Genomic DNA, 576716 nt, shown 5'->3' on the forward strand with positions numbered 1-576716 from the left:
ATGGACTGCTGCCAAGGCCAACTTCTCAACAGGAGAATAGCGGAGTTCAGGGCCTATCAAGCCTCGGCTCAAATAATAAATCACGTGCTCGACAAGAGCATCGTCTTCCTGAACTAGAACCATACCAATGGTAGATTCTGCTGCAGCGAGATATAAAAGGAAGTCTCTACCATAATCCGGTGGACTCAAAAGCGGGGCAGAGACTAATGCCTTTTTCAAAGCATCAAACGACCGCTGCGCAAAGTCGTCCCACAGGAATGGAACTCCTTTCCGTAGCAAACGCATGAACCCTTTAGTGATCTCGGCATAGTTTGCTATAAACCTTCTTAAGAAATTGGCCTTCCCTTGAAGACTTTGAAGTTGACGAATGGAAGATGGGGGAGGCAACTGAACTATTGCCTCAACCTTGAAGGGATCAACCCGAATCCCTTCATTGGAAACTATAAACCCTAACAACCGACCTGATGTAACCGCGAAAACGCACTTATTAGGATTCAACCGGATTTTGTAAAAACGACATCGCTCAAAGACTAATCGAAGATGACTAGGATGATCAGTTCTCTTTCGAGAACGAGCAGCGAGATCATCTAAGTATGCCTCGATGATATGTTTGATGTCGTGGAAAGCGTAAGACATGGCCCGCTGGAAGGTGGCTCCAGCATTTTTAAGACCGAAGGGCATCTTTCGATATGCAAAGGTACCCCAGGGACATATGAAGGCAGTCTTATGCTGATCCTCAGGACGAATAGAGATTTGATTATAACCTGAGAAACCATCCATAAAGGAGAAAATCGCATTACCCGCACACTCGTCAATAATTTGATCAATAAATGGCGTGGGGTAATTGTCTTTTGGACAAGCCTTGTTTAAGTCCCTAAAATCGATGCATACGCGGATTGTTCCTTGCTTTTTGTCCACAGGGACTGGATTCGAAACCCAATCCGTAAGAGGAACAGGGTATATAAAACTCGCCCTTAGCAGCTTCTCAACCTCAGCTTTGATAGCCGCTGCTTTCCTAGGGTTAACCGGCCGAAGCCTTTGACGAATCGGTTTTGCGTTTTCGTACGTCTTGATCTCATGTTGGACTATAGAAGGATCAATGCCGGGCATTTCCTCATAAGACCAAGCAAATACATCACGATATTCCTTGAATAGGTCGGTGTAAATTTGAATTTCTTCAGGGGAACACTCACTTCCGATGAAGATATTCTCGATGATGGTAGGATTTTTAGAGATGTTTATAGGTATCGTTTTTGAGATTACCGACATATTACCTTCAGCACGTGTGTGTGTTGGAGCCAAAGGGTTCGATACCGTACAAACATCACTACCAACGAGCTCGGAGAATCTAGATTCTACTTCCTGCAATGGAGGAAGAAAATATGAGCGATGGTGTAAGTCTTCCCAAGGTCGATCTATACCCATCATAATTTCGAGGATTGCTTCTTCAGAAGGTAGAACCGAATCTAAGCAGTCCAAGGCAGAGTTAGAATCAAAGCTCCAAGCGGGGGCCACATGACCATCTAGCTCCTCTTCGGAAAAGGGAGTAGAATGGTTATCTGCAGAGTCTACGATAGCCTGATATCTAAGCTCAGCTGCAGATATAGGAAACGCCATTCCATTAACTTGCCCTTCAACTAATGTGGTCGTAGGTGAAGGCAAGGTCCAAGGGTCGGAAAAATGATGAGTTTGGAAGAACCCCTCTCGAGAAGATTCCTTGGATGATGAAATAGCATTGATTCTTGCAAAAGGAGAGGGAAGATCAAACGTACCCATCAATGAGGAATACATCCCTACTCCTAAATTCTCAGTCGGCGGGCGAGGGTTATCCACCAAAGGAACAGTAGAGTCGGAGGTTGCTTGAGGATCGATTGGAGCATAGTCCAATTGATCAACCTTAACGATTTTCCCCTCATGAGGAAAGCAAATGACACGAAACAAAGTCGAAACAACGGCTTCCATCTCGTACACCCAGTTCCTTCCTAATAGGAGATTATAGTCTAGGTTAGCATCTACGACTTCAACTTCGATATTAACGACCTTCCCTCCAACACATATAGGAAAGGCCGGGATAATCCCATGCGGCTTGTGAGAATGGCCATCAAATGCAGTTAAGACGGTTGGTGAAGGAACAGCCGAAGGTGAACCGATAGCCTTCCAACAAGACATGGACATGACGCATGTGGAATCTCCTTCATCTATAACGGTGCGAAAAATATTGATTTTCCGGTATGTTGACTTTACTTGAAAAGCCATATGATGAGGGAGTCTCTTTTTGACATTTGACATGTCAAAAGAGAGCACTAGAGAGTTAGCTGAATCGACTGCTCCAATGGCGGAAAGTAAAGCACTTCTCTGAGACGGACACGACTGGAGAACTTCCAAAGCGGACATAGCACATGGGCTTTGAGCCAAATCCTCCACAATGGAGTAATTTTGAGCAGCTCTAGCATTGGGGTTAATTGTCGCGCGTTTGGCGGAACCTTTCGGTATCCTAGGTACAGTCTCAACAGGAGGTCGCTCAATATGAAGGTCATTACTTCTGGGAACCGTTTTATCCTTAGATGTTTCGGCTTCACCATAATCACGTGACCGAGTAGTCACGTTAACGTTTGAACCCATCATAAAAACATTTGATGCTTTTTCCCCTTCCTGGTTGCCCCCTGAGGAGGTCCCAGGATTCGAATTCGCGCCAGCAAGAAGTTGCTGCCCTTGGGGAAACGGGTTAGTCAACACAGCTTGCGAACTAGAAGTCCCTTGCTGTGCTAACAAGCGCTGAGCGTCTTCGATTTTAGGGCAAAGATGAGTTAGATGGTCTCCACTGCATAACTTGCAAGGAAACTTGACTTTCTTTCTCGACTCACCCTTACCACCACCAGCGTTGTTGCCGGATTTATTTGCATCGGGCTTCCCATCCGAGTTCTTCTTTTTACCACGTCCTTTCTTTTTCCCATCAGAATTTTGATTTCCTTTGGGGTTATTGGATTGGACGGCGTTAATGGAAGAATTTTGGGAAGCAGGAGGATTAGACATTGTGACTTGGTTGTTAGGAGCAGTTTGTAATGACAACTGCTGCAATTGATTCAGCAAGTTCACTGTAGTTGAGTCTACAGACCCCACGATACCATCCGCATGCGGACCTGGCTTTGGCTTAGCTAAATCAACCTTAGATCCAGGAGCATCTGGCAAGTACTTTTGGAGGATCCCAGACTGAGAGTAGATCAGTTCTAACTGCTGGGCCCTGAAAATGGCTTGCTCCTCAGAATAGACCCCAGACATGGAGACATCCTTGGAGATCTCAGGTTGCAAAGACTTCAAAAACCACTCTAGACGGTACTCCGGAGGGATTTCGGCTTTAATGAGCCTTTTTCTCCGTCTCCATTCCTGTATGTGATCAGAAATGTGGGTTGCCTTATCCTGACGAAAGGTAGCCAGAAGTTCAGTTCCGGCATCATAGCGGATAGGCAACTGAAAGTGATTCAAGAAGATATTAGCTAAGTCTGCGAACGATGTAAAGCTGCCCCCTGGCAACTCTATGTACCATTTAGCCGCATTACCAGTCAAGGTGCGCTGAAAAAGTCTCAACCTAACCGAATCTTCGATGAGGGAGTTAGATGAGCACCACAAATGGAATGTGGTTACATGATCGCCCGGATCTTCACCACTCTTCCCTTCGAATTTTGGGATGTCCGAAGGGAGTTTGGTTGGGACCGGAGGCCAGGCTGGATTGTATCTGATAGGGTCATTCGTTAGCTTAGTGAGATCTGGCAAGTTTAACGTTGCCAGAAATGGAAGCCTAGGAGGACCTAGGGGATTCCACCCAGACTGGGCAGAACTCCCCAAGTTCTGAAAAGATTGTCCTGGGATTTGAGAGGCACCAGGCTGCCCCAAGTGACCAGTAGAACCAGCTGAACCAAAGGGTAAGCCTTGTGGTCCAGCAAAATTCGGAGTTTGACCAACTCCTGCCGTATAAGCTCCATAGCTTGCAAAGTTTCCTCCTATAGAATTGTAAGGAGTCGATAACCCCTGATATGGGTTCCAAGCCGAAGCGAGGGGAGGAATACTTTGAAACATGCTAACCGTGGAATACGGCCTACTTCCTTGTTGACCGATGAATGGATTCACAGTTCCTGCGTTACTAGCCCCAGGGTTATTCCAACCTTGGAAAGGATTGCTGCTTTGTCCTATTGAAGAAAAAGGCATGGATCCTACCGTTGGGTTGGAATGTGGAATATGACCACTTCCAAAAGGAAAACCCTGAAATGAAGCCGATCCGCCCATCATGGACGTAGCGGCATTGAACGGAACTGACGGAATACCCTGTGATTGGGTGCCAAAAAGGAAGGAACCAGTACTAAAAGCATTGGTTTGGGCATTTCCACTCGTGGACGGAATGGAGGTAGACCCAACCAAAGATGTGCTAGCAAACGATCCGAACAAGGAAGCGGAGGGGATGGAAATGGTTCCTCCCCCTTGCACCGATGTTGGGGTTTGCATAGTCGCAGCACTTGTGGAAGCCATGCTTCCAGTAGTGATCATAAATGGTAAACGCGTAGCGTAACCTGGACTCGCTGGTCTATATAATGGAGGCCCAACGTATTGTAATACGTCTGGGTAACTAGATGGTAGTGGAGAATTTGGAATCACTAATGATTCTGAAAGTTCTTCTACCTCTACGTTATCCTCCGCTTGAAAGCGAACTTGAGAAAAGACTGGAGCGTCCCTCTCTTGTTCAAAAGTACCAGGCCTTGCTTGGCCGCTAATATCCCCGAGAGGAGGATCAATCCCCGATGCGTCAGCCGGCGTGGGACGGACCCCACCGGTAGTATTCCCTCTGCGCCTTCTAGGAGAAGGCTCTAAACTAGGTGGCGAGAGACCACGAAGTCTTCGAGACCGTCTAGGAGACCGGTCAGCCACTTTGAATTTTTTGTTATGATCTTATCTAAAGACTCAAAAAATTAAAAGCTAGGCCAACTAGGAGCACAGAGCACACACTAAAAAGTTCCTAAAGATACAGCCAGTCAAACAACTTTCAAGTATTTCCGCTCCGGGTGATTGAGACCGGACACCAAAATACGAGAAAGTGAATCAAAGGGCCTTCCGAGGATAGTCTGGGATGATGAGGGCCCAGTCCTATCAGCGAAGGTATCAGAGGAAGTTACGCTGACCTCCTAACAACAGTCTGCGCCGGTGCAAGCCCCCAAGCTTCGCAAGGGTGCCCTCTGGAAGTACTGTCGAGAGTGATACAACATCGACCTCAGGTGCCACGGGATTCCCCTCCGCAGCCACCTATGCAGATCCCTAGGAGAGGCAACTATGGGTACCAACTCGTCGCAGAAGCCAGGCGGAACAGTCGTGAGGTAAGTTCGGACAAGTAGGAGAGGGGGTATCTCTCTTCCCTGTCTTCACAGACCCTCGTGCTTAACTCCCAGATCCGGAGTCTTCCTGGTCTCCCTAACGCTATTGGATTTACTCTCTTTAATCAGACTCTTATGTTTGACGTTTTGTGTGGCCTTGGAGAGTTAACTCTCCACTCGCCTAATCCAAGGCCCTAAAATCCTAAACTTGTTGGTGTAATAACTAAAACAAAAAGTTCTAGTGGATTTTAATTAAGCGCTTGATTTTATTAGGCTGTTCTTTAAGTCAAAGGTAATGTAGGTGAAACTTGTGGTGTTTTATGGACGCAAAAGAAATTAATAAAACCTAGCTACATGCACATGCACTTTTGTTTTCGATGAATAGCAATTTCTATGAGGTTCAGAAGGCACTTGTAATATAAACAAAAATTTTCCTTTTTCTTTTCAGACTCCACACTCACAAAAACTAACAAAACTAAATATGCCTAAAAAGAGATGCAAATCTTTCCCTAATGCAAGAACTAAATGTGGATGCACAATTCAAAGACTACTCTAAAAACAAAGAAGGAAAGTTGCTGCTTTACCAAATTTTGTCTTGCCACTGAAATGCTTAGATAGAAGATGATTTGTTACTAATCATTTCGTCCAAACAATAAAAACAAGTTTTAAGATAAAAAACAAAGCACTTTCACTTCGCAAAAAAGGAAATCAGATGAGAAGCAAGTTTAAGAAAGCGAAACTCAAAAACTTTCAAAAGATTTTCTTTCAATCAAACCAAAAAGTCTTTTTCAAAGGAAAAACTCTCAAAAATACTGACACCAATGATTGATAAACAAACAACCAAACACTTTTGTGAATTGACACCAATGAAATGATGAGAACTCAACAAAAATAAAATGTGTTCGAAGTCGCTTTTGACAATCAAAAGCAGCAATGAAAGCCCAAGAAATCAAAAGACAAGTTTCAAGGAAATGGTAACAAACAACTTTCCCGAAACGAAGGAGCAAATGGTCATAAAAATGATTTCGTTAAGCAAACACAAATGTCATGAAAACAAAATGGACACAAAGATTTTAAGACAATCTTCCCACTCTGCCGAAATAGAGCAATCAAGATTCTTAAACAGAAACCTTGTGTGTCAAAAATCAATGACGCTTGCAATCAACGAAAAACAAGACTAGCACTCCTAGAGAGAGTTCGAAACAAGATGCCCCCTGTTAAACAGAGAACTGTCACTGGGAATTGACTGCTTTAAACTGACCCAAACCACCAGACAGACACTCAGCCAAAAGAAAAATTATAAATCTTGAAAATTATGTGATATACGCGCCTGCAATTATTTGCAGAATGCGTGTACACGCGACTGTAACTAAGGAAACCTGCGTATACGCGGGTTTACTTAGTGCAACTTGCGTATATACGCTTCTGTAATCCAGAAAAAGTGCGTATATGAAGTGTTTCAAGAAAAATAAAAAAACACAAACTGAAAAACTGGAAAAGCTTGGAGTTCAAGAAAATATCAAAGAGTCAGAACCAACAAACAGAGGGACTGAGCCTTGATTGGCTTGAGGACTACCCAAACTAGGAACAACAAGAATGTTTTCCCCAGCGGAGTCGCCAATTCTGGTTGAAGGGAAAGTACCCCTAGAGTCCTTTGGGCTGAGACTCTACCAGACTGAAAATTGCTTATACAAAGAAACACACACACACAGCCATCTTTTTTACTTTTAAGCAAATTCTAATGTTTAGGGTACATACCTAAGGTCCTACGTCCGAGAAGACCGTTAGGGTGCAAACCCTTCTTGGAGTTCCCTTCTTCTTTCTCTGACCTGCAAGACAAACAAATCAAAGAACTCAACAGTACATGTATAGAAGTTTATGTATAAATCATCTTTATGCTATAAAGTTAGTTATAAATAATCTTTAAGTAACTACTTTCATAAGAATTCAACACAAGAATCTCATAAGCATAAAGAAAGATTATTCGGGAACAAAGACGTGTTTCTTTATATATAAAGGCAAATAAAGTACATATATCGGAAAGATATCACCTGAACACCTTCAGCAGGCTCCAAGCAAGCTTCCTCCCGGATTCGTTCCAGCCTCCAGCCTTCAACAAGAGCTCCTTCCAAGTCTTACTCAATGATGATGTCAAGGATGAATGATCACCAATACACATGGAAACAAGGGTTTCCTATGCAAAATGGGGGAAGTGCAGGATGCACCAAGGACTTCAGACCTGGTCTAAGGGAAAAATCTCAGCATAATAATCTTGCTCTCCTTTCTCTCTCCTTGGCCTTCCCCTTGATGTCTTTTTATACCCTCTCCAAAGTAGTTTTTTAGTTAGGAGTTGGTTGGGAACAGTTGGGCCACGGGCACTAACAGGTGATCCAGCAGGTAAACCCGCGATCACCGCCCGAAAAAGAGGAAATTATATTTTTTTAAGTGTTTTAATAGATACACGCGGGTTGGGTATAACAGACCCGCGTGTACACGCGTTTAACACAGGGCAAAGTCGCGTACAGGGAATAAAACACTGTTTTTTAAATTTTTGGACCAGGTCTGGAAGGAGGGGTTGCCCTAGGCCATAAGTGCAGCATCACAAACCATAAGAGTGAGATTTGGAGCTATAACACTATTTCACTCACATTTTTATTTTTTCACTCATTTACATTCATCACTCCACCATTTCTTTCATTTTTTTTCACTCCTTTGCTTCAGTTTACAAGGGGGCTGTGTTTTCTACAGGATCCCCTGTAAAGCTACAGGATCCCCTATAAACCTACAGGATCCACTGAAAACCTATAGGATGATGTTGTAGGAATTACAGTGACCTGAAAATCCTACATGAAGTGACCCTAGGGCAAAAAAATGACCTGCAATTAAAAAAAAAAAAACACCTCTACATCACCATTTCATTACCATACCTATGTCCACCTTCACCACCCTTGCATTCACCCTTAAAAAGATCAGTTCCAAGAAAAAAATAAAAAAGTCATTGTCTTCTGAAAAGGAAGGAAACAGAGGGCAGAAGGGAGCATCACTTGAGTATCTCTCATTCTCCACACTCCTAGTCTCCCTCTCAATCCATGTCACCATCCTCAAAATCCCAGCAGAGTGTATGATTAAAAGTTCTGGGGGAGAAGCAACTACAGGTCATCTTGTAGGAAATTGTGTAGCAGCCTATCCCATAGAATACAAATCATGAGAACAAAAAACTTCCAACATGATGATCTAAGAGAAGAAGGAGCTCCAAAGCAGCAACAACACCATCATCTTCAACGCTAGGTAACTGCACAAAAAAGGAATCATCATAGAACAAAAGAAAGAGAGGAAAGAATAGCATGTAGCCAACACACAACAAGCACCTCCAGTCTTCAACAATTGCAACAAAGGTTAGCACCACAGGTAAGTATCCCGCTCACTGTCTCATTTGCATAATGTAGTTAAAAGATGTAAAGGTTACGAGTAAGTTGGTTTATAAGAGAAGGATGGCGAGTTAACTTGGCCACCTTCATTCAGTCAACAAAGACAAAAGAATTTGTCCTCTGACACGTGGCAATAGTTAAGTCAAAAACAAAAAGGAGAAGAACAAAATAAGTTAAGGCTATGGATGCATGAAGTGGGAGTTGATTACGAGGAGTGGGGAATGATGAGGTGGTAGTGGGGACCAATGGTCCAAAAATGGAAAACGTACCTCGACTGCTAGCACACCACCTCACCCAACTTGACCATAAGAGGAAATAATCATCGATCCCCATGCATTCATGCAGTCATTTCCTTGAAGCTCGCTCTAACAAGTCACTCTCATAGACAAAAAACCTACAGAAAGAAAAACTCCATCATTTTTCTGCACAAGACTTCCTATAGGATTGCACAGGAAATCCTACAGGATTGCACACAGGATTCCTATAGGATACACAGAGACAGTCTACAGGATTGCCCGAGAGGAGTTTTAGAGGGGAAAAAACGAGGGTTTCCCACAACAAACACTATGAAGTGGTAGGTTTTGTAGTTACTTCCCTTTTAACAAGTGAATTGAATAAGAAATCCTCCAGTTTGATTTAATTTGGCAACTGTGTAAGGGAATTGTCCACACAGTCATTTCAGTTATTTACTACTACATTTAAAAATTGTATCAACCATCTCATTTCCTGAAACTTCACAAACCAAGATGATATAAGGGTTTAATAGAAGGGAGCCCATTAACACTGTGATAATTCAACAACACCCTTAGGTGCTAGAAATCTTCACAAGGCATAATTGGATGGGGTATTTCGAAAAATTAAGAGGATATGATGATGAAGTGGCCCAAGATTTTTCTCTCTCCCTCATTCCACTTACTAGAGTCCATGCCACTGTTGTGGTAAGAGGCCTCTCCATAGAGCTCACCCCTGAACTCATCAACAGAGTTACCACATTTCCCCTAGGAGTACCATGGAGAAAGGAAGACAAGGGAGATAACTAGATTGCCAAGAGGAAATTCTTTTTAGAAGGTGAGGAACCCATTGAGGACAAGAATGGAGTAAGGAGAGAAAGCCTGCCATATCCCTAGAATGAGGTGAGCTACCAACTTATCAAATACATATCATGTGAGGGTAGGGATAGTGTGGTCCATGGCTATCACTTCCGGCTTCTTGAAGAGTTGAGGTTTGGACCAGAAACACCTCCTCACCATAGGCTCAGAATACCATACTTCCTTCTGCAATCACTGATATACACAAGCATAAAGGTGCAAGAGGGAAATTCCCAAAAATTAGCTTATCATGGGTTAATCAAAATCATCATTGAAGATTCCCTCCAAAACCTCAGAATTCCTATCGAATGGTCAATTTTTAGAGACATGTAGATAGAGGAGGACATGAAGGATCTCACATATGATGTTAGTCCTACTGTCAGTGAAAAGGATGAGGAAGAGACTGAAGCAGAGGAGCAAGAAGAAAAGCAGGATGAAGAGGAGATAGATGAGGGAGAAGATGAGATAGATGAGGAGAAAGAGAAAGAGAATGATAAAGAACCAGAGGAAGATATTAAGGAGGAAACTGATAAAGAAGATGAGGATCTACAAGGAGAAGAAGAGAGAAATGGGGAAGAAGGGGCAGATGAGAAGGAGGAGTCAGCTAGGGTGTCTCAAGAACCCACTGAGAGAGAGGCAGCAACTGCCCTCACTGCTCTTAGCATCCCCATCAAGCAAAAAGGAAAAAGACAGAGGCAGACCCCCTTATATTTTGGGACAAGGAAAAGCACAAGAATAAGGTAGGAGAAACCCCAAACACCAACCAAAATTCCCATTGTTATTGAGGACTCACCTAAAAATAAAGAGAAAATTCCTTCTCCTAAGTCCCATATCACCTATGTGAGAAGGCCTATAACTAGATCCACCTCATCCAAGGGAAAATAAATCCTACACGATGCACAACAGGACCTATAGGAAGCTGAAGCATTCCTACATGATACTCTGCTAAACCTACAGGAGACTCAAAAATTGGATAAGGAGGGAAGCCTACAACAAGAAATTGAAGAAGAGGACCCAGAGTTAAAGGAACCTAGCCCTCAACCTAACCTTGACTCCGATTATAGATTTATTGAAGGCGGCAGGGTCATTCCACAAAAAATTGTTATTCCACTATTCTTCGAGCATGAGAAAGGGAGAGCCAGAACTCATTGATGGATCCAGATTTCCAAATCCAAGGGGGTGCAAGACATTAGTCACATGGAGGAGAAAATCAAAGAGATGGGTAGGGAGCTAATTATCTTGAGAGATAGAGAGGCCATAATGAAGAATCAGTTAGAGACAGAAAATGCATTGTTGAAAGGACAACTGCAAGAAAGAGAGAACCAATTAGAATTCATGGCCAGTCTCTCATTGGAAGCAATCCAGTGCAGGATGCCAGCTAAGTCCTATGCCTTATACCTTAAGGAACAATGGCTGCAGTTCCAAATTAAGACCCTATCATAGAAGGGCACTATGCCATTTTAGGATTACAGGCAGTTCATTGATCTTTGTGATCAGAGCACACTAGAAGATAGGGCTAAGATCTCTGAGTTTTATTTGCATAATATGGCCCTAACAGACATGAATGTATGGGACCCTAATTCCAAGCTAGGAGCTTTACAGTTGATGGCTTTGGCATCATGGATGAACCATGGGGAAGAAAGTGCTACAGAAATGAAGAGGATATTGGCAAGAGAACAAATAGAACCTCTTATGATTAGAGCTGAGGATTCCAATTCAATGGCTCTCATCAGCATGCATAATTTAATTGCAAATGATCCTCAGCTTGCACCTAGGTATCTTGCTACCCAAGGGAAATAAATTTCACATTTTGAGGACATGTTCAGGTTGTTAGTGGATGATAGCATACATGCTTTCCTGAGGAGATGGAACACATTTCCGTACATCTTAAATATAAGAGAGTACCACTCTCCTCAAAGAATGAGAAAAGCTCTGAACATGACACCCATGTACAAGAAATCTATGTAAAGGCTCAAAGTCAATTGGATTGGCTTGAAACTCAGTCCACCACTACTCTTAGGAATGCTAGAAGGAAGGAAGGAAGGAAGAAGAAGAAAAGTGGAAGTGGGAGGAGGTAGAAAAGAAAGTAGGTTTCTATGAACAAGAAGAGGATCCCACAGAAGAGGCATGGGATGTCAGGGGGCCACTAGAGCTATGAAGGACATGGATATTGATTGAGTTTCCCAGAGGATGAGCAACACTTTCAATAGGGGGTGATGATGAGCCTCATCATTGTGTAATTATATGGGCCTTAATTCACCTCCTAGCTTAGTCAAACCAACTTTTCTCACAACTTATTACATGTTGTTAGTTATATATATATTTTTAGATGAGTTAGAGTGGGATATCATTCCTAATGGACTAATATGCATTGAATGTAGGTTTGAAGGAGAAAATCAAAGAATTTTTGCAAAGACTAAGGTTGAAACTTGAATGGGACAAGGGAGAGGGATTGTAGGAGGTAAATCCTCCTCATTTACTTCTCCCCCATTCAAATATTCCTCCATTTATCACATAATCTTGGAGTGCAAGTAGCCAAGTCATGAGAATTAGAAGATAGTCGAGCAAGTTAGAGACAAAGAGCTAGTTTATGTCGAGTTTGGGAGCCGAGCCTCCCTAATTTTAAGGAAGTCGTTGGGGACTTCAGTTGTATAAGTAGAGATGCCTAGAGCCTCATTAGGATTTGAATTTTTGTTGTAAAACTCTAAGTTATATTTGAGCTATAGACTTGTGGAAGGTTTTGATGTAATTTTCTATTATGGTAATAAAAATGAGTTTCATTTTGAGCTAGCATTGAGTTAACTCAGAGCACTAAAGCTCTTGGGTTTAGAGGTATTTTCATTGCAAATAGTGTAGATTTTATTGGTTGTTTATTAGTTTGCTTCCATTTGTGCCTTACTTCAGTAGTAGGTCGGTAGGGATAAAATAAGCATGAAAATGCTATCAGAAGGTGTCTTGGCCTCACTTCTTCCCTCTAGGATCATGATTTGAGGAAGGGACCCTTATGCAAGCCCCAAAACATAGACTTCTATTTCTTTCATAATCTTTAGAGTTTACTGTATTTAAGCTAGCATTTGATCAATTTTTTAAAGTAGGATTGCATTTACATCTCTTCTATCTTCATTCTTACAGTAGATATCATCCATGATTCCATTCCTTTAAGCTACTTTCCTCATGCATAACGTAGACAGTTAGTTCATTAATTCTGCTTTTCTAGCTTAGGAGAATGCTTCTTGTTTACATGACTTTTTGGAAATTATACATGTTTGATGTAGAGTAGGTGATTCAGGAGTAGATAGAGACCTCATAGCTAGCAATCACCTTTCACTTCATTGACCATAATCATTCTTTGCTTTCACCATTTCCGTCACTAATTTCATCATTTTACATAGAAATTCTTCCAAGCACATTGAGAAAACCCAACCATCTCCTAACCTTGATGTTGGCTTCTGAGTGATCCTAATCCTTTTCTCACTCCATTCCAGCCATCAACCACCTTCCCTAAGCCTTCCATCACCTCCAACACCTCTCTTTTTTCTCTCGTATGTATCCTGTAGAAATACAAGGAATCTTGTAGGTTTCTAGTACATCTTGTAGTTTTCCTGTAGTTGCCTATTTTGAGGCCGAATTGAGGGAAAAGCTATAGGAAGCTCCCAATGGTCTCCCACACCATCCAACCATATCCTAAACCTTCCATCCATCCTCGAGCATCCCTAAACCACTTGCCACATCACCACAAGAGATTAGTTGGCATATTTGATTTTGCATGAAAAGAACAAAAAGACAAAAACAAAGTTATTTCAGTCCCTTTACTTGCACAATAGTGATGTTTGATGCTTTTAAATTCCATGCTTAGACAGTAACATTTGTTTCATGTTAGTTTAGCATTATTACAAAGCATAGTTTCTTAGCAGTTAATTAGGAAATGATGTGATTTAACATTGAACTTCGATGTTTTTCATTATTGCAATGGATCAGATCTCTCTTAGAGTAGATTTCCCTTTCTTTCATCAAGAAACCAAGCTTCTTATAAATCCATAGAAGTCTGGCTTGAAAACCCCCAATGGTCTCTCACCAGCTGAAAAAGTGACAAAAGGAAAAACCATCACTTTTACTTGTGTATACAGCACTGTCACCTCCAAGTTTGTATGAACCTCGGGTTGATAAAGTAATGCTGGTAGCCTAGAGGCTAGGAGTTGCATCATTCTTGTCACCATACTGGTGCTCATCAAGAGACACTAGAAATCAATGATAAAAAGGTATATGAGAAACAATTGACAATTTTTGATGAGTTTTCATCCTTTGACAACCTAGTTTTGCTAAGGAAGAAATCAAACTCCAATAGGAGAGAGAGAGAACTTGGACACACAAAAGAAAGAAAGCAAAGGAAAGAAAGGGTTCACAAGAAGAAGATTGGAAGAGAAGCTACAACATGAATATTTTACTGGTAACAGGTTGCATGCTTGATTTCTTTACTGGGATTTCAATGCATGGTGCATGAATTTGGTTTATTTAATTACTTGTCCATCATTTTCATTGGATTTGCATGGATTGAAAGTGGTTACAACCTTTCCTTGCCATTTCCTAGATAGACATGGTGTGATAGGATTGATTCTTGGTTTAACTTTGGAATATCAAAATATTTTGGATCTGGGTGAGGTGGTCTTGAGAAAATCCCAAGGGTTTAGGTTGGAGATGGTTTTCTTTGGGAAGCCCTTTTCAGGTGGGTGGAGATAGGAAAATTCCTTTAAGCATCATGAATAAATTTTGAGGCATCCAATCTTGTGTTTATTTTGTGATCTTTGTACTAGTTTAGCTGAGTTCACTGTGGCTTGAGGGTGGAGGTGGTTTAACCTCTAAAGTCCTTGTTTGGATATATTTGGTTTATCCCATGAGATCCCACAATCATGCTTTGAATACGGAATGAAGATGATTCATTGAAAGATATATTTGGTTCAGCCTAATCTATTGTTGGGTGGCACGTGGAAGTCTTTGATTTGGTTGGCTTTATGCATATGTTATTATGTGTTATTTCTTATTGACATCAATGAGAACATATATTGGTTATTTTGTTGATTTTATGGCGTATTTTTCATGGCTTCGTTATAATTAAATGTTGGTTATAGGCATGATTAAATATTTTTCTCTTTTTATGGATCTTTTCAATGATTCGATAAGTTACTAAATAGTTATATGAATATATGAGCTAACAAGTGTTTGATGCATATAGCTTGAGAGGTCAATGAGCCTTCTTGATGATTCTTTGGTGAATATAATGAGACAGTGAATATATCTGCATTCATGACCTATAGGTCCTATGTTTACCGTATTACTATCTAAATGTTTAACACATGTTTGGTATGTTTGGGAAAAATCTGAGCCTAAGTATAAGTTATGCATACTTTTGATTAAATTATACCTTATTCTAGAAAGGTCTGAGCAGTGCTAGGTTGTGGCTTGTAGGCTAGCCCTAAATTTCAGGCCATGAATTTGCATCCGTAGGCACAAAACTAATTATCTTCATTGTAGCCACATGAAGGTCAACTTATGCATTTCATTGGAGCCTTCTAGCCCCATGAATAGCTTGGCATGCATGCGAATAGACTATATAGTCATATAAAAATAAAGTTCTAAGTCAGGGAAGGATCACTAGTGTGTGTTGTCTGACGTCTAGGTGATCAGGTGTCCCTAGGAGGTTGTAGTAAAATTTAAATATAGTAGACCACGCTTGCATAAGTGGAACTTGGTCATTAGGCCATGCATAGTAACTCTTGGCTCATGTTTACCCTAGAGATCTTATAAAAGTAGGTAAATGGCAAGTGGTTTATTACAAGGCCACATAAAAAAAATGTGGGGACCAATTCATTCATGAGGTCTTAGCACATATAATTTCCCCACTTCTTCACACTTGATATGCTTTGCTCACCATTAATTTAGGTGGCTAGCTAATCTTTGTCATGAACTATGGACTGATAATTAACAAGAGAGGTAGGGACTATGCTTCTATGTAGCTATCCAACTTGTTTTCTTGTATTAAAGATAATTATATATTTTTTCACTGCTTTATTTGGTTGAGAGAGCCTCTACAACTCCACAGTGGGAAATGTTGTTGTATATGTAAATGACTACAAACATTTAATTCTTTGTTCAATATGAATGAGATGTTGTAATATCTCTAAAACTAAATATTAGATCAAATAATAATAATAAAACATAAAATAAAAATAACGAATTAAAAAATAATAGTAATAAAACATAGTATCTCTTTAATAGAAAAGTAATGAAAACAATAAATTTATTCAATTTAATTTGTTATTTTGAAATTCCTATTTCATTAATGAAATTACAAATAGTTAAAAAATAAAGTTATATCACATTAAAATAATTTGAAATAATATTGATTCATACTTGTAACCATAATATTTAAAATATATTTAATAAGCATATACTAAATTAAATTTATTAATAAATGTATAACTATATAAATAAAATATAGACAGAAATGTTAAATATATATAATATAAATATTAGCAAAAAATTAAAATGTATTTGATTATATGAAGTAAACTAATGATAAGAATGAGTAACTATTATATTTTGTAACTTTGTATTTAAATTTAATTTATCGCATATAAAAATTCAATATTTGCAATTACACACACACTATGCATATCACATTATTTTGATTAATTTTTAGGCTTTCATTAATTCATAATTCCATAACAAAAAAATAGCAATTTAGTGTCCTAGCCTACAACAAGGGAAACTAGACCAATGGCAGTAAACATATTGCAAAGTTATTTGTTCTATCAAAATTATGCATATCATATCTACAACACAACTATCTCTACATAATCAGAGTTTTCTTCATATAGAAACATATAGATTTCAAAATAGAAGTTACGTATAGAAAAAATGCCAAAGTTGTAGAAGACAAAAAAACTATAGAATGAATATTAAAAAACATAGGCATAAAATTAGAATGAACTTGGGATATCATCCTTTCTCAAAATAAGTTTCAGAGGGAGGATCATGTGTGCTCGAACCTAGTGATTTCTATCTCCGACATCAAATATGCATTTCTATATGTAGAAACCAAGCATCCAATCTCACTATGTAAGAGCACAAATGTTGTTGGACCCACTCGATATCATTGAAACAGAAAATTATTTCATTGGAATCTTCCTACTATTTTATTACATGACCTAATATTGTTTTAATCTATTATTAAGTATTTATGGGGTGGATGTATTAAATCTATAGCACTATTGTGTCTAGGGTCCAAAACCCAATCAAAAACATCAACTTGAATCTTAGATTCTAAGTGGGAATTCCCATCACAAACTTTCTTAGTACTAAGTAACTCAATTTCACCTTGAATTTCCTATGTGGGTGCATTAATGGTAGAGATAAGCAAGAAATTTGCCTTGAGATTGGGCTTAAGGCATGAATGTGGTAACTCGACTACTAGAGCCATGCCTCTGGCACATGTGTTGCCACAACATGATAATAGGGAGAAGTAAGAGCACAACTAGAGGAGGCCTAGGAGATAGGAGTATGTTACGGTATTAAAGGCTAATGGGAGACTAACATGAAGCATGAATGGTGGAGAGATTCAGGGGTGGGGTTCAAAAGTATAGAAAAAACCATTGGAGCCACAGAGAATCATTTGAAGAAGAACAATGCAACAGACGACCTTCCTTAGGATGGTTCAATGTGAGACCACCTCCCCACAAGATACAACAATTTTTCCTCAGTGACTAGATGGTTCAAATGAATTTCTTAAACCAAAAAACGCAACACTTCGCAGATGAGGTAATGTGTGATGTTCCTCCTCTTGAAGTTTGGGATGTATTATTAGGAAATCATACTTCAAGAAGTGACATATTGTGTATGAGTCTAGGCCACGCACTATTATTATTACTTTGGGAAATAAGTTGTTCAAGATACCAGAGGTAGCACCGCCTACCTCCATATCTTTGGTAACTGTGAAGCAATGCAGTAAGATAATTTCCCAGGTCGGGAAATTTGTTTTCCTTATCATATGCCCTTAGGGAAGGAATAATATTATGGCCAGGACCTCCATACATGGCTCTTCTACATGGAAGCAACATATGGACAAGGTTGTGGAGCAGTACAGGGACATCTTCACCTCACCCACATGGGTACCTCTACACTGTCACGTTAAGCACTCTATTGATATGACCCTAGGTGCATTGTTCCCCAATGGACCAATCTATTGATGTTATGTTCTAGAGAATGATGAAATCAAGAGGCATATTAAGGAGTTGCTGCAGAAAGGGAACCTCAAGCCAAGTTTATCACCCTGTGGGAGCTCGATCATGTTGTTATAGAAGAAGGACAAGACTTGGAGATTCTGTATTGACTATTAGGCACTTCACAAGATAATTTTTTGGAATAGGTATCCAATCCCATGGATTGATGATGTTCTGGACTAGCTCAAGGGGGCCAAATATTTAAGAAATATTTACTTGAAGTATAGGTATCACCAGGTACAAATCGAACCCTCTGATGTGTAGGAGATTACATTCAAATCCAAGGAGGGCCTTTTCAAATGGCTGGTTATGCCTTTCGGATTAACGAATGCCCCCAAAACCTTAAATTGGCTGATGGATGACATCTTGCAACCCTTCACCAAATCATTCGTGGTGTCGTATTTGGATGACATCATTATCTTCATCTATAGTTGGGAAGAGCACCTCCACCATTTTTGATAGGTCCTCCAAACTCTGTGACAAAACAAGTTGTGTGCCAATTTGGAGAAATGGACTCTCAGTATGACCCAGGTTCAGTATCTGGAGTACATCATTGATGTGTGGGGTGTGCACATGGACCTAGCCAAGAGAGAAGTCATTATATATCAGCCAGCCCCAACAACTCCAATAGAGCTCCACAACTTTCTAGGTCTTGCCAACTTCTATCACAATTTCATGTTGGGGTTCTCTCATATCACTTCGCGTTTAAGTCAAGTCACCAAGGGTAGAGTGAAAGTAAATTTATTTTGGTTTGAATCCCAACAGAAGGAGTTTTTGGAGTTGAAACATCGCCTCTACTCTGCAGTAGTGCTCACATTACCACTCCCGCAACAACCATTTTAGATTGATATAGATGCCTCAGACTATTCTATTGGTGCATTTCTTACTCAGCATGTGCATCCAGTGGCATATAATTGTCAGACACTTTCAGACACAGTTTGAAAGTATCCCACCTATGAAAAAGAGATGTATTATATTGTTTAGTCCTGCCAACAATGGAAGCATTACATTGTGGGGAAGAAAACAGTCATCGACACAAACCACTGACCCATGAGCTTCATACATACACAAGGGAAGTTGCATAACAATCACCATAAAAAATGTTCTAAATACCTGCAATAGTTCCATTTGAACATTCATTACAATAAGGGAAACACTAGTAATGTTGCAAAATACCTGAGCTGACCACTAATCATGGCGTTCATCATTGTGCTCGAATCTTGTGTCCATGATGATTCAAGGTGACTGCATATTTATAAGAGCGATCCATAATTTGGAAACACATATGAGATGCTCCTGGAAGGCAAGAAAGTTCCAAATTTTCACCTCAAGGATATACTATTATGCCACCTCGGACACATCTATGTTCCCTCAAGTGAGCATGCAAGGATGATTTGGTAAGCACACTATGGTCAAGTTGTTGGACATTTTTTATTAGAGAAAATAGTGGTAGAGTTATAAAAGAATTTTTACTAGTCAAAACTTTGACAGGATGTTTGGAAGTAGATCAAATCGTACATTTCCTGATGGGGTTCTCTCATATCACTTTTCCATTAAATAAATTCACCAAGGGCGGAGTGAAACTAAAGTTATTTCGGTCAAAATCCCTACCAAAGGAGTTCATAGAGTTGAAGCATTGCCTTTGCTCTACACCATTTCTCACATTACAAGACCCACAACAACCATTTGAGATTGATACAGATGCCTCCGACTATTCTATTGGTGCAGTTCTTACTCAATAGGTGCATCCATTGGCATATCACCATGAGACATGTTCAGACATAGTTCGAAAGTGTCCCACCTTTTACAAAGAGATGTACTCTATTGTCTAGGCCTGTTGAGAATAGAAGCATTACATTGTGGGGAAGGAAATGGTCATCCACATAGACCACTGACCCCTGTAATTAATACATACAAAAGGGAAGTTACATAATGATCACCATCATAGATATTCCAAATACGTGCAAGAACTCCATTTGAAAATTAAGTACAAGAAGGGAAACACTAATAATGGTGCAGACTACCTCAGCTAATCCCCAATAATGGCAATGATCACTATGCTCAACTGTTATGGTAATGATACTTTAGGGTGACCACATCTTTACAAGAGAGATCCTGAATTTAGCAGCACATACTAAACACTCCTGGAAGGCAAGAAATTTCCAAATTTTCACCTCAAGGATGCACTGTTATGCCACCTGGGACACATATATGTTCCCTCAAGCGAGCATTCCAGGATGATTTTGGAAGCGCACTATTGTTATAGACATTTTTGGGAACTACAACCCCAAGCATGAAATGTCCATAAACCAAGGGCTCCTAAGTCCCTAAAAGTGTTGTTCTAACCCCTAAAGGAACAAGGTCAACTGATTACAACTTCTCCCAGAAGTTGTCCATGAAAAACTGCTCAGAACTGGTCAAAACAGGATCATTTCAGCTGCTCCATAGGCAAAGTGCGTTGCATCTCACCTAAAAACACTGTGTGGGTGCGTTGCATTTCAAAAATCCCTTCTATGGGGTGCGATGATCGAGAAGTGACAAATGGCAGTGTCATTCCGCAAGGTGGAGAGGCATGGAAACTTCCAGAAACTTCTCCTATGACACTTGCCTCTCTGAATTCAACCAAGGATGAGTAAGAGATCATCAATCTCCAAGTGGAAGCAAGAACTATTAGAGGGAAGACACTAATCAAATCACAAGCTGACTCATCTCCCTTACAGATATCTATATATGGATCCCTCATCCCAGAGATCCAGAGGCTGGAATTTTGCATATTGTAAGGAATTGCTATTGGTTTCTTGAGACAACATCATATTGTTGGTTGATCTAAGCTTTGTATTAGGTGAAGAGGGGCTTCCTTGCTGAGAGGATGATGCTGGGTCAGAACAACTGGTTGTAACTCCCCTTGGCTCTTTCTTGTTTATCAATAAAAGCTATTCAAGTTTTCCTCCATACTCTTATGTCATTGATGTTTGCTGCATCTATATGGTCAATTTACATATGATCCTAGATTGTTTATGATTATAGATCCATGTTCTTGTATAGTGCTATGCTACCGTGATCTTACAGGTACTTGGTGAAACTGGGCGTGCAAGGGAACAAGTAGCAAAAGACTATCAAGAGAGAGAGGAATCGAACTAGGAGATTAGCGTAAGACAGAGGTTGGTCTTCTTTGTTCTTATCTCATTTATACTTCATAAGGGAAAAACGAAAGTAGCTTTACTTTGTTTGTTTCTAAGGTAGCTATCACACCTTAGTGGGATAAGCAGTTCTGTGTACACACTTTTCCCTGTAACAACTATAGTTAGGTTACTAGACATTTCGAAGTAGAGAAAATGGTGTCAGTTTTGGAGAAGTATTTATATTGGTTGAAACTTTGATAGGATGTCGGGAAGTAAATCAAATCCTCCATTTCCTACACCATTGCCAAACCAACCATCCATAAGAAATTCCTATATACTCCTATGCCTACTCCTATTCGACCTTGGGAATCCATCTCCATGGATTACATGTCAGTCCTTCCTTCGACTAGTGAAAGTGAAGCCCCAGGACAAAAAGGAAAATATAGATTTCCTTGTAAATTGTGCGAAGGCGACCATGCCGTCCACCGTTGTCCCTTCTTAGATGAGGCTAAAAGAGTTTTGGACGATCATCTGGTTTCACCGTTACGACTTCCACTTGGATATGAAAAACTCTTGCCGAGTCTGTCACTAGTTGAAAAGCCGGCTGACCCGCCCAGGTGGTCGGCCGAAGCATCTACCATTGAAGGCAAACCATCTGAACCCATACCAGACGAAAGTCAAAAGGTCGAGGCGGCAGTTGACCCGGTCTTGCCTTCAGAGGTTCTGTCTTCAGATGATACAATCACAGAAGAGAATAAGGATGACACCGTCCAAATTCTTTTCGTAAGCATAGACTCCGATGAACATGGGGGCAATTTACCCGTTCCTTTACCGCAGGAAGGAATTTCGTCAGAGTCGTACCCGGCCGTCTATTAGGTCCCACCTCCAAGCAACCTAGTTGTTTCCTTCGACTAGAATCAACTAGGCAGACCCCGTTTACCGGCTAGTGTACCATTCCGAATTATTGCTCAAGTACATAGAATGGTTTTGGCCGGTACCATCATAGATGAAGGGGCTTATGTGAGTATCCTTTCCTCGACTGCTTGGAAAGCGCTTGGTTCGCCATCGCTTTTGCCTGAGATGAGAAATCTAACAGGCTTTGACAAAGGAACCAGTCGACTGTTAGGGATCCTTCCCAATGTGCCCATAACATTGAGAGGAAAAACCGTTCACATGAACGTAATGGTAGTTCAAGGACCCCTTGATTATAATCTACTCCTTGGACGAGACTATATTTATTGCATGGGAGCCATTGTCTCCTCACTCTTTAGAGTAATGTGTTTTCCGCACGAAGGAACAATGGTCAAGCCCGTGGACCAGCTTTCATTTCCCGGATCACGCATAGCAAATAGTCATATACCATACCTAAATGGTCTTTTCACACAAGGAATGTCTCATCAATCCCCAGTCCGCCCACCCGATGAGCGCGAGTGATTCGAGGGGACATGACTGAAACCCAGGGGGCATGCACCCTGGTCTGCTTCGGTAGGAAAACTTCGGGTATAGGGTAGGTTTCCGCGAGAGATATATGACTGGTCTATACTCCCATCCGTGATTGGAAGAGGGAGTTATTCTGGAACAAGATTCTCTTGTCAAAGTTACGTGAGTGGAGTAGCCTCCTCCACTCACCTTTGTCTATTTTCGATAGGCATCGACGAAGAAGTGTTTTGTTTGCGCTGTGAATAGAACAATCTTTGGGTAACCTGAAAGAGGTATACCTTTCCTGATAAAATAAATGTTTTGTCGGTTTGAACAAAAGGTGGCCTTGAAACTTTATTTTATACCTGGGGGCATGCAAACCTTTTGGCATGCAAGCGAAGAGCGACTGTTTATTTTTTTAAATTTGTAGGTCCTCTAACCCTTTAAAATCGTAGGATTGGTCGTTTCCTAACTTGCATAAAGAAAGGATGTGGGGAAAAACTCTAAAAATTGCCTTTTTAAATGGGACATTCCTATTATACGACTGGATTAATCGAGCAGTTTTAGCGCATAGTTCAAGCTCGTTAAAAAATAAACATAAACAATGAGAAAATGTTTCCCCCCACATTTAAGCTCACTAAAAAATGAACTATTTCCTGGTAAATAACCACCATGAATGAAGTACTTGAGCCTTTAAAAGCCTTGGTCGTGTTCTCATCATCACCTCCACTCTGTATTGGCCGATCTTTCACCTCCATTTGATTGTTTACCCCTTTTGAGGAACAACTGCGAAGAGTGATCTCACTAGCCATCCTTGTAACACTGCCGTGATTGGAACATTCCAAACCTTACCTGGAATCAGCTGCTACCCAATTTTATCACTCGTTCCTCAAAAGACGAGTCTCCTTTAAGCTCTTTTCCACTGACTCATAAAATATGAAAAGATTTCCGAGCCATTGGCCTCTCCAGCTCGTTAAAGGGACCGGAAGTGCTATCCCTCCTTTAGATTTTAATCTTTTTGGACCTGAGGGATTATTACACAAAAAGATCGAGCGCTTGTTTTGTTCGGCTTGTTAAAAGTATCAAAAATTCATCCCTTCTGTATTGTTTTATACTTTTTCGGACTTAAGGGATTAGATGACAAAAAAGGAATTTTGGAGTTTCCTTTACGTTCCTTTTCAGACTCTCTAAAATTGAAAAGGACCGAGTTATCTTTGTCGTTAAACTCGTTAAAACTTAATAGCGACAAACTTGTCCATAGCAGACAAGAACGAGTTTCACTATCGCTAGGCTCGTTAAAACATAGTGATGGGTTTGCCCGAAGGGCAAATTATAGAACACGCATATGTTATCCTCCTCAAGCTTGACAAAAATAAAGAGGTACTGGTCAGCAATGACTGGGGAAAATTGGGAAGAAAACTTGAAGAAACTTTGTTGGTAGTAAGTCGCTCTTGAACATGACACTTCCACTCTGCATCCAAGTCAAGTTGGGTTGTTTCATTCACCGGTCGCATCACCATGGTCCCATCACACCATCCACATTTGGGGTAATGCTACCAATCCATCATGTCAGTGTCGCCGATATGTTCAAGAGAAGTCATTCAGAGAATTCACCTGTGTCTCACCCGCTACAATACATTCATACTCCATTCTTTCATGACCACCACCCTGAACCATATGTCATCAGATCGTTTTCACCTCCATTAAAATCATTTGCTCCGTTCTGTGTCATTGATGTGGGATTCATTAAGGCCCTCCTGTGACGGATCGCTTCTTGTCGATGTCAGCTCATTATCCAAGAAGTCGATCTAGGAACACCCCGTTCAGTACTTTGAAGCTTGCATGCCTCAATGGCAAGTTTCTCACTTCCAGCGACAGGTTTACATCAATGGCCTTCGACCGAAAGATTTTGCATGGTGTTTGATGCCAAGTCCTTTATTCACACCACGTGAATTGTACTACAGTAGCTTGAGGGTCATTATCATTATCGGTGATTCCTCTCGCGCCTGTTAACAGCTTACATCATTGGCTGGTAATCAGGCGATGTCTTTCCATGTTCGACTCCAGAACATCTCTCACATGGATCGACTTGTACTTCGAGTGAAGATTGAAAGAGATTGAAGACCTCGGATCTAGTTTCATCCATCCGGGCTGCGATATATATTCAGGGAAATAAAGACATCAAATGTACATCATTGCTGCATAGATAGTCATCCAATCAAAGGGATGATGGCTCTACCGGAATCATCAGTCTACACTCACAAGATTGTCTGTCCTATGTACATGAAAATGAATTTATAAAGCTAAGCATGGGAATGCCCGCCTCAGCTAGATCATGAAAATATTATGAAGATAATGTATTGTATTGTATCTTATTGCAGGTCTCCTCCCAGCTTGAAAGAACTTCGGATCCTCATAATAAAGCATTTCACCCGACATCAAGAGATTAACGACCTCATGCTTTAGGGGGCAACTGTTATAGACATTTTTGGGCACTACAACCCCAAGCATGAAATTTCCATAAACGAAGGGCTCCTAAGTCCCTAAAATTGTTGTTCTAACCCCTAAAGGAACAAGGTCAACTGATTACAACTTCTCCCAGAAGTTCTCCATGAAAAACTGCTCAGAACTGGTCAAAACAGGATCATTTCAGCTACTCCATAGGCAAAGTGTGTTGCATCTCAGCTAAACACACTGTGTGGGTGCGTTGCATTTCAAAAAGCCCTTCTATGGGGTGCGATGGGTGAGAAGTGACAAATGGCAATGTCATTCCGCAAGGTGGAGAGGCATCGAAACTTCCAGAAACTTCTCCTATGACACTTGCCTCTTTGAATTCGACCAAGGATGAGTAAGAGATCATCAATCTCCAAGTGGAAGAAAGAACTATCAGAGGGAAGACACTAATCAAATCACAAGCTGACTCATCTCCCTTACAGATATCTATATATGGATCCCTCATCCCTGAGATCCAGAGGATGGAATTTTTCATATTGTAAGGAATTGCTGTTGGTTTCTTGAGACAACATCAGATTGTTGGGTGATCTAAGCTTTGTATGAGGTGAAGAGGGGATTCCTTGTTGAGAGGATGATGCTGGGTCAGAACAACTGGTTGTAACTCCCCTTGGCTTTTTCTTGTTTATCAATAAAAGCTATTCAAGTTTTCCTCCATAGTCTTGTGTCATTCATGTTTGCTGCATCTATATGGTCAATTTACATCTGATCCTAGATTGTTTATGATTATAGATCCATGTTATTGTATAGTGCTATGCTACTGTGATCTTACAGGTACTTGGTGAAACTGGGCGTGCAAGGGAACAAGTAGTGAAAGACTATCAAGAGAGAGAGGAATCGAACTAGGAGATTAGCGCAAGACAGAGGTTGGTCTTCTTTGTTCTTCTCTCATCTATACTTCATAAAGGAAAAACGAAAGTAGCTTTACTTTGTTTGTTTCTAAGGTAGCTATCACACCTTAGTGGGATAAGCAGTTCTGTGTAGACACTTTTCCCTGTAACAACTATAGTTAGGTTACTAGACATTTCGGAGTAGAGGAAATGGTGGCAGTTTTGGAGAAGTATTTATATTGGTCGAAACTTTGATAGGATGTCGGGAAGTAAATCAAATCCTCCATTTCCTACGCCATTGCCAAACCAACCATCCATAAGAAACTCCTATATACTCCTATGCCTACTCCTATTCGACCTTGGGAATCCATCTCCATGGATTACATGTCAGTCCTTCCTTCTACTAAGCATGGCAATGAATGCGTTTTTGTGCTTGTCAATAGATTCTCTAATATGACCATTCTTATGGCCTATAAGAAGAGTATCACAATAGATGCCATTGCTAAGCTCTTCTTGGAATGAGTGTGCATACATTTTGGGATCCCACAATCCATTATCTCATGTTGGGATAGCATGCTCCTAAGTATATTTTGGTCAAGTCCTTGGTCAATGCTAGATACCAAGCTCACTAAATCCATGGATTTTGACCCCCAAACTGATGGCCAAACAGAGGTCGTCAATAGGATGATTATGCTCGTTCTACACATGTACAAATAGAAGCATCCACACACATGGGATGAAAGACTCCGTTATGTCTAGCACAACTACAATAGACTCCCCATAGATCAACTAGCCACAACCCCTTTCACGTGGGGTTAGGATTCCGTCCACTATGTCCCATTGATGTGGTTATACCATCTACAACTACTCAAGAAGATTCATCTCATATCTAGTCTGAGCTAACAAGGTTAACAACTTCATTGAGCATATTCATCACATCGACCAGCAAGTCCATGACATATTGGACAGAGCTAATGATAAGTACAAGAAGTGTCATTATCAGCGTTAGGTGTCACACACGTTCCAGGTGGGTGACAAATTTTGGTTACAGTTATAGAAGGAGCATCTCGTTGGGGCCCACCACAAGATTTCCCCGCTCCGATATGGGCCTTACACCATCACTAAGGTTGTAGGGTACAATTATTTTGAGCTCATCATTCCACTATTCAATTTCCTGCACCCAATGTCTAATGTGCACCGTATTCGACCATACTTTCCACCGTTACTAGTCACATCAGACATTGTAGAACAACTCACACCAATAGTGTTAAACCCAGATTGCATGGAATGGTACAGAACTGATCAGTCCATGGGCACAAAGATCAAGAATACTCACCAACATAAGATCCAACTATATCAGGTTGTCAAAGTTGTCCAACTCCTACAGCATGGCAAGTGGCTCACCAGGGACCAAGTTCAACAAAAGTTTCTCCATCTCATGGAGGCACTAAATACAATGGGAACCATTGCTTCCTAAGGGGAGAGGAGTAATCCATGTGTATATTGGTGGCCAGCCGACTATTCCACTTGGACCCTCACCAATTTTTCTTTTAGTTTTTTGCTTTCCTTAATTGTAGAAAAGTTATCATTTTTGCCAATTTTTTGGGTCCTAAACTTATGGAGCCATTTTGAGGACGAAAATGATGTTTTCCTTAAAATGGAAAAAAAATTAGCCTTTCACTTATGTTTCTAGCCTAAATTTTTATTCCTCAGATAGATATTTCTAACAAGGTATTGTGCACATCAATGTTAGGTCCCTAGACTACTAGTGTAACCCCTTATTGTTATTAGTGCAACCCCCTTATTACATTTTTGTGCCCATGTAGTCCCCATATTGTTATTATTGTGCCCCATAGAAGCCCACTATTTTTATTGTTGTGCCCTTACATTATTATTGTTATGTCGGCTATGACTATATTATGACCCCTTAGATTCCTATATATAGAAAGGACGTCTTGTCATTTGTATCATCCTAAAATTTTTCATTTTTGTAATGTAAAGGAGGTTTCCCCCTTGAAGAGGCTGATTTTGAAGTCGTTGATCTATCTTTTCTATCTTTTGTGAGCTGGTTTCATAACATTTGGTGTCAGAGCTTTGGATACTACGGTTTCACTCTAAACAGGTCGTCATGGAATTTTCTCTATAAGTTTTGTGCTGTGATGTTTCTGAAGCTAAAAAAAAACCCATTTGAGCAGAGATCTCTCTGAACCTTGGGTCCAAATTTCAAATATTTTCTTGCTATATTATTTGAGATATGATCCAAGGAATTTAGGGTTTTTGCAGGATCCCGAATTATATCTCAAACAGGTAACCTGGGGAAAATCGTCAAAACTTTCTTTCTGATCATTAGATTGGAATTTTGTAAGAAGTTACAGAAAGAGGATGACCTTTAGTTTTCTTTGTATCATTTTCAGGTCCAAAGGTTGGAACAGTGACACATGGAACTTCGTACAAGTTTTCTCTACTGAAAAAGTATATAATCTAGTCATATTGTGAGATTGGGCATAACTCTTTCTTGGAGAATCCAATTGCGATCAGATTGGTGGCATTGGAAAGCAGACATAGAGTGCTACTACAGGTCATAATTTTCGACCTTGGAGATCAAAAATTTCAGAGATACAATAGATTTAAGATCGAGCTCCTAAAATCGAGAAAAAGCGATGTGAGGAAGTTTTATGGCAAGTATCTGGTAAATTGGATACTACAGATGGAGCAATATTTTGATCTACATGATGTACAACTGCTACAAAAGGTACATATTGTATCTTTATACTTAGAAGCAAATCAATTTGTATGGTATAGAGGGCTTTTTTCTCATAGACCACTTGTCACGTGGTCAATTTTCATAGAGGAAATGATAGCACGTTATGAGGATACAAAGAGAAACACCTTCTTTAGCCAATTGATAAATCTCAAACAAAAGGGTTCAATGCTAGAGCACACTGAGGACTTCCAAAAATTGAATATAAGAGTAAATTATATTCCAGAGAAGTGAAGGATTGTGATGAGCTCCAGTATTGCAGCAAGAATGCTGCAGCTCATGGGCTACCAACTTTACTTTTATCAACCCAGTAGTTTGTAACAAACTTGGAAGCGTCGGTGCTATATGCACAAGTACTAGTTATCACTGCAAGTTGTCACTTGGTCAGCCAGTACAAGATCAATAGGAGGTCAAGCCAACTTCTATAGATTTCAGAAGAAGCTTTATGTGTGATGAAAGGAAAGAAATATTACTCTACAAATGCTATTCTAGCTACAGAAAGGAGAAAGACTGGAATGTGAAGCAAAACCTAGTAAACCCTAATTAACAAGCTAATTCTAATTTTTCCAAAAACACTATGAGAAAAATGAAAGAAATGCCATTACCTACTTAAGGAAGTAAACAACATCTAACCATGCTATTTCTAGAATTAAATTAGAAAAAAACATATTTTTGGATTTTTATGTGTTTTTATGTGAACTTAACATGCATCTAATTTATTTTCTGTGAGTGTGGCAACGAACAGGTGGTGTTATAGGGCGGTTTTGGAGCTTGGGAGGATGTAGGATGGTGTGGATGGGTCCTATGAGGCCTTAAGTGGCCTTTTGAAGGCTTTTCCCATACTTGGCCTTCAAAAGAAATCCTATAGGAAAAACTACACGTGGACATAGGAAAACTACAAGAGGAAAACAGGGAAACTACAAGAAGCCTACAAGAGGAGGGTAAGGAAAATTTCCACTATTTTAAGGGTGTGAGAGTGGGTGGAAATGGTGGATGAAGATTGGTGTTAGTGCCTAGATTTACCTTAGGCTGAGGAAGGTAGGATCTAGGGCCAACATCAAACCACGTTTAACCTGGTAGCTAGCCCTACTAGGTCGGGAGAGGGCTCTCTCCGGGTCAATCTCAGCAAATTATGATTGATGAGGGATTGATATGACTGATAGAAATACTGATCTTAGGTTAGGCATACGTGTGAAAAAGTTTGATTGAATAAAATAATGTTTTTGTTGGCTTGGATGGAAAGGTAGATTTTGGGTGCGGGGAATCAGGCTTAGTCTTGCAGAGATCTCAATGGGGCAAGGTAGGCAATTGTTTTGGCACTTAAAATTGAATGAGATGGAAGGATTATATAGGTGAGGAGATGAAGAGGGAAATAAAACTCATGGATCCTCTCCAAACAGCTGAAAACATCAAAGACTAAAGCAAACCTCAAGTAGAGCACTGCAATTTCAGTGGATTCTACTTACACTCTTGTTTTATTTATCTGAGAAGAAATAAGAGAGATAATGGCATAAAATACATAAATAAATTCAAAATTAAAAAGAAATGCATTGTGCCAAGATAAATTGCCACATGGATCCCAAAGAGTGCTGCAAACCCTAGTCTCAATTCCTTAGCCAAAATGGTGATATGAGTGTACAATGAAGCTCAGGGCTTTCTCAAAAGTCCAACCATGCTAATGATTGAAAAACACATAATATAGACAAGCCATAGCTCATCCTATCCTCCGGGGGTCGAGCTCACATGTTTAGGAGCTATTTCAACTAATTCTAAACTGAGAACTAGAAATCAGGCATTGAAATAGCACGCCTCTAGAAACAAGGGAACTGATTCATTTAGTTTCAAACAACTTTTTAACGGATGAATCTACCTCCATAAGTGAAAATTTGACATATTTACATCATGATCCATCAATATATACTGAAATACATCAGAAATTTCACACTAAGCATGTGAAAAAGTCAAGCTGGTAAAAGCTGGGCGAAAAACAGAGCATTCCTGGTCAAACTAGGCCAAATTTCCTCTATGCGCCGCACGTGATCCTCTATGCGTAGCACCTGTTTGGAGACACTTTTGAAGGCCTTCCCAGTGTCCAAAGCCATTCCAAGTGTGCTTGTTGGAAAGGTACGCCCGTCTACTTTCCAACCCAACTAGAGTCTTTCAGTTTGGCCACAATTTTCCACTCCAAAAGTTAGTTCTCCCAACACTGCTGCCTGTGTGTCAAAATAGGAGCAGTGATGTCATTTTTTGAGTGTTTTTGACCTTTTTGAGGGCTCAAAACCTGTCCAAATTTCTTGGCCATTGGTAGGAAAACATATTTTTCCATGCCAAATCCAAAAATCCTATTTTTTTGTGACTTAGAGGCTCCTAGCAAAAGCAAGTGCCACGTGGCTCGGCGCATAGGGCAGAAAATCCTGTTTTTTGTGCCAAAAATGAAAAAATGAAAAAAATTCCCCAAATTTTTTGAAATTTGGGCTAGGTCTTCTTCATCAAGCATTGTTTTGGGCCAAGGAAACCTTAGCCAATATCTGAAGTCCTTCATGCTCCTTTTGCCTCCTTGATGCTCTCTTCAATTTAGTCTTCAAGCTCCTGATTCTAGCTTGGCACACCATGTTCCTTGATGAATAATAATATGCCATGTTTCTTAGCATATTCTTCTCATTGATGGCCTTTTCTAACTTCCTCTGCAAGTGGATATTGGCTCTTTCAAGCCATGACTCCCGATCGGCATTAACCTCTTGCTCAAGTGAAGTGAGCTCGACCCCCCTCCTTTGGGCAGCTGGGCGATTCTCCTGAATGTTTTGCAACTCCATAATCTCTTGTTGGTCTTCAAGATGCTTATTTCTTTGCTCCAGGTACTGTATTGTCAATTTAGCCCTTTCCAAGTTGATGGAAAAGCCATTGATGTTCGCCTGCTTCTCTTGAATGATTTCTTTGAGATTTGTGCTTTGCGGGCCCATATCAGTATCATCACACTCAATGAGAATGAAATCAGTATCGTGCTCACCCGATGGTCCTTCATCCTGTAGCGGCCTCTTTCCTTTGTCCTGAACCTGTTGTGCTAATGATGGAAGCAAGACCCCTTCCACCCCGGGTGGAGATAATACTCGCTTAACTGCTGCGAACAACCGTCTAGTGCCCTTCTAATAGGTGATAAACACTGGCATGCTAGCGATTTGTGTCTCATGATCCTCATGCTGATAAGAAGGTCCACCTGTCTCATGCAAAGCCTGTGAAGGTCCCTGAGGAGCTTTGAAAAACTCACGAGAAATGAAGTCCTCCCAAGTGATGCCCTGCAAGCCAAGTTGAGGGATGACCACAATTTTACTGAGAGAAAAATGATATATACTGTTGTATTGTTGCTGAGGAGTCTTGTGTTGTACTAGCATGGTCATCTTCTCAATGTTTTGGCACATGAAGTAGGGGAGGTTCATCATCCTCACCCTGGTAAAATGCATCAGCAGCCTGATATGATAGGCATATAAATGGGAAAGCTGACCCTCACAGCTGAAATACTTCATGATCAATTTCATCAAAGGAGCATAAGAATATTTGAGGTACCAGAAAGGAAACACTCTGCTGAGTTTTCTGAAATTGCTGGGTTTTATGTATGGTTCATAATGTTTCCGGTCAATTTGCAGCCTCTTGTTCCATTTCTCTCCAATGTTAGGAATATCGGTTGCTAGTGAAATAGATTTTGGTGTTAATGTGAAAGTGACACCAGCTAGAGTGGCTTGACCATCATGTAACTACAATACAAACAAATGAGCCAACTCATGATGAAACTGAATCCTAGAAACCATCTCACAAAATTCATAATAGGACTAGTGTTGGAAGCAAGTGATGGCAAGAGTGTAGGCATGTAACTCAGTAAGAGTGGTTGGTTCCTCTCGAATATGCTTGCCACCTCTATGAGGCCTCCTGGCTGCATGTACCTCTGTAGGTGAGTCCCTGTGTGTCTCCTCTTCATAATCATATGAGGCATCAGATGCCATTTCTGCTAGTGGATGAACTGTCTTGGAGCTACCTTGATGATAAGTAAGTGATTGTGATATTTTTTGACTTTTTCCACCAAGGGAAAAGTGTAATGAGGGACTATGGAGGGTAGAAACAATGAGGGATTTAGGGACAAATGGGACAGGGTTTAGTTAAGGGAACAAGGAATTAGAGAGTAATTTGGGAGCTTTTAGTATAGGACTAGGGTTTGGGAATTTATATTTGGAGTTTTGGGAAATGGGAATCAGGGATATGGGATTAGTGAATTTAGGTATAGGGATATCAAGGGAAAAATGGAGTAAGGGAGTGGTGAGGGAATAGAAAGATGAACTTGGTAGCCAAAACAACAATTCAAACCCTAGGTAGCAGTTTCCTTTGAGAGATTTTAAGAGATAGGGTTTGATTTCTTTTTAAACCATCACCATAAGGCAATCACCATAAATTGCATTAAAAATTATTCCACTGGAGTGATGAAGGATCAACCTACTTGCACAAATGATGATCCACACATTTTGGGCGATTTGGAATGAATTGTTGAAGGTTTCAGGCTTTCTGGCTGTATGCACCGTGCATTAAAACCAACGCGGCATGCCAGTTATGTGCACCACGCCCATGTAAATTTTCACTGGAAATCGCAGCCCAATGCGCCGCACTAGTTATGTGCACCGCACCAGTTGCCTAGTGCACCGCGCCTCTGTCTTGGGGCAATTTTTAACCAATTTCTCTTGCTTTCTCTTCACACATCATTGATTTGCTTCCAACAGTGAAAATGATCTTTTCAAATTGAAGAAATGACTTACATACAAGAGGCTTTTAAATTTTTTGGTTTGCAAAACCCACTTTTACAATGTTTTGAAAATGACTTTATTTTGAACTCTGTTTTGAACTTTTTCACTTTGTTAGAGCTTGTGATGAACTGAATGACCTATGTTTTGCTTGTTTTGCAAGGAGTTTGGAGCTATTGGGGCTAGGGAATGTGACCAGTGTTACAGACGAAAGGATTTACATATGGAGGAAATAAAATTACATAAATTTGTACCATAAAATCAAAAATACTTTGTTCTTCCTCAAAACAGAATTTTGAGGAAAAATACATTTCTGAACACTTGGTGATGAACTTTATTGATTCTGGAACCTCCTCATGTGCCTGCTAGTTATTATTAGACACTTTGAAACACTTTTTGATGAAACACTAATGAAACCCTAGACCTATATGACAGTAAAACCCTAGAAAGACTTCTGCAATCTTTAAGACAAAAAGGGTGACTGTATACAATTTTTGATAAATAAACATGAGCCAGTAGGTAAATGACATGAGGGAAGCTATAGGAGAAGCCACTACCGTCAGATGATCGATGTGCCTAATGGAATGCAACTGACTCGGCGAGACACCTAATATACAATGCAACAAGAGGATTTGATCTCTGACGGAGGGATGAAGATATCGACACTAACATTGGCTCCACTGGGGATGGTAGCTCCTTGGAGGTGCCAAGAACTATAGATCTCTGGGAAAGCAAGTAGTTCCTTTGTCCATTGGGCTATGGAGTCAATAACTTCAAAACACCCAAAAACCAATATGTTGACTCAAAACATAACTCAATTATAACTCAAAACTGACTCATTTTCAAGACTGAAATTGACTGAAAGACCTGACTCTATCAAACCAAACCAAAATTCAAATCAAACCTCAGCTTTATAGCCTTCACCTCGGGCCCCAAACTGAAGAATGAAAATAGTACACACCTGCAATGGAATTTAAACAAACCGGTATATACAATAATGAGTAGGATAGCAAAAAACATTTCACAAATAATACCGTTTGAGGAGCCGACCATTGACCGGCCCGCTAGGATAGTTTTTACCATTTAGCTCTTCCAAAAGGAAAGAATTCTGGCCCCAATGTGCAGCAATCTTGTATGGTCCTTTCCAAAGATTTTCAAATTTGCCGTGTTTACCTTTCTCTTCATTCCTTACATCCCGTTTTAGCACTATGTCTTCGATTTCAAACCTGTCCACCTTTGCTTTTCGGTCATATATCCTCTTGATTCTTTCCTGCAACTTGGAAGTGTTCTGAAATACCTCCTCTCTAGTTTGCTACAAATGAATCATTTGATTGATCCTCCGCTGCAAAATATCATCTTCATTGTCGGCTTCTTGTAAGAGTTTGACCACTGGGACTGCTAGAGAGGTCAGGAAGACTGTGTTCACACCGTACACAAGCTCAAAAGGAGACATGCCTATAGATTTCTTTTGACTTACCCTGTCTGCCCAAAGTGCATTAACCAACTTTTTGTGCCAACTTTTCTTGTTAGTTTCCAGCAGCTTTTTGATAATGTTGACAAGAGATTTATTTGAGGATTCCGCCAATCCATTACCTTGACGGTAATAGGCAGTCGAGTAATACAAAGTGATTTGATACTTATGACAAAAGTGAATCATTCTTTGCAATTTAAAGGCAGTTGCATTGTCAGTGATTAACTTATTTGGATAGCCAAAACGAGACAAAATGTTATTTTCAAGAAATGACATAATTACCGAATCAGTAGCCTACCTTGTAGGAATTGCCCCAATCCATTTAGTGAAATAATCCGTCGCTGTGAGGATCCACTTATGCTGTGCTGAAGAATAAGGATGAATCTCACCAATAAAATCCAAACCCCACTACTGAAATGGAGCACTTACTTCAATGGGCTTGAGTGGTAAAGGCTGCAACTTCCTCTTACCCTGAAAAAGCTGACATTCATGGTAGCTGGCCACTGTTTTGTACACATCAGCAAAAAGAGTTGGCCAATAATACCCCACTCTCAAGATTTTGTTGGCTGTTGTTTTCCAGAAAAGATGGCCTCCACAATCTCCCTTGTGAAAGTCTTCCATAACCTGTTTTGACTCTTCTTCTACTAAACAATTCAGCAAGACACCACTGGGATCTTTCCAATAGAGTGCACCATTCATACAAAAAAAATTTACAGCTTTCAATTTCAGTGTCGTACTTTTGTTCTTAGCCATTCCAGGTGGTGATGACAAATTTTGGAGTACATAAACAATGTCCGAATATCAAGGAGAAAGAAGAAAAATTTCTGATACCTGAGAGGGCAGATTCTCTTCATCTTCCTTAGACATAGAACAATTAGATTAATGTCCAAGGCATGCAAATTTGACTCAGCCATTAGTTTAGCCATCCCGTGTCCTTTAATGAGCTTTGTCGTTTTGATTTCCACATCATATTCCAGCAAGGCAGCAATCCATTTGCCTCTTCTCCCCTCCGGGTCTGTTTGCACTAGGACATCCTTGACAGCAGCATTAGGGACATATGCGAGGATGTGAGAATGAAAAATATAAACCTGAAAATCTTTCAATGCTTTTACCAAAGTGAGGGCCTATTTTTCAATTATATTGTACTTCAATGCACATCCCTTATGGTTCTACTAAAAAACGCAATTGGTTTCTCATGCTGGTCTCTCTTCTGCATCAAGACCATTGCCATAGTATGATCCGAGGCAAATGAAAACAAAATAAAATCCTGGGTATAGTCTGGACTGATCAAAACTGGAGCTGAAGAAAGAGCTAATTTCACCAAATTGAAAGACTTAACTGCTTCCTCAGTCCAACTTAATGCACTATCTTTTTTGAGCATGTTTGTGATTTCTCTTAAATGTTCTGCAAGATTGGGCATAAAGCGACGTAAGAAATTTATCTTACCATTGAAGGATTGGATTTCTTTCTTACTTCGTGGGAAATCAATCTTTTGAATGGCCTCCACCTGAGCTGGATCGATGCAAATGCCCTCCTTTGAGATAATATGCCCGAGAAGCTTTCCTTCATCCATGGAAAATAAACTTTTCTTTGGATTGAGAGAGATGCCATACTTCCTACACCACTGAAAAACAATCTTCAAATGATAGAGGTGATGTTCATCTAAATTAGAGCAAATTAGTAAGTCATCAAGATAAACAACTAGAAAGACATATTTTTCATTAGCCAATGCTATATCCATCGCCCGTTGAAAAGTTGCACCAACATTTTTCAATCCAAAAGGCATCTTTGCATAATGAAAAGTTCCCCAGGGAGTGGTGAATGCTATTTTGTCTCTATCACCCTCATGGACCAGAATTTGGTTATAACCTAAATAACCATCGAGTAGTGACATGCAGAATGCTCCAACTACTCTCTAAAGTATGTGATCCATCTTAGGCAAAGGATAGTTGTCTTTCAAGGATACTTTGTTCAGATTTCTAAAATCAATGCATAACCAGATCTCACCTGTTTTCTTGCGGATGGGCAGCAAATTTGAAATCCAATCTGAAAATCTTATGGGGACTATGATACCAACTTTATACAACTGATTCACTTCCTTCTCGATTGAGGGTAGCAACTTTGGATTTATTCTTCGTAGCTTCTGACGAAAAGGCTTTTGATTTGGCTTGATTGGAATGACATGCTGAATTACGCTGGTGTCATATGCCTTCAAATATGAATAATCCCAAGCAAATAAATCGGTAAAAGAGGATAAGAAACTCATATACTTTGCTTTTACCTGTGGAGGCAATGCCTTTGACAATTTCACCATCTTAGGATTTTCAATTGATCCAATGTTCACATCCTCAACTCCTTTCTTGGTTGGCAGCAAGCTCGGTTTTTGGGCTACATCATCCTGATTGAATAGCTCCTCTAAAGGTATTAGACCTTTAGGAATGATGTTGTCTTTGAGCTGAAAAACTTCCATTTGATTGACCTCTATATCTGCTTCACCATCATCATACTCCACATCAATAGAAATGTCTTTGAACTTACCTTTATTTTGCAGAAATTCATCGATCTCATCATCATCTTGAAACACTTACCAATACCTTTGATTGTTAGGGACAGTTGGGTGATACTTCACGTGAATCTCGAACTTGTTGTTTGAATTCATCGAAATTTTCAAATTACTTGCTACTGTTGCAAGTGAATCTGCAATGACATTTTGAGCACGGGAAACACAGGTTATAGTATAATTAGAAAATAATTTCAAGATATTCAACACCGCATTGTGGTAGGCCCGCATTCAAGGATGCTTAGCTTGGTATTCCCCTTTCACCTACCCGATAACTAACTCAGAGTCGCCATACACTGAAATCCTTTTAGCATTCAATTTTCTAAGAACTTTCAAACCGGCAATTAAAGCTTCATATTCAGCTTTATTATTTTAACAGTCAAAAACTAGTTTATAAGAATAGACCCTTACATTGCTGGGCATCTTGTTTGGGGCGAAAACAGGGGTGCGTATCCAAATGCTAATTCCAGCACCTTCCCTTCCTACTGTGCCATCAAAATCCATGCTCCACAGGCCTATTTCATCCTCTTCCAAATGCTGAAATTCTGTTTGTTCCGTTTTTCTTCCTTGCTGTCCATTCATATGTTGCTGCTATCGGAAGGCTAATTGCTCAACGGTACTATCAAGTCTTTGCCTTTCTTGTTTTAAGACTTCTCTGAAACTTTTAGTGATCTCGGGAATGTCTTCTACTTCAACTACTTGGCTATTTACATCACTAAAGCTATCTGAATACAAAACAAATGATTCTAAATCAGTATGTACATAGTTGATTGGATGATTTAACGGCTTCTCCTTGCTAGTGATCATGTACTTCATTTTCCGTTCCTGATATAGTTCCTCATCTGACCGAACATGGGAATGGTAGCATAGGAGAAATCAAGCTGCATTGTCCCTTTAATCTTTGCTCCCCAAGATCTGGAAAGAAGCATGCCAAATCTAGGAGGTATATCCGCCACCACCACGTCCATCAAAACATTTTTAGCCAGAATCTGATCCAAACTGACCACCAAATCTTTGATAAGACCAATGCACCTTACTCTACCGGAATCGAAAGAGTAAAGGTCATGATATTTTCTAGTGATATCCAATCCCAATTTCTCCATGATAGCCTTAGGCATGAGATTATGAGAGGCTCCAGAATCAAACATAGCATTATGTAACACAAAGTCATGCACCCTGAGACTGATATAAAAAGAAACGACATCACTATCTTGAGATTGAGCTTCCAATGCTGGCCCAAAGATCAGCTCGGGACTGTCATCCTCCACGTTTACCATGTCGAATGATGGATCTAAATTCAAAATTTTAGATACCTAACCTTTATAATTGCTATTCTTCATCAACTCAGTCAAAGGAATGGATATTTTTAACTTAGCAATTTCATTTTCTAAGTTAAAAAATGAGACTTTTTCTACCTCTTTCATTGAAACATCCTTCTTTTCTGTTTTCTCCTTTGACACATTTGGCTGATTGGGTCTTTCACTTGATGATGGCGTTTTGTTGGTGTTAGGATTAGCTGTCTCTTTTCCATTTTTTTGCACATTGGAAGGATCATTCTTTGACGTTGTTGCCTCCTTCCTTTTCTGAATTGGATTCACGGGCACATCTCTACTTTCGAGTGAATATTGTCGTTGTTGAGCTGAAAAAGCATTCATGTATCCTCTTTAGTTTTCATTGGACTCTTCCTGAAGAACTGTCTCATTTGCCAAAATGAAATTTTCATCCCTCTGTTCAGCTGAATTCTCAGAGTACTCCTCATCTTCAGTGATAAAAATTGGCATATCATCGAGCATAAAGAAATGATTCTCTTCTCCAATTACATTCTCCTCCTCATCTGATTCTAGACAATGTACAAAATTCTACTGCAAGGGTGTCTTTAGCTGCTACTACGCTGCTTGATCTTATGCTCACTGCTCTCTTTGTTTTATCCTAAATTGTGGCTGCTGCTAGCCATGGAAGTTAGGATTTCTGACTTGTGGTTCAGATTTGTCAATTGTCAATCTGTCAAACATCTTCTCCATCTTCCAAAGCACATGATCTGAACTGGAAACCTTCCTTTATTGTTACCTTCTTTTCAGCCTTTGCTCTAGCTCTCTTGGCAAGGAGATTAGCTTCAACACTGACTGCAATTTTCTGCATGTCTTCCAAAGTGGTTGGATCTCTCTCTCTTAATTGATAGGCCATATCAGTATCAAAACCGTCCGGAAACTTAATCAAGGCCAGCCCCATATGTGGATTTATATGATCAGGAATTGGATTGTAAACTGAATTGAATCTAATACAATAATCTTGAACAGACTCACCAACATTCCGCTTGATGTTCTCGTATTCAGAAAGGATTTGAAGAGGATTTTTCTTCACTTCCTAGTGATCCAAGAATTGTCTCTGTAGATTAGCCAATGTAGTGATACTTGCAGCCGACAAAGCTCTAAACCATTTCCTCACTTCACCACCAAAGTTTTGTACAAATAGTCTCATGGTCACATTTTCTGCATCAATCTCATGGAGGCCAAAGAAATCTGTCATCCTGTCCACATGTTGCTGAGCTGTAACGCTGTGAGGAGTGTCGTCAAACAATGTAATTTTTCTTTGATAATCGGCGGGCATATCATCCAAATTTTGAGGTAGCACGAGGGGTGCAAAACGAGCAGCCATTGCTCTTGGTGGATTTGTAATCGGTCGTGGGGATGTTGGGGGAGCGGGTGAAGCTGATGTATGGGGTTTATGAGGAGGTGTGTGTGGAGGCGAAGCAATTTTGGATGTTTGAGGAGTAGAAGGAGTGGACGGAGACAACACTACTGCAGATTTTTTATCAGAAATAGTAGGCTGCACAGGGATGGTGGGAATGAAAGGAGGTTCGGTGGGAATTTTTGAGCTAGATGCAATTGCAAATGACCCAAGGGTTGCAGATGTAGTCTCTAAGAAAACAACAATATTAGAAGCTACAATTGAATTCTGGAGCTGATTTAAGATATAGTAATCGATGGATTTATTGGCACTTTTAGTTTCAATATTTCTAATAAAATCAGGATTTAAGGCAGTTGAAGCAACAACGCTTTCATATTTGGTTTCAAACAAAGACAACTCGAACTGTTCATCAAACTCAAGATCCTCAAGATACTCAAAGCCAACAGGACATGAATGAGATTTGAACACGGGAATCACAGAACTTCCTTGGCGAAGGATTCTCGGAATAAGATTGGGATTTTCGTACACAGGAGGGGGATCAGGATCTGGATTTTCTCTAGTATGTCTTCTGGAAGCCAGTGTGCTATTATTTCCAAGAAATCAAATGGACATTAACAACTTGTTCAGCCTATCAAATCCTAAACTTATCATCCAAAAGCTTAGAATTATCAGATGTACTGGGGTGATCTGCAAGTTAGATATTCTGTTTATAAGACTAGACCATAGATTGACTGAACTAGTGTTTATCTACTTGCGCTAATGAAAAGCAAAAGCGTTTTGAAGGCTACCCAGCTAATCTTCAGACTCCGTTTGTAGTTTATAAAATGAAGAACACTAACAAACAAACAATATCTTCCCCAGTATGGTCGCCACTATGTTAGTGTCTGGATTTACCTCGGGCTGAGGAAGGTAGGTTCCAGGGCCAACATCAAACCACGCTTAACTTGGTAGCTAGCCCTAGCAGGTCGGGAGAGGGCTCTCTCCAGGTCAATGTCAGGAAATTATGATCGACGAAGGCTTGAGATGACTAATAGAAATACTGATCTTAGGCTAGGTATAGGTGTGAAAAAGTTTGATTGAATAAAATAATGTTTTTTTTGGCTTAGATGGAAAGGTAGATTTTGGGTGCGGGGAATGAGGCTCAGTCTTGCAGAGATCTCAATGGGGCAAGGTAGGTAATTGTTTTTGGCACTTAAAATTGAATGAGATTGAAGGATTGGATAGGTGAGGAGCTGAATAGGGCAAGAAAACTCATGGATGCTCTCCAAAAAGCTAAAAACATCAAAGACTAAAGAAAACCTCAAGTAGAGCACTACAATTTCAATGGATTCTACTTACACTCTTGTTTGATTTAGCTGAGAAGAAACAAGAGAGATAATGGCATACAATAACATAAATAAATTCACAATTACAAGGAAAAGCACTGTACCAAGACAAATTGCCACATGGACCCCAAAGAGTGCTGCAAACCCTGGTCTCAATTCCTTAGCCAAAATGGTGATATGAGTGTACAATGAAGCTCAAGGATTTCTCAAAAGTCCAAGCATGCTAATGACTGAAAAACAACATAATATAGACAAACCATAGCTCATCCTAGCCTCCAGGGGTCGAGCTCACATTTTTAGGAGCCGTTTCAAGTAATTATAAACTGAGAACTAGAAATCAGGGATTGAAACAACATGCCTCTAGAAACAAGGGAACTGATTCATTCAGTTTCAAACAACATTTTAACAGATGAATCTACCTCCACAAGTGAAAATTTGACATATTTACATCATCATCCATCAATCTATATTAAATTACATCACAAATTTGACACTAATCATGTGAAAAATTCAAACTGGTAAAATCTAGGCGAAAAACAGAGCATTCCTAGTCAAACTGGGCCAAATTTCCTCTATCCGCCGCGCCTGATTCTCTATGCATAGCGCCTATTTGGAGCCACTTTTGAAGGCCTTCCCGGTGCCCAAATTCACTCCAGGTGTGCTTGTTGGAAAGGTTTACCTATCTACTTTCCAACCCAAGTGGAATTATCCAATCTGGCCTCAATTTGCCACACCAAAGGTCAGTTCTCCCAACACTACTTCCTGTGTGTCAAAATAGGGGTAGTGAGGTCATTTTTTGAGTGTTTTTGACCATTTTGAGGGCTGAAAACTTGTCCAAATTTCTTGCCCGTTGGTGGGGAAACATATTTTTCCATGCCAGATCCAAAAATGTAGAGTTTTTGTGATTTAGAGGCTCCTAGCAAAAGCGAGCGGCACGTGGCGCGACGCATAGGGCAGAAAATCCTGTTTTTTGTGCCAAAAATTTAAAAAATGCAAAAAATGCTCCAAATTTTCTGAAATTTGGGTTATGTCTTCTTCATTAAGCATTTTGTTTTGGCCAAGGAAACCTCAACCAATATCTGAAGTCCTTCATGCTCCCTTTGCCTCCTTGATGCTCTCTTCAATTTAGCCTTCAAGCTCCTGATTCTAGCTTGGCAAACCATGTTCCTTGAAAAATAATGATATGCCATGTTTATCAACATATTCTTCTCATTGATGGACTTTTCTAACTTCCTCTCCAAGTGGATATTGGCTCTTTCAAGCCATGACTCCTAATCAACATTCACCTCTTGCTCAAGTGAAGTGAGCTCCACCCCCCTCCTTTGGGCAGCTTGGCAATTCTCTCGAATGTTTTACAACTCCATAATCTCTTGTTGGTCTTCAAGCTGCTTATTTCTTTGCTCCAGGTACTATATTGTCCATTTAGCCCATTCCAAGTTGATGGACAAGGCATTGATGTCCGCCTGCTACTCTTGAATGATTTCTTTGAGATTTGTACTTTGCGGGCCCATATCAATATCATCACCCTCAATGAGAATGAAATTAGTCTCATGATCACCTGATGCTCCTTCATCCTATAGTAGACTCTTGCCTTTGTCCTGAACTTGTTGTGCTGATGACGGAAGCGAGACCCCTTCCACCCTTGGTGGAGATAATACTTGCTTAGTTGCTGCGAACAACCGTCTAGTGCCCTTCTGATAGGTGATAAACACTGGCATGCTAGCGATCTATGTCTCATGACCCCCATGCTGATAAGAAGGTCTACCTATCTCATGCAAATCCTGTGAAGGTCCCTAAGGAGCTCAGAAAAAAGCACGAGAAATGAAGTCCTCCCAAGTGATGCCCTACAAGCCAAGCTGATGGATGACCAGAATTTTAATGAGAGCAAAATGATATATACTGTTTAACTGTTGTTGAGGAGTCTTGTGCTATACTAGGGTGGTCATCTTCTCAATGTTTCGGCACATGAAGTAGGGGATTTTCATCATCCTCACCCTGGTAAAATGCATCAGTAGCCTGATATGATAAGCATATAAACGGGAAAACCGACCCTCACAGCTGAAATACTTCATGAACGATTTCATCAAAGGAGCATAAGAATCTTTAAGGTACTGGAAAGGAAAAACTCTACTGAGTTGTCTCAAACAGTTGGGTTTGATGTATGGTTCATATGCTGCTAGTCAATTTTCTACCTCTTGTTCCATTGCTCTCCAATGTTAGGAATACCAGTTGCTAGTGAAATAGATTTTGGTGTTAATGTGAAAGTGACACCAGCTAGAGTGGCTTGACCATCATGTACCTACAATACAAACAAACGAGCCAACTCATGATGAAACTGAATCCTAGCAACCATCTCACAAAATTCATAGCAGGACTGGTGTTGGAAGCAAGTGATGGCAAGAGGGCAGGCCTGTAACTCAGTAAGAGTGGTTGGTTCCTCTCGAATATGCTTGCCACCTCTATAAGGCCTCCTGGGTGCATGTACCTCTGTAGGTGAGTCACTGTGTGTCTCCTCTTCATAATCATATGAGGGATTAAATTCCATTTCTGCTAGTGGATGAACTATCTTGGAGCTACCTTGATGAGAAGTAAGTGATTGTGATGTTTTTTGACTTTTTCCACCAAGGGAAAAGTGTAATGAGGGACTGTGGAGGGTGGAAACAATGAGGGATTTAGTGACAGATGGGACAGGGTTTAGTTAAGGTAACATGGAATTAGAGAGTAATTTGGGAGCTTTTAGTATAGGACTAGGGTTTAGGAATTTATATTTGGAGTTTTGGGAAAGGGGAATCAGGGATATGGGATTATTGAATTTAGGGATAGGGAAGTCAAGGGAAAAATGGAGTAAGGGAGTGGTGAGGGAATAGAAAGATGGACTTGGTAGCCAAAACTACAATTCAAACCCTAGGCAGCAGTTTCCTTTTAGATATTTTAAGAGATAGGGTTTGATTTCTTTTTAAACCATCACCATAAGACAATCACCATAAATTGCATTAAAAATTATTTCACTAACAGTGATGAAGGCTCAACCTACTTGCACAAATGATGATCCATGCATTTTGGGCGATTTGGAATGAGTTGTTGAAGGTTTTGGGTTTGCTGGCTATATGAGACATGCATCAAACCCAACACTCCGCGCCAATTATGTGCGTCGTGCCCGTGTAAATTTGCACTGGAAATATCAACCCAATGCACCGTGCCAGTTATGTGTGCCGCGCCAATTGCCTAGTGTGCCATGCCTCTGTCTTGGGGCAATTTTTAACCAATTTCTCTTGCTTTCTCTTCACACGGCTTTTCTTTGCTTCCAAGAGTGCAAATGAGCTTTTCAAATTGAAGAAATGACTTATATACAAGAGGCTTTAAGATTTTTTGCTTTGCAAAACCCACTTTTACAATGTTTTGAAAATGACTTTATTTTGAACTGTGTTTTGAACTTTTTCACTTTGTTAGAGCTTGTGATGAACTGAATGACCTGTGTTTTGCTTGTTTTGTAGGGGGTTGGAGCTATTGGGGCTAGGGAAAGTGACCAGGGTTACAGAGGAAAGGATTTACATATGTAGGAAATAAAATTACATAAATTTGTACCATAAAATAAAAAATACTCTATTTTTCCTCAAAACAGAGTTTTGAGGAAAAGTACATCTCTAAACACTTGGTGATGAAATTTATTGATGTTGGAACCTCCTCATGTGCCAGATGGATATTATTAGACACTTTGAAACACTTTTTGATGAAACCCTAATGAAACCCTAGACCTAAATGACAGTAAAACCCTAGAAGGACTTCTACAATCTTTAAGACAATAAAGGTGACTGTATACAATTTTTGATAAATAAACATGAGCCAATAGGTAAATGACATGAGGGAAACTATAGGATAAGCCACTACCATCAGATGATCGATGCGCCTAATGGAATGCAACTGACTGGGTGGGACACCTAATATGCAATGCAACAATAGGATTTTATCTCTGACGGAGGGATGAAGATACCGACACTAACTGTTGGAATGAGGTGTTACGGTGCCTAAGGTCTACCATGAGTCACCAGGATAGAGAAATATGATTGTCTTTGCTCAAGGAGATAGGAAGATGTTCTATGAAAAATGAAGGAAAGTTGGGCAGAATTGAGGTGAGGTTTGGGAGACCTATAGGGCATGGATCAGATGGAGGGTGTGGTTACTGGTAAGCTGGCCCACTGCTGGAAGAGATTTGCTACATAGAAACTGGCAGTAAACCAAGAAAATCAAGCAACCGATGAAATGAGTGCATCTTAGGAAGAACAGAGTTTTGCATTAGAATGGCCTAAACTATGATGTAGAGAAGGAAACTGTAATATACCTAGGGGGGATAATATGGGTTACAAAGGGAGGTACCCAAGGGAATAATGTAATAATGGGATGGGCCATAGTAATAAATAAGGTGGTTAACCCGTATCATGTAAGGGACCATAAGTAGTTAGTAATAATGTAAGGGGCCCATGGTATTAGATAGATGGTATTGAGGGAACCATCATAATGACCCATGGTATTGTATGTATGAGGCCTATATAGACGCTAGAGACTCTCCATTGAGAGATGTCAAGGAATATTGTATGAATAGGCATATGGCTTGTGGAGTGTTCTCCTTCCTTAAGAAGTGAATGTATGGTGTTGCCCTACCTTAAGGGTTTTGATCAATAAAGAAGGATTTCTATTTCTATATTCAGATCTTAGTATTTCTTGAGTTTTTTTTTTTAGATAGAAATGCTTCACTTTATTGATATCAAACCCTTAAGGTAGGACAACACCATACATTCACTCCTTAAGGAAGGAGATCACTCCACAAGCCATATGCCTGTTCATACAATAATCCTTCACATCTCTCAATGTGGAGTCTCTAGCCTCTATATAGGCCTCATACATACAATACCATGGGTCATTACCATGGTTCCCTCAATACCATCTATCTAATACCATGGGCCCCTTACATTATTACTAACTACTTGTGGTCCCTTACATGATACGGGTTAACCACCTTATTTATTACTATGGCCCATCCCATTATTACATTAGTCCCTTGGGTACCTCCCTTTGTACCCCATATTATCCCCCCTAGGTATATTACATATTTCATAACAATCAAATGGATATCGTATGCCAAAGTTGCAACCCCACGAAGTTGATGTACCAATTTAGCCAAACTGGGCCCATAGTTTTGGATGTTTAGGGTTTTCCATTATTTCTCAATAATAAATAGGCCTTTGAGCCTCATTGTAACATTTTTTAGAGGCATGTAGCCACCACACCGCTTTTCAAGGATAAGCTACCATCGCGAGAGCTAGTTTATTTCCATTCTGTTTGTAAGCATATTTCATTTCTTTGGTATTAATGACATGAAGTGTTATTCCTACTACATCTCTATATTTTTAGTTGTATTTGTATTTTTTTGCGTTCTTGTTTAAGTTCGGATCAAGGTCGATGCTGAATGGGAACAATTCATTAAAAATATAACAGATAAGTTAAATCCAAAAAATATGGAACTAGTAGTGGAAAAGGAAGACAAAAGAGAAACCTCCAAATGAAAGAATCACGATGGAAAGTTTGAAATTTGAGAGGAGTAAATTTGAACTAAATTTCCTCTAAATCAAGGAAAAAAATTGAAAACAAAGTTGCAAGGGGAATTCAATAAAATTGGACCCCCAACATATGATGGATAATCAGAGGAAGCAAGAATATCATGGTTACTTAACATTAATTGATATTTTCAAGTTTATGATTACCCCATTAATTTGAAGGCTATATTAGTCACATATGAACTATATGGAAAAACATCATTGTGGTGGGAAGAATTCAAAATTACACATAATTTGGAAGACAACAATATTAGTTTGGAAGAATTCAAAAAGAAATCCAGCAAAAATACTTAAGTGAAAGGTATTATAATGATAAGGAAAAATAATTTCATGAATTAAATCTAAACCAAATGACCATGGAGGAACTGTTGATGAAATTTACTCACATTTTGAGATACATACCTTATATTGAAGAAGAAAAGGCCAAGGTACAATGGTTCATTGGTTTCCTTCCCCTCTCCTTTAAAGAGAAAATTTAATGTGATAACCTAAAAATAATGGATTATTCCATCCAAAGGGAAATAATGTTCTATCAATAGGCTAAACAAAGAAACAAAAATGTAAAACCTTGACCTAGCAAAAAGAAGGACAAATTTTCATAGGGAGGAAACATTAGAGACATTTTGAGGTCGAAAATGGGCCTCAAAACAAAAATATATAAGAAGCACCAACTTTATAAGAAGCAATAGGATTCAATATGATGATGTCAACCATGGGGGATGATTCACTATTTTTGGAGTAAAAAGGTAAAAAGATAAAAAACATAAAAAAACATGAAAAAATAACTTTTTCAATTCATATTTTCAACTTATATCCTTACGATTTTACTCAAATTTCTAGTGGGACCACTCATTGGAGGTGGAATTCAATTTTTTATCCGAGGAGTACCCATGTTTCCTACTTTCAATAGACCCTACTAAATGTAAAATGTGAAATACAAGAAAAAACATGATTGCAATTATATTTTCCATGTATTTTACATTTTTTGTATAGTAGGGTCCATTGTATGTAACATGGTTACTCGTTGGATTCAAAATTAAATTACGCATCCAACAAGTGCTCTCTCTTGAAATTTGAGTAAATAAATAGGGAGATAAGTTGAAAATATGAGTTGAAAATGTAGTTTTTTCATTTTTCCGTCCAAAACATGATGAGGTAATATAACATTATTTTATTATTTCCACTATTATTTTATAATATTCCTTATGAGGGGTATTTCAGACCTCAAAATTTCTCTGATGAGGGTTCAGAATGCCTCTTTTAACAGTTTTGGTAAGGATACATAAAGTCACAATTTTAGTAGAAATATTAATCAAACACAAAAAACTCAGACTCATACTAGATCTAGACAGATAGATTTTAAAAATAAAGGTTTTAATGGGAAGAAAATGCAACCATTGAAGTGTTAAGGATTTGGGGAACCCCACCTTCTATATAATTTACTTTATAATTTGAAATATGTTTAAAATCTGTAGAACATGGGTGAAAACGTGATGCTGGGTTACATCTTTGTGAGAAATGCCCCCGAAAAATTCACAATCTCAATTTTTTGGGCAAATTTCCTAAATTTATTCATCCAAACAATTATACAAACGTTTGGTTGAAATTTTCACTCTTTAGAATAATGGAAATCGTTAAATGGATTTTTTTCCAGAGTTGAAGAAATAGGCAAAAAGATAGTTCGGCTAAATAAATAAAATGGCCGAATAAATGAACTATGTTTTTTGTCCGAGTTATTTATTTGACCAAAAAAACGTTGATATATATGATGGGACAGACCCTGCCGTGAATTTTTCTTCTCTATTTATTTATGACCGTGGTTCACTGAGTTGAGTTCTTTTTGATCTATTGATTTCTGACTGTGGTCCCTTGAGCCGAACACTTTCTGCTCTGTTGATTTCTGAATGTGGTTTGTTGAGCTGAGCACTTTCTCCTCTATTGATTTTTGACTGTGGTCTGTTGAGTCGAGCACTTTCTACTCTATTGATTTTTTACTGTGGTTTGTGGTCTGTTGAGTCAAGTTGAAGCTGAGTGCTATGAGGTTTGTTCGCTTGGTTTGTAATTTAATTTGTCAGATTCGAGTGCTATGACGTTTGTTTGTTTCATTCATAATTTAATTTTTTCATACATGAATTTTTTAAATGGAAATTTTTATAATGTTTTTTGTTTTTTTGCAGCATGGTTCCAGAGGAACTTTGGTTTGTTGTACTCATCCATGGAAGCTTTCTCAGCCTCCTCATCCAACCTCTTCATTTGGACTAGGTAAGTCACCCAAGGCTCCTTTCTCGAGTAAAAAAATAAAATCAATAGATAATGATAATGACAATGATTTTAACTATCTACCTTTGTAGAAATGCTTTGAAATGATTTTATATCCAACACCTTAATTGTGTAACTGTGTAGAAATTATTTTTTATATTCCATATTTACCAACTCTATATCCATATTTGACCTCAACCTCAGTTTGAAATGGCCATGTAAACTAAATTAAAATTTAAATAATTAAAATATCATTTAAAGAGACATACACATTATCACAATATCTATTTAACTGTTGCATGAATTGTACATTGTCCAGCCTTAGCATGATTGAATCTCGGTAGGGGAAGGCTCTCTTGAAAGTGCCAAGCTAAATACTACTATGCGTACAAAAATAATGAGGAATTGTTAGCCTCATTACAACTCCAAAACTAGCAGAACATTGCACTCAAATGTTTGTTTAATAAACTGGATTCTATTCTAGAGAATCTGATTATGCCTTAACTATCTAAGAAGATGTTGAGTTATCCTATCTAGGATATATTCTACTCTTGGCTTAATGCCTTCTTGGGTATCTGTGAGCTCTTGTAGCTGTAGAAATGTAATTGTTGTTACCGCTTTCCACGAGTGAGTCTCCGAACACAAACAAAGTTGGTGTTGTGTCTGCTATCCTTATAGCATAGGCCAACATTATCTAAGACACAAGAGAAAATTCCATTGTTTCCTAATAAAAATTGTCACGCTAATTTTCGTGTAGATGAGTCTACACAATAATGGAGGATGCACTCCGTGCATTATAGAAAAACCTAGACAAGAGGGCCCTTTAAAGCATTCACTAAGAAGTTCTACATTAACTCATTCGAGTTACCCAACCTGAATCAGTTCATCATTAGCCCAGAGCATGTGGTGGGAAATATGCCGAACACGGCAAAGTTGAGAAATACATTCATGAACTCAAAATTAGCAATAGCTCCTGGGGGCCAAACACCTTACAACACCAGAACTCGTGATTTGTTGAAGCCTTCAACGGTTAATTTTCGCATGTTATTATTCACACCATGTTGGAAGGGGTTTGTTGAGGCTCTAAAACTGAAACATAACAACAAGATACAATTTCAAAATTTATGTGACAAAACTAACTCCATTTAAACTCAACTAGAAAATGGTGCAATAATGGTAAAACAAGCACGCATGCCAACTATCTTGATTTCGTTACCACTCTACCTCCACAAACTAATAATCAAAATTCATTTCACTGACACAAAACTAATTAAATTAGGTGCCAATTTCTTTGAGGATTGTCCGTGCTAAGTAGTAGATGGCCATAAAATTAAGAAAAATTGAACTCTGATGATTGAGATAACTTGGAAGTCTTTGAATTGATTACCTTTTTTGATGATGTATCTCAATATTCTTGGAAATTTAATCAATGGTAGGCTTTACAGACAAGAGATATTCCTTGAGTTATTTACCCCATGTTTTGTTGGAAGCAATGATTTTAACCACTCCTAGCAGCTCGGTCAATGCTACCTAATAAGAGTGCCAGTGAATCATGAACTGAGAAAGAAATGAGCTAGGACTAGATGCATTATAGGAGGAAAACTGACACACTCATGTTCGAAGGGAATTTATCATTCACTTTAATATTTATTAAAGTCATAGGGTGCTTTTAACGTTAAATATGTTTCAAAATTTTATAGAGTTTCAAGGATGTCTTACAAGTTTTAAAATGGTGCACAAACGTGCCGAAGAGAAAAAAATTATGAAGCTGACTTTCAGAAACAAATTTGCGAGTTCATTCACATCAATCATCACATTTAAAACATCCATGATCAAAGGTTCAATAACTAGGTAGATGTAAATAACCACAAATAGTAGAAGATTTATAGGTAATTAGAACATAATAATAGTAATTTAGAGGTATATTTTTCTTCGACAAGGTTAGCTCAAGTTTGTTGGGAAGTCAGATAGGATAGTTTAATTTCCTTAAAATTGGTTTTCTTTCAATTTTTTCATGAAAATTGAATGAACAAGGATTAATCTCACACATATCAATTAATCTATATCTCATGAAATTTGAATGTATAAAGAATAATGCCACACATACCAATTAATCTATATCTTATAGTTACTTAAAAAAATTGAAATAATTAAAATATCATTTAAGGAAACATAAAAAGTTTCCAAAATATAAACCAAAACTTGTTCTACCTTGATTTATCTCATAGAACAAATTTGACATTTGTTGGTAACACACTTTCCTTGCTTTTGTTGTTATATGTTTATTTATGTTTCTTTTTTCATTATGTCTAATTCACTTTTCTTCCTTATTCACTTGGAACATGGGTCTTATTAGCTTCCTAAGATGAGGCAAAATATACTTAATTGAAGGTTCTTGTACTTGCTCCTTTCAATTAATATTTCATTTTTGAGACAAATCTTTTTCATTTCTATTTTGTTGGGTGCATGAGATTGAATCTAATTAGAGTGTTGGCATTGCTTTGTCATTTATTTTTGGTGTTTTAATTTTAATTTTATTGTGTTTGTAATTCGAGCGTTGGCATTGGTTTGTCATCTAATTTTGGTGTTTTAATTTTAATGTTATTGGGTTCACTTGTTCTACCTTCATTTATCTCCTAGCAAACTCTTGATGCTTCTTCGTAACACACTTTCCTTGTTTTTGTTGTTATATATGTTTCCTTTTTAATTATGTGTAATTCACTTCAAGCTTCCCTATTTTCTTAGGACATGGGTCCTATTAGCTTCATCAGATGAGGCATAATAGACTTAATTGAAGGTTCTTGTACTTGCTCTTTTCAACTAGTAGTTTCTTTTTTGAGATACATAATTTTTATTTTTATTTTGTTGGGTGCATGAGATTGTGTGAGGATCCCAGGTAGGGTCCTCTAAATAGAAACTAAATTTATCTAATTTTAAACACAATAAGATGGGAAATAACTTATTTATATCTAAACATTTATTTGATGATAATATACCATTAAAATTTATTTACCACAATTTAAACAAGTAAGAATTTCATTGCAACCATTTACATAAGTAATCAATAAATGAAGGAATACCTATTCCAATAGCTTAGTTGAGATGATCCTGAGCTCCTGACTCTGTTGGGATGCTCCTCTTGACTACCTGACTAGATTTGTCTCTTAGCCAACTAGGAAGTATTTCCTAGCTTAGGGAACCTGCACAGGTTCCCTAGCCCTCCGAGCCCAAGTTCAACCAGATGTAGTGTGTCCAATTTTAACAAACACTCCTCATATCCAAGTTTGTATTCCCCCATTTATCTCTCCATTCTCTCCCTTCTCTTTCTCCACATTCCTTCCTCAAAAAACAATCATCCAAAAGAAAATCAAGACCAAGGATCCCCCCTCTCCTCTCATCATCCTTCCCTATTTATGTGTCTTCCTCCCATCCACCTCAAACACCTATCATTAATGTCATGACTACCCCCTCATTGTTTCATTTAGTATCCTTGAATTTTCTTACCATATCTTGTTAAAGTAGATTTGAGAAGACATTTTGGGGATAAGATATGAATATTTAATTTCGAAATTAATTAGAGGAGACCATATCTTCTCCCAAGTAGATTTTGAGAAGACAAGTTAGGAATCGAATAATAACAATAATAAAATTTATATCAATAAATAATATTACAGTTTCACAAATGTAAGTATATACCAATATTTCTTAATAATTATAAGTCAATATTTTCAGGTAATTTAAACACTAATAAAATTTGCATGATCAGATTAAGTAGGGAATTACATACACCCCTCCTTCAGAAAACTTCGTCCAGAAGTTAGAGTGAAAAGATACAAGGAGTTCAAAAGCATTTTGACAATAAGGCATAACAAAATAGAGAGAGAGTTATAGTAGTAAAATTTAATAAGTCAGGCAATGATACCACTTCCCATCAAGAGTCCCCAACTAATCTATATCTTCATGTCCTTCCTAACCTACTTCTATTCCCATCGTATCCATCTCCTGCTACTTTATACTATGGCATTGAATATACCAATCTAACCACTCATAAAACTAATATGGCAGAAGCGTCGACTATATCGACCTAACTTCCCCAGCAGGAAATTGGTGATTGTCATCACACATCTAGGGGAGCGTGTCCATCACTGCCCTCCCATGATTACAGGTTTGGAGGTTACACAGTGGGCAATACCTCCTCCACTCCTTACAATTAGGGTCAACACCCTAATATGGACCACGCTACAGCATTGGTTGGATACTTGTCATCGAATAATCCAGTTAGGGAGTCTTTTCACCTACCATTTACATTTTACCCATGACATAAGAGTGCATATCAAGTAGATACAAAATGTAATGGAGCAATGTACATTATACCTTTCCTAATTAGATGTCTTGACCTTCCCCAATGGAAGAGTAGATCTTGGCTATCATATATTTCTTTCCAATCTGCAGGTTAGTTCTCATTCATGCATATATATAACAACAAAATATATATAGATAAGTGATCTTAAACATCATGTTATTAAGTCTAGTATCCACGTGTCAATTTTGTAGTTCATACTGGAAATAAATCTTACATTAGATAAATCATATCCACTTAAGCCATACATGAAACAACAATAACTCTAATAAGTCATGCACTAGATAAATCATCACCTATTAAGTCATACATTAGGTCATACATCAAACGTTTCCATCATCAATACCTAATCCATCTACTGATTTATATAAGTAGTTTCACATGTTCATTGAAATGCATTAATATTACATTGCATTCATAAATAAATAACATGGAACTGTAAAATAGAGCCTTAGCATAGTTAGCTATCTAAGTCAAAATGGGCACCAAATATGCTCACAAAGTGAGGGGTAGTCATGACGTATAGTCTCTTTATCCTCCTAGGTAGTAAATCCTTGGCTATACTTGTCCCACTGGACCTTAACCTGGTCCACCATGTGACGTGTGAGCTGCCAAACCCTACAGTCCAATATGTGTAATGGTTCAACCACTATGGTTCCCATGTCTGAGACCTGTAATTCCCTCCAATCCAGTTTGTCAGATTCATCAGAAACATAATGTCGTAAAATAGATACATGAAAAACATCATGAGTTTTATGGAAATGGGGTGGCATTACAAGATGATAGGAAACTAGTACAATCTTCTCCTCAATCCTAAAATGTCGTACAAACCGAGGTGACAACTTCATCCCTTTCCTAAACTGAATGGTGCTTTTGTTTGGGTCAGATACAAATAAAATCTTGGTCCCCTACTTCATAACCGTGATCAATCCTATGTGGATAAGCATAAGTCTTCTCTCTATCTTGTGCTTCCTTTATCCTTTTTCAAAATTATCTTACCTATTCTTCTATCTCTTGAACTAATTCTGGCCCAACTATTACTTGGTCCTCCAACTTTTCCAAACTTAATGGTGTCCTACATGGCATTCCATATAGAGCTTGATAAGGAGGTATCCCGATTGAACTATGGTAATTGTTATTATAGTAAAAATCTACCAATGGTAAGTACCTATCCCACTGAGTTTAATTATCCATGACTTACATTCTAAGCATGTCTTTCATAACCTGATTTATTCTTTCAGTCTGCCCATATATTTCTGGATGATATACAGTGCTCAGGTTCAATTGAGTCCCTAGTGTTGACTATAAACTTGTCCAAAACCTAGATATAAATCGAGAGTCTCTATCAGAAATGATCTTTGTGGGTAACCCATGTAGTCGAATAACTTCACTTATAAAAACCCGTGCCACATCAGTAACATCGTAAGTGTCTCTTACTGGGATAAAATGGGCACTTTTGGTCAATTTATAACCTACAACCAATATAGAATTGTGCCTCTATGACATGAGTGGCAAACCAAAAACAAAATCCATAGAAATTACCTCCCATTTAGACATAGGGATGTCATGTGGTTGTAGGAGTCCTGTTGGATGGTGATGATCAGCCTTCACTCGTTGACATTCAAGACATTTGGTGACAAACTAGACTATGTCATGCTTCATTCCTATCTAAAAGAAGATTTTCTTCATGTTCGGATACATCTTATTCACTCCAGGATGTGCACAATAGAGTTCTCTATGTGACTCTTCGAGGATGGTTCTTCTTATACCCCATTCCTTAGGTATGTACATTCTCCCCTGAAATCTCAATAGTCTACCTGGTTCAAGGACGTATCCCTCAAATATTGGTTCTATCTACTTCCGACTCTGGAGTGCTGATATAACCTTTAGATACCAACTATCTTCAAAGACTTTCTCCAACACACGTTGCCTCAAATTGACCCACAAGGGTAATAGGGAAAAGGTTCGTGGCCTCCTAGTTAGTTCATCGGCCACCACATTCTCCTTTCCATTAATGTATGAGATTTCAAAATCATACTCACTCATGAATTTGCTCCACCGCCTTTGTCTAGCATTCAAATCGATTTGAGTGAAGCGGTGCTTCAGGCTTTGATGATTTGTTCTTAACTCAAATCTTCTCCCAACATGGTAGTGTCTCCAAAGTTTCAAAGCTAACATCACTGCTTCTAACTATAAGTCATGGGTAGCATACAACTCTTCATGTTTCTTCAATTTTCCAGATGTGTAAGCTATTACTCTACCTTCTTGCATTAATACTACTCCTAATCCTTGCTTCAAAGAATCGGTGTAGATAGTGAAGTCTTTTTCCATGTTTGCTACTCGAAGGATCAGTGAACTATCTAGTAACCTCTTTAGTTCAGTGAATGCAGTGTCACATTCATATGTCCATTCATACCTGAACCATTTTTGCTGTAATGTTGTGATGGGTTTTGCAATACTCGAAAACCCTTCCGCAAACCTATGATAATAACCCGATAGCCCCATAAAACTATGCACCCAATGAGAATTTTTTGGTACTAGCCAATCCATTATGGCCTTTAATGTTTCTGAGTCAAGTGAAATCCCTTCTTCGGAATGACGTGCCCAAGGTAATGAAATTTCTTTTGAAAGAAGGAAGATTTTGACAATTTTTCATATATTTTATTTTCCCTTAAGCATGTCAATACAACCCTTAGGTTCTTTTCATTCTCCTTTTCATTCTTGGAATACATAAGAATGTCATCCAAAAAGACTTTCACAAATTGGTCCAAATACTTCCTTAACGCACCATTCATGAGGCTCATGAATACTACTGGTGCATTGGTCAAACCAAATGGAACAACCACGAACTCGTAGTGCCCAAACCGAGTTTGAAATGCAGTTTTTGAGATGTCACGTTCCTTAATCCTCAATTGGTGGTATCCAGATCATAGCTTGATCTTTGAGAAAACTGTTGCTACCTTCATTTGATAAAATAGGTCATATATTCTAGGTATCGGGTACCTATTCTTTACTGTGGCTCTATTCAAGTCCATATAATCTATGCATAGCCTTAAGGAACCATCCTTCTTCTTGAAAAAAATCACTGGTGCACCCCAAGGTGAAATAGTCTAGGTCTGATAAATCACAAGTCTAAAGCTCTTTTAACTACATTTGCAACTCACAATGTTTTGGAGTTGTCATCCTATAGGGTGTATTGGATATTGGTTCTGCACCAGGTTTTAGGTTGATTGTGAAATCAATCTCCCTTACAGGAGGTAATCCAGGCAATTCCTTAGGAAAAACATCCTTGAATTTTGACAAAATTGGGTGTTGATCTAGGGAGGGTCCTTTCTAGTCACTTACAACCTCGACCACATATAGTTTGCAACCTTGTCGGAGACAACGTTTTACCTTCATCATGGATATGAATCGCAGCGACACTCCTCTCTTGATTCCACAAATCTCAATTAACCTACCTTCAACATCTAAACAAATCAACTTCTTCTTGAAACAGTCTACCAAAGCTCGATGAGCTTCTAGCCAGTCCATTCCAATAATTACATCATACGTCCCCAATGTTGTGATGTATGCCTTCAACCTACTTATACACACCCTAAGGTTTACCTGACATTGTTCAACAGTAGGTCCTACTACTTTTTTTATCCCAGAATCCATCTCAACTTTCTTAAAGTCATCGTTCTCATAGGATGCCAACCCACATTTTTCTAATGCAACTAGTGAAATGAAACTATCTGTAGCACCCGAATAAAACAAAATTTTAACTTTTACTTTGTTTATCATACCCAAGGATTCTAACACGGAAGATTGGTGTTCAACTTGTTGGTTATTAACTGTTGCATAGATTCAATGGTGGCTACTTTCTCCCCCCATTTGTGCTTTTCCTCCTCTACAGTTGTTCCTAGTTTGTAACTGAGAATAGTCACGCTAGTAATGAGGTACCTCGCATCCCCAATAAGTAACACATGGTAGACTTTGAATAGAATGTTCTGGAGTTTTTTGGAAAGAGTTCCTACCCTTGGGACCCCTTCCCCTACTTCAGTTGTTCCTCGCGTATGAGCTTGATTTACAAGAATCCTTAACGATGCGGGTGAAGTTGCACTAGTAACCATTGAAATCCCTAGTGTCGGTGCTCTAGGTATAACCCTGTTTCCATATGGAGGTTGCCTCAAACTTCACCCCCTAGGGAAGGTACGAGGGGCCTTCCCCATAAAACCTGGTTGTTGTGGAAAATGGTTTTGTTTCCACCCTTCAAGTCTAAGTGCTCTTCAATATAACGAGCATGTTCCACAGCTTTTGCAAACTTAGAGTGGTTTCCACATCTGCACCATTGATGTAATTTTAGGGTTCAATCCATAAATGAAATGATCTGCTTGGCGCTGATCAGTATTCATGTAGGAGATATACTTGACAAATTACATGAATCTAATATCATATTCTTCTACCGTACGATTTCCATATACCAAAGCATGGAAGGCTCCTACATGTTGTTCTTCATAATATGCTGGTAGGTACTTTCTCCTAAATCTCTCCTCAAATAACTCCCAAGTAACTATTTCTGGAGTGAGGTGTAGTTGACGCTCTAAGTTACCCCATCAAGTCAGAGTACTATCTCTCAGTTGGAATATCACTATTTTAGATGTTGAATTGGAAGTATAATCTCTTAGTGAGAAGCACCTTCTCATTCCTTCTAACCAGGCTTTTGCACGTTCGCTGGCACGACCTCCAGCAAACTCTGGGAACTTAATATTTTGGAGCTCCCTAGTAACGTCCTCGATTGGAGGTCTTGTATCAGAGTCTCTTGATCCCTTGAGATTTCCCAACTCTAATGGAGGGTGCTCTACTTCCACTTCAATTGTTTGGCTCCCTATTAAAGTCTCATTAATTGCTTCTAGGGAACGCAACATGAGAGCCAACTCTGGCGAAGGTAATAGGTTATTTTTAGGATGTCCTTGTGATGACCTTCCTTGACCTTGATTTCTTCGCGTCATTTCGATTTTAAATTGTTCAAATATCTATATGATACGCAAAACTTATTACCACAACTTAGGGCCTTCTCAATTCTTACATGGCTCACACATGTTTTTCATAATGATAAGTTCAAGTTTTCCTTTTGTTATGCTTGTAAATGGCTATTTCTAATATTGAGAAGATAATTGTGGGTCTACTAATTCCTCTCCCATTTCTATCTAAGAAAGTGCTACGACACACTGCTAGTCACCATCAAATATCTTTAGATATCCCTAAACAATCATCCTAAATCCATATTATATATTTTGAGCATTCATATAAACATTAACTTACCATTTTTAATCACATTATTATAACTAGGTGTCATCATGAAATTCCATTAATAATGCTAGATTGTCATTTTTTTTTCCTTTATATATATATTATATTATCGTTGTGTTATCAAAGTAGGTGTCTAATGGCCTCAATCAACTCAACACTGACATTATTGTTAGGTATTTTCTACCCCAATGATATATGTAGAATGGATAGTGCTACATGTTTTAATATTTCAATATTATATATATTGTCTTAAGGGAGGTTCTAATGTGCTAATCAATTGGTGTTCATGTTTGACCCTTTGATCTAAATATGTTGGATTTATGTTTTATAAACATATTCATCATTAAACCTATTGACAATCCTATTTGAATTTTACATTTTACTGGAACAATGTATACACGATCGCCATTTAAACTTGTTGTGCTCTCACCATTTTGAAAATTCAACGATCATGAGCAACACTCTATCCATGTATCAGGAAAGATAAATTTTGTTTGGCCATGCATATTTGATTTAGCTTGCATCTTGCAATACAAATACAGAAACAACATAATCGCTATAAATAATGAAACTTACATTGAACGATGAAACCTATTTTGTAAGATGTCTCACTTACTGAAGTTCTAAGGTCATGCACTTGGTTGTGCAATCTCAAATTGGGAGAATATATCCATGCCTCTATAATTATAAGTGGGTTCGATTGTAATTTTATTTTAAGAAACACCCTCGTTGACATGTATGCAAAATGCCGAAGCATAGAGAGTGCACACGATGTGTTTGACAAAATGTGTGAAAGAAATGTCGTTTCATGGACTGCGCTTATTGTGGGATATGGAAAATATGGCTATGGTCAGGAATCTCTTGCGCATTTCTATCAGATGCAATAGGAAAAAATTAAGTTAGATAATGTCACATTCCCCAGTGTCTTGAATGCATGCAGTCATGCCAACTTAGTGGATGAAGGGTGGAAATATTTCCATTGCATGACTTAGGATTATCAAATCACACCCATGATGGAGCACCGCTCATGTGTGGTTGACCTTCTTGGTCATGCAGGTCATCTAGGTGACGCATATTACTTCATTCAAATGATGCCACTAGAATCTAGTGTTGATGTGTGGGTTGCTTTGCTAGGTGTCTGTAGAAATTATTGCAATATAGAGCTAGGAGAAAATGTGGTAGAACATATCTTGAGTTAGAGCCTAAAAGGCTGGTAACTATGCTTTCTCATCAAATAGGTATGTTGAGGCAGGAAGATGGGATGATGTAGCAAAGGTCAGAATAATGGTGAAAGGCATGGGCTTGATAAAAAAAGCGAGGATGCAGCTGTATTAAAGTCAATACTAGGAACCATGTGTTCTTTGGAGGAGACTGATCGCACCCACAGTCAGAGAACATATATGCCTTGTTGAGAATATCCATGTAGATGAAGAATTTAGGGTATGTTTCTGACACTTTGCGATATTGAATGGGAAGAGGTTATGGTCTATATTCGATTTCACATGAGCTTACAAACACATGCCCTATAGAAACTATTTAAATCACCTCCGTGAAGGGTGACATCTACAGTGCCACCACACTCATCTAATTGTTGGGTGAGAATTTTTGTGACGGATGCTCACAATTTTCAACATTTCAGGGCTACATTATGTCATTGTGGGGATAGTTTATGAAGGTTATGGAAAAAAAAAACATAACAAAATACTAGAGTACTGATGCAGCTTAATGCAAGGAAACAAAGATGACATGGGTTCTACAAGGTAATTATGACCTGAATTTGGAAAGGCATGTTTCACACATGGTGCTATATGTATTTTCTTTTCATGTATAATAGTTATTTCATAGTTGACAAGAAGACTAAGGGCCATTTTGCATAGGATTATTAACACAAGTACAAAGGATCATTCATATTGCAATCCATTAGAGCTTCTATTAAAGGGTAAATTTGGACAACATGTAGTAAATACTACATTCGATTCAAGTACTACGTGTGATACTTTAAGTATCCTATGCAAACATACCTTATGAAATATATGTCATTATTGATTCTTTATGCAACTTTAAACTTGTGAGTAAAATCTTATAAATAATGCACAATGTTATTTGACATCTATATGATTGTTTTTAGGTAGAACGGAATTTTGTGAGTTTGATGGGTTATTAATAAGATGGGTACATGGAATTTTAGTATATTTTAGTGAATGAGTAATTCTAACTTTCATATCTTTCTGAATGGTTATTCAACAATTTATGTATACAGGACTGTGTATTCTTATCCAATATGCCTATTCTACTTATTATTCTACTGGAGAAGGGAAGTCTACAAAATTATGGTTTGGCAACTTCAACTTACAACTTGCAAATGATTTGACAACTGAAGGGGATTTTCAAGGTGCAATACATGCTTTAGAGACTGGACAACAACATGCTATTGAAATGAAGTATCCTAAACTTCGGATGGCCTTAGCAACATCGATATTTCACATTCATCTTATGCAGTGGGAATATGCAAGTGCTCTAGAGAGAGCTATGAACAAATATGATTCCATTTGTAATTCAAATCTTGAGGATCAAAGACAATGTTGTCGTGGTCCACACCTTTATACTGAATTGCTGCACACATTTTATCTTCTACGAATATGTGATTACAAGGAGGTTTCATACCTTGTGAATATCCTAGATGTTGTCTTGGAAGATGATATGTAGAAAACAAAACAAGTTCAGAAGTTGAGTGCAGAACTTAACATAGTAGAGAGAAGGTTATTGTGGCTTGGTCTACAGCAACACAAAAATCATAATTGTCCGAGAAAAGAAAATCCTCTTAATGGAGAATGGTTAACAAAGAGTGAAATATATGTCTTGGTTGACCTTATGGAAGTTATATGTGGCTGGCCTAAGGGGTTATTTAAATATTTTGTAAAGCATATCTTATCAGAAACTATCTCGTTGTATTGTTGGAAATGTGTCAACTAGGGTTCTCATGTTACATCCACGACTTCGCTCTGAACCCTCTTCTGTTCCAGTTGCAAATTCCTCATCAATGGATCTATATTTTGAGCAAGTTCCCATGGAAAATGATAGAACAAAGGCCAACGATTGGAAATCCAAGGGCACCCGTCAAATGCAGCACTGGTCAAGGGTTCAAAATATCCACTGTGGTAGGCGGTTGGACTGCCTAGTCCAAGACAAGGTAGAAACATCATCTTTAATCTCCACTACTACAACCACTAATAATAATTTCAGTAGTAATGGCATGCCCTCTATTCCTAATAGAATTGATGACTATGAAGCGAGCGACAACGAAGACAAAAGATACTCACCCTCTGGAAAGGCGATTTACATGGTCTCTGATGGCATTGGATGGATAGCAGAGCATTCTGTGCCTGCTGCATTGGGTCAATTTGAGACCTATTTACGCAAAAAAGGTTGTGGTGAAAATACCCATTTATTCTCGGGGATTTATGAGGTTGATCATCTTATGGAGATCATCAGACAAGCAATAAAGGAGGGAGCACTTCTACTATACACATTGGTAGATCCGAACATGGAAGTGGTGGCAAAGAATGCTTTCCAGCTGTGGGGAGTGCCTTATACTGATATTATTGGGCGAACCACTGAAGACATTGCAGCCCACCTAGGAGTTTCACCCTCAAGAGTTTGTCGAGGTAGTCCAGCCGGAAGCACACCCCTCTCAAAATGTTATTTCAAGAGAATTGAGGAAATAGAATTCACAATTAAATATGATGATGGAGCCCTGCCTCACAATCTTCACAAATCATACTTGGTATTAGTTGGTGTCTCACGTACAAACAAGACTCCACTTTCAATTTACTTATCTCAAAAGGGGTACAAGGTTGCAAATGTGCCACTTGTTCTTGTAGTTGATCCTCCAAAAGAATTATTTGAAATTGATCAAGACAAAATCTATGGTCTGATCATCAGTCCTGCCATTTTGCAATCAATACAGCTGGTGAGGGCCAAAACTCTAGGTTTACACTATTCCAAGAGAAACTACTGAAAAATGGATCATATTCGTCAGGAAGTAGATTATGGCAACCAGCTCTTTGCCTAGAATCCACGATGGCTAGTTATTGTGGTTGGGGTAAGGTGCAAGTCCTAAGCACTTGGAAAAATAGATACCTCCTACTCACAACTGCTTAGATGAACGAGAACCACTATTAGGCCTCATTTTTTGAAATCTTCTCTGATACCATATGTGAGGATCCCTCGTAGGGTCCTCTAACTAGAAACTAAATTCATTTAATTTTAAACATGATAAGATGGGAAATAACTTATTTATATATAAACATTTATTTGATAATAATATACCATTAAAATTTATTTACCACAATTTAAATAAGTAATAATTTCATTGAAACCATTTACATAAGTAATCAATAAATGAAGGAATACATTTTCCAATAGCTTAGTTGAGATGCTCCTGAGCTCCATACTCTGTTAGGATGCTCCCCTTGACTACTCGACTAGTTTTGCCTCCTAGTCAACTAGCAAATACTTCCTAGCCTAGGGAACCTCCACAAGTTCCCTAGCCCTCCAAGCCCAAGTCCAACCAGATGGAGTGTGGCCAAGTTTAACAAAAACTCTTTAGATCCAAGTTTTTATTCCCTCATTTATCTCTCCATTCTCTCCCTTCTCTTTCTCCACATTCCTCCCTCAAAACAAAATCCTCCAAAAGAAAATCAAGACCAAGAATCCCCCCTCTCCAGTCATCATCCTTTCCCTTTTATGTCTCTTCCTCCCATCCAACTCAAACACCTATCATTAATGTCATGACTACCCCCTCATCCTTTCATTTAGTATCCTTGCATTTCTTACCATATCTTGTTCAAGTAGATTTGAGAAGACATTTTGGGGATAATATATGAACATTTAATTTGTAAATTAATTGGAGAAGACCACATCTTCTCCCAAGTAGATTTTGAGAAGACACCTTGGGATATGGATATTTAATTTGGAATAAATGGAAGGAGACCATATCCTATCCAAAATTAAATTTGAGAAGACAAGTTGGGAATTTAATAATAACAATAATAAAATTTATATCAGTAAATAAAATTACAGTTTCACAAATGTAAGTATATACCATTATTTCTTGATAATTATAAGTCAATATTTTCAAGTAATTTAAACACTAATAAAATTTGCATGATAATATTAAGTAGGGAATTAGAGATTGAAGCTAATTAGAATGATTCCATTACTTTGTCATATATTTCTGGTGATTCAATTTTATTTTTATTTCATTGACTTGTTATACCTTGATTTATCTCGTAGAACTATGGTCCAAATGCACAAAAATACTCCGAAGAGAAGCCCTAGGATTATCAAGATCCCCTACTCGATAAAAATGTTCTATCTTAAGAATATGGGTATATGATGCAGTGCCAAAGAACTAGAAATTATGCACCTATCATTAATTCTAGTAAAATATCCCCACCTTCTCATCACATAACATTTTAAGAAAAAAATGAAAAATTTGATCGACAAAGAGGATGCCAATGAAAAATAAGATGATATCATGGCTACTGAACAACCTCGATGATTCTTGGTAACATATTTTCCATGCTTCCATTGTTATATGTTCATTTATGTTTCCATTTTCATTATGTGTAACTCACATTTCTTCCCTATTTTCTTGGAACATGTGTCGTATTATCTTCCTAAGATGAGGCAGAATATACTTAATTGAAGGTTCTTGTACTTGCTATTTTCAAGTAGTAGTTGCTTTTTGAGATACATCTTTTTCATTTCTATTTTCTTGGGTGCATGGGATTGAAGATAATTAGAGTATTGACATTTCTTTGTCGTCTATTTTTTTTTGTTTTAATTTTAATATTTTTGGTTTGCTAATTAGAGTGTTGGAATTTCTTTGTCATCCATTTTTGGTGTTTTAATTTTAATGTTATTGGGTTGACTTGTTCTACCTTTATTTATCTCATAGAACAACCTGCATTCTTCTTGGTAACATACTTTCCTTTCTTCTCTTGTTATATTTTCATTTATGTTTCCTTTTTCATTATGTGTAATTCACTTTGCTTCCCCATTTTCTTGGAACATATGTCTTATTAGCTTTCTAAGATGAGATGGAATACAGTCAGTTGAATGTTCTTGTACTTCCTCTTTTGAAGTAGTAGTTTCTTTTTTAGATACGATTTTTTCATTTCTATTTTTTTGGGTACATGCGATTGAAACTAATTAGAGTGTTGACATTTCTTTGTCATATATTTTTGGTGTTTTAATTTTAATGTTATTGGGTTGACTTGTTCTACCTTGATTTATCTCATAGAACAACATTGATGCTTCTTGGTTACATACTTTCCTTGCTTCTATTGTTATATGTTCATTTATGTTTCATTTTTCATGATGTGTATTTCACTTTGCTTCCCTATTTTATTGGAACATGGGCCTTATTAGCTTCCTAAGATGAGGCAAAATATAATTAATTGAAGTATCTTGTAGTTTCTCTTTTCAAGTAGTAATTTATTTTTGAGATACATCTTTTTCATTTGTATTTTGTTGGGTGCATGAGTTGAAGCTAATTAGAGTGTTGGAATTTATTTGTAATCCATGTTTGTTCTTTTAATTTTAATGTTATTGAGTTGTTAATTAGAGTGATGGCATTGCCTTGTCATCTAGTTTTGGTGTTTTAATTTTAATGTTATTGGGTTGACTTGTTATACCTTGATTTATCTTGTAGAACAACCTTGATTCTTCTTGGTAACATGCTTTCCTTGCTTCTGTTGTTATATGTTCATTTATGTTTCCTTTTTCATTATCTGTATTTCAATATGCTTACCCATTTTCCTGGAACGTGGGTCTTATTATCTTCCCACGATGATGTAGAATACACTATATTCAAGTTTCTTGTACTTGTTCTTTTCAAGTAGTAGTTTGTTTTAAAGATACATCTTTTTCATTTCTACTTTGTTCGGTGCATGAGTTTGAAGCTAATTAGAGTGTTGGCATTGATTTGTCATCTATTTTTGGTGTTTTCAATTTAATGTTATTGGGTTTCTAATTAGAGTGTTTCAATTACTTTTTCATCTATTTTTTGTGTTTTAATTTTAATGTTATTGGGTTCACTTGTCCTACCTTGATTTACCTCATCGAAAAACCTTAATGCTTCTTGGTAACATACTTTCCTTGCATTTGCTTTTATATGCTAATTTATGTTTCCTTTTTCATTATGTGTAATTCTTTTTTCTTCCCTATTTTCTTGGAACATGGGTATTATTTGTAGGTTTTAACCTTGTATAGAAATTACCTACATACAAATTCTAAAACACAGAAAATAAACAATGAGAGAGCATAACACATAAAACACATATACACAGAGATTTTTGCCTGGACCCCAAAAATGGGACTACCAGCTTGATTTTCCATTATGTTCCTTTCAATGTTACAATACATATTTGTACATGCTGAAGCATCCAAAACCATGGACCGAAAACCATCACATCCAAAACCATGTGCGAAAAATCATGCACAAAACCATAGGTAGGCCTGCCAAACCTAAAATAGGTTCCAAAAACAAAATTTTCCGGGGCATAGAGTGGGGTTACCTACACCCCTCAAACCCCTTGTGACTCACCCTGCTACACAATTAGTGCAACGAAGGGGGGGCTTTGGCCCCCTTTCTAACCCCCAGGTTAACTACGTGGGCTAGTCGTGGAAAGAATATAACACAACCCAACATTCTCCCACTTGTTTTTTTCTTTCCATAGGGGGGCACAAGAGAGCTTAGTCATTTATCCAACCCTGCAATGCCCATTATTTCTCTACACCAAGAGAACTTCTTAGAGATCACAGATTTTGTCAATGCATCTGTGGTGTTCTTCAAAGTGTCCACCTTTACCAGCAACAACTTTTTGTCTTCTATCATATCCCTCACAAAGTGATAATGAACATCAATGTGCTTTGTCTTTGAATGATATGCAGGGTTCTTTGGCAAGAAAATTACACTTTGGCTATCACAGTCTATCCTAATAGCTCCCTATACTAACTCCATACTTAAAAACAATCTTCACAACCAAACTACTTCCTTGCTTGCATGAGTGTCTACCATGCATTCTACCTCTGTAGTTGATAGTGCCACTACAAAATGTTTTTTACTCATCCAACTGATTGCACCTCTAAATAGGTTAAACACATACCCACTGGTAGATATTCTCTGATCCATATCTCTAGCCCAGTCTGCATCAACGAAGCCACGAATATCCAACACTCTGTCCAATCCTGGTCTTCCCTGGTAGCACAAACCATAATCACTAGTGCCACACAAATACCTGAAAACCTACTTCACTGCTATCCAGCGCTCCTTCCCTAGTTTTGACATAAACTTGCTCAATACTCCCACTACATGCGCAATGTCTGGTCTAGTACAGACCATCGCATACATCAGGCTACTGAATGCACTTGCATATGGAACATGGGACATGTCCTCTTCCTCTTCTGGTGTCTTGGGACACTATTCAACAGATAACTTTACACCTACAAGAATAGGAACCTTCACCGATTTACTATCCTGCATATTAAACCTCTGCAATATTGTCTCGACATAACCAAAGCTTCCTCTTTGTCTGATCTCCTTTAATTTCCATGCCCAAAATGTAGTTTGCAGCACCAAGATCTTTCATGTCAAATTTAGAGGACAAATGGGTCTTCAAACCCTGGATAATTTCTTTGTCATTTCCGACCAACAACATATCATCCACATACAAGACCAAATAAATAACACGGTCAACAATTAATTTAAAATACACACAGTGATCTGCTTTGCTTCTGGTGAAGCCAAGTCCCCGTATAAATGTATCAAATTTCTGATACCACATCTTTGGTGACTGTTTTAACCCATACATAGAATTCTTTAACTTTCATACTAGTTCTTTCTTACCATTCACAACAAAGCCTTTAGGTTGTTTCATGTAGATCTCGTCTTCCAGATCCCCGTGAAGAAATGTTGTCTTAACATCTATCTGTTCTACCTCAAAATCAAAAGCAGCGTCAACAGATAAAAGTAATCTAATAGAAGTTACCTTGGCAACAAGAGAAAAAATGTCACCAAAATCAATTCTCGACACCTGGGAATAACCTTTTGCTACCAACTGAGCTTTGTATTTCTCCACCCTTCCTTCTACATTTTCCTTCTTCTTGAACACCCATTTGCTTCCAATAGGTTTCCTTCCAGACACAACTCCACCAGATCCCAAGCCTCATTTTTTGTGCAAAGATGCCATTTCAGCAACCATGGCCTCTTTCCAGAGTTTTCCATCCTTTGAATCTTCTGATTCCTTCACAATTCTGGGATCATTATCAGTAATAGATAAAGCAAAATTTTAATAGAAAGCAGATGGAATATATCTTTATGGCTGCCTTCTTTCTTGAAGTGATATTCTCACACCCAGAGTTTGTGTCTCTTCATATTTTGATTCCTCATCTACTATAGAGTCTGATTCTTCCTCCTTTAGCTCAAACTCTATCTTCTTACTTTCCTTTGGTTGGAATTCATGTTTAATAACATCTTTCACCTCTCTGAACACCACATCTCGGCTAGACACAACCTTCATTGTTACTGGGTTCCAAAGCTTATAACCCTTTAAACCATCCTTATATGCAATAAAGATGCACTTTTCAGATTTACTATCCAACTTGGTTCATTTATCCTTTGGAACATGTACATATGCATCACATCCAAATACCCTCAGATGTGAAAGAGAGGGTTTCTTACCAGTCCATACCTCTTGTGGAGTTTTATCCTCCAACGCTGATGAAGGTGATTTGTTGACGAAGTAACATGTTGTCCCCACTGCCTCTGCCCAGAATTCCTGTCCTAACCTAGCACCACTGAGCATGCTTCTTGCCATTTCCATCAATGACTTGTTCATTCTTTATGCAACTCCATTTTTCTGAGGTGTATATGGAGTAGTCTTCTACCATTCTATACCACACTTCTTATAGAATTCTTCAAATTCCTTACTGCAAAACTCTCCACCGTTATCTATCCTTATCACCTTTATCTTCTTCTCTTTCTGGTTTTCCACCAGAGCCTTAAATTCTTTAAACCTATCAAAGACTTCAGATTTCTTCTTAAGGAAATAAATCCATGTATTCCTTGAGAAGTCATCTATAAATGATACATAGTACACAAACTTATCCAGTGATGCAACCTTCACATGTCAAAACACATCACTATGCACAAGCTCTAATATCTATTTCGCCCTCTCACCACCAGAGAGGAAACTCACCCGATTTTGCTTCCCATATACACAATTTTCACAGAAATCGAAATCCATAGAGCTATTACTCATACCTTCTACCATACCTTTACCATGAAGTATTTGAAGGCCCTTCTCTCAAATAGGTCCAAGCCTTTGATGCCACAACATGGTCTTCTCTCGAGAGACCACAAGATTTTCTGCTCCACTTTCAGGAACCACGGAATTGTTGCACCCATCAACAACATTGCTACCTTGCAGCTTGTACAGAGTTCCAATTCGAACTCCCTGCATTAATACCAGTGCCCCCCGAACCATCCTGCAGGTATCCTTCTTGAACATTGTTTTTACACTTGCATCATCTAGCTTTCTTATAGAAATTAGATTTCTCGCTAATGCAAGAATATGCAGAACACCCGGAAGTGTTCTAACCCTTTTACCTTGCAACTTCAACTATACTTTTTTGCAACCAACGATTCTAGCCTACCTGTCATCTCCCAAGAAGACATCACCACCATCATATTTCTCATACTCACAGAACCACTCTCTATGGGGAGCGAAGTGAAAGGATGCACCTGAGTCAATTAACCATGCCTCATGATCTACATGTGTACTCGAAGAAGCCAAGTACACATCTCCACCTTCATCTGAGGTGGTTTTCGCCTCTGTAGAAGGAGCATCATCAGATCCCTTTCCTTTATCAAGAGCTTTAGATTTACATTCCCTTTTGTAGTGCCCTTCCTTTCCACATTTCTAGCACACCACCTTTATTGGTTTTCATGGAGATTTAGATCTCCCCCTACATTTAGGTCTCCCACTCGATGACATATTTCTATTTCTGTTCTGGGACCGTCCTCATATAGACAAGGCATAACAATTCTGTCTATCCATATTTTTCTGTCTCATCTCCTCCATCGGCAAGGATGAGACTATTTCATCAAACTGCAAGGTTGTTGTATTACTACCTATTGCAATAACCAGACTATCCCACGAATCTGGTAGAGTACACAACAAACTGATGCACTTATCTTCATCTGAAATTTTAATATCAACAGATAATAACTGACTTACCACAGTATTAAATCCATTCAGATGCTCTATCACCAAGTCTCCATCTTTCATCCTTAGGTTATAAAAAATTTTCCACAGGAACAATTTATTCACCAGACTCTTAGATTGGTACAAAGTCCCTAACTTCTCCCACAAAGCCTTAGCGTAGCTTCCCTTGATACATTCAACAATACTGACTCTGAGACACACAATTGTATTGTGCTCTTTGCCTTCCAATCTAACTTTTTCCATTCGTCATCGGACACTCCCGTTGGTTTAGTACCCGGATCTACAATGATCCACTAATCTTTATCCACCAACAGATCATCCATCTTGAGTTTCCACAACTCAAAAATCTGACCATTAAATTTCTCGATCTCTATCTTTCCACTACTCGCTATCTTCTTTCACCACCAGAATCAATCTCGCAGATCTCCCACTGAATAGGGTCTACCACAGGCCCGAGCAAAACCCCTCAGCAATAAAGGTGTCCCCTTGAAGCAAAAATAGCTCTCATACCAAATGTAGGTTTTAACCCCGTACAGAAATTACCTGCATATGAATTCTAAAACACAGAAAATAAATAATGCAAGAGCATAACACATAAAACACATATACATAGAGATTTTCCCCTGGATCCCAAAACTGGGACTACCAGCTTAATTTTTCATTATGTTCATTTCAATGTTACAATACATATTTATACATGTCGAAGCATCCAATACCATGGACTGAAAACCATCACGCACAAAACCATGGACTGAAAACCATCGCGTCCAAAACCATGTTCGAAAAATCATGCACAAAACTGTAGGTAGGTCTACCCAACCTAATATAGCATCCAAAAACAAAATTTTCTGGGGCGCTACCCCAGACCCCATAGACTGGGGTTACCTGCACCCCTCAAACCCACTGTGACTTCCCCCTACTACTCAATCGACACAATGAAGGGGCAGCTCCACCCCCTTTCTAATCCCTTGGTTAACCATGTGGGCTAGTCGTGGAAAGAATATAACACAACCCAACATTATTAGCTTCCTAGGATGAGGCATAATACACTTAATTGAATGTTCTTGTACTTTCTATTTTCAAGTAATAGTTTATTTTTGAGATACATCATTTTCATTTCTATTTTGTTGAGTGCATGAGATTAAATCTAATCAGAGTTTTGGCATTGATTTGTCATACATTTTTGGGTGTTTTAATTTTAATTTTACTGGATTTCTAATTATAGCGTTGGCATTGTTTTCTCATCTATTTTTTGTGTTTTAATTGTAATATTATTGGGTTGACTTGTCCTACCTTCATTTATGTCATAGAACAACCTTGATGCTTCTTGGTAACATACTTTCCTTGCTTCTATTGTTATATGTTCATTCATGTTTCCTTTTTCATTATGCATAATTCACTTTGCTTCCCTATTTTCTTGTAACATGGGTCTATTATCTTCCTAAGATGAGGCAAAATACACTCAATTGAAGGTTCTTGTACTTTCTCTTTTGAAATAGTAGTTTCATTTTGAGATACATCTTTTTAATTTCTATTTTGTTGGGTGCATGAGATTGAAGCTAATTAGAGTGTTTCCATCGCTTTGTCATCTATTTTTTGTGTTTTAATTATAATATTATTGGGTTGCTAATTAGAGTGTTCACATTGTTCTGTAATCCATTGTTGGTGTTTTAATTTTAATGTTATTGGGTTGACTTTTTCTACCTTGATTTATCTCACAGGAAAACTTTGATGCTTCTTGGTAACATACTTTCCTTGCTTCTATTGTTATTTGTTAATTTATGTTTCCTTTTTCATTATGTGTAATTCACTTTCCTTCCCTATTTAATGGGAACATAGGTCTTATTACAATCCTAATATGAGGCATAATACACTTACTTTAATGTTCTTGTACTTGCTCTTTTCAAGTAGTAGTTTCTTTTTGAGATACATCATTATCATTTCTATTTATTTGGGTGCATGAGATTAAAGCTAATTTTGGTTGCTAATTAGAGTGTTCACAATGTTTTTTCATCCATTGTTGGTGTTTTAATTTTAATGTTATTGGATTGGCTTTTTCTACCTTGATTTATCTGGCAGAAAAACCTTGATGCTTCTTGGTAACATACTTTCCTTGCTTTTGTTGTTATTTGTTCATTTATGTTTCCTTTTTCATTATGTGTAATTCACTTTTATTTCTATCTGATGGGACCATCGGTCTTATTAGCATCCTAATATGAGGCATAATACACTTAGTTTAATGTTCTTGTACTTTCTCTTTTCAAGTAGTAGTTTCTTTTTGAGATACATCATTTTCATTTCTATTTATTTAGGTGCATGAGATTAAAACTAATTAGAGTGTTGGCACTGCTTTGTCATTTATTTTCAGTGTTTTAATTTTAATTCTATTGGGTTTCTAATTAGAGTGTTGGCATTTCTTTTTCATCTATTTTTGGTGTTTTATTTTTAATGTTATTGGGTTGACTTGTTCTACCTTGATTTATCTCATAGAACAACCTTGATGTTTCTTGGTAACATACATTCCTTGCTTCTGTTTTTATATGTTCATTTATGTTTCCTTTTCAATTATGTTTATTTCACTTTGATTCCCTATTTTATTGGATCATGTGTCTTATTAGCTTCCTAAGATGATGCAAAATACACTTAATTGAGAGTTCTTGTACTTTCTTTTTTCAAGTAGTAGTTTCTTTTTGAGATACATCTTTTTCATTTCTATTTTGTTGGGTGTATCAGATTGAAGCTAATCAGAGTTTTGGCATTGCTTTGTGATCTATTTTTGGTTTTTTAATTTTATTGTTATTGGGTAGAGTTTTTTCATTTCTTTGTGATATATTTTTGGTTTTTTAATTTTAGTGTTATTGGGTTGCTAATTAGAGCGTTGGGATTGTTTTTTCATCTATTTTTGGTGTTTTAATTTTAATGTTATTCGGTTGATTTGTTCTATCTTGATTTATCTCGTAGAACAACCTTGATGCTTCTTGGTAACATACTTTCCTTGCTTCTGTTGTTATATGTTCATTTATGTTTCCTTTTTCATTATGTGTAATTCACTTTTCTTCCCTAGTTTCTTGGAACATGGGCCTTATTATCATCCTAATATGAGGCATAATAGACTTAATTGAAGCTTCTTCTACTTTCTCTTTTCAAGTAGTAGTTACCTTTTCAGATACATCTTTTTCATTTCTATTTTGTTGGGTGCATGAGATTTATGCTAATTAGCATGTTGACATTGTTTTGTTATCTATTTTTGGTGTTTTAATTGTGATGTTAGTGTTTTAATTTTAAAAAGGAAACGTAGATATTAAATTTACTAGAATACAATTGGGTCTATCATTTTCCATTTTAATTTTTTTTCCTCTTTCTTAACTATATTTTGAAAGAAGAATATATAAATATACACATTTAGGCCATATAAATAAACATGTATTATAGTTTTAGTAAGAAAAATTTATAACAATGTAATATAAGTGTTAAATTTACTAGAATAAAATTGGTCTATCATTTTTTATTTTATATTATTTTTTCTTTGTTCACTATAGTTTTTAAAGAAGCATATAAATAGACCCATGTATGGAATATAAATAAACATGTATTATAGATTTAATAAAAAAAAATTATAACAAGGGATGATAAGTGTTAAATATCCAAGAATGAAAATAAGAATAAATTAAGAAATACTTTTAAACTTGGGTGATTTGAAGCTAAGTTAAATTAGAAAGATTTGTATCTATGTAATGAACATAAAAATAAACTAGTAAATACTTTCAACCTTCAGTTGAGTTGAAGCTAAGTTGAATGAATTAGATATTTTTAGTTGAGTTGAATTAGATATCTCTAGTTGTTTTCTTCTTGCAATTCTCCAACCATCCAACCAAGTAGAAGAAACATTTCTTGCTACCTAGCCTTCCGACAAATTATTATAAACAATAATCTTTTGCACAACCTAACAATACCTGTATAAATATATTAAATTCATTTGTTGAATTTGTTTTTTATAGGGATCAGAATACCCATTAAACATGGTTGAAAAATGGACATTATTCAAAGAAGTTTATTGTTATCCCAATCCAGTGAAAGCAATGATTACATATGTGCTATGCAACATTGTGACGAACAAAGTCTACCAAAGGAAAATTAATATACCTGGATGAGCAACAAACAATGAATTATATTATATTGCATTGTTAGAAGGCTTAGGAATAAGTAGGGAGTATGGATCTAATGGAATTGTAGTCTTCACCAATTCGAAATTCTGTGCAACCAGATGAAAGGCATGTAACAAGTTAAAAAAGAGAGGTTATAACAACTACATGGAGAAGAAAAAAATATTGTCACTCAATTTCAATCAGTTAGCATAAGACATTGTGCAAATGTTAATAGTATATCTAGTGATCTATTGTATGGGGCAATGCCAATTCAATATTTGTGTGTGAAACATGAATTATTTTTAAGAATCTTTGCATCAATATTTATTGATGGAAATTGTAAGATATCTTTCATATGTGTGTTTTTTTTAGTTATGAATGTGTCATTTTTAATGACCAAGTGTGGCCCCACTATGTAAACACAACTTGATGAGCTTGACATGTTTTAGAAACTTTTGTAGTAAATTTTCCAAATGTGTGTGCTTCAACATTTGTGTTTTTAGTCTTGAGTATATTTTAAATGAAGAGATTTAGATTGTTACATTAATTTTATGAATTCTTTCAATGCTTTTAAATAGGAACTTTAATATCTTAAAATACATGATGTAATTTCAAGGGTTATATCAATTAAATGCATGAGCTAAATTCAAGGGTTATATCAATTTTCTGAATTCTTAAACCTTTTAAATAGAAATTTCAAGATTTTTAAATGCATGAGGTAACTTCAAGGGTTACAACAATTTTTTGAATTCTTGATATTTTTGAATAACATTTTTAAAAATAATTGTAAGTGCACGAGGTATCTTTTTAAATATCATGCATCTATATATCTATACATATCCATATCATGGATGAGCATTTTCCACATCATTCTTCGAGGCAAACATCAATAGAGTCTTCTGAATCTATTAGAGTACGAGGTTGAGGTCATGGATCAAAGAGAATATCAAATGAATCGGGGGGGAGGGGGGCTCCATCGTTCAGATCATGGTATTTATTATATATATGTTTATGTGCATTTACTTAAATGAAAAATAATTAGAATCATATGTATGTACACATAAGTATTGAATTTATTTTTGATTTTTTTTTGAAAGCTTCGCTGACAATGTTGTCACGTAACAGCGGTCAACATTATCTGAGTGGTCATCAACCTCAGTGTGGTCAACATTCTTCTGGTGATCATCAATCTTAGGGTGGTTAACATCATTTTGGTAAATTATATAATTCTTTTTTATGTTAAAACAAATTAATACATGTAAATGAATTGTATGTAGATATATGTATACATGTCGATCTTGCATACATGTATGAATACATTTGTTCACATGTTTTTATATTTATGTGATTTTATATATTGATACAGAGGGTGAAAATGTTGGTCCAGGTAGACATAAGCGAAGTTGAAAAATTCAAGAAGAAGGCTAGATCACAACTACCATCTATCCATTTGATATTTCGGATGAGCTTCCTTGGGAGACAAACCTCCAACAATGCACATTACAAAGGTGCAAAACTAATTATTCTAAATTGAGGAAAGATCTTGGGAGTTTGGAGTTCCCTGCGAAGAATAGAGAAAGTTTAGAAATAGTTATGTACTCTCTAAGCTCATTTCTTGATATTTATGAGAATCTTGGGCCAAACACGAATTCATTTATAGATATGATGAGGCATAGAAAGGAAGCATTGATCGGTCCCGATAAATGGGCTGAGGTTAATGAAATGGTTACAAAAGAAAATGAAACATTTATGTTTAATTTCAAACAAGGGTCAAAAAGAAAGATGCGCAAGGTGCAATATTTCAAGCAACCTGATATAGTCAGCGATTTGTATGATAGGTTCCTTGCATCATATGAAAATATGCCATGGAATGATGAGGTTCCAGTTTATTTTGCAAAATTATGATATGTAGAATTTTTTTTGGGTATGAAACCTGATTATACTGGCCTTCCATCTGAATATTATAGTACTTGGAAAGGTTGGTTATATGATCGTAAGGGTGAATTACATTATATTCAATTGCCTTGTTCTCAGCTACCATTGGTACGCAAACCCCCTCATCTGGTAACTTTGCGGTTAGAGATGGATGCCACTTCTCAAATTAGTGGAGAAGGAAGGATTCCATTATAGACAACATACATAGTGCATTGACTGTAATTGATATCAGACTAAATCGATAAAGAGCACAAGCTGATGCACATGCTAATTTTGTATATAAAACAAATGAGGAGATATATAATATTAATAATGAGGAGCTTAAAGCATATGCAAAGGCTTATCATAATGGTTGGAAAGACCTAAATGTTTAGGAAGAAGAGGGTGTGGGATAGATATGTGTTAATGGTTAGGGTGGATATTTTAATATAATGTGTAATGTATGTGTTAATGTCGATTCACATACATTTCATTATTTTTTGAGAGGTAATCTAACAAAAAATTATGATATGTTCACCATTTTCAGTTAACTCATTTGTTGAACGAAAATTTTGATAATTTCATGGTCCGAGGTTTAGGTTCCAATGAAGATATTTTGAGAGATGTTAGTTTCTTTTAAGATTTTATGTTGATACAGTTATTATTCTACTTTTATTATATTGGTATATTGTGAGGAAATATTTTTAAAATAAATAATTATGTATATATAATTATATTTTAATCGATTCTGATTCCAACTGATGTTTTGGACATAATTCCACCGTAGGAATTTACAGGGTAAGTTCCTCAGATAGAACACCAAAGGACACCGCTCACAAACAGATCACAGATCAATACACCAGTACTTTTGATGTGGTTAAAACCCTCAAAGAGGGAAACAATCCACGGCCTGAGCCAACGCGACCACTTCAGGAAATTTATTAATAAAAGAATGGAAAATTTACATAAGCTTCTCTCATGAACGGTTAACCTACAAATGACCCTCCATGCTCTTTAAATAGAGATCATGGACCAATTGGGTGTTAAGCCACGGATCAAGTGTCGATAATACCGAGGAGACAATGAACCGTTGGATCACTACATATCATGACCGTAGGATTGTAAGTTACAAAATGTACATAGTAAAGAAACACACTTTACCTAACTCTATACTAGACCAAGTTATACTTAACTATTTCCTATGTGTCGGAATACCCTAACATCCCCCCTTAAGAACAACTTGGGATAAGATTGAAGGATTTACAAATATGACACAATAGGAGAAGGAAGGAGGCACTAGAGCCTATCCCCACTTAGTGACAACTTCCTGAACTCCAACCATAAATCGAAGTTTAGTGAACTTCGCCTCTGTGAGAGCCTTTGTAAAGATGTCTGCAACTTGATCATCTGTTGAACAATATTGCACTTCAAGAACATGGTCATGGATGAGCTTTCTGATGAAGTGCTTGTGCAGTTCAATGTGTTTTCTGCGTTGATGTTGGACTGAATCTTTGCATAGTTGAATGGCACTTTGATTATCACACCAAAGTGTAGTCGGATGCTGCTGCTGAAAGCCAAACTCTGACAGGATCTGACGAAGCCACAAGGTTTCCTTACTAGCTTCTACGGCACCACGATACCCTGCTTCTGCTGAAGAAAGAGAAATGGCACCTTGTATCTTGCAAGCCCATGTAATAGGTCCTGAACCAAGAGTGAACACATAACCGGCAGTAGACTTCCGATCATCAGGGTCACCAGCCCAATCAGAATCAGTGAAACCAACCAATAGAGGAGATGCTTTGGCACTGTAATGAATCCCAAACTGAACTGTACCTTGAACATAATGAAGTATTCTTTTAGCTGCTTTCCAATGACTTTCACGTGGGTTTTGCATAAACCGAGCAACAAGGCCAACAGAAAAGGAAAGGTCATGACGAGTATGGGTTAGATACAAAAGCTTTCCTACAAGTTGACGGTATACGGTAGCATCAACTTCAGGAGAAGTACAAGTGACTGAAATTTTGACTCCAGACTGAAAGGGAGAAGGGGCTGGCTTACAGTCTTCCATGTGAAAATGGCGTAGAATATCACAGGCATACTTGGAATGGGAAAGGGAAATACCTTCCTTGGATTGCAAGAATTGAAGACCAAGAAAATAATGTAAGTGTCCTAAGCCTATCATTTCAAACTTCCTTTTAAGGCTAGACTTCACATGGTTTATAAGGTTGGGATCACTACCAGTCAGGATAAGATCATCAACATAAAGAACAAGAATGATAAGAGACTTGCCCACTTTCTTGGTGTAGACAGTATTGTCAGAATGACACCTAGAAAAGCCATTTTCTAAAAGAAAGTTATCCATTTTGGCATACCAAGGTCCAGGAGCTTGCTTGAGACGATAAAGGGATTTCTTAAGCCGACATACAAGGCTGGAGTCTATTTGTATAAAGCCAATAGGTTGTTCCATATAGATTTCTTCATGCAAGTCGCCATGCAAGAAGGCGGATTTAACATCCATATGATGGACTTCCCATTTGAAAGAGGCAGCAAAGGAAAGAACAAGGCAGATAGAGTTCATTTTGGCAATAGGGGAGAAGGTTTCAGTGTAGTCAATGCCTTCAACTTGTGAAAAACCCTTAGCAACAAGACGAGCTTTATGTTTAACAACTTTCCCATCTGGTCCATACTTTGTTCTGTAAACCCATTTGCATCTAACAAGTTTTCGTCCCTTTGGTAGAGGAACAAGATCCCATGTATCATTTGCCAATAATGAATGATATTCTTCATTCATAGCTGCTTCCCAATCTGGATGGCCTGAAGCTTCTGCAAAGGTGTCAGGATCATAATTCACTGAAGCTTGAGCCAGTAAAGAAAAGGCTCTATCAAACTGAGAACGTGTACGTCGCTGATCTGTAGGATCACCGACAAGATCACCTGTTGCATCCCGAGTAGCACGGACCCATTTTGGAAGCTGAGGAGCTGAAGGAGGATCATGAGAAGGTGGGGGAGTATTTTCATCCTCGCTTTCATCATCTGAAGAAGAAATATTTTCAAAAGTAGAAGAGATAGGGAGAGGTGGCACATCCGCCAAACTAGGCTTGTAGGCCGATATATTTTTAGCAAACTTTACATCTCTTCTAATGATAACATTTCTGGACTTAAGTGGAATAAGTCTATATCCTTTGACATCTTTAGAATATCCAACAAAATACATTTTTCACTCTTAGGTTCTAAAGCTTTATGTTTCTCATCTGGAATATGGGCCCATGCTTCACTTCCAAAAACACGAAAGTGACTTGCATCTGGTTTGATTGAGCTCCATGCTTCTTCTGGAGTGATATTCTTTAAAACCTTCGTAGGAGTGCGATTTATTATGTAATTTGCACAGTTAATTGCTTCTGCCCAATAATTAAGACTAAGTCCTTTAGATTGAAGCATACAATTAGCCATTTCCTTTATGGTGTGATTCTTCCTTTCAGCTACACCATTTTGTTGTGGAGTATATGGAACCGTATGTTGCATTTGAATTCCATTCTTAGTGCAAAAGTTGATGAATTTGTTGTTAACATATTCTCCGCTATTATCAGATCTTAGCTTAAGAATTTGATGTCCAGATTGTTTTTCAACAAAGGCCTTAAAGGCCAAGAACATGTTAAATACTTCACTCTTGAGTTTTAAGAAGTATACCCAAGTGCATCTGGAGAAATCATCAATGAAAGTTAAGAAATACTTGTAGCCAGAGAATGAAACAACTGGAAGTGGACCACATAAATCACTATGCACGAGCTGTAAAGGGGCTGAGGCGTGTCAAGAGGCACGTTTTTGAAAACTGTCCCGATGATGTTTTCTGAGTACACATCCGGAACAAACACCATCTCTGCAAGATACCATTGGAATACCTGTCACCATATTTTCTTTACATAGATTCCGAAGAGAGTGATAGTTTAAGTGACCAAATCGCTCATGCCAAAGTTTGGTCACTTCGTCATTATGAGCAACAAATATCGAGGGAAGATTTGATGACCCAAAGTTGTGAAACTTATACAACCTTGTAGAATCATCAGCAATGCCAGTAGCTAAAATCTGTCTAGGATCTCTTAGGTCCTTAATTACAACATCGTGAGGTGAAAATTCAACGATTTTACCTTTACCTGAATGAGTTATCTGATATACAGATAGAAGGTTGCAGGATAAGGTTGGAACACATAATACATCATTAAACTGACCATTGTCTAGATGAACAGTTCCAGTCCCTACAACACTAAGAGATCTATCATCACCAACATATATATTTTTGGTGTTACAATCATTTAAAGAAGAAAACATGGCTTTGTTTTTGGCCATGTGATAAGAAGCTCGAGAATCAATGAGCCACTCATGAGAATGAGAAGAAGAAGATACAATTAGTGCATAGCCAGACCGAGATGCTTGACAACCACATGCAGAAAGTGCCATTCCTGAAGATGAAGTTGAAGTTGAAGAGTGCTCCAAATGGATGTTATGCCTCTTCATTGTTGTTTCCAAGGCTTCCATCTTCTTAAAGCATTTGGATTCTAAGTGGCCATCTCGATTACAAAAGTTGCAATGTTTATCAGTCTTCTTCCCTTTGTTTTTATTTGTCTTATCATTTTGTTGAAATGATTTTTCATTTTGAGGCTGAAATTGCTTAGGACCCTTGTCTGGTTTAGGACCATTCCTTTTAGGATACAACTTCCTAGGATTCTTTGGATTTGGTTGCTGCTGGGCCGCTAACGCTTTCTTAGAAGAGTTTCCAAGATTAAGAAGACCAAGGTGTAAGAGTTTTTCTTGTTCTCTTATTAAAGAATCACAAAAAGAATCAAAGGAAGGGGACTTGTAGTCTTGTCCTTGAGAAATGAAGGCTTCTCTTGTAGAATGGAAGGTGGAAACAAACACAAAGTAGGCTGGTCCTAACTTAGTAAGAATGGAATAAATAAGGTTACTATCTTCTTTCTTAACCTTAACACCTTCCAAGAGAAGTCTAAGGGTCTTGAACTTGGACAAAAAATCTTCAATGCAAGAAAAATTATTGGGGTCCAATGTAAGCAACTCATTTTCAAGTTGATGGGCTCTAATTTCATTTTTTATTCCAAAAACTTTAGTAATCTGTTTCAATGCTTCATCAGGAGTATCAAGTTCTGCAATATGGAATCTAAGATCTAGAGAAATAGACATCCCTATCAACCCACGTGCTTGATCTTTCCTATTTTCCCATTTAGCTGCCTTATCTTCATCTTTCGGTTTGGTTTCTTGGCCTGTGGCTATTCTGTAGAGACCTTTACTTCTAAGTAAATCCACAATGTAGGACCACCATTGGATGTAGTTGGTGCTATTAAGAATAACTTGGCATGGACTTTCCATTTTAACAGAAGCTGAAGCTATAGATGCTGATACTAAGTGTTCCAATGGAAAGATCTCGAAAAATTAGGCTGTTTCAAAAAAAAGGTTCTGAAAATGGCTTCCGGATGAAGAAGTTATGGCTTTTTGAAGAAAATTTGATGAAGATGCCGACGAAGTGCTAGAATGTGCGGAAATGAAAAATCCGCCCCCACAAAAAGGAGACTTGAACTCAAGACCTCTACTCTCATAAATTAGCTTTGGACCAAGTCAGCTATAGAAAAAGTTTGAGAGAGAGAGGGGGGGGGTTGAAGCTTTGGGTTGCGTGCTTGCTTTGAGAAAACTCTTTTTCCCTACAAAACAAAAAACACAAAACCCAACACAGACATACAAAAAAAATGAACCTTGCGGCTCGAAGTTAGCTTTAGCCGGACACGAAATATTTTCCTCAATGTTTCTGATTTTCCGAGATCACACTAAGGCCCAGCGGAAAAGAGCATACGCATGAGAAAAATCCTTCCTTTCTATTTCTGACTTGCCCAGATCGCACAGAGTCACGGGGAAAAGAGCATATGCAGAAATGAAAGGTATAGATCCGATAATAAAAAAAGCTAAATAAACCGAAACCGAAATAAACAGAGAGAAAATAATTGTAAACTGCAAATAAACACTGTATACCTCCAGATCTTAAAAATGGCGTAGCTAGGGCTACCGGAAACCTTTTCACGTGAAACAAAAGGGGTTCCTCACTGGAACAGATGCTCCCAACGCAGTAGAGCAGTCCTCTCGGCCCGAAAGCAGTCAGAAACAGTAGATCTAGGAAACGGTTGTCTGATGCAGTTCTACCGGCTTCAGATTTGGATCACCAATGGATGCGGCCCTCAAATAGCTCTGATACCATGTAGGAATTTACAAGGTAAGTTCCTCAGACAGAACACCAAAGGACACTGCTCACAAATAGATCACAGATCAATACACCAATACTTTTGACATGGTTAAAACCCTCAAAGAGGGAAACAGTCCACGGCCTGAGCCAACGCGGCCACTTCAGACAATTTATTAATAAAAGAATGAAAAATTTACATAAGCTTCTCTCATGAACGGTTAACCTACAAATGACCCTCCATGCTCTTTAAATAGATATCATGGACCAATCGGGTGTTAAGCCACAGATCAAGTGTCGATAATACTGAGGAGAGAATGAACCGTTGGATCACTACATATCGTGACCGTTGAATTGTAAGTTACAAAATGTGCATAGTAAAGAAACACACTTTACGTAACTCTATACTAGACCAACTTATACTTAACTATTTCCTATGTGTCGGAATATCCTAACAGCCACCGTCTTCCTCCGTATTAGGATATGTGCCACAAGTATTGAATATTTAACTAATGTTTTGTTATAAATTGAAGTGCAAGATTCATTAAAAAATGAGATAGATTTATATTATAGTTTTAAAATTTTGGAATTTTAGGTTGAGATGATTTCCATTCTCCAGGGACTTTAGTGATGGAGTTGACAATGGGGATAAGATCATTTGAACAATTTCGTGTAACAATGTTTTTAATATTGTGAGTTTATGCATAATTTTCATGTGCAATTTAAATTTTCTAATATATATATGTACATGTATTGCACAGGACATGCATGAGGGCACAATGCATGGTGAACACCAAAATAGCACAATGGAGGGGGAACACCATGAGGTATTGCATGGAATTTGAAACTTTTCATAATTTTGTTTCGATGATCTTACATTCTCATTTAGTTTTAAAACATTAAAATTTAATTTTAAAGTACATTATCCTATATATATATGAAATTACACATTTTGTGAATGGCACCCATGATTCTGATGAGAGCACAAGGACGTTGATAAATTGTATATTTCAGCGAGGTTCTCTTTGATGAAACTTTTTTTTTGACGGTCCTTTTATATTATATTTACTTTTATCATCATATAAATTTTGGAGATATTTAAAGTAAAACTCTTTATTATGAATTGATGCATCTTGTTATTTGACAAATTTTTATTATATATTTAATTTTATAATGATATAATTTTTGGAAAAATTTTAAATCTTGAACTCTTTATTATGATTTCATACATGCTAATTTTGGAGTTTATGTACATTTTGCATGGTAGAATTTGCATGATGTATGGTTTGATGCTTAAAACATGGTTTTACATATTTAAGTTCATGAATATGTAGCAATAAAAGTAAATTTGCATTTAATTGGTACATTTTACATTCAATCATTCCTATAATGTTAGTAGATGATTATTAGGTTTTGTTTAAAGTTGTTTTGTCTTGACTTATTTAAAATGAATCTACTAAAATTGCAAATTACAAAATCTGAAGTCCACATTTTGCATTTGAATGAATCTTATACTTCAATGTAGATTTCTAAAACAATGATAACTTAAAATTGTATTATAAAATATGGTACATGTACATTTTTCATTCATGTATAAAAGGGCTACTATGGATGTTGGTTGATAGTTAAATATTAATATAAAGTTGTTTGAATGCACATTTACATAAGTTAGATAAAATTGAATTATAAAACATGGCCCACAATTTGCATGATGCATGCATGGTTTGATGCTTTTAAATGTTTTACATATTTTCATTTAGTTGGTACATTTTGCGTTCAATCATTCCTATAATATTAGTAGATGATTCTTAGGTTTTTTTTGAAGTGATTTTATCTTGACGTATTTAAAATGAATATATTAAAATTGTAAATTAAAAAATGTTAGGTCTACATTTTGGATTTTAATGAATCTTATAATTCGATGTAGACATCTAGAACAATGATAACTTAAAACTGTATTATAAAATATGGTATGTGCATTTTGAATTCATGTATAGAAAGGATACTATGGATGTCAGTTGATAGTTAACTTTTAATATAAATTTGTTTGAATGCACATTTAATTACATTAGATAAAATTGCATTATAAAACATGCCCCACAATTTGCATGATACATGCATGGTTTGATGCTTTTAAATGTTTTACATATTTTCATTTAGTTGGCACATTTTTCATTCAATCATTCCTATAACGTTAATAGATGTTTCTTAGGTTTTTTTTTTAAGTTGTTTTGTCTTGACTTATTTAAAATGAATATATTAAAATTGGAAATTGCAAAATATGAGGTCCACATTTTTCATTTGAATGAATCTTATAATTTGGTGTAAATGTCTAAAACAATGATAACTTAAAATTGCATTATAAAATATGGCATGTACATTTTCCATTCATGTATAGAAAGACTACTATGGATGTCGATTGATAGTTAACTTTAAATATAAAGTTGTTTGAATGCGCACTTACATAAGTTAGATAAAATTGTGTTACAAAATGTTAGAATATCTCGACACATATGAAATAATTAATGTTAGACCAGGTAGTAACTCCTCAGAAATCAATTCATTATATTCATTTAGCTTGGTCTTTATTATATACATGAGGGAGAGACTATTCATTTCATCTCCCAGTGACTCTTCATATTTTCCATTATTTATTTACATCAATTACACTTATTCACCCAATCTTGATGATTAGGTGTCAACATTCCCCCCAATCTAAAGGGATCTTGGTGAGTCCAAGCATGGTTTTGAATCGTTCAAGCTTTTCTTTTCCAAGTGCTTTGGTGAAGATGTCTACAATTTTCTCATTAGTGGAGCAATGGCAAAGATGGATTGTTTTGGCCTCAACATGATGTTGAATCAGATGATATTTAGTATTGATGTGCTTCGTTCAATCGTGGAAATTTGGGTTCTTGGCCAACTTTATTGCCGAGGTATTGTCAATCATGAGTGGAGTCAATTGTACTTGTTTTACCTGTAAATCTTCAAGAATTTTCCTAAGCCACATAGTTTCTTTTGTTGCCTCAGCTGCTGCCACATATTCTGCTTCTGTTGTGGAATCTACTGGAACTGATTGTTTGTGTGATCTCCAGGAGACAGCTCCTGATCCAAGACTCATAGCATAACCTGAAGTAGATACCCTAGTTTCTTTCTCTCCATCGAAGTCTGAATCAGAGTATCCAATCAAGATGAAGTCGTCCACCTGTGTATACTTCATTCCAAATCTTGAGTTCCCTTCAAGTACATTAGAACTCTTTTTGAAGTAGACCAATGTCCCTCACAAGGCTTTTGCATAAACCTAGAGAGGATTCCAACAACAAACAAAATGTACGGTCTGGTAGTAGTTAGGTAGTTGACACTTCCTACAAGATGTCTATACTTTGTTGCATCCTCAAATTCTTTTCCTTCAATGGATGTGAGCTTTAAGTTTTGTTCCATTAGATTAGTAAGAGGATTGCATTCTATCATGACAGACCTATTCAACAGATCTCCAATGTACTTATTTTGAGAAAGAAATATGGACTTCGGATGTTGAGTTACTTCAATAGCAAGACAGTAATTAACATAGCCCAAATTAGTCATTTCAAAACCTTTCCTAAATTCATTCTTTATGGATGCAATGTAGCTTTCATTGTTCCTTGTCATAAAAATATCATCTACATATACCACAAGATATACATTTTTTTTGCAAACTTTCTTGACAAATAAAGTTGCATCATCAAGATCATAATGGTTGAAATTGAGTTTTAGAAAATGCTCAATTAGTTTTTCATACCAGGTTCGTGGTGCTTGTTTGAGGCCATACAAGGATTTCAAAAGTTTACATACTTTATGTTCATGCCCTTTTATAGCAAATCCTTCAGGTTGGGACATAAAAACATTCTCTTTTAGATCTCCATTCAAGAAAATAGTTTTTACATCCATTTAATGGACTTTCCAACCATTCTGAGCTACTAGGGCAAAGAGTGTCCAAATGGTAGCACATTTTGCTGTGGGGGGGAAAGTCTCATCATAATCGACCCCTTCCTTCTATGCAAAACCTTTTGCCACGAGCTTGGCTTTGTGCTTGCCAAGTAAGCTGTTTGCTTTATACTCAGTCTTGTAGACCCACTTGTAGACAATTGGTTTGGTTCCTAATGGAGGATCAACCAGCTTCCAAGTGCCATTCTTTATCAGGGCATCATACTCCTTTTTCATCAGTTCTTTCCATTCATCATGAGAAGCAGCTTCGTTGAAGGAAGTTGGTTTGAAATCTGTGGAAAAATTCAATTCACAATCATTAGAAACATCCATATCAACAGGTGAATCAGAATCATCTACATCAACTCCATTTTGACGGTTTGAATTTCTAGTTCCTCTCTTTCCAACCTCATCAGGACGAAAACTTTCAAGTGTCTTTGTCAGCCACTTTAGGGGACCTTTCTCAGATGCTCCAGGCTGCTCCTTTGATTGAGTTGGAATTGAATCAAGATTGAGTCTCCCAATTCTATTAATCACATCACTTAATGTATCATCCGTTGTTGGAGTTTCATGTGAGGGAGAGAGTTATTCAGAAGAAGATTCCACAGGTTGATCTAGTATAGGAATCCCCCCTTCAAGATGTGGAATTTGATTATCAAATTATTGAAATGATTTTACATTTGCGAATCTATCCAAGAAATCAAGTTGTCGCTCAACAACATTGTCAATTTTGGATGATTCAAGAAAAATTACATCTCTAGATACAACAAACTTGTTATTGACTTCATCAAAGAGATGATATGCTTTGGAGGTGTTTGAATACCCAGGAAGATACACTTACAACTTATTGCACCAAGTTTGTTTCTATGTACCTTTGGTATCAAGGCATAACAGGTGGAACCAAAGGCCCTGAGATGCTTTACTGAAGGAATGTGCCCATACCACATTTCATATGGAGTCTTATTTCTAATAGCATTAGATGGACATCTATTCTTTATATATACAACACATAGAACTGCATCATCCCAAAACATTAATTTTACATTTTTGAAAAAAATCATGGAGTGCACCATGTCGTGGCGGAAAAAGTCGTTTGTGCGGGCACAACTGACCTCCCTAGGAGTCTAAACTCTCTAGCGACAAACAAGACAAAATGGAGTGATCTTTCTCTAAATATACCTTTTAAAACATGAAAACTACAAGTGTTTAGGCTTACCTTATTCCAAAACGCTGTTGTTGTAGTCCGTCCTTGCCGATCCAGATGAGCTCCTCCTTCACATCAATTCCTGCAACCACAAACAATCAAACAATTACCAAGCACTTGCATTTCATATAATAAAACATATATTCAACATGCAGACCAAGGAACACATGAAATAACTCATTAACACAAGCTATTGAGAAAAATAAACCAGTTTGTATTAATAACGAAACAAAGAAACTCTTACAACCTGGCCTTGGTGTTGTGCAAGTTCCTCCCAGGGTCCATCAAGGGTTTTCCTCTACTTTGACAAAGCTCACCCACTTCCAAGTAGAATCAAGCAAAGACAATCTCTCCTCACAAGGTTCTAAATGGGAGTCCTAATTCCTGCATCATTTACCCAAAGAAAATGTATAGCTTCAACCTCTCCTCCTTCTGGCTCAATGCCTTTATTTATAGTGCTGTAAAGAGGTTATTCAGGTCCACCATCAATGGGATAATCCCCCTCTTTGGGTGGGATAGCTCCCTTATTGATGGGATAAGTTCCCCCTTAATAGAGATACATGAACCAACTGGAGGCGCATCCAAATCATCAAACCGACCTCTAGAAAGTTCTAGAAGTAACCACAAGTAACTTTTTTAAGATGAAACTTGCGCATTTTGCCTTTTACAGAAGGACGCACCTGTCCTTTGACATACAGAGCGTCCAAAGACGTAGACTTTGTGAACATTGTGAGCGTCCCCGCAGGTAAGGCTTGAGAGAACCTGCGACCCCAGAGATAAACATATTTTTTACAAGACTTTCTCTCTCCTTGAGTTTGAGATGGATAACAGAGGCATAAGACTTGCCTAAAAAGGGTAGTATGACTGTTGATTTGAGCCATACTAACTGTAAGTAGTCATGGTGACATTTTTTAGTGTAACAGATTGCCCCCTAAAGTGCGAAGCCTGGAATAGATTAGGGTTTTGTAATATCTAGGAAGGGTGAAGCGCTTTATCATTTCAAGGATTGTCTTGTGGATGACCTGGTTGGAACCTGCAATTTTCAACACAAAATACATGGATAAGATTATATCATCATTGAGGTAGGCATTCCCATACTCAGATTCAAAACTTTAACTAATGGACTAACTATTCTGATACAGGAATGATCTTGCAGTACATCATTTTTATAGACTTTTGTAGACACAGTATGGACGTAGCCATCTGTTTATGATTAGTCTACATAGATAATGAATACAAAACTCCTCGCAGCCTGGATGGTAGAAACTAGATCCAGGGTCTTCACTTCTACTTCCCGAATTGGTACGATTCTAGCCATGTGATTTAAATGATTTGATGTCGAACATGTTAGAAACCACTTGATTACCAGTCGATGATGTAAACTGTTAACAAGCGTGAGAGAAACCACCAGTAATGTCAATGGTTCTCAAAGTACCAAGCACAACCCGTGAAATGTGAATAGATGTTTTGATGTCGAACACTTCACGGAATCCTTTGATCGAAAGTCAATGATGTAAACTGACGTCAAAGGCGAGAAACCTGCCATTGATGCATGCAGACTTCAAGGTACTGTCGATTCCTAAGTCATCTTTCTAGATAATGTGTCGATGTCGATAGAAAGCGACCTGTTGCAGGCAAGCCCACAACACGAAATCATTGTTCAAGTTGAAGAAATGTTGCTGTAAGGACTGACTCAGGGATGGTCAAATGGATGACAAGTATTTTGCAGATGAAAGTTTTTGCTTGCAGCCCTCTTGAACACATAACGACACGACAGATGGCTTGGTGACGAATATCTCAAAGTTAATCCCCGGAACCCGGTTAAAGACTTTCAAAGTGGTTTGATCAACTTGTGAGGTAAAAGATTTCCCAACCCAGGTGAACGAGACAGTGTCGTGTTCAAGAGCGGTGATAAAGTTTCTTTCGAGACAAAAGGTAACAAACAGGTTCATTCTTCTCTCTTTTCCCCCACCATTTCTGGCAAGTACCTCTTTATTTTTAACAAGCTTGAGGAGGATAACATATGCTTGATTATAAGCTCATCCTTCGGACGAGTCCAACCTAGTTTAAATTCGAACTCTAGGAAGGAGTGGTTCTTTCCTGTTTGTAATTGAACAGGTCCTCTACTGTAAAAGTTTAACGAGCCCAGTATAGGAGAAACTCGGCGTTTTTCAATTTTAGAGAGTCTGAAAAAACTAAAGGAGACTCCACGTTGAACTTTTTCGTATATTTGTGTCCCTCAAGCCCGAAAAACTATAAAATAATACCTGGGGGAACCGCTTGATCTTGCGACCAAGGAGTACTTTCATAATAGTGTCGTCGACCTGAAAAGTACAAAGCGATCAAGGACACGTCGTTTTATTTCCTTATCGAGTTTGAAATGACAAAAACCCGACAATCTTTTCCTGATTTTGCGGTCAGAAAAGAGCTAAAAGAGGACCGTCTTTTAATTCCGTTTTAACGAGTGTAAAAGAAACGCTCGGCGATCTTTTCATGTTTTAGGAGTCAGAAAAGGGCTTAAAGATGACTCTGCTATTTTTGTTTGTGAAAAAATTACAATTTCCCTTGAAATCCCTTTGTCCTGCACAAAAGCGACACATTACTCATACCTGTTTAAAATAGGAAAAAATACATCGAAAAACATCTTTTCATGGTAAAAAATGAACTAATTCATCCAAAAAAACCTATAAAAAGACCTTTTACCATATCATTTTTACCGTTTGACTTTGGAGGTTGAAAAAGGAGCTTTTGACAAGAAACTTCCCGTGGTCGCTGCGGAAAATCTGACCGTCGGAATCGAACGCCGTCTCATCCAGGTATTTTACACATCCTACTCTGCATTTCTATCCGTTTAGAATTAATTTTTAGGTCTTAGTTTCATTTTTTGGGGGGGTTTTGGTTTTGGAATGCGCCTCTCGGCGGACGCGGGTGCCCTACGGATGACCCGCGTCCCCCGACTTTTTCTCATACGGGAAAATGGTCGGAAGACGCGGCCCACCTTCAGGAAAGCCGCGTCCGGACGCCCTGTTCTACAAAGCCAGGGTGCGTCTTCCGAGAAGTGTGCATTTCAAAACCCCAACTCCCTCAAAAAACCACCAAAAATTCCCAAATCAATTTCTAATTGCTATTTTTGATATGCAGGGTATTAATCATGTTAGACTGGAGAGAAAGAGAGCATGTAGAGGAAGATGAAGCTGCAATAAATCACCAACCTTCTCTGGATGCCCTAAGAGCATGCGAATTATACAAATATTGGACCATACCGGGCATGAGGGGCCAGGTAAGATTCTTGGAATGGCTGGTTGAGCGATGGAACGTCCAAGAACAATGCTTTTACATAGGAGGGCACCAGCTCGAGATAGAGCCCTCGGATGTATACTTTCTCACTGGCTTGCCGAACAGAGGTGAGCAACTCAGTCTTGCGGGGACTAGGCCGGGTGGCCAATCCCTTGATAGTCTCCGCGAGGATTGGTGCACACGTGGGGCTCACCATTCAAAAGGCATAGAGATAAAACACATCACTCTACCGGAACTCAAAGTCATAGCGTTCACGGTAACCAGAATTTGCGGCACGACCGCTTTACACATTGCTTCCGGATCCCAAATGCGGATGGCAATTGACTGTTACCAAGGCACCATTTTCAACCGGTGTGAAGCTGTGTCGGCTCATATGAAGAGCCAACTGACCAAGGCAAAGAACGGACAACTAAAGACTTTTGGATATGGGCCTATAGTCGTGAGCTTTGCCTTGGAGAGAGTTCCAATGCTGATCCCTCAGCAACTCACTGTTGATATCTTGGGTCCTCGGGAGCCAAAGCTGATACGATGGGTTGCGGTGATGGCCCGGCATCCTGACGAGGGTGCGACAGTGGTTCGATTCTCAGATAGTTACTTTCACTGGTTAGAGGACCAGGTTTTTTCGATACAGGACTTTCCGTATGCCGGAATGGATTTCAGAGGTGATCCGGACATGGTTCTTCCACAGGGAGAACAATGGGACGATAGAGGTACTTTTATTTTCACAAGTTTTCTAATTATGTATTTTTATTTTTCATATATATCGTCTCAAAACTAACAATAAAAATTTTCAAAATGCAGATGTTGGTCCACAGCGTCCAGCCAACCTCCGGTCTTTTGATAGACTACATCCAGCTGCACCGGTACCGGCCCCACAAGACGCGGCTGCAGACGTACTAGCTGAGTTGGAGCATGATCTAGAGCGTCTCACGGTAGACATACCTGAGACTACTATGGACGACATTCCTATCAGACTTCAGCGTTTTGTAGTCGCGGTCCCTGGACCGTTTAGGAGGTTTTTGCGTAAGGTAGCCCGTGCAGTGGTGTCATACAGAGAGCACCACCAGTGATTGACTAGTCACTTTTGTAGTCACATGTGACATTTTGACTTTTTGTACTTATCATTTTTCCGATCATAAGGTGTTTTTCAACCTATGATCGAAGACGATGTATATATTTTTTGACACACTTCTATCTATATATATCACTATTACCGGCTTATCTTGTTTAACATATGTGATGAAATGTTTTTAAATTTACTTGGATGATTATCGTAAATGTCTGTCCAACATTCGAGAAGCAATTGCATCTGCTAATGTATTTAAAGACCTTGGAATATGCTGATATTCAATGTAATCAAATTCACGTTCCAAGAGACGCACTCTCAAAAACAACCTTAATAACACAGGATTTCTAATGGCATAAACTCTATTAAGCTGTAATACAACAAGTTCAGAATCTAACCTCACTATCAAACGTCGAATTCCAAATGAAATAGATTCGGATAATAATTCAACCACTGCACTGTATTCTGCAATGTTATTCGTTGTTTGACCGAGGCTTACCCCATGCATAGAAACTAACTCGTCAGAGGGTGAATAGATAACCCAAGCTGCGGAAGAGATATTCCGTGTACTACAACAAGCACCATCAGCAAATCCAATGTATGTTTGGAGAGGCGTCGACATCTGCAATATCAAGAGTAAAACCAAGATAAGCCAGAATAATGACGAAAAAACACACTCTCTAAGCTAAGCACACTGGCTAAACTAACAAATACGCTAGCTAGAAAGAAAATCTAACCTATCTAAAGATTTCTCCATCCACCATTTAAGCATAATACCTCTTTAAGTAAAGTCCATTTCTGGGTTTACCCAAAGAGTCCCCATCAAAATCAACCAGCTCATAAGCCCCTTTTGCTAGTTTTCGCTTTACAATGTAGGGTCCATGCCACATGGGAACGAATTTTCCAGCACCTAGCTTATCATTAGCTTGATCATATAATAGCACTAGGTCTCCTTCCGAAAAACTTCGAGGGGTTACATTTCTATCATACTGAGCTTTCATGCGTTTCGCGTGAGTCTCGATTGCCAATGTAGCGTCACGTCGAGTCTCATCTAATTTAGCCAAGTATAATAAACGTTTCTCCTCTTCGGAAGTAGCTGGAAGTAATTCGACAGCCATTTGAAGTGATGGGATTTCGCATTCAATGGGTAACACAGCTTCCAAGCCATAAACTAGCTGGAAAGGAGTGAACCCTGTTGAATTTTTCACTGAGGTCCGGTATGCCCATAGCGCTGAAAATAACATGTTGTGCCAATTCGACCGATGAACACCAATGGTTCGTCGGATCATGATAACCAGAACTTTGTTGATAGACTCAACCAAACCGTTGGCTTGCGGATAATAAGGAGTAGAGCTATCGTGGCGAAAACCAAGCTGGCTTGTAAGCTCAGTCATCATGATGTTTCGAAAATGGCTCCCATGGTCAGTGATGATTGCTTGTGGGACACCAAACCTAGTTATGATATGATTGAATACGAAAACTGCAGCTGTTTTGCCGCTTGCGTCGAATGTAGGCATCGCCTCGGCCCACTTAGTAAAATAATCAACTGCAAGGATGATATACGCATGCCCCCCGGCCGAGTGAGGGTTACAAGTAATAAAGTCGATACCCCATTTGGCGAATGGACCAGCGGCAATTATAGGATGGAGAGGAGCAGGTGGAGCGCGCATCTTGCGATCAAACACTTGACAGTTGTGGCATTTCCTGACGGCAATGATACAATCTTTAAACATAGACGGCCAGAAATAGCCAGCGCGCAACACCTTCTGAGCTGTGGCATACCCAGACATATGACCGCCACATGCTCCCGAGTGACAATCATTCAAAACTCTCTCAGCCTCTTCGTGAGTTAAACAACGTCGAAAAACTAAGTCTGCCCCCCGGCGATAAAGTGTATCTCCAATAATTTTGTATGGCTGGGATTGAAACCGAATTTTTCGACGTTCCACTTTGGAAGCTTCAGGCCGAAAGGTTTGGGTTTGGAGATAAATGATTATATCCCCGTACCATGGATCTACAGTACTGATAAGAAACAAAGATTCGTCCGCAATGGACTCTTCTGCCACAGTCTCTGTGTCAGCACTAGGGAAATCACACATCAATTCCGCGAAAACTAAGGATTTCTTAGACTTGGACTTCTCGAACTTCAAGTCGAACTCTTGCAGGATAACTATCCATTTAGAGTACTTGCCCCCTAGCAATTGTTTTGTCAAGATATAAATCATAGGGTTGCAATCCGAAATAACTGTAGTTTTACGGAGAAGAATGTAGTGACGAAAACGCTGGACAGCTTGAATGGCTGCCAGGGCCAATTTCTCCACATGCGAATATTTTAGCTCAGTGGGATTCAAGGTCCTACTAAGATAATATATCACATGCTCCGCTCCGAATTCATCTTCTTGAACTAACACCATTCCAATGGTGGAATGCGAAGTTGCGAGGTATAAGAAGTAGTCTTGGTTGTAGTTGGGAGGATGCAACAACGGTGCATGGGTCAACGCGTGTTTAAGTGCATCAAAAGATTGTTGGGCAATCTCGTCCCAAAAGAATTGTGCGTTCTGTTTCAACAACCGTGTAAAACCTTCAGTGACCTCGGCGTAGTTTGGGATGAATCGGCGTAAAAAGTTCGCTTTCCCTTGCAAACTTTGGAGTTGGCGCAAACTCGAAGGAGGAGGCAATTTGATGATAGCCTCGACTTTCGAGGGATCGACGCGAATGCCGGCTTTTGAAACAACAAATCCCAGCAATCGACCTGTTTCTATACAGAAAACACACTTGTGGGGATTCAACCGAATTCGATAATGCCTACACCTCATAAAGATTGCTCGTAGATGGACAAGGTGATCAGCTCGATGTAAAGAATGAGCAGGCAAATCATTGAGATAGGGTTGCACAATGTGCTTGATATCATGAAATGCATAAGACATCGCCCGTTGAAAAGTGGCCCCGGCATTCTTAAGCCCATAAGGTAACTTGCAATAAGCAAATGTCCCCCATGGACAAATGAATGTCGTTTTTGGTTGATCGGCAGGTAGAATATTGATTTGATTATAGCCCGAAAAACCATCCATGAAGGAAAACATTTCACTTCCGGCACAATCATCAATAATTTGATCGATATAAGGCGTAGGATAGTTGTCTTTTGGACAAGCTCGATTTATATCCCTATAGTCGATACAGATTCTTATTGTTCCTTGTTTCTTGTTAACCGGAACAATATTCGATACCCAATCCGTTAACGGGATCGGATAAATGAAACCTGCTTTCAACAGCTTTTCGACTTCTGCTTTAATCGCAGCCGCTTTTCGAGGGTGAATCTGATGCAACCGTTGCGGGACGGGTTTAGCATCCGGGTAGGTCTTTATTTTATGAACAACAATGGCTGGATCGATTCCCGGCATTTCCTCGTAAGACCAGGCAAACACGTCGCGGAATTCTTGGAATAGGGCCTTGTAAGTTTGGATTTCTTCTTCAGTACATGCGGCACCTATATGAATGTTTTCCTCGATTCCGGGCTTCACTGAAATATCAATGGGAATAGTACGAGAAATATTCCCTAAATTCAGCTCTGAATCAGAATGTTTCGTTGGATCCTGAGCGTCTTTGACATATTCAGCGGTAAATATAGATGAAAAATCATTTTCAAATGCATCATCCTTAGGTAAAAACGAAGATCTGTGATGGAGATCTTCCCATGGTAGATCGTCTACACTTAGGATTTCGCGAAGTTGTTCGTCAGATGACACGACTTCGGGAAATTCCGTCCGTTCTAAGGTTGAGGTGAAAAGGGATTCTTCACTGACCACATTCATTTGGTCGATTTTGGTTGAATGCGAGTCGGTAAAAGACATGACAGCTTCATAAGCAATTTCATATGGACTCAAAGGCATAGCATCACCGAATGAGTCTATCTCAGAGTCGGATGGGACAATCCAAGGATCGTCATAAATAATGTTTTCTGATGTAATCATATGAATGGTTGCCAATGAAGGATCTGCGTTGAGCGGAGGGAGAGGAAAAGTTCCCAGTAAACCGGAATCCTTAACTAAACCTACACCAACATCCCTATAAGGGATTGTCGTTTTACCAACATGCTGGATACTCTCTGAAGAGGCTGGATCGGATGAAAAGTATGTCAGCTGATCAATAGTCACGATCTTACCGTTATGTGGAAACTTAATTACTCTGAAGACCGATGAAATGACCGCTGTCATAGCATATGACCAACCTCGACCCAAAAGAAGGTTGTAGTCTAGAGGGGCATCAACCACTTCCACATCCAGACTAACGGTTTTACCTTCAACCCCTATAGGCAATTCTTGTAGAATACCAAACGGACGGAACCCACGGCCATCAAAGGCCTTAATGATGGTGGGGGATTGGTTCAACGAAGGAGAACCAAGCGATCTCCAACATTGAATCGACATAATACACGTAGAAGCTCCCTCATCAATCATAGTCCGGTGAATAGGCCTGTTTTTGACTATCACTGGAATTTGGAAAGCCATTTGATGGGGGAGACGTGGTGTACTATTTTCTAGATCAAAGATCATTAGGTTCGGGTCCTGAACATCGACAGCTCCGATAGCCGACAAAAGCAATTTCCGTTGTGCTGGACATGATTGCAGCACTTCGAGTGCCGACATTGCTGAAGGTGAAATAGCTAAGTCCTCAACAATGTTGTAATTCTGGGCTGCTCTCGCATGTGGATTGAAAGCAGACCTTCGAAGTACACCCTTGGCGGGCGGCTTTATCACTAAGTCTGGGTTAGGTTTTTCGATCTGTAGTGGATCGGAACCAGGAGCTGAGGTTGATGGGTTAGAGTGAGAAGATTCTGCTTCTTTGCCATCAACAGGAGCCTTACTACTGTAATCTTGCGATCGAGTCGCAATCCTCACATGAGACATCATCAAAATGGGTTCTTCACTGGCATTCGAAGAAGAACCTATCATCTTATTCTCCTGCTCCGGAAATGGATTTTTTAACACAGCAGGAGTGGGAGCACCTTTGACTATTTTCACAACCTCGGCCCGATGAGGGCAATCTCTCGTAAAATGATCCTCTTCACAAATAAGACAAGGATATCGAGGTTTGCGCTTTTCGTCATTGGTTTCCGACTTTTCTGTTTTCTCCTTCGGAGCCTTGTCTGCTTTAGCCTTCTTCTTTCCTTTCTTCTTCCCACCGTTTTTTGATTTGGCCGTAGATGACTCTACAGCGTGAATATCGGCGGTAAGTTCAGGAGGAGAAGACTCTCCTGTCGGAGAATCAGGCAAAGTGATAATTGGAGTATTCGAAGCCTTGGAAGACTTCTTCTTGCTCTTCGTAGTCACGATACCAATCATACCATCAGCGGCATGAGATCCCGAAGGAGCGGCAGCGATTTGATTCGACTTTGGAAGATCCGGAATCTTCTCGTGTAATGTACCCGACTGAGTGTAAACTAAGTCAAGGTATTGTGCCTGAGCAATGACTTGCTCCTCAGTAACTACTCCGGCCTTAGCTACATCTTCAGTAATCTTCGGTAATAATGATTTGACAAACCATTTAGCTAAGATTTGGTCCGGGATAAAAACTTTCACTAATCGCCTTCGACGTCTCCACTCATGAATGTGATCAGAAATATACGTGGACGTCGATTGTTTTAGTGAAGTTAATAACTCCGTGCCATTATCGTATCTGACCGGCAACTGAAAGTGAGTTAAGAACGAGGTAGCTAACTGACTAAAGTTGTAAAAAGAGGCCCGTGGTAACTCAATGTACCACTTGGCCGCGAGACCAATGAGTGTACGTTGAAAAAGACGTAAGCGGATGGAATCATCTGAGATAGAATTCGAAGCACACCAGAGGTGGTAAGTCATCACGTGATTGGACGGATCCTCTCCAGACTTACCTTCGAACTTGGGTATATCACTAGGCAACTTATTTGGCATTGGCGGCCAGAACGGAAGATATTGAATTGGATCTTTTGTTAGGCGCGTCAAGTCTACGGGACTGTCTCGGTAATTCCGCCACAATTAAAGATTTTTAACTACAACACACGAAAACAAAGTAAAAATTTCAAATCAAACCACCTAAAGTCTTCTAAAGAAGCAAACAAATTTGAAGCACACGCCTAAATAATCTAGAGCGTCAAACCACACACAAACAGTAGTCTTCCGGACCAAAAGCGCTAGTTGGTGATGAAATCCAACCTCGCTGGATTCAGTACAGAAATGGCGGGTGGAACAGTTACCCCGGCAACCTGCTTAATGAATAGACCGGCACAAGTTCCTCCACTTTAACTGTCTCGAAGTGAAGTGAACCCCCCGGAAAATCCAAGTGAGTATAACCGATGTCTGCTCCAGGTACAGTGGGACCTTCCCTCCACCGTCACCTTGGTAGAACCCTAAAGATTATGGTCACTAAAGTTACCAATCACAACAATTACACCTGGGGGAACAGTCTAAACTCCGACAGCACGCAAGGGCAGAGTAACAAGCTCAATCCCCTTACCGGCTCCTTGACAACAATCCAAGGTTTACCGATAAGTGACCCCTGGCTCCTCGACAATGGTTAATCCGAGGTTTACCGTTTGTAATACGTATTGTCTGGCGTCGTTCCCAACGAGGGGGGAATGATCCCCTCACTGGTTCGGACACGAGCTCGTGCTTCTCCTTTAAGAGGAGCTTTCCCAGAGAATAACTGAAACAATTGGATTTAATCTACTCAAGACAAACTATCTGTTTGGTTTTGTAGTCTTGGAGAGTTAAGTACTCACCTACTCCAAGACCCTAGCCTAAGCTATGTTGGTGTTTCAGAGCCCTAGAAAAATAAAAATTACTAGATTGATTTTAATTTAAGCGTTACTTTTAAGGTTGTTTCTTAAGTCAAAAGGTGATGGAAGTGAAACCAGTGGTGTGTTGACTCGACTCGAAACCACTACAAAATGCACCTAGAATGATTTACCCACTACTTTACTTTTTCGATGAATTGCTTAACTAAAAAGTTGAGAGAATGCAATTTTTATAAAAGCAACTTCTTAATTGAAGACAATCAAAGAAACAATCCGTTTGTCTTTTCCAAGCATAAAAAACATGACCGCTCTTTACATGCACGAAAAAACTCTTTTTCTCTTTCAAAAACAAAAAGCTACTTGAAGCAAGACTTTTAAAGAAGATGTTTTTGTATTTTTCTTTTAATAAAGCAAATAAATCTATTTTAATAAAAATCAATTGCAAACTATGAAATCTATGAAAATTCACTCATAAGCAAACTAAAAGGTAAATTTACTCTAATTAATCCTAACGAGGTCAAAACCAACAATGATTATTCTAAGGTGTTTTACTTGATCACAATCAAATCTAGGACTAGCTTATTGCAGAACCAAAAACTAGTCAAAACAAAACTCTAATCTTTTTGTTCTTTTGTAAAATGGAAATCAACACTTTATAAACAAGTAATTCGAAATTTGACCCAAAACAACTTAAATGGCAAGCTGCTCACACAAGGAGACTTTACGACAGGCCCGACTTCTAAGAAGGCTGACTAACCAGAGAGATCTAAGGCTGGACAACTTTCTACCGTCAAAGTCACTACAGGACCTATTGAAAAATCAAACCCTAGGCCTAAACTTCGTTGAAATCCACTAAAACACTCAAAGCTCACAAAACAAGTCTAGGTGAAAATTCTTGACAGGGTACTAAAGGATCTGGGTAGAAAACACTAAGAAAAATCAAAATCTAAAAGCAATTAAAGCAAAAAATGGAATTTTCCTAAATTTTACAGGAAGACGCAGGCAACCCGTTACAACAGGTGCGGGCCCGCTCTGTGCAAACGGCAACAGCGCATCCAAAGACGCACTGTGCAGTACTCAGAGGGTGCGTCCTTCTGGAAAAGTTGAGAAAAACCAAATCTAACTAAATCTAAAGCTAAGCCACCCAAATACTAATTCTCACAGTCAAAAACCAGAAAATAAAAATGATTTTCTCAGAGCAAAGTTCACACAAAGGAAAAGACTTTCTCATTAATGGATTCCCCAGTGGAGTCGCCAATTTGTCGTGGCGGAAAAAGTCGTTTGTGCGGGCACAACTGACCTCCCTAGGAGTCTAAACTCTCTAGCGACAAACAAGACAAAATGGAGTGATCTTTCTCTAAATATACCTTTTAAAACATGAAAACTACAAGTGTTTAGGCTTACCTTATTCCAAAACGCTGTTGTTGTAGTCCGTCCTTGCCGATCCGGATGAGCTCCTCCTTCACATCAATTCCTGCAACCACAAACAATCAAACAATTACCAAGCACTTGCATTTCATATAATAAAACATATATTCAACATGCAGACCAAGGAACACATGAAATAACTCATTAACACAAGCTATTGAGAAAAATAAACCAGTTTGTATTAATAACGAAACAAAGAAACTCTTACAACCTGGCCTTGGTGTTGTGCAAGTTCCTCCCAGGGTCCATCAAGGGTTTTCCTCTACTTTGACAAAGCTCACCCACTTCCAAGTAGAATCAAGCAAAGACAATCTCTCCTCACAAGGTTCTAAATGGGAGTCCTAATTCCTGCAGCATTTACCCAAAGAAAATGTATAGCTTCAACCTCTCCTCCTTCTGGCTCAATGCCTTTATTTATAGTGCTGTAAAGAGGTTATTCAGGTCCACCATCAATGGGATAATCCCCCTCTTTGGGTGGGATAGCTCCCTTATTGATGGGATAAGTTCCCCCTTAATAGAGATACATGAACCAACTGGAGGCGCATCCAAATCATCAAACCGACCTCTAGAAAGTTCTAGAAGTAACCACAAGTAACTTTTTTAAGATGAAACTTGCGCATTTTGCCTTTTACAGAAGGACGCACCTGTCCTTTGACATACAGAGCGTCCAAAGACGCAAACTTTGTGAACATTGTGAGCGTCCCCGCAGGTAAGGCTTGAGAGAACCTGCGACCCCAGAGATAAACATATTTTTTACAAGACTTTCTCTCTCCTTGAGTTTGAGATGGATAACAGAGGCATAAGACTTGCCTAAAAAGGGTAGTATGACTGTTGATTTGAGCCATACTAACTGTAAGTAGTCATGGTGACATTTTTTAGTGTAACACACCATATTTAAGATTGTCCTATTCATTCATTCAACTACACCATTTTGTTGGGGATTATAAGGCACAGTTGTTTGATGTTTGATCCGATGATGGCAAAGATAGTTTTCAAATTCATTTGAAGTGTATTCTTTCCCATTATCAGTGCAAATATAGCCAATATGAGATTGTGCATCATTTTCAATCCATGTATGAAAGTCCTTGAATGTTTGAAAAGAATTAGATTTGTTCTTCAATAAATAAACCCAACACATTCTGGTGTAGTCATCAATAAATGTCATCATATATTTATTTTCACTTGTAGAAGGAACAAGCATTGGACCACATAAATCTGAATGAATGAGTTCAAGTTTTCTATGTGCTCTTGAATGTGAATCATGAAAAGATTGTTTGCTATGTTTTCCTAGAATACAAGCATGACATTGCTTAAGTTTCCTAGGAATTGTAGGCAAACCAGTAACACCATTTTTCTTTAACAAGCAGAGGTTGTCATAGTTCAAATGTCCAAATCTAGCATGCCATAATAAACTTGATGGAAGTGTACCTTCTTCATAATGAGAATTGTACGAGAAATGTTGTGCACGAGCAGAGGTACCCTATAGCTTGAGAAGCCTTTCTTCTTCTATCCCCCTCATGACAAGTGAGTGGTCAGATGATTTTCTCACCTCAAGCTTTCCATGAAAAATATGAATGGAGTGACCTTTCTGGCAGATGTGGACCAAGCACAGCAAGTTTCTCTTCAGCTGTGTGAGATATAGAACATGATGCAGAATAAAGTATGGAAGACTAGGCAATTTGAGCCTGATTGTGCCAAGCCGTGATGGCTTGAGTTTTGATTGGTTTGCAAAGTATACTACTCCATCAACATTGTCAGTAAATTCTTCAAAAAAATATTTTCTATGAGTCATGTGGCAAGTTGCTCCTGAATCAAGCAACCAATCATTTTTCGAAGAAGCAAGTGAAGCATTAAATAAGTCTTCATTTACTCCAATATTACATTGTGCTACAACATAATGAGCAGATTTAGGTGCTTTACCTTTGTTTGTGTCATTAGTTTTACCTTTCTATTGGTTTCTTTGCTACACAATTTTGTCCCAAGGTAACCTGCATGTAAAGGCATCATGTGATCCATTTCTTTTGCAGCGTATGCAATGCAAATCTGACTTTTCTCATTGAGAGTGTCTACCCCCCTGCCTCTAAAATATCTTCATCTTCCTCTTCGACCACCTCTTCCTCTAGAAGAATCTTGGGAAAGATTATTTTCTTTATGAGCAAGGTACACAGCCTCTTCAGAAGATTCAGGGGTTGTCTTCTTTCCAAAAGCTTTCTCTCTTTCAGCAAATTTTTTCACAAGAGAGTCAAAGGTAATATCTTTGAGATTTCCATTTGCTTGCAATGACTCAAGATAATTGGATTAAGTAGGATAAAGTGCCTTGAGAAAATAGATAAGAGGAATATCCAATTCAACCTTAGTGGCTTTGATATCATGCATTATAGATTTTACTTCAGATGCAAGAGCAAGAGGATAATTATTTTGTAATTCAAGAGTGAAGAGTTTAATCATGAGTTGAACAACTTCAAGTGCAGAATGTGAGTCATAGAGTTCTTTCAGCTTTTGTAAGGCTTTGAAAGTAGCTAAAAATGGAAAAATATGGTGACTCACCTCTTCCCTTACAGATGTTGCAATTAATGCATAGGCTTTGTTGTTCTTATTTTCCCAAATGGTGAACACTTTATCTGAGGTAGCCTGTTCTGGCTCTTTCTCTCCATCTCCAACACATACTCCTTTCCACAACTCATTGAAACTGAGGGTGTGTTGTATCTTCCGGGACCACTGAGGATAGTTCTCCTTGTGAGTGAGAACTACTCCCACAATAGATATGATTGAATGCATTGTAAAATCTAAGTGCTGTAAAAATACTTATGTTGCCAATCTATAAAATATTTTCACTTCTACACTGTAATAGCAATATTCTTAAGAAAAAAAGTGCAATTCTGATCAAGAATGCAGTTTTGGTAAAAAATGCATTACTGATAAAAATGTAGTTCTGGTAAAAAAAATCATCTTCCAGCATGGCTTTAAAGGACTCCATCTTTTGTGGCTTTAAAGGACTCTTATAGCTTAGAGTTTTTGTTCAAAACCCCATAAAACCAGAATGGAGCAGCGTATGGAGGGAGAAGTTGCAAACAAGCTGCGTATATGAGTGCTGTATATGAGCAGTGATAAATGCAGTCAAGGGAGGTCTGCGTATGGGAGAGAGCAGCGTATGGAGGGAGGGAGCCAAACACAGCGTATTTACAAAGGAAATTAATGGTGGTATGTGGGTACAGCGTGGGAGCCAAACGCAGCGTATGGTGAGAGGTGTGTGTAACATATGGGAGCAGAGAGGTATGCGTTCAACAGTCAAAGGTGAAGACGAACACCCATGCCATATTTGTATATGATAGGCATGACCAAAGGCCACTTGCAAGATTCAAGAAGCATGACAATGGAACCAGCGAGGCAATGAATCTGTTAGCACTCAGGTTGTTCCCTTTGACTCCAAAGGGAATACGGCCGAGGTAACCACTAACCAATCTTTTAACCACAGGTCCTAGCCTACCTGCAACCAGAGAGGGATCTCTCTTTCTGATTTAGCTTTGTTTTGGTGTAATTTTAGGCTAGTTATGATGCTCAGGATTTTGTTTTGAATTTGTTGGGATGATGATTTCAGTCAGAACTGGTATGTTTTTTTTAGAATAATCTGGGTCATTGGGCATGGAGTCAATGATGATGAACTGCTGGAAATGTTTCTTTGAGAAAAAAGGTTATGCTACAGAGCCAGACAGGTATCCATGGAACGATTCTTCAAATCTATAATATGATGGCATGAAATCAGGGGGTGAAAGGCAACTAAGGATCTTTCACTATACTGATAGAGGGAAAAGTGGGAACATTATCTAGGAGCATTTAAGAATTCCTAAACAACATTCATAGTGATAGAATGAATACAAACATGAGCAGTTAAGAATTCATGTTTATGATTAATTCTAAAGAAAACACAATTAACAACAGAGATTGAGCAGAGGGTGCATTCAAACAATTCCTCAACTATTCTTTTTCTCTTTTGCTAAGTTAATGAAACATATATTTGAGTTAAGCAAACATAGAAAGACAAAACATGGTTTAGAATAACTTATTGCTCCATCAAACAACACAAGAATTCTGTAGCAGAATGCAGATCATCACTTTGACATCAAACAGTGCAGAGATCATGAACTTTCCCAGCCATTTGTATTAGATAGTCTGAAAATTTACAAGACAGTGTCTCAGAGAGAAAATCACCAACCCCAAATATGTTCTGTGGGGAGGTATATATACAAAAATAAGATACAAAATATCTAGATGATGAGTTAATAGCTCATAAATTCTATGCCAACCGCTAAGGAATTATAGCTGAAAGAGTAAATGCTGCAGTAAATATTCAATGCATTAGCTGTCCATCTTGTCAGAGAGTTTTGACTTTTGTGACCAACTGAGTCAGCTGGGGCTGCACTGTCAAAAATCTGCGTTTTTTCCTTTTTGGGCTTGCTGTCCCAGTATTTTGCTGAGTCACTATTCTCACCCACTCTGCTTGTTGTCGTCATGCTGTATTCAATTCCGTTGACCTGAGGCCGACCAAAAGAGACAGAACCGAGATTATTTTGGAAAAATTTACAGCATTGCTTGCCACCAATATTCTTTAGGTAGTTGGTGTCTTCGCATTTTTATTAAAGTCTCATCTGCCTCTGTGTACCTGTAAAAAATGGGTGGGACCTCAAACAAGTGATTAATTTCATGTTCAATGTAAAATAAATTTTCCAGCTTATCATAGATGCTCTGCCCTGATGGAGGTCCTGCTTCTTCTGAAGTACTTGTGGTTGCTATGATCTGACTTGAAATGAAATTAGTCATCCTAGTGGCATACTGCTCACGGTTCAGCAGTCTTCCAGCACCGGTCAGTAGGCTGGGCAATTCTTTGCCTTGCAATGCTCCCATTCTCAGTTTGTAATCATCTACCTCAGCCTGCATCTCCTCACATTTTCTCTCCAAACTTTTCACAAAATTTCTAAGGAACACATATTTCATTAAATTTGGAATTAAATGATGAATCTAGAATCTCAAAATAACCAAAAACCTCAATTCTATTGATGTCATTGTAATAAAAAAAATCCAAATTTAATGAAATATGTGTTAAGGGTCAGCACCTTTTTGGCTGTTAAAACAGTCTCTGTTCTGTTGCTGATGTCTAAGGCTGCCAACTCCTCTTTAGTGTGAGTGTTCAGGAAGTGTATCATCTTGCCAGCCTGCTCAGGCATATTTCCTAGTGCTGCTCTGGCCTTTTGACTTTCAATTTGGGCTTGGCCTATTAATTCGATCTGCTCATGCACAGTTTTGATTGATTTCCACTGTCTGGTGATAGAGTGGTCAATCCTGGTCCACAAAATTTTCTTTATTTCAGCCAGAGTCTTTTCTAAATTCAGCTCCTTCTCCAAGGCCTTTATTCTGTCCTTCAGGGCCTTAATTTCTCTGGTCTGTTCAGCCACTGTCATTTTGGATTTATCATATTTTGCTTCTAGCTCAGCCAATTTTTCTTTGGCCTGTTTAATCTTCGTTGCCTAAAGCTCTAGCTCCTTGACAGCTTTTGTCAATTCATCCATGCTTATGCTAGACTCAGGAGTTGTTGTTGTTGCCGTTGCAGCATCTGTAGTTGTTGTAGTAATAGGAGGGGTCACTGCTGCTTCTGTAGCTGCAGCAGTAGTTGGGGCAGTTTGAGGTGGCTGGGAGGTCAACTCTCCCTGCTTGTCTTGCAGTGCCCTTTCCAATTCTCCTTCCATTTGGACTATTCTCCGATTCATTTGCATTAGTAGGTCAAATGTATCCTCAACTTCTTTCTCTTTCACCAGCTCTCCCATTTGTGGATGCATGGTCAAGGAGAGCCTCATTTGTTTTTTTAGAGCAGCAATATCATCCTCCTTTTTCTTCATTATGGCCTTGATAGCTTTGGGATTCTTAGGATCATGTCCCAGGTCCGCAATAATGTCCTCCAATGTTTTGATTCTGTTGTCTTTGGCTGTGGAGGACATTCTTTCTAAATCAAGCTAAGTATTAGTGTTCCTCAGAGATTCCTTTAACTCATGGACCAGTGTGGCCTTCTCTACCAATGTGGCATAGACCATTTCCCCTGTTTGCTTATGCAATTCAATTTGATCCATGGGGTGAATGTCTCTTGCCATAACCTCTAACTTTGTCCTGGCATAATCTGCAGCTGACTGAGGCTGCTGAACCTTGGATTTAAAATGGATGAGGATCATTTTTTCTTCTTTGATGTCATACGTTGCCATCAACCTTTCCTTCTTGGTAGGTGTTTCCTTAAGAAATTGGTCATATAATTGTACTCTTAACAGTTCATTTCGTGCCTTAATTTCTTTAAAGGTTGCCTTGATGCTAGCTGGCCTCTTGCTTTGCTGTGTGGAGGAGGACACCTCCATGCCATGCTGTCTATCCTGCTCTTGTTGAAAATAGCTTGTAGCTGTTTGTTGACTGTCTTCTCTATCTTTCCTTAGACTTCCAAGGATTCTTCACTGACTTCCTCCAAAATTGGAGAATCAACCTTTTGCGTCTTGGCTTCGGGCTGCTAAGCGGACCCACTAGCAGGTGTGGAGTCATCTCGGTCTCGTTTTCTGCCTCTTTCCTCATGGGCAGGAGTCTGCAAGGCAGGCACTGTTGGTGCTTCTGTTTGTTGTAGAGGGGCATGTACTTGAGGTTGCTCCATTGAAGAGGCAGGCTGTTCTGTGATCACTTCTTTCTCTCCATCCATTATCTCCTTCCCTTTTGTTGTACCTGTTGATGATGTAGAAGGTCTTTGGGCGGCTTGTGTGGCTGTAGCAGTGGATGTGCCTTCTCCAATTTGATGTGGCAACTTGAATGTTACCTGCTGCAAAGAATCCAAGTCAAGAGTTTTCTCTAAATCCTTGACATTTTTCTCCATTATTTCCTCTTGAGTCAATTCCTCAACTAATGTTCCTTGCAACCACTCATCTTGGTTGGCATGTTGTTCAATTTTTGGATATTTACAGTGGTCATAACCTAGCAGCCTGTATTTAACTCTTCTGGCACTGATAAAACCTTCCGGGTCATAAGGGACCCACCAGAAGCTCCTCTTTAGCTTATATTTGTCCCTAAGAATTTGATCAACATCTTGCCAACCTTCTTTCTTGTTCATAATGAAGGGGCCTAGATGGTCTTTGAATTTGAGGTGAGCTTTCTTTTTGGCACTATGAAAATGGGTAAGATCAGAACTAATGAGTTGCCTATAGTATTCCAAGGCAAACAGTCTCATTGGTACATACCTTGGAAGCCTGTAAGGACAGAGCTCACAGCCATAGATTCTAATGACAGTGTGATTTTGATATAGGTACCAATCACCTATTTTGTAGCTCTTGGACAGCTGCAAGGTCTTCTGTATCTCAAATGACAATCTGGGAGGAGGGGATCTCATTAGGAGGCAAGAGACTGGGTATACAAATTGGTCAATAAACTCACAGTAAGAAAATGGAGAGTTTTGAACTTCATGGAAAACTGATGACCAGAAGATGACAGACCTCTTTTCACCCCTAGAATCCAATTTCTTGATGGGGCATTGGAAGCTTTCAGACTGGTAATACATGAATAAGTGGTAGATATATGATGAATATTTGAATACTCCCTCCCTATCCACTTTCAATAGTTGATCATGTATTTTATTGGCTATGAACTTGGCAAAGTTATACTTGTAAGCAGGGGGTTGACCTGGACTATATGCAGCTAATAATACCAACACAGTTTCATCAATGTGCTCACTCATTTTAAAGCCCAGCACACAAGAGATCATATCAACTAGAAGCTTGCCCACCTCATTGAAATGGACATTTAAGAAAGGAGGTGGCCCTGTAGGTTCGTGGTCTGCCCTCATGAATGTCTTGGTAATTTTTTCAGTGTCAGAATGAGAGAGCTTGGAGCCTGCATCCAGCAAATAGTTCATGGAAAAGGGAAACAACAGCTGAGTCTATTTGAAGTTGAGCATTTGGTTGATGGAGTCAGGAGTAATGTGGAAAAGTATGCTCCTAGATGGAGACTTAACAGCTCTCTGAGTTGGCTCATAGTTCTCGGCACACAAGCGGATGATCTCAGGAAAAATATTAACAGATGGGAGGAAGTAATAAGGCAAATTGGATTCCCATATACCATACATGTCACAGTTGCTTTGATAGTTGTTTCTCAACTGGCAGAAGGTCTGCAAGTGATTTCTGTCACCAACTAGATCTTGGATAAGGTAATCTCTATCAGCAAGAGGCATGGCTTCAAGCTCTTTGTTTGGTGGATTCATAGGAGTGACACTAAGAGCTGATGGAGTAGCCATTATAGAAATTTTCAGATGTTATCTTTAGAGTGAACTTTTTGAGAAGAAACAGGCTGAGGATAACTACTTGTGAGGACTTGTAGAGGAGTGGCAGAATGGGTACAGCTGAACCCAAAGTCTTCAATATTTGTGGCTGTGGTGAAAAGAACAAACTTTGCAGAGTTTGATTTAAGCTTTGGTTTCTGTTTAGCAAATTCTCTGAATTTAGAGACTGTGAGGGCCAAATGTAGAGGGGAAAGGGATTACACAGCTCAATGCACTGAGGTTTTGTAGTGAAACGCGGTAAAAGGGAACAATGCCGAGCAGGTATAAAATTACATCGGGAATTCAGGCTCGAAAATGGATTTTGGCACGGTGAAATCATGAATGGACCGTGGTTCTCTTAAACAGGGGGGTGCATTAGTGAATTTAGGCCAAATTTATGAGGGACAACACCATTAAACTTAGGAGATTGCAGGCAATTTAGTGAATAAATTTGAGAGAACGGGAAGAACACGGGAGAACAGGTGGAATTCGGCAAATACCTGGTTTAGCTAGCGCTGAGGGTGGTTGAGCTGATTGAATGGCGAGTACTGACGTTGAATTTGCAGGTGGTGGCATGCGAATTGTTCAAATTTGAAATCTGGAGGCAATTTGGCGTGAACAGCAAAGCGGCGCTCTCCAAACTTTCCAACGAAAATGACCGAAAACGGTCACTTTACGTGTTTTTAATAAAAAATTTGGTGCATATGCGCTTTTGGCACTTTCCTGCGATGACGTCAGCATGACATCATCGGCGGGTCTCGGGTACGGCCAGGGTGACGTGGACGCTGACTCGGATGACGATGTGGCAGGACACGGTGGCACAACGTGGACGCGGGCAGACAATGTGGCGAGTAACGTGGGGCAGTGGCGGAGACAGGGTGGTGACGTCATGGCTGATGGGAGTGCTGACGTGATGGGGCAGATGGTGGTATCCGGTTTCCCCGCACCACCTTTGAGCAAAGGCGGTTTTGGGGGGGAGGCCTCCGAACACCCCGGGCGGTCGACACGTGGCGGGGGTACGGCAGGGAAACCGCCCATCCCCCGGACGTTAACCCCTGGCGCGTTGTGGGCTGAAAATACCCGCCCACCTTTGGATCTGGCGCGGTGTGGAATGGACGGCTGGCGGGGCTTTTGGCGCAGCGTGCAGCTTCAGAGCGGGTCCCTCCCGTATTTAAATAATATTGCACAGCGTAGGGTCCAAACTTTGGCTTAGGTGGGGTTTTGCGGGTTGGGTTAGTGCGGGGTAATGTAATGTAATGTTTAATTTAAAACATTCAAACATTTAAACATTGGGGTTTGACTGCGGGGGGAAATTGCAAGGGTTTAGATGGGTGGGGTTTGGGCATAGGTTATTAATCCTAACCAAAGGTTAGATTAATTTCGGGGTTAGGACGCGGAAGGGTTGATAATAGCCCCAAATGGACTAATATCTCCCATAACCATGTTACCTAGCTATAATGCTAGGGGGTGGGATAGTTAATATGTTTTTTGGGAATTTTTATATAGTTTTTTGTAGAAAATAGGGGTGGGGATGTAACTAGGGAGCTATATAAAAGAGTTAGGAGTTAATATGGGTATGTGAGGTGAAGTGTGAGGGAGAGATTAAGCTGTGAACTGAAAACTTAGATACAAGGAATGGATGAAGTATGAAATGAGGGTTTTACACAAGAAATGTGGCTTCTCTTGTTGAAGAAGGTGAAAACTTGACATGATTTTCTCAAGGGGGAAATGTAAGTAGGACTGTTTAGGCAGATTCTAAAGTCCTCAAGGGGATATTAGTAAGAAACTTTTTGAGGGGAATGAGGGGAGTTAGACATGCTTTGATAGTTCTGCCATTTAGACCATTGCTCTGACCCTTCTTTTATTGATGGGATAAGACATGATTTTCAATATATCAGGTGGTCAGACCTTGCTTCTGCAACCTCAAAACTACCTACCCAGCCTAATACACCTAACATTTTTTCTTCTTTTGAATGGGTGCACTTAGCCTTGAAAACCCTGATAATCCTCTTTTCTTTTGACTACCCTCCTATCTAAATCTACCCTTATGTCTTCCAAGGGCCCAGATTAAGCAGTTGGGCTCCTTCATTTCTCTATCTAGCTACTCATCTGCCAAGCTTGAACTGTTTGGGCAGATATTCATTCTCTAGTCTAGAACAAGCAATTTAAATCATGGCATGGTCCAATTTGCACTTTTGGGCCATCCAGCAAGCTAGCAGTGGCATTTTGGTCAGCCACTTTCCTGGTCTTTCTTTGGGGTTCATTTCAATTATTTTTTCTGACGAATTCATTTTCTTGCCTTTTCATCATTCTTTTAAGGCATACCCTCTTTACATTTTTTAACTCTCTGTTCTTTTCACAAAATATGGAACCTTTGTAGCATCAAAGATGAACATTTTTGGCACTTCCACTGTCAATCATGAAAAATGAAACCTATTGGTATAGGAGACTAACAGAATCACAAACTAAATAGACACTGCAAAATAAACTAGTAGTCATGGCCATAAAGTATATAACTAAATACAACTTACAGACAAGCGAGGAGGCCATAGAGACAATGCATTGTTGACTCCCAGTTTCCAATTGAAATAAGACCAACAATTTAAAAAAATAGTGTTCTATGTATAAGAGACTTCCAAAGTGTGACTCAGAGCCACAATGGCACCACAACACCAATAACTGGGACCTGTGCAGTAATACCTTTGCTATGGTGAGGTCGTGGATAGCGTGATAATGAAGATTCAAAACCAGGAATCACACCTCCTTGCAGTGTTTCCACAGCAAATCGACATATACCAAACTTTTGCTGCGTACCTCCAGGAAATGCATAGTCCACGCTCAGTAATGCATGAAATTTCACAGGGATTTGATAGAGACGTCAGTCTGCAAAGGATGCAGAACATAGGTAGAATGGGAGTTACAAAGTAGACTGGAATGCCAAAAATGGCGTTGGCTCTGATACCATGTCAGACCAGGCAGTAACTCCTCAAAAATCAATTCGTTATATTCATTCAGGTTGGTCTTTATTATATACATGAGCGAGAGACTATTCATTTCATCTCCCAGTGACTCTTCATATTTTCCATTATTTATTTACATCAGTTACACTTATTCACCCAATCCTGATGATTAGGTGTCAACAATTAAGTATAACTTAGTAGAGTGTATATTTAGGTAAAGTTTGTTTCCTTAGTATGTACTTTTTTAACTTACAATCCGATGGTCACAATATATTCTAGACATGAAGTGATCTGACGATTCATTCTCTCCTCAGTATTACTGACACTTGATTGGGGCTAAACACCTGATTGGTTCATCATCTCTATATAAAGAGCATGGGGGGTCATTTGTTAGGTGATCATTCATGAGAGAAGCTTATGTAAATTTTCTTTATTTTACATTAATAAATTTCCTGAAGTGGTTGCATTGGCTTAGGCTGTGCACTATTTCCCTCCTTGACGGTTTTAACCACGTTAAGAATATTGGTGTACTGATCTATTATTTGTTTGTGAGAAGTTTCATTTGGTGTTCTATCTAAGGAACTTAGCTTGTAAATTTCTACATGGCATCATAGCTATTCGAGGGTCACATCCTTTGATGGTCTAAATATGAAGTCAGTACAACCGTTATGAAACTAGCTCACAAAAGGATAGAAAAGATAGATCAACGCCTTAGAATTCAGCCTCTTCGAGGGGGAAACCTCCTTTACATTACATAAATGAACAATTATTAGATGATTCAAATGAAAATACCTCCTTTCTATATATAGGAGTCTAAGGGGTCATAGTGTAATCAAAGCCGACATAACAATAATAATGTAAGGGCATAATAATAACAATAGTGGGCTTCTATGGGGCACAATAGTAATAATGTGGGCCCTACATGGGTAAATCAATATAATAAGGGAGTTGCACTAATAACAATAAGGGGTTACACTACTAGTATAGGGGCCTAACATGCCCCTCTCCTTCAAAAAGTGTTGTCCTCAACGCTTGAGTAGTTCTCGATGCTTCTGTATAAAATTCTTGTCCTCCCATATGGAATTTTCAGCGGGTAAGTTCTTCCACTTGATGAGGTACTCTGAAATTGATCGATTTCATAGCTGTCGGGTTCTTGTTTCTATGACTGCTTCAAGTTCCAATATGATTTTTCCTTCCTCTTCAATTTCTAGCAATATTGTTTGAATTGGGATCTTTTGCAACTTTTGAATAAGTGGCCATACTTCTTTGTCCTTCTTCTGTTCATCCCTTGCTTCATTTATCCAATCTGGTTGGATAATAGAAATAGCACAAAACAATGCTTACACATCGTCATCCTTTCTTGAGAGTGCATATGGAAAAAAATTTTGCTTCCATTTTCTATAGATGATGTCAAAATCATAACCCAACATATTTGTGACCCATTCTTTTTGTTCTTCTAAAGATAATAGTTGTTCTAAAAAGTATTTAAGACTATCATGATCCATTTTTACCTCGAAGTGTCTTCCCATTCGGTAAGGTCACCATTTCTTAACTGCATATAGTATTGCCAACATTTCCTTCTCATAAATAGCTTTCTTGAGATGTAGTAGTAAAAATACCCAATCACCTACATCAAAACATTTTTCACTATGATGCCAATCTACCTATTGTTTCATTCGATTTTGCACCAAAGTGGCATTATCCTTTAAAAGTTGGAGAACTTGTTGTTGATGCTCGACGCGATCTTTCACTGCTTGAACCTTTTTCTTCTTGATATGTCCTTCTATCTTTAGAGTTTCAGGAGTGGTAATTTCTTCCAATCATTTACAAGATATGGTTGGATTCATTTCTTGATGCTTGATTTGATCTTTCACCTTTTTCTTCTTGATATTTCCTTCTATCTTGAGAGTTTGAGCAGTGGTAATTCTTGCTAATGCTTTACAAGATATGGTCTGATTCATTTCTTTTTTCTCTGGGGTTGGGTCCTGGCATATATCCTCTTCTTTCGATGTTTCTTCATCCTTTTCTTCCTCCTCTTCATACTCTATGTAAAATAATTTCTTCTGAGCAAACTTATGACCTTTAGTGCATTCGCTATCACAGTTGTAACAAAGCCCTTTTTCTCTTTTTTCTTCCAATTGTTGTGGTGTAACCCTTGTAGGTTGTGGAAGGCTAGGAGAAACAACGCTTCCATATTTATAGTTGTGAGGGGTAGACTTCCGTGTTTCCATAATTTTACTTTCCACTATGTAACAAAGCCCTTTTACTCTTTCCAATTGTTGTGGTGTTGCTCTAAAGAAGGTGTTGCTCTTTGTATCTTCATAATGTGCTATCATTTCCTACGTGAAAATTGACCACGTAACAAGTTGTTTACAAGAACAAAGCCCTTTATACCATCAAAATTGATCCGGTTCTAAATATGAAGATGCAATACATACCTTTTGTAATAGTGGTACACCATGTAGATAAAAATATTGCTCCATCTGAAGTATCTAATTTACCAGATCCTTGCCATCAAACTTCCTCATATTGCCTTTTCTTGATTTTATGAGCTTGATCTTGAAATTACTATAACTCTGTAATTTTGGTTCCTCCAGTTCTAAAATTGTGACATGCAGTAGCCCTTTATGTCCTCTTTCCAATGCCACCAGTTTGATCAAAATTAGATTCTCTAAGAAAGAGTTATGCACAATCTCCCAAGATGACCTGATTATACACCTTTTCAGAACAGTGAAATTGTATGACTCGACACGTGTAACTATTTTGACCTTCGGATCTAAAAATACACAGAAAAAGCTACAATGTGTCCTATTTTTGTAACTTCTTACTAAATTTTAATCTGATGCTCGGAGAGAAAGTTATGACAATTTTTCCAAGGTGGCATGTTTGGAATGTAATTTGGGGATCTGCAAAAACCCTAACTTCCTCAAACTATATCTCCGAAACTATATCGAGACAGGATCTAAAATTTGGAGTGAAGGTTTAGACCAATTTCTTGTAAAATGGGTTTTTTTATTAGCTTCTAAAATGTCGAATCGAAAGAGTTATAGTGAAAATTCCACGATGACCTATTTTAGCTTAAATTCTGGAGCTTGCAAAAAACCTAACTTCCTCAGATCATATATCTGATAATATACTGAGACAAGCTCTAAAATTTAGACCCGAGATTCAGCGCAATTTCTTCTCAAATGGGTTTTTTTTTAGCATCTGAAATGGCACAAAAAAAAAGTTATAGGGAAAATGCCACAATGACCTATTTGGAGAAGCAAAACCCTAGAATCCAAAGCTTTGATACCAAATGTTATGGAACCAGCTCACAAAAAGATAGAAAAGATAGATCAATGCCTTAGAATTCAACCTCTTCGATGGGGCAACCTCCTTTACATTACATAAATGAACAATTCTTAGATGATTAAAATGAAAATACCTCCTTTCTATATATAGGAGTCTAAGGGGTCATAATATAATCAAAGTTGATATAACAATAATAATGTAAGGGCATAATAATAACAATAGTGGGCTTCTATGGGCCACAATAGTAACAATGTGGGCCCTACATGGGTACATCAATATAATAAGGGAGTTGTACTAATAACAATAAGGGGTTACACTACTAGTATAGGGGCATAATAACAACTGCATCCGACTGGTGTTTCCTATATATGTTGTTTTTAACCCCTTTTGGGCTAAGTGGACTACTCTATTATGTTAGGATCATCTGTTCCAGTTAGAAACCCCTTTCGTTTCATGCGAAAATTTTTTTGGTAGCCCTAGCTGCGTCATTCTTAAGATCTAGAGGTATACAATCTTTATTTGTAGTTATAGTTATTTATCTCTCTGTTTATTTTGATTTATAGTCATTTATTTTTATTTCTTTATTGCCCGATCTATACCTTTTATTTCAGTGTATGCTCTTTGCCTCCTCACTCTGTGTGATATGGGAAAACTAGAAACAAAAGGAAATGATTTTTCTCATGCATATGCTCTTTTCCGTTGCACCCCAGTGTGATCTTGGAAAATCAGAAACATTAAGGAAAATATATAGTTTTCAGCCAAATCTAACTTTAAGCAATAATTCTTGGATACTCTTGGTTGTTTTTTTAGTTTGTGTGGTTGTTTTTCTTTTGTAGGAAAAAAAGATTTTTTGAGGTAAGCATGCACCCCAAAGCTTGAGTGAGAAAAAAATTAAAAAAACCCCTTCCTCCTTTCCAAAAATTACCAACCTTTTAAACTAGCTCACTTGGTCTAAAGTACTTTATGAGAATACAGGTCCTGGGTTCAAGTATTTCTTTTTGTTGAGTTACTTTTTCAAAAAGCACATGTAACTTATGTTTTAAAGTTACTTTATGTAAAAGTGTTTTCACCCACTATAAAAATTGAGTCACTTATAATTCTAATGTCACTTTATCTTTTATTTAAGTTACAATTTAGTGGATATTTCATAAAGTACCATTGTAAAAGTGAATTTCACTTATTTATAAAAGTGGATCACATAAATTAATATTTTTTTAAAGTGAGTTAATTAGATTAAGTTTGGAAGGTGGGGAGGGATATTTTTTTTAAATATAACATTATCATCAACTTCCCAACATTCAAGTGGCTGCGTTGGCTCAGGTCGTGAATTGTTTCCCTCTTTGAGGGTTTTAACCATGTCAAGCATACTGCATACTGGTGTATTGATTTGTGATGTGATTGTGAGCGGTTTCCTTTGGTGTTAAATCTAAGGAACTTACCTTGTAAATTACTACATGGTATCGGAGCTACTCGGGATGCAACAGGTGCTCTTATAGGCAATCCTATGGATCAACGTTGTACATGTTCTTGGTTCAATAGAGACTCTTCTTTACTAACTCAAGCTTCAGGGAATTATGATCATAACAACTTTGTAGAATCTTCACGCCATCCAAATTGGGACGCAGCTATGAATGAATACTATCGTTCATTATTGGCAAATGATACATGGAACCTTGTTCTTCTTCCAAAGGGACAAAAACTTGTTAGATGCAAATTGGGCTTACAGAACCAAGTTTGGACTAGATGGAAAAGTTGATAAACATAAAGATCATCTTGTTGCTAAGGGTTTTTCACAAGTTTAAGGCATTGACTATACTAAAACATTCTCCCATATTGCCAAAGTTAACTCTATCTACCTTATTCTTTCGCTTGTTGCCTCTTTCAAATGGGAAGTCCATCAGATGGATGTTAAATCAACCTTCTTACATAGACACTTGCATGAAGAAATTTGTATGGAACAACCTCCTGGCTTTATACAAACAAACTCTAGCCTTGTATATCAGGTTAAGAAATCCCTTTATGGTCTCAAGCAAGCTCCTCAGGTTTGGTATGCAAAAATGGATATCTTTCTTTTAGATGCTGGTGTTTCTAGGTGTCATTCTGACAATACTGTCTACACCAAGAAAGTGGGTAAGTCTCTTATCATTCTTTCTCTTTATGTTAATGATCTTATCCTTACTGGTAGTGATACCAACCCTATAAACCATGTGAAGTCCAGCCTTAATAAGTAGTTTGAGATGATAGACATAGGACACTTGCATTATTTTCTTGGTCTTCAAGTCTTACAATCCAAGGAAGGTATTTCCCTTTCCTAGTCAAAGTATTCTTGTGATTTTCTATGCCACTTTCACATGGAAGACTATAAGCTAGCCCCTTCTCCCTTTCAATCTGGAGCCAAAATTTCAATCACTTGTACCTCCCCTGAAGTTGATGTAACTTTATACCGTCAGCTTGTTGAAAACATTTTGTATCTGACCCATACCCGTCTTAAACTTTCCTTTGTTGTTGGCCTTGTTTCTCCGTTTATGCAAAGCCCGCCTGAAATTAATTAGAGCACAACTAAATAATACTTCATTATGTTCGAGGTATAGTTTAGTTTGGGATTCATTACATTGTAGAAACATCTCCTATATTTGGTTGGTTTCACTGATTCTAATTGGGCTGGCGACCCTAATGATCAGAAGTCTACTGCAAGTTATGTATTCACTATTGGTTTTATATCTATGACATGGTCTTGCAAGAAAAAAAGTGCCATTTCTATTTCTTCAGCAGAAGTAGAGTATCATGGCATCATTGAAGCTAGTAAGGAAGCCTTGCAGCGTCGTCAAATCCTATCAGAGTTTGGTTTTCAGCAGTAGCATCCGACTAAACTTTAGTGTGATAATCGAAGTACCATTCAACCTATTCATAGATTAAGTTTGGCATCAGTGCAACAAACACGTTGAACTACACATGCACCTCATTGGAAAGCTCATTCATGACCATTTTCTTGTAGCGCAATATTGTTCAACCGATGATCAAGTTGTAGACATCTTAACAAAGGCTCACAGAGAGGTGAATTTTACTAGACTTCAATTTATGGTTGGAGTTCAAGAAATTGTCACTAAGGGGGGATGAGCTCTAATGCCTCCTTCCTTCTCCTATTGTGTCATATTTTTACATCCTTCAATCCTATCGCAAGTTGTTCTTAAGGGGGGATGTTAAAATATTCTGACACATAGGAAATAATTAAGTATAACTTGCTCTAGTGTATAGTTAGGTAAAGTGCGATTCTTCAATATGTACTTTTTGTAACTTACAATTTTACGATCACGATATGATCTAGACATGAAGTGATCCAACTATTCATTCTCTCCTCTGTATTACTGACCCTTGATCCATGGCTTAACACCTGATTGGTCCATGATATCTATTTAAAGAGAATTGAGGGTAATTCGTTAGGTGACCATTCATGAGAGAAGCTTATGTAAATTTTATTTCTTTTACATTAATAAATTACCTGAGATGGCTGCGTTGGCTCAAGCCATGGACTATTTCCCTCTTTGAGGGTTTTAACCATGTCAATAATACTGGTGTACTAATATGTGATCTGTTTGTGAGCGGTGTCCTTTGGTGTTCTATCTAAGGAACTTACCCTATAAATTCCTACATAAAACATGGCCCACAATTTGCATGATGCATGCATGGTTTGATGCTTTTAAATGTTATAAATATAATTTAAGTTCATGAATATGTAGGAATGAAAGTGAATTTACATTTAGTTGGTACATTTTGCATTCAATCATTCTTATAATGTTATTAAATGATTTTTAGTAAATTCCTCAACCAACCACAATCACAAATTAACAGAGCAGTAAGAATGCACTATTCATCATGAATTAATAGAGAAGTAAATCCTCAATACAGGTCTACATAACAGGCAGTATACATATAACATTCTAAATCAATACAAGACCCAATGAGTATCACTTTCACGTCATCACATTCTTAAGAATGTACAACTTAAGAGTGCACAAAAAGAAATGCTAAAAATGTACTTGAACTCAAAGTTCTCAAAGATGAATCCAAGTAGAAGAAATTTTTGGGTAGTTTAACTAAAAAAATTCTAATGGAATGCCATATTCAATGATCATTCATGGTCATCTTTTGGCATTCTCCATTTTTTAACTTTAGGTTTCTTTTTTTATTGAACTTCTATCAACTTTATTTGCGCTGCACACACCAAGTGAGTATATTGACAACTTATGACATTAGGTTGATAGCCTTGAAAGTAAACGTTACTCTTAGTTTGGTAAGTTTCTTGGAAAAAATAAACTTTTAGTATAATAGACCCTCTTTCATATATAAAACCGTTATCACCATAGTCTTCCAATAACTTCATTTTTTGTTCAGTGCACTCCATCAAATAATACTTGGCATTTTTTATGTTGTTAATGGGTGCAACTACAACAAAGCTATCTCGTGCACAATAAAATGAGTGTAAATTTAGATCATAATTAACATGAAATTACCTAAATATCAATAAGGACTTGATTTTATTAGTTATTTCTAGATATCTGTATTTTAATTATTATCTAGATACTTATACACATTGATTTTAAAAACATAAAATCGATAGAAATCAATTGAAATGTTACCTTCTCTAATAAGATCAAAAAATCGATCACCTTTAGATGATAATATAGTCTCCTCTGATTCCATCTCTTTGAAGCTTGTAACTGGAATTTTCCCCTTTCTATTTAGTTCTGTATGTTGCCAATATTTTACATACATATTTTTTTCACAAACATCATTGGATCGTGTGCCCTCCATGCAAATAGGACAAAAGAAAGAATATTTTCTTTTATCAAATGAGAATTCATTTCGGTAATCTTTTGTTTTAATTGAAACTAATTTTTGATTCCCTTTTACTATTTCAATTTCATTTGTAATCGATCTATCTACTTCTTTGACTCCAATATGCCAAAACAATCTATCATAAATTCCAACAAGAATTTAAGTATGTTATTTAAAATACAATTTATATATCAAAGACAATCGTCCTCATACTGTTTAAACTATATAATTTATAAATGTCTAAAATTAGAAAATTAATAAAAATTATCATATATTAAAACCATATAGAAGTTAGTTTGTATATATGTACATACCTCCGTACCTCCATTGATGGGTTAGTCAGATGGCTTAGTGCAACATTCAACCATTGAACAACTTGCCCAGCTGAGAGAAGTCTCTTTGCAGAGTTGTCCATTTGATATCCTCAAAGTGCTCGTTTTATACATGCCCCTGCACCATCATGTTCTCCTCTTCCATGACGAGTCTCAAATAAATTCCAACAATGTTTAATGTGGGTTTTCTTATGAATATGAAACAACCTAAAAAGTGATCATGAATATTTGAATTCAACTGCGCATCCATCTGACCATATCCAATTTTCATTGAATTTTATTCCACGACCTTTCAATGAGTCATAAATCTTATCAAAACAATGTCGTACAAAATGTGTGTCATGTGTACAATCATCATTGATATAAAAGTGATATTCTTTAATAACATTTTGATTGTCACTAGTTCTTTCTATATCATCAATATTTTGTTTATAATGTCTATATAGAATATGGAAAAGCACAAAAACTTGGCTAGAATGATAATATTCACCCTGTATTTCATTTTGTGCAACAAATTTCTAATTCTCTACAAAATCAACTATTGACAAAATTGACCCTGGTGGAAACTTTTCATGGGATTTTTGAATTGCAGGTCCTTCCCTCGAGCTCTGTGTGAATGCTTGGTGCACTTATAAATTTAAGTCTCAAATTTCTTGAAAAATCATACTACGATAATTTCTTCTTCTTGTAAATCAATCCTTTTAGCAATTATACTATTATTTGACCTAATCGATGTATGTATATATTCAGATCTCTTCCATTTCACTTTTAGGTTAGACAATGATTGATAATTTATATCAATATAATATTTGTAGTGAAATAAAGTCAAATTGCCACAATGATCACATTTTTTTGCCACCAACACATTTCTTTTGTTAAAATAATTCATGACTTTCACTTTCACATAGAATTTTGGATATGAAACCATGGATAGTGGAAGGAAGAGCTGATTTTTTCCAAAAAGTTTTACCAAAATTAAGGGAGGTGTCATAATATAATTGAAATTCCACATGATAGCGACAACAACAAGTGTTGCGTATAGTGATAGGTTTAACATAACATGGTTTTTGTTGCACAGAAGTACTGATTGAGACATTATTTCCACGATTCTCTTCTATGAACTTATTGAACAACTCTATCTGAGTGGTGTCGAAGATATGTTTTGCATGTTCTTCATACTGATTTCATGTTATTCTTCGCCGCATCACATCCCTTGATTTTGGTGAAACAGGTGAACTTTTCACCCAATATTCATATATTATTGTATAGGCATCTTCTCCAGGTCTATATTTTTATGGTTTCCTACAAATAACTGCCCAACAAGAAAGCTCATCATTTACATCTATTCGCAATCGAAATTTCCTATGTTTGTGCAATGTTTTCCATGAGGTCCCTAATATTTTTCCCTTATATTTTAGCAAATCATTTTGTTTAGTGCTTGATGAAACCACTGCCATTTCTATTGCTCTACATTCATCTACACCGTTTTTCTTTCTAGATATTCAAATTTTTTTAGAGCCTTATTTAAATTTTGAAACAAATTTTCCTTCACCTTTTTATCTTTCGTTGATTTTTGAATACCCAATAAAGTGTAGCATCTTTTAATTTCTTTGATGTAAGAGACCTCTCAAAATTTGAGCTTCATATGTCACACTTTCATCTTTGAAGAATTTCTCAATGATGACCTGACCACAATATCGTATAACATGGTCATCTTTATTATCTCCATATATGTTAGTGTCAACATTTTCTAAAATCTCATCATCGATATTGGTTTCATCTCTACTTATGAAAATTAAATGTAAATGGGTATAAATATTCATTAAATAATAAAATTGGAAAATAGAGTTTGAATGAAATTCAAATTAATAAATATGTATAATTTCAGTAATACACGACATATATATATATATGGTGATTCAACTTCTTCATTTGAATCTCTTTCAACATCTTCAACAACATCATCAATCACTGGTTCATTATCTTTTTCACTTTGTCTTTTAACATTTTCAATCTCATCATCAATGCTATGAGAAATATCTCTCTATGTTTACATTGAAAAATATTTTTCAAATTAGTTCATCAAATAAAAAATAAATTTCACAATACATTAGTTAATTTTTAAATATCATTTATAATATTTAGATTTACATACCTCCTTCAACTTCTAGTTGAGATCGATTTGGCCTTTCAATATTTGTGCGCTCTTCCTTCTTTCTTTTGTAATAGTTTCTCTTGTAATTTCTATGAGCCTGAATGTCTCTTGTTCGATCATATTTTTTTCTTGCAACTTCTTTGATTTCCCATGATAATTCAATCTATGTATATTTTTAAAATCCAACAAAAAAAGTCAATTTCAAAATCCTGCAAAAAAAATCACTTTCAAAATTTAGACCAAAACACTCAATTTAAAAATTTAGCACAAAAGACTTACTTTCAAAAAAGCTCACTTTAAAAATTCAGCACAAAAAAGTCACTTTAAAAATTCAACCCAAAAGGCTTATTTTAAAAATTAGGCCCAAAAGACTTACTTTAAAAATTAAGCAAAAAAAATTCACTTAAAAAATTCAGCCCAATAGACTTTACAAATTAAGCTAAAAAATATCACTTAAAATATTCACCCTAAAAGACTTACTTTAAAAGCTAAGCTAAAAAATCTCACTTAAAAAATTCAACCCAAAAGATTTACTTTAAAAATTAATTCCAAAAAAATTCTGCCAAAAAATTTAGCCCTTAAGATTTAGCTTAAAAGTTCACTCCAAATGAGGAAAGAGTGTGAAAATAATGTTATAGCTCCATTTATTTTTATCGTTTGAGAAAAAAAAAGAAATTCAGAGGGTCGCATCATTGCATTTTTGCGGCTGACGGAAAATATCGACACATTTTCAGCCGAACTTCTAAAAATAATTCTGCTAAACTTTTAAAGTAATACAACTGAATTATTTTTTCCATTTATTTTAACGGGCATCGACAATAAACACAATTTTGGCTGAATGTGGTTTTAGTTTGACTGAACTATTTTAACTTGCAACTCTGCAACAACTTGGCTTTGGTCACCTTTTTCCAACTTTGAAATGCTTAAACTCCATCAAATTTGGTGAATTTACTGTTGGAACCAATACCAACATTTGTAGAATTGAATCTACTTTCAGTAGATATAAATTTTATGGAATTTCATAGAAATTTGCTAATTTTAATTAATTTTCTAAAAAAATGTGTGCAAAAAGATTCATAAGGTCATTATGATTCAGTGAAATAAAAAAGTTGTAATTTACAAAATACACTATTAAAAAGTATGAAAAATTTATGGTTCATTATATTGGTCCATATTCTGTAATTGGTATTTTTTATTTTTTTAGTTTATAACTAATATGATGAGAAATTTGATGCTCAGCTAAACATCTTCAAAATCTATAGTTTTTTCATATTAGTTCAATTAAAAAAATTATAGTAATTATGATGTGCATCAGTTCATTTTGTAAATATAACAATATCGACATAGAGTCTGTCTAGATTTTTGCAACACATTTTTTCCCAAAAATCTCAAGTTAACAAGGAATACACTAGTTCTCAAAAACATGACTTGTTATGATTACCTTCATTTTTAAAGAACACACAGTCAAACAATTGCTAAGTTGACATATAAAATGTGAATAAAAAACTCCCAAGAATAAGTAGAAAGCTAATAAAATTTCTGACAAGTTCTGTTTTTATTGTAAAATGAAATTCTAAACAAAAAAATTCTTTTGCTAGTCGAAAGTTGAAGAACTTCTAAAAATGATATTTTTTCTCAAAAAAGAGAAAAAAGTGTAACCCAACTTCACATTTTCACCCTTCAAGAGGATTCCATAATAAATCATGTGGCTAGAAGCATTCCTAAAATTAATGCAACAATGGAGGAGCATCAAGCTAGAAATAAATACATCATGGTGGAGTTAGAAGGTAAAATTTTAAACCAACCTATCTCTATTTTGATAGATCCATGTGCCAATTTGAGTTATATTAATCCTTGGATAGTAGAAAAATGTAAATTAAATTTTAGAAAAATATAAAAACTCATGGCTCATCTAGTTGGATACTGGTAGAAAGAGGAAAGTTATTAATTGGGTGAAGATTTGCGCTATTGATTCAAATGGAAGTAAAACCACTATGAACATGAATATTTTTCCTTTGGGTACTTATGTTTTAGTAGGGATGGATTGGCTAGAAGGGCATACAAAAATATTTAATCGTTTACAAAGAATAATTACTTGTACATGAATGAATGAGAGGTACATATCATAAAAGGGATACCCAAACTCCTTTCCATTAGGAAGATATCCACCATATAGTTACAAAGGTATGATATGAAGGGGTGTGAGTTATTATTTATTCAAGTAAAGGATCATTAAAAATAAACAAAACTAAACCTTAGGCGACTTAAAGGTGATTTGAGAATAGAATGATGTGTTTCTAGATGAGATTCTCAATTTTCCACCTAAGAGATGTATTACCTTTTCTATTGACATGGTACTAGGGTTCGTACTAGTGTCTAAAGCACCATACAAAATGAGTGTGCCATAACTAATGGATTTAAAAATGTAGTTTCAATAATTTTTAAATAAAGGATATACCAAACCAAGTGTTTCACCATGGGGAGCACCAATTTTATTTTTTAATAAGAAGGATGGCATTTTTATATTATGCAATGACTACAAGAGTTGAATAAATTAATAACTAAGAATAAATATCCACTACCTAGAATGAGTGATTTATTTGATCAAGTGAGAGGAGCCAATTTTTTCACTAAAATTGATTTAAGGTTTGGATACCGTCCATTAGGAATTAAATATGAAGATATTCTTAAAACATCTTTGAAAACTAGATATGGGCAGTGAATTTGTTGTACCTCCATTTGGACTTACGAATTCTCAACCTACCTTTATATTTTTATGAATAGTCTTTTTTATAGTATTTGGATAAAGTCATGTTTATTTTTATCGATAATATTTTGATTTAATCAAAAACATAGGAAGAACATGAAAAACACTTAAAAATAGTGTTGAAAACACATCAGGAATATAATATGTATGATAAGTTCAGTAAGCGTGAGTTCTACGAGGATAAAATATAGTACTTGGGACATGTCATTTATAAGGATGAGATCATTGTGCTTCATGAAAAAGTAAAAGAATTTATTAACCAGTTGATTCCCAATGATGTGACATATGTTAGATCATTTATTGGTATTATGTGGTACTATCATAGATTCATTTAGTGGTTTTCTAAACTATCTCAATCCATAACTTTCTTACAGAAAAAAGGGGGTTAAATTTGAATGGGCAAATAAATTTCAAGAGTTTTGACTAGTTGAAACATATTCTCACTATTTCACCCATGCTTAAAATAACTAACCTTGGTAAATATTCTATATTGTCTACTAATGCATGCTTAGAAGGCTTAGAAGGACTACTAATGTAGAAAAATCATGTAGTAGTTTCTCAGTCTAGAAAGTTAGAAAACCATGAAGGGAATTGATATGATTTGGAATTGACTATAGTTGTTCATGCACTCAAGATGTGTTGTCATTATCTAATTGGTAAGAAGTTTATATTAATCATTGATCATATCAGTTTAAAATACTTTTTTAGTTAGCCTAGCAATTAATTCCAGAAAATCTAGATCGATGGATATCTTGAGTGAGTATGAATTCGATATTAGACATATTAAGGGGAGGGAAAATAAAGTGGCTTGCATGATAACTCAAAGTGTGAATCAGATCTATGAGATAAAATACTAAAACAATTTTTATAGAACAAATCAAAACAATACCTTTGGAAGATAAAATTTGTAATCATATTTCAGGAAAGATAAAAGTTAAAATTCATCATATAGAAAAGAAATAATGTAATATTAATGAAAATGACCTCCTAATATTTAAGGAAAAATTTATGTCCCTGATGTGCCCGAGATCAAACAATTAAATCTTGGCAAACACCATAAAAGGTCTTTCTCAATTCACCCAGGTAATCAGAAAATCATTTCAACACTAAAAAAAGAACTATTTTGGCTTAGTATGAAAAAGGAGGTAGTCATGTATGTAGAAAATGCGAAGAATCTCAAAATGTAAAGGTAAAACATCAACATCCAACATTATTGTTGAATGCTATGCTTATACTAGAATGGAAGCGGGAAGTAATTCTACTAGATTTTATCATCGGTTTACCTAGAAATAAACTACAACATGACTCAATTAGGGTTGTAATGGGTAAATTGATAAAGAATGATCATGTTATACTTGTTGAATCTACTTACAAAGTTGTTCATGTGGCAAAAATTTTATGAACGATATTTTAGATTACATGGAATACCGAAAATTGATATATCAAATAGTGATGCAAAAATTACCTCCAACTTTTAGAAAGAACTATTTGTAGGAATTGGAACATAGTTCTACTTCAACACTTCTTACCACCTACAAATAGATGGCAAGATAGAAAGGACCAACCATATCACTGAAGACATGTTGCACATGTATGTAATGAATCAAGCTACTAAGTGGGAAGATTATTTATGCTTAGTTATGTTTTCGTATAATAATAGTTATAAAATATGCCTGAAAATAATATCTAAGAAGTTTTGTATGGAAAACATTTCCACACTCACTTGAGATTTTTTCAACTTGAAGATAAACTTGTCTTGGGATCCAAAATTTTGCGGGAAATGGGACAAATTGTGAAGAGAAACATAATTTTAAAATATTATAGGAAAGGAAAAAGGGTTATGCATATTTAAAAATGATCACGAAGAATTTAATATAGGAGAAAATGTGTATATTAAAGCCATACTAAAAATCAGTACCATAAAGATGGGAAATTATGCTAAGTTATTCGTTTGATTTTATGTGTGATTTGAAATACTAGCAAGGGTAGGTCCAGTGGCCTACCAACTAGCATTACTGGCACAATATAGGTTACATGGCTTTCATAACATCTACAAAATAGGGATCATTGTTACAGAGTGCATAGCCCATGCCATTAGAATTTGGCTACTAAATTAATTAATTCATGGACTAAATCATAGAGCACAAACAAAGAATAATTCAAGTCTACTCGTTAGAACACAAAAATATATTCATATATATTTATTTCATTCAAAATGTGTTATTATAGATAAGAATACAACTATGAGATTGGATGTGTTAGAGTACATTCTACACAACAATACCCTGCACAACAACCAAACACCCTCCCAAACTCATACAACAACCAATCATTCTCTTTGAAAATCACGCCACAACCAAAACCTATGCTAATAACTCAAGAGCTAAGAGCCCACACGAACCAATAAAAAACCAATACCAAAAATAAAAAATTCAAGAGGCCCCTTTTCTTTTGTGTTCATGCAATTTATCCTCACGCTATTGACCTCTATGTATTCCACTAAAACCACCTCCCTTGCTACTAACCTCTTGCCTTCCAGAACCGAGTTAATTCATTTCCTCTTAATATGAGGAAAAACCAAATTTGTAACCTACATCTCATTCTAGCAAAGCATATAGTAGGGTTTTTCATGTCGCATTGGAACTAAATGATGGTTTATTTTGGATGTGTCAGCAACTCCATGCAGTAGGCGTATCAACATACAATCCTAGGAGTGTCAATAGATCAAAAGAAAATATTGCTTTGATAAAATACAACTACATGAGTAGCAGCAACTACTATATGGGTATATTAACAACTAACATAATAGGTGCATCATTAACTTAAAAAACCATGGGAATAAAAATATTTATTACAACTAAACATGAACTTATTTTGTGTTGATGAGGATTGATCGAGGCCATTGATTCTCCTCCATCAGACACTCTTGGTAAGAAAATATGAGCTAATATTCCATCTAGTATTTCCTCTAGAGATTAAAGTTCCTTGTAGGTGTGATATCTCTTGCGTAGTCACCCAAGACACATATTTAGATCCCTTGTTCTTCCATTTGATCAAATACTCCATATACTCCTTGTGGTGAGCCTTCTTTCCAACTCTTGAAGCCAAAATTTATTCCACTTTTTGACAGTTTTGACTAGTAGGCTCTCAAGTCGCTGAGAGATATCCAAGTTTTTTAGTAACTCTAGCTTATAGGAATTTTAATAAATGTTTTCAAGAATTATAGATGGACCTATTTTCTTATATTTCAACTTGCTATAGGTACCCTTGTAAAATATCTTTTTTTAAAATGCACCATTACCATCTGTCCTTCAGTGAAAACATTTTCCCATTTTTTCAAATCTTCCTCCTCCTTATACCTATCATTACTCTATTGCAATGTTTTCTTCACTTGTTTGTGTATCAATAACAGGTTGTTTGCAAAATCAATTGCATAAAAATTCTTCCTTTCCTCCTTATAACTTTCATTACTCTACTACCATGTTTTCTTTATCTATTTGTGTAGCAGTTGCAAGCTGTTTGCAAAATCACTTGCATCAAAACTCTTCCTTTCCTCCAAATTTGGAAATGGTGTTAGCTCTAGAACACCTTTTAGTGGCCGCCCATAAAAAATCTAAAACATAATCTTACTAGTGGATCTATTCACTAACTCATTTTATGCAAAATCTTCTGGCACCAAGACCATATCGTACTAGTTAGGATTTTCACCACTCAAACTTCTCTGCAAATTTTAAAGGCTCTTGTTCACCACTTTAGTATGTCCATTTGTTTATGGATGATAATATGAATTAAATAGCTTAGATTCCATTTTCTTCCATAGCATCCTCCAAAGGTGACCCAAACATATTGTATCTCTATTTGAAGTAATGTTCCTTAGCAACCAATGTAGTCCCACTACTTCTTTGAAGAATAATACAACAACTTCAGTAGAATCACGTGTTCTCTTTCATTTTATTAAATGTACCATATTAAATAATCTATCTACAAAAAGCATCATAAAATCAAGCATCTTCTGTGTCCTTAGAATCGCCAAGACAAAGTCCATGCCCACATCTTGCCATGGTATTCATAATACCGACAATAGAGTATATAACCCTATGTTTTTACTTCTCCCCTTGTCTAGTTGGAAAACTCTTCAACACTCAACAAAATTTCTAACATCCTTGTTTATGTTGCACCAAAAATACCTCTCCTTTACTACTATTGTAGTCTTATCCATGCCAAAATCTCAACCTAGACCTCCATTGTGTAGCTCCTTAATAAGATTCAATCTCATTGACCCTTCAGGAATGCACAATTACTAATTTTTAAATAGAAACCCTTCTTAGATATGGTAATCCAAGAACATGGTTTTGTCCATACTCCAATGTGCTTAACAAGCTATCCAAGCTTCTTCAAAATTGACATATTATGGATATAACTCCTTCATGCTTTCAAAACCCACCACTTCAACTGAAAAAATGTTGAGTAACAAAAATATCCTACTCAAAGCATTTGTATCCTTGTTTCACTTTGTAGACCTATGCTTCAAAACAAATGTATAACTTTTCAAGAATTCAACCGATATAATTACTTTGATTCAACTTATCTTGATTGTTGATATATTGTAATTCCTTGTGATTGGTAAATGGGGAAAATTTCTTGGGTAGAAAATAGTGTCTCCACTTGTTTAAGCCTGCACAATAGCATAAAAATCTTGATCACATATGGAATATTTCTTCTTAGAATAATTTAACTTCTCACTATGGAATGGTATTATTCTACCTTCTTGACTTAAAAATTATCCAATTGTTGTGACACTTGTATCACAATCAAATTACAATACTTTATGAAAGTTTGAAAGCACAAAAATAGGTTTCTCTGTCACCATCCTGTCTAGATTTGAAAACTCTTTCCTTGCTACTATTTTCCATTTAAAATTCTCCCTTTTCATGCACTTAGTAAGATGTGCAGAAATATGGCTAAAATTTCCAATAAAGTTTCGGTAGAAGCATGCTAATGCATGAAAGCTCCTCACCTCAAAAGTAGACTCGGGCGTTGGCCACTCTAATATATCCTTCACCTTCTTAAATTCCATCTTCAAACCTTCCTTGGAAATAAAAAAATCCCAATTATACTAATGAAACTTTGCAATAGTGTGCATTTCTTCAATTTGATCAGCAAATCCTCTTTCTCAAATTCCTACAACACTTTCCTTACATGTTCCAAGTGCTCCTCTTTTTTTTTTATGAAAATTAAAATTTCATCCAAGTACACTACAACAAATTTTCCCAAGAATGGTTTAAAGACCTCATTTATGTGCTTGATGAGTATTCTAGAGGAATTTTTCAAACCAAATGGCACAACTAACCATTCAAAAAATCCATCCTTTGTTTTAAAAGAAATCTTCCCCTCATCACCTTCCTTGATCCAGATCTGATGATAACAAATCTTAAAGTATATCTTTGTGAAATATGCAACCCCACTCAAACAATCAATATTATCCTCCATCCTTGGCAAAATAAATTAATAATTTATGGTTATCCTATTAATGGCTCTAGAATCCATTCACTCTCTATTCACCTACTTTCTTTGGATGTAATATTCCTAGTACAACACATTGACTCAAAGTTTCTCTTATCAATCCTCTATCAAGCAACTCCTATACATGGTTATTCACTTCCTCATTCTCTGATATAGTCATCTTGTAAGGTACATTTTTTAGTAAGATCTCTTTAGGAATCAAGTCAATCTATGAGAAATTCTTCTCACAGGAGGTAGTCCTTCTGGAAATTCATCAACAACAATCTCCTTGAATTCATCTGGCAAGGATTTAAATTCTATCGATATGGTTTCTAATTTCTCCTTTTGTTTGTCATCTACAAACTCCTTGGATAAAACAACTTGATATCCTTGTTACACATGTTGGTACATCCAAAACCTCCTTTTGTTACAACTATATTTGATAGCATTGGGTTGAGTTTGTACCATTGTTCGTGTTTCCTAAATTCATATGTATTTTCCTGACCATCATGGTGCACTTTCTTATCAAATAAACATAACCTTCGAAGAAGTATGTGGCATGCATCCATGTCAACCACGTCACAAAATACTTGTTCCTAAAGGTTGTCAATTTGAAAATTCACTAAGCATTGCTTAGTTACAACCACTTGCTATCTCTTTTGTAACAATGAGACTCTGTAAGGATCCAGATGGAATAAAATCTTGAGTTTCAACATGCCAATGAATTCAATGGACACTAAATTATTTGTACTTCCATAATCTATAACCAAGTTACAACACTTTCCTTGGACCTTACATTTATTTTTAAAAACTTCCCTTCTTTCCATTGGTTCTTACAATGTCTTCTTCACGGGCTTTAGCAACACTCTATGGAACATCACATTTTCTCTGTATTCTTGTTGAAGAATAGTCACATTTTCTCCAACAATAGAAGCTTCGTCGACTTGTGTAACTTGTGTTATGCCATATCCTTTTCTCTGTGAATGTTTTCCTTTTGGGAACTCATATTTCTTATGTCCTTCAACTCCACAGTGATAACAAATAATTACACACTTTATGTTTCCTCTTATGAGACTTCCTCTGCCTCTTATAGCACTATTTCCACCTCTACCACCTTGAGAATTTGTGTATTCTTCTTCCTTTTCACTACCTCTAGTAGTCCTTGCCTTACCTCTACCTCTAAGACCTCTTCATCTTCCTTTTCGTTGTGTTTTCCTATTCAATTTTTCCTTTATTTTCAAGGAAGTATGGTAGGATCCATCAACAATTGGGAAATAATGCGTTCTCATTTCATCTTGAGTCAATTATTTCAGTCCATTCACATACCTTACAACTCTTTTAAATTATTGTTCCTTTATACATGATCAAAGTGATGATTTGAAAAACTTTGAGTACTCACGAGCAAAGGTCTCCTTTTCTCTTAGATTCTAGACTTGTTTATACAAATTTTGTTGGTAATCAAGAGCCAAACATTTCTCCTGATCTTCATGACCATATACTTCCAAGTATTGATATCTTTTACCTTATTATTTAATATTTCTTCTTAAAACATATCAAACCATAGTGCATCATGACCTTTCAGCTTCATCATGGAAAATTTCACCTGATTTGGATCCTGAAAATTTTCATACTCGAACTACCTTTCGAGTTTTCCAATCCAGTATATGAGCACATCAACTCTCACATTGTTACGATAGAAAGAAACTTCAACTCTTACACTACCTCTATTTCTAAAAAATGAAATCAATGTCGTTGTTGGGTCTCTCTCCTCGATCTCTTATTCTTCATCAATTTATTCTTTAGGATTTCAATCTACCTTTGCATCTTCATTTCTTCTATGCTCCAAATATTCTATTATTCATCATAATTCTTATAGCTCTTGATTTCATACACCTCCTAATTCTTCTCCTCTTCTCCTCAATGGAATCCTTACAACTTGTAAATGTCTCACCAACATCCACAAAGCTCAACCTAGGTTTTGTGACCCAACTTGTACCTTCAAAACTCCTTATGTGCAACCACCGAACAAGGTTTCCTGGTACCCTGTTACATGAAGGAATTCAAGGTGAAAATCATAGAATAATCCCACTCTAATACCATTTGAAGGCACCTAGGTTACATAGCTTTCAGAGCATGTATATAATTGGTATCATTGTTACAAATGACACAACTAAGGGAATTGAAATTTTACTACTAAATTTATTGATTCAAAAACTAAATCAGAAAGGATACACGTAGAGTAATTTGAGTCTACTCACAACAACATAGAAAGGGATTGATGTTGGGAAAAATATTCAGAAGGGGGGTTGAATCAATATTTTAAAATATTTAAACTTTTAATTTCATATCCATATTTTTTTACATGACTTTATTGAAGGCAATCCACATATGTACGTGATTGTTATTCAGACAACTAGTGTACATCCAGTAAACTTACTTTATCAATTAATTCATCTTCTATTTATCTTAAGCCAGTGATTTAGTACTGCATTAAGCACTAAAGAAAGAATAACGATGTGGAGTAAGAACAAAATACACCATCGCATATAAGAACCACACATGAACACCAAGATTTAAGGTGGAAACCCGATGTGGGAAAAAACCACCATTGTTTTTGTCTCTATCTTCTTTTGAATATAAAGAAAAACATCTTACAATATTTCATTAGTGTAGACTCATACCAGCATGCAGGCACCCACCTACACAAGGCTACAACCTTGGATCGTTCTCCATATTCTACTGGAAGGGAGCTCCAACCCCCTGATCTTGTTTATTGGCACGCGCCAGAAGTGTGTTCTAAACCACTGATCTAATTTAGTAACTACCATTGGAAGGAAGATTTAACTCCCTCATTGAAGGCTCCAAACCTCAACACTTCTTTGGACCACATTTCATAAATTTTCATACTGGATCCGCCTGCTACAACACATCACAACTTGTAGGCCACATTTCATCAAATTTTGAGACTTGACCCATAACCATAATTTAAACCCAAAACTAATCATCAAAACTGAAAATTATCACTATAACTCAACCATTGTATCAACTAATCACTAAATGAATAGAACCAACCAATCACTGAAACCCAATCATTGAATAAAGCAAATCAACTAAAACCAAAATCAATCAACCTAAACAACCAAAACAGTTAGAACACTGTAAACATAATACCAATCAACATACTCCACATCACAAAAACTAGATTTTGTTACTGCAAACCCTGATTAGCCATATATCAAAGTATATATGCTACTTTAAAGTAGAAAACCAATGTGTGTACGTGATTTCCATGAAGCTTACATGCGTACAGATCTTAAACCATTGAATTATGAAAATTCAACCACTGACATTCTGAAATAAATACTGATTCATGCTTATATTCACTATATCATTATGAAAAAACGACCGAACCTTCATTGAACTTCAATCACAAGAAAAGGTATATTCAACATTCTTCAATCAGTTATTTGATAATCAAAGATTCAAAACATCGCTATCTAAGATGAAATCATCAATAAGACTTCATTGAGAGACAACAAAAAAATAACAAGACTGATTAAACTAATCAAAAATCCTTTTCATCAAAACCCTACATTATGTACATGATTTCCTCAAATAATACTCTCATGTATACATGCTTTCTAGGAAACAAACCCACGTATAGATCAAGAAATACACGTGACTTACAGGTATCACACTTGCATGTGTACGCGCCTTTCAAGCTATAAAGCCCACATACAGATCTGCAATTTCTGACTCAAACCTTCACTGCAACACAGAACTTCGAACATACCCAGATGTCAACATACACAGAAAAATCACGCATAAAGTCACTATCAACACCGATCACATCTCTTCATAATCAAGATTGTCATCTTATATCTATTGGATTTGATCCATCATCAAATTCCTCAGTGCATACTTTTTTTTTAGATCAAGCAAGACATCAACAACCCATTACATGGATATTTTCCTCAGATCTAATTCTTGATAAAATATTCATCAATTGCAAACCATCTACCACTTTGATCTTCCTCTCCTTATATAGCTTAGCCCTTATCTAATACCATAGGTCAAAACCATACTTTGGATGATGGTTTTCTTAGATGGAATCAAAAAATATGTTGCTAGGCTGAATAACATAGGGAAATACATGGGTAAGTACACTTGGTATTTAGAATACCATGGTGCATAAAGTATACGTGTATTTCCTTCTTCATACGTGTGTGTGTACTCGGTTTTTCTTAATAGAACCTGTGTGTACTTCTTGAAATTTCAACTTTTTCATTCCTTTTCCTATGAACTACTATGCCTTTGATCAAATTCTCCATTACATGTAGACACATCCTATTGACATGTTCATCAAGTAGGTTTCCATCAAAGGACGACTCATTATGTAGGTTTCCATCAGAGGACAACTCATCAAGTAGGTTGCCATCAAGGACAACAAATCAATCATAATGCCAAAAATCTCCCACTTTGGACTTGATGGTAACCACTTTCTTTTTTTCACCACCACCTTTAGATACCTATAAAACACATCAAGCTAAGAACGAAGCTTTTCAAACACCAAGCTACTCTCCCCCTTTGACATCAAGGGAAAATGACTCACCAATAGTGAATGAAGGCTTCTCTCTTGAGCGTTGTAGATCTGAATTGTTGAGTATGAACATTGAATACTCACCATGATCTCCTTGAGCACATGTTGAAATGTACAATGAAGTGCATGAATCTATCACTCAACTCAGTATGACTTTTCTTATCACCAAGGACTCAATATTACATCAATCACCCAACACAGTGGGGTTACATGTTTGACTCAACATTACGTCAATCAACCAATCACAGTGGGGTTACATATTTGACTTCATTATTACATCAACCAACCAATTATAGTGAGGGTTATAAATTGCATCACATTCCCAAAAGTACTTGACCACAATAGTCCATACATGACTAATTTTGACAATGATTACGCCATAGGTATTTACATGACCTTTACATCAAATGATAGATATTACATTTATAACCAAGCCCAAGGACCATGATAGCCATCAACAATTATCATACACCATATATTATCTGCACTATAAGCATCTGTCAGTAGCATCAAGAACAACACCTTGTATATTTCCATCATAAGTTCACAAGATAAGACAATGTAGCTTCAATATCAACAACCTGTAACTTAGTATGAAGCAACAAAAAAATAATCAGGGACCAAGCATATCAATATAATGTAAGATAGGGCAGTGTAACATCATTATTCAACATCACAAAAAATGCCATGTTTCCAAGTATCATCCAGCAGATGTAGCAATAGAATAATAACCATGTCTTAGAAACATTATTCTTCAAATAAAGAAGAATTATTAGACCAACACCACTTCATCAAGAAATTATGTCACCAATATGAAACTCAAGAAGATATCATGATCAAGAACTTCAACAACATAAGAAACATCACAAACATAATGCCAACAATGCATTATTAGAGGCATAGAAAATTTTCCCCCTCAACATGTGCCAAATGTTCATTGTCAGATCTGATCATGTCATCTCATATATCAGTAAGAATCATCAAAGTATCTTAACCGACCAGTAATCCATCAAGGTATCAACAACTTATAAAGGGAAAAATAATGTCTAAATATCAAAAACAAATTGTAATAATCAACCATCAGAATAGGAAGTCCAAACAATAATTGATAGAAGCATATCATACCCATTTCCTGATTTTGTCCCATTGTTTCTTCATCATACCAAGATATACGCTACTATTCACTTCATAACTCATGTATACACATGACTTGTATTTATAGGATCTGTGTATAAAAAGTGAAATACTGAAATTTCACATCTTCATCTCCTCCTGAGTCTATTTTGTCTGTACATGTGCATTGTTAGTGGTATAAGAAAAATGAAAATAAAAAACAACCATGTGAATCATCATCAAGACAAACATGTATTACTCCCCCTGAGATTAAACATCATTGTTTCTGAGGATCTAGGTCAAGTACCTCCCACCACATCTACAATCACTATTAGAAATATTCATTTAAGAATAAGGGACTACAATAGGCACCATCTTCTTTTACTCTAAGTCTTAATCTTTCTCATATTTATGAGAATTTCATTCTTCAAATACATATAATTTGTCTGGATTTCTATACCCTCTTACTATGAAATTTCTAGTTAATTTATTTATAAGCTTGCACTTGGTTGATGTAAACAAAATTTTCTTTCCCTTATATTTCATTTGACCTACACTCAGAATAGTCTACTTTAGCCCTTAAACTAATAAATCATCAACTGCTCCTCTAGTTTTATTAATTTTGGATTTACCTTATACTGGAAATTTTGTTGAAAAATTAGTTCCAAGAATAACATTACCATGTTGGCTTTTCCTAAGAGTCTCCATTTTACTCTTATCTCCAGGCATGTGATGAGATCATCCATTACCTATGTACCATTCATCTTCAACATTAATTGAGCAAATAGCAAGACCACACCTTATGTGTTCTTCTTTTTCCAGCTGATTATGAGAAATTTTGGTGGATCCATCCTTTTCAGGTCTTCTGACAACAATATTGTTATATGGTTTCTTACTAGGTTGTATTCGGTGATAGGTAGACTTGTTCCTCCATTCTTTTGCTACATGCCGAAACTTGTTACAAGAATAACATACTATATATTTCATCTTCCTTCTATTGAAATCAATGGCTTTCTCACCAAATATATGGAAAGCAAAATGATATCCCTTAAAGTACCTGGAAGCTGATGATCTTTCTGAGAGGTAGTTATGAGCTTGAGATAATCTACTTCTGCAATTCCATGCAATATTTCCATAATTGTAACTGTTAGCAGGCATCTCCAATCTACAACTTAGGATAGTTTCATGAATATCTAAATTATTGAGCATTAGTGGTCTAAAGCCTTGTATTGGTGAGAGTGTTCATGCATGTCTTGAGTGATAATAGAGCTGAAATGGTTATCTAACTTGATCTAAACGATCATTTATTCCAATAGTTCAGAGAACAATATTGAAGATTATATGTTACCAGGCATCTCTGATCTACAACCTAGGAGAGTTTCCTGGAGTGCTAACATATTTGGTGCCACTGCCGGGGAGAGAAAACTGAAGCTCAGCTTCCCTAGGAAACGACACAGATCCAGCTTTGATGATAGACAATGTCTGGGCACATTTTTGGTTGTAATCATCTATCTGGCAACTCTACTGGATGTCGAACCTTTTGGTGACTCCACTTCATAGTTCTAGCTCAGTTTGTTAGGCATACTCGGAGAAGCCCTCAGAAGTCACAAGATGACCCAGTACCTAACCCTGAAAAGATCATCAAAGAAAGAAAGGTATTGCAGAAAGGAGCATCATGTTCAAGTAAACCTAAACAGTATTCTATATCTCTTCAAGAAAATCCTGCAATAGAACAAATACATGTTGAGAGTTCAGATTCTAATACTAGGAGAGAAGAAAAATTTCAGAGATTCATAAAGCTCCTTATTCTTTAGGTTCTCCTTTTGCTTTAAGCCCAAAGGAAACCTCACCTCCTATCGATCATACTCCTTTAGTCCTGTCAGTCACTCCTCATCCCTCTATCATTCAGGCTGTTGTTGGTCACTTTAATTGTTTAATAATAAAACAGTCGAGTGCCACATTAATTATCAACTCGGGAAAGTCTGATTATTCCAAAGGTGACTACGTACTGTATGTACTCAATCTTAATGGTATTAAAAGCTGTAGTATAAACAATCTACTATCTATTAAATCCCTACTCTGTGTTACAGCAGTTACAGTAGTTACAGCCTATTGCAGAAAATGATGTAAGAACAAATAACTTAAAGGAAACAAATCTGCAAAAGGAAGTGATGGCTGTCCTGCAACAAAGGATCAGGACCCTATCCTCAGAGTAAGGACTTTCAGCACTATTATAGACATTTTTGTGCCTTACAACATTGAGCATAAAATGTCCATAATCTAAGGGATCCAAAGTCCCTAAACATGTTGTTCCTACCCCTAGAGGAACAAGGCTAACAAACCACAGCAATTCACAGAAGTTCTCCACCAGAAACTGCTCAAAAACAAGTCAATTCAGGATCATTTCAGTGGCTACACTAGCTGTTTGCGCTGAATGTCAAAGCCAACACTGGCTACCTGCGCTGAATGTCAAAGGCAACACTGGCTACCTACACTGAGCGAGAGTGGACATGTGGCAAGTTCATTTCTCAAGGTGTCAGAACCCAGGAAGCTTCCAAAATGACACTTGCCTCAGGGAATTCGACTGGTGATGAGTAAGAGGTTCCAAATCTCCAAGTGGAAGCAAGAACCTCCAAGTGGAATCAAGAACTGACAGAGGGAGAGGACACTAGTCAGATCTCAAGCTGACTCATCCTCTCTCCAAACATCTATATATAGATCTCTCCTCCATGAGATCTGGAGGCTGGAATTTTGTTATTGCAAAGAATTGATGCTGGTTTGAGATCAGAATCATTGGGTGCTTAATGCTTTGAAGGGAGGTGAAGATAGGAATTCCATTTTGCTGGGAAGGAGATGCTGGATTGGAGCCCTCTGGGTTGTATCTCTTCCTGAACCTTGTTATTCATCAATAAAGCTATCTTGGTTTCTCCTATATACTGGTGTATCTTTGATGTATGATTACATTAGTATGTTTAGTTTACTTCTAATCCTGAACTAGTTATGAATATGAATCTATGTCTTGTGTAGTGTTCTTCTCTTGTGATCTTGCAGAAACCCGTTGAAGCTGGGTGAACGAGAAGGCAAGTAGCTGGGAACTCTCCAAGAGAAGAGAAACTGGATCGAGGGACAAACGGAAGACACCGGTTAGTCCATCCATCTCTCTTCATTCTATTTCATAAAGGAAGAAGACTAGAATAGCTATCTCTGTTTGTTGCTAAGGCACTGTCACACCTTAGGTGGATAGGATCGTCCTGCATAGGCATTTTTCCCCACAACAAATTGGCGACTCCGCTGGGGAGATCTGTTTAGTCATTTTATTTGTGTCTCTATCATTGTTTGTTTCATAGACTCAACAGCAACAATCGAACTGCATCTGCTCTTCTCAGTTGCAAAGTAGACAGTTGCTGCTTTGATCCAATCACTGGATTTGTCTATGATCTGAACAATGGATTCACAAATGATTTGATGATCCTTTGTGATAGATCTTAGTACCCCCTCAAAGCATCCCTTTGATTGTACCTTGCTTGTTGCTTTTATTTGGCCTGAAACTGTAGATTAAATAGCAATCTGTGACCCAGAACACAGTGAGAAACTCTCGTTTCTCCTTCAGCGCGACCCCTGTGAAGAGGTTCTGCATTTCAACGCAGGTCCCGTGAAGGCTACCTGCGCTGAATGTCAAAACCCCAGTGTTGAGGTTGCGCTGAACCAGTTTGGCCTTGTGCAGCTGGGGTTCTCTGCTCTGTTTTGCCCTGTTTTGATCTCTGATTTTTGCAGCCTGTAACCAGCATAGGTACCAGTCTGATAACTCCTTTTCTCTGCTTAAATTCCGCCTCCTTTTGTACAAAAATACTGTGAGTGTTTTTATGTGTTTGTGGCATCATTTACAGTTTTCCTTTGCATGAGTGAAATAATCATCCTGTAGCCCTTGATTCAGATCTGTTCATTGTGATCTTAGGAGAGAGTTCATTGGCTATTTACAGTTGATTATACATTTACTTTTGCTTATTGGTTTGAGTTTTTCTCTTTTAAGTGTCGAAACAAGTGTTCATTTCGAAATTCGTAAAGTGTTGTATTCTCTTCTACCCTTTCTGATTTCGAAGAAGTAAACTTGTTTGTATTGGTCATTTAAAAGCGAATTCAAAGTTGTACAAAAAGCTTTCTTTGTAGGCATCAATACTAAGAAAGTGGAAAACAAACACCTGCATTGTGCATTTGCATTTTGATAGTTTGCATGCTTGATTTAGGAAAAGTGCATTAGAGTGTGCTGATTGCTCTTTGAGAAAAGATGGTGTCTTTCTTTTCCCTTAGTAGCTAGGATTTTCATAAGTTGAAAAGATATAAAGCTTGCTTATCATCTTTAGACTGCATTTAGGAATTGTATCATACATCTCGTGGTGAACCTCGAAAGGCAAACTTCTAAAAAGATCAACCTAAAATAAATTGAATGAACTTAACAACGCTTTGCAACATAACGCACAACATAGAGGTCTAGGCTAGAGACGTGTTCCGGCGTCGTAAAGCCTGGTGACCGTCGATCTCGTTGAAGGTGGGTGATTCCTCCTGAGGGACGATAGCGCCAGTACAGATTGTGCTCCCACGTACCGTCGCGTATATATTGGGAGACCCCTATAGGCATAAAACCTTTATCCTTAGGAAGCCGTGTCGGCCGCCCTACTGATCGCAATGCACTGAACACAGCATTCAGGAAGATCGACCGCTCGTACCTTAAAAAGTATTCTACGGGTTTGCGAAAAGTTTGGCACACCCTCTACCTAGGACTCCACAGCGGTTCCTTTTGGCCTTTTTCAGACTCTATAACGGAAAAAGTCCATCCGAGCATTTGTCACTTCGAGCTCATTAAAACATCGAAGGAGACTAGAGTCATCTTTAGCTTTTTCTCGACTCTTTAAAAGTGAAAAAGCAAGTTGTGTCTAAGCGTCGTTAAAATTTATTTTAAACGGAATAATCATCACCATTCCCTCGTTGATCTTCGAAGTTAGTCTCTTTTCATCGTAAGTTCTTGTAGAATCGCTAGAAAATATTTTGGATAGACTAAATATGTCTGAACAACCGTCGACATCCAGGACTGTGTCATCCGACGCAGCAGCGGCAGAGCCTCCTGCTGCTATTCCAACGATGTTCACCAGTATACCATCTGTCCCGGCAAATTGTCAACAACAAGCTGGAGTCCAACCAGAGACTGTTTCGATGACATGGTTAGTTCCTATTTCATCATCCGGATTATCATCTGGTATTTCTTATGTTGAAACTCAACAAATTGATCCAATGTGTCTTCAAAGGCCCATCTACCCTTTAAGTACTAGATTGCCACCATATGGAGGGCAGTATGCCTTGTCATTGTTCCCTCCCGGAGAACAACCATATGGGAGTTTACAACAAAGTTCAGGTCAAACTGGAATTACATCCAGCGGTTGGGTACCAATACTGCCTGAGCAACCAAGGGTTGTATATTCAATGCAACCAGTCCACCGTGTGTCGAATATTCCCACTATACCTGCTATGGTGACTGCGTCGCAAGTACAAGCGCTACCTGTTGTATGTCAACCCCAGCAGCCTCAGGTTGCGATACAACACCCTCTTGTCTCAATGACTCAATCACAACCTCAGGTTAGTGCCTCCTTATCTAGAGCGACTCAGGATCAAACAAGTCTTGGTCAATCATCCAGTATTGGACAACAGCAAATGGTCCAACAACCAGGGCTGGTTCAATCTCAACAACCGCAATTCCAGCAATCATATCAAGGACCTGAGCAACAAGTCTTTGTAAGTAATGGGCAACTGCAACCATACTATAATGGTTATGCCCATCAACCTTGTCAAAGTTGCCAGCATCAAATACATTATGCTGGTATGCAAAGACCCACTGCTCAGGCGATTCCATCTTATCCTGGGTATGCTTCGCCTAACCTGAATCAACAGTTGCCCTTTGTAGCAACTCTAGAATTACCAGATCGAAACCGGCTGATGAATGATCCAATTGCTTATACCCCTTGGCGGCCAGCGATTCCGCATAAACTTCCATTAGATATTCCTAAATTTAATGGAAATCCGGGTGAAGATCCATCGAATCACGTGATGACATTTCGTCTATGGTGTTCATCAAACACCCTGAATGATGATTCGATAAGACTTCGCCTCTTTCAGAGGACGTTAACGGGTCCAGTAACAAAATGGTATATTGAATTACCTAGAGCTTCGTTTGACAACTTCAGTACCTTAGCCACGACTTTCTTAACCCATTTTCAATTACCGATAAGGTATGAAATGGGAACGGAACTCCTAACCAACTTCAAACAGACAACGGCCACTCACATATCTGATCATATACATGAGTGGCGACGTCGTCGTAGGATGGTAAAAACGTACGTTCCCGACCAGCTATTAGCTGAATGGTTTATCAAATCCTTACTTCCTACAATCACGGAAGATGTGGCAAAGGGGGGAGTTGTAACGGAAGAGCAAGTCATCGCTCGTGCGCAATATCTGGACTTGGTCTATACTCAGTCTGGCATGCTCTATGACAAAATACCTGACGCCCCTAGACCGGAATTCTCAATTCCTCCTCCTCCTAAATCAAACAATGACTCTCATGCCATCGACGGCGTGATTGGCACGACAGACACGAAATCGACAAAGGCTACATCTACAAGGGCCCGTAAGATTTCCAGTCAAAATGCAAATGAGGAACTTCTTGCCTCGGAAGTAAATGCTGCGTCAACCGACAAGGGCAAACAACTGAAGCAACCAGGGGGCAAGAAGAAAAAGAAAGGGAGAAAAAGGAAACCCCTTGCGGGGTTTCATATATGCGATGAGGATCATTGGACGAGAGATTGTCCACATATAGCTGAAGTTAAGAAACTCTTTAAGAGTTCAAAAACCTCAGCAGTATTGACTGATCCGTTTCCAAGCCCAGGTACCAAACTAATTGCTAATCAAAATGCTTCCCGATCGCAAGTGCTTATGTTGTCTATCTCAAAGCAGCAAAATGATGCTTTGGCAAGGAATAAAGATTACAGGAATCCACAGGTGTCGAATAACAAGGCTAATGAACAACCTAGTAGTTCGACAACAACTTTGACCAAAGTTGTGCCACCCACCATTCCTGAACCAATGATAAAGTCGCCAAAGGGAGTAGTACACAAATCGAAATTTAATCCTCATGCCAAAGTAGCATAGAATTATAATATAGTAGAGGACCTGGCCCAATCGCCGTCCGCTATGTCGACACATGAGGTACCGCAAAATTGCCCCTCCCAAGAGCAAGTTTTATTATCAGCAATAGGTGGGATTGGCCCAATGGATTCCAATCTTGTGGCCTTTGATCATAAAGAATATGACCCTCAGGTACCAGCTCAACTAGCTTTCCTTATTCAAGTGAAAGCCCTCAACAAAACTGTTCATCAAACAATTATTGATGAGGGGGCATCTACATGTCTTATGTCGATGAGTTGTTGGAAAAATTTAGGCTCACCACCCTTGTCGAAATCGTCAACGACGTTAAAAGCATTTGATGGATGATCATACACTCCATACGGGATTTTAAGTAACTTGCAAGTTGAACTGGTGGGCAAAACAGTAGAAGTTGATGTTGAAGTAATCGATGGAAACCTCGATTACAACATCCTACTGGGAAGGCCCTGGATATATGCCATGGCCGCAGTTGTGTCGACCTACTTCAGGAAGATTGCATTTCCCTTTCAAGGAGGAATTACAGTCGTCGACCAACAAACTTTCCTCCCCGACAGTTCACAAGTTACGGGAAGCACTCCAATGATCCATGGAGGAAATCATTCGCTTCAAAATATTGGAGTAGGTCTCCTAAAAGACCCTGCCTTAATGGGTACTTTTACCCTACCACCTGCAAGTAATCTGGCGGAAGTGGCCACACTGGAAACCTACAATATGAAATCTTCTATATCTAATGGATTCGGAAGATTCCTAAACATTTTGTCAGCGTGGATCATCGCCCTAATAGAAATATTGTAAATACAGTGGGCTCCGAGGACGGTTCTTATCTCGTGTCAACCTCGTTAAAAAATGAAACAAGGAGTCATGAGGACAGTTATTTTACTGTGTCAACCTCATTAAAAAATTAAACAATCTCCTTTCCAAATCTCAAAGGTAAACCTTCATTCCAACCACCAAATTGAATGCAATGAAGCTTGGGGGGGGCATGCACCTCGATTTGCATTATTATGCTAGGGGCATGCAAACTTATCATCGAGCAGTTTTAGCACAAAGTTCATGCTCGTTAAAAAGTAAACGCAAGATCCGAGCAATTTTAGCGCATAGTTCATGCTCGTTAAAAAATAAACATAAGTTTGAGCAGTGTTTTTCCGCGTTTAAGCTCGTTAAAAAATGAACTATTCTGGTAAATAACCACCGTGAATGTAATATCATCAGCCATTAAAGCCTTGGTCGTGTTTTCCCATCACCTCCACTTTTCCATTTGCCGATCATTCACCTCCATTTGATTGTTTACCCATTTTGAGGAACAGCTGCGAAGAGTGATTTCACTAGCCATCCTTGTGACACTGCCGTGATTGGAAAATTCCAACCTGTACCTGGAATCAGCTGCTAACCCCGTTGATCACTCGTTCCTCAAAAGATGAGTCTTCTTTAAGCTCTTTTCAACTGACTCATAAAATATGAAAAGATTGCCGAGTCCTTGGCCTTCCAGCTCGTTAAAGGGACAGGAAGAGCTATCCCTCCTCTAGATTTTAATCTTTTTGGACCTGAGGGATTATTGCACAAAAAGATCGAGCGCTTGTTTTATTCGGCTCGTTAAAACTATCGAAAACGCATCCCTTCTGTATTGTTTTATACTTTTTCGGACTTAAGGGATTAGATGACGAAAAAGGACTTTTGGAGTTAACTTTATGTACCTTTTCAGACTCTCTAAAAATGAAAAGGACCGAGTTATCCTTGTCGTTAGACTCGTTAAAATCATTAAATAGCGACAAACTTGTCTTTAGACGAGAACGAGTTTCACTATCGCTAGGCTCGTTAAAACATAGCGATGGGCTTGCCCGAAGGGCAGGTTATAGAACAAGCATATGTTATCCTCCTCAAGCTTGACAAAAATAAAGAGGTACTGGTCAACAATGACTGGGGAAAAATTGGGAGAAACTAAAGAAAACTTTGATGGTAGCAAGTCGCTCTTGAACATGACACTTTTCCTCCGTACCACAATCGGGTTGGGTTGTTTCATTCACCGGTCACATCCATGGTCTTGCCATACCCTCCATATTTGGGGTAATTCTACCGATCCATCGCATTAGTGTCGCCACATGTTCAAGAGAAGTCGTTTAGAAAAGTCAACCATGTCCCATCCACTGCCATACATTATCCTTCATCCTTTCATGACCGCCACCCTGAATCATATGTCACAGATCGTTTTCACCTCCATTAAAATCATTAGCTCTGTTCCGTGTCACTGATGTGGGATTCATTACGGCCCTCCTTTGACGGATCGCTTCTTGTCGACATCAGCTCATTATCCAAGAAGTTGATCTAGGAACAACCCCTTCATTACTTTGAAGCTTGCATACCTCAATGGCAAGTTTCTCACTTCCGGCGACAGGTATACATCAATGACCTTCGACCGAAAGATTTTGCGTGGTGTTCGACGCCAAGTCCTTTATTCACACCACGTGAATTGTACTACAGTACCTTGAGGGTCATTATCATTATCGGTGACTCCTCTCGCGCTTGTTAACGGTTTACATTATTGACCGGTAATCAAGCGATGTCTTTCCATGTTCGACTTCAGAACAATTCTCACATGGATCGACTTGTACTTAGAGTGAAGATCGAACGAGTTTGAAGACCCCGGATCTAGTTTCATCCATCCGGGCTACGATACATATTCAGAAAAGATAAAGACATTGACATGTACATCATTGTAGCAGATAATCATCCTACTCAAAGGATGATAATTTCATCAAAATTATCAGTCTACCATCAGACAATTGTCTGTTCTATGTACAGAAAAATGAATTTATAAAGCTGAGCATGGGAATGCCCGCCTTAGCTAGATCATGAAAGCAGTATGAAAAATAATGTATTGTATTGTATCTTATTACAGGTCTCCTCCCAGCATTGGATGAACTTCGGATCCCCCTGATAAAGCATTTCACCCGATAAACAGCCTCATACTTTAACTGTTATAGACATTTTTGTGCCTTACAGCATTGAGCATAAAATGTCCATAATCTAAGGGATCCAAAGTCCCTAAACATGTTGTTCCTACCCCTAGAGGAACAAGGCTAACAAACCACAGCAATTCACAGAAGTTCTCCACCAGAAACTGCTCAAAAACAAGTCAATTCAGGATCATTTCAGTGGCTACACTAGCTGTTTGCACTGAATGTCAAAGCCAACACTGGCTACCTGCGCTGAATGTCAAAGGAAACACTGGCTACCTGCGCTAAGCGAGAGTGGACATGTGGCAAGTTCATTTCTCAAGGTGTCAGAACCCAGGAAGCTTCCAAAATGACACTTGCCTCAGGGAATTCGACTGGTGATGAGTAAGAGGTTCCAAATCTCCAAGTGGAAGCAAGAACCTCCAAGTGGAATCAAGAACTGACAGAGGGAGAGGACACTAGTCAGATCTCAAGCTGACTCATCCTCTCTCCAAACATCTATATATAGATCTCTCCTCCATGAGATCTGGAGGCTGGAATTTTGTTATTGCAAAGAATTGATGCTGGTTTGAGATCAGAATCATTGGGTGCTTAATGCTTTGAAGGGAGGTGAAGATAGGAATTCCATTTTGCTGGGAAGGAGATGCTGGATTGGAGCCCTCTGGGTTGTATCTCTTCCTGAACCTTGTTATTCATCAATAAAGCTATCTTGGTTTCTCCTATATACTGGTGTATCTTTGATGTATGATTACATTAGTATGTTTAGTTTACTTCTAATCCTGAACTAGTTATGGATATGAATCTATGTCTTGTGTAGTGTTCTTCTCTTGTGATCTTGCAGAAACCCGTTGAAGCTGGGCGAACGAGAAGGCAAGTAGCTGGGAACTCTCCAAGAGAAGAGAAACTGGATCGAGGGAAAAACGGAAGACACCGGTTAGTCCATCCATCTCTCCTCATTCTATTTCATAAAGGAAGAAGACTAGAATAGCTGTCTCTGTTTGTTGCTAAGGCACTGTCACACCTTAGGTGGATAGGATTGTCCTGCATAGGCATTTTTCCCCACAACAAGCACCTGCCTCTGTTTTCCAGTTCACCCATACACTCTGTAAATCCTAATCACCGGTGAGGCACTCATATGCAACATCAATTAGTTAAAAAGGAAAACAGAGTTTCAGCAAAAGTGAATATCTTTAGAAGAAGTAACTGTAATATAAAGAGAAATCACACACGCATCACACAACAGAAAGAAGATGGGTGAATATTGTGATGAAGGTGGGCCCTGTCCCTCTCACAAGATTCCCCAGAACACAGGAATTAAGATAAAATACTTAGAACAGAATTGTATTCATCTGCTGATAAACCATATTACAAAAAGAGATTTAGTCTCATCCCTTCACTACAAGTTCTGTGTTACAGTTTGTTTCCCTCCTTTCTGTCCCCCTCTCTAATGTAGATGTATCCTCTTTCTAGAGGAGACATCTATTACAAAAGATTTTCATACATTCTGACTCAACCCTTTTGTACCAAAAATAAAAAAGTCAGTTCTTGATAACAAAATATTGTTACAGTCATGAGGATCATGATCGTTACGACCAAAATAGTAATCGGTCAGACTCCTTTTCCGATGTAGATTTGTTACGCAAATCCCAACTGTTCCTCAAAGTGCGCATGCTGTTCATGCTATTTCAGCTTCGAGGTTTATGCTATTCTTGCTGTTTCAGCTTCATGGTTTGTGTTGTTTCCGCTGTTTCAACAACGGCAAAATGTGATCCTGCTAGTTAGGTAGTTTCAGCAGTTAGTCAGCCCTTTAATCAACTTCAGGGAACAATTATAAAGATAGCATGATTACGTGTTGAATAATTAAACATATAGTAATGAGGAAAGTTATTCTATACCTTTTGGAGTGATTAAGCCAAAACACTAGCAAAGGCTTCCAACTAAGGGTTGAAGAGGGTAATACAATGGCAAAATATACAGTCAAAAATAGACAAAATGGGAACCTAACATCCCCCCCAACTGAAAATGTTTCATGTCCACATGCAACGTCTAATCTGAATCGGAATCAGAATACTCGGCTGAACAGTGTAGATTGCTTATGCAGTAAGTGTAGAAAGTGCTGTCAACCATGTCTCTGAACCCTTGGGCATTCTGAAGTCTTTTCCATGCTACCAATTCTTCCTTTTTAGTCAATGTAAATTGAGCCTTGTATTGTTCTCCAGGAAGCCATAAGAGAGGGAAATGAAAACGGTAACCAATCCACCATTCAGCACACTGTCTCATGCATTTTACATAATCAGGTATCCGTGATATTGCTGCCTGAAGATTAAGGGGATTGTAGGGATGGTATTCCCGTCTTTCCTTGGGACAGTGTTCCCAGAATAATTCATTTGCTTTTATGGCCAGAGGTCCTTTAGCTTTGACATAATGTTGGCAGTCTTCCAAGACTGCTGCTTGCAGATTCCTAATGTGATCGGTCATCCCTGGTTCTCTTAGATTCCGTTGATGTTCCATAAGGAAGATAGCTGCATTCTGTGGTTCCGGACGAATCCAGAGAAGACAATTCTCCTCGTTGTGTTTTGTAGACATGAAAGCATTCTTCCAAGTGAGTTGATTGGCCAAAAAGGAAATAAAAGCTCTTATTTGAATATCACCACAAATAGGAAGTAAATTAATCTTTCTATCTTCAGGCATAGCCTCGTTGTGAAGATAGAGTTCACACAACAGATTCTGGTCATTGTTTGGTGCTTCTGCAAAAGTTTCAATGAATTGCTATGATGTAGAGACCTGGTGTGGTCTTCCATCGTTTATTGCTTTTAATTGGAGGAACGCTAAGCGTTCTCTCAAGAATACAGAATAATTAAAAGAAGGCTTTCTTGTAGCCAGTAAGCGCTGGACCAAATCAAAGATAAGGGACAGTCTGGCTTTTAATTATTTATTTTCTTTGTGCTGTGCACGAGACTGTTCCATTGCTTCCCAATTCCTATAGGCATAGTTAAACCATAATGACTTCTGCTGTTGAAATGCCTTTCCTTGGGAGAGCTCGTATTCTGCTTTCCATGTGTTGCTTAATTCTTGAAAACTAGAAGTCTGTGCATGAGCATTGCTAACACAGGGAGGCTTAGTTTGTATATGCACAGTTGCAAAAGATTTTGATTCTTGTTTCTGCTCATCAATAACTTGGGTAGGCCGGGGTGGTCCTATTTCTTCTTCTGAAATCCTTAAAGACCCTGCTTGTTCTTGTGTAATAGCAGGGTGTTCCTTTTTAAATATAACAGGGCTGGCTCCAGTCAATGGGACTGCAATTATTTTATATCCTACTTGAGTATAGATATCCCCACATTCACTGCACATGTATTCACTGTATTGCTCCTTCTCTACACTCTTTTAAGCTTGAGATGCTACCTGAGCTAACATGTACAGATTGAGTTCTTCTTTATAGGCTTCCTAGCCATTGCTAACTCTTTCTGATAGACCTTAATTTCTGATTTTAAGAACTCATTTTCTTCTTGTAGGGAGGCTAGAGTAACTGGGGCTTCTACAGTTACAGATTCCAAAGGAGAAGAGAATTGTTGTTTAGCATTAACTTCATCATGTGCATCCCCAACAGGTGGTTCTTGTGTTTCACCTATTGGGTCAGTTTGTGTATCAGTTTCACCTAGGGCATCTTCTTCTTGCTCCCCAACAGGTGGTTCTTGTGTGGCACCTATTGGGTCAGTGGCTGGTTTTTGTGTAACAACCACATGCAGGTCATCTTCTTTTTGCTCCCCAACAGGTGGTTCTTGTGTGGCACCTATTGGCTCAGTGGATGGTTCTTGTGTAACAGCCGCATGCAGGTCATCTTCTTTTTGCTCCCCAATAGGTGGTTCTTGTGTGGCACCTATTGGGTCAGTGGCTGGTTCTTGTGTAATAGCCACATGTCCTATATCAGCTTGGATGTCTAGTTTGAATTTGTCGGTAGCTGGTTCTTGTGGAGCAGCTGCCTCTGTTGAGAAAAATGATGTTACAAAATCGTGAACACTTTGAATTTTGGCATCTGAGGGTGAAGGAGGTGAAGTTTCAAGGCTATGCAGAATACGTGGGTTTAAAATGATAGGAGGAACGGCCTCGATTGCTGCAAACAACCTTGTTCGTTGCCGAGATAGGGAACCAGGAGAGACAGTAGTTTTCCTCTTGCGAGGACTTTTACTCAGGGAATCATCAGAAATAGTAGCTGCCTTTACTGAGGCCCTGGTTCTTCTTTTTAACGGGGTTGCAGTTTTCTGTTTCTTTTTCCTTTTAAGGAAAGTGATGAGGGTATCCTCGTCTGAATCATCAATAGGGATATGAACTATGGGAGTGGACAGTTCAGCTTCATCATGGGGTGAGGACTGCAGCAGATTTTTAGTGCTTAATTGGGGTGTTCCCGCTGCTGGCTGCTGAGTTTCAGCATCTTGCTGGGAATTCTCTTCATTTTGCTGGGGAGGGTTAATGAGGGGAGGCGGGTTATGCAGGGTGAGGCCTCTATTTATCAGGAGTTGGACCAAACGATGGTGCATGAGGCAGAGGAGTTGGTGCCTAGCGTTCACAGTGTAGTGTGCCATATTTTTCAGACATCCAAGGAGATAATAAGGCATATTTACTAGACGACCATGCCGCAAATGATTTAATAAGACAAAGTCATGTTGGTAGACTACCTGATAGCGGCCCTCGCAAGTGAAGTAGTGCTTGATGAATTCTGCAACTTTTGGCCAAGGTGGTGGTAATGACCGAAGCACAACACCCCTGCCTTTGGCTTCCACCTGCTCCCCAGGTAACAGGAAATCTTGTTGTGCATTGAGGATAAGATGCTTCTTGTTGAACCAGCGAATGCCGTTGGTTGGAAGCCCCGAAACTTGTGCTATGTATTCTTCTGTTACTGGGATTCTCACCCCTTGGACAGTAGAATTTGAGAACCTGCTGCAAATCAAATTCCGAAAGTCTTCTAAAATAGTCCACCCATCCTGCTTGTAGGAAGATTTGGTATGCGTCTGGGTAAAGTTCCAGTAATGCCGTCGAGCCCAGTTCATGTCTAACAGCATCTCCTCCCATGGTTACTGTTTTAGGCAGAATACAAAGTGCAGAGCCAAGTTGCCGAGGTCGAAACAGAGCAGAACGTTGCAAAATGAAATTATGACGTGGTAAGGCATAAACGAGGTGGATTAGAGACAACCGGGAGGAATAGGGATGGCGGTGATGGGCGTATTATGTAATGATTACGATATTTCGGTAATCCCCCCCAACTGCGGCTGAATGATATGGTTGGCAGTACGACGCTTTTAGAGGTCATGTCAACTATCTCCTCATTATTCACACATAACATGCATACATTTACAATTACCTTTGGTTGTTGCGCCGAAAAGTGTTATCTCGTCCTTAATAGGTCAACGATCATTATATAAAGGGTTTGTAAGGTGTGAGGGTTTTTATAGACGAGGTTTTTATTATTCACAAGAGGCAGTAGTGTAGGGGTGTTATTAATGGGATAAATGGTTGATTCCTTTGAATAAAGAATGATATGTTTCTATTGAAGTAATGGTTCATTCTCGGGAGTAAAAATGGGGATATTTAGGAAAATAGAAAAGATTGGTGTTTAAGCAGTGGGATTTGGTGTTTCGTCACTGGAAAGTGGTGTATCAGCAATGGGAAATGGTGTATCAGTGACGGGAAATGGTGTATCAGCAACGGGAAAAAGGTGTATCAGCAACGGGAAATGGTGTATCAGTGACGGGAAATGGTGTATCAGCAATGGGAAAAAGGTGTATCAGCAACGGGAAATGGTGTATCAGCAACGGGGAAATGGTGTATCAACAACGGGAAATGGTGTATCAGCAACGGGAAATGGTGTATCAGCAACGGAAATGGTGTATCAGCAACGGGAAATGGATTATGATCTGGAATGACATGGCAATGCTTTTCCAATCTGCAGATTAATTCTTCCTATATTGGAATTTTTCTTTTCAGCCACCATCCAAAGCTAAGATCTGCAAAATAATTAATTGTAACATGGAAACCCTTGACAGGGATTATTAGTTAAGAAATCTAATCTAAAAATAAATATATAAACAGGAAATTAAGTGCATTGAGGGATAGCTGGTTCCCCCAAAAGAACATAGTGTATGTCTGTCATGCAAGTATCTTTTAAATCCTCTTTAGAAACAGGTCGTTGATACAAACGGAGTCGATACCCATTCACTAATAATGGTGTTCTACTATCATCAATCATTAGGAGTCTGACTGTTCCATTTGGAAAAACAGCATCTACTTCATAAGGTCCTAGCCACCTTGTTCTTAATTTCCCCTGAAAATTTTCAAAACGGGAGTCATACAGTAAGGCCCAATTACCTTTTTGGAACTGCTTGTGCTTAATAGTTTTGTCATGCCACCTGGTTCTTTGCTGTTGTATCATGTTTGTTTGATGGATGGCATCCAACCTCTTTTCATCCAATTCTTGAAGCTGCTGCAACCTAGTTGTCTGTGCATCAGTCAAATCAAGGTTAACAGATAAAGCAGTCCTTAAGGTTTTGATTTCAAATTCCACAGGAAAAACAACACTTTTACCATAAACTAATTCATAAGGTGAAAAACCCATAGTGTTCCTCCAAGTAGTTCTATAAGCCCATAATGCTTCAGGCAACCTTTGAAACCAGTCCCTTCTATTCTCCTTGACTGTCTTTGTTAAAATGGCTTCTATGACTTTATTTGTACTTTCCACTTGCCCATTTTCCTGGGGGTGATAAGGTGTAGTCATCTTATGCTTAATGTGATATTTCTGGAGTGTATCTTTGAAGCCATGAGAATTGAAAGGAGGTCCTCCATCTGTAACTAGCTCTCTAGGCAAACCAAACCTAACAAAGATTTCTTCAAATAGAAATGTTAACATTGATTCTTCATTAGCTTTGATGAGTTCCCTAGCTTCTACCCACTTAGTCATATAATCTGTGCAAACCAGTATATAAACTCTTTGATTGGATGGAGGATTGATGGGACCTATAAAATCTAGTGCCCATCTTTCAAAAGGTTCAAGTATTACCTGGGGGTTAAGTGGCATTTCATCCCTGTGATTAGGCTGGCCCATTCTCTGACAGCTATCACAGGCCCTAACATATTTCTTTGCGTCCTTGAAAAGTGAGGGCCAATAGTAACCCATTCTGAGAACTTTGTGTGTTGTTCTTTTATCTGCAAAATGCCCTCCACAAGGGCCATCGTGGCAAGCCTTCAATATATCATAAACTTCATCTTCTCTGCTGCATCTTCGAATTTCTTGATCGAGTCCTGTGTGAAAGAGACACCCACTTATCCAGCTACACCTAGCACTTTGCTGAACAATCTTTCTTTTCTCTCTGTGCGATAGGTGTGATGGTAGTTTCCCTGCAACTAAGTAATTGGCAATGTCTGCATACCAAGGTGAGTGAGCATATACTACAAATAAATATTCATCAGGAAAAGAATCATCCACTGGAATATTTTCATCAGTTTTTAACCGAGAAAGAAAATCAGCAACTACATTTTCTTTACCTGGTCGATCTACAATTGTGATATCAAATTCTTGTAATAATAATAACCATCTAGTAACTCGAGCATTTGTAACTGATTTGTTCATTAAATATTTAATGGCCAAGTGATCAGTATGCACAAAAGTAGTGTAACCAGTAATATAATGTCGAAACTTATTAATAGCATAAATGACTGCTAAGAATTCTTTCTCGGTGACTGTATAATTAAGTTCAACAGGAGTCATATTTGTACTAATAAAGTAGATAGCATAGGGAAGATTGTTTTCTTCTTGACCCAAGACAGCTCCGATTGCAGTATTTGAAGCATCAGAGGATATATGAAAGGGGAGTGCCCAGTCAGGTCCTCTTAAAATGGGAGCTGTAGACAATTGATGTTTAAGTTCATTGAATGCTTTTTGACAACCATCAGTCCACTTAAATTCAGTATTTTTCATAAGTAACACAAACAAAGGAGAAGCTATTTTAGAAAAACCCTTGATAAATCTTCTATAATATCCAGCATGTCCTAAAAAACTTCTTACATCAGTTTGTGTTTTAGGGATAGGCAGAGTCTGAATTACTTGTACTTTAGCTGGATCAACTTGAATTCCTAGGAATGAGATGAAGTGTCCCAAAACAATACCTTGATTCATCATCATATGACATTTTTCAGTACTTAAGGCAAGATGTGCTTCTATACACCGTTTAAGTACTTTTTCAAGGTTTTGAAAAGCATCTTCAAAAGTCACACCATAAGGAGTAAAGTATCCATAAATATTTCTAAGGAATCATTAAGCATATCAGAAAAAATTCCTATCGCCGCTCTTTGAAATGTTGTTGGGGCATTACATAGTCCAAATGGAAGAACTCTATAGGCAAAAGTCCCCCATGGACTAGTAAAAGTGGTCTTGTCCTGATATTGCGGGGCAATCTTGATCTGATTATATCCACTAAATCCATCCAAAAAGGAAAATAATCTCTTACCTGCCAGATTATCTAGTACCTGATCAATAAATGGTAAGGGAAAGTGATCTTTCTGAGTAGCCTTATTTAGAGCTCTGTAATCCACACACACTCTACATTTTCCATTTTTCTTAGGTACTATTACTAATGGTGAAACCCATTCACTATCAGATATATGATATATAAATCCTGCATTCAACAGTTTTTGAAGTTCTTCCTTCACAATTTCCCTTAAATTGGGATTCATTCGTCGTTGGGGTTGACAGACTGGGCGAGATCCTTCTTTAATATAAATACGATGAGTACATAATTCAGAAGAAATTCCCTTCATATCTGTGTAATCCCATGTGAATGCTTATTTATTCTCATGGAGTAACTTCATTAACTGTTGTGTTTCAGCATCTGTTAGGTTAGGGTTTATATTTAATGTTTTTCCAGGCTCGATTTCGACTGCTATACTTTTGGAGGGGGTGTCAGCTGATGTCTAAGATAAGTCTTCAGTTTTAAGATTTTGCTGTGATTCAGATTCCAGGATTGTAGTCAAGTGATCATGTATTCCAGAGTTAACCAAAGAAGGTTCAGAAATAAAGCTACTAATTAATTCATCTTCGGTTGAATCTTTAAAAGTTAGGGCTTGTCCGACAGTCAAGATGGGTTGAGTCTCATCATCCTCATAGTCTAACCACACAGAGTTATCATTATTAATCATAGGTGTAGCATGAGGGTACAGAGTAAGCTGTTTGGTTTCACATCCATTAGAAATTGTCATTGAACCTGACCTACAGCTGATGAAGGCATCTACTGTAGCCAGCCAAGGTCTCCATAAAATCAATGGATGACCCCCCAACTTTGTTTTGGTCTGTAATACCAAAAAATCAGCTAGGTAGTTCCAAGATTCGACTGAAATTATCAGGTCTTCAATGACTCCTTCAGGTTTGATTGTGGAGCGGTCAGCCAGCTCTAGAATGGTTGGGGTTTCCCTAATTAATTTTTTTAACTGCAATAACTGTGTTGTTTCAAGTGTCATGATGTTTATTGCAGCACCCAGATCTACTAGAACTCTAGAAACAAAGGTTTTACCAACCTGAACTGTGACTGTAGGGTGACCAGGGTCACCATATTTCAGAGGGGGATTTTTTTCTGACATTAGAGCAGCTAGATCACGCATCACATGAACTGTGAGGGGGTCCTTAGCTGTTCTTCCAGGTTTCTTAATACAAATATCTCTAACAGTTCTAGCATAAATCGGTACATCTCTTAGTGCTTGTAACAGTGGAATTTTAACATATGAATTCTGCAGCTCTCCTAACAGATTAAAAGCAAGTGGCTCAAGTGTTTTGGTAAGAGCCAAACGTTCAGGGAATGGTGGCTCTGCTGCTTCAGCCGTCTTTTTAGAGGATGTTTCAACTGTTTCAGCATTGTTATTAGAGGATGATCCAACTGTTTCAGCATTATTATTAGAGGATGATCCAACTGTTTTAGCATTAGATGACTTTTCTTTTCTGATTTCTTCTTTATCAGAATCGGAAGTAATTTCATCAATAACGGGTTCAACTATTCTTCCAGAGCGTAAATGAATGTCATTACATTGCATAGGGGAAACCAATTGATTTTGAACATCAATTACTTGCAGAGCTTTATTATTATTCGGGTTGGGGTTAGGTTGTACAGGCAGCTGAGGTCTCATTGTCTGATTATTTGGTGGGGCATTTGATGGTAAGGAGAGAGATTGATGATACTGAGGTAATTGGTTTGGAAATGGGATCTGTGGAGCTGTCCAATTCAGGTTCCATTGATTATAATAGGTTTGTTGTAGAGCCCAGGGATTCCACATCGTAGGATCAACAAAAGGAGGGTTTGGTTGCTGCATAGGTGGGAAATTCATTTGACTAAGGTGTGGGTACTGCATTTGATTGAAGGGTGGGTAATTTGTTTGAAAAGGAGGATGATTATTCCAACGATTAAATGACATGTTAGAATTCGTACCTTGTCCTCATGGTTGCCATTGCCTTCTCTGTGTGAGGAGGTACACTGCTTCAACTTCTTCTTCAGTTGGCTGCAGTGCTGCTTTTATTCCTGGCAAAGAAGGGCATTGTTGAGTCTCATGGTCCTTTTCACAGATAGTGCAGATTGGTACCTTGTCTAGGGGGCATTCCCTTAGTGGGTGTTTTTGCCTACATTTAGAGCAGAAAATAGCCAGAGCAGCTTCTGCTTCTGCCTTCTTCTTTTTAACCTGCAAGGTATCAATTTGTGAAGCAAAAGAGCTTAACATTTCAGTTTTAAATTCTTCAAGTAAGTTACCTATTTCAGCCCGTGTTGCTCCTCCACTTGCTAATTTCTGAACTCTTGAGTATGTACTGTCTTTGCTCTTTGGTCTGCTTTCCGCTCCTCTCGAACATCTTTTACAGAGATTGATAATCTAATCATATGATTCCTTAGATATGTCTCCTTTTCCAAGCATTTTCAACATATCTAAACAATCATCTCGTACCCCTTTTAGCAATATTGACTTGAGAATATACTTACTCATATCAGGATGATCAGATCATTGTAAGTTATACTGTAGCCTTTCCACGAAGTCCTCCAGACTTTCGTCCTACTTCTGAGTCATCTTGAATAATTCCTCCTTCCTTTCTCTTGTTCAACAATAATCTTGATATTTAGCCAAAAATTTCTCCTTCATCTAGTCCCATGTTGTAATCAGATGAGCTCCCAAGCTCATGAACCATCTTAATGCGTTCCCTTTTAATGTAGCTGGAAACAACTTCAATTTCTGAGCAGCATTAACATAGTCATAGCTTCTACATAGTATATCAAATTCAAAAAGAAATTCATCAGGATCCTCTGTGGATAACCCATGGAAATTGGGTAATGCTGAAAGTGGGATATTCTTCATAGGAGTTGCTCCTCTGGGGAGATCTCCAATGGGGAATTCCAGGGTGGAGAGAGAATTTTCTCCCCTTCCCTCTATTCTGTGACCTCCACCGAAAAGTCCTTCATTTTTATCCTCCATTGGTTGTTTTCCTGATGCGCTTGCCCGGTCTTCGGAGTTTTCTGTTGGAATTTCAATGTCCTGCACTGGTTCCTCCACCTTAACTTCCTCTATTGGTTCTTCTCCTGGTCGTTCGTCTTCTTCCACCGGTTCCTCAGTATATTCTGATGGTTCTATAACCCTCTCTAGTCCCACTACTTCCTCTGTCTGATAATCTGTCTGGGAAGAGTGTTGGGTCTGTGGCCTTCGAGAGCTTAACCTCTGGGATGTCTCAGCTTTTGAAATAATATCATCAATAAAAGTTTTTCTTCCTCCTCCTTTGCCTTTGCTGCCTGAATGGTTAACCTTCTTGCGTCCTCTCATGCATCCTGCATTTCTAAATAAAAATGTTAATACCCTTAAAATATTCAGTCGCCTTCCCCGGCAATGGCACCAAAATGTTGGTCACTTTAATTGTTTAATAATAAAACAGTCAAGTGCCACATTAATTATCAACCCGGGAAAGTCTGATTATTCCAAAGGTGACTATGTACTGTATGTACTCAATCTTAATGGTATTAAAAGTTGTAGTATAAATAGTCTACTATCTATTAAATCCCTACTCTGTGTTACAGGAGTTACAGTAGTTACAGCCTATTGCAGAAAATGAAGTAAGAACAAATAACTTAAAGGAAACAAATCTGCAAAAGGAAGTGATGGCTATCCTGCAACAAAGGATCAGGACCCTATCCTCAGAGTAAGGACTTTCAGCACCTGCCTCTGTTGTCCAGTTCACCCATACACTCTGTAAATCCTAATCACCAGTGAGGCACTCATATGCAACATCAATCAGTTAAAAAGGAAAACAGAGTTTCAGCAAAAGTGAATATCTTTAGAAGCAGTAACTGTAATATAAACAGAAATCACACACACACCACACAACAGAAAGAAGATGGGTGAATCTTGTGATGAAGGTGGGCCCTGTCCCTCTCACAAGATTCCCCAGAACACAGGAATTAAGATAAAATACTCAGAATAGAATTGTATTCATCTGCCAATAAACCATATTACAAAAAGAGATTCAGTCTCATCCCTTCACTACAAGTTCTGTGTTACAGTTTGTTTCCCTCCTTTCTGTCCCCCTCTCTAATGTAGATGTCTCCTCTTTATAGAGGAGACATCTATTACAAAAGATTTTCATACATTCTGACTCAACCCTTTTGTACCAAAAATAAGAAAGTCAGTTCTTGATAACAAAATATTGTTACAGTCATGAGGATCATGATCATTACGACCAATATAGTAATCGGTCAGACTCCTTTGCCGATGCAGATTTGTTACGCAAATCCCAACTGTTCCTCAAAGTGCGCGTGCTATTCGTGCTGTTTCAGCTTCGAGGTTTATGTTGTTCTTGCTGTTTCAGCTTCACAGTTTGCGTTGTTTCCGCTGTTTCAGCAACGACAAAATGTGATCCTGCTAGTTAGGCAGCTTTAGCAATTAGTCAGCACTTTAATCAACTTCAGGGAACAATTATAAAGATAGCATGATTACGTGTTGAATAATTAAACATATAGTAATGAGGAAAGTTATTCTATACCTTTTGGAGTGATTAAGCCGAAACACTAGCAAAGGCTTCCAACTAAGGTTTGAAGAGGGTAATACAATGGAAAAATATACAGTCAAAAATAGACAAAATGGGAACCTAACAGCTGTCAGTACTCTTTTAACCACCACAGGCAAGCCCACAAGAACCTACCAAAATGGAAAAATTCATAATCGCTAGGTATGGACCTCTAATACTACCCACTCCTTTGAATGCTATGCCTACTGAAGAATATCAAATGTATATGCCTAAGTCCACTGGGACTGAAGGCGTTTCAGCTGAAGAACATCTTGAGTCATTCTATAGCTACGTTGATAACCTGGACACTAGTGAGGATGATGTCTCAATGAGAATCTTTGTCCAAAGCCTAGATGGAGAGGCTAGAAAATGGTTCAGAGAACTAACCCTAGCATCTATAGCAGATATTGATGCCTTAGATGATGCATTCGTAAAGCATTAGGGGGATAAGAAGGATGTCCTTTACTACCACACTGAGTTTGGGAACTTACAGAGAGAAAATGGTGAGCTGTTGTCTGATTTTAATAAGAGATTTAACTGCATGTACAACAAGATACCAGCTGAAGTAAAACCCACCACTACCTCTGCTAGACTCATCTATGCCAGTGCCTTTGATTCTGACTTCTGTTTACTGTTGAGGGAGAGGCGATGTGCTTCTTTTGCGGATATGCAAGATGCAGCCCTGGAAGTAGAATCAAACATCATGGCTTCAGAAAAGCTCAAAGGTAGTGCTGATAGAAGGAGATAGAGGGGCGAGCCTTCATCATCTTCAGATCCCAATATCGATAAAATGGCCATGATGATAGATTCATTATCCTCTGAAGTTTCCAAACTAAAGGTTGAGAAGCACTCTAGGAAAGGAAGGGTTCCTAACACTTTTGCTCCTCCAAATCCAAATCCATATAGAAGACATAATCAGCAGTTGCAGATTTTTCAAAGAAGCAAAGAGGCCAATGAAGACCAGAGGGTGAAGACCCCTTTTTAAAATGCAGTCATGGAAGAAGAGTAGTTTGAGGAAGATGATGAGATCCATTGTATGGAAGACAAAGGCAGCGCCACTTTTTTAATCAAAGCTGCCTATGAGAAGTCATTATTCAATGAATAGATCAGCCAAGAAAGGGATGGTGAAGCTGTTCTACAAATTGAAGATCAGTCGCAATATAATCTGAGGTCGATGATGAATAATGTTAATGAGACTCCTGTTCATAAAGCTTTTGTCCCTGTAGAACAACATGCTAATAAATAGAAGAAACCAGTAGTTGATCCTATCATCCTCAAAGTTTCAACCATAGAGGTAAGAGGCCTTGACAAGTCCCCTTCTTTCAGTTTTCAATCAGAAATGCAGAAGCCAAGAATACCTATGCCTCTGATTGAACCAGTGAAGAATGAGTCCTTCAAGAAATATATCCTTAAGGCTCTTGAGCCTAATGCCATCCAAGCTTCCACTGACTATGAAAATCTACAATATGATCAACCAGCTACTATTCTCAGCCCAATGATTGAAAATTGTGAAGACAACTCCCAATCATTCTATGTTTCTTTGTCTATTCATGATGAAATCCCTCATAATTTCCTTGTAGACACTAGAGCCAGCCATAATCCAATGCCCAAGGCTGTCATGAATAAGCTTGGTCTTGACATTACCAAGCCTTATCAATTGGCATCTACGCAGCTTAAAAAACCAGTTTGCCAGATCACAGAGGAAGAAGGCCCACAGATTTGGGACATGATCCTTGATGGGGCTTTCTCTAAGGAAGTTGTGCGAACAAGTGAAGTCCTTGTGTCCCTCACTCAAGAATGCATTGATTCATCTTTTATATTAACTTTTCAGGTCACAAATGACACAATAGAGTATGAAGCAGACCTTATCATTCAACAAGTGTACAAAACCTCCCAATCAAAACATCCAAGGCTAAAGGAATATAGAGAGGAGGTGAAATATAGACCATCTCTGCCTGATAATATCAAATGCTAGAAATTTTTTGATGTAGAGGATCAAATCAATAGGATTTTGCAAGTCTTTGATGAATTGGCTGATATACACATTGACCAAGAGAAAGAGACCTTTCATAGAAAGGTAAAAAGGGTCAATTTTCAGTTTGGTGACTATTTTCTCAAAAGGAATGCATTAAAAGAAGGAGGACATGTTTTCGATGGCCCATTCAATGGGATGTTCTTCAAACATTATTTCAATTAAGGCTTTCATGGCTTGGTATTGTAAATATGTTGTTTTCAAGTTTTATTTCATGCTAAATAGACTCCATGCCCAATGCAACACTAGGAGGAAGATTTGATCTTATTCTTATAGGAAAGACATTGTTCTGCTGTTCTTGAAACCTCATAGGGAGGCTTTCATCCCCAAAAGGAGCCAGCGTTAGCCTTGTGGGCAAACGGTCCAAAAATAGATCAATGTATGCCCTTTAAAGTCTCCATAAGCTAGCGTCATCATGCCAAAGGATCCAAATTTTCTCTTAAAATCTTCAAAATCTTCACTAAGATCATCCAAGGAGCAAAACCATCACATGCCAAGAGCCCTTGGAAGGGAAAAAATCCATTATCGGGATGCTAAAACACTTCAAAACCATGAAAAACCATTTTTGCATGCGTAAGACCCAAGAATGCACAGCTTCCGTTAGATCTGGCCAATCAACGGCCCAGATCTAAGTGGCTAAATCGCAAATCGGAAGTCGCAGGAAGTGGAGATTAGCATTGGACACTGTCAATCAGCGATCACCAATGATTGGATCGGCCGGTCGCAATCGGCAGAGGCGAGACGACGTTATCGGCACAAACCAAGGGGCGCAGCCTTTACACACATATGGATGCAACTTGCGATAGCGATTAAACCCAGACCTGATGGGATTCGCAATGATATTACATAATTTTTCAAGTCTGCCCAAGGCCATTTTCAATGCATTTTTAATGTATTTTCATTGTTTTAATGAAATACAAAGGAACCTTGGCTAGCGTCGATAGCGATGAAGCCTGGACCTGAAAGGGTCTGGGATGTGAAATATATATATTTTGGAGTCTGCAGAGGGCAATCTTTCATGTTTTCCAGCGTCTTTCACGAATTTCCAAATACAAAGGGAAGCGAGGGAACCGACGAGCTGCGATATGCGATAATAACCCCTAGGGTGGACCCGATAAAGGAATTAATCTTTTTCCAATACTGCTGACGTATGAAAGGACAAATAAGGCAAGATTTAGCAGTGATGGTTGTGTTTTCTGTTTAAAATAGAAATATACATTGTTTTCAACAAAGGTCCACCACAGGGGTAGCGTTGTTTTGCTATAACAGAAGCATGCATTGTTAAATAATTGGAAGGACCACAACGCACTGCAACCCAAATCAAACAAGATCAGGGAGCATCAACAACACAGACAATGCAACAGCCACATCAACAAATGTTATGGAGCATCTCTGGCACAGAAAAACTCCCAGACAGCACAACAACTACCCAAAATATCTGAATGTGGTTATTCCTCTGTCAGAAGAGGAAAACCTCCAAGCCATGCTCGCCCATAGAGGGAATCAAACAATTAAGGGGCATATCAGACAGATTAAAACTCTGAGCCTCTTAGAGCTCAGGAGCATTGTAAACAGGCTATAAATAGTTGTTAGTAAGATGTAATACGGGTTAAACTTTTGGAGATTATTCCTCCACTATTCATTCAAGCTTCTCGTCCACATTATTTAGTAATAGAAGCTTATTTTGCCATAATATGTTCAACACCCATTCTCTTTGTTGTTCTATGCTCGCACTTGAATATTTTTTTCAGGTTTTCTTTGTGTTTAAGGCTAGATAACTATCATCTTATCTCTGCTTTGGTATATTAGATTTGCAAGATTCTTTGTTGCTCGTAGCTAGCCATTTATATGTGTTATTATATACCAGTATAGTCAATAAGCTCATTTTCTGCCTGTAGCCAGCCATTCATATATGTTCATGTATGTAATTTGTTGGTACTGTCAATATTCTCCATCTATCCATTAAATCTACAAACTATTGAGCATTAGTGGTCTAAAGCCTTGTGTTGTTGAGGGTGTTCATGCATGTCTTGAGTGGGACTAGAGCTGAAATGGTCATCTAACTTGAACCAAACCATCATCCATTCCAATAGTTCTGAGAACAATATTGAAGATTATATGTTACCAGGCATCTCTGATCTACAACCTAGGAGAATTTCATGGAGTGCTAACAGTAACATATGGGACATTCAACATTATTAACTAGGGGAGAGAATTGATTAACATTTCTATAGTTAGGAGTAAATTATTTCCTTTGAAGATTCACTTTCCTTTGTCGATTAGGTTGAATTCTTATCTCTTTGTTGAGAATTTCATATTTTTCATTAGAATTCCTTGCCTCTACTTATGAGCCAGATTCTACTTCAATAGTTTCATGAAATCCAAGACAATATTTGATGGCAGGAGACCTTTGACTACTAAGAATAGTACCCAAATCTTAGTACTATCTTGAAATCACAAATGTTTATCTTTTTCTTCTAATTTACCTTTTAGGATGTTTACCCCAACCTGATATTGCTTTTCTTTTTCTATATACTACTTCTCCATAACTTCTTCAAGCCATCTTCCTTCCTCCATTTTCTTCTTTAATTTTAGAACCACTTCTTTTAGCCCATTTTCTTGTTCTTCAAATGTTTGAAGTAGTTCTTCATTCCTCTTATCCGAAATTTCAAGATCTGCTCTTAGAAAGATGAATTCATTTTCAAGACCTTACAATATTGGTTAGACACCATACCTACATGATCCTTGTTATGATAAGCCTGCAACTTATCTTTAAGATTAACAATCTTTTTCAATGCAAGATCAAGTTTTGTTGTAAGATCAAAAATTTCTTCTAGCCTATCTTTTTTTGAATCAACAACTCCATCTGTCATTTTGGACACATTGTTAGATATAGGATTATCTAAGGAATATTCCTTTGGGACTTCTTCATGTATTTTTTATAGCTTATCCCACCTTTCTTTGCAGTAGTATAATGCATAACCTTATTCAATATTGAATTAGATATGTTATAAAAGATGTTACTCAAAGGCTTACTATTCTTTCGAAATTCCTTATCTGTTGGAGGAAAATTGATGTAACCATTGCACACTAGATGCCAGACATCAAGATTCATTATATTATACTTCATATTTTCTTTCTATTATTGATAATTATCTTTATTCAACATAAACACATTTGTATTGTCCATTGATTCTTACTTGTCTTGATCTGTTGCTTCTAGAGGCATCAATTTTTATTTATTTTTCTCTTTAGAGTGCTTACTTTCACTTTTACCCATAAGTACGATCTCAATGGTTTCAATGTCATTATCACTCTGATTATTACATAGAAAAGGAAATGGATCAGATTTTTAACAAAAACCCATACGTAATGATGCTTCGTCTTCTTCATTCATGATCAATAGAAAGAGGGTTGCTCCAAAACTTGAATATTTGCTAACATCTGTAATTGTCATTGCATTTGATATATTCCTGTCAAAGTTTTCAATAAAGCTACACTTTTCTTCTACACCATGAAAATCATTACTACTTTTATCTTCAAATTCCATAAGTAAGTCAGAATATTGATCTTCATGTGTATACAAACTTCTCTTGTTTTCAAACCTATTCCTATTTATTTTTGCATGTTCTTTTCCTTTCTCTTGATTTTATCCATAGGGACACCTAGTAGCATAATGACCACATCTACCGCAAGCAAAACATTTGAAAGGAATCTTACCTCTGAATATTCCAGTACCCACTTGGAGTTTCTTTGCGATATTTGCCTCTTCTTCTTCTGATACATAACCTAATTCTTCCTCTTATTTTCCTTTTACAATAGCTTTGAAGGTTTCTTCTCTCATGTTTGAAGGACCACCTTTCCTCATCTCAAATGTTTTTAATATTCCATGGATTTGATTATGTGTGAGAATTTTAAGATCCTACATTTCTTCAATAGAAAATACTTTGGAGTCAAACTTCGGAGTCATAGATCTCAAAATATTTTCAACAATAATAGCATCTTTTATTTCTTGACCAAGATTTTTCATGGAATTCAAAATTTTATCTACTATAAGAAAAAATACTGTAACACTTTTATCATCATGCATTTTCAATGTCTCATACTGTATTCTGAATGTTTGAAATTAAGAACTTTTTACATTAGTATTCCCCTCATAAGTTTGGATAACCTTATCCCACATTCCATTTTTTGTGCTCAGCTATTTTACCTTCACAATCTCAGACTCTACCAGACTTCCCAAGATGGCATTTATAGCTTTTTCATTGTTTTCATAATGTTATTTCCTGCGGTATCCGAAGGAATAGAGGTTGGATATTGATATCCACTTTCAAATATTTCCCATATCAGCTCCTATTTCCTGAAAGTATGCTCTCATACTAACTTTCCAAAATACAAAGTTAGTTCCATTAAATATAGGAGTTGTGATAGAAAATATTCATTCGTGACTACTCATCTTGATGGATCTCCTTCAAGTGATCAAGCTTCTGCCAAGGGACATACTATGATACCAATTGTTGGGAAAAATACCCTTTTTTTTTCGGGGGGGGGGGGGGGGGGGGGGAATCACTAATTTCGAATATTTAAACATTTCATTTCATATCCACATTTTTGTATTCAAATTTAATAAAGGAAAACCAAATATGTATGCAATTGTTACTTAGACAAGTAGTGTACATCCAGTAAACATACTTTTTCAATTAATTCATCTTCTGTTTATCTTAATTTAATGAATTAATACTTCACTAAACATTAAACAGAAAGTAACGATGTGTAGTGAGAACAAACTAAACCATCATACATAAGAAACATACATGAAAACCAACATTTAAGGTGGAAACCCAATGTGGGGAAGAAACCTTTGTTGTTGTCGTCTTTGTCTTCTTTTTAATAGAATGAAAAACTTATTACAATCTTGTACTGGTGCAAACTCGTACCAGTATGTAGGTATACACCTATAAAGCCTACAACCTTCACTCGTTCTCTATGTCCTACTGGAAGGGAGCTCCAAGCCCTTGATCACATTTACCGACAGCCACAACAAGGGAGCTACAACCCCTTGATTATATTTACCAACTACCACTGGAAGGAAGCTTCAACTCCCTCATTGAAGGTTCCAACCCTGAACACTTTTGTGGACCACGTTTCATAAATTTTCATAATGGATCTACCTGCTACAAGACATCACAACTTATAGGCCGCACTTTATCAATTTTCAGACTAGACCAACTACTAACATTTAAGCCCAAAAACAATCATCAGAATCGAAACTTATCACTGTAACTCAACAGTTGAATCAACTAATCAATAAACCAACAGAATGAACCAATCAATGAAACCCAATCCCTGAGTTAACTGAATCAACTAAAACCTAAGTTAATCAACTTAAAAAACCAGAACATTCAGAACTTTGTATCCCAAATACCAATCAACATACTGCACATCACAGAAACCATATTCTATTACTACAAACTATGAGCAACCATATATCAAAATATATACGCTATTGTTAGGTGTCTATAACACTTGTGTATTCCCTCATTATTATTAGTGTAGCCCCCTTATTGTCATTTTTGTGCCCATGTAGTCAATATATTAGTATTCTTGTGCCCCATAGAAGCCCACAATTGTTATTGTTGTTCCCTTATATTATTATTGTTGTTGGTTATGATTATATTGTGACCCCTTAGACTCTTATATATAGAAAAGAGGTTTTTTCATTTGAATCATCCAATAATTATTCATTTGAGTAACGTAATGTAGGTTTCCCCCTTGAAGAGGCTTATTTTTAAGTGTTTTTCTATCTCCTCTTCTATTTTGTGAGTTGGTTGCATAACATTTGGTATCAGAGCTCTGGATTTTAGGGTTTCGCTGCTTCAAACAGCTCCTTGTAGAATTTTCACTATAACTTTTCTCCTATGAAGTTTCCGAAGCTGAAATGGAAACCCATTTGAGCTGAAATATTGATGAACCTCTTATCGAAATTTTAGATCTTGGCTTGCTATATTTACGGATATATGATCTGAGTAAGTTATGGTTTTTGCAGGCTCCCAAATTCCATCTCAAACAAGTGACCTTTAGAAAATCATCATAAATTTCCCTTTGAGCATTGTATTCAAATGTTGCAAAAAGAGATAGAAATAGGGCAAAATTTAGTTTGTTTGGTATCAATTTTGGAGTCAAAGGTCGAAACAAATACAGATGGAACTTCGTACAATTTCTCTTTATTGAAAACGTATATAATCAGGTCATCTTAGGAGATTGGGCATAACTCTTTCTTTGGTGTTGGAGAGAGGACTTAAGGGGATACCACAGGCCCCAATTTTAGACCTTGGAGATTCGAAATTTTAGAGATACATCCAATTAATTATCGAGATCCTACAAATAAAAAAAAGGTGTAGTCTTTTTAAAAATTTGCATAAATTTTGTTTGAAAAATAGTGTGAAGTGACTCAAAGAGAATAGTAAAGCATAATTATCATGAATTTAGGCCCTGAAAAAAGAAAATGGAAACAACTAGTAAGCAACCTGAAATCTCTACTATGACTCATGAAGAAGATGAAGAAATGCAACATGATATATCAAAATTACGAGACTAGGTGCAACAAATTTCACTCTCACAAAAAGTAACAGAAGCTAAGATGGATGGTTTGAAGAATGGCATGGAAGCTAAGATGGATGGTTTAAAGAATGGAATCAATGAAAAAAAAGGGAACATTGAAGATTTGAAGAAAGACATGGAATATTTCAAGGGAGGTTTGGCAAAGTTACTACAAGAAATGTTTCCTAACAGGTGAAAAGGTAGTAGAGGAAACTGATGATGAGAACAAAAGAAATTTTAGTCATGATTTCATAGACTGTAACATTGGATTGAGGACCCACCATATTCTAAATATCGATATGAGGAAGTTTGATGGAAAGGATCTCATAACATGGATACTACAAATGGAGAAATATTTGGGTATCCATAATGTGCAAAACACACAAAAGGTACACATTGCAACTTTATATTTAGAACCCTATAATTTTGTATGGTACCAATGGGTTTTCTCTCTTAAACAAATCATCACTTGGTCAATTTTTATAGAGGAAATAATAGCACATTATGAGGATACAAAGAGCAACACATTCTTTAGCCAATTAGGAAATCTCAAACAAAAGCGTTCAATAGTGGAGAACATTGAGGACTTCCAAAAATTGAATATAAGGGTAAATGATATTTTAGAGCCGCATAGGATTGATGTTGGGTCCCTATAATACTAGTGATTACCCCATTACTATTGTAGTTATACCCCTTATTTATATTGTTGTGCCCCTATTACCCCCATGTTGTTATTTCTGTGCCCCATAGAATCCCTCTATTGTTATTTTTGTGGCTTTATATTATTATTGTTAGGTCGGTTGGATTATATTGTGACTCCTTAGACTCCTATATATAGAAAGGAGGTTTTGTCATTTGTATCATCCAAGAATTTTTCATTTATGTAATGTAAAGGAGGTTGTCCCCTCGAAGAGGCTGAATTCTAAGGCGTTGATCTATCTTTTCTATCTTTTCTTGAGCTGGTTTCATAACATTTGGTATCAGAGCTTTGGATTCTAGGGTTTCGCTGCTCCAAACAGGTCATCGTGGAATTTTCGCTATAACATTTTTTCTGTGACGTTTCAGAAGTCGCAAAAAAACCCCATTTGAGAAGAAATCGCGCTGAACCTTGGGTCCAAATTTCAGAGCTTTTCGCGTGATATTTGCGGAGATATGATCTGAGGAAGTTGGTCTTTTTGCAGACTCCTGAATTACATTCAAAACAGGTGACCTGGGGAAAATCGTCATAACTTTCTCTTTATGGATCAGATTGAAATTTTGTAAGAAGGTACAGAAAGAGGACGGACTGTAGTTTTTTATATGCATTTTTCAGATCCATAGGTCGAAACAGTGACTCGTGGCACGTTGTACAAGTTCACTCTACTGAACTAGTCTATAATCAAGTCACTGTGGGAGATTTCGCATAACTCTTCCTTGGAGAATCCAATTGGGTCAAACTTGTGGCATTGGAAAGAGGACATAGAAGGCTACTACAGGTCGCAATTTCAGAATTGGAGGATCTAGAATTACAGAGATACATCAGATTCAATATCAGGCTTCTACAAAGTGAAAAAAGGTGTGTAGTTTTTTTTTTAATTTTTGTGTAAGCTGGGTTTGAAGGAATTCAAAGGGCATAGTAAAGAATTATTATCGGTAACTGATGCCCCGAGGAAAGAAAATGCAAACACCTAGTAAGGAACCTGAAAGCTCTAGCATGACTCATGAAGAAGAGGAAGAAATGCTACATGATATATCAAAATTACAAGAACAAGTGCAACAAATGTCATGCTCACAAAAGCTAAAAGAAGCTAAGATAAATGGCGTGGAATCTAAGATAAATGGCGTGGAATCTAAGATAAAGGGCATGGAAGCTAAGATGGATGATTCGAAGACATATTTGAAGAGAGACATGGAAGATTTGAAGACAGATTTGAAGACAGACATGGCAGATTTGAAGACAGATTTGACAAATTTTCTACAAGAAATACTTACTAATGGTGAAAAGGTTGTAAAGGAAACTCATGATGTGAACAAAAGAAATGTTAATCATGATTCCATAGACTCTAATGTTGGATCGAAGACCCACCATATTCCAAAAATCGATATGAGGAAGTTTGATGGCAAGGATCCCGCCACATGGATATTACAGATGGAGCAATTCTTCGATCTCAATAATGTGCAAAACACACAAAAGGTACGTATGGCAACTGTATATTTGGAACCAAATCAGTTTGTATGGTATCAATGGCTTTGCTCTCGTAAAAAATTTATCACTTGGGCAATTTTTACGGAAGAATTGATAGCACATTATGAAGATACAAAAAGCAACACTTTTTTTAGCCAATTGATAAGTCTCAAACAAAAGGGTTCAATAATGGAGCACATTGAGGAGTTCCAAAAATTGAACATAAGGGTAAAAGATATTCCAGAGGAGCATAGGATTGATGTGTTCATAGGGTCTTTAAAGGATAATATCCAACATGATGTTCGCCTTTGGGAACCTGATTCATTAGAGAAGGCATTCAGGTTAGCAAGAAAAATGGAAAGCAAAATTATGGCAACCAGGAAGCATACCACTCACAACTATAAAGACGGAAGTGTTGTTGCCCCTAGTCTTCCACAACCTATAAGGTTGACACCACAACAATTGGAAGAAAAAAGAGCAAAAGGGCTTTGTTACAGTTGTGATAGCAAATACACTAAAGGTCATAAGTGTGCTGAGAAGAAATTATTCTACATAGATTGTGAAGAGGAAGAAGAAAAGGAGCAAGAAAGGTCAAAAGAAGAAGATATACTCCAGGAACAAAGCCTAGATGAAGAACAAATAAATCCGACCATATCTTGTAATGCATTGGCGGGAATTACCACTCCTCAAACCATCAAGATAGAAGGACAAATCAAGAAGAAAAAGGTAATAGTGTTGATTGATTCAGGAAGCACCCACAATTTTATTCATTGTAGGGTAGCAAAAGAATTGAATTGCTTCCTATATCCAGCACCAGAGTGTCAAGTGATGATTGCAAATGGAGGAACAATAAATTGCTCTGGAAAGTGCCATAATATCAAGCTATCCATGGGAGAATATGTATTGACTAGCCCAATGCTTTCCATTCCAATGGGAGGTGCTGATGTTGTACTAGGAGTCCAATGGCTACAATCCTTGGGTACAATAGCTTTTAATTTTCAAGAACTTTTCATCAAATTTTCTACGGAAGGAAAGGAAGTTGAATTAAGGGGTATTGCAGGGAAACCAGGAAAGATAATCAGCTCTAATGGTATGACAAAGCTTCTAAAAAAGGAGCAAAGAGGTGTAATTGCACAATTATGTTCGCTAGATGTTTCCACATTGGAATCATCTATTTCTCCAGATCTCCAAAAAGTCCTGGACAATCATTCCAAGGTATTTGAGACTCCCAAAGGTCTCCCACCTATGCGTGATCATGATCATGCTATTCATCTGATTCCAGGAAGTGTTCCTCCAAACATCAGGCCGTACAGATATCCCTATGTCCAAAAAAGTGAAATTGAACGTATGGTTGCAGAAATGCTAGAGGCTGGTATAATTCAACCAAGTCAAAGTTCTTTCTCTGCTCCAGTAGTATTGGTGCACAAGAAGGATGGATCATGGCGCATGTGTCCGGATTATAGGGAGCTCAACAAGCTCACTATTAAAGATAAGTTCCCCATTCCTGTCATTGATGAATTACTGGATGAATTGCATGGATCAATTTACTTCACCAAGTTGGATCTTCGTTCAGGATATCATCAAATCAGAATGAAGATTGAAGACATTCCGAAAACGATATTTAGAACTCATGAGGGTCATTATGAATTTTTGGTCATGCCTTTTGGCCTTACCAATGCACCTTCAACATTTCAAGGTTTGATGAATTCAATTTTCAAACCATTCCTTAGAAAATTTGTGTTAGTATTTTTTGATGATATACTAATCTACAGCAAGTCTTGGAAGGATCATGTTGAACATGTTGACAAGGTGCTACAACTATTGGAGGAGAAACAATTATATGCAAAAAGATCCAAATGTTTCTTTGGAGTCCAGGAGGTGGAATATTTGGGTCATATTGTATCTCATGAAGGAGTTAAGGTAGACCCTAGCAAAATTAAAGCCATTAAGGAATGGAAAATCCCCACATCCATAAAGCATCTGCGAGGATTTCTTGGGTTGACAGGGTATTATCGCAAGTTTGTTAAGAATTATGGGAGAATAGCAGCACCTCTAACAACATTATTGAAGAAAGATGCATTTTCATGGACTCCGGAAGCAACAAAGGCCTTTGAACATCTTAAAGAGGCAATGTGCCAAGCACCGGTCTTAGCTACACCGGACTTCACAAAAACCTTTATTGTGGAATGTGATGCTTCAGGAAATGGAATTGGTGCTGTTCTAATGCAAGATGAAAGACCCATTGCTTTTGAAAGTCGTCCAATCAAGGGAAAGTTTTTAAGCAAAGCTATTTATGAGAAGGAAATGTTGGCAATACTCCATGCACTTAAGAAATGGCGACCCTACCTAATGGGAAGACACTTCAAGGTAAAAACGGATCATGATAGCCTTAAATACTTTTTAGAACAAAGATTATCCTCTGAAGAGCAACAAAAGTGGGTCACAAAGATGTTGGGTTATGACTTTGAAATCATCTACAAAAAAGGGAAGCAAAATGTGGTGGCAGATGCACTCTCAAGAAAGGATGAGGATGTGGAAGCATTGTTGTGCGCCATTTCTATTATCCAACCAGATTGGATAAACGAAGCAAGGGAGGAATGGAAGAATGACGAAGAAGTGTGGGCACTTATTCGAAAGCTACAACAAGATTCCAGTACGTCTGATACATTTAGCTGGAAAAATGATTCGTTATGGTACAAAGATCGCTTATACCTCTGTAAGAATTCCCAGCTAAAACAAAAGATTCTTATGGAATTGCACACTTCTCCCTTAGGAGGGCACTCAGGATTTTTAAAAACTTACCACAGGGTTAAGAAGGAATTTTTTTGGGATGGCCTTAAATCAGATATTCAAAAGTTTGTGGCGGAATGTTTGGTTTGCCAACAAAATAAAGTTGAAACAATTAAGACACCGGGTCTATTACAACCTTTATCCATTCCAAGCCAACGTTGGGAGGAGGTTTCAATGGATTTTATCACAGGTTTACCCAAGTCTGAGGGAAAGAGTGTCATCATGGTGGTAGTTGACAGACTTACCAAGTATGCACACTTTTGTGCATTATCACATCCATTTAAAGCCAGTACAGTTTCTACTGCATTTATGGAAACAATTCAAAAGCTACATGGAAACCCAAAGATTATTGTAAGTGACAGAGATCCCATTTTCACTGGAAATTTTTGGACAGAATTATTTTCTTGTCTTGGTACTCAGTTAGCTCATAGCTCATCTTATCATCCTCAATCTGATGGGAAAACTGAGATAGTAAACAAATGTTTGGAAGGATATCTTCGTTGCTTTGTATCTGATAAACAGACACAATGGGTCAAATGGTTGCCTCTGGCTGAATGGTGGTATAACACTTCCTTCCATACAATGACAAAAATGACCCCATTTATGGCACTTTATGGGTATCAACCACCATCCATCACATCATATTTAAGAGAAAATTCTAAGGTTCAGGCAGTGGAACATCACATCGAACATCAACAACAAGTCCTCCAACTCTTAAAGGATAACCTCGTGTTGGCACAAAATAGAATGAAACAACAGGCAGATCAACATCGCAGTGAAAGAAGTTTTGATGTAGGTGATTGGGTATTCCTACGGCTACAACCATATAAGCAAATGTCCCTAAAGCAAGCTAAGAAGGATAATAAATTATCACCAAAGTATTATGGTCCGTACAAGGTGTTGCAAAAGATTGGTACTATGGCATACAAATTGGAGCTTCCTGCAACTTCTCGATTGCACCCAATTTTCCATGTTTCATGTTTAAAGAAGGTTATAGGTGACAAGCTCCCAGTTCAAACAATATTGCCAGAACTTGACGAGGAAGGAAAAATTATATTGGAACTGGAAGCAGTCACAGAAACAAGAACTCGACAGCTACGAAATCGATCAATTTCAGAGTATCTTATCAAGTGGAAGAACTTATTCGCTGAAGATTCCACATGGGAGGATGAGAATTTTATGTAGAAGTATCCAGAACTACTCAAGCGTTGAGGACAACACTTTTTTGAAGGAGAGGGGCATGTTGGGTCCCTATAATACTAGTGATTACCCCATTACTATTGTAGTTATACCCCTTATTTATATTGTTGTGCCCCTATTACCCCCATGTTGTTATTTTTGTGCCCCATAGAATCCCTCTATTGTTATTTTTGTGGCTTTACATTATTATTGTTAGGTCGGCTGGATTATGTTGTGACTCCTTAGACTCCTATATAGAAAGGAGGTTTTGTCATTTGTATCATCCAAGAATTGTTCATTTATGTAATGTAAAGGAGGTTGCCCCCTCGAAGAGGCTGAATTCTAAGGCATTGATCTATCTTTTCTATACTTTCTTGAGTTGGTTTCATAACAATTGATGTCTTCATAGTTTCTCTAAAGAATAACATCCAACATTAGGTTCGCCTTTCAGAACATGATTCATTGGAGAAGGCATTTAGGTTGGCAAGAAAAATTGAAAGAAAAATTATGAAAATAAGGAAGCCTACCACTACTACTATAAATATGGAAGTTTGTTTTCTCGTAGCCTTCCACAACCTACAAGTTTGACACCATAACAATTCGAAGAAAAAAGGGAAAAACAGCTTTGTTAGAGTTGTGATAGAAATACACTAAAGGTCATAAGTGTGCTGAGAATAAATTATTTTACATTGATTGTGAAGAGGAGGAAGAAAAGGAACAAGAAACATAAAAAGAAGAGGATATACACCAGGAAACAACCCCAGAGAAGTAAGAAATCAATCCGACCATATCCTGTAATGCATTGGCAAGAATTACCACTCCTCAAACTCTTAAGATAGAAGGACACATCAAGAAGAAAAAGGTAATAGTGTTGATTGATTCAGGTAGTTCCCATAATTTTATGCATTGTAAGATAGCCAAGGAATTAAATCTCTTCTTATATCCAAGACCAGAGTGTCAAGTGATGGTTGCAAATGGAGGAACCATAAATTTCTCGGGAAAGTGCCATAATATCAATCTATCCATGGGAGAATATGTATTGAATAGTCCAATGATTTTCATTCCAATGGGTGTTGTTGATGTTGTATTAGGATTCTGATGGTTACAATCTTTGGGTACGATAGCTTTTAATTTTAAAGAATGTTTCTTCAATTTTTTGGGGGGAGGAAGTTGAATTGATGGGTATCATGGGGAAACTAGGTAAGATAATAAACTCTAATGGCATGAAAAATCTTCTAAAGAAAGAACAACGGGGTGTAATTGCATAATTATGTTCACTAGAGGCTCAAACATCAAAACCATATGTTTCTACATACCTCCAAAAAGTCTTGGACTGTCATTCCAAGGCATTTGAGACTCCCAAAGGCCTCCCACCTATTCATGATTATGATCATGCTATTCATTTGATTCTAGGAAGTATTCCTCCAAACATTAGGCTTTACACATATCCCTTGGCCCAAAAGAGTGAAATTAAACGTATGGTTGCAGAAATGCTAGAGGCTGGTATAATTCAGCCTAGTCAAATTTATTTATCTTCTCCAGTATTATTGTTGCATAAGAAGGATGGATCATAGAACATGTGTCCGTATTATAGGGAGCTCAAAAGGATCACTATTAAAAATAAATTTCCCATTCCTGTCATTGATGAATTATTGGATGAATTAAATGGAGCAATTTACTTCACCAAGTTGGATCTTCATTTAGGATATCATCAAATAAGAATGAAGACTAAAGACATTCCGAAAATATCATTTAGAACTGATGAGGGTCATTATGAAGTTTTGGCCATGCCTTTTGGCATTACCAATACACCTTCTACATTTCAAGGTTTGATGAATTCCATTTTCAAACCCTTATTTAGAAAATTTGTGTTAGTATTTTTCAATGATATACTAATCTACAACAAGTCTTGGAAGGATCATGTTAAACATGTTGATAGGGTGTTCAAGCTATTGCAGGAGAAAAAATTGTATGAAAAAACCTCCAGTTGTTTCTTTGGAGTACAGGAGGTGGAATGTGTGGGTCATATTATAGCTCATGAGGGTGTTAAGGTAGACCCTAACAAAATTAAAGCCATTAAGGAATAGAAAATACCCACATCCATAAAGCATCTGCAAGGATTTCTCAGGTTGAAAGGGTATTATCACAAGTTTGTTGACAATTATAGGAGAATAGAAGCACCTCTAACAACATTACTAAATAAATATGCATTTTCTTGGACTCTAGAAGAAACTAAGGCTTTTGAGCATCTTAAAGAGGCAATGTCCCAAGAACTAGAATTAGCTACTCCAGACTTCATAAAAAAGTTTATTGTGGAATGTGATGCCTCACAAAATGGAATTGGTGTTTTTCTAATGCAAGAAGGAAGAACCATTTTGTTTGAAAGTCATCCAATCAAAGTAATGTATTTACACAAAGCTATTTATGAGAAGGAGATGTTGGCAATACTACATGCACTTAAGACATGTTGACACTGCCTAATGGGAAGGCACCTTAAGGTAAAAATAGATCATGCTAGTCTTAAATACTTTTTAGAATAAATATTATCTTCAGAGGAGCAGCAAAAATGGGTCACAAAGATGTGGGGTTATGAATTTGAAATTATCTTCAAAAAAGGGAAGCAAAATGTTGTTGCAGATGCACTCTCAAGAAAGGATGAGGATGTGGAAGCATTTATTTGTGTCGTTTCTATTATCAAACCATATTGGATAACCAAAGAAAGGGATTAATGGAAGAATGACGAAGAAGTGTGGGAACTCATTCAAAAGTTGCAACAAGATCCTAGTACGTATGATACATTCAGTAGGAATAATGATTCATTATGGTACAAAGATTGCTTGTACCTTTCTAATAATTCCCAACTCAAACAAAATATTCTTCGAGAATTGTACACCTCTCCCTTAGGAGGGTGCTTAGGATTTTTAAAAATTTACCTGAGCTAAGAAATAATTTTTTTGGGACGTCCTTAAATTTGACATTCAAACGTTTGTGGCAGATTGTTTGGTTTTCCATCAAAATAAATTTGAGAAAATTAAGACCCTAGGTCTGTTACAAACTTTATCCATTCCAAGTAAATGTTGGGAGGAGGCTTCAATGGATTTTATCATAGGTTTACCCAAGTCAGAAGGAAAGATTGTCATCATGGTGGTAGTTGATAGACTTACCAAGTATGCACACTTTTGTGAATTATCTCGTCCATTTAAAACCAGTATAGTTGCTACTGCATTTGTGAAAACCCAAAGATTATTGTAAGCGACGGAGATCCTATTTTCACAGGAAATTTTTGGATGGAATTATTTTGTTCTCTCGGTACTCAATTAGTTCATGGCTCACATTATCATCCTCAATTAGAAGGGAACACTGAGATAGTGAAAAAAATGTTTGAAAGGATATCTTCGTTGCTTTGTAGTTGATAAATAGACACAATGGGTCAAGTGGTTACCTATGGATGAATGGTGGTATAACACTCCCTTCTATACTCTAGCAAAAATGACCCCATTTATGGCAATTTATGGATGTCATCCACCATCCATCACATCATTTTTACGAGAAAATTTGAAGGTTCAAGAAGTGGAAGATCACATCGAGCATCAACAACAACTTTTCCAACTCTTAAATGATAACCTCACTTTGGCACATAATAGAATGAAACAAGAGGCATATCAATATTGTAGCGAAGGAAATTTTGATGTAGGCGACTAGGTATTTTTATGGCTACAACCATACAAACAAATGTCCATCAAGCAAGCTAAGAAGGATAATAAATTATCACCAAAGTATTATGTTCGTTACAAGGTGTAGCAAAATATTGGTACTATGGTAGACAAATTGGAGCTTCCTACATCTTTTGAGTGCTACCAATTTTCCATGTTTCATTCTTAAAGAAGTTTATAGGTAACAAGCTCCCAATTGAAAAAATATTGTCAAAACTTGATGAGAAAGGAAAAATCATATTGGAACCTGAAGTAGTCATGGAAGCAAGAATTTGAAAGCTACGAAAGTGATAAATTTCAGATATCTCATCAAGTGGAAGAACTTACCCATGGTAGATTCCACGTGGGAGGATGATAATTTTTTACAGAAGCATCCAGAACTACTCAAGAGTTGACGAAAACACTTTTTTGAAGGAGAGGGGAATGGTAGGTCCCTATAACATTAGTGTATTCTCTAATTATTATTAGTGTACACCCTTATTGTCATTTCTATGCCCATTTAGTCCCCATATTGTTATTGTTGTGCCTCATAGAAGTCCACTATTGTTATTGTTGTTCCCTTACATTATTATTGTTATGTCGGCTCTGATTATATTGTGACCCTTATACTCCTATATATAGAAAAGAGGATTTTTCATTCGAATCATTCAAGAATTGTTCATTTGAGTAATGTAAAGGAGGTTTCCCTCTTGAGGAAACTTATTTTGAAGTCATTTATCTATCTCTTCTTCTATTTTATCAGTTGGTTTCATAACAGCTACTTTATATTAGCAAACCTGTGTGTGTACATTCTTTCCATGAAGCATACTCGCTTACAGAGCTTAAACCACTGGATTCTCAAAAACAAACCACTGTCATTCTAAAATAAATACTGAATCATAATCAGATTCACTATATTATTCTGAAACAACCACAGAACCTTCATTGAGCTTCAATCACAAACAACAAGTAACTTCAACATTCTTCAATCGGAGATTTCATAATAAAAACATGATTGTTTAAGACAAAATCATCAAGATGACTTCATTGATAGACAACAGAAACACAGAAAGACTGATTAAACTAATCATAAATCCTTTTCATTAAAACCGTACTTTCTGCACACACTTTCCTCCAATATTTTTTCACATATACACGCTTTACAGGAAACAAACCCGTGTATAGATTAGAATTACAAGTGACTTACATGCATCACACCCAAAGCTGTGCACGTCTTTTAGGCTATAAAACCTGTGTACATATCAAACTCTGACTCAAACCTTCATTGCAACACAAAACATCAGACATGCCCAGATCTCAGCATACACAGAAAAATCACGTGTCAAATCATTATCAATACATATGAAATCTCTTCATAATCAACACTGTCATCTCAAATCTATTGGATTTTATCCATCATCAAATTCTCAGGTGCATACTCAGTTTTAGATCAAGAAAAACATAGACAACCCATTACATGCATGTTTTCTTCAGATGTAATTCTTCATACAATATTCATCACTTGAACACCATCTACCACTTTGATCAAAACCCTTATCCAATACCATAGTTTAAAACCATACTCCGACTAATGGTTTTCTTTGATGAGATCGAAAAATCCATTGTTGGGCTCAATACCAAAGGTAAATACCATGGTAAGTACCCTTTTTATTTAGAACACCATGTTGCAGAAACTATGTGTGTCTTTCCTTCTTCACACCCGTGTGTTTATGCATTTTTGCTTAATAGAACCTACGTATACTTCTTGAAATTTCAACTTTGTCATTGTGATCCCTTTAAACTAATATGCGTTTGATAAAATTCTATGTCACATGTAGACACATCCTATTGAAATCTTTACCAAGGAGGTTGCAATCAAAATTCTATTCATCAAGTAGGTTTCCATGAAGGACAACACATCAGTCATAATGCCAATAGCAGAAAGGGATTCAAATATATTTTATTTTATTTGAAACGTGTTATTATAGATGAGAATACAAATTTGAGGGTGGCATCCTTAGAGTACTTTAATTTCCCCAGGTTGTTACATTGAAATACCATGCACAACAACAAAACACCCTTTCTAACTTGTACAGTAGTAGTCACGTTCTCTAAAAATTGTACAACAACAAAAACCAATGCCAAGAACACGAGAGCTAGGAGCCCGCATGAACCAACATAAAACTAATAGAAAAATGAGAAAAAAACAAAATCCCCTTTTCTTCCATTCTAATGAAATTTATCCTCACGCTTCTAACCTATTCGCATTCCACTAAAATAATTTGCTTCCCCTCTCGATGAGCTCTCACCTTCCAGAACTGAGTTGATTTGTTTCCTCTTAGTATGTAATGTCCCCAATTAAATTGACTTTGCTAAGATGAATTATATTTTTTCAACTGGGTGTTGGAAAATATTTTGGCATGTAAACTTAGGAAAAATGAATGGAAGGAGTCCCCACTTAATTTTTGGAGAGATGGAGGCCACCAACATTAGAGAAAATGAAAGACTAAATTGATAATGGAATATGGGGCCCACATAAAGTACACACTCAAGGAAGAAAGAATTCGAATTCCTTGAGGAAAACTGAATTGGTGGAGGGACCCACAAGGAGTGCATGATGAACAATTATAAAATGAAGGAATGACAGAGTAATCAACATCTTGTGTCTATTTGAAAATCGAATCTACCTTAGCTATTCAGTTGAGCCAATATTGTGTTATTTAGTATAAGAGATTCCTAGGGAGAGAAGATTAAACTTTCTTCAGTGGAATTTGAGTGCCACCAGAGGAGGGATTTCCTTCATCACTGAGACTGGAAGAGGCATCAACTACAGGTCCCATGCATTTATGGAGTAGATCATGCATATGGGAGCCACCACTGCATAGAGGAAGGATTCTCTAGTTGTTTGCGGAGCTGTGTTGTTGGTGAATTGACTGAATAAGCTACTAGAGTGTTCTTTGATCCTTTTCATGAGTATAGAGAAAAACTACAACCAAGAGGACCAACCTACATGTAGCTCACTTTATCATACACAGGACTGCATCATCTCCTCCATCACTGTGCAGTCATTAGAGTGAGACTCTTTTGGGGAAGCATCATCAGGGAGAGTTTGGAGCTGGGGTGCTGGGAAATCATTGGGAGGGAAATTTGAGGAGGATTGCTAGAGTTTCAAGAGGAGAGATTGATAGGAGTAGCCACAATAATAGAATTTGAATTTGGTGAAGGCCAGGCTGTGAAGGGTCAACTTTCGAAAGTTGGAACTAAGGGAAACCCTTTCTGGGTTTTTCCGGGTTTTAGCCAAGGAGAACTCTCCTAATTTGATAGAATTTTATGGGCATGCTAGAGTGGGAAAATCAGGGGGCGAAGTCAGGAATGAGTGTAGTTTTGGAGCAACAACACAATTTTTTGGAGGTGTTGATTATCACAGTAGTTTCACTTTCGCATACTCATCACCTGGTGCTCGTAGCTTGCCTTATGCAAGACCAGGTGCAATTTTTCCAAAAAAATTGCACCACAATAGATATCCATTATAAAAGTTGGCCAATTTGAGGATTTGCAGAAATTTCTGGTTTATGTGTATTCATTTCTAAAATTTTCTGTGTTGTTTATTTGTGCATGTCTTTGTTATCATTGTAAAATTTCTACTAGGAATATTATAGTGGTATTAGAGCATGATCTTGGCCAGTTGTGGAGTATCCAACAAGATCATGGAATATTTGGGCATGTATGCACTGTGATGGATGGACTATAAACAAACCCATGGCTCAAGGGAGAGTGAGTATCATTGAGGGAAAAATGACTCAGACCCATTTTGAGGGTTCAACTAGGAATTCTGTCAAAAAATGTGTACAAGAATTGGACACATATTTTCGGATAAACCCCATGAGGGCAACATACGCTATTAGATATGCCACTTTGCACATGGATGGAGATGCTATGGAATTGTGGTATCGAGGGCTAATCCCTTTAGTTCATGTATGTATTACATCCTACAAAGCGTTCACACAGAGGCTCGTGGAGAGATTTGACCGAGAGGACACCAAACCCCCTCAAAGGGAGTGGATAGGACAAGGAAAGCTAGAGGATGAGAGTAGGAGGAATTTCTACTGGTGGAGAATGAGATTTAGATGTCAAAAGCTTGAGGAGGAGGTTGATCAGGAGGACACGCAAGAAAGTGAGGGCCACATCAATATACCCAGTGTAGCACAGGAGTCACCACTGTTGGAGGCTTATTTGGTAGCTCCAGCTGACACCTCGATTGACAGAGTAGAGCATACACTTGGAGGGCCATCTGTTGATGAGATGCCAACAGTTGATGAGGTACCTAGTGCTATGACCTAGTTTCTAGACGATGGCTGCCCAAAACAGTTTGATGAGGTTCCTGGAGGCATACTTGTCATTGAGGAGGTACTAGAAGAGGCGGAGGGGTCCTCAATAGTGACTGATTTACAGAACATAACTGCCCTCCATAGTTTCATCAGTTTCTAGCTAGCCTTCTAGCACTGAGATAGAAGGCCACGACAGTGCAAGGCCATTCTACAACAAAATGAGGAGTTTGAGGGCATGAGAGAAGTTTGTGGTGAGTCAGTGACTAAACTGACTCACGTTGGGGAATAGTTAGGTTCCCTAATGGTTTAGTTGTAGTGCACATTGGAGCAATGGGGAAACCTACTCAGACATTACAGACCTGTAGCACTAGCAGGTTACCACTACACATTGCAGAGGGAGAGGCAGAGTCATCTTGACATATTTTATGTGTTGACTAGGATGGTGAGATGGGGCAGCATGAGTTGCATAGGGTGCATCCTTGGTAGGATGGAGAGTTAGTTCCATGTATGAGATTTTATTCTCTCTATCCTTGCCTTAGGGTTGGATGGCGAGAGATATTGAGTTAGTATATGGTGTAGCTGGCTAGGAGGTTAGATGCATCCACGACCATAGCTCAATGAAGGTTATGGATTACAAGAGGAGCTCGAGGCATAGACTGTTGTTGGGATTTTGGATTCTTCATCACATCGTGGAGTCGGTATAAGGTCATGGTACTAGCTACTTGATGGAATAGATGGTTAGGTGTACACAACTTTTAATATCCCCTTCAAAGTTCCTAACAACATTAGTGACAGGATGGATTGGCAGAGGAGTAGGAAGATTTCATGAGTTGTCATGGCATGCTGGGTTGACATGGGATCATAGGATGGTTAGATTACTGTGGTAGGAGTTGGTAGGAGGAGGTGGCATCATCAGGCCACAAGATAGGGCATCATATGGAGATAATGATTCCTCATTGATGTATTAGGCACTAGAGCTACTGAGGTTTGACATGGTAGCATTACTCCCAATTGCATGTGAGTAGTTGAGCCACATAGTTGTATCTAGGCAGATGAGGAGGTGTATATCATTATGGGTTGTGTTATACTCTTTCCACAACTAGCTGCCCTAGTTAATTGGGGGGTTAGACGGGGGGCGGAGCCCCCCCTTCATTTCCCCGATTGCGCAATGTGGGGGCCACTTGGGGTTTGAGGGGGGCGGGTAGTCCCCCTCTATGGGGTCTGGGGCAGGGCCCTGGGGAAAATTCTTTTGGACCCTGTATTAGGTTGGCTGGACCTACCTATGGTTTTGTACATGTTTTTAACACATGGTTTTGGACGCGATGGTTTTCAGTCCATGGTATTGGATGCCTCAGCATGTATAAATATGTATTGTAACATTGAGAGGAAAATAATGAAAAATCAAGCTAGTAGTCCTGGTTTTCGGATCCAGGGGAGAATATCTACATATATTTGTTTTATGTGTTATTCTCTCACCTTTGTTTATTTTTTCTTTTTTAGAAATCGTATGTAGGTAAATTCTGTATGGGGTTAAAACCTACAACATCATGGTGGGTGTACTAGAAGAGTGGTAGATGCATGGGCATATATGGGATGGTCTGTGGTACATGGTGGCATGGGACTGAGCATTGATATCCAGTGGTGAATGAGGTTGTGCCACGGAGTTCAGGTCTATGAAATGGAGTGGTGGGGTGTGTATTTGTGTTCCACAGAGCATGATGATACAAAATAGTTTATTGAGGTGTTTTCATTAGGGAGATCTCCTAACAAGGGAATTAGGAAATCCATTGGCACACTCAAATTTGGAGAGTGAGTTGATCATAGGGTCAACCATGAGCTTCCCTTTATCACTCACCAGCGTTGACATTGATGTTGGGGACTTTGATACCATCCCTTGAAGCTCTCATTGTGAGAAACATAACCTAGGAGGTTCATCTTAGACAATTGGACGAGGCATGGTGCATCAGGAGAGAGGCTTTCCAACTCTCTTATATCAGCAAGGTGAAGGTTGGTGGATGCAAGATTGGGGTAGTCCAATCTTGTGTAGAGGTAACACTTGCACCACACTTGAGCCCACACTTAGGGAGAGGCATGACCCCCTTTGGGTGAGACATTTTGAGGTGTCCCAGGAGCATCCACAATAGTTTTTGGACCTTACTTGTTGGCGAATGTTTAGACTCTAGGCGGGATTGGGGAGCGCTTTCAAGAAGTAAGATGATAGATCCCAATGTGTTTTATGGTCGGCTCATATGCACCAGATTGGTTTGTGATGTAAGGAGGCCATATATCAATTGCGCGGAGTGGATTGAGATGTGGTACGGGTTAGCGCCAGCAGCTGTCAGGACTATGCCGCATCCATTCTAGCTTTGGGATCGATGGATCTCACTGGTTGATTGGACACTTTGTTTAATGATGAGTGGGATCAGGACAGAGGATGACACGACTCCCACTTGGTTTGACATGTGGGGGAGAGTTGAGGCCTCTGTTGCATGGTGAGACTGGTTTTCCTTGTTTCTGCTAAGAATTAGAGTGAGTGATGGATGGGTAGGTTGTGACATCATGGGGATTCTTGGGCCAGATGCATTAGGAGTCCATACATATTTTCCCATCAGGTCCTAAGAGAGGGGGATACATCTTGCGAATGACAGGAAAACTGTCCTGATCAGAGTAGCACAACGACATCATGGTGGCACCCCTTTTGGACTAGCGTGGGATTCAAGCCTAGCAGGGCTTAGCAGTTCAGCTACCCATGGAGGTGAGTGGTTTTCTATAGGGGAATGTCATCCATATCTTCCATTGGATTCTAGTAACTTGTTGGTGGTGTGGGGGACTTCACCAGTATGGCAGGGTGATCAGCAGGAGGAGATCAGGGGAGGTGCAAGTAGCTGAGGATTCCATCCCACAAGCATTGGATTGCATATCCAGGGGTCTACTCCTAAAGTGCACAAGAGAGACTATTAATTAGAGAAGTTTCACGAAGACATGATTAAGATTTTATACTACCATGACGATTTACTTAGTGGCAGTATGCAGGGGATGTCTAGTGCCTTTCCTGAGTTGGACAGGGAGTGGAGCAAGGAATGCCTCATGCTGACCAGGATGACTTGGGATCCTGGAAGGATGAGTTAGAGATCAGGGATGGTTGAGTGGTACATTTTGGAACCCAATATTGTGTGCAAAGACTATTGGGGTCAGTTGATCGAGAGGGTGGTTTTTCAGGCATGCCCTGAGGACAAGCAATTTTAGGTGGGGAGGACTATAATGTCCCCAATTAAATTTTTTATGTAACTTCCACACAAAATCGAAGAAAAGATAGATCAACAACTTCAAAATTAGCCTCTTTGAGGGGGAAACCTCCTTTACATTGCACAAATAAATAATTCTTGGATGATACAAATGACAAAACCACCTTTCTGTATATGGGAGTCTAAGGGGTCACAATATAATCAAAGACGACATAACAATAATAATATAAGGGAACCAAAATAACAATAGTGGGCTTCTATGGGGCACAATAATAACAATATGGGGACAATAGGGGCACAAAAATAACAATAAGGGCTACAATGACAATAGTAATGGTGGAATCACTAATATTATAGAGACCTAACATGTTCCTCTCCTTCAAAATAGGGTTTTCCTCAATGCTTGAGTAGTTATAGATGCTTCTTTATAAAATTCTCACCCTCCCATGTGGAATAATTAGCGAGTAAGTTCTTCCACTTGACGAGATACTCCGAAATTGATCGATTTCTTAGCTTTCGAGTTCTTGTTTCTGTGACTGCTTCAGGTCCACTATGATTTTTCCTTCCTCATCAAGTTTGGCCAATATTGTTTGAACTGGGAGTTTGTCACCTATAACCTTCTTTAAGCATGAAACATGGAAAATTGGGCGCCCTTGGAAAGTTGCAAGAAGATCTAGTTTTTAAGCCATAGTACCAATCTTTTGCAACACCTTGTACAAAGCATAATACTTTGGAGATAAATTGTTATCCTTCTTAGCTTGCTTGAGGGACATTTTTTTATGTGGTTGTAGCCATAGGAACACCGAGTCACCTACATCAAAACTTATTTCAGCCATTTGGCTTTCCCGTACTCATAAGATGGTGCTTGTAGCTTGCCTTATGCAAGCCCAGGTGCAATTTACCCAACTAATTTGTACCACGACAGATATTATTGATAAAATTTGGCCAGTTTGGGCATTTTCAGAAACTTCTGGTTAATGTGTATGCATTTTTGAAATTTTCTGTGTTATTTATTTGTGCATGTCTTTGTTATCATAATAAAATTTATACTAGGAATATTACATAGTAAGTGGATAAAACAAAATTTTATCCTTTGTCTCATTTTAGTAGTTCATCTAGTAGGGGTTGTCTTGTATCAGTGTAGTTAAACAATTGTCGATTTTGTATGTGTCAACAACTCCACATAATAGGAATGTCAACACACGATCTTAGGAGTGTCAACAAATAAAAGTAGTCATCACTTTGATAAAATGCAACTAGAGAGTAGAAACAAAACCCAACTAGATGTATCAGCAACTAACATAATAGGTGCATCAACAATGTAAAACACATGGGAGTAGCAACATTTATTACAAATACAAACTCAACATAAACTTATTTTTGGTTGATGAGGATTTCCCAATTCCAAGGACGATCCTACATCAACTAAATCCCATATTAAGGTTCATAATGTATTTCAATTGTCTCCTTTGAAAAAATATATTAATGATCTAGGTCATGTTATTGATTGGAATGTCTTACAAGTCGAACTCAAAGACAAGTTCCAATTTGAGCGTCTAAAAATATTAGACAAGAGGGGAAATATGCTCCAAAATCTAGCCATCCCCTAGGTTAAAGTGTAATGAAATCGCTTTGGACCTAAGGAGGCCACCTAGGGCATGGAGGAATAAATGAGGAAGGCTTTTCTTATGTTATTCCAAAAGGAAAGAGAGAAAGAAAACATTGAGGATGTTGTTCCCTTTAAGGCCCTATAATTCCCTCCTCCCACATCTACCCAAGTAACCGAGCAACATGGGTAAACATCTGATGAGAATTTACTATGATATGAGTCTACCTCCTCAGTGACCTTAAGGAAGTGTAACTAGTGGAAACACACCATACTAGACCTTCAGCACCTGCTACAGGACTCCCAAAATTCATCCTAGTCATTACCCTGACTAGACCCTGTGCCCCACTAAGATTTTAGACAACTAAACCCCTGGAAACTCCTTTGATATGGACAATGGTGTATATGGAAACATCCATATACATGCATAGCATGGGCATGCATGTGTCTATGGACTTTTCTCCTCGAACTTATGCCTGCGACTCTAGGATTTGTGCCACTTTTGAAACCTAGAATCCAAGTCACTTCCAAAAAACCCCTGTAGCTTTTAGAATCCATGAATTACATTATGAGAAGACATACAAATCAAAAACTGACTCCAGGACTAGGCCTGACCATCCCCAATTAGGATTGATATTATGTCAAACACTTGGCATCAATGCAATCTATAGGAAATGAATATAGGACAACATAAATTATTGATAACTCATATGAGACTTGACAAGAAGAATCTCTACCCTCTTCCTTTAACTATTTTTATGTAAATTATGTCTTTTATCGATTATCCTTTCAGTTATAAGTAAATAAATGAAGTACCCTTGAAAATAACCAGTCATATAACCATGCTTATAACTAGCATTAAACCATGTAAATAACAATGAGATAACAACCATTAAGGCCACATATTAACAAGTACAAAAGAAATATAACTTAAATTTTATTAAACATAGGAAAATATGAGAAGGTTCGGGACCTCCATGTACCACTCGACTACAGACATGGCTGAGACAAATCTTTCCTTCATCTAGTCACCCTTGTGCTATATTCCAAGCACGAATGTGGGATCTCATGGATAAACCAATCCAAAAACAACCAAGGGAATATAGAGGTTAGACCACTTCCTCCCTCACCAAACCATTATCTCACAAAAATCGGCATCGAGATCACAAAACCAAATCAAGCTAGGAATGCCATTAGAATCTATCACTATCCTTGAGGCGTTTTTCATCTCCTTGTCTCTAAGGATTTACTGCAATCCACAATGGATGACTAGGCCTTAAACCAAGACACTTGTCTCTTAGGATTTACCGCAATCCACATCGGATCACTAGGCCCTAAACTGAGACTCCACCCTCAAGATTTACCATGTATCCCACCAAAATCAATCAATGGTTTCGTAGGCCTTTGGGAATTTTCCTCAAACCACCTTTGCCCAGATTCCAAAACCATCTGGCAATTCCAAAGCTCAACAAATTAAGAAAAAAATCCCATCAGACCATGGGTATCTATAAAAAGGGAAGGCGAGGCTAAGAATCACTTTCATAACCCAGTAAAACCATGCCACTGACAACAAGAGAACCATATACCAACATGCAAAGTCATGCATGTCAAAAACTAGCTAGTAAATCACACATGCAATATGTTACTTGCAAGTATTCTTGCTGAAGCTACTTTATCCCACTCTTTCTGGCTTGATCCTTGATTCCTTCCTTTTTGTTGTCCTTCATTTTCTTTCTTTTCCTTTCCTTCCTCCAAAGTTAGAGTGCTCCAAGAAAATCTAAGTATCCAAGAGTGAGAGAGAGAGAGAGAGAGAGAGAGAGAATGGTGACAAAGTTCTAAAACTGAACTCACACAAGGTTACAAATTGATCCTCATAAGCCTTTTTATCAATGAGGCCTCTATTTTCTTCATTTCCCATTATTTTCCTTCAATTTCCTCCTCACATGCAACTTGTGACCTTTCACCATCCTTTTCTCTTATTTTCCTCTATTTTCATAAATAAATGTGCAAAAATACCTTTTTTCTTTTTTAATGCCTTAGCGGTTTCCTTTGGAAATTTTCCTTTAGCCATAAACACATCCAGTGATGCCCACTAGGATATCTTCTCCCAACATTCAACTTGGAATAAGTGTCCCTTAATCGTGGTCTTATTTTTTCTTTATTAACTTTTATTACATGAACTTTTAAGTAGGGGTTGTTATAGACCCCTCCCCCTTGGGGAACACCCTCCCCGATGTTAAACCACGCCAAGACCTCAGTAAAACCTCTGAAAAAGTAAACATACTTCCCATAGAGATTTATAAGTTAGCTCATTGCAGTGTTTACAATGAATGCGCTGCTCAAAAGAAAAACATCATGGAAACATGACAAGATAACAATCATACTACTTATTGGAGATTTATAACTCAACTCGTGGTGCTATTTACATCCATATACATATGTACATATACCAAAACATCAGCAAAACGTATACCAAACATCATACCAAAACTGCTTTTCCTTCACCAGAAAACAAAGAAGGATACATGGCCCACATCTGATCTGCCATCTCCCATGTAGCTTCTTTAGGCCCAAAGTGCTTCCATTGGAATTTAATTTTCTCTATGGATTTTTTCCTGAGCATGAGTTGCTTCCACTGTAATATGCACTGACACTCCATCTGGAATTCTCCTTCTTGTTGTACCTGCAATACAGACCATTCAATAATATGGTCAACATACTTTATATACCTCTTAAGCAATGAAACATGGAAAACATCATGGACTGGAGGCAATGAAAGTTGATAGGTCACTCGTCAAATTCTCTCAAGGATCTCAAAAAGCCTACATACCATGGTGTGAACTTGGAACATGATCTTATCCTTAAAGATCTCTTCTTGGCATTGATGTGCAAATACACATGCTCCCCAACCTGAAACTCCTTGAATTCCTTGTCATGGTTTGCATAGCTCTTCTATCTATCCTTTATTTCCTTTAAATTATTCTTTATAACCTACCTTTCATGTTCCATGTCTGCCAACATATGCAGTCCAATAAGTAACGTGTTCACTAGATCACTCCAGCTAATGGGAGTATTAAAACTCCACCCATATAGTGCCTCGAAAGGACTCATCCTCAATGATTCCTGATAACTCTTGTTGTATGAAAACTCAACCAATGGAAGATACTATTCCCATATTCGCTACTAGCACTTCACGTACATCCTCAACATATCCTCCAAGATCCTGTTGACCCTCTTTGCCTATCCATCAGTTTGTGGATGATAAGTTGTACTAAAGGCCAAATATATACCCAAACCTACGAAGAACTCCTTAAAAACTTCGAAGTGAACATCACATCCATATCTGAAATAATCTTCTCTGGAACACCATGTAGTCTCATGATCTCCCCGATAAAAACCTATGTCACATCACTAGCTGAATATCTAGTCTTCACTTGAATGAAGTTAGCTACCTTTCTCACACATATGGAACATGACCATAATATAATCATGTTGTCTAGCTATCCTTGGAATACCTGTAATGAAATCCATGGAAATGACCTCCCATTTCCATTCCAAACTCAGAATAGGTTGTATTGGACCACCTTGATGCTTACCTTCTACCATTATCCATGAACAATCCAAACAAGCATGAATTCTGCCACTTTCTTCTTCATATTCAACCAATAGTAGAAATTATTCCCCTTTTTCAACTTCTTCTCATATCCTGGGTGACCTGAATATCTCTTGACGTGAAAATCGCTCAACATAAGATTCTCGAGCTCAGTAAAATCCAACACATACATCTTGTCCCAGAATCTGACCAAAGCATTTTTCATGAGATGATAGTTTGCATCCTAATCACCTGCACCTATACCTGCACCTGTGCTCTTTTGTAAGCTGTGCATAATCTCCATATGCTTGTCATCCTGCTATGCTACGTGCAAGATTCTACCCTGTAACTCTATCCCATAAGAACTCATAACTGCTATATGATTCACTTATACCTTCCTCTTAAGAGCATCTGTAACTCGATTCTCCTTTCCCTTAATGTATATGATCTCGAAGTCAAACTCACTAAGTGTATCGAACCATCTAGCTTTCCTGACATTTAGATTCAGTTGGTCAAACAAGTATCTCAACCCACTATGATCACTCATCAATACAAATCTCCTACCAAGAAGATAATGCCTCCACATCTTTAAGGTGTGAGTAACATCTTCCAACTCAAGATCATGAGTCTCATAGCACACCACTTGTCTCACCTACATATGGACTCCGCCAAGTCATATTTTACATGCATATGTACACACTACAAATTCTTTATCCGGATCTGCAATCTTAGGGACCAGAGCATTGGTCAAAAAATTCTTTAGCTACTCAAAATAAGATACACATTCTTCTATCCATTCAAACTTCTTACCTTTCTTCTGCAAGGATGTCATATGATATGCAATGCGTGAGAAGTTCTTGATGAACCTCCTGTAGTAACCTGACAATCCCATCAATTATCTTGCCTCATACAAATTCTTAGGAGCTTCCCACACCATGATGGCCCTTATCCTTTCCGGATCTATTGTTATGCCTTCCTTGGAAACAACATGTCCCAAGTAATGCACCTCTGTCTAAAAGAAGCTGGACTTGATAAGCTTCACATACAACTAATTCTCTCTTAGAAATCTCAACACTGCTGCTAATTGCTCACCATGCTCTTCTTCATTCTTGGATTATATCAGAATGTCATCAATGAATACAATAAAAAAATTTCTAGATAAGGATGCAACACACTATTCATCAAACACATAAATGTAGTTGGGGCATTCATCAAATGAAATGGAACTACAACAAACTCATAATTGCCATATCTAATCCTGAAGGAAGTCTTATAGATATCCTCTTCTTTGATGCATACCTAATGATATCATGATCTCAAGTCGATATTAGAGAACACTACTTCTCCCTTCAACTGATCAAACAAATCATCAATTCTTAGTAATGGGTACCTGTTCTTGATCGTCACCTTATTTAGTTACCTCTAATCAATACACAATCTAAGAGTACCTTGTCTATTATTTACTAACAAAACTGGTGCACCCCATGGTGATACACTTGGCCTAATGTATCCCTTGTCAAGCATATCCTTTAGCTGCAATTTCAAATCTACTAGCTCTGGCGTAATCATCCTGTAAGGTGCCTTCAATGCTGGTGCTACCCCTGGCACCAACTCAATAGAGAAATCTACTTCGTTGTGATTGGGTAACTCTGGAATCTCTATAGGAAACACATCCTAATACTACTACAATATAGAGTATCGATTGATTATTTCTTCATCCTCAACATATTTACCCTTTTCACTAGATATATGCATTGCAAACATCACACAACCTTTTCTGCAACTATGCTTAGCCTGCATAGTGGTAACCATCCTCAATTATTTAGGTTTCTTCTTTCCCTGTAAAATTATCTTTTCCCCATTATCATCTAAGAACTAAATGGCCTTGTGGAAGAAATATTGTTTGGTCCTGTGAAGATACAACCAATCCATACCCAAAAGCATGTTATACGATCCCAATGGTAGTACATTCAAATGTGCTACTGTAGGCATACTATTTAAATCAAATGCACAAGCTCTTACCCAATGGTGAACTCTCTTCTTTTTACCCGTAGCCAACCATACGAACCAGGATTTTGCATGCACTTATTTTCTCAAACCACACTTATGCATCAAATCAAGATTACTATAACTATAATTATATCCAATATCAATCGAAATAGAAACAACTTGATCACAAATATTATCATCCATTTCAATGATAGATGTGTGATGATCCACCTACCTATTTTCCACAGCTGTATAAATCCAAGGAATGATATGGCCAACATACCCAAATATATGTGCCTCTTAAGCACTATATATTTGGGAACTACCACCATGATATTGTGAATAATCCCTCTTACGATGATCCTTGCCACATACCCAACACTACAACGGTGCTCTACCATCACCTCTAGGTTTTTACTCCCCATATCCCTTCTTAATTGTATTTAACTTCTTGTAAGGGACTACATTTTATTTCTCACCTGCATCTTGAGGTATTCCTCGCTTTGGTGGCCATTTTCCTTTAACTTTCTCATTTCCATTCAATTCATGCTTAGGCTTAACTTTCTGCTTCGACTGCTCATAATAATGTTTCAGCTTTTGGATGGCCTCCACGAATGAAATAGGCTCATTGAACTCACTCTGGTTCCTTTATGCTACTGGAAGTCCACTGATGAATCTCTTAACCTTGGCCCTCTCCTTCTTTAGGTAAGGCACATATCTCAATAGCTCCAAAAATTTGCTAGTATACTCATCATTTGTCAAGGAACCCATTTGCAACTCACAAAAATTCTTAGCTTTGTCATCATAGTACATTTTCAACAAATAATTCTTCTTGAATCACCTCTTACACTCATTCCAAGTTAAGTCATCCTCCCAAATACCTTTAACATTCTTCACATCCTCCCACCAGATATCTACTTTCTCGTTAAGACTAAAACTGGCTATCTTTTCTTTCATGTTCTCTGAATAATCATGCAATCTGAAGAACATCCTCATACCAAGTAACCATGCCTTTTCATCCTATGATTTCTTCATCTCTCCATCGAATGTAGGTGGATTTTATTTCTTAAACTCATTCAAAAAGTATCCTTTGTCACTCCTCTTTTAAGGATGATAACGATGATGATCATAATTCCTGCAAGAACCAGAACTAGAATAGTACATGTGTCTATCACTTATCTTATATGGAGTATCCAAATATCTACGATCTATGATCGTGTCCTATCCATCCAACGTATACTTACCATGAGACCTTCTGCCATATGCCCCATTAGTTCTATTCTCCTGCTCATGGATAATCTGAAGTGGTCCTTGTTGCGACAACTTTGACAAACTTTGAAGTATCATTGCATTTACATCTGCTTGTTCTCATGTTACTGTATGATTCTATATTTTTCTGCCTTAAAACTCCTTATTTTTATGTTTAAGCTTCTTAGTGTGTTGGCCAAATGAAAAGAGTACCCAACACCATGTTGCTCATCTTATCCATAGGGAGAGTCTTGGGAACTGTAGTCTAGCATCTTTATAGTCATATTTGATATTCTTCATGCAAGGTATATCATGTTAGGTAAATCAAATCACAATAAACCAATGTACCATAGCATAATTAGGGGATGATACCTCATCTGCACAATCGAAAAATCAGTGTAATGCATGTATAACATAATCATGACAACATATAGAAATATAACACATAAGCATATAATCATATAACCATCATTCTAGGTATATTCCAGTCATCAATGCATGACCATATCAACTACACATACCATGACCTCATGCATGACAACAAGAACCATATCAATGCACATTTGACAGTATGCAAGTAGTGACATGCATAGAAATGCATAACTAATCACACACTCAAGATGACACACTTCACAATAACAACATCCTATTTCACATAGCGACATCACTATGACCATCATCGACACCATGCATATGCATCAAGCATATAGACCACAAGGACGATTAAAAATCATGCAACCGACATGAATGCATGAGTAGCACACAACCCATCCAGTCTGAGGGGTGAACCATGTTATGATACCACTTTGTAACACCCTCCTCCCACATCTACCCAAGTAACCGATCAACCGGGGTAAACATGTGACAAGAAATTACTATGATATGATTCGACCTCCTAAGTGACCTTAAGGAAGTGGAACCCATAAAAGCACACCATACCAGACCTTTTGCACCTACTACAAGACTCCCAGAATGCATCTCAGTCATTCCCCTGGCTAGCTCCTGTCCCACTAAGATTTTAGACCACAAAACCCTCAGATGCTCCCTTGATATGAACAAGGGTGCATCTGGAAATGTTCAAATGCATGCACAACATGGGTATTCATGCGTATGGGGACTTTTCTCCCGAGACCTCTACCTGCGACTCTAGGATTTTTTCCACTTTTGAAGCCAATAGTCCAAGTCACTACTCAGAAACCTCCATAGCTTTCAGAATCCATGAATTACATGATGACAAGAATTACAAAAAATAAACTGATTGCAAGACTAGGATTGACCATCCCCAAACAATTGGTCAAACACTTGGAATCAATGCAATCTACAGGAAATGAATACATGACAGAACATAAGTGACTAATAAATCATATGATACTTGACAAGAAGGATCACCACTCTCTTCCTTTAATAGTTTTGACATCAGTTAGGTCTTGCATCCATTATCCTTTCAACTAAAAGTAAATACATGACAATAACCAGTCATATGACCATGCTTATAGCTAACATTAAACCATGTAAATAAAAGTGATATAACAAACATTAAAGCCACATATTAAAATTAAAAGAGTAAGAAAACCTATCTTTTATTAAACATAGGAAAAGTCAACCAGTTTCAAGATTTCCACATACCACCCGACTGTAGACATGTGTGAACCAAATATTTCATTTAGCCAATCACCCCCATGCCATATTCCAAGCATGAATTTGGGATCTCATAGATAAATAGATTCAAAAACAACCAAAGGAATCGAGAGGTTAAACCACCTACACCCTCAACAAACCATGATCTCACCAAAATTAGCACCAAGATCACAAAAACAAACAAGATAGTAATGCTTCCGTACTCCATCACTATCCTTGGGGAATTTACCATCTCCTTGTCCGTTAGGTTTCACCGCAATCCACACTAGATCACTAGGCCCTAAATCGAGAAGTTGATCTCTCAGGCTCTACTGCAATCTTTACCGGATCACTAGGCCCTAAATCGAGACTGCACCCTTGGGCTTTACCATGAATCCCGCCAAAACCATTCAACGGATTCCTAGGCCTCTGGGAATGTTCTTGAGACCACCTCCGCCCCAGATTCTAAAATGATCTAACAATTCCAAATGTTAGAAAACTGAGAAAACAATCCCATCACACCATGGCTATCTATAAAAACGAAATGCAAGGTCTAGAACAACTATCATAACCTGGCAAAACCATGCCACCGACACTAAGAGAACCATATACCAACATGTAAATCCATGCATTTCAAAAACTAGCTAGGAAATCACACATGCAATATGTTACTTACACGTATTCCTATTGAAGTTTCTTGATGCTTCTCTTCTTGGCTTCATCCTTACTTCCTTCCTTTTCCTTGTCCTTCCTTTGCTTGCCTTTCATTTCCGTGCTCCAAAAATAGAGTACTCTAAGAAACTCTACATGTCCAAGAATGTGTGAAAGAGAGAAAGAGAATAATGAGAGAGTTCCAAAACTAAACTGACAAAAGGTTACAAACTAATCCTAAGAAGCATTTTTATCAATGAGGTCTCTATTTTCTTCATTTCTGATTATTTTCCTTGAATTTACTCCTCACATGCAACATGTGATCTTTCACCTTCCTTTTCAATTTTCGTTTATTTTGATAAATAAATGTGCCAAAAATACATTTTTTCCTTTTTAATGCCTTAGCCATTTCCTTTGCCAATTTTCCTTTAGCCTTAAACACATCCAGTGATGCCCACTAGGATATGTTTTCCCAACATTCATCTTAGAATATAAAGTGTCCCTCGATTGTGTTCTTATTTATCCTTTATTAACTTTTATTACATGAGATTTTAACCAGGGGTTGTTACAGGCCCAAGGGAAATTTAGCATCCCTAAGGAAATTAATCATTATTATGACTTTAATAATTTTATTTCATGAATATGAAAATTCTGAAGAGGTTGAAAAGTAAATTAAACTTGTTTATGAGATTGTAAATATTTATTTCTCTTGATGAAATAATGTTGTGTTAATTATTTGTATTTTTGGAAATACAATAGGAGCCACCATTTCTGTTAGGTTCCCATGTATCAGGAAATATTTACAATCCATTATGGTCCAGGGAAGGACAATGACACAAAAAAACAAAAATTCTACATATTGCAAGGGATGATTTCATTGCCAGAATTATGAAAGGAAATATGGAAAGAAAGGTAAGTGGGTTGTTTGTTATGTTGTTTTGAGAATATGAATTCCAAGTTTTCTTATGTTTCTAGGTAGGAGATAGGAGTGGTTGCAAGTATCTACTGAGTGGAGTTTCTAGTTTCAAATAATAATTTTAACTCCAATATAACTAGTTCTATAGAAGTGACATTGTAAGGAAATTATGGGTTGAATAAGTAACTCCTTACAATATCTTTTCATAAAACTTTTATGTATATATTTATGTAAATAAAAACATACATGTGTTAGGTTTATCATGGTCATGGGTTAAAATTAAGATAAGGCTCTCATGTTTCTCCTCAACCAGCATGCAATCCCTACCAAGTGATAGTCTTTTAGAAAAATAGGAGTTCAAAAGCTGGAAACCAAGAGCCTTGGACTGTCTTTTTTATACAATAGGATTGTCCTTAACTAATTATATATATATAGGAAAATAAATATTGCGAATGTGTCAAATGCAAGAAATAATCTGAAAAAGATTAAGCGAGAGATGTCAGAAATGCAATTACATCAAGTTGAAAATCACTTTCACAAGAAATTACTAGTGTCGAGATAATATATTGCGTTATTATTATATCTCTATATCTATCTATCTATCTATCTATCTATCTATATATATATATATATATAATATTTGACAAGAAGCAAATAAAATAATACATAATTGGTTCTCTTGTAAGAAAACATTTAGATTTCACAATTCTAGTTTTGAATATAAAGGCACTCGTACACATGTACATTATCAACAAAGATAGTATCAGTTTATATCTAGCCTCACAAAGGGTCAAGTAGATACAATTAACAGACATAAAATACATGAATAGTTAAACCTGGAACTTCAGTCCAAGTTCAGTACCAATATAGCCAAATAATTATTCTATGCATGCACAAGCATGATTGAAGTTTTCTACCATGTCCTGCTTAATTTTTCTATTTTATGCTAATTTCTATTACAAATAACCAAGAAGAAGAAAAGGAATAAATTTTCGAGTACCTGGAAACATTTAGAAGCTAAAACCCTAAGTCATGCTCCTTGTAAAGCCTCAGATAGGTTAGGTACTGACCTGTGACTAACATATCTGAATATATTGTTGGGAAGTGATTGTCGTTAGACCGTAAACTACAATTGTTAGTCAACAATTGCATCGCCATAGATAAGGATCCATGAGAGGTGGTTAGTCCATGTCACAAAACACATGGGGAGCATTGTTTTATCCAATGTCCAACAATATCCTTCCCAATGTGAGTGGAGTGTGTATCAAACTCGTGACCTACACTCTAATGCAGCTTGTTGGGAGAGCAGCCAAAGCCATAGGTGTTAGTCAATGATTCCATCACCAAAGATAAGGATCCACGAGTGGTGTTTAGTCCATGTCGTGAAACACATGGAGAGAATTAGTTTATCCAATGTCCATCATATATTAAACTATGAATCAGTGAAGAAAGGAAAATGATAAAGGGTTTTACATGGGAACATGAATAAAGTGTGTGCTCTAAAAAATTTACCTGAGAAAGAAGTTACAATGGTAGGAAGCCTCAACCATGTGAGAAAACCCTAATTTTTTCTGTTCAGATAACCTTGAAAATAAATTAAATGATAAAACATGGAATACTCTTTAAGAAAAATTGAAGAATATAAGAGCTTATTTTTTGTATGGTAATTCGACGGGGGGGGCGGAGGGGGGATACCAAGGAAGAAACAATTAAAAACCCAACCCTATAAAGAGAGAGTAAGTGTAAACCCACTAGTTACAAACAAGGATAATTTAATTATGCGTTTGTTCAATTAGGCTTACGAAAAAATAAGGAGGCTACAAAAGAAATACCTCATCTGAATGTCACATCTTCCACAAAAACTCTATATTAGTGATCCTAAAATTTTGTCACTATAGATGAATAAATTGAGGAAGAAATTTTGAGACTAATGTTTTCCTCTATCTTGAAAAGAGAAATAAAAAATTCCTTCATTTCGAGGGAAAAGTTCAACCCTCTGTAAACAAACTTAGATTCATGAAAAAACCAAAAAAAAAGAACATTAGTAGACTAGGGATAAGAAAGCTTCTTTGCACAAATTTAGAATGTACAAGGAAAAAGAAAACCTTTGTATGCCTCTACACTTGTCATGGAACTAATATGATGACCAGTAGAAAGATTCCAAAATGCCATGGTAACCAGAGAATGAGTGATGGTCAAAGCCTGACAAGTTTTCCCATAGAACTTGATAGTTAAAGAACCAAGGAAACAAGGAAAACAAAACCCTCATCCCTAACAAGAACGCAGAGCTCTGGTTGAGTACCTTTTATTGAAAATGATGCCTATGTTGGAGGAGGGGGTGGGGTGGATACATTAATTTCCAAGGAAGGATTTTTTTCACCATCCAATTAAGGAGAATAAATCCAGATCAATCATCTTCAATCATTCACATCGGTGACGTGGAGTGTATGTACGAATTTACAGGTAAGTTCCTCAAACAAAACACCAAAGGACATCTCTCACAAATATATCATAGATCAATACATCAGTATTCTTGACGTGGTAAAAACCCTCAAAGAGGGAAACAATCCACAGCCTAAGCCAACACACCACTTTAGGCAATTTATTAATAAAAGAATGAAATTTACATAAGCTTCTCTCATGAATGGTTACACTACAAATGAACCTCCATGCTCTTTAAATAGAGATCATGGATCAATCGGGTGTTAAGCCACAGATCAAGTCTCGGTAATACTGAGGAGAGAATGAACTGTCAGATCAATTCATGTCTAAAACTTATCGTGACCATCGAATTGTAAGTTACAAAAGTACATAGTAAAGAAACACACTTTACCTAACTCTACACTAGACAAAGTTATACTTAACTATTTCTTATGTGTCGAAATATCCTAACATCCCCCCTTAAGAACAACTTGGGATAGGATTGAAGGATGTACAAATATGACACAGTAGGAGAAGGAAGGAGGCATTAGAGCCTATCCCCCCTTAGTGACAACTTCCTAAACTCCAACCATAAATTGAAGTTTAGAAAACTTTACCTTTGTGAGAGCTTTTGTAAGGATGCCCAGAACTTCATCATCTGTTTAACAATATTGCACTTCAAGAAAATGGTCATGAATGATCTTTCTGATGAAGTGCATGTGCAGTTCAATGTGTTTCCTGCATTGATGTTGGACTGGATCTCTGCATAGTTGAATGGCACTTTCATTATCACACCAAAGTGTAGTCAGATGCTGCTGCTGAAAGCCAAACTTTGACAGGTCTAACAAAGTCACAGGGCTTCATTACTAGATTCTACAACATCATTATACTCTGCTTCTGCTAAAGAAAGAGAAATGACACTTTGTTTCTTGCAAGCCCATGTAATACGTCTTGAACCAAGAGTGAACACATAACCTATAGTAGACTTTTGATCATCATGGTCACTAGCCCAATTGGAATCAGTGAAACCAACCAATAGAGGAGATGTTTCTGCACTGTAATGAATCCCAAACTAAACTATACCTCAAACATAATGAAGTATTATTTTAGTTGTTTTCCAATGAATTTCATGTGGGTTTTTCATAAACTGAGCAATAAGGCCAACAACAAAGGTAAGGTTAGGATGAATATGGGTCAGATACAAATGTTTTCCTACATGTTGACGGTATAAGGTAGCATCAATTTCAGGGGAAGTACAAGTGACTAAATGTTTGGCTCTAGACTGAAAGGGAGAAGAGGCTTTCTTACAGTCTTCCATATGAAAATGGCATAGAAGATCACAGACATACTTCTACTGGGAAAGGGAAATACCTTCCTTGGATTGTCAGACTTGAAGACCAAGAAAATAATGCAAGTGGCCTAAGTCTGTCATTCCAAACTTCTTTTTAAGGATGGACTTCACATGGTTTATAAGGTTGGGATCAATACCAGTAAGGATAAGATAATAAACATAAAGAACAAGAATGATAAGAGACTTGCCCACTTTCTTGGTGTAGACAGTATTGTCAGAATGACATCTAGAAAAGCCAACTTCTAAAAGAAAGCTATTCATTTTGGCATACCAAGCCCGAGGGGCTTGCTTGAGACCATAAACGGATTTCTTAAGCTGGCATACAAGGCTGGAGTCTATTTGTATAAAGCCAGTAGGTTGTTCCATATAGATTTCTTCATGCAAGTCACAATGCAAGAAGGTAGATTTAACATCCATCTGATGGACTTCCCATTTGAAAGAGGCAGCAAGGGAAAGAAAAAGGTGGATAGAGTTCATTTTGGAAACAGGGGAGAAGGTTTCAGTATAGTCAATGCCTTCAACTTGTGAAAATCCCTTAGCAAAAAGACGAGATTTATGTTTATCAACTTTTCCACTTGGTCCATACTTGGTTCTATAAACCCATTTGCATCTAACAAGTTTTCATCCCTTTGGAAGAGGAACAAGATCCCATGTATCATTTTCCAATATTGAATGATATTATTCATTCATAGTTGTGTCCCAATCTAGATGGCCTGATGCTTCTACAAAGTTGTAAAGAAGAGGCTCTATCGAATTGAGAACATATACGTCATTGATTTGTAGGATCAACTGCTACATCTCGAGTAGCACAAACCCATTTTGGAAGCTAAGGAGCTGAAGGAGGATCTTGGGAAGGTGGGGGAGGATTGCCATCCTTGCTTTCATCACCTGAAGAAGAAATATTTTCATAAGTAGAAGGGATAGAGAGAGGCGATAGGTCCACCGAACTAGGCTTGTAGGCCAATATATTTTTGAGCAAACTTTACATCTCTTCTAAAGATAACATTTTTGGACTTAAGTGGAATAAGTCTATATCCTTTGGCATCTTCAGAATTTCCAACAAAAATACATTTTTCATCTGGAATATGGGCCCATGCTTCACTTCCAAAAACATGAAAGTGACTTACATCTGGTTTAATTGAGCTCCACGCTTCTTCTGGAGTGATATTCTTTAAAACCTTAGTAGGAGTGTGATTTACTATGTAATTTGCACAGTTAATTGCTTATGCCCAAAAATTAAGACTAAGTCCTTTAGGTTGAAGCATACAATTAGCCATTTACTTTAAGGTGCGATTCTTCCTTTCAGCTACACCATTTTGTTGTGGAGTATATGGAACAACATGTTGCATTTGAATTCCATTCTCAATGCAAAATTTGATGAATTTGTAGTTAATATATTCTCTACCATTATCAGATCTTAGCTTAAGAATTTGATGTCCAGATTGTTTTTCAAAAAAGACATTAAAGGCCAAGAACATGTTAAATACTTCACTCTTGAGTTTTAAGATATATACCCAAGTGCGTCTGGAGAAATAATCAATGAAAGTTAAGAAATACTTGTAGCCAGAGAATGAAACAAATGGAAGTGGACCATATAAATCACTATGCACAAGTTGTAAAGTAGCTGATTCCTCATAAAAACATATCAGTCTAGGGGATATGCTAATGCAAAATGTACCTATTGACAGACTATGTTAACACCTTGTTAGGAGATTAACCCACTGGCCTTTGTTCTGTGGTGACTTTACAAACCGAATAGCTCCTCCACAAGATTACTCTCATATTGAATCTAAAACCATTTAACTATGATTAATTGGTAGCACATGCAATTTGCAAGGAAGGGTCACAGTTTCAGGTTTGTACTATTTAGTCAGGTTTATAGCTTAAATGGAAGTTTCATTCTTCGAGTTAAACTATCTTTGACATATATGATATAACTGACCTAGTCCATTTTTATGTCACTACTACAACAATCCATGAAATGTGCATGCAAGGTCTAAAATCAATGCTTAACTTGGCTTCCATAGTAGTGTTCCACATTTGAATGGACTTCCCAAAATATTGCACTGTGTTTATATAATTCTTCATGCATATCTAGTAAAAACTAAAGGCTAGATGCCAAATGTGTTTGTCAGATGTTGCTTATGAATGCATAGATAAGATTCATGTATTTCATATGTTCTCATGCATCTCTAGTAAAAACTAAAGGCTAGTTGCCAAATGTGCTTGTTAGATGTTTCTTATGAATGCATAGATAAGATTGTTGTATTTCATATATTCTCATTACAATACTGAATGTGGGATCTAATTCTTCAATGGTCCATGGCTTGAGTTTTAACTCGTTGAGGTATCCCTTACAATGGGCCAGTATCTTGAGCATTGAGGAATCAGATGAACTTGCAACTGATTTTATCTCTCTCGAGGTAGCATTGGAGTATTCTAGTTGTGTAAGTTTCATTTAATCAGGTTTCAACTTTTCACATATTACAAAAATACTTCAATATATGAAAAGATCTTCTATGTGCTTGGTGGTGGAGGGAGTAAAAATCCATTAGCATCAGAAGGCACAAGGTACAGTAGACAATGAAGATGACCAATTTTTCTATCTCACTAATGCAGAGACCCAGTTATTGCCGTAGAAGTTCAACATCTAAGTTTAGACTCGTGATTATAATAACACTTTCATCATGATATCTATAAGTTGGTACCTAATCATCCTTTCCCTTGTTAAGTGAGGAAGAAAGAGAGCACAAGTCTTGAGGTACCCTAAGAAATGTAGCACTAGAAATTTGACTTGAAAGAAACATCGCTTCTACCTCAACAAAAAAATTGGAGTTCATTCACTGCAACCTTTCTCAACCTTTTTTTTATAGCATTTGGCATTTTGGTTATGAAAATATGTCAACAAGAAGGTTTCACTTTAACTAACTTAATCAGTACATCTACATCATGATAATATACAACGTCTGACAACCCTTCACATGCCAACAAGGATTATAACAATCTAAACTCTGTTCAAGGAATATTGAGCAACATTGTTCATAAAATGTCATTTCTCACCTTAGCACAAGCACAAAACTGAATCATCATTGTGGTGTACTATTGTGCTTAAGAAGCCACAAATTCACATAAATAGCACCATAAATGGATGTGCTAATACCTTCCATTCATCCAATGAAGGTGGGTTGGCCCTTAGAGTTTTTTTGAGATTGCATGAAGAGAAGGTTGGTACTTTGCCTCTAAATTTAGGATCATTCAGCCTAGTTGGAAAGGAGAAATATTGAAGAGTTATAGGAATGAGTTTGGCTATTGGGTTTTGATGTTTAGAACAATCATATGATATGTGTTCTTCAAAACATAAGTAGAAGAAAGCCTGTCTGGGAGACTGATTTTAATAAATTCACAAGGTATTATTTCTATCTCTTACGAATCACATCTCAGGTGCTTGAGAATAAATAATAGCATAGTCAGATGGATAAGCAAGTCTAATTGACAGAACCTCATCGAAAATCTCACTCAAATCTCAGAAAAGATACAATAGACAATGAATATGAACAATTTTTCTATCTTACTGATGGAGAGACCTAGTTGTTGCCATAGAGGTTCAACAGCTAAATTTAGAATCGTGATTATAATAATACTTTCATCATGATATATATATAGATATATATATATATATATATATATATATATATATATATATATATATATATATATATATATATATATAATTTGGTATCTAATCATCCTTTCCCTCGTTAAGTGTGGAAGAAAGAGAGCACAAGTCTTGAAGTACCCTCAGAAATGCAGCACTAGAAATTTGACTTAAAAGAAGCATGGCTTCTGCCCCAGAAAAACACCAGAGTTCACTCACTGCAACCTTTCTCAACCTTTTTTTTATAGCATTTGGAAATTTGGTAATGAAAATATGTCAACAGGGAGGTGCTAGTTTCACTAACTTAATCAATACATCTACATCATGAGAATATACAAGGTCTGACAAACCTTCACATGCCAACAAGGATTATAACAATCTAAACTCTGTTCAAGGAACATTGAGCAACATTGTTCATAAAATTCCATTTCTCACCTCAGCACAAGCACAAAATTGAATCATCATTGTGGTGTATGCTTGTGCTGAAGAAGCCACAAATGCACATAAAGATGCACCCTAAATAGATGTGCTAATACCTTCCATTCATCCAATGAAGGTGGGTTGGCCCTCAAAGTTGTTTTGAGATTGCATGAAGAGAAGGCTGGTACTTTGCCTCTGAATTTAGGATCATTCAGCCTATTTGGAAAGGAGAAATATTAAAGAGGTATAAGAATGAGTTTGGCTATTGGGTTTTGATGTTTAGAATGATCAGGTGATATGTGTTCTCCAAAACATAAGTAGAAGAAGGCCTGTTTGGGAGACTGATTTTAATAAATTCACAAGGTATTATTTCCATCCATTAGGAATCACATCCTCAGGTGCTTGAGAATAAATAATAGAAAAGTCAACTAGATAAGCAGGTCTAATTTACAAAACTCCACCCAGAATCTCACTCAAATCTACTAGTATCATTTCCATGATTTAAATAATGAATGGAGGAGTCTTAATACTCGCATTCACTCAACATAAAAGTGACTAAGATGGTTAGAGGATAATACCCCATGAATCTCATGCCATATGTGTCTTAATTATAAAATTTGTATACCCCTATCAAGGTCTTGCAATGAAAGGGCATCGATTGAGAAGATTCTATATACTCCACACAAAATATTCCATGTTCTTAGAGTTGCAGCTGAGCCTCAACAATTGTACATTTGTGAGACATTTAAACTTGTATTCTTGTAACTTTGTTTTTTCTTCATATGATTAGCAACTATACAAAGTCAAACAACCTCTGCATTCCAATAGAAAGACTCTATATCCCCCTCTCGAAGTCTTGCAAGGAGAGGACATACATTGAGAAGAGATTATATACTCTCAAAACCTTCCAAGGTAACATAATCACAATTGAGACTCAACAACTATACAGTTACGAGGCAGACTAACCCATATTCCTATACTTTGTTTTCCCACATGAGAAAGTGATAAACAAAGGAAATGAAGATTTTTTTAAATATTTCCACCAATGATACCACCCATATGCAGTTCTAGGCAGGTAGAAACCATGTTTCTACCCCAAAATATCAACCATATGAAAAGTATGATGAAGATCATGCTTTCCTTGCTGATAATTTAAATCTTGAAAACACTTTTGAGGTCGCAGAATTACAGTTCAATAAAATAATCCTATTTTCATAGACACTAAAAGTAAGGGAGTTGTAGACTTTCCTGGTAATACACTTGGTACCTCAACATTTCATTGTGAGTTTGAGTAGGAGTAATGTAATCCCCATGTTGCACTTTGATGTTAATCATGATCATGTAAGAAATAAATGGAAGTAATCATGGTTTCCTAGAGTTTGAGGTCAATAAACTTTTTCAAAGCCAGCAAAGAAATAATGTGACCATTATGATTATATGAGTGAAGAAACAATTAATTTTATAGTTCAATCCTAAAAGATCCTATATCACAGAATCCAACAATCCTGCTACTTTTTATGCCTACGATCTAAATTTATTCCTCAAGCCAGATGGGATAGGGAAGTCTCTTCCTTTTAATATCAATACTCATCTGGAAGACAAAGTTATTGACATATGTGATGGATTTTCCTTGGAAGACAAACAAAGGGTATGTTATAAACACAAAATTATTTAAGCTTTCAGTCATACAAATCCATTTCCACCTATAGATAGCTCTATTGTTGACAATAACAAAGTTGGACAACCATAGAAGATTGATTAAACCTATAAGGAAACCCTCGATGACATATACAACTACAGTGCTAAGAATGAGAACGATGTCAAGAAAATCATTGATGAAGAATACAAGCTTGAGCAAATAAAAAATTTCTCTCTAGACCATATCAAATGAAAATATGTTATTTTCTCCATGAACATGCGGACAATCTTTCATGCACTATATTTTTAAAAGGAAATGTAGAAAACAAACCTCTAGCAAATCCACATTAAGTCAATGCTAAGGGACAATTTTTGGGCTTGGAAAAGGTGCACTCTAAAATGATCAATGATATAGGTCAAAATGATCTTGAAACCAATAAGAGGACATTTTATCAACGTAGTCATAAACAAGATCTGGATGCTCTGACCACTCATCTTATGGGTTTAGGGATTGATGGTGATACAAACACTGTTATGAAGTCTTGTGTTGTGCCTGTGTATCAATTTCTGGGCATTATATTTCATAAACATAATCTATGACATTACTATAAAACAATCAAGCTCCATCTTTCTAATTCCCTTCACTATGTGTTCAATTTTTGAATGAGAAACAACTTTTTGCGGGTATTATTGGTCTTGTGGATCAACAAAAATTGCATTGGATATTATATTAAGTTCGAAGAGATTCGTTGGAATGATTATCATTGTAGATGATAGACTAAAGCTCTATGGGCCAAATTTCCATCTACTACTTACTTTACTCACCCCTAGGATCTATAATTGCAATGTATCTCTACCATGCATTTTGGGTATTCTCTACTTTACAATAGTGATTTCAATACTATGATTTTTCATCCCTTCATTTGACATTATTTGATGTATGGATTCTCCATATCCACTGTCTCGTTTCTTCATGATATTTTTGTCACTGTATATGTTGGTCTGGCATTCTATTCAGGATATTGGCATCATTGTAATACCAAACCAAAGTATTGATATCCATACTTCATCACATTGGCATCTCAGTGAATCAGTTATCATGATGGTATGGAAACTCAGAGACCTTGTTGAAACTGTCATCACTATTATGTTTAGTCTCTAATTAGTTAGCATTGCATATAGTCTCACCGCACTTCTAATTATGTATAGATAAGTTTAGATACTTGTCAAATATATATATTTAAAATCCTGAACTAGTGATAATAGCTATGTTACAACTCGTTTAACCGAGACAATGTTATACAGTATTCTTGTTCACAAATGAAGTTGTGAACAAGCCTGATTCACATCTAGGAAGCTTGATTCATGAGATTTTGTAATTTGTATCTTTTTTATGAACTTTTGATGGAAACTAGTTGAAGAAGAGTAAGGATCGGGTGCAAGAAGGACCATTTGAAGCCAATCTCTCTTCTTTGTGGATCCCTCTCTTAGTACAATTCTACTTAGCATATATATCTTTAGTAGACCGACCAATATTGGCATTAATCATCACCAAAAGAATAATTCACTTTTCTCTCTGAAATCAAGTATGGCCTTAAGGAACTTTAAAATATTTGGCAAGCAGACAAACTTTGAAAGGGATATGGGCTTATACCTTATTTTGTTCTTTTAATGGTTGATATCATTTGCAGGTGGTTCTCCATATGTCATGAATTCTGGACGCTGAAGTAGTCAAGGGTTATACTCTATCTTTAACATTTCAACCCTCTAAGACAATTCAAAATTCCTAGTGCATCATGATTAAAAGAGAAGGACCAACCCTCCACTCACTGTGATTTAACTATGTTTTTGACATTACTAACTAATGTGCCACATTTCTCAACTGACTTATATTTAAGGTAGAAGGTAAAATAGATCTATTTTCTACCTCTAGTGAAATCCAAGCTCAAAATACAGTGGTCTCAACACTTGTTGAATTTGAGGTTTAGAAAGGGAGTCTCCCACTCTGATTGGTGATCACAAACTCAATATTTCGCATTGTCTTAGTTTATGCCCACCCATTCAACATTTGATGCCACTTATGGGTTTGGACTTTGCAATGGAAGATCCTCAATATGAATAGTGATAGTAGCCAAGCCATGATATAGCATGTGAAGAAGCCTCTCATCCCCGACACTAAGGGCTTGTAAAATTATACAATTTTGTCCACCTTGCAGTTATTTAAAAATTTGCAAAGACAAGTAAAGCCATTGTCCCTCTAGCTGTGCTAAAGAGGAGTGTCCTTTTTGATGCCTAAGGTGTATTGTTAGACATACATTATTGGTTCTTGGTCAAAAAATTGTAAGCCAAGATAAATGGAGAAATCAACAAATTAACTAAAACCTTTAAAGCTGAAAATGAGATGCCATCTTGTTATTGTCTCAATCATGTTGGTATTCAAGACGATAACCTTGATTTTCCTGTGATCCAAATAGGAGCATGCTTATAGAATGTGCAACCACAACAAGAAATCAGAGAGTTTAATTAATTGTGGACACTTGTAATATTATGGCAAGACATATAAGATGAACAAATAAAAAAATCCACACAAAAACAATATTTGTTTTGGAGGCAAATCAACTCTGAATTTTGTTAGTGAAGAAATTCTACACCTATAGCACATGAACATCATGAAGCAACCAAATAATAGCAACCCATTTACAGTGGAAAATACCAAATAAATAGCCAATCTAAGGTAATACCAAGTGTTTCATCTCTCATATGTGAGACAAAACACATCAAATCTGAAAACATGACAATAAGGATTTCAATTATTTTAGAATTTAGAAACTAGAACATTTACATGATACAGATTCAGTCATACCACTAGTACTTGCTAGTACTACATCAATGATTATCAAATGGCAAACAAAAGAAGTAATAACCATAAACTGCAGTCTTCTCATTAAGTCATAAAAATTAGAATGTAGAAAACGTACTACATAGATATTGATTCAGTGCTAATATAGATTGGAATGACAATGGAAAATACAAAATAGAATGGATACTAGAACCATAGATGGAAGAATCTCATAACCGATGACTATCAGTAGTCCTCCTCGATGCCATAATCATCAGAATTTTCCCATTACCATTGCTGTCTCATCCATAATCCTCCTCCTCTCTACCTAATCCAATCTACGCATCTGCTAGTGTGGAGGAGGAATGCTCAAGAGGATCACCATCATCAAAAGTGACCAGCTATAGCACTAGTCTAGAGGGAGTGCCCTAGGCTCTACACTGCCCTAATGAAGAAGCCCTAGATGCAAGAGGAAAGGGAGATCTAGCACGGTGAAGGAAGCCCTAATTCTACACTATGGAGAAGCCCTAAATGTTGCCCTATGGAGAAGCCCTAAATGTTACCCTATGAAGAAGTAGTAATACAGAACCATGGAAATGATGGCAGAAACCCTATCCACTGCTCTAAGGAGAAGAGATGTCCTAAACCTAGTTGCTACACTGCCTAATGGAGATGGCACCTAAATGGTGTCCTAGAAGAAGTGATCTACACATGGAATGCCCTTGCTATCATGAAAGGAAAAGCCCTTATCCTATACATAGTCATGAAAGGAATACCATCGTTGTCATGGAAGGAATTCTCTCACATGTAAACTATGAAATAACAAAGCCACACCTTCATCTATCGTTAACGGTGTTCTAAATAAGGATTCTCTATCTGCTATTTGGATTGAATCATAGTCATGAATGATAGATCCAATTCTTATGATGAATGTTGTAACATTATAGACAACGTAGTATATGACAACAATATGTATGGTGCAACAATGGTGCAACAATATGGACAGCAAGATGTATGGACAACAAGATGTATGGTGCAAAAATGGTGCAGTGGTATGGACAGCGAGATGTATGGTGTAGCAATGGAACAATAGTGCTACATGGTGTTGCAATGATACAACAATGGGACAACGATAGTCAATGGCATATAGTGCACAATGGGACAACAATGGTACAATGGTAGATCATGGAACAACTAGCTTTTAACGCAGCAAATTCATGGTGTTGTTATGGTATGGCAAAGCACAACGGGAAAGCCATGACATTGTGCAGTAGTGGCAGAATGGGATAGCCATGACATGGTACAATAGTGGCATAATGGGACAGTCATGACATAAGTGTAGCAGTGGGACAATGAGACAACAATGACATTGTGTAGCAGTGGCATAATGGGACAGCAAGAATGTGCAGCATGATGAGGTGCTCCATGATGACGATATGCAGCACAATGATAGGTGAAGGAGTCACCTTGGATAATCAGTTGAAGCAGCATGTCCTTTGATCTCATGTATCATCCTGTTAGAGATGATCTATGCTCTTATCTAGATAAGTCAAAGTGTTGACCTATGTTGTAAATGTACTATCTCTCTCTCTCTCTGTGCTGAACTATTGAAGAACATATAAGAAGAATTGATCAAGGTTTTCCCCACATTGGGGTTTTTCCTTGTATAGCGCCATATCTTGTGTCCTCCTATCTTGGCTTGTCTTCTATGATTTATGTTTATGTTCTATCTGCAGTTTACTTTAATGCTGATGTGATTGCTAATATGAAAAGGATATTGAGCTAACTATGAAAAATGAAATAAATTGTTTTAGGCATGGAACATACATAAAATTTACATGGTATCAAAATTGAGGTGACGAAAAATCCCAAGCAAGAGTGAAAGAGAAATAATTGAAGATAGTTGGGAAAGAACAAAAGGATCAATGGATTACTCATCCCTCTTGAAATTCACCAAGGGTAAAGTCGAAGTAGAGTATATCATCAAAATGGTGCAGTGGAAGCTTCTGATGACCTACCTACAGATCAGTTCAATGGGAAGTCTGGATCTTAGGGTGAAAGGAAAGGTAGATTCCTTGCTTACAATAAGTTCAGCCATTATGTGAAGGAGTGTCCAAATGGCAGGGACACATCTATTGATGAAGATAACAATGATTCCAATGATATCTTCAATGATCGAAGGAATGATAGATAATGCAGGTCATGAAGGAACCAACCAAATCTTGAAGGAAAGGAAGGAACCCTAGGTATGAAGAATCAAATGTTGTTTCTGAGAAGATAAAGTAGCGTAATTTTGTATTGGCACTCTCCTTCATATTATGTGGGAATATGTCTTATTGATTATAGTGCTTCAAGGCACTTCATCGGATAGAAGTGTGCTCTCTCGAATTTGGTAAGAAACAATTGTGGGATTATACTTGGAGCCAATGCCATCTATCCCAGAAAGAGTGTAGGAAATGGTACCCCTCAATTGAATGAGGGTAACTCTATTCATTTACAGAATCTCTCTTATGTACGCGATCACAAGAAGAACCTGGTGTCCATTTCAGCAATGAAAGTCAAAGGTTTCAGGGTGGCATTCATCGATGGAAAGGTACGTGTTTGAAAATAGAATTTTCAAAGATTCTTTTACTCATGTGTTTAGGGTTGGAAATTTGTACCAAGTTGTAGGATGGCTCATTGGGGACCATGTCAGTTGACACATCTCATCTATAGCACCGGAGATCTACTTATTGAAGGGCCCTACCCGATGTGAGTCAGATGGTGACTGGGATGCCTGAATTCAAAAGCAGCATGAAGGTACATGTCTGATATGTACCAAAGGAAAATCTTACAAAGGGACCATTCCCCTCATGTAGCAGGTTCATAGGCTTGGAACAACCCAAGGGGTTTGAGATTCATCGGGAATCTCATGTATGCAAATGGAAGAAAACCCTCTATGGCTTGAAGAAAATGACATCGGGATTGATGTGAGAGGATTGATAATTGTCAGATGAAGATGAGATTCACTAAGAGTGAAGCCGATCCAAACCATTGTTTGAATATTGTGGATGATAGACCTGTCATAACGGCACCTTCTAAGAACAACCTATTTCTTATAGGTGGAAACCCTCTCACTTGCAGAAGTAAGCAGGAGTTGGATTTTGAATGTGGAATGGTAAACTGCAAGACCGTGACTACCTCGAGGATCTTAACATTGCAAAGTTATATGGTGATGATGCTAGACTAGATTTGGGAAATGCCTCTGAGTTTCATAAACTCATTTGCATTGATGTTCTCGATGAACTTCTATACGTATATATGTTTTTCAGTTAGCATGGTGAGCTCATATTTGGTTGAGCCTCACTGGATTTTTGCCAAGAATCTTCTAAGATACCTTCGAGGCACAATATCTCATGGATTGAGATACAATGCTAGAAATATGAAGCTGCATAATTATTCGAATGTTGACTTGGCAGGCAGTGTGGAGGATCACTAGAGCACTTCTCAGTGGTGGTTCACTTTGAATTCCTCTTCGATATCATGGATGAGAAAGAAAAGGAAGTTATTTGCTATAAGCACCACTGAGACCAAATACATAGCTACGAGTATAATCTCGTGTGAAGCTTCCTGGTTTTGGAAGCTCTTCAGTGAGCTGTTTGTACACATGATGAATACCATTATGATCCTCTGTGACAACTAGGGGGGATTCGATTGTTGAGGAATCCCATATTTGATGATTGCTCCATTAGATACATATCATATACTACCTTATCTGGGATGTGGTAAGTTGATGATCGAGGAGGATCCATCGCATTGAGATTGATGTATAGGTCGCAAACATTTTTTCAAAACCCCGTGGAAAGGTCAAGTCTGTGACTTTCCCGAATGACTTGGAGTCATTGAGAGACCTTCATATAAGGGTATTGCATGTTGCATTCATTAAGCTCTGGGAGAACTGTGATGCTTGGTGTACTTACTAGAGCAACACACAACCATAGGGCTACTCACCGTCCACTAATGGTGTGTTGTGTACAGGGTGAATAGATTAGCCTTCCCCTGTGATACCCCAAGGCGACTTTGGGATAGGATGATTCATTCTCCTGTGAGCCAAGATGATTAGTTCTCCTGTGGAACAGGATGATTAGTTCTATTTTTGAGGCATCCTGCCCATCCAGTTTTGGACTCATGAGAAGTACCTCTCATCTTATCAATGAGCAAGGAAATGGGGTTAGGGACCATAGTAGTAGTATCGATGGACACATTATTGCATCTATTGTACTCCCTATGCTAGGATGACCTCCAACTGATCTGGGATCAATATGAGTGGTTTGAGACACTCTCTTGTGATATTGATCTGAGATGAATAAAATTGACTTCGGGTCAGTAAGAGTGATATGAGACACTCTCTTCAGATGAAACTAACTTTGGGTTAGTAGAGAATGGTATGAAACATTCTCGATCAATTCTTCTTCTTCATGGTTAAGCAGAGAAGAGCTGATAGAGATCAACATAGCAGAGAAGTGCAGAGCACTAATGGTAGAGATAGTATAGTCAGACATATGGATTAGTGGATGGAGTTCTCCCTAGTTGAGAAAGGAATACCATTGTTGTCATGGAAGGAATGCTCTCACACGTAAACACTGAGATAAAGAAGCCACGACTTCAGCTATCCTTAATATTTTTCTCAATAAGGATGCTCTATCTTATGTTTGGATTGAATCACAATCATGAATGATAGATCCATGTCTTATGTTGAAGGTTGTAACATTATGGACAACATAGTATATGACAGCAAGATGTATGGTGCAACAATGGTGCAGCAGTATGGACAAAAAGATGTATGGACAACAAGATATATGTTGGAGCAATGGTGCAACAGTATGGACAACAAGATGTATGGTGCAGTAGTGGGAAAAAAATGCTACATGGTGCTACAATGATATAGTAATGGGGTAACAAAGGTAACTTGGTGTAATATGGTACAACAATGGGACAACAATGGTCAATGGAATATAGTGCACAATGGGACAACAATGGTACAATGGTACAACATGGAACAACTAGTATTTAGTGCAACAAATCCATGGTGTTGTTATGGTATGGAAAAGCACACCAGGATAGCCATGACATTGTGTAGCAGTGGCACAATGGGACAACCATGACATAGTGCAACAGTGGCACAACGGGACCACCATGACATAGAGCAACAACGGCACAACAAGACATTCTCATCAAGAGGTGTTGGATTGATCTAAAGATCATCCAATTCCAACGTGTATTCATGGAGATATGAATTTATTTGTGTTATGTGACAATTCGTCAAGGTCGGCTAGCAAATAAATTACCCCCATCTATCCTCAACATTTTATTATAAATAGAAGTGGTTTTCAAGTCATTTTCTACACACACTTCACTCTTGATGTCTCTCCACTTATTTTTGGTTTTGGTGGCAAGAGAGATCTGGATGATGAAGCCCTAGACGCAGGAGGAAATGAGATAGTATGGCTGCAGTCAAGAGGTATTCTATACATTGTCCTAATAGAGATATGATGCCCTAACCGTAGTCCAAACTAGGAGTTGAAATTCTTGTTCAGTTGTGCACTAATATTCTACCAAGGGAAGGCTAATGCTTCCCTAAACATAGTCTTAATGGAAGAGTGACTGCCGCAGCCTTGGAGGAGCCCTAGCTACTGTAAAATGTGCCCTAGCTGCAAACCTTATATGCTATCCTAAAGGGATGAAATCGCAGTGAAGAGAGACTCCTTCATTATCCCAGAAGAAGGCTCTTTATCACAACAAGGAGGCTTCCATACACTATCAAAGGAATCTCCAAAAGAGCCCTAGCCAAAGTCTTCTATTCATAGCTAAGATGCAGTCAAAGGGAGCCTAAATGAACCCATAATCCACAATAAGAAAGAGACTCAACACACAGTCCTAAAGGATGTGTTTTAGGTGTTGTTCAAGTAAGGATACCTAGCACGTCTTAGCCACAGTCTTGAAGCCTAGCCACGTTGAAGGGAGAAGTCTCTACAACTATCTTATGAGGAGGACCTATACACTGTCAAAAGAGGTTCTAACCAATAGTTAAGGAGGGCTCTACTATGCTGGCTAGAGGAACTATAAACCACTATAAAGGAAGGCTTCACAGTTATGATGAGGTCCTAAGCTACAACAATGAGAGACCCCAATCCGCTAATGGGAAGAAGCCCTAACAACATATCGAGACTTGAAGGATCAACATAGTATTTCAGTGGCAACATGATGATGACAACATTGTGATTGAAACTATTCCTGAGGATTGTTTATAAGGTTGGTAACCTACAGTCATGTTATATTAATGAAATTTGTCCTAGACCAAAGTTCAGATCCACATGCTCCAATTGAGTCAAGTCCTTGTAGGACTTATACTACTGCATTGATATTATTTGTTGACTAAAGATCAGAGGCTAGACTTGCTACTGGGCTAGGCCATAGGCCATAGCCAGCAACAAAGGTATTCACTTGAAAGTGTGAAAATGGTGTAGCTACACCTCGAAGTCATGCATTGGTAACTGTGTGAATGAAGATGATTGAATGTTGATGCCATATCTCATAAAGCAGTAACAGCTAGTGCAACAAGAAGTTATCAGTGTTTTTGGGAGCTATATTGGGCACAATGTTTTAAAACTCTGATTCAGACACCGACTTGGCCAAGGATCGACTCCGACTCCAACTCCAACTCGGTATCGACTTCGTCAACTTGATTTCAATGACACGGTCGTTGTAAAAATTACATTAAATATTTAATTTTTTTTATAAAATAACATAAATTTAAAGATTTTCATTCATGTTTCCAAACACACATCATTAGAATATAGATAGAAAACAACTCATGATCAAAGTAGGCTCATGAATATATCCATTATATCAAAATGGAACCTAGTGCAATGTAGTCTGTACTAAACATTAACCAAGAAACTAATCATAATTTGACTAATAACCATAGACTTGCCATGTCCTTTGATTCTTGTATTGTATTGCGTTCATAGATTCCAAGTGTCACAATAATGCAAGGGAATGGTTGATTATGTTCAACTAAATTGAATCAATCATTGCAAATTTAAAGATACTATAAGTTGAATTCGAAAGCATAATCTATGGTGCTATACTGTTATGCTTCCTTCTTGTTTATTTTTTATAATTATTGTCCATAGATTGCAGTTATTTCGGAGTGAATCTTGGGAGATTAGTATGTACTCTTTAGGAAGACTGATGGCTTGGGCTGATTTAGGCACTAATCCTTCATCATCTCATAGTTGATTTAGGCACTAATCTATTAACTTCTATGCTGAATCTGAAATAGATGTAGTATTATAATGTACCTTGACAATTGCATTAGCCGCTTTTATCCACTAATCAATATTCATATAATCCTTCTATCGTACCTTTTTCCTATTAATTATATGTGGAACAGTGGGGGTCTATATTTATCCGTGTACTTTTTATCATTTTTTTGAAGGTTATAAAAGTACCACGTTGGAATGCCAATCTATTTATCCTAGCCTTTTTGAGATCATAATTCAGTCAAAAGTCACCTAAAATGTATCTTATTGACAAACAACACATGATAAAACTGTTTTCACAAGTTTGGAAACTGAAAACAGAGAATGGAATGTCAAGTAAAAGACTGAAAGAGTGCTCATGAGAAGTTGTTGGACAACTTCCGGGATGCCCACCATGCTTCGACAAAGAAAATTGCAACCATATGTAGGACAAAGAAAAATGTGCACTGCTCATAGCATGCCAAGGACCTATTGTGCTCTATTAACTGGCCATCTCTGCACATATTGTATATACTAGGAGTGTGTTAAGAGCCCAGTACGAACCTGACCGAGTTATTATGGACTCAGCCGATCTAGCCAGGTTAATATTGAGCCGGCCAAGTTGTTAGACAACCCATCCGGCTTGGTATTAACCTAACCGACTGAACCATTTCCTAGACCGGGTCATTGTTGGGGGGTCTGGCTTGGACAACCTCGACTGAGTCGATTCCAAGCCGGCCATATTTTAAAACACTGTTTGGGTCAAGGGTTGTCCATGTTCGACTCAGTTTGATGAGCATCCTATTGGTGCCATATGGATGAACTTCAGAAGAAGGTTCTGTCTAGTTTGACCAGCATTGACTTCTCTGGTCAAGGGTTTTCTACTATTGTCATAAATATCAGTTTTGTATATTTGTACTATCTCTCTGCTAAACTATTGAAGATCATAAGAAGATTTGATCAAGGATTTCCCCACATTGGGGTTTGTCCCTAGCTGGTGCCACATCTAGTGTCTTCTTGTATTGGCTTGTTTTCTATGATTTATGTTTAAGTTCTATCTACATCTTGCTATCATTTTAAATGTGATTGCTAATCTAAAATTGATATTGAGTTAATATCGAAAATTGAAGTAAATTTTTTCTAAGCATAGAACATAGCTAAAATTAACAATAACACTTTCAGTGTTATTATTTATTGATTTCTGTACCTCTTGAATTGGAATTGGGTTAGGTAGCTAAATAGAAACTTTGAGTTTTCTTCCAAGTCTGGGTACTTGTCTATGATTTATGGCACATATGCAAGCCTTGAAAGTGTGAGAATGCATAAGAATAAACTCCTGGGATAAATACCCATTTGATTATAAGGACTTCTCTTACATTGATGTCAGAGTGTCAGCAAGGAAATTTGCAGATATCTTAACACAAAGAAACAAGCAATCAAATTCCATTAAAATGCACTTAACTTTACATATGCCCAAAAGCAGAGGAAATAACTAAGCTAGAATTCAATCCAAGAAAATGCCTCATATTATCATCCTATGTTTAGTAAAGCTTACAAGGAAATGGGTTTGGTATGTGCTTAAAGTCTGTACACTTAACTTTACGTGTGCCCAAAAGGAGAGGAAATAACTAAGATGGAATCTGATCCAAGAAAATGCCCTGCATTATCATCCTATTCTTAGTAAATCTTACAAGGAATTGGGTTGGGTATGTGTTTAATATATGTACAATAAAAAAGATAGAATCTAAAGGTAGCCCCAACAATCTGAACAGGAAACAGGATATGATAATAATTTATTCAAAGAGCTATTTTTTAATAAAAAAAACAGAAAGTCAAAACACATACCTGTTTTAGGCAAAAACTATGGAAGATCAGCCTCATAGAAAAAAATGGTAGTAAATGCAAAGCTTGTAAACCTGTCTTGGTAGTCCAGAAGGGTTGTTGACAGAAGCGCCTCACCTGTTAATGCTACAGGATACTCCCCCGACCATATTGGAGTTAATGTGTGCACTGGTTAATGCTCCTCAAAGCACACGGATCACAGATTATCAAAGCACATGGATCATGGATTATTTATCTGCTCAAAAGTTTCCCAAATCATTGAACACCAAATATTTAGAGTGCAACTTGAAATTTTAAATTTTCCCACAAAAATGTTTGAAAAGTCTCCATCCTAATATTTTTTTAAATGTTCATTTTCTAGTAGTTCTATTAATTGGCACTTTTATTTTATTAATACAAACCATATAATATAAACTCACATTTGCATCCTATAAATTATATAAACTCACATTTGCATCCTATAAACTATTCACCTTAGAGGCACTGGGAGGTGGTTTTGTACCATGTGCATAGTTTATATTATTACTAAACCTTAAAAACCACTCGTAGGCCCTAGGATGATAATGGTGTTTCTTCTTAGATGATGTCCAAGACCCCAACAAAAGCCATCCTTGTTGGGAAAATCCTCACATTAACACCCATACAACATCTATATACCTATGGTTTATAATGATGGAAAATAGTGCTCCCCATCACCTAATTGTGCAAAAAGCCCCAACTAACCTAGATTCCATGTCAAACATGTCCTCGATATTAACATATTATTCTACATTATCCATTAGCTCATGGAGATAGAGGGTTCAAGGACTCTCACTTGATGGTTGGGGACTATAATCCATCAAGAGGTCTGTCAGACTAGGAGGTAACTCCTCAAATGTAATTGTATTCTTCATTTAGCTTGTTCATTATTATATACAAGAGGGAGTGACTATTCAGTGAATCTCCCGATGAATCTCCATTTTCTCTATTATCTATTTACACTAATTACAGTTTTTCACCCAATCCCTATTATTAGGTGTCAACATTCCCCCCTTAATCTGAAGGGATGTTGGTGAGTCCAAGCATACTTCTGAATCTTTCAAGCTTTTCTCTTCCAAGCACTTTAGTGAAGATGTTTGGAATCTTCTCATTAGTGGAACAATGGCGAGGATGGATTGTTTTGGCCTCAACGTGATGTTGAATCATATGATATTTTCTATTGATGTGTTTCGTTTGATGATGGAACTTTGGGTTGTTGGCCAACTTTATTGCCGAGGTATTGTCAATCATGAGTGCAGTCAATTGTACTTATTTTACCTACAAATCTTCAAGAATTTTCCTGAGCCACACAATTTATTTTGTTGCCTCAGTTGCTGCCACATATTCTTCCTTTGTTATGGAATCTGCTAGAACTAATTGTTTGCGTGATCTCCACGAGACACCTCCTGATCTAAGACTCATAGCATAACATGAAGTAGATACCCCAACTTCTTTATCTCCATCGAAGTCTGAATCAGAGTATCTAATCAAGCTAAAGTCGCCTACCTGCGTATACTTGATTCCAAAGTCTTGAGTTCCCTTCAAGTACTTTAGAACTCTTTTTGTAGCAGACCAATGTCCCTCACAAGGATTCTGCATAAACCTAGAGAGGATTCCAACAACAAACGAAATGTCTAGTCTAGTAATAGTTAGGTAGTCAAGACTTCCTACAAGCTGTCTATACTTTGTTACATCCTCAAATTATTTTCCTTCAATGGATGTGAGCTTTAAGTTTTGTTCCATTGGAGTAGTCGGAGGATTGCATTTAGTCATGCGAAACCTGTTTGATAGATCTCCAATGTACTTCTTTTGAGAAAGGAATATGGACTTTAGATGTTCAGTTACTTCAATACAAAGATAGTAATGAACATAGACCAAATCAGTCATTTCAAAACCTTTCCTCAATTCCTTCTTTATGGATGCAATGTATCTCTCATTGTTCCTTGTCATCAAAAGATCATCTACATATACCACGAGATATACAATTGTTTTGACAACCTTCTTGGCAAACAAAGTTGCATCATCAAGATCATAATGTTTTAAATTGAGTTTCAGAAGATGCTCAGTTAGTTTTTCATACCAAGCTCGTGGTGCTTGTTTGATGGCATACGAGGATTTCACAATTCTGCATACTTTATGTTTACGTCCTTTCATAGCAAATCCTTCAGGCTGGGAAATAAAAACATTCTCTTTTAGATCTCCATTAAAGAGGGAAGTTTTTACATCCATTTGATGGACTTTCCAACCGTTCTGAGCTACTAGGGCAAAGAGTGTTTGGATGGTAGCCCATTTTGTTGTAGGGGAAAAATTCTCCTCATAATCGATCCCTTCCTTGCTAGAGGATGTGGATCAAGAACAATCAGTTTCTCCTTAGCTATGGGAGATATAAAACATGATGCAAAAGAAAGTCTGGAAGACTAGGCAATTTAAGCCTGATTGTACCAAGCCCTGATGGCTTGAGTTTTGATTTGTCTGCAAAGTATATTGTTCCATCAACATTGTCAGTAAATTCTTCAAAAAAATCTCTTCTAAAACTCATGTGGCATGTTGCTCCTGAATCAAGCAACCAATCATTTTTCCAAGAAGCAAGTGAAGCATTAAATAAGTCTTCATTTACTCCAATATTACAGTGTGCCACAACATAGTGAGTGGATTCAGGTGATGTACCTTTCTATTTGTCATTAGTGTTACCTTTAGTTTGGTTTCTTTCCTATTCAATTATGTCCCAAGGCAACTTGAATGTGGATGCATCATGTGATCCATCTCTTTTGCAGCATATGCAGTGCAAATATGACTTTTCTCCTTGAGAGTGTCTGCCTCCCCTGCCTTTGAAATTTCTTCCTCTTCCTCTTTGACCACCTCTTCCTCCGGAAGAATCTTGAGCAAGATTATTTTCTCCATGTGTAAGGCAAACAACCTCTTTAGAAGACTGAGGAGGTGTCTTCTTCCCAAAAGCTTTCTCCCTTTTAGCAATTTTTTTCACAAGGGAGTCAAAGGTAATATCTTTGAGGTTTCCATTTGCTTGCAATGACTCAAGACAATTTGAGTAAGTGGGATAAAGTGCCTTGAGAAAATCTATCATAGGAATATCTAGTTCAACATTAGTGACTTTGATATCATGCATAATAGATTTCATTTATGATGCAAGAGCAAGACGATCATCATTTTATAATTCAAGGGTGAACAGTTTAATCATGAGTTGAACAACTTCAAGTGTAAAGTGTGAGTCATAGAGTTCCTTTAGTTTTTGTAAGGCTTCAAAAGAATTTGAAAATGGTGAAATATGGCAACCCACCTCTTCATTTACTGATGCTGCAATCAATGCATAAGCCTTGCTATTCCTATTTTCCCAAGTGGCGAATTCCTTGTCTGAGGTAGGTCCTTATGGCTCTTTGTCTCTGTTTCCAACACACACTCCTTTCCATAGCTCATTAAAAATGAGAGTGTGTTTGATTTTCTATGACCATTCTAGATAGTTCTCCTTCCCCGTGAGAACCACTCCCACAATAGATATCAATGAATGCATTGTAAAATATGTGTATTGTAAAGAAAATAATTCTAGTGGCAAAAAATGCAGTTTTGGTGGTTGGAATGCAAAAAAAAAATATAATCTAATATTTATGGCAGTGGTATACCAATGAGGTATGGCAATGTTAACACCCCCTTCATGAGTTACTCTGGGTCTCCATATAGAGGGCCATGGGAGAGGGCCAAGAGTTGTGTATACAAGGTTCAAAACCGAGCGCAGTGAGGGTTGTGAGTACATATATGGAGAGGAATTAATGGGATAACATGGACGCACAGAGATTAACAGGACAACATGGAGGTGATAGCGCAACCATTAATACAACAGTCAATTGAAACAAAATTGCCAGATTTTCAATGCATTTGATGAACCATATTCAAAGGGGGCTGGTTCCTACCAGTGTATTCCTGAACTCTTTCACTTATTCAGAAAACTGTATTGCACCATCTCTATGATGGGCATGAAGATCTGAAGATGCTCCAATAGTTCTTGTACACGAGCCAGGCAGACCACTACTTTCTACTGTTGTATGGACAACTTGTGAGGGAAGGAGAAACCAGAGGAGGGCATAGAGACAACTTTTTGTGGACCAAGATTCTACTTTGCTACGATGAGGTCGTGGACAACATATGAACCAGAGAAAACAAAACGTTAAACAAATGCAACATTAAATAAACGACTTCACTGAAGTAGAGAAAATGCACATTAAACACCAAATGTAGGTAGAGATCAATAACACAGATATAACATTATGACAAATGACATCACAAGTGTATAGAATGCAGAGAAGGTGACAATTTTGCAAAATAGGAAGAAAATGAGAGAGTTAAAAAGTAGAGAGGAAAGCCAAAAATGACGCTGGCTCTGATACCATGTTAGACCAAGAGGTAACTCCTCAAATGTAATTGTATTCTTCATTCAACTTGCTCATTATTATATACAAGAGGGAGTGACTGTTCAGTTCATCTCCTAATGACTCTCCATTTTTTCTATTATTTATTTACACTAATTACAGTTGTTCACCAAATCCCTATGATTAGGTGTCAAAAAGGTCAAATGTCGGGCTAACTTTATTAAGGACACCTCAAGGTCAACCAACACTAATGCAATTTATTAGTTGTTGGTACATCGACCTATCAAAATGCCAAAATATTAGGTAGTAGACATTAGTAAGTAAGACACTAGTCACCAACAAGAAACCTTGATATTGATAGAGTAATGATGTCGTGAGTGGATGTGGACCTGGGGATACTGCATGGAAATTGTGTCGCAGTTGATTTCACGTGCTAATGTTTCATTATGATGTGGCACCAATGTGGGTCTAGATGACATGGAATACGAATGTGGCAAGTGATGTGGCATATTGACATGGCAGTGGAAGGTTGACTTGGCACCGAGGTGATGTCTAGGTGGTAACCATATAGGAGCGACGTTGATGTTGGGATTTTTGATGTTAAGATAGCAACTAATTAGTATCAATGACACTCTTTAGCCTCTTCCCGAGGGCCCAGGGGCTTGATAGCTTGACCATTGGCCTTTCAAGATATCAGGCATTGAGACATTAGGGCTTCAATCTACAAGCTAATTTGTATGTTAGTTGTCAAGTATCGAGATAGTGAGTATGTATAGAAAATTAAGGAAAATCATGTGTTTCGTGTGAACTTGGGCAAGCTTAGAAGTCGTGTTGCAAACTACTACAAGTGTCCTTAATTTTCTACAAGAAATAGTATAATTTGAAGGTGAATATGCTAAATGTGATATTGGATGGCAATGATGCTAAGGAGAAGTTGGAAAATTGAAAAGTGCACCTATCCAGTGCATCAAAACAACTTGTGGTAGGGTTAATATAACAAAATGCAAGGTTGTAGTGTTTCTTGTAGTTGGAAAATAGAGTAGGGTGTAAGAAACAATGAATAATATATAATGAAAAAAAAATAGTAATGGAAATGAACTAAATTCAAAGTAAAAATTCTATATAACTAACGTAACAGTGCTACAACTATCATCAACAAATGTTAAGATAATGTGGAAGAGAAAATTGCTCATAAACTATCTAAATAAAGTCATGCATGAAAGTAATGTTCATAAATATTTTGTAGACATAAAAAACGTGTGAACAAAAATGATAGAAGAGGGATATTGACCACCTAGGTTGGGCCTTAACACAAGGAAACTTAAAAACCTTAGAAGAAAGCTAAACTGAGAGCTGAAATCAAATATCACTTTGATTAGCAAAAATGTTGTTTGTACGTGACAAAATTACAAAAAATTCTTGGGACCTAAACCTCTCATATTATTCACATGCTTTCCTATGATTTTCTTCTAATCCTATTATAGTATTCAAGCCTGTTGTTTGTACAAGTGGATAGGAGGAAAATTCGTTGAGTGGAGGATTTCTTTCCCTCCAAAAAGCAATAAAAACCTAGATCTTGTCTCCTAGATCACCACGTAGCAGTAGTAAGGAGGATTTAATATCATTAGGAAGTTGTGTTGGATTTATTACTAACACACCAAAACCACTCATAAGCCCTAGGAAGATAATGGTGTTTCTCCTTAGATGGCGTTCAAGCCCCAAAACAAAGCCATCCTTGTGGGGCAAAATTATCCTCACATTAACACCCATACAACATCTATATACCTATGGTTTATAATGATGAAAAATAGTGCTCCCCATCACCTAATTGTGAAAAAAGCCCCAAATATCCTAGATGAAATGTCAAACATGTCCTTGATATTAGCATATCATCCTACATTATCCATTAGCTCGTGGAGATAGATGGTTCAAGGACTCTCACTTGATGGTTGGGGACTATAGTCCATCGAGAGGTCAAATTTCGGGCTAACTGTATTAAGGAAACCTCAAGGTCAACCAACACTAATGCAATGTATTAGTTGTTGGTACATTGACCTATCAAAATGTCACAATATTGGGTAGTATACATTAGTAAGTAGGACACTAGCCACCAACAAGAAACCTTGATATTGGCGTTGAACACCACTAGGCCAACTATTCACCTTAGAGGCACTGGGAGGTGGTTTTGTACAATGTGCTTAGTTTGTATTATTACTAACCCACGAAAACCACTCATAGGCCCTAGGATGATAATGGTGTTTCTCCTTAGATGATGTCCAAGGCCCCAAACAAATCCATCCTTGTGGGGAAAAATTATCCTCACATTAACACCCATACAAAATTTATATACCTATGGTTTATAAGGATGGAAAATAATGCTCCCCATCACCTAATTGTGCAAAAATCCCCAACTAACCTAGATTCCACGTCAAACATGTCCTCAATATTTGGATATGATCCTACATTATCCATTAGCTCATGGATATAGAGGGTTCAAGGACTCTCACTTGATGGTTAGGGCCTACAGTCGATCGAGACGTCAAATTTCAGGCGAACTATATTAAGGACACCTCAAGCTGAATCAACGCTAATGCAATGTATTAGTTGTTGGTACATCGACGTATCAAAATGTCACAATAGCAGGTAGTATACAATAGTAAGTAAGACACTAGCCACCAACAAGAAACCTTGATATTGGCGATTAGCACCACTAGGCCAACTATTCACCTTAGAGGCACTAGGAGGTGGTTTTGTACCATGTGCTTAGTATGTATTATTACTAACCCACCAAAACAACCCATAGGCCGAAGGATGATAATTGTGTTTCTCCTTAGATGATGACCAAGGCCCCAAACAAAACCATCCTTGTGGGTAAACATTATCCTCACATTAACACCCATACAACATCTATATACCTATGGTTTATAATGATGGCAAATAGTGCTCGCCATCAACTAATTGTGAAAGAAGGCCCAAATAACCTAGATGCTATGTCAAAAATGTCCTTTATATTAGCATATCATCCTACATTATCCATTAGCTCATGGAGATATAGGGTTCAAGGACTCTCACTTGATGGGTGGGGACTATAGTCCATTGAGAGGTCAAATTTCGGGCTAACTATATTAAGGACACCTCAAGGTCAACCAACACTAATGCAATGTATTAGTTGTTGGTACAACTACCTATCAAAATGTCACAATAATGGGTAGTGGAAATTAGTAAGTAGGACACTAGCCACCAACAAGAAACCTTGATATTGGTGATGAGAACCACTATGCCAACTATTCACCATAGAGGAACTGGGAGATGGTTTTGTACCATGTGCATAGTTTGTATTATTACTAACCTACGAAAACCACTTGTAGGCCCTAGGATGATAATGGTGTTTCTACTTAGATGATATCCAAGGCCCCAAACAAAGCCATCCTTGTGGGGAAAAATTATCCTCACATTAACACCCATACAACATCTATATACCTATGGTTTATAATGATGGAAAATAGTGCTCCCCATCACCTAATTGTGAAAAATGCCCCGACTAACCTAGATGTCATTTCAAACATGTCCTCGATGTTAGAATATCATCCTACATTATCCATTAGCTCATGGAGATAGAGGGCTCAAGGAATCTCACTTGATGGTTGGGGACTATAGTCCATCGAGACATCAAATTTCAGGCTAACTGTATTAAGGACACCTCAAGGTCAACCGACACTAATGCAATGTATTATTTGTTGGTACATTGAACTATAAAAATGTCACAATATTAGGTAGTATACATTAGTAAGTAGGACACTAGCCACCAACAAGAAACCTTGATATTGGTGTTGAGCACCACTAGGCCAATTGTTCACCTTAGAGGCACTAGGAGGTGGTTTTATACCATGTGCATAGTCTTCATTATTAATAAGCCATGAAAACCACTTGTAGGCCCTAATATGATAACGGTACTTCTCCTTAGATGAAGTCTAAGGCCCCAAACAAAGCCATCCTTATGGTAAAAATTATCCTCACATTAACAAGCATACAACATCTATATACCTATGGCTTATAATGATGTCAAATAGTTCCCCCCAACTAACCTAGATGCCATGCCAAACATTTCCTCAATATTAGCATATCATCCTACATTATCCATTACCTCATGGAGATAGAGGGTTCAAGGAAGCTCACTTGATGGTTGGGGACTACAGCCCATCGAGAGGTCAAACTTCAGGCTAACTATATTAAGGACACCTCAAGGTCAAGCAACACTAATGTAATGTATTAGTTGTTGGTACATCTGCATATCAAAATGTCAAAATATTGGGTAGTAGAAATTAGTAAGTAGGACACTATCCACCAACAAGAAACGTTGATATTGGTGATGAGCACCACTATGCAAACTATTCACCTTAGAGGAACTGGGAGGTGTTTTTGTACCATGTGGATATTTTGTATTATGACTAACCCACCAAAACCACTCTAGGCCCTAGGATGATAATGATGTTACTCCTTAGATGATGTCCAAGGCCACAAACAAAGCCATCCTTTTTGGGAAAAATTAGCCTCACATTAACACCCATACAACATCTACATACCTATGGTTTATAATGATGGAAAATAGTGCTACCCATCACCTAATTGTGGAAAGAAACTCAACTAACCTAGATGCCATGTAAAACATGTCCTCGATATTAGCATATCATCCTACATTATCCATTAGCTCATGGATATAGAGGGTTCAAGGACTCTCACTTGATGGTTGGGGACTATAGTCCATCGAGACGTCAAATTTCAGGCTAATTGTATTAAGGACACCTCAAGGTCAACCAACACTAATGCAATATATTAGTTGTTGGTACATCAACCTATCAAAATGTCACAATATTGTGTAGTAGACACTAGTAAGTAGCACACTAGCCACCAAGAAGAAACCTTGATATTGGCGATGAGCACCACTAGGTCAACTATTCACCTTAGAGGCACTGAGAGGTGGTTTTATACCATGTGCATAGTATGTATTATTAATAACCCACCAAAACCATTCATAGGTCCTAAGATGATAATGGTGCTTCTCCATAGATGATGTTTAAGGCCCCAAACAAAACCATCCTTGTGGGGAAAAATTATCCCCACATTAACAACCATACAACATCTATATACCTATGGCTTATAATGATGGACAATAGTTCTCCCCATCACGTAATTGTCCAAAAAGCACCAACTAACGTACATTCCATGTCAAACATGTCCTCAATATTAGCATATCATCCTACATTATCCATTAGTTAATGGAGATACAAGGTTCAAGGACTCTCACTTGATGGTTGGGGACTATAGTCCATAGAGAGGTCAAATTTCGGGCTAACTGTATTAAGGACACCTCAAGGTCAACCAACACTAATGAAATGTATAGTTGTTGGTACATATACCTATCAAAATTTCACAATATTTGGTAGTAGACATTAGTAAGTAGGACACTAGCCAACTAGGCGATGAGCACCACTAGGCCAACTCTTAACCTCAGAGGCACCAGGAGGTTGTTTTGTACCATGTGCATAGCCCGTATTATTACTGACCCACCAAAACCACTCGTAGGCCCTAGGATGGTAATGGTGCTTATCCTTAGATGATGTCCAAGGCCCCGAACAAAGCGATCCTTGTGGGGAAAAATTATCCTCACATCAAGACCCATACAACATCTATATACTTATGGTTTATAATGATGGGAATAGTGCTCCCCATAACCTAATTGTGAAAAAAGCCCCAAGTAACCTAAATTCCATGTCAAACATGTCCTCGATATTAGCATATCATCCTACATTATCCATTAGCTCATGGAGATAAAGGGTTCAAGGACTCTCACCTGATTGTTGGGGACTATAGTCCATCAAGGGGTCAAAGTTTGGGCTAATTGTATTAAGGACACCTCAAGGTCAACGAACACTAATGCTATGTATTAGTTGTCGGTACATCGACCTATCAAAATGTCACAATATTGGGTAGTATATATTAGTAAGTAGGACACTAGCCACCAACAAGAAACCTTGATATTGGCGATGAGCTCCACTAGTTCAACCATTCACCTTAAATGCACTGGGAGGTCGTTTTGTACCATGTGCATAGTTTGTATTATTACTACACCACCAAAACCACTTGTAGGCCCTAGGATTATAATGGTGTTTCTCCTTAGATGATGTCCAAGGACCCAAACAAAGCCATCCTTGTGGGGCAAAATTATCCTCACTTTAGCACCCATACAACATCTATACACCTATGGTTTATAATCATGGGAAATAGTGCTCCCCATCACCTAATTGTGCAAAAATTCCCAATTAACCACGATGCCATGTCGACCATATCCTCAATATTAGCATATCATCCTACATTATCAATTAGCTCATGGAGATACAGGGTTAAAGGAATCTCACTTGATGGTTGGGGACTATAGTCCATCGAGCGGTCAAATTTCAGGCTAACTATATTAAGTACACCTCAAGTTCAACCAACACTAATGCTATGTATTACTTGTTGGTGCATCGACCTATGAAAATGTCACAATATTGGGTAGTAGAAATTAGTAAGTAGGACACTAGCTACCAAAAAGAAACCTTAATATTGGCAATGAGCACCACTAGGCCAACTGTTTAGCTTAGAGGAACTTGGAGGTGGTTTTTTGCCATGTGCATAGTTTGTATTATTAGTAACCCACCAAAACCACTCATAGGCCCTAGGATGATAATGGTGTTTCTCCTTAGATGATGTCCAAGGCCCCAAACAAAGCCATCCTTAAGGGGAAAAAATATTCTCACATTAACACCCATACAACATCCATATACCTATGGTTTATAATGATGGCAAATTGTGCTCCCCATCACCTACTTGTTAAAAGAGCCCAAAATAACCTAGATTCAATGTCAAACATGTCCTTGATATTAGCATATCATCCCACACTATCCATTAGCTCATGGAGATAGTGGGGTTAAGGACTCTCACTTGATGGTTAGGGACTATAATCCATCGAGGGGTCAAATTTCGGGGTAACTGTATTAAGGGTACCTCAAGGTCAACCAAGACTAATGTAATGTATTAGTTGTTGGTACATCAACCTATCAAAATGTCACAATATTAGGTTGTATGCATTAGTAAGTAGGACACTAGCCACCAACAACAAACCTTGATACTGGCGATGAGCACCACTAGGCCAACTATTCACCTCAGAGGCACTAGGAGGTGGTTTTGTACAATGTACATAGTATATATTATTAATAACCCACCAAAACCACTCGTAGGCCCTAGGATGATAATGGTGTTTCTCCTTAGATGATATCCAAGGCACCAAACAAAGGCATCCTTATGGGGAAAAATTATCGTCACATTAACACCCATATTACATCTATATACCTATAGTTTATAGTTTATACATTATCCACTAGCTCATGGAGGTAGAGGGTTCAAGGACTCTTTCTTGATGGTTGCGGACTATAGTCGATCGAGAGGTCAAATATCGGGCTAAATGTATTAAGGACACCTCATGGTCAGCCAACACTAATGCAATGTATTAGTTGTTGTTAGATCAGCCTATCAAAATTTCACAATATTGGGTAGTATAAATTAGTAAGTAGGACACTCACGACCAACAAGAAACCTTGATATTTTCTATGAGCACCACTAGGCTAACCATTCACCATAGAGGCACTAGGAGGTGGTTTTGTGCCATGTGCATAATCTGTATTATCACTAACCCTCCAAAACCATTCATAGGCCCTAGAATGATAATGGTGTTTCTCCTTCGATGATGTCCAAGTCCCCAAATGAATCCATCCTTGTGGGGCAAAATTATCCTCACATTAACACCCATACAACATCTATATACCTATGGTTTATAATGATGGCAAATAGTGCTCCCCATCACCTAATTGTGCAAAAAGGCCCAACTAACCTAGATTCCATGTCAAACATGTCCTTGATATTTGAATATCATCCTACATTATCCATTAGCTCATGGAGATAGAGGGTTCAAGGACGCCCACTTGATGGTTGGGGACTATAGTCCATCGAGAGGTCAAATTTTAGGCTAACTGTATTAGGGAGACCTCAAGGTCAACCAGCACTAATTCAATGTATTAGTTGTTGGTACACCAACATATCAAAATGTCACAATATTAGGTAGTAGGCATTAGTAAGTAGGACACTCACCACCAACAAGAAACCTTGATATTGGCAATGAACACCACTAGGCCAACTATTCACCTTAGAGGAACTGGGAGGTGGTTTTGTACCATGTGTGTAGTCTGTATTATTAATAACGCACCAAAACCACTTGTAAGCCTTAGGATGATAATGGTGTTTCTCCTTAGATGATGTCCAAGGCCCCAAACAAAGCTATCCTTGTGGGGCAAAATTATCCTCACATTAACACCCATACAACATGTATATACCTATGGTTTATAATGATGAGAAATAGAGCTCCCCATCACCTAATTGTGAAAAAAGCCCAAACTATCCTAGATTCCATGTCAAACATGTCCTCGAGATGAGCATGTCATCCTACATTATCCATTACCTCATGGAGATAGAGGTTTTAAGGACTCGCACTTGATGGTTGGGGACTATAGTCCATCGAGGGGTCAAATTTCGGGTTAACTATATAAAGGACACCTCAAGGTCAACCAACACTAATGCAACGTATTAGTTGTTGGTACATCGACCTATCAAAATGTCACAATATTAGGTAGTATACATTAATAAGTAGGACACTAGCCACCGACAAGAAAGCTTGATGTTGGCGATGAACACCACTAGTCTACCTATTCACCTTAGAGGCACTAGGAGGTGGTTTTGTACCATGTGCATAGTCTGTATTATTAATAACCCAACAAAACCACTCGTAGGCCCTAGGATGATAATGGTGCTTCTCCTTAGATGAGATCCAAGGCCCCAGATGAAGCCATCCTTGTGGGGTAAAATTATCGTCACATTAACACCCATACAACATTTATATACCTATGGTTTATAGTGATGGCAAATAGTGTTCCCCATCACCTAATTGTCAAAAAATCCCCAACTAACCTAGATGCCATGTCAAACATGTCCTCGATATTAGCATATCATCCTACATTATCCATTAGCCCATGGAGATAGACGGTTCGGGGACTCTCGATTGATGGTTGGGGACTATAGTCCATTGAGAGGTCAAATTTCAGGCTAATTATATTAAGGACACCTCAAGGTCAACCAACACTAATGCAATGTATTAGTTGTGGGTACATCGACCTATAAAAATGTCACAATATTGGATACTAGACATTAGTAAGTAGGACACTAGCCACCAACAAGAATCCTTGATATTGATAGAGTAATGATGTTGTCAGTGGATGTGGACCCGGGGATACCACATGTCAATTGTGTGGTAGTTGATTTGACATGCTAATATATCATTATTATGTGGCACTATTGTGGGTCTATATGACATGGCATACCAACGTGGCAAGTGATGTGCCATGTTGACATGACAATGGAAGGTTGACTTGCCACCAAGGTGATGTGTAGCTGGTAACCATATAGAAATGACTTGGATGTTGGGCTTTTGGATGTTAATATATCAGGTAATTAGTATCAATGACACTCTTTAGCCTCTTTTGAGGGCCAGGTGGCTTGATAGCCCGATAATAAGCAAATAAATATGTATAGGAGAGAAGTTACAATATAAAATTAAATAATACAAAAGGTCAAATAAAACACATTTTATTAGACTATCCAAAATGAGAATTTGTAAAGAAGATACTAGGATCCCATCTTATTGTTTATATCATTACTAAAATGAACATGGGCTGATTATTCAATATCTCTTGTAATGGAACCAAAGTTATGTATCACATGAATAGTTATAGGTAAGAATTCCCATAAATGATCTTGATTACTATGTCATATATTGAAATCTTTAATTTCACAAACAGATTCATTATGTGTAATAGATCAAATAACAAAGACTTTAGGGAGCACTTTCGATGGATTTTACTCACTGTTAATTAGATTTATTATTTCTTTGTGACTGAAGTTGAAAAGTGGAAATACAAAATATTTAATAAATGAGAGTAAATATTATTTCAAGGGTGTTACCAAGTGTATTGCTTGAGGTTTTATATGAGACAAGTATATATTGCTAGAAAAATAGAGATAGGGAATAATTAATAAATTCTTAAATTCCTTATTTGAAATAAAGAAAAAACTCTACTTTTAATTTTTTTAATAATTACTAAATTCTTTATTTGAAATAAGGAAAAATCTCTACTTTTTTTTCTTTTAGTAATTACTAAATTCCTTATTTGACATAAATAAAAAAATAGAAAATTAGATTTTTCACTGCATGCATTCATATCGAACTTTTACTTACAATTCCATTCCAAATACCATTTTTTCCAAAAATAGAAAGTATACATGATTTTTTAAAATTTCAGATTTTTCATTGATATCATTTTACAAATTCACAAGCAAGATATCTACATGCATGATTTTGTCAGTAAATATAGGTTGTTGAAGTAGGTGAAAGTAGTTAGTAAGAGTAAAGTCGCTCATAGTAAACTAAGTGTTGACCCCTCCCCATCATCTGATATCTAATCTGATCTCATCAGTCAGTATAAATAGGGTAGTTTTGATCCCACAATTGATCCCACCACAACTGAGCTGTTAAACTTACTTCCATGCATGATTTTGTCTAATTTTCACAAGAACAAATCTTCAAATTTACAAGCAGCACAAGTTTTTGGTTCAGATTTTTCTCTTTTGGAAGTGAGAGTTCATGCAAAATACAGGTTTTTTCCTACTTCTGATTGTAATTTTGATTACCTTTGTGCACTTTTTAAAATAGTCTCTGCCATGTCTTTTTAAGTATTTGCAATTTTCTTAGTTGATATAGGTTGGTTTGATTGCTTTGTTGATACATTAATTATCTGCTCAGACTACGTTTAATCCTCAAACAATACAATACATATGCATAGAAAAAATTTGTGATCGGTTTGAGTCTGTTGTCAGGACTCTTTCTTTAGTAGCCAGGCCACTACAGGAACTTGTTAACACTTTCAGTCTACCCTGAGTTTTTGAATTGTTCTTACTCGATTTCAATGGCCTAATTTGGCCTCGAATTTATTACTAGTTGGAAAAAAATATTTGGAATTTGAAGCGAACTCTGCTCCAGAGTGAGGTGACCATTGTTGGCTTGCATGGTATGGGAGGTCTCGGAAAAACTACCCTGGCGAGCATACTCTGCCAACTCTTCACTCTCCTCTATTCAGTTTTTTTTTGCAACAAATACCATTCTCGCATTTTGCACTTCCTCACAAGAACATACACTATGAGACAACGTAATCAGTAGAAAAAGAAAAGAAAAAAAATTACAACTTTTGTGATTTTGAATAAATATATAAATTCTGTAACTATTTTTTAACATCTAGCTCAACATTTTGTTGCATTTTGTCCCCTTTAGTCATAGGGATTCACATTCATTCTTTGTCTTCTCCAGTGTTTTATGAATGTAGCCATTTGCTTTTGTGAAAGGAAATTCAAGGAGTCATTAAGAACTTATTTCACTAGTTCATATGCTTTTATAGATGCTCTGTCACTAGTTCATATGCTTTTATAGATGCTCTATCCCTCAGCTTTATGAATTTCCATTGCTGGATGATGTTGATGCTTTGTCCATTTTCTGCATTTCGGCTTTTGGACATAAATCAATTCCATGCACGACTAAGCAAGTTCTCCACTTAGCAAATTCACATGAGAATTGGGTAGCTAAAACATGAAATTAGTTCTCCACTCAGCAAATTCAGCTTAGGCCATAGAAGGGTAGATCAGAGCAAGGTCCAAGAGTGGCTAGAGAAGATTGATTCATGGGACTCGAAACTATTTTCACTAAATTACTACCCAAGTGATTATGCTCTTCATTTTTTTAGAAAATTCAAAAATGCAACTTGTGATTACTCGTCTTGTGGAAAATCTTGATTTTGAAAAAAAGTATCACAACAAACTTCAAACCATGCATGCCACAGAGGATTAAAATCTTGAGATTGATAGGTTTTACAAACTGAGATCTGTTATGTGCCATTGCAGACCTTGCATCATGTCAAGATCAGTGATGTGCACACTATTTTCACCTTGGAATACTTGTTGGATAGACTCATTTCAATTGAAATTAGAACTTCATAAATGGTTTGATACCATTATATACTTGGAATTCCAATAAAAGAGTTTTGTTCCATGATTCATTCACGATAGGAGAGTAGATTCCTAAGTATGAACTAATCAACCTCCATGATAAGGCCTCAACAAAATATGAAGCCACAAGGTGAACTGAACTCCCATACGGTGAGAAAGCTCATAAATATAGTGTAGGATATTGTTTTCCTCTTCATGATTGTCCTCTGAAACAACCTCTACACATTATTTGGATGCAGGGTTTTTCAGGCGAAATTCTAATGGTAGCATTATTGTACTAGTCACTGCGGATCAAGTTTTTTGTGACTCACTATTTATGTTTTCGTAATTTTCTTTCACCTACAGAATGTATACTATCAGAGTTATTTTGAGAGACATTATTGAAGTCTATTTCATGATTTGTATCCCAAAATTTGTCAAGAATAGAAATCCCTTAGGCCATAGAATGGTAGATCAAAGAAAGGTCCAGGAGTGGCTAGAGAAGGTTGATTAATGGGACTCCAAACTATTTACACTAAGTTACTGCCTAAGTGATTACACTCTTCATTTTTTTAGAAAATTCAAAAGGCAAGTTGTGATTACTCGTATTGTGGAGAACCATGATTTGGAAGAAAATTATCACAACAAACTTCAAACCATGCATGCCATGGAGGATTAAAATCTTGAGATTGATAGGTTTTACAAACTGAGATCTATTGTGTGCCATTGTAGACATTGCATTATGTGAAGATCAATGATGTGCACTCTATTTTCACCATGGAATAATTGTTGGGTAGCCTCGTTTGCGTTGAAATGAGAACTTCACAAATGGTCTGATACCATTATATACTTGGAATTTTGATACAAGACTTTTTTACGTCATTTATTCATGATAGGAGAGTAGATTCCTATGTATGAACTGATCAACCTTCATGATAAGGCCTCAACAAAGTATGAAGCCACATGGTGAACTGAACTCCCATATGGTGAGAAAACTCATAAATATAGGGTAGGATATTGCCTGCCTCTTCATGATTGTCATATGAAACAACCTCTACACACTGTTTGGATGCAAAGTTTTTTGGGCAAGGTTCTAATGGTAGCATTCTTGCACTAGTCACTACGGATCAATTTTTTTGTTACTCACTATCTATGATTTATTAAGTTTCTTTCACTTACATAATGTATACTATCAGAATTATTTTAAGAGGCACTATTGAAGTCTATTTCATTATTTGTATCCCACAATTTTTATTGGTAAAAATGTATCTTGCCAAGAATAGAAAGCCCTTAGGCCATAGAAGGGTATATGAGAGCAAGGTCCAGTAGTGGCAAGAGAATATTAATTCATTGGACTCCAAGCTATTTACACTAAATTACTACCCAAGTGATTACGCTCTCAATTTTTTTAGAAAATTCATAAGGCAAGTTGTGATTACTCGTCTTGTGGAAAATCCTGATTTGGTAGAAAAGTATCACAAGAAACATCAAACCATGCATGCCACAGAGGATTAAAATATTGAGATTGGTAGGTTTTACAAATTGAGATCTCTTATGTGCCATTTCAAACCTTGCATTATGTCAAGATCAATGATGTGCACACTATTTTCACCTTGGAATACTTGTTGGATAGCCTCGTTTGCATTGAAATGAGAACTTCACAAATGGTCTGATACCATTATATACTTGGAATTCTGATACAAGACTTTTGTTCCATGATTCATTCATGATAGGAGAGTAGATTCCTAAGTATGAACTGATCAACCTTCATGATAAGGCCTCAGCAAAGTATGAAGCCACACAGTGAACTGAACTCCCATATGGTGAGAAAGCTCATAAATATAGGGCAGGATACTGTTTTCCTCTTCATGATTGTCCTCTGAAACAACCTCTACACACTCTTTGGATGCAGAGTTTTTCAGGGAAAGTTCTAATGGTAGCATTGTTTTACTAGTCACCACAGATCAAGATTTTTGTGACTCACTTTATATGATTTCGTAAGTTTCTTTCACCTACAGAATGTATACTATGCGAATTATTTTGAGAGACATTATTGAAGTCTATTTTAGGATTTGTATCCCACAATTTTTATTGGTAAAAATGTATCTCGCTAAGAATAGAGAGACCTTAGGCCATAGAAGGCTAGATCAGAGCAAGGTCGAGGAGAGGCTAGAGAAGATTGATTCGTGGGACTCGAAACTATTTGCACTAAATTACTGCCCAAGTGATTACGCTCTTCATTTTTTTTAGAAAATTCAGAAGGAAAATTATGATTACTCGTCTTGTGGAAAATCATGATTTGGCATAAAAGTATCACAACAAACTTCAAACCATCATTCCATGGAGGATTAAAATATTGATATTGACAGGTTTTACAAACTAAGATCTGTTATGTGTTATTGCAGACCTTGCATTATGTCAAGATCAATGATGTGCACACTATTTTCACCTTGGAATACTTGTTGAATAGCCTCATTTTCATTGAAATGAGAACTTCACAAATGGTCCAATACCATTATATACTTGGAATTCTGATACAAAGACTTTTGTTCCGTGATTCATTCATGATAAGAGAGTAGATTAGTTAGTATGAAATGATCAACCTTCATGATAAGGCCTTAGCAAAGTATGAAGCCACACGGTGAACTGAACTCCCATATGGTGAGAAAGCTCATAAATATAGGGTAGGATATTGTTTGCCTCTTCATGATTGTCCTCTGAAACAGCCTCTGCACACTATAGAAGAAGAGCTAGAAGATGCAATCCTTCTTCTTCAGAACAAGAATTTGTAGTTGGACTATTAATGTTCCTGAAGCTTCCTTCCTTATTACATCTGATTCATTGAATCTCTCATCCTCCCTTCTTACCAGAGTTTCTTGCATATATATATATATATATATATATATATATATATATATATATATATATATATATATATATATATATAACTCACCTAATCTATAAGTATATTTTGGTTGAATGTTTATCTAATATCATATGGAATGTAAATAAAATTTGAATTTAACATTTTGCAAAGCATATTCATTAGCAAACACTATCCATCAGTTAAGTATCATTGAATGTTGTAGCAAGCTGGTTGTTTACCATTCAATTAAATTTGCATAGGTGACATATGGGACACTCTATATATCACTTACCACTCTAAATGATTGGAGAAGTCCGATTAACATTTCTGAAATTGATGATGCAATGGAAATGATGGCATATTTAGTCTTTGTTCTTCTGTTGAATGTTCATTCTCCTTATAGTTATTCTTGGGTTATTGTTCTCTCTAAGGTTGCACCCCTTTCAATCCTCTCTCTTTTGTGAATATCACGAGTATAAACATCATTTGCCTTTGCATTTCCTTTTCTCATTTGATTTCCATGACCTTACATCATTAAAGCATTTTTTTTTTCCAAAAATAGCAACCTTGGTCAAATTCAATAATATCTAAAAATGAAAAATTTTTTATATTTCCTTAAATGTTAAGGAAAATTTAATTATTCTTTAAATCTATTTTAAGTTTTTATGTAGTACTTGATCTGGATTTGCGTTCACACTAGGTTATTCATTTTGTGAAGAGTTAGGAGAAAATTGTGAATTGTAACCATTTTCCCCAATTGTAGAATTATCAAACTAATCAATTTTATATTGCTTATTATATTTGAGAATAAGATTACATATAATTTTAAAAAAATATGTTTTCAATCAATTTTATGTTTTGAATTTTTTTTAATTAGAAATGTAAAATCATAAATTTAATTAATTATATGTTTTAATTTAATTTTATTTTTAAATTAAAAATATAAAATCATAAATTTAAATGGTTCAAATTACATTATAATGCACTTAATATTTATAATATGGGTAGCCCTTTCCAAATTTATACTTTCCATTATATATTAAATATTATCCATTAAAACGAAAATAGATATCTACAATTTTTAATAATAATAAAGAATTTGGTATGTTAATAATTTTTTTATTAGTAATTTTAAAGTTACAAATTACAATTTTTGAAATTATATTACTTTTTCATGTACTATTGTATATAATATTTAGAAAATTAAATAAAATAACCATATATTTAATAACTTTTTTTTTGATTAACAATTTTATGGTTGGAAAGTTTTCTAAAATAAAAATATAAAATTATAATTTTAAATGGTTCAAATTTCATTCTAATTCACTTGATATTTATAATATTTATGGTCTTTTCCAAGTTTGTGTTTTCTACTTTATATTAAATATTATTGATTAAAATAAAAATAAATATCTACAAATTTAAATAATTGCATGGAGAGACTTTAGTCCAACATGAATGATTGCATGGGAGACTTTAGCCCAAAGTAAGTGAGATGTTGTAAGGTTATGTAATGTTATTTAAACGTGTTAATTTATTAAAATTACATAAATATCAAATAAAATAAAGTAAAATAAGAATTATAATTAATAATAATTAAACCATTTTAGATCCATCTTAACTCTATATTTAGTTAGCAGAGAGAGGGAATTTTTTTATTGATCATAATGTTAGAGTTTGTTCTATTTCTAGAGTTTGGGAAATCTTACAAAGACCCAGGATTTCACACAAGTGAGAGAGACAATTTACTTGATGTGGTTTCTAAGCATGTATATGCATCTCCTAGATGGGGAGGAGAAAGTTGAGGGATATGAAGATGAGTATGAGATTGTTTTGTGTGAGAAATCCATCACAACTTGTTAGAGTTCTCACTCTACAATGTTTCTATGTGCTTGAGTTTGAGCTAAAAGGAAATCTAACACATGTTAGATTTTATTTTACATTGAAATGTTGTTAATCTAGCACACATTAGACTTATTTATTCCTAAAATGTTTATGTTCTTGTGTTTGTGCTAGAAGGAAATATAGAATGTGTTAGCTTTCTTTCAAATTTAAATGTGCTTTTGTTAATGTTCGAAGAAAATTTAACACAAGCTAGATTTCTTATACTGTACAATGTTGTTGTTGGCAATGTGTGTGTATTTGTGGTAGACATAAATCTAGCACCTGCTAGATTTCTCCCTCTACAATGTTTCTATGTGCTCGAGTTTGTTCTAAAAGGAAATCTAACACAACTTAGATTGTATTTTACATTGCAATGTTGTTAATCTAGCACACATTAGACTTATTTAGTCCTACAACGTTGTTATGTAATTGTGTTTGTGCTTAAAGGAAATATAACATGTGTTAGATTTCTTTCAAATTAAAATGTGCTTGTGTTTGTGTTGGAAGAAAATTTAGCACAGTCTAGAATTCTTATACTCTACAATGTCATTGTTGGCAATGTGCTTGTATTTGTGGTAGACATAAATCTAGCACTTGCTAAATTTCTCACTCTACAATGTTTCTATGTGCTTGAGTTTGCGCTAAAAGGAAATCTAACACATATCAAATTTTCTTTTACATTGCAATGTTGTTAATCTAGCACACATTAGACTTATTTAGTCCTAAAATGTTGTTATGTTCTTGTGTTTGTGCTAGAAGGAAATATAGCATGTTTTAGATTTCTTTCAAATTTAAATGTGCTTGTGTTTGTGTTGGAAGAAAATTTAACAGAAGCTAGGTTTCTTATACTCTACAATGTTGTTGTTGGCAACGTATGTGTATTTGTGGTAGACATAAATCTAGCACTTGCTATATTTCTCACTCTACAATGTTTTTATGTGCTCGAGTTTGCACTAAAAGGAAATCTAACACATGTTAGATTTTATTTTACATTGCAATGTTGTTAATCTAGCACACATTAGACTTATTTAGTCCTACAATGTTGTTATGTTCTTGTGTTTGTGCTTGAAGAAAATATAACATGTGTTAGTTTTCTTTCAAATTAAAATGTGCTTGTGTTTGTGTTGGAAGAAAATTTAACACAATCTATAATTCTTATACTCTACGATTTTGTTGTTGGCAACGTGCTTGTATTTGTGGTAGACATAAATCTAGCACTTGTTAGATTTCTCGGTCTACAATGTTTCTATGTGCTTGAGTTTGCACTAAAAGGAAATCTAACACATGTTATATTTTCTTGTACATTGTAAAGTTGTTAATCTAGCGCACATTTGAGTTATTTAGTCCTAAAATGTTGTTATGTTCTTGTGTTTGTGCTAGAAGGAAATATGGCATGTGTTAGATTTCTTTCAAATTTAAATGTGCTTGTGTTTGTGTTCGAAGAAAATTTAACACAAGCTAGATTTCTTATACTCTACATGTTGTCTTTGCCCAGGTGCTTGTATTTGTGGTAGACATAAATCTAGCACTTGCTATATTTCTCACTCTACAATGTTTCTATTTGCTTGAGTTTGCACTAAAAGGAAATCTAACACATGTTAGAATTTATTTTAGATTGCAATGTTGTTAATCTAGCACACATTAGACCTATTTAGTCCTACAATGTTGTTATGTTCTTGTGTTTGTGCTCGGAGGAAATATAACATGTGTTAGATTTCTTTGAAGTTAAAATGTGCTTGTGTTCGTGTTAGAAGAAAATTTAACACAATCTAGAATTCTTATACTCTACAATGTTGTTTTTGGCAACGTGCTTTTATTTTTGGTAGACATAAATTAGCACTTGGTATATTTCTCACTTTACAATGTTTCTATGTGCTCGAGTTTGCGCTAAAAGGAAATCTAACACATATTAGATTTTCTTTTACATTGCAATGTTGTTAATATACCACACATTAGACTTATTTAGTCCTAAAATGTTGTTATGTTCTTGTGTTTGTGCTAGAAGGAAATATAATATGTGTTAGATTTCTTTCAAATTTAAATTTTCTTGTTTTTGTGTTGGAAGAAAATTTAACACAAGCTAGATTTCTTATACTCTACAATGTTGTTGTTGGAAATGTACTTGTATTTGTGGTAGACATAAATCTAGCAGTTGTTAGATTTCTCATTCTGCGATGTTTCTATGTGCTTGAGTTTGCGCAAAAAGGAAATCTAACACATGTTAGATTTTCTTTTACATTGCAATGTTGTTAATCTAGCACACAACAGACTTCTTTAGTCCTAAAATTTTGTTATGTTCTTGTGTTTGTGCTAGAGGGAAATATAGCATGTGTTAGATTTCTTTCAAATTTAAATGTGCTTGTGTTTGTGTTGGGAGAAAATTTAATACAATCTAGAATTCTTATACTCAATATTGTTGTTGGCAACGTTCTTGTATTTGTGGTAGACATAAATCTAGCACTTGCTAGATTTCCCATTCTACAATGTTTCTATGTGCTTGAGTTTGCGCTAAAAGGAAATCTAACACATGTTGGATTTTATTTTACATTGCAATGTTGTTAATCTAGCACACATTAGACTTAGTTAGTCCTACAATGTTGTTATGTTCTTGTGTTTGTCCTTGAAGGAAATATAACATAGGTTGGATTCCTTTCAAATTAAAATGTGGTTTTTGTTTGTGTTGGAAGAACATTTAACACAATCTAGAATTCTTATACTCTACAGTGTTGTTGTTGGCAACATGCTTGTATTTGTGGTAGACATAAATCCAACACTCATTAGATTTCTCACTCTACAATGTTTCTATGTGCTTGAGTTTGTGCTAAAAGGAAATCTAACACATGTTAGATTTTCTTTTACATTGCAATGTTGTTGATCTAGCACACATTAGACTTATTTAGTCCTAAAATGTTGTTATGTTCTTGTGTTTGTGCTAGAAGGAAATATAGAATGTGTTAGATTTCTTTCAAATTTAAATGTGGTTGTGTTTGTGTTCGAAGAAAATTTAACACAAGCTAGATTTCTTATACTCTGCAATGTTTTTGTTGGCAACGTGCTTGTATTTGTGGTAGACATAAATCTGGCACTTGCTAGATTTCACACTCTACAATGTTTTTATGTGCTCGAGTTTGCGCTAAAAGGAATTCTAACACATGTTAGATTTTATTTTACATTTCAATTTTGTTAATCTAGGACACATTAGACTTATTTAGTCCTACAGTGTTGTTATGTTCTTGTGTTTGTGATCGAAGGAAATATAACATGTGTTAGATTTGTTTCAAATTAGAATGTGCTTGTGTTTTTGTTTGTGTTGGAAGAAAATTTAACACAATCTACAATTATATAATCTACAATGTTGTTGTTGGCAACTTGCTTGTATTTGTGGTAGAAATAAATCTAGAACTTGTTAGATTTCTCACTCTACAATGTTTCTATGTGCTTGAGTTTGAGCTAAAAGGAAATCTAACACATGTTAGATTTTCTTTTACATTGCAATGTTGTTAATCTAGCATACATTAGACTTATTTAATCCTAAAATGTTGTTATGTTCTTGTGTTTGTGCTAGAAGGAAATATAACATCCATTAGATTTCTTTCAAATTTAAATTTTCTTGCACTAGTACAAAATGGCTAATTAATTACTAAAAAAATGACTAAAAATTCGATATAAACAACCATTTTTTAGTCGGTGACCAATAGTGGCTAATTTACAATATCTTATAACGTGACCAACTTTTACTCATATTTAGTTTAGTCGTTAACTGGTCTTCTCAATTTTATCATCTTGTAGTATATTGAGTCATAAATTTTGTCATTAATTTAGTCATTGATTTAGTCATTAATTACCACAATTAATGATAAAATACACAAGAAAATATACTACTACATGGTCACCCAAGAAAACCAATTAATGGCCAAAGAAGTATGACCAAAATGTTGGTCATGTTATAAGATACTATACATTAGCTACTAATAGTCATATATATGTAAATTTTAGTCATCATTTGGAACCAATTAATTACCAAAGAAATATGACTAAATTTCGGTCGTGTTATAAGATACTGTAAATTAGCTACTAATAGTCGTATATATGCAAAATTTAGTGATCATTTGTAATCACTAATTTATCATTTATCCTTTTTTAGTAGTTTCATATTCATTATTTAAATGATTGATTTAGCAGTTTATATTCACTTCATTTACATTCATTAATAATCATTATAAACAACTAATTTAGTCGTTGTATATTCATTTTATTTGTGTTCATCATTAATCAATATAAATTACTAATTTAGTAGTTCTAGATTGATTTTATATGTTCATTATTAGTCAACATAAATTAATTCATAATATTTTGTGACTAAAATTAAAAAATAAATGTCATACAATGTACATGTTCATGTAATATGAAAACAAAAAGTTACATATGTTATTTACACTACTAAATAAGATCAAATATAACTATAAATAACTCCAAACACATAAATTATATTAAATGAAATGTCAAGTATTACAATATGAGTTTCCAACTAAATATTGGTTGGACTACAATTTAGACATCAAATATTGTTTTAACACTTCAAAACATTCTCATTCTGTTGCCAAGGCATTTTAGGTCAATTCGCCAACTCTAAAGGCTCGACCATCACTTTGGATGTAGGATATTGGCTTTAAGGGTATCACTAGACAGGTTCTCTTCTCTCTCTCTTTTTGCATTTGTCACTCCATTGTTATTATTCTTCTTTTTCTCCAATTCTTATTTGGGTATCATGTGCAGGAAGGGTCATACTCATGTTTTCTTCCATATTCCATAGCTCCAATAACTGCAATCAAACACAATAAAGATTAACATATCACATATCTCAATCACAACATCTGTCATTACCAACTCTTACAAGGAAGGAGTGCATATTAAATAAGTAATAGTTTAGAAGTCAAATACAGAATGTGACTAACCTGATAGCATCCAATTACCAAAAGTTAGCAACTCTTACAAGGAAAAAAAATAGATATTAAATAAGTAAAAGTTTTGAAGTCAAATATGGAATGTAACTAACTTGATAACATATAATTACCAAAACTTTTGAATAGCTTGGATGTGATATAGATGAATGGAATTTATTTCGACTACAACTTAGTTCATGTAAACATTCACCTAATTTTCCAAAACAAAAAGACCATACCCTAACATAATCTTCACTTACAACAATAAAATATTCTCCATTTGTATCCCAGCAAACTAAGTGCACAGGCTTTGTATGCCTCTGAAATAATAAATATATTAGAGATACTAATCATTTCAAACACTTTCTTTATCTAAATTTGATAAATGTTTACAACCACTAAAGATATTTCCAGAAAATATTAAAAAAATAGAATATACAAGCATCACATGTGGAAACTAAAGATACCTTAAGTAAACCAATTTCAGCAAAACTAAGAGAATCAAAAGACTCATAACCTTCATCCAATATTGCTTAGAATTTTAGTATTGATAAAAAAACATTGAACGTGAATGCAATATAACACAAAACATACCTCTAAAGAATGCAAATTGTGCTCAGCCTCAAAATCAAAGATTGATACAACATTTTTTGCAGTGGCTGCAAGAAGTCTGTCGACTCCTATTTGAAATCGCACTTGAGTCATACTACCCTGTGAAGTAATTGAAATCAGGAATAAGTCTTTCATAATTTATTGTGTACAACATCTTATCTAGCATAGTGCATTCATCGCGATTAATTACACAGTTAAAAAGCTTATACTTTATAAATTGTCCACCTTAAAAGTTCTTGTGCAAATGTGTTAATTAACACTACAATAATTTATTTCATTTTCTCCATCACAAGAGTAGAGAAAATCATTGTTTCGATGGAAATCAAGAGACATAACAATTCCTAAATGACTAGTAAACGTTCTTAATGAATAGCTTCGTTATAACAAATAACAATATGTTAGAATGATTTGACCTATCAAACACAATATTTCAGAGCCACCACTGTTTAAGATAGAATTCCCATTGAGTAAATGCTTGGATGAAATGAACTTATAATGACAATCCTACACCAAACTATTATCAAGAATTGCCAAAAAATTAATAATAAATAAGTAAATAAATCAAATGCTTGCATGTGACAAGAAGGTACCAAAGCAGCCCAATCAATGAAAGTATTAGCATGTGCTAGATGGATATCATCTAGAAACTAGTGTACTTAGACAAAAGTAATGCTAAGATTTGGAGGAAAACAAAATTGTAAGCCCATTATGTCACAAAAATAAAAGAGAAAATGAAAATCCAAGCATCATTTAGGGAAAGGATGAATTGTTCATCTTTAAAGTTTAAGAGGACAATAGTATTAGAAAGTTGCAACAATATATCAATTATGCCACTAAGATCTCAAGCAAACCTATCATGAAAGTCCCTTGATCATTAGAAATATGCAACAATATATAAAATGTGTTGCTAATATCTTAAGCAAACATATATTCCAAGTAACTCAATGGGCATTATTTGGGAGGGGATAATTGAACCATCTTTTAATTTTTAAAGGAAACACAATACTTGACATCCAATTACCAAAAGTATTGGATAGATTTGATGAAACACACATGAATGGAATTTATTTTCAATGCAGCTCATGTCATACACACATTCACCTTATTTTCCAGAACGAAAAGACCATACCCTAACAAAATCTTCTCTTACAACATCAAAATATTCTCCACTTGTGTCCCAGCAAACTGAGTGCACGGGTTTTGTATGCCTTAGAAATAATAAATATATTAAATATAGTAATCATTTTCAAGCATTTATTTATTTAAATCTGATCAATGTTTACAACTACTAAATATATATCCAAAACATATTTAAAAAATTAGAATATATAGGCATCACATGTGGAAACTGTAGATACTCTATGTAAACCAATTTGATCAACAAAGTCAGAATCTTCATCGAATATTACTTAGAATTTTGGTGTGCATAACAAAAGACTGAATGTGAATGCAAGATAACACAAAACGTACATGTAAAGAATGCAAATTGTGCTCAGTCTCAACATCAAAAACTGATACAAGATTTTTTGCAGCTACTACAAGAAGTCTGCCAACACCTGTTTGAAATCACACTTGACTCATACCACCTTGTGAAGTAAGAAGTCTATAGTGGTTGCAAGAAGTCTACCAACTCCTATTTTTTGCAGGGGTTGCAAGAAGTCTACCAACTCCTATTTGAAAATGCACTTGACTCATACCACCTTGTGAAGTAAGTAAAATCAAGAATAAGTCTTGCAGAATTTAATGTGTACAATGTTTCATCTAGCATAGTGCATTCATCGCGATTAATTACATAGAGCTAAAAAACATATACTTTATAAATTGTCCACCTTAAAAGTTCTTGTGCAAATGGCATGATTAACACTACAATAACGCATTTCATTTTCTCCATCACAAGGGAAAATCATATCATTGTTTGGATGGAAATCAAGAGACATACCAGTTCGTAAATGACCAATAAACGTTCTCAATGAATAGCTTGGCTTTAACAAATAACAATATGTTAGAATGATTTGACATGTCTAATACAAAAAAGGGTTTTAGGCTAATGGAAGAAAGATGAAAAATAGATGAAAACTAAACATAATTAATGGTATCTCACTTGAACCTTTTGGTGTTAGATCATTGATGGCAGCATGTGGTGGTTTGATCGAGTGAATTGACAATTGATGAATCGACGTTGTTAGCCTCGACATTGCATCTCAGGTTTGGATCATGTAATTGCATGGATCAGTTTATTGGTAAGTTTTATAGGTGGTTATAGTTTGTTAGTTTCGGGCCTAATTATTTTATAGCTAGGGTGTATAGAACTAGCTACTCTCCATCTAAGCAAAGCTCTTTCCATGGGCTAGCTTGCTAGTACTGCACTTTCTTTTCTCTTTTTCATAGTTGGATGGAATTGATGGCTTGGGAACGGATATTTGCAACCATGGGAAGGGGAAAAAATATGTTCTATGATGAGGTAGGTGACACAATGAGGTAACACAAACAAATATATGCCACTAGGTAAGCGATAACAACTAAATTCACCCATTGGTCCACCAGATGAAAGAGATTAAACCTTGTTGTTTACATATAAGCATATAAATTAATCCATGCTCAACTTATTTACCCATCCTAGTAGGTCAATTATCATAGTAGAGGTTACCACCCACCTATAGAGCCAATAGAACAACCAACAACATCACTGCAACCAGCAGTTAGCCCAGTAGTCAGAGCGAGCAAGTAACTATCCCACTTTAGGCCAATAATATTATGTTCAACTATAGGATCTTAACTTCACATTGAATCAGTGAATTAGCTAGCAAAGTGTGGTTCAGAGTGACTAAATAATGCTTATTGCAAATATTTATGGCGAGTGCTAAAGTCATTATCGAGGAGAACACCTCTCGAATAGCATCCTAGCTACTACTCATCGATGTGCCCATCGTTCTCACTACCACTTTATAATGGAAGTACAACTTCACTTTACTTCCATGTGTAGCCATTGGGGGGAACCCTTCACCACCTACCTCTCTTGAAATGGAACTTGTTACAACGGGAAAGGTAAACCTCTACCTCGTACCTCAGTTGAGTCTCCTCTAGGCCATACAAATGTGGTCTCTGCTTCTTCGCTTTGATACCCTTCAACACCAATAGTGATTCTCACGAGCTACCTCACCTAATACTTTACGGGGAATAACCTTGTACTGGAGATTTTGATTGTCTTTAGGAACTCGACCTATCCTCCTAAAGCAATATAACCCCCCACCTGATGCTCTACTCTCAACTTCATTTGGTGCCTCAATGCTTGGTCTTAGTCATCCTTTTAGGCCCCTGCCGCTAGAGGAGAGATTACCTAAAGTGATAGAATAGGTCACTCAGGTTACATATAGAACATTAAGTAAAGATGTCTATAGAAATGTAGAAAATTAAGAGGAAATTATTCCAACATTAAAGACCAAAATGAGCATTCAAGATCTTTGAGGATTGACTGGCTAGTTTAGCTAGTGCATTAAACAACCTTCATTCAACATGCCCTTGAAATAATTTATTGTGCCTTTACCTTCCGTGAGAATTCACCAACTACAAGAAAATTGGACTTCTTGTTGCATCTTCTGATTCTTGATCCCTTCCTTTTTCACTAGCCTTATCAATTATAATGTTATCAAAAGTCTCTGTTTCAGTGAAGTGAAGAAGAATTTGTGCACTTCAATTAGTGTTATTCTCAACTGGATCATTAGCATGACATTTTGGAGGACCTGAATCCAAAACACAGGTGTACAACCTCAGATGTGTGCTTCTAATGATGAAACATTTTAAAAGCTTCTCACTTCAATTTGGAAAATATTATTGATGTAAAGCATATTCCATACATCAACCAAGACAAAAAATTGTTCCATAATGAAAGTTTTGATAAGATTATCCAAACCTGCTAGTGTTCACTCCTGCAAAACAAGAAGTGAGATTCCAATTCGACATGTAGCAGCAATGGAAATGGAAAAAGTAGTATAATTTCATAAAGGTACCTCAAATATTTCATGTCTTATGACTCTAGGTTCCATCAAGACCAATTAAAAAACAAGAACCACCTGAGAAAAAAACAAATCAATAGTTAAGCAGTTAGAAATAAATATGATCCATCTCCAGCTCAATTATGTCAATCATGTACCATAGCCCAGGAAATGTCAGTGAAAGTGCCCAAGATTTTGTTCTTGCACCAAAAAAAATTATGCCAAGGAGTTAGGACCAAAGGCCCATGCCAGAATCCCAGTGCAACCATGAAAACATTCCAACATGCCTAGAAGTGCCATCACACAGCCTAGTAATGCCACACAGATGCCACTATTGGTGATCAAATCTAAGTAGGTCAACATCAGATCCATGCCAAAGCCATTTATCAACTTGGACTAAGTAAAGACCTGCTATAGCAGACCTGAAAACAAGGAGCGAGGCACCAATCAACCTTAGATACAATTCCCAAGGCCAACCTTACATGCAATGCCTAGGGCTAACCTTTACAATCCACCTTTAATTATTTCGTTACAACATTAATCAATGATCACTTGAATTGTATAAATATGTATCATATCACCATTACTCTCTTAGCAATCTCTTTAGCAATTAGATATAGCGTATATTGCCTGGCATCTCTCATCACAAGGATCTGGTCCTTGCTTGATTTTATTCCATTGAACTAGCAATAGTACTGTACAAATTCGAGCTACACCTTGTCACCAGGGGAATGCTCATTATGGGATGTTCATGATTCTCTCTAGTTTTCCCTCTAACACTCAAATTTCTAAATATTTCTGCATTATTCTGTTATTGACTGTTTATGTTGTGCAAAATTATCTAATTAAGTTCCTTATTGAGATTACTGCATTATACATTGTTATTTCATTGCACACACAACAAATGTGCTACTCTCTAACAATTCTCTAGTTCATTATATTACCATGTTAAGCTTTATTCGTTGCCTAAGAACTTTTATCCACTTCTGCAAATCTAATGATTTTGTGTTAAACACACACATGGCAAAGAAAAATAGGATAGATAAAACATGAGAGTAAATTTATTATTAACAAATGATATATACTTATAGTACATGGTGTGACCCTTCGATTCATATTCCAAGTGGTCTCTTGGACTCCTTTAGACTATTCAGCTTCCACACTAACACATGGAGGATTAGCTGTACAACATTCCCCCCTTTAATCCGAAGGGTAATGTATGAGTCCAAGAAGAGAGATGTAATACAAAATGTGAAAAAAATGCATGGCAACACTAGGTTGAATGTGCTCTCTAAAATGTTGGTATAAAGGTTGGTGGTTTAAGGATGACCACTAACACTGGAATGCTTAGTGCAATTCCTAGAACTCTTCCAAAACTGGCAAGAAGCTAAAGTATTCTACTAGAGGAAGTGCTCCTGATGTTTTGAAGAGGGAAAACTTCAACCAGGAAAGGGAGGTCTCACTCCACATAAAAGGGAGAATCTCAACATGAAAAGGGAGGTCTCAACTTGTGATAGTTTAAGGATGACCAACAACTCTGGAATGCTTAATGCAATTCTTGGAACTCTTCCAAAACTGACAAGAAGATGAAGTCTTCTGCTAGAGGAAGCGTCCCTAATTCTATTCCTGGAATTCTTCTGAAACTGGCAAGAAGCTAAAGCCTTCAGCTAGAGGAAGTGTCCCAAATTACCAATTGAAGGCATGCTCAGGGGAATCTTTGTCTCTGGCTACAACTCTGAATCTGGTATGGTAGGTTGTGGCTCAGGCTCGCTTGATGTGGCTTTGAAGCTTGTAGATGACCATCATTTCCCCACTTGTCAGATGCAAGGTGAGATGATGGAGAAAACTCAACTGCAAGACTGTTCAATACTCTAGAACAAGTTCGGACATATGACTGAAATATGTTATTCATTGTTGATGCCCATTGCCAAGAAGCGATCCATCCAAGATGAATCTTTGTTCTTGCAGGAGGTTTGTTTTTGAAGAATCTGTGTGAAGAATGACTAGTTTTATGACAGTGCTTACATGGATGAATATCAAAATAGTGATCTTTTAGATGGCCAACTCGGTCATAGTGTTGCCATTTCACAATCTGTTGTGGTTGCTATGGAAGAGAACCAGAATCTGAAACAGCTGAAGGTGAACTGTCATGAGGAGCAGGTGAACTGTTATGAATGAATCCAGCAGTTTGAAATTGGATTGGTTTGGAGTAGTCTAGAATATCAAAGGACACATCCTTTTCATATCCAAGACCAGTTCTATGCTTGTTGTGGACAAGCTCTTCCCAGGGTCTGATGATGGACTTGGGAAGTGCAAGCTGAACTTCTACATCTCCATGTAACCTTGATGCTTTTTTGGGTACTAAATCTAAATGAATTGTAACATTATTGTCTTGTTGTTTATGGGAGTCCGTTTCAATCTTCTGAATAGAAACAGGTTCAGAATGATGACTCCACTGCTATAATTCTTTCTGCAGTAGTTGAGATTCAAGCTGCAAAAATTCAATCTTTTCTTGTGCATATTATAGACATGTTTGAATTTCTGAGAGAGAGCCTTTGCTAATTTGGAACGTGTCATAAACAATAGACTGTATAAGAGTTCTCATAAACTCTAATACTTCAATAATTGTAGCCATTTTTCTCAACAGGTAAATAAAGGCCTAGAAATTTACCACTAGAATCTTGTTTTAGTATGAGTTGAGGTGAAAATGTACCCTAAATAATCACAAAGCTTGCAAAAAAATTCTAATATATATCCATAAACATGTTAAACACTAGAGACCCATCATTCCAAGGTGCATGTATAACCAACATCGGCTTCAAAGGCTCAACGTAGCACTCAACCATCAACACAATTCAATAACAATACTATACCAATCCAAAAGACATGATTTCAACGTATAGCCTTCAATGCTATATGTGAAGAGCACCTTCAATGAACATGTAAAGAGTGGAGACACACGAACCATATAACCAGCACATGAACTACTGTATATTCATGCTATCCAATCATATAATACAACATATAGGAGGCATATATTCTCTTCACACGAACTCTTTTGTCACAAGTCAGCTTCAATGTACATTCAATGTTCAATGTACATACAACACATACATTCCCATAGATTAAGAACACAAACCAATATATCTCTGCCAAAATGCAAGGATGAATATGGACTATAACTCTTCCATTATAAAATCCTTCCCTGTGCCATTTATTATCATTATTCTTCTGTGTGAGTTGCAACACAAGTGCTTACAATGACGAATGCCATGGAGGCCGTCAAAGTGAAATATGTCCTCGTAGAGCACCGTTGGTCTATGTTAAACATCTCAAAATTTATGTTGAGGGTGCTTGTTGTAGCTACCACTCTCTCCACAACAGTTGTGATGGGAACAAACAAGTAGACAATCACATTAATTAGTAGCTCTACTATGGATGCCAAATAAAGCTACTCACTTGCTTTTAGGTTTTTTTTTTTTTCTTGTGGTTCTATCGTTAGCCATATCGTTGTTGAAGAGTATGAAGAGTATAAACACTCTGCGTGGATGCCCATTAGAAATTCCAACTCGCAAATTCAAGCTCTCAATGATCCTACGTGGAGGCTCCAATCTCTCTTAATATGAGGACCACCAAATCACTAGCTCTTCTATGTTACGCTCTATCAAATTAGGAGGAACAGGCTAATGGAAATTACCATTACAAAGCTGGAGGAGGAAACAGTCCGTGACTCATATTCTACACATCATTCTATTCTAGTTGTGCCTTTCCCTTTCATCCCCTTAGCCACATATGTATTCTGACAGCTACAATCACATTCTTGCGTTTACATCCGATTCAATTCCATTTCTCGAGAAAGTATCGATGGGCGTACTCTTTACTATTGTCCTCTATAACCCAACTTTAAAACTTTAGCAGGGTGGAAAAGAACACTTCGAGTATTTCTCGAGGCATTTTAAATTATAGATAAATATTATGGAAAAAATCGTGGGTGTTTATAAATATGATCTAGAAAGTCACAAGTGATTTGATCAAATCAAATTTATGTGAAGGAATCTGACTTTCTCGAGTATCTCGAACATCGAGATCTTTATAGTGAAGAAAAGATCCTAGACAAGGAAGACAAAGGCGTTATGATGGCTTGGGAGAAGCCATTAATTGAGGCAAATGTGAGGGTGGTGTGTAGCTGAGGGGACAGTGGCCACAATCTCAATGTTGGGTTTGGCATGGGTCTAGTTGATGAGGCTATAAAAGCATATAAACCTACATCGGTTGCCACTATAGGATCAGCATAGATATTAGAGATTTGAGTCACAGTGCTTGTGAAATCCACTCAAAGAGAGCGCAGCCAGTTTTTTTTTTTTTTTACTAGCGCGCAATATGGGGACCCTACTCCGTGTGCCCAGATACCGATTCTGAACCCAAAAATCTAGTTTTGTTGTAAGTGCAAAGAGATCTACATAGACGGGAAATGGTGCTTTGCTCCATTGTGGTGCTGATGTTGTACTAGGAGTCTAGTGGCTACAATCTTTGGGGAAACCGAGAAAGATAATCAGCTCTAATGACATGAAAAAACTTCTAATGGAAGAACAATGTGGCCTAATTGCACAATTATGTTTGCTAGAGGTTCGCACGTTGAAATCATCTATTTCTCCAGATCTCGAAAAAGTATTGGATAATCATTCCAAGGTATTTGAGACTCCTAAAGGCCTGCCACCTATTTTTGAGCATGATCATGCTATCCATTTTCTGGGAAGTGTTCCTCTGAACATCAGGCCTTACAGATATCCCTTCGCACAAAAGAGTGAAATTGAACGTATGGTTTCAGAAATGCTAGAGGCTGGTATAATTCAACCTAGTCAAAGTCCTTTCTCTGCTCAATTAGTATTGGTGCACAAGAAGGATGGATCATGGTGCATGTGTTTGGATTATATAAAGCTCAACAAGCTCACTATTAAAGATAAATTTCCCATTCCTCTCATTAATGAATTATTGGATGAATTGCATGGAGAAATTTACTTCAGCAAGTTGGACCTTCATGTAGGATATCATCAAATCAGAATGAAGACTGAAGAAATTTGGAAAACAACATTTATAACTCATGAGGGTCATTATGAATTTTTGGTCATGCCTTTTGGCCTTACCAATGGACCTTCTATAGTCCAAGTTTTGATGAATTCCATTTTCAAACCCTTCCTTAGAAAATCCGTGTTGGTATTTTTTGATGATATACTAATCTACAACAAGTCTTGGAAGGATCATGTTCAACATGTTGATAGAGTGCTCAGACTATTGAACGAGAAAAAAATATATGCAAAAACCTCCAAATGTTTCTTTTTAGTACAAGTGGTGGAATACTTGGGTCATATTATATCTCATGAACGTGTTAAGGTAGACCCTCAACAACAACAAGTTCTACAACTCTTAAAAGATAACCTCACTTTGGCATAGAATTGAATGAAACAATAGGAATATCAACATTGCAATGAAATAAGTTTTGATATAGACAAATGGGTATTTTTACGAATACAACCATACAAACAAATGTCCCTCGATGAAGCTAATAAGGATAATAAATTATAACCAAAGTATTATGGTCCTTACAAGGCGCTACAAAAGATTGGAAATATGGCATACAAATTGGAGCTTCTTTCATCTTCCCGAGTGCCCCCAGTTTTCCATGTTTCAAGCTCAAAGAAGTTTATAAGTGACAAGCTCACAGTTCAAACAATATTGTCAGAATTTGACGAGGAAGGAAAAATCATATTGGGACCTGAAGCAGTCATGGAAACAAGAAACCAACAGCTATGAAATCGATCAATTTCAGAGTATCTCATCAAGTGGAAGAAATTACACACTGGAGATTCCACATGGGAGGATGAGAATTTTATACAGAAGCATCCGGAACTACTCAAACATTGAGGACAACACTTTTTGAAGCAGAGGGGCATGTTAGGTCCCTCTACTACTAGTGTAACCCCTTATTGTTATTAGTGAAACCCACTTATCATATTGTTGTGCCCATGTAGTCCCCATATTGTTATTATTGTGCACCATATAAGCCCACTATTGTTATTGTTGTGCCCTTACATTATTATTGTTATGTCGACTTTGATTACGTTATGACCCCTTAGGCTCCTGTATATAAAAAGGAGGTCTTGTAATTTATATCATCCTAGAATTGTTCATTTGTGTAATCTAAAGGAGGTTTCCCCATTTAAGAGGCTTATTTCTAAGGCGTTAATCTATCTTTTCCATCTTTCTATGAGCTATTTTCATAATAGATAACAATTTATTCTAACAAGAACTATTTACCGAAAGTCATTTTAGGATTGACATCTCATGCAAAAATCTAGTAGAGGAATTCCTTGTTAAAGGAAAGTATATTGATCAGACAAATGGTATGTTGGATTATTATTATTGGATTTGTTGGATCATGTATCAGCCAAATGGATATTTTTATGCACTATGAATTAGATAGAGTTTGGTCTTATATATATAGTTGGGAAAAAGTCATATTCATGGATGGAGAACATGTTGTTGTATGGTACAAGCTTAGGCTTGTGATTATTTCCACCCCCCATGATAGGGAGTATATATGAATATGACATTCTTTTCGTTATGATGTATATTTTCTCTAACATAATATTTGATTTGATGTCATACATAAACATGAAAAGGAAGGATTGTTGATCGAAGGTACTACATAAGGCATTGTGGTTTAACTTTTCAATGAATTCTTTGAGTCGATATCTAATATGAGAACTTTGATATTTTTTTTATCTTCAAACATCAACTTGGATTGATGGATGTGACCCTCCTATGTGTTGGAAATGTTGTCATTGATAGAAACAAAGAATCAACAGATGGTAACAAGTGGAAAAGGTTTCAAAGAGATGCCTTTGAAGATTAGGTTCTAGGCATAAGAAGAAGATTGAAGAGAAGCATGGATGATAATGATGCAGAAACGTTGGAGCCATTTCGAGGGTAGAAGATCATATGCAATGTAGATTAAACCCACCTTAATTGAAATAGCATAGAGAAATATTTCTAGTGTTTTGAAAAATTATAAAAATAACCTTTTGGTTCAAAAGATAGAGCTAGTCAAAACTAAAGACCCAAAGTCAAAATATTACAGAGTTAAAGTTGGTTGGAGGATATTTGGTGGATAATTAAGTTTGGCGCAACAACCAAACATAGCAGAAAGGATAGCGTAGTGGCTAAAGAAAGGACTGGGAAAACATGGAAATCCCAGTGAGGTAGCAAGAAAGCTTTCTATTGGTTTGTGGAGGAGTCCACTTTCCACACTATCTCTATGGGGCTGACCCAAAGGATGAAGCCAAATGTCATAAGTCCCAAAGTATTTTTATTAGTGTGTAAGCATAGGAAGTGTTGGGTGGTGGGCATTAGGAGACATTGGAGATTGCAACAATACAACATGAAGCCATCATTGGTAGAGTGTGAGTAGGAGGCCCCCACCTTAACAGTTCAACCCACTAAAGGTGACCCCAAAGGTTTTCAAAGAAGAGACTATAGGAGAGTCAGTATGAATGTTTAAAAGGCACAGAACAACAAAACGTTTGGTAACCCTTTGAAAAAATTATAAAGAAAAACGAGTGAAAAGCAGGCTGTGGGATCCTTTTCTCTCTCCTCTCTGATAGAGGACACATGGGAATATTTCATTGGCTTGAATGATAGAGGATGACAAAAATTAACACAACCAATGGGAGCGTGACATGTGCAAGTCATATTTGATGTTTTTGGGCACCTGAAGGGCCTATTTCTAATTAACACATGGAACAATCAAAGTTCAACATGTGGCAAAGGTGATGTTAGCATGATGTCATCTCACTGAACAAAGCCAAAAATAATCTTAAGGTGAAACTGAGTAATGTGTCAAAAGGAAAGCATCGGGACATGTCTACTATGAATGAAAACTGCAAAGCATTGACCAATGAACAAGGTGTCAGGAGGAACTCATAGACAACACATCTTGTATGTATGAGCTCTGGATTTTAATAAAGGGGGAACAAATGAAAGTTCCAGGATAGATATCTCTAAGCCCAAGCACCAATGTGAGGCTATACAACATAGACAACCAGGGGCACGAAAAGTTATAAAGGAAATTGAGCCCTTACAGGCTTAAACAAAGATAATAAACTAAAGGCTTGAGGGACTTATCAGAGCTCCTAGCCCTATGAGAGATAAATGGCTAAGCACTAATGTGAAAGGAGCTAAATGAAAATATTGCGTATTTGACAATGGGTTTGTTAATAAAATAAAAGGTTTTTGGAAGTTTATTCGGTAGCGCACCTATGTTTTGTAGCGGTGGTTTATTAAAAGGCTTTTACGACTATAGTAAAGTGCATTGGGGCACAAACATGGATGTGATAAGTTAACAGCTAATATTTAGCAAAGAATTTGGCCCTCCAAATGGACTGAGTCAACAACATAAGTGAATTTTTAGTAGAAGTTTTAGCATTTAAGCCAAAGTTAACTGCTGCTAAAAATAGAAAAGCCCTGGTAAAACCTATTAAAAGGTTAGAATGCTAAAAATAATCAGAATTACGCATTTTAACTTGTAGAAAAAGGTGTTAAAGGTATGAAAGCTTGGTGAGTAGATCCAGAAAACTTAAATAAATAGGACAAAAGAGAAAATAATGATTCATGCAAGAATACAAGTGAAGTCTGGAAGACAATATCAAGCCAAAGTAATTTATAATAAGGATTGAGCAAGTATATTAAACATGAGTGTGTGTGGAAAACCTGTTTGTGAGGTGAAGTTGTTGGTGTCCTCAGTAATAAGAGATTGCTGAAGGTATTGGTGATTGAGGAGATATTTTTTTTTAAAGGAGAGTTGGCATTCATAGTTCTGGTATGAAAATGGATGAAAGATGAACAAATGAGTGTCAAGCAAATTGTAGCTTGCAGATCAGGTCTTGGTGCTCCTTCCAGTAATTGCTATTAAATACTTGGGGTTGTAGCTCCTTTCAGTTGTAGCTGACAAATAAGGAAGTTGAAGCTTCATGTTGGTTGTATTGAAAGGATTGTAACATCAAGTTATAGCTTTCCTTATGCAAGAATTAAAAATCAATTTGTACAATTTGTTTGTTCCTTATGTTGCATAAAGTATTTTATGTCATGCTCATGTGAATGAATTATTTAAGGTGTCATAATGTGATTGCATTAGTGAAAGAAAAATTTAGTTTGGTAAATTTCTTACAATACCAATTCACCCTCCCTCTTAGTATTGAACTAGCTTCCAACAATTAGTATAAAAGAAGGTTACCTCAAATTAGTCTACCAGCTAGAAGAAAGATAAAGGACCATTGAAAACCTAGGAGGATTTACCACCTGAGCATCTATGCTCAATGGAACAAACTATGTGTTTTGGAATGTGAGGATGAATACCTACATTCAATCATTTGGAGCTAATGTGTATGATGTTTTGGAAGACGAATATAAAAATCATCCAACGATAATTACCGAAGATCAAAAGTTGGAGTTGACATGCAATGCTGAAGCCATGAATTCCCTGCTTGCTAGCCTACTTGAATTAGAGCTTAACGAAGTAATGGAATGCACCTCTGCCAAAGATATTTGGGACAAGATGAGCAATTGTTATGAAGGATACAACAAGGTAAAGAAATATAAACTCCAAGGGTATAGGATGTAATTTGTGTCTTTTAAGTATGCATGATGATGAATATATTGCAAAGTATTTTTAAGAGTTGATGAAGTTGTGAACACCATAAAAGGGCTTGATGATAACCTAGATGTAGTTGTTATAGTTCAAAAGGTGTTAAGATCTCTTCCTAAAATGTTTATTCCAAAGGTGTTAGCCATTAAAGAAATGACCAGTCTAAACACTCTTACTCTAGATCAACTCCTTGGTATACTTACTACATATGTGATGAATATTTCTAATGGTAACACTGCAGCCAAATAGTGAACCTTTAAAGCAAAAAATAAGTGTAAATAAGAGCATGATGACTCATGTTGTGAATCATACGAAGAAGAAGCCAACTTTGTGCAGAATTTCAAGTGATGATTATACAAGTATAAAGGTAAACTACCCTTTAAGTGTTAATTGTGGTAAAGTTGGTCACTATTCATCAAAGTGTTTTGAAAAGAAGAATAAAGAGTACAATTCTAAGGAAATATTCAAGCATTTTCAAAAGCGAAATCAGGCTAATAAGAGGCATTTTTATGCTTAAGAAGAGAGCTCCTTAGAAATTGAACGTAGCCAATCCTCAAATGATGACAAAGATGATGAGATCCCTAAAGAATTTATGCTAATGGTCACAAAGAATCTGCAATTCAAGGCAATTCATTTTGATGATGAAGAGGGCGAAGTAGATATTGAAGGAGAATTGGTAAGTTCACTCGAGGAAATAGAAAGGATAAGAAACAAAAATAGGTATCTGAAGGAGTCTTTGATAAAAGAAAAAGTAAAAGATATTGAGTTGTTGCTTTTGCAAATAGAAGAAGCTAAGAATATTCATGATTTTCCGAACTAGTAGCAAAATTAGAAAGTTCAATTGTGTTAAAGGTTGGAAGGATAAATCATGCTACTAATGATAGAGATGGAGAAGGCCAAAACACAACTAATTTTTAATTAGAACTTCGGTAAAGGCATTGATAATATGAATGCGATATTGGAAGTGAAGTGTATCTCCTCAGATTGAACTATTCTACGATTTGAGGTTGAGTCTATCACAATAGTAGAGATAAAAGGAAAGAAGGAAAAATACCTTTGTTTTAGTAGTGAACAAAGGGACTGTGCATCAACAAAAGGGAGTTATGAAACCCAAAAACCAAACCAATAAATATTAGCAGAAAAAAAGAAAAATACTAGTCCAACAAATCAAATTTCTCATAATTCAAGCCAACATAGAAGGAAACCTTCTAGGTATACTAATGCTTTCCTAGGGTATTGTTTCACATGCATTAACTATGGGCATAGAGCAACAAATTACATAGTCAATGTTTCGTATAAGAAACTCAAATATCGAAGAAGATTTCAAAAGAGGAAAAGTAGACCCAGGTATAATAATTATTTTTCTCCTCTAAACATTCTAGTGCAATGTATAAAATGCTAAAATTTTGGGCACATAGCAGTCAATTGTAGAATTAAGGAGAAGATGACAATGCCATTTATTGAGAAAATTGAAAAAAATGCCAAAGTCTGAAAGAAAAGTTGAAATCACACTAATGTGACATTGCTTTGTATGCTCAAAATGAAGGGTTTCGTTAGCATGTGGAAAATTGTTGTTCTAGTCACATGTCATGTGATAGAAGTAAGTTTCTGACATGGAATCTACTTGAAAAAGGTGTTGTGACTTTTGGCAACAATGCTCTAGGAAATATTATTGGAAAAGGAGTGGTCAGTTTATCAAATGTCAAAGGTGAAGCAAAGAATTGTATATATATTGATGGGATGAATCATAACCTTTTTAATGTGTCACCGATGGGTGATCAGGCTTATGATGTTATCTTTAAAGACAAAAATTTCCAAATTGGGTTGATAGGAATAAGTGAGAGAGTTTTTGAAGTTGTTAGGACAAACAATAATGTCTATGTGCTCAAAGAGAAGATAAAAAGTTCCTTGTTATCAAAAATTAATGAAAGTTGGTTGTGGCATGGGAGACTTGGACATCTGAACATTGATTAGAGATTCAACCTAAGAAAGAAGAATGTTATTAAGGATTTACCCGGTATTTCAAATCCAAAGAATATAATCTGTAAATTGTACCAATTGGGAAAGAAAAATTGTGTTCCATTCAAGGAAAAAGAGAACTCATCATCAGAGTCATTGCAACTGGTACACATCAACCTATTTTCACCATCAAGGACTTAGTCACCCATAGGTAAATTATATTTTAAGCTAATAATTGATGATTTCATCAAGATGCCATGGGTTTCCTTCCTTATAGAGAAATTTTGAGAATTTTGAGACGTTCAAAGAATTCAAAGCCATGGATGACAAGGAAATTGATTGCAAAATAAAAATCATAAGGTATAATAATGGAGGTGAGTTAACTTCAAAGGAATTTGAGGAGCTTTGGAAGATGAATTCCATCAAAAGGTTGTTCAATATAGTAGAGACTCCTTAGATAAATGGTGTAGTAGAAAGAGAAAACAAATCGGTTAAAAAATTAGCTAGATCCATGATGAACGAAAGGAATGTACAACAAAGATTTTAGACACAAGCTATTCATACCGTAGAGGTTATTCTAAAAAAATCTCATTTTAGACCAAACATTGACAAAAAACCCCATTAGCTTTGGTATGGAAGACCTGAAACAATTAAGAACTTAAGAGTTTTTGGTAACATATGTTATATTAAGAGAAATTATGTGAAGCTTGGAAAGTTCATTGCAAGAGCCAATGAATGAATTTTTTTGGGATATTCGTACAATAAAAAAGGGTATAGATTCTGTAGCAAGAACAAGAAGAGAATCATTGACTATATTGATGTCAAGGTGGATGAACACATTGAACCTGAAGAAAAACAACCAGTAAAAACTAGTGTTGCTAAACTAGTTAGCATTAGTTAGGAGTAAGTTGAGCCAGAAGAATATGATGAAGAGTCCTCCAGTACTCAAGCCAAAGATCCCTCAAGGTATGTACAAAAACACCACCCAATTCATCTGATTGTTGGAGAATTAAACTCTAGTGTGCAAACAAAAAGGAAGTTTCTTAATCTCCCTATGTAAGCACAAGTTTCCATGATTTCCATGGAGGAACCAAAGGATGTTGTACAAGTTAGTCAATATCAACATTGGTTAAAATAAATGCATGAATAGTTGGAGAAAATAGAGAAAATTTAAGTTTGGAAACTTGTTCCAAGAACTGATAATAAGAATTCCATTGGCACAAAGTGGGTTTTCAGGAATAAATTGAATGATTGTGGGGAAGTGGTAAAAAAAAGCTAGATTAGTATGCAAAGACTATGCTCAAATAGAAGGACTGGACTTTGATGAAACTTTTTCTCATGTTTCTAGATTATAAGCAATTATAATGTTTTTAGCATTTGCTTTCTTTAAGAAACTCAAAAATATCAAGCGGATGTCGAGTCTTCCTTTACCAATGGAGAACTACACGAGTAAGTATACATCAGGAAGAAAAAAGGTTTTCATCTGATAGATAAACCGAATTATGTTTGCAAACTCAAGAATTTCTTGTATGGTCTCAAGCAAGACCCTCAGGCTTGGTATAAGAAGGTAGATAACTACCTACTAAAGTTTGGATTCAAAAGAAGTTCAACTGAAAACAACTTATATGTCAATGAAAACGATGTAAAACATATAATTGTCGTTGTATATGTTGATGGCTTCATTTTTTCCAATGATTCATATTCACTAACTATTCAATTTGCAATTGATAAGAAGGTCGAGTTCGAGATGTCTATGCTTGGAGAGATTTTCTACTTTCTTGGATTGTAGATTGTGCAGACCCCCAAAGGATGTTTTCTCTCTCAAATCTAGTATATCAAAAAAGTTTTGAGGAAATTTGGCATGGAAGAATGCTCTTTAGTGAGCACTCCAATGGTGATCAATTGCAAACTCAGCAAGATGGATGAATCTCTAGCAATGGACCAAATGTTATATAGATACGTCATTGAAAACCTCTTGTATTTGACAACATCAAGACCAGACATAATGAAAGCCATTAGTATAGTTGAAATATTCCAAGTAGCTATGAGACAAAGCCATCTACTAGAAGCCAAGAGGATTCTTAGATATCTCAGAGAAATAATGGATTATGGACCGTCGTACCTTAATGGTAAAGATTTTTCATTAACTATTTATACATATTTTTATTAGGTAGGTGATGTAGATGATCGAAATAATACAAGTGGTGGTGCTTTACTTGTTGGAGAATGTTTGATTTCATGGTTGAGAAAGAAGAAAGATTATGTTTCCTTATCTACAGTTGAAGAAGATTATATTGTAGCAACTTCTTGTTGCGCTCAACTATTATGGATGAAGCAAACCTTGTAGGATATACAATGGCTCTATGATCATCCCATACCCATTATTTATGACAACACAAGTGCCATAATCATGTCAAAGAATCCAATTTTCCACTCCAAGACAATGCATGTTCTAATAAAGTATCATTTCTTGACAGATAATTTTTGCAATTAGATTTTGAAGTTGGAATATGTCACTACAAAATAGCAAGTTGCTGATATTTTCACTAAGTGACTTCCTAGAGAACAATGTGAGTATTTGAGGGAAATATTGGCAGTTGTTCCTCTTGCCTCCCTCCACTAGATCTTTCTTCAAGAGGAAGGAAGAAATTTGGTGTATCTTCAACGTATCAAAATAAAGCTTCTAGGTCCATAGGATAAATATTATAGAGAACAATTGTTGATATGGGTAGTGTGGTGACAAAGGGAGCATGTTGGTTTCTTTTTCATTGATGTCAAAGGGGTAGAGGCATATTGTGACCAAAAAAAAAAGTAAAAGAGAGGTACTTGGTGAAGGATAATCGTTGGTGCTCCAACAATAGCAAGAAAAAAAATAACAACACCACATCAACAGAGGCAACAAAGCATACATGAAGTGCATCTTAGTGGGAGAAGAACTAAAAAAGGACAATTAAAGTAGATATGTTTTGCCAAGGATGTTTTGATTGATATTGGTGTTTCCATCAATGAGAAAGGTGGAGAATTTTGGAAATGTTGTCATTGAAGGAAATAGGGAATCAACAAATGGAAACAGGTGGTACAAGTGTCAAATAGATGCCTTAAAGGATTAGGTTCAAGGCACAAGAAGAAGGTTGTAGAGTAGCATGGATGAGAATGGTGCAGAGAATTTAGCGCCATTTGTAGAGTAGCAAATTATCTCTAATGTAGATGAAACCCAACTGGATAGAAAGAGATTGGAAAAATATTTCCAGTGATATGTAGTCTCAAAATGTCCTCCTGGCTTGAATGATAGAGCCAATCAAAGTTGAATCCCCACAGTAAAAATATTACAGAGTTAAATATGGTTGGAGGAGCTTTTGTGCACAATTATTTTTGGTGAAATATCCGAACAAAATGGAAAGGATAGCAGGGTGGTCAAACAAAGGACTTGGAAAGCAAGGAAATCCAAGTGAGGTAGCAAGAAATATTTCTATTAGTTTGTGGAGGAGCACACTTTCCACACCATCCCAATGGAGCCCGCCTAGTGGATGGAGCTTGAAGGCATATGTCCAAAAGTTTTTCTTTAGTGTGTGTGCAAAGGAAGTATAGGGCGGAAGGTGTTGGGACTCATTGGATAGTGCAACAATGCAATAGAAAGAAGTCATTGGTGAAGAGTGAGAAGGAGGCCCCCACTTTAACAAATCGACCCACTAAAGGTGAGCCCAGAGGCTTTGAAATTAATGATCAAAGGAGAGCCAACCTAGAAGTTTAAATGGAGTACAACAACAAAATGGCCAAGAACCCTTTGAAAAATTTATAAAGGAGAATCAGTGAAAAATAGGGCATGGGATCCTTTTCTCTCTCCTCTTTGATAGTGGAGACATGGAAGTATTTGATTAGCCCAGATGATAGAGGATGATGATATCAACACACCCAATGGGAGCGTGACACATGGCAATCATATTTGATGTTTTTAGGTACTCAAAGGGCCCATTTATGATTCAAACATGGACCAATCAGAGATCAACAAATATCATAGGTGATGTCAATGTGATGTTATCTCATTTGACAGAGCTCGAAAGAATATTAAAGAATAGTTGAGTAATGCACCCAGAGAAAAGCGTTGTTACATATTGACTGCAATTGATAGGTACAAAGTGGTGACCACTGAATAAGGTTTTAAGAAGACCCCATGGATAACACATCCCACAGGTGTGACCTCGAAATTCTAAGAAAGGGGGAACATTTAAAAATTCTAGGATAGAGATCTTCGGGCATAAGCACTATCACAAGGTTATATGGAGTAGAAAACTAGGGGTGCAAAACGTTATAAAGGAAATTGAGCCCTCACAGAACTAAATAGAGGTAAGTGATTCAAGGCTTGATCGAGTGGTCACAACTCTTGGCCCTGTGGTAGATAAAAGGCTAAGTGCTAGCACAAAAGGAGCTAAAGAAACATATCACAGATTTCATAGTGATTTTGTTAATAAAATAAAAGTTTCATGCAACTTTATTTGGTAGCACAACTATGTTTTGGAGTGGTGGTTTAGTAAAAGGACTTTAGGCTTATACTAAAGGGAATTAGGGCATAGGCATGGACATGATAAGATGGAAGCTAATATTTAGTAGAGCCTTTGGGCCTGTAGATGAAATGAGTCAATAACATAAGTGGCTATTTAGTAGAATTTTTGGTAGTTAATCCAATGTTAACTACCGTTAAAAATAGAAAAGTCCTGGTAAAACCTGTTAAATGGCCAAAATGCGAAAATAAGTATAATTACTCAATTTATCTTATAGAAAAGAGTGTTTAAGGTCTGATAACTTGGTGAGTAGATTCATAAGACTGAAATAAACATGACAAAGGCTATTAAATATGACCTAAGTAAGCTTGAGAAAGAATATTAAATATGAGTGCGTGTCAGGAACATGTGTGTGAGGTGAACTTGTTGGTGTTATTAGTAATCTGAGATTGTTGAAGGTACTAGTGATTGAGGAGAAATTGTTTTATTTTGAAAGCATAGTTTTCATTTATAGTTATAGTATGAAAATGGATGAAAGATGAATCAGTGAGTATCAAGAAAGTTGTAGCTTTGTTGGGATGGGGTCCCCTGGGGTCATTTTTGGGGAAAAATCCCACGTTTTGATGTAAAAGGATGTAAAGTCTCTGCAAATTGTGGTCATGGAGCGCGTAGCTAGTTAAGAGTCAAAAAGGGGTTTTACCCTCTTTTATGTAAAATTGAGTTAGATTTTGAAATCTACCCATCGTCCGTGAACCATGGGATTGTATAAATAGGTGTGGCTTAAAGAGTCTAAGGCAAGTAAGAAGAATTTTATGGTTACGAGAAAAGAAGTCTAGTGCAGAGATAGAAGTCTTAGAGGAGGGAAAGCTCTACAGTTGAGTGCACAGAGGCCTAGAGTAGAGTCTGTAACTGAGTGTACAGACCCCTACAACTGAGTACCCAAGGAAGCTTTGAGTCTGTAAACCTATACTGAGGATCAATAAAGAATATTATTGTAGAAATTTCCATGTTTTAGCTGTTTACTTCATTTATGTATGATTGAGATGTGTGCTATCATGGAATGATGTCGTTATAAAACAATAATGTATTGATGCATGAATTTACTTGATCCATCTTATTATTTGAACACAACTAATGTTAAGTGATTACGCGAAGATCATAACACTGTTCGTTAAAGTTATTGAATACTTAGGTGGATCTCAGTAAATACTGGTCTAAAAGTAATCTATGGTGCATGTAAGTAGCTAATTCGCCTTTTCAGGGTCCACAAAAGGCAGTCATAAACCTTCAAGGAGGTTTAGAGGTCGAGTCAAGGAAGTTACTTCTGTAAGCCATAAGCACTTAAAGATATGTGTGAAGGAATATGTAAGTCGCAGAAGGACATAAGACTAATCTCTAGGTGCGGAAAAGTGGTTCCAGCATCCCCCTACACTTCTTCGAGTGAGACTTTAATATGCATAACTCGAATTGATGGCGAAAGGGTCAGTGGTGTAGGGATTTGTTTGACACAACTAACTCGAAACCTAGGTCAGGACCCCCAACACCAACAAATGGTTCTGTTTCTTGGACCGAGATTTTCATTAAGAGATGTGTGATGTCGCATCACTAGAATAAAACACTGGTTTTTAGATTTTGGACCAATTCTGGAAGGAAGGATTGCCCTAGGCCATAATCAGAGCATCAGATCTACCAAGAGTGGTAAATGGTGCCATAAGAGATGCCCCTAATATATGAGGTCAGAAGCGGTACATAATGGCTGAAATGTATTAAGTGTATGGAAGGAATCATGACGAGACCAAGGAGGAGTTCACCAGAATTCAGCGTGCCAAGCTAGCAAAAGAGATCAGAAAGAAACTATTGCCTGAGGCGGGCATACCCATGCTCAGAAATAGTAAAGCATGTCCGCATGTCAAGTACAAAAGTGCATCCAATATGCATATAAGTATAAAGGAACTGGAAATACATAATGGATCTTCTTATCATAATAAAGAAAGTACATGTCTGAATATCACATATAAAAAGTTGATCAATGATGCTGAAGTATGAAGCTGATCATTGAAGTTAAGAAACTGATCCAAATAGTACCAAGTGAACATGATGGAATAAATGGTACTACACTGCAACTTGGGTGCTAGCATATAAGATGTCATTGTAAGGAACTGAAACATATAATGTGGATGGTGTCAACTAGAAGAAATAGGAGCAACTAACAAGTGAACCAAGAGATGCTTATGCAAACTTGAGGTCTTCACTGACCGCCGTGGTAAATTTCTACACAATGGGAATCAATGATATGAAGTCGACCATGTGAGAAATAATTTGATTACCATCATTGATGTATACTGTTAACAAACATGACACTACTCACCAATAATGATGATGAGAGTCAAGGTACCCAGTACAATCTAACAAGTGTGAATAAATGAGCTATAGTTGAACACTTGAAAGAATCTATCAATCAGGAGATAATGATGTTTTCCCACTATCGATAGCGAAGTAATCTGCCACTAATGACTACAAACCCTAAGGTACTACCATATGGACTCTAGATCCCCTTCCGAGAGCAATGAGATGAAGTCTATGGGACGCAATCTACTAGAAGGAAGAGATTAAGGCATCCTTCATCAATCTAGTGTGAGTGCAACCTGTAGGCCAGTAAAGTGGAAGGAATCAGAGGAAAAAAGATGTAGTAACTCAAGCGAAGCACATTTTCAGCATAGACAAGATGTGTCTAGCACACGATAGAAACCCTCTGAACCAGGCAATAATGAAAGCTAACATAGAGGTAAGGAATCCACCAATAGGGTCAAATGGAAACCAACGCACTATATGAATCCCAATGTGTGATTATAAAAGTTGATGTTGAACACAAGGGAAAACACCTAGTCAAAGACCCATGATACTGATCTATGTTGAGCATAAGGTGACCTATCAATAATGAAAATAGGGCCAAGGTGCAACTCTAGATCTACCCTCAGAGAAATTTGTTGTAGTCGATAAGGACAAGACCCACCAATAAGAAGTCAATGGAGACCTTCTCAAACCGGCACGAGCAAAGGACCAGTAAAATTGATGTGATAACGAACATGATGTTGACAAACAGGGATGGCCAAATGAAAAATAGGTCAAGAGATTCCATAGAGAGGCTGACTCAGGTTTACTTCCCTTGAACAAAAGCATGACTCAGTTGTGAATACATGGTAGCATATGATAACTTTGTATAAGTTTGTCATGCAGGAGGCATAAGCAAACTCTCCATATGATTGAAAGAGGTAAGCAGTCGGAGGAGGATTGACTTGATAACAAGGTTAAGCCTCTCCTAAGTCAAACTAAAGCCCACCCCAATGGAGGAAATATTTTCTTTTGAGTGCTTTGTTCAAGGGAAACACAACTAACTCTAGCTTCCATCAAAATATGGAAATATTGTCCCATTCTTGCTCTTTTTGGAATATATAATTTTTTTGTCTTTTTCTTTTATATGAATCTTGAAAAAGAATAAAAGAATGCTATATTATAGTGGAAAGAACGAGTGTCAAAAAAGCAGATTCTCTAGTTCCTAGGAGGGGAACATTCCTATGCTCAATGCAAGGTGGCTAAACTAGTCAAGGACACTCAAAGGGGTGTTCTTTCCACGAGTATAAGGGTGTGTCAAGTTGCAGAAGCTAAGTGATTGAAAGGTTGATTTTTCAGAAGACATGGTTGAAAAGGTGGCTGAAACATGAGTCCAAGTGAAGCCGACTCAAGGCCAAAAGGTGAAAATAGTCAATATGTAATGCAGCAGTACAACTCATCACAAAAGAGCCTCTAGGGTATAAAGCGAAAAAAATAGTGAAGAAGTAGAGGAATGAGGCTTCAACGCACAAGTCATGGTAGGACTAAAGAGGACTCCCAAGCCTAAGAAGAAAAATTCAGCATGGGTTCCAAGTGACAATAAGGTACTATCTAGGGCGCCCATGATAAGGTAGGCTCTACCACACAAGTTATGACACTTCTAAGCAAAGAGAAGGTTCCACATCATATCTTGGTGGGGTCGATCCTAAGGCCAAAATGGGAAAGGAAACTGATAAATGCACAATGCAGGTGAAAAACCTAACCTATATGCCAGTTTCGAGAACCAATACCTATCAGAGCGGATCAACCATACAAATGTCCAAAGGAGAAATATTCCAAGTTCTGTAGACATAAATAGGAACACTAGACAAGAAGTTAATACATCCCACATATAAACTTCAGATAAAATCTTGTGTTATAGAATACAAAACTTGAAAATGCATACCTTATATGTACAATATGGTACAGGGAACCACGCAGCCTTACGGATTACGCATAATAGTTCTTCGATACAAGCCCCTTGCAAGGCTTAAGCCAAGGACACCTTTGGTAGTTAAAACTCATGTCTTCAAAAAGTTACTCCTATGAAGGAAAATCAAATTCCAAGAAATAATGAGAACTACAAGGATGAAAAAAGGGAATTAAGGGGTCCCATGTCCCTATAGGAAGAATCTCTCAGTCAACTATCGGGACTAAGCCCCAATAAGGATAATAATAGGTCAAAGGATCCTTCTCATAGGAAATTTAACATTGACGATTCAATGCCACATAGTTAACCCGTGGCATGGTAGAGTCTACTTGAACACTTGGAACAAACCAAGGGGTATTTTGTAGTAAATTTGAATTAGGGTGATGATTATAAGATGCAAGCTGATCAATAGTGACAATATTACCATTATGGGGAAAACACATCACTCAGAAGAGTGAAGACGCCAAAACATTCATAGCATAGACATAATCACGCCCAAGTAGCATATTAAAGTCCAAAGGGCGATCAACCACCATCATATCAATAGAAACAATCTTGCCACCTAAAGTAATAGGCAGTTGAGGAAGAACACCCATAGATTCACCAGGTCTTCTATCATAGGCTAACAACAGACTATCAACTGACAACAACTTTGGAGAACCTAAAGCTTTCCAAGTTAAGGAGGATATAATACTTGCGGAGGATCCTTCATCCACCATACATTGATAGAAATTTGTGGAATTAACTCTGACCTTTATTTGGAAAGGTGCAGCGAAAGGAAGATGAGGCTTGAAAAGACTATCCCAATCAAAGGAGACACTCCTAGAACTTCGAGGGGGAACATTCGAAGAAGCTAGAATGCCCCCGATAACAGAAGACTCTATACTAGAAATCAAATAGACTCTATTGTTAGCCACTTCACCCCCTAAAAGAGGAGTGTAATAAGCCATAGATTGCACTGCCGCAACCACGTTATCAACTAATGGTTGATGGGACTATTGAGAAACCATATTAGATTCAGGAGTAGAAGAAATTTTAGACTTGGACCATATCCTTTCTACCTTTGGAATACCAGGGCACTAATGAGTAAGATGGTCTCCCTTGCATATCTTACAAGGGAACTTATGTTTAAAACTTCTACGCTTAGGTTTCTGATCAACATCCATTCTACTAACATGACTAGTAGTGGTTGGTGGAAAGTCCCTAACATGACTCGCATAGGTTAGTGACTCTTTCCCTAGATAAATAGGATTTGTGCCCCCAGCCCTACTCACATAAGTATGTGAGTCAACAAAAATATGACTCATAGTGGTAGGTAACCCATTGCTAGTATGACTCACAGAGACTAGACTTATGCCCCCAACATGACTTGCAATGGCTAAAAGCTCATCTCCAACATGACTTGTAGATGTTGATGATGATTGGATAGAATTTTTCTTCTTATTTGTCCTCATCTTTCTCTTCTTTTTAGATATCTTATTACAAGAGGGATGAGAAAAAGGAATACTAGATTTCGATTTTAAATAAGATGAGCAAGTAACACCCATTTGATGCCCTTGAAATAAAGCATTCATCTGAGAAGCTTCAAGAACATCAGGAATATTTAGAGTGGGCCACAGCCAAACTTGTAGTCCAACATTAAATCCAAGAATATTCAAAGTGGCCATCAAGGGGGTGCCAACATTTCCAAAGAAAGGGAAAGCACGACTATCTCCTTTTGGGAGGGTACCTTGGTTGGTTTCCACAGGAATATTGGCCATATCTAACTTATTCACAGATCCTTCCCTCACAGGAATGTACAAATGACTTTCAGAGGAAGATAGATTCATAATCAAAACCTTTGCCCTTGAGGAGGAAACTCCACAACTTTCAAAAGAAATATCAAAAGCTTTTCAAGACAAGCGGAGTGGTAGATCAGTCACTTTGTATCTAAACTCCAAAAATCACAAGACAAAAATACCTAAAGCCAACTATATAAAAAGAGAAAAGAGCACTCACCTATAAAGTCACTAAAGATACAACCAATCAAGCAACTTCTAAGTATTCCACTCCGGGTGATGGGGACCGGACACCAAAATACAAGAAATAAAAGTAAGGGACCTTCCGAAGATAGTTTGGGATAATGACGGCATAGGCCTACTAATGAGGGTATCAGAAGTAGTTACGATTACCTCCAGTCAACAACCTTCTCTGGTGCAAGTACCCAAGCTTCGCAAGGGTACACTCCAGAAGTATTGTTGAACGCGATGCAACGTTAGCCTCAGGTGTCATGGGATTCCCCTCTGCAGCTACCTATGTGATCCCTAGGAAAGGCCACTATGGATACCAACTCGTATCAAAAGCTGGGTAGAATAATCGTGAGGCGGGATCCAACAAGTAAGAGAGGGGGTATCTCTCTTCCTTGTTTTCACTCTCCCTCGTGCTTAACTCTCAGTCATAGATATTTCTCGGTCTTTCTAACAATATTGGGTTTCACTCTTTATTCAACTTCTAAGTTTTGTAATTTGAGTAGCCTTGGAGAGTTAACTCTCCACTCACCTAATCCAAGGCCCTAATGAACCTAACCTTGTTGGTGATTCTTAATGACAACAATAAAAGTTCTAGTTCATTAAATTATTAATGGGTTGATTTTATACAGTTGTTCTTTAAGTCAGGGGAATTACGAGAGTGAAACCGATTATGTTTTGATGACGCAAAAGAAATCAATAGAAAACTAACTATATGAATGAAATCATTTTCTTCGATGAAGAGTGATCTCTACTTGGGTTCTACGAAAACTTATATATAAGAAAAATAATTTTCTTTTCTTTCCTGAAACAATCCACACACACCAAAAAACTAAAAAGACTAAGAATGCCTTAAAATGCAAACTAACCTAATGCAAGTTACAATGATGATGCAACGCTTATAAGAAAATGAAACTCTTTATAGATACAGTAAGCCAACTTAAAATGAAGGGGGAAAATATTTGAACAAAAATATCTCTTCAAAGCAAGCAGAACAAATCGCAAAAGATGTCAATTTGCTTTTCAAGACTAAAACAAAAGACACCAAAAACCAAAAACTTGGAAAAAGAAAAAGAAAAACAATGTTTATTTCAGTTTTTTCTTTTAAAGGGAACAAAACAACTTTTTGAGGTCACAAAAGTACTACTAAAACTCAAAATATCAATAAATAGGCACAAGGAGTCTTTCAATATCGCAAGTTATAAACTTGAAAATGAATAAAACTTGAACAAGAAATGCTACGAACTTGTACAAACTGACTGAAATAGCAGCAAAATATTTCGACAAACTGACAAAAAGGTCAAGAAAGAAATACTTTCAAGCTTGTTAAAAAGACTCTAAAAAAAGAAAGAAAAGCAACAAGGCCACCAAACAAGGGAAAGCAAAGAAAGGGAACTTGCAATCTGGGTTGAAAACAAAATTGAAAACAATTTCTTGTTCCGGAAGACCACAACAACCAAGAACTTCAAAACGAAGCCTTGAACCCAAGAAACAAACTACAAACTTACTTAAGAAGCAATCCTAGGTCAAAACGTTTTAGTGAGATGGGGATTTTGAAAAAGAAAGCTTACAGGAAAAATGAATTTTCCAGATAGCAGATGACCATACAATAGCATAAACCACTAGGTAGTAGACCTAAATGGGCAGAAGGATTTGAAAAAACAATCCAAACAATTGCATACGTGACTGCGTAAATACACAAAAGCGTGCACACACGTTTCTAATACAGGAAATTCGTGTATACGTGAGTCTGCTTTAAAGAAACCTGCATGTATACGCTATTGTAATCAAAGAAAAGAGCGTATACAAGGCATTATTAGGAAAAAATGAATCAAGGTCTGATCGAGAATATCAGACTTGATGACACCGATGGACCAAACAATACTGTAAAAGCAAGAAATCAAGAAACTGAACCCTGATTGAGAACAAACAACCAAAACTAGGAATAACAAGATTGTTATCCCTAGTGGAGTCACCAATTATGTTGTGGGCAAAACCACCCTAGGGATTTCGATTGAGAACCCCAACAGAGCAAAGGGAAAACCACAACAAGAAATGCTCTGGCAATCAACAAAAATGCTTATTCTACTAAACCATGTAGCAGTGTCCTTACCTGGATGTGCTTCGTTTGGTTAGAACCTGTAGGGTGCAAACCCTCAGCTTCTCTCGATGTTCTTGAAACCTAAAAATTATTCAAATGGAACAAACAGTACAAACGTAAAGCATGTTCATGATATTAACTTTAAATCATATAAATGAATGACTAATTATACATGAATATAAGATTCATAAATGAATTACAACATAACTTGATGCATAAACATATTTAACATCGGAAATAGAAGGACATTCCTTTTATTGAAGTTATTTACAAGTAAAGTGGAAAAATACAACCTGAGTCCTTCTCTAGCACCAAGCAGAACCATCCTCTAGATCCATTCTTTCCTGGCCTGAAGAAATCTTCCTCCATCATCAATTCAAGGATATCTCAAGCAAGATGGAGGATCTATAAAGGGAAACAAGGGTTTCATGAAGCTTTGGGGAGTGCAGGAGGCACAAGTATTTTTCAAACTCGATCAGGGATAATCTCACTATAGTATCAATATCTCATATATTCTCCCTTAAGGCCTTCCCATGGAGGTTTAGTTATACTTCTCCAAATTAGTTTTTTCAGTTGGGCCACGGACAAAAGGAGGTGAGTAACAAGTAAAACTCATGAAATCTGCTCGAAATTAAGGAAATTTAATTATTTTAAGTGTTTTAACATATGTATGTGGCTTAGATATATGCTGACCCGCGTGTACACACTTTTATCAGAGGGAAAAGTAGCATATAGGGAATAAAACACTGTTTTTTAGATTTTGGACCATGTCCTGAAGGAAGGGTTGTCCTAGGCCATAATCAGAGCATCAGATCTACCAAGAGTGGTAAATGGTGCTATAACACCGACTAAGAAGGAAATTGAGAAGTGGTTGGATAGAAAGATCCATGAATTCGAGGTGCAAGAAAACAAGAATCCGTGCCCGAGAAAAGAATAGTTGTTGGACAGATATTTGTACACTGAAATACACGAAATTTTCTTCTACACCTTCCTGATCGAACTATACGAGTGGATAGCTAAATTAGAAGATGGCAAAGGGAGGTGGAAGCTTAACGGTAAAATAGTGTGGACACAAGAATTAGTACGAAGGCTGGAAGCTTTTGAAGACAATAGCGTGCATGCTGTTGACCATTGGCTTGATCGTGTTATAGGAGGATTTGTTACAAAGTTCGCGGTCAACACCTCAGTTAGTTACAGTGAAGCAGAGCGATGTTTCTTTAAAGGACCACCAGGTAACTATCTAATATCTTTGAATACTTGGATTAAGATGTTTTTGCGTGAAAAATACGTTATGCCACTGCATTGTCATTTGGAGCTACATAAAGTGGGAAGCTCTTCAGGGATATGGGAAGAACATGCCCTTAATATAGCCCATTGATTGAACCTCTTGTGAGTGATGATGACGAAACAACACATGCTTCACCGCAGAGCATTGTCCAGTTGATAAGGCAGGTTCTTCAGTGGATACCTCATCTATCCACACCACCTCCACCTTCACCTCCACAACATACACCTTTTCCCACACCGCCACCACCATCACTGCCCATCAACAAGTCAATTACAATGAAGTTTCCAATCTTCAAGGGGTTGGGATGTGAGGATCTGGATTGCTTTTGGTTTGTTGCGAAGGCCGTGTTGACAACACAACAAATTATGGATGATAATATAAAAAAAAGTGTAGTTGGTTACCGATCTACAGGATCGTGCACTGACATGTTACGTTAAGTATTGCACTGATAATCCATTGGCATCTTTAGCAGATACTCAGATCGCTTTGAACAAGGAATTCGGTAAGCCTAAGTCTACCTCACAATTAGTAATTAGACTTAAGGAAATCAGGATGTTTCATGGTGAAATGCCATGGGAGCTTCAAATACTGAAGTGTGGGATTCGCGAAGCTAATATGAAGCTCACAGATAGTCAACACCTTGATTGGTTTATAGCCGCAGTCCTGCCCCACTTCAGGATTTCTTTATCACAACTGAGGATAGGAACTCAAGCAGAAGTGCTGGAAATTGCGATGAGATTGCACAAAACTCCTATTCAGGATGCTTCGTTGGGGGTTCAGCAGATACACATAGATCTACAGAACCTTTTCTTGTAACTGTTAACACCCAGGTTGTTCCCTTTGACTCCCAAGGGAATACGGCCGGGGTAACCACTAACCAAACTTTGGATTATAGGTTCTAGCCTACCTATAATCAGAGAGGGCTCTCTCTTTAAGATTTATCTCTGTTTTGTGAAGATTTTAGGCTAGTTATGAGTTCAGTTTTTGTTTAAGGTTTTGGTTGAATGATGTCTTTCAGTACCTAAGGTGGAAATCTTCAGACAGTTTTAGTCCATTGGGCAATGGAGTCCGTGGCTACAGGTTGTTTGAAAGGTTGATTGGGATTGCTGAAACTGCAGGGCCATTTAAATATTTCATGAAACAAATTTGAAATTGTGATGGTGAAGTATGTTTAACCAGTGGAAGGCAATTAAGAATTTTCCACTAAGCTGGGGATGTGAGAAAGAGATATATTGCACAGGAGCAGGCTTGAATTCCTGAACAATGATCACTGTGAAGATTATAGTGTGAAGGTGCAACAATTAAGAATTACACTATCATAACTATAACTGAGGAAAACATTCATAACAGCATAGATTGAGCTCAGGGTATTCCATGAATAAATCCTGAAACTATTCTTTTTCTTTGCTATCAAACTGTGAAACATAGAACATGAATGGGTCATGAAGAAATAATAAAAAACATAACGAAGAGTTTAAAGGAACTTATTGAGCCATGAAATACGCAGGAATCCTGTAGCATTCAGCAAACACACCACAACGCCTCAGATAACACAGAACTTTGGAAATTCCATCAGCTTTTGTATTAATACTCTGAAAATTTACAGCATAAGATCTCTAGAAGAGAAAATCAACAACCCCTGCAAGCTTATGCGAGGGGGAATATATACAATCGGTTATCCAAAATATCTGAACCGCTGAGTCACTTGATAAATAAATACGCTCAACAACTTTACAGAACAGCAGATAAGGAAGTTATTGCTGCTCTAAATACAAAATGAATGCTCTTTAATTCTGTCAGAAGACTTTTTGACCTTTGGAGGCCACTGAGTCGGTTGAGCGTTCTGTATTAATGATGAATAATGTGCCTTTATGGCTTTGTCATGCTGTAGCTTTCTCGGCCCTGTCATTTGTAGCTGTCAGTGTTGCTTTGGTGGCCGAATTGGTTTGCTGAGTTGGCTCAGTCCATTCTTCTGCAGTCATACTGCATGCATCAACTTTTCTGAACATGATGACTTATGTTTTTTGATGAAAAAACTTGATGAAAGGCTCTTGTTTACAGTATCAACTGTATCATTTTGGTCCACCATTCCTGTGTGGGCCATTGATGTCTCAAAATTGCATCCAAGGTCTCATCTGCCTCTGTATATTTGTAGAAGTTTGGAGGCACTTCAAACAAATGTTTAATCTCATTCATAATAAAAAATAAGTTCTCTACTCTGTCATAGAGACTTTGCCCAGATGCTGGCCCTGTTTCTTCTGAGGTGCTTGGTCTTACAGTGATCTGATTGGTGGCAAATGTATTGACCCTTTTTGCATAGTTCTCATGTGAAAGTAGCCTCCCTGCGCTGTTCAGTAAGCCAGGAAGACCTTTGCTTTGTAATGCTGCAAACTTATCCATGAATTTGTTTACTTCTATCTGCATGTCCTGGCTTCTTCTTTCCAATGTTTGTACCAGGCTTCTTAATGTAAGGACCCTCTTTATCAGTAGGATGGTTTCATTTCTATTGGGGATTCCCATTGCTGCCAGCTGAGGACCTGTACGGTTATTGAGCAAGTTAATCATTCTATTGGCTATCTCAGGCATATTGCCTAGAGATGCCCTTGCTCTCTGGACTTCCCTGTGTGCTTTGCCTATGAGCTCCATTTTCTCATGAAGAGTCTCAATATACTTCCATTGATCTGTGATTGATTCTCCAATGTTGGCCCATAAAAATGTCTTGAGCTCAGCCACCACTTTGTCAAGGGTGAGCTCTTTCTCCAGCTCCTTTATCTTCTCCTTAAGGGCCTTTATTTCCCTTCCTTTTTCTGCTACACTTTGCTTGGATTTGTCATATTTTTCATTCAGCTTAGCTAAATTCTCTCTGGCTTCCTTTAGCTCTGCCATTTGGGCTTCTAAGGCCTGGATTTCATTCTTCAGCTTTTGCATATCAAGGCTTGGAGCCTGCTCTGTTGTTGGTGCTGGTGCTGATGTAGATGGCGCTGTTTGAGCTGTCTGTTCTGTAGGAGGAGCACTAGTTTGAGGGGGTTCCTTAAGGTTGATTATTTGTGGAGGAGGCTGAGGTGTTTGGCCTACTTCCTTTTGTTGTAGGGCTGCCTGCAGTGCAGCCTCTGATTCTCCCAATTTCTCTTATGTCTGGATCAGTTGTTTGTATAATGATATCAGCATGCTTGATGTATCTTGGTCATGCCTTAGCCGGGCAACCTCTTCTGTTTGTGGGTGAAGAGTTGTTGGGATCTTAACCATTTTTCTTAGTGCTGCCATATCTGCATCTCTTAGTTTTAGCAGCGCTTGTATAGCTTTGTTGTCCTTGGGATCATGCCCAAGTTCTGTGATGATATCCTCCAATGCTTTGATTCGGTTGTCTTTTGCCTGAGAGGATGCTTTCTCCAACTCAAGTTGGGCAGCTATATTGTTTAGGCTGTTTTCCAATCTATAATTTACCAATGTTTTGTCTGCAAGGGTGGCATATACCATCTCACCTGTTTGCTTGTGAAGTTCTATTTGATCCATAGGGTGGATGTCTTTTGCAAGGACCTCAAGGTTGGTCCTTATGTAGTCTGCAGCTGACTGTGGTTGCAGCATGGTTGGCATGAAATGACTCATGGTCATTTTGCCCTCTTGCACATCGTAAGCAGACATCAACCTCTGCTGGTTTGTAGGAGACATTTTCAACAAGTGATTGTACAGCTGTATCCTAAGTGGCTCATTCCTCTTTTTGATATCAAGAAACTGTTGTTTGATGCCTGTTTCAGCTCTCCTTTGCTGGCTTGAGGAGCTGACTTCTCCTCCAACTGTTCTTTCTTGTTCCTACTGAAAGGAACTTGCAGATGCCTCCATACTTGGTGGGCCCATGCCCAAAGATTGCCCCATAGGCATTTCTTCTTCTGAAAGGGGATTCATTCTGTGCCTTTTCTCCCCTTGATTTGTGGATGTGGTGAGGGGAGTCTCCTGCCCTCTATCCCTCTTCTTTCCCTTTTCTTCTTTCTGTGGAGTTTGTAGTACTGAGGCCTCCACTGTCTTTCCTTGCCTAGGAGGCACATTCTCTTGAGCCTGCTGCTCAGTGGATATTGGGGCTTCAGCTATTTCTTTTTGCTGTTGTATTGGCTGCCCCTCTTTTTGCCCCTTTTCTTGCTGTTCTACTTGCTTTTCGGCTATAGGAGGCGGCTGTTCTTGCTCCATCTTCTTCTCTTTGCCTTTGTTGGAAGCCTGATAAGTAGCCTTGGCTGCTTGCTGATGTGCTGTTGAAGATGAGGCAGCTGCTCCAAGTTGCCTTTGATATGAAGAGGAAACATGTCCACAAGTTTCCAAGTCAGCCTCTTTTTCAATATTCTTTGCTTCTCTTTGAATCATTTTCTCTCTAGTAATTGCTTCTTCTAGGGTGCCCTCTTTCCAACTTAGTAGATTGGCATATTTCTCAATATGAGGCAATCTAATGTGAGCATAGCCACCAAATTTATGTTTTACCCTCCTGAGAGAAATGAAATGATTAGGGTCATAAGGTACCCAGCGAAAACTGGTTTCCAATCGGAGGGCCTCTAGCATGCCATCTGCTTCCTTCCATCCCTCCTCCCTTATGTTGTAAAGAAAAGGGCCTAGCTGGTTCCTGACTTTTAGTTGCACTTTCTTGTTTTTACTATGGAAATGGACCTGGTCTGCATTTCCAAACTTTCTGAAATACTCCAAGGCAAATAGTCTCATAGGGACATATCTTGGCAGCCTATAAGGGTCCAATTCAGAGCCATATATTCTGATTACTGTATGGTGTTGGTAAAAGTACCAATCACCAATGTTGTAGGCCTTCGAGAGATGGAGTATTCTTTGCATCTCATCGGTCAATCTCGGAGGAGGGACACCATATAACAAGGTCATAGCTGGATGGATAAAAAGGTCTATGAATTCACAGTATGTGTATGGTGACCAGGAGGTGTGATGAAAAACTGAAGTCCAAAATACTACAGACCTTGGATTCCCCTGGGCATCAAGTTTCTTGAGAGGAATAGGGAAACCGTCAGGTTGATAAAATAAGAACAAATGATAGATGTATGAGGTGTATCTAAACACCTTCTCCCTCTCTAGATTCATCAGTTGCTCATGAATCTTATTGGCAATGTATTCAGCATAGTCATAGTGCACAACAGGAGGCTTTCCAAGAGAAAATATGGATAGCATGGCCATAATGGTGTCATCAACATCCTCAAGTCCCCTGTATCCCAGGACATAACTGATCAAGTCCACAAGCATTTTCCCGAAGTCATTGAGATATGGATTTCCAATAGGAGGTGTTCTTACAGTTTCAGAGCTTGGCTGAATAAATAACTGATTAATTTTAATGATTTGGGCACTAGACAGGTTGCCCCCCTTCTTTAATAAGTCCAACATGGAGAGAGGAGTCAATGGTCTTGCAGTGTGAAAGTGCAGCATCTCATTTATGGCCTCAGGGGTGATATGGAACAAGACTGAACCTGTGGGACTGAGAACAGCTCTCTGACATGGATCATAGCATTCACAGCATCTATGAATCAAGTCTGGAAGGGCATTGACTTGAGGAAGGTTAAAAATGGGCAAATTGGAGTCCCAAATCCCTAAAATATCAGCTCCACTGAGGTGTTGGGCCTTTAACTCATTCAGCATATGGATGTTAAATTTGGAATTCATTGAGAATGTCTCTATCATCTGATAATCTTTATCACCCAGGGCCTTCCATTCTAACTCTCTGTGTGGGGCATTCAGAGGTGGGATATTTAATGCTATTGGTGTTTCCATGGCTAATTAGGACTGATTTGTACTTGAACTAGTGTTACTGGACAGAGCAACACAGAGGGGTATCTCCGGAACAGAGAGGCGAATTGCAGAGGAGCAGAGGGTAAATGGTAGTGAAGCAATTGAAATACAGCACAGAGAATTGATAGAGCATATGCCAGGACTGGTAAACTCTCTCCACGGTGAATTAGTGGAGCTTGGGTCTTTAAGTTCACGAATGCGCGAACTAACTGTGAATTTAGGTAAATTTGGCTAAATGCAGGTTCTACAGAGGAGTTTCAACCCAACAATTGAAAATAGACACTGGTAGCTGGGACTGTCTGGTAAATACAGTGTTTTCTCACTCTTTTAAGCTAGCTTTGGACAATTATGGACAAAACCAGGTGCGGAGGGAACGATTTGGATAAATACCTTGTGAATTTCCAGCAATGGTTACAAATGCAGGTGGATTGGACGCGCCCCCAGTCTTTGTAGCGATTTCTACAGGTTGGCGACGGATTGGTCGTAATTCGCATGCAGGGGGAGCAATAGTTGTTTTTGCAAAAAGTGAGAAAAACGCAATTTTCGGCGAAAATATGGACTTTTGGGTCATTGGCGCCTTTTTTGGATGACGTCAGCATGACGTCATCAGGTGGGGTCAGGGTCGGGTGACATCAGCATGACGTCATCGAGTGACGTGGCGGCCTGTGAGTGGTCCACGGGGATTGCATAGGTGGCGGACATGTCGGAGCGCTGGCGGGCGGGGGTGCTGACAGGGCGCCGAGTTGAACTGACGTGGGCGTGACGTAGCGGTGATGTGGGCAGGCGGTAAACCACAAGCGGTAAATGGTTTTTCTCGGACCGCTTTGGATACGGTCGTGGTTTTGTCAGAGGGCGGCCCGAGAGAATATGGGGGTGACGCGTGGCAGAGGCCTGACGTCACCCTCTGACAGTTTCTCGGGCGGTAACTTACGGTCATCGGTGCCGACCCGATATGGATAAGGGCCGTCGGATGGGAGAACCCAGATCCGACGGTCGACGGGTCATCAAGTTGTTAGGACGATACGACAGCGGGTGGGGAATAAAATAACATTATTTTCGACATACGCGCCCGGCGGAAACATTAGAAAAGTGGGTTTTTTGACGGTGTTACGGGCAAAGTGGATTATGCACAGGTTTATTTACAAAACCAAGTTTAGGCTATTAATCCAAGCAGATCTTGGATTAATCCCAGGATTAATTTTTGGCGCTCTGTGGGTCGCACTCTAATGTTTAGCGCTCAAACCATTTTAAAGCCAAACTTAGAGCTATAATGCTCGGGGAAAGGGATACTTAGATATTTTGGGTTTTTTGCATAATTTACATAGTAATAGGGGAATAGGGGGTATAGGGAGTTACATAGTAAGAAGTTAGGGGTTAATATGAGTGGAAGAGGTGGATGAGGAGTGGAAACACTAAGTTTTATATGGAATCAACTTAGTTTAGGAAGTAGATCAAAATGAAAAGAATTTACACAAGAAATGTGGCTCTTAAAGAAACAAGAACCAACTAAAGACTTTGACTTCCTTTATTAACATAGGTAATGATGGGATGTTAGCAATGAATGTGAGGGGGGGAATCAGGAAGTTAGACATGCTCCTTTGTATTGCTGCAAGATGATGGAGAAGAGGAACTTCTCTATCCACTGATGTTTCCTTTATGTTAAACCAGCAAAATTCAATTGAAAGGAATGACATTTCTGCAACCCCCTCTACCTACCCATTAACTTGCCTAGCATTTTTTGTTTCTTCATGGAGGGTGCACTTAGACTTGCAGACCCTCATGTGCCTTTTCTTTTCTTTTGGCTTTTTCTTTTGATTTTCTATCTAGAACTACCCTTATTGCTTCCAAGGTCCCAGATTACGCAGTTGGGAACCTTAATTCTCTACCTAACTACTGGTCTGCCAAGATTAAACAGTTTGGACAGACTTCTTTCTCTATTCTACAATGGAAAATTGAAACATGGCATGATCCAGATTAGGCTGTTGGACCATCCATCCAAAATTGAGTCAACATCGAGCTATGTACACATATTACCTTCTCTTGAAAATATGGGATCTTTGCATCACCAAAGCAGAGCATATTTGGAACTTTCTTTGCCAATCATGAAATATGAAACCTATTGGTATAGGTATCTAACAGTGGCTCCACATGGGGATGGTTTTTCCATTTGAAAGACCAAGAGCAGCAGGTCAGAATGCCTTGGCCCTTAACTTCTTTTATCAAAACTTGGAGTTTTCCTCCTTGAAATCTCAAAATTTGAATCTGTCATACTTGTGGAATTTGCTGAACTAAAAGCCTTTTCCTTATTCTGAAAGACCTTTCAAACTGAGCTTTTCACATGCTGAAAGAAAACATTATATATAGCAGATTATGTACAGGGGAACAGCCATGCTATATACATGGAGAGTAGTCAAAATAGTGCTTCAACATCCTGCCATTCACAGGACCTTCATCCAAATCAGTTTCATCAAGACTTTTAAGAAAGTAATTATTGTTTCCTTGCATTGCTTGAATAACAAATGGTCCTCTCCAAAGGGAATCAAATTTTCCATGTTTTCCTTTATCTTCCCTTCTTGAATCCCACTTGAGGACTTTGTCACCAATGTTGAAATCTTCAGCCTTAGTCCTTCTATCAAAAGCCTTCTTTAACTTTTCTTGTAAAACTTGAACTCTGCTATAAACTTGGTCTCTAGTTTGCTGCAAACATATTATTTGATTGATCCTTCTTTGCATGTCATTGGGCTCAGCTTGGCTTTCTTGAAGTAGTTTCATAACAGGAACCCCTAGTGATGAAGGAAATTTGGCTTCTAATCCATAGACTAACTCATATGGGCTGAGGCATTGACCAGCTTCTTATGCCAATTCTTCTTATTTTCTTCCAACACCTTCTTTATGATGTTTACAAGGCTTTTATTTGATGATTCAGCTAGGCCATTTCCTTGGGGATAGTATGCAGTAGAATGGCCCAAGGTAATGTGGAATTTGTTGCAGAAGTTCACCATCTTCTTAGATCTGAAAGCAGCAGCATTGTCTGTTATGATCTTATCAGGACAACCAAATCTAGACAATATGTTATTCTCCAAAAACTGAATGATTGTTGTATCATTTTCCTGTCTACATGGGATGGCCTCAATCCATTTGGTGAAGTAGTCTGTGGCTGTGAGGATCCATCTATGTTGGCCTGAAGATGAGGGATGAATTTCCCCAATGAAATCCAAGCCCCATTGTTGAAAAGGTCTCTCTGTTGCAATAGGCCTCAAAGGAAGTGGCAGTAACTTTCTCTTTCCCTCAAATACTTGACACTTGTGACATGAAGTGGTAAATTTTTTGACATCAGAGAAAACAGTGGGCCAATAGTAACCAGCCCTCAATATCTTATCCACAGTGGACTTCCAATACAAGTGTCCACCACAATCACCTGCATGAAATTCTTTTATGACATTGTTAGTCTCATTCTCAATTAAGCAGTTTAACAATATACCCTCATGGTTTTTCCAAAGCAAATTGCCATCCATGACACAAAATTTTGAAGCTTTCATTTTTAAGAACCTACATTTAGTTCTGGACAATCCTGGGGGAGCACACAGGTTTTGTAACACATAACATATATCAGAATACCAAGAGGATTGTTCAAAGGCTACATTGATCTTTGGAGTCGCCAGCTCCGATTCATTGTCCAGCTGGTTAATCTCTAAGGCTTGGAAGTTTGTTTCTGTCATTAATTTGGCCAAACCTTGCCCTTTTATCAGTTTTGTAGGTTTTATTTCAATATCAAATTCCAAGATGTTGGCAATCCATTTGCCTCTTCTGCCCTCCAAGTTTTCTTGAGTGAGTATGTCTTTCACAATGGGACTTGGCACATAAGCTATAACATGGGAGTATAGGATGTAAATCCTAAAGTCTTTAATGGCTTTGACCAAAGCATATGCTTGCTTTTCCATGATCTGATATTTCAGAGGTGCATCTCTGAGAGCTCTACTAAAGAAAGCAATGGGTTTTTCATTTCCTTGGTCATCTTTCTGTAATAAGACAGCAGCAATAGTATGCTGGGAGGCAAAAGAGAAAATGATAAACTCTTTGTCAAATTGAAGATTTGTTAAGACTGGAGTTTGGGTAAGGGCCAATTTGATACCTTCAAAAGCTTGATTTGCTTCTACTGTCCATTTCACCTTTGAATCCTTCTTTAGCATGTTATTTAGTAATCTGATCAATTCTGCTAAGTTTGGGATAAACCTCCTTAAAAAGTTAATCTTTCCCAAGAAGGCTTGTAATTCTTTGATGTTTCTTGGGTGGGGCATTTGTAGGATAGCTTGTATCCTGTCTGGGTCAATTCTAATGCCATCCTTTGAAATGATATGACCTAACAACTTACCTTCTTCCAAACCAAATAGAGACTTCTTGGGATTTAAGGAAATGCCATATTTCCTACATGTTAAGAATATCTGTCTCAAGTGCTTCAAGTGTTCTTGGTCAGATTTTGAGAAAGGTGTGAGGTCATCTAAATAAATAACAAGGAAGTCATGAATCTCTTTGGCAAAAGCAATATCCATTGCTCTTTGAAATGTAGCCCCTGCATTTTTCAACCCAAAAGGCATTTTGACATATTTGAAGGTTCCCCATGGGGTTGTGAATGTTGTTTTGTCCTGATCATCAGGGTGAACTAGGCTCTGGTTGAAACCTGAGAATCCATCAAGTAAAGAAATTCTCGAGGCCCCCACTACTCTTTGCAAGATGTGATCCATCTTGGGTAAGGGGTAATTATCTTTTAGGGACACTTGATTTAAGTTCCTTAGATCAAAACAAAGCCTTATTTCACCAGTTTTCTTTCTTGTGGGCACCAAATTTGAAATCCAATCAGAAAACCTGATTGGTGCTATGATGCCAGCTTTAAACATTTTTTGTACCTCTTTCTCAATTGAAGGGAGAAGCATAGGATTGATCCTTCTCAATTTTTTCTTGAATGGCTTTTGATTAGGCTTGAGCGGGATGGTGTGTTGGATAACAGAGGTGTCATAGGATTTTAAATCCTCATAACTCCATGCAAAGACATCTTGAAACTCTTTGAAGAGGTCAATGTACTTAGGCTTCTGATCAGGAGGTAAGGATGCTGACAATTTTATTATCTTGGGCTTTTCAATAGTTCCAATGTTGCATTCTTCAATGGCAGCATTAAGGGGCTGCATTTTTGGTTTTCTAGGGACATCATTTGAGTCAAAAATATCCTCCAATGGAGTTAGGCCTGTTGGAAGAAAATTGTCTTTCAATTGTATAACTTCGTCTTCAGCATCAGCTACTTCTTCACAACTGATTTGTTGAATTTCTTGTATGTTGTCTTTGTTAAAAATTGTTGGATGTAGCATTTGGTTAGCTGTTTTGGGTGATACTGCTATTTGGTCCTGTTCACATATTGTTTGTGACTCACTTGCAGCCTCTGTATCAATGTTTAGTCCTGAAAATTCTTGCTGCAAGGTTAAGAAGTAATTTATTTGTGTATCATCATCAAACACTTGCCAGTCCTTGACATTGTTTGGGACAGAAGGCCTGTGTTTGATCTCAGCTGTAAAGCAATGCTTGGGTTCAAAAGGTAGTTTACATGTGCTTGCAAACTTGGCCAAACTATGAGCATGAAGATTATGGGTTCTAGAAATTTTAGTGATTTGAAATTCAGTGAAGGAATTTAGTATTTCAACAGCAGCAGACCTATAAGATCTCAGTCTTCTGTCATTAGTGACAAAATTTCCCTTTACTTGTTGGATAATTAGGTCTGAGTCTCCTAGGATTGAAACTTTTATGGCTTGTAAGGATTTTACTAGCTTGAGACCTAGTAAGAGAGCTTCATATTCTACCATATTGTTGGTGCACCTGAAGTTTAACCTGTAGGCTCGGCCCTCTGCATGATTGTTTTGTTTGTTATGTATCCAAACCCCTGCTCCCACCCCTAATTTGTTGACTGACCCATCAAATTCAAGGAACCATAGGATTTCTTGGTCGAGGGAAGAATTGTCAACCACTATGGGACTGGGCATCAACAACTTGAGATCTTGGCTTACACTTGGTTTTTCTTCTTGAACTGTTTTGTTTATTGATTGCTCAACCATTATTTGTAGAGCAGTAGTTTGTTCATTTATATCTTGATCTTGTCTGAGTGTCTTAGTTTCATCATCATTTGTAGAACCTGTATTATCATTAAAGAGAATATAGGAATCTATGTCAGAATGGACAGCATATATGGGAAAGTTTTGAGGTTTTTCTTCACTGCTGACCATGTATTTCATGAGTGTTTCTCTGTATAGTATCTTTGGTTGCCCAAAGACAGATATGGTGGCATATGACATGTCTAACTGAAGAGAACCTTGAAGTTTAGCCCCCCATGATCTTGATAATAGCATTCCATACTTAGGTGGGATATCAGCAACTACAACATCTATCAAGATTGTCTTATTGGGGTATTGGACAAGTGACACACAAAGATCCTTTATGAGACATAACACTTAACTTGGCTGGAGTCAAATGAAAATAGGTCCTTATATGGTCTTGTAATATCTAGATTTAATCTTTCCATGACTGATTTGGGCATCAGGTTGTGGGAAGCACCTGAGTCAAACATTGCATTGTGTAATATCTTATCATGAACATGCAGGCTGACATAAAAAGGTAAGATTCCTGTAACTGCTGTCTTTCCATCAACCTCTGGGCCGAAAAGTAGTTCTGGAGTATCATCCAACACATTAACATCATCTTTGTTATGAGTAAGTTGAAGGGATCTCTTGATTTGTTGTTTATAGATGTTATGTTTGGCCAACTCTGAGAGAGGAATGGCTATTTTCAATTTTCCAATTTCAGCTTCCAAGTCAAAAGGTTTTTCAGATTGGGTTTTAGTGTTCTGGTTAACAACCTTTTCCCTTTCAATGGACTCCTTAGTGCCTTCCTCCTGTTTCTCCTTTTGATCTTGAGGCTTGTCCTTTTTACTCATCTTTTGAGAAATATTGCTTGGATTATGTTGCGAGGGTGATGTAGCCATTGGTTGTTGATTTGAGGGAGATGCTTCAGTTATTTCTTCAACTGTTATTTCATTTGTAATTGAATCAGTTTTGTCAATTGGCTCTGTGATAATAGCCTTCTCAGGTTGTGGGGTGTCCTTTGTTTTGTCAGGCTGTGTCACATTTATTGTTCTACTTCTCAATTTATATTGCTTATGAACTTCAAAAACAGCTGTATCATAGCCTTGTTTGAAATCAAATGACTCACCTGATTTGGTTTGGAACTGCTTGATATCATCATCCTTATGATCTTCTTGTGTTAAAAAGACTTGATTCCCACTGTCCAAACCCATTAGGTTGATGTGAGGATCCTCATTGGGCTCACTGGATGTGGAAGCCTCAGCATAATTCTCTTGGAAAGGGGGTCTGACATGTTGGTCAGGATCAGTTCTTCCAGCATTGGGATTTTGATTCTTTCTAAAGTTTTGGTTTCTTATATTGCTTGTTTGTCCTTCCCATGATGACTTTCTTTCTATGGTTTCCACTCTGTCCCCAAGTCTATCCATTCCTTTGATGATTGCATCTAACTTCTGCTCAAATGCTGAAGGTTCTTCCTTAAAGGTAGTTCTTCTTTCAGTTCTGGCCCTATTTCTCTTGGCAATCAGATTTGCCTCTACACTTACTGCTATGTCTTGCATGTCTGCCAACGTTGCAGGGGCTCTTTCTCTTAACTGATATGCCATATCAGCATCACACCCATCAGGGAACTTTATTAGTGCTAAATCAGGTGGAGGCCTAAGGTTTTGAGGAATGGCACTATAGATAGAATTGAATCTAGTACAATAGTCCGAGACAGTTTCTTGTGGACCTCTCTTTATGGTGTCATATTCAGATAAAATGTGTAGAGGGTCTTTTTTCTTTTCCCATCTGTTTAGAAAAGACTGGTAAAGAGCACCCGAATTAGCTATAGAGTTTGCAGCCAGCGCCCTGAACCAAGTTCTTACTTCACCTGTCAGACTTTGTACAAAAATTTTCATCTTCACATCATCATCATCTATCTCATAGTTTTCGAAGTAGTTTTGCATTTTCTTGGTATGCTGTAAGGCAATATATGTACTGGTTCCATCAAAATAAGTGATTTTGCCTTGGTAATCCTGAGGCATGGCCCCAGGATTGTTTGGCAGCTGGAGGGGTGCATAACGGTTAGCCATATTTGGTGGGATAAGTGGGACAACTGGAACAACAATAGCAGTTTGGGTGTTAGGTGTTGACAATATATTTTGTGAAGTGGATGATGAAGAGGGGGAGGAATGAGTTGTATGGAGGTGAAAAGTTGGCTTAGAAGGGGTGGGAATAAAACTATACTGAACTGCCTCAGGGCTAGATTCAGGAGATTGCTCTGGTTCCTTTTGGCTCTTTTGAGTTTTATGGATCAAATTTGGATTCTCGAAAACAGGAGGAGGATTTGGGTCAGGATTTGACCTGGTGTGCCTAGTTTTCCTTTTAGGAGCCAGCTTCTGAACTTCTTTTTGGTATTTTTTAGGATATTTTTTAGAACTATTTCAAGGGACTGCTCAAGCTGTTTTTAGAACCACTGTCTAAAGACAGACAGCAGTTGAAAAATATGCTGGTCCCCAGTGGAGTCGCCAATTATGTTAACACCCAGGTTGTTCCCTTTGACTCCCAAGGGAATACGGCCGGGGTAACCACTAACCAAACTTTGGATTATAGGTTCTAGCCTACCTATAATCAGAGAGGGCTCTCTCTTTAAGATTTATCTCTGTTTTGTGAAGATTTTAGGCTAGTTATGAGTTCAGTTTTTGTTTAAGGTTTTGGTTGAATGATGTCTTTCAGTACCTAAGGTGGAAATCTTCAGACAGTTTTAGTCCATTGGGCAATGGAGTCCGTGGCTACAGGTTGTTTGAAAGGTTGATTGGGATTGCTGAAACTGTAGGGCCATTTAAATATTTCATGAAACAAATTTGAAATTGTGATGGTAAAGTATGTTTAACCAGTGGAAGGCCATTAAGAATTTTCCACTAAGCTCTGGATGCGAGAAAGAGATATATTGCACAGGAGCAGGCTTGAATTCCTGAACAATGATCACTGTGAAGATTATAGTGTGAAGGTGCAGCAATTAAGAATTACACTATCATAACTATAACTGAGGAAAACATTCATAACATCATAGATTGAGCTCAGGGTATTCCATGAATAAATCCTGAAACTATTCTTTTTCTTTGCTATCAAACTGTGAAACATAGAACATGAATGGGTCATGAAGAAATAATAAAAAACATAAAGAAGAGTCTAAAGGAACTTATTGAGCCATGAAATACGCAGGAATCCTATAGCATTCAGCAAACACACCACAACGCCTCAGATAACACAGAACTTTGGAAATTCCATCAGCTTTTGTATTAATACTCTGAAAATTTACAGCATAAGATCTCTAGAAGAGAAAATCAACAACCCCTGCAAGCTTATGCGAGGGGGAATATATACAATCGGTTATCCAAAATATCTGAACCGCTGAGTCACTTGATAAATAAATACGCTCAACAACTTTACAGAACAGCAGATAAGGAAGTTATTGCTGCTCTAAATACAAAATGAATGCTCTTTAATTCTGTCAGAAGACTTTTTGACCTCTGGAGGCCACTGAGTCGGCTGAGCGTTCTGTATTAATGATGAATAATGTGCCTTTACGGCTTTGTCATGCTGTAGCTTTCTCGGCCCTGTCATTTGTAGCTGTCAGTGTTGCTTTGGTGGCCGAATTGGTTTGCTGAGTTGGCTCAGTCCATTCTTCTGCAGACATACTGCATGCATCAAATTTTCTGAACATGATGACTTATGTTTTTTGATGAAAAAACTTGATGAAAGGCTCTTGTTTACAGTATCAACTGTATCATTTTGGTCCACCATTCCTGTGTGGGCAATTGATGTCTCAAAATTGCATCCAAGGTCTCATCTGCCTCTGTATATTTGTAGAAGTTTGGAGGCACTTCAAACAAATGTTTAATCTCATTCATAATAAAAAATAAGTTCTCTACTCTGTCATAGAGACTTTGCCCAGATGCTGGCCCTGTTTCTTCTCAGGTGCTTGGTCTTACAGTGATCTGATTGGTGGCAAATGTATTGACCCTTTTTGCATAGTTCTCATGTGAAAGTAGCCTCCCTGCGCTGTTCAGTAAGCCAGGAAGACCTCTGCTTTGTAATGCTGCAAACTTATCCATGAATTTGTTTACTTCTGTCTGCATGTCCTGGCTTCTTCTTTCCAATGTTTGTACCAGGCTTCTTAATGTAAGGACCCTCTTTATCAGCAGGATGGTTTCAGTTCTATTGGGGATTCCCATTACTGCCAGCTGAGGACCTGTATGGTTATTGAGCACGTTAATCATTCTATTGGCTATCTCAGGCATATTGCCTAGAGATGCCCTTGCTCTCTGGACTTCCCTGTGTGCTTTGCCTATGAGCTCCATTTGCTCATGAATAGTCTCAATATACTGCCATTGATCTGTGATTGATTGGCCAGTGTTGGCCCATAAAACTGTCTTGAGCTCAGCCACCACTTTGTCAAGGGTGAGCTCTTTCTCCAGCTCCTTTATCTTCTCCTTAAGGGCCTTTATTTCCCTTCCTTTTTCTGCTACACTTTGCTTGGATTTGTCATATTTTTCATTCAGCTTAGCTAAATTCTCTCTGGCTTCATTTAGCTCTGCCATTTGGGCTTCTAAGGCCTGGATTTCATTCTTCAGCTTCTACATATCAAGGCTTGGAGCCTGCTCTGTTGTTGGTGTTGGTGCTGATGTAGATGGCGTTGTTTGAGCTGTCTGTTCTGTAGGAGGAGAACTAGTTTGAGGGGGCTCCTCAAGGTTGATTATTTGTGGAGGAGGTTGAGTTGTTTGGCCTACTTCCTTTTGTTGTAGGGCTGCCTGCAGTGCAGCCTCTAATTCTCCCAATTTCTCTTCTGTCTGGATCAGCTGTTTGTATAATGATATCAGCATGCTTGCTGCATCTTGGTCATGCCTTAGCCGGGCAACCTCTTCTGCTTGTGGGTGAAGAGTTGCTGGGATCTTAACCATTTTTCTTAGTGCTGCCATATTTGCATCTCTTAGTTTCAGCAGCGCTTGTATAGCTTTGGTGTCCTTGGGATCATGCCCAAGTTTTATGATGATATCCTCCAATGCTTTGATTCGGTTGTCTTTTGCCTGAGAGGATGCTTTCTCCAACTCAAGTTGGGCAGCTGTATTGTTTAGGCTGTTTTCCAATCTATAATTTACCAATGTTTTGTCTGCAAGGGTGGCATATACCATCTCACCTGTTTGCTTGTGAAGTTCTATTTGATCCATAGGGTGGATGTCTTTTGCAAGGACCTCAAGGTTGGTCCTTATGTAGTCTGCAGCTGACTGTGGTTGCAGCATGGTTGGCATGAAATGACTCATGGTCATTTTGCCCTCTTGCACATCGTATGCAGACATCAACCTCTGCTGGTTTGTAGGAGCCATTTTCAACAAGTGATTGTACAGCTGTATCCTAAGTGGCTCATTCCTCTTTTTGATATCAATAAACTGTTGTTTGATGCCTGTTTCAGCTCTCCTTTGCTGGCTTGAGGAGCTGACTTCTCCTCCAACTGTTCTTTCTTGTTCCTGCTGAAAGGAACTTGCAGATGCCTCCATACTTGGTGGGCCCATGCCCAAAGATTGCCCCATAGGCATTTCTTCTTCTGAAAGGGGATTCATTCTGTGCCTTTTCTCCCCTTGATTTGTGGATGTGGTGAGGGGAGTCTCCTGCTCTCTATCCCTCTTCTTTCCCTTTTCTTCTTTCTGTGGAGTTTGTAGTACTAAGGCCTCCACTGTCTTTCCTTGCCTAGGAGGCACATTCTCTTGAGCCTGTTGCTCAGTGGATATTGGGGCTTCAGCTGTTTGTTCTTGCTGTTGTATTGGCTGCCCCTCTTTTTTCCCCTTTTCTTGCTGTTCTACTTGCTTTTCTGCTATAGGAGGTGGCTGTTCTTGCTCCATCTGCTTCTCTTTGCCTTTGCTGGAAGCCTGATAAGTAGCCTTGGCTGCTTGCTGATGTGTTGTTGAAGATGAGGCAGCTGCTCCAAGTTGCCTTTGATATGAAGAGGAAACCTGTCCACAAGTTTCCAAGTCAGCCTCTTTTTCAATATTCTTTGCCTCTCTTTGAATCATTTTCTCTCTAGTAATTGCTTCTTCTAGGGTGCCCTCTTTCCAACTTAGTAGATTGGCATATTTCTCAATATGAGGCAATCTAATGTGAGCATAGCCACCCAATTTATGTTTTACCCTCCTGAGAGAAATGAAATGATTAGGGTCATAAGGTACCCAGCGAAAACTGGTTTCCAATCGGAGGGCCTCTAGCATGCCATCTGCTTCCTTCCATCCCTCCTCCCTTATGTTGTAAAGAAAAGGGCCTAGCTGGTTCCTGACTTTTAGTTGCACTTTCTTGTTTTTACTATGGAAATGGATTTGGTCTGCATTTCCAAACTGCCTGAAATACTCCAAGGCAAATAGTCTCATAGGGACATATCTTGGCAGCCTATAAGGGTCCAACTCACAACCATATATTCTGATTACTGTATGTCGTTGGTAAAAGTACCAATCACCAATGCTGTAGGCCTTCGAGAGATGGAGTATTCTTTGCATCTCATCGGTCAATCTCGGAGGAGGGACACCATATAACAAGGTCATAGCTGGATGGACAAAAAGGTCTATGAATTCACAGTATGTGTATGGTGACCAGGAGGTGTGATGAAAAACTGAAGTCCAAAATACTACAGACCTTGGATTCCCCTGGGCATCAAGTTTCTTCAGAGGAATAGGGAAATCGTCAGGTTGATAAAATAAGAACAAATGATAGATGTACGAGGTGTATCTAAACACCTTCTCCCTCTCTAGATTCATCAGTTGCTCATGAATCTTATTGGCAATGTATTCAGCATAGTCATAGTGCACAGCAGGAGGCTTTCCAGGAGAAAATATGGACAGCATGGCCATAATGGTGTCATCAACATCCTCAAGTCCCCTGTATCCCAGGACATAACTGATCAAGTCCACAAGCATTTTCCCCAAGTCATTGAGATATGGATTTCCAATAGGAGGTGTTCTTACAGTTTCAGAGCTTGGCTGAATAAATAACTGATTAATTTTAATGATTTGGGCACTGGACAGGTTGCCCCCCTTCTTTAATAAGTCCAACATGGAGAGAGGAGTCAATGGGCTTGCAGTGTGAAAGTGCAGCATCTCATTTATGGCCTCAGGGGTGATATGGAACAAGACTGAACTTGTGGGACTGAGAACAACTCTCTGACATGGATCATAGCATTCACAGCATCTATGAATCAAGTCTGGAAGGGCATTGACTTGAGGAAGGTTAAAAATTGGCAAATTGGAGTCCCAAATCATCAAAATATCAGCTCCACTGAGGTGTTGGGCCTTTAACTCATTCAGCATATGGATGTTAAATTTGGAATTCATTGAGAATGTCTCTATCATCTGATAATCTTTATCACCCAGGGCCTTCCATTCTAACTCTCTTCGCGGGGCATTCAGAGGTGGGATATTTAATGCTATTGGTGTTTCCATGGCTAATTAGGACTGATTTGTACTTGAACTAGTGTTACTGTACAGAGCAACACAGAGGGGTATCTCCGAAACAGAGAGGCGAATTGCAGAGGAGCAGAGGGTAAATGGTAGTGAAGCAATTGAAATATAGCACAGAGAATTGATAGAGCAAATGCCAGTACTAGTAAACTCTCTCCACAGTGAATTAGTGGAGCTCGGGTCTTTAAGTTCACGAATGCGCGAACTAACTGTCAATTTAGGTAAATTTGGCTAAATGCAGGTTCTGCAGAGGAGTTTCAACCCAACAATTGAAAATAGACACTGGTAGCCGGGACTGTCTGGTAAATACATTGTTTTCTCACTCTTTTAAGCTAGCTTTGGACAATTATGGACAAAATCAGGCGCGGAGGGAACGATTTGGATAAATACCTTGTGAATTGCCAGCAATGGTTACAAATGCAGGTGGATTGGACGCGCCCACGGTCTTTGTAGCGATTTCTGCAGGTTGGCGACGGATTGGTTGTAATTTGCATGCAGGGGGAGCAATAGTTGTTTTTGCAAAAAGTGAGAAAAACGCAATTTTCGGCGAAAATATGGACTTTTGGGTCATTGGCGCCTTTTTTGGATGACGTCACCATGACGTCATTAGGTGGGGTCAGGGTCGGGTGTGTCAGCATGACGTCATCGAGTGACGTGGTGGCCTGTGAGTGGTCCACGGGGATTGCATAGGTGGCGGACATGTCGGAGCGCTGGCGGGCGGGGGTGCTGACAGGGCGCCGAGTTGAACTGACGTGGGCGTGACGTAGCGGTGATGTGGGCAGGCAGTAAACCACAAGCGGTAAATGATTTTTCTCGGACCGCTTTGGATATGGTCCTGGTTTTGTCAGAGGGCGGCCCGAGAGAATATGGGGGTGACGCGTGGCAGAGGCCTGACGTCACCCTCTGACAATTTCTCGGGCGGTAACTTACGGTCATCGGTGCCGACCGATATGGATAAGGGCCGTCGGATGGGAGAACCCAGATCCGACGGTCGACGGGTCATCAAGTTGTTAGGACGATACGGCAGCGGGCGGGGAATAAAATAACATTATTTTCGACATACGCGCCCGGCAGAAACATTAGAAAAGTGGGTTTTTTTACGGTGTTACAGGCAAAGTGGATTATGCATAGGTTTATTTACAAAACCAAGTTTAGGCTATTAATCCAAGCAGATCTTGGATTAATCCCAGGATTAATTTTTGGCACTCTGTGGGTCGCGCTCTAATGTTTAGCGCTCAAACCATTTTAAAGCCAAACTTAGAGCTATAATGCTCGGGGAATGGGATACTTAGATATTTTGGGTTTTTTGCATAATTTACATAGTAATAGGGGAATAGGGGGTATAGGGAGTTACATAGTAAGAAGTTAGGGGTTAATATGAGTGGAAGAGGTGGATGAGGAGTGGAAACACTAAGTTTTATATGGAATCAACTTAGTTTAGGAAGTAGATCAAAATGAAAAGAATTTACACAAGAAATGTGGCTCTTAAAGAAACAAGAACCAACTAAAGACTTTGACTTCCTTTATGAACATAGGTAATGATGGGATGTTAGAAATGAATGTGAGGGGGGGAATCAGGAAGTTAGACATGCTCCTTTGTATTGCTGCAAGATGATGGAGAAGAGGAACTTCTCTATCCACTGATGTTTCCTTTATGTTAAACCAGCAAAATTCAATTGAAAGGAATGACATTTCTGCAACCCCCTCTACCTACCCATTAACTTGCCTAGCATTTTTTGTTTCTTCATGGAGGGTGCACTTAGACTTGCAGACCCTCATGTGCCTTTTCTTTTCTTTTGGCTTTTTCTTTTGATTTTCTATCTAGAACTACCCTTATTGCTTCCAAGGTCCCAGATTAAGCAGTTGGGAACCTTAATTCTCTACCTAACTACTGGTCTGCCAAGATTAAATAGTTTGGACAGACTTCTTTCTATATTCTACAACGGAAAATTGAAACATGGCATGATCCAGATTAGGCTGTTGGACCATCCATCCAAAATTGAGTCAACATCGAGCTATGTACACATATTACCTTCTCTTGAAAATATGGGATCTTTGCATCACCAAAGAAGAGCATATTTGGAACTTTCTTTGCCAATCATGAAATATGAAACCTATTGGTATAGGTATCTAACAGTAACTACAGAGCTTACGAAAAGAAAAAGCGGTGTGACTGGAGGTGCACGAAGAAGTTTTTTGTCTCAAGTCAAAAAAATAAGGGCGTGATAAATATCACTGGCCTATCTTTGCGAATTATATCGCAGGAGGGGGGCCAATGCCCCTAAGGCAGGAAGCTCCAGTAGGACCAAGTGCAAGGCCCACACTATGGTGCGCTATTTGTCAAGTGGTCGGAGAACATGTCACAGATAATTTTCATTTAATGAAAAAGTTTGTATAGACACCACAACAATTGTTCTATGATTTCTGCAAATAGGTGGACAATGATGAGTTCCACTATCAAAGCTATGAATTAATTACGGAGAGGACACCTCCGAGTCCGTGGAGGAGAAGCACTTGGTAGGGGTCATGGGCATGTCATTTTCTACAATTCTATAACTCCAGGACACTATGCACGGGAGTGTATGAATCAGACACACCTATCATGTCAATATAGCACTCAGTTTGACCACATAATCAAAAAATGTCCTATGCCGATGGCCAAAATGTAGAAGAAGCAGGCACAACCTCAGCGTCCTACCCAGAACTTATAGATGATGAGGGCTGAGCCCCATGAAGAGGACCCAAATGTGAATATCGTACTATGAAGAGGGATCTAGATTAAATGAAGGAAACATTCGTGGAAGTGAAGAAAATCTTCGTTGAAGCCTCTACCTCAGGGATTTAGAACGAACTACCAGACACCAGTGTGCCTACAGAGGTTGACCCCTCTGTGCTTACCACCTTCTTGGAGACATGTATAAAACTACTATGCAATAGCAAGGCTGTGAAAGGACTACAGGAGTTGATAAAGAAGTGTTCTACTAAGGAGAATTCTCTTGATGGACCCTGCGTAGTGAAAACTATTGGTAAGAATAAGTCAAGAATAGGGCACGAGATGAGGCTTACCACACAAATACAAGACTATGAGATGGACCAAGTTATTTTTGATTTGGTGTCTGACGCGAACATATTGCCTAAACACACCTAGGAGAGAATAGGGAGACCGATGCTATAGTGGTCTCCGATTCAACTAAGGGTAGAAAACCAGCAGAAGATTATCTCCACCAGACGATTACAGGGAGTTAACGTAGATATAGAAGGTGCGTGCACGCTGGTTGATTCTGAAGTGATAGAAATTGTTGATGATAACAATCCATACCTTGCACTCCTTGGAATGGACTAGGCTATTGATGTGAATGGGGTAATCAACTTGAAGAAGCCTACAATGTCGTTTGAATGAAAATCACTCTGCATTGTAGTACCATTGGACCCTACAGAAGGACCACGCTATACTGATCTGGTCAACGAATATGAGGAAAGTGATGATGATTTGGATCAGATCAATAAAGTAACAACGTGAGACCAAAACTGGGTGAATCCAACGTCTGATGGATGGATTTCATGGGACAGCAAAAGTTCCTATACGTTAGATTCATATGAAGAATTGGAACATTGGCAAGATAGGTTGCATGAAGTATCCACACTGCGCTACAACATGATGACCAGATCATTGCATTGTGTGTCATCGGAGGTAAGAAATTTACCTTCCTACGATTGTTTAACTGACGTAGTTAAGTTTTTGGATACTTTTTAAAGAAAATCCTAGAGATTCACCGCTTTTAGGTGCAAGATTTGGCATTGCGTGCTACACCCACTCGATGGTCGGGTATGGACAAAGATAACTTTGATGAGTGGTGCGATTACAAGAGGATGATGAGGATGCAATTTTCTTGTCCTAAAGTATGGTTAAATCAGAAGTATGATGGGAGGAATGATCCACATGATCATTGGCCAAATGGACTAAGGCTTATGGAATAGAGCCACAACCAGAATGGGTGCATTTATTTTTCCACACTATGGAAATAATCCCTATGAATTGGTATTTGGAAACGGAGCTCCGCCACGACACTGCAGAGTGGGACATCTTAAGAGAATGATTCTTGATGACCTTCAACTTTGAAGATAGGCTTGAAAGCATTGATGAAGTGTTGCAGGAGGTTAAGGCATCGATCTTCCAAATTCCACAACATTCTTTGGAATTGGTTTAGCTAGATTGGAGCACCCAGCTGTGCCATGCATTGGAATGCAATATTATGATTGCTGAAGCGAAGGATGTAGATTCAAGGAATATTAATATCCCAGGACCGGAAGGCCATTGCTATGTGGAAGATCTGTAGATAGAGAACCTGGATATCACAACACTACTGAAAACTAGGCAGGTAAACATTGGTACTGAAGTGAAGCCTAAATTCCCAAAGATTGGAGATTATTGGGATGATGCCATAGTGGATAGAGTTGTTGAGTTACTCCGCGTGTTATAGACATTTTTGGGCACTACAACCCCAATCATAAATGTCCATAAACTAAGGGCTCCTAAGTCCCTAAAGGTGTTGTTCCAACCCCTAAAAGAACAAGGTCAACTGATTACAACATCTCCCAGAAGTTCTCCATGAAAAACTACTTAGAACTGGTCAAAACTAGACCATTTCACCTGCCCCATGGTCAAAGTGCATTGCATCCCACCTGAATACACACAGTAGGTGTGATGCATGTTGAAAATCCCTTCTATGGGGTGCGATGGGCGAGAGTGGACAAATGGCAGGGTCAATCCGCAAGGTGGAGGAGCATGGAATCTTCCAGAAACTTCTCCTCTGACACTTGCCTCTCTGCATTCAACCAGGGATGAGTAAGAGATCATCAATCTCCAAGTGGAATCAAGAACTATCAGAGAGAGGAAACTAATAAAATCTCAAAAGCTGACTCATTCCCCTTACAAACATCTATATATGGATCCCTCATCCCAGAGATCCAGAGACTGGAATTTTGTATCTTGTAAGGAAGTGCTGTTGGTTTCTTCGTGCAATATCATAGTGTTGGGTGATCTAAGCTTTTCATGAGGTGAAGAAGGGCTTTCTTGCTGAGAGGATGATGCTGGGTTAGAACAATTGGTTGTAATCCTCTTTGCTCTCTCTTGATTATCAATAAAGCTATTCAAGTTTTCCTCCACATTCTTGTATGATTGATGATTTATGCAATTGTGTGGTCAATATATATCTGGTTCTTGGATAGATCTATGTTCTTGGATAGTATTATACTGCTTTGATTCTCTAGGTGCTCTGTGAAGCTCGGTAGACAAGGAAGCGAGTAGCAAAGATCTATCTGAAGGTAGAGGAATCGAGCAAGGAACCAAGCGTAAGACAGAGGTTGGTCTCCTTATTCCCCTCTTATCTCTTTCTCATAAAGGAAAACGAAAGTAGTTTTTAGTTTGTTTGTTTCTAAGGAAGCTACCAGCCTTACTGGGACTAGCAACTCTGCATAGACACTAGATTTCCCGATAACAAAATGGCGACTCCACTGGCGAGCGAATAGATTGTTTGTTTATCTACATTTGTTTACTTTATAAACTTACAGACGGAGCCTGAAGTCAAGCCAGCTTGCCTTCGAACTGCATTTTCTATGCAAGTGCAAAGAAGATCAATGCTGCTTCAGTCTATCTCCGAGTTTTGTTTATGAATTAAATGATTGATTTACAAGCTCTCTAATTGCCCTCGTGGTGGCTCTAGTAACCTCTTTAGATCTACCCTTGTGATTGATTTACTGATTACCACTTACTCGGCCTAAATCCCTGAACTAAGCTGTAAAATGTGACCCGTAACCCAGCTAAAGTCTCATCCCTGGTCCATCGCACTGTGTCTTCTTTGAAACCTGAATGCATCGCACTTCCCGAGTGTAGTAGGTGCGTTGCATTTCAGTTTCCCTGTGCTACAGGTGCGCTGATCAGACCTCTTCTGCTCTTAGATTTTGGCTTCTGTGTTCATGATTTTCAGCTCTATTCAGGAGTTTTGCTGCCTGTAGTCAGTACACCTCTGTGGAAACCCCTTTCCTTGCTGTTATTCCGCCTCCATTGTGCAAAGAACTGTAAATGTTTTTATGTATTTTTGAGTCATTTTCAGTTCTCCTTTACAAAGAAGTAGCGTAATTGTACTGTCGTTTCTTGATTTGAAAGTGTCGCAAGTGTCGTTTTCAGTCATAGAAGAGAATCTGATTGTTCTTGATAGTCGACTACACTATTACTCTTGTATTTGATTTTAATTAGTAGTTTTTCAAGTGTCGAAAGCAAGTTTTCAATTCCAAATAACAAAGTGTCGTCATTGTCCTGATTTTGTTTTGAAAAGAAACTTGTTAGTAATTGTCGCATTGAAAAATAATTCAGATTTACGCTTAGCTTTCTTTTTATCATTCACATATTAAGAAGCCTCAAAACAAATACATGCATGTGCATTTGCATTTAGACTGTTTGTTGGTTTGATTTAGGACAGTGCATATGGTGTGTGCTCTTTGCTCTTTGTTGAAAGAAAATCATCTCTCTTTCCTTAGTAGCTAGGATTTTCATTGCAAAAAGAAGATTAAACGGTTGTTTATCATCTTATATTGCATTTTAGGAATTGTACATCTACATCACGCGGTTAACCTGAAAGGAAAATTTCTTAAGCAAGATCAACCATAAAATAAATTTAATGAATCTAAAAACGCTTTGGAACCTAACGCACAACATCTAGAAGTCTAGGCTAGAGCCGTATTCCAGCATCGTAAAGCCTAGTAACTGTTGTTTTCACTGTTGGTTGGGCGATTCCTCCACTTTGAGACGATAAGTGCTAGTACAAACTTGTGCTCCCACGTACCATTGAGTATATTTTGGGAGACCACAATAGGCTTTATCCTTTATCCATAGGAAGCCGTGTCTGCTGCCCTATCGATCGCAATGCAGTGAACACAACATTCGGGAAGATTGACTACCGTACTGTAAAAAGTATTCTGCAGTTTTTTGATTGGTTTGGTAATCCCTCTATCTAGATTTCCAGAGCAGTCCCTTTCGTTCCTTTTCAGACTCCTTAACGGAAAAGGTCCATCTGAGCACTTGTCACTTCAGGCTCATTAAAAATCGAAGGCAACTAGAGTCATCTTTTGTTTTTTCTCGACTCTTAAAAATTGAAAAAACAAGTTGTGTCAAAATGTCTAAAATTTATTTTAAACAGAATAAACATCACCTTTCCTACGTTGGTCTTAGGTTGAGAAAAATGGAGTCCACCAACCAAGGAGTTCCCCTTGGAGGAAATCCTAGTCCCTTCTCCTCTTGGGGAGATGTCGGTGCACCCAATATGGCCACATTGTCTCTTCCAGGATTGAAAATCGGCTTGCTCGTATGGCTCTAATCAACTTCTGTAATTCAGAACATCGTGATTCTTGAACAATCAAGTCAGCAACTAAACGATACTAGAGTTACCCCCCAACCCTCTACTTCGTCCAATTCTTCCTCTCCTCCTTCCTCTTCGCTTGATGAAGCTGGTAAAGCCCAAAATCAAGTAACTGAGAAGAAGAAGGAGAAGAAGAAGAAAGAGAAGAAGAAGAAGGAGCCAAAGGTGAAAAAGGGAAACCAAGCATCGTCTAGCGAAAATCCACACACTGCACCGACCAGGCCTAAATCGCCATGTGTCATTTGCAAAGGAGACCACTATCATCGAGATTGTCCTTGCATCCCTGGGATATTAAGGGACTGGTCTCCTCGTTTGCACAATCCGGTGTCATCAACCTCTGATGATCATGTTGAGCGTACACCATCAACTAGTGAAAGTGAAGCCCCTGGACAAAAAGGAAAATATAAATTTCCTTGTAAATTGTGTGAAGGCGATCACGCCGTCCACCATTGTCCCTTCTTAGACGAGGCTAAAAGAGTTTTGGACGACCATCCGGTTTCACCGTTACGGCTTCCTTCTGGATATAAAAAACTCTTGCCGAGTCCGTCACTAGTTGAAAATCTGGCTGACACAACCTTGTGGTCAGCCGAAGCATCTATCATTGAAGATAAACCATCTGAATCCATACCAGATGAAAGTTAAAAGGTCGAGGCAGAAGTTGACCCGGTCTTGCTTTCAGAAGGTCCATCTTCAGATGATACAGTCACCGAACAGAACAAGAATGACACCGTTCAAATTCTCTTCATAAGCACAGACTTCGATGAACATGGGGGCAGTCTACCTGTTCCTTTACCACAGGAAGGAAGTTCGTCAGAGTCGTATCTGGCCGTCTATTTAGTCCCACCTCCAAGCAACTTGGTTGTTTCCTTTGACTGGAATCTACTAGGCAGACCCCGTTTACCGGCTAGTGTACCATTTCGAATCATTGCTCAAATATATAGAATGGTCATGGCCGGTACCATCATAGATGAAGGGGCTTCTGTGAGTATCCTTTCCTCAACTGCTTGGAAAGCGCTTGGTTCGCCATCGCTTTTTCCTGAGATGAGAAATCTAACAGGCTTTGACAAAGGAACTAGTCAACTGTTAGGGATCCTTCCCGATGTGTCGATAACATTGAGAAGGAAAACCGTTCACATGAACGTAATGGTAGTCCAAGGACCCCTGGATTATAATCTACTCCTTGGACAAGACTATATTTATGGCATGGGAGCCGTCGTCTCCTCACTCTTTAGAGTAATGTGTTTTCCGCACGAAGGAAGAGTGGTCAAGCTCGTAGACTAGCTTTCATTCCCTGGTTCACACATAGCAAATAGTCATATACCAACCCTGAATGGTCTTTTCATGCAAGGAATGTCTCATCAATCTCCAGTCCATCCTCCTGATGAGCGCGAGTGATTTAGAGGACATGACTGAAACCCGGGGGGCATGCACCCTGGTCTACCTCGGTAGGAAAAACATTGGGTATAGTGTAGGTTTCCGCGGAGGATATATGACTAATCTGACACACCCGTCCATTTAGGAAAATAGGATTAGGATGGAATAAGATTCCCTCGTCAAAGTTATGTAAGTAGAGGCGTCTGCGCCACTCACCTTTGTCTATTTTGGTAGACATCACCGAGGAAGTGTTTTGTCTGTGACATGGATGGAACAATCTTTGGTAACCTGGAAATTGTTCACTATACCTAGGGGCATGCAAACCTTTTGGCATGCAAGCGAAGAGCGACCATTTATTTTTTAAATTTGTAGGTCCTCTAACCCTTTAAACTCGTAGGATTGATCGTTTCCTAACTTGCATGAAGAAAGGATGCGGAGCAAAGCTTTGTAAGGTGCAAGCTCCATAAAAATGGCATCTTAGATGAGACATCCTTATTATACGACTGGATCGAGCAGTTTTAACGCAAAATTCAAGCTCGTTAAAAAGTAAACATAAGTAATGAGCAAGTGTTTCCCCCAGCGTTTAAGCTCATTAAAAAATGAACCATTTTCTAGTAAATAACCATCGTGAATGTATTATCATCAGCCTTTGAAGCCTTGGTCGTGTTCTCATCATCACTTCCACTCTGTATTGGTCGATCATTCACCTCCACTTGATTTTTTACCCCTTTTGAGGAACAGCTGCGAAGAGTGATCCTGTTAGCCATCCTTGTAACATTGCCATGATTGGAAAATTCCAACCCTTACCTAGAATCAGCTGCTACCCGAATCTATCACTCGTTCCTCAAAGACGAGTCTCCTTTAAGCTCTTTTCAACTAACTCGTAAAATATGAAAAGATTGTCGAGCCATTGGCCTCTCCAACTCATTAAAGTGACCAGAAGTGCTATCCCTCCTTTATATTTTAATCTTTTTGGACGTAAGGGATTATTACACAAAAAGATCGAGCACTTGTTTTGTTCGGCTTGTTAAAATTACCGAAAATTCATCCCTTTTGTATTATTTTATACTTTTTCAGACTTAAGGGATTAGATGACGAAAAAGGATTTTTGGATTTTCCTTTACATCACTTTTCCGACTCTCTAAAATTGAAAAGGACCGAGTTATCTTTGTCGTTAAACTCGTTAAAACCGAATAGCGACAAACTTGTCCATAACAGAAAAGAATGAGTTTCACTATCGCTAGGCTCGTTAAAACATAGCGATGGGTTTGCCCGAAGCGAAAATTATAGAACAAGCATATGTTATCCTCCTCAAGCTTGATAAAAATCAAGAGGTACTGGTCAACAATGACTGGGGAAAAATTGGGAAGAAAACTTGAAGAATCTTTGTTGGTAGCAAGTCGCTCTTGAACATGACACTTTCACTCCGCATCTGAGTTGGGTTGGGTTGTTCCATTCACTGGTCACATCACCATGGTTCCGTCACACCATCCACATTTTGGGTTAATGCTACCAATCCATCATGTCAGTGTCGTCGATATGTTCAAGAGAAGTCGCTCAGAGAATTCACTTGTGTCTCACCCACTGCAATACATTTACGCTCCAGTCTTTCATGACCGCCACCCTGAACCTTATATCACCAGATCATTTTCACCTCCATTAAAATCATTTGCTCTGTCTCGTGTCATTGATGTGGGATTCACTAAGGCCTTCCTATGACAGATCGCTTCTTGTCGACATCAGCTCATTATCCAAGAAGTTGGTCTAGGAACAACCATTTCAGTACTTTGAAGTTTGCATGCCTCAATGGCAAGTTTCTCACTTCCGGCGACAGGTTTACATCAATGGCCTTCGACCGAAATATTTTGCGTGGTGTTCGACGCCAAGTCCCTTATTCACACCACGTGAATTGTACTGTAGTACCTTGAGGGTCATCATCATTATCGGTGATTCCTCTCGCGCCCGTTAACAACTTACATCATTGGATGGTAATCAGGCGATGTCTTTCCATGTTTGACCCCATAACATCTCTCACATGGATCGACTTGTACTTTGAGTGAAGATCGAACGAGATTGAAGACCCCGGATCTAGTTTCATCCATTCAGGCTGCGATATATATTCAGGAAAATAAAGACATCAAATGTACATCATTGTTGCACAGATAATCATCCAATCTAAGGGATGATGGCTCTACCAGAATCATCAGTCTACACTCAGACGATTTTCTGTCCTATGTACATGAAAATGAATTTATAAAGCTGAACATGGGAATGCCCGCCTCAGTTATATCATGAAAATATTATGAAGATAATGTATTGTGTTGTATCTTATTACAGGTTGCCTTCCAGCTTGAAAAAACATTGGATCCTCATGATAAAGCATTTCACCCAACATCAAAAGATCAACGACCTCATGCTTTAGGGGGCAACTGTTATAGACATTTTTGGGCACTGCAACCCCAATCATAAATGTCCATAAAATAAGGGCTCCTAAGTCCCTAAAGGTGTTGTTCCAACCCCTAAAAGAACAAGGTCAACTGATTACAGCATCTCCCAAAAGTTCTCCATGAAAAACTACTCAGAACTGGTCAAAACTGGACCATTTCACCTGCCCCATGGTCAAAGTGCGTTGCATCCCACCTGAATACACACAGTAGGTGTGATGCATGTTGAAAATCTCTTCTATGGGGTGTGATGGGCGAGAGTGGACAAATGGCAGGGTCAATCCGCAAGGTGGAGGAGCATGGAATCTTCCAGAAACTTCTCCTCTTACACTTACCTCTCTGCATTTGACCAGGGATGAGTAAGATATCATAAATCTCCAAGTGGAATCAAGAACTATCAGAGAGAGGACACTAATCAAATCTCAAAAGCTGACTCATTCCCCTTGCAAACATCTATATATGGATCCCTCATCCCAGAGATCCAGAGGCTGGAATTTTGTATCTTGTAAGGAAGTGTTGTTGGTTTCTTGGTGCAATATCATAGTGTTGGGTGATCTAAGCTTTTCATGAGGTGAAGAAGGGCTTTCTTGCTGAGAGGATGATGCTGGGTCAGAACAATTGGTTGTAATCCTCTTTGCTCTTTCTTGATTATCAATAAATCTATTCAACTTTTCCTCCACATTCTTGTATGATTGATGATTTATGCATTTGTGTGGTCAATATATATCTGGTCCTATATTGTTTATGATAATAGATCTATGTTCTTGGATAGTATTATGCTTCTTTGATTCTCTAGGTGCTCTATGAAGCTGGGTAGACAAGGAAGCGAGTAGCAATGATCTATCAGAAAGGAGAGGAATCAAGCAAGTAACCAAGCACAAGACAGAGGTTGGTGTCCTTATTCCCCTCTTATCTATTTCTCATAAAGGAAAACGAAAGTAGTTTTTAGTTTCTTTGTTTCTAAAGTAGCTACCAGCCTTAGTGGGACTAGCAGCTCTACATAGACACTAGTTTTCCCGATAACACCACGAGTACCAGGATATTTTTCCTACAAATTTTTCAGACTTGAAAGGCATCATAGGTGATTTGGGAGTGATGAAAATAACTTTGAAACAAGACGCGAAGCCCGTTAAGCATAGGCTATATTGACTTAATCCCAAATACAAGGAAATGGTTCGCTTGGAATTTGACAAGATGCTTGAGGCAAGTATTATTGAACTAGTGGAAGAATCTGATTGGGTAAGCCCAATGGTAGTTCAGGAAAAGAATCAGATGGGAGAGATAATGATCTGCGTAGATCTAAGAAAGCTTAATGATGTATGCTTTCACAATCCTTTCCTGACATCATTTACTGATGAGGTACTAGACAATGTTGGAGGGCAGGAGGCCTACTGATTTACTAATGGGTTCTTTGCATACCATCAAATCAAGGTCACGCCAGAAGATAGTAGTAAAACAAACTTTGCAATGGAATGGGGGTTTTTTTAGTATACAATGATGCCATTTGGACTCAAGAATGCGTCGATGATATTTTCTCGCATAGTCATTGCGATGTTCAAAGAGTTTATTCACAAATTCTTGGAGGTATATTTTGATGACTAGACAATGTTTGGGATGGTAAACCACCATGTAGCCAATCTGCACTTAATGTTGGATACATGCAGAAGGTACCAGATCACACTGAACCTGAAGAAGTTCGTGTTCTGTGTCCCCTTTGGGATTCTGCTAGGTCATGTAGTATGCAAGAAAGGACACATGGTGGACCTTGCGAAGATCAGGGTAATAAATAATTTGGAAGCCCCAAGGAGTGTTAGACAGTTTCGTGCAATGTTGGGCCATACTGGGTAATATCGAAAGTTCATCAAGGCTTATGCTTAGATTACCATGCCCATGGAGAAGATGCTAAAGAAGGATGCTACATTTTGTTGGGATGAAGAATATCAGCGCAATCTGGATGTTTTGAAGGAGAAGATAGTCACCACGCCAATCTTGGTCTTCCCGGATTGGAAGAAGGAATTCCATGTGCATGTTGATGCTTCATGTATTTCATTGGGAGTAGTGCTCACACAGGCTAGTGAAGGAGAGATGGATCACCCTATATCATTTGCAAGAAAAAAATTATCAAAGGCTAAGAAGAACTACTCAATGACAGAGTGCGAGGGATTGGATATGGTGTATGCACTCCAGAAGTTCAGGCACTATCTGTTGGGAGGACATTTCAAGATGTACATAGACCCCTCTGGTTTGAAGTATCTAGTCAATAAGACTGTGTTGAGTGGGGAAGATATGCAGATGTCTGTTGTTGTTTCAAGAATACGACTTCGAGGTAATTGTCCAGCCAAGAAGGTTGAATGACGGACCTGACCATTTGTCGCACATTAAAACGGGGGAGGAGCATACTAATTTGGAGGAAGGGTTGCCCGACTTGTAGCTCTTCGTGGTGCACGTAGCAAGCAATGAACTTGTGGATATCATCCATTTTTTTACCATAGGGATAGCCCTAGAAGATTACACCAGCCAGCAGAAGAAAGAATTGGTAATACGCGCGACTGATTTCTTAGTAATTTCTAGACATTTATATAAAATGGGATTGAACTATATACTCCAATGGTATGTTCCTAATTTTGAAAGAAACAACATCCTTATGGAGGCTCATGGAGGAGCTATAGGAGGGAATTATGCTGCAAAGACAATAATGTAGAAGAGTTTGCACGTTGGGTTGTGGTGGTCTACATTGCGTAAAGATTCTAAAGCTTATTGTAGGGTGTGTGATGCATGTCAAAGAATGGGCAGGCCATCGCAAAGGGATGAGCTACCTCTAAATCCTCAGGTGTCATTACAACCATTTTAGAAATGGGCTATTGAATTTGTAGGACCGATTCAGCCTCCCATAAGAAAATAGGTGTGTGCTACATCATCACCGCGACAGATTATCTGACCAGATGGGTGGAGGCACAGCATGTAAAGGATTGTACAGGGACTAAAACAACTAAATTTTAGTTTGTGTATGTGCTAACAAGGTTCGGGTGCGCAAAAGTATTGATGAGTGATTGTGGTATGCACTTCCTCAATGAAATGATTAGCGCGCTGACAGAAGAATTTAAGGTTTATCATCAAAAGAGTACACCATATCACCCTCAGGCTAATTGAACAGTGGAGGCCTTCAATAAGATATTGGACAATGTGATGACAAATATTTGCAACATGCAGCGGAATGATTGGGACATGTGCATAATGGCAATAATATGGGCATACAAGACTACTGGCAAAAAACTAACAGGTCTAACACCTTTCCGTTTGGTCTATGGCATAGAAGTTGTGATGCCTATGGTAAATATCGTTCCTAGTCTACACATAGAAGCCTTCATAGGTATGGAATATCGTGGAGCCTTAGAATAACGGCTCACGCAATTCATGGAGCTAGAAGAGGATAGATTCCTAGCGGGATCTAATCAGCAAGCACAAAAGGAACATGAAAAGGCATGGCACGATCGACACATCAAGTTGTGTACATTCAAGGTAAATGACTTGGTTTTATATATGATAGTAAGTTCACTAAATTTACAATCAAGTTTCAGATGCACTGGTTGGGACCATAGGTCATCAAAGAAATCATAGATGGGGATGCAGTTCAGCTCACAAAGTTGAATGGAGAACCTTTCCTAGGAAATGTGAATTGGAGTCGGTTGAAGCCATATGCAGGAGACCCAACTTAATGAATACATGATGGCAGGACAATATTAGTTCTCCAGGAGGTTGCAAGGGAACACACGACTATAAACTACAATACTTAGTTTTTAGAACTACAAGATAGCAAGGTTGCACGGAAGAGGGTGATGTCACGGTGCCAGAAGTGGCATGAAGGGAGTTGCACTATGAGAGGAGATATCGTGCAACACAGCCAGAAAATGACAGTTAGGGTCATTGTTCATGATTTGATAGCTATGAGACAATTAAGAGGAGCAAGGGGGCAGCATTTAAGTTTGAAATCTTTCGAGATATATCACCAATTTAGCATTAATGGATGGATTTTGGGGGGAATGGTCAAATTTGAATTAAAAATACCCTATAAATTACATGTGGTCATCCAGCAGAGAACACTTTGCATCCTTAGAATTTTTTCGTTGTGCTATCTGTTGCTTATGAATCATAAGTTTTTCAAGGATTTGGTCAAAATATCTATGTTTGATAATCTACCCGAGGGCACGCAACAATTTATTTGCAACACTATGTTAGCACTAGGGGAGACTACATGTAGTGGAGGAATTGTTGCCTCTGAAGTAGTGGCCCCAGAATTTGTGAGCATGGAAGCTATGGCTCCTATGCCTATGGCACTAAGGTCGCCTAGGTCGAAGCCTACACCAGTGTGCTAGACCCACAAGCCGAAGAGAGATAAGCAGAAGTGACCAATGCTAGTACGCAAGTCGCCTAGAAAGCACTCTGCTACCCAGGTGTTGGGCACTAAATCTGCTTATCTTTTACTGACATTTCCATCCATCCTTTCATCCTTTTTATAGTAATTAACATGCATTTATTATGATAAACACTATGAGGTATCCCTACTTTCTTATGTCTCTTGGAATATTTAATTGATGAAGTAAACTCACGAGGTTTTTGCCTATGTGAACTACTAAAGCTTCCTATGTCCATAGATTCCGGTGAATAGGTATCACTTTCACAGCATGTAGCAACAGTTTCACGATTCACAACAGTTGTTCGGCAATGTTGAGACAACATAACCAACTTGCAGCTATTTTCAAGCCTATTTTGGATCATTTCTATTCTCACTCTCTCAGCGACTAGTGATGTTCTAAATTGTTGTATATTTTGGGAATTTAGTTGCCAGGTTTTGGGGGTATTATGTTATTACCCATGTTTTGTATAAAAGGGATTTTATTCCTATGCGAAGGGTTAGCTGCACAAAGATATGTATTGTAACAACTTCTTTATAGATTAATAAAATACAACGAATTTTTTTGTTCTATCTCTAGCTATAATTTAAACGTAGCCCTGATTAGAGAGCTGGGCTCGCTCTTCTGATCAGGTGTTGCGTATTTTCTTTTATGTATGTTGTTTTGCTTGTTGTGTTTATTTATTTATAGTTGTTACATATATATATATAGATTGTTGTGAATTCCTATTAAGTTCTTCGATTTAATTTCTATTCCTGTTAAAACGATGTGTTGATTTCTTAATGACGAATCCTTGGTTGATGCAAGGTTGTAACCTTGCCCCTGCATATACCTTGCGCGTTAGCTTGAAAGTTGTATGCACCCAGATTGATGAATTAATGTAGTAAAGGGTTGAATATTTTATTCACACTCGGACATCAACATTTTGGCGTTGTTGCGGGGGAGGCTAACAAGGTGCAAGACACGATCTATATCAACCAGAGGATCAATCTCTCATCTTAGGGAGGGAAGCGCTACCCTGCTCTAAGTCATGAGCGTAGTGTTTTTATTTTTGTTTCTTTTATTGTTTTTGGGCTGAGTTGTTTTCCTTGTTTAGTTGTTTTGATTTTTCTGCATTATTAAAACCCAATTTCTCATCCTAGGGAGGGAATGGTCCTTTGACGCCCTACTCCAGGTCCTGAGCTATATATTTCCTTATATGTGTGTTCTTTTCTTGTTTAAGATTTTTTCCTGGGGAGGGAAGAGTCTTTTGACACCCTGCTCCAAGCCCTAGATCCTAGGTCTCCCTTTTAGCTATTTTCCTTTCTTGTTTGCTAAAATCGATCTCTCATCCCGGGGAGGGAATGGTCTTTTGACACCTTACTCTAGGTCCTGAGCATAGTGACTTAATTTAGATATTTTTTAGATATTTTTCCTCTCACCGACTTGCAAGAACATAGATTCCAATAAAAGAGGCAAAGGAAGAGCCCCAAAGAAGGGAGGATAGGATTTGGGAAGGAATACTTATATCCAACAAATCATCACAAAAGCTGAATCAGAGGCATCTTCTCGTGTTGCTGTAAGGCCAGGTATTCGAACAAGATGTGAGGGACAATCTATAGAATAGCCAGTGCTATCCACAGTACCCCATGTTCATTCAACTCAGCAAACACTTCCAACAATAGAAGTGGTATGCAGAAGTATACCCGATAAAGGAGTACCATTGCTGGTAATAGAGGAAGAAGAAGCTATAAGCAGAAGATCTGAGGGATCAACCCATTCCAGTAGGGAAGAAGAAGTTGCATAGAAGCAGTCTGAAAATTCAAGCCATTGTGACAGAGAAGAAGAAGTTTTATGGGTAATTTTATTAGCAAGGGATAAAGGGAGTGTTGTTAAAGCAACTCAAACTCTTGTGATGAGAACCCTTCCACAACTTCCCGCAGAACCTGCTGAAATCCCCAGTTATTATTGGAGTATATTCATGGCACCTACAACCTCTATTATGGACTTCCCAATTGGGGATCTTGGGACTGGCGCACCAACAAAGCCCATCCCTTTAACAAATTTACCTAGCTTTCATGGCTTGACTTCGAAGGATCCCGACACATTCCTGTTTGAATTTGATATTGTATGTCGAGGATATGACTATATAACGGATTCTCAGAAATTGAAAATATTCCCTGCTATACTAAAAGGGATAGCCCTACAATGGTTTATGGGTCTGTGAGGAAAGACTATCACCACATGGGATGAGATGCAAACCTCTTTCCTAGAGAAGTATCAGGACTATTATAAATCTTAGAATGTTAAGGAAGAATGTTTTAATTTCATGCAGAAAGAAGACGAGAACATGGAGGATTGTGTGGAATAGTTTAAGTACACGCTATAAAGATTAGGTCATTCTACCTTGGATAAGGACATTTTAAAAATTATCCTTCTCTGAGCCTTTCGAGAAGACTCTCTAGAGCTGTTAAACATAGTGGGGGAGGGAGACATATCAAAGGAGGACTTCTATACCATCTGTGAGCTTTGCATTCAATGCTCAAGGGGAGTTGTGAGGAATAAACAGGGAATTTGGTCAACAAAATTATCTGGTGGAGGTGTCACGAAAGCAGAAATTGGAAATCTGCTGGATAACTTGAGGACTAATATCCTGAGTACCTGGTCTACACAAATGGACACATTACAAGTAAAATAGAAATAGATGGAACTGGAAAGGAAAATGGCTATATTTTGCCCAAAGTGTAGAAAGAAGCATCCACAGAGAGAATTCCCATTAAAATATGTAGAGGAATGTGTAATCTGTGAGCTGAATCATGCAACAAGTTCATGCCCCTCCTTGTCAGGATTGAAAGCGGTCTTTCAAGGTACAGGAAAAGAGATGGAGCAGTTGTACTTTATGGGATCCAAAAAGCCATGGAAACCTCGTCCACCAATTGGAAATCAAGGTATGTTTCCGGATCCATCTTAGTATTTCAATAATTTTAATATGGGTCCTTAGTCCATAACTTATCCACCTATGTGGCCCCACTATTAGCTTCCACCTTGGCAGCAGTGGGCTCCTCAAGCTAGTTCTAGTTCTTCGTGGGCTTCGAACTGGCGTGGACACTCTCCTCCTAGGTAGCTTCCCCAGTCAATGCCACAACAACAACTCTAGTTTGCCTCTAATATGTGTCCTAATAATCAGTCTGTTCAACCTTAGCTTCCTATCCAACCCAATTTGAATCCCAAGAATAAGGGAGCTCAGCAAGCTGACACCCTCAACCCACCTTCATACAAAATCTCCACCACAGAACTTTATGAGATGAATTTGACATCTGGGTGGGTACTAGATTCTCAACCCTCACCTATTATCATTACACAAGTTGGCAGTGAGGCAAAAGAATCAAAAACAGTTGAGGAGGAATAGAAGCAAGTTAGTAAAAATCAGACACCTCCTTAGCCGCTAATTACTCAAGAACATCAAGCTGAACGACCCTATCTGGAAAGATTGACCTTTAGTAAACAGATACCTCAAGCTATGTTTGAATTGTTAGGGGATTTACAATATGTTTTTTTGTTAAGATCCCTTTGTTACAAGCCATGAGGGATGTACCTACATATGCAAAAACTCTCAGGGAATATTGTGCTAAGAAGTGTAAAAGGAAATCAAGGGACCCACTCACCATTCATGTGATGGTAAATCTATTAGATTTTATGATGGGAAAGGCCATGCCTTTAAAATATGGGGATCCCAGGAACCCAATTATAACCGTGCAAATTAATGGAGTAGAAATTCTGAATGTATTGGTAGATTTTAGCGCTGCCATAAATGTCATTACCACTGAAACTATGCATGCACTGGGTCTTCAAAATCTGAAACATACACCTACTATGTTAGAGCTGGCAGATCGATCTACAATAAAGCTGGTCGGAAAGTTGGAAGATATCACAATCTCAGTCAATTCATGGCATTACCCCGTGGATTTTCTAGTGTTACAAATGAAGTCCCCAGCTGGTGGTCATCCCTTGATTTTGGAAAGACCATGGCTGGCAACCGCCGATGCTTATATTTGGTGTCGTTTTTGGGCACATGGTTATCTCAAAGGGGCAGGTTACTAAAAAATGGTGTTATACCCTCTCGCGAAACCTAGCCCATCAGTGAAACCAACTGGTCGCCAGAAACCTTTACTAGAGGAAGAGTCAGAATCTAAAAATGAGGAATTAAGACCAGTCCTTACTATTGGGCAGGCCCTTTAGTTGAAAATAGAAACAGAAGATGACACAATTACCACTTTTATTAGTGATCCCTGTTCTGTTTCAGATTCGAATCAGTCAATCCTGGAGTTTGTCTTGATTTGTGAAACCTAGGAAAGTATTAAAACAGTAGATGGGTTCAAGGAGCTACCTACAACTGTCTCCCATGACAGCATTCCTTTGGAGATAGAGCTAGGGAAGACCCTAAATATTAATCTAGATCTGTTAGAATCCCAAAACAAAACAACTCTTGGATTTTCTTCGAAAACACAAAGAAGCCTTCGCCTAGGACTACACAGACATGAAAGGGATTCCTTCCAACCTATGTACCCCTCATATATACATCAAAGAGGATTTTCGTCCTATGAGATAGCCCCAGAGGAGGATGAGCCCTGCTCTGAAAAACATTTTCAAGGAAGAACTTCAAAATTTGGTGGATGTAGGATTTATTTACCCCATTTCGGATAGCCAATGGGTTTCCCTATTGGTGATTATCCCCAAGAAAAATGGTAAATGGAAGATATGTGTGGATTAAAGAGAATTAAATAAGGCAACACAGAAAGATCATTTTCTATTACTGTTCATTGATGAAGTCTTGGATACTTTGGTTGGGAAGAAGTTCTTCTCCTTCCTAGAGAGATTTAGTGGGTACAACCAGATCTAGATAGCTCCTGAAGATCAGGATAAAACCACTTTCACATGCCCTTGGGGAGCGTTTGCATACCAGGTCCTTCCATTTGGTCTGTGTAATGCGCTTGCAACGTTCCAAAGGGAAATTTTGAGGATTTTCTCTGATTTGGTAGATAATAGTGTTAAGACTCATATGGACGATTTCACTCCATATGGGGACTCATTCAAAGAAGGCTTGGAGAATCTGGAAAAAGTTCTTGAAAGATGTAAGCAGGTACATGTCCCTTTGAGTACAGTAAAATTCCACTTGATGATGGATGAAGGAATAGTCTTGGGGCATTTACTTTCAGCTACTGGAATTCAAATGGATCCAGCTAAGATAAAGGTAATATTGCACTTCCTGATACCTAAAACACCCAAACAGATATGTAGTTTTATTGGTTTTGCTGGTTATTACAGGTGTTTTATAATTTTTTTTGCTAAAATAGCACATCCAGTTTTTCAATCACTGACAAAAGAAGCAAATTTTGTGTGGACAGATGACTATGATGCATCCTTTGTGAAGATCAAGGAGCTTGTCTATAGTGCTCCAATCCTTCAAGGGCTGGACTCGACATTACCATTCCATATTCATGTTGATGCCTCTCAGACAACAGTTGGGCAGTTTTGGGACAACAAGTGGACAAGGTACCATATGCAGTTTACTATGTTAGTAAGAACTTGGCTCTTGCTGAGTTAAACTACATAGTGACTGAAAAATAATTCCTTGTCATCATCTACGCTATCAAGAAGTTCCAGCATTATACTACCAGGTATCCAACCTTTGTACATATTGATCATGCATAAATATTGTATCTGATGAATGAACCCTTTACTCCTGCTCTTATTACAAAATGGCTTTTGTTACTTCAAGAATTTGACATTACCATAGTAGATAAACTAGGAAAGGACAATGCGGTTGTTGATTTTCTGTCTAGACTAGAAAATAATACTTAAGGTACACCCGTAGAAGGTAGTTTTCCAGATAAGAATATTTTTTCAGTTTCTGCTAACACTCCATGGTATGCAGATATTGCTAACTATCTTGGTACAAGGAAGGTACTTCGTCACTTTTCATACAGGGAACAGCAGAAAATTATTCATCATAGTATCTGATATTCATGGATGGAAGGGTACCTTTTTCACACAGGGATTGATCAACAAATTCAACGTCGTGTATCTGAGGACGACATCTATGAGATATTGAAGGCTACCCATGATGGCCCTTGTGGAGGAAATTTTGCAGATAAAAGAACAGGCCACAAGGTGCTACAAATGGGATATTACTGGCCTTCTATCTTTCATGATGCTCGAGACTATGTCAGAATATGTGACGGTTGTCAATGCATGGGATAGCCTGGAAAATCATATGAGATTCTACTACAACCCCAGTTAGTCCTTGAACCTTTTGAGAAGTGGGAAACTGATTTCGTTGGACCTTTAAACCCACCTTCTCATCATAAAGCTCACATTCTAATCTACATTGATTATGTGACTAAGTGGGTGGAAGCTAGAGTGGTTGCGAAAGCAATAGAATAGGTTGTTGTAGATTTTATTTTTGAAGATATTTTTTCTCGATATGGCACTCCAAGGGAGATTGTTTCAGATGTAGGGGCACAACTCATATCCCACATGATAGCAAGGCTTATGTAGAAATATGGGGTTAAACACAGAGTGCCAACTCCTTAGCATCCCCAGGAAAATGGACAGGTAGAAAGTACAAACATGGTATTGGAAAATATCTTGACAAAAAACTGTAGCAAGCCATCGTTGGGATTGGTCTCAGAAACTTCCAGAAGCTCTCTAGGCATATAGGACAACATGGCAAAATACAACCGATTTTTCACCATTTGAGTTAGTCTATGGGAAATCCCCCTTGTTTCCGATTGAATTTGAGATCAGCACCGTCATAACAGCTTTGGAAGTAGGATTAAACTTATCATAGGCCTAGAAACACTGGCTAGAACAGCTCAACGAATTAGATGAAATTCATTCAGTGGCTGTCCAGAAAACTACTGCTCTTTAATAACAGAGAATGAAGTGGCATGATAAATTTATCAAGAACAAGGTGTTTCATACAAGATACTGGGCTTTTCTCTATGACTCTAGGTTCAAATATTTCAAAGGGAAGCTTCACACTTGTTGGATGGGACCCTATGAAGTGGATGTTGTGTTTGAGAATGGAACAATCAAATTGGTTACAATAGATGACACTCGTACTTCCTTCTTAGTGAATGGAAACCATCTGAAATTATACCACCATCCAAATTCTAAGGATGCCTTCGTCAAACATATCTCTGACAAATCTGTTTTGATGGCTGTTGGTGCAGAGAATGCTCTCTCTGCCATCTAAAAATAAATAAAATAAATATATAATAATAATAATATATGTTGTTACTACTTAGTTGTTTGTCATTTTGCAGGGATAATGATCAAAAAAGGACTAGGAAGAGCTAAAAGAAAATTTTCCAAGTAATAGTCGATGTTGTTACTCTATCGGTGTTGTTACTCTGTTGTTGCTATTACTCTGCCGACGTTGTTACTCCACCACTGCTGTTACTCGTGAAATTTTTTGTAAGTGACGGATGTTGTTACTCCATTGGTGTTGTTACTCTGCCAGTATTGCTACTCCGCTGATGTTGTTACACTACCACTAATGTTAATCCTAATTTTTTTTTTAAGTGACGAATGTTGTTACTCCGCCGGTTTTGTTACTCTTCTGATGTTGCTACTCCATCAGTGTTGTTACTCCGTCGATGTTGTTACTCTGCCATTGCTGTTACTCTGTCGGTGTTGTTACTCTGCCACTGCTGTTACTGTGCCACTGTCGTTACTCTGCCACTATTGTTACTCTTCCGGTGTTGTTACTCCGCCACTACTGTTACTCCACTAGTTACTTTTTTATTACTCCACCACTAGGTAGGTTGCCAGGTATGCCTCCATTGAATTTTATAGATTCAATTAAAATATTCCATTAATGAGACATATACATGCTACGAACAACCACATTTAAGTTGGGTGGTGTCCTGTCATGAATAAACGATGGTGTACTTAAACTACAATAGTGATACATCATTACTAAATCTGATGTGAATGGTAACCCAAGAATAATGTGATTTTGTAATAATGGCCATGACACATTGGAATTTGAATTTTGTACGCCAATAACCTATCGGTCCTTTCCCAATGCATCAAAATTAATTACTGTAATTATTCCATCATATTGCCGCAATTCACCATCATTATTATCGATTTCCAAAATCTACCAGCTATTTTCACTGCCCTTTTACCTCGTGCCCCCACCATGTTGTTACCATTGCCGCTGTTAGTGTGGATTGCTGCTACTCTCTCCCTAACATCTAATTGCGTCCACTGTGCTGTTATTGTTTCTACATCGATGGGTGGGTTGGTTGTGCATCACAAGCAAGAGGATACCACATTGGTCTGCAAAAATAGGGAAGTCTGGAAGATATTCGTTAATTCAGGTTGGGATGTTTATCTCGATATGTTGTAGGGGTGCGACAAAGGAATTGCAGTAGAATTCACACTTAACTTGGGCAATGAAAGCTCATGGGTTAGAGGGATAGAAATCCCTGTCACAGTGGAAGCCATCACAGAAGTTAGTGGATTACCCTGGTAAGGACAAAGCTGGTTTTCATGGAGAACTTCCCTCCCAGAGTTCCCTGAAGCATTCTTGCAAGCTGGTGAGAGCGTTGTTCAAAAATGCTAGGGGTATGACCAAAATTGATTACCACATCCATGGGGCGATGTGGCAAGTTTTGTAATGAAATACATAACTTGCAAAGAGAGGCACACCACCATATTCAAGTATCACTTCAGGGAGTTAGCTCACCTCCAATTTCCACAGTCGGAGGTATTCTCATTTAATATGCCTTTCTTTTTGTTAAAATGTCTCCAACTGATGGCACAATATTCTCGGCGCTCACAACAAGTTGCAACATTCATTACCAACCATGGACTGGTTCGGCCACTGGTTACGCATGCACTTGCCCAGTTTCAAATTCAGTGGGAAACATTACGGGAATCGATAGAAGGAGAGATAGCAATTGTTATAGCTGCTAGGGAAGAGGAGCCAGAATGAATGGAGGAGGAATGAGTAGCAGAGGATGAATACATAGATCAAGAAGATCCCGAAGATATGGAAATGGAGGCCGAAGAATCAGAGCAAGGAAGGGAGCTTGAAGTGGAAGAAATAGTAGAGGTTGTTACACAACAACCAGCCTCAACTATGGAGTTGATGGAAGAAGAGGTACTAGAGAAAGAAAGGTTGGAGATGGAATAAATTTTTAGTATCACAGTCGAAGCTTTATCATAAGAACTAGCCTCGACTGTGGAGCTGATGGAAGAAATTGTCAGCATCACGGCCAAGGCTGTTACACAAGAAGTAGCCTCAACCGTGGGGCCAATGGAGGAAGACAGACCAGGGAAGGAAAGAGCTAAAATAGAAGAATTTGTTAGTGCAATAGCCAAGGCAGTTCCATAAGAACCAGCCTCGACTATGGGGCCAATGGAAGAAGACAGACCAGGGCAAGAGAGATATGAGGCAGAAGAGACCATGGGGCAGACAGAGGAAGGAATTATGGACACAATGGATGGGGTTGACACGTTGATACAAGAGTCCACCTTTATTAATGAAGTGATAGAGGAAAAAATGCCAATGTCATCTGCTAAGGAAATGTTGGATACAGGCAGTGGTGTCACACAAGAACCACCACCAACCCATTCAGTAACGGAAAATTTGGAAGAATTAAATCCTAAAGTAGACACCGCTCCACAACAATTAGTATCAACCACGGGACAGGAGGCCGCATGGGAGGAAGTCTTGGGCCAAAATGGAATTGTTGTCGATAGGAGAAAAGAGATTGAAGTCATAGCTGGGAATATTATAGACTAGGAAGAAAACATTTTTCAGTTTTCTTTTTGTGCCTCCATTCCAAAATGAGCGATGGTATCTCATTCTCCCGAACACGCAGAGGAGGAGGTTGTTGTTCATCCTATTTTGAAGTTTGATGGGTCAATTAAAGGCTCGATTGTTACTAGTCTATTGGTAATGGACTCCCACCAAGACCGTCCCGAAGGACAGAGGGAGGAAGAGTACCCCGCAGGACCACAAGAACAACAGTCAGGTGATGAAGGCATTGCTCGGGCGGATGCCCTGGAACCTAGAGGAGAGAAAGAAGCAAGTGCTTCTTAAACAAGGGAATCACGAAGGGAGATTCTGGTGGAAATGTTGGTGGATACTCATTTAGTCGACCTGCCACCTGCCGAAACAGCTCCAGAGTAGGTCGAGGTAATTGTTAAGAAGGAAGTAGTTTCTCCCAAGGAAGGGGGACCAAGCAAGATGGTCCTGATAGATGAACTTGTAGATACTCTCCCGACCAATCCACCACCTGATGAATGAGCTGCAAGGCCAATTAAGGTGGTTGTCAAGTAAGAAGTAATCGAGGGAGGGGAATCGAGTTACGATAACCTGACAAAAGGCCCAGAATATTTTCCTCTAAGTAATCCACCATATTCTGGACCAGCTGCAGAGAAAGACGAAGTGGTTGTTAAGCAAGAGTGGACAGAACTGTGTGAGCAATGGAAGCCACCTATTAAAAAGAAATACCAGCTACAATTCAAGGATACAATGTGGTTGAAAACAGAGGTTCGGAGGCTAAGGAAGTAGGTGCATCAACTCAAGAAATAGGTAAGAGAGTATAAACAGTGGGCTAAGGAGCCCAAAGCTACAGCGGCCAAGGTAGAAACACAAGTAGAAAATGTGCCGATGACCTCTACTGCTACTCAAACGGATCCTATCGAGCACTTGTTCGAAGGTCGTGAATTCTCCTTGACAGCTGAGATTCAAACATAGAAATACACTGCAACTCGCTACCAGAATGAGGTAAAAAGATCTTAGGAGTAGGCGTCCAAAGCTATTTTCGAATATGTAGAGTGTGAGGACATATTAAGGCTAAGGTATGCGAAGCAACAACTCAAAGTAGAACGGTTGGAAGAACAAGTGAAGGAATTGAAGGCTCACAAAAAACATATGTTCAACCTAGCACAAGAGGTAATGGCATTTGCCCTCCTACTTCTAGTTATGCCTTGTTGTTGCATGAGCGATTCCTTTTCTTTTGTTTGGAAAGCATTAAGAAAGATATTAGTCATGAGATGAAGGATGATGTATAGTTCCTTCGTATAATTAGAATCTATGACTTAGTAACCCAACACCTAATGTGTGAGCTATATCTGGATGGATACCTCCTGCGTGCAGACAAATAATTTAATCTAGTCCCCTATGTAGGGGACATTCATTTAAGGGCTTTTATCTCCTACACTCTCAATCAGATAAACTGACAAAAGGCTTCCAATATGTTTGAGTCAAACCAAAACATGAAGCCTCTTATGATGAGAGGATAGCATGAATGGTCAGTAACCATGTACAATAAGCACACCACATTTTTAGAGATCAATGGAAATAGAGAACGGGTGCTGAGGACCCAGAGGTGGTGCATTGATCTTTGTGTCAAACAAATAGTCACATTCGAAGTTGAGGCCCTTGATAGTTGCTAGAAAAGGTGGATGATTTCACCCACATCCGTCCAGAACAGGGAACCTTTTGGAGAACCAAATTTTGCACGGGCACTTAGTCGAGTGCCAAGATATGTGGCATGTGTCCAAACATGTGGGGTCCAGTGGATGGGAATCTAGTTCAAGTTCCTCGTCATTTGGTTGCCAGTGGTGCACTATACCCCAACATACAATGTACCGGATGATTGGTGGAAGGAAGTCCTTCTCTCAGAAGGATACGAGGTCCTAGGAACAGAATTGGGAAAAGAATATGATCTCGCCTAGCTCCGCGAGGATCACAACTGATCTAACCCAGGCCTGCAGAGGTGGCGAGCTGCATGAGGGCTAAGGCTAGTTGGGGGGGGATGTTGGGCACTGAATTTTATTATCTTTTCCTTACATTTCCATCCATCCTTTCATGCCTTTTGTAGTAATTAACATGCATTTATTATGATAAACGTATGAGATAACCCTCCTTTCTTATGTCTCTTCGAATATTTAATTGATGAAGTAAACTCATGAGGGTTTTGCCTATCCGAACTACTAAAACTTGTTATGTCCATAGATTCTGGTGAACAAGTATCTCTTTCACATCATGTAGCAGCAGTTCCGTGATTCACAGCAGCTGTTCGGCAATGCTGAGATAGCATAACCAACTCGCAATTGTTTTCAAGCCTATTTTGGATCGTTTCTATTCTCGCTCTCTCAGCGACTAGTGCTGTTCTAAACTGTTGTATATTTTGGGCATTTAGTTGCCAGGTTTTGGGGCTAATATGTTATTACCCATGTATTGTGTAAAAGGGGTTTTATTCCTGTGTGAACGGTTAGCCACGTAGGGATATTTATTGTAACAACTTCTTTACAGATTAATAAAATACAAGAAATTTTGTTATTCTATCTCTAGCTGTAATTTAATGCAGCTTGATTAGAGAGTTGGGCTCGCTCTTCTAATCAGGTGTTGCGTATTTTATTTTATGTATGCTATTTTAATTGTTGTGTCTATTTCTTTATTGCTGTTATAGATCTCTATATAGATTGTTGTGAATGCCTTTTAAGTTTTGCGATTTAATTTCTATTCCTGTTACAACGATGTGTTGATTTCTTAATCACAAATCCTTGGTTGATGCAAGGTTGTAACCTTGCCTCTGCATATACCTTGCGTGTTACCTTGAAATTTGTACACACCCGGATTGATGAATTAATGTAGGAAAGGTTTGATTATTTTATTCACACTTGGACACCAACACTAGGCATGGAAGAAGGACAAGAAACCTGAGAAAGTTGTAGACTTGGAGGCCGAAGAGGGCGCTGAAGATATCAACGCTGAGGGCATGGAGTCCATATCCAAGTTGCCAGAGTATATCCGTTTGTGTAAAGGAATGGTGAGGGTCACCAAGGACCGAGAAGAGAAGAAATTTGACATTCACATGCCCCTGTTGGTAGAAAATATAGCCTTTGAAAGTCTATGTTTCGAAAGGGTTCCCCCTTTAAAGATGGAGGACTAGGACTTGGTTGATCATGAGAGGTCCCCCACCTTGCAGTGTAGAATTACATGAAACAGGTTTATTACAAATAATCTATTTTCATTGCGTTGGAGTCAGTTGAGTGGATTCACAAAGTAAATCATTATGGGTTGCTGAACTTGATATGGGTGTCCCACTATCACCACTCCAACATCAGTATCACCTGCATAAAGAAGCTGCTCACTCTGGTGCATGATGGGTGTTTATGGGTTGACGCGCTTATCCCCATCATAGACATGCTTATCCACCAGATCACGCTCCTACCAACAAAAGGCTTGAATCCAACCAAGGAGTTTGGTGGCAAGACAAGCGACCGGGACTTTGCAGAGAAAATGAAGGCAAACTTTGAGATTATCAAGAAGCCACACGGGTACTCCATAACATCCATCAACAACCCCGTGAGGGAAATTTCAACACAAATAATAGTTTGTAAGGTCATGAGAAAGTGTCACGCAGATGAAATTTCAGTGCTCATGATCTCGCTAGTTTCACAATGCACGAAGGCCATGAAGTTCAACTAGTCACGCTATCTATGTAGCAAGTTCCTTTAGAATTGTTGTGAGGCTCAAGATGAGAGCAAGACCATCCACTACACATGGTTGTTGCTATCTATTATGTTGGTTTCTTGGGAACTGTTGGAGGACAGTCAGTTCCACCCATTGAAGGCAGGTTTGATGGAGGCTGCACAGTTTGCCTCCCTTTGGGACATGAAGGACTCCACGCCGGTCACTATGTTATATACCTAGGGGGGATAATATGGGGTACCAAGGGAGGTACCCAAGGTAATAATGTAATAATGGGATGGGCCATAGTAATAAATAAGGTGGTTAACCCATGTCATGTAAGGGACCACAAGTAGTTAATAATAATGTAATGGGCCCATGGTATTAGTTGATGGTATGAGTGAACCATGGTAATGACCCATGGTATTGTATGTATGAGGCCTATATAGAGGCTAGAGACTCCACATGGTGGAATATGAAGAGGAAGAGAAGTATTCTTGTATGAACAGGTGTATGGCTTGTGGAGTGTTCTCCTTCCTTAAGGAGTGAATGTATGGTGTTGCCCTACCTTAAGGGTTTGATAATAAAGAATCATTTCATATTATTTCTGGGTTTATTTTCATTGTCTTATATTTTCTTATCAGATCTATATTATTCCTGGGTCAGATCTACAACAATTGGTATCGGAGCTATTTCATATCTGATCTATACTTTGCCTGTTCATACAAGAATACTTCACTTCCTCTTCATCTTCATATGTGGAGTTTCTAGCCTTTATATAGGCCTCATACATACAATACCATGTACCATTACCATGGTTTCCTTATACCATCAACTAATACCATGGGCCCCTTACATTATTATTAACTACTTGTGGTCCCTTACATGACATGGGTTAACCACCTTATTTATTACTATGGCCCATCCCATTATTACATTATTACCTTGGGTACCTCCCTTGGTACCCCATATTACCCCCCCTAGGTACATAACACACTAAGAGGAATATTTTCTGGGTTTTGATGGAGTTAAGAATTTGCATGGCCATCAACCAGCGGCCATGGTTGTCCCCAACCGTCTATGAGTAGTTGTTGGAGTATGCAGAGTTCAAGGAAGATTTCCACCGCGTGTATATTAGGGCATGGAAGGATCCAGAGCAAAAGTGGTTCGATCTACCATATCTTGCCACAAATTATGAGATTCAGGAGGTCATCAAGCGTTTACAACAAATTGTCATTTCACCTAGTCGCAGGTACCAGCAAAGGCACATGGAGATACATAGAGAAGAAGAAGAAGGGGGCAATGAAACATGCGGTCTAGAAGTTGGTCGCATACCTAAGAGAGGAGGCCAAGGAGAAGGCCCGATTAAAAAAAGAGCACACTGCAAAGCAGCAGGCTGAACAAGAAAAACACAACTCCGAGTGAAGTAGTAAATCCCCTTCACCCTAGATCAAGCAAGAAGAGTAGTCAGCGCATGGCGGTGGTGGTGATGAAGGTCAGAGCACTCCATTCTAGGTCAAGAGGTATAGAAAAAAATAGAAGGAGGGGCCCGAAAGAAGTCCAAGGTGACTAAGCCACTACTGAATCCCATTACGCTAACAGAGGGTGACCTTGACGAGATCGGGGATAAAGTGTACGACACCACCACTGAACTATTGTAGCAATTTGAACAACAACACCTACAGTCATTAGGTACTATTCATAAGGATATGAGAGAGCTATAGATCCAGACAAATAGGATATAGGTGGGAGTAGGTCAGGTGGGTGCTACATAGATGAGTCTGGCACCAGGGAGAAGTCAGGTTTTAGAACTTGTCAGGTCAGTGGACCTCAGCACAGTTGTGCTACTAGGAGGGTCCATGAGGGCAGAGTGGACCGATGACAAGGTCATCGTAAGCACTCTAAAGAATATCAGCCTCAACGTTGCAGAACTCCCCAACAAATATCTTCACGCACTGCAGACGTGTGTGACACCATAATTGAGAGTGCATGAGAAGCGCACCCTCAATTTAATCAGCGAGTACAGGGTGAACAATGAGAAAACTATCATCGAAAATACTAAGGCCCTAAAAGAAAAATAAACTATCCAGGTGAAGAGCACCAAGATGGCATCGATGATGGCAAAAGCATGTAGGACAGTGTTGGAGTTTCCCATACCTGAGGAGGCACCACTTGAGGCTAAGATCCAGAAACTCATCGCGGGCGTCTGCGATGTTAAGGAAGAGGTGGCCAGAGTTTAGTCCAAGCTTAATATGAATATCATCGAATTGGTACTTAAGTAACAACCTTCGACTCCCCCAGAAGTTAGGGAGAAATGTGAAGCTGATGTCAAGGAAGGGATAGATACTGTGGATGTCATGGTGGCAGATTGTACAACGTTGTTTGAACAGGCCATGGAAGTGGTGATGAGATTGCAGGAGGATCCCACCATGCGGATACTAAAGATTGAGATTCGGGAGCTCTAGTGGTATTACGATGAAGTAAGGGCCATGACGTGCACCATTTCTATAGCATCGTGCCTTGCCAAGTTTCTGGCAGCAAAGAAGTTCCTTATACAAGTGGAAGCCGTGTAGAAAAACGAAGTAGTCCTTAAGGCCAAGTTGTGTCCTTAGTTAGATGAAGCCTACATGGTCTTGAAAAACATTCAAGAAAAGTTGGCGAACTTGTAGGTTACGTAGTAGAACATCAAGTGAGCCAGTGAAGGATGAGCCACATAATAACTTGTGGAGAAAGTCAAGCAGGCAACCACACATAGCGCGGCTGAAGTAGCAGTTATACAGGTTGAGCTAGGGGATCTTCGTAGCAAGATCACCGCACTAGCTGAGTGACTCAAGGGTGAGTCATGACCTTTGTGTTGGGGGCCTATTGGGATGGGTTCCCCTGGGGTAAGTTTTGGGGAAAAAGCCCAAGTTTAGAGGCAAAAATATGTAAAGTCTCCACAAATTGTGGTTGCAAAGTGTGTAGCTAGTTAAGAGTCAAAATGGGTTTTTACCCTTCTTTATTTAAAGTTGAGTCAACTTTTCCTTTATATAAATAGTTGTGTCTTAGAGAGTTTAAGTAAAGTAAGAAGAAGTTTATGGGTACGAGTGAAGAAGTATAGCTCAGAGATAGAAGTCTTAGAGGAAGGAAAGGCTCTGCAGCTGAGTGTGTACAGGCCTAGAGTAGAGTCCACAGCTGAGTGGGTGGACCCCTGCAGCTGAGTGCGCAAGGAAGTATTGAGTTTGTAAACCTATATTGAAGATCAATAAAGAAGATTATTGCAGAAATTCTGATGTTTTAGATTTTTACTTCTGTTATGTATGATCGTGATATGTGTTCTGATGGAATGATTTCATAATCAAAAAATGATGTATTGATGCGCAAATTTAATTGATCCATCTTATTATTTGAACGCAATTAATGTTACGTGATTACGTGAAGATCATAACATTGTCTGTTAAAGTTATAGAATACCTAGGTGGATCTGAGTAAATACTAGTCTAAAAGTAATCTATGGTGCACATAAGCAGCTAATTCGCTTGTTCAAGGTTCGCAAAAGCAAGTCGTCGACCTTCGTGGAGGTCTAGAGTTTGAGTTGAGGAAGTTACTTCGGTAAGCCATAAGCACTTAAGGATCTGCGCGAAGGCAGTTCTAGGTCGCAGAAGTACATCACACTAATCTTTGGGTGTGGAAATGTGGTTCTAGCATCCCACCATACTACTTTGGGTGATACTTCAGTTCTCACACTACGCATTGATGCCGAAAGGGCCAGTGGTGTAGGTATTTGTTTAGCGCAACTAACTTTGAACCTAGGTCAGGACCCCGTAAGCCAGCAAGCTTGTAGACTAGGGGTTGGTGCTCCTTCCAGTTATTGTTGGTAAATATTTGGGGTTCTAGCTCCTCTCATTGGTAGCTGTTAAATTAGGGAGTTGAAGCTTCCTGCTGGTTATAGCTAAAGAATTATAATAACAAGTTGTAGCTTACCTTATGAAAGAATTAAAAGAAAATTTGCAGAATTTGTTTGTTCCTTCTGTTAAAAAAATGAATTTATGTCATGTTCATGTGAATGAATTGTTTATGGTGTCCTAATGTGATTGAGTTAGTGAAATAAAATATTAATTTTGTAAAATTCCTACAATACTCATTAACCTAGCTTCCAACACTAAGAAATTGTCATAGCTAATCAAGGACATTGAGCTATGCTATTTCCCCTTATCTAATCTCCCAGTGTGAGAAATTGAGCCTTAGAGCTCTTGAGGCTAAGGGAACTCTAGGATTGATAGATTATATCCCAGTTGGCATATGATTTCCCACCTATTTAGCCAATGGGTTTTTCATGCTTGAGTTAGGCATGATCCTTACCATTCATGGTAAGTGGAATTCTGCTCAACCTAAGGAAGCAAGTGTTCCAACACTGACACTTGGGGGTCATGCTGGAAATATCAACGTAGATTCCTTGGTTTTTGCATTGGATGCCCACTGCTCGTGATTCTAGGTGGTAGTAGTGGCTCCCTGATGGATAAAGGGTGATACCTTTAGCTCTCCTACAATTTTAGATTATTCTTCATCAAATTTGATAGTGTTCAACAGTTGGAGATAATAAAATATGAGCTAAGATAGGATGTGACTTGAGGATGATAATGATTCTATTTCGGATGAGCATACTAATTATTAGAGATGATGATGTGGGTCAAGATTGACGCGCCTATGATTCTTCTTCTTCTTCTTCTTCTTCTTTAGATCGAGATTGTTGAGTTGATGATCAAAGGAACTGAGGTACGCTGAGATATGATGTGATGGTTATTTTATTGATATAGTTGTAAGATATGTATTCAATAAAGGTAAGGTTTGGATTGATGATATCCCCCACCCTTGCTTATGGATTCATCTTATTCTATGAGATGATATAAGATGGTTCTTATCAACGATATAGCTACCTATCTTCCTTATGATTTGTACACTCAAAATATGTCATCATGTAGCTATAATGAGATATCTAGGATGAGACTTACGAAGTTGATGTAAATTCCTCCCTAGCTGAGATGGAGTGTTGAAAGTTGGGCAACATCTGGAAGAATTTCCCCTAAGGGAAACCTTAAGCCCCAAATTTCAAGCCTTATGGTAAATAAAGAAAATATGTTTGAATAAGCATATATTAAATAAAAAATTAATATATTGAAATTTGAATTCAATTTGAGTTTCCCTCAAAGTAAAAATTCATGTTGGCTCCCATATAAGGGTCGTGACCTTACATAGCAACAACTATAAATTTACAATAGCCCAAGTTCATTTCTGGCATTGCGCAACTCACAAGGGTATGTGTATATGAGTAAGGTTCTCGCTATTCCTTGTGGTTTGAAATTTATCACTATTTTATGTGGATGGAAAGTTCTCACTATTTTCTATTGATGGAAAGTCTTGTTATTCTCTATGGTCTCAATATCTTGCTATTCTCTATTCTTCTCGCAACTTTTGTACATATATATACATTTGGTTATGATCTAAATCTTCTGCAATGAGCTCTTACATCGATATTTCCCCTAAGGGAAACCCTAAGCGCGAAATTACAAAGCCCTATGGTCAATAAAGAATATTATTTTGAACAAGAATATATATATGCATATATATCTATATCTATATATATATGTGTGTGTGTGTGTGTGTGTGTGTGTGTGTGTGAATTCAAAGAGTTCCCCTGAAAGTAAAAATTTATGTCACCTCCACTATAAGGGTCATGACCTTGCATAGCAACAACTGTAAATGTACAATGGCTCAGGTTCATTTATGGCATTCCGTAGCTCGCAAGGATATGTGCATCTTAGGAAATTTATCTCTATTCTCTGTGGATGGAAAGTTATCACTATTTTATGTTGATGGAAAGTATTGGTATTCTCTATTATAGTTGTAACTCTTTTGCACATCGATAAATTTGGTTATGATTTAAATGTTGTGCAATGACCTCCTACATATAGGATTTATATGAATGTTTTAATGCACATATTATCACATCAATATTCACTATCTGAAGCATCGCTCTAATATATGTGAAATCACGTAAAAGAAAAACATGTAGATATGCATTTATTCGAGGGTTCATTACGTCTCTTTTTTGAAGCATCACATTTGTTCCTATTTGATTCAATATGAAACAAAGCAAACTATCAAATGAGAAATATATCAAGTTTTCATTCTTTTGAGGCAGCAAAAAAATATCTTATGTTGAAAAGAATTGATCCAGTATACACATTTTTTTGGCACATATTTTTGACACTTTAAAGTTTCGTATGTATCAAGTATGAACATTTTTTAAAAATGTTAGTGTTTTTAATGCTGATTTTGAAAAGTGTTGATGCAGTATCAACCATGGAAAATTTTAAGGGCTAATATTCATAGGTGGACTAATTTTCCATGATTTTTCCAAAAAATAAGATTCGCCAATTTTCCATTTTTTATAAAAAAGAATCGCCCAAATTTTACAATATAGAATTAATTTACCCCAAAAACCGTCAAAATTTTATAGAGTATATATAAAATCATTTTAAGTTTGAATAATTTTAGAAATACATCAATAAACATTTTATAGTTTGCATAATATAAGTCACGAGTGAGATTCCACAATGTTTTTAAACTTCAAGATCATTTCCCATCCTTTAAATTTTCCCTCACATCAACCCCCCTTTTTAGAGGCCTTATTTTTAAGACTTTAAATTTTCTACTGTATTTAGTGTGGATAATTATTTTTTAAATTTAACAATTTTCGAAGTAGTCTTCTTCTTCCCTGAGATATTTATTTTTAAGTGTTTTTTAGGTTTGTGTTCTTTTGTTTTTCTTTTCATTTTTCTTTGTAATGAAATCTTTCTTTATTTGCACAGTTAGAAAGAATGGGTCAATATTTTAAAGTTACAATTTTCTACATATTTATATATATCTCTAATTAATATTTCAATGTACTTCAAATAATTGCACTAAAAAATAATAATTTTAGACATATGGCGAAAAAGACATATTTTGAATACACACACGCACACACACACACACACACACACACATTTAGAGACTTTTTTGGTAAAAATGACATGTCAAATAAATGATTTTTATGGGAAATTTTTAACAAAAAAAAATTAAATTCATTTTATTTATTTATGAATTTTATGTCAAAAAATAATAATAATCATAGTTTTTTTCAAAAATTAATGTTTCACATAAATGTTAAAGTGAAAATCATATAAAACAAATATTAAACCTATAACAACAATAATTGAATACATATTATTTTCATCAAATCTCAAAGTCAAAACATTAGAAGTATAAGTAATGAATAATTCTCAAAATTGAGCTTGATTTGCAAGAATAACTTAAATTTCATCACCAGTATCATATAATACATTCCCATAATCTTCTATAGTTTCATTATTCTCTTCTTCCATAGTATTTTGTGCTTCAGATTGGTCATTTTCCTTTTTTGATGGATCTTTGATGTCCGCAAATCTCCCAAAGTATTCCTTTCCAATCATTCCATCTAACAGTGGTTCAGGTTCCTTTTCCTTTCTCGCCACATGTGATTCTTTAAAATCCCCTTTACTCAAACCAACTTCTTGCATTGCATGTGGAAGAAATTGAATAAAATTAATTCTTTGTTGAATAAAATTGCATTGTAGTGAGTCTTTTTCAATGCCAATGCAATTTATTCCTTTTTGTAGACAATGTGATATTGTTGTACACAATAATCAAGTAGAAAATAAGTAATTATGTAAATTAGTATGAACACATAAAAATTAAAAAACAAAATATTGAAATTTAATTTTATATGATAAAGCTTACCTGAACCTGAGAACAAATCAAAAACCCAATCTCTTTTATTTGAACATAAATATGTGAGATAGTTAATCAATGTCTCTGGTTTTTTATAAATGTTAACTCTCTCTCCTTTTGAATCTTTATCCTCATATGTTTTTTTCTTTAGAACAACATCATGAATGAGTACTTTTCAATGACACTTTCCATCTATTAGATTCAGAAGAATAGACATATAACTATCATAATTTTTACAACAATAGACACGAATGAACTCAAAATCACTTACAATTCGCCGATCTCAACAACCAATAAGATTTGAATTTTTACTGTAACATGAAATAGTAAAATTTCAATTAACTTGTACATAAAAAAATAAAATAAAAAATAAAATAAAAAATAAAAAATTAGCATTAATCAAACATACAATTTCAACTTCTTACAGTGTAAGCTGCATGCTTAAGATTTCTTCTCCCTTAAAGCTTCATAATAACATTGAAAATTGTGTGTCTTAAATGAAATGTCACAAATCTACAAAATGGTGATGTTGTGACTTGTTAAAATCACGTAACCAATTTACTAAAATATTGATAACTATAAGGATCACTCTCATATCCAATGACTAGGAAATTGAAACCATGAGGAATACATGCAATAAATGGGGAATAATCCCTTTTAGCTATGAGTTTTGCAATGATTTCAAAATCACCTTTCATTATTTGATATTGGATAGTTTTGATCCCATTCTAAATGAAATGATTGAGAATATGATCAATTTTAACATTCTTAAGACACCGCTTTCTCAGCCTTTCCAAATTATTTTTTTCAATAAATATTTTGAAACTTTCTAGTATTTTGTATCCTCATTCGACATGTTTAATGAAATAAACAAATGTATGTATAAGAAATAAAATAAAAATAGTATACATATGAATAAAAATGAATGTATAGATCAACATACCTTTTTAAATGTGAGACAAACATATTTTAGTGTTGATGTAGAACATGAATCTGGGTATTTGAATACAACATCATCCCAACTCTTTTCATTGAAAATTTTGACCATGTATACTTGTACTTTCATATAATCCTCATTACTAAATAAATAAAGTAAAAAATGTTAATATAGTGATATTTATAATAAATACTACCAACAGCAATATGTTATATTTAAAATAAAACTATAATCGAAAAATCAGTAAAAATAATTCAACAATCTTACTTTTCAAATCACTCACACATTTTGTCCAATGATAAGTCATCGAAACTCACACGAGAAAATATTTATTTTACAAGTTTTTCATCCTTCACTCACTGAATTTTCCTCCAAGGTGTGATAGTCATATCATCTAGAATCTGCTTGATTTTAGGATTTTTCTTACTGCCAGTACATATTAATGGTTTAGACCTTTTAAACTTCTAGATTTTTATGGAAATGTTCTCCCACATGTCCAAAATCTCATTAATCAATTCCCATATCTCTCCATTTCTAAATACCAATTAGAAAATGTTTTCCATACCTATGAATAAATTTGAATTTACTTCACCACCTTTTCAATTGATTTTTTCCTAAATTTCATAACCTATCTCCATACAACATTCGCTCTGAAATATTAGGCTACGCTTTGCCTTATCCCCACCACAATTTTATTCAAATTCACTATGAATAAATATGACCCTTGAATGAAATTCATAGACATCTTATACTCATTATCTGTGTTATGTTCCCATGCCAATAAATTTTCTTTTGTATATGTTAAACCAACATGAATGATACATTTCATTGTTTCAAAAAATTAGTTATTGGGATAGTCCTCCATAAATTATCTTGTAGCCTCTAAAGAATGGTTCCCCGTAATTACGTAATATTTGTATTCAAAACATCTCCACCTATCAAATGCCTATTTATTGGGAACTTGAATTGGATCAACAACAAGTACATAATCAACCATTGAACACGATCAATGTTTTGAATTTATGAACATGTCAATGGTGTGGCTTTCTAATTTGATATTTAGATTGTTGTTCATTCGGCTTATAGAACTGGCTGACATTAAGCTAAATTTTACAACTGCCATCAATTAAGTTTTTATTCATCAACTTATTTTGAATGGAATTTTGTTTTTTTTTTAATAATGATATCCTCTAAATCAACATCTAGTGTTATGATTTTCCTGCTGCCTTTTGAGATCTCACTATGATCATCACTACTGCCCATGATTTTTTTAGAATGATCAAATTCTTATTTATTCCTTATATCAGTTAACATATTTTCTTCTAGATAAGAAATATCCTCATCATCAAATGGAAGAGAGAAATTTAATAGGAATTTTTGGTTTTTGTATTTTACGGTTTTTTGCTTTTCAACAATAGTTCTAATCTTATTCTCAGTAATGACAACATATTCTTCATCTTTAGTTTCGACATCTTCAAAAGTAACATGTCTAGCTTTACTAGATTGATCCACTATATCCATTCTTTGTTGATCCCCTATATGTACTCTTGTAGTTTCATGAACTATTTTCTTTTCTTCTTTCTCCTATCTTCTTTTGCTTCTATGTGGAAATTGTCTATTACATTCATAATATTTGTCACTATATAATAAATTCCCTCCAATGTAATTGAAAGACTCTTAAAAAACCCTATAAAAAATATATATATTATGTCAATAATAAAGAAGTTATAAAAAAATATAATTATACATACAATAATTCAAAACACATAAATATAAATAAGCAAACTTACAATGTTATTTGCAATGTTGGTTGTGATTTCTTCACACATATTTGTAAAATATTCATCTGTGTAAGAGCGATATATAAACTTCTCACATGACTCGAGCACTTTTGCAAGAGCATAAAAAATATATCTATTCGACACCAAAGATATGTCTCCTACTTTGTACATCACCCCATAACTTACACGATTATAAATTATACCACCATATAGATATATTTTCACACCTTTGTCAATTTCTTTATCTTTAACATGGCATGTAAATTTTGTTTTATTTATTTTTCATGTCATCTTCAATTCATAAATAATCTTGAATGCATTTGAGAGGCTATTTTTTGGACTTTTACCATGTGTTTCAGTTATGTTTTGTTCCGAAGTATTCATAGAGGATCCAACTACAAATTTAAATGATGTGATTGTTGCCCTTATTTCAGAAACATTCACAAAAACCTTCTTCGATGCCATTTTCCTATATATATATATATATATATATATATATATATATATATATATATATATATATATAGAAATGTTAATTAAAAAAAAACCATATATTACTTAAACAAACAAAATAAAAATAAAAACATAAAAATTATATATAATCACTATAATTTAATTAAAAAAGTAAAATATAAAAAAAGACACAACAAAAAAAATATATAAAAAATAAACAATTATATTAAAAAAAATTAATTTCAAAATCTTGAAAAAAAATTAACAATTAAAATATGATTTTAAGCTTTTAAAATGAATGTAAAAAAGTAAAATAGAAAAAAAAAAATTGCATTGACCGAGTGCGCCTCTGGACTCATGACCCCCATCTAGGAGCACGATTGATTTCGGGAATCAACCGCCTCACCCAATAGGCGCCCAAGAGGATATGGGTGGCTTGGATCTGACACACCTGTGTGCAATTTTTTTTAAATTCTTTTATTTTGAAAAAAAAATGTCTAATTTTTTTAATAAATGTAAAATGATTTACAGAAACACACACACAGACACACATATTGAAGGAACAATATTTTTTTTTGTATCCTGAAGGAACCTAGCAACCTACCTAACATGTAACTACTAGTTAACCTCTTGGGGTTTACGACCTGTCCTCCTTGTCATAAGCCGATAACCTGAAAGAGATTTGAAAAAGTTTGCCTTGTTTTTTCTTTTACCTTTTTTATCCTAAAAATTATACAAATGTGATTTTTTTTTCATATTTTTGGCTACAAAAATCTAAATAATTTGATATTTTTGTCGTTTTCACCCTAAAATATTGTAAAAAAGAAATTTGAAAAATAGATACAAAAAAAATTAGTTTTTCAACATAGAAACAATAAAACAACATATTTCCCCAATTTCCTCTTTAAAACGTCAAAATAGAAGGAAAGGTAACATTTAAAATGCGAAAATCTCCATTGAATGTCTTCTTGATGATGATGTAGCTCCTTCGCAAAATCACTCCAAGATTTTAACAAAGCCTCCCGAAGACATGATGTGATGTAAGGGATAGAAACAATGAGAGTTATTATATAGTGAAGATTATGGGATCAATTTATCATTTCTTCAAAGTGGGATTAAAATTAAAGTTAAGAAAAGATAATATATAGTAAATATTATAGGTTTACACTAACTTTTGTTAAATGTGGGATAGAAAATAAAATTTAATTATAAAAATTAACTTAATTATCTAGTTAATGTTAAATAATTGAAGAAAACGATTTATTTTAATTTCGGAAGAATGCATTAAAGTAAAATCTTGTGTCGAAAATTTAAATAAAAATTAGTATCAAAATTTTGAAGACAAAATTTTAGTAGGATGTTTTCGAGTAAATTATAGGGGGGAGTTTTGGAGGGAAATATTTCAAACAAAATTTTTGAAGGGAAATATTTCGGTGACAAATTTTGGGGGGAAACTTTGGAGGGAAATTTTTATTCTCTAAGCTATAAATATTCATTGTGAGGGAGTGAATTCATGTCATTTAACATATTCTGCTTGAAAGTCATGAATTCTTTTGATTGTGAACTTTCTCTTTCTGGAGTGTCAACATCTTCCTCACGTAAAAAACCTATTCATATTGATGAATATAACATGAATTCTTTCACTATGAATAGAGAGTCAAATTTTCTACTAGGTCCTAATACTAAGGACTGTGAGAGAACCACTAACGAAGGGTAGGATGAAAAATTTCTTGTAGATAGCGAGTCAAATTTTCCACTTAGTTCTAATCCTAAGGACTATGAGAGGACCACAGACGAAGGGCAAGATGAAGAATTTATTTTAAGTAGAGAGTCAAATTTTCCACTTAGTCCTAATCCAAAAGACTATGAGAGTGTCACTCATGAAGGGAAGGATGAAGAACTTCTAGTAAATAGAGAGTCAAATTTTTCACATTGTCATAATCCTAAGGACTATGAGAGCACCACTAACAAAGGGAATGATGAATAATTTCCAGAAATGGAGAGTCAAATTTTCTAGTTAGCCTTAATCCTTAGGATTATGAGAGAACCACTAATAAATGAGAGGATGGAGGATTTCCAGTAAATAGAGAGTCACATTTTGCACTTAGTCCTAATTCTAAGTATTATGAAAGAACCATTGACGAAGGGGAGGATGAAGAATTTTTTGCGAATGATAATTTTACTGTGAGTAGAAAGTAAAACCTTCCACTTAGTCCTAATCCTAATGATTATGAGAGCACCACTCATGAAGCGGAGGATGAAGAATTTCCTACAAATGATAATTTTACTATGAATAGAGAGTAAAATTTTCCAGTTAGTCCTAATCCTAAGGATTATGAGAGAACCACTCACAAAGGGGATGATGAAGAATTTCCTCCAAATGATAGTTTTAGAGGCACAAATGTTAATAATTCATTTTCTCTGAGTCAAGATTTCAATGGCACTTATGGTGATGATGAATTTGCTCCATGTGAGGGTTTGAAAAGAAAATATGAGGATGATGAATAATTTTCTCCAAGCAAGGATTTCAAAAGAACAGATGAATACAGTCAAGAGTATCCCACAAGTTAGTATTTCAAAAGCACAGATGATGATAGTGAAGGATTTCCAACAAGTTATGATGGTAATGAATATTTTCCAAGCAATGATGGTGATGAATTTCCTAACTATGTTCATATTGGTCATAGTGAAGATAATATTCCTCCTAATTATGATGAAAATTCTTATAGAGAGAATGATTAAATGATAGAGACATTTTCAACAAATATTGTATCTACGAGTATGAGTAAACCTTTTCATATCAATCCAAGATATTCCAGTTATGTAAGGGGTAAGACAAAATATCTCACAAGAAGAAGTTCTATCAGTGATATGATTTCGTGTGAATGTTGTCAAAAGTATTTCTTGAAGCATATGGATTTCAAGTTTTCATTAGAGAAAAGGATCAGTTATTTTCCAATGAATAAAAACATGTAAAATTCATATTTAGTGGGGTCCATGCAATCTACATTAGTAGGTTTTGATTATTATATTGAGACTTTATTTCTCTATAGAAAGGCTTTCAAAATGTTTCATTCAATTTGTAGTTTTCATTTGTTAAGAACACAAGAGAGATTGGAGAAATATCCCACATTTTATTCAAATGTACGTCATAGATGGTTGTTTCATCCATTAGCAAATATTGCAATGTCATGGATGCAAAAATTATTTTCAAAGCATGGAGAGTGTATTCCAAATAAAGACACAATAGATATTCTAGGTAGTTTCTCAAGACAAGAAATCTACAATTTCTACAAATAATATGCACAAGGTTTTGAAGGATATGTTATGCATATTTTGCGAAGTTATGGAAGAAAGAATTAAAAAATCTCTATATTCCTAAGAAGACAAGGATGGGGGTTTGCAATACATGTGATTATCTTAAATAAAAAAGTGATAAATTTTAAGGGGCAAAAAGAAGTATGCATTCATATGTAACATTATTTTTAAAATTGGATAGTTATAAACTATGAAAATGTATTTATTAATAGTTTTCTTTGATGTTATGTGCAGATTCTATTGTGAAATATCTTCAAGAGCATCAAAATCAACAAACAAGTGAAAATAAAAAGTTGTATAAGCATCGAAAAAAGTTTTATAATAATCCAAATAAATAATTGGCTTTCATAATAGATGGTATGGTCCAAAAGAAAACACTCCTACCACATTTTGTTTACACACCAAAAACTTTACAAGAGAAAAAGAAATTCAGTTTCACTTGGTTGGTTGTATGGTCTTTAAAGGGAAAATGTTGCTAAGGGTTTGATTCAACACTATAAATATTCATAATGATGCAAATCTAACCATAACCATAATTCAAGGTGTGTTTTCTCATTAGTCTGGTAATCTTCTAGAAGTTTTGTATCTGCAATGAGACAACACTAGTGGCCAAAAAAAATAAAAAAATAATTGGATATCCAGACATGCTTGTTGAATTCAAACTTTTTCAAAAGCTAAAAGGTGGTTTCCTTCATTTTGGGCACATTCATGACCATATTGATCAGGCGTTCAATCTTTTTTTAGTAACATTAAGTAGGGAGGATGTTAGGAGTCTACCATCCTTAATTGAATGTATTAAGAAATAAGACAATGGAGAGCATATTTCTCATGTGTTGGAAGAAAATATTAACATGTGAAGGTTTATTTTGGATTGGCATGGTGACGAGAAATACATTCAACAACTTAATGAAATTAGCTTCCAACATCAATTTTTTTTTTAATTAATGGGGAAAGACTTATATGAGGCAAGAAGTATTCAACTACTATCGAATTGGGGCCTTTATTAGGTTTGGCATTTATGAATTTCATTCTAGGTTGTCTAATATTTGCATCAAATACATTGTTATTACAATTAGTTGTTGAAATCCATAATTAATGAAGGCATAAGAGAGATAATTTTTTTGAATGATTGGAAGAAATTAAAAAATGTATTATAGATACATATGATTACTTTGATGTTGTTGATTCTATTTCATGGGAGTCTTTTGTCAATAATCTAAGTGATCTTAGTTCAAGATCAAGAAATGAAGATATACTTTTGAAGATTCCATTTATTTGGCCACAAAATGTGACGAATGAGCATGATGAAAGAGTCATTGTTGAACAACAACAATCTCAAGGCATTAATAAATCTTCAAAGGTAGAAGAAAGAGAAATGTGTATTGGTTCTAGAAGATCACATGCACAATGTGAAGCCATGGAAGACCTTTACAAGGGTATGTACATGATGTTATGGAGGGTTGCATGATCGCAGTGTTAGCATATGGAGATCAACAGGGATATCTGTTAGGCAAAATATATGTCATAATAATAGCATTGTAGTACAGTTGCCCAACTATTTACTTGTCAACCCGGGCTATGTAAGCTGAGAAACACATGCACTATATATGCAGGACTGAAGTAGAACTAATGTAGTCTAATCTACATTGCTGAAATCAACTTAATCTATGAATGGAGATTTACATGAAGGAAAAACATTAGAAAATGTGAAGAGTTAACAACAAATGACATATGTGAGCTCACATCCATAAATCAATATTACAATAATCAAATGACAAACATGAGAGCATAACAATGAAAGAATCTAAGACTAATCAATCATCTTACAACTTCCAACTTTCCTCCCCCCACCTCAATGGAGAGGGAGCACTGTCCTTTATACATGAGAGTATTTGAAGATAAGATAAGAATGCATTAATTACATACCCACTATTCTCTCAACTACTCTTAACCACTTTCCCATTATTACAAAATATAGTTTCTTCAAATCCTCCACACATCTTTCACATATCTTAGATAAGATATGCCAACCAAATATTCCGTGGTCTTCTCCTTAAGAATAGGCTTGAATAGCTATCTCCTTGAAATGTTCGAGGAGATATTTGAGAAGTCTCTTTGGATTAATCATTCTCATATTCCTACACATTACAAAGCTCACCCATATTTGAGATATATATGAAAACATGTATATTTTCTAATATTAATCATAAATTCACTCTTAATAATAAAATGAATAAATTGGAAAACAATAATATGAAACCCAAATGAATTTATGAAAATGATATGATGAAGGGTTTAATAGGACGATGGAATGTAAGGAATAGTGAAGGGAAAGGTGGATGTAAAAGTGACATTTTTGAGTCCTAACATCCCCCACAACTAAAGTTGTTGCATGTCCTCATGCAACCATGCATGGATCGTATGAGGAATTTTTGGCATCTAAACTTTGGATTTGATTGATGATGACTTTTTAATAATGAATGTTTCTAGGATATGTGAAAGATGTGAGTAACAACTGGCACTTTCCTATGGTTGGTTCTTGTGTAACAACAATGAATATAAGAATTTTGGTTCTTGTGTTTTTTTCTGTGTAAGTCAGCTTGTTATATTAAAAAAAATAGGAAATTATAGTACAAAAAGTCTGCACTTGCAGATAGAGGGCTGCTAGACTGCAGGCCTATCTTCATAATTGACCAAAAGAGATAACCACACTACCATGAGCACACCGCGCAGGGTGGCATAGTCATAGAGCTTAACAAAAAGACAAACAACTAAACATCTGCCTGACTGAGGCAGCAGACATACTACAGAAGCGACAGACCAACTAACCAGCATAACAGAAAGGAACATAAAAGACCAGCCGAAAGAACTCAGATACCAGCCGCATTAGAAACAACCCCTTTACATCTTGAGCACAACATAATTCCTGGATGTCTCTGGAGCTGGTTCAGACATTAAGATGCCTACCTGCGCAGGCTTGGGATGATTGCCTTGATAATCTCCCGCTGGTTCTTCCTTTGGTTTTCGCCCTGCCTAGTATCCTGTCCAATAGTTTCCCTTAAGAGTTTGATTAGCACCGTGAGCTTCTTTGTAATGATATCGACCTGTTGTTCCAGTGCACTAACCTTGAACTCCAGGCTCTCTAAGATCGCTATGTGTTCCTCAGTCTTAGCCTCTGAGATGTGCTGGACCTTCCGCAATTGCTCCGCGTAATTGCCCTGCATGCTTAAGGCTTGAGCTAGTAGTGTTTTCATTCTCCAGCTTTCTGCTTGTGTCCTCACAAACTGGGTGGCCCGCGTGGTGACAGTTCCTGGATCCTGAAGCCAATCCACTTCCTCTTCTATTTCTTGCTCCGTCAGCTTCTTTTCTTCCTCAGTGACCATGGCTTCCAGGTCAATGATCTTTCGCTTATTCTTTTGCAAAGTGCGAGTTTCATACATTTCTCTAGCCACCTTGAGATCTTTGTTAGCAGAGGCGTTACGACTTCCTTCCCCTGCCATGATCGTGCTTACACTCACGGTATAGTTCTGGGTGCTTTCAGCAGAATAGATGGGTTCTGGCCTACTACACGATAAAACAATGCTTTTTCCCTTGCCTTTGGTAGATGTTAAATAGAGGTTGCCTGGGATGTTACCAGCTGAAGACCGCCTGTTTCTTTGCAACTTGCATGTCATATCATAATTACTTCTGCGTGATGGTGAATTGTTTGGGTAGTGGCTCGTATTCTTTCCCTTACGGTCACCTTTTCTCTCCTGCTTCAGTACCTGCCAAGTGTCCCCCTCCTTGACCTGGCCTAGGCGGCGCATATCCTTATTCATCATATCTGATAATATATCATCTTTCTCCTGCTCGCGCCATAACTGCACCGGACTTGCGTGTCCTTCTTTCCCCTGCCAATCTTTAATGGTGCCTGCAGTGCCAGCATGTCTCATCATATTATGACGTCATTATAGCCTTTCCACCAAACAATCTCAATTGTCGTCACCCAGATCTTGCCTGGAGAGCTTGGTGCACTTTTCTTTTAATTTCGGGCAGTCTACACGCTGCCAACAGTTGTCCCACGTAGTGTTTGGGTGCTTGATTCCATAGTTCGCCAGGTGGTCCACAACCATATTAGCTTTCCGTCGCACAGCCTAAAAAATCAGACCTTTCATTTCTCCCAGCATTCCTGCGATGTTGTCTATAACCTTGGCAAGTCTCCAATGTTTAGTAACCTTACTTGCTTTCGCTCCCCCGTAGAGCTTCCTTGCCATTGTGATTGCCAACTCTGAGTCTCCCTCAACCACCACGGTGCCAACCTGTGCATCTCTAAGAATTCTGAGTTCTTGTTCCATGGCAGCAAACTCCATCTCATTATTAGTTCCTTCCCCCAAGGCTTTACTGTAGATGTGAAGAATTTCCCCTGCATTGTCCCTTATGATGCCCCCGATGCCCACCAAGCCTGGATTGCCTCTGGAGGCTCCGTCGAAATTCAGCTTGAGAAAGCCTGCAGGAGGACGCGTCCAGCCAATTGACGCGGTACTTGGTTTCTGCTGGTAGTTCGTGGTGCCCATACTTCTGCCGTCATCCAATTTTAAGGCTTTTAAAATGTGTAAGTCTCTAATCGAAGCTTGGTTATCTGGTTCTGCTCTACACTTTACGAGGATTAATTGTCTTATATTTTGGGTAATTGTATCTAGAAAATGTTCTATGTCTCTGCATTCATTCTGAAAGATTCTTCTATTCTATTCCTTCCAGGTGGTCCAGGTTATAAATCCTGGCAAGGTTTTCCATATGCTATTAATTCTTATATTATTTGAATACTCGCTCTGCCAATTCATGATGGTGTCCTGGATAGAGTCCCTGGTTCTATCTGTCTTTTGCATAATGTTTTCCGCCCAGTTCCACAAGTGACAAGCCCAGTCTCAATTGTTGAAGAGATGGTTCATTGTTTCTTCAGCCAAATTGCACATGGGGCATCTAGATGGGCCATTAAATCCTTTCTTGCGAAGATTCTCCCAAGTAAGGGTTTTCCTTCACATCAGGAGCCAGAGGAAGTTTTTAATCTTAGGCCAAAATAGAGTATCCCAGACCTTATTGCTCCATTGAACCACCTCCATTTTCTCTGTATTTTCGAGATGCTCTCTGGCTTCCTTGAGCGTGAAATTACCACTCCCTTTCATGCCCCATCTTAGCTGGTCTTTTTCTTCATCTTTCATTATCTTCCTTTTGTTTAGTTGGTTGAGCAGATCTCTTATATTGTTGTTTTCCTCATTTGATCTTTCTGTGTCATTGAACAACGAATCTCTCCATTCCTGGTCCCTGCTGCCGTGATTCCAGTATTGATGGATAGTGTATCTTCCCCTGTCTTGACACTGTCTCTGAAGGCCTGCTAACTCTGGTCTTTCAAGCTTCGGGAGTTGCTGCCAAGCATCTTCCCAAAATAAAGTTGTTTCCCCATTTCGGATTTCCCAAAAGCTGTGATCCTGCACAACATCGTGATTCCTTCTTGCTAAATTCCAAATGGGAGACCCTTCAGTAACCTCCTACAGTCTTATTAGTTCCTGAACATTGCACTCTGGGGTATATTTTTCCTTCTACTGTCTGGCCCATGGGAGATTGGGTTCCTTCAACCATCTCCAGCAGAGCTTGGCTCCACAGGTCATGTTGATAGTGGAAGGATCCACTAGATTTAAGCCCCCTAATTCTTTTGATTTGCAAAGTTTGTCCCAGGCAACAAGTGCCCATTTTTTTTCCGCATTGCCAGTCCAGACAAAGGATCTCTGGATTTCCCTTATTTGCTGTAGGACTCCTTTTAGGGCAGGTATAATAGAGAGCAGGTACTTTGGGATGGCTTGCAATACTGCTTTGGTGAGGACTAATCTTCCAGCAAAATTGAGGGCCCTGTGGGTCCAGTGCTAACATCTCTTCTCCATTTTAGCCAGGATTTTCTCCCAATGTATCTTTTGCCAGGGTTTGTCTGTCAGAGGGGCCCCCAGATACTTAGAGGGTAGGCTACCTCTTCGAAAGCCTAGAATACTAGACAGATGTTTCTGAATAGCCAAATGAGTATTGAAGAAAAAAATAGTGGACTTTGAAAGATTAATTTCCATACCTGAGGCCTTACTGAAGAGATTTAGTATTTTTTTGAATGCCATGGCTTCTTTCACAGTTGGCGTCCCATGCAGCATTGTGTCATCCACAAATTGCTGGTGAGTTGTCACTGGTATGGAATGAAGGGGCTGTAGTCCTTTGATTTTTCCTTCATTCTTTGCTTTGCGGATGAGTTTGCTCAGACCTTCCATAAGGATTACAAAAAGGAAAGGAGACAGAGGGTCTCCTTGTCTGATACCTCGAGAGGGAGAGAAAGGGTCGGAGGGGGAGCCGTTGACAAGGATAGAAAATTTAGTGGATTTAATCAGGGTGAGAATCCATTTAGTCCATTGTTTATCAAAGCTAAAAGCGTTCAGTATGGCTTCAAGATAGTTCCAGTTGACCTTATCATAGGCTTTAGAAAGATCCAGCTGCATTAACATTCCTGCTATTTTCCTAATCTGAAGAGTATGAACCATTTCCTTGGCTAGTAGAATATTATCCAAAATTTGTCTTCCTTTAACATACCCTGACTGCTCTTCCGAGATGAGGCCAAGAAGAATGGGTTTCAATTTGTTGGCTATAACTTTAGATATGATTTTATATATCACATTACATAAGGCTATAGGTCTAAATTTCTCTGGGGAGTTGGCCTCTTCTTCCTTTGGAATTAGAGCGAGGAAGGTAGAATTTAGTGATTTAAGGATAGAGCAGGAGTGTCTGGAATCTTTTACTACTTCCCATATTTCAGTCTTAACAAAGCTCCAGCAGGCTTAATAAAAATTTATGGTAAAACCATTAGCCCCAGGTGCCTTATCATTCGGCATGCTTCTAATAGCTTCCTCCACCTCATCCAATGAGATTTCCCTAATAAGAGCTAGGTTTTGCTCATTGGTAATAATTTTAGGAATGGCCTGAGTTAGTTCCTCAATTGCTTCAGTTCTGTCTACTTTCGGCTCCTGGGCTATATGATTAAAGTGCTTTGTGAGCAGTGTTGTTATTTCTTGGTGACTTTGTAGAGTTTCCCCTTTTTCATTGTTGAGACAAAGAATTTTATTTGCCCCTCTGTAATCTAGCGCAGACCTATGAAAAAACTTGGTGTTCTGTTCCCCTTCCTTTAGCCATTGTATCTAGGATTTTTGTTTCCATAAGGCCTCTTCCTGTTGACAGCGTAGTTGCCACTGTTGCATCAGGACTTTTTCCTGTTCTACCGAGTCCTCATTGTTGTGCCCATTAGCCCATTCTTTGTGAATCTGTTCTAAATTTTCCTCTATGATGGTTTTCTCCTTGAATATGTTCCCAAACTCAGTTGCATTCCATTCTTTAATTTTGTTTTTGATGTTTCTTAATTTGCTTTGAAGTTTATACATTCTGGTTCCTCTAATGTCCATTGGTTCGTGCCACCATTTCTCCACTAGTTGAATGAAATTAGGGTGATTCAACCAGAACTTCTCAAATCTGAAAGGCTTGTTTCTGGGGGTTCCTTGGATGGCCGCTACCAAAGAGATTGGCCAATGATCCGATCCTCCACTTGGAAGGATGTTGGATTCCACTATTATTCCTTCAAGTAGTATGCTTTCAGAAATAAGAAATCTATCTAAATGAGAGGTTATCTGCTTCTCGCCTCCTCTCCTATTATTCCATGTGAAAGTTCCACTTTTTGACTGGATGTTCTCTAGTTTGGCAGAACCAATGAATTCAGCGAAGAGCTCAGCATCCTTATTGAGTTTTCTGATCCCTCCTTTCTTTTCCAAAAGAGAGGTTATCATATTAAAATCTCCACCCATGATGATTTTCGAGCTGGGATATCTGAGCTTTAGACTTAAAAGAGAGCAGAGAAAAGAGAATTTATCTTCTAGCTTTTGAGGTCCATAAACATTTGTGCATAAGTAAGTTTCAGAGTTACCTATCATTTGAGTTTCCATGGATATGAACGATCTTGTAGCTTCTGTCGAGAGGATATTTATCACCCGGGAGTCCTAAAGAGTTACTAAACCTGCCTCCCAACCTTTACTGGCGATTTCCATAAATTCTATGTATTTACCAAGCCTTTTGCTGATATTCACCATGTTGTTGTTAGAACACTTGATTTCCTCTATGAACATGATATCCGGTTTATCTTTTTGGAATTTTCTCTTTAGGAGTCTTTGTTTCACTTGGCTATTAAGCCCTCTTGCATTCCACGATATAACTTTCATTTTTAACTAGACAGATTATTGGTAAGAAGGGAAAGCATTCAGAGCCTTCATCTTACCAGAGTTTAACATTAAAATACCCAGTTCCTGCAATACTTCACTGTTTGTTCTGCGGCCTCTCTTCCTTCTCTGTTTCGAGCTGGTTGAATTGCATAAAAGGCTCTTTGAATGGCTGCCTATTCCCTTCGCTATGCCTAATTTCCTATTTTGCTTGTCCAACTCCGCCTTCTGCCTTGCAATGAATAGATCATTGATCTTTCTAATCTCTTCTTCCGGAATGTTTTCTATTCCTTGAGTTTTCCAGTTTTCTGCCATGACTCGTAAGTTCACTCCTTCCTGCTCTAGAACCTCATTTAGCTCCATCTCCTCACTACCATCATCATTGGTTAGCATATTTGCATCTTCATCTGGCTCTCCTATTCGCTCCTGCATTTGGACTCCTGCTCTGAGGGGATGTTCCTCCCCTTCTTTGGTTTTATGGCCTGTCATTTCTCTGTTCCTTTCATTAGTATTTGATTCCTTATTTTGTTCTTCTGAATCCGTATCTATCTCTAAGATTTCAAAGGCATTGCTGGTGTTGCCTTGTGCTACCCCTATTCTGTTCGTTCTTTTTCTGTTAGCCCTTTGTCTTGCTTTTGGCTTTATGAAGGCATCCCTGCTCTTTACTGCTTGCTCTTTCTTAGGTTCTTCCCCTGTTTTGTTTAATGGACATTCTCTAACTAAATGTCCATGTTCGTGACATTTTTTGCAGCGGAAGGGGATTTGCTCATAGTCAATGGCTTGAAAATAGTCTTCATCCCTGTACTCCAGCCACAATCCTTCATGTAAAGCTCCTGAAACATCCATCTCCACACAAATCCTAGCACAAGAAGTGTATCTTCTTTGCATCATTGCTTCTGAGGCTTTGATGAAAGTTCCTATTCGATCCCCTATTTGCTTTAGAGCCGACAAGCCCCAGTAGTCTATTGGAAGGGAGAAAAGACAGATCCACAATGGGACCTGTGTGAAGGTCTTTCTTTCTGGCACGAAGTTGGGTTTCCAGTGTCCCATGTAGAGACCAGCTGAAGCGAAGAAGTAAGGACCCCCATCAAATACTCTATCCTTGTCCTCGAAATTTGTAAAAACAACAGTAAAAAAACCTTTCGCTCATAGATGTAGTTTAACATCACCTTTGGGTTTCGATTGCTGCTTGATCCACTGACATAACGCTCTTTCTGTTGGCCACAGTCCCATGAACTTGCAGATTACTGCATGTTCTGACATGTGTTCTCTATAGGCTTGTATCTCTGGATCTGTGATCACCACTCTTAGGGCTTCTGCTTTTTTTGGTTTGCATGCTCCTCGTGCTACTTTGTCATTGCTGGGCCTTGGTACGGTTTCTTTCTCCTCTTCATCTCTTGATTTATTCCCTTCCTCTCGTTCCCCCTCTCCCTCTATTTGTTTATCTTTGTGGACTATGTGTCTTTGCCCTGTATCTTCCTTCCTTCCGCTATTCTCCTTTCCATTGCTCTCTTTTCCTTTCATTTTTGGGTTACTGGTTGTCTCTCTGTGCTCCCTTTGTTTCTTCTCCTTGCCTGTTCTGTTATCTTACTGAAGCTTTCCATATCCTGTTATCTTTACTCCCTCCTGCGCTGCTTGTTTTTGCATGACTATTTGTTTGAAGGATGGGGTCCCAATGGACCCCCCGTTTACCATTTGTCGGGTCAATCCTTGTCCTCTTCTGAGAAGTTCCACTATTTTGACCCTATGCGCGTCCAGATCCGATCCTAGTTCTCCAGGTTTGAAGCGCTAAACCCTAAACCTCGAGCCAGCAGCCGCTCGCAAAAACCGGTTCTTGTGTTAACAACATTTAGTTCATTATTTTTCTTGCTGGAATAATAATGTAACCACAAACTTCATTGGAAATCATAAGCTATTAATGTGTATGAGAAAACATCACTGAGTTTAAGAAAGTCATTTCTCTGTCTTTTATGAATCATACCAATATGTATATCAACTCATATGAAGCAAAGTGCAACAGGGGATCGTTGGAAAAGAAATTTTTGTGAATGGTAAATGGGATGAAAATGGAATGATGATAGTGGAAAAATGGAATGATGGTAGTAAATATGTGGTGACTATGAATATAGATCCCCCTCCCCCCCAGCTGAAGTTGTTGCATGTCCTCATGCAACATAGTGTAGGTCATGGAAGGGAAAAGGAAATGGAGTATGGAGAGGAAATTTTCCAAAATATTCAAGTGATCATATAAGGAATTGAGTTATTAAAGCTTAGAAAATAGCATACCTCCACTCACCCAAAAAGTAGATGAACTATGAAATAGGAATGGAGTTGTTCCAACTACTGGATCAAGAAAACGTGACTGGTGTGGGAGCTGCAACTGCACTGCTGTAACTGCAACTGCTGGAACTACTGTAATATCAACTATTGTAACTACTGTAACTGCAACTACTGGAACTGCTATATTAAAGAATGTGAAGTGGAGGGATCTGAACTTCTACTAATGAATCAGGGAAAATAGGGAGTATGAAAGTGGGCTGGAGTACTCTCATATATAAATTCATACTGTTGTAACTGCAACTGCTGGAACTGCTGAGGGAGTCAGGAAAAAGTTTATAGTCTTCACCCGCTACAAACCCGATGGTACAATTCTAATCATGCAAATGAATGTGTCGATGTCAAGCATGAATATAAATCATTGGATTACTGACCATTGATGGATGTCGTTAATCAATGCGAGGCAACTCACCATTGATGTTAATGAGTGCTAAGGTACATAAGTACATCTTGCGAAGTGCGAATGAATGTGCAAAGGTCGAGCCACTTGCAAGATCTGAGGATCAAGGGACATTGATGTATTCCCATGATCATCAGTGAGAGAACTTGCCATTAAGGCATGCAAGCCTCTAGGTACTGAAAATGGACTCTAGTCTATATCCCAGATAAGGTGCTGAGGTTGATGGGACAAGAATGGTTGAAAGGTGGGCCTTACGGAATCCCACATTAGTCAACGCAAGTTTTTATAAAAAGAGTTGGTAAGACGATAAGAAAGATCTCAGTAGCAATATAGCTTATGGAAAGGGAATCGAGGCAATGGAATCATGGAAAGGGAGTTTGTTTTATTCAAAAGGAAAACTAGAAAGGCAAAGATGAACTGAAAAAGATAAAGGAAATGATGTATGCTGCTTAGAAAAAGAGGCGTATGTGAAGTCATGATGGAGTAGGTAATGGAAGATGGGCTTCAACACGGGGATGATCAATATGCTTGGAAGGAGAAATGTGGGTAACAAATCATGACGCATAAGTTTTTTTTGTGTAATGGAAAATGTCATGACATGCGTGAGAATCAACTCCTTCAAGCTGTCAACAAGTCATGTTTTTATTTATTTTTTCGCTGAAAAACTTTATGATTCAGAAGAATCTCTTTGGCATAAGAATTGATCGTCTATGCATCTGAAAAATCTTAGTATAGATCCTACATGAAAACTTGTGAGAAAATAGAAAAAAACATAACATGTCTAGAGAATAAGTACGAATATGGCAAGAAAATAAAATGTGTTTGTACCTGTTGCCATTGTGCACTTGTGTTTCATCGTCTTGCAGCTTGAGGAGATTTGAGAGAAACAAATCATCATAAGGTGTAAAAACATGTTGGAGATTGTGTTGAGGAAATGTCCATTTACAATGCTTTGAACATTATTTATTATCTAGCTACGAGCTCTCCATGTTACAAGGGAAATTCCAAAATTCAAATATACTAGGACAGAAATAAGGTTGTACTCATGCCCTAGCAGGAAAGCCCTAAGATTGAGTTACTCCTAGCAATAGAAAGAAACAATGATTTTGGTCTGTGGGCTATTCTCCATGCTCTTACATAAAACACATTGCACTGTTGCTAAGAGTTTCACGGTGGTCATGATTTCAAATTAGGGAAGTGAAATAGCTTAAGACTTGGGCCATGTTTAAAGTAATGATTATAATGATTTGTAAGTGAACCATTACACCATTTTTCAGATTATAAGTGTTTCTTTCCACCAACTTAATAAGATCAATGTCTTCTCGAATTTCTTTCTAATTTTAAGCAGAGACTCCATCTAAGGTCAAATAAAAGAAGTGATAGAGGCAGCCCATTAAACCATCAACCACGCTATTCATGGTGAGTGTAGTCCTCTGCCCATGTGTGGGGGCATAGGATTCTAATTACTGTTCCTCGATCCATGTAGAACCAGTGTCGATGGTGCAATGAAGAAACAGAAACGAATATCAATCTTGATCATCAACTATGTTACCATTTCTTAGGCACCCATCAATCTCAAGATATTCTCTACTGGAAAGACTCAGAATATCCCAAGTGGACAGTTGATTCTAAAATAACTGAAGATGGAAAGTATGTTTTTTTATCTATTACAGAAAGTCGTGACCCTGTGAACGGGATCTTTTATTGTGATCTCACTATTTTTCCTCAATGCCTTGAAGGTTTTAACTAATTGATAACTTTGAAGCACAATATGATCTTGTTTCAAATGATGGTTCTATCTTCACTTTCCGAACCAATACCGAAACTAGTTGGGGTAATGTGTTCGCTTCTTTTGGAGTAGCTCCAGCTCCTGTCCAAATCATCAAATGAGGCCACTCATTTTTTGAAGATATCTTTTCATTTCCAATGCAACCCAAATGAGTTTCTAGCGCAGCAAGCTTATCTAAAAACAAGATTGCAGTAAATTCAATAGGGACCTGTTGTCCACAGAAAACACCAAAACTAGCAACTACAGTGACACCATGAGACCTCTTGTGAGCAAGTGTCACATGGGCACTATTAAGAGTGCTCTTAACATTATTTTCCTCAAGAAACATCTTAGCACGTGAATCAAGATCAGATATCTTGTCAAACAATGCTTTGGTTTCATCCGGGACCGAAGAAACTACAGCAAAAACAATTTTCCCAGGCTTACGTTTCTCTGGTACAACCACTTCATAGTCTCCCTTTGCAATAGCTCGCAGATCGTCCAACACATGGTTCACAACATGTTCAAATGGGACCTCAATCGCAGTGAGATAATCTGCATTTGCAAATAAGATTTCTTTGAGTCATCATTCCCACCTGGACCACTCTTTTGCGTAGGAACCCTTAGCGCAGTCCAACTTTCCATGCCTGTTAGTGTGAAGCTTATATAAATTCAGTCCTTCATCCAAGATACCTTTAATTGAATTAGGCAAAGGATCCCTGTCAGGCTTCAACAAAGGCATCTTAACAAGCAGGCCAAAACATTCATGCAGTTCTATCTCAAATTCACTCCTACTCTTCCCCTCATAGAGATTGTAAAACATGAGTAGAACATAGCCAGCATATCCAGACTACCCGGGTGGTTAACTCGCTGAAGAACACGAAACATGAAGAGTGCCAAAGCATCAATAGCAAAAGGATGTAGACATAAATCGTGCAACCGTTTTAAGCTTTGTGGATGTAGACATAAATCGCACAACCATCTTCCCTCTTGGGGCAATTGACAATATCGAATGGCGCAATTTTCCTCACTGGTCCGATATCTTCTTGATTTTCCTGATTTTCCTGATGATATTTCTGCCGGATTTTCACCTCATACCCGAGATTTTCTCTGTGATTGGACATCTAAAGAACGAGATTATAATCAAAATGTCAACCATATTCCTGAAATACAGATTCACGATGGCGGCAGCTCCTGATAGTGACGCTCATATCAATATGTTTTCAATAAGGCTAAAGGAGCAAGATCCAAGCACAGGAAAGGAGCGGGATCTGAGCACATGACAACTAGTTATCAATCAATCCACTCAATCAATATAGTTATTCCACGTCTAAGGCCAGGCTTCCATTGCAGTCCTCTATTCCAGACCTCTAATATTCTCAAAAAGCTCCATATGTGGATGAAAAACATCCACGGAGGTTCGAAATAAAGGTTGAATCATAATTCATGTCATGCGAGTATGGGAATTTCATGGGGCATAAGTCATTCTTTAAAATCAAATATTAAAGGGCAGGGTGGAAAGGATTAGATAAACCTCAAAGTTCATTGATGCAGACAATAATAGGTGGTAGCTTCCTCTTTTTAGAATGAAGCTTGAGGCAGACCTTGCATGCAGATACAAAACCAATGGCCATTCTTGATTGATTTATTTACAACAATAAAAGGAAGCAAGTGGTGAGACAAACGCATAAAAGCTAAGGAGCTGATTGTTACCACAAAAATGCATGTAATTGATGCTGTCGACATAGGATAGTAATGGCATCCATAGGGGTTAGTTGCATTCAACCAAGTTAATCCAATATGAGAAATATCTTCATCATCCATATTTTCTGATCCTCGCGATCACACGAAGTGCGGAGGAGAGCATACTTATTAAAACTAGAGAAAAAAACATTGTTTATTCATTAACCTATCTACCCTATGCTAATTAAAAAAAAAAAAAAAAATAGTTACGTGTAGTCAAATAGCCAATGTAACCATCCACGCAACAGTATTACGAATGTGTTATCTTTCATTTTCACGAATAATGATAATCAGAAATATAGACGAATGTGCGAAATCTGTTGCTGAAACTCTACATTAAAAAAATAAAAAGAAAAATTAAATGCGTCTAACTTGGTGCTCGGTTGAAACCATCATTCGATATAGCTTTCATAGGCCCAACATTCCTCGCTCAAATCATGTTGCAGTGCCTCATTGTCCTACTCGACTTCTTGCTCGGTTAATTGTTCTTCATTGAATGTGCAGGATGCGTCGTTTGTTGTTGGAAGAATAATGAAGTTCTAGACCACTGTCAAGATCTCCTCTTCGTGAGAAGAGGAGATCCCAACTTTCGCAAGGATCTGAGTGAGTTGTTCCAAGCTGACACTCATAGTTAAATCATATTGCAAAAAGGGGTTCTTACAACACCCAAATCAACCTTCAAAAAAAAAAAAAAAACTGAGAATCAAACTTTCTAACACACATAAAATCCTCTTCACAGTTGTAGAAATTGAAAGTCACACTCACATTCTGCATGCTTTGTTCTAAATAAGGTTGATGTCTCACCTCAGAGTAACATGTTGGCAAGGAGAACACGAGGAGTCTCCAGTCAAGTAGCTGCTATGACCTCTTACCAACACATGCAAACACACTTGTAGAAATTGAAAATTACACTACCCTACATGCCCTTAATCATATATCACCTCAGAGTAAGGAGCATGATTAATCATATTTGCATGAAAAAGAAATTGATACCTCAATCCCTTGTGCTTCCCCAGCAATGGCGCCAAATTGTTAGGTGAAATATATGTTGTAATAATAGCATTGTAATACAGTTTCCCAACTATTTAGTTGTCAATCCAGGGTACTTAAGCTGATGAAACACCTGCACTATATATGCAAGACTGAAGTAGAACTAATCTAGTCTAATCTACATTGCTGAAATCAACTTAATCTATGAATGGACATTTGCATGAAGGAAAAGCATTACAACATGTGAAGAGTTAACAACAAATGACATATGTGAGCTCGCATCCATAAATCAATATTACATTAATCAAATGACAAACATGAGAGCGTAACAATGAAGGAATCTAAGACTAATCAATCTTCTTAGAACTTCCAACTTTCCTCCCCCCCCCTCTCAGTGGAGAGGAGAGAACTCTCCTTTATACATGAGATTATTTGAAGATAAGACGAGAATGCATTAATTACATACCCACTATTCTCTCAACTACTCTTAACCACTTTCCCGTTATTACAAGAATATGGTTCCTTCAAATCCTCCACACATCTTTTAGATATCTTAGATAAGATATCCCAACCAAATATTCCATGGTCTTCTCCTTAAGAATAGGCTTGAATAACTATCTCCTTGAAATGGTGGAGGAGATATTCGAGAAGTCTCTTTGGATTAATCATTCTCATATTCCTACACATTACAAAGCTCACCCATATTTGAGATATATATGAAAACATGTATATTTTCTAATATTAATCATAAATTCACTCTTAATACTAAAATGAATAAATTGGAAAATAATAATATGAAACCCAAATGAATTTATGAAAATGATATGATGAAGGGTTTAATAGGACGATGGAATGTAAGGAATAGTGAAGGGAAAGGTGGATGAAAAAGTGACATTTTTGAGTCCTAACAATATCCATTATTTGTTGCCAAAATTATAAAGGTCAATAAATTGGCAGGCTAGAAATACACACCCATTCAGTGGTGTGCACATGCCAGAGATGGTAGTTGCTAAATAAATTGGTAGAAAGAGAAAAAGAAAGGGTACAAATATAAATCATTTCCGTACAGACCTCTCAAAATTAGAGGTTGTTCGCATACTTGTTTACGACTACAATTTAATAAAGTGAGGAACTCTTCGCTTCAGAACCATAAATATTCTGAAGAGGTTGCTACCAGAAGAATCAATATTAAGATGGGACTTTGTTGAACCCAGTCGTAGGTCTAGAAGACTTTTGAAACCTGAAATGGTGGGCATGCATGTTGACTCAGATGGGGCACTAATTGATGAAAGAGAAGAATATGGGCCAATTTCATCTACATCCAGTCATTCATATGAAGATATTCAATATTTTGATGGTGTGCCAGAACATATGAGTGATTTTGAATAATTGTCTAAAACAATTTATGTAAATGATGTTTGCATGGTAACTTGAAATAAATGTTTTAACTTCCATATGATCTTACATGAAGGTATGATTCATTGCTATATTTGTTGGATTATATGTTTTAATTATCAAGAATTAATTTCTTTAGAATATCCACAATCAATAACTTAGAGAAATAATTTATGTTTGATTCAATATAGAAATATTGATATTTTGATTAAAAGTAAAAAAATATTAGAAATTAATTTTTTATTTTTAAATTATACAGATATATTTCCATGATATTATTTATTATTATCCTTTGATATACCATAGTTAATTTTTTTTTGCAATTTTAATCCCTCGTTAAAAGGGGATAAGTCATTTTGATGGTTTACATTTAGGTTTCGTTGCAATGGGATAAGTTGCCTTAGGCAAAGATTTGAAAAGGGATATATGTTTAGCCTTTTAGATAAAAATTGCTCTTGGAATAATGACTCTTTCATTTAGGTGTTCATTTTTAAAGTTTTTTTAGTCATATAATTTGTTCATAATTCCATGGATATATATTGAAAACTTAAGGTTTTTAATTCCATGGTTGAAAATTTGTCAAAATTTTAAGGTTTCTCTGAGTTATGATATTTGACATATAATCCCATGGTTGAAAATAGTTTGAATTTTAGGGTTTTTTAGAGTCATGATATTTTATCTTTAACGAGATGGATGAAAATTGTTGGAACTTTAAGGTTTTTTAGAATCTCAATATTTTATTGTTAATGTCATTGCTAAAAAAATTTGAAATTGTACTCCTGAAAAAAAAATTGTTATAGCATCAACACTTTTCATTTCTAGGTTATTTTTTTCATCTTTTTTGCAAAAAAAATTGGGTTTTATTGTTGTTTTTTTTAAATGTAGAAGATTTAACCAAAAAAATATGTCCCTACATACAAACTTTTCGTTTTTTGGTTATTTTTTCATTTTTTGGGGGGGTTTTAGAAATCCAAAACCCCCCCAACATAGAAATATATAATTTTAGAAATAACAAAGTAAAGTGAAGATAGAATGACTATGTTGTTATGACAGTGATGATGTTTCCATGGCAATGATGATAGTGCCACTATGTCAGAAATGGCGATATGGTATCATCCCATTTGGGTTCATGTCAGTTCACAATGAAAGTTATGAACTAACTCTTATTGGTCCTGGGAGGTCGCATGTGTTTGATGTTTCACACCTATTTTACTTTGGATCTCAGTTGAAAAATTAATGAAATGTAATAGAAGATGAAGAATTGACAGGTTTTCCTCCTTGTGGAGTTTTTCCCTGGTCTCCAACTAATCTTGGTGTCTCTATGTGTGCTTGATTTTCTTTTGATGTTCCTTCAATTGTTCTACTGCTTTGTTGATTATATTGTTCTTTCTATATAAGTTATAATGTTATGTTGATGTTGTGGGGTGAATTCATATGTAAATGATGAAAAGTATGAAAATGCAACTATCAACAACAAAGAAAAATATAGTCGCAAGGAAAATTACCACAAAATTATCTCAATTTGGTATGGAATGAGCAGGTAAATAAAATACCAAGTAGATTATTTTCTTTTGAAAGTGTGAGGAGAAATTTTTCAATCTACATCTTCTTCTGAAACATATTTTAAATTGATATCTAGCATAAAATAATTGGTATTTTTTTCAGGAGACGTACTCTTATCAAGATTAAATTTTGGAAGCCATATTTCAGGGCATTTAGGAAGAGGACGTTGTTTACCCCCAACATTCACAACTCTGAGAGTTCCCCAAGGTCTTTGTGCTATTCTAGTAAAATAAGGATTGTATAAGTTGTAGTAGCAGAGGTAGTGGTGTTGGGTGATGATGAGATAGTCGAAGATGAAGGACCTGTTGTACTAGTAATGATGGAAGATATTATAGGTTGATTTGAAGAATGGAATGTATATGAAGCTGAATGAGGAATGGTATGAGATGATTTAATACTATTTGGAGTGATGGTAGGTGTAGGAGGAGGGGAACTAGGAGTAACAGTTTCACTAGTTGTTGAATTAGAAATTGAGATAGGTTTCTTCCAACAATGTGTGTCTATCAGAAACTCAAATGGTTCTACTCCTAGATTCGCACTTTGAGCTATGGTTAAAATTCCAAAACTCATTATTAATGATGTAACAACTCCTTTAGATGCTTCAAGTGTTTGAGGTTGATCTCCAGAAATTGATAATCCTTTCAACTTTTGAATAATTCTTTAAATTTTAGCTGATGCAGGTTAATAGTAAGGTAAGGGCGTATTCACTAAAGGCTCACTAGAAGATATTCAAACAATACTTAGAAGTATGTGAGGCATTTTTGAAACTTCATATTGTGAGGGAGGAAATCATGAAGTAAATTTAGAAGTTGAGGGAGAGATTAAGGGCATAGATGATCTCTTTCAATGGTTTGCAATTTTCTAATGAGATATTATTTCCATTCACATTGTTATGGCCCTCCTCATAGCACTACAAATGTTTATAGCCAAATTTTTCCTTGTCAACATTAAGGAGACCATCTTGTGAGAGCCCCAAATTATACTCTTTTCAGTTTTTACTAGTGGTTTCGATTGGTTTTAGATTAGGTCTAGTTATGTTCATGTAAGTTACTCCAATGCATGGACACTTGGAACATGTAAAGGTTAGAGGAAAATTATGGAACTAGATTGATAAAACTTTAATGAAAAAAATAAACTAAATTATATCATATTCTAATTAACCCATGTATTAATATACATATGTTAAGAGAAAGATAACTTATAACAAAAAATATAGATCTTCAAGCTATAATGCTAATTAAAATATTTCTGAAGATGGATTAATTAATTCAATTAAATACTTAATTGAATTAATTCAAAATAAAATCGACATATGATTTTTTTTTACTTATACTCATAATCAATAGACTGAAATATATCAAAACTCATAATATTTCGATCATTCAGTCATAAGCATGAGTAACAATACATGAGAAAATATTCCAATAATAAATTGAAGGAAAATAAGACTTATAAAAGTACCAATTTTTCCTTACTCCTTTGAAACATGGAATCCACAACTAGTTCAAAGCATATATTAAATAAATAACAAAGTACAAAAGTGTAACAATGTTTTTCTTGCAAAATTTCGTAGCCCTTAATTCTGAGCTCTAGAGTGGTTTAAATAGATTTTCAAACAAAAATAGAGAATAGTTACATCTTTGATATTCTCACAAGTAAAGGAAAAACAAAGTATAATAAATAAATATTTTGTTAGAACTTTAAATGAAATATTCAACTCAGAAAATATAGTTGATAATGAAGATCGAGTCCATGCTTTCCATTGTTGATAGACTTCTATAAGTTGTTCCAACTTGGAAGGAGAGTGAGGTCTAATGCTCACTAAACAGTTGAATACCTGAGCTTGTAAGGATGGAAGTAATTGAGGTTCCTATTCAATGATGACCTTGATTACTTGAAGGTAACCTATAGTTTGACGAGGAATTCTCAGTTCAACTCGAAATTAACTTTTGGAAGTTGTTGAATCCTATTTATGAAGGAAATCTTCTCATTTTTCCAATTTTTTTTTTTATATTTATGCTTCTCGGAGATTCTCCTCTAAATCACTTAATAATATTTTTACTTCTTTAAGTGATTGAATGAAATATTAAACAATGAAATTAGAGATTCTTTCAACATCTCTTACCAATTTCTTAACCAAGTGTATATTATCATTCAAATATGAAGCACTATAGAATTTTGCATTTCATTAATTTTGGGAAATTTTGGAAAGAACCTTTTTGGATCCTGTTTCCATTGCAACAATTGATTGATCTTGCACTTGGTTTCATCATCCCAACTTTCAATATCAATAACACGATCAAGAAAATAACTAACCGATTTTTCTTCAGCATAAATTATGCTTAGCTTGTTGCAGAGACGTTGTTGCTCATGTTGAAAATGTTGATTTAACCCATGAGCTTCATGCTTAAGTTTAACAAGATCTAAAGAATTTGTTTAGTCTGCTTTATCTTCTCTTGTAATTTACCTATATAGTCATCTCTCTGCTTAATTTCATACTCATATTGTCTAATAATGAGAGAAAATTGAACTTGCAATTGAACTTAGGCCTATGAGGAATGTTGTTCCAATTGTTGCATTCTTTCATTTTTATGTTTGATCAATTTTCTGGATTTTTGTACTTTACCCACAATGGTAGAAGCATAATCCCCAACATATTGATTCAATTCCTTAAGTTCTTCATGAGGCAGTGTTGATGTGCCTTCCCAAACTATCTCCAAAGAAGTTCTTAGTAAGGCAGTAGTTGTTGTTGAAGCCTACGTTTTAGAGACCTTCCTTCACTTACTGCTCTTTATTATAAATGGTCTTGTGATTTAGAATGTAAAAAAGCTTCTATGGGTGGTATTTATTCATTTTCCAATTGAATAATAGCATTTGGAGAGGTTGTAATCATCTCCACACTAGGTCAAGAACTGATAGGAATGTTAGAAACATCACTTGATTTTGTAAGAACAGTATTTGATGTATCAGGTGAGACATCAACTAATTTTTTTTCCAACTATAGTTGTAGCACTTGTTTTAGGCATTGTTGTCTCTCCTACTAGTCTAACTGGCTCTAAAGTAATCTCGACAAATGCTTCCCAATCCTTGACAATATTGTTAAGCACTACATTTTTTGAGGTAGTTTTCTCTTCAGAATTTACAGAAGAAACCTGAACATGGGTGGTTACTTGAGAAGTGACCTATTCTGTTGAAGAACTAGTAGAATTTTTTGATACACCTTCTCCTTATAGAAATTTTAGTAAATTTAGTGGCAAGATAGAACTTCATGTGTCCTTGTAAACTAGAAAATGTTGGTAACTATTTTGGGGTGGCGATTTAGATTTATTGAGGAAAGATAAATAAGAAAAATATCCACAAAATAGTTCATCATAATGATTGGTGTCATGAACATATTTCCTAATATTTGCATCAATAGTTAAAAATTTGACAAACTTCGTAGGATCATTCTGCTTTACAGGGATAGTATCCAATTTTAGCTCATATAGAGGTTTCAATTATTTTATAACATGAGGGCAAATTTGAAGACTAAGAAAACTTATTTGCAAGGGGAATTTGGACCATAGTATCTTGGAATCCCTTTTTAACTAAAGGTTTATCCTTCTCCCTACTATTTAGTGGGAGATCTCTCTGCATAAGAGCTTATATAGAACATAAAGAGTAAAACATGTGGTTTATGGTTACTTCACCAAATCCTAACATAAGTAAAAATCTCTTATATGTACCAATCCCCAATTCTTAATAGACAATCCATAGCAACCACAAACATTCTTAGAGGTTTGCAACCAAAAAGTTATCGATAAATGGGAATCAAGACAAGATGAAAGATTAGATAAAAATGGTTGAAATAATTCTCTTCCCACAATTTACTATGATAAATGTGAATGGGAAGAGGATTAAAAGGTGTCCATTTTGAGCCCATAAATGGAAAATATAAGGAGAAACAAGTGGCACCCATTACAAAGGTCAACATATAAAAAGGACAATTATGGGTGGACATATGCTTGGTGCAGAAATAAAGGATATGCTTTGTGTGATTATCAAATAATATTTAGGCCAATTTGAAATAAAATTGTTAGAAGCTTTATTAATCATTAGAGACTTTTCTAGGTCGAAAGTGGGCTTCCTAAGGAATATTATAACATAATAGTGGAAATTATAAAATAATATTAGATTACCTCATCAAGTTTTGAAGGGAAGATAGAAAAGCTACTTTTTCAACTCGTATTTCAACTTATCGCCCTACCATTTTACTCAAATTTTAAGTAGGAGGACTTGTTGGATGTATTAATCCAAGGAGTACCCATGTTGCATACTTTTCATGGACCCTACTACCTGAAAAATGTGATTGCAATCACATTTTTTCATGCGTTTCACATTTTTTGTGTAGTAGGGCTAATCAAAAGTATGCAACATGGGTACTCCTTGGATCAAAAGTTAAATTATGCATCTAGTGAGTGTTCCTGTTTGAAATTTGAGGAAAATCATGGGGAGATAAGTTGAAAATATGAGTGGAAAATGTAGTTTTTTAATTTACTATTATTTTTTAATCTCTTAATATTTTTACTCCAAAATGGTGAATCATCCCCCATGGTCGACATCATCATATTGAATCATATTGGTTCTTATAATGTTTATCTTTGTTGTACATTTTTGTTTTGAGGCCCATTTTTTACCTGAAAATTTCTCTAATGAAGAGGGACCCAATCTAACAGAAAATGTGAGACATTTTGATAAGAAAATAACCCTAATAATGTAGAGGAAACATAACAAAAAAGATCATTTAAGGATTGTATCGAATATTTAAACGATGGATCCTATTTATTCTTGTTGGGGTCTCTCCTCAAATCTCGAATTAAACCAGGAATCTATTTATCTTTATTGTTACGTTCATTTTTCATAAAGTTATTAGTGAACTCAAAATTATACAAAAATTGTGGTTCAAACAATGGATACATACCCTAGAGGTGTTCTCACTTGAATGGTCCAATGAATATGCCTTGTGAAGTGACGAATTTCCTCTCTATGATATACACATTCCCAAACACCTAGTGAATCATATTGGTGTAGGGAAGAATTATAGGGCAAGCAACAGTTATGTGTAGATGATATTTTGAGGCATCTTGATTTCTCATCTCAGAAGTTTTGTTGCCACCCTTTTCTGTTATCACTGCATTAAGCTTTGAGTAATATTTTGTTGGCAAATCTTCCTCCAGTGAGTTATACGTTATGTTCCAATAAGAGATTCCATAGTCCATTGTGCACACAGTACCAAAGAGGAGGAAATAATCATGCAACTTTTCATCAATTACGTCCACGAATGGAATTGTTGGTTGCTACATCGACACCTTATTCTTTTCTTTCACCATCTTGAAAATTGATGTAGAACTTTCACAAGTGTTATGATATTATAGAGGAAGAATAGGGTGAGAAATTTATTCATGAGATAAATGTGATAAAACACATAAATCTAATATAGCTTTATTGCGTTGTTAAATCATTAAACTTCACATACAGGAGATAAAATGCATGAAAGGTGGTACGTACGGCGAAATAAAATTTGTGAACGTTTCAATTTTCTAGGTTAATATGACAATTGTTCAGGAATGACAGGTGGCATGATTCGGTTTGGATGATAAGTGACTTGGTAGTCATCACGGTTGTTTACATCAACTCAAGAACTAAAGCAAGGAAGAAACAAAGACTGCGCACTAAGGCATTCATTGGGATGAATATATGTCAGATGACATGGATGGTAAAGACAAGTGATCTGATAGAAAACATTGTGAATCAATCTAAATTCTTCTTAGATGGGTTGAGTCATCCTAAGGATGGGATCCCAGAAGAAACAAGAGGAGCGTGCATCAAAATATCTTAGTAGTAAGTGCTAAGATTATGTGTAAGGTAGGAGCTAAAGGCCCAATGACATACCTAGAGTGGAAAAGTTAGAGGGGCCTACCAATTGAGGTATCATGTTCGGTTGTCCAAGGTGTTTGACCCTAAATTTTTTGAATGGAAGAGCGCATGAAATCTCATGGAAGGATGCGTCGGGATGATGTATCACATTGGTGGGATGAAAATAAAATATGAGAGATAGCCTATGTGACATGGATGACAGATCCTACTATACCATGCCTCAGTCGATGCTTGCATCACCCCAGAATGTGATCCTTCGGAGAATTGAATAAAGGTTTTTTTGAAAGCTTCAAGGAAGAACCTATGGGTGATGTGTCATGAGATAAGAATAAGACATGTGATGGTTTAATAAAAGGTCTTGTTAACAAAGAACGTGTTAAACCTTGCTCATTTATATAGCGCTTCACTATGATGATTCTAATCTTTGGACTTATTATAAGTTATTTAATAATGCATGAAATCAAGCCTTAAATCTATATATTAATAAAAATATGAAACTTAAAACTTTTGACTTTTTTGAAGAATGAAAAATAGACAAATATAAGTTAAAATTTTAAAAGGGTCCCCGTTTTGTATAAATACGAAATCAGGAGCTATTTTCTGATACAACAATAGGTCGTCCAAATATTCCTAGAGATCCCATATGGAACAAGATCTTGACACATAATTGGTAGCCAAAAATGGCGCATTTCTTATGGCTATTCGAAAGGAGAGAAATCCTTAAATGGGATCACATTTGAAAAAATATTTTCAAGGCCACTCTTTATGGCATCTGTGTAGGACATAGGAAGAAACAATGGAACATATTTTAAATTTCAGTCCTTTCATAGTCCTAAGTACATAGTTGAAAAAGTGGGATATGGATCCCAAAATAGAGTTATCACTTGACTAGTACTATTAACTTTTACTGTAGAATATGATTCTATTTCATATCTTGTGTAGTAATGTACATAATGAGACATCTAAAATAAATATTTTCATTTCATGATTCGAACCAAAATTGTTTCAAAAACTAGTTGTGCATTGTTGTTGTTTTTGTTTATTCATCCTCATTCAGCCTAGTTGATGGAATTATCTTCTCCTCCATCATGATAGTGAACTCCATTGTTTGATTCACTCATATATGTGGTCTTCCATTCTAAAAAATAAACTTTGTGTAACAAGGAAACAACACATAACTGATAAGTAGATACAATCTCTTGCAACCAAGGGATTGTTTTCTCAAGAGGCCTATAGTGCTAATTGTTCCTAGTGTGTGCCTGCTTGAGTGAGGTTACTTCTACTTGAGAGCTCATGAATTATGAGTTGGGGGGTTCTTCACATTGGTCATTTCATTTCTATTGAAGGTATTTTGTTCTAGCTAGCTCTGTATAGAATAATTCACAACATTTGAAAGAGGAGTCTAAGGATAAAGAGGGATCCATTTCAAAGTGAAAATGAAAAAGAGTGCTTGGGATAAAGAAGTGGTTAAGGGGCACAATGTGAATGTTAGAAGGTGACCATGGGAGGGCAGATATGCATCTCATCTTGATATGATTTCACATGAAGTGTAGGACGCTCAAGAGACTATGATCAAAATTTTAGATGATGTGAATTAGTGGGTGGGAGGGTTTCCTTGTGTATTTTCACTGAGAATATCATCCTTTCAAATCTTTTGGGATGAGAAAATTTGGACTTCTAAATGTCCTTTCTTATGTACGAAATCTATGAGTACTAGATATGGATGTGATGAAGTTGGTACTTGGCAATGATGGAACAAGTTCTAACATTATTACGAGATTGGATCTCATGATCATGGGATTGGAATATACCTTTTCTCAGCATTTATTAGAGCTTCACATTGAAGTTTATGGTATGCTTTATTTTCCTGTATATCTGTTTTCTTATTATTGTCTCTTAAAACGTGATAGAACAAGATCCAATCTAGTCAATCTAGGCCTTCCAAATGGCTCCATCTTTCTCCCAAAGAAACATTTACACCAGGTGAGAGATACCTCTAAAAACAAACCAAATATTAAGATCCTGAAGGGAAACAAGGGTGGATACGATACGCTTAGCAAGTGCATGGTCCCTGGTTATTGGTTTTATCTTATGGATAGTTTAGAAAGAGAATAATAGGAGGATATTCCAGAAAAAGTAGGCATCCAATGAGTATCTTTTCGAAATGGTTAAGTGGAATATTAGGAAGACCATTCTTTTGGAGTCATGGTCCCCTAAGGAATATAAATTCAATCAACAAGAGGCCTCTATCATGAACTATCTTGTGATTTCCCAGGACATGAAATCCATAGAAATCACGAATCTACCCCTCTATCAACATTTTCCCTTCATTTTTTACATGCCTTGCCCTCAGTTTTGTAAATTTAAATTTCAATGGGGCATTTGAAAAGAGTTTAGGCCCAATAGGATTTGAAGGTGTCTTCAGAGAATATACTAGGATAAAACTTCAAATGTTCATTGGTTATTGTGGTATAACCAACAACAACATAACTAAATTTCTATCTCTAGAATAGGATTTATAGATAGCAATTGAAGTAGGTTACTCAAAACTCTAGGTGGATGGGGATTCTCAACTTGCTACCTCTACACCACAGAGACTTATCTATCGCACCCATGTCTAGAAAATGGTCGATAGTTGGAGATTTGAACTCCTCATCTCATGCATTCGAAACAAACTTACTTCTATACCATATGTCAATACCTCTCATACACACATAACTAGGAACAAAGTTGTTGATTATTTATCTAATCCAAGAAGCTAGGGCACAAAGTTGAAATTTAGCTCTCCTTGATTGGAAAGCTATAAGTATATGATGGAATGGTCGGTTGCAAACCATTTTAGAGGAAGACAACAATACATCTATGGGTGTGGAACATGGCATGAGGGAGGAGTTCAGGGGGACTACTTGCATCCCTGTCAACTACTGAAATCATTAAGGTGGGTGGCAAAGTGGCCTGACCCATCCATGTATTTTATGTTCGGATACATCACCTATCTTAATGGAACTCATGTTGTTTGTATACTATTTATTCATCCTTTTATTTTCTGTAAAGTCAATGCATGTGAAGAATATTGGAGAGCATGGGATGTAGGAGATTTCTTATGACATCTCTCAGAGCCAAGATTTCGTAGTATCAATGGTATTGTCCTAGGTGTGAGAGAGTTTGAAATGGAAATTACAAAGTGGATTGGGTTTACTAAGTTTTATCTTATATTTCTCCCTTTCAGAAGTGGAATCGTAGTGTCACATGAAAAGGAACGAAATGGTTCTTGCTAAGATGTTACTCATCAAAAAGAGAATGTTGGTCTAGAGCAGTCCTATGTCAATTGTAAAAATTCTAACATTATTCAAAGGGATAGAATGAAACAAAGTTTGGAACCTACTTAGTGGTTATACGTCTTCATTTACTATTGTTATATTGTCGATGTAACACAATGTCCCTAGTTTTATGGATCAATTCATCACTTCATTCACAGTTTTTGGGTGGTGTTTTCTCTTTTTACCCTGTCTCTCACTAATTTTGTGTATACCCTAGTTTAATTTTTATCTAACACTCATTTAGATCACTATAATCACTAAAATCACTAGAATTCTCTTCCTGTGATTTAGAACTGTGACTATTGTAGGTTTTGGGGGAAGAGCATTTGTTTCCATCTCGAGATTAACAAGGCTCAATGGTTTATTTGGTTTATCATGCCTTTTTACCACATCTATATCTAATGAGGTGCTGAGAACTAGCGCGAGACTGTCAGACCTCACTCTGAGGTTTAGGCCTAGGAGGTGACCATTGTTTACTAAGTCACGATCCCTTCAAGCATTCATGTTGATATACAACATCCTAAGAGGAACATCTACAACGAAGGGTAGATTATCTTTTACTTTGAGTTTTTAGGAGAATTTTCTCAATGGTTCCCAAACCCAAGGCAAACTACAGGTAGGATAAATTAGTATATGCATATGATTAGTCTTCATTGGTAGCTTAAACCATTACTAGGGCAATTTCTCAAGGAGAGGCATGATTTCAAATTGGATACTTTTATAACCTCATTTATGTTGAAAATTTGTTTATGGATCCATTCTAATATGTTTTGTTGATGCTTTACATTTCAAACAATCATATGCATCTCATAAAGAATCATGATGGTAGAAATTGAATTATATCGTTCATTAATGATCTGCAACAGAACAAATGGAAAATACAGAATAACCTCGATTGACTTGACGCTTGTATGAGCCATATGGAGAAGCACATATAGTTTGAATTCAGGATTCCAGTAACCCAAGACACTAGACAAGATGACCCTTCTCCTGTTATGTCTTCTAATTCATAAGTGGTTGTATCTTTCACTCTATCTATGTTTCTTTTTTTTCTCTAGATATACGATGTGCCAGTATATGTATTCTATGTTAATGGATGTAAAAAATATTGCATATAACATACCATCCAAAAGATCTAGTTAGAGTGACATTGGTATATTTTTATGAAATTTAAGATCAACGATGTAATATTTTTTCTTAATGGAAGAACCTCCACACACACACACACAGATATATATATATATACATAATTTTATGCATATAAAATTAAAATAATAAATTTAAAACATAATAAAAAACATGAAAGGAAAATGTTGCATATTTATAGTGGTAGTGCTACTTGTCCATTCATTTAGACACAAAAAGAAAAGGAAGAAAGAAACATATAAAAATATAATATTTACAGTAAACATTTTTCCATATCTATCTATCTCTATCTCTCTCTCTCATATATATATATATATATATATATATATATATATATATATATATATATATATATATATATATGTCTGTGATTCATATCACATTAAAATAATAAAGCTAAAAAATTATAAAACACATGAAAGAAAAAATGTTGTACATATAAGTATGTATTATTAGAAATTTAATATTATTAACAATTAACATAGATTATTTTTAACTCTGGATTTTTCCAAGCTCCAAAACCAATAAAAAATTGAGGAAATGATTACACCACAAGAAATTTGATTCCTATCTACACTTGCATAGATCTCAAGGTTATTAATTTAATATTATCTATATTTATATAAAGTTCTCCCACACAAATATTTTTAATTTTTAATTTTATTGAAACCTTGATAATACATATAACCATATGCTTTATAACTTTTTAAATTTATTTTTTAATGTGATATGCATAGCATTGTCAGTATATAAAAATATTTAGATAGATATATAAGTTACAAAAAAAAGAAATTATTGTAAATATTGAATTTTCATATATTTGTTAATTAAACATAAATTTTAAATTAGAAAATATGATGATTATGAATATGATTCATTATTTTAATTTATGCAATAAAATTAATCATAATTTATGTCATATTCTATATTTAATCTTTAATTTTTAATTTTAATTAATATTTATTAATTAAATTTATTATTTATTATATGTTTATTAGTTATATGCTCTAAAATATAAATGATTATCAATACATTATTATTCAAATTTATTATAATGTGATATTTGTATAATGATTTCTTCTATTTGTAAGTTATCAATAAAAATAATATTATAATACAATAAATTAAATTAAATCTATTTATTACTTTTTAGATTTTATTACCTTTTACTTTTATAATTAGTTCATATAATTAGGTCATATTAAGTCGATATATCTAGTTTGCCTCGATGAACTCAACTGATCTGAAATTGATAAAAGGTATTATAGACTATGTGCGAATTTGCCTATGTTATTTAGTGCAATGGATCGATAAGATTGCGAATAACACAAACACTTAAACAATTATAAAAACACAATCACACACATCAACACAAGAGAAATTGATAAAGGAGTTCACGAGACTTCCTGGCTACGTCTCTTGGTCCTAGATTCGAGTGCTGACCTCTTTATCATGTCTTCAAATGGTTGTTAGAAGTGTGAGCTCAAAACCAGAGTCTCAACACAGAAATGGAGCTCACCACTACATTCCGCTTGAAACTTTGAGTCGAAATGATCATACACACAACCATACTAGTCACCTTGACCTCCAGAACCCCTAGAATGGTTCACAATACACTCCTCTAAACACTCCATGTCAACTTTTCTGTGTTATGGTGTTTATATAACAGGTTTTAGTTACAAATTGCAATAAATGTGGAGCAAATATGTTTATAATAGAAACAGACTATAAACGAAAGGATCGACAGTCACGGGTGGACCCCAACGGTCTGGCCTTTTCCTGACACTAATCTCAAGAACAAACCATCTGATGGCTGTCGCATCCTACTCTTCAACTGATCTAAACAACTTGCACCGTTGATCTATCCTCTGCCACACGACAGTTGTCGCATGCTTTCGCACTCCAACTAGCACATTCGCTATTTCTCTGAAGGCACGGGATAAAGTGGTTTTCAGGAGGCTACGTGTTGAGCGCTGAGTGGAATCACATGCTCATGTTCTAAAACTGCTTCCTGCGTTGTGGGCATGTGATAAACCATTTACCGCCCTCCTATCGGAACTCAAATATTTTAGCTCCTTTTTCATAGTTTATCACGTCCATTTTCCTAGATAAATTGCCTGCATGTTTCGACATGATATGCGTTAATCTCCTTTGATCAGATGATCTCCACTCTTCACTGTTGTTCCTCATCGCTTGAGGTCTGAACCATTCTTTGATTTCCACATCATCTTCTGTGCTGACATCATCAGGTACCTGTGACTCTTTCCTAGGTTGCCACATGTCTTGCTGACATAGGCTTTGATATTATTACCCGAATCTTTGATTAGCTCTAATTTCCTTGTCTGAAATTGAATCTGCATGCAGTTTACACCATTAGCTTCGTACTCATGAGCCCTTCAACATTTTTTCATTTCAACTGTATTTGAAGACTTTTGATTAGGAGGCTATGCTGAATCCGTTTTGGATGACTGCTCCCCACTAGAAGCTTTTGGTCCACCAAAAGTTGGTTTTAGCTATCCAGTAAGTGAGGATAAGTTTCCTTCACTTTTCCAATCTCTATCCATCGTGGTTTACTTGGATTTGTACCTTTGAGTCCAACTCGTGGGTACTCGACATCCCCTCGTCGCGAAGTTCTTATCCTCTTGTCAAGAACTATGTCCTTAGGTAACTGATTGAGATACTCAGGCAACAGATTCTCAATGGAAGGTAACTAACCTTGCTCTTTGGGATCTTCAATCATTAAAGGTTGATACAACCTCAAGTTTTCAACATTAACGACTACATAGATTTGCATATAAGCTAGTAGATCAAGGCAGAAATCATTTTCACCAATTTTCTCATGTATTTTGAAAGGACCATATCTATATGGTTTTAAATTTTTACTTTCCCTCTGTAGTCTTTCTTTTCTTATGTACAACCAGACTTGATCACCAACTTGAAAAATATACTCAACTCGATGCTTGTCATGTCGTGCATTATACTTTGTTTGGCTTCTTTCCAGTTGTTCCTGTATTGCCTACTAAATTTCCTAGATTTGTTCAATGAACTTGGTTTCTTTGTCCACATCAATATGTCCATTAACTGCTATGTCTTTACGAAAGACAAAATCGAAGGGAGAATTCAGTATAAAACCAAAACAAGTCTCAAACGGAGATCTATGAGTAGAAAAATGTTTGGCATGGTTGTAAGCATGCTGCACATAACATAAATGCTCATCCCAATGTTTGGGATACTTGCTGCAATATCCTCGAAGCAACTGTATCACTGTCTTGTTGGCCACTTCTATTTGACCATCTGTTTGTGGATGAAATGATGTGATCTTCTTAACCTTGTGTCTATTAACTCCAATAAACTTGACCAAAATTTCCCAACAAATCGAGAATCTCGATTAAATAGAAAAGAAGTGGGTAACCCAAAATGAACCCATACATTTTGAAAGAACAACTTAGCAGTTTGTTCAGTTGTGACCTGTTTATTACAAGATATTAAAATACACATCTTACTAAACCTATCCACAACTACATACAAATAATCATGACCTTTTCTAGACTTTGGCAATCCCCCAACAAAATCCATGGAAACACTTTCCCAAGGACGAGAAGGAATTGGGAGTGTAGTATACAAGCCTAATTCTCTATTACATGGTTTTCTTGTAGCACACATAGTACATCCTTTGGTATATCTAGAAACTGTGGCATGCATTCATGGCCAATAATAGAACCTTTGCAATTGTGCAACTATCTTACTTACACCAAAATGACCTGATGTGAGAGAAGTATGTGCTTCTCGAATTATGCTAACTCTTTTAGTTTTTGGAATGCATAACTTTCCCAAATGATATAAGATTTTGTTATTTATATAGTAATATAATTCTTCTACCTGCTTGCCATGACTTAAAGTTGCATATACATCCTTAAAATATGTATCTTGAGCATATTGTTCAATGTAACTTTCATGAATTACTGAATTATGATTAAGTATAGTGGATGCATTTATGATTGGTCTCGATAACATGTTTGCAACCTTATTATGTATGCCCTTCTTATATATGATAACAAGATGAAATTCTTGTAGGAAACCCATCCACGTGTAATGTCTTGATTTTTGCAATTTAGTTTGTGAGTGTAAATATTGAAGTGGTTGATGATCTGTGTGTATGATTGCTTCCCTACCCATTATATAATTTTTCCACTTTTAAACACTCTAAACTAATGCATACAATTCTTTATCATATGTAGGATAGTTAACTACTACATATGTAAATGTCTCATAATGAAAGCATATAGGCTTCTTGTGCTGCACCAAGACTGCGCCCATGGCATAATCACTTGCATCTATCTCGAACTCAAATGGATGCTGAACATATGGCAGTGCTAGTACTGGCGCTGTACTGATCCTTTCTTTCAAGGTGTTGAAGGCTTTATGTTGTTTGCCTCCCCACTGAAACACCTATTTCACACTTGTCAAAGCATGTAAAGGAGCTACAATCAATGAAAAGTTAGCAATAAACTTTCTCCAATATTGAGCTATCCATAATAAACTTCTAACTTCTGTAGCAGTATTGGGCTTAGGCCAGTTTACAATGACTTCAACCTTAGAGGGATCTATCTTCAATTCACCACCCCCTACAACATAACCCAAATAATTCAAAGATGTCTTGCCAAATTCACATTTTGACAACTTCACAGGGAGATTTTCTCTTTTCAAAACATCTAAAACCTGCTTTACATGCTTTACATGTTAATCCCATGTCTTACTAAAAACAAGAATATCATCTAAATAGGCTATTACAAAATCATTAATAAATGGTCTAAATACATCATTCAGGACTCGCATAGACTTAGCAGGAGCATGTTGGGTTGTGTTATATTCTTTCCATGACTAGCCCACATAGTTAACCGGGGGTTAGATGGGGGGTCACATGGGGTTTGAGGGGTACCTGTAACCCCACTTTATGGGGTCCGGGGAAGTGCCCCAAAAAATTTTGGTTTTGGACCCTATGTTAGGATGGGCAGACCCACTTATGGTTTTGTGCATGATTTTCGCAAATGTTTTTTGGACGCGATGGTTTTCGGTCCATGGTATTGGATCGTTCGGCATGTATAAATATGTATTATAACATTGAAAGGAACATAATGAAAAATCAAGCTGGTAGTCCTGGTTTTGGGTTCCAGGGGAAAATCTTTGTGTATATGTGTTTTATGTTTTATGCTCTCGCATTTTTTATTTTCTGTGTTTTAGAATTCGTATGCAGGTAATTTATGTATGGGGTTAAAACCTACATTTGGTATCACATCAATTTTGGCTTCAAGGGGACGCATTTATTGCTAAGGGGTTTCGCTCAAGCCTGTGGTAGACCCTATTCAGTGGGAGATCTGCAAGATGTATTTTGTTGGTGAAAGAAGATGGTGAGCAGTGGAAAGATAGAGATCGAGAAATTTAATGCTCAATGTTTTGAGTTGTGGAAACTCAAGATGGAGGATATGTTGGTGGATAAAGATCAATGGATCGTGGTAGATCCAGGTACTAAACCCATGGGAGTGTCTGATGAAGAATGGAAGAAGTTGGATTGGAAGGCAAAGAGCACAATATGATTGTGTGTCTCAGATTCGGTATTGATAAATGTATTAGGGGAAGCTACGGAAAAGGCTTTATGGGACAAGTTAGGGACTTCGTACCAATCTAAGTCTTTGGTGAATAATTTGGTCCTGCGGAAAAAGTTGTATAACCTGAGGATGAAGAATGGAGACTCAGTGACAGAGCATCTAAATGCATTTAATACTGTGGTAAGTCAGTTAGCATCTATTGTAATTAAAATTTTAGATGAAGATAAGTGCATCAGTTTGTTGTGTTTTCCACCAGATTCATGGGATAGTCTGGTTATTGCAATAGGTAGCAATGCAACTGCCTTGTAGTTTGATGAAATAGTCTCAGCCTTGCTGACGGAGGAGATGAGATAGAAAAATATGGAGAACTAGAGTAGTGATGCCTTGTCTATACAAGGATGATCCCAGAACAAAAACAAAAATAATTCATCGAGTGGGAGATCTAAATCTAGAGGGAGATCTAAATCTCCAGGAAAACCTGTAAAGGTGGTGTGCTGGAAATGTAGAAAGGAAGGGCACTACAAAAGGGACTGTAAATCTAAAGCTCCTGACAAAGGAAATGGATCTGATGATGTTCCTTTTGCAGAGGAAAAAACCACCTCAGATGAAGGTGGGGATGTGTACTTGGCTTCTTCAAGTACACATGTAGATCATGAGGCATGGTTGATTGACTCAGGTGCATCCTTTCACTTCACTCCCCATAGAGAGTGGTTCTGTGAGTATGAGAAATACGATGGTGGTGATGTCTTCTTAGGGGATGATAGGAAGGGTAGAATCATTGGTCGTGGAAAAGTAAAGTTGAAGTTGCAAGGTGGAAGGGTTAGAACACTTCTGGGTGTTCTGCATATTCCTGCATTGGCCAGAAATCTAATTTCTATAAGCAAGCTGGATGATGCAGGTGTAAAAATAGTGTTCGAGAAGGATACCTATAGGATGGTTCGGCAGCACTGGTATTGATGCAGGGAGTTCGGATTGGAGCTCTATACAAGTTGCAAGCTAGCACTATTATTGATGGGTGCAATAGTTTTGTGGTTCCTTAAAGTGGAGCAGAAAATCTAGTGGTATCTGTAGAAAAAACCATGTTGTGGCATCAAACGCTTGGACATATTGGAGAGAAGGGCCTTCGAATAATTCATAGGTATGAGTAATAGCTCTCTAGATTTTGATTTCTGTGAAAATTATGTATATGGGAAGCAGAATCGGGTGAGTTTTACCTCTGGTAGTAAGAGGGTGAAACAGATATTAGAACTTGTGCACAGTGATGTGTTTGGAACTGTGAAGATTCCATCACTAGGTAAGTTTGTGTACTATGTATCATTTATAGATGACTTCTCAAGGAATACATGGATATATTTCTTTAAGAAGAAATCTGAAGTCTTCGACAGGTTTAAAGAATTTAAGGCTCTCGTGGAAAATCAGACAGAGAAGAAGATAAAGGTGTTGATGACAGATAATGGTGGAGAGTTTTGTAGTAAAGAATTTGAAGAATTCTGTAAGAAGTGTGGTATAGCATGATAGAAGACTACTCCATATACACCTCAGCAAAATGGAGTTGCAGAAAGAATGAACAAGACGTTGATGGAAAGGGAAAGAGGCATGCTTAGTGGTGCTAGGTTAGGACAACAGTTCTAGGCAGAGGTGGTGGATACTACATGTTACCTGGTCAACAGGTCACCTTCATCAGCGTTGGAGGATAAGACTCCACAAGAGGTATGGACTGGTAAGAAACCCTCTCTTTCACATCTAAGGGTATTTGGATGTGATGCATATGTACATGTTCCAAAGGAGAAATGAACCAAGTTGGACAGTAAATCTGAGAAGTGCATATTTATTGGGTATAAGGATGGTTTAAAGGGTTGTAAGCTTTGGAACCCAATCACATGGAAGGTTGTGTACAACCAAGATGTGGTGTTCAGAGAGGTAAAAGATGTTATTAAACATGAAGTCCAACCAAAGGAACCTGACAAGATAGAGTTTCAGCTTAAGGAGGAAGAATCAGACTCTATAGCAGAGGAGGAATCAAAAGATGAAGAGCCACAAACTCCGGGTGTGAGAAGATCAGTTCGAGAAAGAATGCAACTAGAAAGGTATAGTCCATCTACTTTCTGTTCAAATTTTTCTTTATCTATTACTGATGATGATCCCAGAACTGTGAAGGAAGTAGTAGATTTCGAGGATGGCAAACTCTGGAAAGAGGCCATGGTTGATGAAATGGAATCTTTGCACAAAAATGAGCCTTGGGATCTGGTGGAGTTGCTAGTTGGAAGGAAACCCATTGGCAGCAAATGGGTGTTCAAGAAGAAGACAAATGCAGAAGGAAAGGTGGAGAAATACAAAGCTCAGTTGGCAGAAAAAGTTTATTCCCAGGTGCTGGGAATTGATTTTGGTGATATTTTTTCTCCTGTTGCCATGGTAACTTCTATTAGATTACTTTTATCTGTTGCTGTTGCTTTCGATTTTGAGGTAGAACAGATGGATGTGAAGACAACATTTCTTAACAGGGATCCAGAACAGGAAATATACATGAAGCAACCTGAAGGCTTTGCGGTGAAGGGTAAGAAAGAATTGGTATCCAAGTTAAAGAAGTCTTTGTATGGGTTAAAACAATCACCAATGATGTGGTATCAGAAATTTGATACATTTATATGGGGACTTGGCTTCACAAGAAGCAAAGTAGATCACTGTGTGTATTTTAAATTAATTGGTGACCATGTTATTTATTTGGTCTTGTATGTGGATGATATGTTGTTGATTGGAAATGACAAAGAAATTATCCAGGATTTGAAGACCCAATTGTCCTCCAAATTCGACATGAAAGATCTTGGTGCTGCAAACTATATTTTGGGCATGGGAATTAAAAGAGATAGGGCAAAGAGGAAACTCTGGTTAAACTAGAGGAAGTATGTCGAGACAATACTAGAAAGGTTTAATATGCAGGATAGTAAGTTGGTGAAGGTTCCTAGTCCTATAGGTGTGAAGCTATCTGCTGAACAGTGTCCCGAGACATAAGAAGAGGAAGAGGACATGTCCCATGTTCCATATGAAAGTGTAGTCGGTAGCCTGATGTATGCAATGGTCTATATTAGACCAGACATTGCACATGCAGTGGGAGTATTAAGCAGGTTTATGTCAAAACCACGGAAGGAGCACTGGACATCAGTGAAGCAGGTTTTTAGGTATTTGCATGGCACTAGTGATTATGGTTTGTGCTACCAAGGAAGACCAGGATTGGACAGAATGTTGGATATTCGTGGCTTTGTTGATGTAGAATGGGATGGAGATCTAGATCAGAGAAGATCTACAGGTGGGTACATGTGTAAACTATTTGGAGGTTCAATCAGTTGGATGAGTAAGAAACGATATGCAATGGCACCATCAACTACAGAGGTAGAATACATGGCAGCCACTCATGCAAGCAAGGAAGTAGTTTGGTTATAGAGATTGTGTTCAAGTATGGGGTTAGTATAGGGAGCTATATGTATAGACTGTGATAGCCAAAGTGCAATTTTCTTGGCAAAGAAACCTGCATATCATTCAAAGACAAAGCACATTGGTGTTCAGTATCACTTTGTGAGGGATATGATAGAGGACAAAAAGGTGTTGCTGGTAAAGGTGGACACTTTGAAGAATACTCTAGATTCATTGACAAAATCTGTGAGCTCTGAGAATTTCTCTTAGTGTAGAGAAACAATGGGTGTTTCAGTGCTGGAAAATTGACTAAGCTTTCTTGTGGCCCCCTGTGGAAAGAAAACAACAAGTGGGAGAATGTTGGGTTGTGTTATATTATTTCCACGACTAGCCCATGTAGTTAATCAGGGGGTTAGAGGGGGGGTCACATGGGGTTTGAGGGGTACCCGTAACCCCACTTTATGGGGTTCGGGGTAGTGCCCTAGAAAATTTTGGTTTTGGACCCTATGTTAGGATGGGCGGACCCACCTATGGTTTTGTGCATGATTTTCACACATGTTTTTTGGATGCGATGGTTTTCAGTCCATGGTATTGGACGCGATGGTTTTCGTTCCATGGTATTGGATGCTTTGGAATGTATAAATATGTATTATAACATTGAAAGGAACATAACGAAAAGTCAAGCTGGTAGTCCTGATTTTGGGATCTAGGTGAAAATCTCTATGTATATGTGTTTTATGTGTTATGCTCTCGCATTGCTTATTTTCTGTGTTTTATAATTCATATGCAGGTAATTTCTATATGGGGTTAAAACATACAGATCATTAGTTAAGCCAAAAGGCATAACCAACCACTCATAAAGTCCTTGCTTTGTCTTAAATGCAGTTTTCCATACATCATGTTCTGCAACTCTGATCTGATGGTAGCTGCTTCGCAAGTCTAATTTAGAAAATTAAACTGCATCTTTTAATTGATCTAATAAATCATCAATACAAGGAAGAGGATAATGACTCTTGATCGTGATTTTATTTAGTGCTCTAAAATCAATAGACATTCTCTGCGAACCGTCTTTTTTTCACACCAACACAATGGGTGATCCACACGGTGATGTGCCTGGTCTTATAAACCCTTTGTCCAGCAACTCCTGTACCTGCTTATTTATCTATACATTCTCTAGAGGTGATAACTTTTACATTCCAATGTTAGGTAGTGGAGGATCTTGTTGTAAATAAATATCATGTTCAATCTCCCACTTGGGTGGAAGCCCCTTAGGCTACTAAAATAGAATATCATAATCGGAAACAACTTCAATTAAATCTGCTTTATGTTTAGGATTACAGCCTTGGAATGCATTAGATTTATCAAGATCCTTTTCCTTTACAATCATTAGTAAAAATTCCTTACTAGAAATTACAATTATTTTCATCCGTCCTGAATTTCTGAGAGCGAAGTTATCTTTGAGTTTGTGAGCTCTTACAATATATTCAATTCCATCCTTAGTGAGTTGATACTTATTTTCAGCTCGATAGAAGATAGCTTTTCTATTGTACAAGTATGGAATTCCTAATACAATTCCACACATTTCCAATGGGACTATGTCTAACTCAACCCCATCTACAAATGTTAACCCAATAGCAAATCAAATTTTACATTGTCTCGTAACTTGTAACTTTGTTTTATCACACACCCAACCTAATGGATATGGATTTTTATGAGGTTTTGTTTCTAGACCCAACTTCTTTACAATTGCTTCAGAAATCAAATTAACTTGTGACCCACTATCAAATAAAGTATCAATTTTATTGTGCTTGGAAATGACTCTAATATGAGATAACTCATTTCTCTTCCTCTCATTACTTTCATTATCAACAAAATGCGAATAATTACTTCTAGATGCTTCAGAATCTTTACCTTTTATACCTATGGTTGTAATTGTTGTTTTGTCACCTCAGTCGAACCCCAAGTCCTTTTGAATAGCAACTGCATTATTTCGCTCTTTACCCCCTAACTTCTTCGGCTTCAGCTCTGGATGCAAATACCAGCAGTGTGCCTCATTGTGTCCTTCCTTCTTAGAATGAGTGCATGAAGGTTTATCTTTCTTTACAGTGTTTTTTTCCTCTCCTTCCATTTCAGTTTCTTCTTCCTTTATCCTTATTCTCAATAGATTCGGATGATTTCCCAACATCTGGATTTACATTTTTACCTCTAGCCTCTAGATGAGTTGCTTAGACTGACACATCATCTAAGCTAGTGGGATTAAACATAAGTATAGTATGCTTCAAATAACTATGAAGACCACCTATATATTTTAACAATGTCTTTGGTGAGTCCAATGATATTCCTAATGTTAAAGCTATTTTACGAAATTCTTAATTGTAATTCTATACACTTTGACCCTTTAATTGACGTAATGTATGCCAACTCATCATTTATTGCTACATATAAGCCAAAGGATAAAATTTTCTTCTAATGGTAGAAACAAATTGATTCCAGGTTGAAATTATTTTACCCTGTTTTTGAAGATCTGCTTGTGTCTTTCCTTCCCACCACACCACCCCAGTTCCTCCAGGTCGAAGGCTAGCCACTTGAATCTTCTTCCTTTTTGAATCAATTTTTTGCACCCTACAATATACATCAATTTTCCTTATCCAATTATCTAGCTTTTCTGCATTAAGTTCTCCATCATAAATTGACAAATCAAATTTTACATCTAATTTGATCAAAGAGGTTTTCTTTTTCTTCTTCTTAGAAGAGCTAGTTCTATGAGAGGAAGACAATGATGATGACGATGATGGTGACTATGGAGGAGATGGTGGAGGCTGCATTCCTCCTTTTCCTTTATCTTCCTTATCTTCTTTCTCTAGAGGGACAAAGAGGAAAGGTTCCTTTGCTCCTTTGTCTAGTTTAGGTGATGAAGTGCCTTCACCTTTGCCCTTTTTAAATTCATTATACATTTCTTCCACCATGGCACACATCGTCATGAAACTATTTAAGAACTAGGATTTTGACCCAAGTGGAGCTTCATCTGCCATCCTTCTTCATGAAAAGACCCTTCCAATCTCTAGATTCACCTCAACAAGTTCTCCTTCACCTTGTCTGAGCCTTAACCTAGTCAACATTCAAATCTCCACACAAGCTTGTCAAACCTTAAAAACCTTAAACTTTGATACCACTTGATCTGAAATTGATAAAAGGTATTACAGAGTATGTGTGAAGTTTCCTATGTTACATAGTGCATGGATTGATAAGATTGAAAATAACAAAAACACTTAAACCATTATAAAAACACAATCAAACACATCAACACAAGCAAAATTGATAAAGGAGGTCACCAAACTTCCTGGCTACGTCTCCTCATCCTAGCTTCTAGTGTTGACCTCTTTATTATGTCTTCAAATGGTTGTTATAGGTGTGAGCTCAAAAATAGAGTCTCAACACAGAAATGGAACTCACCACTATGTTAAGCTTGAAACTTAGACTCCAAATGAGCATATACATGACCGTACTAGTCACACTGACCTCCAGACCACCCGGAATTGTTCACAATACACTCCTCTAAACAAACTTTGTCAAATTTTATGTGTTATGGTGTTTATATAACATCTTTTAGTTACAAATTGTAATAAAGGTGGAACAATTACGTTTATAATAGAAAAAAGCTATAAACGAAAGGATCGGTGGGTGCGGGTGGACCCTGACCATCTGACCTTTCCTCGACATTGATCTCAAGAACAACCTGCATGATTGATATGTCCTCTGCCATTTGACAGTTGTCACGCAGTTTCATGCTCCAACTATCACATTTGCTATTTCTCCAAAAGCACAAGATAAAGTGGTTTTCAGGAGGCTACGTATCCAACGGTGAGTGGAATCATGTGCTCCCGATCTAAAACCGCTTCCTGCCTTGAGGGCACATGATAAACCATTTACCACCCTCCTGTCGAAACTCAAAGAGTTTAGCTCCTTTTTCATAGTTTTATCGCATCCATTTTCCCAGATAACTTGCCTGCATGTTTCGACGCGATATGCGTCAATCTCCTTTGATCGGATGATCTCCACTCTTGACTGTTGTTCCTCATCACTTGAGGTCTGAACCAATCTCTGATTGCCACATCATCTTCTGCGCTGACATCATCAGGTACCTACGACTCTTTCTCAGGTTGCCACATGTCCTGCTGACGTAGGCTTTGACTCTTTGACCTGAATCTTTGATTAGTTCTAATTTCCTTGTCCAAACTCGGATCTGCATGTTGTTTGCACCATTAGCTTCGTATTCACAAGCCCTTCAACATTTTTCCATTTCACCTATATTTGAGTACTTTTGATCTCGAGGCTATGCTGAATCCATTTTGGATCATCAACATTCCACATATCTTTCATACTTCTTGCTTTAGATGAGAGTATATTTTTCTTTTGTTCATCTTCATTAGGGTTTAGGCATACCACCCAATGATCATGTTTTGAGTTCATCTTCGACTTTTACATGGCTTTTACATAACTCAATGTGCAATTTTATGAATTGCTTTTTTAGAATTACTATTCCAACACCCCCTTACCTTTAATGTTGGAGGTTATGGAACCTCCTGATATATATATATATATATATATATTCCTCTCATTCCAACTTACTATAAAGTTGGTATAACACTTCCAGTGTAATTAAATAGTGATTGACCCTTGTTCTTAATGTTTGAGTAGCATAAACATATATCTATAGGAATTGGTAGAAGGGTCTATGCTTAGACTTGCTTTCCTCCATCAAAATTATTTACAAAGCTATACCATGAACATTTAAACATGGGATTATATGGCATTTTTCTCCACTATGGCAGCCACATGGACTCACTTCACGTGTTTCTCAAATTTGGATAAGGGGCCCACTCTACCAAACTGAAAACCCTAACTAGTTATTTCATTTGACGGTGAAGAAAGTATTGATCAGCAGTGACTTTTTTTAATTATCATTAGGGTAGCTACCCTACCCTCACCTTTATTATATTGGTCTCAATATCATTTTCTTTGATTGAGAGCCTCATATGCAGCCTCATGGTGATTTTAACTAAAAACAAGGGGTTTCTTTTATTGATGAGAATCTTTCCTTCGAAGTTTTGATAGTTCTCTTTAGATTTACTCAGAGCTAATATGCACATTAGTAGAGATATTTGCATACACCTCGTTTGACTCCACCTGTTAAATCCTCAAATTTATTATTTCTTCTTGGATGCATATATATTTGAAGCTTCTTTATGGCATTTCTCATGAATTTCACCCACTAACAGTTGGCTTGGTAGGTTTGTAGATTAAAACCTAGTTCTTCTTCGTGGATTTTGGTCACGACATCTCATTTCCAGAAGGATTTTACCTAATTTTGTCTACTCTTGGGGCTCCTCAACATACTTTCTCATGGTAAGTCTAATTCTTCAAACCCTAGCTCTAACATTTTCGATGGGTTTCGTTCCACTATTAATCACAATTTAGATTAAGTATTTCTTCTCCATGGTCGTGAATTACGTAGAAACTTGGATCCTATTGTCAAAGGTGAAATTTATTCTAGCCACCTTTGTACATCTAGATATATTTATTTCCTTATGGTGAATTTTGAATAAATTTAAGAATTTACTAATGGATGGCATGAGGGAGGAGTTTGGGGGGACTACCTGCATCCTCATCGACTACTGAAATGATTAAGGTGGGTGGAAATGTGGCCTGTCCCCTCCATGTATTAAATTTTCAGAGACATCACCTATCTTAATGGAACTCATGTTGTTTGTATACTATTTATTCATCCTTTTATGTTTTGTAAAGTCAATGCATGTGAAGAATATTGGAGAGCATGGGATGTAGGATATTTCTTACGACATCTCTCCAAGCCTAGATTTCATAGTATCCAATGGTATTGTCCTATATGTGAGGGAGTTTGAAATGGAAATTACAAAGTGGATTGGGTTTACTAATTTTTATCTTATAGTTCTCCCTTTCAGAGGTGGAATCGTAGTGTCACATGAAAAGGAAGGAAATGGTTCTTGCTAAGATGTTACACATCAAAAAGAGAATGTTGGTCTAGAGCATTCCTATGTCAATTGTAAAAGTTATAACATTGTTCAAAGGGATAGAATGAAACAGATTTTGGAACCTACTTAGTGGTTATACGTCTTCATTTACTCTTGTTATATTGTGGAAGTAACATAATGCCCCTAGTTTTATGGATCATTTCATCTCTTCATTGATAGTTTTTGGGTGATGTTTGTTCCTTTTACCCCATCTCTCACTAAGTTCATGTATACCATAGTTGAATTGTTATCTAACACTCATTTAGATCACTATAATCACTAAAATCACTAGAATTCTCTTCTTGTGATTTAGAATTGTGACTATTGTAGGTTATGGGGAAAGAATATTTGTTTCCATCTGAGATTAACAAGGCTCAATGGTTTATTTGGTTTACCATGCCTTTTTAGCACATGTATAGCCAATGAGGTGCTGAGAACTAGCGCGAGACTGCCAGACCACACTCTGAGGTTCAGGCCTGGGAGGCGACCATTGTTTACTAAGTCATGATCCCTTCAAGCATTCATGTTGATATACAACATCCTGAGAGGAAAATTTGCAACGACGGGAGATTGTTTTTTACTTTGAGTTTTTAGGAGAATTTTCTCAATGGTTCCCAAACCCTAGGCACACTAGGGGTAGGATAAATTAGTATACGCATATGATTACTTTTCATTGGTAGCTTAAATTATTACTAGGGACATTTCTCAAGGAGAAGCATGATTTCAAATTGGATACTTTTATAACCTCATTTATGATGAAAATTTGTCTATGGATCCATTGTAATAGGTTTTTTTAATGCTTTACATTTCAAACAATCATATGCATCTCATAAAGAATCATGATGGCAGAAATTAAATTATATCCTTCATTAATGACCTGCAACAGAACAAATGGAAAATATAGAATAACCTCGATTGACGTGAAGCTTGTATGAGCCATATGGAGAAGCACATATAGTTTGAATTCAGGATTCCAGTACCCCAAGACACTAGAAAAGATGACCCTTCTCTTGTGATGTCTTCTAATTCATAAGTGGTTGTATCTTTCGCTCTGTCTATGTTTTTTTTTTTTTTTCTCTAGATATACGATGTGCTAGTATATGTATGCTATGTTAATGGATGTAAAAAATATGGCATATAGCATACCATCCAACAGATCTAGTTAGAGTGATGTTGGTATATTTTTATGAAATTTGAGATCAACGACGTAATATTTTTTCTTAATGGATGAACCTCCACACACACACAAATATATATATATATATATATATATATATATATATATATATATATATATATATATATATATATATATATATATATATATATATATATATATATATATATATATATATATATATATATATATATTCAATTTTATTCATATAAAATTAAAATAATAAATTTAAAACATAATAAAAAACATGAAAGGAAAATGTTGCATATTTATAGTGGTAGTGCTAGTTGTCCATTCATTTAGACACAAAAAGAAAAGGAAGAAAGAAACATATAAAAATATAATATTTACAATAAACATTTTTCCATATCTATCTCTATCTCTCTCTCTAATATATATCTATATGTGTGTGTGTGTGTGTGTGTGTGTTATTCATATCACATTAGAATAATAAAGTTAAAATATTATAAAACACATGAAAGAAAAAATGTTTTATATATAAGTATGTATTATTAGAAATTTAATATTATTAACAATTAACATAGATTATTTTTAACTCTTGATTTGTCCAAGCTCCAAAACTAATAAAAAATTGAGGAAATGATTACACCTCAAGACATTTGATTCCTATCTACACTTGCATAGATCTCAAGGTTATTCATTTAATATTATTTATATTTATATCAGGTTCTCCCACACAAATATTTTTATTTTTAATTTTATTGAAACCTTGATAATACATATAATCATATGCTTCATAACTTTTTAAATTTATTTTTTAATGTGATATGCATAGCATTTCTAGTATATAAAAATATTTAGATAGATATATAAGTTACAAAAAAAAATTATTGTAAATATTGAATTTTCATATATTTGTTAATTAAACATAAATTTTAAATTAGAAAATATGATGATTATGTATATGATTCATTATTTTAATTTATGCAATAAGTTTTATCATAAATTATGTCATATTTCTATATTTAATTTTTAATTTTTAATTTTAATTAATATTTATTAATTAAATTTATTATTTTTTTATATCTTTATTAGTTATATGCTCTAAAATATAAATCATTATCAATATGTTATTATTCAAATGGTCAATGAATGGTAGCAAAAAATGATCTAGAACCTAGTCAATGAATGGTAGTGGAAAATGATCTTTTAATGGTTCTTTGTTTAATTCCGGTAATCTACACATATCCTCCACTTCCCATTTTTCTTTGGTACTATTACCAATGGAGAAACCCATTGACTGTTTGAAATAGGATAGATGAACCCAACTTTAAGCAATTTTTGCAGTTCTTCCTTCACTATTTCTTTCATCATGGGATTCATTCATCTTTGAGGTTGCCTTACTGGTTTAATCTGATCATGTATATAGATGTGGTGGATACATGTATTGGGATGGATTCCTTACATGTTTGTATAATCCCAGGCAAAAGATTTTGAATATTTTTGTAATAATGCAATTACCTCTTGTGCTTGTGACGATTGCAAATGGTATCCAATGTTCAAATGTTTTCCAGGATATATCTCAATTGTTTTTGTTGTTGAATTGGTAATTGTGTTTACAGGAAAAATGTTTGTAAAAGAGCTTTGCAAGGATTGAAGTGTACAAGTTTCTTGAAAACATTGATTCAAAAGATTACTTGTAGCTTCATATTGAATCTCTCCAAGTTTCTCTGAAATATTTGGTTCTGAGATGAAAAGATCCATTAAATCCTCATTCTCTTCTTCTTCTCTAAGGTCAAAAACTTGATTTATACTTAGAACTGATTTTGTTTGTTGTTGTTCTTGGGCTTCAAGCATTGATTCTAAAGAAGGTGATTGTGTAGGTGAATAAAGTGTAATGTGTTTTCGTTCATCTCGATGTGAAATGATCATACTTCCGGATCTTCATCCTATAAAGGCATCAGTTGTGGCTAACCATGGTCAGCCTAAGATTAGAGGGTGTCCTCCCAAATTTGTTTTTGGCTACAAGATGAGGAAGTCAACAGGATACTCCCATGAATCCAAACAGACTATAATATCTTCTAGTATTCCTTTTGGTACAACTTTAGATCTGTCTGCTAACTCTAGAATTGTAGAAGTTGATCTAATGTTGTTTAAATGCAGATATTTCATTGTCTCCATAGTCATTACATTTATAGCAGCTCCCAAATCTATTAATGTGTTTGGAACTGAGAAATTATTTATTGAAATAGTAACCATAGGGATACCAGGATCAATATATTTTTCTACAACTGTTTTTGTTGACATGTGGCTCGCTAATTTGCCAATGAATTGGATTGTAGTAGGATCCTTCTTATTTTTACCAGTTTTCTTAATGCATAATTCCTTTATTGTTTTAGCATATATTGGTATCTCTTTTATCGCTTTCAATAAAGGAATTTTTACATAAGAATTTTTCAATTCATCCAAAATATAAAATTCAGGAAGGTTCGTTTCTATTTGTTGCTCCACTAACCTCTTAGGATAAGGTGGTGTTTGAGATATAACAGTTTTTCCTTTTTGAATTTGCTTTTTAGATTGTGATGTTTGAGGTTGTTCTCCTTGCTGAATTGGCTCTTCTGTCATTGGAGGAGAATCCTCTTTAAGCACCTTTCCAGACCTTAAATGGACATCATTTATGGGAAGAATAGAATATGTTGATTCTTCTACATTGTATGCAGGTTTATCCATATTATTGTTTGGATTTGCCACTTGTTGGGCTAGTAATTGAGTTGGTCTGGGCTGGTTCAAAGGTAGCTATAGCTGTTGTGGTTGTGTTAGTAGTGGTGGAGAATTTTGTTGCGGAAATGGCATGGATAACGGATATGCGGAATTTTGTTACGGAAATGGCATAGATTGTGGATATTGTTGATATGGGAATCTATTGATATTGTTGTTGGTATTGTTGAGGTGGCTGGTTTCCATAACCATATCCTCTACATCCTTGTGAAGGTTGGTTTGGATTTTGTTGTGGAGGCCAAGCTTGCCATGACATTGGAGTATTCCAAGAATTTTGAGGCGGATATGGATAGTTTTGTTGAGGGAACTGTTGCAGATTTTGTTGAGGAATCCTTAGTTGCCAAGGTCTTCATGGTGCCACATAATAGAAACCTTTTGTTCCTTGCACTTCTTCCATTGGATTCATTTGCAATTCTTTCAACCTTAGACAATTTGCTGTTGAATGGTTTTCTATACAAAGACCACATACTTGAACACTATCCAAAGGACATTCTCTTAATGGAAGTTTCTTTCTACATTTGGAACAAAAGATTGCTAAAGCTTGTTCTTGTTCTTATTTCTTCTTATTTTCTTTTAGAACATCTACATGAGTTCCTAATGTACATAGGAGATCATTTTTGAAGTTTTCTAACAAGCTTCCTATCTCTGCTCTTGTTTCCTCCTCCTGCTGATTTTGTTTCTTTTGAACTCCCATCTCTCTTTCCAGATTTTGATCTCCCTCTAGAATATTTTTGACATAAATCAACAATTTCATTAAATGGCAAGTTTGAAATATCTTCCTTGCCCATTACATTCAAAATGCGAAGATATTCATCTTTTATACCCTTGAGAAAGATTGTTTGAATTGTTTCTTGATTTACAGAGTGTTGTTTGGATTTTTGTAGATTATATGGAAATCTTTCTAAGTATTCTTCTAGACTTTATTCATCTTGTTGTGTCATTCGGAAAACATCTTCTATTGAGTCCCTAGCCCTACAATAGGCTTGATACTTTTTAAGAAATATTGATCTCGTATCATCCCAAGATGCTATTGTTTACTATCCTAAACCCATGAACCATTTTAAGGTTGTTGCTTTCAATGTAGTAGAAAAGAGATGAAGTTTGTGTGTGTCATCAATGTATCCATATGTTCTACATAAGATGTCAAATTCAAACATAAAAGAATCAAGATCTTCTGTTGACATTCCATAAAATTTTGGCAATACAGAAGGTGGAATATTTTTCATTTTCACATCTTCTCCTAATATTGCACTTGTATCTACTATTGGAAAGCCAAAAGTAGTTTCTTCATCACCACCATCTTCATGTCCTTTCCTATCCTCTTCTTCCCTTCTATCATTTTCTCATTTTGCCTCTTCCTCTCCTTGTCTTCTCCATTCTCTTTGTTGTCTGTCATATTCAAGTCTTTGTTCAAGAGTAAGAATCATAGATCCATGTCCCTCTTCTGCCATAGTTTCAATTGTTTCAATGTCAATTTGAGATTCAAGTTGTTCAAAGACAGGTTGGCCTATAGATTCATGAATAGGTTGTTTTTCTTTAACAATTTCTTTTTGTTTTCCTGAAGTAGGTGTTGTTGTTGATGGTTGTTTTCTTTTTACCTCCCAGGCTAACAAAGTTTGCCTCTCAATTAAAGTTAACCTTTGTCTCATTCTTTGTTTTTCTTCCAATTCCTCAATTGTTGGCTTACCAGCAACTGGTGTTGTTAGCTTTGATGGTCCTACCTCTATTGATGGGGGGTTTTGTTTAATAAATCTACCTTTAGGATCTCTATTTCTAGGAATAAAGAAACATGACCAAAAGAAATGTAACTAATCTTTTTTATTTTTGTTTTATGAAATTTTTAGAGTTTTTTCTTATCTTCCTATTGACTATGATGATAATTGCCTCCCCAGCAATGGCGCCAAAATGTTGAGCTAATTTATTCACACAAATTAACACAAGTATTCTTTATCAATCTGGGTTGGTAATACTTGGAGGCAAGTCCACTATATATGAATATCAGATATAATCAAGCTTGAAAGACAAGTTTTCAAAAACTAAAGAAGTGCATATTACAAATATAACCTACATTAACAATTTCCAATTCACTTTGTAAAGAAGGAAAGCTGAAATGGCTCTTAACTTAAGAGGTCCAATTCTTCCTCAATTATTACTTGATGAACAGAAATTAGAAACCATGAACTCTCAATAGCTTAAGATGGACAAATCATCAATGAAGGGAGGCTCTTAACTTAAGAGACCTTTGGTATTTTCCATCATAATTCATTCACCATAATGCTATCAATTGAAAACTGAAAATACATAAGAAAACTGCTTGCATGTAATCAAGGAAAAACTAGTTTCAATCCACCAATTTAACAGAAGGAGTGCTCAACTTGAACACCTTGTTATTCCATCTTACTAAAGTGATGAAAAAACTAAGATTCAATGAAATAAATCATCACACATTAACCATAAACCAATCTGAAACAAATCATATAAACAAGTTCTAAAATAACCAGAATATGGGGAATTAAACTAGTCTAAACAAAGAAGTGTACTTAGCTTGGAATGGGGCCCTCCACCATTGCTTTGCACACTTTGTTATTGGGAAATCTAGTGTCTATGTAGAGCTGCTAGTCCCACTAATACTGGTAGCTATCTTAGAAGCAAACAAACTAAAACTACTTTCGTTTTCCTTTATGAGAAGTAGATAAGAGGGGAACAAAGGAGACCAACCTCTATCTTGCGCTTGTTTCCTTGCTTGATTCCTCTCCCTTTTGATAGATATTTGCCACTCGCTTGCTCGTCTACCTAGCTTCAAGGAGCACCTGTAGAATCAAAGCAGCATAACACTATCCAAGAACAGAGATCTACTATCATAAACAATATAGGACCAGATATATATTGACCACACAAAAGCATATATCATCAATCATACAAGAACATGCATGAAAACTTGAATAGCTTTATTAATATCAAGAATAGAAAAGAGGATTACAACCAATTGCTCTGACCCAACATCATCCTCTCAGCAAGAAAGCCCTTCTTCACCTCATGAAAAGCTTAGATCACCCAACACTATGATGTTACACCAAGAAACCAGTAGCACTTCCTTACAAGATACAAAATTCTAGCCAATGGATCTCTGGGATGAGGGATCCATATATAGATGTTTGCAAACGGGGGTGAGTCAGCTTCTGAGATTTGATTACTGTCCTCTCTCTGATAGTTCTTGATTCCACTTGGATATTGATGATCTCTTACTCATCCCTGGGCAAATGCAGAGAGGCAAGTGTCACAGGAGAAGTTTTTGGAAGATTCCATGATCCTCCACCTCGCAAATTGACTCTGCCATTTGTCCATTCTCACCCATCGCACCCCATAGAAGGGCTTTTTAGTATGCATCGCACCTCCCGTGTGCATTTAGGTGGGATGCAGCGCACTTTGACCATGGAGCAGGTGAGATGGTCCAGCTTTGACCAGTTCTGAGTAGTTCTTCATGGAGAACTTTTGGGAGATGATGTAATCAACTGACCTTGTTCTTTTAGGGGTTGGAGCAACACTTTTAGGGACTTAGGAGCCCTTCGTTTATGTACATTTATGATTGGGTTTGCAGTGCCCAAAAATGTCTATAACAGTTGCCCCCTAAAGCATGAGGTCGTTAATATTTTGGTGTCGGGTGAAATGCTTTATCATGAGGATCCGAAGTTTTTTCAAGCTGGAAGGTGACCTGTAATAAGATACAATACAATACATTAACTTCACAATATTTTCATGATCTAGCTGAGGCGGGAATTCCCATGCTCAGCTTTATAAATTCATTTTCATGTACATAAGACAGACAATCGTCTGAGTGCATACTGATGATTCTGGTAGAGCCATCATCCCTTGGATTGGATGATTATCTGTGCAGCAATGATGTACATTTGATGTCTTTATTTTCCTGAATATATATCACAGCAGGGATGGATGAAACTAGATCCGGGGTCTTCAATCTCGTTCGATCTTCACTCAAAGTACAAGTCGATCCATGTGAGAGATGTTCAGGAGTCGAACATGGAAAGATATCGCCTGATTACCAGCCAATGATGTAAGTTGTTAATAGGCACGATAGGAATCACTGATAATGATGATGACCCTCAAGGTACTACAGTACAATTCACGTGGTGTGAATAAGGGACTTGGCGTCGAACACCACACAAAATCTTTCGGTCGAAGGCCATTGATGTAAACCTGTCGCCGAAAGTGAGAAACTTGCCATTGAGGCATGCAAGTTTCAAAGTACTGAAAGGGTTGTTCCTAGATCGACTTCCTGGATAATGAGATGATGTCAACAAGAAGCGATCCATCATAGGAGGGCCTTAGTGAATCCCACATCAATGACACGGAACGGCGCAAATGATTTTAATAGAGGTGAAAACGATCTAATGACATAAGGTTCAGGGTGGCGGTCATGAAAGAATGGAACGTAAATGTATTGTAGTGGATGAGACATAGGTGAATTCTCTGAGCAACTTCTCTTGAACATATCAGCGACACTGACATGATGGATTGGTAGTGTTAACCCCAAATATGGATGGTGTGATGGACCAATGGTGATATGACCAATGAACGGAACAACCCAACCCGACTCGGATGCGGAGTGAAAGTGTCATGTTCAAGACCGACTTGCTACCAGTAAAGTTTCTTCATGTTTTCTTCCCAATTTTTCCCCAGTCATTGCTGACCAGTACCTCTTTATTTTTGTCAAGCTTAAGGAGGATAACATATGCGTGTTCTATAATTTTCCCTTCGGGCAAACCCATCGCTATGTTTTAACATGACTAGCGATAGTGAAACTCGTTCTTGTCTGTATGGACAAGTTTGTCACTATTTGGTTTTAACGAGTTTAACGACAAAGATAACTCAGTCCTTTTCAATTTTAGAGAGTCTAAAAGGGACGTAAAGAAAACTCCAACAATCCTTTTTCGTCATATAATCCCTTGAGTCCAAAAAAGTATAAAATAATACAAAAGGGATGAATTTTCGATAATTTTAAGGAGCTGAACAAAACAAGCGCTCAATCTTTTTGTGTAATAATCCCTCAGGCCCAAAAAGATTAAAATCTAAAGGAGGGATAGCACTTCCGGTCACTTTAACGAGCTAGAGAGGCCAATTACTCGGCAATCTTTTCATATTTCACGAGTCAGATGAAAAGAGCTTAAAGGAGACTCATTTTTTTAGGAACGAGTGATAAATTCGGGTAGCAACTAATTCCAGGTAAGGTTTGGAATTTTCCAATCACGGCAGTGTCACAAGGATGGCTAATAGGATCACTCTTCGCAACTGTTCCTCAAAAAGGGTAAACAATCAAATGGAGGTGAATGATCGGCCAATACAGAGTGGAGGTGATGATGAGAACACGACCAAGGCTTCAAAGGCTGATGATAATGCATTCTTGAAGGTTATTTACCAGAAATTGGTTCATTTTTTAATAAATGAGCTTCAACTCTGGGGGAAACATTTGCTCACTGCTTATGTTTATTTTTTAACGAGCTTGAACTCCACATAAAAACTACTCGATCCAGTCGTATAATAAGGATGTCTCATCTAAGATGCCATTTTTTATGGAGCTTGCACCTTACAAAGCTTTTCCCCGGATCCTTTCTTTATGCAAGTTAGGAAATGACCAATCCTACGAGTTTAAAGGGTTAGAGGACCTACAAATTTAAAAAATAAATGGTCGCTTTTTGCTTGCATGCCAAAAGGTTTGCATGCCCCCAGGTATAGCGAAAAATTTCCAAGTTACCAAAGATTGTTCTATCTGCACTGTGGACAAAACACTTCCTCGGCGATGTCTACCGAAATAATCAAAGGTAAGTGGTGCAACTGGCTCCACTCACATAACTTTGACGAAGGAATATTATTCCAGTCTAATCTTATAAACCAGTCATATATCCTTCGTGGAAACCTACCCTATACGCAAGGTTTTCCTGTCGAAACAGGCCAGGGTGCATGCCCCCTGGGTTTCATTCATGTCCTCCGAATCACTCGCACTCATCAGGTGGATGGACTGGGGATTGATGAGACATTCCTTGCATGAAAAGACCATTCAGGGATGGTATTTGACTATTTTCTATGTGTGAACCATGGAATGAAAGCTGGTCTACGAGCTTGACCATTCTTCCTTCATGCAGAAAACACATTACTCTAAAGAGTGAGGAGACAATCGCTCCCATGCAATAAATATAGTCGCGTCCAAGGAGTAGATTATAATCCAGGGGTCCTTGGACTACCATTACGTTCATGTGAATGGTTTTCCTTCTCAATGTTATCACCACATTGGGAAGGATCCCTAATGGTCGACTAGTTCCTTTGTCAAAGCCTATTAGATTTCTCATTTCAGGCAATAGCGATGGCGAACCAAGTGCTTTCCAAGCAGTTGAGGAATGGATACTCACAGAAGCCCCTTCATCTATGATGGTACCGACCATGACCATTCTATATATTTTAGCAATGATTCAAAATGGTACACTAGCCAGTAAACGGGGTCTGCCTAGTAGATTCCAATCGAAGGAAACGACTAGGTTGCTTGGAGGTGGGACCGAATAGATGGTCGTATATGACTCTGATGAACTTCCTTCCTGCGGTAAAGGAACTGCTAGACTGCCCCCATGTTCATCGGAGTCTGTCTTTATGAAGAGAATTTGAACGGTGTCGTTCTTGTCCTCTCCGGTGACTGTATCATCTAAAGATGGACCTTCTGAAGGCAAGACTGGGTCAACTACCACCTCGACCTTTTGACTTTCGTCTGGTGTGGATTCAGATGGTTTATCTTCAATGATAGACGCTTCGACTGACCACAATGGCGTGTCAGTCGGATCTTCAACTCGTGATGGACTTGGCAAGAGTTTCTTATATCCAGGAGGAAGCCGTAATGGTGAAACCGGACAGTCGTCCAAAACTCTTTTAGCCTCATTTAGGAAGGGACAACGGTGGACGGCGTGATCGCCTTCACACAATTTACAGGGGAATTTACTTTTCCTTTTTTGTCTTGACGTTTCGCTTTCACTAGTTGACGGTGTACTTTCAACATGATCGTCAGAGGTTGTCGACACCGGATTGTGCAAACGAGTAGACCAGTCCCTTAAGATCCGAGGGATGCAGGGACAATCTCGGTGATAGTGATCTCCTTTGTAAATGACACATGGAGGTTTAGGCTTTGACAGTGCAGTGTGTGGATTTTCACTAGATAATGCCTGGTTGCCCCCTGTCGCCTTTGGTTCCTTCTTCTTCTTCTCCTTCTTCTTCTTAGTTACTTGACTTTTCACTTTACTAGCTTCATCAAGCGAAGAGGAGGGAGGAGAGGGAGAATCAGATGAAGTAGAAGGTTGGGGGGTAGTTTTGGTATCATCTATTTGCTTACTTGACTGTTCAGGAATCACGGTGTTCTAAACGACAGAGGTCGAGAAGAGCCATACAGGCAAGCCAATTGTCAATATTGCAAGTGACAATGTGGCCATATGAGGTGCACCAACATCTCCCCAAGAGGAGAAAGGACTAGGATTTCCCCCAAGGGGAACTCCTTGGTTGGTTGACTCCATTTTTCTCAACCTAAGACCAACGTAGGAAAGGTGATATTTATTCCGATTAAAATAAATTTTAGACGCTTTGACACAACTTGTTTTTTCAATTTTTAAGAGTCGAGAAAAAATAAAAGATGACTCTAGTCTCCTTTGATTTTTAATGAGCTTGAAGTGACAAGTGCTCAGATGGACCTTTTCCTTTAAGGAGTCTGAAAAGGAATGAAAGAGACTACTCTGGAAATCTAGATAGAGGGATTACCAAACCAATTGCAAAACTGCAGAATAATTTTTACGGTACGGCAGTCAATCTTCTCGAATGCTATGTTCAGTGCATTGCGATCGATAGGGCGACAGACACGACTTCCTATGGATAAAGGATAAAGCCTATTGTGGTCTCCAAATATATACTCGACGGTATGTGGGGGCACAAGTCCATACTGGCACTTATCATCTCAAAGTGGGGGAATCACCCAACCAGCAATGAAAACAACAGTTACCAGGCTTTACGACGCCGGAATATGTCTCTAGCCTAGACTTCTAAATGTTGTGCGTTAGGTTCCAAAGCGTTTTTAGATTCATTAAATTTATTTTACAGTGGATCTTGCTTAAGAAATTTTCCTTTCAAGTTCATCGCGTGATGTAGATATACAATTCCTAAAATGCAATCTAAGATGATAAACAATCGTTTAATCTTCTTTTTGCAATGAAAATCCTAGCTACTAAAGAAAGAGAGATGATATTCCTTCAACATAGAGCAGAGAGCACACACTATATGCACTGTCCTAAATCAAACCAACAAACAGTCTAAATGTAAAGGTACATGCATGTATTTGTTTTTAGCCTTCTTAATGTGTGAATGATAAAAAGAAAGCTAAGCGCAAATCTGAACTATTTTTCGAAGCGACTCTACTAACAAGCTTCTTTTCAAGACAAAATGAAGACAATGATGACACTTTGTGATTCGGAATTGAAAACTTTCTTTCGACACTTGAAAAACTACTAATTCAAATCAAATACAAGAGTAACAGTGTAATCGACTATCAAGAACAATCAGATTCTCTTCTATGACTGAAAATGACACTTGTGACACTTCCAAATCAAGAAATGACAGTTCAATTACACTACTTCTTTGTAAAAGAGAACTGAAAATGGCTCACAATACATAAAAACATTTACAGTTCTTTGCACAATGGAGGTGGAATAATGGCAAGGAAGGGGGTTTCCAACAGAGGTATACTGACTACAGACAACAAAACTCCTGAATAGAGCTGAAAAGAGTGAAGAAAAACCAAAGTCTGGAGGCAAAATTAGCCTTTTCTGATCAGCGCACCTGTTACACAGGGATTCCAGTATGCATCCCACCTACAGCACACGGGAAGTGCGATGCATATTGATATCCTTGAAGAGATTGTGCGATGGTATAGTGCGAGACTTTTGATCCAATTCTTGATCACAGTTTACAGCACGGTTCAGGGATTTAGGTCGAGCAAGTGATAATCAGTAAGTAAATCACAGGGGTAGATCTAAGGAGGTTACTAGAGCCACCACAAGGGCAATTAGAGAGTTTCTAAATCGATTGTTCAGTTCATAAACAAAACCCGGAGATAGACTGAAGCAACATTGATATACTTTGCACTTGCATAGCAAATGCAGTTTGAAGGCTAGCTGGCTTGACTTCAGGCTCCGTCTGTAAGTTTATAAAGAAAACAAATATAGACAAACAAACAATATATTTGCTTCCCAGTGGAGTCGCCATTTTGTTATCGGGAAATCTAGTGTCTATGCAGAGCTGCTAGTCCCACTAAGACTGGTAGCTATCTTAGAAACAAACAAACTAAAACTACTTTCATTTTCCTTTATGAGAAGTAGATAAGAGGGGAACAAAGGAGACCAACCTCTGTCTTGCGCTTGTTTCCTTGCTTGATTCCTCTCCCTTCTGATAGATCTTTGCCACTCACTTCCTCTTCTACCCAGCTTCAAGGAGCACCTGTAGAATCAAAGCAGCATAACACTATCCAAGAACAACGATCTACTATCATAAACAATATAGGACTAGATATATATTGACCACACAAAAGCATATATCATCAATCATACAAGAATGTGGAGGCAAACTTGAGTAGCTTTATTAATATGAAGAATAGCAAAGAGGATTACAACCAATTGTTCTGACCCAGCGTCATTCTCTCAGCAAGAAAGCCCTTCTTCGCCTCATGAAAAGCTTAGATCACCCAACACTATGATGTTACACCAAGAAACCAGCAGCACTTCCTTACAAGATACAAAATTCCAGGCTCTGGATCTCTAGGATCAGGGATCCATATATAGATGTTTACAAAGGGGGGTGAGTCAGCTTCTGAGATTTGATTAGTGTCTTCTCTCTGATAGTTCTTGATTCCACTTGGAGATTGATGATCTCTTACTCATCCCTGGGGGAATGCAGAGAGGCAAGTGTCACAAGAGAAGTTTCTGGAAGATTCCATGATCCTCCACCTCGCAAATTTACTCTGCCATTTGTCCATTCTCGCTCATCGCACCCCATAGAAGGGCTTTTCAGTATGCATCGCACCTCGCGTGTGCATTTAGGTGGGATGCAGTGCACTTTGACCATGGAGCTGGTGAGATGGTCCAGATTTGACCAATTCTGAGTAGTTTTTCATGGAGAACTTCTGGGAGATGATGTAATCAGCTGACATTGTTCTTTTAGGGGTTGGAACAACACTTTTAGGGACTTAGGAGCCCTTGGTTTATGGACATTTATGATTTGGGTTGCGGTGCCCAAAAATGTCTATAACACACTTGAAGATTGATATCAGAGGCTTAAACTTCAGTCACACATCCACATTATTGAACAACAAAATAGTAATTAAATAGGTTCTTAAAATTAGTTTCAAACTCCAAAATGTCTCAGCATGAAATTATACAATAGTTACACCCATAAGCCATCAAAGTCTTGGCTTTAAATAGAAGTTTTGTGAAACAAACTGATATATAATATTTCTAACAATCATATCTACTCATACTCACCTATATAGGTCGAACTCATCCAATCCATGTTGGCATTATGATGCATGTGTTGTACTTGATGGCAACCCACTCATAAAAGAACATCTCATATATATATAATCCTAAATCTACACGAAGAGATATCAGATGTGATAGAATACATGACAGTGCAAAGGAATCACACGACAGTCCTTAGTATGGCAAGTTAGCTTCGCCATCAAGTACAAAGGGGGAGATTGTTGGCATTATGAGACAAGTGTTGTCCTTGATGGCAACTCATACAGGTGATAGATCATAGTGCAATAGGCCAATAGCAAAGATTGATGATCAGCCTCTTAGAATGGAAGAAAATAAGGGGTTCGCAGGTACACCATTCAAAAGGTGCGGACCCGCAGGCACGCCATTCACAAAGTGTGGTCATGTTCGCAGGTATACCATGCAAAAGGTGCGGACCCCCAGTACACGCACTTTCATGCAGAGAAAAGGGCACGCACGTGGGAAATCCTATGGTGGTCCATGGTATTTAGCCCGACATGTTTGATCCTATGGTTTTGGTCCGTGGTTTTGCATCTAAAGTATTGATCCAAGGTATTGGGTTCCTAGTATTGAATACCTATGGTTTTGGACCATGGTTTGAATATGGGCTTGCCTATAAAAAGGAAAGGAGATCATTTGGCTGAGCACTTATGGGTTGAATATCTTAAGGTGAGCTAGATCTAAAATACTTGTGATCGGTTGGTGAGTGATAGCTAGATTTGAATGGGTCGAGATCTCCATGGAGCATGATCAGATATGTAGATCTGATAGTATGGGGTATGCTTGAAGATTGAAAAACTATCAATACTCGCAGGGCTGCAGGTGCGACGCAGTGCAAGTGTGGATACCTGCAGAGCAGAAGAGTGTGCAGGTGCGGATCTAGCCACAGGACTGCAGGAGCGACACGGTGCAGGTGCGGATACCCGCAGAGCAGAAGGCAACACAGGCGCGAATGTTCGCAGATGTCTATTGGTGATGTTGCGGACCTTGGTTGAAATTTGTTTTAACTACCTTTGACTATTCTTCAAGATTCTGGGTGCATAATTGATGTCTGGTTACTCGTATTGAGTTCTGATAACAGCATGATTATGTTTAGCTTCAGTATTGATGGTTGAATGGATCAAGTTCTTAATGACTTATCTTTATGTGATCTGATGGACTAGATATGGTTGCTAACTCACATATTATCCTTGTATATGTATTGATCTGGTGTTTGGGTGATTCAGAAGATTGACTGATTATGTGCTTCAATGATATTAATGGGTCCAGTATGAAAATTGGATGAAACATGGCCTTTCAGATTATGATGTTGTGCTTCAGTGTATCCAGTCTGAAAATTGATGAAACGTGGTACCTGGAGGAGAGAAGATTGTAGGCCAGTGCCTACGTACTAGTATCTTAGCTAGTACAAGAGCTAAGGGGGTGGTAGCTCCCTTCCAGTAGCAGTTGAAAACTTTGGAGCATTGTAGCAAGTAGCAACCTGCGTACTAGTAAATGGATCGGCTAGTAAAAGAACTATGGGGGTTGTAGCTCCCTTCCAGGAGAGACTGGAGAATGAGAGAGGGTTGTAGCTCTCTGCAGGTAGTAGACTGCGTACTGGTAAAGGACTGCACTAGTACAAAACTTTTGTAAAAAGATTTTCTTATTAAGAAGAAGATTGAGATGACTTGCAGCAGGTGGTTTTCTCCCACATTGGGTTTCCACCTTATATCATGGTGTTCATGTGTGTGGCTTATGTGTGATGATCTGTTCTATTTTATTGCACCTGTCTACTATTAATATGGTTGATAATGTTCTAATGCACTCATTAAGGATCAACTAACTGAATCATAAGAAGTTATGGAGGTAGTATATATGAATCTGAATATGGAAATGAAAAAGTTTTATTGATGTAATAATACTGATTCACCCCCCCTCTCAGTATTATTTCCAACAATTGGTATCAGAGCAGGTCCTTTTGTAGAAGCTTGATTGCTTGAAGGAGATCCGTGGAACAATGGGAAAGAAGCTTAAGAAGAAAGCGCCTAAGCAGAAGAAGACATCTCAGAAGAACTATGACAGTGGGAGAATCGATTGGGGATTATGTGGAAGAAGCACTTCAAATTCAGAATCATTTCAGAATGAAGATGAACTATCAGGTATGAATTTGTTATCCTCTGATGTTCTAGCTATCTATCCATTTGGAAAAGATGAAAGTGATAGCGAAACAACTGAATTTGCTTTTATCGGTGAGCAAGAAAGATATCAAATAGAGGCAGAATTTAAAAGGCTTACAGGCAAAATTAGAGATCAACAAGATCTATTGAACAAAAGGGAATGTGTCTTCAAAGAAGAAGCTGCCAAACTAAAAGCTCAACTAGAGGAAGGAAACAAGGTAAGGAAGTTATTCAAGGACAAATATCAAAAGTTGCAGGATGAAGTAACATCACTAAGAGATGAATTCAATGAAAGAAGCACAACCATCAAGAAACTCAGAGATAGATCCAGTTACTATGAAATTCTTGACGCCACGATCAGCTCGCTAAAAGAAGATCTTGAAGAATCAAAGAAGCAGAATAAAGAACTACTCCAAGCTCATGAAAATGAAGTTCTTGAACTAAGACATCAGTTGGAAGAAGAAAGAAATGCTGAAGAAAATGTGAAGAAGCAGTATCTTGAAAAGGAAGAGCAACATCAAGTTGAGGTAAATATTCTAAAAGATAAATTAGAAGAAAAGGATAAACTGTTACGATTTCAAGATAGTACTAAAGTCTTGGATGATATTCTTAATAGTCAAAGGTCTCCTACTATCAAAACTGGTCTTGGTTTTCATGAATCTATTGAAGGTGAATCTAGTTCACAAAGAAAGACAAGGGACTCGACTGCAAAATGTGAAATGCTCAATAAGGAGATGAAAGGTCAATCTCATCATCAACCAAGGAAAGAAAATCTTCAAAGAAAATCTTTTACTCCTCCTATGAATAATGTTGAATGTTATGTATGTCATAATCTTGGACATGTTGCAGCCAGATGTAGAAGAAGAAGGTTTCAAGACCATCATGCAAAAAGATCATCACATTCAAGGTACTTTAATGGATATTGCTTTGCTTGCAATATGTTTGGTCACAGAGCTGTTGATTGCTATAGAAGAAATATGAGACATGTAAGATGTTACACATGTAACAAGCTTGGACATATAGCTAAGGAATGAAGGAACAAAGTATGGGCACCATACCAAAAGGAGAAAACATCATCATCACACTTGAAGATGTGGAAGAAGAAAGAAGTACAATTAGAAAGAGGCGGCACAGCACAACATACAGACATAACAGAATCAGAGGGAGCTGAAAGTGTAAAACTTCAGTGTCCTAAATCTCATACGCAAGTTTCTTAAAGAGAAGTCACGTATATACGCGAGTTGGTTATGGCATAGTCGCGTATATGATTGTTTGAGGAAAGGCAGTAGGGACAGGTTTAGGAAAAGGATCAGTTATGATTCGGTTTATTATTTGTGCTGTTTGATAATGGTTACAATTTGCTGATGATGTGTGGAAATGACTTGATGGTTAGAAGTGTTTTGTTTCTAACTTGATAATGATGATGTCTTGATACTTCTTGCTGATATGCATGATCAGATCTAACAGTAACCAAGATGGTACAGGTTTAGGGGGAGCATATGCTTTTAATACATTGTTGGCATTATGGTTAATAGTCCTTGGTGATGATGCTTATATGGATAAATGATTCATCTTGCTATGATATGGTTATGAGTTGTTCAGATGATTCTTGGGGTTACATAGTTGATATTTAGATCAGATTTTTGGTTGATTCTCTAATGGTGCTTACATGGTGATCTTCATAGCTTGAATTCAAATCTTCTTTACTTGATGATGAGTCACTCATATGCTGTTGTCGTCATATGCATAAAGATCATATGTTACAGTTATGATGCAGGATTGCTATTGTTCTTGGCACATATGGATGAGGATTGTTGGCTGGATACATGGATGATTATTCAAAGTTGCATTGTTGGAGACATGATGATGATGAGTTTTTACCTATATGATGATAGGTTGTTTCGTACATATGTTGATTGATGCAGATATTCCCAATTGATGATACTTGGTTCTTGCAGATCTGGATGGCTATGGTGTTTCTCACATATGATAGAATGATTTTGTATATACAAAATTCTGTTCAAAAGGATGAGTTGATACGGACATACCTTGATGATTCATGCACTAATACAAGTTGCTGGTATAGTTTCTATTGACAGATGCTATGGAGCAGATCATACAGTGTCATTGCTGATGTTTATCACGATCTTATTTAGGTGTTTGGTCTCTGTTATAAATGTCATGTATATCATTCGATGTAAAGGTCATATCAAGACTCGTGATGTAATAGTGTGTCTCTATCTATTGTAGTCATTTGATAAGATCTCTTCAGGTCATGTAACAGTTTATGCTAGTTTCCCCACTATGCCTGGGATGAATGATGTTATTCTGTTATGTTGTCATATGTAAACTTTTGGTATATCACCATTGTGATGGGAGATAGATGTATGTATGAGTCTTTGGTGATAGGAAGGTCATTTATGATGTATAGAATCATGTTCTTCTTGTAGAACATATTTTTGCAGACCTTGCTGAACAGTCAGGGGGAGCATGAACAAGCATATTTCAGCAGAGCAGAGATTTCAGCATGTTCTCAGAAAGAGCATGGACAGATTGGTGCACCATGGCATATACAAAGGGGGAGCTCATTCAGAGATTTCAGCAGGTACTCAGGGGGAGTATGGACAGTGGAGTGTATATCAAGGAAAGAACATATCTTGGTCCGCCCTTTGCCCTTGATGTCAAAGGGGGAGAGTGATTTGGTGTTGTTGCCATCAAGTCCAAAGGGGGAGATTGTTGGCATTATGATGCATGTGTTGTACTTGATGGCAACCCACTCATAAAAGAACATCTCATATATATATAATCAGATGAATCTACAAGAAGAGATATCAGATGTGATAGAATACATGACAGTGCAAAGGAATCAAACGACAGTCCTTAGTATGACAAGTTAGCTTTGCCATCAAGTCCAAAGGGGGAGATTGTTGGCATTATGAGACAAGTGTTGTCCTTGATGGCAACTCATACAGGTGACAGATCATAGTGCAACAGGCCAGTAGCAAAGATTGATGATCAGCCTCTCAGAATGGAAGAAAATAAGGGGTTCGCAGGTACACCATTCAAAAGGTGCGGACCCGCAGGCACGCCATTCACAAAGTGCGGTCATGTTCGCAGGTATACTGTGCAAAAGGTGCGGACCCCCAGTACACGCACTTTCATGCAGAGAAAAGGGCACGCATGTGGGAAATCCTATGGTGGTCCATGGTATTTAGCCCGACATGTTTGATCCTATGGTTTTGGTCTGTGGTTTTGCATCTAAAGTATTGATCCAAGGTATTGGGTTCCTAGTATTGAATACCTATGGTTTTGGACCATGGTTTGAATATGGGCTTGCCTATAAAAAGGAAAGGAGATCATTTGGCTGAGCACTTATGGGTTGAATATCTTAAGGTGAAATAGATCTGAAATACTTGTGATCGATTGGTGAGTGATAGCTAGATCTGAATGGGTCGAGATCTCCATGGCGCATGATCAGATCTGTAGATTTGATAGTCTGGTGTATGCTTGAAGACTGAAAAACTATCTATACCTGCAGGACCGCAGGTGCGATGCAGTGCAGGTGCGGATACCCGCAAAGCATAAGAGTGTGCAGGTGTGGATCTAGCCGCAAGACCGCAGGAGCAACACAGTGCAGGTGCGGATACCTGCAGAGCAGAAGAGTGCGCAGGTGAGGATGTAGCCGCAGGACCGCAGGTGCGACATGGTGCAAGTGCGGATACCCACAGAGCAGAAGAGTGCGCAAGTAGGGATGTAGCCGCAGGACCATATGTGCGACACGGTGCAGGTGCGGATACCCGTAGAGCAGAAGAGTGCGCAGGTGCGGATACCCGCAGATAAGAACTGTGTAGGTGAAGATACCTGCATATCAGAAAGAAGCACAGGCACGGATGTTCGTAGATGTCTATTGGTGAAGTTGCGGACCTTGCTTGAAATTTGTTTTAACTGCCTTTGACTATTCTGCAGTGTTCTGGGTGCATAATTGATGTCTCGTTACTCGTATTGAGTTCTGATAATGGCATTATTATGTTTAGCTTTAGTATTGATGGTTGAATGGATCAAGTTCTTAATGACTTATCTTTATGTGATTTGATGGACTAGATCTAGTTGCTAACTCACATATTATCCTTGTATATGTATTGATCTGGTTTTTGGGTGATTCAGAAGATTGATTGATTATGTGCTTCAATGATATTAATGGGTCCAGTATGAAAATTGGATGAAACATGGCCTTTCAGATTATGATGTTGTGCTTCAGTGTATCTAGTCTGAAAATTGATAAAATGTGGTACCTGGAGGAGGGAAGATTGTAGGCCGGCGCCTACGTACTAGTAGCTTAGCTAGTACAAGAGCTAAGGGGGTGGTAGCTCCCTTCCAGTAGCAGTTGAAAACTTTGGAGCATTGTAGCAGGTAGCAGCCTGCGTACTAGTAAATGGATTGGCTAGTACAAGAACTATGGGGGTTGTAGCTCCCTTCCAGGAGAGACTGGAGAACGAGAGAGGGTTGTAGCTCTCTGCAGGTAGTAGCCTACGTACTCGTAAAGGACTGCACTAATACATAACTTTTGTAAAAGGATTTTCTTATTAAGAAGAAGATTGAGATGACTTGCAGCAAGTGGTTTTCTCCCACATTGGGTTTCCACCTTATATCATGGTGTTCATGTGTGTGGTTTATGTGTGATGATCTATTCTATTTTATTTCACCTGTCTACTGTTAATATGGTTGATAATGTTCTAATGCACTCATTAAGGATCAACTAACTGAATCATAAGAAGTTGTGGAAGTAGTATATATGAATCTGAATATGTAAATGAAAAAGTTTTATTGATGTAATAATATTGATTCACCCCCCCTCTCAGTATTATTTCCAACAATCCATCCCAAGAAATATGGTCAATCCCATAAAATTTCAAAACTGCCCTATTTCCTAGGGATTTTTGAGTGACTAGTCACGGTTGACTAGCCTTGAATGAGCCTAATAAAGCTTCTTCTAACCAAACCAAGTGGATTTATCTCAGTCCTAGTTCCTAAGCTATCCAACCATGCATCAAACTCATGCGCAAGTGTCCTGCAAACATGTCATCAATATAGCTATTACGGGAATTTCTGAATCTGTCAAAATTTGCACTTGAAATCAAATTTTCATAAAATCTTTAGAATTTGAAAAACTAAAATTAAATACCTGAATAGACATGAAATACATCAAAATGGGATAGATATAGTGGAAAATATATGGAAAACATATGGATTAAGTAAGTTTCCTTAAGCAAAAATAGACCAAAATAGAGGGCCAACAACCCATCCACGTGTAATGTCTTGATTGTTACAATTTAGTTTGTGAGTGTAAATATCGAAGTGGTTGATGATCTATGTGTATGATTGTTTCTTTACCCATTAAATAATGTTTCCACTTTTTAACACTCTTAACTAATGCATAAAATTTTTTATCATATGTAGGATAGTTAACTACTGCAGATGTAAATGTGTCATAATAAAAGCATATTGGCTTCTTGTGCTGCATCAACACTGCCCCCATGGCATAATCACTTGCATTTGTCTTGATCTCAAATGGATGCTGAAGATATGGCAGTGCTATTACTGGCACTGTACTGATCCTTTCTTTCAAGGTGTCAAAGGCTTTCTACTGTTTGCCTCCCCACTGAAACAACTATCTCACACTTGTCAAAGCATGTAAAGGAGCTGCAATCAACGAAAAGTTAGTGATAAACTTTCTCCAATATTGTGTTGCCCCTAATAAAGTTCTAACGTCTATAGCAGTATTGCCTTTAGGCCGGTTTACAATGACTTCGACCTTAGAGGGATCTATCTTCAATTCACCGCCCCCTACAATATAACCCAAATAATTCAAAGGTGTCCTACCAAAATCACATTTTGACAGCTTCACATAGAGATTTTCTCTTTTCAAAACATCTAAAACCTACTTTACATTCTTTACGTGTTGATACCATGTCTTACTAAAAACAAGAATATCATCTAAATAGACTATTACAAAATCATTAATAAATGGTCTAAATACATCATTCAAGACTTGTATAAACATAGCATGAGCATTAGTTAAGCCAAAAGGTATAGCCAACCACTCATAAAGTCCTAGCTTCGTCTTAAAAGCAGTTTTCCATGCATCATGTTCTGCAACTTTGATCTGATGATAGGCACTTTGCAAGTCTAATTTAGAAAAGTAAACTGCATCTTTTAATTGGTCTAATAAACCATCAATACAAGGAAGAGGATAATCATTCTTGATCGTGATTTTATTTAGTGCTCTAAAATCAATAGAAATTCTCTGCGAACCGTATTTCTTTCACACCAACACAATGGGTGATCCACACGGTGATGTGCTTGGTCTTATAAACCCTTTGTCGAGCAACTCTTGTACCTACTTCTATCACTGCATTCTCTAGAGCTGATAACTTGTACATTCCAATGTTAGGTAGTTGACCATCTTGTTGTAAATAAATATCATGTGCTATCTCCTGCTTGGGTGGAATCCCCTTAGGCTATTGAAACATAATATCATAATAAGAAACAACTTCAACTAAATCTACTTTGTGTTTAGGATTACAACCTTGGAATGCATCGGATTTATCAAGATCCTTTTCATTTACAATCATTAGTAAAAATTGTTTACTAAAAGTTACAGTTCTTTTCATCTGTGCTGAATTTATGAGAGTGAAGTTATCTTTGAGTTTATGAGCCCTTACAATATATTCAATTCCATCCTTAGTGAGTTGACACTTATTTTCAGCTCAATAGAAGATAGCTTTTCTATCGTACAAGTATGGACTTCCTAATACAATGCCACATATATCCAATCGGTCTATGTCTAACTCAACCTCATCTACAAATGTTGACATAATAGTGAACTGAAGTTTACATTGCCTCATAACTTGTAACTTTGTTTTATCACACACCCAAGCTAATGGATATGGCTTTTTATGAGGTTTTGTTTCTAGACCCAACTTCTTTACAATTGCTTCAGAAATAAAATTAACTTGTGACCCACTATCAAATAAAGTATCAATTAGTGTGCTTGGAAATGACTCTAAAATGAAATAGCTCATTTCTTTTCCTCTCATTACTTTCATTATCAATAGAATGTGAAGAATTACTTCTAGATGCTTCAGAATCTTTACCTTTTATACTTGTGGTTGTAACTGTTGTTTTGTCACCTCAGTCGGACCCCAAGTCCTTTTGAATAGCTGCAACATTCATTTGGTCTTTACCCCCGAACTTCTTAGGCTTCAGTTCTGGATGCAAAGAATAGAAGTGTGCCTCATTGTGTCCTTCCTTCTTACAATGAGTGCATGAAGGTTTATCCTTCTTTACAGTGTTTGTTTTCCTCTCCTTCCATTTCAGTTTCTTCTTTCCCTTATCCTTGTTCTCAATAGATTTGGATGATTTCCCAACATCACGCTTTACATTTTTACCTCTAGCCTCTAGATGAGTTGCTTGAACTCACACATCATCTAAGCTAGTGGGATTAAACATAAGTATAGTATGCTTCAAATAATTATGAAGACCACCTATATATTTTAACAATGTCTCTAGTGAGTCCAATGATATTCCTAATGTTAAAGCTCTTTTATGAAATTCTTGAGTATAACTCTGTACACTTTGACCCTTCAATTGACGTGATGTATGCCAACTCATCATTGCTGCTGCATATAAGCCAAAAGATAAAATTTCCTTTTAATGGTAGAAACAAATTGATTCCAAGTTGAAATGATTTTACCATGTTTTTGAAGATCTACTTGTGTCTTTCCTTCCCACCACACCAGTGCGGTTCCTCCAAGTCCAAGGCTAGCTAGCTGAATCTTCTTCCTTTTTGAATCAATTTTTTGCACCTTGCAATATACATCCATTTTCCTTATCCAATTATCTAGATTTTTTACATTAAGTTCTCCATCATAAATTCGCAAATCAAATTTTACATCTAATTTGATCAAAGATGTTTTATTTTTCTTGTTCTTAGAAGAGTTAGTTTTATGAGAGGAAGACAATGATGATGACAATGATGGTGATGATGGGGGAGATGGTGGAGGCTGCATTCCTCCTTTTCCTTTATCTTCCTTATCTTCTTTCTTTAGAGGGACAAAGAGAAAAGGCTCCTCTCCTCCTTTGTCTGGCTTAGGTGATGAAGTGCCTTCACCTTTGCCCTTTTTAAACTCATTATACATTTCTTCCACCATGGCACATATCGCCATGAAACTATCCAAGAACTGGGATTCTGACCCAAGTGGAGCTTCATCTGCCATCCTTCTTCGTGAAAGGACCCTTCCAATCTATGGATTCACCTCAACAAGTTCTCCTTCACCTCATCTGAGCCTTAACCTAGTGAGCATTCAAATCTCCACACAAACTTGTCAAACCTTAGAGACCTTAAACTTTGATACCACTTTATCTAAAATTGATAAAAGGTATTATAGATTATGTGTGAAGTTGCCTATGTTACTTAGTGTAAGGGATTGACAAGATTTTGAATAACACAAACACTTAAACAATTATAAAAACGCAATCAGACACATCAAGAGAAGAAAAATTGATAAAGGAGTTCACCAAACTTCTTGGCTATGTCTCCTCATCCTAGCTTCCACTGCTAACCTCTTTATTATGTCTTCAAATGGTTGTTACAAGTGTGAGCTCAAAAACAGAGTCTCAACACAAAAATGGAATTCACTACTATGTTACGCTCGAAACTTCGAGTCCAAATGAGCATACACACGACCGCACCGGTCACCCTGACCTCCAGACCCCTTGGAACAGTTCACAATACACTCCTCTAAATAATCTTTGTCAAATTTTCTGTGTTATGGTGTTTATATAACATGTTTTAGTTACAAATTGTAATAAACGTGGAACACATACGTTTATAATAGAAACAAGCTATAAACGGAAGGACCGACGGGCACGAGTGGACCCCAACCATCTAACATTTCCCCGACATTGATCTCAAGAACAAACCATGTAACGGCTATCATGTCCCACTCTTCCACTGATCTAGCCAACCTACATCGTTGATATGTCCTCTGCCATCCAACAGTTATCACGTGGTTTCGCGCTCCATCTAGCATGTTCGTTATTTCTTCCAAAGCACACGATAAAGTGGTATTCAGGAGGCTACATGTCGAGTGTTGAGTGGAATCATGTGCTCCCTATCTAAAACCACTTCCTGCCTTCAGGGCACGTGACAAACCATTTACCACCCTCCTGTGGGAACTCAAAGAGTTTATTTCCTTTTTCATCGCTTTATCGCATCCATTTTCCAAGATAACTTGCATGCATGTTTCAACGCGATATGCATCGATATCCTTTGATCAGACGATCTCCACTCTTGATTTGTTCCTCATCGCTTGAGGTCTGAACCAATCTCTGATTACCACATCATGTTTTGCGATGACATCATTAGGTACCTACGACTCTTTCCCAGGTTGCCACATGTCCTGCTGACGTAGGCTTTGACTCTTTGACCTCAATCTTTGATTAGTTCTAATTTCCTTGTCCAAACTCACATCTGCATGTTGTTTGCACCATTAGCCTCATATTCATGAGCCCTTCAACATTTTTCCATTTCACCTCTATTTGAATACTTTTGATCTTGAGGCTATGCTGAATCCATTTTGGATCATCAACATTCCACATATCTTTCGTACTTCTTTCTTTAGATGAGAGTATATTTTTCTTTTATTAATCTTCATTAGGGTTTAGGCATAGCATCCAATTATCATGTGTTGAGTTCATCTTGAACTTTTACATGGCTTTTACATTACTTGATGTGCAATTTTATAAATTTCTTTATTTGAATTACTATTCTAGCACCCCCTTACCTTTAATGTTGAGAAGTTATGGAACCTCCTTTATATTTATATATATATATATATAGATATAGATATTCCTCTCATTCCAACTTATTATAAAGTTGGTATAACACTTCCAATCTAATTAAATAGTGATTGACCATTTGTTCTTAATTTTTGAGTAGTATAAACATATATCTATAGGAATTGGTAGAAGGGTCTATGCTTAGACTTGTTTTCCTCCATCAAAATTATTTACAAAGCTATACCATGAACATTCAAACATAGGATTATATGGAATTTTTCTCCACTATGGCAGCCACATGGACTCACGTGAACTTCATGTGGTGCTCAAATGTGGATAAGGGGCCCACTCTACAAAACTGAAAACCCTAACTAGTTGTTTCATTTGACGGTGAAGAAAGTATTGATAACAGTCATTGTTTTTTAATTATCATTAGGGTAGCTACCCTACCCATTGTATCGGTCTCAATACCATTTTCTTTGATTGAGAGCCTCATGTGCAGCCTCATGGTGATTTTAACTAAAAACAAGGGGTTTCTTTTATTCATGAGAGTTTTTCCTTCGAAGTTTTGATAGTTCTCCTTAGATTTACTTAGAGCTAATATGCACATTAGTAGAGATATCTACGTACACCTAGTTTGACTCCACCTGTTAAATCCTCAAATTTATTATTTCTTCTTGGATTCATATATATTTGAAACTTTTTTATGGCATTTCTCATGAATTTCACCCACTAATAGCTCTCTTGGTAGGTTGGCTTCGTAGGTTTGTAGATTAAAACCTAGTTCTTCTTCGAGGATTTTGGTCGCGACATCTCATTTCCAGAGGGATTTGACCTAATTCTTTCTACTCCCAAGGCTCCTCGACATACTTTCTCACAGTAAGTCTAATTCTTCAAACCCTAGTTCTAACATTTTCGATGGGTTTCGTTTCACTATTAATCACAATTTAGATTAAGTATTTCTTCTCGATGGTCGTGAATTGTGTAGAAACTTCGATCCTATTGTCAAAGGTAAAATTGATTCTAGCCACCTTTATTCATCTAGTTATATTTATTTCCTTACGGTGAATTCTGAAGAAATTGAAGAATTTACTAATGTTAGCACTCTATATCTTTCGCAGGTGAGTTCCCATTGCAATTGGGGTTCGATATGGGCATTTCCTAGAGTAGAATTTCTCAGTTTCACTTATTTCACCCTAGCTACTACATGGGCTCATTTGTTTTTATTTTTATAGGTTTCCCATGTCATTAGAAGGATTCTAGCTTCATGTGGCTCACCTAGAATTTTCTTATGTTACGGTTTCTACTAACAGGCTTTATATTGGATGTAAACACATTTTCTTATGGATTCTTGCATTACGGTTTCTACTAACAGGCTTTATATTGGATGTAAACACATTTTCTTATGGATTCTTGTGTTACGGTTTCTACTAACAGGATTTATATTGGATGTAAACACAATTTCTTATGGATTTTTTGTCTGAAATTTTTATTGATAATATAAAAGAAATCTTTTGGTCTCTGCAAACAAAATTTTCAATATCCATCTTCTTTCGATTTTATTTGAGAGTTCCCCATTTGGTTAAATTCTAGTTCTTTTATTTCTTAATTGGATAATGGCTAAGACTTATATGGTAGAGAGTGCAAAGTTTTTATTTTCATTTGTAGAAAAGTGGTTAAGATTTGTTCTTTTATGCTTTTTCATGCATGTTAATAAAATCTGCTTACCTAAACTTTTTAATTTCTTTTTTTATGTAAATTAAAGTAGTAGTTTATATGTGTGTAGATTAACATTCTCTTCCTTGTGTTTATGAAATAAAATAAGACAAATTATATATTTTACTTTCATGTGGCTTGGCTACTAATTACTACAAGGCTTTTACACCCTTATTGATATTGTTTTCCATTTCCTTTCCCAAACACGTGGAATATACCTTCTTTATATGAATTCTAAATAGTCATATTGCTTTCACCAACATCTATAGTGAGCTTTCAATAACTTTTGTTTTGAACATGCATATGTTATAACTTATTATAAGTAAAACCCATGTATCTATATGGAATACATAAGCGCTATCTTTTTACAGTGTACAAACTAGGTGAGATGCCTAGCCCACTCTTGCAAGATTGCTTCATGTTTTTCTTTGAGCCCTAACATTCTTGGTTTAGGACTATAGTCCTTGGGCCTATGAATAGTGGTTCATCTTTATTATGTCTTGAGGAAATTAACTTGGCATGGGCATAATTTTCCCTAGCATTCTTGGTTTAAGATTATAGTTCTTGGGCCTATTAATAGGGTTTCATCCTTGTTATGTCTTGAGAAAATTAACTTGGGCATGGTAATAATTTTCTTTTCTTCTATAATTAATAGAATACAATTCCAATACTAATAAAGGGTTATTGGTCAAATATGGACTATGGGCATTTACATTATTCTTACCATCCATTGCCTCTTTTACCTTAGATAACACTCTTTTCTTTTCCATATTCACCCACATAGAGGATAACAGGGTGATTATTTATTTAGAACTTCTTATCACCCTCTACAACACAGGAAGTACTTTCTCTTTACCTGAAATCTTCCATTTACTTAGAAAAAAAAAACATATACACGCATATCTACATACATAGGTATACATATCTATGTGCTACATTTACATAATATTATTAGAGATTTCCCATTGTTACTAGTACATTACAAAAAACATTTTAAATTCATAATAGCAATATATTCTATTTCCATAAACCAAATCAGCTATCATAGAATTAATCAAACAGTCTTATACTTATCTAAAGTATTCCAAGAAATATGCTAAAGAATTCCATGTTCCTGTGAGCCATGAATTAAGTTTCTTAGTTAGTTAAACTTTCTTAGTTATTTCTTATGGAGCTCCCCTCCTCCCGACTAGAAAAAAAACATACGTACCATTTCTCAATTTCACCTCTTTATAGTAGTGTCATGCTATTTTACTGGGTTCATAATCAGTCTTTTTCTCCCACGAGTGTTTCTTAAAAGCAACTCCCTTTATCTCTTGAAGTTCTATTTTTTATAGGCTCCACCTCATGACATCTTTCTCCAATTAGTATTTTCTTGGTGGTCTGTCTTTGCCAACACTTCTCCTAAATAGAAAAAAAGAGGATTTTTCTTCTTCTTTTGTTTCTTCCCCTTATTTGGTATAACAGGTTCCAACTATTTATTGGTAGGAGTCTAATCTCACATATTAAACTTCAACATAGTTTTCAAAATAATAACAAAAAAAAATAGTTTTTCCTTTTATTTAATAAAAATAAATATGAGCTTTGAAATTTGAATATCCATTTCATTCAATTGCGTTGTCCTAGAGGATGGATCGCACGCGCAAAGGTCTGGGCTAGGGTTACCTTTTGCGCATCCACTGCGGCTCTTAGAGGCTAAGGCTCGGTAACATTTCTTTGCCTAGCTTTCTACCGCTGCGGTCACGATCCTGGAAACTCTAGCTGCAGCAATCCCATTGTTATCCGCAACAGTCTTTTTCGGTGCTGACATAGTGTGAGATATGGATGTCTCGGAGCTTGAAACGGTGGACTATTCGGCGGATCCATCGCCAGACAAGGTTATATTCGGGAGGCCCTACTTTGGACCTCGTTCTCAGTTCACGCCTTCCTCGTCGTCACCGGTTCCTGGGCTCCCATCTTACCCCCCCTCCGATGCACCCATTGTTTATCGCAACAATCCTTCATCTGCGGGAGCTTTTCCATCTGAGTCGCCACCATTCGAGGTCCCTCCACTCTCGCCAGGTTCTCTACAGTTCCTGGCCTCGCATACTCCTCCCTCGCCCTCGTTCGATCCACAGGCTCCGCCTCTCCTATCGGTGCCTCTCCCTCCGCCGATCGCACACCCTGCATCACATCCCTCTGGTCTGCGCCCCTCTGGTTGTTTTGAAACCCCTGCGGTCTCTTCCCAACCCGCTCAACCCCCTCCCAGGGAGGGTATCACCAATCCTCTGGTTGATCACCCATCGGCCCCTCGATCCGGCAAAAAGAAGGTTCACTGTGTGAGATCTACATCGAGGGACATTTCCATAAAATTCGACGAATCGAAGCCGCTTGGAGAATATATGGATATCGCAAACACCGTGTTAGTAGGGCACGTAAGGGGCCGAACATACTCGAGACAGAGACTCATTCTATGGGTTAAGGAGATTTGGGGCGGTGTACTATTCGATCTACCAGAGGTTCATGTTCTACCAAGAGGCTGGTTCTCACTAAAATTTGCCAAGGAAAGTCAGACAGATCTGGTACTGGGGCGTTACTGGCATATAGAAATGGCCCCGGTACTCCTTAAGCGCTGGAGTCCCCTTTTTGAACCAGAGAAGGAACAACTCGGTGCAGGACCGATCTGGGTATGCCTCCCGGGTCTTCCATTACCATTCTGGGCCGAAGAAGTGTTTATTCAGGTTGGCAATGCTCTCGGGACCTACTTGGACTTCGATCGCACTTTTGTGGAATCAGGAAGTCGAACACTTGCACGGATTTTGGTTCATCTGGATACCCGGGAAGGGCTTGAGGAGCAAATCACGCTTCAATGGGGCAGATGCATCAGGGTCCAGCTATTGGATTATGAAGGAGTCCCCTTCCGCTGCAGACGATGCCATAAAGTCGGACACCTTGCTAAGGACTGTCCTCTCAACAAGAAAGCTGAAGACACTCCGAAGAATACCCCGACTTCCTCTAGGATGGCATCACCAACCTCTTCTCGGCCTCCTTCTGCCGGTCCGCCCCCTTCGGCTTCAGCACCTGTGGACGTGTCTGGACTCAAGCGTCCCTCGCCTCCTATCACTAGGGCACGCTCGGCGGCTGAAGCGGGTATGATCTCTGGTTCTCTTACTTCTCATGTTCATTCATCATTTGATGTCATTGGTCCCCCTCTCTCTCGTATGATTCATTGTCCTCTAATCACACCTCCTACCACCTGTTCGGACCCAATCATATCTACTACTCCACTTAAGAACTGCTCCTCCCCTCGGACGTCTTCTCCTCCACACCCATATTTTCTTCGATCCCGGAATCCAGCCAGAGAGCCCCCAATTGGACATTCCGGTCTGGGCATTGTTTTTCCTGAAGGGGGTGGAACGAATACCAGAGGGAGAAAATCCCATCTCTCTAAAGCCATTAAACTTGCTGGGGCAGAGGTGGTTTCTGGCAGACAATCGACCATTGACGGGGTCCTTAGAGCGGGACACACCCCGAGAGGTGTTCCCCCATGAAGTGTCTCTCATTTAATTGTAGAGGACTGGCTAGTTCCTCCAAGAAACTAGCCTTGAAGAGGCTCATTGAATCAGAGCCTTGTGATATTATCATGCTACAAGAAACTCTCTGCACAGCTAATCAGTGTACTCAAGCCTTGCTTACCTTGGTCCCTGGTTGGAGCATCTTTGCAAACGATGCTGTTGGTCGATCCGGGGGGCTAGCCATTGGGATCAACCCCCGCACCATTAAACTAAATTCCAGTTGGGGGGGGACTGGTTTCATTGGAATGGATATTTTCTCTGCTGATCTCGGTATGGACCTTAGAATTGTCAATATCTACGCGCCCTGCTCCCAGCGAGAAGCATTCTCGCAGCACATCCTTCATCTCCCTCTACTAAACGAAGACCATGTCATTATCAGAGGTGACCTAAATTTCTCGCTGGGTTTCAGAGAATCTTGGGGATCTGATGCTCAAATCGATCCCATTACAGATTTCATGCTCAACCTGTTAGAGCAATCTAATTTTATTGATATCCCCTTGCAGCGCCCCCTTCCTACCTGGAGGAATAGACGAGTAGGGGATGCTGCCCTTGCTCGCAGACTTGACAGATTTCTTCTTAAAGAGCCTCTTCTCCAGCGTGTGCATCTGTTCCGTCAATGGGTTGGCTCGGGGGGGATATCGGACCATAACCCTATTTATTTGGAGATGCATGGCCCTTCCAAGAAACCCAAGGCACCTTTCAAGTTCAACCACACCTGGCTGAAGGACCCCTCATACATCAAGTTGGTTAAGGAGTACTGGACAGCTCATCCTATCAATGACAATGAATCTTATGCTAAAAGTTTCTGCAGAAACCTTGCAGAATTAAAGCATATTTCCATTCAGTGGGCCAAGGCGAAATTGGAGAGGGAAACTGCTCAGCTTACTGAAATTGAGGCTGATATTTGCTCACTTACTGACGATCGGGGCTTGGGATTCATCACTGCGGCTGACAAAGGCAGGCTAATTGATTTGGAAAGTCAAAAAGCCAGGATCCTCAAAGAGAGGGAGGAATCCATCAGATTAAGAAGTAGAGCATTATGGATACAAGCTGGGGATGACAACACAAAGTTCTTTCATAGCTATACAAAGAGCAGAAAGGTCTCTAATACAATCTGGAAGCTTCCCTCCCCAGATGGTGAGACTGCAGATAATTTTCATAAGCTTGCACATCTGGGCACCACCCACTTCAGGAATTTGTACAAGAGTCCCCGGGAAGCCAATCTACTGGACATCATCAATGTGGCAAACCACTTCCCAAGATTCGTGGAGGATGAAGATGTGGCGGATTTAACTGACCCTGTTACAGCTGAAGAACTTGCAGGGGTTTTGAAGTGGTTCAAGAAAGATAAAAGCCCCGGCCCAGATGGTTGAACCATTGAATTCTATCTAGCCTTTTACGAAGATCTGGGGCAGGACCTGCTGAGGGTGGTGGAGGAGAGCCGAACTACTGGATCCATCTATCATGCTATCAATTCCACATTTATTGCCCTCATTCCCAAATCCGATTCCCCGACATCCTTTGATGAATATCGACCCATTTCACTGTGTAACTGCTTATACAAAATCATCTCGAAGATCATTGCTAACCGGCTTAGACCTATCCTCTCCAGGTCCATTGCCCCTCAGCAATTTGCCTTTCTAGACTCCAGACAAATTCATGAGGCCATTGGACTTGCGCAAGAGGCCCTTCACTCCATCTGGTCCAAAAATCTAAAAGCCATCCTCCTCAAAATCGATCTCTCCAAAGCCTTCGATCGTGTCAGCTGGCTCTATCTTAAAATGATACTCATTCATTTGGGGTTCCCACATGCTTTTATCACTTGGATAATGGCCTGCATCACATCCCCCTCCTTTAGTATCCTCATCAATGGCTCGACATCTACATTTTTCCACTCAGAAAGAGGTCTGCGACAGGGATGCCCTCTATCACCTCTTCTCTTTCTCTTGGTCATGGAAGGCCTCAGTCGCCTTATGGAAGCTGCAAAGAGGGATGGTGATATTGGAGGTCTTGGCATATCTGATTTGTGCTATCTTACACATCTTCTTTTTGTGGATGATGTACTTATTCTACTTGATGGCAGTGTCAGAGACTCCCGGTCTTTCTCGAAAATCCTGCAAAGATTTTCTCCAGCTACAGGTATGCAGCCAAATCAGACGAAATCCACCATCACCTGCGCTCGTACTACTGTTCAGGAGACTCGGACTGCCCTTCAGGCTTTTCCTTACTCGGTGCACTCATTGGATAGAGGTCTTAAATACCTGGGTTTCAATCTAAAGCCTACATGCCAAAGGATAGCTGATTGGGTTTGGTTGGTGGCCAAACTGGAAAAGAGGCTTTTGGGATGGAGCCACAGATATCTATCTAGGGCTGGCAGACTGGTGCTCATCAAATCTGTGCTAGAGGCTACCCCGGTCTTCTGGATGGCACTAGCCTGGATACCAAGGAACATCCTGGGGAGGATGCAGCAGCTTTGCAACCGCTATCTATGGAATGGGAGTCAGGAGAAAAGAATATTTGCTTGGATCAGCTGGAAGAAAATCTCTCTACCCAAAAAGTGGGGAGGTTGGGGCCTCAAAGACCTCCCAGATTTCGCCAAAGCATTAGCTGCCAAGATGGGATGGATCCTGCTCAATAGCCAAAATCTGTGGACTCATGTTACTTATCACAAATACATTTGGCCTCGAAATATTATGGATTGGGCCCGACTTCCATCCTGGTCTTCGAAAGGAGGTTCTTCTGTCTGGAAGGCCTTGATTGATTCCCTTCCCCTCATTCGGGACAACCTGGCTTGGCGCATAAATGATGGCATGTCGGGCAGGATTGGCATGGACCCTTGGAATAACTGTGGGGGCAGACATATATTAAATCAGGAGCTTATCAATTATCTACAAGCCCGAGGGATTCGGCATTTCGCACAGATTGCTGACCCGCATCGAACGGACATCTTCACACAAGCTTGGAAATCAGCCCAAACTTTGGAACTCCCTATTCAATGGCACCAGGAATGGGATCAATATATCATGGCTTTAACTGAATCTCACATCCGCATCAAACAAGGGCCAGATGAGCTTATTTGGTGCCCAGTGGACCATGGTATATATACCCCAAAGCACGGTTACAGTGCTCTCATATCTCACAGATCACCGGACCAGATTCACCCATGGTGGCACATCATATGGAAGCTCAAAGCCTCCCCCCGATCCAAACTATTTTTCTGGTGTCCTCTCCATGGTATCATCCCCACGGGAGAACAGCTGACTCGCAGAGCCATTCACGGCCCCTCTTGGTGCACCTTCTGCAAAAATGCGTCTGAATTCACAGACCATATCTTTCTTCTCTGCCCGACTGTCCAAATCATATGGAGAAATATTTGTCAGCAATTGGGCATTTCGGGACAATGGAGTGGACCTGATTTACATAGCGCATGGAGTAGCTGGTCTCAATCTCATCTGGACTCTAAATTAAACAACCTCCCCCCTGTGGCCACCTGGTATATCTGGCTAGCACGGAATAGGGCCATATTCGAGGATCGACCGATTATGGGTTGCCGGATCGAAATCACTGTTATTGCTGCATATCAGGAGTTACCAGATCCGCCCCCTACCAGGCCCAGAACCATTCAGCCCATGCCCGCGATCGACAGATCCATCCCATGGGCTTTTTTCGATGGGGCAGCAAACCAAGCCGGGTGTGGAGGAGGATTTGTCCTTCACATTAATGAACAGCATAGATATCTTGCAAAACTGGGTTTCGGAAATGGATCTAACAATTTTGCTGAGCTCTCTGCATTACATAATCTTCTACATTTTGCTTTATCACATCAGCACACACAGATCAATATATCTGGGGACTCATTGGTGGTTGTTAACTGGATCAATAACGTCACTACTTGCCATTCTCACACACTCAGCAATTTACTTCATAATACTCTCATACTCAAAGCAGCATTTGATCACTTCACTTGTGTGCATATTTACAGAGAACACAATAGCGAGGCTGACAAACTTTCCAAAGAGGCCTCGACACTTCCCCGAGGCGATGGGAAAATAGTGGAGCAGAACGGATCAGATGAACACCAGTTTTACCACCGACCATATATAGATCAGAGACAACAGAGGGACAATAGTCCCAATAGCTGACCGAGAATGGAGACAAATTTTGATAAACTGCTACTATATTTATAAATAGAAACACTTTGGACAAGCGAATAGGCTGTAGAGCCAGAACAATGAAATGTAATTAGCACTTTTTTTGTTACACACTGATAAACACCTGAAAAGGTGGATTTTGTATGAACAAGACAGTAATGCCAAGGCATCTGCTTATGTAATTTTCAAATATTAATGAAAGTTACTGATTTTTCCAGTGGAAAAAAAAATAAAAATAAATATTTACATCAAAGCATTTCAACCACAAGTTAATATAAAATTTGTAAAATAAATTTAGAGAAGGTATTACATCCCCCACACATAGACATAAATCTATAAAATTTGTAAAGTAAATTTAGAGAAGGTATTACATCCCCACACATAGACATAAATCTATAAAATTTGTAAAGTAAATTTAGAGAAGGTATTACATCCCCCATAACAAGATATAAATCTATTTTATATATGGATATACCAATTGTCTAGAGAGAACAAATCTCTCAATATATGAAAGTCTAGGTAAAACAAATCTCTCACTATATAAAGATGTTTTAGAGTATAAAATCTTAACTAAAGATTTTATTTTCCCCTCTACAAACATTCTCTAAATATATAAACATGTTTTCCGGTACAAAATCTTAACAAAAAATTTTGTCTTCCCCTCTACAAACTTTAGGTAGATGGGAGAGTTGGTAGATTTGGAATAAAGATTGTGTCCAATATTATATACTATTATTATTTGATTTAATGATTCATTATACAGAGACAACACCTCTCTTATACTGAGTTGAACTTTAATTTTTTACATTCATTTACAATCACTACATCTCCCTTGTTTTTATTTATAGTGTGACTATTGTAATAAAATATAATGTCAACTCAATTAAAAAATTAATAATAAATAAAAGGTAATAAATATGATAAATAAATATGTAATTTTGTTTTTATTAATAAAAATAAAACAAAAAATCCAACAAAAAAATCATAATATTCATATTTCATTAAAATAAATTTAAATAATAGCTAATCATATTCTTAAGCGTGATATTTTAGAACATATAATTAATAAACATTTAAAAATTTAATAAACTTAATTCATAAATATTTAATTAAAAATAAACCTATTTTTAACTATAAAATTGTTTTATATATATATAAAAGATTGTGAATTCTGATAGTTGTAATTAGCAGTGAGAAAGTGGTTTTTTTAAAAAACAATTTTTTTTAACAATTCATTTTTTAGGAACCATTCTGATTATAGTTTTTCATATATATCTTATGAATATCACATTACCAATTAAATTAGGAAGATTATACAACATGTCACAGAGAAATTTTTAAAAGTTTTAATAATATTATGAAAAAAATTAATGATAAAAAATATCATCTAAAAAATGCTATTTAAAATAAATTATATATAATAATGATAAAATTATGATATTGATCAATAATATTATAACAAATCTTATTTACAAATTAAAATAAAAATATAACATTAAAATATTTTTTTTAACAAGCTGCATCTAATATCTTATTTTGTATTTTGTAAATATCATGTGAAGTTTTTTTTAAGGCGATAGCCAATGTCTTGTAAGGATAAGTATGTGAAAACTTTTTAAACCATCTAAAAATTGTATCAGCTTTATTTCCAGATGGCTTGGACATGGCTTCAAAGGTTGTAACTATGTAAACAAAAATATCTCAAATATCCTTCTCGAAAATTATGGCTTCCTATGAATCTCTGAGTTGCCTATGAATCTCTGAGTTGCCTATATGATTTCCTGAGCTATATAATTTAGAGAATGAAAGGAAGTATATATAACATATGTTTCTAGTTATTCAAATCGAGTTTAAGTTTATAAACAAAATATTTTACGCTTTAATGATTATGAAAATAAAACTTGAAGGTTTTTAGCCACTGGAGGAGTGTGTGAGAGTGTCTATTCGGAATTGTAAAACTATGAAATGATTTTTTTTTATTTGTGTGCGCGGAGAGAATAGTGTTATATATCTATATTTATATACATAATATATTTTTTTCTTCTTCTTATGTAGAGCTTAGAGCTTAGAGTCAATGTTATTATAATATAAAATATTTTAAAAGGTTTAACCGATTAAATTATTTTTATTTTGTTTTTTAATTTAAATTAATTATGTATTTTTTTTTATATTAATATTTTTACCATTTATATTTATTGATTAATATTTTTTTAAATGATATTGTATATTGATAATGAGATTAGTTATAATGAACTTAGAAATTGATTTAATATTAACAAATATTTTGAAATAGTTATTTATTATTGTTGTATTTATGGTATTTCAAGAAAAACTGTTTTTCAATTTTATTGTTTTTAATGTCACAAGAATGTAAGTTGTTTCAGTTAATTACATTTTATTATTTTTCCAGTATCTTATTTTACTATGGGGCTAGTGAGAATTTGTTTTTATTTTAGCAATGTTGATTTTTCTTACTTAAGCTATCAAAAAAAAGAGAGATAGTTTTGATATTATGAATTAGTGTTAGATCAACCTTTTATATTATCTTATTTTTCTTTTATCTTATAATTCTTTATCACAACATTATTCTAAAATTTATATGTAATAATATTTGGAATACTATCCTAATTTTACAAAGTAAAGTATTCTTTTATTTTGCAAGGACATGCTTCTTTCATTCTTAATTAATCTATGATTATTTTTTTAATGTAGTTTGAATAAGTTTTACAAAGCCTTCTACCTTCAATGTTATTTATCTTGTTCTTGTAAATTAAGTGCATATTCATAATCATGCTCTCAAAGAAGCAATCATTCCTTCTATACTTTCTATAACGAAGATATTATAGTTTGTACTACCTTTCAGTTTAAAACTATAATTTTAAAATGCTTTTAAAATTTCTTTACATTTCTCCATAAATATCTATATATTGTATCCCTAGACTTAGAAAACATATAACATAATTTAAATCACAAAAATCTTATAGTAAAAATTCTTCTTATCCCATAATTAAAATTTGACTAATTTAAAATTATGGTTAAATCCATAATAAATTTTGCAATAAATATTTATTTTGTTCTCAAAACTATATTTCTAATTAACCCTACAATAAAGATAAGATATTCCTATGAAATCGCTTCCTCTAAGCTACTATTATCATACATGAAATTATCACATATGAACTTATCATACATGAAATAAATACATAGATATCATAATTTTGAATTTAACTATCATAACATTTATTAACTATCATAACATTTATTTTGTAAATATTAATAGTCATGTACATACTAAAACATGATTACTTAACACGCAATTGAGTTACTTATCTTGATTAATTCTCGTCACATACACAGTGTACTTTAGGTTCTACTTGAATACTACATGTATAATTTACTATACTCGATTTTTTTAAAGCAAACCTTGAACATGTAACCTAATTGTTAGATAATGCTAAATATGAATTCTTCAAAGGACATTCTGAAGTAGCCTGTGCTCTTAGGTCTGACTATAAAAATGTTAGTGTTTATATTTCCAACTCTTAAATATAAGGGCCATAACGGGTAAGAATTATGATTGTCATCTTTTAATTATGGAAAATTTTGGGGAAAATTATTGGAAATTACTTTTATTTTGGAAAATTAAAAACAAAGAAAAATTCATTTATTTGATTAATTTTTTTTCTATTTTTTACATATATATGATTAAATGGATAATAATCGTAAAAAAAAACTACCAATATTGATAGTAAAGTACATTTTTTAATTTAATATTAGCCTACATTATATATGTATGACTTTTCATATTGGAAATGTTGCTTATATTACAATAAATAGCCATAATATTTGAATCCTTAAAAAATACACTACACTCAAGGATGTGCATACTCTAAATCATAGCTTTGATTAAATTAATTTGAATCATTCGAATGATTTTTAAGTTAAGGAATTTAGACTTCTGTGATCCATAACATTGTTTAGATAATCTTCGGCAAAATCACATAACCAATCTTTTGTCGACGCGTTTCGAACCAACCAGTGTGGTTCATCGTCAGGACAAGTTGAAGAACCAATCCGGCTTAGCTTGTTTAAATAGAGTGTGCAGAGACTCCAACGGCTATATTGCCAACAGCTAATTTGACCTAATGATCTTAGTCAAACCCTTAATATTTAATTATTATTATTCTTAGAAAATAGCTAAATCAGGTAAATAATATATAAATTCATTTGTTAATTTAAATAAATGTATGTGTATATCTAAAAACAAATAAGTAATGTGTTTAAATGTCAAATATCTCATGTTACAAACTTTAAAAATATATATATATATATATATACACTTTACCTTTATAAATTACATATTTATCAATTTCATTTAAACGTTTTTATAGGACATAATATTGCTATGATGGTAATGTTTCTAAAACAATAATGTCTATTGCAACAAGATATATATAGATTACAACATGAAATGTCATGTTAGATACATTAGAGAGTCAATAATGGGTAGACTACATGGTGAAGAACGTTGGAAACTTAGATATCATAGATAAAATGTTTTCTTCTCGATTTCTTTGTTTGTTAATTTCTTTATAGGTACAAATCACCTTTTTGTATTATAAATGATAAAAAAAAAATTAATAATATTACACAAGTGAATTCTCTAGCAATTGCATTAATTTAATAATAATAAGACAAGTTTAAACATTTTCATCAAGAAAATTTAAACCAAATTGGATATTTATGTTGTTTGTCATCCTCCTTGAGGATTTCAACGTGTAAAAAGTGGAGGAATTAGCGCACATAACCATTTTTTAACTAGGACTCAGTTTGGAAAATTATGGTCTAAAACTTCCTCGAAGTGTTTTGAGGCATCAAACAACAATTTTTTTTTTGGGAGGAGGGGCGGAACTTTGTCGCTTCATTTTGTACCATCTTCTCATATTATAAAGACAAAAACCTTTATAGTGATTTAAGAATCATCTAAATCGCAATACATAAGCAAAATTTACACCACTTAGAAGTTGACCTTCCTACTTTTACCACCATAATTCAAGAGGATGCCACATCTCCATTATTAATGGAAAGGGAGCTAGCCATGTGATTATGATGATGAAGAATGTACAAGAGTACACATTCTAATTCTCGTTATAAGTTGAGGTACTCAAACTTAGCTATTAGTAGGCTATCGGGTTGTGTTATAATGAGGCCACTTGGAGGAAAAGGGGTTCCATTTCTTTTTAAGGGAATTGTTTTAGGCTGAGAGGAATAGGAGATGGAGAACACAAAGAGGAGTTTGCAATGTGATGGCCCATGGGCCACTTTTGTACCCGTGGTCATTTTCTTTTCAGAGAAAGAGAGCAAAGTGACCACACCTTCTAGCTGGGTTTTCTCTCAAAATAGTTTCCCAAGTTATATATCATGTCAAATCATGGCTTGTGAGATTTTTTTTCCATTGTTCTCTATTTTATGTATAATTATAATTCACATACCTACGCATATAAGAAGAATCTACACATCTAGAAATATTAAGAGAAATATAACCATAATAGTGTAGATTTTTTTTTAAAATATAATTTTGTCAGATTTGTTGTGATGAACTATCCAGTGGAATGTACATGACTATTTATAGATCAAAACCAACATTTATAGATTTCCATGAGAAAATTATCGATTCTATCATCTCCTAAAACGTCTCAAAAAATTTCCATAATCTCTACACAAATGTGTCAACCAATAATTTCGTATCTAAAATAGCCCTTCGAGATATAACAAAAAAATAACAATAATAATTCTAGATGTATTGCAAATGAATGTTATTCTATAGTTTCTATGTCATAACAATCATTCATAGAAATACCAAGATCATCTATGAACTTGTAGTTTTTTTACTTTGATAGTTCTTTGGTGAAGATATTTGTAACCTCGTCATTTATTCTTGAATACATGATATCGATCAAACCTTATTGAACCAAGAGTTGAATAAAATGATATTGAATATTAATATGTGTTTTATTCTTGTAGAAAATCTAGATTCGTTATCATTTTATTAGAACTTTGATTGTCACAAATCAACTAAGTAGGTTTCTCCTACTACTCATGTAAATCTTCCAAAATTTTCCTTAACCTTATTGTGTCACAAGTTGTTGATGTTTCTACTTTATACTCTACTTCAACTTTGCAAAGAGAAATTTTAGGTTTATTAGGAATACTACAAGTAATTACTGTAGAACCCATCTCGAATGAATATCCTAAATTTCATTTCATGTCATCCATGCAACCTACACCTTCTAAATCCATATAACTAGTTAGTTTGAAATTATCTATAGATCTATATAATAAGTCATGACCAACTATACCATGTAGATATCCTAAATTCATCTTAGTTTCCTTCCATTGAAATTCGTTGGGTTTTAACATAAATGTAGATGTTATATTGACTGCAAAAGATATATCCTATTGAGTTGTACCTTGATAAATAAAACCTCCAACCAACTAAGGATATTTAATTACATCAATTGGATTGGAGTCAACATTTCTATATAACTTCAACTCAACTTCTAAAGAAGTTGCAGCTAGCTTGCAAATCATCATGTTGAACTTCTATGACAACCCAAACCTTGGTTTCCTCATTAAATGAAATGCAAATATTTTTACAAAATATAATTAAAAAATGCGCTAATTCAAAAGGGACATGAATTCTATAGGATGGGGAGGTTTCTTTCTTCGAATATTCAAGGTTTCCTTGTTCTAGGAAATCTACACTATTTGGACAACCATTAAAGGTTGGTTGGTGTGTTTTTAATGGATTAATTTCTGAATTAAATTGGGTTTCAAGAGAAGTGTGGAGGCCCATGCTATTTGGGAAACACTTAAAAGAAAGAAAGGATGAGAAATTTATGGAGCTCAGAGATTGTGTAAATAGCTGGGGGAAAAGAAAGAAAAGTCACCCTCTAAAGGGTTTGACCACCCCTTCATGCATTCAAATATGTATTTGATTATCATTTAGAAATAGATCAATAATGGTATATTTGGAAGAAAAGAAAAGAAAGATAGTGGCATCATTTCAGTTAGCAAGATAACCAGGAAGAAGATCTCTCCTACATGAGGAACAATGGCCTTTGGATTTCTTGTATTGCTAGAGGGTGGAGATGTTGTTTCTCTAGATTCTCTTGATTTTCGGGGTGGAGGGTTGTTCCTTGAACTCCTCAAAGGAGGATCTTTGGAGCCTTTCTTTTTATTTGGTTTTGTAATGGATTATGGATTCCCCAAGGTGCGTGGAACCATTATGGTTTGTGGTAAGGGTGGGGACTTTCTCTCTACACTTCCTTGATATTTTGGGTGGAGGCAGAAAGCCTTTGGAATCCATGAATACAATTTTTTACTACCATGGACGAGTTGGAGGGTGGATGCATTTGGCCTCTGGGTTTCTTCCGTATTGGTTAACTAGTGAGTGGTTGGAGGATGGAGGAAGGAGGCCCCCTGGAGTTCATGTTTTAGCTGGAATTTCAATTTTTTATTGCTTTGAGAAATACCTTCTAGTATCTGGAATCTATCTCGGGGGTGACAGTTGTAAGTGAGCCTTGACTGAAATTGTGTATAGTTGTGTGGAAATTCATAGTTCCTCACTTAATTTCTGTGCAAGTTTACAAGATAAGTGTTCTTTGTATATGCTTAAATGATGACGAATGTATGTTGCATCTCTGGTTTGGAATGGTATTGTAGAGAAAGATTCATGATTACATTCTAGCATTAAGCAATGAATAGTATGTGGTGTAATTCCTTTACATGACGAAAAGGATTAAGTTGAATTTTTGGCTTAAAATGGTGTGTTGTATCAAATTCTTTATTTGTTTTAAATAACAAACAAAAAATATATCCGCAACATTTAAAGGCATTGAAAACATCTATAAGAATGTAAACTAAGACATGACAAAAATTGACATGAACACTTATTTTATTATAATTTGTTGGTTACATTGAAGACCACCTATTTTGACGGGTTCTATGGATAATGTGTTGAAGGTGCTAGTTACAATAACTTATTGTTGTTATGAAGCATTGAGATCATGCTGAATATATCCTTCCTTCTTAACTTTAATAAGTTATGATTTTACATTAGATGATTATTTAGCCTATTGTGATATATGCCCTGGTGTTGGGTTACATTGGTCCTTTGATGAGGATTTGGTCAAAAGAATCTATGTGTACAATTGAGGAGCGCATGGCCTCACATGAGGAATTGACTTGCATTATGTAGTAGTCTATCCTCATTAGGATGGAAGCCTCGACCTATGGAATATCTAAACATTGAGTGGATGTAATTTCGTATTTACTAAATGTATGATAGTGGCCATGGTGCTTCGAGGTGTTTGTATCTCATCTAGGAGGGACAATATCTAATCTAGGAGGGACAGTTGCATGTCACGTTAGTAGCCAAATTTTCCTAAAAAACTTAATAACTGTAGTATTTCATGTTAGGTTGTTGTGAACCTCATGGTGCTGCCTGACATGTGGCATGAGATCTAGAGGCATTTTAAATGTTTATTGCAATTCCTTAGCTGGGGGTAGAGAAAAGGCCACTAGTGTCATCATGCTTAGAATTTCCTATCGTTAAATGGGGAATTATGGATGGCCGAGAACTTACCCATTATGCACTAGTCCATGGGGATCTTTCCTTTATTCGAACTCTTAGAAGGATTTCCCCATCCCTTCAAGGAATGCCAATATTTGTGTGGCCCTTTTCGTATCATGTGAATCTCATGGAATTGGGAAGAGTGACCCTAGCATAATATTAGGAGGGATATCATCAGTGGGTTCTTTAGTAAGCCTTAAGGACCATAACTAAATGTCATCATAGATCTAGAAATTTGTTGAACCATTGTAGCCAAGTCATGGTCGAAGTGGCTAGCGAAAGGTGATGGGCGCAAAACAAGAGAAAAATCTTGTGGAAACCATGAGGTCCAACATTAAATATGTTTCTCATGATATAGTAAGTCCATCGTGATAGGGCTATGGCAAACATCTACTTTGAGAAGCAATGTAGTGAAGTCAAGTTGGGACTCAAAATCAAAGATTTGAGAAGATAAGCCTTATCCATCAGTTTGAGGAAACCTTCACTGTGGAAGCTTTGGATTGGATGTCTAGAATTTCCTTATCATGATTAGGAAGATGAAGGGGTGATGTGGCATGGCTAATAGGGCATCAGGCTAGTTGTGCTCACATCTCAGAGCTGGGAAGAATTTGGAATGACCGAAGTGGAGCCCACATGATAGTTCATCACTAGGGCCATGATCCCATAAGCTCAAAAGGGAACAGTCAAGATATTTTTCAGGATGGTCTGGATTACATGTCCCAAAAGTCCATTCCTCGATGGTTAAAATGGAACTGTCAATAGAGTCGTTAAGATGCTAGGGATTAGTATGACATGTCCTGAAATTCCCTTCTTCGGTGGTTAAAATGGAGTTGCCAATTGGAGTCATGGATGACAGGGATCAGGATGCTGTGTCCTGGAGATCCCAACTCGAAGGTGCAAGAAGCACAAAGTGGAGAGGTAGGGATGAATTGGCATGGGATGTCGTGGCACTATAAACTCATGGTCTAACTGAAAGCTAGGGTGTGCAGAGGTGTTCCCACTGATCCATGTGTCCTAGGATTCATATCCTCATGGTGCAAGGAGGAGTTGTAAGGGAAATTAGCAGGGTGATAGGACTAGTATGATGTGTCCGAGAGGTCCCATCATTGAGGTACAAATACGATCATTAGAGGAGGGTGTCGGGATAATGGGACCAGGGTGACAAGGAAGGTCAGTAGAAGGGGAAAGGTTGAAGAGATGGGTCTCAAGTGACCATATCCTGTGATGAAAGGCAAAGGATTTGAACCCTAAATCTATATTCTCATGCATTGTCACTGTGGGTGGAGAATAACTCTAATAGAGAACATATATTTCCTTCGAGGATCTAACGATAGAGGGGAAGTTGTGACACCCCCTCCTGTGACATCAAAGGGGAGGAGTTTTGGTGGCGCAATTTTTATTGGTCATCACATGGGCATAGGTGTTGTGGACCATCTAATGGAGGTCGTATAACCCCTCATTGAAACTGTGATTGTGACGGGGTGACTAACAAGTAACCGCAGATATCATATCTCCACAAAAAACATACATATATATATCTATATATATATATATATATATAGATATATATATACAAAGCATGACTTACCTTATTTGCATTAACATTCTAGACTAAATGATCATATCTATAACAATAACTCTTTTATGGTCATAAAGATATACATCCTCTTCCATCATTCCTCTAATTATCTCAAGTTTCGCCTATATGCCTTATTGAATTAAGATCGAATCCACCTTATATGTTTGTATAATTGGTTTCATAATTATCATAATGTTTCTACCGTGATCTAACATCTACCATGATTCATCTTAGGTTTACACACCTCTTTTTTAAGGTTGGATGTCAAAGTGTGGATATATTTTGATGGTTTGGCATATTGCAATGTTTTTTTATGCTATACGTGTTATAATTTTTGGTTAGCCCCTCAACTGTTATATGCTCTTACATATGACCTCATTAATGGTCGCTAATGGCTATTTTTCTTAAAAATATATGTCTAAGACCTTGCCCTCTTCATGGTCATGTGGATTATTTGAGATATCTGGCACTCTTGGTTTACCAGCAGACCCATTTGTCCCACTAGTACTTACAATTCGAGCTAGTATTGGTCTGGCTAAACACCCTCTCCACTCGTAATCAATGGTGTAGCTAAAATTGCAACCCTAATTCATGTTCTTACCCTAACCCTTCCTCATATTATGACATTTATGTTGCCATGTTCAGGGTGAAGACTTGTAGAGCTACTCTCACTAGCTTCTGGGAAAACCCCAAATTGATACCCTTGTTTCATTTGCCTTGTGCTTTCATATGGATGCCATTGTATCTCCCTCTGTCATACTCTACCGCTTACAATAAAATTCCCTCCCTGCCCACTCAATACATCTGTATGTACTTACACAGTTTGCTTCACACGTTCCATGGCGACATAAGGTTGAGAATGGAAACTATTACATGTATTTTCTTTTCCTTTGGTTTTTACTTGCTTTGCATTAATCCCTTCAGAGTTTTATAATTATGGTTCTCATTTTTGTTCCACTATTTTGGGTTCTTTTTTCCAGGGATGCAATTTACACAGTGACTATAAATTGTAAGGGAATGCAATTAGCCGCCCCTGCTGGTTTGGCCTCATTGATGGTTTTTAGAAATTGCATCATGAGTTCTTCGTCAGGCATCTAGGTAGCAGTTTTTATTCTATAGCTCAGTAGTTTTTGTATAAGAAGTAGTTTCCTGGTGCATAATTTTTATAATTACCCTCTCTTTTCTTGTTTTAAGCATGTCCAAAGAGAACTCCATGCATTGCCTCCACCTCGCATATTTTTCAGTAGGTAATGTGGTTACAAATTCTTATTTTATTTGCTTTACTAGTTTGTTTAATTACTGGCCCTTCCCCCTTCTTCATTCAGGTACTCTGTTCTTACTGTGTCTTTTTTGTATGCTCTCTAACAAAGGTACCCATATCTTAATAGCCTATAATTTAAGTGCACTCCTAACATAGATCATTCATTGTTTACTTATTTGTCATCCTGAGTTCCTCTCTAGGTCCGTGGAACCTCCTTCGTCTCACTGGAATTTTGGGGCCACAAATTTCTATAAAACAAATTGTTTACATTCGCTACCTCTAGCAAGGTTGAACGTTTACATTGACATCCCTCATGGCCAGACGTGGTCGCTGCCTATGCTGTGGAAAATTTTCCCAGTTTATGGTTTTCTTTGATATTCGTATGGCGGTTCATCACCAACCTTTTCTTGTAATTTGGCACTATACTTCCATGACTAGTTCCAGTCAGCTTTTTCTAATTTAGTTTAGTTGATTGGTTCATTTCGTGAGAACTGAATGCAAGCCCTTGGGCCTATGTTAACTCAATTGACCTTGTTTATAATAAATTCATTTCATATGATTCTGGTAATGGGACTGTATTAACGCAGATATAATATATTTTCTTTATGCTTTGTCCCTTTTTTTTTGATAATATATTATACCTGTGGTGTCTTAATGATTCCAGAATAATTCAGTGTATATTACATACTTGTTCATTGTTAGCTTTCCCCTCTTCCAGTTTCGCACACACACAGTTGTTTTCTTCCTTTTTTCAGAGTTATAAAAAGAAATGAAAATTAAACAAAGTACTTCAGTTCTTTTTATTCTATTATAAGGTTGAGGTTAACAGTTTCCCTTAGATGTTAACTTGCCACTTCTATATGCTAGCTTAGTTTATAGTTCGCGTTCTCCAACATAATTTATCTTTTGGATCCCTGTAGTTTTCACAACTTTAATTTGTTGATTGTCTTGAGAGGAGTAGGACTCCTCAACCACCAGATCTAGCTGTCACATTTGCTCATATTCTCCAAAGCGGTTCGATTGATTGACTATGGGAGGTGTTTGAACCCCTCCTTTAGGAAACCAATGGACCTGTAATAATGCTATTATTTTTCTCCTCTATTACTACAGTCAATGCTTAGAAAAAGGGTAGTTATACTAGTTTCCTAACCTCAGTAGGGAACCTCAATTGAAATTATAGTCCTGTTTGATAAGTGTGCATAATACAATAAGGTCCATTCCTCAGACCCAAAGCCACTATGCAATAATTACCCTTATTTTAGATACATATGCTAGTCATTCAAGTGCTAAATTTCCTTTCTAAATTTTATCCTCAGTCAAATCTTAATTATAAAAGAGTGATATACTCTATTTCATTGTAATCCTAAAAGAAAACGGACCTCTTTCTTATATGCCAATATTTTCTTTTGATTTGTACGGTAACTCATCATTATTTATTTCTTTCACTTCCTAGTGTATCAGTAGTTCTGTAATATATACCTTTCAGTTGTTTCTGTTGCAAGAATATATAAGATTTATATTAAGATCACGATTCATGAGTATAGGGAAAAGGAGAATATCTGGAGAGATGAAACAATATTCTATTCCAGTATTCAAGAGTACCAACCATTAAAAAAATATTCACTCCATGAAATTTAAAAAATATTTTGTCTAGAGCTTTAGAATAATAATATTAATCCTTTTTGTTTTGTTCCCGAAATACTAACATAATATAATACACATTCTTCTCACATTTTCATATGTTGTATGCCATGCTAAAATAACCATTGCACAAAAAACAAAACAACCTTTTCGAATCATGCAACGTTTAAGAAAATTATTTACAATCTAACCAATAATACTCAGATAAAGCACACTTGAAACTGGAACACTGATTTCCTCCCAACCATAGAACTTATCTTCTCACTTCACCCTTGAGCAGAGATTCATTTTCCAAGTTATAAACAACCTTATTGATCCTTGTAATAAGCATTTTATGCCTTTCTTCCATGTGGTATTTTTCCTTTCAACCAAAATCTCTCTTTTATCCCCCAATGATGCTTTATACCAATCCCAGCGTAGCATTTATCTCCAGCTAAGAATGTAATGGATCTTTCTATCCCATCTATTAAGTTATCCAAAATTATTTATAGAATTATTATCATGCAAAGGTTATCATATATAGAATCTCATCTACAACTTTTTAGTTTCCAACTGTTTCCAATTTATTACTTATTTATTAATTAAAAAATTATATACATAATTATTTTATCAATTTTCATGACTTTTCTTTCAACATAGTTCAGTTTTAGCAACAATAAAAATACTAATATTTCCAGTAGTGGAGGGTCATTACATCATGCCCCGTTTTCATTTATACTATCCTCGATGTTTATATTTCAATTCATGTTTGTTTAAACAATGCTAGATTATTTCTCTCAATTTTCTCTTCAAGTTCCAAGGTGGCCTCTTCAGGAGTAAAGTGCCTCCATTGCAGCTTAACCTGAACGACGCCTTAATTCCAGAGCCAAATCTCTTTCCTATCTAGAATACAAAGTGGTTATGCCAGGAAGTTGCCTTCAGATTCCACATGTAGCATTTTCCAATCAATAATATGACTATTATCATGAACATATTTTTTTAATAAAAATACATGAAATACATTGGGAACTTTAATGTGACTCGGCAAAGCTAACTGGTAAGCTACAGGTCTGACTTGTTCCAAACTTTTGAATGCTCCAAAAAACCGTGGGGATAATTTTGAGAAAGTCCTTCTATGCAGAGTGCTTTTCTTGGGTTTCACACTCAGATAAATGTGATCCCTAAATTTAAATTCCTCGTGCATTATTTTCTTTTTTGCGTAACTCTTTTGTCTGTCTTGCATTGCTTTAACATTCTATTGAATTCTCCACACAATTTTTTCCATTTCCTGCAATAATTTTGACCCCAAAATCAATTTTTCCTCTAGTTGACTCGAATTGAGCGATGTATGGAATTTCCTGCCGTACAACGCCTCGAAGGGGCTTATTTTAATAGAGGTTTTCTAGATATTATTATATGGATATTTAGCTAAATTTAAAAAGTTTTCCCACTTAATAGGTTTATCCATCACATACATTATGAGAATATCCTCAAGAATTTGGTTGACCCTTTCGATCTCTCCATCCATTTGAGGATGGTATGTTGTACTGAAATTTAACTCAATACCCATGTTTCCAAACAATTCCTTCCAAAAGGTTACGATGAATTTGGAATCTTGGTTTGATATTATCATTTTAGGCACTCCATGTAGTCGAAAAAATTCCTTCATAAATATTTAGCAAATTGTGTTGTGCCATAGCTGGATTGTATGGGTATGGAGTGGGCTACCTTACTTAGTGTATCAATTACTACCATAATGGAGTCATTCTATCTTTCTATTCATGGTAATCTGACGATAATATATAAGGATATTATCTCCCATTTCCATTCAAGAATAGGTAGTGGATACAATAACCTAGTAGGGTGTTGATGTTTGACCTTAACCTGTTTACACTCTATACATTTCGATAAATATTCTTCCAACTCCTTTTCTAGACCTGGCCAAAAGAGAGTTTTCCTCAATGTTGTGATCATCTTCTAGTATCCCAGATGTCATGCAAATGGCTTCTTATGATACTCATCAAGTATCATCTCTTTCAACTCTGGTGTATTGGGTACATATAACTTCCCTCTATAGGTCAACATTTTTTCAGCATTTTCTGTGTATCCTGGTACATGAACTTGCTGCAATTTTTGTTGCATATCCAAGTATTTTAGATTGTTGTGCATATAATTTTTAATTTTCTCCACAACATATTTTTTAAGGCTACTAATGGTTACCTCCATTATAATTTAAGCATGTCTTCTTAAAGTGTCATTTTTTTCCTTCCATTTTATGTGCTTAATATCAAACTCAAATTCGCTGAGGAAGGCCATTCATCTAGCTTGACTTGCATTAAGGTATGGTTGACTGAATACATACTTTAATATAAAATGATCTGTTATTAAAGTGAATTTTTTTCCTAACAGATAGTGCCTCCACATTTTCAAGGCATGTATAACAACAACTAATTCCAAATCGTATACAACATAATTCCTTTCATGGTTCTTCAACTTCCTTGATTCATATGCTATTACAGAATTATCTTATAACAAAACTCCTCCCATCCCTTCCATACATGCATCTGTACATACTGTAAACTCCTTGTTTGGATCTGCAAGTTTTAAAATAGGAGCTTTGGAAAGTAAATGTTTTAATTTATCAAAATATTTATGGCATTCGACAGTCCACTCAAATTTTAACCCTTTTTTTCTGTACTAAGGTAATAGGGTATGCTATCTTGGAAAATCCTTCAATAAACCTACAATAGTATCCTGTATGTCCCATAAATGACCAAACAATAGCTACATCTTTGGGTATAGGATAGCCAATCATGGCATTCACCTTATCTGGATCAAATTCTAACCCTTCCTTTGAAAGGACATGCCCCAGATATTGTATTCTGCTTATATAAAACTCACACTTACTAAACTTGGCATACAAATTATTTTCCCTTAAGGTTTGAAGTAACAGCCTTAGGTGTTCCTTATGTTCCTCATCATTTCTAGAATATACCAGAATATCATCAATAAATACTAGTGCCAATTTATCCATGTACTCACTCAGTACGTTGTTCATTAAAGACATGAAAGTTGCTGGGGCATTCATAAGGCCAAACAGTACACTACAAACACGTAGTTTCTATATCAGGTCATAAATGTTGTTTTATAAATATCATCACTTTTAATTCTCACTTGATGATATCGTGTCCTTAAATCAATTTTGGAAAAGATGGTGTCTCCCCCTACTTAATCAAATAAATCATTGATGTGACGCACGGGATACTTCTTTTTTATAGTTAGCTTGTTTAGCCAACGATAATAAATGAGCATTCTAAATGTGCCATCTCTTTTCTTAATGAAAAGTATATGTGCTCGCCATGACAATACACTAGACCTAATATATCCTTTATGTAACAGCTCCTGCAACTGCATCTTTAGCTCCAATAACTCTGGTGGATTCATCCTGTACGGGGCTTTAGACACTTGGGCTACATTAGGCACCAAGTCTATGAAGAAGTATATATCTCTATGTGGTGGTAAACTAGGAATATCCTCTGCAAAAACATCTAAGAATTCATTAGTGATTGGGACAGTATTCAATTTTATCACTCTGCTTTTCTTTTCACTTTTTTATACATGAACCATGAAGATTTGGCTTCCTTTTGAGGAACTCTTCTTCATTTGGAGGGAGGTAATCTGCATGATCGATGTTGGTTTTGGCACACCCTAAATGATCTAAGTTTGTCCTTGTAGGTTTACACAGGTCATGGTTTTTTATAGATAGTTTATGAGTTCTTCCTGCTACTCCAGCCAATCCATTCCAATTAATATATCATAAGACCCAAGGGGTAATACATTTAAATTGATTGTTCTCAAGTAACCATTTAAATTTAGTTGACATTGTTTCACTTGGTTATTGACCTTTCTTTTCGTATGGTTTCCAATTGCACCAGCCAAGTTTTTTTATATTTTTCAGTTTTTAGTTTACATTACCCCACTATTTATGGTCCAATATACCTTACACTAACCCCATGATCAATCAAAATAGAAACAAGTTGGTTGGAAAGAGTACCTTATAGCTCAATCACTGTGGATTGATGTTCTGCTTGTCTATCCTCCAATGTTGTGCTCATTTTCATAATTATCCTAGCCATGTTGTTTACTGTACTAGTTTCATGGATAGCTTGTATATTTTGCACAAATCTAGGGTTGTGTGGGCATTCCCCTAGTAAATGAGATTTTCCACACCCCGAATATTTGAGTGATCCTTTCTCCTTGTCTCCATTAGTTCTTTAGCATTCAAGTCTAGAATTTTTTATTGTTGCTTGGAATGTTCTTGTTGATTTTCCTTCCCTTTTTCAAACCTTTTCCACTCATGATCCTTGCCAACATTCTTAAGGTATCTCGGTTTGTGTCATCTACCTACCCTTTTGGCTTGATTCTATCCTTATTCTACCAAATCTTGGCACCTTCCCCCTTACTCTTAACTTGTTGGTAGCATAGTCATGCTTTCCTCACAGCCTCATCCATTTTTTTGGGGTTATAAAACTCAATTCATTCCTTGTAAACTGTAGGTAAATAGTTTACGAACTGTTGCACCTTATCTTTTTCCTCCTTAAGATATGGGACATATCTCAGTAAGTCTCTAAATTTTTCTACGAAATCGTCGATGGTAATTTGTCTCAATCTTAACTCATGAAACTCTTTGGCCTGGTCATCATAATATCACTAACTTAAGTATCAATACTTAACGTGTTTTCCGAATTCATCCCATAATACTATTTTTTCCTCTAGCAAATGTACACTCTTCGCCTCTTCCCACCATAGAGAAACCTTGCCTTGTAATTGATAGATGGCTAATATGGCTTTCAAATTTCCTTCATAATAATAAACCTGAAAATACTTTGTCATATTTAATAACCAATCCTCATCATCCTCCTCCTTCTCTCCATCGATGGTATAGGGCTGAATTTTATGGAATTCTCCTTGGAGTTCTATCTGCCTCTTGCGCTTGGATTTTCGCGAATAATTTTTACCTGACTCCCCTTCACTCTCAGATTTTCCATGTTTTGCCACTTCGTCTTTCAATACCTCTTGCTCCACTATTCTTTTGGCTGGATTTCTCTATCGAACTCCTAATCATCCTTTCTTGCTCCTCGCTAACATGTAACAGATGTTCATTACTGTCTCTTAAATGTGCCAACTCTCGTTGCAGATTTTGTATGACTTCCTTGGATGGATTAGTGGTTGAGGTAGCTCCCTCTCCCAATTCCTCATATAGACCATCTCCTGATAGGATGACAGGTGTTTCTTGGTCACCTTGCTGAGTAGGTCCTCAACTTAATTATCTTTCTAATTAAACAGGAAAAAGAATCACTGGTTAGTTTATTATACTTCTCCTTTTCTTTTATTTCCATTGTGGTTGTTTTTTAAGGCCTAGTGGAGAAGAGGGGCTTTGATATCATCTGTCGCATCTCCACAAAAATAATATATATATATATATATATATATATATATATATATTCCAAAGCATCGGTTACTTTATTCGCATTAACAGTCTAGACTAAATGAGGATATCTATAACAGTAACTCCTTTATGGTCATAAAGACATAAATCCTCTTCCAGCATTCCTCTAATTATCTCAGGTTTGACCTATATTCCTTATGGAAGTAAGATCGACTCCACCTTATATGTTTGTATAATTGGTTTCATAATTATCATAATATTGCTTTCATGATCTGACATCTACCATGATTCCTCCTAGGTTTACACACCTCTTTGTTAAGATTAGATGTAAAAGTGACGATATATTTTGATGGTTTGGCATATTGAAATTATTTTGTTATGCTATACGTGTTATAACTTTTGGTTAGCCCCTCAATTGTTATATGCTCTTAGTTAGGACCTCATTAATTATTGCTAATGGTTACATTTCTTAAAAATATATCTCTATGCCTCCCCCCTCCCCATCTTCCTAGTCATATGGCTTACACGAGATACCTGGCACTCTTGGTTTACCAGCAGACCCGTTTGTCCCACCTGTACTTACTATTGGAGCCAGTATTGGTTTTCCACAACACCCTCTTCATCCGATGAGGCAGGTTCGCATGTGATGTGTCAGGGTTTTCTTGGTAATTTTTCGATGGTGGCGATGTGTTCCACTAGAAATGAATGGTCTAGTTAAACTTGCAACGATAATTCATGTTTCTACGCTAACCGTTCCTCATATTCCGAAATTTTTGCCGATGTGTTCAAGGTGAATACTTGCAGAGATACTTTGCATGCTTTCTGGGAAAACCCCAAACCAATGCCCTTGTTTTGTTTTCCCTGTGCTGTAATATGGATGCCATTATATCTCCCTCTGTCATACTTTGCTGCTTACAGTAAAATTCCCTCCCTACCCACTAGATACATGTGTACATGTTTACACAGTTTGCTTCATAGGTTTCATGGCGACATAAGGTTGAGAATGATAACTATTACACGTATTTCCTTTTCCTTTGGTTTTTACTTGCCTGGGGTTAATACGTTCAGAGTTTTATAATGATGGTTCTCATTTGTATTCTATTCTTTTAGGTTCTATTGTAGGAATTCACTTTACACAGTGTCTATAGATTATAAGGGAATATAACTAGCAGCCCATGTTGATGTGGTCTCATCCTTGCGTATGGGTCATACATTTTTTTGCTAAGCATCTAGGTACTAGCTTGTATTCTTTATCTTTGTAGTTTTCGTATAAGAAATAGTTTCCTAGTGCAAGGTTTTTGTAATAACCATCTCTTTTCTTGTTCTAGGCATGTCCGAATATGGTTCTAGGGATCACCTCCACTTCCCATATTTTTCAGTAGGTAATGTGGTTACAAATTCTTATTTTAGCTACTTTAATTATTTATTTAATTACTGGACCTTACCCCTTCTTCATTCGGGGACTTTGTTCTTGCTGTGTTTTTTTTGCATGCTCTCTAAAACAGGTACCCATACCTCACTAGCCTATAATTTAAGTGCACTAGTAACAAGGCTCATTCCTCGGTTACTTATTTGTCATCCTGAATTCCTCTCCAGGTCAGTGCAACTTCCTTTGCCTTACTGCAATTTTGGGTCCGCAAATTTCTATAAAAACTTTTTATCGACATTTGCTAGCTATAGTAGGGTTGAAAGTTTTCATTGAAAATCCTTATGGCCAAACGTGTCTGATGCATATGTTGTAAAAAAGATTTCGAGTTCATGCTTTTCTATGATATTCTTGTAATTTGGAGCTATACTTCCATGACTGGTTCCACTCTGTTTTTGGTAATTGAGTTTAGATGATTGGTTAATTTCATGAGAACTAAATGCAAGCCCTTGGGCCTATGTTAACTTGGCTGACTTTGTTTATAATACATTCATTTCATATGACGCCGGTAATGGGACTATATTAACGTCGATATAATATACTTTCTTTGTGCTCTATCCCTATTTTTGTGATGATATATTCTTTATGTGATGATATATTATGCTTATGGTGTCCAACTGATTCCATAATAATTCACTATATATTACATACTAGTTCACTACTACTTTTCCCCTCTTACAGTTTCACACACGCACAATTTTTTTCTTCATTTTTTTTAGTTATATAAAATTAATGAAAATTAACTAAAGTATTTCAGTTCTTTTTATTATGTTATATCGTTGAGTTTTATATTTTAGCTTACCACTTCTATATGTTAGCTACATTTATCATTCATGTCCTTAAGTAGAATCGCCTCTTGGATTCCGTTTTCACAACTTCCTTTTGTCGGTTGTCTTGAGAGGAGCATGACTCCTCAACCACTAGATCTAGTTGTTCCACTTTCTCGTATTCTATAAAGTGGTTCGATTGATTGACTATAGGAGGTGTCTCAATCCATCCTTTACGCAACCAATGGACCTAGAATAATGTTATCATTTTGGTCCTCTATTACTATAGTCAATGCTCAGAAAAATGCTAGTTATACTAGTTTTCTAACCTCGGTAGGGAACCTCAATTGAAATTATAGTCCTCTTTGATAAGTGTGCATAATATAATTACGTTCATACCTCAGACTGAAAGCCACCATGCAATAAATACCCTTGTTACAGATACCAATGATTGTCTTCAAGTTCTAAACTTCCTTTCGGAATTTTGTTCCTATTCAAATCCTAATTATAAAAGAGTGATATACTTCATTTGATTTTAATCTTGAAAGAAAGCATGCCTCTTTCTTGTATGCCAATCTTTTCCTTTGATCTCTACGGTAACTCATCATTATTTATTACTTCTAGTTCCTAGCGTATCAGTACTTTTGTAATATATACCTTTCAGTTACTCTTTCCATTCCCAGAATATATAATATTTATCCTAACATCACGATTCACGAGCATAGGGAAAAGGATAATATATGGAGAGATGCAGAAATATTCTCTTCCGGCATTCCAGAGTACCAACTATTAAAAAATTGTTCACTCAGTGAAATTTAAAAAATATTTTGTCTAGAGCTTCAGAATAATAATAGTAATCCTTTTTGTTTTGTTCGCTAAACACTAATACAATAGCATATAGATTATCCTATAAAATACAAATTCTTGTCACATTGTCATATCTTGCATGCGATGTTAAAATAACCATTGCACACTAAACAAAACAACCTTTACCAATCCTACAACATTTAGTAAAAGTATTAACAATCTAACTAGTAATACACATATATGGCACAATTGGAACTGGAACACTAGTTTTCTCCCAGCCATAGAACTACTCTTCTCATTTCACCCTCAAGTAGAGATTCATTCACCAAGTTATCAACATCCTTGTTGATCCCTACAATTGAACTCTTATGCCTTCCTTCCATGTGGGATTTTTCCTCAAGCCGCATCCCACCTTTCTGGTTTTAGTTTCATCCAAAAGCTCGCTTTTATCCCCCAATGATGTTTTATGCCAAGCCCAACTTAGCATTTATCTCTAGCCCAACTTTACTCATCAAGGAGTTGATATTAAAGTGAATTTTATTCCTAATAGATAGTGCCTCCACATTTCCAAGGCATGTATAACAACAACTAATTCCAAATAGTATACATCATAATTCCTTTCATGGTTCTTCAACTTTCTTTATTCATATGCTATTACAAAATTATCATATAACAAAACTCCTCCCAGCCCTTCCATACATGTATATGTACATACTGTAAACTCCTTGTTTGGATCTGCAAGTTTTAAAATAGGAGCTTTGGAAAGCAAATGTTTTAATTTATCAAAATATTTATGGCACTCGACAGTCCACTCAAATTTTAACCCTTTTTTTCTGTACTAAGGTAATAGGGTATGCTATCTTGGAAAATCCTTCAGTAAACCTACAATAGTATCCTGTATGTCCCATAAATGACCAAACAATAGCTACATCTTTGGGTATAGGATAGCCAATCATGGCATTCACCTTATCTGGATCAAATTCTAATTTGAAAGGACATGCCCCAGATATTGTAATCTGCTTATATAAAACTCACACTTACTAAACTTGGCATACAAATTATTTTCCCTTAAGGTTTGAAGTAACAGCCTTAGGTGTTCCTTATGTTCCTCATCATTTCTAGAATATACCAGAATATCATCAATAAATACTAGTGCCAATTTATCCATGTACTCACTCAGTACGTTGTTCATTAAAGACATGAAAGTTGCTGGGGCATTCATAAGGCCAAACAGTACACTACAAACACGTAGTTTCTATATCAGGTCATAAATGTTGTTTTATAAATATCATCACTTTTAATTCTCAGTTGATGATATCGTGTCCTTAAATCAATTTTGGAAAAGATGGTGTCTCCCCCTACTTAATCAAATAAATCATTGATGTGACGCACGGGATACTTCTTTTTTATAGTTAGCTTGTTTAGCCAATGATAATAAATGAGCATTCTAAATGTGCCATCTCTTTTCTTAATGAAAAGTATATGTGCTCGCCATGACAATACACTAGACCTAATATATCCTTTATGTAACAGCTCCTACAACTGCATCTTTAGCTCCAATAACTCTGGTGGATTCATCCTGTACGGGGCTTTAGACACTTGGGCTACATTAGGCACCAAGTCTATGAAGAAGTATATATCTCTATGTGGTGGTAAACTAGGAATATCCTCTGCAAAAACATCTAAGAATTCATTAGTGATTGGGACAGTATTCAATTTTATCACTCTGCTTTTCTTTTCACTTTTTTATACATGAACCATGAAGATTTGGCTTCCTTTTGAGGAACTCTTCTTCATTTGGAGGGAGGTAATCTGCATGATCGATGTTGGTTTTGGCACACCCTAAATGATCTAAGTTTGTCCTTGTAGGTTTACACAGGTCATGGTTTTTTATAGATAGTTTATGAGTTCTTCCTGCTACTCCAGCCAATCCATTCCAATTAATATATCATAAGACCCAAGGGGTAATACATTTAAATTGATTGTTCTCAAGTAACCATTTAAATTTAGTTGACATTGTTTCACTTGGTTATTGACCTTTCTTTTCGTATGGTTTCCAATTGCACCAGCCAAGTTTTTTTATATTTTTCAGTTTTTAGTTTACATTACCCCACTATTTATGGTCCAATATACCTTACACTAACCCCATGATCAATCAAAATAGAAACAAGTTGGTTGGAAAGAGTACCTTATAGCTCAATCACTGTGGATTGATGTTCTGCTTGTCTATCCTCCAATGTTGTGCTCATTTTCATAATTATCCTAGCCATGTTGTTTACTGTACTAGTTTCATGGATAGCTTGTATATTTTGCACAAATCTAGGGTTGTGTGGGCATTCCCTAGTAAATGAGATTTTCCACACCCCGAATATTTGAGTGATCCTTTCTCCTTGTCTCCATTAGTTCTTTAGCATTCAAGTCTAGAATTTTTTATTGTTGCTTGGAATGTTCTTGTTGATTTTCCTTCCCTTTTTCAAACCTTTTCCACTCATGATCCTTGCCAACATTCTTAAGGTATCTCGGTTTGTGTCATCTACCTACCCTTTTGGCTTGATTCTATCCTTATTCTACCAAATCTTGGCACCTTCCCCCTTACTCTTAACTTGTTGGTAGCATAGTCATGCTTTCCTCACAGCCTCATCCATTTTTTTGGGGTTATAAAACTCAATTCATTCCTTGTAAACTGTAGGTAAATAGTTTACGAACTGTTGCACCTTATCTTTTTCCTCCTTAAGATATGGGACATATCTCAGTAAGTCTCTAAATTTTTCTACGAAATCGTCGATGGTAATTTGTCTCAATCTTAACTCATGAAACTCTTTGGCGTGGTCATCATAATATCACTAACTTAAGTATCAATTCTTAACGTGTTTTCGGAATTCATCCCATAATACTATTTTTTCCTCTAGTAAATGTACACTCTTCGCCTCTTCCCACCATAGGGAAACTTTGCCTTGTAATTGATAAATAGCTAATATGGCTTTCAAATTTCTTTCATAATAATAAACCTGAAAATACTTGGTCATATTTAATAACCAAGCCTCTTCATCCTCCTCCTTCTCTCCATCGATGGTATAGGGCTGAATTTTATGGAATTCTCCTTGGAGTTCTATCTGTCTCTTGCGCTTGGATTTTCGCGAATAATTTTTACCTGACTCCCCTTCACTCTCAGATTTTCCATGTTTTGCCACTTCGTCTTTCAATACCTCTTGCTCCACTATTCTTTTGGCTGGATTTCTCTATCGAACTCCTAATCATCCTTTCTTGCTCCTCGCTAACATGTAACAGATGTTCATTACTGTCTCTTAAATGTGCCAACTCTCGTTGCAGATTTTGTATGACTTCCTTGGATGGATTAGTGGTTGAGGTAGCTCCCTCTCCCAATTCCTCATATAGACCATCTCCTGATAGGATGACAGGTGTTTCTTGGTCACCTTGCTGAGTAGGTCCTCAACTTAATTATCTTTCTAATTAAACAGGAAAAAGAATCACTGGTTAGTTTATTATACTTCTCCTTTTCTTTTATTTCCATTGTGGTTGTTTTTTAAGGCCTAGTGGAGAAGAGGGGCTTTGATATCATCTGTCGCATCTCCACAAAAATAATAATATATATATATATATATATATTCCAAAGCATCGGTTACTTTATTCGCATTAACAGTCTAGATTAAATGAGGATATCTATAACAGTAACTCCTTTATGGTCATAAGGACATAAATCCTCTTCCACCATTCCTCTAATTATCTCAGTTTTGACCTATATTCCTTATGGAAGTAAGATCGACTCCACCTTATATGTTTGTATAATTGGTTTCATAATTATCATAATATTGCTTCCATGATCTGACATCTACCATGATTCCTCCTAGGTTTACACACCTCTTTGTTAAGATTAGATGTAAAAGTGAGGATATATTTCGATTGTTTGGCATATTGAAATTATTTTGTTATGCTATACATGTTATAACTTTTGGTTAGCCCCTCAATTGTTATATGCTCTTAGTTAGGAGCTCATTAATTATTGCTAATGGTTACATTTCTTAAAAATATATCTCTATGCCTCCCCCCTCCCCATCTTCCTAGTCATATGGCTTACACGAGATACCTGGCACTCTTGGTTTACCAGCAGACCCGTTTGTCCCACCTGTACTTACTATTGGAGCCAGTATTGGTTTTCCACAACACCCTCTTCATCCGATGAGGCAGGTTCGCATGTGATGTGTCAGGGTTTTCTTGGTAATTTTTCGATGGTGGCGATGTGTTCCACTAGAAATGAATGGTCTAGTTAAACTTGCAACGATAATTCATGTCTCTACGCTAACCGTTCCTCATATTCCGAAATTTTTGCCGATGTGTTCAAGGTGAATACTTGCAGAGATACTTTGCATGCTTTCTGGGAAAACCCCAAACCAATGCCCTTGTTTTGTTTTCCCTGTGCTGTAATATGGATGCCATTATATCTCCCTCTGTCATACTTTGCTGCTTACAGTAAAATTCCCTCCCTACCCACTAGATACATGTGTACATGTTTACACAGTTTGCTTCATAGGTTTCATGGCGACATAAGGTTGAGAATGATAACTATTACACGTATTTCCTTTTCCTTTGGTTTTTACTTGCCTGGGGTTAATACGTTCAGAGTTTTATAATGATGGTTCTCATTTGTATTCTATTCTTTTAGGTTCTATTGTAGGAATTCACTTTACACAGTGTCTATAGATTATAAGGGAATATAACTAGCAGCCCATGTTGATGTGGTCTCATCCTTGCGTATGGGTCATACATTTTTTTGCTAAGCATCTAGGTACTAGCTTGTATTCTTTATCTTTGTAGTTTTCGTATAAGAAATAGTTTCCTAGTGCAAGGTTTTTGTAATAACCATCTCTTTTCTTGTTCTAGGCATGTCCGAATATGGTTCTAGGGATCACCTCCACTTCCCATATTTTTCAGTAGGTAATGTGGTTACAAATTCTTATTTTAGCTACTTTAATTATTTATTTAATTACTGGACCTTACCCCTTCTTCATTCGGGGACTTTGTTCTTGCTGTGTTTTTTTTTGCATGCTCTCTAAAACAGGTACCCATACCTCACTAGCCTATAATTTAAGTGCACTAGTAACAAGGCTCATTCCTCGGTTACTTATTTGTCATCCTGAATTCCTCTCCAGGTCAGTGCAACTTCCTTTGCCTTACTGCAATTTTGGGTCCGCAAATTTCTATAAAAACTTTTTATCGACATTTGCTAGCTATAGTAGGGTTGAAAGTTTTCATTGAAAATCCTTATGGCCAAACGTGTCTGATGCATATGTTGTAAAAAAGATTTCGAGTTCATGCTTTTCTATGATATTCTTGTAATTTGGAGCTATACTTCCATGACTGGTTCCACTCTGTTTTTGGTAATTGAGTTTAGATGATTGGTTAATTTCATGAGAACTAAATGCAAGCCCTTGGGCCTATGTTAACTTGGCTGACTTTGTTTATAATACATTCATTTCATATGACGCCGGTAATGGGACTATATTAACGTCGATATAATATACTTTCTTTGTGCTCTATCCCTATTTTTGTGATGATATATTCTTTATGTGATGATATATTATGCTTATGGTGTCCAACTGATCCCATAATAATTCACTATATATTACATACTAGTTCACTACTACTTTTCCCCTCTTACAGTTTCACACACGCACAATTTTTTTCTTCATTTTTTTTAGTTATATAAAATTAATGAAAATTAACTAAAGTATTTCAGTTCTTTTTATTATGTTATATCGTTGAGTTTTATATTTTAGCTTACCACTTCTATATGTTAGCTACATTTATCATTCATGTCCTTAAGTAGAATCGCCTCTTGGATTCCGTTTTCACAACTTCCTTTTGTCGGTTGTCTTGAGAGGAGCATGACTCCTCAACCACTAGATCTAGTTGTTCCACTTTCTCGTATTCTATAAAGTGGTTCGATTGATTGACTATAGAAGGTGTCTCAATCCATCCTTTACGCAACCAATGGACCTAGAATAATGTTATCATTTTGCTCCTCTATTACTATAGTCAATGCTCAGAAAAATGCTAGTTATACTAGTTTTCTAACCTCGGTAGGGAACCTCAATTGAAATTATAGTCCTCTTTGATAAGTGTGCATAATATAATTACGTTCATACCTCAGACTGAAAGCCACCATGCAATAAATACCCTTGTTACAGATACCAATGATTGTCTTCAAGTTCTAAACTTCCTTTCGGAATTTTGTTCCTATTCAAATCCTAATTATAAAAGAGTGATATACTTCATTTGATTTTAATCTTGAAAGAAAGCATGCCTCTTTCTTGTATGCCAATCTTTTCCTTTGATCTCTACGGTAACTCATCATTATTTATTACTTCTAGTTCCTAGCGTATCAGTACTTTTGTAATATATACCTTTCAGTTACTCTTTCCATTCCCAGAATATATAATATTTATCCTAACATCACGATTCACGAGCATAGGGAAAAGGATAATATATGGAGAGATGCAGAAATATTCTCTTCCGGCATTCCAGAGTACCAACTATTAAAAAATTGTTCACTCAGTGAAATTTAAAAAATATTTTGTCTAGAGCTTCAGAATAATAATAGTAATCCTTTTTGTTTTGTTCGCTAAACACTAATACAATAGCATATAGATTATCCTATAAAATACAAATTCTTGTCACATTGTCATATCTTGCATGCGATGTTAAAATAACCATTGCACACTAAACAAAACAACCTTTACCAATCCTACAACATTTAGTAAAAGTATTAACAATCTAACTAGTAATACACATATATGGCACAATTGGAACTGGAACACTAGTTTTCTCCCAGCCATAGAACTACTCTTCTCATTTCACCCTCAAGTAGAGATTCATTCACCAAGTTATCAACATCCTTGTTGATCCCTACAATTGAACTCTTATGCCTTCCTTCCATGTGGGATTTTTCCTCAAGCCGCATCCCACCTTTCTGGTTTTAGTTTCATCCAAAAGCTCGCTTTTATCCCCCAATGATGTTTTATGCCAAGCCCAACTTAGCATTTATCTCTAGCTAAGAACTTAATGGGTCTTTCTCTCCCATCCATTAAGTTATCTATGATTCTTTCTATAATTCTTATCATGGAAAGGTTGTCATATATAGAATCTCATCTACATGTGTTCAATTTCCAGGTGTTTCCAATTTATTTCTCATTTATCAATAAAAAATGTATATACATAATTATGTTATCATTTTTCATTACTTTTTTGTCATCATAGTTTAGTTTTAGCAACAATAAAAATAATAATATTTCTAGTAGAGAAGGACCATTATAGGTGAGTACATTGACCTAGAACAATCCACCCATTGATCATCGATTCCCCTAATTTGTTTGTGACCGTTAGATAGCGAGTCGATAGATGGTGGGGATCACCAAGGCATGGTGGTGGGGTGTGGTTTATATATGTGTGTGTGTGTGTACAAATAATCAAAGAAGTATATATAATAATAATAAACAATATATCTATATCTATATCTATATCTATATATATATATATATATATAACATATATATACACATATGTATATTTATATATAAATAAGAAAAAAAAATATCCCATTCTTCTAACAGCATAAGGGGAATTGGATTAGCAGTAGCCACCTCACAGGGTGATGTAGTGGGGTGTGTTACAGGTGGTATCAGAGAATCTAATTTCACAACTTGGACTAGATGGGCTCTACATGAGTAAATGAGGACATAAACACCCTCAGGAGAATTTCAAATTTGATTTCCTTTTAGAAAAATTGCTAAACAATTGTTAAGATGTTAAAAGTGAGTTTAAACAACTTAACTATAGGCCTGATTTATAAGATGATTGTGGTTTACCTAAGTAGAAAAGAGCTAAATAGATGACATATTTCACTATTAGGAACATATTAATGGTTGTGGTTAATAGTTAAAATGTTATTGAATTATGCAGGTTTGCACATTTCAGTTAATGATTTGTTGATAACCATGTGGTAATGTGGATTATTTTGTGGGAAACAAGTTGTTACAACTGCTCTCCAATAGAAAGACCATGGGCATAATTTTGTTCATTATTTATTAATTATGAAAAAATAGTTGATATTGCTAGATAATCATTGATACATATTAAATATTGAGTATCATGGGCATAATAACGTTGTTGTTTTTTCACAACATAGATCTTCATGGTAGCTCCATGAATGCAAGTTCATGGTCATGATTGTGTTTATTTATTTATCACATGAAGTATCTGACATTGTGTGTGATTGAAAACACATACCAATAAACATAAGATAGAGACAACCACAAAAATGAGGACTGGAATGGTGCAATATAGTTATGATCAGTCACAACATGCAACTAAAGAGGTGAGGGCCAATGGAGAACAAATATTAGTTTACCAAGGGTGAGGGGATCACCCTCAAGATTGGTTGGATACTCTGAGAAGCCTAAGAGCTGAAGTTAGGAGCTTTAATGCAGATAATGAGAGATTGGTATGAGATCAAGAGAGAAAACTCAAGATAAATGTTTTCATTATGTGAAGTCTCTCATATTTATAGAAATATAGGAAACTTGAGATGATGGCTAGTGATAGAGACATGAGGAGCCCTTTGGAGTCAGAAGAGAAAACCAATGCGGCAGATAGTAGCAGGTCCAGGAGGATATATAGGAAGGAAAGTGATGTTATTGTGTAGGGAGATACATGATTGATCACTCCATAGGGAAATACCAACATTTATGTGCATCACTCTAGCAGGTTTTCTAGTTCTACTACTAGGAAGCCCACATCACTATTATCGTCACCATCATCATCATTAGGGAAGAAAGGAAAAGGATTACATGCGTGAGGAATTCAGGAAACCAAGACACCAAAATTTGATGAGGATATGAAGAAATCATAACAGGTAGAAGCTTTGTTGGTTGGCATGAAGAACATTTGTAGAATTCATGTTTATTCTGAAGGTATGAAAGCCAAGATTTCCACCTGTAGCTTGAAGGGAAAAGTAGACGTGTGGTGGGAATATTTGAAAAAATTTAGAGGCATTGTTTAGGTAGATTTTACTTAGGATTAATTTTAAAATTTCTTCGAAGACGATGTTAGGCCCCTATACTACTAGTGTAACCCCTTATTGTTATTATTATAACCCACTTATTATATTGATGTACCCATGTAGTGCCCATATTGTTACTATTGTGCCCCATAGAAGCCCACTATTGTTATTATTGTGCCCTTACATTATTATTGTTATGTCGGCTCTGATTATGTTATAACCCCTTAGACTCCTATATATAGAAAGGAGGTCTTTTCATTTGTATCATCCAAGAATTGTTCATTTATGTAATGTAAAGGAGGTTGCCCCCTCGAAGAGGCTGAATTCTAAGGCGTGGATCTCTCTTTTCTATCTTTTTGTGAGCTGGTTTCATAACATTTGGTATCAGAGCTTTGGATTCTAGGGTTTCGCTGCTCCAAACAGGTCATCGTGGCATTTTCACTATAACTTTTTTTCTGTGATGTTTCAAAAGTCGTAAAAAAAACCCATTTGAGAATAATTGGCGCTGAACCTTGGGTCCGAATTTCAGATCTTTTCGCGTGATATTTTCGGAGATATGATCTGCGGAAGTTGGTCTGTTTGCAGACTCCTGAATTACACTCAAAACAGGTGACCTGGGGAAAATCGTCATAACTTTCTTTCTGAGCATCGGATTGAAATTTCGTAAGAAGGTACAGAAAGAGAACAGACTGTAGTTTCTTTTTATATATTTTTTAGAGTCAAAGGTTGAAACAGTGACACGTGGAGCTTCATACAAGTTCGCTCTACTGAACCAGTCTATAATAAGGTCACTGCGAGAGATTGTGCATAACTTTTTCTTGGAGAATCCAATTTGGATCAGACTTGTGGCATTGGAAAGAGGACACAGAGGGCTACTACAGGTTACAAGTTTTGAACTTAAAGATCTAAAATTACAGAGTTACAGTTGTTTCAAGGTAGAGCTCCTAAAATCAAGAAAAAGCAAGATGAGGAAGTTTGATGGCAAGGATCCGGTAAATTGGATACTTCAGATGGAGCAATATTTTGATATACATGGTGTACAACTGTTACAAAAGGTATGTATTGCATCTTCATATTTAGAACCAGATCAATTTTTATGGTACAAAGGGCTTTGTTCTCGTAAAAAACTTGTTACGTGGTCAATTTTCACGGAAGAAATGATAGCACATTATGAGGATATAAAGAGCAACACCTTCTTTAGAGCAACAACACAACAATTGGAAAGAGTAAAAGGGCTTTGTGACATAATGGAAAGCAAAATTATGGAAACCGGGAAGCATACCCCTCACAACTATAAAGATGGAAGTGTTGTTTCTCCCAGCCTTCCACAACCTACAAGGGTTACACCACAACAATTGGAAGAAAAAAGAGAAAAAGGGCTTTGTTACAATTGTGATAGCAAATGCACTAAAGGTCAGAGGTGTGCTGAGAAGAAATTATTTTACATAGAATATGAAGAGGAGGAAGAAAAGGATCAAGAAACATCAAAAGAAGAGGATATACGTCAGGACACCACCCCAGAGAAAGAAGAAATGAATCAGACCATATCTTGTAAAGCCTTGGCAAGAATTACCACTCCTCAAACTCTCAAGATAGAAGGACATATCAAGAAGAAAAAGGTGCAAGAAGTGAAAGATCACATCGAGAAAGAAGAAATGAATCCAACCATATCTTGTAATTCAATGGATGAAATTACCACTCCTCAAACTATCAAGATAGAAGGACACATCAAGAAGAAAAATGTTCAAGAAGTGAAAGATCACATCGAGCATCAAGAAATGAATCCGACCATATCTTGTAAAGGACTGGAAGAAATTACCACTCCTCAAAAGATAGAAGGACATATCAAGAAGAAAAAGGTTCAAGTAGAGAAAGATCATATCGAGCATCAACAGCAAGTTCTCCAACTTTTAAAGGATAACGCCACTTCGGTGCAAAATCAAATGAAACAACAGGTAGATCAACATCGTAGTGAAAATTTTTTTGATGTGACTGATTGGGTATTTTTACTGCTACATCTCAAGCAAGCTATTTATGAGAAGGAAATGTTGGCAATACTACATGCACTTAAAAAATGGCGACCTTACCGAATGGGAAGACGCTTCAAGGATGAGGATGTGGAAGCATTGTTTTGTGCTATTTATATTATCCAACCAAATTGGATAAACGAAGCAACGGATGAATGGAAGAAGAACGAAGAAGTATGGAGACTTATTCAAAAGTTGCAAAATATCCCAATTCAAGCAATATTGCCAGAAATTGAAGAGGAAGGAAAAATCATATTGGAACCTGGAGCAGTCATAGAAACAAGAACCCGACAGCTACGAAATCGATCAATTTCAGAGTATCTCATCAAGTGGAAGAACTTACCCGTTGAATATTCCACATGGGAGGAGAAGAATTTTATACAGAAGCATCAAGAACTACTCAAGCATTGAGGACAACGCTTTTTGAAGGAGAGGGGCATGTTAGGCCCCTATACTACTAGTGTAACCCCTTATTGTTATTAGTATAACCCACTTATTATATTGATGTACCCATGTAGTGCCCATATTGTTACTATTGTGCCCCATAGAAGCCCACTATTGTTATTATTGTGCCCTTACATTATTATTGTTATGTCGGCTCTGATTATGTTATAACCCCTTAGACTCCTATATATAGAAAGGAGGTCTTTTCATTTGTATCATCCAAGAATTGTTCATTTATGTAATGTAAAGGAGGTTGCCCCCTCGAAGAGGCTAAATTCTAAGGCGTGGATCTCTCTTTTCTATCTTTTTGTGAGCTGGTTTCATAACAGACGAATATTTGTCTCAACGCTACTATCACGGAAAAGTAAAAGAGTTCTATCAACTCGAGATGGAAGAAATGATAGATGATGAATATGTCACTAAGTTTTTGTAACTATTGAGTTATGTGCCATATCTCAAGGATGAGAAGGAAGAAATTTAGAGATTTGTTAGTGAGCTTCATATGAAATTAAGGGACAAGATTGAATTTTTGGAACCCGAGACTCTGAAGGATTCCATCAAGAAGTTGAAACGCTTATATAAGAATGAAAAGTGAAGACAAAAATAAATAAGCATCTGGAAGGCTAAGGATAATGTTGAGAAAAAAAATAAATGACTCAAGAAATCCATATTAAAAAAGGAAGGTAAGAATCGAGCTGCTACGAATAAGTTTCCGTAGAAAACCAAATGAGTTGCTAGGGGAAATAGGTAACAATCAATATCAGAGCAGCATAGGCTTGAAGGTAGAGAGAAATTAAAGTGTTGGACATGCGGAGAAAATCAAAGGAAAAGAGATTGACCACACTGGGGATATTTTGGACCGAAGATTTACAACGTCTCGGAGGCTTGAATAATGGGTGATGTAGCTGAGAGCTTTCCTAGAACTTATCTTGTCGTAGACAATCGCCAGGCAAACCACCATGGATCCATCATTGAGATGCAAGGTAAGAAGTGTAGTAAAATTATTTCTATTTTAATTGACCTCAGTTTTAATTATAGCTATATCGAGAAAAATTTTGTTGAAAATTTCCATTTAGCTAAAAAATTTCATGAAGAACCATGGTTTGTTCGATTGGGAATTAGAAAAAAGAAAAAGGATTAATCATTGGGTGAGATCATGTTCATTTGAGCTCAGTGGCACGCCCATAATAACTGAATTTAATGTATTTCCATTGGGTGCATACAATATGTTATTGGGTATGGATTTATTGTACTTTCAAAGGAATAAAGTGAATTACTATGAAAAGGGGATTGAATTCCTAAGTTAGCATGGAGAAAGAAGAAATAGTAGGGCAGGAGAAAGTCTACTTTAGTAAGGTTGATCATGATTATGCAAGCCAAGCACAACAACATAAAATGTTCCATGACATTTCTAGTGAAAGTCTTAAGTGATGAGAAGGTTGGGAGTGATGTTGAGAATAAGAAAAGTGAAATGCTAAAGAGGTACCTGATTATGAAATAGTATGTAGATGTGTTTCCAGTGGAGGTTCCTCGTTTAAGTCCTCATAGAGAGATATATTTCTCTATTGAGTTGGTACCTGGAGCAACACCAACATCCAAGGAACTATATAGGATGACGACCCCTAAGCTAGTTGAGTTAAAATTACAGCTAAAATAGATGTTGGAAAAAGGCTATATAAGGCCATGTGTGTCACCATGGGGAACCCCAACAATATTTGTAAATAAAAATGATGGGACCCTTAGACTATGCATTGATTATGGAAAATTAAACAATGTGACCATAAATAACAGGTAACCATTGCCATGGATTGATGATCTCTTTAATCAACTGAAAGGAGTAGCAATCTTCTCCAAGATTGGATTGAGCTTAGTCTACCATCAAGTAAGGATGAAGGAGGAGGAAATTCATAAGACTATTTTCTGGAAAATATATGGATACTATGTGCTTGTAGCAATACCCTTTGGGCTTACTAAAGCCTCTGCCACATTCATGTTCTTAATGAATAATGTGTTGCATCCTTATTTGGACAAATTTGTCATTGTATTTGTCGATGACATACTAGTGTACTCAAATACTAAGGAAGAACGTGATAAGAATTTGGAAGCAGTGCTACAGTCGTGTTGGTAGACCAACGACCTACCCTATGATCAATAACTAAATGGTATGGGCCCCTCTCTATTTTAATTTTACTTTTATATTTTCAATTTGACTTAGTATACATATATAGTGTATAAATCCTTTATGTTTCTAAACAATTGTGTAAGTTACCTTTAATTATTTGCTATAGTTTTGCATCTCTCTTTCTTCGATGATTCATTCACACACTTTTGCTACATTTCTCACAATGTTAAAAAGTCCTGACATTAGATTGAGAATGAAAGTGGTTACCCAAAAGCTACCATTTTTCTTTTTAATTGGAGCATTTTCAAAGAAAGGGGCCCCTACATGATTTATATTCTATAGCATTCCTAATTTATAACTATGAATTTCATATTGTACAACTTTCAGATGTTTTGCTTTGTTATCAAATGCATGAAATATTTTTGTCATTGATTATTGGTAGCTTGGTTAACAAAGTTCATATGTTTATTAAATGTCAAAGCCCCACACTCAATGCATAGTTATTGACCTTGGTTTGAGCATTGTTTATCAATATAGTATTTAACTAGGTTAGTATTTAAATGTAAAACTAAAATTATGACCTATGTCTCGTGATGTTAGATGTTGAACTTTCTTGATCCAAGACATTTGTCATTTTGAAGTTATGGTAATCTTGTGCTATCATTGTGGTAATATGTGCTAAGGAATAAGATGTCAGATCTCTTCTAACTATACTAATCCAATAGTCACATGCATTTTGGATGGTCATTATCACACTCTTGTGTACATAGTCTTCATTACGAACTCCTTGGAATGGTTGATTAGGGTTTTGTTGATTCGACCAACCTTTAGCTCCATTATTCTCTTCTTTTCTTTTTTTTGGTTGAGGTAATGGTTTAGGGTTTCAAGGGTTCTCTCTGCTGCATGTTCCTTCATTGGTTTTATCCATTATCCTGACTATAGAATTTTTTTGGATTCAATAATGTCACAAGTTACTCAAATTGAACTGATGCCATAGATTTTCTTGAGGTTTTTAATGAATGTGAGAAAATATTTGGGATTGTTGGATATCTTGAATTCTTGCAACTCTTGTGGGCTATAATTAGTGTGTAAATGAGGCTTTTTACACTTCATATGATGTTCATAATGCCAAGGTTGGAGATGTTAAGATGACTATAAATGTTGATTTGATTTCCAAATTTACTTTCCTTCTCATTGATGGTGATATCTAGTCAAAGAATTATAGGGTTTGCCACATTCCTTGGAGGAAGTTACTCGAAAAGAAAGGATACACTTATGACATCAAAGGTATGCTAATTACTACCCCTAAGTTGGTTGAGTTAAAATTATAGCTAAAATAGATGTTGGAAAAAGGCTACATAAGGCCAAGTGTGTCACCATGGGGAGCCCCAATAATAATTGTGAATAAGAATGATGGGACCCTTAGACTATGCATTGATTATGGAAAATCAAGCAAGGTGACCATAAATAACAGGTAACCATTGCCATGGATTGATGATCTCTTTAATCAACTCAGAGGAGTAGAAATATTCTCCAAGATTGAATTGAGCTCAGTCTACCATCAAGTAAGGATGAAGGAGGAGGAAATTTATTAGACTAATCTCTGTAAAATATATGGATATTATGAGCTTGTAGCGATACCCTTTGGGCTTACTAAAGCCCCTGCCACATTCATGCTCTTAATGAAAAATGTGTTGCATCCTTATTTGGACAAATTGGTGAGTTTATTTGTCGATGACATACTAGTGTACTCAAATACTAAGGAAGAACGTGATAAGAATTTGGAAGCAGTGCTATAGTTGTGTTGGCAGACCAACGACCTCCACTATGATAAATAACTAAATGATATGGACCCCTCTCTATTTTAATTTTATTTTTATATTTTCAATTTGACTTAGTATACATATATAGTGTATAAATCCTTTATGTTTCTAAGCAATTTTGTAAGTTACCTTTAATTATTTTCTATAGTTTTGCATCTCTCCTTTGATGATTCATTCACACATTTTTGCTACATTCCTGGCAAAGGTCAAAAAGTCTTGAAATTAGATTGAGAATGAAAGTAGTTACCCAAAGGCTACCATTTTTCTTTTTAGTTGGAACTTTTTCAAAGAAAGGGGCCCCTACAGGATTTATATTCTATAGCATTCCTAATTTATAACTATGAATTTCATATTGTACAACTTTAAGATGTTTTTCTTTGTTATCAAATGCATGAAATATTTTTGTCATTGATTAGTGGTAGCTTGGTTAACAAAGTTCATATGTTTATTAAATGTCAAAGCTCCACACTCGATGCATAGTTATTGACCTTGTTTTGAGCATTGTTTGTCAATATAGTATTTAACCAGGTTAATATTTAAATGTAAAACTAAAATTATGACCTGTGTCTCATGATGTAAGATGTCAAACTTTCTTGATCGCATACATTTGTCATTTTGAAGTTATGGTAATCTTGTGCTATCATTGTGGTAATATGTGCTAAGGAATAAGATGTTGGATCTCTTCTACCTATATTAATCCAATAGTCACCTGCATTTTAGCTGGTCATTATCACACTCGTGTACATAGTCTTCATTACGAACTCCTTGGAATGATTGATTAGGGTTTTGTTGATTCAACCGACCTTTAGCTCCATTATTCTCTTCTTTTATTTTTTTGGTTGAGGTAATGGTTTAGGGTTTTGAGGGTCCTCTCTATTGCATGTTCATTCATTGGTTTTATCCTTTATCCTAACCATAGAATTTTTTTGGATTCAGTAATGTCACAAGTTACTCAAATTGAACTCATGCCATAGATTTTCTTGAGGTTTTCAATGAATGTGAGAAAATATTTGGGATTGTTGGATATCTTGAAGTCTTGCACCTCTTTGTGGGCTATAATCAGTGTGTAAACGAGGCCTTTTACACTTCATATGATGGCCATAATGCCAAGTTTGGAGATGTTAAGATGACTATAAATGTTGATTTCATTGCCAAATTTACTTTCCTTCTCATTGACGGTGAAGTCTAGTCAAAGAATTATAGGGTTTGCGACATTCCTTGGAGGAAGTTAATGGAAAAGAAAGGATACACTTATGACATCAAAGGTATGCTAATTACCCATCATAAACCTCAATGGTAGAATATTGTATTGTTCTTGGACAGCTATATATCCTGTGAGGGACATTACAATCTAGTTTTTCTTTATGACATAAAAGTGTTAATGGTCTTTCTAGGTTATAAGTTGAATTTCCACAATTTTTATATATGGGTTTAGTGAAAATGTGTTTTATTTATCAGAAAAAATGTTGAAACATTGAGCTTTTCCTTATCCATCATAGTCTCATAGCCATATTGGTAGAATATCAACTAAGTAAGTTAGGGCATGGTTGGGAATTGTTTTTTATATGAAATTGTTTTGATAAAAATCTATCTCCTTGGGAAGCACTACCAAGTGTCCTTAAACCCTAGTTTGGTCAATGAAAATCCTTCATCGTCTCCCTTCCATGATGTTATACATTCAAATGATCTTGAACCTTATCAGGAAACAAATCCTTTTTGGAAAGAAGACAAGGCATTAAAGCTAGAGATTGTTCAACTTAGTACAAGCATGAATAAGGATGAAAATACTCTTTTTGATCAGAACAAGGTGGAAAGAAACCCAATAGAAAAGGTAAATTGGAATTTTCTTCCTCGGAACCTGAAAGTAAACATCTACAAAGTTAGTAGAAAGAATATTACGATACTTATATCAAAGTTAAATTAGTAAATAGAAAAATATCTAGCCTACAATGTAGTAAATAGAAGATCTCATCTGATAAGAGTTGCATAAATATAGAAGAGTCCCATCCTAAAAAGGATAAGCCAGAATTTGCAAGAAAGTATGATGTCCCTGATGATGTGAATATGACTCCTAAACTTCACTATAAATCTAACAGAATTTCTTCCAAAGCCTTAATGGATCTTTACTGGCACCAACAATTTTTATTTACTGTTCCACGGCTCAATCGCCGAATTGAACAACTTACTAGCGAAAATGAGCAACTCAAAGCTTCTTGTGGGCATAATGAAACAATAAGGCAACATAATTTTACCAGTTCCGTTAATAATTCACTTTTCTCTAATATACAGAATATAGTAAAATATTCAAGGGTTCATCTCATAATCTCTCCAAAATATGAAGATGCTAAATAAATATTTTTCTGTTAATATCTTTTAACTCTTAGATAATATGAGGTATGATTTTATTTTTATTTTGATTTTCGAATTTTAAAAAGGGGCTACAAAATCTGAGATTTTGTAAAAACCTTTTTTTATTATTGTTTCTCTTTCTAACATTTTTTTTATAATTGGCTACAGGTGATTCTGTCGGTTTGATTTGTTGTCTCCTTAGTCACGAGACAAACATATGTGGATCGTGGATCGTCTCTAGTTTTGGAAGATGTTAAAAAAAAGTCTCTTCTTAGTTATCTGGTTGATTCCTGTTACTTGTTGATTGGCCATGAGCCCCAAAGATAAAAGTTCTTATTAATTTTTAAGAAGACATGTTTATATTCCCAGTTTGTTAAGGACATGATTTCTGAAACAATAGTTATATAAACTCCTCGTTTTTAAGAGAGGAGGGATCCCTGGAAGGAGAGGGAGGAATTATTATTTTTGAAAGAGAGGAATGTTATTAACGATGACTGCCGGATGAATTTTAATACAAGTATATAGATGTGGTTTGATTCCATTTTCCTTTTGGTTCATTTTTCTTACATGGTCATGTTATTATTTCGTTATATCTTTTGATTTGGGAAATGTATGTATTTTTTTGTTAGATGATCTGACTCTTTAGCAAATTATGTCTCCACTTGTGTTTCTTTGTTAATTTTGTGCACTTATTCAGATTTGTTACTATGCTTTAATAAATTGATTTCTCTTCTCTTCTTCAGTAACTTGTCCTCTAAGAAGAATAGATTGATTCATGATTTCAATTTTCCTGAAGAGTCATCAGGCCAATTGAAATATCAATTTCTATTATATAAATTTGTCATAGTATTGTTACGGTGAGCAATAACTTTGATTTTATCTTTCCTATAATTCGATGATTGATTCGCTTGATTCATTGATTGTCGATGAAAGTATAAGAATTATTTAAAGGATATCATTTATAGTTATTCGTCTTTCACTAAAGTCTTGGCCAAACACAAATTAGTAATAGTTTAGGCAATTTTTTATTTAATTTCTTGATGTAAAAACCTGAAAGAAAACAGAGTTATATTGTGTTTTCCTTCTCGAATAAGTTTCTTGTATTGTCACAGTATTTTGTTTTGATTCCTAGCTACATTAAGAAGAAAATTTTGTTTTCTTCTTTTTTTAATGGGGAACATAATTTAACTTTTATTTCTTTTCTCTTTTTCAAATATGCATTTGTTGTAGAATATTATCATTCTTTTCAGTTTCGAGCGAGTTATGTTATGTTCTAGGTTGATTGATTCTTTGTATCATAGTACTGTATATATACTAACCCTGTATCATAATTTAGGTTAATTTAGGATAATTATAGTTTATATTATGATTAGGATTAGTTTCTTTTGGATTCGATCCTTCCTCAAAAGAAAGGATCCAGGGCTGATGGATCCGTTAAACCTATCGAGGATAGTTGTCCCAAACGGTCTAGGCAATTAAATAGCCTTTGTCATGGATGCACCTCCTCTGTTGACATAGGTTTGTTAATTGTTGTGTCAAAGGAATTGTGCTATAATGAGGGCATAAAGGAGATTATTTGGTTAGATTATTTAACTCGTAGCCTTTTATAATTCCAAATATTTAATTTTTCTTGTGTCACCTCATATATATGCTTGAAGGATGCAATAATGGTGAGCTAACTTGTGGGGTTTTGTATTGTATTATTTTATCCGATTCATGGCTCCTGATCTAACTTCTATATGTGAGGACATTTTTTATTTTCCATTATCTAATACACCTCATAAGTTTGTTAAATATTTCTCTAAGTTTAGATTTGTTGGTGAGGATTGTTTTTTAATTGTTCTTATACATCTTTATTGCTTCTTATTTAATTGCAAACTTTTTGGAGATTTAACTCACACTATAGTATGGATCTTTTTTGCTATGACTTTTCAAATAAAAATTCTTAACTGGTTTAAAGCACTTCCAAATAAAACTATTAGCTCATGGAACTAGTTTATTAATGTACTTCTTAATGTACATCCAAACTATTATTATTATTCATTACATTTGGAAATTAACAGCTTGTACACTTATGAAAATTAATAGTTGCAACAATTCCTATCTAGATTTCTTGTACTTTGCTGGAGATTTCATTTAAAATATTTACCTTCCATGCCTGAGATAACTTTCTCGGTTTTGAAACTTGTACTTTCTAGAAATAAATATAATCACGAAAACATTTCAGAATGTTCCGAGAATGTGAAAGATGTTAGTCCTATGGTTAGTCATGATCATGTTTGCGAATATTTAGTGTTGGTTCATGAATTTGATATCCCTTCACAATTTCCTTCAACAAGTATTGATCCTCTACTCTCAAAACAATCAAAACTTGATTTAGATTGTACATCTCAAAGAGAAACAATTACTGAAAATCTCTTGTTGATCCCAATTGTACGGAAGATATTCCAGCTAAGGATACTTTTATAAATGACCTAGAGTTATCTAATGATCATGTTTTTCATGTGTCTCCCTTGAAGTGTTAGTGTCAGTCTTGTCATACTACCATTAGTGATCAAAATCTACTCTTTTGCATTTGCATAATAGGAGTCCCATATTGTAAATTTTCATTACTCCATTAGGTCATGGATCCACTCATGGTTGAGGTCACTTCAGTTTTCCCTGATGAAATATACTTGCTAATCCTATTTTCTATAGTCTCCAGTCATGATTCATTTTCATTCGGCAGTTTATTTCATTAGGTCATAGGGTTTGTCTCATTAGGTTTTAGGGTTCCACCATGGTCAAATTGATGATGAAAATGCCAATAAATATCAGCAAGGACATGAGGATGCCAAATAAACTCAAGCATAGTATCTGGAAAGTCAAAGTTATTCTTTTTAAATCTTAAAGTAATTTTCACTTCAAAACATGTTTTGAGGTGAAAACATAGTATTTTGTTTTTATTGTCATTTCTAATGTAATTTCATGTTCATATACTTAATATTGATTCCCAGCTACTCCTAACCATCAATCCATACTGCCTAGCTATAAATACTGCAAAAAATCAAGTCAGCATGAGCTAATCCACGTGCAAAGGCAAAAGTGAAACAAGCATTAAAAAAACAGGGTTTTCAAAAAGGCAAAGAACATTGGAAAAGTGGGTTTTCTTAAAGTAAAAATAAAAATGGTGACCATATATAAACCCTCTCATCCTACTTTTATTTCATTATGTCATCTTGGAAGTCAAAGAAGCCAAAGGAGAGAAGAAAGAAGATTTTCAAGTAGTTTTGAGCAAAACAGAGGTGGCACTATGTGTAGGCAACTAACGTTGCGCTTGTGGAGGTCTTTCGCCTGACGTTGTGCGTAGGGCATTTTTTAACAATGTAATTTTCAACTAGTGTTGCGCGTCTATGCAACAACGCTACGCATAGGGCAACAAACCATAAAAACGCTCCAATATTCAGATTTTTGCCAAATTTCCTCCAAATTTCACCTTGTACAAGTAAGTACTATCACCTTGCTTGATGATTGGCTTGCATATGTGAAGTTTTAGACAATTTTTCATTCCTAATATAAAACCCTAGTCTTTCACTATAAACCCTAATCATTTTGTTTTCCCCATTGCTTAGTTTCATAACTAAACCCCTTACCCATCATTTCCTTCCCCCTCATCTACATTTCACCATCTATCACTCATTCCCTAAACCCTCCCCTCATTCTCATGGTTTTTCCATAACTACCTAAGCTCACTCAAACTCATCCCTATGAACCCTAGAGTATCCCATTCATTCCCTTTTATTGTCTAAAATTGTGCACACTAAGAAAGCTAGTTAAACATGAATAGAGGTGACTATGACTATGATGAGGAGAATACAGTAAGTGATAGTTCAGTTGAGAGGAGCAGGCAACATAGAAAACCTCATAAGGGAGGTAAAATCATCAGAGAAGAGCCAACTGACCTAAGAGAACTACAGGCCTCTCCATTAGCAGTTTCATGTTTTAGATACCTTCAATGTTATGAATTTTGTGAACTAGTGGAGAGAGTACAATTTCATAATGAATTGGCTAGACTCTTTGTAGCCCACCTGCACAACAATGAAGTGACTCTTTCTGGGGTGACTTTCACAGTGTCACCATTTGTTATTTCAAAGGCAACCAGGATTCCTGAAGTTGGTGAGAAATGGTATAAGGCTTAGGACCTTGATAAGAACTATTATGAGCCTTACATTAAACCTCAGTACAGAAGTCAGGTGAAGAGGCTTTTCCCCTTCAAATTTTTGCAGAACAAGTATGTCCCCTTGATGAGGATTATCATCAAATATTTCACTTGTTAGGGCCGATTTTCTAGGTTGTATACTTACCATATTAGGCTCCTCATGCACTTTAAAAGGGTGAAGATGTTGAACCTCCCATACTTTTTGTTTAGACACATTGATAAGATGGCTTACCTTGTGCAGAAGAAGCCATACCCTCAGCAAATGAACATCATATATCATTAATCCTTGATTAAGATTATTGTTCTTCACCATCTCAGTCTTCTCAATATCCCTTGGAAGACTTTCATTGCTCATGACATGTTTAGGGGACCTTAGATTCCTTCATCCATGGTGCAAGAAATGGGTGGGCCCTCTACTCATGTGAAAACAGGAGAGGAACACAAAGAGACAAAAACTGCTAAGGTGCCAGTGTTCTTGACATATCAGAGTGGTACAAGGAAGTTATTTGCAATTGCTAGGCAAGTGTTTGCTCCACAAGATGTGGAAGGGACCTTGGATTCTTCATCAGTTCACAGGCAAATGTTATCTCCACACGGTGTGGAAAGGGCTTTGCCTTCTATATCAACAAAACAGGTACAGGTTGAGCAGTTGAACAAAGGGAAGGAAAAGGTACAGGAGGATGACTTGGATGATGAGGAGGAAAGAGATTTTGACTTGACTGAGCATTAGGAGCCGCACCAGCATTATACTCATCAAGGAGTTGATATCATTGACTTGGAGGCTTAAGACGAAGAAACCATCAAAGAGATCATCATGCAAGAAAGGGAAGCTCAAATACAATCTTTGGCGCACAACCTAGAGACAGCCAAGTTTGTCATCACATACTTGGAATAGGAGAACAAACAATTAAGTGATAAAAAGGTCCTCATGGAACTTGAACTACTGAAAACAAAGAAGCAAAGTGACAAACAGGCTCATGTCACTTTGACTCCTATCGAGCAAGAAATTGAAAATGATAGGGAGACTTGGCTTGAAAGAGTCAACATACATATTTCAAGGCTCATTGAGAAGGCCAACAAGGACAAGAAAGTGCTTAGACGCATGGCATACCATTACATGACTTGCAGTAAAATTTGTAACATGAGGATCAGAAAATTGAAGGCTAGGTTAAGGAGGGCTTTTGAAGGCAAAAAGGAGGAGGATAGATTAAAGATGTTGGCTGAAGCCTCCTTGGCTAATCAAAGCAGTTGAGGGTGGTGCCTCATACCAATTTTGGGTAGTTTTTGAAGAAATTTTGTCATTTTCGTGTTTTGGAAATTCAATACACAAAAAATCTGCCCAGAAGCGCAGTGCCATCGGTGCTGCGCTTTTTTTAGGGGCACCCAATGCACAAATGGCTTGCATTTTTGGATTTAGAGCATCAAGGACATGCACCGTAGCAATTTTCATAATTTTTGGAGCAAAATTAGTTCACCAAAAGGTGCAAAAACACTCAAAATTTGACATTTCAGCCAGTTTTTGGACACACAGAAGCAGCCTTGGGAGAATCTGTTTTTCACGAAGGAAATGATCTCCAAATGTAGGAATTCTAGGTGTTCTAGAAATTATACTTGAAGACCTTTCCAATGAGCTATCTTAAGCCCAATTTGGATGATGGAAAGGCCTCAACAAGTGGACTCAAATTGGCACCGCGCGTACGGCATTTTTACTCACAATTACTATTTTGCTAAATTTCGACTATTTTCTTGTTTTATCTCTCATGGACGTGAATTTTTTGATGTAATTAATGCCATGGTTTGTAAATGTAATAGTTAAACAGTAGTAGATGGTAGATTCATTAGATAAAAATTGGTTTTGAGGGTAATGAATCAGTTTCCCCTCTTTTAGAGGCTAGTTGTTTGACTGCCTAGATTCTTGTTCCTTGTTTACAAATGGTTGAAACAGCTCCCCTTCTCATGTTTTTGACCCTTGATGGTTAGGATGAGTGATTTCAATGTCTTTATCATGTATTTTCTTTGTCATTGGCAAGGGTTGGACTCAGTTGGACGCATAGAGCTTGATTGTACATCATTGTAAGCAGTTTGGCAAGGAAATTAATAGGATTTGCAGCTATTTTTATGGGATCCCTGTGATATGGAGTCTTAGCATGGTTTCTTCTTTCGTAATCATTTGTTTACATTGTTTTATGTATCCCATCTTCCATTTCATTTGCTTCTTATTGAATGTTATCAAGTTAGATAGGTAGAATCCATTGTTACAATGCTCTACCTTGGGAAATCATTCAATATTTTATGTTTTCTATTGTTCGAGAAGGATCCATGGTTGTCACATGCCCTCCTCAGCTCCTCATCAGTCTTGAACACCTCACACCATTAAGCCTGAAGTGTTAAAGCCTATGCCTACCTTGTCCCCTAGAACACCCTGCATTTATAACCTAATTTCCCAGACCTAAACTGCCCAGCTCCATCTGATCCAGCAAACACCAACAAATTCAATCAAAACCATTCAAGCTATTGTACCTAGCCTAAGATATTTTCCTGATTCAGTCATATTGACTAAGATTCTAAAGGAGAGAGCCCTCTCCCAGCCTTGTAAGACTAGCTACAAGGCTAAGCTTGGTTTGTGGTTACCCTAGATTTGCCTCCCTTCAGCCTGAGGTCAATCTAGGCGATAACATAGTGGCAACTATACTGGGGAACAAAATACTAATCACCCCGGTAACATATTTCATATAAATTCTTGAACTTGTGATGATGAGTTGTAGTATTTACTAGGCTGAAATACAAAGTTGTAAAGCAATATATATAAAAAATAAATAAATAAATAAATAAAATTCAAAATTTGACCACACTGGCTTCGAGAAAGTACACGAGGGCCAACCCTGATCCAAATCCTCCCCCTATATTTGAAAATCCCAACCTGATTCGGAGAATAATCATAAGACAAGAAATTTCAGCAAGCCCTAAAACTGTTATTAGATCTAATTCCTCTCCCAGTGAGTGGTTGTTCATTGAAGACCTCCCTTTCGACAAGTATTTTGACCTTTCTCTGTTTAGAACCAAACCTGAAACTGCATTGGATGAAAAATTTCTAGACCTGGAATTTGTTTCAGATCTCAAAATTCGAAAGGAAAATAGATCAATTGATGACTATATCTTAAATTCTCCTTAATCATCCATCACCGTTGCCAATATCCCTGGGCTTTCAGAATTAGCATCCACTACTCTCAGTTCATCAGTATTCCCATCAATTTCTGAAGTCCATTATCAACCTCAGTTTATACCTAACCTTCCCCTTCAACCTATCATATCTGATAAAAAACCTATCACCCCTACTTCTCCATCAACCACTCCATTAAACCCTAGTAGTCCAACCATTATTTCAAATCCGCCTCGAGTCATGGTTGCCCGGTATGCGCCCCTTGTTTTACCTCAAAATCTCGATGATATTCCCGCTGATTACCAAAGTAAGATAACTATTTTTGATGCCACTCAAACCATTACAGCACAACAACATGTTGATAGAATGAATGACTTCTCTGACCTCCATGAGGTAGAGGTAGAAAATGTCACTATGAGATTGTTTGTGCAAAGTTTTGGAGGTGAAGTTTGAAAATGGTTCAGAGCTTTACCAGCAGCCTCAATCAAAACTTTGCCAGTTCTGCATAGACAATTCCTGGACCGGTGGGAGGTAAAGAAGAACCCGCTCCAAATTTTGTCTGAGTATGAAAATATCAAAAGGAATGCGGGTGAAAGTGTGAAAGATTATTGTGTAGGGTTTAATGCAGTATATAATGCTATTTTGGCTGACATTAAACCACCAGTGGCGTTAACCTTGCTCAATTTTCCAGACAGTTTTGATGCTAATATGGCATATCAGTTATGACAAAGAGATCCTACCACACTTGAATATATGCAGAAGAACGATGTAAGTGTAGAAGCAAATATGCTGGCCAAAAGAGCGAGAATGAAATTTGAAAAGAAGGTGACTATAAAGGAAGAAGCATCTACCTTAGATGTTAAGATGGATACTTTGCTCTAGAAAGTTGAGAAGATGTTTTACCGGCTGACTATTGCAGATAGACCTGAAACACCAATCAGGAATCCAAACTTCAGAGGACAGCAGTAGCCCCAATTTCAGATTAAGCAGAGGGAACAAAAGGCACAAGATCAAACAACACAACAACAGTAGGTCAGAACTCCTTTGCAGCAGAACTATGTGCACAGAATGGAGGAGGAAGATGATGATGATCCGGTGGTTGAAGCAAACCATTTATTCACCGCCGATGGTATGCCCATTTTTCTGATAGAAGATGAAGAATATACAGAGGTTCCAAACACCCAAAGGAATGAAGATTACATGCTAGCAAATGAGGTAGTTTTGGAGGATGAGTTAGATGATTATCAGAAAGGATATATGAATGCCTTGACAACACAGCAGAAGCAATATTCATTGAGAAGCAGGGATGTACCAGCCAGTCCAATTCAGAAAAGAAAGGAAGCACAATCTAAAAATGATTCTTCAGGCATTTAGAAGAAAGGGAAAGGGCCTGCTGATCCAAGTTCCAGCAAAGGACCATCAACAAATAATGTTTCAAACAAGAAGAATGATCAACAAAGTGCAGCAAAAGAAAGAGCAGAAAAGAAGGACCCTCATGTCAAAGAGGTAGAGAAAGTTTCAACTTTTAGTTTAGAAAATGAAATCGCTAAATTAAAAGTTTTAATTCCTTTGACTGAGCTAGTAAATAACGGCAGTTATAGAAACCATGTGTCTCGAATTTTGCAAGTAGATCCTTTATCAGACATGGTAAATGTAGAATATGATTAGCGTGAGCTCATTTTTGGCCCTGCTTTAGAAGGTCAGTCTGGAGATAGTGAATTTCCTCCATTTTATATAATCCTTAGATTACATGAGTATGTTCTTCGTAATGCCATGTTCAACTCTGGAGCTTCTCATAATTTGATGCCAAAAGCCATTATGGAGAAACTGGGCCTTGACATTACTTGAAAATATCATGACCTGTATTCTTTTGATTCCGGTAGGGTCTGTTGTATTGGTCTTGTTAGAGACTTGGTAGTATCTCTAGACCAGATCCCAGCGAAAAATGTTTTGATGGATGTCGTTGTTGCTGATATTCCACCGCGGTTTGGTATGCTTTTGTCCAGATCGTGGGGTGAAAAACTTAAAGGAACTTTACAACTTGATTTCTCTTATGCTACCATTCCCATGTTTGGCCAATTGAGAAAACTATACAGGGAGAAGAAAATGAAATACATGATCACTAGCAAAGAGAAGCCACTTAATCATCCAATAAATGTTGTACATATAGATTTAGAATCATTTGTACTATACTCAGATAGCGGTTTGAATGATGTAAATAGCTAATTAAGAGGGGTAGATGATGTACCGGAGATTTCAGAAAATTTTAGAGCAGCCCTAGATCAAGAAAGAAAGAAATTAACAAGCTCTTTTGAGTAGTCCACATACCAGCAGCAAAGGGTCAGTGAACAACAGAAAAATGAAGAGATCAATCAAGGTAAGGTAGAAAAAGAAACATAATTTCAGCATCTAGAAGAAGAGGCAGGTCTTTGGAGCATGGATTTTCACGGAGTTGTTGTTAAGGACAGTGTTGGCATAGGAATTTGGATTCAGAGCCCTGCTTTCCAGCCTAACAGAGTTCCTAGTAATGTTAGAGTGTGTTCTTACAAGTTGGCTTTTGACTGCTCTAACAATGAAGTGGAGTATGAAGCTTTGATTACAGGTCTGAAAATTTTGAAGAAGTTAAATGCAAAAAGGATTTCAGTCTATGGAGATTCAGAGCTGGTAATCAAATAGGTAAAGGGAGAGTATCAAGCAAAGCATCCATGGATGAGAGCCTACACAAATGTAGTCCTAGACATCTTGCGAATGTTTCCTGATTATACTTTGACAGTTGTACCCAGGACTCAGAATATTATTGTAGATTTACTCGCCATTGCTGCAAGAAATTTGAAGATCCCAATGAACTCCAACAACAAGTTTGAAATTCATGTCAAACATTGGCCTGTTGTTCTGGATAATTTAAGGTATTGGCAAGTGTTTTGGGATGATAATGAAATCAATACCTTTTTGCAGAATGAAGGAAAATTCAAGGATGCTTCCATAGATGATGATTATGATACCAATGAACAAGAGATTGAAGTGAATCAGATGGAGGTATTGCAGCTGAAAGATAATATTATTCCTAGAGGTCTCATACCTTTAGAGGAGATTTTTGATCAAGATGATGTTGCAAGAAAGCCTAGCTTGGTGCCTATAGATAAAGGAGTTGAGGATGTCAATCTTGGAACAGCGGACAAGCCCAAGTTTGTAAAATTGTCCAAAGCATTGTCTCCTGAGGTAAAGACTAAGTATGTTAGATTGTTATCTGAATTTTCTGATGTGTTTTCTTGGGATTATTCAGATCTGAAGGTGTATGACAAAGATATAATTCAGCACACTATTCCCATCAAGCCAGATCAGAAGCTGTTTAGATAGAAGTTGAGAAGGATCAACCCAAAGCTACTGCCTTCCATTGAGAAAGAGGTAAACAGATTATTTAAAGTTGGTATAATTGTCCCAATCAGATTTTCTGATTGGATTTCGAATCTGGTTCTAGTACCAAAGAAGACTAGAGACATAAGATTGTGTATAGATTTCTGGAACCTTAACAAGGTATCTTTGAAGGAAAATTACCCACTTCCAAAGATAGATCATATCCTGCAAAGAGTGGTTGGAGCATCATGCATGTCACTAGTCGACGGGTATTCAGGTTATAATTAGATCCTAGTGAATGAAAAAGATCGAGACAAAACTGCATTTACAACACCTTGGAGAACCTTTCATTATGCTAAAATGCCTATTCGGTTTGAAGAATGCTGGAGCTACCTTTTAGCGAGCAATGGACATCGCTTTTGCTAATGAGAAAGATGTATTTTTGGTTGTTTATGTAGATGACTTGACAGTGTTTTTAGGTTCCGATGATGAGCATCTAAACCATTTAGAGATTGTTTTTCAGAGATGTAGGAAGTTTGGGATATCTCTTAATCCAAAGAAGAGTCTTTTTGCCATGGATGAAGGAAAGTTGCTTGGTCATATTATCTCAAAAGAAGGTATTCACATTGATCCTTCAAGGGTGGAGGCAATTCAGAAAATAGATTTTCCCCATAAGAAGAAGGAGATACAAGATTTTAATGGTAAGATGAATTTCCTACGCAGATTCATACGCAATTTAGCTGAACATTTAAGAGAAATGACTAACATGTTGAAAAAAAGCAGCATGCTAAAATGGATGGAGGATGCCATGAAGTCATTTAATCTGGTCAAGTATGCTTTATCTACAACCCCAGTCTTAATTAGTCCTAATTATACTCAAGATTTCATTATATTGTCATTTACATTTGAGCATACCATGGTTGTGGTATTGATGCAAAAGTGGGATCAGCTGGAGAAGCCCATTGCCTTTTTCAGTAGGACTATTCGAGATGCTACCTTGCGGTATAATATAATTGAAAAATAGACACTTTCTCTCATAAAATCATTAAAGTATTTCAGAGTGTACATTATGCACTCACACATCATAGCATATGTTCCCAATGTAGCAGTAAGGGATGTGTTGATACAAACTGATCCAGAAGGAAGAAGAGGGAAGTGGATTGCAACAATGTTGGATTATGATCTGGAGATTAAACCTAGAAAGCTGATCAAAGGACAAGGCTTGGTGAGACCAATGGTTGAATCAAATCTACATGATCTAGATATCAATCTCAGCGTAGCCATGTCAGAAGATGAAGAAGAAGGCTCTCTCATTCAAGTGTCTGAAATGTTTCTTCAATCACCATGGTATTCAGACATAGTGTATGTACTTCAGCATCTTTTGCCACCTCCGGGAATGAAAAAGAACAAAGGTAGATCACTCAAACTCAAAGCTGCCAAATTATATATTTTAAATAATGCCCTTTATTGGAAAGATCTCGGAGGTGTGTTACTTAACTATTTGGTTGAAGACGAAGCTCAACAGGTAATGTATGAATTTCATAAAGGTGATTGTAGTGGTCATTTGTTCTCGAAGACAACATCAAATAAAGTGTTGAGAGCAAGTTATTATTGGTCGACTCTATTTTCAAATTTATATAAGACAGTCATGAGTTGTCATGAATGTTAGGTCTTTCAAGGGAAAATAAAATTGTTGCCTCTTCCTTTGAAACCTGTTGAAGTCAATGCACCATTTCAGCAGTTGGGACTCAATTTCATTGGGGAAATCCATCCAACATCGTCAGCACAACACACATGGATCCTAACAGAAACCGATTATTTCACTAAGTGGATTGAAGCTATTCCAACTAGACAAGCCACACATACGGTAATCATCAAACTTCTAGAGTCAAATATTTTATCTCGTTTCAGTTGTCCTAATAAAATCATCACAGATAATGTAGTCGCATTCAAATCAAAGAGGATGATAAAATTTTGCAGCAAGTATAACATTGATTTAGGTCATTCTATAGCATATTACCTCCAGAGAAATGGTCTGGCTGAATCATCAAATAAGTCTTTGGTGAACATCATCAAGAAAATGCTAGAAACAAACAAGAAAAATTGGCACAGAAAGTTGATTAATGCCTTATGGGCTAACAGAGTGACCCACAAGAAATCCATAGTTATGTCTCCATTTGAGTTAGTTTATGCGATTGACATAGTCTTTCCAACATCTCTTGCAGTTCCGGTTATGAGGCTGTTACAGGAAGCTGGAAGTGAAGAGTATGACTTTCAGTGAAGAATCAATCAGATGATCCATATTTAGAAAACAAGGGATGAAGTTTTCCAAAAAAAATTCAGATTACAAGAAAAGATCAAGAAAATCTATGACCGGAAAACTAAAGCAGACGAATTTCAGCTAGAGGATGTAGTGTTGCAGTGGGATTCTCAGAATGAGGACAAAGGAAAGCATGGCAAGTTCAAAAATTTATGGAAAGGGCCATATAACATTTCAGCATATAGAGGACAGAATGCTTTTCTGCTCAAGGAGATGGATGGTAATGATTGCCCAGGAGGACCAGTTAATGGTAGGCTCCTGAAGCACTACTACTTTTGAAGTGATTTTCTGAAGTTATGACATGATCATTGCACATACCAAATTCCTTTTCATTGTAAGATTTCAAAGTACACAGTCATTACAGGTTGGGGCCTGAGGTGAAGGCTATAAATTTTCAATGATATGTGTAAAGTTTGTCAGTTTTAATTTAGTTTACAGTCACAGTTTGACTCATGAGTCAGTTTGAGTTTGCATTGTGTCAGTTTCACTCTTTGAAGTGTTTTGACCATATTGCCAAATGGATAAGGCTACTAGGTCTACGGTGTTCTTGGCGCCTCCAAGGAGCTACCATCCCCATTGGAGCCAATGTTAGTGTCAGTCTTGTCATACTGCCATCAGTGATCACAATCTGCTCTTTTGCAATTGCATAATAGGGGTCCCATACTGTAAATTTTCATCACTACATTAGGTCATGGATCCACTGATGGTTGAGGTCACTTTAGTTTTCGCTCATGAAATATACTTGCTGATCCTATTTTCTATAGTCTTCAGCGATGATTCATTTTCATTCTGCAGTTTATTTCATTAGGTCATAAGGTTTGTCTCATTAGGTTTGAGGGTTCCACCATAGTCAAATTGATGATGAAAAAGCCAATAAAGATCAGCAAGGACATGAGGATGCCAAATAAACTCAAGCATAGTATCTGGAAAGTCAAAAGTTATTACTTTTAAAGATTAATGTAATTTTCATCTCAAAACATGTTTTGAGGTGAAAAGAGAGTATTTTTTTTTTCATTGTCATTTCTGATGTAATTTCATGTTCCTTTATGTAATATTTATTCCCAGCTACTCCTAACCATCAATTCATACTGCCTAGCTACAAATACTGCAAAAAATCAAGTCAGCATGAGCTAATCCATGTGCAAAGGCAAAAGTGAAACAAGAATTAAAAAAATAGGGTTTTCAAAAAGGCAAGGAACATTGGAAAAGTGGGTTTTCTTAAAGTAAAAATCAAAATGGTGCCCATATATAAACCCTCTCATCCTACTTTTATTTCATTATGTCATCTTGCAAGTCAAAGAAGCTAAAGGAGAGAAGAAAGAAGCGATTTTCAAGTAGTTTTGAGCAAAACAAAGGCAGCGCTGCGCGTAGGAAACTTGCGCTGCACTACTGGAGGTCTTTTGCCAGGCGTTGTGCGTAGGGAGGAGTACACTACGTGTAAGGCCTTGCGCTGTGTGTAGGGATTGGTGTTGCACGTCTGTGTAGGAGTGCTGCGCATAGGGCAGCAAAGCATAAAAACGCCACAATCTTCAAATTTTTGCCAAATTTCCTCCAAATTTCACCTTGTACAAGTAAGTACTATCACCTTGCTTGATGATTGGCTTGCATATGTGAAGTTTTAGACAATTTTTCATTCCTAATATAAAACCCTAGTGTTTCACTATAAACCCTAATCATTTTGTTTTTCCCATTGCCTAGTTTCATAACTAAACCCCTTACCCATCATTCCCTTCACCCTCATCTACATTTCACCATCTATCACTCATTCACTAAACCCTTTCTCACTCTCATCGTTTGTCCATAACTACCTAAGCTCACTCGAACTCATTCCTATGAACCCTAGAGTATCCCATTCATTCCCTTTTATTGTCTAAAATTGTGCAAACTAAGAAAGTTAGTTAAACATGAATAGAGGTGACTATGACTATCATGAGGAGAATACAGCAAGTGACAATTCAGTTGAGAGGAGCAGGCAACATAGAAAACCTCATAAGGGAGGTAAAATCATCAGAGAAAAGCCAACTGACCTAAGAGAACTATAGGCCTCTCCATTAGCAGTTTCATGTTTTAGACACCCTCAATGTTATGAATTTTGTGAACTAGTGGAGAGAGTACAATTTCATCATGAATTGGCTAGACTCTTTGTAGCCAACTTGAACAACAATGAAGTGACTGTTGCTGGGGTGACTTTCACAGTGTCACCATCTATTGTTTTAGAGGCCACCAGGATTCCGGATGTTGGTGAGAAATGGTATAAGGCTCAGGACCTTGATGAGCATTATTATGAGCCTTACATTAAACCTCAGTACAGAAGTCAGGTGAAGAGGCTTTTCCCCTTCAAATTTTTGGAGAACAGGTATGTCCCCTTGATGAGGATTATCATCAAATATTTCACTCTTGAGGACAGATTTTCCAGGTTGTATACTTACCATATTAGGCTCCTAATGCACTTTAAAAGGGTGAATATGTTGAACCTCCCCTACTTTTTGTTTAGAAACATTGATAAGATGGCTTACCTTGTGCAGAAGAAGCCATACCCTCAACAGACGAACAACATATATCATTACTCCTTGATCAAGATTATTATTCTTCACCATGTCAGTCTTCTCAATATCCCTTGGGACACTTTCATTACTCATGATATGTTTAGAGGACCTCAGATTCCTTCATCCATGGTGCAAGAAATAGGTGGGCCCTCTAATCATGTGAAAACAGGAGAGGAACACAAAGAGACAAAAACTGCTGAGGTGTCGGTGTTCTTGACATATCAGAGAGGTACAAGGAAGTTATTTGCAACTGCTAGGCAAGTGTTTGCTCCACAAGATGTGGAAGGGACCTTACCTTCTTCATCAGTTCACAGGCAAATGTTATCTCCACAGGATGTGGAAGGGGCTTTGCCTTCTATATCAACGAAACAGGTACAGGTTGAGCAGCTGAACAAAGGGAAGGAACAAGTACACGAGGATGACTTGGATGATGAGGAGGAAAGAGATTTTGACTTGACTGAGCATTAGGAGCCGAAGCAATGTTATACTCATCATGGAGTTGATATCATTGACTTGGAGGCTCAGGACGAAGAAACCATCAAAGACATCATCATACAAGAAAGGGAAGCTCAAATACAAGCTTTGGAAGACAACCTAGAGAGAGCCAAGTTTATTGTCACATACTTGGAACATGAGAACAAATAATTAAGTGATAAAAAAATCCTCATGGAGCTTGAACTACTAAAAACAAAGAGGCAAAGTGACAAAGAGGCTCATGTCACTTTGACTCCTATCGAGTAAGAAATTGAAAATGATAGGGAGACTTGGCTTGAAAGAGTCAACATATGTGTTGAAGGGCACATTGAGAAGGCCAACAGGGACAAGAAAATGCTTAGACACATGGCATATCATTACATGACTCACAATAAAATTTGTAACATGAGGATCAAAAAATTGAAGGCTAGGTTAAGGAGGGCTTTAGAAGGCAAAAAGGAGGAGGATAGATTCAAGATGTTGGCTGAAGCCTCCTTGGCTAATCAAAGTAGTTGAGGGTGGTGCCTCATACCAATTTTGGATAGTTTTTGAAGAAATTTTGTAATTTTTGAATTTTGAAAATTCAATACCTAGAAAATCTGCCCAATGGGGTAGCGCCACCGACGTTGCGCTTTTTCTAGGGGCACCCAATGCACAAATGGCTAACATTTTTGGATTTAGGTCATCAAGCACATGCACCCTAGCAATTTTTAGAATTTTTAGAGCAAAATTAATTCACTAGAAGGTCCAAAAACACTCAAAATTTGACCTTTCAGCCAGTTTTTGGACACACAGAAGCAGCCTTGGGAGAATCAGTTTCTAAGGGGGAAAATGAGATCCAAATGTAGAAATTCTAGGTGTTCGGGAAAGTAGACTTGAAGATCTTTCTAATGAGCTATCCTGGGCCCAATTTGGATGGTGAGAAGGCCCCCAAAAGCGGACTGAAATTGGTGTTGCGCGTAGGACCAGTGGCGCTGCGAATAGGGCATTTTTACTCAGGATTACTACTTTGCTAAATTTCAACTATTTTCTTGTTTTATCTCTCATGGAGGTGAATTTGTTGATGTAATTAATGCCATGGTTTGTAAATGTAATAGTCAAACACTAGTATATGGTAGATTCATTAGATAAAAAGTGGTTTTGAGGGTAACAAATCAGTTTCCCCTCTTTTAGAGGCAAGTTGTTTGACTGCTAGATTCATGTTCCTTGTTTAGAAATGGTTGAAACAGCTCCTCTTCTCATGGTTTCGACCCCTGATGGTTAGGATGAGTGATTTCAATGTCTATATCATGTATTTTCATTTTCATTGCCAAGGGTTGGACTCATTTGGATGCTCAGAGCTTGATTGTACATCATTGTAAGTAGTTTGGTAAGGAAATTAATAGGATTTGCAGCTATTTTTATGGGATCCCTGTGGTATGGAGTCTTAGCATGGTTTCTTCTTTTGTAATCATTTGTTTACATGTTTTATGTATCCCATCTTCCATTTCATTTGCTTCTTATTGAATGTTATCAAGTTAGATAGGTAGAATCCATTGTTACATTGTTCTACCTTGGGAAATCATTCAATATTTTATGTTTTCTACTGTTTGAGAAGGATCCATGATTGTCACATGCCCTCCTTAGCTCGTCATCAGTATTGAACACCTCACACCATTAAGCCTAGAGTGCCAAATCCTATGCCTACCTTGCCCCATAGAACACCCTACATTTCTGACCTAATTTCCCAAACCTAAACTGCCCAGCTCCATCTGATCCAACAAACACCAACAAATTCAATCAAAACCATTCAGGCTACTATACCTAGCCTAAGATCTTTACCTGATTCAGTCATCTTGACTAATTTTCTGAAGGAGCGAGCCCTCTCCCAACCTTGTAGGGCTAGCTACAAGGCTAACCTTGGTGTGTGGTTACCCTGGAATTGCCTCACTTTAGCCTAAGGTCAATATGGGTGATAACAAGAAGTTGATCCTAAATCAATGCCTTTTATTTTGGTAGAAAATTTGTCTAGCATATAGAGTGTATCTAGTAATTTCATGAAAGAGTGGACACTTCATGAAAATCATTTATTCTATGGTACTCATTATTTGTTTTATCCTGATTTATTTTCTAAAACTTTTACACATGATAATGGTCTAGTTAATCTTCTTGTTTCATCTAGTGTTTGTGCTTAGTCAAATTTAAAGCAAGTAGAAACACCTATAGAAGAACAAAGGAAGCTCTCTGAGTTTATTTTTGAAACTAAGGTTGAGTATGATCCACCCATTATTGAGTCTCTTTCCTATCCTTTTGTAGAACCACATCAGTGTGATTCTTCTCATGACTTGCATGGGGGGAAATTTATTATGATACTTGTAAGGATTATTATATACATGCAATTCAGCCATCTAATGACCCAATATTATATTCCTCGTGGACTATATTTCACCACAATCTTGTCCTTTAATGTCTGAAGGAGTTCATTTTAATATTCCTCATGATCAAATTGTCTTAAAGCCTTTTTCTCTTTCTTTGGGTTTTTCTCTTTCTGTAAATACTACTAATTTTGCATGTGAAGAAACTTCTAACTTTAGGAAGTATTTTCAAGAGAATGGGGCATGTCAATAAACACTGAGAGTTGTGTCAAGTCTCCATGATATTGGTAACCCTTCTAAACTTATTCTTCCATGCCTTTATTCTAACTTTCAAATTCATGATAGAAATTATGCATGGTTAGAAGAATCATATAACACTACGTTTCATGTAAATAAGATTTTCCTTTATATACATATGTGTGTCGTAGGTAATAGTATATTTCCATTCTTTTTTATTATTACAGGTACCAATGCTTGTTCATTAGAGTGTATTCATTCTTGCATGTATAAAGGAGCTTGAATGGTTACACTAGAAATTTCATTTCACGTAGTTGTTATATTTTTTCTATTAGTGTAGAGTAGGATATTTATGGTTTTTTTTTGTTTATTTTTCTTTCTTTTTTTTTAATAATGAATGTCTAAGAAGTATGAGTTGTAGACAAAATATCATCTCAACATTGTTTGGGGAATTTACTTAATTGTTTCATTCACTTTTTGTATTCTTAGTGCAATTTCTATCCTAAGAATAACAACCAAGAATACATTTAGTAACACGTAAACTTCTCTTTCATTGACATAAAATGTAGTTTTACATATCTCTTTAGTTTTCATATCAAAATTATTCTTGCACAATTGCAACTAATGCTTCATTTTCTAATTACCTTAATAAGTGGTCAAAACATAAAACACCTTACATAATTTCTAATCAATTTTTTAAAAATCCAAGCACATACTTATATGATTAAAACATTAAGGGGATAAACTATTTAAAAGGCTAAAATGTGTAAATTTCATATTAGCCCTATCCTTAATACTTTCACCACCCTGGTTTGATTGGGGTTAGAATTTAGACATTTCCAAGGTCTCCTTGGCATGATTATTGGGTAAGTAGTTTATTCTCTACTATACATAAACAAAATCCTATCTGTTATAGACATTTTTGGGCACTGTAACCCCAATCATAAATGTCAATAAACCAAGGGCTCTTAAGTCCCTAAAATTGTTGTTCCGACCCCTAAAAGAACAAGGTCAACTGATTACATCTTCTCCGAGAAGTTCTCCATGAAAAACTACTAAGAACTGGTCAAAACTGGACCATTTCACCTGCTCCATAGGCAAAGTGCGTTGCATCCCACCTGAATACACATAGTAGGTGCGATGCATGTCAAAAATCCCTTCTATGGGGTGCGATGGTCGAGAAGGGACAAATGGCAGGGTCAATCCGCAAGGTGGAGGAGCATGGAATCTTCCAGAAACTTCTCTTGTGACACTTGCCTCTCTGAATTCGACCAGGGATGAGTAAGAGATCATCAATCTCCAAGTGGAATCAAGAACTATCAGAGAGAAGACACTAATCAAATCTCAAAAGCCGACTCACCCCCCTTGCCAACATCTATATATGGATCCCTCATCCCAGAGATCCAAAGGCTGGAATTTTGTATCTTGTAAGGAAGTGTTGCTGGTTTCTTGCTGCAATATCATAGTGTTGGGTGATCTAAGCTTTTCATGAGGTGAAGAAGGGCTTCTTGCTGAGAGGATGTTGCTGGGTCAGAACAATTGGTTGTAATTCTCTTGGCTCTTTCTTGATTATCAATAAAGCTATTCAAGTTTTCCTCCACATGTTTGTATGATTAATGTTTTATGCATTTGTGTGGTCAATGTACATCTGATCCTATATTTTTTATGATAATAGATCTATGTTCTTGGATAGTATTATGCTGCTTTGATTCTACAGGTACCCTGTGAAGCTAGGTGGACAAGGAAGCGAGTAGCAAAAGATCTATCAGAAGGGACAGGAATCGAACAAGGAACCAAGCGCAAGACAGAGGTTGGTCTCCTTTATTCTTCTCTCATCTATCTCTCATAAAGGAAAACGAAAGTAGTTTTAGTTTGTTTGTTTCTAAGGTAGCTACCAGCCTTATTGGGATTAGCAGCTCTGATAGACACTATTCCCGGTAACACTATCTGCAAGGAAATATTTTCTACAAAGATGTTTTCTTAATGATGACACTCAACCCTCCTCATAGATTAAGTTTATCAATTTGTAAATTTATCATTAGTCCTTTTTTAATGCTTGTCTTAATATTTCCACCATTGTTTGAAATCTATGACATGACAGATTTATTTGAAATTAGTCTTTGGGATAGAGAGACTGACTGGTAAAGATTAGTTACTAAAAAATTTTCATGCCATACCTTGCTCATAAGGAGCATATTTTCCTCCCTATCTATTAATTAATCCATTAAGAGTTAATATTGATCTGAGTGTAATTAAAAAAATTTAAAGCATTACTTAAGGGATAGGATGTCTCATTATGATCCAACCTACCATGACCATGGGTGTTAGCGAAAGAAACATTACCTTTAGATGGTCCCCAAGCCAAGGTAATGTCTTTTAGTTCCAAACTAGAAGACAAGGGGCCTCGTCATGAGGCAACTTGCTCATCTTTTGTTAATTCTTGTGAATGGCCTTGTTATTATTTGGTTACCAATCCAGGAAAATAGCCTTTAGTTGATTTCTAAAAAATTGTCTAGTTAAGTAAACACTCTTAAATAATCTAAATATATATCTAGTGGGCGGGATACAAGCATTTCATTGGGTTATAAGGCATCCTTGTCAAGACTATGGATGCATGTTGGCAACAACAACCATGCTTGTGGTATTAAAGTTAATCCTAAACTATGATTTACTTGGTCATATTTGTATTTCCATAAACTCATTATCAATAAAGTTTACCTATTGGTTTATATTTCATCTGGATTTTAAATTATGGTGGAAATGATTTTGACATGTTGCAAACTTCTAATTGTTGTTCATACAAATCAAAGACAGAAAAATTTGGGTTATTTCCGTGTCAACATAACATAACAAATTATCATGATCCCTTGATTTCTATAGGTTTCCAATCATTAAGCGAGAGATTTTCCCAATTAGTCCCCATTGTTGGCAGGCCAGCCACCTCCCCTTTTCTTCATAGCTAAATGATATGGGCCCCTCACTATTCTACTTTCCTTTTTATATTTCTAGTTTGATTTAGTATGTATATATAGTGTATAATTCTCTTATGTTTGTGAAAAATTGTGTAATTTACCTTTGATTCTTTTCTACAATTTTGTATCTATTTTTCTTTGATTATCCATTCACACATTTTTGTAAGATTTTTGGAAAAGGTCAAAAGGTATTGACATTAGACTAAGAACAAAAGTGGTTATCTACCAGCTACCATTTTTCTTTTTCATTTTAAAATTTGCAAAGAAAAAGATCAATATAGAATTTATATTCAGTAGCAGCCTTAATTTATAACTATGAATTTCATATTATACATCTTTCAAATGATTTCCTTTATTATCTAATGCATGAAATATTTTTCTGATTAAATATTGATGGCTTGGTTAAAAAAATGCATATCTTTATTCAATTTTGAATCCCTGTGCTCGATGCATAGGCACTGACCTTAGTTTGAGATTTATTCATCATTGTATTATTAAAACAAGCTAATGTTTAAATGTAAAACTAAACTTGTGACCTAAGTCTCAGGATATCACATTTCAAACTTTCTCGATCTAAAAAATATACCATTTCAATGTTATGGCAATCTTGGACTATCATTGTGGTAATATGTGATAAGGAAAAGGATGTTTGATCTCTTCCACTTGGATTAATCCAACAGTCGCACCCATTATAGCCATTCATTATTGCACTCCTGTGTACCTAGATTTCATTTCTCACTCCTCAGAATGATTGATTTTGGTTTTCTTGATTGAACCAACCTTTGTCTCCCCTATTATCTTCTTCTTTTTTTTCTCTGTTCAGATCATGGGTTAGGGTTTCAAGGGTTCTCTCTTCTTAATGTTCGTATGTTGGTTTCAAACTTTAGCCCAACTCTAGAATTTCTTAGGATTCAATAATGTAATGGGTTACTCGATCTTAAATTGTTGCCATAAATTTGCTTGAGGTTTATGATGAATTTTCTGAACACTTTCAGACTGGCTAGCTTGAATTCCTGCAACCTTTTCATTGTTATAATTTAGGTGTAGCCGAGGCTTTTTCCACTTCATATGATGGTCATAACACCACGGTGGGAGACATCGAGATGAATTTAAATGTTTATTTCATTCCAAAATCTACTCACCTTCCGAGTGATGGTGAAGTCTGGTCGAAGAACTGTAGAGTTTGTGACATTCCTTGGAGGAAGTTAGTTATAAAGAAAGTATACACTTATGACATCAAAGGTATGACAATTACCCATCTTAAAAATCAATGGAAAAATATGTCATTGTTATTATGAAAATACATAACTTGTGAGAAATGTTAGTGTCTGTTTTTCTTTATCATATAAGACTGTTAACCTGCTTTTAAGTTTATTAGTTGATTTTCCACACTTTCTATATATGAGTTTGGTTAAAAGGTGTTCAATTTATTAGAAAAAATGCCAAAATACCAAGCATTCCCTTATCCATCACAGTCTCATCGACATCTTGGTAAAATATCAAATGGGTAAGTTAGGGCAGGATTGGGAATCATTTTTGATACAAAATTGTTTTGATAAAGCTCTATCTCCCTGGAGAGCGACTCCCAAGTGTTCTCAGAACCTGCTTTGGTCCATGAAAATCCTTCGTCTTCTCACTTGCATGATGCTATGCATTCAAATGACCTTGAGTATTATTAGGAAACAACTCCTCCTTTTTCAGAAGAGCACAAAGCTTTAAAGCCAAAGACTTCCATTTTTCCGAAGTAGAAATAGTTATGAAAATACTCGTGTTAATCATAATAAGGTGGAAAGAAAACCCAACAGAAAGGGTAAATCTATTTTCTCCTAGGCTAAACCCTAGTCGGAATCTTCTTCCCCAAAACTCACAATGAACATATAGAAAGTTAGTGTAAATAGGATTATGATACTCATATCAAAGATAAATTAATAAATAGAAAAAAATCTAGGCTACAATGTAATAAATAGAAGAACTCGTCTCATAAGAGTTGTGTCAATCTCAAAGATTCCCAACCTAAAAAGGTTAGGCTGAAATTTGCGAGAAAATATCATATCCCAGATGATGTGAATACCACTCCTCGGATTGATAGTAAAACTGATAGAATTTCTTTGGAGGCCATGATGGATCTTTATTGGCACCAAAAATTCATGGTTACTATTCCACGACTCAATCACCAGATTGAATAACTTACCAGAGGAAATGAGCAACTCAAACCTTTCTGTAGGAATAATGAAACATTAGGGAAATAAAATTATGCTACTTCTATTCAGAATTCACATGTCTCTAATACAAAAATTATAGTAAATTGTTGAAGGGTTAAGCTCATAATCTCTCGTGAATCTGAAGATGCTAAATAAGTATCATTCGTTAATATATTTCAACTGTTGGATAAGATGAGGCACAATTGTACTTTGATTTTGATTTTCTATATTTAGAAAGGTGTTTCAAAATTTGAGATTTTGTAATGAGTCACTTTTTATTGTTGCTCTCATTTTTAAAAATTGTTTGTAATTCGTTATAGGCGACTCTGCCAGTTTGATTTTTTGTCTCCTCAGTCATTAAACAAACATACATGAATTGCCTCTAGTTTTGGAAGATGTTATCAAAACTCTCCTATTAGTTATTTTGTTGATTCCATGTTACATGTTGATTGGACACGAGGCTCGAAGGTAACAGTTCTTATTATTTTTGTAATCTCAGTTTTTTAAGGACATGATTTCTAAGACAATTTTTATATAAATTCCTCAATTTTGATGAGAGGAGGGATCTCTGGAAGGAGAGGGAGGAATTGTTATTTTTGAAATGGAGGAATGTTGTTAATGATGATTGTGGGATGAATTTTAATACAAATATATAGATGTGGTTTGATTCCATCTGTCTCTTGATTCATTTTGATTCCATGGTCATGTTATTATTTCATTATATTGTATTATTTCTGAAATGTGTGTATTGTTTGTTAGATGATTTGAATCTATAGAAAAGGATGTCTCCAGTTGCATTTCTTTGTTAGTTTTGTACACTTATTCAGATTTGTTATTGTGCTTTAATAAATTGACTATTCTTCTTCAATAAATTGTGTTCTAAGAAGAATAGATTGATTCCTAATTTAATTTTCTTGATAGTCATCAAGTTAATTTAAATATCATTTTCTCTTATATAAATATGTCATAGTGTTATTATAGTGTGATGAGCTCCAGTATTGCAGCAATGATGTTGCAACTCCTAGGGCTACCAAATTTACTTCATCAACCTGGGGTTTGTACAAACTTGGAGGTGACATTGTTGTATACACAGTAAAAGCAATGGTCTACTCTTGTCAATTATAACCTGGGGTGATAGACCACTAGGTTTTTAAATTAGTCTTCTATTTACTAGAAGGAGTCTAAATACTAACAGAAAATGGGAAATTATCTATAATGCAGAAAGGAAATGTTGCCTATCTTAGGAAATGAAAATGTTGAATGACGAATTTCTATGAAGTGACATGAAATTATATAGCTAAGCATTTACACATTGCTTATAAAAGAGACATATTTTAATCCTGCATTATAACATCTAGTTATTTAGACTAAGTAAGCATCGACATTAACCTCAAACTACTCTGACTGGTGTATGCACGTACTAACTAGAAATTGCAGAAGATAGTCTTTTTTTATTTTCAACCTTATAAATGTAAATTCGAAGTGAACCAATCTAATCTTTTGCAGGGGAGAATGGCATGGGGAAATAGGTCGAGAATGGTGCTCAGGGTATGGAAGCCAGGTGGAGGCCTAACCTAAGCTTAGATGATCATTTATGCTTAATTCGAGCTTAAAACAGGCTGCTACAGGGTTTCCTGTAGTACTACACGATGTCCTGGTTTACTACAAGAAATAGGCTGAAAGATATAGGAGGGTAGGAGAGGTGGAATAAAGTGTGGGAAAGGTGTCTGATGGTGGGATAAGGCATAGAGGAGGTGTACACTTCCCAAGCTGCAGCCTAACTTTTCAAGATGTTTGGATTTTCTCAAGGGATATTTTCACTTTCCTACAAGGCAGAAATTCAAATTAGGATTGGTAGACTTGGGTACTATGGGTGAAGACAACTTGGATGAGGTTGGTGAAATGAGTTCTCCTTGCAGATCAGAAACTCTTGCAACAACATAAATTCTTTTGTTCATTTATGTATCACCTCATTTACATATGGAAAAGATGAGTTGAATTTAGGAAAAACAAAGTTATTGACATCTAATAGTGAAATCTGTGAAATGCAATGCTTTCTAAACTAAAACAACTCTAAAAACCAACATGACAATTGCAGGTGCTTCAAAGGAATTATAAACAATAAGCTGCTCAATCAAGAACCCTAGCCATGTAATGATCAGAAGAGACGAATCTGTTTTTTGGGTGGTGAGATTGGGACCCTCAAACCATGATCCCGCGAGGGAGATGAGGAAGATCCCATTGTCACAAGATTTTTTGAAGTATTCATTTTCACTATTGTACCAATAATTTACCTTTTTAACTAGTGGGATAAAAGCTAAATAATCCTTCAAATACTTGCAAAAACAGGAATAACTTCAACAACTAACTATGAATGAAATCTAAGCATACAGAATGCAAAAAGAAGAGTAACCTCTACTGCTAGGGTTGGGCCCTAACCCAAGAGCTTGAGCCCTCTGAGTCAACTCAGTGCTGGATCAAAGAATCCCTTTCCATTATCACCAAAATGTTGAAAATAATATGAGAATAATAGTCACAATATCTTATGCTCCAAATTGCCTCTTGGCTATAATAAAAAGTCATATCCTAGTGAGGCCCTAGGCCTTTTTATTTATACAACTGAAGCTACCAATAACTTCCTTAAAATTAGGGAGACTTGGCTCCCAAATTCAATAATCACTTGTCTTCAACTATCACTGGCTTGGTTGCCAAACAACTCGGTGGGCTTAGCTGCTTGTAACTCTGAGAAGATGGTATCTAGTGGAGGAATATTCGAGTGATTGAGGAGTTAAGGAGGGAGATCCAATCTCATAAAATCCCTCTTGTTTATCTACTTCGAGTTTCCACACTTAAATTAGCCAAAAACTGCTGTAAATCACGCAATTAATGCACATTAGGCCACATGACATGGCATCTCACCTTTACCCTTCTCACTAAGAAAAATGTAATAAAATATGTAAGGAAATGTGATAAAAGTTGATTTTAATAAGCTAGAGAGTGGAATTGAGGTCCATATAATTTATGTATTGATGAGCCTCATCATCACCCCCTATTGAAAATGTTGCACACGCTCTCAGAAACTTAATCTATGCCCATGTCTTTCATTTCTCTTGTGGTCTCTCTGACATCACAGGCTTCTGTTGATATAGTCTCCTCTTGTGGATACAATTGTTCATGCTTTTCTATTTCCTCCCACTGCTTTCTTTCCTCTTCCTCCTTTCTTCCTTCTAACATACCCAACAATAATGATGGACCGTTTTTCAAACCAATCCAGTTCATTTTGAGTCTCTGTAGTGCCTTTTTATACAGTGGGGTCCTTTCTAGTGCATATTTCATTCTCGCAAGGGAATGATACTCCCTGATCCTTAGGTTGTATGGTAGGGTGCCCCATCTCCTTTGGCATGCTTGTTGGCTTTCATCTCCTAGAAATCTCAAGGTGTCTTCAAAATGAGTGATTTCTTTCTCTTGTGTAGCTAGGTATCTTGGTGCAAGTTGGGGATCATTGGCGATGACGTTTTGCATGCTAATGACAACCATAGAATTGGTATATTCTGCTCTGATGTAAAGGGTCTCTTTCTATTCTCTTTCTAACACCCCCTTCACTTCATTAGTCATGGCCTCCTCATGACTCATCCATGATGCAAGGGCCATTAGTTGTAAATCCCCCAACTTTGCATTGGGGTCGCACACATTCAAGTATGTTAACGCCAAGTTATTTAAGTAAAATTTAGATATCTTGGCCTTATCCTCTAGGGTGATTTGGTCACATAGCTCAATGAATTATTTGTAGTATTGGAAAGAAATACTCACTCATTGTGCTAATGTCTTTATCTAGAATTACAACCATTAATCATTGAGGTACAAGGCATATGACTTTGGTGGCATCTTGGACTGGAGTGCCTCCATAGAGAGGCTTACCATAGTGGCCAATTGGCTCTCTTTCTCCTGTACCTACCTCCTCAGCCATGTGTTTTTAGCCTCTAGTTGATATTTCGTAATCCGTTCCATGTCTCTTATCCTACTCAACTCTCTGGCCATCTCCAGTATCTTCTCTTCCATATGGCCCACATCCTCTACATTCTTTGATTTAGCAATTTGCATTTACTGATGTGTCCTTCCTCTCTCCTTCTCAAGATCAAAGAAGAGAGGGATGGAAAATTTCTGAGGTATTACTCTGCCTCCCTTAATGAATCTGTAATAAGAGCTCAGATTGGGCTATGGGCTAGGTTTCTTCAGCTCTTGGGATTCTCCCTTTCATGTCTTTGGAGCATCTTCCTCCTCTTGTATTTGTGTTGTTGCTTCCTTTCCTTTCCTCTGTCCTTGTTCTTCCTGCTTATTTTTCTGTGTTTCCTGTAGTGCTAACAGAGTTTCCTATAAGACTATCTATGTTTCACATAGGAGGTTTTCTCCTTTCTGAAATGGGGTCAAAGGTTCTTGGATTTGATTTTCTGATTATGAACTCGTGATAGACCACCTTATATTGGTGATTCTCGACTTTGGGGAAGCTTGTTTTTATGTGCTCTACACTTTTAATTTCTGGGGAGATTAGTTTTTCTTATTCATTTCATGAATCCTTAATAATGATAGGGGTCTTGGTGGGTGTTTGTGGCCTCCCCTGTTTAATCCTAGTTCTCCTCCTTATTTTGAAATATAGGGGAGCCTGCCTCCGCCTTTTTCCTATTGAATTTATGGGTGTGGTTAGGGTAGTCAAGTGAGGAGTTGCCTCCCTCTCTATGGGTTCAGGATAAACACTTGGACATTCATCCCTTCCTTGGTATGTTTTTCAGGGCTTGCCTCATCCTTCTATTCTTCGTCCCCACTGTTATCTTATCCTTCTTCTTCTTCGTCTATTTTATTTGTCTCTGCCTCCTCTTCTTCTTTAGGTTCTTCCTCTTCTTCTTCAACTTATTCCTCTTATTCTTCAAGTTCTTCTTCCTCCTCCTCACCACTAGAGGATGGGTCCCCCTCATATCCAATGGCTTCAATTACAGTCTCTATGTCCATGTCCACAAATCTGGACCTTAAAATAAGGACTCTTAACTTGCTCAAGGCATCTTCTAGTATGAGTTTTATGAGTCCATGATGTTCCAGCAGCTAATGTATTCCTTCCTCTACATTTAGGCTCATGTCTATTATCGATTGCAATAAGAGGTAGGGTATATTAAGTCTTTTTTCAAGGGCTAACTCCTCGCAAAATATTAACTCATGGATGAGTCTAAATTGGTAACCATAGATTATATTGAGCCTTCCTTCATAAGAAATATATTTGAGAATGTGATAGCTTACTTCATCCCAAGGATAGGGAAGGCTCTCCCTTCTAGTCCCATTTTTTTCCTCAATTAGCTCTTCATCTCTTAAGAAAAAATTCTTCTTAGAAAAAGTGTTTCTAGATTTATCCTCCTTTTTCCATTGCATGCATAAAGGAAGTGTAGTGATTCTCCTAATGATTTCAGGGGTAATTGTTATTGGCAATCCTCTTACCACAGAGGTAGCATTGATTCTAGACTAAGGGGTGAGTGACATGGAAAATTCTAGAGCTACATCATCATGATATCCTCTAAGAAGCTCGAATAATCCCAACCATTGATGACTTCTAAATATCTCTACCACAGGGGGATGGAGGTGTATTTTTGATGTCCATGTGGGCTCCCTTCTGTTGAAACTTCCTATCAATTTTTCCTCTCTGGAAAGCCGACTATATGGAGTTTGGTTGCCTAGCTCTAGAGCTTTCCAAGGTGACTGAAGGTTTATATTTTAGGAGGCTGACTATAATTATCTCTTTATCCCCATGTAATTCCTCCACACAATTTTTTCTACCCCCAGGCCCACTGTAATTACTAAAGAAAAATGCAAATTTTATTTTTTTCGTATTTCCTAGATATCAAGTGAAAACTCAGAGGATATGGGCCACCTACATTTCACTGTGATTCCCTAGGTGAGGATAATTTCTAAATAGTTGGACCGTAGGCATCCCCTTACAAAGTTTTTTGACAATTCCCATTGTTTCCTATAGCTTTTTGCATTTCCTGTAGGTGTTCCCTATAGTGTTGTTTCCTATAGGATGGATGAAACTGGTTTTCTTCTTCGATGGCTCTTCCAAGTTGTCTGGTTCTCTTGATCTCGAAATGAATGATGTGTTCATGAAAGTTAGGTATTTTTTCTATTTATGGTTGATTCCATGGATCGGTGTGTTGGTTGGCAGTGTACGTGATTTCCCCTTTTGGGCCATTGGCCCATCGTTAGTTATCATGGAGCCTTCGGTCATAATCCTTACCCACTCTTGTACAACTTAACTCAACCACCTTTTTGACTCATTTTCTTTGATGTGACCTTGCCACCTAGCCTACTGACTAGGAGTTTACTTTTTGTTTTCGAGCTGAGGGTGGCCAAGTTAACTAGCCACCTCCAGGCTATAAAATCAAACCTACAATTTTATCATATTTGTACTTAGGAAAGAGTGTGGATGAGGTTCCATACCTATGCCTTCCTTCACTTTGTCAATGCATGATGGAGGGTGGATCTATTGTGCTTCTTCTTGTCCAGGTACATGTTTTTCCTTGGCTCATTTTTTTTTATTTCACCTAGCTGATATATTTGTCTTCTTTATTGTGGTGTCAAGGTACTTGGCCTCTTTTGTTGTTGATGAGTTCTGGATAGGGGCCATAGTGCCTGAAGGGGTGCTGAAACTCTTTTTCTTCAAGGAAGCTAAAGGAGGAGGGATGGAGAACTATTGTTTTCATAACATAGGCTACTATAGGATTTCCTGTAGTACTATAGGAAATCCTATAGATGCCTCTTTCATCATTTTTTTGTTTTTTGTTTTCACTTGGAGAAGGGGTAAATTATATAGAAGTCATAAAATTGCCTAAAAACTAGTTTTTTAGGCTTAAAAATGAGTATGGATTATGGAGACATGATAGGCATGGGAGATATGACATGAATGAAGGAGGAATGGGGTGTTTCTTGGCTTTATGTCCTCTTAACTTGGTGTCCTCTGTTGTCTTCAAAAACCTGCAAAACAAATCACATAATTTTATTAGTGGGCAGGTTTAAGGTCCCTGCCATGTTATTTTGTTTTCTTTCCTCTTTATTTTTTGAAAGGCACATAGGTTGCCTTAAAAGAGGTTTTCAACTTGTCTGCTTGCCATAGGTGTCTCAAGGGAGGTTTTCAGCTAGGGATATTTTTATGTTTTCTTTCTTTCTTTTTTCACTCTTGGGCCGCCTCAAGGCGTTTTTTAACCCCAAAAGTTGGTCTCAGGTGGCTCATGGAGGTTTTCACCTAGGTCCCTTGTTGTTTTTTGTTTTCTCTTTTTTTTTCACTTTTTCTTCAAAAATAAAACAATCTTCAAGAATTCGGTAAGTTGGAAGTTGAGACACTTCCAATAACATTGACTTCTTTACTAATAGTACTAATAAACTCTTCCTTTTATAGAGGTCTTTCACAGGATTTCAATATGTATCCATTGACAAGTAAGGGGATACCTTCTCCATCAATGGTTTTGATCTCAACAACCCCATTTTCATGGTACTTTTCTATCACATATGGGCCCAGCCTTCTGGTCATCAATTTTCCTTTGAAGTCCTTGAACCTTGAGTCATATAACAGAGCCCAATCACCCTCTTGAAAAACTTTGTCTTTGATATTTTTTTCATGCCAAACCTTTCTTTGTACTTGACTCACCTCTGTGTGTAGGAGGGCCTACATCCTGAATTCACCTAAACCATTGAGCCGGAGCATCCTCTCTTGTTTTTCCCTTTTAATATCCAAATCCAACTATGTTTCCATTCTCAAAGTGTTGTACTCAAACTCAACGGAGAGAAGAGCCTTCTTCCCATAGACTAAATCATAAGGGGTGAAGCCGGTTATTCTCTTCCAAGTTGTATTATAGGCCCAAGTGGCCTCCACTAGTCTGTCAGCCCAGTATTTCCTAATGCTGTTCACAACCGTTGTGAGAATGCTTTCCAATGCTCTGTTAGTAACCTCTAGCCTGACTTCTTGTGCTTGATCTTAGGCTGACTCAACATATTCTCAATCAAGTGTGAGGTGAATTGAGTGCCTTGATCATTGACTAGCTCTCTAGGGTACCCAAATGTGTAAAACACATTCCCCCTTAAGAACTCAACCACTCTCTCTTATGTTGCTACCTTGATATCCTTAGTTTCAGTCGACATTGTCAATTAATCAGTGCTGACAATTATGTACTTTTTCTTCCCTTATGGTGGATCAATGGGCCCAATGCAATCCATGTCCCACTTGTCAAATGGCTTAAGATTCAATTGAGGTTGCAAACGAATTTCATCCTTGGGTGTAGGTTTCCCCATTCTTTCGCATTGGTCACATCGACTGGTATATATTCTTGTATCTTAGTAGAGAGTCGGCTAGTAGTAGCCATCTTGTAGTACCTTCAAAGCTATCATCTTGGCTTCAAAGTGACCTAGACAAGGCCCATCATGACAAGGCAAAAGGATGTCAAACAATTCCTCCTCCATGACACATCTCCTCAGAATTTGATATGTCCCTAGCTTAAAGAGATTGCCCCTAATCCATGTGAATGGTGCGCTTTTTCTTATAATTCTTATCTTTTCCTTGGAGGACATATTTGGAAGGAACTATGTAGCCACTAAGTAGTTGTCTATCTTAGCAAACCATTGAGAGAGAACTAAAATAATGAATAAATGTTCATCTGGAAGTTGATCAGCAACCATTCCTTCCTCACCTGCATGTAAAGAATGTCTAGGAAAAAAATCTGCAACTATATTTTCTCTACGCGGCATATCAATGTGTTGACGATGCTGGACCTGCCAACATGTCAGGGGATCCCTGATCTAGGAGGATCTCATCAGATCAGTTACACAGGTTTAGTTCATCATCATTTTCATCTCATCGGCAGGTTCAGTTCATCGTCAACATCATTTTGTCGTCATCAGTGATGTGTGGGTCAGTGATGTGGTCATTGGATTTGATGTCACATAGTGACAATTTTTGTAAAATGGTTTTGGTAACATGATGTTTCAAGTTAGGGAGAACTTGTATTCAAACATTGTATTAAAAACAAAAGAAATAAGCCTATAAACCTAAACCTATTATGAAAAATGTATTAAAACAAAACCTAAGTAATACCTCTCGGCCTATATAACATTACAAAACATTATAATAAACCACCCACAGTCTTAACCACAATGAAACCGCATGGGAGAAGACCGCAGGGGTAGTGATCATGTGAACAGAGCAACGCTAACCGAGCAGAGTCATGTAGACCACAACAATTGTTAACCAGGCAGGTTGTGACATGTGAACCAAATGGCGGTAACCACACACTTAACTGTAGCATCTAAAGCCATGCATCAGAACGAAACCATTAGTGGAGAATGCACCATGTGACCAGGGTTTGTTACCGTGCCATTAGGGGATAGCCACCAGGTGTCCGACAATGGTTAGACCCCACTGGTCACATGCTAACTGTTACCAACTCCACACATTGTTGCGACTGCCACCAGTCTTGTGATAACCCAAAGTCCGAATATGGGTTTTTGTTACAGTTTTGTTGTAAAACATTAATTAAAGGACCATGTATGTTATCCTAGGTGGAAAACAGTGACAAGACTGAGACCAAACAAACCCATATTGTAGCTCGTTCATCCCAAACTCAGCCTGAGGAGGTTAGAGTGTACTTGCAAGGTTTTAAAAGGTAGTTTTCTCATTGAAGTGCATTAGAGTGGTTTTGAGTTTCATGTGTAGGTTCTGGAGGGATATAGGTTGTATTGTCTTCAGTGTAATAGGAGCATCAGGAGTTGAAATTGGGAATTGTGATAGGTGTTGGAAAGCTAGTTTAGAGAGATTTTTTATGACAGTGACCAAAAGTACCTACGTGCACATTCAGTTTGGTAAATTCTCTGTTTAATTGACCTCCTGAGTTTCAATCCTAATAAAGAGGTTGCCCATATTGAAAGCAGACCCAGAGACATAGTCCATTAGGGACGAACTCTGTAATCAATCTTGATGTCTGGTATCACCATGTATTTGTTGCTTTCACTTCTGTTTTGCATCTTACCTATGTTTTATCAGCTATCGTAAAGTCTTTCTTCTCAGGAAGTTCTCACCATTTTAGCACTTTCAGTTAACATTCTATTCATTAAGGACATAAACAATTCTACATCAGTTTTAACATATGATCATTTCAGATCAATCTCCCTGGTAAGAAGTATCAATTAGACCTCAGACAGTTTGGTGTAGGAGTCCTAGCAGTGGGTTTTACGGTAATGCTTTGACCGCAATTTCTCACAGAGGCAAGTAAGATGTCCCTCTTGGTAGCAAGGGTGTGACAGTTGCAGCAAGGCAAGGAAAGTGCATGAGCGGTTCTAATAAATGGAGAGTTTGATGAGTGCACCCCTCGAAAACCTGTAATAGTACACATCTTGGAAGGGAATACATGAGCGAAGATGCATCAAAAACTGGAAATAAAGTTAGCTAAAAATCCAAAGTGATGGTTAAACAAATCAACACATTTCAGTAAGATTCATACATACTTATACATAATAGTCCATACATGCATGTGTAAGAAAATAGACACATATACCATTTAGAGTAAACAAAATAGTTGTAATACAATATGACATATGCATGAAATGTGTTGGCTTTGTTATATTAAGAAGTGTAAGTTCTAGTCATACAATACATCCATGTCCAACCACTAGCTCCGATAGTGGAACATTACAACCACAACACCTGCTCCTCCAAAGAGATATATTAGCTTTGTGTAGTGGAGAAGCCAAGGCTCGTTACAATATTATCCAAGATCTCTCTAAGATAGTCTTATCAAAAGCTTGGCTAACCAAAAGCCTTTACAATGAGTTATGAAGGACTATTTTTGAAAAGTGTGGGGTGGCCCTTAACATTCCCCTTTGTGACAGTTCATCTACCCTCATGACTCTTCATCTACTCTATGATTGTTACAGCAAAATATCGACACTTGAACTTCCACATGACAAGATGATACATTACAATGCACATGTGCCCATGTGAGACAAAATGGCTTGAGCAAGACATGCAAGACATTGCTGACACTCAGACCATTATGATGAGACCAACTCATTGACATCCTTGTGATGGTCAAAGTTGGTGAGATGATGTCAAGCTTGGTCATCCGTGATGATGTCGACGCGCTCAATGATGACATCTTGCTAAAGCTAACTCTTACCCCCATTGCATCCGGTGCACTGATATGACTCCTCTGTCCAACTCATATGATAGCATCTGCATGGTCTTCTTAGGTGCGGCCAAACCGAAAACACATTGATGCATAGTGTCCATGTTGATCTTCAAGTGTGTGCTGGTCGTCATGCACACCAACTGTCAAACTACATGTTTAGCACCTATCGAACTTGCTTCTTGTCTTCACCTCAGTGAGTGTGCCAAGTAGGTGGATCGCATGCATGTGCACAATGACATGCATGCTGCTGAATTCCCTTGCATACGATCAACAACACTACTCACCTTGTCTTCTCAGTGCCTGCTGTTGGGATGAATCCATAAATTGTACGGGCACAGTTTCATCTGTCTATGCAAGTTGCACCCCCTACTGTGTCTGTTCTTGCTGCAACTCATTGTCTTTTCTATGTAGCTCTTGTTCTTTCTTTAGTTGTTGCTTCAGCACATGCAACTCCTTCTCTATTCCGTTCTCTATCTTCACACGATCTTCATGTGGTGCTGTCACCTCATAGCCTCTATCTCCAATGTTGATTTCATCATGAGTGGTTCTGCTTTGAACTTGCAGCTTTGGTCTGCCTCTATGCTGTCAACAACCTTCCCCTTACATTTGTCGCGTGTAGGTCTGTTACCTTCTACTGATGTTGATGGTGCTTCTAACTATGATTTCATTGCCATTGATCTTGATATCCTTTTCCATGAACAACTTGATGTCTTCATGGATAGACAAGTTCATAGACACTTGATCAACTGCATCTCCAATTTGCGCTCTCAACAGTGTCTTTCACTCTTCTGTCCTAGAAGTCATTGTACTTGTGCTACTGAGGGACAAGCGAACATCTATGATGCCCGGAGATATAGAAATACCCTTGGCAAGCAACATGTCAGTCGAAAACCAAAACAAACTTGAGGACTAACTTGCAACATACATGTGAGATTGAGCATGAAAGTTGTCCAATTTCTACTGGGAGGTTGGGAGACTAACTGCCAAATCTACACAAGGCATAGCTCAAGCTGTCAGGAGGCTAACTGATTACTGGAACTGCACAATGAATAGCCAATCCTAGCCTACTGAGATTAGTAGTGACATGTAACCAACAAAATTTATTGCACAGTTTCTAGGGCTAGCAGAGACTGCCTCCAAGAATTATGCAATGCAAGTCTAGAGGTCAGTGCTTACCCAGGCTTCCGTAATTTCTGGAGGGAAGGGTGAGCCTTTGCTTCCGGAAATGCATAGTGCTATCAGGGCAAGGAACGGTTCGAGCCAAGGTAACCCAGTTCGACCAACGGGCGACTGAAAACATGAGAAATTTAAATGCATGGTGAGATGAGTGCAAATAAGAGTGAATGATCACTCATGCAAATAGCCAATGCAGGATTCAAAAAACGGGAAAACATGCATGTGTGTGAAGTGAGTCACTGCAATGACGGCCGTCCGTGCAAAACAATGTCATGCATGCGACAACATTGAGATGTAAATGAAAACTGAAATGATGCTTATACAAGCTAACATAAGTGCAAACGACAATAAGCACTCACTGAAATCAAGCAGGCAACACTCATGAAGTGATACACAAAAAGCGACAGAAACACAACGCAAGACATGAAAAGTGGGATTACAAAAAAATATCTAAGTTGAATGTGTCGATGACTCATAGATGCAATGTGGATGTCAGAGCTACAAGGTCGATGCGAGGAATGAGCTCTGCAATGTCTGGTTGATGGGTTTTGATAAAATCAACATTGTGATGCGCATGCCACAAATATACGAAAATCGACACTTGGCGGGAGGTATCTAAAATGATCCTCACACGTAACCTGCTGCTACTAAAAATAGACCCCTGAATCAAGGGATGCATTTGTATGATGCCTTAGGAGAAGCAACCCATGCATGCGAATCAGTTTTTCTTGGTCCCAGAGGGAACCGGTCAACCCAACTGCACAAGCAACATTTTTCTTAGCTGAGGGGAAAAATGTGCATTTCTGGGAGGGAGATGGGATGGTTTCCTAGAGGGATTATGCAATTTTCTCAGTGAACAGTGATAGGCATATTTGCGCAATTCTGTAGCCCAACAGGTTGCTAGACATAATTACACAATTTTTGGAGGGAAGGTTGGTTCCCCTCCAGAATTTCGTGGTTTCATGATGGATTTTCTTAGCCTATAGTTGGACCAAGTCGAAAGAAATAGCCTGTGAGGGGGATGCAACAAGCTCTCATGGACATGTTGTCATTCTACAAGAAAATTACTAAAGCTTGTGTACTTGACAAGGCAAGACATGCTACTGTGAAAGGTTGGTAGGGAGGCTCCAAAAGAAAGCTAAGGAAAACTTTTGGAGGGTGGTTGTACCCAGTACAACAATTGGCGACACACTAGTAGAACTCCAGTTCTCTGAATGGACCTTGTTCATGAAAAGAAAGTCTAACACCTCTGGAAGTATTGTTCAGTTCTCATTCTGTCATGGTTTCCACACTAGCTCGATTGTAATATGTTGAATCTACCAAGCTCTTGGTCGATTGACACACATTCCAAGCCAAGGCAATACAATTGTTTCGATTAGGGTTGAGGGGTATATTGGTGCACAAGGAGTATAGTTGTCAGAGTCTTAGTTCCATCTCTAGTGTTTCTCCGCTCTTAGCAGGCCTAGACAGTACCTCGGTGGAGTCACGCAGGAACAAAAGCATCGCTCCGTTGCTAGCGAGCCTATGCATGAAGCCTTTCTCTTCTTTCGCCATATTCATTTTTCATTTTTCATTCTTCTCTTTTCAAAAAAATAAAATTCATACTTGTGCAAAGCACTTATTCATTTTAGAGGTGGAAGAGGGATCCTAACTTATTGAGAGAAGAAGAGGTTGTTCCTTCAGAGAAGTAGTTTATTATATACATCCAACATGCCTGTTAAGGTTTTCCCCCTCACCTTACTCTACTTGACTAAGCTGACAAGGGTTAACCCAAAAACAACTGACTAGAGAAGGTGACACTAGTTAGCATGCAAGCGTTGTGTTTTCACCAAGTTTCACTTCGAATAGTATGTATTTTCCATCGATGTATCATGGACTAAAAGTTACAAGTTATTCATAGAGACAGAGGATGATAGATAACCAAGTAGTGATAGCTGCACATGTCTCTTGTACTTTACCGAGCTTGTTTCAAGAGTCATGCATGGTTTCATGCAAAACTAACCTAAGAACAAAAACCAACAAACAAACATAGAAAAGCAAAGTAGAATCATAAGTAAATTTGAAATCAAAAGGAGTAAGTAGATAAGTGAGAAAACTAACAAATAAGCAAAGGAAATAATAAAATAGGCATGCAAGAAAACAAACTGAAAGCAAACACTACTCCTACTCCTAAACTAACAGTGAACAGGTCTAATCACGTGAAGTGATATTTCCAATGCAGCTAGCAGCGCATTGGTTGAGCCATGTTGGTGAAGGCTTGGTCCGTGAGTGACCTGGTTGTGTGAACTAGCACACAAGAAAGATATAACAATGAAAACAAACACACTTCATGTTTAAAAGTGTCCACGGGACATAACTAAGTGAAAGTACATGACATCTGGTATGTGGACATGTCACATTTTTGTGTGACACTGCGTGTTGTTGTGAGGCATATGCATACTCTTGACTGTGACATGCAAGAAAATGAAAGCAACAAAGGTAACTCACGTCATGCACGTGTGCTTGCAATGTAAGATTCCCTCAATGCATGAGCAATGGGATCGTGTAGTTCAAGTGGAGGAAATGAAATCTGAGTGTTGTATTGTTCTTCAGTGCATACAAATGAGAGATGAGGATCCTTAGGTGTTTGAACAATTTCCTGATCGAAAGTGAGACCAATCTAAGGACAACGAGGGCCTGACATAAGCATCAGCTCGAGCTGAAGTGCTTCAAAAATCTAGGGGGTTTCGACTTCGGCGACAGATAGATCATCGTAAACCAGTGTCTTGGACGTATTAACAATGAGTGAATCAACATCGTGATCATATGATGAGGTAAAGAGATCACGATAACCAAGATTAGAAAACTCAGGATGTTGGTCAGCATCCTCATGATCTAATGAATCATACAGAGGGGTAGATGAGAAGAAAGGATGTTCACCCTCTGTGTTTCTAGAAGAATCAGATGAAGTATCAAGTGGATTTTCAATGAATGATTGCTCCTCTCCATTTTCAGATGATGGGTTGACATACGGTGTGTCCTGTGAATGATCAACAATGGGTGCACCTGTGGATGGAGATACAAATGAAAAATCAAGGATGGTAGGATCATCAAGGATGTTAGGAAAGAATGGAGGAGGTATGGATAGACAGGGATGGTCCTCTGCTGCTAGAGGATGTTGAAGCTCCCCATCATACTCTTCATGAATTCCAACACATGTTGGTTATGCAACACCAAATCCGTTGATAGATAGATCCTCATTCAAAAGAAGTGTAGAGTTCAAAATGGGAGAACATAAGACAATTTCATCTAGAGGATGATCATAATACGAAGATAGAGGTTGAGGTACAAAATACATGTGATGAGGTATGGGACTCACAACCAAGTCTACGCAAAAAATCGGAAGGAGAAATGTTGGGAGGACATGACGGTTCAAAATATGTGTGTTCATTCTCTCCTATATCACTCTGCGATGTTGGAGCTCTTTGATGAGGGGATGGTGGACGGTCACTTGTGACAATGACCATGTCTATCAGCAATTGTGCAGCTCCTTCATCGAAGTATGAGAAGCGAGGTTTGAGCTTGAACTTCTTCTTGGGATGGACTAATTTGTTAAGACAGTACTCAAATCTATCCTAATGATAGGGAAATTTCATCTAGCACTTCGAAGCTTGAAACTGGAAATCACGGAAGCACTGACAAAAATCCATAGGTGATTCATGTGGAACCTTCCATTTTTGTAACAGTTTTTGGTCAAGATGTTTTGGATCAAAATGATAGAATGTGTCTTCAAAAAGATCACAGAACTTCTCAAGTGAGTGCATGCTATCAGCAGTAGGCTGCATAGCCACCGATGTGGAGATTCATGATGTGTGTATATAAGCAGCGAATAAGCATGTTCGTTAGAACATCCATTATCCTCATGAGGCAAGTCAAGGAAGTCACGTAAGAACTCGGTCTAGGCCACTTCACCTTCACCATCATACGTGTATCTGGACAAGAGATCAAAAAACTCCCTTGTGATGGTAACAGATTCGGCATGCGAAAAACATTGTGGAGGGAGGAGAGTGCAAGACTCCATGATAGATATGCAAAGGCTCAAAATAGGATGTGAGGAGATAGCTTGTCATCTAGCCCTCCTTCTAGTCCCAGAAATGTTGACGGTGCTGGACACACCAACATGTCAGGGGATCTCCCGGATAAGAAGTCTCAATTAGACCTCAGACCTTTTGGTGTAGAAGTCCCAACAGTGGGTCGTATAGTAATGCCTTGACCGTGATTTTGCAGAGAGGAAAGTAAGATGTTCATGTCAGTAGCAAGGGTTTGACAGCTACAGTAAGACAAGGAAGGTGCATGAATAGTTCTAACACACAGAGAGGTCGGTGAGTGCGCCCCTTGGAAACCTATAATAGTATGCGGCTTGGAAGGGAACAGACGAGCAAAGATCCATCATAAAATGGAAAGAAAGTTAGCTAACAATCCAAAGTGATGGTTAAACCAATCAACACATTTCAGTAAGATTCATACATACTTATACAGAATAGTCCATACATGCATGCATAAGAAAATAGATACATATACCACTTAGATTAAACAAGATAGCTAAAATACAATATGACATATGCATGAAATGTGTTGGTTCTGTTATATTAAGAAGTGTAAGTTTCAATCATACAATAAATCCATGTCCAACCACTAGTTCGGACAGCGGAATGTTACATCCATAATACCCTTCTCCTCCATAGAGATATACTAGCTCTGCGCAGTGGAGAAGTCAAGGCTTGTTAGAATATTGTCCAAGCTCTCTCTAAGATAGTCTTATTGAAAGCTTGGCTGACTAAAAGCCTTTACAGTGAGTTATGAGGATCTATTTATAGCAAAGGGTGGGGTGGCCCTTGACATTCCCCTTTGTCACAGTTCATCTACCCTCATGACTCTTCATCTACTCTATGATTGTTACATCCAACTATCGACACTTCAACTTCCACTTGAAAAGATGTTACATTACAGTGCACATGTGCCCATGTGAGACAAAATGACTTGAGCAAGCCATGCAAGACATTACTGGCACTGAGAACATTATGATGAGCCAACTCTTTGACATCCTTGTGATGGTCGAAGGTGGTGAGCTGATGTTAAGCTTGGTAATATGTGATGATGTTCGTGCACTCAGGAATGACATCTTGTTGAAGCTAACTCTTGCCTCTGTTGCATTTGGTGCACTGATATGGCTCCTCTATCCAACTCATTTGATATCTTGTGCATGGTCTTCTTGGGTGCAGCTAAACCGGAAACACACTGATGCATAGTGTTCATTCTGATCTTCAAGTGTGTGTTGGTGGTCATTCACACCAACTTTCAAACTGCATGTTCAGCCCCAGTCAGACTTTCTTCTTGTCTTAACCTCCTTGAGTGTGCCAAATGAGTGGATCACATGCATGCACACAATGACATACATGCTACCAAATTCCCTTGCACGTGTTCAACAACACTTCTCACCTTGTCAACTTCGTGCCAACTATTGGGATGGATCCATAACTTGTACAGGCACAGTTTCATCCGTCTATGCATGTTGTGCCCCCTGTTGCGCCTGTTCCTGCTACAACTCATTCTCTCATTTATGCAACTCTTGTTCTTTCTTGAGTTGTTTCTTCAACACACGATACTCCTTCTCTATTCTGTTCTCTTTCTTTGCCTAATATTCATGTCGCGACAACACCTCATAGCCTCAATCTCCAAAGCTACTTTCATCATGAGTGGTTCTTCTTTGAACTTGGAACTTTGCTTTGCCTTTATGTTGTCAACAACCTTCCTCTTGCATTCGTCACGTGTGGGTGTGTTGCCTTCTGCTGCTACTGATGGTGCTTCTCATTTTGATGTCATTGCCATTGATCTTGATATCCTTTTCCATGAACAACTTGATGTCTTCGTGGATAGGCAAGGTCATAGACACTTGATCGACTGCATCCCCAGTTGCGCTCTTAACAGTGTCTTTGACTCTTCTCTCCTAGAAGCCATTGTACTTGTGCTACTGAGAGATAGATGAACACCTATGATTCTTGGAGACATAAAAACATTCATGGAAATAAATATGTGAGTCAAAAATCAAAACAAACTTGACGAATGACTTGCAACATACCTATATGATTGAACGTGAAAGTTGTGCAATTTCCGCTCGGAGGTTGGGAGACTGACTACCAAAACTGCTCAGGGCACAGTATGGGCTATCAGGAGGCTGACTGACTATTAGAACTATGCAATTCATAGTTGAGCCTGGCCTGTTGAGGACTGAAACTACACAATGCGCAATTTCAGTCAGTAGTTACATGCAACCAGCAAACTGCATTGCACAATTTCTAGGATCAGTAGGACACTGACTCTAAGATATACGCAAAGCAAGTCTGGAGGTCAGTTCTTCGTGAGGCTTGCATAATTTCTAGAGGGAAGGGAGAGCCTTCGCTTACGGTAATTCGCAGTGCTAGCTAGACAAGGCACTGTCTGGGCCAAGGCAACCCAGTATGGCCGATGGGCGACTGAAAGCATGAGAAGACTAAATGCATGGTGAGATGAGTGCAAACAAGAGTGAATGATCATTGATGCAAATAGTAAGTGCATGATTCAGAAAATGGGAAATCATACATATGTGTGAAGCCATTCGCTGCAACGGTGACCATCCATGCAAAACAATGTCATGCATGTGACAAGAGTGAGATGAAAACAAAAACTAAAATGATGCTTATACAAGCTAACATACATGCAAAGGACAACAAACGTTCACTAAAATCAAGCAGACAACACTCACACGAAGCGTTACACTAAAAGCAACAGAAACGCAATGCAATACATGAAAAGTGGGCTTACCCAAAAATAGGTGATTTGAATGTGCCAACGACTCCTAGATGCAATGTGCGATGTTAGAGCTACAAGGCTGATGTGAGGAATGAGCTCTGCAGCATCCAGTTGATGAGTTTCGATAAAATTGACATTGTGACGCGCATACCACAAATCTAGGAAAAGCGACACTTGGCAGGAGGTTTCTCAAATGATCCTTGCATGTAACCTACATCTGCTAAAAATAGACCCCTGAATCAAAGGATGCCTTTTCATGCTATTTTGGGAGAAGCAACCCATGCAGGAAAATCAGTTTTTCTCTGTCCTGGAGGGAACGGGTCAACCCAACTACACATGCCACAATCTACTTAGTTGAGGGGAAAAAATGTGCATTTATGGGAGGGAGTTGGGCTGGCTTCCCAGAGGGATTACGCAATTTCTAGGCAGAGAAGCTGATTTTTGTCCAGAATTGTGCAATTTCTCGGCTGAGCAGCCCTACTAAGAGGAATTGTACAATTTTTTCAGTGAACAGTGATAGGCAGATTTAGGCAATTTTGGACCCAAGAAGGTTACTAGATAGAATTGTCTAATTTCTTAAGGGAAAGATGGTTCCTCTCCAGAATTTCACAATTTCTCGAGGGGGATGCTCATCCCATAGCTGGACCAAGTTTGGAGAAACATCCTGTGAGGGAGATGGAACATGCTCTCACAGACAGGCTATCATTCTGCAAGAAAATAACTGAAGCCTGTGTACTTGATAAGGAAAGACATGCTGTTGTGAAAGGTTGGTAGGAAGGCTCCAAAAGGAAGGTAAGAAAAATTTTTGGAGGATGGTTGTAGCCGCTACAACACAATGATAGTTAGATCCAATTGTTGTAACAAAAGCAACCATCTAATAATTATGTCATTCACATGAGGCTTATTCATCAAACATTTAATAGTACCATGATCAGTATGTACAAAGGTATGGTATCTAGTGATGTAATGTCTAAATTTATTCAAGGAATTGACAATAGCTTGCAGCTCTTTTTCAGTCACAATATAGTTCAATTCAACCTTGGTAAAATTCTTACCGATGAAGTAAATGGCATAAGGTAACTTGTCATCTAGCTGGCCTCGAGCAACTCCTATCGCTTTGTCAGAGGCATCAGCATGGATGTGGAAATCAAGGGCCCAATTTGGTCCTCAGAGTATAGGTGCAGTAGTGAAATTGTACTTTAGGGTTTTCAGGGCCTCGTGGAAGCTTTTTTACCACAAATATTCGAATTCCTTGGCCAATAGTCCAAACAAAGGTTAGGCTACTTTGTTTAAGTCATTTATGAATCTTCTCTAGTATCTAGATAAGCTCAAGAAACTTCTGACATCCCTCTGCTTCTGAGAATTAGGGATTCTCTTTATGATAACAATTTTATTTGGGTCCACTTGCAGTCCTTCCTCGGATATTGAGTGACCTAAAATATTCCCTGCATGCATAAAGAACTCACACTTCTCAAGACTAAGGGATAGGTTTATTTCAATGCATTTGTTTAATACTTTCACTGAGTTAGAGAGAGCATCGAGGAAATCACACCCCTAGGGGGTGAAATCATCCATATAAATTTCTACAGAGTCATGGACTAGCTCTTCAAAGATGCTCAGTACTGCCCTCTGAAACACGACAGGGGCATTGTATAATCCAAAAGGAAGGACCCTGTAAGAAAAGGTACCCCAAGGACAAGTGAAGGTAGTTTTCTCTTGGTCCTCTAGGCTGATATGGATTTGATTGTAACCATTGAATCCATCTAGGAAAGAGAACTTATTTCCTACAAGACCATCTAATACTTGGTCAATGAAAGTTAGAGGGAAATGCTCCTTTTTTGTGGCTTTGTTTATCTCTCTGTATTCCACACAGATACATTATCTCCCATTCTTCTTTGGGACTAGAACTAGAGGATACACCCACTAAATATTTGATATGGGGTAAATGAACCCTCCATCCAACAACTTCTATAGTTCTTCTTTAACTATATCTTTGAGGGCTAGGCTTATTCTCCTGTAAGGTTAGTGCACTGGCTCGCAACCTTCCTTGATGTAAATATGGTGAGTACACACTAAAGGGTGCACTCCCTTCATTTCATTATAACTCCACGAAAAAGCATCCAGATGCTCTTTTAGCATGTCACATAACTCATTTTCTTGACGTGCAAAGAGAGGGGTTGATTATCAATATTCTTTTTGGACCAAATTCTATCATGTTAACATTAGTAGGACTTAAGTCATCTAGGCACAAATTATTCCAAGGGTTATCCTCAGTTTTCTTTACTAACTCCTCAAGGGACATGGTGTTGGAGGGTTGATTCTAGAGGATTTGATCAATCAGGTCATCTCCATTAGGTTTCCCCCATCCTATAGTAGCATATAGGGTACAGAATGGGTAAGCGGTAGTAGAGTAGACTTCATATTCATCCTCCTCTTCCAATGACAAAGGTAATTCATGCTCTAGAGATGGTTGAGAAGGAGGGTACAAGACCAATTGTTTGGACAAATTCTCATTTTTAATGTTCATATTCCTAGCCCTGCAACTTATGTAAGCATCAGCAATTGCTAATCATGGCTTCCAAGGATGAGAGGATAACCATTGAACTTGGTCTTATGTTGGAGAACTAAAAAATCAGCAGGGCATTCCCAGGAACCAATGGAGACCATCACATCCTTAAAAAATCCCTTGGGAGCTACTTTGGATCTGTCTGCAAGTTGGAAGATTGTTATGGTCTTCCTTAATGATCCTTGGAGATTAATTTTAAGCATAGGCTCCTTAGTCATCACATTGATGGGAACCCTAATATCGATCAAGGTATGGGGGACATTGATACCATTGATGTTCACATCTACCATAGGACTTCCATTATCTAGATACTTCAAGCAAACCACTCCCCCCAACATTAACTCAGATAGTTGTCTAATGACATTAATGGTAGGGGTGTCTTTCTTTTGCCTCCCAGGATGTTTGAATGATTTCTCCTTGATTAACTTGTTGTTGATGGGGACATCCTTGATAGCTTGGAGGAGTGGGATTTTTACACACAAGTTTTTCAATTCACCAAGAGGTTCAGTCTCTTCTAGGGTGTGTTGGATAGGATGGATTCATCTCTCAGGAAAAGGAGGTGGATTGGCTTGAGGAATACTCTCCTCCTTTTCCTCTTCAAGCTCCTTAGGTGGAGATGGAGGTTGATTATCTGGAAGAACTCTTCCAGACGTGAGGTTGATTTATTGAATTTCCACAACATATGTAGGGTAAGATGTTTCCCCATTATAGACATGTTGTGCATGTTTGTTGTTCAGGTTCAAATTTGGTTGAGCAGGCATATGAGGTTTCTTAGATGGAGCACAGTGAAGGAGTTGTGGTTGAGATGGAGGTGGACTTAGTGAGGCTGGAGATTGGTTGTATGGGGCCTCTACCCCTAGGATGGTGTATTCCATAGAGGTTCTAGGGGATAATATGGCTAAAATGATTGATTGGCAGGTTAGGAATGGTATTGAGGTGCAAAAGACCAAGGAGAAGGTGTGGACCATGAAGGATGAGAAGGAGGACACCAAGGGGGAATGAATGCATTCTAGTTAGGGTTGTAGTATGAATCAGATGCCCCTTGCATGCCTTGCTAGTATGGTCAAGGTCCTTGAGGCCTTCTTTGGTTGATATAGCAAAGCTGTTTAGTCACACCTTCAGTTCCTTGATACACGGTTTTCAATCTAGTCAAAGAAGGGTACTTCTCTGTGGAGTGGTTCTCCTCATAGACAGAGCATATCTCTATAAGATTCAATGGAAATTCATTTATAGGGTGCCTTCTAATGTATCTAGGATAAAATGCAACTAAGGCTCCTTTTTCTTCCTTCATGGTGTCCATTTGAAAACCAACGATATGCTACATTTCACTCTTGAAGTCTTCCCACATCTTCCCAATTTCATTGTTTATGGATGTGTTAGAGGAGGATGAACTGCCCAAACCTTGACTAGCCCTACCCTTCTTTCTGGCTACCCTAGAATGATTTCTGAAAACTATCTTGATATCATCATAGGATAATTGGTAGATGTCCCCTCCTGATTGCATGTTTAGGGTTTCTAGGAGGTCTTTCCCGATCCCTCTAAGAAGGAATAGTGTTGGGAGCAAGATCCCCCAAGGGCAGTTATGGGGCTAAAGGCCCATGTTTAAGTCAATTTTTGTAATATAATTGTAAAGCCTCTGCATTTTGGGGTCATGAAGCTCGAAGGTGTTATGTGTCAAAAAGGGTAGTCTAAGCCTCCGCATTTTGGGGCCACAGACCATGGGATTGTTTAAAAAGAGCTAAGCTCTAAGTAGTTTAAGGAGGAAGAGTATGGCAGATCATGTAATAGAGTGATAGCTCTCAAGAAGAAGTCTAAGTCTTTGGTCATAGTGTAGATAAAGGCTCTACAGCTGAGTGCGCAGAGGCCTAGGGTAGAAGTATGCAGCTGAGTGCACAGACCCCTACAACCGTGTGCGCAGGGTGGACAGATTCTGTAAACACTTTGAGGATATTAATAAAAGGAGTTATTCTGCATTTTCTGTGTCTTTGTTCTATTAATGTGTTTCGATATTTTATGTATGAATTTCTTTTATTATGCTTATATGATGCCCGAATGAATGTAGTTACATTGAATAATTGAACGCAATTACGAATATCTAATTACGCAGTATTAACTTTAAGTATTTGACGAGATAAGCAAATCACTTAGGATAACTGCAGAATCTGCACGACATGCTGCCATAGTAGCGCAAAAGTACCTAAGCCACAGGTTAGGGCTGCGCCAAGGTTGATTGTATACTTTTGCCCTAGAGTGAAGACACCTACACGAAGGCAGGGATAGAGGGAATCAAACGACATCACAACCATCTCACGGTGCGAAAACTTGGTTCCAACATCCCCCCATACTGCTTCGGGTGAGAGTTTTGTCCGCGCTCCGAGTGTTGATGCCGAAAGGGCCAGTAGTGTAGGGATTTGTTGGCTAATTAATGTTGAACCTGGATTAGGCCCCCTCAAGCCAACAAATGGTTCCATTGTCGGGATCAGAATCTACATAAGAGATGTGTGATGTCGTATCACTGGAGTCCAACTAAGAAGAAGATCGAAGAGTGGTTGGATAGGAAGATCCACAAATTCGCGGCACAAGAGAACAGAAACTTGTGACAAACAAAGGAACAGTGGTTGAATAGATATATGTATACAGAGATACACGAGATATTTTTCTGCTCCTTCCCTATTGAGCTATACAAGTGGATCGTGAAGCTAGCAGATAGCCAAGGAAGGTGTAAACTTGATGGTCTATTGTGTAGACCTCTGACCTAGTGCGAAGATTGGAAGCATCAGAGGATAAGATCGCCCATGCTATCGATCATTAGCTCAATCGCGTCATAGGAGGATTAGTAACTGAATTTATGGTTGACACCTCAGTCAGCTACAGTGAGGTGGAGCAACGCTTTTTCAAAGGACCACAATGTAAGTACGTAAAATCTTTGAATACCTGGATTAAAATGCTATTGTATTAAAAATGAGTTATGCAACTACCTTGTTGTTCAGGACTACGTGAAGCTGAAAAACTTACAGGAATGAAGGAAAAAAGGGTCCGGAGTATAGTCCCATGATTTCACCTCCAGCAGGTGATGAAGAAGGGATAGCAAAGGTTTCTTCACAAAGTGTTGTTCAGTTAATAAGACAAGGATTCCCATGAATACCACCTCCACCCACACCACCTCTGACTTCACCACCCTCACCTCCAACTTCACCCACACCACCTCCACCTCCACCGCAGTTCAGTATGGCAAATACAGTGAAGTTTCCCATGTTCAAAGGCTTGGGAAACGAGGACCCAGACCAATTCTAGTTCGTTGTGAGGAATTTATGGGAAGCTCAAGGTGTTATAGATGATCATATAAATAAGGCGACACTAGTTAGTTCTTTGCAAGATCGTGCGCTAACATGGTATATTAAGTATTCTAATGATAACCTGAATGCTGTAGTGGCAGACATCTAGGCAGTACTGAATAGAGAATTTAGTAGGGCTAAATATGAGGCAAAGTCAGTTGTGGGATTCAAATAAATCACGATGCAACCAGGCGAGACACCTTGGGAATTAGATCAGAGGTTGAAGTGTACAATCCACGAAGCCAACACGAAATTAATAGATGGACAACATTGCAAGTGGTTTGTAGCTTCGTTACTACAACACATAAGGAGTCATAGCAGAAGATAACCACTCATATGAAGGCCTTGGAGTTCACCATGAGATTACATGAAACTCTGATGCAAGATCCAAATCTAGGAGTTCAGTAGATCCATGTGCAATTGAAGAATCTGAGCCTTGAGATGCAAATTCTAAAGCAGGACAAGATGGCTCGACCATAGGTGCACGAGGAGGTATGGTGCTTAAAATGCCAAAGTGAGGGTCATGACAAAGACCATTGCCCGGTCTTTGTGAACTATATTGAAGGAGGAGGATTGATGCCTTTAAGGCTAGAAGCTCAAGTAGGACCTAACGTGGGGCCTGCATTACGGTCTGCTATCTGTCAGGTAGCTGCAAAACATGCCACAGATAACTGTCACTTCCTACACAAGTTTGTATGGACACCGCAACAGTTGTTCTGCAACTTTTGTAGGTTGGTAGGAGCTATGAATTGATGATGGATAGAACTCCTGCCTATAGGGTTCATGCCGAAATGTGGCCCCTTGACTAGAGCGTACGAATGGTGCAGACCAGATTTCAGGGGCGTAAACGAGGTCAAGGTGGAGGATTACCTGGTAGAGGTCGAGGACAGTTGATTTGCTACAATTTCGGAGGACCAAGACACTTTGCCCGTGATTACAGTAATCTAACGCGTCTGTTGTCCAAGTACTGCACACTATTTGATCATGAAATGGAAGACTTTCCTATGCTGATAGCTAGGATACGTGACAAAGGGGTGCTACCACCCCCTGTTATCGGGAAAACTAGTGTCTATGCAGAGCTGCTAGTCCCACTAACGCTGGTAGCTAACTTAGAAACAAACAAACTAAAACTACTTTCATTTTCCTTTATGAGAAATAGATGAGAGAAGAATAAAGGAGACCAACCTCAGTCTTGCGCTTGATTCCTTGCTTGATTCCTCTCCCTTCTGATAGTCCTTTGCTACTTGCTTCCTTGAATACCCAGCTTCACAGAGCACCTGTAGAATCAAAGTAGCATAATACTATCCAAGAACATAGATCTATTATCATAAACAATATAGGACCAGATGTATATTGACCACACAAATGCATAAAACATCTATCATACAAGAATGTGGAGAAAAACTTGAATAGCTTTATTGATAATCAAGAAAGATGAAAGACGATTACAACCAATTGTTCTGACCCAGCATCATCCTCTCAGCAAGTAAGCCCTTCTTCACCTCATGAAAGGCTTAGATCACCCAATCACTATGATATTGCACCCAGAAACCAACAGCACTTCCTTACAAGATACAAAATTCCAGCCTCTGGATCTCTGGGATGAGGGATCCATATATAGATGTTTGCAAGGGGAATGAGTCAGCTTTTGAGATTTGATTAGTGTCCTCTCTCTGATAGTTCTTGATTCCACTTGGAGATTGATGATCTCTTACTCATCCCTGGTCGAATGCAGAGAGGCAAGTGTCACAGGAGAAGTTTCTGGAAGATTCCATGCTCCTCCACCTTGCGGATTGACCCTGCCATTTGTCCACTCTCATCCGTTGCACATCATAGAAGGGATTTTCAACATGCATCGCACCTACTATGTGTATTCAGGTGGGATGCAATGCACTTTGACTATGGAGCAGGTGAAATGGTCTAGTTTTGACCAGTTTTGAGTAGTTTTTCATGGAGAACTTTTGGGAGATGCTGTAATCAGTTGACCTTGTTCTTTTAGGGGTTGGAACAACACCTTTAGGGACTTAGGAGCCCTTAGTTTATGGACATTTATGATTGGGGTTGAAGTGCCCAAAAATGTCTATAACAGTTGCCCCCTAAAGCATGAGGTCATTAATATTTTGATGTCGGGTGAAATGCTTTATCATGAGGATCCAAAGTTTTTTCAAGCTGGAAGGCGACCTGTAATAAGATATAATAAAATACATTATCTTCATAATATTTTCATGATATAGCCGAGGCGGGCATTCCCATGCTCAGCTTTATAAATTCATTTTCATGTACATAGGACAGACAATCGTCTGAGTGTAGACTGATGATTCCGATAGAGCCATCATCCCTTAGATTGGATGATTACCTGTGCAGCAATGATGTACATTTGATGTCTTTATTTTCCTGAATATATATCGTAGCCCGGATGGATGAAACTAGATCCGGGGTCTTTAATCTCGTTCGATCTTCACTCAAAGTACAATTCGATCCATGTGAGAGATGTTCTGGAGTCGAACATGGAAAGACATCGCCCGATTACCAGCCAATGATGTAAGCTATTAACAGGTGCGAGAGGAATCACTGATAATGATGATGACCCTCAAGGTACTACAGTACAATTCACGTGGTGTGAATAAGGGACTTGGCGTCAAACACCACGCAAAATCTTTCGGTCGAAGGCCATTAATGTAAACCTGTCACCGGAAGTGAGAAACTTGCCATTGAGGCATGCAAGCTTCAAAGTGCTGAAAGGGTTGTTCCTAGATTGACTTCTTGGATAATGAGCTGATGTCGACAAGAAGCAGGCCATCATAGGAGGCCCTTAGTGAATCCCACATCAATGACACGGAACGGAGCAAATGATTTTAATGGAGGTGAAAACGATCTGGTGATATAAGGTTCAGGGTGGCAGTCATGAAAGAATGGAGCGTGAATGTATTGCAGTGGGTGAGACACAGGTGAATTCTCTAAAAGACTTCTCTTGAACATATCGGTGACACTGACATGATGGATTGGTAGCATTAACCCAAAATGTGGATGCTGTGACGAAACCATGGTAGTGTGACCAATGAATGGAACAACCCAACCCGACTCGGATGCGGAGTGAAAGTGTCATGTTCAAGAGCGACTTGCTACCAACAAAGTTTCTTCAAGTTTTCTTCCCAATTTTTCCCCAGTCATTGTTGACCAGCACCTCTTTATTTTTGTCAAGCTTGAGAAGGATAACATATGCTTGTTCTATAATTTTCCCTTCGGGCAAACCCATCGCTATGTTTTAACGAGCTAAGCAATAGTGAAACTTGTTCTTGTCTGTTATGGAGAAGTTTGTCACTATTCGGTTTTAACGAGTTTAACGACAAAGATAACTCGGTCCTTTTCAATTTTAGAGAGTATAAAAAGGGACGTAAAGGAAACTCCAAAAAAGTATAAAATAATACAAAAGGGATGAATTTTTGGTAATTTTATCGAGCCGAAAAAAACAAGCGCTCGATATTTTTGTGTAATAATCCCTCAGGTCCAAAAAGATTAGGATTTAAAGGAGGGGTAGCACTTCCAGTCCCTTTAACGAGCTAGAGAGGCCAATGGCTCGGCAATCCTTTCATATGCATTTGATTTGGTCAATCTTTTCATATTTTAAGAGTCCCCAGCGGGGTCGCCATTATGTTAACACTCAGGTTGTCCTTAAGCTCCGGAAAGGATACGGCCGAGGTAACCACTAACCAACTTTGGACTGCAGGCTCTAGCCCACCTGCAGTCAGAGAGGGCTCTCTCTATCTGATTTAGCTATGTTTGAATATGATATTAGGCTAGTTATTGGGTCCAGGGGGTTTTGATTATGTTTGGTTGGGAAGATGATGCTTTCAGGCAGAGAGGCACAATATAAACTGGTCAGTCTCAAACCATTGGGCATGGAGTCAAAGAGAAGGGCTGCTGATGCGTTTTACTGGTTGCAAGAGGAATGAGGGGCAAGATAGCTGCATATGGAACAAATCTTCAAGGCAAAAGGGTGGAGTGAATGCCAAGGCATGAGAGGCAATGAAGAATCTCTCAAACATCTTAGCAGAGGGAAGATGAATGAAGTCTGCCTGGGGCAATTAAGAATTCTCAGACAGGAGACAGTCATATGTGAAATAGAGCAAACATGAGCCATAACAGGAATTCATATTTATGTCTAATTCAAGAGGAAAACATCAAGAAAGCTACAGAAGCTGAGCATAGAGTGCTTTAAGCAAATTCTAGACTAATCTTTTGTTCTGTAACCTGAGCATGTATGAAACTGAAATACAGAGATGAGAAACACTTATTTGCTCATACACAGCACATGAAATCCCACATTCATTTCTTCATAACCAGAGGGAGCACACCCGACAGTCCATTCTCCAAAGCCTTCAGCTATCTTTGATTACAGAGAAAAATAACAGTTACACAGTGCGGGTCTCTTCTGGAACAAACATCGTCCAACAACCCCAACTAAACTAAACAGGGGCATATATATACAAAACTGTTTACAAAATATCCTAAAATATCTGAAAATATCTGAAGGATGAGTCACTTCCTTAATAACTTCTCCTACCGACTCTAAAAACAGTGATTACAAATAGTTATTGTTTACAAAATATCTGATCACGGCGGTTTCAATTCTGTCAGGGATCTTTGACTTTGGAGCGAATCGGGCGACCTGAGCGCTGAAGAGCAGAGCCTAATGGTTGCATCATGTGCCTGGCGATCCGAGAATGGTTCGAAGACATCCTCATTCCAGCAGTGCGCGGGCATAACAAAACAGGGCCTCCTGCATTAACATAGGCAGAAGCGCCTAAAACACGAAAATTCGGGCAAAATTGACCTTTTGGTGCGTTCCCATGATGACGTCAGCATGACGTCACTAGTGGGCCCGGGGTACGGACGGATGATGTGGCGGACAGATCAGAGCAGTAGCGGACGGGGCGCTGAGGTGGTGCTGAGGTGGCAGTGACGTTTGCAGGGCGGGTTGGCAAAAACCGGAAACCGCGACGGTATTATATCGCACCGCCTTCCATACGGAAGCGGTAATGTTAGGGGTGCCTCCGATACGCTGTGGGGGTGACGCGTGGCTGAGGCCTGACATCACCCTCTGACAGATATCGGAAGGTAACGTCGGGACGTCGGGGCCGGTCTGATATCCATGTGGGCCGTCGGATCAAAGGCACCCGATCGGACGGTCGACGGATCGTTGAAGTGGGAGGATGATACGGACGCAGGCGGGGTTAAAATAATATTTGTTTTGGGATGCGCGCCTGGCGGAGAACTTTGGCAAATGGCGGATCTCCATGGTTTTTCAATATATTTTTATAAAAACTCATGCAGCGCCCAGACTTTGGTTAATATGAAAAATTGGGTTTTTCATATGTTTTTTGCGAAAATGCGCATGGCGCTCAGACTTTGGGTAAATGGAAAAAGTGGGTTTTTTAAGTGTTTTTGCAAAAATGAAGCGGCTTAGGGAGACAAATGGGTTTTTTGAAGGTTTTTCGCATATGAAGGGGTCAAATGGCTAGGGTAACTTCTGAAGGGGGGAAGAGGGATTAGGCTTAGCGTTCTTAGACTGGCCTGGTGCCAATTTAATCCCTGACTGTGAACATATGGCTATAATGCCAAGGGGAGGGGTATTTATACAATGCTTGGGGTTTATACACCATGGTGTTATAATAGTAGGGAAAGGGCAGTTTAGGGGATTTAGATAATAGAAGTTAGGGGTTAATGTGAGTGAGGAAAGTGAATGAGGAGTGATGTCATTAAGTGCATTTGAAGATAACTTAGCTTAGGGAGTAGATCAAAATGAAAAGAATTTTAGACAAGAAATGTGGCTTTTAAGGGAATAAGAACCAACATAATACCTTGAATTCTTTCATGAACACAACAGGTGAAGGGATGTTAGTAATGAAAGTAAAAAGGGGGAAAATAGGAAGTTAGACATGCCTCAAAACCAAAGAGAATTACTTACAAAATTTAGAACACAGCAGTGGCCCTTTAGACTAGGACAGTCTGATGCACACTTCCTTGACCATCTGTAGCAAATATGGAGCATTGCAACCTGCAAAGTCCGACATATTTGGAATTTCCCCTGCCAATCATGAAATATGAAACCTATTGGTATAGGTAGCTAACAGTGGCTCCACTTGGGGATGGTCTTTCCTTGTGAAAGGCCAAGAACAGCAGGTCAGACTGCCTTGCATTCAATTGTTGCTGTGATCTTGCAAAATTTCCTTGGCTGGTTGCCTTATTGATCCTACTTGCCTACCTACCCTAACCAGCACTTACTTTGCTGTTAGGTGAAATGAAATAACCAATGCAGCCACTTTAACAATAAAAACATGAGTGGGCTTTGCTGCTTGTGCTTGCTGGTGGAGAAAACAGAGATCTTACAATCTGATATGGCTCTATTAATCTTTGAGAAGATCAGGAAGCTACTGACCTCCTTTGCTGTGTTTACACACTGTTCAAAACTGTCCTGCAACATGTATATACAGCTGCTGGGCTGAAATAAAGAACTGTACAAAAGTTCAGGATCACTACCATGCTTTGGACTTGAAAAACTGTCAATCACTTGATATTGAACCACACTGCCTGCCAACGGGGAAGAGCACTGATCTCTTTCATCATTTTGCCTGCCAGCAGATGCATCATACAAAACATGGAAAGAAACTTGTAATTTATTACAAACAGGCTTGAATTGAGCTTGACTGATCTGCGCAGGCTGCACCTTTTTTTCTTCTTTGAACAACACAGACGGCTGGAAACAAAGAGGCAAGGGATCCACTTGGATCATTTGGTCATCTGATACTGCTTCTAAGTCTTCCTCAATCTGATTTTTGATGGCTGTTTGGGGCTGCAAAATTAGAGGCAATACATCCGGAACAATACTTTGATCATCCTCTAGGCAGTCAACAACAAGACTAAATGACATTTGATTATATACAGCATGACTGTTCTCCTTAATAAACTGTAAAGACTCAAAATAAAAAGGTAAAGTTCCTTCAAAATTTTCTGCATTTTGCTCCTTTTCCTCATAGCTGAACTGGGCGAGCTGATCATGGGATTCAAGCTGCTGAGCCTGAACTGCACTTCCTGCCAAAACAGGATCTGATTCTTCTGCGCTGTTGATCTGATCGTTGTACTCATCATCATCAAAATACTCATCATACTTCGGCAAGCAGCTGAAAGAGGATAAGCTATTGTATTCATATGGTATATCCGGAGACTGCTCCTTCATGTATGGCTGTATGAACACGTTATCTGTTTTGTAGCCGGTTTGTTCATGAATGTCACTACTATCCTCTTGCAAAACAGATCTGTCTCGTTGCTCTAAACATTCCACTTTCACTGCGTTCAGCTGCATCATTTCCTCTGTTCTTTGTAATATGCTATGATGTTCTTCTTCTTGCTGTGCCTGGCGCTGTTCTTCCCTCTTCTTCAGGTTTGCTTCCACGTTCACAGCAATGTCCTGCATCTGTTTCATGGTGGACGGGCATCTTTCTCTCAAACAAAATTCCATTTCCGGATCAAAAGCTCTGGGATATTGCAATAGAGCTAAATCAGGGGGAGGTCTTATGTTCAGCGGCATAGATTGGTAGACTTGATTGAATCGATCAGAAAATTGCTAAACAGATTCATTAGGAAGTCTCTCTAAATTATTGTATTCTTCAATGAGGGACAGGAAATCAATTTTGACCATCCATCTATCAAGGAAAAGTTTGGAACACTGCTGAAGATTTGAGATGCTGGCCTCAGGCAATGCTTTAAACCAAGTCCTAGCTTCGCTTAGCAAAGAAAGGGCAAACAGTCTAAGACTGACATCTTCATCTTCCACTTCAAATATATTTAGATAGTCTTCAAAAGCCTGGATATGTTTCTGGGCAGTAATACCATTCTCTCCATCAAATCTAGGGAGATACTCAGGATGATTTGCAGGTAGAGGATTGAGCACAGAAGGCAAAATCAGCGGCCTGTATCTGTCTGGAACTTTACAAGGCACGGGAGAATGTACAGGGATTGGAATACTGGACTGTATTTTTGGTTTATCCTTGGCTGCATGATGATCTTTAACAACAATTGGAGACTGTTGCTCTAATGTACAAGGAGGCTTTTCAACAACGTTTTCCAAAGGAAAATCATACAAATCTGATGTAACACTGTCTTCAAAATATAATATACACAACAAAATTTTGTGGAAGAGAAAGAACATGATCTCTTGGACAATAATCCAAGTGAAAAGCCTGATCTGCTTGTATAATTCCTTAGGGTTCATTTCTCCAGCGGAGTCTTTACAATGAGGATGAAGTGGAGTCGCCAGGTGGATGATTTAACTCTGAAATGCCTGATCTCTGTCCACCGTCACAGATCAGAACTAAGATTGTAAGAATGCCTTTGAAGGTCTGGTTCTCTCAGAGGAGCTTTCCAACTGTCTTTGTGAAACCTTGTGAAATTATCTGAGGAAGCGTCCCCAGCGGAGTCGCCATTATGTTAACACTCAGGTTGTCCTTAAGCTCCGGAAAGGATACGGCCGAGGTAACCACTAACCAACTTTGGACTGCAGGTTCTAGCCCACCTACAGTCAGAGAGGGCTCTCTCTATCTGATTTAGCTTTGTTTGAATATGATATTAGGCTAGTTATTGGGTCCAGGGGGTTTTGATTATGTTTGGTTGGGAAGATGATGCTTTCAGGAAGAGAGGCACAATATAAACTGGTCAGTCTCAAACCATTGGGCATGGAGTCAAAGAGAAGGGCTGCTGATGCGTTTCACTGGTTGCAAGAGGAATGAGGGGCAAGATAGTTGCATATGGAACAAATATTCAAGGAAAAAGGGTGGAGTGAATGCCAGGGTATGAGAGGCAATGAAGAATCTCTCAAACATCTTAGCAGAGGGAAGATGAATGAAGTCTGCCTGGGGCAATTAAGAATTCTCAGACAGGAGACAGTCATATGTGAAATAGAGCAAACATGAGCCATAACAGGAATTCATATTTATGTCTAATTCAAGAGGAAAACATCAAGAAAGCTACAGAAGCTGAGCATAGAGTGCTTTAAGCAAATTCTAGACTAATCTTTTGTTCTGTAACCTGAGCATGTATGAAACTGAAATACAGAGGTGAGAAACACTTATTTGCTCATACACAGCACATGAAATCCCACATTCATTTCTTCATAACCAGAAGGAGCACACCCGACAGTCCATTCTCCAAAGCCTTCAGCTATCTTTGATTACAGAGAAAAATAACAGTTACACAGTGTGGGTCTCTTCTGGAACAAACATCGTCCAACAACAACCCCAAATAAACTGTACAGGGGCATATATATACAAATCGTATTACAAAATATCCTAAAAATATCTCAAAATATCTGAAGGATGAGTCACTCCCTCAATAACTTCTCCTACTGACTCTAAAAACAGTGATTACAAATAGTTATTGTTTACAAAATATCTTATCACGGCGGTTTCAATTCTGTCAGGGATCTTTGACTTTGGAGCCAATCGGGCGACCTGAGCGCCGAAGAGCAGAGCCTGATGGATGCATCATGTGCCTGGCGATCCGAGAATGGTTTCGGAGACACCCTCAGTCCAGCAGTGCGCGGGCATAACAAAACAGGGCCTCCTGCATTAACATAGGCAGAAGCGCCTAAAACACGAAAATTCGGGCAAAATTGGCCTTTTGGCGCGTTCCCATGATGACGTCAGCATGACGTCACCAGTGGGCCCGGGGTACGGACGGATGACGTGGCGGACAGATCAGAGCAGTAGCGGACGGGGCGCTGAGGTGGTGTTGAGGTGGCAGTGACGTTTGCAGGGCGGGTTGGCGGAAACCGGAAACCGCGACGGTATTATATCGCACCGCCTTCCATACGGAAGCGGTAATGTCAGGGGTGCCTCCGATACGCTGTGGGGGTGACGTGTGGCCGAGGCCTGACGTCACCCTCTGACAGATATCGGAAGGTAACGTCGGGACGTCGGGGCCGGCCCGATATCCATGTGGGCCGTCGGATCAAAGGCACCCGATCGGACGGTCGACGGATCGTTGAAGTGGGAGGACGATATGGACGCAGGCGGGGTTAAAATAATATTTGTTTTGGGATGTGCGCTTGGCGGAGAACTTTGGCAAATGGCGGATCTCCATGGTTTTTCACTATATTTTTATAAAAACTCATGCAGCGCCCAAACTTTGGTTAATATGAAAAATTGGGTTTTTCATATGTTTTTTGCGAAAATGCGCATGGCGCTCAGACTTTGGGTAAATGGAAAAAGTGGGTTTTTTAAGTGTTTTTGCAAAAATGAAGCGGGTTAGGGAGACAAATGGGTTTTTTGAAGGTTTTTCGCATATGAAGGGGTCAAATGGCTAGGGTAACTTCTGAAGGGGGGAAGAGGGATTAGGCTTAGGGTTCTTAGACTGGCCTGATGCCAATTTAATCCCTGACTGTGAACATATGGCTATAATGCCAAGGGGAGGGGTATTTATACAATGCTTGGGGTTTATACACCATGGTGTTATAATAGTAGGGAAAGGGCAGTTTAGGGGATTTAGATAATAGAAGTTAGGGGTTAATGTGAGTGAGGAAAGTGAACGAGGAGTGATGTCATTAAGTGCATTTGAAGATAACTTAGCTTAGGGAGTAGATCAAAATGAAAAGAATTTTAGACAAGAAATGTGGCTTTTAAGGGAATAAGAACCAACATAATACCTTGAATTCTTTCATGAACACAACAGGTGAAGGGATGTTAGTAATGAAAGTAAAAAGGGGGAAAATAGGAAGTTAGACATGCCTCAAAACCAAAGAGAATTACTTACAAAACTTAGAGCACAGCAGTGGCCTTTTAGACTAGCACAGTCTGATGCACACTTCCTTGACCATCTGTAACAAATATGGAGCATTGCAATCTGCAAAGCACGAAATATTTGGAATTTCCCCTGCCAATCATGAAATATGAAACCTATTGGGATAGGTAGCTAACACGACCAATAAATACCCCTATGAAACTTACTAGCTCACTGCTTGGATCAAAAATGGCCCAGGCCGCAGAAGATAGGTTCCGTGAACTATGAATTGCTCCGTCGGCATATCCAACAAAAGATTCCAATAGGTTCGACATCTGCAACAAATGTAAAAAGTGGATTACTTGACCAAAACGATTACCCTTAGCGAGAACAAAAATGTAACAAAAGCATATAGGTTACCACACTGAATCATGCATAGTAACGCTTAAGGTACAACCTGTTACGGGGTTGCGCCAGTGGAATTCCGTCGTAATCCATTAACTAGTAGGCTCATTTTGCTAATACACGCTTAAAAATATAGGGGTCCATCCATAAAGACTTGAATTTACCTGCTCCCAACTTATCGGATTCTTGGTCGTAAAGTAAGACCAAGTCACCTTCTGAGAAGACACGGGGTTCGACATTCTTGTCAAACTGCGCCTTGACTTGTTTCTTATGGGCTTCGTTAGCCAAAGTGGCATCACGACGGGTTTCATCCAATTGGATTAGTTCCAAGAAACGAGCCTCCTCTTTTGAAGTTCCGGGGAGAATGTCGATTGCGAGTTTGAGGGACGAGATTTCACACTGAACTGGTAAGATTGCTTCTAGGCCATACACCAGTTGGAAGGGTGTAAACCCGGTTGCATTCCTTACTGATGTTTGGTATGCCACAAGGCCGAGTACAGGATCAGGTGCCAACTCCTTTTGTGGACTCCAATCATCCTTTGCATAATGTGCTTCAGGACCTTGTTGATTGCTTCAACTTGTCCATTGGCCTGCGGGTAATATGGAGTAGAGCTGTCATGAGACAACCCTAACTTGGCAGCCAATTCGGCCATCATGTGATTGCGAAAATGCGATCCATGATCTGTCACTATAGCCTGTGGGACGGCGAATCTGGCGACTACATGTTTGAAAAAGAAAAGGGCAGTTGTTTCACCAGTGTTATCTAATGTAGGCATCGCCTCGGCCCATTTGGTAAAATAGAAAACTGCGACTATGATATACCCATGCCCCCCGGTTGAGGGGGGGTTACATGTCATGAAATCGATGCCCCATTTGGCGAATGGCCCAACAACAACTATTGGCTGTAGAGGTGCGGGTGGTCTTCTGGTTTTAATATCGAAAATTTGACAGGCATGGCAACTTCTGACTGCAGTTATGCAATCTTTGAACATTGTTGGCCAGAAGTATCCTGCTCGTAAAAAATTTTGCGTCGTAGCGTAACCAGATTGATGCCCCCCACACGCGCCTGAATGGCAATCATTCAGGACTTTTTCGGCTTCCTCATGGGTGAGGCACCTCCTCAGAACTGTATCGACACCACAACGGTAAAGCGTATCACCGACGATCATGTAGTCTTTTGATTGGTATCGAATACATTTTTGTTCGGAGCGGGAGGTATTAGGCCTATATTTTTGGGTTTGGAGATAGATGATTATATCTCCATACCATGGATTGCTTGAAGATATCAGAAACAAAGATTCATCCACGATTGTTTCATCTGATGTTTCATCGTTGGACGACGATGGGAGATCGCATAGTAATTCCGCGAAAACCAGGGCTTTCTTTGACTTGGATTTTACAAATTCCAGATCAAACTCTTGTAGAATTGCTATCCATTTTGAATATTTTCCCCCCAGCAACTGTCGCGACAATATGTAAGTCATGGGGTTGCAATCTAACAGAATGGTAGTTTTTTGAAAGATTACATAGTGTCGAAATCTCTGTATCACTTGAACAGCTGCGAGTGCCAGCATTTCAACATAGGAATATTTTCTTTCTGTATCATTTAATTTCCTACTTAAATAATATATAGGATGTTCAATTTCGTTGTCTTCTTGAACTAAAACCATTGCGATGGTTGTATCTGCTGTGGCTAGATACAGGTTAAAGTCTTTTTTATAATCGGGAGCATACGTTAATGATGCTTTCATTAGGGATTCATTCAAAGCATCAAAGGAAGCTTGCACGACCTGATCCCAGACGAAGGGCACTTCCTTTTTCAATAGACGTGTATAACCTTTAGAAAGTTCGACATAATTTGGAATAAACCTCCTCAGAAAGTTTGCTTTCCCTTGGAGTTTCTGAATCTGAAGCAAATTTGAAGGTGGACGCAAATTTATGATTGCCTAAACCTTACATGGGTCGAGACGAATCCCGTCCTTTGAGAATACAAATCCAAGTAAACGACCAGAACTGACACAGAACACACATTTGTGTGGATTGAGTCATATTTTGTAGTGTCAGCAACGTAGAAATATCGCTCTCAAATGTTGCGGATGATCGGTCTGCTTTCGTGAATGAGCCGGAAGGTCGTCGAGATATGGTTGAACGATGTTTTTGATGTCATGGAAGGCATAATTCATTGCCCTCTGAAATGTTGCCCCCGTGTTCTTTAAACCAAAGGGTAATTTGCGATATGCGAATGTGCCCCACGGAAAAATAAATGCAGTCTTTGACTAGTCCTGTGGGTGGATATTTATTTGATTATACCCAGAGAATCCATCCATGAATGAAAAGATTTCGCATCCGGCGCATTCATCAATTATATGGTCAATAAAGGGTGTAGGGTAGTTGTCTTTTGGACAAGCTTGATTTACATCCCTATAATAAACGCACACTCTGGTCGTTCCTTGTTTTTTCATCACAGGAACAATGTTCGATACCCAATTGGTTAGAGGAACCGGGTAAATGAAACCAGCATGGAGAAGCTTTTCAACTTCTGCCTTGATGGCAGTGGCTTTCTTGGGGTGCACCTACCGTAGCCGTTGTCTCACTGGTTTGACATTTGGATACATCTTGATTTCGTGTTCAACTATACTCGAGTCAATGCCTGGCATTTCATCATATGACCAAGCAAAGACATCTCTGAATTCACGAAAAAGAGCGTTATATATTTCCAGTTCTGAAGGAGAACAACATTTTCCAACATAAATATTCTCTACAACATCTGTTTTGGTCGAGATATTTATGGCAATAGTCTCTTCAATATTGGACAAGTTTCGCTCGGAATCCACCGTGTTTACAGTATTTGATAGGAAATCAAAAACTGAAGGATGATGAAGGTCATCAGGAGTATCTTCTTTACAATCCGGAAGATGGAAACGATGGTGGTAATCTTCGCATGGCGCCCCTTCAATTACCATTGATTGAACAATTCCTTCGTCGGTGTAATGCACTTGCGACCAAGGATCTGAAGGGGTGCCATATTCCTTAGACCTATCTATCCAAACACTTGATGAGTGTTGATTCGGGTCTGCCCCTCATGCCAAAAACATTGATTGCTACAATATTTCTATTGGGCTTGGAGGCAATACCTGCAGATGATCCATGTTTATATCATTTTCTGAGATATTTTGAATCGAAGATATCATATTGCAGGTTCCTACCGTCGCCACTTCCGCCAGATTGATTGGAGGCGGAAGGGAAAAAGTCCCCATTAATATAGGGTCTTTTAGTAGGCCTACTCCAATATTTTGAAGCATATGGGGGCTTCCATGGATCATCGAAATGCTTCCCGTAACTTGGGAACTATTGGGGAGAAATGTTTGTTGGTCGACGATTATAATTCCTCCTTGAAAAGGAAATGCAATCTTCCTAAAGTAGGTCGACACAATTGCAGCCATAGCATATATCCATGGTCTTCCCAGTAGGATGTTGTAATCGAGGTTTCCGTCGATTACTTCGACATCTATTTCTATTGTTTTCCCCCCTAGTTCAACTTGCAAGTTACTTAGAATACCATATGGGGTATACGTTCATCCGTCAAATGCTTTTAATGTTGTCGAAGATCGCGACAAGGTTGGAGATCCTAAAGTTTTCCAGCAACTCATCGACATAATACATGTAGATGCCCCCTCATCAATAATTGTTCGATGAACAGTTTTGTTGAGGGCTTTCACTTGAATGAGGAAATCTAGTTGAGCTGGTAACTGAGGATCGTATCCTTTATGATTAAAGGACACAAGATTAGAATCCTTTGGGTCTATCCCACCGATAGCTGATAATAAAGCCTGCTTTTGGGATGGGCAATTTTGCAGTACCTCAAGTGTTGACATAGCGGATGGCGATTGGGCCAGATCTTCCACTATATTATAATGTTGTGCTGCTCTGGCATGAGGATTAAATGTCGACTTGTGTACTACTCCCTTTGGTGGTTAATGATGGGCGGCGCAACTTCTGTCGAAGTCTTTGTCGAACTACTAGGTTGATCTTTATCCTTGTTGTTCAACAACTGTGGATTCCCGTAATCTTTGTTTCTTGTCGATATCAAAGCATCATTTTGCTGTTTCGAAACTGAAAACATCAGTACTTGGGACAGGGAAGCATTTTCATTAGCAACCATATTTGTCCCTGGATTTGGAAACAGATCAGTCAATACCGCCAAGGTTTTTGAATTCTTGCAAAATTTTCTAAGCTTAGCTTTAAATGGACAATCTCTTGTCCAATGATCCTCATCACATATTAAGCATGGATTTATTGGTTTCCTATCTCTAAGAGGGTTTGCAGAAGATTTTTCAGGTAATGATTCCTCCTGTTTCTTCTTCTTCCCTTTGTTTTTCTTCTTGCCTCCCGGTTGCTTGGTTTCTTTGCCTTTATCTGTCGAGACGGCATTTAATTCCGAGGTGAGAAGTTCTTCTTTTGCATTTTGACTGGAAATCTTACGGGCCTTTTTAGATGTAGCCTTTGTCGATTTCGTGTCTATCGTACCAATCACGCCATCGCCAGCATGAGAGTCATTGTTCGATTGAGGAGGAGGGGGGACGGAAAATTCTGGTCTGGAAGCGTCAGGGATTTTTATCGTAGAGCATGCCAGACTGAGTATAAATCAAGTCTAAATATTGCACATGAGCAATAACTTGCTCTTCAGTGATGACTCCTCCTTTTGCCACATCTTCTGTAATGAAAGGTAATAATGACTTAATAAACCATTCAGCTAAAAGCTGATCAGGAACATACATTTTTCCCATTCTACGACGACGTCGCCACTCATGAATATGATCGGATATGTGAGTGGTTGTTGTTTGCTTGAAATTGGTAAGAAGTTCCGTTCCCGTTTTGTACCTTATCAGTAACTGAAAATGGGTTAAAAAGGTTGTGGCTAGGGTACTGAAGTTGTCAAACGAAGCTCTGGGTAACTCGATATACCACTTTGCTGTTGGACCAGTTAACGTCCTCTGAAAAAGGCGAAGCCTAATTGAATCATCATTTAGGGTGTTTGATGAACACCACAGATGAAATGTCATCACATGATTCGACGGGTCTTCACCTGGATTTCCATTAAATTTAGGAATATCTGACGGAAGTTTATGTGGAATCGCTGGCCACCAAGGGGCGTAAGCAATTGGATCATTCATTAGCCGATTTAGATCTAGTAACTCTAAAGTCGCCACGAAGGGTAATTGTTGATTCAGGTTTGGCGAAGCATACCCAGGATAAGATGGAATGGCCTGAGCAGTTGGTCTTTGCATAGTAGCATAATGCATTTGATGCTGGTAACTTTGGTATGGTTGATGGGCATAACCATTGTAGAATGGTTGATATTGACCATTTTGAATATACGGCTGCCCACTATTTGCAAAGATTTGTTGCTCATATCCTTGGTATACTTGTTGGAATTGTGGTTGTTGGTATTGCACCAGCCATGGTTTCGAAGCCATGTGCTGTTGTCCAATACTGATTGTTTGACCAAGATGAGGGGTAATTGTACCCGTTTGGGCCTGTGTCATTCCACTAGTTGGCGATTGTGGTTGAGTCGCAGGGAAAAGAGGCTATTGCATTACAACCTGAGAAACCTGAGGTTGGCATACAATGGGTAGCACTTGTACTTGCGACACCGTCACAATAGCTGGCGTAGTTGGTATATTTGACATAGGTAAACATTGTTGCATCGAATATACAACTCTTGGTTGTTGAGGTAGTATTGGCACCCAACCACTAGATGTAATTCCAGCATAACCTGAATTTTGTTGTGAACTCTCGTATGGTTGTCCTCCCAGAGGAGACAATGAAAGGGTATATTGCCCCCCATACGGCGGTAATCCAGTACTCAAAGGAATTGTTTGCCCTTGAGGACCGAACTGCCCAAATTGACACCCTGAAGGATCAATTTGTTGAGACTCAACATAAGAGTTTCCGGATACTATTCCGGATGAACAAATAGGAATGGATCATACTGTCGAAATAGCCCCTCAGTGGGCCCCATCTAGCGATTGAGAGCTAGTTGGGACAGATGGTATGCTGACGAACATGTTGGAGTGACAGCAGGAAGTTCTGTCGTTGTTGTGTCGGATGACACTGTCCTAGATGTCGACGGTTGTTCAGACATTTCTAGTCTATCCAAAAGATTGCCTAGTGATTCTACAGGAGCTTCCGATGGCGGTAGACTAATTTCTGATGAAGAAGGATATAGAGTGGTCCCGACTGCAAATTGCGATGGAGTACTAGATGGAGGATCCTCCACAATCTCTTCCATAGCAATCAGACCAGGTGGAAGAGGTAGATCGTCAGGTCCGTAAAATATTTCTGGTGCTGAAGAAGGTATAGAATCTGCAGCGACAAATGTTTGGGGAATAACACCTTCTGAATCAGCTGTAGATGGAGCTGGCTCAGTAACACAATTGTTTACCTTCACACTAGGATCAGTTCTACTGTCCTTTGGTGGCTGCTGAACTTCTTCTGTAAAGGCAGGGATACCAAAAATGTTTGGAGTAACCGGAGTCTCCGATGGTGTTGGAACACTTGTTCTAACTTTACCAGGGGATTTGGAACCGGTTAAACAAGTTCGCTTTGTCTGTAACAGTTTCGACTCTAGAGACAAAGACGGTTGACTCGTAAGCCTCCGCGAATGACGGGGTTTCAATTGACTTTCTTCCACGATTGCGGATTACTCGATCAACTAAAAATCAAGGGGAAGTATGTTTCTGAATTAGATGAATTTTAGACGCCTTGACACAACTTGTTTTTTCAATTTTTAAGAGTCGAGAAAAAACGAAAGATGACTCTAGTCACCTTCAATTTTTAATGAGCCTGAATTGACAAGTGCTCAGATGGACCTTTTTCATTAAGGAGTCTGAAAACGAATGAAAGGGACTGCTCTGGAAATCTAGACAGAGGGATTACCAAACCAATCACAAAACTGCAGAATACTTTTTATGGTACGGCAGTTAATCTTCCCGAATGCTATGTTCAGTGCATTGCGATCGATAGGGCGGAAAACACGACTTCCTATGGATAAAGGATTAAGCCTATTGTGGTCTCCCAAAATATACTCGACGGTACATGGGAGCACAAGTCCGTACTGGCACTTGTCGTCTCAAAGTGGAGGAATCACCCAACCAACAGTGAAAACAACAGTTACCAGGCTTTACGACGCCGGAATACATCTCTAGCCTAGACTTCTAGATGTTGTGCGTTAGGTTCCAAAGCGTTTTTAGATTCATTAAATTTATTTTATAGTTGATCTTGCTTAAGAAATTTTCCTTCCAGGTTCACCGTGTGATGTAGATTTACAATTCCTAAAATGCAATCTAAGATGATAAACAGTCATTTAATCTTCTTTTTGCAATGAAAATCCTAGCTACTAAGGAAAGAGAGATGATTTTCTTTCAACAAAGAGCAGAGAGCACACACTATATGCACTATCCTAAATCAAACCAACAAACAGTCTAAATGCAAATGCACATGCATGTATTTATTTTCATCCTTCTTAATGTGTGAATGATAAAAAGAAAGCTAAGCACAAATCTAAATTATTTTTCAAAGCGATAATTACTAACAAGTTTCTTTTCAAAACAAAATGAGGACAATGATGACACTTTGTTATTTGGAATTGAAAACTTGCTTTCGACACTTGAAAAAGTACTGATTCAAATCAAATACAAGAGTAACAGTGTAATTGACTATCAAGAACAATCAGATTCTCTTTTATGACTGAAAACGACACTTGCGACACTTTCAAATCAAGAAATGACAGTTCAATTACGCTACTTCTTTGTAAAGGATAACTGAAAATGACTCAAAAATACATAAAAACATTTACAGTTCTTTTCACAATGGAGGTAGAATAACAGCAAGGAAAGGGGTTTCAAACAGAGGTGTACTGACTATAGGCAGCAAAAATCTTGAATAGAGCTAAAAGATGAACACAGAAACCAAAATTTAGGGACAAAGCCTTGTCTGATCAGCACACCTGTAACACAGTGAAACTGAAATGCAACGCACCTACTACACTCAGGAAGTGCGATGCATTTGGAGTTCATAGAACAGACAGTGCGCTGGACTAGGGACGAGACTTTGACTAGGTTTCGGGTCACAGTTTGCAGTTTAGTTCAGGGATTTAGGCCGAGCAAGTGGTAATCAGTAAATCAATCACAGGGGTAGATCTAAAGAGCTTACTAGAGCCACCACGAGGGCAATTAGAGAGCCTGTAAATCAATCGTTTAATTCATAAACAAAACCTGGAGATATACTGAAGCAACATTGATCTACTTTGCACTTGCATAGCAAATTCAATTCGAAGGCTAGCTGGCTTGACTTTAGGCTCCGTCTGTAAGTTTATAAAGTAAACAAATGTAGATAAACAAACAATCTATTTTCTCCCCAGTGGAGTCGCCATTTTGTTATCGGGAAAACTAGTGTCTATGCAGAGTTGCTAGTCCCACTAAGGCTGATAGCTACCTTAGAAACAAACTAACTAAAACTACTTTCATTTTCCTTTATGAGAAATAGATGAGAGAAGAATAAAGGAGACCAACCTCAGTCTTGTGCTTGATTCCTCTCCCTTCTGGTAGTCCTTTGCTACTTGCTTCCTTGAATACCCAGCTTCACAGAGCACTTGTAGAATCAAAGCAGCATAATACTATCCAAGAACATAGATCTATTATCATAAAAAATATAGGACCAGATGTATATTGACCACACAAATGCATAAAACATCAATCATACAAGAATGTGGAGGAAAACTTGAATAGCTTTATTAATAATCAAGAAAGAGCAAAGAGGATTACAACTAATTGTTCTGACCCAGCATCATCCTCTCAGCAAGTAAGCCCTTCTTCACCTCATGAAAAGCTTAGATCACCCAATCACTATGATATTGCACCCAGAAACGAACAACACTTCCTTACAAGATACAAAATTCCAGCCTCTGGATCTCTAGGATGAGGGATCCATATATAGATGTTTGCAAGGGGAATGAGTCAGCTTTTGAGATTTGATTAGTGTCCTCTCTCTGATAGTTCTTGATTCCACTTGGAGATTGATGATCTCTTACTCATCCCTGGTCGAATGCAGAGAGGCAAGTGTCACAAGAGAAGTTTCTGGAAGATTCCATGCTCCTCCACCTTGCGGATTGACCCTACCATTTGTCCACTCTCGCCCATCGCACCCCATAGAAGGGCTTTTCAACATGCATCGCACCTACTGTGTGTATTCAGGTGGGATGCAATGCACTTTGACTATGGAGCAGGTGAAATGGTCCAGTTTTGACCAGTTCTGAGTAGTTTTTCATGGAGAACTTCTGGGAGATGCTGTAATCAGTTGACCTTGTTCTTTTAGGGGTTGGAACAACACCTTTAGGGACTTAGGAGCCCTTAGTTTATGGACATTTATGATTGGGGTTGCAGTGCCCAAAAATGTCTATAACACCCCCGCTTACACAGAACCTATAGATGATGAGGTATGAGTCGTGCGAGGAAGATCCAAACGTAAATATAGTGCTCAGGAGTGGAATCGTGATGGAATATGACAAGGGGAAAAAACCAGAAGATAGTACATGGGTTTGTAAACTGCCAACGAAGGAGGCTGAGTTCGATTTGGAGTGCGCACGTGAAACCTTCATGGAAGTTAAGAAGAGCTTCACTGAGGCCTTCACCTCAGGAAGCAAGGATCAGACTGAGTAGGAGATGGACCCCTCTATGCTCACAAATTTCCTGCAGACTTGTATCAATTTACTGCCCAAAAGTAAGGTTGTGAAATGGTTACAAGAACTCATCAATAGATGCATTGGAACTACGTCAGGTGTGCCATGCGTAGTACGAAAGATTGGCAAGCCTAAAACAATGACGGGATGGGAGATGAGAGTAACAGTACATATACGAGACTATGAAATGGATCAGGTTATTTTGGACCTGGGGTTAGACGCGAATGTCCTACCAAAGCAGACTTGGGAATGAATGGGGACACTTGCACTACAATGGTCTCCGATTCAGCTAAGGATGGCGAATCAATAGAAGATCATCCCCATGGGGCGGCTACAGGGGTTGACCATGGATATTGAGAGAGCGAGTGCGCTGGCTGATTTTGAAGTAATAGAGATAGTGGATGACAACAATCCCTATCTTGCACTCTTGGGAATTGACTGTGCTATTGATATGAATGGGGTAATCAATATGAAGAAGTGAAAGATGATCTTTGAGAAGAAATCATTGCACGTAATAGTACCTCTCGATCCTGCTGAAGGATCGCGCTATACGGAACCAGTCCATGATTACAAAAGTGATGATGATCTAGACTATATCTATAAGATAACAGTGCTAGGCCATGGGATTGTGAGAGTTCCTGCACTTCGGACTCCGATGAAGAAATAGAACGCTGGTAGAATTGGTTACATGAAGTAACTATGTTGAATTGTAACATGATGACCCAATCACTATGTTGTGTGTCTTTAGAGGTAATAAATATGCCTACTTATGATGGTTTAAATGAGGTAGATATCTTTATGGATGCATTCGAAAGGGAGGTACCAAAAAAGCGATGCTTTCAAGCATTAGACGGGGCAATGCGTGCTATGCCCGCAAGATGGTGGGGTACACATAAAGGAGGCTTTGATGTTTGGTGCTAATGTAGGAGGATGATGAGAACATGATTTTGGAAGCCTAAGATGCGACTGATAGACAAGTATGATGGGCAGAATGATCCGCGTGCGCATCTGGCCAAATGGACCCAGGGTTATGGAGAAAATCCCCAAATTGAGTGGGTGCACTTATTCTGTCATACCCTAGATATTGTCCGAATGAATTGGTATATAGAAAGAGAGCTCTACCATGGGATAGGCAAATGGGATATCCTATGCAAAGGATTCATGATGACATTCATTTTTGAGGATGGATTTGACAGTATTGATGAAGCGCTACAAGAAGTGAAAGCAGCAATCTTTAGGATACCATAGGATCCTTTAGACCTGACTCAGCCTGAATCGGATACTCAGCTAAGTCGTGCACTAGAATGTTATAATGTAATCGTTGAATAAGAGGACAATGATCCATGGAAAATTAACATTTTGGAAATATAAGTGTTACACAAAAATATCGTCACCATGATTATTTGCAGTCAGTATGGGTCTATCATCACTTGTACTGTCCTCCTAAGCAAGTCTCAGACCTCAGCTCTTCAAGTCAAGCTTTGAAAATGGGGGAAAGACTTTGAAAATCAATGAAACTTTGGTTCTGCACTTTCTCTCACTGTCACCTACGGTCCCGCACCTTCTGTTTACAAAAACTACGGACCTGCCCGCTTTGTCCCTAACGGTGTGGGTGTGGACCCCTGTGAAAGTCAAAAGGCGCAAGTTTTATATTAAAAAACTCACTTTCGGTTAATTCTAGAGGATTCTAGAAGGAATTTTGACGTGGATTGTTCGCTCTGAGGTGGTTCATGCATCCCAAAAGAGAAGGTGCTAATCCCTTGATGAGAGGAGCTATCCCTTTGAAGGAGGACCTAGTAACCTCCCTCCATTGCACTATAAATACAGGCATTGGGCTGGTTGCTGAGGAGGTTAGAAGCTGAACATTTTTAAGGGTAAATGCTGGTGAAATCAAGACTTCCTAGTTGAGCTTAAGAGGAGAGATCACATACCTTTTTGGCTTCATTGGGGAGTGAGTGAAACTTGTCAAAGTAGAGGAGACTTCTTGCTGGACCCTGGGAGGAGCTTGTACAGCGTCAAGGCAAAGGTTGTAAAGTTCTTCTTCTTTTGAATTAATACAATCAAACTCATTTTTCTCAACAAGTATCTCATGTTATTTGTTTCATGGACACCTTGAGTTTCATGTTAAATATGTTTTATGATATTGGCTTTTCAGGTGCTATTTAATTTGTTTGCCTTGTTTGTGTTTGGAGATTCACGACAAAGGAGCTCATTTGGATCGAAGGAGCGAGGGCATCCACAAACTTGCATTGGACCTAAGGTAGGCCCTAAAAACACTTGTTTGCCATTGTTTATTAAAGCATATTTAGAGAAAGATATTGTCTGGTTGGTTTGCTTGTCATTAGGTCTTCTTTAGATTCTAGGAAGGTCTATCTTGTCCGCAAGATCGACTTATTCCATGTGACAAAATGGCGACTCCGCTGGGGACTTGATTGTTTTCGTTGTTTTTACTTTGACCTGAGAAACTGTGTTTTTGTTTCTGTTTTTGGCTTGTTGTGTGTAAAATTGGGTAGAGTTTGTAGATCCAGGGTTATTTTTTGTTTTTCATAGCTTTGGGAGAGGACCGCACCCTAGCCGTTTGACACAGTGCGTACCTATCCGCACCTTTGCTTTTAGCACAGAGTGGGACCGCACCTGTGTCAACTGTGGACCTGCGGACCCTGTCAAAATTTTGAAAAACCTAAGATTTCCTCTATTAGTCAGTTTAGTTTCTGTTTAGAAATTGTTATCCACTGCCCAAACCTGCATATAACTTGTCAGAAGATTTCCCTAGGTTGATTTCATTAGTGTTAGGGTTTTAGGTGAAATTCCTAGGAGTTTTGCTTGTTGGGCTTGTTTTTCATTTTGGTTGTGTAGTGGCTCTGAGCTTAGAAACTGTAGGGACTTCAGATCACCTTAGTGCCTACCAGCCTTCTTATGAGTCTGACCATTTATGAAATCTCCCCTTGTTTGAGGAATCTGCTTTGAGTTTTCTCTTTACAAAACTTCGAAAAGCTTGTGTTTAAAAGATTGGATTTTCATTTAAAAAAAAAAAAACAAAATTGGTTGTTCTTGACTTATTTGTGATTCTGCATAAATTGGTCCTTAGCTTACATCTAGCTAAGTAAAACAGCCTTAAAAAGACATCTAGTAGGCTTTGACTTCAAATAGGTTTTTATAATTTATAGATCTCAAAGTTAGTCATTTTCATTAGTTTTGAGTGTTTTATAAGAAAATATAAAAAATCTCTTTTGAAAAAAAAGTTTGTTTTGTAGTGGTTGAGTGCTTTGAAACGAAAAGGGAAATTTTTGTGAAATAACTAGTTGTCTCGTTTTGAGTGCATTGGAAAAGGCAAAAGCTCTTCTTTTAATTGGTTTGATTGAGAAAGATTTGTGTTTATAAAGTATTTGCATTCTCGAACTCCTTCTTAGTTAGAAGTTCATCGAAGAGAAAAAGATTGTTTAAATCAGCTTAGGTGCATTCTTAGTGATTTTGAGTCGAGTCTTCATACCACGAGTTTCATCTCCGCACCTTTTGACGTAAACAAAAACCAATAAAAAATAACGCTTAAAGTAAAATTCATCTAGTAACATTTTTATTTCTAGGGCTCCGATACACCAACTTAGCTTAGGCTAGTGTCTTGGAGTAGGAGAGTAATTAACTCTCCAAGATAGTAAAAACAAACAAGTAGTTGTATCTTGTGGAAGGGAAGAAATCCAATTGTTGCATTTATGCTCTGGGAAAGCTCCTCTTAAAGGAGAAGCACGAGATCGTGTCCGAACCAGTGTGGGAATCAATCCTTCCTCATTGGGAACGACGCCAGATATTCACGTATTAAAAACGGTAAACCTCGGATTAACCACTGTCGAGGAGCCTGGGGTCACTTGTTGGTAAACCTTGGATTATGTCAAGGAGCCTTCAAGGGGATTGAGCTTGCTACTCTTCCCTTGCGTGCGTATCGGATCGTAGATTGTTCCCCCAGGTATATTTGTTTCAGTTGGTAACCTTAGTGGCCATATTCTTTAGGACTCTTCCTAAGGTGACAGTGGTGGGAAGATCCCACTGTACTTGGAGCAGACGTCGACTAGACTCACTTGGATTTTTTGGGGGGTTCTCTTCACTCGAGATGGTTAAGTGGAGGAACTTGTGCCAGTCTATTCATTAAGCAGGTTGCCGGGGTAACTGTTCCAACTGCTATTTCTGTATTGAACTCTGCGACGTTGGATTTCATCACCAACTAGTGTTTTCAGTACGGAAAGTTATTGTTTGTGTGTGTTTGATCTCCTAGATTCTTTAGGCGTGTGATTCAAATTTGTTTGGTTCTTTAGAGACTTTAGGTTCTTTTCATTGAGATTTTACTTTGTTTGCGTCCCAAGGCAGTCCCGTAGAATTCGGGGCCAACCTCTTGAGGAAGTACCAAGCCAGCTTGAAGGCTTGAAAGTCCTCGTAACTCCTAGAGACAGTAGAGTTGGGTCACCTAAAGAAGGAGAATCTTCTTTCATAGTACATCCTGATTTTCAGCCATTAGTGGCAGATTATAATCCACAGTCAGTGTCCGTTTCCGAAGTTACTAGTAGCTTTTCATCTACTAGTGATATAGGTGAGGAACCTGAAATGTCCAAGCTTGAAAGTGAATTTGCTGCTACTCCGACATCGGGGTTTGTTTCTCCGGCTTCTAGTGGTCCTGGTTCACCTAGGATAGAAAGAGTAATCACCCAAGATCTTCCTTCTAGAGTTATTGCTATTGAAGAACTTGCTACTCCGGAAGAAGAAGTAGGCATCCCTATCCCTGAAAATCAACCTGTTATTGAGCTAAGGGAGCGTGAATCAATTTTTTACAGTCCACCTAGGAGCAGTACTTGGTATCTTTCTTTGACTAATTTCTTAGAAAACCCAGGGTTAAGTTTTTCACCACCTCGTGCTCCTTATCACCCAACACCTAGAGGTTATTATCCTTCATTAAATATGTCGAATCAGTCATCCATGTTTACTCAATCGCCCGAATCCTTTTTGTACGACCGTCCTTCTATTCCCTCTGGGTATCAGTCCCTTTCTGGTACCTTTTCGTGAGCATCTCCTCAAACCATTGAGCAAGGGCTATTAAATGGAAGCAATGGTACTAAGCCATTGAGCGTAGAAGACATTCTCATGATGTCAGGTTCTATTCCCAATCCTCAACCTCAAGGTGGCCAGTTACTGCCTGGGGGGCAGCCTCAATTCTCACTTGGGGGCAACCTCAAGGTACCCAATTTGCATCTGGGGGGCAACCTCAAGGACAGTACACACCTACGGGACAGTACGTTCCTCAAGGTCAACCCCAGACTCAATTTGTACCCCAAGGTCAACCCCAGTATCAGTACGTGAACTCAAGGGTATCAACCCCAAGGTCAGTACTCGAACCAAGGTTTCCAACCACCCTCCAGTCAAACGTATGTTCAAGGAACGGGAAATGTACCTTTCAATTATCAATCCTACCCTCAACCTGGTTATGGTTCTCAGTATTCTCAACCTGTTATGGGTCAGTACCCCGGAATGAATATAGTGTGGGATCCATCGCAAACTCAACAGGTGTTGCAGCCAAATGTACAGTTGTCATCTCAAACTGGACAACCCTTAGTTTCTGGTACACCCCAGCAACCAGTCCAGTCTAACATTCAAACTTCTGTACATTCGGTAGTTTCTCAGCCTGGGCCTAGTACACCTCGTACTCCACCTCAAACGACTGCTACAACTGCCGCAACATCTGTTCAATCTACCCCACCTACTTCTGGAGTATCGACAGCTCCGGTTTCTATTGTTCCTGTATCTACTCCTCAGACATCTACGATTCAAACTTCGGTTCAGATGCCTGTAGAACAACCTAGTTCAAGTACGGTTGTCACAAGTCAACCACAATTTACTTATCAACCGTACCAGGGATAGTATCAATTCGGTCCTGCTGTGCAGCAGCCAGTCTATCAGTATCAACCATACCCTGGGTACACTTATCAACAACCTCAACAACCCCAGTACGGTCCGGTTAATCCTGGTTTTCTGGGAGGATACAATATCCCAAATGTAATTCCTATTCCTAGTTATCCTGGATATCCTCCTCCTGGGGCTGGTCTCATGACCCAGAGTTTTAGGGATCCTAATCGGCAGTTACCATTTATCGCAACTTTAGACTTACCTAACTTGTCATGCCTAATGAATGATCCCATTAATTATCTTCCGTTTTGGGCGCCAATGCCGAATAAGTTGCCCAGTGACATTCCTAAGTTCGAAGGTAAATCAGGAGAGGACCCGTCGAACCATGTGATGACTTACCACCTCTGGTGTGCGTCTAACTCCATTTCAAATGATTCAATCCATCTTAGACTTTTCCAATGCACTCTAATTGGTCTCGCGGCCAAGTGGTACATTGAGTTACCGCGAGGCACTTTTTATAATTTTAGTCAGTTAGCTACCTCGTTTTTAACTCATTTTTAGTTGCCAGTCCGATATGACAATGACATGGAATTGTAAACTTCGCTAAAACAATCGACATCCACTTACATTTCAGATCATATACATGAGTGGAGACGTCGACGACATTTAGTGAAGGTGTTTATTCCGGATTAGATCTTGGCCGAGTGGTTTGTAAAATCTTTGTTGCCAAAGATCACTGAAGATGTTGCTAATGCCAGAGTTGTTACTAAGGAGCAAGTAATTGCTCAAGCACAGTACCTTGACTTGGTCTATACTCAGTCAGGTACGTTACACGAGAAAATCCCCGATCTTCCCAAGCAAAATCAAATCGCTGCAGCTCCTTCGGGATCTCATGCCACCGATGGTATGATTGGCACGGTTAACACTAAAAGTAAGAAGAAGTCTTCCAAGAATTCTTCTCCCATCATAACCTTGCCTGATTCCCCAACAGGAGATTCTTCTGCAGAGATTTCCGCTGATATTCACGTTGTAGAGTCATCTACAGCCAAATCAAAATCCGGTGGGAAGAAGAAAGGAAAGAAGAAGAATAAAACGGACAAAAGTTCAAAGGAGAAACCTGAAAAATCGGAATCCAATGATGAAAAGCGCAAACCTCATTATCCTTGTCTCATTTGTGACGATGAACATTTTACAAGAGACTGCCCTCATCGTGCAGAGGTTGCGAAGATTATCAAAGGTTCCCAAACTCCTGCTGTTTTGAAGGATCCTTTTCCAGCTCAAGACAGTAAGATGATAGGTTCATCCTCGAGTGCCAATGAAGAACCCATACTGATGATGTCCCATGTTAGGATTGCGACTCGATCGCAAGATTATGGTAGTAAAAGTCCTGTTGATGGTAAAGAAGCAGAATCTTCTCATTCTAATCCATCAACCTCAGCTCCCAGTTCTGATCCACTACAGATCGAGAAACCTAATCTAGACTTGGTAATCAAACCGCCCGCCAAGGGTATACTTTGAAAGTCAGCTTTCAATCCACATGCGAGAGCGGCTCAAAATTATAACATTGTTGAGGATTTATCTATTTCACCCTCAGCAATGTCGGCTTTGGAAGTGCTGCAATCATGTCCAGCACAACGTAAATTACTTTTGTCGGCTATAGGAGCTGTTGATGTTCAGGACTCGAATCTAATAATTTTTGATCTAGAAAATAGTACACCGCGTTTGCCTCATCAAATGGCTTTCCAGATTCCAGTGATAGTCAAAAACATGCCTATTCATCGAACTGTAATTGATGAGGGAGCCTCAATGTGTATTATGTCGATACAGTGTTGGAGATCGCTTGGTTCTCCTTCGCTAAACCAATCCCCGACGATTCTAAAGGCCTTTGATGGCCGTGGGTTTCATCCTTTTGGAATTCTACAGGATTTGCCTATAGGGGTTGAAGGAAAAACCGTTAGTCTAGATGTGGAGGTGGTTGATGCCCCTCTAGATTACAACCTTCTCTTGGGTCGAAGTTGGTCTTACGCTATGACAGCGGTCGTTTCATCGGTCTTTCGAGTAATAAAGTTTCCACATAATGGAAAGATCGTAAAAATAGACCAACTGGCTTACTTTTCATCTGACCCAGCCTCTTTTGAGAGTATTCAGCATGTCGGTAAAACAACTATCCCATATAAGGATGTTGGAGTAGGACTAGTTAAACATGCCGATTTACTGGGAACTTTTCCTTTTCCTCCAATCAACGCATCGTCTTCATTTGCAACTATTCATATGATTACATCAGACACCATTGTTTATGATGATCCTTGGATCATTCCTTCTGAATCTGAGATAGACTCATTTGGTAATGCCATGCCTTTGAGTCCATATGAAATTGCCTATGAAGCCGTGCAGTCGTTTACCGACCCATCTTCAACCGAAAATGACTTCATGAATGTGGTCCGTGAGGAATCACTTTTCACATCAACCTCGGATTTAATCACGTTTTCTGAACTTGTTCACTCTGATGAACAAATTCGTGAAATCCTATGTGTAGATGATTTACCATGGGAAGATCTCCATCATAGATCTTCGTTTTTACCCGAGGATGATCGTTTTGAAAATGATTTCTCATCAATTTTTACAACTGAATATGTCAAGGAACCTCAGAATCCAATGAAACATCCCGATTCAGAGTTAAATTTGGGAAACATCTCTCGAACTATTCCTATTGACATTTTGGTTAAGCCCGGAATTCTTGAGAACATTCATATAGGTGCCTCGTGTACAGATAACGAAATGCAGCTATATAAGGCCCTATTTCAAGAATTTCGCGACGTGTTTGCCTGGTCCTATGAGGAAATGCCAGGAATTGATCCCGCGATTTTTGTTCATGAGATCAAGACTTACCCGGACGCTAAACCCGTCTGGCAACGTTTGCGTCAGATTCACCCACGAAAAGCTGCTGCAATTAAAGTAGAAGTTGAAAAATTATTGAAAGCAGGTTTCATTTATCCGATCCCGTTAATGGATTGGGTATCGAATATTGTTCTGGTTAACAAAAAGCAGGGAACAATAAGAATATGCATCGATTATAGGGACATTAATCGAGCCTGTCCAAAGGACAATTACCCAACTCCTTATATCGATCAAATTATTGATGATTGTGCCGGCAGCGAAATATTCTCCTTCATGGATGGTTTTTCCGGATACAATCAAATCAATATTCTATTGCCGATCAACCAAAAAGGGCTTTCATTTGTCCATGGGGGACATTTTCTTATTGTAAATTACCTTTTGGGCTCAAGAATGCCGGAGCAACTTTTCAAAGGGCCATGTCTTATGCGTTTCATGACATCAAGCACATTGTGCAACCGTATCTCGATGACTTGCCTGCTCATTCATTACATCGAGCCGATCACCTTGTCCATTTACGAGCAATCTTTATGAGGTGTAGGCATTATCGGATTCAGTTGAACCCACACAAATGTGTCTTCTGTATAGAAACGGGTCGATTGCTGGGGTTTGTAGTTTCGAAAGCCAGCATTCGCGTTGATCCCTCGAAGGTCGAAGCTATCATCAAATTGGCTCCTCCTTCGAGTCTTCGCCAACTCCAAAGTTTGTAGGGGAAAGAAAACTTTTTACGACGATTCATTCCTAACTACGCCGAAGTTACAAAGGGTTTTACCCGGTTGTTGAAACAGAATACTCCATTCTATTGGGATGAGATATCTCATAAATCTTTTGATGCACTTAAACATGCGTTGACCCATGCACCGTTATTGCATCCTCCCAACTACAACCAGGATTACTTCTTGTATCTCGCCGCCTCCCATTCCACCATTGGAATGGTCTTAGTTCAAGAAGATGAATTCAGAACTGAACATGTGATATATTACCTTAGTCGAACTTTAAATCCAACTGAGCTAAAATACTCACATGTGGAGAAATTGCCATTGGCAGCTGTTCAAGTTGTCCAACATTTTCGTCACTACATTTTACTACGTAAAACTACAGTAATTTCGGATTGCAACCCTATGATCTACATTTTGACCAAGCAATTTCTAGGGGGCAAGTACTCTAAATGGATTGTTATCCTGCAGGAGTTCGACTTGGAATTCGAAAAATCCAAGTCTAAGAAATCTTTAGTTTTTGCGGAGTTAATGTGTGACTTCCCGCGTGCAAACACGGAAACTATGGTGGAGGAGACCATTGCGGATGAATCCTTGTTTCTAATCAGCACTTTAGATCTGTGGTATGGGGATATCATCGTTTATCTCCAGACCCAATCCTTTCAGCCAGAAATTTCAAGGTCAGAACGTCGGAAAATACGATTCCAGTCCCAACAATTCAGGATTATTGGAGATACTCTTTATCGCCGTGGGGCAGACTTTGTTTTTCGACGTTGCTTAACTCACGAGGAAGCTGAAAGGGTTCTAAATGACTGTCACTCTAGAGCGTGTGGCGGTCATATGTTTGGGTATGCCACAGCCCAAAAGATATTGCGCGCTGACTACTTCTGGCCATCTTTATTTAAAGATTGTATTATGGCGGTCCGAAAATGCCACAACTGCCAAATTTTTGATCGAAAAATGCGCGCTCCACCTGCTCCTCTCCACCCTATAATTGTCGTTGGTCCTTTTGCCAAATGGGGTATCAATTTTATTACATGTAACCCTCACTCGGGCGGGGGGCATGCGTATATCATCCTTGCGGTAGATTATTTTACTAAGTGAGCCGAGGCGACGCCTACATTTGAGGCAGACAGCAAAACAGCTGCAATTTTTCATGTTCAATCATATAATTGCTAGGTTTGGTGTCCCGCAAGCGATAATCACTGATCATGGGCGTCATTTTCGAAATGTTATGATGACCGAACTTACAGGCCAGCTTGGTTTACGTCACGATAGTTCAACCCCTTATTATCCACAAGCTAATGGTCTGGTTGAATCCATCAACAAAGTTTTAGTCATCATGATCCGACGAATCATTGGGATTCATCGGTCGAATTGGCATAACATGCTATTTTCAGCGCTTTGGGCATACCGAACTTCAGTAAAAACATCAATAGGGTTCACTCCTTTCCAACTAGTCTATGGTTTGGAAGCTGTGTTACCCATTGAATGCGAAATCCCGTCACTGCAAATGGCCATCGAGTTACTTCCAGCCACTTCCGAAGAGGAAAAGCGTTTGTTATACTTGGCTCAATTAGATGAGAATCGACGTGATGCTGCATTGGCGATCGAGACTCACGCAAAACGCATGAAAGCTCAGTATGATCGAAATGTGACCCCTCGAAATTTTTCGGAAGGAGATCTAGTCTTAGTTTACGATCAAGCTAATGATAAATTAGGCGCTGGAAAATTCGTTCCTATGTGGCATGGTCCCTATGTTGTCAAGCGAAAGCTAGCAAAAGGGGCCTATGAATTGGTAGACTTTGACGGGGACTCTTTGGGTAAACCCAGAAATGGTCTTTACTTGAAGAGGTATTATGCTTAAAGAATGGGTATGGAGATTTTTAGTTAGGATAGTTTTTTCTTTCTAGCTGGTGTGTTTTAGTTTAAACAGTGTGCTTAGCTTAGAGAGTGTTTTTTCGTCATTATTCCTGCTTATCTTGGTTTTACTCTTGATATTGCAGATGTCGATGCCTCTCCAAACATACATTGGTTTCGCTGATGGTGCTTGTCGTAATACACGGAACATTTCTTTCACAGCTTGGGTTATCTATTCACCCTCTGACGAGTTAGTATCTATGCATGGGGTAAGCCGCGGTCAAACAACGAACAACATTGCCGAGTATAGTGCAGTGATTGAGTTATTATCTGAATCTATTTCATTTGGGATTCAGAGTTTGATAGTGAGGTTAGATTCTGAACTCGTTGTATTACAGCTTAATAGAGTGTATGCCATTAGAAATCCAGTGTTATTAAGATTATTTTTTAGAGTGCGTCTCTTGGAACGTGAATTTGATTATATTGAATATCAGCATATTCCAAGATCTTTAAATACATTAGCAGATGCAATTGCTTCTCGAATGTTAAATAGACATTTGCAATAATCATACATGTAAATTTAAAACCATTCCATAACATGATTTACAAGATAAGCCGGTAATAGTGATATATATATAGGAGTGTGTCAAAAAATACATCGTCTTCGATCATAGGTTGAAAAACACCTTATGATCGGTAAAAATGATAAGTACAAAAACAAAAATGTCATATGTGCCCACAATAGGCGATCATCCTATCACTGGTGATGATCTCTATAAGAAACCACTGCATGGGCCACCTTGCAAAGGAACCTCCTAAAAGGTCCCGGGACCCCAATCACATAGCGCTGAAGTTGACGAGGAATGTCATCTATAGTGGTCTCCGGAATATCTCCTGTCAAGTGCTCGAGATGACCCTCCAACTCGGCCAAAACCTCTGTTGATTCGTCCTGTGGGGCTGGCGTGGGTGCAACTGGTTGTTTCCTCTCGTAAGGCCGGAGAGTGGCTGGTCGCTGTGGACCCACATCTGCATTTCAAATTTTTACTATCAGTTTTGAGACGATGGAAAAATAATAAAAAAATTAAAATAGGAAAAATGTTGAAAATGATTTTACCTGAATCATCCCACTGCTCTCCTGGTGGAAGAACCATGTCTGGGTCACCACAAAAATCTATCCCAGCGTAAGGGAAGTCCTGAATAGAAAATACCTGGTTTTCCAGCCATTGGAAATACTCAGGTTTGAATCGACCAACCTTTGTCCTCTCGTCTGGGTGACGGGCCATAACTGCGACCCATCGCATCAGTTTGGGCTCTCGAGGAAGCCCAGCTCCAACAGTAAGGTGCTGTGGGATCAGCATAGGAACCCTCTCCAGGCCAAAACTCACAACCAAAGCCCCATAACCAAAGGTCTTTAGTTGTCCTTTTTAGGCCCTGGTCAGTTGGCCTTTCAGATTGGCCAACACGGCATTGCACTAGTTGAAGATGGTGCCTCGGAAGCAATCAACTGCCATACGCATCTGGGATCCGGAGGCAATATGTAATGTGGCAGCCCCGCAAAGTCTGGTGACAGTAAATGCAATCACCATGAGTTCAGGATGGGATATGGTCTTTATGTCTATCCCTTTGTCTCTAGCCTGGCTGTTGCAGTACTCTAGCCGGAGGCTATTGACAGACTGGCCACCTGGCCTAGCCCCAAACAGAGTCAAGTCTTCGCCTCTCTTAGGCAAACCAGTCAAGAAATATATGTCCGCCAGCTCAATTTCGAGCTGGTGGCCACCAATGAAGAAGCACTAGTCCTGTATGCTCCATCTGTCAACCAACCACTGTAAGAAATCCACCTGAGCCCTCATGCCAGGAATGGCCCAGAATTTGTACAAGCCGCACGCCCTCAAAGCATCAAGTGAAGGTTGATGATTCCATGCGGCAGCATCCACGTCCTCATGCTCTCGTTCGCGCCAATCTAGCATGATGTACTCTCTGCATCAAGCATAAGGATAAATTAAATTGCTAGAAATTATTTTGATTGGTCCATTTTTGAGAATTTTTGGGTTAAAAACCCTTGCGACGGGGACCACACCCTTCAGGTTAGACACAGTGCGTGGGACCGCACCTTGTCTACATGGAAGGTGTGGACCCCGAGCTTTTTCCCAATGGAGAAAAAGTCGGGGTCTGCAGACCAGCAGTGGTAAACCTGCGGGCCCCCGCGCGCGGGTTTTATGCCTAAAAACCCTCCCAAAAATGAAATAAATGACTAAAACAAAAACTGAAACGGTTAAAAATGAAGAGTAGGATGATATGGATTACCTGGAGAAGACGGCGTTCGATTCCAATGGTTGGATTTTCCGCAATCTTCACGGGAAGTTTTCTGAGCAAAAGCACTATTTTCTCACCCAAAACTCAAACGGTAAAAATGAATTGACGAAGGCCCTTTTTATAAGTTTTTTGAGTAAATAAATTGCAAATTTGTTTATGTTTCATTTTGGAAAGGTATTTTGCGACATTTTTATCCATTTCAAACAGGTATGAGTAATGTTTGTGCTTTTTTGCAAGATAACGGATTATTTAGGCGAAATCTATCATTTTCAATGAAAAAACATTTAGAGTCACCTTTAAGCTCTTTTCTGACTCCTGAAACATGAAAAGATTGTCGCGTTTTTCTTTTAAACTCGTTAAAACGGAATTAAAAGACGATCCACTTACATCTCTTTTCTGACCGTAAAAACATGAAAAGATTGCCAGATTTTTGTCGTTTCAAATTCGATATTGGTTATAAAACGACGTGTCGTTGATCGCTTTTTTACTTTTTCGGATCAAAGGCACTAATGACGAAAAGTACTCCTTGGTCGTAAAAGATCAAGCAGTTCTCTCAAGTATTATTTTATACTTTTTCGGGCTTGGGAGACACAAATTTACGAAAAAGGTCAACCCTGGAGTTTTCTTAAGTTTTTTCAGACTCTCTAAAATTGAAAAACACCGAGTTTCTCCTATACTGGAGTCGTTAAAATTTCACAGTAAAGGACCTGTTCAATTACAGACAGGAACGAACCACTCCTTCTTAGGGTTTGAATTTAAACTAAGTTGGACTCATCCGAAGGATGAGCTTATAATCAAGCAAATGTTATCCTCCTCAAGCTTGTCAAAAATATAGAGGTACTTGCCAGAAATGGTGGGGGAAAAGAGAGAAAAATGAGCCTATTTTTCATACTTTGTAACCACTCTTGAACACGACACTTTCATTCACCTGGTTTGGGAAATCCTTTGCCTAACAGTTGATTAAACCACATTGAAAGTCTTCAGCCGGTTTCTGGGTATTAACTTTAGGTCAATTGTCACCAAACCATCTGTCGTGTCATTATGTGTTCAAGAGGTCACTGCCAATAAGCCATTCATCTGCAAAATATCTGTCATCCATCTTGACCATCCCTGAGTCACTCTTTACAACTAAATTTCTTCGACTTGATCTATGATTTCGTGTTGTGGGCTTGCCCTACGACGGATCACTTTCTATCGACTTCAGCTCATTATCTAGAAAGATGATGTAGAAATCATTAGTACCTTGAGATCTGCATGCCTCAATGGCAGGTTTCTCGCCTTTGACGACAGGTTGCATCATTGACCTTCGATCAAAGGATTCTGTGACATGTTCGACATCAATACATTTATTCACATCTCATGGATTGTACTGGGTACTTTGAGAGACATTGACATCACTGGTGGTTTGTCTCACACTTGTTAACAGTTTACATCATTGACTGGTAATCAAGTGGTTTCTACCATGTTTGACATCAACACATTCATTCGCATGGATAGAATCGTACTGTTTCGGGAAGTAGAAATGAAGACCCTGGATCTAGTTTCCACAATCCAGGCTGCGAGGAATTTTGTATTCATTATATAATGGACTATTCATAAACAGATGGCTGTGTCCATACTGTGTCCACCTGAGTCTATACTTGTGATGCTTTACAAGATCATTCCTGTATCAGAGCAGTAGTTAGTTTTCTAGTCAGTTTTGATCTGAGTATGGGAATGCCTACCTCAGCGATGATATGATCTCATATATATATCTTGCATTGAATGTTTTTACAGGTTCCAACCGGGCTCTCCACAAGATGATCCTCGAAATGATAAAGTACTTCACTCTTCCTAAATGATAAATGAAATCCTCATCTACTACAGACTTCGCACTTTAGGGGGCAATCTGTTACAAAAAAGTATCGTCACCATGATTATTTGCAGTCAGTATGGGTCTATCATCACTTGTACTGTCCTCCTAAGCAAGTCTCAGACCTCAGCTCTTCAAGTCAAGCTTTGAAAATGGGAGAAAGACTTTGAAAATCAATGAAACTCTGGTTCCGCACTTTCTCTCACTGTCACCTGCAGTCCCGCACCTTCTGTTTACAAAAACTGCGGACCTGCCCGCTCTGTCCCTAACGGTGTGGGTGCAGACCCCTCTGAAAGTCAAAAGGCACAAGTTTTATCTTAAAAAACTCACTTTGGGTTAATTCTAGAGGATTCTAGAAGGAATTTTGACGTGGATTGTTCGCTCTAAGGTGGTTCATGCATCCCAAAAGAGAAGGAGCTAATCCCTTCATGAGAGGAGCTATCCCTTTGAAGGAGGGCTTTATCCCTTTGAAGGAGGACCTAGTAACCTCCCTCCATTGCACTATAAATACAGGCATTGGGATGGTTGCTAAGGAGGTTAGGAGCTGAACATTTTTAAGGGTAAATGCTGGTGAAATCAAGACTTCCTAGTTGAGCTTAAGAGGATAGATCATATACCTTTTTGGCTTCATTGGGGAGTGAGTGAAACTTGTCAAAGTAGAGGAGACTTCTTGCTGGACCCTGGGAGTAGCTTGTATAGCATCAAGGCAAAGGTTGTAAAGTTCTTCTTCTTTTGAATTAATACAATCAAACTCATTTTTCTCAACAAGTATCTCATGTTATTTGTTTCATGGACTCCTTGACTTTCATGTTAAATATGTTTTATGATATTGGCTTTTCAGGTGCTATTTAATTTGTTTGCCTTGTTTGTGTTTGCAGATTCGCAACAAAGGAGCTCATTTGGATCGAAGGAGCGAGGGCATCCACAAACTTGCGTTGGACCTAAGGTAGGCCCTAAAAACACTTGTTTTCCATTGTTTATTAAAGAATATTTAGAGAAAGATAGTGTCTGGTTGGTTTGCTTGTCATTAGGTCTTCTTTAGATTCTAGGAAGGTCTATCTTGTCCGCAAGATCGACTTATTCCATGTGACAATAAGGTCACCATGACATCTAGGGATTGTAGATTGAGAACCCTGATATAACTGCGCCATTGAAAATGAAACAAGTGAACATTGGTACGGAGGCAAAAACCAAATTCATGAAGATTGGGGACTACTGGGATGACAGGACATTGGATAAGTTCATTGAATTGCTCCACGAATATCAAAACTTATTCCCTACCAAGTTTACAGATCTGAAAGGGATAATCGGGGACCTAGGAATGATGAAGATCACGTTGAAACCTGACAAGAAGCCAATTAAGCAAAGGCCTTACTGTCTCAATCCGAAATATAAGGAGAAGGTCTGCTTAGAGCTAGACAAGATGCTTGCGGCAAGCATCATTGAGCCTGTGGAAGAATCTGATTGGGTAAGCCCAATGGTGGTGGAAGAGAAGAAGCAGAAGGATGAGATAAGGATATGCATGGATCTCAGAAAACTGAATGACACTTGTGTGCATGATCATTTCCCGATGCCATTCACTGATGAAGTGTTGGACAATGTAGGGGGGCAAGAAGCATATTCATTACTGATGGGTTCTCTGGGTACCACCAAATGAAAATCGCACTAGAGGATAGCAGCAAGACAACCTTCACGACTGAGTGGGGTTGTTTTTAGTACACTGTAATGCCATTTGGATTGAAGTATGCGCCTGCAAAATTCTCGTGTGTGGTTGTTGTGGCATTCAAGGAATTTTTTCATAAGTTCCTGGAGGTATATTTTGATGACTAGACTCTATCTGGGCTGGTTAGGCGCCATGTGGCAAGCTTGCACTCGATGCTGGATACCTTTCGAAAATACCAGATCACGCTCAATCTCAAGAAGTGTTTGTTTTGTGTTCCTTTTGGAAACTTGTTGGGGCATGTGGTTTGCAGACAGGGATTGATGGTAGACCCTATGAAGATCGCGGTGATACTAAACTTGGAAGCGCCAAGAAGTGTGAAACAACTGCGTGCTACCTTGGGACATACGGGATATTATAGAAAGTTTATCAAGGGCTATGCCCAGATCACTGCGCCTATGGAGAAATTGTTGAATAAGGATGTCACATTCTACTGGAACAATGACTGCAAGAAGAGCTTGGATATATTGAAGGAAAAGATGGTTACCGCACTGATTCTAGTCTTCTCGGACTGGAAGAAAGAGTTTCATGTGCATGTCGACGCATCATGTATAGCGCTTGGAGCAGTACTGACACAGGCTGTCGGAGAAGGCTTGGATCATCGTATCGCATTCACAAGATGAAGATTATCCAAAGAAGAGTAGAATTATTCCACCATTGAGTGCGAGGGGCTAGCTATGCTGTATGCGCTCTAGAAGTATAGGCACTACTTGTTGGGAGGCCATTTTAAGATGTATACAGATCACTTTGCACTGAAGTACCTGGTCAATAATCCTGTGTTGGGGGGGGGGAGAATCTGCAGGGGGATCTTATTATTCCAGGAGTATGATTTTAAGTAATTTTGAAGCCTAGATGATTGAACGTGGGACCATACCATCTTTCACAGATCGAAACAGGGGAGGAACCTACTAACTTGGAAGAAGGATTGCCTAACACGCAGCTATTTGCAGTGCGCGTCATGGATGGTCATTTTGAGGATATAATACACTTCCTAACAATAGGAACTGCATCGAAAGGGTATAGTGTCCAACAAAAGAAGGAATTAGTGGTGTGCGTAGCAGACTTCTCTATCATTGCTGGGCATCTGTACAAGATGGGGACTGATGATATACTGTGATGGTATGTACCTAAGTTTGAAAGAAGCAGTATCCTTGCGAACGCTTATAGGGGCGTCACGAGAGGACATTATGCAGGGAGAGCAACCATGCAAAAGATTATACGCGTAGGGTTGTGGTGGCCAACCCCTCATCAGGACTCAAAAGCATATTGTAAGCCATGCGATGTGTGTCAAAGGACTGGTAGACCATCATGGAGGGATGAGATTCCTTTGAATCCACAAATGATGTTACAACCCTTTGAAAAGTGGGCGATAGATTTTGTAGGACCCATTTAGCCACAAGGAAAGATAGGAGCAAGGTATATTATCACCGCGATGGAGTATTTGACTCGTTGGGAAAAAGCGCAGCCGGTGAAGGATTGCATGGGTGCGACTGCTGTGAAGTTCCTATTTGAGCATGTACTGACGTGATTTGGCTGTCCGAAGATCTTGAAGAGTGATCATGTGATCCAAAATGGATCCTAAACTCTCTTAAAGTTACCCAAACTTTGTAAATAAGCTCATGTCGAAGTTCAAAGTCTTGTGGATATCGAGCTTATTAGAAATAATCTCTGAACAATGGTAATTTTTGGTCAGCACGGAACAAAGAGGACCCTCGGTCAAAGTGCGCAGACTGTTGGCCCATGGTGACTGTGCACTGGCACAAATTGGCAATCGGGAGGCCAAATCCAAAAACAGAGGCAGTTTCTGATATGTGATTAGCACTAAAGCGCTAAAAAGTGATAATCATGTATCGCAGCGCATCCCCCTCAATTAAGGAAAGCTCCAAGTGCTCGGTCACGAGGAAAAGGCATAAAACCATACGGAAATTGGCGATTCCACTAGAAGGTGGGTCCCATGCCGAAACCAGTAGGATATCGTGAGCACTTCAGGCGATAAGAGGGTTCGACCAAGTCCCACGCGATTCCATACACTGGGTGACATGTGTCCAGTGGATGAGAGAGAAAACTGCTCACATTGCACAAGTAAAGGTCACGCAACTTACCCGCGCGATATGGATGGATGCCGAAGGATCTGGAGGTTCTAGATCAATGGTGGAGATGGGACTGATGGATGACCAGATTTGACAAAGTCATAAAGAAATTGTGTGGGACTTTGAAGTTCGACATGGATGATGAGTTGGTAGAGATTCGTGTTTTGCGAGCATTCTTGGAGTAAATGGAAATAACGGTCGTTTGAAATGATCAAGTTTTTCTGGTGAACCTAACACTTATCCATTATGGAATAGGTGGCCACTTCCCTATGAGGTGTGATGCAGTGACTGTAATAGCCGAAGAAGGGATTCGAATGGGGAGAGGCAGGGAATGAGAGAGATGAAAGCAGAAATGAACAGTCAAGAAGCGGATGGCTTAAAGCCACAAACTGACAGAGATAGAGGGTGGAGGAGAAGAGAGAAGAGCAAACAATGAGAAAAAGCTAAATGCACAAAGAGTCTTTGGAGTCACTCGAGAGGTCAATTGAAAAGCTAGAGAGCTCAATTGACAGCAGGATATTGTTGGAGTTACTTTGAGGTCAAGCGACTCATAGAAGCATGCAAAGGCTGAAGGAAGGAGCTTAGAGAGCCAGAGCAGAGAGCCACGAGCCACAACCAGAGCAAAGAGCCAGAGCGAGCACCATAAGTGAGAGCTGAGAGCCAGAACCAGAGCCCGAGCCACAGAGCCAGAGCTAGAGTCAGAGCCAAGAGCCAGAGCAAGAGTGAGAGCCAAAGCCAAGAGCCAGAGCCAGAAAGCCAAAGAGCTCCAAGAGACAAGGGATAAGATGGTGTTCTGAGTTGAATGTTCCTATGTAAAACATTGGAGTTGAGTGTGGAACTTGTAAAATAACTGTTGCCATAATCCTAAGGAGCCTAGTCGAGTTGACTACAGCTCAAGGAGACGTAGCCCAAGCATTTCGGGTGAACTTCGTATTAAATTGTTGTCTTAGGTGTTTGCTTATTGATGCATTTGTCTATTATCATATGTATTTACATATCAACATGAACAAACAAATTTTAAAAGCACATAAACAGTTAAAAACACATGCAAGCATACACCTTATTTTCAAGCATTTCTTAATTCCGCATTGGTTAATCATTAAGACTTGGGAAAATTTAAAGCTTTGGAAGTGGGAGAGGTTCTTGTAAGTTAGACAAGAATCCTAAGAGCCCCATTTCCAAATCATCGTGGTACGCACTTCCTGAATGAGACAATCAACGCGCTGACCAAGGAATTTCAGGTATACCACTAGTAGAGTATGCCTTATCACCCGCAGGCTAACGGGATGGTGGAAACGTTCAAAAATGTGCTAAAAAATGCACTAACCAAGGTTTTCAATGCTCAACGAAGTGATTGGGACCTACGTATACTTGCAGTACTGTGGGCTTATCGAATGACATCCAAGAAGTTGACTAGACAAGCCCCTTTTAGGCTTGTCTATGGTGTGGAAGCGGTAATGCCTATGGAGTACATCGTGCTTAGCCTACACATAGCAGCGCTCATAGGTATGATGGATCGTGGAGCCTTAGAGTATAGGTTCACATAGCTGGATGAATTGGAGGAAGAAAGATGTTTAGCAGGATTTCACCAGCAGGTCTAGAAGCAACGCGAAAATGCATGGCATGATCGACAGATCAAGCTGCGCTCATTTAAGGTAAATGACCTAGTTTTGCTATATGATAGTAAGTTTGATAAATTTCCAGGGAATTTTAGGATGCATTAGTTAGGGCCTTATGTTATTAAGGAGATTACTAATGGAGGAGCAGTACAATTGGTCAAATTGAATGGGGAGCCCTTCCTCGGAAAGGTGAATGGCAATTGCCTGAAGCCATCCACCGGCGGTCCGACCATGTGACTAAATGAAGGTAGCACAGTCTTAGCACTCCAAGTAGCTAAAAGGAGGCATGGGACTATAAACTACACTTCCCATGTTGGGAAGCTGCATGATTGAAAGATGATGCGAAGTCAGGACGTGTCACTGGGTCCTCGACAACGTGGAGGGAGCTGAGATACCCAAGAAGAAATCACACAGGCCGGTCGTAAAGTGACCATTAAACTCACTATTCATGAAAAGACAGCAGAAGTGAGGCCAAATGGAGAAGGTGGACAACATCTAAGATGAAATTTATGGCTTAGATCCTTGAAAATCTGCCGCCAAACTGGCATTAATGAACCGATTCTTGGGGGAACGGTCGGATTTGAATTCAAAATGCCCTATAAATTACAAGAGGCTATCTAGTGAAAAACACTTGGCACTTTGAGAATTGAGTTGTTGTGCTCTCAGGTGCACATGAACTGTGAATTATTTCAAGATCTGGTAGCAATTTCGGCATTTGAACAATTGTGAGAGACATAGGAACTAGTGAATAGCATCATATCAATACGCGCATAAGCTATGAACACTGAAGAAATGGTAGCTGCAATGAATGTATAGGAAATTTATATGGAGGCTGAAGTAGTTGCTCCAGAGGTAGTTTCCCCAAAAGTCGTCGAAGTATTGGCTGATGGATGATGATGATGTGAGAGTGGAAGTAGAGGAGGTTGAAACCCAGGGTGCAGGCCTCATTACACGGTTGCTGGAGTATGTCCCTCCACACAAACCTAAGTCCAAGGTCCCAAAGGACATTGATGAAAGTAAGACTCCCCTGCAAACCCCTCTGCTACTGGATGAAATTGCTTTTGATGGTCCACGTTTGGCATGGGTGTTGATATTGAAGCTCGAATACTGGGACTTGGCGGACCATGAGAAGTTCCCGCACCTATCGATTGAGCAGTTGATGCACTGCATCATAGAAACAAATATAGGAATGACTATGTTGGAGCCATGGAGGTGGATCAAGGGGGTTAGAGATGGCAAGATTGTTGAACTTGTTGTGGGTGCCGCATTATAACCGCACCCTAGTGACAGTGTTGATCATAAAATAGCTGCTGTGCTTGGTGCATGATGGGAGTCTGTGGTTGGTGGAGTCGATACCCATCACCGATATGTTTATTCACAGAATAATGTGCCTATCGTATATAGGCAAGAATCTAGCAATGATCTTTGGTCGCAAGGGTGGCGAGCAGGCACTTGCAGAATCAATGAAGGAGAAGTTTGAACTAGTGAAGAAGCCATGCAGGTACGCTATCGCTAACATTTGCGACCCCACTGTCAAGGTGGCAACACATATCCTTGCAAGGAAGGTGATGTAGAAGTGCCACACTGATGAGGTGTCGGCGCCTGTCATCATGCTTGCACAGGAGTGCATGGAAGGAGTCTAGTTTAATTGGTCAGACTACCTTCGCAGAGAGTTCCTAGCGAACTGTCGCGAACCGCAAGAGAAAAGTAAGACATTCCAATATGTGTGGCTCTTACTGTCAATCATGCTGGTAGGATGGGAGCTACCAGAGGAGATCCAGTTCACCTCGGTCGTGTCAAACCTTCCTAAAGCAGCGAAGTATGCTTTGCTATGGGTGACCAAGGACATGGAGCGAGTTCAGGATAGAAAGATCTTTTGGATCTTGATGGAAATGAATATCAAGATGGCCATCAATCGCAAGTTGTGATTTTCGCCCATAGTATATGCTAACATGCAAAGCTATGTCGAGTTTAAAGTTGATTTCCATGGAATATCAATCAGGGCATGGAAGGATCCTCCACAAAAGTGGTACACTTTGTCGTACCTAGCAACAGATGATGCCATCGACGCAGAGCTTGATAAATGGCTGTGGAGTGGCACACTACCACAGACTTGGCAATGGGTGGAAGAAAGTCCACCACACAGAAGAAGAAGGAAGAAGCCAAGATGAGATGGTGCAGTTGGTGGAAAAGAGGAAAAAGGAGGTCGTTGAGAAGGCCCAGGCAGAACAGACAGGAAAGGAGGCATGAAAATAGACAGGTGGCACAGAGCAAGGCTCTGACAAATATGCATAGTCACCTTCACCTGAGACCGAAGAGGAGGACATAGAGCAGCATGGTCTAGACGCTCAGGTGATGTCTGCCGGCATTAAGCACCCAAGAGAGCTAGAGAACGGAGGGTCCAGAAAGAAATCCAAAGCGACCAAGACCTCACTAGACCCTGTCACATTGATGGAGGGAAACTTATATGACATCGGTGACACAATCAGAGATGTAACCGTGGAGGCCCTGCAACAATTTGAGAAGTAACAGCAGATCATACTAGGGTCCATCCATACCGGGTTGCACAAGTTGCAGACCTGCGCATCGCAAACTGGTACAATGTCTACCAGCTTGGCTATCAGCATGTCAGAGGTCATCGATATGCTGTGCATGAAGGTTTCAAGTGCACTAGTGCTACCTAATGGAGCACTAACCATGGAAAATGAGGCTGAAAAGTCCACTGTCAGTGCCTTGAAGGGAGTGGGACTAAAGTTGGCAGTGCTTCCACATGAAGCACTCCACCTCTTGCAAGATGGATTATTTGCAAAGCTGAGGGCCCATGAGCATCGTGCCCTCTAGGTGATCAGTGAATAGAGGATAAACAACAAACAGATGGATCTACATAGAAATGCTTCCATTCCCGTTGAGGTCGAGGTGACCAGCCAGAGCAAGAAGATCATACAGGTAATGGAGGAGGCATGCAGAATGGTCCCAGAGTTGACCATTCCAGAGGAGGATACAGTCGAGGTCTGCATCCACAAATTGGCCACAGGGGTGCGTGACACTTAGATAGAGATGGCGCGGGTTCAGTTGGAGCTAAACCTATAGATTACAGAGCTCCAGTTGAGGGCCCAACCTTCAACACTACCAGAGGTAAAGGAACATTGGGCAGCTACTGTCACAGAAGCAGTCACGGTGGTGGAGAGTGCAGTAGTAGACTGCACACAGTTGTTCGAGCAATCGTTTGAGGTCTTGACTAGCTTGCAAGAGGACCCAAACATATAGAGGCTAGAGACAGAAGCACGTGAACTCCAACAACACTATGATGAAGTTAAGGTCAAAATAGAAATCGTCACAATGACACAGAGGCTAGCCAAGCAAGTGAAGGAATAGGTGGATGCAACATTGCACAAGGAATCAGTGATGAAGGCACGACTAAAGCCTTGGCTGGAGGAAGCTTACTCAGTCACAAGAAACATTGAAGGCAAGCTTGTGACTCTGCAGGCGACGTAACAAGAGCTTTAGGCTAACAACACAGGGGCAGTAATCGAGAAGACAGTTGAAGATGTGAAGCAAGCAGCAGCTCAGTGCACGGCCGAAGTTGCGGTCATCTAGGTCAAGCTGGATAGGCTTCGCATAAAGATCTTCGTGCCTACCAAGTGACTCCAGGGTGAGTCACGATGTTTGTGTTGGAGCCCTGTTGGGAGAGGGATCCCCCAAGGGTAGTTTTGGGGCTAAAATCCCATGTTTATGTCAATTTTTGTAATATAATTGTAAAGCCTCTGCATTTTGAGGTCACGAAGCGCGAAGGTGTTATGTGTCAAAAAGGGTATTCTGCCCTTAGTTTTGTAAAGTAAATTCGGCTGTAAGAGATCTACCCATGGTTCACGAATCATGGGATTGTATAAAAAGAGCTAAGCTCTAAGTAGTTTAAGAAGGAAGAGAATGACAGATCATGTAATAGAGTGATAGCTTTGAAGAAGAATTCTAAGTCTTCGATCATAGTGTAGATAGAGGCTCTACATCTGAGTGCACAGAGGTGTAGGGTAGAAGTCTACAGCTAAGTTCACAGACCCCTGCAGCTGTAAACACTTGGAGGATATTAATAAAAGGAGTTATTATGCAATTTCTATGCCTTTGTTCTGTTAATGTGTTTGGATATTTTATGTATGAATTTCCTTTATTATGCTTATATGATGTGCAAATGAATGCAATTAGATTGAATAATTGAACACAATTACGAATATCTTCTTACGCAGTGTTAACTTTAAGTATTTGACGAGATAAGAAAATCACTTAGGATAATTGGGGAATCTACACGGCTCACTGCCATAGCAGCACGAAAGTACCTAAGCCATAGGTTAGGGCTGCGCTAAGGTCGATCGTATACTTTTGTGAAGGTATTGAACGATGGAATAGAGGGTTTGTCTTGCAAGCCCTAGAGCGAAGCCACCTGCATGAAGGCAGGGATAGAGGGAATCAAATGAAATTACAACCATCTCAGGGTGCAACAACTTGGTTTTATCATCCCCCCTACTACTCTGAGTGAGACTTCAGTCCACGCTCCGTGGGCTGATGCCAAAAGGGCCAGTAATGTAGGGATTTGTTAGATCAAAAACTTTTGTGATCCATAATGTAGATATAAGTCTTTCAAATTAATCACATTGTTAGGATGGCATTTCGAACCAACTAATGTGGTTCATCCTCAAGACAAGGTAAGAAATCAATAGATCTGAGGGAATAAATAGTAAGGATGTATCACTATCTAGAGTTAGCCATTGAAAATTAGCTATTAGGTAATTTGTTACATTGTTTAATGAATTAGTTAGAAATTAGCTGATATGTAAAAAATACATATTTATTTTCACTAATTAACATTGAACCTGGACCAGGCCCCCTCAAGCCAACAAATAACTTGAATGATTCAGGATCGAGGGTGAATGTGGCCCTTTTCTAGCTAAGTTGGAACCTTTCCTCATAATCTTCCAAAGACTCGTCATGTCCCAGGTTCATTCTAAAGATCGCCTCTTTGGTATCTTTGGACCTCTAATAATCCCTGTACTTATTATTGAAGGATTGTTTCATTTCAGCCTAGGTAGTAATGTTGTCCCTAGGTAAACCCATGAACCAGTGCAAGGCTGCATCTTTAGGGGTATATGGGAATAATTTCAACTTCTCATCGTCAGAGGTATAATCATAAGTTCTGCATATGACAAAAAACTAAAAAAAAAATGTATCAGTGTACTCTGAGGTTAAGCCATCGAAGTGAGGAATGGCATAGGAGCTTATGTTTTTCATCCTAGCATGTCCATTAGTTTCTCTTATGGGAAAAGCACCCTTAGTTTTCTTTTCAGCTCCATTTCTGTTTTCAATCCCATTTCTATTTTCAACCATGGTGTAGGTTGGTGGAATGGTTTCTTCTTCTTCTTCCCCAATAGGCTCTTCAAATATCTTTGGTTGTTCACCTAATGCCTCCTCTAGCTCATAGCCACTGAAGAAGATGGAAGGTTGGTCGTTAGATGATGTGGGGGGAATTTGGAAAAAGAAATCCTAAGGTCTCCCTACTCTTACGAGGCATGAAAGGAATTCGTTTTTTATTTTTTAGGGTTTTTCCAGAACTGCTTGCAGAATAGAAAGAAAGCAAGATTTGCAATTATTTACTGAATGGAACTACCTATAGAATGAAAAGAAAGAAAAGATTGCAACTATCTGTTGAATGGAAAACAAAAAGGAAAGTAGGAATTGCATCTATTTGGTAAATGTTAAATGGAAAGGAAAGAAGAAATCACATCTACTTATTGAATGTTAAATGGAAAGGAAATCATAAATCACATCTACTTAGACACCTCTCTGACAATGACACCAAAAAGTGATGAGCTCCAGTATTGCAGCAAGGATGTTGCAACGCTTAGGGCTACCAACTTTACTTCATCAACCTGGGGCTCGTACAAACTTGGAGGTGACATAGTTGTATACAAAGTAGATGTAATGGTATACTCTTGTAACTTTTCAACTAGGGTGATAAACCACTAGGATTTTTCTAACCAGTCTTCTATTGACTATAAGGAGTCTGATCACTAACATCAAATGGGAAACTATCTGTAATGAAGAAAGGAAATGTTTCCTACCTTACCAAATGAAAATGTTGAATGGGGAAGTGCTATGAAGTGACATGAAATTATCTAGATAAGCATTTACACATTACATACAAAAGAGACCTAATTTAACCTTGCATTATAACATCTAGTTATTTATACCAAGTAAGCATGGAAATCAACCTCAAACTACTCTGGTTGTTGTATGCATGTGCTAAATAGAAATTGCAGAAAAGATTGTTTCTTTATTTTCAATTTTATAAATGTAAATGTGAAGTGAACCAATCTGATCTTTTGCTGGGGAAAAAGGCATGGGGAAATAGGTCCAGAATGGTGTTGAGCATATGGAAGCCAACTCAAGGCCTAACCTAAGCTATGATGATTATTTCTAATTAATTCAGGCTTAAAATAGGCTACTATAGGGTTTCCTGTAGTACTACAAGATGTCCTAGTTTTTACTACAAGATGTCCCAGTTTACTATAGGAAGCAGGATTAAAGCTATAGGAGGGTATGAGAGTTGGAATAAAGTCTGGGAAAGGTGTCTGATGGTGTGGTATGGAATAGAGGAGGTGTACATTGCCCAAGGCTCATATCAACTTTTCAAGATGGTTGGAATTGCTCAAGGGAGATGTCCACTTTGCTACAAGATAGTTTTTCGGATTAGGGGTTGGTAGACTTCGGTAGTATGGGTGAAGAAAATTTGGATGAGGTTGGTGAAGTGAGTTCTCCCTGTAGATCCGAAACTCCTACAACAACATACAATGTTTCCTTCATTTACGCATGACCTCATTTACATATGGAAAAGATGAGTTGAATTTAGGAAAAATAGAGCTATTGAAGGGTAATGGTGAAATCTGTGAAATGGAATGCTTTCTAAACTATAACAACTCTAAAAACCAAAATGAGAATTGCAGGTGCTTCTAAGGAATTATAAACCGTAATCTACTCAATCTCAGTAATCATCTAAAGTTATCTTCTATTGTTCATGCATTGAAGATGTGGAGGAATTAACTCCTTGATAGGAATTTTACACTTACGATAGACCATAGTGGGTTGAAATATTTATTTGGGAAAGCCAAATTGAATGCAAGATAAGCTAGAAATCAAGTAAATCATTTGGAAGCCATAATCTCTTATAGAATGGACCTATTAGAAAGGGTCAACAATGTAGGCCAAAATGATGGAAAATATTAGAAAATGATAGAAAAGTTGTTACAAGATAGTGAGGATGAGGAATATCACCTCACTGATGACGACCTATTTAGGTTCAGGAACAAAATTAATGTGCCAAATGATGATGAATTGAAGAGGCTCATAATGAGAGTGGTCCATGTCAAGCTATATTTAGGCCATCTAGGTTACCAAAAGACTCTTACGGGGATTAAAAAGTTCTACTATTGGCCTAATTTGAAGAAATATTTGGTTGATTTGGTGGTTGAGTGCGTAAAATGTCAGCAAGTGAAGGTTGAATGCAAGCATCGAGTAGGATTATTTTAACCAATTCCCATTTGATTAGGTATTCCATACTACTTGTTGCAACCCACACTGATAAGGAACATGAGCGTGAATCAGAAAAATTCAAGTGGGAAAACCCTCGACACAATGGCTATTCAATAAATGGCAAGGCAAGGGTTCAACCACTATCAATCTAGGGAAATATATGTACCAACAATGAAAAACATAAACAATAAAACAATGCATGTACCATCCATTCAAATCCAAGACATGCTAAATCACACATGCACATTGTTACTTGCAATACACTACTAATCTATGTCCTTACTTACAACCATCCAATCTTCCTCTTGTGCTACCTTGCTTTCTTTACATTCTTGTCTAGGTGCTTATTCTTTCTCCTTAGTTGATCCTGATCAAGGAATGAGAGAATATTGTCAACTGATATTTCTCAGTTTCCTTTTTATTATTGATGTCTCTATTTTCTTCATTTTCCTTCATTTTCCTTCTAATTTCCCTTGCATGCAAATGTGTGTCTCTTCACCTTCATTTTCTCTTATTTTCCTTTATCTCATAAATAAAATTCCAATTGTGCCTCTTTGTCTTTCCCAATTACTTTTCCAAATTCTATAACCATTAATAAACTGAAAGTGACACCAACTAGGATATTGTTCCCATGATTTAGCTTGGAATACGTGTTCCATGACCTTGGTCTTATCTTTTTTTTTACATGGAAACCAACTAGGGGCTATTACAGAGAAATTTTCCCAAGGACCCTAGGAATAATAAGAACAATAAAGGGAAGGAAATAAATGAAGAACATATATCAAAAGATGAAGGAGTTGAAAAGAAACCCAAGTTTGAAGACAATAAGTATCTCTACTATTGAAGAATTTGGAAAGTATTAGGATTGCAAGAAAGTTTGTTTTCATTTCTTATTAGAAGATGGCAGTTATAGTAGCAGTTACAAATTTACATTTTAAGGATGAAAAATTTGTTTTGGAATTTAGAAGTTTGAAGTCATGAGTGTCTAGTTTAAGAAACATATAGTTTAGAAGAGAATGGGTCATCAAAAGTTGTCTACACACTATTCCATAATCATAGTATTCTACATTCACCAAAATAGTTAAGATCTTAATTTCATCATGAATATTTAGAGATAGGCATGATGTGATTTAGAAAGAAAGGATTACTCATAGAAGAACAACAATAGCATAGTCCAGGTCGATATGCAACATTTGTCCAACATGATATTTGTTTCAATTTTAGTGAATATAAGATTAGTACAAGGAATTTCAGAAGAAAAATAGATAGAATAACTAGAAGGACAAAGAAAAATTATTTCCACAAAAGGAATCAAGTCAATTTAATAGTATATAATGTAGACATTCAATTGAATGGAATCATCGAAGGAAGAAGTACACTTAATTATGATGAAATTTGAGTTTCATGAACACCTTGCAATCAATTATTTAAAAGGGAATTATCAATCATAGGCAATACCTTCAGAGGGAGTTGGATGAAGACTATGATACATAAATATTCATATACATACATGGGAAAAAATTTAAAAGATTCTTATTACCAAAAGTCTTCAAAGAAGGTTAATTGGCAATCTACAGGTTTATGGAAACGTCACTAAAGAGGTTTTGATCCAATAGCTGATCAGTTTAAAATTTGAAAACATTTTTTCCAAAACTATGGAAGGGTATGATTGTAGTAAGTAAGTACAGTTTAAATATTCTCCTAGTAAACGAAAAAAAGGATCAAGTAATTTTTTTTTCCTCGGCTAGAATAAATGCTGGAATATTTTGAAGAAATCATATTATTAAAGAGGATCTCCAATGGGAGAAAGAAGAAGAATTAGAAAGGAAGGATCTTACAAATTGATATTTAAGGATACATTGATTGATTTTATAATAAGAAGAGATATTATTGATGATTAAGATATGGTATGGTTTCCTAGAAGGATACCTAGCAGATTCCTGAGTACCATAGAGGTGGAAGATGTGGCGGTTGGTATAATAAGTCATGAAGAAGGATGTTTGATAAAATACTTTATGACATGATAGATTTGATTTAGTAAATATTGGCAGAGAACTAGGAAGATCGAAGTGCTTTATGATTCATGATATGTTGCAAGTTGAAGGCATGCAATAAAAAAAAGTCTCCATATATGAAGTAGGTAGTCGATGTATTGATGATGTTCTTTTCTATAGGAACGGGTAAGATTGAGACAATCTTAGGCTTGTGGAGGTCTCCTCCCTCATTTAGAAGGAGTGACGATCTACTCCCTAATTGAGAGAGAGGTAAGATGGACACCATATTCTCCACGTGTCATGTATTATATCCAATACTAATAGTCATATGCCTAGTAAAGGCACTATTAGGGAGAATGTTCTATTGGATAAGCATCTGAGACCGATATTCTTTGAGGATTTGTAATTTGACTAGGACTAACTACCAAAAGTTAAGTACATTAACCCAAGATAAGAATAGTGATTAGAATATATATTTTCCAGTGTTAAATATTGTGAAAATGGATTAGGAAATATTCTTGTGAGGACATATTTGGTGAACACCCAGGTGGGGTATGTGTCTGAGAGGTGATGGTGTCCAAACTTATGCATCCCATCCTTCTACTCTAATCTAGTGGAGAGATGGAGCTTGTTTTTCAAGGCCTTGCTATTTTGGCAATGCTCACTATGATGATGTAAATCATCATTGATTCTTATCAATCCAGATAGTTTTTTATATGAATATTTCAACTTGAGAGCATCATGTTGTGTCATGATGAATACGTCTCTAGTTAAGAGGGAGTGCTGAAAAACGTTAGTATCAGTCTTCATAATGTAATAAAATGTAATTTTTATCATTGATATATTTAATATTATATTCATTATTATTATTTTTATTTTGGTCAAAGCATGTTATTCATGATTATAGAGTCAAAAGAGTCGAATAAGAATTTATTATGAATTATAACAAATTTATTTGAGTCAATTCCCATTCAGTCTTTTGAAAGAAAAAGAAAAAGAATTTTATTTTTGAGTCAAAGTGTCAACACAAGACGAAGTCAAACCTACTTGGAAAAATCGACATGAGAGGTGGATATTTGACCCTCATGGACATGTATATCTAGAGTCAACTTAACCTATTGGTGACACACTCATTCATAAATTATCACATAAATTTTTGTGCAAGAAGAAGAAGAAGAGTCAACTGAAGTCAAAGGAGAGAGGGTGAAGTCAAAGGAGAGCGAGAAAGCATGATTTATGGCTTAATTATGCTCCTACATGTGAAAAAATTTTGATTTTCTGAGGCTACTACAGGGCTAAAATTTTTCCTCTGTTATAGGTCTGAGATTTTTTGTGATTTGACTAGATTTCAGAAGGGTTTGACAAGTGTTGACTTTTGTTGAATTTGACTTATTTAGGGAGACTTGGAGGAGGGTTGATTTGGGTTTTTTGTGGCAGTCTTGGTTTTAGTATTACGTCTTTGATACCTCATTATGATTTGATTCTATAAGAGAAAGACTTTTTGGGATTTCCCCTTTGTGGGGTTTTCCCTTGGATTGGAGCCTACTTCTTGTGTTCATTATCACTTTGTGATATTTATGTTTTGGTAATTTCTTGATGAAGAGAGTATAAAATTTAAGAAGAATAAAAAAATATTCAGAAGTACTTATGATGAAGGAGCATTCGGACTTAGCCAACAATGTGAAAGTTTGTTCAAATGTTATGGCTAAACAAGTTGAATTTCATTGACCTGATTGGTCAGAAGTCAGTTTTACTAAGAAGGTTGGATCTCTAAAGAAATGAGTTGTATTTCATTATTGTAATAGTTAGAAATTGTCTTATTTTAGGTTCAAAGATAAGTTGTTAGCATAGGTGTGTGGTAGAGCTAGGAATTAGAGATTTACTGTTAGATTGATTAAAAATAGAGATTGAGTGGTTAAGCATAGTTAGAGAAATCTTCGATTGAACAAAGGAAGAAAAAATGTAATATAGAGAGAGATAGAGGGACTGAGAGAAGGGGATCGAGTGAGCGAGAGCCAAGAATTAGCTTGTGGATTTCCATTGAAATAGAGGTATTTTCATATGTTTTAATCGAGCCGAGGCCAAGACTCTGTAGCTTTTGTTATTATGAATAAATTGTTGCTGTGCGCATGATTATTTATCAAGTCTATGCAAATCCTCATTATGCTTTTTTTTTCCTTGTATTTGTGAGAGAATTGATTATTTCTTTGTTTTCACGCTTCGCAATAGAAAACACGGACTTAACAGAAAAAAATGCGAGCTTTTGTATTTTTTTTATAATGTTGAGCCAAATCGGATCTCAGCTGTTGATTCCCATTTGAACCAATAGAACGAACTATCCCCAACTGTTCGATCAGCATATATCGCATCGCAAGTTTAATTAAGAGGAAGGTGGACCCAAGTCTTCAAGAGTTGTGATTACCAACTCCCGAAATATCGCATCGCAATAGTGGAGTGGCGTATGGTAAAGGCCCCACCCTTGAAACCTTGCGACATGCGACTGCCGATATATCGCATCGGAGCATTTGAGTGGGAGTGATAAGGCCTTTAGTCGGGGGAAATAACGATTGCTGATATGTGATGCGATCGGCGCAATATATCGCATTAGGACTTTTAAAAAGGGGAAACATTACATCGATGACTTGCGAGTTGCGATTTAATCTGGACCATTGGCTCATTTAGATCATGATCTCCAGTGAATCGTGGACCTTTCTATTTATAAAGGGGAAAAGCATTTTTTTGGCCTTTTTTCCAAAGGCATTCCGGTAATAAAGGAAAAGTTTGAATTGTGAAGAAAGGGTGAACCGTGGGGTGATTGTTGAGATTTTTGAAGCCATTATTTTCACCTACGTCATTTGTGGTATCAAAGCAGAAGTTAAGGTTGATTGTAGAAAAATGCCACCAAGGAGAGGATCTGGCATTGGTCGAGGAAGACCTGAATAAGATGCAGTTATACTGAAAGAGATCTGAAGTCTATGTACGAGAATGGAACAATTGAGACTGCTCAGAGAAGAACACCTGATGAAGGAGCTAACGATGCTAAAGAATAATCTTCTGAGGAAGAAGAAAAGGAGGAAAATGAAACTACCAGAGTTATCAAGATGTTAGCGAAAGTAGGAGGAAAACTAAAGATGGAAATTCCTATGTATGAAGGGAGTCTCAATGCAGAAGAGCTAATGGATTGGATCAATTCATTGGACAAATATTTTGACTATGAAGAGGAAGCTGATGATAAAAAGAAGGTGAAATTTGCAGTTACTAAATTGAAGGATCATGCAGCTATTTGGTTGGATGAATTACAAACATCCATAATGAGAAAAGGAAAGTCCAAGATCAAGCAATGGGATAAAATGGTGAGTAAAATGAAAGCTAAATTTATGTCTAAATATTATCAGTTAAATCTTCTCAAACAATTGTAGAATTTAAGGCAAAAAGGAATGTTTGTTAAAGAATATACTAAATAGTTTTATAGATTGAGTATTAGAGCAGGACATGCAGAGGATGCCATGGAGAAGGTAGCTAGATATATCAATGGCTTAAGGTATGAAATCCAGGATGAGATCATCTTGTTGAGTCTGAAGACTATTGAAGATGCCAATCAAGCAAGTTTGAAGGTAGAAGAGAAGATATTGAGAAAATAGAATCATAGGAATAGACGAAGAAGCTCAGTAAGAGGTAGAGGAACTACCAAACCAAGGGGACAACAACATCAGCATGAAGCAGGAAGTTCAAGTAGCAAACCACCACAGAGAGGAGAATTTAACAGAGGAAAATTTGCGCCTAGAGGAAGAGGCTGAGGAAGAGACATTTGGTGTTATACATGCGAAGAATGGGGACATGTGTCATGGGACTGTCCTCATAATAAACCAACAAGTCAGAGGAATGTGAATGTGGCTAAGGCAAAGCCAAAACCACCTCGACTTATGGGATAGGAAGAATACCCTGAGGTAGGATAATACCTATTATTAAGAAGGACCATGCTTAAGACAGAGAAGGAGATTGAAGAACCAGCGAAGAGGAAGAATTTATTTAGAACTACTTGTAAATCAAAAGGTAAGTGTTGTAAAGTAATAATTGACAGTGGAAGCACTAACAACCCTGTTTCTACAGAGATGGTGGACAAGCTCAGACTAGCAAAGACAATACGCCCTACTCCTTACAAAGTGTCATGGTTACATAAAGGAAATCAAATTATTGTGACAGAACAGTGCAAGGTTGAGATACAAATTGGTACATATAAAGATTTGATATTATGTGATGTAATGCCCATGGATGTATGTCATGTATTACTGGGAAGACTGTGGCAATTTGATCGAAAAGCTATTCACGATGGCAGGAGAAACACTTATAGTCTGGAGAAGGATGGAACTAAACATACATTGCTACCATTGAAGGACAATGCTGACAAAGGAACACCTGGAAGCAGTATTACGTTGATAAGCGGAAAGGAGCTGCTACAGGAGGCAGTGGAAAACGAGGAGTTGCATTTTTCTATTGTGGTAATACCAAAGGTAATTTTAACTTCCAAAAACTTGGATGATTTTCCTGAAGGTTTTAAAATTCTGTTATTTGATTTCACTGATATTATTGTGGATGAGATACCAAATGCATTACCACCAATCAAGAGTATTAATCATCATATTGATCTAATACTAGGAGCAAGTTTTCCAAATAAACTAGCATATAGATTAACTCCTCAAGAGAATGCAGAAGTTGGAAGACAAGTGCAGGAGCTGATGGATAAGGGGCTAATTAGAGAAAGTCTTAGTCCATGTGTTGTACCAACAATACTCAGTCCAAAGAAAGGAGGAGAATGGCGTATGTGCACAGATGCCAGAGCCATCAACAAGATCACTATCAGATATATATTCCCTTGGCAAGCATGGATAATTTAATGGATTGTTTGAGTGGATCAAACTATTTTACTAAAATAGATTTGAAGAGTGGATATCATCAAATAAGAATTCAAGAAGGTAATGAATGGAAGACTGCATTTAAAACAAATAGTTGGTTGTATGAGTGGTTAGTGATGCCTTTTGGACTCACTAATGCACCTAGCAAATTCATGAGATTAATGAATGAAGTCTTGAAGGAATATGCATGCAAGTTTGTTATTGTTTATCTTGATGATATTCTAGTTTTTAGTAAAAGTAAAGAAGAACATCTAGAGAATCTTAAGTTGGTTTTAAGAACTCTGCAGAAAGAGAAACTATTGATAAATCTGAAGAAATGTAGTTTCATGAAGGAAGAATTAATTTAATTGGGATTTGTAGTTTCTAAAGAAGGATTGAAAATGGCTCCAGAGAAAGTCCAAGTAATTTAGAACTGGCCTATTCCCAGAAATATATTTGTTGTAAGGAGCTTCCATGGTCTTGTGAGTTTTTATAGAAAGTTTATCAAAGGCTATAGTCAGATTTGTGCACCAATTCTTGAAACAATTAAGGAGATCAATCAACCGTTCAAGTGGACAGAAGCAATAGACATAAATTTTAAATTGCTAAAAAGGAAAATCACAGAGGAACCAATTTTAGCTTTGCCTGATTTTGAAAAAGTATTTCAAGTTGAAACAGATGCTAGTGGAGTTGCAGTTGGCGCAGTTCTGAGTCAGGAACAAAGACTGATAGCGTACTTTAGTGAGAAATTGAATGAAGCTAAGAAGAAATATTCTTCTTATGATAAAGAGTTTTACGCTATTGTACAAGCCTTGAAAAAATGGAGACATTATTTGCTTCCAAAAGAATTCATATTGTATTCAGACAATCATGCCTTACAGTTCATCAATAACCAGCCGAAATTGAAACACAAGAATGGTAACTCAAATAAAGTCACTGATGCATCGAGCAGGGTAAGTTTTATTCTGCAAGAATTAAAAGTGGGTGTTGTAGGATTTGAGGAAATGATTGAAATGTACAAAGATGATGCAGATTTCAAATATATCTATACAATGGTTTAGAATCCAATAGTTCATAACAAAATTTAGTGGTTGGATTATCTCATTCAAGGAGGCTTACTGTTTAAAAGCAACAAGTTTTGTATTCCCAAATGTTCTATGAGGGAAGGCATAATAAAGGAGAAACATAGTGGAGGATTATCTAGTCACTTTGGACAAGATAAAACCTTTCCTCAGCTGAATGATTTTTATTATTGGCCAAAAATGCAGACTAATGTTAAGAAATTTGTTGAGAAGTGCAAGATATTTCAGCGTGCTAAAGGAAGGAGCCAGAATACAGGATTGTATCAGCCATTGCCAATACCAAACCGACTGTGGGATGCAGTTAGCATGGATTTTGTTTTGGGATTACCAAAATCCTAGAGAGAGAATGATTCCATTTATGTTGTAGTAGATAGATTTTCGAAGATGGTGCATTTCATTGCATTTAAGAAGATTAGTGATGCAACACATATTGATAATATTTTTTTTTCAGAAATTGTAAGATTACATGGGTTACCTGTAAGTATTGTGTCTGATTGAGATACAAATTTTGTAGGGCATTTCTGGAGAACTCTTTGGAAGAAACTGGGAGCTAACCTCAGTTTTAGTTCAGCATACCATCCTCAAATAGATGGACAGACCAAAGTAGTAAACAGGAGCTTGGGAAACATATTGAGAAGGTTAGTGTATCAAAATCCCAAGAAGTGGGATTTAGCACTAGCTCAGGCTGAGTTTGCTTATAATGACACTCCAAACCGAAGTACTAGAATGAATCCATTTCAAATTGTTTTTGGAATGAATCCAAGAGGTGTGTATGAGCTCAGAAATTTGGGTAAACATGAGACAAGAAGTGTAAAAGCTGAAGAGTTTGCAAAGCAGATGCAAAGACAGCAAGAAGATGTCAAAAGAAGATTATAGGAAAGTAGTAGCAAATACAAACAGAGAGTGGACATGAAAAGAAGAGAAAAAGAATTCCAAGTGGGGGATTTAGTAATGGTATATTTGAGAAAAGAAAGATTTCCTACTAAGACTTACAATAAACTAAAGATGAAAAATATAGGACCATGTAGAATTGTAAGAAAGTTTTCAGCTAATGCATATGAAATTGAATTGCCAGAAGGGATTGGAATATCGCTTATTTTCAATATTGCAGATTTGTATCCATACAAAGAGACAGAGGCAAAACTAAAGGACGAAATTATAGAAGATGAAGTTCAAACCTTGAACTGGGAAGAACAAATTCCAAATATAGCTAAGAAAGAAGTAGAAGCTGTTTTGGAGAAAAGAGTATCCAAAAGAACTAGAGGACAAACTTATTTTCAATATCTAGTCAAATGGAAAGGACAGCCAGTGGAGGATTCTAGCTGGTTAACCACAGCAGAGTTGCAGAAGTATGGAGTAAGCCCTGAAAGTATGAAGGATGATTTCTTTCTTCCTCGGGAGTTTGATGCAGGAGCATCCAGACTTAGCCAGCAATGTGAAAGTTTGTTCACATGTTATGGCTAAACAAGTTGAATTTCATTGACCTGATTGGTCAAAAGTCAGTTTTATTGAGAGGGTTAGATCTCTCAAGAAATGAGTTGTATTTCATTATTAGAATAGTTAGAAATTGTCTTATTTTAGGTTCAAAGATAAGTTGTTAGCATAGGTGTGTGGTAGAGCTACGAATTAGAGATTTACTATTAGATTGATTAAAATAGAGATTGAGTTGTTAAGCACGGTTAGAGTAATCTTCGATTGAACAAAGGAAGAAAAAATGTAATATAGAGAGAGACAGAGGGACCAATAGAAGGGGATCGAGTGAGCGAGAGCCAAAAATTAGTGTGTGGATTTTCGTTGAAACGAAGGTATTTTCATATGTTGTAATCGAGCTTAGGCTGAGACTCTGTAACTTTTGTTATTATGAATAAATTGTTGTTGTTCACGTGATTATTTATCAAGCATGTGGAAATCCTCATTATGCTTTTGTTTTCTTTATATTTGGGAGAGAATAGATGATTTCTTTGTTTCCACACTTCACAATAGAAAACACAGACTTAATGGAGAAAAAAAACGCAAGCTTTTGTATTTTTTTTTATAGTGTTGAGCCAGATCAGATCTCAGTCATTGATTCCTATTTGAACCAATGGAACGAACTATCCCCGACTGTTGGATCACGATATATCACATCATAAGTGTAATTAAGAGGAAGGTGGGCCCAAGTCTTCAAGAGTTGCATTTAGCAACTCCCGTAATATCACATCGCAATAGTGGAGTGGCGTATGGTAAAGGCCCCACACTTGAAACCTTACGACATGTGACTGCCGATATATTGCATCAGAGCATTTGAGTGGGAGCCATAAGGCCTTAAGCCGGGGGAAATAGCGATTGTCGATATGTGACGCGATCGACGCAATATATCGCACTCAGGACTTTTAGAAAGGGGAAACATTACATCGGTGACTTGCGACCTGTGATTTAATCTGGACCGTTGGCTCATTTAGATCACGATATCCGGTGAATCATGAAGCTTTCTATTTATAAAGGTGAAAAGCATTTTTTTGGCCTTTTTTCCAAAGGCCTTCTGGTAATAAAGGAAAGGCAGAACTGTAAAGAAAGGGTGAACCGTCGGGTGATTGTTGAGATTTCTGAAGCCATTGTTTCTTCATGTGTCAACTTATCAAGTTAAGAGAAATCAATAATTATCTACTAACCACTTGATTTCTCAATAGGTGGTGGAGGCAATGCACTAGGGGTGGAAAATTATGAGAATCACCTCTTACCCTATACATGCCCTTTCTTTCCCTATCCCCCATTATCATTATTAAATTATACAATGTATTTCCTAGGTTGAATACATGTTGACTCTCTTATCCCACTCCATGATTCATCGAATCATTCCTATGTCTTACTTCAAAAGGTTATGGGATCGATTACAAAGTCCAAACCAATCTATAAAAAATTGATGAAGGTTCCATACTACAAAATATAAGATAACATCAATTACACTGAAGCATGACTAGAAAAGTATTGATTCGTGGGGAAGGATATGCAACCAAAAGATGATAAATGAGATTAACAATAATGTTCACCTTAACCTACAATAATAATGTTCACCTTAACCTTGAGTAAAATCATGCTACTCTTAATAACGAATAGCATATTTCCTTTTCCAAAAAAATAAGGGATGGCATATTAGGATGTTACCATAACAACTTTATTTAGATTCTTTAGGAATGCATGAGAACACCTTCATTAAATAATACATTAAATAGTTAGTTAATAGTCATTCGTTATAAATAGAGTCTTCTCTGTAGGATTTCATTATAAGTGGGCTTATTATGCCCATAGCCATTTCTATTTCTAAACTCAACTTCCATACTTCTAATTTAATTATCAATAATTATGAAGTGGGTGGTAGAGTTTTGAACTCCTTGAAACACCCCTCGAATATTTTTAGCACTAATAAGAGATAGAGGGTTTAGATTTATCTCAAATGTAGTTATGCCCTTTTTTCTTTTCAAATTAATTTTAAAAAATGCCATGTCCACAAGTGTTAGATTTGGTTTCCATTGAGTTTCTATTTATGATAATGAAGCATTATTACTTATTATTATTTTACTAAGTTTTCCTTGTTGCACAATTTCTTAAATGTATTTACATTTAACTTATATATTAATTTTTTTATAATAAATAATAATAATGATAATAATTTAAAATAAAGTTCAATTATTTTTCTGATTTTTTTAAATATTGGCAAGTGAGATGTATTATGAGGTAAATGTATTGATACATATGGATTGATTCCTATCGATATTTATCGATCATTTATTTTATATCGCAATGCTAATAGGTAGTTAAGAACTGTGATTGTATTTGGGGAACTACTCTTGGAGGTTTCCCCTTGAAGAGGAAAGTGAACTTAAATCTCTATTTTTTATTCAGATAAGTCTTTCTTAAGTTTTATATCTCTTCCAACTTATGTTATTGTATTTCTCACTATATTTTATGTGGTTCCTATGAAGTTCTACTATCAAGTACAACACACCTAAGAGAAACCAAAGGGAAAGTCATAAAAATTCCACTATACATAATCAATGAGAAAGTATCAATTCTTTATAGCAATCAATCATCTAATAGATAAAAGTGTAGTGGAAGCAATTCGGCCCCAGTAAATCTATGCAAGAGGTAAGAGGATGACCTGTAGGAGGCATACCTAGTCTTTTTCAAATATGAGGTTGTAAAAAATGTGATGTTTACTCCATGTTGGAGAGCAACATGATATTATATTTTTTACTCTTTTGTTGTATTAGATCAACTTACATATAACACGCAAATAAGTGTTCATAATGATGAAATTCAACCCATATGAGATCCAATAAAATGACTCTATGAGTAATTGATCTAAATATGTTGTATGGACTCTTAGTGCAGATATCAAGGCCAAGGAGTAGCTAATGAATTTCTTGGCATATGATTCAAGTGTATATCGTTTCTATATAATTTGTGGTAGATGTTTTCTAACTTTTACTTTGTATTATGTTCTTTATCCAAATCCGATGCACCATCTTTGACTTAGAATTGTAACATTAAATGCATGTGGAAGTTGGTAAGGATGTCTACAAAGCATGGAGGAGGGTTATAATTAGTATGGGGAAGTGTAAAAGATACCATTGTCATGGAAATTTATTTCTCCTCCATATTAAGGCAAACACTTCATGTTCTAAAGACAATAACCTTATTTTTTAGATTGGTTTCCGGATTAATCACATAAGCACTCTTTTTGGTCAACGTTTTGAAACAGCCACTATGGTTCATCATTGTCATGAGGATGAATCGTAGTACTTAGTTCAAAACATTAGCCAAAATGAGTGATTATGTGATTAATCTCGGAATCAATCTCAAGAACAAGATGGATCACATAAACATAAAATCATAAACCATAACTTTATGTTTTAAATTAATATAGGAACTTGAAAATGACACGAAAACTATATAGAAGAGAGTAATTTTGGAACATGGGAAGAGAGGTAAATGGTTGCAAATTAGTATAAAATTGAGGTTAGACTATAGCTTAAAACCCTCCCTCTAATTATGGTTAATTATTTGTTATTCATTGCCTTAAAATGAAGGTATTTTTCCTAATCTGAAATACATAAAATAATGGCTTCCTTTTACCTAAACTAAAGGTATTATAAGGGAAAATATTATCATGCAACTATCCTATGTTTCTCTCGGTCCCCTAGGTACCGAGGGCAAACCAACCGAAATTCCTTCACTATCCCCTTTTGTACGTTATCTCCTTTATGAATTGCAAATCCACAGCAATCTTAGGTATTGGGTTATGAGGACTTTGGTCGGACTGGCGTTGAATAGGCCTAATGGGAATGGACCCAATGCAGAGATAGAGTGTTCGCACAAAGGTGGGAAGTGCTAGGGTTAATCAGGTCGCGACCCATGAGTGGCTTGCTTCCTTTTTGTTATGCTAGGCTCGATGGTGTGGTGAGGTAGAACAGAGGGTGAGGATATTGTCGGGGTTCAAAACCCCTGATAGTCTTACATGAAGAAAACATGGGGATTGATTGATGACGAGGTATAATGGAAGAGGGAGGTTCCTGTGAGGCCACGAACTCTAAACTCCTTCACGGTGGTGGCCACATATTCAAATTTTCCGTATGTGTGATTGGAATCCCGCGGGCTGCTAATTCTCATTTTCTGCGAACTATGGTCACAACCTCGTAGACTGCAAGCTCTAACTCTCCATGAACCCAAGATTAGGATATCTTCTCATTGTTTCCCGAACACCAAAATGGTTTGAACTTTGAACCCCAAGTCTATAATTCTAGCAATTGACGATGGGTGCAAGGCATGGTCCAGTGGTGGTGGGGGATTATAAACTAACGTGCAAAGAGGGGTGAAAAAAGGCCAAATTTCCTTCTGTGAATAAATGAAAACTGCCCAAACTCTGAATTTTGACCGGGCTTCTTACTAGCCTAACTCCAAATTCTAGAGAATTCCAAAATTCTAGAACCCTAATCTCTCCATTGGCTTTGACGCTAATTCAGGTAACAACCAAGCTCCATTCAAATTCTTCAATGCATGGACTTGAACCCACAATTCCACAAGGCCATCGCTTAACTCCAAATTTCCCTATAAAAGTCTAAAAAGACTCCCTAATTGAATCATGGGGACTCCCCTGGTCTGCAATCTGAAAATACATTCGATTAAAAAACTGCACATACTTCCACTAACTTAGGGCATGATTCTATCATATCATAGATTCGGAATCGTAGAGTACTAACACGACTCAAATAGGAAATTTAACATAAAGAGGGTGCATAGGGGGCATAGGCAAAAGCTCAATATATTGTATAACTCAGAATAGGATGTAATTACAAGTGATTACATTATTTTTTAAGAGTCTCTTTTACTCCTCCGTGAGCTGACCTCTAAGCCACATAGTTTTTCCAACTATACATACATGCATAGCGTCCTATTGGCTATAAGACATTAGTCGATCCTTTCTCATTCTTACATTGCTATATGGCCCAGATTCCTATTGGCTATAAGACATTAGTCTATCCTTTCTCATTCTTACATTGCTATATGGCCCAAAGTGTTAGCTCACCAAAACTTCATAACAACATAGATTCTTTCTAAACACATGTATTTACATGAGAATTTCACTATTAATTCTATACAAAATTTTCACAATATTTTCATAGGGCAATCTAATCCCCTACATGACTTCCTTGGGCATGGGAAAAATGGTTTCTTAGGGATTGATGCTCTCACATCATACTCAATAGATAGAATTTTTTTATGATATTCTAGTCATATGGCTTGAAATTAACTATACTCCTTATGGATCCCAAATTTCATGTTATAGCTATTCATTCATCCATTCATGTTATTGTCCTTGTCCTTCCCGGATCCCATGTTTATTTTGCAGCTACCTTCCTCTTGTTTCATTGATGCAGTCTCTTGCAATCAACCTTATTTTGCAGCTAGATGGTTCCTCCCTTCTTTTGTACCATTTCTTAGGTATCCCCTTCAACAAAATTCACAATTCTTCTAGCTCATCACGTTTGTTGAACCAAACCATTTATTTGCAGTGGTACTTTCACAAATCCAAGGAAAATTTTAAGGATGCAAATTTATTTTAAAGTTTAGAAACCTTGGCAAATCTTACTATTCCCTAATATGCAAACTATATAATGTTTGAAAATATATTTGTGAAAATATTGAAAATTTTAATGTACTTTCACAAATCCAGTGAAAATTTGAAGGATGGAAATTTACCTTAAAGTTTAGAAACCTTGGCAAATTTTACTATTCCCTAATATGCAAACTATATAATCTTTAAAAATATTGAAAATTTTAATGACTTTAAGTAATCTCTATAAAATTTTAGCGATTTTTTAAGTCAAATATTTTGATCGTGTAAAATTTGAGCAAATTATTTTTAAGAAAAATAGAAATTACATAATCTTTTTCTTTGAAAGAGGATGGAAAATTAGGCCAAGTGCAAATATCAACCCCTAAAATTTTCAGTACAATCATGACTTTAATTACCACTTCTTTACTTCCATAACCATGGTACTTCCATCTTCATCATTAAGAATTTTAAAGATACCCTTGATAGCCTTACTCGTGGTTGTTTTATGAAAGACATACTCCGTTCTTTTGCACATGAATGGAGGTTATTACAACAATATTCTTGTTCATTAATTGCTTGTTTTTTTTCTATTGTTGTCCTCTACGTGACATGCAATTTCATTATTTGCAGGTTGTTAGTAATCTTTCAAAACAATGTTTCTATCTATTTTGATGTTGTTCATTTTCATGAGACGAACTTGTCTCATCTCCTCTTTACCACACGTGTTTCCCTTTCCCTTTGCTTGTGCATTTTTCTATCCCAAAATTTTTTATATCATAAAAACTAAAATATTTAGATGTTTCAAGCATTTTTGCCTCTTCCTGGATTCATTCTTCATGCAATGTTCTTCAAATTTCACATTGTTCAGGGAGTCCTGTCTGAATTGCAATTCCTTTTCATAATGTATTAACATTTTTTACAAATGTCGTGCCTTCTCCTTTATGAGGTTGTCCTCATCTTTTATTCTTTGTATAACATCTTTTAATGGTTTTTTTCGTCTTCCCATAGTTATCCTCGCAAATCGACATTGTTCTATTTACTACCATGACTACCTTTATTAATTTCTTGCACGATCCCCTTTGACTGCTCACACGAAACACACTTTTTCCATGCACGACTTCCAATGCTCAATTGAATATAGTGAAATTTAAAACAACATGAACATCACTTCTCATAGCACCCTCAATGTCTCCTCTAATAATGCTGTACGGAGAGCATAAGTTGAAATTATTACGAATTATAAAACACTAATGCAGTCAAATCAAAGAAATTTAGAACCATTACAAAAGCATGTATTTGATAAACATCCCGGGGTCATGTAAACACTTAATCTGCTTTATCCGGCGCAGCCGTGACACTGCTATCCACTAGATGACAGCGAGAAATAGAAAGTACTGACAAGCTTTTCATAAAGCTCTCCAATAATTAAGGAGGATGTCACTGAAGTGTTAAATAGCGAGGTGTAGATTCCATTAACGTACCACTCAAGCACAGAGGTTTTTGTCAATAATTGTTTCGTTAATGGATTCACGCACCGCGATTTACAAACATATCATGTGTACACGACTCTCCAAAATGTGCACATGTCTGTATACGCAACCGGTGAAATGAGACACTGAGCGTGCCAGAAAAAGTAATTACATCAATGTTTCTCTGTGACACGTCTGTCCAACACAAGGTTTACTTTCGAGAAGAATCAAATGCCCGATGAAAACATTCGGTCAGTCAATATCATCTAGAATTTTCATCTACAATTCTCAGCGAAAAATATGGCAACGAATACGGCAATGAACATGGCTGCTCATGTGATGGAGCAACAGATCCGTAAGGCAGCTATCACTGTATTAAATAGACTTGGAGCTGAACAACGGAACATTGCTCACCTATCCACTTCACTCGAGGGTGAAAGACACATGCAATGTTCGGGCCTGAGGAAATTATATAGTCCTTTGGCTGTTAATATTGTGAATGCACGAAGTCTTACTAGGATAATGGAGGGAAATTTGTGGATTTCTGGTTTAGTGGCTTCAGCTGTACTTGTTGTTACAATAATCACGGAAGTTATAAGATTTGTATGGTGGAAGCCTCTGAAAATACAGAGGCATTTTGAATCACAGGGCATAGGAGGCCCTCCGTATAAGCTATTTCTTGGAAATGCCACGGAGATGGTGAAAATGGCGCATCAAGCGAGTTTCCAGACTATGGGATTTTCTCACGATATTCTAGCTCGAGTTCTGCCATTCTACCATCAATGGAGGAAGTCCTACGGTGAAGTACTGCTGCTCAATATATTGTCGATTTTATTATATTTTCGAAGTTTGAAATTATGGTTGGAAGTGTCATCTTGACTGGACCTCTATTGAATTTTTTTTTTTTTAATAGGTAGCACTTTTCTGGTCTGGTTTGGCCCTACTGCAAGATTAACTATTGCAGAGCCCGAGCTAATCAAGGAGATATTCGCATTCAAGCATGATGATTATGAAAAAACAGAGCCTCATCCTATTGTGAAGAAATTGGAAGGTGATGGACTCCCAAATTTGAAAGGCGAGAAGTGGACGCAACACAGAAGAATCATAAATCCTGCGTTTTCCTCAGAGAATTTGAGAGTAATATATTCAAATAAGCTTTCTTCACAGAGAACTTGAGAATAATATATCTTAATTGGTTTTTCTTAAGTATGATCAGAAGATATACAGTTCTTCTTAAACTTTTTAAATGCATATAATCCTCTATATCTCAATTTTGGTATGGTTGTTTGTGTACTCAACAGGCATTGATTCCTGTGATTACCTGGAGTACCACGGATATGCTAAACAAATGGAAATGTTCCATTGAAGCAGGCGTGACCGAGATAGACATTTGTGAAGAGTTTGAGAATTTTAGTGCAGATGTCATTGCAAAAGCAGGTTTTGGCACCAACTACGAGGAAGGAAGATGCATATTTCGTATGCAGTCTGAGCAGTTAGTCTTTGCTGTAGAAGCCCTAAGAAATTTTTCTGTTGCGTGTTTTTGGAGGTCAGATATTCCTTTGTGGATAGTGAATTTTTCATATTCCATGCTTATATCTAATATTGCTTCTTTGCGGTATTTATCACACGAAAATCTTTTGCCACTACTTGAAAATTTCAGTACACTATATTCTAAATACATTTTCATTGATGTATGATTGGGTTCCTTTTGGAGACTTCTGTTTGAGAAAGTGGAAGCCAACGTTTAGGTCTAGACCCTATTATGCTTTTCTTTAAATTTTGATGCAGTACAAGCAGGGCATAATGTATAGTTAATTAAGTGCTTGTCTAACTATGAAGAGAAAGCTCGAATATGTCTCAGGTTTTTTCCTACGCAAAAAAGCTTGCATCAATGGAAACTTGCCAGGGAACTCAGATGGTCCTTGATAAAGCTAATCAAGAGAAGAGAAAAGGATACGGGCGGTACGAGATCCGTTTCAAGTGATTTGCTAGGGCTTATGTTAGCCAAAGCAAACACTAACGCAGCAGACCATGCTAATAGTAGTGCGTGTGCTCTAGGAATTGGAGATATAATAGAGGAATGCAAGACTTTCTTCTTTGCTGGCAAGCAGACCACTTCAAATATGTTAACATGGACAGTAGTCCTTCTGGCCATCCACCGAGACTGGCAGCAAATGGCTCGGAAGCAAGTGCTAGACGTGTGCGGGAACGATGATCCAGACAGAAATACCTTGAACAAACTCAGAATTGTAAGATCAACATGTTTCTTTCTAATTGGGTGATAGACTTATGAGGAAAGAGAACTTGTTTTCGATTTGATTTCTGGTTTCTTTTGCAGGTGGACATGATTGTGAAGGAGTCTCTGAGACTATATCCGCCTTTAGTAGCTCTTGTCAGACGGACAAAGAAGGAAGTCAATCTTGGGAGTCTTCATCTTCCACAAGGCATGGAGCTACTGATACCAATCTTGGCCATTCACCATGACCAAACTTTGTGGGGAGATGATGTGAACGAATTCAATCCTGGAAGATTTTGTATGGGAGTTGCAGGGGCCGCAAAACATCCATTGGCATTTATTCCATTTGGTGTTGGGGCGAGGGCTTGCATAGGGCGAAATTTCAGTGTGATTGAAGCCAAGCTTGTTTTGTCAATGATTTTACAGCGTTTCTCTTTCGAGATTTCCCCTTCGTACAGACATGCGCCCACTGTTCCCATGATGCTGTACCCTCAGCATGGAGCTCAGATCATCCTGCGTCCGTTGCCTAGTTCAACGTGAGATTTTTCTTCTTCATCATCTGCAACTTATATGTCATAATTCATTAGTAGCTATGTCGATATCATAATTCCTGAGTAGCCATGTCGCGTCTTTTATTGGGGTTCTAGCCTAAGACAGATCCACGACTCTCCTACCTTCATATGTGTGACAGTAATGCCCTACTAATATGTATAATCCATAATGACCTTACCGTTGCGGCCATTGTTTACGAGATTCGGCCGCTGATAATTTAGTTCCTGGACAAGTCCACATCAATGTATCAATGTAATGTATTGGAAGAGTTCACATCAATGTATCAATGTAATGTTTGGAAGATACATGTCCTCTTGCTCTATTCTAGCCTATAACATTATTTAATTTTATCTAATCGTATCGAATTATTAGGGGGTGGTGCCATCATGTATGGAAATTCGTTTACTTCGTTTACCCTTTGAAGGGCATCCGAGGACGGCAACGGAAATACATGGTTATTAACTTCTGCAAAAATAAAAATCTACGAAAAATTTAGCATGTATGAATTTTAAAAACAAATGTATTATTATGTATATTATAAATTATTTGTAGAAAATGTATGACCATATAGAATTTATATAACTTCACATTCAATAAAACATGTTTTCAAAATGAGAGTGCGAAATTGTTTAAAATATTTTCTAATTTTTATTTGGGTTAAGATATGATTAGGATATATTTATTTTAAATATAAATTTAATAGGGAGAGGGATTGAATTTATTCACTTGTAAATTTTTTATGAGCTTACATTATTTAAATGTCTTGTATACTTATTTAATATTTTTTTTTTTTTTTTTAGATTTTTTTATATTTTTTATTTTAGTCAACATGATCAAAATTTAGACTAATTTAAACTTTGATTTACACATCATATTTGGATGTACAATGAGCCTTTGTGCTCAATAATTTTTTTTAATGAAAACATAATATTATATAAAATATTTTCGAAAAAGTCGCATAGCTATTTCAATGTTCACAGGCTACTTAATATAATTAAGTTTTTATGTTCCAATGATAAACCATAATAAGCTCGTAGTCTAATTTATGGAAATTCGTCATATTTAGAGAAAATCCCGCAAGGTTTTTTTGTAAATCAAAGTTATAATTGTTAAACTTCAAAATTTTAGGTGTCAAGGATGAGGAGTTGCCCGGAAAGTTATGGAAGTCATATTTAGAGAAAATCCCGCAAAGGTTTTTCTAAATCGAAGTTATAATTGTTAAACTTCAAAATTTTAGATGTCTTAGATGTTTTTGATGGTGTTGAATCCAATTCCACCATCAAAAACACGATTCAAACACTGTTACGAGATTAAAAAAAAAAAATTCCCGGATTCCAACCACTTTTGACCGTGGGGTCAATTCCTCCCCCTGGTTAGATGACTCCCATAATAAGTCGTTTTAAATGCTTCTACATTAAAATAACTATGTATTTTTTCAAAAGATATTTTATATGAATCATAAACCACACAAACCCTATAACATAATATTAATAATTTAAATATATAAAAATGAAAACATATTAATCTATGAAGATATTCCGAAAAAATCACAGTGTCAATTTTGGAAAATCTTCATAAATTAACAAGTTATGGATTACAGAAGCTCGTAT

General features: G+C 37.6%; 2 protein-coding genes and 1 pseudogene across 2 annotated transcripts; all 3 read left to right on the forward strand.

Annotated features, from left to right (window-relative positions):
• The first annotated feature begins 62180 nt into the window (after window positions 1–62180).
• On the forward strand, window positions 62181–63260 carry LOC149208786 (putative pyruvate, phosphate dikinase regulatory protein, chloroplastic pseudogene; annotated as a pseudogene).
• Window positions 63261–412138: 348878 nt separating this feature from the next.
• Window positions 412139–415245, forward strand: LOC149208787 (uncharacterized). Its single transcript, XM_089398425.1, has 2 exons — window positions 412139–413806; window positions 413974–415245. The coding sequence occupies exons 1-2, from the start codon at window positions 412139–412141 to the stop codon at window positions 415243–415245; spliced, it is 2940 nt and encodes a 979-aa protein (XP_089254551.1).
• Window positions 415246–572745: 157500 nt separating this feature from the next.
• Window positions 572746–575411, forward strand: LOC149208788 (cytochrome P450 734A1-like). Its single transcript, XM_089394146.1, has 5 exons — window positions 572746–573117; window positions 573232–573455; window positions 573620–573864; window positions 574180–574567; window positions 574657–575411. Exons 1-5 carry the CDS (start codon window positions 572763–572765, stop codon window positions 575092–575094), a joined length of 1650 nt encoding a protein of 549 aa, XP_089250272.1. The 5' UTR covers window positions 572746–572762; the 3' UTR covers window positions 575095–575411.
• The last annotated feature ends 1305 nt before the right edge of the window (window positions 575412–576716 follow it).

The sequence above is a fragment of the Pinus tabuliformis genome, chromosome 1_2 (assembly GCF_031772625.1).
Source record: "Pinus tabuliformis cultivar Carrire ecotype Pingquan chromosome 1_2, CPIR1, whole genome shotgun sequence".
Classification (NCBI taxonomy): domain Eukaryota; kingdom Viridiplantae; phylum Streptophyta; class Pinopsida; order Pinales; family Pinaceae; genus Pinus; species Pinus tabuliformis.

Coding starts and splice junctions, on each gene's coding strand:
- LOC149208787 (XM_089398425.1), top strand. CDS start 412,139: ATGGATGTCTCGGAGCTTGAAACGGTGGACTATTCGGCGGATCCATCG. Junction 413,807..413,973: donor GACAATCGACCATTGACGGG/GTCCTTAGAGCG, acceptor ACAGCTAATCAG/TGTACTCAAGCCTTGCTTAC.
- LOC149208788 (XM_089394146.1), top strand. CDS start 572,763: ATGCAATGTTCGGGCCTGAGGAAATTATATAGTCCTTTGGCTGTTAAT. Junction 573,118..573,231: donor TCAATGGAGGAAGTCCTACG/GTGAAGTACTGC, acceptor TTTTTTTAATAG/GTAGCACTTTTCTGGTCTGG. Junction 573,865..574,179: donor TCTGTTGCGTGTTTTTGGAG/GTCAGATATTCC, acceptor AATATGTCTCAG/GTTTTTTCCTACGCAAAAAA.